This window comes from Phocoena sinus, chromosome 8 (assembly GCF_008692025.1).
Source record: "Phocoena sinus isolate mPhoSin1 chromosome 8, mPhoSin1.pri, whole genome shotgun sequence".
Lineage (NCBI taxonomy): Eukaryota > Metazoa > Chordata > Mammalia > Artiodactyla > Phocoenidae > Phocoena > Phocoena sinus.
Window position 1 is genome coordinate 58,929,609 of NC_045770.1, and position 520,952 is coordinate 59,450,560.

General features: G+C 43.0%; 5 protein-coding genes and 1 long non-coding RNA gene across 18 annotated transcripts in view; 2 read left to right on the forward strand and 4 right to left on the reverse strand.

The window, feature by feature from the left end:
- Nucleotides 1–1,988: 1,988 nt before the first annotated feature.
- On the reverse strand, nt 1,989–100,319 carry P2RY6 (pyrimidinergic receptor P2Y6). 7 transcript variants are annotated; one of them, XM_032639323.1, is made up of 4 exons: nt 63,645–64,394; nt 56,475–57,213; nt 9,573–13,335; nt 1,989–5,880 (listed from the first exon to the last, which is right to left on the reverse strand). In XM_032639323.1, the coding sequence occupies exon 4, from the start codon at nt 5,844–5,846 to the stop codon at nt 4,860–4,862; it is 987 nt and encodes a 328-aa protein (XP_032495214.1). In that variant the 5' UTR covers nt 5,847–5,880; nt 9,573–13,335; nt 56,475–57,213; nt 63,645–64,394; the 3' UTR covers nt 1,989–4,859. The 7 variants fall into 7 exon arrangements, with proteins under 7 accessions (XP_032495214.1, XP_032495216.1, XP_032495217.1 ...); XM_032639325.1 differs by lacking the exon at nt 9,573–13,335; XM_032639326.1 differs by lacking the exons at nt 9,573–13,335; nt 56,475–57,213; nt 63,645–64,394 and adding an exon at nt 100,217–100,319.
- P2RY2 (purinergic receptor P2Y2) lies at nt 65,127–100,333 on the reverse strand. 3 transcript variants are annotated; one of them, XM_032639321.1, is made up of 3 exons: nt 100,217–100,256; nt 72,092–72,193; nt 65,127–66,909 (listed from the first exon to the last, which is right to left on the reverse strand). In XM_032639321.1, the coding sequence occupies exon 3, from the start codon at nt 66,903–66,905 to the stop codon at nt 65,775–65,777; it is 1,131 nt and encodes a 376-aa protein (XP_032495212.1). In that variant the 5' UTR covers nt 66,906–66,909; nt 72,092–72,193; nt 100,217–100,256; the 3' UTR covers nt 65,127–65,774. The 3 variants fall into 3 exon arrangements, with proteins under 3 accessions (XP_032495212.1, XP_032495211.1, XP_032495213.1); XM_032639320.1 differs by lacking the exon at nt 100,217–100,256 and adding an exon at nt 82,254–82,317 and having other exon boundaries at nt 72,092–72,374; XM_032639322.1 differs by lacking the exon at nt 72,092–72,193 and having other exon boundaries at nt 100,217–100,333.
- A 37,194-nt stretch (nt 100,334–137,527) lies between these two features.
- LOC116758053 lies at nt 137,528–153,988 on the reverse strand. Its single transcript, XR_004351137.1, has 3 exons — nt 153,855–153,988; nt 140,421–140,557; nt 137,528–138,121 (listed from the first exon to the last, which is right to left on the reverse strand). It is a non-coding gene; the product is annotated as an uncharacterized LOC116758053 (long non-coding RNA).
- On the forward strand, nt 141,507–451,433 carry FCHSD2 (FCH and double SH3 domains 2). 3 transcript variants are annotated; one of them, XM_032640672.1, is made up of 20 exons: nt 141,507–141,586; nt 155,829–155,926; nt 202,108–202,153; nt 275,980–276,056; nt 288,269–288,413; nt 300,363–300,496; nt 304,413–304,467; nt 305,336–305,464; nt 372,027–372,149; nt 384,280–384,375; nt 404,403–404,519; nt 413,794–413,898; nt 424,547–424,708; nt 439,910–440,044; nt 445,348–445,431; nt 445,552–445,729; nt 446,015–446,235; nt 447,213–447,342; nt 447,485–447,567; nt 450,027–451,433. In XM_032640672.1, the coding sequence occupies exons 1-20, from the start codon at nt 141,572–141,574 to the stop codon at nt 450,108–450,110; spliced, it is 2,217 nt and encodes a 738-aa protein (XP_032496563.1). In that variant the 5' UTR covers nt 141,507–141,571; the 3' UTR covers nt 450,111–451,433. The 3 variants fall into 3 exon arrangements, with proteins under 3 accessions (XP_032496563.1, XP_032496562.1, XP_032496564.1); XM_032640671.1 differs by lacking the exon at nt 141,507–141,586 and adding an exon at nt 150,332–154,057; XM_032640673.1 differs by lacking the exons at nt 141,507–141,586; nt 155,829–155,926; nt 202,108–202,153 and adding an exon at nt 218,473–218,494.
- A 3,846-nt stretch (nt 451,434–455,279) lies between these two features.
- Nucleotides 455,280–472,800, reverse strand: ATG16L2 (autophagy related 16 like 2). 3 transcript variants are annotated; one of them, XM_032640675.1, is made up of 18 exons: nt 472,581–472,800; nt 470,590–470,689; nt 469,944–470,046; nt 466,018–466,091; nt 465,462–465,713; nt 465,276–465,341; nt 464,825–464,938; nt 463,377–463,439; nt 462,660–462,768; nt 462,171–462,276; nt 461,373–461,443; nt 461,038–461,109; nt 460,805–460,925; nt 460,374–460,479; nt 459,543–459,692; nt 459,287–459,334; nt 459,079–459,180; nt 455,280–458,732 (listed from the first exon to the last, which is right to left on the reverse strand). In XM_032640675.1, exons 1-18 carry the CDS (start codon nt 472,696–472,698, stop codon nt 458,645–458,647), a joined length of 1,863 nt encoding a protein of 620 aa, XP_032496566.1. In that variant the 5' UTR covers nt 472,699–472,800; the 3' UTR covers nt 455,280–458,644. The 3 variants fall into 3 exon arrangements, with proteins under 3 accessions (XP_032496566.1, XP_032496565.1, XP_032496567.1); XM_032640674.1 differs by having other exon boundaries at nt 465,276–465,359; XM_032640676.1 differs by lacking the exon at nt 463,377–463,439 and having other exon boundaries at nt 465,276–465,359.
- A 27,950-nt stretch (nt 472,801–500,750) lies between these two features.
- Nucleotides 500,751–520,952, forward strand: part of STARD10 (StAR related lipid transfer domain containing 10) — a 24,636-nt gene continuing 4,434 nt past the window's right edge. Inside the window, exons 1-2 of the mRNA XM_032640678.1 lie at nt 500,751–500,910; nt 501,282–501,592. Coding sequence (XP_032496569.1) covers nt 501,386–501,592 — 207 coding nt within the window. The 5' untranslated portion in view covers nt 500,751–500,910; nt 501,282–501,385. The remainder of the gene's footprint in view (nt 500,911–501,281; nt 501,593–520,952) is intronic.

Below are 520,952 nucleotides of genomic sequence, written 5' to 3' on the forward strand. Positions count from 1 at the left end.
CAAAGTCAAATAGAATTGACCCGAGATGGTCCCCTTTCCTGTATAATTAGGCCTCAAGTGCACAGAATTGGATGATTTGTAACCTTTTGTTCATGACACATTCTTACCAGTTATTTAATTGATTCCCATCAAAAAACAAAACAACTAGGGCCTTTACAATGTTCTATATCTCATTATATAGTTCTCCCACCACTCATTCTCCTGCTGCTATCCCGCCACCCACGGTTACCATCACCTCCTGTGTTCAGCATTCCCTTGCTTTCCTTTTTATATAGTTTTAGTGCATCTGTGTATTCCTTCAAAGTATATATTTTCATTCTAGTTATTTAAAACTTTATAAAAAGGGCATCTTGCTGTGTATACTTTTTTGGGATTTCTTTGTACTTAATATACTGCTAAGATTTATCCACTTTGTGTGTCGGTATAGTACATTCTGGCTGTGTGTTAACATTCCAATGTGTGAACATAGCACAGTGCATTCACCCACTCTCTCACGGACGGGCATTTGGGCGGTTCCAGCTGTTCGTGCCTGTGAACAGTGCAGCTCAGTGTTGTGCGTGACTTCACGTGCACATGCGCAGAAGTGCTGGAGCAACAGCTATGCTGTTGTTCAACGTTGGAGAGGCATTGTCAAGCTGGGGTCAAATACCTCTTCTATGTTTTTTGATGATGTGTTTCCTTTTCTGTGAAGTGCCTGTTTGTGTCTCCTGCCCATTCTTCTCTTGGGTTATAATACTCTTTTGTACTTTATGAAAATTATGCCCTAACTTTTCCACACTCCATACCTCTGGGGGCATAGGGAGGGCTGGTAGTATTCACGTTATTTTACAGGTAAGGAAACAGAGGCTCAGAGAAGTGAAGGGGGCTTGTTCAAAGTCAGAGTCAGAAACAGCCCTTCTGCACTGAGGCCCAAAGACCTCAGCTAAGAAACCTTCTCTTCCCCTCAAGCTGGGTCAAGGCTCCCCTGGTCCTCAGCCTCTGTTGGTCCCTGACCATTTCCAGGAGCTTTTTGTCTCCTTAGTGACACCTTCCTTGTCCCCTGGCCCTCTTTATGTTCTTCTGAGCTCTCCTGCCTGGTTGTAATGATCCAGATGTGTATGTGTTTATTTCGTTATTGCCATCCTCCATCAGACTCGGAGCTCACTGAGGGCAGGGACCCAATGCTCAGCATGATGCTTGGCATACAGTAGGTGCTCAATAAATGTTGTTTGCTGGATGAACTGTTTCCTTGTCTGCACCCCCAGCCCTTGGATTCTTTCTGAGGGTTGGGCTGGGTCTGAGCTGGAGGGAGGAACCAGCAGCATCCTCGCTAGGACAGATCCAGTACCCCTGGGCTTTTCCTGCTTGGCATGGAAGTCTCCTGAGACAAACCCTGGTTCCTGACTCTCTGGCTCCCCCATCTTGGCCCTGCCCCTCTGACTCCCTGTCGTCAACTTCCAGCAGCCAACACTCACGGGTTTCCTGTCTTGGAAGCTCCTTCCCTGGGCCTGGCCTCCTTTGGAATCTTCCTCTCTCTCTTCTTCCCCACCCAGCATCTCCACTTCCTCCCCTCCAGCTGCTCCTTTACTCACCTACCTCCACTGCGCCATCATGCCACCATCATTCCAAAACCCCAGGCTTTGACCCTCTACCTCTCCGGCTCCTCCTCCTTCCCAGCGCCCTGATGCTAGAGTTCCCAGGACTCTATCCAGGCCCTCTCTTACTCTCTTCCTCAGGAAGCCCATCCACTCCCTCAGCTTCAAGCCAAAAGTGGGATGAGCACTCCCCAGGCTTTGCCACTCCTCTAAGAAGCCTTCCTGGTGTCTCCAGACCCTGTTGACTCCTAGCTCCTACTTAGGTGGAGGCCTCAGCCCTCCACACCAGGCTGGACCTTGTCCCCCTTCCAGTCCATGACACTGCCTGGCCTCCACCGAGGTCCACCATCTCAGTAGGCATACTGAGTAAAGGGATTAGTTCTGGCTGTGGGTAACAAAGGCCTGAAAAACTGGTGGCTTAAAAAAGGTAGACATTTATTTCTCTCTCGTGCAAAAGTCTGGATTTAGGTGACCCCAAACTGGAATGGTCAGAAATGCAAGCTGCTTTTCATGTTCCAAGATGGTGCTCCAGCTGTGATGTCACAATGTAAGCAACAAGAAGGGAAGGGAGGCCAGACACCACCTGTCTCTTAAAGACATTCCCTCCTCCCATATTAAACTGCCTTAGGGCATTTGGCTTATATCCCATGGACCAGGAGTAATTTATCTGGCCATACCTAGCTGCAAGAGAGGCTAGGAAATGAAGTTTTCATCCTAGGAGACTCTGCCTAACTAAAAGAGAATTGACATTGTGGTTGGCACAACTTCCTAGGGGTCCCCAGTTACTAGGACTGGGTGGGGCAGGTGGGCACTTGGAAGTCAGGTGAAGAAAGGAAAGGGGAGGGAAGGGAGGGTGAAGCAGGGGAGGACCTAGTATTTGGGTTAGAGAAAGGCTGTGTGACCTTGGTAAGTCAGTTCCCACATCCTGGTCTCAGCTTCCCCATTATAAGGTATTATAAGGATTAAATGAGAAAATGAGTATACCACACGTTGCATGGTTCCCAGAATGCACAGAGCCCGGCCTATGGCCACTACTGTCCTTGTGGCTCCCCAGTGCTTCCCTGGCCGGCAGCCTTTTCCTCTCTAGCCCTGCTAACCCTTCAGCTTTATATCAGGCCACAGCCCCACCTATCCTTCCTCCGGCAGCCTCCATGCCTTTGTTTGTGCTGTTCCCTGCACCAGGGAACACGCTTACCCTTTTTTCTTCAGTGTAATTACATCTATCCTTTAAGACCCAGCTGCACCGCTCCTTCCCCCAGGAAGTCTTCCGCAACCCCTTTGGTCCCTCCTGCCCCTCACTGCACTCCACCCCCTGTCTGTGTCGTCTCTGTCCCCATGCCAGCAAGCAGACCTTCCCAGAGTAAGCCCCCCACCCCTGCCCTGCCCCTCCATCACTGAGAGTGCTCTGGGTTAAAGTGAGAAGGGAGAAGGGCGGTGGGGAAGAGGAAAAGAACAAAAGGAGGAGGAAGGGAAGGAGGAATTCAAGCCCCCCCAAATGGTGCTTGGAATCCCTCCCTGGTCCTGGCATGTAATAAATGATTTTTTCCTTCTTATAGGAACAGATGGGGCTCATGGATTATGGCTCTTATTCTCAAAAAAGTGTGCTGAATTTTTTTTTCTTAAAAGACTAGCTGCCTCCTAGCTAAAGGAGGAAGAAAAACCCTTGCAATCTCCCCTGCTTAAAGCTCCTTGTTTAGAAACCTCCTATGCCTATTCCTAGAGACAGACCCTAGAGGAACTTGTGTGAGCAAAAGGCGAAACCATTATAACAGTAACATTCATTGCATGCCTACTATGTTCCAGGCGTTGTTCTAAGTGCTTTGCACATATTAGTTAATTTAATCCTCACAACAACTTTACAAAATAGGTACCATTATTACTCCCACTTTACAGTTATGGAAGTTAAGGTATGAAGAGGTTAAATAACTTCCCCAGAGTAACACAGCTAGAAATGATAGACCCAGGATACACACCCAGGTGAACTGGCTCTGGGGTCTGAACCCTTTATGCTATTCTGCCTTGCAAGGGAAGCTGGGAATGGAATTTATCTGCGGCCCACAATTTCCACTCTTGGAAAAGTAACCGAGGGGTCACAGTTCTTGGCATCCTGCTGGGACAGTCATCTGGGACTCGCTGCCGCGCTCAGCCTGGGCTGTTAGCGGAGGCCCTCTGCCTTCTGCTCCCCCATCTCTTACTCCCCCGTGACAGGCAGCTGAAGAGCCTGGTCTCAGATGCAAGATGGGTAACACCTGGACTGCTTGGCACAGCATTGCACTATATGGGGACTAAGAACTAGTCTGTCTTCTGATGTCCCCACACATCTACCTCACTGTGACCCAAAGAATCAAACTGCCTTCTGTCCAAAGCTCTCCAGCAAGGACACTTTCAATGGATTCCCAAGATGGGCTGGGGCCTGGTTTTCCCCCTTCCTCTACCAGCTGCAAGCACACCTCAGACACTACTGTGGAGTTTAACTCCTGCAGAGCCCTCCTCTAAAGGTCCCCTTGGCTGAAGAGCCTTGGAGATTAGGCAGGGCTAAAAGAAAAATGCTGAAGAAGTTGTACAGTCCTTCCCCTCCCTGCCTTGTCCCTCTGCCCTTTCCTCTCTCCGCTCTAACCTTCTAAGGTGGAAGACTCCCTTTGCCATGGCTGGTTCTGCCAGTGCTGGGTCTGTGTGGCATACTAGCAGCCATGGGCTGGTCACATTGTTCCACAGGAGGAAAACTGAGATCTGGGAGGAGGGAATAAGGAATGGAGGAGTAGTGAGCGGGGGTGGGGCGGGAGTGTGTGGAGATGAGGACAAGGAGCAGAGAGGACCAAATGAATGAATGGAACACAGCACATCCCCCAGAGATCTCATATTCATCCCTCAAAACCCAGCTCAAATGGCCCTTCCCAGAAGCTCTCACTTACCCCTCCCATCTTCTCTTACTCCCTTTATTGGTGACTCCAAAGTATGCAGCATACTCCTCAGTTACAGTACATGTCATACTATATTTTTGTGAGCAGCTTAACTTTCTCCCCAACTCTCCATGGCTTCTTGAGACCTTCCGGAGAACCAGGCCCAGGCTTGTCTCTCTCTGTACCCACAGGGCCTGGTTCAGAAAAAGGGCTTAATAAATAGTTGCTGGTGAAGTTTTGGGGTCGGGGGGGGGTCTCACTCTATGCCCAGCTGAGCTAAGCTCTAATTCTCTGCATGGTTTGGGGCTGGTGGAGCTTTTGATGCCCCAGCCACAGTGGCAAACACAATGGTTGCCCAGACCCCACGTGTCCTGCCCCAGTGGACTCAGCGACCCTGTCGCTGCCACTTAGCTGTGAGTTTCTGTAGCAGCTCATGTGGCCGCCGGCGGAACTTCTTCTGGGTAAAGTAGAAGAGGATGGGGTCCAGCACACTGTTGGCACTGGCGAAGGGCCGTGTGCCCTTGTAGGCAGCCGCGAAGGCCTCCAGCACAGGGCAGGGGAGGCCAGGCGTAGAGCGCACCGCCAGGTAGGCTGTTTTGGTGATGTGGAAAGGCAGGAAGCTGATGGCAAAGGCAGCTGCCACCACCACAGCCATGCGGGCTGCCTTGCTACGCCGCTCCTGGGCCACAGGCCCTGCTGGGCCGTCCTGGCGGCACAGACGACGGGCCAGGCAGCAGTAGCAGGCCAGCAGGGCAACAAAGGGCAGCAGGAAGCCAATGACTGTGAGGGCCATGCCATAGGGCATGTAGTGGGTGGCCAGGGCAGGTGGGCTCAGGTCATAGCAGACCGTGCGGTTACGCTGGATGCCTGTGGCGGCAAAGAGGGCTGTGGGCAGGCACTGGGTCGTCACGGCCAGCCATACAGCCCCACACACTAGCCAGGCAGCCCGGCGGCCCCCACGCTTGTGCCAGGGGGCCAGAGGGTGGCAGATGCCTAGGTAACGCTGGAAGCTGATGCAGGTAAGAAAGAGGATGCTGCCGTGTAGGTTGGCGTAGAAGAGGAAGCGGACCAGGCGGCAGGCGAGGTCTCCGAAGGGCCAGTGGTCACCTTGGGCATAGTTGTAGATGAGCAGGGGCAGGGAGCAGGCATACAGCAGGTCCGCCAGGGCCAAATTCAGGGTGTACACGGCCGTGCGGGTCAGGGCCCGGCGGGATGTGCAAATCTGGGCAATGACGCAGGTGTTCAGTGGCAGGCCGGCTGCCAGCACCACCGAGTACACGGGCGGCAGCAGTAGCCGCTTGAAGTTCTCTTGGTAGACGCAGGTGGTGGGTGGCAAGCCCAGGGCCTGGCCTGTGTCATTGTCCCATTCCATGGCTGTTCAACTGGACTTCCTACATTCAGAGATGCTGGGGAAGCAACATACAATCTGTCAGCGGCCACACTCATTGACCACCCAGTAGGCCCCTGTCCCTCTCTGGGCCTTGATCTCCCCACGTGAACCATCTCTGATACTCACCACCCCACGGAAGCCCTCCACAGCCCTCACTTTAAGGAAACCTGGAATACGATAAAGCTCAAGCTTGGGAGAAATCCAATCCACTTTCTTGCTATAATATTCACTTCCTACCAACCTTCTTGGTGAATTTCTATTCATCCTTCAAAACCCTAGTCAAATGTCTCCTCTGTAAGTGAAGACTGACAGACTTTGGTTTGAATCCCAACTCTGCTACTTACTAGCTGTGTGAACTTGAGCGAGTGATATGATGTACCTTATCTGAGTCTCAGTTTTCCCATCTGAAAAATGGGGGATTGATGTAGCCGCCTGTCAGGATGCCATGAGGTTGGAGGCACTAAATCATGCTATGCAGGGCTTCCCTGGGCTCCCTGGAGTTTGGAGATTGTGGTCATGGTGGGCCTGCTTGTCTATCTCTTCCCCACAGACTGTGAAGCTCCTGAGGAGAAGTGCCAGGTCTGGTGCCTCTCTGTGTCTGAGAGCCCAAAATTGGGGCCTAGGGCAGGGAAGGCCCTGGTAATTAATTAATCAGCATGAGTAGAATGTCCACACTTCTGAGCTAAGGACAGTGCCCACCTCCTCAGCCTGGACTCCACCTTCCAAAGCCATGGTCATTCTTTTGGCTGCAGTCTTCCTATCTGTAGAATGGGGGAAGGAGGTGATTTAGGAGTTCCCTAAATCCTTCCACGGGACTTTTGGCTACAAAGGCGTGTCTGGCTGAGCCACTAGGGCCACAGCGCCCCCTGGTGGCAAGAGTGAAAACCACTTCCCCCGAAGGCAAATGGCTGAGGGACCAACCGACTCCACAGCTACTTTACAGAGAGGGAAATCCAGGCACAGTGAGGGGCACTGACCGCTCAATCTTAGTGAGTTAGAATCAGAGCCAGAACCAGAACCCAACTGACTAAGAGGAGGCAACTTAGTGTGACCCATGGACATGAAGTATAGAGGTTATAAATCTAGCTTCAGAGCTAGGTAGGCCAGGTTCAAATGCTGGCTCCCCTACTTCTATGCTGTTCTACAAAGGGGAGGTTGCTTGCCTTTTCTGGGCCTGTGTCCTTATCAGTAAAACTGTCATAGACCTGATATTCAGTAGGTGCTTAATAAATGCCATGCCATGCCATTGTATCCTACACCTTATCTGTCCACTCATCCCTTCAAGCTAGGTTTTGGGGGAGCCAGCAGCACAAATGCCTCAAGAGTTTCCCTGGTGGGATCAGTCTGACTTATTGATACTCACCTCCCAACTGGCATTTCCATATTTACTGGTGTCCAGAGAGAATTCACAACTTAAATCCAATGGTCCTGGAAGCCTTTGGGATAGTGAGTCAAATCACCCCCTCTCCCTATTTTACAGATGGGAAAAACTGAGGCCCAGAAAAAAACATGAAGTCCTGCAAATGCACTCAGAAGGTGACAGAGGGTTGAAGCTGAGTAATAAGGGCTCTGGTCTAGATGCCCATGTTCAAATCCCAGCTCTGCTACATGTAAGCTGTGCGGCCTTAGGCCTGTTACCGAACCCCTATGCTCGGCTTCCACACCTATAAAAGGGGATAATATAGTACCTGCCTCATAGGGTTGTTGTGAGGATCAGTGCCTAGCACAGGGTAAGGTGAGCTATTCGTTTTTTCTTTTTTTAAATTGGAGTATAGTTGATTTACAATGTTGTGTTAGTTTCAGGGGTACAGCAAAGCGAATCAGTTGTACATATACATATATCCACTCTTTTTTTAGATTCTATTCCCATATAGGCCATTACAGAGTATTGAGTAGAGTTCCCTGTGCTATACAGTAGGTTCTTATTAGTTATCTATTTTACATGTAGTAGTGTGTATATGTCAATCCCAATCTCCCAATTTATTCCTCCCGCACCCCTTACCCCCTGGTACAAGGTGAGCTATTCTTAATGTGAATATACCTGCTAAATAAAGTTATGAGATTTTTAAAAGTTAATTAGAGCAAAACATAACTCCTCAAACTAATTTCTCCCAACTTAAGATTTGATTTTGATGAAAATAGTTTACCCAGATTCGGGGCAACTGCAAAATGATGATGTTTGGATTCTCTAGTCTGTAAACCACATGCTACAACACCTTTAATTATCAAAGATTCTTCCCGGGGCTACAGTCCATGTGCTAGGAGTGCTGGGCACCCAGCTAAGCAGTTAAGCATGAGGTAGAGGCCAGAGGAGGAGGCACAGCAGTCCTCCCATTGTCACCAAGAAGCCAAGATTAGTATAGGCAAGAGGAAGTTCATTCATCTCTTCATTTGTTTGTTCCAGCCATTCTTTCATTCATGCATTCATTCTTTGTTTTCACACGCCAAACATTTAATGGGTACTCACTACTTGCTCATTGCATGTGGCATAGTGTACAGATGTAGATGTAGATAGATACATATACAGATATATGCATACACATACACATATTCATATACATATACATATGCTAGTCTGAGGGGGGAGACCAGTGTGAGCCACGGGATGGAAGAAACTTTTCAGAGGAGGATGAAAGACGGAGCAAGTCCCTGGTGGTTGAGGAAGATTTCCATGGATGGAGAGGGGTGTGAGGCCCCCGGGGGGGGGCCCAGGTGAGGAGGAAGAGGGCGCAGGCAGGGCCTGAGAGGAGAGCAGCGTGCTAGGACAGAAGGTTATGGTGAGGATGGAGAGCAGGTGGAAGGAACTGTGCTGCGCCCCGCCTCTTTGGGGAGGTCTGTCGCCCTTGGACACCACCCCGAGAGAGAGCCCTCTGCCTCAGGCGACTGCAGTATCCAGGTGTTTTCTGCCTCGCACTCCCTGGCGAGAGTGGCCCTCTGGGAAGGAGGCAGGGGCTGCTCTAGGGGATCCAGGCAAGCCTTCAGGTCTGCTCCAGGAAAGGTCACACTGGCTTCCTGATCCACTCGCCTTCTGAGGACCTAGGAGTGGTGAGCTGTTCTCCCACTTCCCGGCAAGAGCTGCTCCCAGGGAGGGCTCGTGTCATCCCTGCCTCTGGGCAGCAGCTGACACTCCTTCGAGTTCTCACACCTGTCACTCACTCTTGGGCCCTGTGCCCTGGACCAGCTCAGACCCCAGCCTCTTCCTGGGCTCCAGCTGCTCTGCCTGCGGTGGAGGGCTTTCTAGCAGGTGGCTCTGACTACATCCTTCCCTGTATCCCTCTGCCCTTTGAAGAAAAGCTCAAACTCTTGTCCTGACAGTGAAGCTCCCTGCCGAGCCCTCCAGCCTCATCTGAAGTACCCCAGATGAGGTACTTCACTCTGCCCCTTCCTCGCTTGCCACACTGTTCTCAAGACACACGGCCATTCATGGCCAGAGATCCAGACTTCCTCTCGGGTTTCCCCATTTTTGCTGTTCCCGTCACACAAAATGCCATTTAACCCATCTCTGTTTGTCAAAACCCTAAGTGTCCATCAAGCTCCAGATCTAATCTTACTTCTGTCTTTTCTGATCCCCCAGTTGGGTGGAGTCCCTTTCTCTCTGCCCACCTCCCAAATCTGCGGACCTCCTTTAGGTCAGCGCTGGACCCAGCCTGCCTGCCCCCCTCCCCCACCCACCCTGGCCCACGGCCCCCGAGATGTGCCAACACTTACATGCAGCCTCCTGTCCCTGAAGCGCCTTGGCGGCCCCAAGTGTTTTAGGTCAAGGGGAGACCAGACATGCCCTGAGCCCAGGCTGTAACACCTCTGACAGGGCAGCTTCCTCTATTTCCTGGCAGGGCTGTCTCCGATTGAAATAGCCCCTGCGGGGGCCTCCCCCCGCCGCATCACCCTCAACACCAAAGCCTAGCGGAAACTGAATCTAAGGAGCGAGGAGGCAGAGAAAAGATCTCCTTCCTGGAAACATCCCCACCCCAGCAGATGAAAGCGGGTGATGAAGAGGCAGACAGAGGTGGGGGAGGACCAGAGGCTGCTCCTCTAAGGCCAGCCCCACAGACCCAGCAGCTTCCTTTCTCCTCAGCCCTCTCTCAGTCTATCCATCTATCAGATGGGTAGTTTGGTGATTAAAGAACTGTTGGTCTCTCTTTAGCTATAATACCCAGAGCCGTTTTCCTAGTCACTCCTCCATCCATCCCTCCTTTCTTCATCCACTCAGTAGCTCATTCACCGACCCATCCATTCTTCTCTGTGGCAATCCACTTATGCACTCACTTACTCAGCCACCTTCTCCCTCTCTCCTTCTCTCTCTCCTTTTTTCCACAAGCGTGACCTTCCCACATTTCCCCACTTAGCAGTCACTGTTTCCTTGGACACCGCAGGCCCAGAGCTCCCTGGGAGTGAGGGGCGTGGGTTGTGGGGATAGAGGTGATGCCTGAGAACTCATCTGGGTGCATTCTCCCTGCCTGTGCCAAGTCCTTCCCAGGCCCCTCCGCACCACAGCACCAGGACTCGGAGCTGTTAGGACAACCAGAGGAGGAGATGTGGCTCCTTGCTGTCCCAAGGGGGGCAGCTCCAGTGGTGGAGATAGTACTCAGGGGCTGACCTGGAGGAGGTGGGCTTTCATTTGGAGTAGCTGAGGCAAATAGGGACAGAATGGTACAGGAAAAGATCACTGCCCAGGGAGTTTGAGGCCCAGGTTCTTGTTCTACCTTGGTACCTACTCACTTTGTGACTCTGGACAAGCCCCTCCCCCTCTCTGACCCCCCTCAGTACAATGTGGTCATACTGGCCACCAGTATGTTGTGAGGGTGACCTGCCAAAGGGAGGGAGGACTCTTTTTACCTTGTAAGGTATAAGCACCGATCTCATCCCCAAACCCATTTTACAGGCAAGGGGATTGAGGAACCGAGGTGGGGCCAAAAGTTTGGAACAAACTGAGAAAATTCAGGTTTGAACTGCTGGTAAGCGCTTGGTCAGTTGTGCATGGATTGATCACCTACTGCTTATTCAAGTCTGTGCTAGGAGGTCGCTTGTGCCTGCTGAGAGTGTGGACCTCCTGGTCTGATTTGCGCTGTGCTAGGGCTCAGGAGGGCAAGGAGGCCTGGCCTTCATCCCAGCAGCCAGTTCTCTGCTGGGTTCCCAGGACAACCTCCTGTGGCCACCCCCACCGGGGTGTCTGTCCCAAGAATGGGAGCAGGTCCGAGGACTTGCTGAAGAGGTCAGCCCCAGCATAGGGCTTGGGTCTCAGTTCCTGCCATCTGGATGGGGCCCTGAAGGGAGAGCTCAGGTCTTAGGGGTCAGGGGTACACCTGGAAGGGCTCCTGGAGAAGGCATGTCTGCTGCTGGGCTTTAAAGGGCTGGGGTGACTTGGACACATAAAAAGAATGAGGAGGGCATCCCAGGCAGGAGGCACAGAGGTAGGGAATGAGTCTACCCTGTGTGAGAAATGAAGAATAAATATTGCAGCCAGAGCATGGGATGAGTTGTGCGAAGAGGGGACAAGATGGGAAGCCTGACGGGGGTGGCCTGTCATAAAACCTCAAGCAGAGCCCAGGTGCCACTGCTTTGCTCCCAAGCCTGCCAGGGCTCCCAGCCCAGCCTCAGCCTTCCCCACCAGGCTTTCCAGCCCTCGGACCTATCACATGCTGTTTCCTCTGCCTGGGATGCTCTCACTCACCTTCTCTAAATAATCTCACTTATCCTTCCTTGTAGTTTTCTAATCTGTAAAATGAGAGTGATCATCGGTACCCTACCACATAGGCTGTTGTAAGAATTAACTGAAACGATGTATGTGAGCGGCCCTGGTACACAATAAATACTCAATAAATGGTTTTTTGGTTTTTGGTTTTTGGTTTTTGCCGCACCGCGCGGCTTGCGGGATCAGGGATTGAACCTGGGCCCTTAGGCAGTGAAAGTGCAGTGTCTTAACCACTAGACAACCAGGGAATTCCCAGACATTTGTTAACTGAATGAATCAATTCCAGGCCCAGCTTTGGGCTCCCTCAGTCCACCCCAGCCTCCACTGATTTCTGAGTCCTCAGCACCAGGTGTCATTCACTTAAGTACCTTCCCTGTGCCCGATGTTTTATCTGCAGTTCTGGGCTGGTAGTGGGTGAGATTATTCTCTCCATTTTATCGAGGAAGGAAGGCTAGTGAGTTTCCCAAGGTGTGCAAGACTGGTGGCATTTCAACAAGGTCCTCCTCACTCTACAGCCACCTTCCCCATTGTTGCCCCAAAGTCCATGCTTAGATGGTCAAGCCAGAGAATTCCCCGGGGAGTATCTTCCCTGCACTCAGGGCCTTTGGCCATGAGATGGCGCCAGGAGATTGCCCAGGATGGCCAGCCTCGCGCCTTCAGACAGCAGCCCTAAGATGAGGGCTGGGGGCAGGTCTCCAGACCGCAGGGTCCTCCCCTCTGTGGCTGGCACTGAGCAACCTCAGGGACGGGTTTCCAACCTCAGTTCCTCCTGACCCACTCCCCAGCCTTTCTCCCATTTATGCCTGGATAAGCTCAAGCCTTGTTCTCAGATCCCTCACCTGGGCTCTCGGGAGCCACTGGGGACATTGGCAGGGCGTAGGGCCAGTGCTGAGCCCTATCTGGCTGAGGGAGAGGCCTGGGGAGTGTCTCCCTGACACCAAGCTTTCACCTTCCATCTCCACTCCAGGCACACCTTCAGCGGAAACACTGAAATCCCTCACCCCACAGAGAGGACAACCTCTGCCATTTCCTTTTTTCAATTCAGGCAACAGTGCATAGGGTTGGTTTCTGCCTATAGCAGAAGCAATTAAGTTTAGACATAAGGAAGAACTGATAGGGGTTGAAGCTCCTTGGGCTGCTTGGATCCTGTGGTCTCAGGATACCCCTTTAGATGACTTGGCAGCCTCACTCCATCCCAAATCCCGCCCCAAGGCCCTCTTATCTGGAAGGGATGAAGAGGCCTGACTACCAGAGGCAGCAGCTGGAAGTCTGAGCCATCGCCTGCCAGCTGGCCAGGAACCAGCTCAGACCAGGCTGGACATGGGAAGAGACCTCCTAACCTTGGCCTGACTGCCTTCTGGGTAACAAGACCTGGAAACCCCCTTGTCTGCCCCTTGCTTCTAAGCTTAGCAGCAAGGGCACAGGATGACAGAGATCAAGACCAGGCTTCCTTCCTCTGAGGAGTCAGACAGGCTGGGATGCATCACCAACTTGCTGTGTGACCCAGGGTGAGCCACCTACCCTCTCTGTGCCTGAGGTGCCACCAGATAAACGGCTAGATTCCTGAGACCAGTGCCTCCCAGGCACCCAGGGAACAGGGTGCCCCAGGGAGGCACCCAGGGAACTCCTGGAGGAGTTTTGGTCTCACCTGTGGTGTCAGGCTGGCCACTAAAGCAGGCAACCTTGGCAGTAGGAGGGCACAGGGAGACTTGATTTCTCTTTTCTTTTTCCACTTCCCCTTCTTGCCTCCTGCTCAACAGGAAGGAGTTCAAGCTGGAACTGAAACAGTCATTTTGAGTACAAGGAAGGGGAAGCTGCAGGCTTGGGGAATTTGGGGGTTGAGGCTGCAGAGCCTCCAGCCTCCAAGCCTACACACCATCACTCCCTTTTTTTAAAAACTTTTTGGCCGTGCTGCATGGCATATGGGATCTTAGTTCCCCAACCTGACCAGGGGTCGAACCTGCCAGTTTTTCTCTGGCCTCCACAGGTTGAGCAAAGAGGAAACTTGCATCTCCTGCGGCTCTACTATGCACAGGCCCCAGTTGCCCATCCGTGAGCTCATGTAATCCCCATCACAATCTGGACAGATGTTTTTATTGTGCAAAAATACTTCATATGGGGACTTCCCTGGTGGCGCAGTGGTTAAGCATCCACCTGCCAATACAGGGGACACGGGTTCGAGCCCTGGTCCGGGAAGATCCCACATGCCGCGGGGCAACTAAGCCCGTGCACCACAACAACTGAGCCTGCGTCCTAGAGCCCACGAGCCACAACTACTAAGTCCACATGCCACAACTACTGAAGCCCGCATGCCTAGAGCCCATGCTCTGCAACAAGAGAAGCAACCACAATGAGAAGCCTATGCACCGCAATGAAGAGCAGCCCCCACTTGCTGCAACTAGAGAAAGCCCGCGCACAGTGACAAAGACCCAGTGCAGCCAAAAATAAAAACAAAAAATAAATAAATTTATTAAAAAAATATACTTCACATGTCATATCTCATTTACTCTTCACAGTTACAATTCCCACTTTGCAGATGAGGAAGCTGAGGCCTGGCAAAGTTAGCAAGAGGTTCTCTCTTAGGCATGTGTATAAGGAGGTCTGAGATCACAGTGACCTGGTGGGCACAGGGCTGAGAAGTCACAGGTCAGCCTCGGGGTGAGGAGCTGTGGGACAGAGCACAGGGTCCCAGAGAACAGCTGTGACAGGGCAGCCCCTGTCAGCAGGAGAGTCCATAATGGCCAGCTTTCCAAGTCCATGCCCATGGGGCTGTAGCAGCTCCCACCCAGGGTCCTGGGAGATCCCAGGATCTTTCAATAAACCCCCTTCCCTGGAGCTAGTGTGAGAGGGTTCCTTGCCTGGACCCTCAGGCTGTCCCATTTTTTAAGTCTCCCCATGGAGGTGTGCCATTTGGATCCCCCTTCAAGAAAGACCCTGCTGTTTAGCTGCAAGGAGTACAGTTGGCTGACAGCCTCCATTGGTGCCTTCAAAACCCGCCCATCCTCCCAGATAAACAGGCTCCAGTCCGCTGGGGAAGAGATGGCCTGGGTCCAGTTGTCTGTCCTGTCCTGCAGGCCATCATTGTTCCTCTGTCATTTCTCCCACCCAATTCCCAGACCCCCTTCATGATGATGGCCTCCCTTCCTTCCTCTCCTGGAGTCTTTTTTTTTTTTTTTTTTTTTAACTTTTTGGCCATGCTACATGGCATATGGGATCTTAGTTTCCCGACCTGACCAGGGGTCGAAACTTCTCCCCCTGCAGTGGAAGCACGGAGTCTTAACCACCTGACCGCCAGGGAAGTTCCTCTCCTGGAGTCTTGAGGATCTGGGAGAGGTAGGCCTGTGGTGACCTAGGTCTGCCAATGAGACAAGAGTGGGCTCCTCAGGCCCTGTAACTAGCTCAGGGGTGGATGGGCAACCTTCACTGGGCACCTCAAATTCTGGAGCTTTTGTTGGAACACTGGGAAGGAGACAGGTTTCCCACTGAGTTTGCAAAGCTGGTAGGATGTAAGTCTGGAGCTGCTGCAGCCAGGCTAACTGTCCTACGAACTGAAGATACTACCACCAGGGAGGAGACTGTCCAAAATAAAGCCAAGAGATGGCAGAGTTGAGAGGTGGGAACACGCAGGTTCCTGAGAACACCATTGAGCACCTGCTTCCGGCTGTACCTGAAGCTTTACCTTTCACTGGACTTTTTGAAGGTATGAGCTAACAAATTCCCTTTTGCCTCAATCTGTTTGGCCTAGGATTGTCACTTGAAATCAGGAGTCCTGCCTATAGTCCTGTGCCCCCATTCCTCCCCTTTCCTCTTTCAACAGCCCATCTTTACAGCTTTGGCCTCAGAACCCTAATATCCATGCAGTGGAGGCTGGAACTGGCAATGAACCTGGAGGTCACCAGCAGGGGGCAGGTAGGGACTGAGGGACTGTCAGGTCAAGCCTGGCTTCCATGGGGCAGCCAGAGAAGCTCCCCAATTCACTTTCCATGGGGAGAGCCCCTCTTCCATCAGCTTCCAGGGTAACCACTGTGTCATCCCAGTAGCTCCTGAGAAGGAAACTAGAAAGCTAGAAATCCAGGGTCTAGTCCTAGATCCATCACCCACTTGCTGTGTGATCCTGGGGCAGTCATTTCACCTCCACAAGCCTCATTTTTCTGAACAACTTCACTGCTACAGTTTCTTGGCTACCCAGCAAGTGCCATCCACTGAGTTAAATGCTTTTGCAGCAGGATCTCTTTCACTCCTAGCCCTGTGTGGTGGCCCGTTTATCCCCATTTTACAGACAAGGAAATGGGCTTCGAGAAGGCTGGTGTCTTGCCCAAGGTGACACAGTGAGTCAGTGGTGAGCCAGGACTAAGACACGGCTCTGAATAATGATAAAGTTCATGCTCAGGAAGAGAGATGACATTTCCCTACAGAAAAATTGAGGCCAGAGAGATCAGGAGCTTCCCCAAAGTATACAGTAAATCCACCATGCCACCCTGTGTCTTGGGAACACAGTGTCCTGAGACAGGACAAAGGAATGGGGACTGGGCATCAGGGCAGAAAAGAACAGCCCAAGGGGCAATGTCAGCCAGACTCCCTCCCTTCTCTTTGTCAGGAATTTGGGACAAAGTCTGCTTTCCCTTTGTGGTCCCAGAGACCAGCACAGGCTCCAGCTCCCAAGAGACACTGGGAAATGTTGAATGAGTGGACCCCGTCTGTAAAGATAAGCCTCAGGGCTCTGTCCTTGGTGCTGCCTGGCAAAATAAAATAAAATAAAGCAAATCAAATTTTTGGCTTGGCTGATGACACAGAATACGTGTCAGGGGGAATGAAGGTCATGGCTACAGGAATAGCACCTCTGAGACTTTTTGTGTCCCCCAGCCCCTGACCCCCAGGAAGGGCAGGCCACCAACACTGCCTGAGTGTTTACTGTGGATCATGGTCCTACCCATTTCACAGACAGACACTGAAGCCCCAAAGGTAGGCAACCATGTCCACAGCTCTCACAGGCAAGGTTTAGGTGCAGAGAAAATCTCAGAAGACCCCTCACTGCCCACAGAAGGCAGCCCTCTGCCTTCACCCTGCTCTGACCATCTCTGGTAGCTGAGCCCACCTGGCAGACACAAGAGACTCAACTGGACCCCAGAGCCCCGGGTCAATGACAAGGCTCTGAGATCTGGATCCTCGGGCCAGAGAGGCCTTAAGAGCATCTGACCCAGAGCTCTCCACAACCCCTCAGAGAAGGGAGGCTCCCTGAAGCCTCTTCGATACGCTTGTCTGGCCCCTGCTCACATATTTCCCATGACAGGGAGCTCACCCCTTCTCTCCCAGGCCACTGAATTCCACCTTGAGAAAGCTCAGTGAGACATATGCTTTGCCATACCAAGCCCTGAGAGCTGCCCCATCACTGCTTCTGTTCTGTAGTCCAACCTGCCTCTGGGGCCCCAGAACTTGGCTGCCCTCAACCCCCTAGGACATCCTGCAGAGACTGTCCCATTCATCAGCTGGTCTTCATTCCCATGAGCATGTCCAGTCATGTCCAGGCCCAGGGAACCTAGTAGCGGAGCCCAGAAACCAGGCATGAGGCCAGGAGGCCATAACCATTTCCAAACCTGAGGACAAAGCCCTTTTCCTCCGTCCTGTCTCATTCCCTGCCTGGGGGCTGTGAGGGGGGCATGGCCTCTTCCCTCACCTTCAGATGTCAGCCATGTGGCACTGGGGCCCCCATGTGTGGCCAACCCAGTGTGGGAGGAGCAGCACTTTGTGGGCATCTGAGAGGTGACCTGGGGGGAATAGATCAAAGTCAGGACAGCTGCCAGGCTCAGGGTGTCATGTGGAGGGGTCAGCGGGTGGCACAGGGGGTCCTGCCACAGAGCACGTTTTTGTGTGTGGAGTGTGTATGAAAAACACAGGACAGACCTCATCCCCTTCAGGTGTTCACTCAAACAACATCTTCAGGGTGAGGCCCTCCCCCTCCACTCTAGTGAAAATTGCAACCTCCCAGTAGCACACACACGCCTCCGCCTCTGCTGTATTTTTCTCCTTAGCATGTATCATCTTTTTCTTTTCTTTCTTTCTTTTTTTTTTTTTGAGACAACAATGGTTTATTGGACAGGGAAGCGTGTACCATATTTAAATGTATTATTTTATTTGTTTGCTTATTGTCTGCCTCCTCCCACCAGACCATAAACTCCACCAGGGCAGGGGTTTTCATGTTTTCTTCACTACTGCAACCCCAATGCCTAGGATGGTGCCTGACACATAGTAGGTACTCTATAAAGTATTTGTTGGATGGATGGATGGATGGATGGATGGATGGATGGATGGATGGATAGATGGATAGATGGATGGATGGATAGATGAATTTCTAGGGGTAGCTCGAGAACAGAGAAGATATAGGGACAGAAATCTGACTGGGGGCATAGGAGACTTGGCTCAAGGCTGTGTTTTATCACAAGCTGCAGTTGGTACTTGCAACATGTGCTTATTGGAGATTAGGGGCCGACAGAGACCTGTGGGGCTGCCTCTAACTGGCTGTGTGTGTGAGATTCAGGCTGTGAGCAGTCCCATCTGAGAAGGGTGAATAGGACATGGCCTGGTGGGCCTGGACTGCCTGCCTCTCCCTCCTGCCCTGTCCAAGGTCTCCATCTCCCCAAACCCCTACACTGGCCCTGCTTTCCCCCAAGAGCCTCCAGCCTCCAAGCCTGCACACCATCACTCCCTTTGCGCCAGGGCCTCTGATTTGGAGGCCTCCAGCACCCTGGGCCAGCATCTTCTTGGCCCTTCTCCCTTCCTTTGCCAGCCTGGACCTCTACCCCAGGACCCCAGACTCCTGAGAACACAGCTCATCCATTTGTATCCCTCATTCCTGGTACCAGCAGCCTGCTCAGCCCTGCACTACAGAGCTGAGTGTGGATGGAGGAATGTGACTCTCAGCCCAGGGCCCTGAGGCCCCACAAACTGGTTGCCACCCCACTTGGCTGGGCTCCCAAACTTTCACCTGTCCCAGAGCGGCCTCTCTCCCTTCTCGTCCAAGACTTTGCCCTATCTTTCTTGCCAGGCCTACCCTCAATCCCAAGAGCCCTCAACTCATACTTTAGAGCAAAGGAAGGCCTTTCCGAGGGGCCCCCCTTCAACTTCCTGGCCATCTAAATGAATCCAAGCCTGCTTCCCTCTCTCCTCATTCCTCCTATGCCTTGGGCCACCTCCTCCTGTGTGGATGCCCACCCCCTGCCAGCTCCACCCCTCAGCCCACAACACTTTCCATCCTCACCTCTCACCTTAGCAGCACCTCTTCCTTGACCCTGTGCCTCTCCAGCTGTGTCTTCTTCCTCCCTTCACAATCAAGCTTCTGAAAGAGTCCTTGCTGCTCTGCCTCTACTTCCTCCCTCCCTGCCCCCATTTCTCACACCCCTACCCGAGGGCAGGGTAGAGCAGGGAGTCTTTGGGCCCAGCTCAGGAGAGAGCGTTGGGCACCCTGTCCTTCTAGGTGAGGCTGGGAGCCTGTGACTGTCTGAGCTCCATCATAAGCAAATCTCAATCTCAGAAGTGACCTTGATGCAATAGACTTTTGGAAAAAAACAAGCCACTTCTGTTTGACATCGCCCCTGCTGAGGCTGGTGCAGGACTGGGGGAGGGGAGCCACCTCTGTGGCTTCCAGAAAAAGGCCTGGACTCTGCTGAGAATTTGGGGTGGAGCTCGGGATAGGCATGGCACCTCCAGAACATCTGTTTAGGTGGGAACTGGATGATTCTGGAGGGGGTAGGTGAGAGGACTGATACCTCTGCATAGCTCATGATATTGGTTTGAGAAAACATCAATTGTCTGTATCACAGAATAGGATGGGCTGTCGATCATGGGGCAGGTGTGGGTGGGAGGCACAAAGCTCGCCCAACTATCCCCCAGCATCACTCCTGATCATACAAAATACGAGGATCCACTCCCGAATGGGTCTCTCCTCAGAGCTCCCTGGAAAACCCAGAATTCTTCAAGCCCATTAATTCTAATTCTCCAAGTCAGTCCCATACACTCTCTGCAACCTACCCCTACCCCTGGGTGGGGTCCAGGTCAGTGAGAGCCAAATGTCCATTCCTGGCATCCGCACCCCTCTGCCACCCATCACTGCTCCCTCTGCAGATCTTGGTACTTGGCAGACCTGGTTTCCACCCCGGCTCTGCAGCTTATAAACAGTGACTCTAGCTCTCTGAGCTTTAGTGTCCTTAATTATAAAATAGAGATAACCATACCCATCTCACAGTACTGTTGGGGCTCAAATGCAGGAATGATCTAGAACGCCCAGCCCAGACTCTGGTGCAAGCAGGTATTCACTCAGTGGGGCTTTTATTATCACTCATAATTTTATCATAGACCAGCTTAGAAATGGCCTCACTTTCCATCTTTGCTTATTTACCCACTCACTCACTCACTTATTCACTCATTCATTCATTTCCCATGCATTTGCAGGGAGCCTTAAAATGTGCAGGGACTTCACTGGGCTTTGGACCTTGTCCTTGAAAAGCCTCAGCTGGTGGGAAAGACAGATGAGGGGGTCTCTGGGAAGACAAAGGAGGCCCCTATTCTTGCCTGGGTTATCAAGGAAGGCTCCCTGGAGGAAGTGATTCTTTGATGGACTGTGGACGAAGAAGCGGAGGGTGCTGTTCCCCACAGAGAGACCTGCTAGAGATATGAGGGCACGGGTATCTGCAAGTGTTCGTGTTTGCAGGAGGTGAGGCAGAGAGGTCAACAGAGCTAGGTCCCAACAGGCCTCACTCAAATGCCAGGCTACAAATTTGGCCTCTGCATGGTGGGCGTCAGCCAAGGAGCCCTCGATGGTTTGTAAAGCAGGGCAGAGGGGTGAGCAGAGTTGAGATTTAGGAGGTTCCTTGTGCTGCTGGATGGAGGATGGATTGGATGTGGTTAGAGTTCAGGTCAGAGACAGTAGCCTGAAGTGGCTGGGACAGGGAGGCTGCAGGGCCAGCTGGTGGTAGGGCCAAATCAGGGGCCTCGAATGCCTGGCTCACAGCAGCCTCTCACCCCTCCTCTGCACACCCCTCCACCAGCCTTGACAGCCATCATGCTAGAAAGACAGATTGGAGGGGTCAGGTTCTCAGAACACAGATGAAAATCCAAGGCCCAGAGCAGCTGAAAGCCTGGTCTACAGCCTTGTAGAGTCTACAGGGGTCTTCTACCCCTGAACCTGTTCCCAAGCCTGCTGCATTAGTCTGACCCTCCTCTCCAGGGGAAGCAAGGGTGTGGCTTTGGTAGATGGAGACTCAGAGGAGTCTGGAAGGATGACTTGTTCCAACTGCCTGGGCTGCGTAGGCCCTCCCATCTCAGACTGGGGAGGGGGGCCTTAGAGCTTCTCGAGTTCTCTCCTCTCCTCCTTCACACCCATTTAGCAGCTGAGGAAACTGAGGCCCGGAGAAGAGAGGCATCCGGCTCCCGAGATAAACACAGCTTTCTGGGTCTTGGGATGGATGTCAGGTGTGGGAGACAGAATCCTTGGGTCCTAGCCTCAGCCCTGCTGCTGCGCAACTGGATTCATGATTCCTAAGGACTCAGCTGGTGAGGGTGGAAAGCCTGCGGCACCAGCATCTGGCCCTGGGCCTGCCCTTGTGCCCAGCACCGTTCCCAAGGCGCTTCTCTTCCATTCCAGCCGCTGGAAGGCATGGCTGAGGAGGACAAAACAGGGAGGAACCATCTGTTCCCAGGAACTGAGGGTCTGGGCTGGTCCCTCCTTTGCCAGAGGAGCCCAGGCCCCACCCCGCCTGAGGGGACAAATGATCCCATCAGCACAGCTCAGCCGAGCTGTGCCTCTGCCCCACAAGCTGTCCCAGGGTGGGCTTGGTAAGGATGCCCAGCTCTGGTCCCTGGCGCTTGCAGACTTGACCAAGCCCCCTCAGCGTCTGGCCTTGCACTTGACCTGGACCCTACCCAGGGGAGGGGATGGACTGTGGGGAGGGTATGGGATGGCACGACAGAGACGGGGTTACTAACTGGTTAAAATGGTCAGTGCTCATCGCATTTCCCCGATGGGAAACCTAAGGCCCCACTTCAAATTAATTACCAAGCCCTGTTTGCTCTCCATCTTTACACCTGTCAGACTGTCCCCTCCTCTCATCCTGTGGTCCCTGCCTCAACCCAGTCAGCAGCCACTTCATGCTCTGTGTCTTCTATGCAGGCAATGCATCCCCTTTCTGCAGTTAGAGAGGTCCTTGCTCAGCAAAAATCTAACTTCTTCACTCCCCTGCCTAAGCATTTTATGGCTTAGGGCAAGCCGGGGCCCTGATGACCCCTCTGTTCTCAGCACTAAGGCCTGCCCCTCACACACAACCCACTAGGCCCTGAGCTACTTTCACTTCCTGAGACCAGCTGTGCTCTCCTTTGCAGCCCAGTCAGTGCTGTTTTTGCCCCTGGATTGCCCTCTCCCCACACTGCAGCTGGCAGGCTCCTGCTGGGAACTCAATGGCACAGGAGACCCAGGTCCTGCCCTCAGGAGCTCAGCCTAGACAAGGGACATGTATCTGAAGACCCACAATCTGAGGCAGACATCCTGCTCCAGAGCCCTGTGGGAGCCTAGACAGGGAGCGATGGTTCTGCAGGCAGGAAAGGCTCGGTAGAGGAGGTAGCAATGAAATGGCCAAGTGTGCACAGAGGCAAAGGTCATTTCAGGCAGAGAAAACAGCAAAGGCAGAGGCTGGATGAGGCACACTGAAGGATGGTGAACACAGCTGGAGCAGCCAGTATACCAGCAAATGTGGTCAGAAAAGAGGCTCAAACTTATAATAATAATGATACAAGCACTGAACCCTTACTGGGTGCCAGATATACAATACTCCATTTAATCCTCATAATGACCCTGTGAGATTAGACTGGTATTATCTTCATTTTATACCTCAAGTGGGGAATCCAAGGCACAGAGAGGTTAGCTGACTTGCCTGGGGTAGCACAGGTAGAAGGAATGGCTACTGGGCTATGAACCCAGGCAGTGTGGCTACAGAGTCTATATTCTTAGCTCCTACAGTAAGGGCTGGGGTAGGGAGGTTCTCAGGTGGCAGGGAAATCCAGCCCCTCCATTGCTCTGCTCAACCTGCCTGGGACCCAGCTTGTTTAGGCTCACCTGCTCACTAATCACAGGGTCCCATAAACATTGCCTCCTCCAGGAAGTCTTCAGGAACCAACTAAAAGGATTCTCTCTACTTCCAGTAGCCCCCATGGGAAATCTGAGATGAGGCATGTCCTTTCAAACACAGCCTCCCAACCCCAGCTGTCTATCAGATTCCTAGACCCCTTCTGGGGAGGAGTTTGCCTGTCAAGCATCTCTGCCTATAGGGAGCCCTGTCCTCCATTCCATGGTAATCTTGTTCATTCAAGGTGGACACCTGAGCCAGAGCTGATCAATCAGAGCATCCATCCAGACCCCTTACCAATGACTGGTTCGGGGGAACCAATTAGAGTCTACCCCAGGATTTTGGTGGAACCAGCATGAAAGTTTCTCTCCCAGGATTATTAGCCATGAGGGCCATGGAAGCCTGGTGCTTCTGGAAAGAACTTGGATGAGAATGTAGGAAGCCAGTAGAAAATCAGGAGAAATGATACAAAAAGAGAGACTGCTGATGGCATCACTGTAATTGCTGAATCTAACCATGTCTGATCTAGGTCTACTTTTGAATTTTCCTTTACATTCACTAACACCGTTCTTGCCCAAATTAGTTGCATTTGTTGTGTGCAATCAAAACAGACCTGACCAATATGACACCAAAAGCACAGGCAACAAAAGAAAAAATAAATTGGATTCCATCAAAACTAAAAACTTTTGAGTATCAAAGGACACCATCAACAGAGTAAAAAGGCAACCCACAGAACGGGAGAAAAATATTTGTAAATCACACATCTGATATGGGATTAATATCCAGAATATATAAAGAACTCTTACAACTCAACAACAACAAAGAAACCAATTCAAAAATTGGCAAAAGACTTGAATAGACACTCTCCAAAGAATATATCCAAATGGCTAATAGGCACAGGAAAAGATGCTCAACATCACTAATCGGTAGGGAAATGCAAACCAAAACTATCATGAGATACCACCTCACACTCATCGGGATGGCTATTATAAGAAAAAACATTAAATAACAAGTGTTGGTAAGGATGTGGAGATATTGGAACCCTTGCGCGTTGCTGCTGGGAATGTAAAATGGTGCAGTTGCTGTGAAAAACAGTATGGCAGTTCCTTACAAACAAAACAAACATAGAAATACTAAAAGATCCAGCAGCTTCACTTCTAGGTGAAAAGAATTGAAAGCAGAGACTCACACAGATATTTATATAAATGCCAATGTTCCTAACAGCATTATTTACAATAGCTTAAAGGTAGAAACAACCTAAGTGTCCATGGATGGAAGAATGGATAAACAAATGGTGGTATATATATACAATGGAATATTATTCAGCCTCAAAAAAGGAAGGAAATTCTGACACATGCTATAACATGGATGAACCTTGAAAACATTATGCTAAGTGAAATAAGCCAGATACAGAAGGACAAATACTGTATGATGCCACTTATATGAGGTACCTGAAATAGTCAAATTCATAGAGCCAGAAAGCAGAATAGTGGTTACCTGGGGCTGGGGAGAGAGAAATGGGGAGTTATTGTTTAATGGGTACAGCGTTTCATATGGAGGTAAAATAGTTCTGGATTTGGATAGTGGTGATGGTTATACAAAAATGTGAATGTGCTTAATGCCACTGAATTGTACATTCAAAAAAGGTTAAAATGTTTTATGTATGGCATAAGAAATATGTATTTTATCTTTGCCCCTGGTTCCTCACACAGAGCTCCTAAATCCCTTGGAATTTCCTGAGTGACAGGAGCAACTTTTGTTAACAAGTTGACTCTTGGCAGGCACCTAGAGAACAGAAAACTTCAGGATGGGGGCTGGTTGCCAGAAAGAACAAACCTTGATTAGAAGCTTAGAACTTTCATCTCCACCCTCTAACCTCCAGGGAGGGGGGAGGGACTAGACATTGCATTCAATCACCAATGGCCAATGATATAATCAATCATGCCTCCAAAATGAAGCCTCCATTAAAAAAATACCCTAAACAACAGTGTTCTGAGAGCTTCTAGGCTGGTGAACACATCAAGGTGCTGGGAGGATGACCCACCCAGAGAGGGATGGATGTTTCTCGCCTCTTACCTTGCCCTGTGCATCTCTTCCATTGGCTGCTCCTGAGTTGTATCCTTTATAATAATCTCGTTATAGTTAAAGTGCTTTCCTGGGTCCTGTGGGCCATTCTAGTGAACTATGGAACCTTAGGAGGGGGTCATGGGAGCTCTTGATTTATAGCCCATCAGAAGTACAGGAGGCCTGGGACGTGTAACTGACATCTGAATTGGGGCAGGGGGTGGGGGAGACAACTGAGCCCTTAACCTAAGGGGTCCAGGCTTACTCTCAGAGTTGGTGTCAGAATTGGTTGGTGTTACTAATACTACATATAAAATAGATAACTAATAAGGACCTACTGTATAACACAGGGAACTCTACTCAATACTCTGTAATGACCTATATGGGAAAAAAATCTAAAAAAGAGTAGATATATGTATAACTGATTCACTTTGCTGTACAGCAGAAACTAACACAACACTGTAAATCAACTATACTTCAATTAAAAAAAAAAGAATTGGTTGGTGTTAGGAGGAGAAAACTGCACACATTTGGTGTCAGAGGTGTTGTAAGTAAAAACAGTTCATTTTATGTCATATATATTTTCCCACTAAAAAATGATTAAAGGGACTTCCCTGGTGGCACAGTGGTTAAGAATCCGCCTGCCAGTGCAGGGGACGTGGGTTCGAGCCCTTGTCCTGGAAGATCCCATATGCCACGGAGCAACTAAGCCTGTGCGCCACAACTACCGAGCCTGCTCTCTATAGCCTGCAAACCACAACTACTGAGCCCACGTGCCACAACTACTGAAGCCCGCGCGCCTAGAGCCCATGCTCTGCAGCAAAGAGAAGCCCGCGCACCCCAATGAAGAGTAGCTCCAGCTCGCGGCAACTAGAGAAAGCCTGCAAGCAGCGACGAAGACCCGACACAGCCAAGAATAAATAAATAAATGAAAATAAGTAAATAAATAAATAAAATGATTAAAAGGGTAAATTTTATGTTATGTATATTGTACCACAATAAAACACAAACAAAAACAACCCTGACCATTACACCTATGTGTCGGGAGATAATTCTCCATGGGTCTCTCAGATTTTGGCAAGTCTATTAAGCAGAGACAGATAGCCTTTGCTCTAGACCATCCTTTCAACAGTGTTTGCATAGCAAACAGACTTGGAAGAGAGTGACAGTGTCTCCCTTTGGAGCACAAGGCAGTTTTGTTGGCTGTCTGGTATGACAAAAATAATGTCTTCCTTTAGGGCAAAGGTCAAGCAGGCTCACTGCCCATTATAAAGGATTTGAGTTGCCTCAGGTCTAGGTTCTTCCCTTGTAATGAAAGGCAATGCATGGGCAGGTATTATCTGGCCTTTACATTACCCTGTGGGAATTGGGGCTTGAGGAACCAGTGCTAACACTGGTATTCTCCCTGCTACTACTGATGTGAGGAACAGAGTTCTTTGTCTCTAACCAGGAGTCTTAGGTCTTCTGCCAGCCTCCATGAAACTGTACTAGGCTAATTTAGTAGCCTGTAAGTGTGGTACAATCTCATGCCCTTCACAGTTCTTTATGCTATCTGCATCAGAGTCTCGGGTAGGAGATAAAGGAAATTCGTGTTGTTGACAATTCATTATGATAGCCAACTCAGGCTTGTGGGAATCTTGCCCTAGAGCTACACCCTGGAAGAGCTGGTTTCCCTAAGGTGCTGCACTTTCCTCCTCTTGGAGGCTGCTCCTCCCTGTTCGCTCCAGCTGCCAGGAAGCACACGGTTGTTTCCCTGACCTCCTACTGTAGGACCAATGTTAGTTTCAACTTCTTTTTAACTGTATATTCCTGCTCCTGTTGTTTTTTAAATTAAGATGTAATTCAACTACCATAAAATTCACCCTTTCAAAGTGTACAGTTCAGAGGTTTTTAGTATACTTTTTTTTTTTTTTTTTTTTTCCGGTACGCGGGCCTCTCACTGTTGTGGCCTCTCCCGTTGCGGAGCACAGGCTCTGGACGCGCAGGCTCAGAGGCCATGGCTCACGGGCCCAGCCGCTCCGCGGCATGTGGGATCTTCCCTGACCGGGGCACGAACCCGTGTCCCCTGCGTCGGCAGGTGGACTCTCAACCACTGCGCCACCAGGGAAGCCTGGTTTTTAGTATACTTTTAAGATCGTGCAACATTAATCCCAACTATATAATTTCAGAACATTTTCATTACCACGAAAGAAATCCTGTACCCATTAGTAGTTACTCCTCATTCCTCTCTCCTTCCATCTTGTGGAAGTTACTTATCTACTTTCTGTATATATAGATTTGCCCATTCTGGATGTTTCACATAAATGAAATCATATAATAAGCGTGAGTTTGTTACTGGCTTATTTCACTTAGCATAATGTCTTCAAGGTTCATTCAGGTTGTAGCATGGATCAGCATTTCACTTTTGTGGCTGAATAATATCCCATTGTATGAATATACCATATTTTGTTTACCCATTTATCAACTGATGAACATTTAGGTAGTTTCCAGTTTTTGGCTATTATGAATAACATGGCTATGAACATCTGCATACAAGTTTTCCTGTGGATGTATGCTTTCAATTTTCTTGGGTACATACCTAAGAATAGAACTGCTGAGTCATGTGGTCACTCTATGTTTAACTTTCTGAGGAACTGACAAAGTTTTCCAAAGTGGCTGCACTAATTTACATTCCCACCAACAACATATGAGAGTTCCAATTTCTCCAAATCCTCACCAACACTTGTTATTGTCCGTCTTTTTCCTTACTGCCATCCTAATGGGTATAAAGTGGTATCATATTGCGATTTTGATTTACATTTCCCTAATTACTCCTTTTTTATGTTGTCATTTATATTTTACCTTTTTGGTATAGGTATTTCTGATCGGAGGCCTGACGTCTTTTGTGGAACAAGTACCCCATGGAGTAGGAGAGCCATGGGTGTCAGGGCCAGACTGTCCTGGTTTTGAATCCTCCCTCAGCTTCTATTAGCTGTATGACCTTGAGCAAGTTATGTAAAACTCTGAGTCTCAGTTTCCCCACTTACTAAATGTGGCTTACAGTATTAACCTTTCATGGTTGTTGCTGTTATTATAAAGATAAACCTGTAACAAAGCCACGGTGTGGGCCTGGCATAAAGTAGGTCCTCGGTGAATCTTAATAAGTCTGAGAGTCTGACAGGGAGGTTTCCAGCTTGGTCAGGAGACCTAGGCAGGGGACTGTTCAGATTTTCATCTATTATCTCTTTTATTGAAGCAACTTTCTACAGCAGAGGTATTTTAGGCTGCCTCAAACATCAGCCTCTCTGTATCTCTATTTCGCTTTTGTGACTTGAGAAATGAGGCTGTGCGCCATAATGTGAATGTTGGTCAGCCTGGAGGGCTCACCGTAACCCCTTACAAGTTTCCTCTCTTGCCTCAATCATCATACTAGCTGCTGCCTAAAGGAATATCTCCTCCCTCACGAAGGGCTCTCCAGGGTGAGGAGGGAAGTGAACTAAACCTTCCTAAGAACCTACAAGTAATGCGCACTACCTTATTTTATCCGCTCCATGAGCTGGCCAGGTAGGTTCTAGTACCCCATTTCACAAATGGGGAAATTGAGATTCCAAGAAGTTAAATAACTTTTCTGAAATCACACAGCCAGCAAATGCTGGCGCCTGGATTCAAACCCAGCTCTGATTTCAACATCTGATTCCTTTTCCCTGTGCCCTCCACCCCCACCCTGTCCCCCAACGGAAGGCCCTCGGGAACTTCTGAATGAATGAGTGGCTGATTCTCCTCCTCCAGGCTCGACAGAGACAATGTCATCCCTCTGAGCTGAGATCTGCCCCTCAGACGCCACAGGTAGGCTCTCTCCTGGGGCCACAGAACAACCCCCAGTCTGTTCCAGGCCACAAAAATCAGCGCTGCTCTGGGAGTCAGGATGCCGGGCTCTGCCCCCACTACTACAGACTTAACCCACTCAGGCTTCAGTACTCTGCCCATGAGTTCTCTAAGCGAAGGACTGGATCTACTCGCCTCTAGGTCCCTGGCATCCAGCAGAGGGCTGGGCACAGATGCCACTGACCCAGCCTAGGCCATCTCCACAGACCCACAGCCGCATCTCGCACAGGCCTGCCCTCGCATGGGAGCTGTTAATGACAGGGCCGGCCCTGGGGCAGGGGGAACAGGAAGACACCTCCACATGTCCAGGCCAAGGCGCTGGCCCTCACCAGATGTGCCACCAGTCAGAAAGGAACAGTCAGAGCTGGGCCAGCAAATCCCCACCCCAGACTGAAATAGAAACCCATTTCAGAGACAAATGGGGAAATGGCCCCGGGACCAGAGGGGTGGGGTGTGGGTGTCATTGGGGAGGGCCCTGCAGACACAGTTTCCTGAGAGCCTTGACGTATCTCTGCTGCAATGGGTGGGCACTGTCGCCAGGCTCTGCTAACTCACCCCTCCTCTAGGGAGGACAAGTTAGAATTCCGGGTCCCATCCTGGATAATACGCTTTAACCTCTCTGAACTTCATCTTCCTCAACTGCAAAATGGGGATAATGATAATCTTGGCTGCATCTGCTTTTATGTGAAGCACTTAACACATAGTAGGTGCTCAATAAGTGATAGCCATTGTTATTATCGCTTAACCTTCTCTTTCAGCTCAATATTGACTGAGTGATTTATTCATTTGTTTTTTCATTCATTTACACATTCAGCCAACCAGTCAGCACACCCTCGCTAGGTAGGCCGCAAGAGTTAAGGATAAAGATTTTGGAGTTAGGTAGGAGTTGAAACCCCAGCACTGCCCCTAGTTGGGCTGGGTAACGTTGGGAAAGCCATTTCCCCTCACTGAGATTTCACTTCCTTGCCTGTAACATGGGATTAATAAGAGCACCCGGAGGGTGGGGGTACTGGGATGTTGTGAGGAGCCAGTGGAACAATGATGTGAGAGTGGCTGGCACAGAGCCTTGGAGGGAAAAATGGGTGGCAGGTGGGCTGCGCAGGGGAGCCAAGCAAGCTGCCAGCCCTGCAGACTGGGCAGCCGGGCCTCCAGGGGCCGGATGAGGTGAGGGCGGGCTCAGAGCCTCCAGGGGCCGGATGAGGTGAGGGCTTCTCCCCTCCAGGGAGAAGAGTGAGGCAGGCTCAGAGACAATTGCTAGGTTTCTGGACCACAGGTTGCTCCCTTCTGATAAACTAAGGAGCAGTGAGGAAACACGGAAAAAAGACTGGAAGAAGTTTAGAGAAGAGTCCCAGCCAAACAGGGAGCTTTGGACAGCATGGAGTTACTGCCCCAGCCAGGTCAGGGAACGTGAGCGCGCACACCACGTGTACACACGCTCACAAGCTGCACATTCTCACTCATGCATACACACCCGAGGGCTTGTACACACACACACAGATGCACCATCAGAGGCACAGCACTTTATAGTTTACAAAGAGCCTTCTCTTTTATCTTCTCATTTGATACTGAGGGATGGAGAGACTGGCCCTGAATTGGTGTAGGACCCATTCTAGAGCTGGCAAGAGATGTGCATCCCTGGTATCTTCCAGAGGCCAGGGCCCATACCACGGGCTGTGCTGCTCAGTTTTTCCCTTGTGGTGGTGTCGTGGGAGTTGAATGGCAACAGAAACGCCAGAAAGTTTTAACACAGCTCCCTCAGATATACTCGTTCACCCTGCCGCACTCCCCTTTCGCAGATCGCACCAGGACTCAGGGACTCATTTTCCCTACCAGTCACATGGAGGCAAGAGCTTTCCTAAGGGCCTCCTCTGTGGACTCCTATCTGGTCCTGATCCTTCCCAGCCTCTTCCCACCACAGGCTCCTGGGGGCACAGCCTCCTCTCTGAGGGTCACTCACCAGCACAGAACACTTAACAGTTTTTCAAAACTCAGGGGGAGATCGTTGTTACCCCCACGTTACAAATTGAGGCCCAGAGAGGGAAAGTGACTCAAACCCAGGCCTGTGTGGCTCCCAGGCCCGCCTGCCCTGTTCCCCTCCTCTACCGTGGCCCAGCCTGGTCCCCAGGTCGCTGTCTCCTCTGCCCTCCGTGCTGCACAGGCTGCAGCTCTAGGTACAACCAGGCCAAGGAAGGGAGGAGGACCCCAAGTCCGCTCCCACTCTCTCTCCAGCTTGCAGTGAGCCAAAGTGGCTGCAAGCGGTCCATCTGTCAAGATCGCTGAGCTCTGAGGGGAGGTGGGGTCTTAGCACTCTCAGGGCACGGACCCAGAACACTCACCCAGGAGGGAGTGAGCGCCACGCAGCTCTGTCAAGCGCTGGGGGAGATTCTGACTCCTGGAGCAGTCCCTATTCTAACCAGTTCTGGTGCCACAAACTGTCACATGCACATCTCAGAGTCGTCCCGGGAGACAGCCAATGAGGAAACCGAGAAATCCGAGGAGGGGAAGTAACTTGCCTCAGCCCAGAGCTGGCAAGCTGGCAAGCAAGGGCTGAGACCCAAATCCAGAACATTCCAGCTCAAGTCCCTAACACCAAGGCTGACCAGCCACTTCCCAGTCACTATGCCTTCTGAGTGTGCTCACCCCCAGAATGGGTATCATCAATTCAGCCCCAAGGGCTGTTGGGAGGATTGAGTGAGGTGGCATTGAAAGACCAGGGCTTGGGCTTCCCTGGTGGTGCAGTGGTTAAGAATCCGCCTACCGATGCAGGGGACACGGGTTCAAGCCCTGGTCCGGGAAGATCCCACATGCCGCCGAGCAAATAAGCTTGTGTGCCACAACTACTGAGCCTGCGCTCTAGAGCCCTCAAGCCACAACTACTGAGCCCGTGTGCCACAACTACTGAAGCCCGCGCGCCTAGAGCCTGTGCTCCGCAACAAGAGAAGCCACTGCAACGAGAAGCCTGCGCACCACAACGAAGAGTAGCCCTTGCTCTCCGCAACTAGAAAAAGCCCGCGTGCAGCAACACAGCCAAAAAAAGTCCCAACGCAGCCAAAAAAATAAAATTAATTAAAAAAAAAAAAAGAAAGAAAGAAAGACCAGGGCTTGGCCCGGGGCCTTGGCACCCAGCGGATGACCGTTTTCTTCCTCATCTCCACCCCACCCCTCAGCCCTCTCCTGGCTTTTCTCAAGTCTGAAGAGAGTCCTGGCACTGCTCATTGCTGCTGCAGGGAATGACTAACCTGGTTTTCTCAGCAGTGCCTGGAAGGTCCATTAAAGGATGCTGAGACTCTGAGATTAATGGTTCTGTTGTCTGGCTCTTGCCCCACAGGTCCAGATGCCTTGCCTTCCGCCTGTGGACTGAGTATGGCTCCTGAGATTGAGGGTGATTTGGGGGGAAAAGTCTGAGCCCAGGCCACCATCGCCTTCCCCAGCTCCAATCCATCCTAGAGCTTGGGCTTGATGAGAAGGCAGCCAGGGTGGCTCTGCCTCTGGCCAGTGGTGGGTCTGGGCCAGCCACTCCCCATCCGTGAGATTAGCCCTCTTCCTCTTCCTCCTTTTTCTTTTTTTACAAGTACTTATTGGGCACCTACTCTGTGCAGGTAATGTTCAATGCACTTGAGAGCACAAAACTCCCTGCCCACGTAGCACCTACATTCTAGCAGGGGAGACTGGTTTATTTTAGTTCATGAGTAAATATATAGCAGGTCAGGTAGTGATAAGAACTATAGAGAAACATAAGGGAGGTTAAGGGGCAGAGATCCACAGGGCTTGGGGGCACTGTCTGGATTTTCTGGGTCCTCTTCTCACAACACCACCTCCCGCCTAGCCTGGAGGAGACCCCAGACCCTGAGCCCCAACTCTGTGCCTGGCCCTGCCTTGGTGGGTCTCAGCAGCAGGCCAGGGGCCAAGGCGAGGGCTCCCGGGGCACAAGCCGCAGCTCAGGACTACTAAGGCTGCAGCGCGGAGCATCCGGAGCCTGCCTTCCCCTCGCAGCCTGCAGAAGCTTTCCCTGGGCTCGGAGAGGGAGTGCATCCTCCAACCAACCCCGATGTTTCATTGTAGAGACAGGGTGCTGGGCCCAGAGAGGGGCAGGGACTTGCCTGGATCACAGAGCAAGGCAAAGGTATCTTGTCCCCCTCCTACCCTCTCCTCTGGCATGTCCACAATGGTGCACTAAGGGCTGAGCCTCAGCAGAGCACTGGCCTGTGAGGGACTGCCTGTGTCCTCAGCCTGCCCCATCCTCCCAGCTCTGACAGGCCAAACTCGTCTTCTCTCAGCCCCAGGAGGTTGAAGCCACTTCCCCTCAGCCCAACCTCAAGAGGTTAGAATTTTGGTCGACTGCCTCATCTTGCTCAGATGTGATTTCAGGTGGGTCCTACCCCTCTCTGGGCCTCAGTTCCCTCACCTGCCAAATGGAGGAAATGAAGGCACCTGCATCTCGGGTCTGTCAATGAAGACTGAGCACAACACTGGCAAGAGGGCAGTTTGCAGATTTTTAGGTACCACGCCAACGACAGAGGTTGTTATATGTTCCACACTCCTGTTTATCCGAAAACCAGCCTCCTCATGCTTGTGGGGCCCTGAGGTAACCCCCAGAGCAGGGCAATAAGTGAAAATTCCACAGAACCAGTTCTACAGAAAAGACAAAAACACCCCGGCTCCCAACCAGCGGGCCAGCAGCGGACAGGAAAAGCCCTTTCTCTGTCCTTGTGGTGAGAAGGTGAGCAGGGAGACACGGAAAGGGACAGGCCTGGGAGGACTGGGAAAGCTTATTCCGGGAGAAGGTGTAAGCCTGAGGTAACTGTAAGCCGCAAGTCCCAGGCTGGGAGAGGACGTACCTACATGAATGGCAGGTACATGCATGTCTACATGGCAGGGGTGGTGTCAGCTGTGAGTGGGTCTGACCTGGAAGAGGCACATGTATTCATAGCGGTGCATGTGTTTGGAATTGCACCCATGTGTATACGGTACATGTGTGTGTCCGTGTGAGTGGCCCTGGAGTGTGTACATTCACACGTGTGTTTGCCTGTGCTTGTGTCTCTGCATGTAATGCACACATGGGCCCACTCCTGGGGTGCCCACAAACCCCCAGTTTAGAGGCCTTGTTTTCCCAGGCTCAGCAATCCTTGCCACAATCCCAGGCAGGCCCAGATGCCGTGGAAGATTTGTGGGGTTCCTGGTCACAGCAGGCTCTCAATTTCCCTGGGGAACAAAAGCCGTTACACAAGAGGTGGAGGAAGGTTTAGAGGATTAACTTGGCCTGCTCAGCCCTGGATATAGGCTTCTCATAGTGGGGGAGGGGTGTGCCCAAGGCCGAAGCCCTCCTCCTGGGGTCCTCAGCTGTCTGTGGGCACTGACCCCTTCACAGCTATCCTCCTGCCCTCAGTCACTGGCAGGAACCCCTGTCCAGGTACAACAGTCAAGCACTTTACAGTTTACAAGGATTCTATCCACAGTCACGTCCTCACAGAGTAGACTGAAGCGTGGACTTCGCACAAAAGCTTTGGCATCCTCTGAGAGCAGGTCAGGAATGTGCCTGGAGGCCTCACCTTGACCAAGTGAATCAGATCCTTAAGGGTTTCAGGCGGACATTGACTTTTGAGAAGCACTGATATAGAAACTCCATACAGAGCCAGCTCCTCGCCCTCCAGGTTCTCCCAGGATGGCTAAGACCCATTCAAGTAATCTATACAGGCAAACACAGTGCTTACCACAGTGCTTATACTATCTCATTTAATCCTCATAAACCCACGCAAAGTAGGTACCATTATTATCCTCATATCACAGATGGGAAAGGGAGGCACACTGAGTGGTTAGGTAACTTGCCCAAGGTTCCTGTAGCTAGTAGTAGCAGAGCCAGGATTTGAACACTGCTTCATTCAGCTGCAATGTCTCCATGTCTGGGTGGGAGTCAGTCTGGTGGGAGAGGCAAGAAAAAAAAAGCGAAAAATCCAAGAAGCCAGTGGATGTTCTCATAAGAATCTAGGGAATAGCAGATTTTACTTATGGATTGCTTTAGAATTTCCAAGCCCATAAAAGGCTGGAAGCAGCTCAGACAAAAGCCACATATGCCACATGATCCCATTAGAGGCAGAGCAGTGAAACAGCAGCAGAAACCTAGACTAAGATGGTGATTGAGCTTCCTGGCAGCCAAAGTAAGAGGTGGGAGGTGGGGAGGCTGTGAGGATTCCAGAGCTGGGCCAGAGTCACAGGACTGGAGATAAGGGGACCACTAGAGAGATATTTGGGAGGCAGGTTCAGTGGGACTTGATAACTGAATGGTGGAAATGGGGAATAAGGAGAAATGAGGAAGAAGCCCAGGATACACCCAAACCCCTCCTTCCTGCCAGGGTGGCTGGAGGGCAGAGAGCACACAGGCAAGAACTGGGCACAGTGCCTCACACAGCAGGTGCCTGGTGAGTGTGTGCTACCGGCCCCCCGTTTTCATTCATGCCAACACCTGCTAAGACCTGGGCCACTCCCCCACTCACCCTGCCTCACATGGCCTGGGGGCTCAGGACCCTTCTGGCTCTACTCTTCCACCAATCTCTTGGGGGCTCTTGCTTACCATCCCAGCCTCCAGAGCCACTGCCCTGAAGCTACAGTTCCTTCCTTCAATCATCAGCTCGGGGGCTGGGGGGTGATCATGGGGAAATAATCAGGGAGAGTATCGTCAATCAGCAGGCCTGCTGCCCAGGGCTCAGGGCAGGGCTGGCAGTGGAAATGCTGCAGGGCAAATGGTGACACCCAAGGAGTTCCCACCGCCCAATCTCTTAAACTCTCCACCAATCCAGGTCTGTGCCAAAGGAAACTGCCCCCACCCCTCCACCCCACCCCCTAGTTCTTTAAGTTCTGAGACCAGTTTCTCAGATGTGGGCTGAGGCTGAGTGGGGAGGAGGGAAGGGGTTCATAATCATGGTGCCTTAGGCTATATTTTCACATCTTTTCATCTGATCTTTCATTTGTTCATTCCCTCCTCCCTCATTCGACTAATGTTTATAGACTTGTCCAAGGACCGGGTCTCCATGACAGTGATGATGTCCCCAGTGGTGAGAGAGAGAGGTCAGGGAGTTTTAGTCCTGTGTGCTAGATTGCCAGAGGAGGAAAGTGAGGCCTGGAAAGGGAAAGTGACTTGTCCAAAGTCACACAGCTGAAGCGGGGACTGGCCCTCAGTTCTCCAATTGCCAGCCCGTGCTGAGTTCAAACACGACCGCGCATTAATGGCGCTGTTCTTACTAACACCACAGGAATCTTTTCTACAACCTAAGGTGCTTGGAGAGTCTCTCAGACAGAATGAGGTTTGCCTTTGGGGTCTCCTCAGCCCCATTTCTTGTTCTTTCCCTTCTTCCTCTTCGTGTCCCCTCCAAGAGCCCAGTGATCCCACAATTCCTTCATCCTGTGGGGAATGATGACAACTCGGTATCTGAACCATTTCCTCTCCTGAGACGCCTTCCCCTGAACCCAGAGCTACTCCAAACACCTCCATTGCCCTGATGAGAAGGAACCTCTGGGTTCACTGTCAGCCCTCCCAGGCAGCATATGACCATGGACCAAGGACATTCCCTCAACACATAGGAGCAGCTCCAGTGCTTGTGGCTGGCTGTGGAGGGCCCTTTCCTGGGGGCTTCTCAAATAGCTGCAGAAGTGACCTCTAGTATACCTTTCCTGGTAGTTTATACACTTGAAAGGGTCAGACTGCCAGACTGGTCAGAATCCTTGAACACTTGAGCTGGAATCAGGGAATGTTATAGCTGGAGAATAGAAAGTTGGAGTTTGGATTATAGACTCTTAGAATGTTTCAGTTGAGATTACAGACTCTTAGGGCTAGGGCTGTAGAATCATAAATAATTATAGCTGGAATGATGGATCAAAGGAAATCAGGGACAGAAATGATGCCAACACTACTCCATCCCCCCGCTCCCTGACAGCTGAGAAGAGAGAACTGGCCTTGTCACCCAGCCAGTGGTGGCTGGGCCAGGCCTTCTGCTGCCCAACAGGGCTCTGTCCTCCAGATCTCCTGGAGAAGCATCCAGGGCCTCTGGGGCCGAAGCACTCCTTGCCTGGGGACAGTGGGGACAGTGGTCTGCCACTCCTCTAGCCCAAGCCTCACTGCCAGCCCATCACAGCACCCCGCCACCAAGGCGGATATATTTAGGTGTCCTCCCTGAATATGTTTCCACTGCTCTGGACACTGCCTTCTATGTCCCCTCCTTCTCCAAGGCCTCTGGGCACTTTCTCTAAACTGACCCAATGAAGTCACCAGGAACAAGGGCTCTTGCTCTGCCAATGCAAATATTTCTCCCCCAAAACGAAGCCCAGCCTGAGGGGTCTCCTGGTTCACTCTGGTCTGGAGCTCAGACCCACCTGCTCTAACTCTGATGTTGCAGCATTCCTCTAACTTCCAGGGCCTGCTTTGGCCCAAGGACCACACATCCCTAATCCTACTCTTCTTAACTTTCCTCATTCCAGGCAGAGGGCACTCCTGCCCCTGCCCCTGCCAGTCCCCAAACACACACACACACAAACACACGTGTACACACTCGAGGGCACAGGCCAGCATTTTTCTGTTCCTCCCATGTTTGTCAGGAAAGAGGCCTCCATCCAAGCTCCATGCCTGCACTGGCAGCTCTCCCTTCAGCCTCTCTCCCACGCCCCATCCCGGACCTTGCCAGAGACTCAACATCTTCCCCTTTCAGACTGTATCTTCCCAGGAGCCAGAGAGTCTCTGAGAGTTCAACAGCGATAGAGGTTGGGGACAGGAAGGGATCCTTCAGACATACTTAAGTGGGAGACTCTCAGATTCCCACCTGCCCAGCTCATGGGAAATCACTGGCTCTGTGGAAAAGGAGAGTTCTTAGAGCAGGAAGGGACCACTTATATGGCAGCTCCATCACTGTCATTATAGTTTTACAACCTGGTAAGGGTTGTTATATGCCAAGCACTTTATAGCCAGGAACTCAGTCAGTCCTCACAATAACCCTACATGGCAAATACTATTAATGTCTCCATTTTACAAAGGAAGAAACTGAGGCACAGAAGGGTTTTGCCCTAAGTCCTACATGTAGAGAGTGCCAGAGGTGGGATTTAAATCAGGCTTGGATAACATAACCACCTTGACAGTCCCAGGTGGTGGCTTGCTATAGGAACCCCCTTCACCTTGGTCCCCTGGGGTCCTGCAGCCTCTTCCGGCCCAGTCAGTGCAGAAAAGGTGAGAACCTCATTGATGGTCACAGCTCCTCCTGAGAAGACCAGCTTCCCTGCCCCTGCATTAGAAATGACAGACAGACCCCACCACAGTTCCGCCACGCAGGACACATCCCCACGCCCCTGCGACCCCTTCCTTCACACACAGTGCACATGGCCATACACAACTCCAGCTTCCCACCGCACAACTCGGCTGCACATCGCACACAGCACACACCAGACATGCTGCCACACTCCCCCAGGAGGTCTAAGTCCTGCTATCTCAGTTTGGAGGACAGGCAGCGGAGTCCTCCTACTTTACAGGTGCCGAAGGGCCCCCAGCAGGATAAACCCAGCTCATCACCAAGCCTTGAGTCAACTCACTGGATGGGAACTTACCAGAACAATATTTTTACATTAAAACAAATGCAAAAATATTACAGAGAGGAATGCAAAATCCACATGAATTCTGAAGATTAAACAATGAGACTTCAAAGAATCTTCGTGTGCGTGTGCCTGTGGGAGGGTGAGCATGGGACTAGCTGTACTTCCTCCACCCAGGTCCGTGGTGAGCTTTCACTCTCCCAAGCCCTTAGGGGCGCTGGGTGGAAAAGTCAGAACCACCCTAGGGAACACTTCATGGAAAATGTTCTGTCAAAGTAAGAGCTGCACAAATGCTTCTCGTCTTCCATTACTTGGCTTAGCACACTACACAGAGCCATGGATGTGCCACACACAGAACACACATCTCACAACAGGCACCACATGTGTGCATGCACCATCGTGTGATTGCTCCCACCACACAGTGGGCACACACCCTGGGCACACACGTGGAACCCCCGGGTTACCCTGGCACAGTCAGTCATGGCTATAGGGAGGTACCACACTTCTTGCACGCAGACAACACCACAATTCATTGGTCACACTCGACACACCTAGCACACACCACACACTAACTGCATACAACCCAGTACACACACACTGCCCACACTAATCTCTTACATACTGCCCACGACATAGCCACCACACTCCTTCCCTCACGTACACACTCACTCCCCACGGGGAACCCCACCTGGGGCCCGCAACGTGAGACTGGCGTGGGCAGAGCTGCCCTCTACCCGCTCACCCCGGCACCGCCTGCCCCTCGGTTCCCCCCCCCCCCGCCCCCACAGTCTTCATCTGGACCGCAAAGCCCCCCGGGCCGGGGACTTCATTTGCTCCGGCGCTGGCACGAGGCGAATCCGCGAACCGAAGCTCCGCACAGGCAGAAGGCAGCGGCTGCAGCTCAGACCCCAGGTGTCCCCGCTCCTCACGCCGCAAGAGCAAAGAGGTGGGGAGGTGGTGTGGCCGGGCGGCCTCCAAGCCGGAGCTGGACTCCCGCTCCCGCCCAGGCGGGACCCGGCTGGACCGACAGTCGCTGGGGAACCCGTGGGAGGTGATAGTTCTGGAAGAGGCCGCAGGTGTCAGGAACCGGTGCTCTGGACTGGGACCCAGGAGCCCTGGACTCCAGCCCAGATTCCCTCACCTCTTCTACCTTCTCTTGGCCTCAGTTTCCCCCATTGTATTGGGGCCTGGGGTGGAGTGGGGGGCTTAAGTGGTGATTCCGACTTTCCAGCTCTGACATTCTGCAATTCTGGAATGGTGGTGGGGAGGGAGGGATAAAAATAAATGCTATTTCTTGAGCACCTACTATGTGCCAGGCATCATACTAGGTGTTTTAATACATTACCTCATTTAATCCTCATAGCAATTCCGGAAGTATTATTATCCCTATTTTACAGGTGGCAAAACCCAAGCACAGAGAGATGAAGTGACTTGTCCAAGGTCACACAGCTGGTAAGCGGCAGACCTGAGGTTTGAACTCAGACAGTCTGACTCCAGAGCTCAAGTACCCCTAAAGCATGGATTGGTGGCACTTTCTATACTGTACACTGCTCCCTGATTCTCATAACAACCCCAGGATCTTGGTGTCACAAATCCATTTTACAGATTAAGAAACTGAGGTTCAGGGGGATTATTTTACCCCAGGTCACCCAGCTAGCTGGACATCCTACTAAAGATGGGGGGTGGGGGTGGGAGTGATACTGGGATGGTATAATGAGACAGTGCCTGTCACATAATTGGTGCTCATCAGTGTCAGCATTCCTCCTGTCACTCCTCTTCCTTCTCTTCTTTTATCTCCTAAGCTCTCTTATGGACAGTGGCCTCGAATTCCCTCATCTCTGAAACCTCCCCTGACCAGTAGCCCGCAGACAAGCCAGCCCCTCCTCTTGGCTACCGCTGCAGCTTTTAATGAACAGTTGCTGAGTTCCTGTTCTGTGGCAGGTTCTGTGCTAGGACTGCAGATCCAAGTCAATAGGACAGTGCAGATAGCGCTGGCCTCATGGAGTTTATAATCTGGTGGAGGCACCAGATGTTAAATAAATAGTCACATAAATTAATACAGAATTACACATTGTGGTAAGCGCTAAGAAGGAAAAGTGAAGGGTTAGAGGAGAGATTATAATGGGGGTGGGAGGGGGAAGGAATCTAGTCTAAATTGTAAGATTTGGGAGAATTCCCTGGCGGTCCAGTGGTTAGGACTCCATGCTTCTACTGCAGGGGGCACAGGTTCAATCCTCAGTCGAGGAACTAGGATCCCACATGTCGCGTGGCTCAGCCAAATAAATAAGTAAATAGTAAGATTTGGGAAGATTTCCCAGAGGAAGTGCCCTTTAAGCTGAGACCAGAGTGAGGAGTTGGCCTCAGCCAGGTGATGGTGAGGGAGAAGAGAGTCCCAGGCAGGGGAAACTTGAAGAGGGTGAGACAGGAAAGGGCTTGGCATGTTCCGGGAAATGAAGCACAGCCACAGTGGGAGGTGCCCCACGAGCCAGGAGGCATGGTGGGAGATGGGCCTGAAGGAGCGGCAGCAGCCAGCCCAGACAGCCCAAAGTCAGGACCTTGGCTTTTGTCCAAAGAGCCGTGGGAGTCACCAAAACATTTAGAGCAGCAGAGTGACATAATCAAATATCTTTTTTTAAAATTGGGGTATATGGGGCTTCCCTGGTGGCGCAGTGGTTGAGAGTCCGCCTGCCGATGCAGGGGACGCGGGTTCGTTCCCCGGTCCGGGAAGATCCCACATGCTGCGGAGCAGCTGGGCCCGTGAGCCATGGCCACTGAGCCTGCGCTTCCGGAGCCTGTGCTCCGCAACGGGAGAGGCCACAACAGTGACAGGGCCACGTACCGCAAAAAAAAAAAATTAATAAATAAAATAAAATAAAACAAAATTGGGGTATAGTTGACATATAATGTTATATCAGTTTCGGGTGTACAGCATAATGATTCGATATTTGTATATCAAATGTCATTTTAATCAATCTCTCCAGCTGCTGGATGGAGAATAAGGAATGGGTAGGAGGGGCAAGGTAGCAGCAGGTGCCCAGCTAGGAGGCTGTTCTACAGTCTGGGAAAAGATGATGGCCGCTGACCCAGGGAGGATGTGGGAGGTAGAGACCGGAGGACAGAGCCAGGGATATGTGGTGTCATGGGCTGTTGTCATACCCACTTCGCCTGACCCAAGGGGCCTTGAGGCCTTGGCTGGCTCAAGGGGAAATGGTTGCTGCCAGTCCTTTGAGGGGAGAAGGTGTTTGCCTGTGACTCAACGGATCTGGGCCCCTAGAAACCCTCACCTAGGGAAGCTCTTCTCTCCCTTCATGGTAGCTCTCCCAAATCTTCCCTCTCCGCAAGGCTACCTGACTGACCACGAAAATTCACTCACCAAATGCTCACTGGTTCTTACCTGTGCTAGGTAGACATTAGGACTGAGGCCAGGCTCAGTGGAGGGGGCTCACTTAAGTTCCTGCCCCCGACCTCTCTGCTCAGCAGCCCCCTCCCCAAGAGGTCTCCACCCCTGCCGGCCTGTGAACATGCTCCAGTGTCTTCTTAAGCCTTGGAGCGCCCCTCTCCAGGCACTGCCCCCTCTCTTCCTTTCACTGCCGGTGGTCTCAGAAAAGTTGCCTCCTCTGCAGTCCTCAGCCCATTTATCTAGTCTCTGCTCCCAGAGCATCCCCAAAATGGCTCCTCTAAGGACCCAGTGACCTCCGTGCCCCTGAAGGACTGCCCAGGAAGTCACTCGATGGATACTGTCAAGAACTCCCTGTGTGGCCTCCATAGCACCCTTCTCCGCCTGCTTCCCAGACTCCTCTCAGGGCTCTGCCCCACCCTTGTCTTCTCTGATCACTCCGCACATTCTCCCTGGGGGAGGGCAGTGGCTCTCCTTAAATTACCCCTGTGTGCTGGACACTCACAGTTCCCACCTCCAGCCCAGCCTTTCTCCTGCACCTCAGATCTATTGCTCCCTGGACTTCTCCTCTCTGATGACTGAAGTGCCCTCTTCTCCACAGTAATCTCCCTCATGCCCTCATCTTCACGACAACACCGTCAGCCCCTGTCACCTTAGCCCAACACCTGCAACACTCAGACAACCAGCCTCTCCTTTCAGCTCCCATCGCAGCTTGTATTCAACAATCATTTATTGAATTCCTACTATGTGCCAGGATTAAGGAGGCTTTCTTAAACAAAAACGTAAACAACAAAAAAGAAAACATCATAAAGGAAAAAAAGTGATAAACTCAAGTATAATAAAATTTTTAAAGTTCTATTAATCCAAAATACTAAAAGGGACTTCCCTGGTGGTCCAGTGGCTAAGACTCCATGCTCCCAATGCAGGGGGCCCAGGTTCGATCCCTGGTCAGGGAACTAGATTCCACATGCATGTTGCAACTAAGAGTTCACATGCTGCAACTGAAAGATCCCACATGCCGCAATGAAGATCCTTCACATGGCAACGAAGATCCCGCATGCTTCAACTAAGACCCTGTGCAGCCTAAATAGATATTTAAAAACAAAAAACAAAATACTAAAAAAAAAGACCACAAACTGAGAGGAGGCATTACAACATGTTAACAGACAAGGATTATTATTCAGCATATATAAATAACTCCTATATACCAATAAGAAAAAAACCAAACAACCTAATAGAAAAATGAGCAAAAAACGTGAGTAGGCATTTCACAGAAGAGAAAGCAAGCACGGCCAATACACATATGAAAATATGTTCAACCTCACAATCAATCAGGGAAATTTCAAGTAAACCCACACATTTCAAGTAAATACCATTTCACACACATCGGATTAGCAAAAATTAAAGAGTTTGATAACACCAACTTTGTTGAGGGTGTGGAGAGATGGGAACTTTTATGCACTGTGGGTGGGACTCAAAATTGAACATACCAAGTTGAAGAACAATTTGTCAGTATCTAGTAGTTGAAGATGCACGTCATCTGAAAGAGTTATTCCACCCCAACATAAATAACCCGGATAAACTTTAGCAGGTGTAGAAAGATGTACATCACAGCATTTTCTCTAAAGCAAAACATTGGGGACAATCTAAATATCCATCAATAAGAGAATGGAAAAATACATTTGCATTCAGGTGTCCCTTTCTATCTGAACGCTCACTCTCCCGATAATCGTTACAATGACTTTCAAAACTTTTTACTAGTAGAAAACCTGACTTAACAAACCTGCAGGTGCTCCCCAGCACAAGTCTGGGTGAGAGGATGTGGGGTAAGCTGTGGTGGTAACTCCTCTGTTCTCCCAATAGGATAGGCTCGCACCTCATGCTTGTGTTCCTTAAACTTATTTGGTACGTAATTGTTACCATCTCCCCCTCATTGTTAAGCAAAAATGTCTTCTAAGAAAGTGGGAAAACCTGAGCCTGAGAGGCTTAAGAAAGCCCACGCATTAGAAGAAAATGTGGAAGTAATAAAGCTCGTTGAGAGGGCTGGACGCGTGAAAGATGTAAGCTTAGCCAGGCATGCATCCTCCTCCATCACACACAGGAACTGTCCTACATGTGAGAAAACAAACAAACAAACAAAAACAGCCCATTCAGGGGACTTCCCTGGTGGCACAGTGGATAAGACTCCGAGCTCCCAATGCAGGGGGCCCGGGTTCGATCCCTAGTCAGGGAAATAGATCCCACGTGCATACCACAACTAAGGAGCCCACAAGCTGCAACTAAGACCTGGTGCAACCAAATAAATAAATATTAAAAAATATTTTTTAAAAAAGAGCTCATTCAGTGTTAGATAATGAAGCAATCAGTGTTTTAAATGCTTTAGAGCTTTATGCAATGATGGAAATATCCTATATCTGCTGTCCAATGTGATATGATAGCCTTCAGCCGTATGTGTCTACTGAGCAATTGAAATGTGTCTAGAGCAACTGAGGACCTGAAATTTTTAACTTCAAATTCATTTACGTTTAAACTTAAATAGCCTCATGTGGCTAGTAGATACCATATTGGACAACACAGCTTTATACTGTGCAGAAATCCTTGGTGATCATTAATAGTTTTAAAGAATTTCAATGATATTGGGGTGAAATTAGTGGAAGTTTTTGGATGAGCTGGCAACATATTATTATTTTTCCCAAATAAAATTCTGTAATATGAGCTTTTACTATCTACAGATTTACTATCAGGAATGGGCTATGTTAAGGGATGACTGTATAAGCATGTAATGGAATACTATACAACGGACAAAAATGAATGAACTAGAGCAGCACATGGACAAAGCTAAATCTCACAGCTATAATGGAACTGAATAAAGAAGTATATGGGAGGATACACACAGTATGATACTATGAACATAACGTTTTAAAACATGCAAAATAATACTATCCTTATGTATAAAGACATGAATGGGAATGGCCAACTGAGTAAAGGTCAGCTTTGACGGGAAGGAGGAGGTGAGATTATAGGGGACACAGTAATAGACCTTGCTTCTCCCCTGACTCCCTAGCCCCCCACATGCTTTGCAAAGACAAAGGGTGATCAGGGCCAGCACAGAGAGGAGGCACCTCCTCTCAGAAGCCTTCTCTGTCCCCCTCCCCATCAGACAGTGCCCAGGGCCTCCTCGGGGCTCCCAAGGCCCCAGTGTTGGCCTCTGATGCACCGGGTCACTCTGGCCTGATGTAGTCTCTCTCCACATCGCTCCCTCACCAGCAGAGGTGAGACACTGCTCCAGAACAGTGTCTGGAACACTGCCTACGAACACAGGCACTGTGTCTGTGGTTCACCAGCCCTGTTTTCTCCACACTTGGCACAGGGCTCTATAATAACTAAATGAAGGAATGAATACAGGTCTCTTTGGGGATTTAGAGTCATCATTATCATTCATCTCTTCTCTGACCCTCTCTATGTGCCCAAGCATGGTCAGGGCACCGGGGATACAAAGATGAATTGTCCATGGCTAGTGCCCTCAAGAAGTGTCTGGCTCGGAGAGGGGATAAGCCAGGATGTTGTGGGCAGAGGGATGCAGTGATGTGCACTGAGGCAGAGGAACCCAGAGGGGCCCCTGGCCCAGCCTGGAGACATGGGTACAGGGGAAGTCAGGGTACAAGTCCTAAGCCGGTGTTTAAGAACAACTAGGGTCATCTGGGTGAAATCAGGGGAGGGGGCAGCATGCAGAGACCTGGAAGTGAGAGAGAACGTGGCAAATTCTGGGAACCTTATGTGTCTCAGTTCAGTTGGAGAGTCCAGTGGAAGGGAGGAGTGGGACAGACAAGGCTGAAGAGGCAGGAGGGACCAGGTCTTGCAGGGCCTTGAATGTCAGGCTGGGAAGCTTAGTTTATCCTCAGGGCGATGGGAGACATGGAAGGGTACAAGCAGGGGAGGGGCATAATCAGAGTAATGTCTTAGAAAGTTTGCTCGTCCCAGCTGCTGTGCGGACAGGCAGAAGAGGAGGCAGGGGACCAGTGAGGGCCAGTCGTCCAGGCAGGTGGCCAAGCTGGTAGGGATGGAGGAGGGGTGATAAGTGAGGAACTGATTAGAAGGGGGGTTGTGGGGACTTTTTAGGAAGTAGAATCAGCAGGATTTAGGCAGATTGGATGTGAATGTGAGGGAGACAGAGGGTTATCTTGGTTTGGGTTCGCCCAGAAGCCAACACCGGGGCAAGGAATCAAGTGCAAGTAGTTAATTTCTGAGATGATCCTGAAAGCATCACTAAGGGCCTGGGGAAGTAAGACAGGGAAAGGAAGGAAGCCAATTCAGGGTGGTTGTATGTTCAGGCCATTCAAGGTGGCTGTTCTCTTGTTGCCTTTACATCCCCTGCCCGACCAGTGCCTGCTTCACCTACACCCTACTCACATAACTGACCTTCCTACCTACTTGCCCCAGGCCCCAGCTGGTAATTGTTCTTATCAAAGGGGCAGTGAGGGGTGTGCCCCTCTGTTAGTTTCCCTGGTAACTGATGAGCCAACCTGATGTCAATCCCCTTCTACCCCCTGGGAGTGAAGACCGCTGCCATGTCCTGCCCCACGATTGCTCCAGGACCTTGCTTCAGACGTGTAAGCTCCCCCATCCATTAAACCATTGATGTCTTTGTCGCTGACTCCCGGCTCTTTCTTGGGTCTTGAAGCTGGGCAAGCACAGGCCTTTGTAGGCCTGTGAGGTACAGCCCAACAGTGGTCAATGAACAGATTATCCCTGGGGGTCAATCCCATTGTGAACCTCTAGGAGGCAGCACAGAACATGCCTCAGAGATTTCCCACATGAGTGACAAGGAATCTGGAGCATTTATCTATCAACTCTAGTTGTCATTGGTTAAAAGCTGGTCCCCAAATTTTCTGGCCCTTCTGGCCAAATGTGCTCCAGACGGCCAGAGAAAGCTCCCAGGCAGAGTCCCAGGTACCGTCAGTGAGAAGGTGTCGGGGCATAGGGAATAGTGAGCACTGAGGGTCATGATCAGGGACCTGCTCCAACATCTGCTACAGGGGAAGAGGAGGCCCATTTACTCCCAATAGGCTGAGCCCTGGTTCTCCAAGGTGGGCAGAGGAGAGGAATCTGTGTTGAAGTTGGGGAATGGGGGTTGTCTTGATGGCCCTGACTTCTCCCCAGTCCTCAGCCTTCTTGCCTGGTCCATCCACTGCCCCCGGATGGTATGCAGAGCCTCATCTGATTTCCGTGGAGACTGTGCTCCAGCCCCTGGAAATGCCTACTCCGATTAGCTTTGCCAAGTGGTTTGATCATTGCACCCACGTCAAGTCAGAGAAAATTGGTGGCTCTTTAATAAAATAATATCCCATCACCAGGGGTTGACAGCAGGCTGGAGACACAGATTTGGGGAACTTACCAACTTAATGTTCGTTTTTCTAGGCCATAGGGCAGTGAGTTTGCTTAATGGAAGAGAGAAGATAGAGAAGAGGGTTTGGGCTGGAGCCATCAGTTAAAGGAGGGAAGAAGAGATGCCCAGGGACAAGACTGAAGAGAAGCAGCCAGAGCAGTAAGATGTGCAGCAGAGCAGTGTGGTGTCACTGAGGGCGAGGGAAGACAGGCTTGGGAGAAGGAAGGAGAGGGCTGCAGGCTCAGAGCTGGGCCCAGGAGCCAGGCGCCATCTACCAGGCTCCAGGAGAGGTCAAAGAGCCCTGCGTTAGAGTGTGTCTGGAAGAACACTTGCTCCTCCTCTTCCTCTCCCTCCCCCTCCCCCCTCTCCCAGCCTCTGCCTGTGGCCTCGGAAGCCTTAGCAGCTGGCAGACGTCCAGTGAGACCCAGAGTTGACGAGCTACGTCTCACATTTCCAAAGACTTTTGAGACATCCCTTGCTCCTGTCAGCCCCCAGCCTTGATGTACCTGCAGCCTCCTCTCCAGACCAGTGCTTTTCTTTTAGCCCCAACCGTGGTCCCAAGACCCCCCCAACCCCTTTCCTGAGGTCCAGGAGCCCCATGCCGCACCTGTTTGCTCTGTCAGTCCAGCATCCATGGGCAGCTTATGTCCTGAAAAGGGCCACCACTTCCGGAAATTCCCCCTTTCACATTCCTACCACATTCCAGCTGCCCAACCAAGTATTAACCCACAAATTCATAACCCAAGAATTTTAGCCCTGGCAGCTGCTCCTCAGGGCTTTGAATTCCTCCCCTGCCTCCATGTACATTGATGGGAGATGGGGGTGAGTCATTGCCCCTTTCCAGGTCTTAGTTTCCTCAGCTACAAAATCGGGTCGACAATCCTTGCTCTGCCTCCTCCCATGGCTGGCTCTGAGGGTTCACACTTTGTAAATTCTGCTAGTTGTACGTGCTGTTCCCCCTCTTGGAATGCTGTTCCTTTCCTTTCTTCTTTGTGAGTCCTGATCACCCTTCCAAGCTCTACTAATAAAACATGCTACCATTTTTTTCATGTGTGCTATGAGCCAGCATTGTGCTAAGGGCTTTACATATGTTATCATGCTTCATTTGTACATGGAGTCTGAATAGATACTCTGATTATTCCCATTTTACAGATGAGGAAACAGGCTCAGAGAAACTATATGACTTGCTTTAGGTTACGCAGCTAGGAAATGTTGGTCAGAACTAGAACTCAGGACTTCTGAGGTAAGACTGAGGCCTTTCTCATTTCAGTCTGGCTCCTTCCTATCATGCCCACAAGATCTGCCCCTGATTCAGAAGTTAGCTTGTATTAAAAGGAACACAGTGCATGTAGTAAAGAGGCGATAGTCCACAGAGTTCTGCTGGAGCCTCATTGGCCTCTGCAACACTGCCTGCTGCAGGGGGTTGGAGAGGGTAACAAAATCAATACGAGGAGCAAGAAGCCAAATTACATGAGAGTTGAACCCTGAGATCGGGGGGAAATCTTTCACTGAGTACCAACAGATCCCTGTCTCTTTTTTTTATTTATTTATTTTTATTTTATTTTATTTTATTTTTGCGGTAAGCGGGCCTCTCACTGTTGTGGCCTCTCCCATTGCGGAGCACAGGCTCCGGACACGTAGGCTCAGCGGCCATGGCTCACGGGCCCAGCCGCTCCACGGCATGTGGGATCTTCCCGGACCGGGGCACGAACCCGTGTCCCCTGCATCGGCAGGCGGACTCTCAACCACTGCACCACAAGGGAAGCCCCCCCTGTCCCTTTTAAATCAGACTAGTTGAATCTGAGGTACAGTCAGACATTCTTGTTTTGTTAAATAGTTTAAACCTCATAATGAAGAAAGAATTGATGTTTTCATTCATTTCAGCTCTTTAAAAATCAACAAATCAATATCCAAAGATTGGAAATGACCTAAATGTTATTCATAGGGAACTGGTTAAATAAATTATGGCTGTGAACAGAACAAGTAAGCTTTTTGTGTATTGGTGTGAAAAGACTTTCAGGAAATCTGCAGAAGAAAGCTAGAAATATGTGTACAAGTATGTAGCCTTTTGTGTATAGAGAAAGAAAAAAGAGCACACGGCTTTTAGGGCTTGTATATGCATACAGTTATCTGGAAAGATGAAGAAACCATGAATGGTGGTTGTTTAATAGAGTTAATGAGAGAGAGACTCTTCACTGTTTACCTTTCAATATTTGTTTTGTTTGAACTGAGTGAATGCATTCTTTAGTTGAAAATTAAATAAAGAAACATATCACTTTCTTAAATCAAGGTGTCACATTTAATAAAGTTGCTGCAGGGACTTCCCTGGTGGCGCAGTGGTTAAGAATCTTCCTGCCAATTCAGGGGACACAGGTTCGATCCGTGGTCCGGGAGGATCCCACATGCTGCGGAGCAACTAAGCCGGTGCGCCACAACTACCGAGCCTGCCCTCTAGAGCCCGAGACACAACTACTGATCCCACGCACTGCAATGAAGCCCATGCGTTCTAGGGCCCGTGCTCCACAACAAGAGAAGCCACTGCAATGAGAAGTCCATGCACTGCAACGGAGACCCAATGCAGCCAAAAAATAAATAAATAAATTTTAGAAAAAGAAAAAAATTAAAAACAAGACAAACAAACCCACAAAGGAGTGTGCTAAGAAAGCATTCTTGAAAAAAAAAGTTGCTGCAAATGAAGGGGTTTGACAGAAAGATAGATCAATGGAACAGGATAGAAAGCCCAGAGATAAACCCACGCACATATGGTCACCTTATCTTTGATAAAGGAGGCAGGAATGTACAGTGGAGAAAGGACAGCCTCTTCAATAAGTGGTGCTGGGAAAACTGGACAGGTACATGTAAAAGTATGAGATTAGATCACTCCCTAACACCATACACAAAAATAAGCTCAAAATGGATTAAAGACCTAAATGTAAGGCCACAAACTATCAAACTCTTAGAGGAAAACATAGGCAGGACACTCTATGACATAAATCACAGCAAGATCCTTTCTGACCCACCTCCCAGAGAAATGCAAATAAAAACAAAAATAAACAAATGGGACCTAATGAAACTTCAAAGCTTTTGAACAGCAAAGGAAACCATAAACAAGAGCAAAAGACAACCCTCAGAATGGGAGAAAATATTTTCAAATGAAGCAACTGACTAAGGATTAATCTCCAAAATTTATAAGCAGCTCATGCAGCTTAATAACAATAAAACAAACAACCCAATCCAAAAATGGGCAGAAGACCTAAATAGACATTTCTCCAAAGAAGATATACAGACTGCCAACAAACACATGAAAGGATGCTCAACATCACTAATCATTAGAGAAATGCAAATCAAAACTACAATGAGATATCATCTCACACCAGTCAGAATGGCCATCATCAAAAAATCTAGAAACAATAAATGCTGGAGAGGGTGTGGAGAAAAGGGAACCCTCTTGCACTGTTGGTGGGAATGTAAATTGATACAGCCACTGTGGAGAACAGTATGGAGGTTCCTTAAAAAACTACAAATAGAACTACCATATGACCCAGCAATCCCACTACTGGGCATATACCCTGAGAAAACCATACTTCAAAAAGAGTCATGTACCAAAATTTTCATTGCAGCTCTATTTACAATAGCCCAGAGATGGAAACAATCTAAGCGTCCATCATCGAATGAATGGATAAAGAAGATGTGGCACATATATACAATGGAATATTACTCAGCCATAAAAAGAAACGAAATTGAGCTATTTGTAACGAGGTGGATAGACCTAGAGTCTGTCATACAGAGTGAAGTAAGTCAGAAAGAGAGAGACAAATACCGTATGCTAACACATATATATGGAATTCAAGAAAATAAAAATGTCATGAAGAACCTAGGGGTAAGACAGGAATAAAGACACAGACCTACTAAAGAATGGACTTGAAGATATGGGGAGGGGGAAGGGTAAGCTGTGACAAAGTGAGAGAGTGGCATGGACATATATACACTACCAAATGTAAAATAGATAGCTAGTGGGAAGCAGCCGCACAGCACAGGGAGATCAGCTCGGTGCTTTGTGATCGCCTGGAGGGGTGGGATAGGGAGGGTGGGAGGGAGGGAGACCAGACGCAAGAGGGAAGAGATATGCGAACATATGTATATATATAACTGATTTCTTTTGTTGTAAAGCAGAAACTAACACACCATTGTAAAGCAATTATACTCCAATAAAGATGTTAAAAAAAAATGAAGGGGTTTGATAGTGTCTCATTATTGAGAAAAATTTTAAAAACAAAATTTTATATAGGGATTTACCATTTTTCTAAGTAGTTTTGCATAAATTAACATATTAATCTTCTTAAGCCTTACTTAGAACAGATGACTACTCTCATTTCTTAGAGGAGGAAACTGAGGCTCAGAGAAGGCAATGGTCTTGTCCAATGTCACCCAATCTGTAAGGAAAGGAACTGGAACTGGAGCCCCGGGGCCTGATAACAGGAACCACAGAAAATGCAGAACAAAGCCACACCTTTGCTTCTCAGAGTGCTGGTGACTCATAAAAAGGGGGATAAAATAATTCTGTCCTCTTGAGTGGTTTGAAGATTAACTGAGGTAATGTATGTAAAACTCTTAGCACTGTGCCTACCACAGAGCAAATAATCAAAAACTTTCTTTAACTGTTGCTTTATTTAAATTTTATTTAAATAACAGAAGAGGATGTTCCAATTCAGTTGGCATTTCTTGAAATGCCATGAAATGTTCATGAAATATGAACACCCCATATTTCAGCCATACAAACTAAGAAGGGGAGAAGCATCAGAGAACTGAAGGAAGTCTAGGAAGTGATATTTGCCCTAACGATGCTTATGGTCTTATGGGTGAGACAAAGTTTAACTAGACTCACATACCTTTTCTGTAGTTATTATTGTCAGTGTTCAGGTAATTTTTTCCATACTAAGCCTCATTGTAAAATTAAAAAGGAATTGTCCAATTTTATATGCAGTGTTTTTAAATGACAAATGACAGAATTTGCTGGGAGAACTAAATGTTTTTTTCAGAATATTTTATTCTATTTTGGATACTATTGTGCACAACGTTTATCCTCCACCATAACTGAGGTCCTGGGTACATATCTAGTCCCCTAATCATCCTGCATTAGTGAGGGTTTTGGCATTAATGGCGCCAAAATGGCGGTGTTGTCGTGTGTTCTCTGCTTTATCTAATGTTTATCGTATTGACGTACACGATGCTCACCTTGGCTTCTGGCAATTCCCAGATTAGAAAAATACTAACAGAGTAATGCTGTACTTATTGAAAACTGTCATATAAAAAAACAACGGAATTGTTCTTTCCAGTTAATTTTTTTCCCCAAAGTTTGAGAATAAGGGGATTAATTTGCATCTCAGAGGAGAAAGCCCTTATTTCCTGGAGAGAGAAGTGTGAGGAGGGCCGCAAATGTCCTTACTCACCAGAGAGCCTGGTTCGTGTGGAAACACTTCCATCTGCCACCACTTGAAGATGTGACTGGCAGAAGCTCTTAGATGTTGCCACTCTCAGAAATGGACAAGAAAGGCCAGAAGAACAAAAGGTAGGATAACAAGAGGGCAAGATCAGGAGGGTTTGTGTCCACCTTGAGCTGCTTATGCAGGTTGGCAGGGAGGCATTTCATTGGAATCCTGCTGCCTCTTTCAGTAACCGAACTGACAAGAAAGAGAACCCTTCCAAAGGATTTGGCACTTCTGGGTTTAGGGAAGCAATCCACAGTGTTCAACTTTTCTCCAGGTGGCTTATGGACTGATGGTGTATGTCCAGGATTTAGAAAAGAGCAGGAGACAAAGGGTTCCAAGCAGTAATGTCTAGTGTATAAACAACTACACTTGGTCAAACCTGTATACAAGATGTGCAGGAGAGGAGAAAGCAAAGCACAAGCCAAGATTACCTATGAGGGAAGTGATGAAAAGCGTGTCTTAGAAGAAATATCGAACAATCCTCCATCTATAGAATGGACATAGGGACAACATCCCTCTGTGAAAAAACACCAATAAAATAAAAACCTGGATCTCCTTACGTGATCACTGCTTTTCCTGGATTTTAACCAGCATTCTTCTTGTTCCTCAGGCTTTAAATAGGGAGTTCAGCATGGACCCCCCCACTGGAATAGAAAACTCACCAGTTTGCTGACCCTGGTTCATAGACCCTGGAGAATGTCTGATAGAGGAATACTACTAGCCAAAGAAAAGAGAAATGGCATTGATGTGAGAGAGGCAGGTGCCACATGGTTTTGATTTGCCTTGAGCAAACTGGATGAAAATGAAAAGAAATGAAGACTAGGTACTGTGATAGCAATGCCCACTTCAATGAAAACCACCACCTCACTGACATAGGTGCTGGTACAAGGTGTTTAGAGGACGAGGAATCTGTCATATAGATAATGGTTGATGACATTGACATTGCAGAAGGTTGGCCTAAGCTTCTGTCCTGTGTGGGCAGTGGCTCCAGCAAATCCCATCTCATACATGCACACACACACACACACACACACACACACACACACACACACACACACACATGCTTGCACAAACCCAAACCTCAACACCGAACACATCTGATGAGATGTGGTGCTTTATACAATCATGGATTATAAATAGCTACAAAGCAGTCACAGGCCATTAATGTCAACACATAGTATTTAGGAGATGATAATGAAGAGAAAGAAAGTCAGCTGAGTCACGCACCCAACACAGGAGATGATGTTCTTTGATACAAAAGTCAACATCAACAGCAACAGAAATCCATGTAGCATTTGCTGAAGAGGAAACATAGCATTCGGGTGTAAAGGTAAGAACTCAGGCCAATTAGAGTGATTAGGGCCAGGTTCCCCACCATGGTGACAACTTGTTAACCCAGAAATGGTGAGTTCAGGCCCTAAGAAGTAGTTTCCGCCAGGCATTCCCATATGGGGAGACATGTGCAAAGAAAATTCACCTCCCTTTCAAACTATAAAAGATGGGATGATTCTCATGAGTACCATACACACTAAGTGGTCTGCTAGGGCTGCTGTAACAGAGTACCACAGAATGGGTGGCTTAAACAACAGAAATTAATTTTCTTACCGTTCGGGAGGCTAGAAGTCCAAGATCCAGGTGACAGCAGGACTGGTTCCTTCTGAGGGCCTCTCCCCTTGGCTTGTAGATGGCCATCTTCTCCCTGTGTCTTCATACCACCTTCCCTCTGTTGTGTCTGTATCCAAATAGCCTCTTCTTGTAAGGACACCAGTCCTACTAGACTAGGGCCCACCCCAGTGACCTCATTTTAACTTAATTGCCTCTTTAAAGATCCTTTCTCCAAAAAGGTTACATTCTGAGGTACTGGGTGTTAGGACTTCAGCATCTTTTGGGGGAGGGATTCAGCATAGAAGAGTGGAGAAAAGCAAAATATAGTCCAGTCTCTTCTCTGTTTTTGATTTCCTCCCCGTTTCCCTTCGAGACAAATGGCTTCTGATCATTTGGGGATTTGGGACTTACACCTTTGTAGCAGTGAGTAGAGATGGGACCCTGGCTTCTACTTCCATTCCTATATTTACTCCTCTGCCATTTTTTCCCCGTATTTTGTTTTGTTTTGTTGTTGGTTGGCTGGTTTTTGTTGTTGTTGTTGTGGCAGGTATCCTGCTGGCTCTTCCTTCAAAATACATCTGGCATCCGTCCGTTTCTCACCACCTCCACTGCCTCCACCTGGTCCTAATCTTCATGATCTCTCGCCTGGATTTCTTCATTGTCTCCTTCCTGCTCTGGCTGCTCCCATCCTCAGCCCACTGTGGTTTATTCACCACACTGAAGCCAGATTCAGCCTTCTAAAACGTAAGGCACACTGTATCTCTGCAATGGCTTTCCACCTCACTCACTGTCCTACAAGATTCCACCAACCTCTGGCCTCCACTTCAATTCTTCCGTCTTCACCCCAGGCACCAGCCTCCTTCCTCTGGCAGCCAGACCTTTGTACTTACTGTTCCCTCCGGCTGGAAGGCTCTCCTTCAAGTCTGTTCGAACGCCCCCTTTTTAGCCTCTTCTGAGGCTTCACCTGACCACCCTACTTAAAAATCAGGGTTTCCGGGCTTCCCGGGTGGCGCAGTGGTTGAGAGTCTGCCTGCCGATGCAGGAGACACGGATTCGTGCTCCGGTCTGTGGAGGATCGGCTGGGCCCGTGAGCCATGGCTGCTGCGCCTGCGCATCCGGAGCCTGTGCTCCGCAGCGGGAAAGGCCACGGCAGTGAGAGGCCCGTGTACCACAAAAAAAAAAAATAAATAAATAAATAAATAAAAAAATCACATCCTCCTTCTCCTCCTAATCCCTCTTCCCTCTCTGCTGTTTTCCCCACAGCACTTGTCACCTCCTAACACAGCACGTAATTTACACTTTATGATACCTGTTCCTTTTTGTCTCTCTCACCCTACTAGGCTATAAGCTCCAGGGAAGGATCTTTCTTTTTCATTTACTGATGATTTCCAAATACCTACAACAATGCCTACAACATAGTAGGCTCTTGGTAAATATCTGTTGAATAAATAACGAATGAATCAATAATAATAAGGTTCCTGCCTCAAAGAGCCCTTGTGAAACTTACACGAAATAATTAATTTGACTTGCTTTGCAAAGGAAAGGAATTATATAATGAGTACCCACTGGTACTAGATGTTCTGCAAAACAGTTACATGGTTTATCTCATTTATTCCCCACTATGAATCTCATTCATTCATTCAGTGAGTAACTGTTGTGCACCTACTATGCACTAGGCACCGTTCTAGGCACTGGGGTAAAGCAGTGACAAAACTAGACAAAACCCCCTGTCCTCTGAGAGCTTTCAAGAAGAGACAGACAATACAAATAAAACACAAGGGACTTCCCTGGTGGCGCAGTGGTTAAGAGTCCGCCTGCCAATGCAGGGGACACGGGTTCGATCCCTGGTCTGGGAAGATCCCACATGCCATGGAGCAACTAAGCCCGTGTGCCACAACTACTGAGCCTGCGCTCTAGAGCCTGCGTGCCACAACTACTGAAGCCTGCGCGCCTGGAGCCCGTGCTCCGCATATAAGAGAAGCCACCGCAATGAGAAGCCCGCACACCACAACGAAGAGTAGCCCCCGCTCACTGCAACTAGAGAAAGCCTGCGCGCAGCAACGAAGACCCAATGCAGCCAAAAATATAAATAAATAAATAAACAAACAAACAAGCAAATAGAATGTAAAGTGTATGTGATTATCCCTCTTTTTTATGACGAGGAAACTGAGGTGCCCAAGGTCATCTGATTAATGAGTGGCAGAGTCAAGATTCAAATGTAAGTCTTCAAGGTTTATATGCTCTGTGCCTCGTGGATGAAGGCACCCGGGTTTAGGTGGAGTGAAAGCTTGTGGACAAGGTGTGTGGGTCTGGGGTGAGGATGCGGGGTGGGGTCTGGAGGGCTGGCTGAGACTCCCCCCCTTAATTTTTGCTTCCCACTCTATCCCAAGGGCCTCCCCTTCCTCATGATTGAGAGTCAGATGCATTTTACTTACTGCCATGCTGGTGGGATCCAAATCACAGGCATCTCATGGGTGGTGGGTAAACTCTTCTTCCCAGATGGTGTCACAGGGGACGCTGGGAGGAGCAGCTGAGCTCAGTCACATCTCCCAGGGGATGGAGTCCTGTTGTAGAGGCTGCCATTCGAGGAGGCAAGGACTTCTGGGGGCATACAGAGGGCAGGGCTTTTGGTAGGGGTGGAGGCCCTGGAGTGGGGCAGGGTAGCCCTGGAGGGGGGCAAGGTAGGGAGCTGGGGGTGCCAACCTGGAGAAGAGCCAACTCGGGGTCATGGTGACACCTTCCCGTGGCTGCCCTGGGCTGAGGGCAGGTGTGCCGTGTGCCCCTAAGGCCAAGCTGGGGAGACAGAGCTCCTGTGAGGAGGGCTCTCCCACAGGGACAGGGGTTGCCTAGGAGGGAGTGATCTCTCCATCTCTGGATGTGAGGGGAAGATGCAAATGATGACAGGGTGTTAGGGAGGTACAGAGAGGACCCTTGTTGGCGGGATAAGCCCTTTCAGAGACCCCAGCTTCAGAGAAGGGAGAAGATTCTGACTTCCCTTCAAAAGAGCTCCCAGACCAGATGGAGAGGCTGGTCCTCAAGGCCTAGAGCCCAGCCTGCAAGTCCTTTGGGAGGGCCTCTCTAGCCCCACTCCCCAGCACTCAGCTGTGTCCTCAGACCCAGGGTTTGGGTGTCTTCCTGGCAGCCAGTGAAGGTGGGGGACACCATCTGGGGCCTCTGGAAGGTAAGCAGGAGGTTAAAGGAATACCCATGGCCAGAGGACATCATAGGGCTGTCCTTGGGGACCACTCCTGGCAGAACAAATGAGTGTCAAGTCAGTGCCTTTGAAACCCCAAGCTGGGACACTGGGCCTCAGAGGGGCAGCGCCCTGAGGGTGGAGCAGCTGTATCTGCCCCTCAGTCTTGCCCTCACAAAACCAGCAGTCCGACACATGCTCCTCTGAGGGAATAAAATACCCCACAGTGCTGGTGCAGAGTGGATGGATCAGCTAGGGGCTCTAGGGCGCTAGACGGGGAGTCCTTGCAAGCCCACAGGGGCAGGTTGGCTGGAATGGAGATCTGAAACGTCACCTGCTCTCACCCAGGAAGAGGCAGCAACCTCTTGTCAATGCTGATCAGCCCCCACCATCAGGAACACACCTGTAGCCAACAAGGTCGGGCTTACCACTTGCTGCAGCAAAGACTTCCCATCAGGGGATTCCCTGGGGTGTCTCCAAAGGGAGGAGTTAAGGAAGGGGTGCTTATAGGGTTGTGGGGCTGGAGTGAGTCAAAGGATGGTCTCTGGCAGAGATTGGTCAGGATTTGCAAAGCAGGAAGTTGCTGGAAGAGTCAGAGATCTTATGTTGAGAACACAGGAGCCCTCGTGGAGAATTACTATTAAATCAGTTTGCCTGTGGTTTTCTCTTGGAACATGTGGGTCTAAATACATGGGTGTTTTCAAGTGTGAGCTTAGTCTGAGGTGGATATCACAGCTTGGTCAGGCACTGTTAACTGTTTTGTAAATCAGGTATGTTTTGCAAATTGTGTTCCCAGTTTCAATTCTCAGTCCTACCCCTATCTCACACTCTCCAACAACCTGGCTGCCAGCAGGATCATTTTCTTCTCATCACTCCACGGGAGAAAGTCTGGACCCCAGCCCCCATTCCTGCCTCTGCCGCCAGCTCTGGGCAGCAGGGGGCAGCAGGGCAGCATCCATGAACCCAGGACCCACAGTAGACTAAGCACAGCCTGGCAAGGGAGTTGAGCCAGCACTCAGATTGAAGGGATATGTCTGAAGCTCTGAACTGCCCCTTTTGATTTCCTTCGTTCCCAGGAATTCTGGGGACAGGGGACAAAAGGGTGAGGGAAATGGGAAGTAAGGAGGGAGGGAAACTGAAGGAAAGGGAGGAAGAATGGCGAGGGAGAGAAGGAAAGGGGGTCTACAGAGCTGGCAGCTGGATCCCCTCCCCACTCCCATCTCTTCCTGTCATCCCCAACCCTGTCTACTTCCATCTCCTGGTTTTAGTCTGACTCCATGGCAGCCCCTCCTGGTCCCTCTCTTTCTCCCACAGGCTAGGCACCCACCTGTGGCCCTTCTGTCTCCAGGTATCTATGTGGTACCTGCCGGGACAGCCCCTACCCCTCAGATTTCTCCCTCACACACAGATGTGACCACTGTGTGTGACATAAACACAGACATAAACACACACACACACACACACACACACACACACACACACACACACACACACTACCACAGGCTGGGTGACAACTTTTAATTTCCTCCCCCACATTTTTCAATTGCTTTGGTCACAAAGGCTGGTCTGACAGTTTAATCCCACAGTGAGGTAGGACTTTTCATGTGGCTGCTGATTTGGAATTTGGCTCCAGGACATAAATCTGAGGACACAGAGGGGTAAAATACCCACCTACTAAAGTAACCTGAAAACAATTGGGGTTAGATACCTTCTCTGAGTTTATTACCCAGCTCTCTACCACCCTTCACTCTTTTTTAACAATTATTATTTATTTAGGTGCACCAGGTCTGAGTTGTGGGAGGTGGGCTCCTTAGTTGCAGCACACTGTCTCCTTAGTTGTGGCAGGTGGGCTCCTTAGTTGCAGCATGCATGTGGGATCTAGTTCCCTGACCAGGGATCGAACCTGGGCCCCCTGCATTGGGAGCACAGAGTCTTAGCCACTGTGCCACCGGGGAAGTCCCCCACCCATCACTCTTGACTCTACAAGCAGAACACCTGACATCTCTGCAGCTGTGAGTTCACAACCTAGTGGGAGGGGGAAGGGGGCCGGACAAGGGCTTTCCCACTCCCAAGCCAGGTGAGGGATGCTCTAGGAAAATCACTCAGGGAGACTGGAGTATATCAGTTAAAGAGTTTCAGCAGGAAAGATGGGTCACACTCAAATTGGTGACTTTGGGATTGTTTAATGAAGAGACTCTTACAAAAGTGTGGTCTGGTGTTTGGGGGATTCCATGCAGAGGGGCACTGATGTCAGGTTGTCAGGATCAGAGAAGCAAGGACAGCAAGAGGGGGCTGTGGCAGTTCTGGGGATGCCACAGACTGGTCCCTTTCCTCCTCACCTTGCCCCACATCCAGAGGAGAGTGGCACGCAAAGGAGAGGGAGCAGGGTCCTCCCAGCACAGGGGAAGAGGAGGAGGGAGCAGTAAATTAAGTAGACGATTGGAATTTTAAACTGGACTGAACTTCAGTTGTTATCCAAAAGTGACTCAAAGTTTTGGAGTTTACCAAATATGCAGTTATGGATGGAAAAGGGAAATTAGACATATCAAGCAGAGAGAGTCAATGGGAGAAAAATAAAACAGTTGCATATTTGTGCCTTACTGCATGCTCACTGTTCAGTAAACTGGAAAAGGAGGTACTATCTGTTCCATTTTACAGATGAAGAAACTGAGTTTGCAATCACAGGGCTAGTGGTGGCTAAACTGGGCCAGAACCCTGATCTTCCTGCCTCAGCTTCCCTGTGTCCCCAGACCTCCTCCTTTCCCTGAAGCTGCTACTTGGTAACTCTGAGTTCAGCACACACTAAAGTCACAGTTGGTACAAACAGAACTGAATCGGGAGCTCCAAGGTCAGAACCCAAGGTACACCCCCTCTCACCCACATCACTCAGGCTTCTCCCCAGGATGTCCACCCCAGGCCTTCCAAGATGAGCTGTCACTCCCAGGAGGTACAGACCAGTGCTGATGGAGGAAATGGAAGAAGCCAGAGAGCCCTGGCCTCGCATTTATTCTCTATGCTGACCGCTGCATGACCTTGGGTGAGGCACAGCCCTCTCTGGTCTCCAGTCTCTCAATGCAGCCAAATAATCCCTGGGGTCCCTGCCAAGAGGGAAAACTGATTCCAATTGGTCAGGTCTCCCAGGGGGCTCACATGCTGTTTCACAGTGGCTTTTAGGAGTAACAGGCCCAGGAAGTGATGTCAAGTTTGGGAGGTGAGGAGTAGGGCAGGGAGGCCCAGAGGGTAGAAGCAGGGGAGATACTTTGGGGCAGGCGGATGCCTGCTGGACAATGGTTTCAGGGCAGCCATTGTGCTGGGAGTGGAAAATCCTTTTCTGACTTCATCTCCAAGGGCTGAAAATAGTCTCAGGTGAGCCCCTGGGGGCTGGCTCGGTCTGGCCCATTGTTCCTGGCTGGGACAGGGCTGAGACTGGACACCTGGCTGAGCTGGAGCCAAGAGAGAGGCGAGCCCTACTGAAGAGGCTGGAGTGGCCGGGCAGAGCCAGGGCCCGCTGCATATGGGGAAATTGGAAACTGAGGTCCAGAAAGAAAAAAGTATTCACCATGTCACTTGGTGCATCAGGACAGAGGAGGATGAGTTTGGTTTCTGGAGCTCATTTCCCCCACCCTTCATCCCACACCTCAAGCACATACCCCTGGGGAAGGTAAATGCATCCTTCAACCTGCAGCCCAGTGACTCCTGGCCAAGTTCCAGCCTCCACCCCACAGGAGGCAGAAGCATCAGACATTCAACTGGCTCCACTCCAAGGCAATGTGTGGTGCCAGTGGAGTCACTTCACCTTTCTGGTCACTTGATACTGGAGGAGACCCACTGCCCCACTCTAGTCCTCAGAACTGAGGGCTCATGGGGTCTTGGGAGTGCCTGGGGGAGTAGCTGTTAGTTGTGTCTTTGATGAAAAATCTGGGTGGCTGCTGCCCTAAGGTAGGGAGAACTGGAATGTGGGAAGCAAGGTCTTCAGGTTCTACAGACTGACACAGAGAGGGCAAGCAGTTGGCCTCAGGTCACACAGCAAAAACTGCCCATCCATTGCCTGCTCTGGCCCAGCTCCAGGCCAGTCCTCCAGCCCTGGGTCTCTGACTCTTGGATAAACCAAGGAGAGGCTGCAGCACCCTGTGGTGGGCACCACCAGTCAGGGAGAAATGGCTAAGCCTGCTGCCATGGGTGGGTGGGAGCCCTCAAGCCCATAGAGGCGGGCTCTGGAAGATCAGAGGCATCCTCGTCTTCCTCCTCCTGCCATCACTTCTCCTTACTGCCCTTCCACAGCCCATCGCCTGGACAAGGTTCTGTAAACACACACAAGCTCATGAGCCTGAGAGCCACCCAGTGCCAAGCAGGGCAGCGGGTGGTCCCACACCTCACCCCAGGATGGACCTGCTCTTTCCTCCCACACCCTGGGGAAGCCTCACCCACAGGGGACACTCTATTGCTCACTGGCCGGACACACCGTCCTTTCCTTCAACTCACTTATCCCAATGTGGTTACTTATTAAGTTATGTCAACTCCCTGAGGGCAGGGTCCAGCTGGCTCGCCTCTGTATCCACTTGGCACAGTGCCTGGTGTGTAAACGCTTATCATGTGCCAGGTCTTGTTCTAAGTGCTTCATGTGTATTCATTCAGGTAAGCCTCCCAATGCCCTATGTGGGAGGTAGTATCTCCTTCTAGAAATGAGAAAATGGAGGTGCTGCAAGATTGATTTGCCCAAGGTGCCACAGCTGGAAGAAGTGGAGACAACCCTCAAACGCAGGTGGTCTGGGCAGAGAACTGGTGCTCTTAACTCCATCCTCACTAGACTGCCTCTCTCATCTTGAATCACACAAAGGGTCGCTTACAAACTCTCCTGCCCCGCAGGGGTTGCAAGTGGCATGCAATACTGGAAAGGGAACTAATCTGGGCATCAGATGGACCTGAACTCAATCTTGACTCACCCGTTTACTGCCTGTATAACCTGGAGCAAGTCCTCACCTCTCAGAGCCTGTCCTCTCATCTGCTAAATGGGGGTAATAATGTCTATTTCACACGGTGGTGGTAAAGAATAAATAATAATGGATGTGACAGGGCGCTGCCTGGTGCCTGGGACATGGGTCAGTACCTTAGCTCCCTTCCTCAGGGGCCTGGTTCTAAACAGATCAGCCCAAATCTGCCTTGACAAGGGTGGTGGCAGAGGGGTAGCTTTGGTGGCCTGACCTGGACCAAGATAGGAGTAACTGTGTCTGGAGGGCATGTTGGCCAGGGCCTTTCCTAGCCTTTGGAGGGTAAGAGTGTCCCTCCTGGGACAAATGCCACCCGGGGCAGAGACCCCTATGTGCCAGGGCCCCTGCCCCCGTTGCACAGAGCTCACTGAGAAGAGCTGCTGTAGGCCAGTCAGCAGGAATTTACTCCTCCCAGCTGCTCTCCCTGCCCCGCTCTGCCCCAGGTCCCTGGCCTCAGCTCCCCAGCTCCATCAGAGGTGGGAAGAGCTGGGGTGGTGGGGGTGACGGCAGGATTCCCACAAAGGCACTGAGCTACACTAAATGGAGCAGAGCTGCCGGGGCAGCCCGAGCCCCTGGCGCACGACCAGGCGCCACGCTGACCTGCTGAGTGACCTTGGACAAGGCCCTGCCCCTCTCTGGCCTTGAGTCTGCAGCTGGGCTGGATAATCCCTGGAGTCCCTGTCAGGGGCGGTGACCTTTCACAGCGTCCTTCAGGAGTCAACAGCCCCAGGAAGTGATGTCAGGGCGAGGAGGTGGGGAAAGGGCAGCAAGGCCCAGAGAGTAAGAGGAGATATTTTGAGAGCAGGCAGGTCCCTCCACGTCACTGCTGGACAATGGTCTGTGGCTGGGAGTGGAAAATCCTGTTCTTACTTGGGCTGAAAATAGTATATGGCAACAGAGTAAAGAACCTCACCCACCAGGCGGGGGGCCTGGGCACCGAGAACAAGGCCAGATGTCCACACCAAAGAGCCAGACGGTTTGACTAGGGTCCGCAGGAGGGGCCCTGGGCCAGTCCCTGGTTCCCTTAGGGTCTTCATTCCCCACCCCCACCAGTGCCTGCCACAGGATTAGATGGTGAGTCAGGCCCTCCTGTCCCCTAGCTCCTGTGTCCTTAGAAATCTGTAGGCAGTTAGTTTAAGGAAGGCGTCCTGGCCCTAGGCCATAGTGTGGTCTCTATGTGCTGTGGGGCTCTCAGTTCTTGGGGTCTCCAGGACAGCTGCTGGAGGGGTAACTGGGCAAGACATGAAAGGAATGGGGACTATAGGGGAACTTGGGCCTGTGGTGGACACAGCCCCATCCCCAACCACAGATAGACACTCGAGAGCCCCCAAAGTCACAACGTGTAACTCCCTGCCTCTGAGTCTGAGCAGGGCTGAGGGGCTCAGAGCTCAGCATTAACACTCCTGGCCAGTAGAGTATCTCACCTGGGTAGAGGCACCTTATCAACTGGGATTGGGTTCAGCCTGAGCAGCAGCTGGTAAGAAAGAGATAGGCTCAGGCCTGCAAGAAATGTTCAAGGACAGACTGTAAGAGATCATCACAAAAATGCTCATGAGGACCCGGGCTACATTAACAGGAGTATAGAACCTAGAATGTGGGAGGTGAGCATTTCACACTACTTTGGGCAAGTCACCCACATTGCACAGTGCAGAGGAATCATTTGGGTCATGGCTTACGACAGGTCCCTGTCACATGGGGGAGCCCATGTGAGCAACCTCTGGGGGGTGCCGTTTTGAAGAGGCAGAGTGGGAAGGGTGGAGAAGTCATAGGAGGTAGGTGTAGGTGGGGTGGGGAAAGAAGGACCTCTCAGGCAGAGTGGGCCCATCGGGCAAGGGCTCTCCCACAGGGAGAGGGAGAGAGAGAGAGTCCTTATCCTTGAGGTTCAAAGTGAGGTCTGTCAGTTTTGCCCTATTCCTGCCCAAAGGCTAGGGCTGGGCCCTGTCCAGATGAACTCCACACATCTCCAGAGTGGTCCTGGCTAGACCCAGAACCTGTCCCAGGTGACACTCATCTCCCCCACACTAAGCTCTGACCCAGCCTGAGCACCAACCATTATGCCAGGTAGCTGGATTTTCCCAAGAGGCAGAGGACTGGACAGGAAGAGTGAATCTCTCCCACGCTTATCCCCAGTGCAAAAGAAACCTCATGGTTAGGGCAAGGAGGGAGCCCTGACTTGGCCTCCTTGTGACCCGCCCACCCTCCCCATTCCTGCCTTGAACCTGGGTACCAACTGCCCAGCCAGCTTCCAGTTCCTGCAGGCCCTGCTCTCCTGCCCCCATGTCTTTGCCTAGAATGCACCTGCACCTGGATGTTCTTCTCTGATGAAGTGCTTTTCTCAGAAGTCCACCCACTCCAGGAAGCCTTCCCTGATGCCCTGGTCCACTGCTCCAACCACTCAGCATTATCCAGTGGTGTGCTAGAGAAACTTGTACCTGCTCTCAAGAGCCCTCTGTTAATTTTTCAGGAATTTTGCAAGGAGGCTGATATCACACTGGTAGTCTGAAACTGGCTGTGGCAGGAGTATTTGTACCACAGAAACTGGCAATGCTGCAAATAAGGGGTTCCCCTCACCCCCGCACGCCCCGCCGAGAGTCAGCTAAATGGTTGAACTTTCACCAGCGCATGACTGGTCATCGCCATTAAATCCTAAACTGGGGGATCCTGAGGACTGGGACCCCACCTGACTCCCCTCTGCACCCAGCAAAACCAGGCATAAAAGCCAGTTAACTTTAAAGTGGAGGATGACCTGGGGTCTGGAGAGTACAGTTATATTCCTCATATGAGACCACCACTGAGGCAGCTACTGGGGAGGCAGAAGAGAACAGGTTGGAGAAAGGACCCTAGTGTGGACGGTGAGAGCTCCCCAGGCTGTATCCCCAACCTCCAACTACACAACGGGGTCCGGCTCAGCAGGTAACAACACCTTTAGTACAAGTCCCAGCCTCAAACTGGCTCCCAGCCTCCAGATGGGTTTATGACATCAGTTCCCAGACATTCATCCCTTGGGCTGGGCGTCCTCCTCAGAGCCGAGCCCACAGTGGCACTCAGACCACTCCGACTCATCGTGGGAACCTCTGGCTCAGCCCTGACTCCTTACCAGCGTCCTCTGGTCAACCTGAGACCCTGTCCCTCCCAGGTAGCTCAGGCACAGGCTTGGCTGTGTGACCTTGGTTAAGTCACTTTCCTCTCTGGGCCTGTTTCTCCACTTGACTTGATTAGTCTGGAGCCCCAGCCTAGGTACCTTGGCAGGCACAGCCAAGTACTTATGTGGGATTCAGGCCAGGGGCAGCGCTGGCCCCAAACCCTTGCCTTTCTCAAAACCTTACTCCCCAAATCTCACATACAAATGGTGACTCAGGATGTGGGGACTGCTGAGCTCTCTGGACCACAGAGAACAAACTGCGCCCCTGTCAAATGACAGAGCACTGGGGTCATGGCCCCCTTGACCATCTGGCCTGATTCACTGATGGTCCATATCTGGGGAGACTGCCCCATTTGGACAAGTCTACAGTCCCACCCGACACAAACTGGCACAGGCCCAAGGGGTTCAGGTCCTACAGCCGGATGTCCTTAGTGTTTTCACTACCAGGCAGTGTGGACTCTATCTGTCTAGAGTTCTCACTGCTGGCCGAGTCTTCTGTCCTCTTAGTGTCAGTTCTGTTGAACCTATGCAGGCCCAGCCTGCGGCGAAGCTGGGTGGTAGGGGTGGGGTCTGTGGGTGGCTTGGCATCCCGAGCAAAGCGCACGAGCCTCTGCCCAGCCAGGAAGTAGAGCACAGGGTCAAGGCAACTGTTGGCGCTGGCCAGCGGCCGGGTGATCTTGTAAGCCATGTTGATGGCGTTGAGGGTGTGGCAGCTGAGGTCCAGTGAGCGGAAGGAGTAGTAGAGGGTGCGGGTGACGTGGAAAGGCAGGAAGCAGAGGGCGAAGACAGCTAGCACCACGGCAATGGTGCGCACCGACTTGCGCTTGGCCCGCGGCAGGCCTCCCGTGGTCCCGTGGGTTGGCTTTAGCAGCCGCCGAGCCATGAGCACATAACAGACCAGGATGATGGCGAAGGGCACCGCGAAGAGCAGGCTCAGCGTGATGGAGCTGTAGGCCACGAAGTGGCTGAAGAGCTCGGGTGCCGAGGTGTCGTGGCAGGTAATGCGGCCACCACGTGCACTGGTGGTGACGAAGTAAAGCACGGGTGCCTGGCAGGCCAGCACCAGCACCCACACAGCGACGGCCACCCTGCGGGCGTAGCGGGCCCGGCCCCAGCGTAGCGAGCGCAGTGGACGCAGGACACCCAGGCATCGGTGCACGCTGATGCACGTGAGGAAGAGGATGCTGCAGTAAAGGTTGGTGTAGAAGAGGAAGCGCACCAGCTTGCAGAGCACTGTGCTGAAGGGCCAGTGGTCACCGCGGGCGTAGTAATAGACCAGCAGGGGCAGGGAGGCCGCGTACAGCGCGTCCGACATGGCCAAGTGGAACATGTATGTGGTGGAGGCGTTCCAGGTCTTGAGGCGGCACAGGAAGATGTAGAGAGCCACGGCGTTCAGACACAGCCCGAGCACGCACACCACGCCGTAGGACACAGGCAGTAGCACGTACTTGAAGTTCTCATTGAAGCGGCACTTGTAGCCCAGCTCATCCCCATCCCAGGTGCCATTGATGGTGCCATTCCAGAGGCCCAGGCCTGTGGCCATCGCCCTGAAGGGAAGGGGGTGGTGGGGAGAACGGCCATCAGGACCCAGCAGAGAAGCCTGACACCCCCACCTGACCAGGGTCATGAGGGACCCCAAGTGCCCACAGACCCCGTCGGTTAAGATCTGCCCAACTACGTTCAAGGCTTTTTTTTTTTTTTTTTTGCGGTACGCGGGCCTCTCACTGTTGTGGCCCCTCCCACTGCGGAGCACAGGCTCCGGACGCGCAGGCCCAGCGGCCATGGCTCACGGGCCCAGCCGCTCCGCGGCATGTGGGACCCTCCCAGACCGGGGCACGAACCCGCATCCCCTGCATCGGCAGGCGGACTCTCAACCACTGCGCCACCAGGGAAGCCCCTCGTTCAAGGCTTTTATTGCGTCTGATCTGCCTCTCTCCCTGGACCCAGGGGGCCCAGAACCTTGGAACCCTGGAACCTTAAGGATGCATGAGATCCATGACTGTCAGGATCATATAATTCTAACACTTTGGAACAGGGAGAGGCAAAATACCCCCTGAGGGCCAAATCCAGCCTACCAGTCTGTTTTTGTAAATAAAGCTTTATTGGAACACAGCCATGCCCATCTGTTTACATAGAGTTGAATAGTTGTGACAAAGACCATATGTTCCTCAAAGCCTAAAATACTTACCAGCTTGCCTTAAAAAAAAAAAAATTCAGTGACCCTGTTTGAGAACCTCAGGAACACAGAGTTCTAGATCTAGGATTCTGAGCTCTAGAATCTGAGGATCTGGTGGTCCCAAAGGGGTACGATCTGAGATTCACGGAAAGGGGCCTTTGAGGCTGACTGGGCCCACCTCACACCCAGTGCCCACTGCCTGTCTGTGGCCAGTGGGCAGCCCACACCTTCCTGGTGGCATTAGGAAGTTCTTTCCTTTGGCTCAGCTTTCTTCTCTCTGAGGAGGCTCTGGCCCTGTGCCTGGTATTTTGGTATTTGAGGGAGTATTTACAAGGGTCTCCCTCTTCAGTCATTCATTCACCTCTCAGCAAATATTTTTAGGCACTCCTATTCTGGTACTTTCTGCATCTGTAAACAGAAGTCCTGCTCCCCGGCTTATGAGGCTACCAGATGGGGCTGTGACCTTCCTGAAGATTCCAGGGAAGTCTCAGGTGTAGGTGGTAGTGGGGGCCTCGGGGGACTTCTGCTGGGGGGCAAATTCAGCTTCCTCCAGGCTCGCCCAGCTTCTCTTCATGCATCATCACTACCTTGACCTTCTCCTACCTTGTCCCCAGTGAGCATATCTGATGCCTGACCACCCAGACAGTGAGCACCTGGAGATCAGGATGCCACCTTCCTCCTCTCCCCACTCCTCCAACGTGACCAAGAGCTCTGTCTCAGACTATCTCAGTCTGGAAGGCAAAGGTGTGCCCAAAGGTCTCAGAAGGTAGGCTGGAAATCATAACGGGAGTCCCAGAGGGGTAGGTTTGGGACAAACACAAAGAATCACTTTCTAATAGTGTGAAGGGGCAGGGGGAGCTGACATTATTCAAGCCCCACTACTACTATGTGTACTTTATTCACGTGACTTCATTCTATCCTTACAACACGGTTCTGGGAGCCAGGTTATCGTGCCCAGGTTTCCGATAAAGAGGCTGAGACACAGATTATTCAAGTAACTTGGCCCAGGTCACAGGCTGGGAATAGGCTGCAATTCCTATCTGGGTCCATCTCACAATGGAAGGGGCTGTAGGAGGAGGTAGTGAACTCTCTGCTAAGGGGGTGTGCAAGTATCTCTCTAGCAGAGTCTGCAAAAGGACTTGTGCCCTATGTGTGGGTGTGTCTGGGATGACAGAGAGGACAGATGTCGTGTGTGTCCTCCCCACCCTGAGAATCTGGGGCTGTAAAATCCCTTTCATTTTGAAACCTGGGGTCCTGAGAGGCTGGGGCTCAGAGATTCTGCAGGGCCGGTGACATCCACTCCCTTAGACACTGAGCTTCTTGCCCAGCCTGGTCTCCCAGAAGCAGCCTGAGGCCCATGAAGTTAAGATTAGGGGGGGCTGAAGGACACACTGCTCCCTCAGCTTCCTTCTTTCCCCATAACCCTCCCCTTCCCCCATCTTCCCTGTCTCATATTGTCAGCAAAGATGCTACCAGGAGGCAGGGAGCCTGCACTTGTGACCTCCCTCCCACGGACACAGGTTCCTCCCCAAGGAGCCGGGGCAGATCCAGGGTGAGGAGGTAGGTATGGGGTTGGGGTGGGGGGCGCTGGCAGGGCCAAACTGCTGGGACCCCTCTGGCCTGGGACCAGGACTCAGGACCCAGCATTAAAGCACTTCCTGCATCCCATTCCACTCCTTGCAGCCCAGTGTCACCTCCACCCTTGCTGCTGGAGCCACTGCATCAGCCTCCCTGTCTCCAGCCTCAGTCTCCCCAGTCCAGAGGGGTCTCTGGAAAAGACAAAGTCATTCTCCTGCTTGAAACCTCCTGTGGCTCCTGTCTGCTCTCAGGAGAAAACCCAGCTCTTCGGTCTGGTACCAGAGGTTTTCATAATCCAGCCTCAGTCACCAGCCGCATCCCCTGTGACCTGCAGTTTCCTGAAGGCACCCAATGCTTTTCGCCTCCCAGCTTCATGTTGCTCCTTCAACCTGGGATCCATTCACACCTGTCGCCTCCACCTGTTGAAATTACAACTCTATCCATCAGCGCAGCAAACTCCGGTGATTAAGAAGAACCCGGCCTCTGGACACAGACTGCCTTTGTTCCCTCATCTGTAAAATGAGGTGATTAACAGAACCTATATCACAGGGCTGCTGTGAGGATTAGGTAATTCGTGTAAAACGTTTGGAGCCATGCCTGGCACACAGCAGGTACACTGTGTGTTACAAGCTTCGAGGCTCAGCTCACCTGCGGCTTTTTCCTGAAATCTTTGGGGAGCTCTCTCAGGCCAGGGGTGGAAGAGAGAGATAGAAGGTCCTGGAGGCTGTGAAGCAGGTGAGTGTGGTGGACCAGGGGAATGACTCCAAGGCCCAAGCTGGGGTCAGGCCTGGGGACCTCGTGAGGGAAGAGGTCTGAGAGCTGTTTGAGAGGGTGGCTGGAGAGACTGGCCCAGAGGGAGTTTGCATGGAGGAGGGGCCAGGATGCCTCAGGCTCAGGGGTCGGGAGAAGGGGGAACTCAGTGTCAGGCATGGTAAGTGTGAGATGCCACATCATGGACTGTGGGGAAGGGCGAAGGCTGGGACCAGCAGGTCTGGTGCACTGGGAGATGAGCAGGAGTTGCTGGCTCACAGGAGCTGTAGGAGGAGCCTGGAAGCCCGGGTGTGAGACTAAGAATTTGTGGTGGAGTCATTCCCCCTGGGGACACCGGCTTCGGGTGTGCAGCTCTGCCACAGAGCCCCAGAGGACATCAGGTATTTCCTGCTCTCCTGAGGTTCAGACCTCTCATGGGCTGAATCCCCTGGCCTGGTAGAACTGTGGTTCTCAAACTTCCCCCATAAGGTGCTCTGCCCTGCTGGAGACAGGGAGGGTGGCCCCTCTGTACTCCCTGCTCAGGGAGCATCCCCCCAGCCCCACCTCCCCACTGCTGCTCCGCTCCTGCCCAGGTGCTGAGGCCTGCTGGGTCTCTCCTCAGAGTCGGGGTCAGGGCCCTCATCTTCCCTTCATGGTCAACATCTCATTGCTCTACACAGTTTCTTGCTAATTACTCATGATGGAATCTCTGACACTGATGAGAGGGGCAGAAACTTCCCTAAGTCTCTCATGAACCAAGGGAGCTGCCCTTTCCACCTGTTTTAAGACATCCTGACCTCCACCCTCACAGGCCAGCTGGGGACTCTATCATTGTGGCCCCTGTCCAGACTGACCCTGCCTGTCCTCTCCCTCCACAGGCTGGCCCACCAACCTGTGAGAACATCTTTCCTGCCCCACCCCCTCTGACCAGCCCCTGCTTATGGAGACAGCCAAGTGCCCAGCCCTCTCCATCAACCCTCTCCACTGCCTCTCCTGACCCCTGGTGCCCTTAGGGCCTCACTCCCAGCTCCCCAGGACCAGCTCCCTCCTACCTTTGTCCAACACCACTCACCAGCCCCTCTGTGTCCAGTTCTGGCTGGCCCTGCGCTCAAGAGCTCCTAGTGTGGAGGGAGATGTGAGCCATGTAAGTGCCTGCCAGGCTTTCCTGCCTTTGTGTATTGCTGTTCTTTCTGTCCAGAAAGCCTTTCCAGACCCACACACACTGCACTCTATCCTGCCCATCCCTCAAGGCTCTTCTCAAATGTCACCTCATCTCTGAAGCTCTCCCCCTCCATCACTAATCCCCCAGGGCATTCCTCACACCCTGCTGGGAATTTGTCCTTCCACTCTCTACCCCAACACATTCCAGGTGCTCCTGGAGGGCTGGGTCCATCTGATGCCTTTCTCTGGTCCTATCATCCAGCAAGAGGCCTGATCCAAAGCAGGTATGACATGAATGAGAGAATGAATGAATGAGTGAGTGAATGAATGAATGAAGCAAGCACAAGAGCTATGGGAGGCCAGAGGAGGCTAAGCTTTATGATGGCGGCTCCCCTTTCCCTTATTCCTCTGAGGACCTTTCACAGGACAATGACATTGAAGGATTTCTCAGCAGCTGATCCTAGGCGGCCAGGGGTCACAACAGCCCTCCAGGGGCCCAGCTCACCTGAGGCATGCTCCTGCCCTAGGCAGGCTCCTGGACTGTCTCTCTTTCAAGAGCCCTGCTCTACTCCGGACACATCAGAGAAATGCCAGAGGGAGGGACACCGGACCCAGGCATTCTGGAGATGGGTCAGCTCTCTGATTCACATTCCTTTACCTCACCCATCTCTGGCTCAGGTCATGGGTCAGTCTGATCAGGAGCTCCTGATCCTAGATCACCACCCCCCTTCACTTTGTAGGAGTCAAGTCTGGGCAGAGCAACTTCCCTGCAGCATCCTCATTTCATCCCTCACCTCATTCCTTGGCAGATGCCGCCATAGAGGTTAAGCTGTTTGTTCAAGGTCACACTGCCAGGAATTGGAAAGATTGGGTTTGATACCCAGGGCTGTCTGGCTCTGAAGCCTGAATTCCTCACAGCCTGGGGACGAGGGAGCAGGGCACAGATCCCCTTGATTTACCCCCAGTTCAGTGTATACACAGGCACAAGTGCACCGGCCCCAGCCTCCCAGCCTCCCAGCCTCCCAGCCTCCCAGCCAGTAGACCCTGCCCTTGCACACCCATACCTGACCAGCCCCTGCTCTCGCTGTCAGGATGCTCAGTGCAGGCTCAGGTTCCTCACTCATGAATGCACCCGCCTGGACCCCTGGACCGAGCTGCAGGGAACTCTGTGGGAAACAGGAAAAACAGGTCCCCTGGCCTGGGGCCTCGCCCAGCTTCCAGCATTTCTCAGGGCAGGCAGTGCCTGGGCTCCTGAGACAGGGAGGTGGAGACAGCTTGGGCTCTGGGTCACAGGAAGTCAGCCAGGCCGAGCCTTCCCCGGGCTGCCTCTTCTGCTCCAGTCTTGGTCTGAAAGAGGCAAAGAGGTGAGCTGGTGTGCTTGTCCCGGTAGGCAGGAGTGTCCTCTGCACACCCTCAACCCCTAGCCGTCCACCCTTAGCTCACATGTTCTAGGGACGGTTGTTCCCAGCCTTCAGGCCCAGGTCCCCTTTCACAGGAGGGTGGCTCTGCCAGGCAGGGTCTCCCCCATACCCTGCAGAGTTGAGCTGAGCCTCCAGTGTCCCCTCCCTTGGTCCTGGTCTGGAAACAGTCAATACCCTCCTTGTCCAGTGTACACTCGACAGTACTCTGGCCAATCTAGTTTAGCTCAAGCTGGGTCTCTATCTGGAATACCCTTCCTCCCTCATCCCACCTCTAACCATTCCTCCACAGATGTTGTAAACACACAAGGACACACACAGGCATGGATACACCTAGATACACAGATACACAGAGATATACATAGTCATACTCAGATGTATACACAGTATATACACACACACTCTCTCCCAGAGTCCTAAAACAGTCAGGGCCTGGAACAGCCTTTAGAAATCACCTCTGCCAACCTCCCATTTGACAGAGGAGGAAACTAAGGCCCAAGGCCTCACAATAAGCCAGGGACAGAGCCAAGAGCAGAACCCAGGTCTGGATTCTGGCCCTAGTTTTATGTCTTGCCTGGAGCCCCTCCCACAGAGCAGGCACAGTGCTTCAGTGAGGGGATGGTGACCTGGTGGAGGAACGCCTCTGTGTGGTCAGGTCCCAGCAGAACCTCAGACCCATCTCGGAGAAGAACATCCCCTTCCTTTTTCTCCCAGTTTCATTTCCCTGCAATGGGGGAGTGGGGTCTGAGACAGCTGAGCCAGGTCCCCAAGCTGGAAGTACAATGCAAGCATGGGGGAAAGTGGGGAGAGGAGATGGGTGGCTTCAGGAATAGGGCAGGGGGAGGGGGCACTGGAAAGGCCCTGGACCACCGTTTTTCCAGTGCACCTTGCCCCAGGAGTCTCAGGCTGACATTGGCCAGCGGGCTGGTAGCTGTTTGCCAGTCTGTTCTGGAGTCTAGTGACAAGGTGAAAGAAAGAGCTTCACCTTTTCACCCACTCCACCAGGGTCACACCCAGTCGTCTCCTCCTAGGGGGATATCTTCACTCAAAAGACTAAGGTAGAACAACGCACATTCTCAAAGCCACTCTCCCATTTCTGAGAAGGGTCTCTACCATCCATCCTTCTAGGCTTCAAAGCTCCAGTATACCCTTGACAACCTCTCTCTTTCCCACCCATGTGAAACCATCACTCACCAAGCCCTGTCAGTTCGACCAACGCAGTGGCTTAGACGTGCCACTCTTCCCGACCCCGTGGTTTTGAGCCTGCATTTCTCCTCCAGACCATTGCACCAGTCTACTTACTCCCTGCCTCCACTCCTGCCCCTCCTGTCCATCTTTCATACTGCAGTTATGGGTCTTCCTAAACCACACATCTGACCACATACTATGGAGCTCAAAATCCTTCCATGGCTCCCCATTGCCCTCAGGTTGACATCTAAGTTCCTGAGCCTGGCACTCAAAGCCCTGCTGATCTGGTGCCTGCCGTCCTCCACACCACTCTCCCTCTCCGCCTCCACCCTCATCTTTCTGTCTCCAACACAGCAAAAGCAGTCCCATGGTCATATCTTTGCTTAGGGATACTCTCCCTTATCTTCTAACAGCTATGTCATAACAAGAGTTGAATGCTTTCTCTGTGCCAAGTTCCATGTTAGATGGCTCCATCAACCTCTTCTCGTTTAGTCCTGAGAATTTCAGAGAGGTTGAATGACCTCTCCAGGGTCACAGAGCTAGCAAATGGCGGAGCAGCCCCCGTCTGTCTGACTTTAGGAGCTATGCCCCTGACTGTAAGCAGATAAGGTAGGGGTTCCCCAGAGAAAGAAAACCAGGCATGGCTTTCTTGGCATAAGAGAAGCCATATTAGGCCTAGGATTTAAGCCTGGCCAAAAATGCTTGCCCTTGAACAGGTCTCAGTAATTAATGATCTTAAGGGCAAGAGAAGTAGCAATAGCAAATACAATAAATCAGTTGTAAAGATTCCCAGCTCTGTTTCAATGGTAAAGATTAGCCTGGAGCACTTTCTTGAGCAGTTCTGCAAAATTGAACCCCCCCTTGAGGGCTCAACCACCAGATCAACTGGAACCTAAGGAATGATGATGATGACCTTTTCTGACTTGAGTCCTCAGTCAACTAAAGCTTAGACCCTGTCAACCTTTGCCCCAATTATATGCTGAGTTCTCTGCTCATATCCCTTGCAAGTGAATATTCATGTACCCTTAGCTTAAAACTCCCCCAATTTTGCTGTTCGGTGAGACACTGCTTTGGGAAAGGTCCCCGGTGTTCTCCTTACTTGCTGCAAGTAGTAAGTACTTCCCTCTCCCGCTCTTTGGCTGGGTTATGCCTTTTGGCTTGATGCCCATGAAGAGGCGAACCCAGTTTTGGGGTAACTACCTCATACCCTCCAAAGCCCGGATCCTCTCTTCCAGGAAGCTCCCTGACCAGCCCTCTTTGAGCCCCACAGTTTTGCCTGATTAATTCTCCACCGGAGGGAACGTCTTACTGGCAGGGCCCAAGATCTACTCTTCCTGGTAGTTCCCCATTGTGAAGCAGCCATGATGGTTACTGTACCCATCTTACAGTTAAAAAAAAAAACCCATCAAGGCCAGAAAGGGTAGCCCAAGATCTCACCCAAGGTCACCAATAAGCCAAAGGCAGAGCCAAGCCTAGCATGCAGACGGACTACCCTCTCCCTTAACCTGGCTCTGCCTCTATCCCACACTGGGTCTTTCTCCCTGTCGTCCCAGGCTAGTGACCCCAAAGCCAGGAGGAGTGACTGGGGCAGTTCCCAGGCTGGTTGCAGAATTTCCAAGGTGGTTGGACAACATTCCAGCTTCTCCACTAGGGTGGCTCTGGAATGTACTGCCTGCTCCATACCCACCTGGCTGGCCCTGTCCAGTTTGACAGGGGAAAGTGACCCATCACCATTCTGGAAACTCCTGCTGCCTGCCTCTGCTGGGGGTGGAGTGCTGTGAAGGGAAAACAGAGGCTCTGGATCCAGAACACCACTGAGGGGCAGGGGAGGGCACTGGGCAGGTGAGAGATCCCAGTTCTGCCATTCCCAGCTATAGGATCTGGACAAGCCTCAGCTCCACAACTTAACTCTCAATTTCCTTGCAATCTAAGAACAGTACCTGCCTCGTAAGTTTGTCGAGATAACTAAAGGAGATGATTTAGACTCATTTTGTGAAATAATTAAAAGAGATATGATTTTAGCACGTGAAGAAGACAGGGAGGATGGGAGTATCCCAGGAAGATAAGAGGGGCAGGAAACCCACAGGTATTATGGGCAGAGAAGCAAGGTCACAGCCAGACTGACCACAGATCAAGGTTCCCACATTGAAGACTATCCTCAGAAGGGAGGGCAGCTGAGGGAGCCCCAGCAGGACTTACACCCCACCATACCCTATCACCCACTCACCCTTTACAGGGGCTGCCATACCTACACCTGTCCCTGTGCGGGGCACTTAGGGACTCTGAGGTGGGTCAGACCCTTCCGTGATCTTGAGGAGCTCACTGTCAAGGCTGAGGGTGGAGGGAAGAGGACAGGGGAAGAACCAGAAATAGTCAGCGACAACTTAAGGTGATGAGAGCTGAAGGAACCAAGAGGGACGTTAATGGGAATGGGGGGCGGGCAATGATCAGGGAAGGCTTCCTGGAGGAGAGGACACCTGCCTTTGGAAGATGGGTAGGAGTCAAGAGGGTGGAGAGAGAAGAGGAGCAGAGTGAGCGAAAACTGGGGCAATATGTTTGGGAAACTGTCAGTCATCCCTGTGGCTTGAGGGGAGTAGAGAGGGCAAGGCTGGGTTGGAGGATAGGAAGAATCTTGGAAGTCATCCTCTGCCCCCTCCCAAGTGTCCTCCATGGGGCTGAAGGCCAATAGGTCCCCAGCCTTGTCTGGTGTGCTTTCTGCACCACAAACACTGGGGCTTGTCTGGGGAAAGAGCTGAGGGCTAACCTCAGATGTTATCAGCAGGTGCTGTTGTAGTGTGAAGCCTCCGCAGCCTCCGCTGGAGGCCCTGGGTCTCTGTAGCCCCTTCTGGAATCTCTCTCCCCCTCGGGAGCCCTCAGGATCCTGACCGTAGGAGCCACCCATTGGGGTTGAGCTCAGAGCATCTGAGTGTGTGGGTCTCAGGTCAGCTAGGCTGGTCCTCCCACCTTACAGATCAGGAAACTGAGACTCCTGAAGAGCAAGGGCCTTATCAAGGTCTGGTCTTCTAATTTTCAGTGTGGGGTCGAGCACCCCCAAACCCACTCCAGGGCAGGACTCCAAGCCATCTGATCCACCTCTGACACAGCAGAGCCCCGCACAGTTGCTAAACTGAACAAGTTCAGAACCACAATGCCCTGGACTCCACCCCAACCCGTCACACTCAAACGTCTCCAGCCATACTCAAGAGGCAAGAACCCTGGGTTCAGGCTCCAACTTGGAACCATCCATGCTGTGCAATCTTGGTCAAGTCAGTTCCACTCTCTGAGCCTCAGGTTCTTCACTGGTCAGACAGGGAGAATCACTGCTACATAAGACAGCTCATGAGGAATGAGTAAGACAAGGGGGCAGGTGGGTGCTCCGTGGGGCTAGCAGATCATGCGCTGCCCTGATGTGGAGGCTGCATCTGCCCATCTTGGCAAAGAGACCCCGAACACTTCTCAGCAGGGGGTCTTACCAGGTGACCTAGCAGAGGAGGAGGGGTCATGGTCAGAGGAGTCAGGGAAGCCTCCTAGAAGGGGCCGTGATCAGGTCTGTGGAGAAGCAGGAAGGGTCCAGTTTCGGAGGAAAGAGGCAGAATGGAGACCCCAAGGTAGAAAAAGGGACAGAAGTGTTGGCCAGGATATACGTGAGCCTGTGATTCTGACTGCCTCACTCAGAGTGCTTCCAGGATTTGGAGTTCATTGGTTCTTACAGTCCAGTTCCAGGAGTCTCTGGTTCCAGGAGTGAATGCTAGATGTTTCTTCACTTCTGTTATTCATTGCTTCTGACAGCTTTGGTTTTGAGATTTTCAGAACCACGGGAGTCTAGACTCTCAGAGTAACACAATCATAAATCGCTTTCCCAGGAGTCACAGTGTCTCAACAAACACTTGCTAATACCCCCATATGCCCAACCTCGGAAAGACCCTGCAAACCCAGACTCAGATCAGACTCTGTCAGGCCCTTGAGGAGCTCCAGTCCGGATTGGGAGGAAGACACAGACATGGACCAAGTCCGCTTGAGTGATTAAGCCATGACTAAGGGAAGCCCTGGGGATATGGAATCCAGAGTAACCTCTAACTGGCGTGGGGAGGTAGTCAGGGAGAGCTTCCCTGAGGAGGGGCCGTTTGAGCTGGGACTTGAAGGATGATATGGAGTTTGTCAGGTAGACAAAAAGGTAGGAGATCACTGAAGGCAGAGGGAGGAGCACGTGCAAAGACGCCGTGGTGTGACAGCGTGTCCTGTCGGGGGAAGACTGGGGGGTCATGTGAAGTTGGAGTGGAGGGTTAGGTGGCACAGAATGTGGGAGGGCCTGAGGTCTCACACGGAAAGTCTTGAAGGCTGGGCTGAGGCCTCAATCCTGAGGAAAATGAGGAGCCCTGGCAGGGCTTAAGCAGGGAAGGACATGGTAGGAGGTGATCTTTGCAAAGATGGTGCCACATGGAAGTTGGATAGGAAAGGGGGTTCAGAAAGGAGGGATCGGGGGCTTCCCTGGTGGCGCAGTGGTTGAGAGTCCGCCTGCCGATGCAGGGGACACAGGTTCATGCCCCGGTCCGGGAAGATCCCACATGCCACGGAGCGGCTGTGCCCGTGAGCCATGGCCGCTGAGCCTGCGCGTCTGGAGCCTGTGCTCCGCAACGGGAGAGGCCACAATACACATAATGGTCCGGTGAGGGGAGCCGATCCCTTGGCCTTGGATTTCCTTGTGAGATGGAAAGCATCCTTGCCGGCCCACAGCCCAGCCACAGCAAGACTCCTCCCACAAGCTGAGGCTGGGGAGATAGGGCGCTCACCAGGAAGCTGTAGCAACACCAGGATCCTCCCCAAGGCAGGGGGAGAGGAGAGGAGAGGGCCCCAGGAAGTCTGAGGGAGGCCCTCCTCCCATGCTCCAGTGCCCAGGCAGTGTCATTGTCACTGTGATGACAGGGCACCAGGGTGGAGCACCAAGGAGGAAGCAGCTGCCCAGAAGGGCCTAGGTTGCCCACCTTCCCAGCAGGGACTCCAGCTACTCACTGGACCAGACACAACTCAGTCCTTGGAGATGGCATGACAGAGGAGTAGAGGAACCCCTCTGCTCAAGAACCAACTGTATCTCTCCATGGAGCAAGATCTTTCTCTTCTATTATACACCTACTTTCACCTGGTCATTCATTTCCCAAACACTCACTGGCACCTTCTCTGTATCCAGCTTGTGCTGGGTGATGTGGACAGAGAGAGACAGTGGGCCCGGCCTGACCTAGTCCTGCAACTGACCTCTAGGATGAGTACAGAGGTCAGGGAAGGCCCCCATAGCCAGTCTCCCAATGGCTGGGAGAGGCCAGACCTGAGGACACAAAGGCAGGCCTAAGAGGAAGGTGTGGGTCAAAAGGTACACCAGACAGACCCACAGAAGGAAGCTGGGGAGAGGAAAGATTTCACCGGGGTAACTGCACCCCCTCTCACCCAGATCAGCAAGGCTTCTCCAGCCCTGTGGACAGCCTGAGCAGATACTATCTTACCAGCAGCTGGGTAATCAGGCCACAAGCAAGAACTGAAGACGTGTTTTCAGGATGGAATTCAAACTTCCCTCAGCCTGAAAACTAGAGGACCTGGCCTCACCCAGATGGGGCTTCTGTCTTGAATGCGGAGGGATAAGCTAGGTAGGGCAGGTAGGCGGGAATCCCAGCTTTCACCAGCTTTGTGACTTTGGTCAAGGTGCTCTCTGAGCCTTTATTTCCTTATCTGCAAAATGCGAGTAATAATTCCTCCCTTACAGGGCTGGTGGAAGATAAAATGAAGTACACTTATAAAATGTTACTAGTAAGCTGTCTCTGCAGAGAGGGCAGGGAGAGGAAGGCTGTCAATAGTTAAAATTCCAATAACCAGCACGATCCCTCACTATTGCATTTGTGTTCTTGTATCGTCTTCAAAATGCATTTAGGTCTGTAAGTATCACGCGCCTCCCCTGTGCATTGCATTTTACAGCTTACAAGGCCCTTTCCTAGACATTGTCTTAAGAATCCTCATAGCAACCTGCATCCGAAGACACTAGGACCATCATGCCCAATTTACAGATGGCAAAACTGACACCGACAGGGGCACAGTGGCTCCTCACAACCAGGAAAGAAGCCAAATCAAAGCCTTCACGGGGTCACCTATGAGGACTTGGTGATGTTCTCACACTCTTTTAGCTGGTCCCTGGAGGATCCAGAAACCTCAAAGCTCTGTGCACCCTGGGCAGGAGGAGGACAAAAAAGGAGGGGCCATAGTCTCACTTTGCAGTCCAAGCTTGGCAAGCATTTGTGAGCGTCACCCACCGTGACACTCCAACCCCTCCAACCATACCCCAGGACAGCCCAAGGTAAGACGAAGTGGAAAGTGATAAGCCTTTCATGCCAGCTGTCCCCTCCCCCCAGCCCCACATACTCTCAATTCAAGACTTCACTGGTCCTGGCCTCCTTTTAGAGGCTGGCAGGGCAAGAACTGTCCCAAGGTCACCCAGCGTGTTGGGGGCAAAGCTGGGATGAGATCAATTTCAAGTCTCCTGGCTCCTACTAGGGGAGGGAGAGTCCTAACTCTCCCCAAATTCCTCAGCAAGAGCATCTGAGGACTCAGAGAAGTGTTTGGCCAAGGGGACAAGGGCTCCAACTTTAAATAATGCCTGGATGGTTCTGGTGTCAATCTCACAAATGCCCTAAGCTTCACGTACTCAACACTACTCAATCCATTCTCCACGCCGCAACCAGAGAGATCTTTCTGAAATGCTGTTCTGACCATGCCCTGCTCACAAAACTTCCAAGGCTCCCTATTGCCTTCTGGATGAAATCCACGTTTTCAGCTTGTGCACCCTGAGTCCTGTAGTGCCCCAGGACACACTGTTCTGACAACCTGTGCGCCCATTCTGGTGACCTGATTCGGGTTTCCCCTTCTTTGTAATGACGTGGAGCTCCACTGTAGACGGGCTTTCACTGGGGAAGCTGGGGACAGAGGGCAGGGGTTAGGGGCTGCTGCTGCTCTCCCAGTTTAGTTCAGCACTGTGCAGGGTCCTGGCAACACACAAATGAGTGAGACCCAGTTCCTGCCCTCCAGGGGTCCCCAGACCTTGGGAGAGGGAAGGAGGAGACAGACAGAGACCGTAACAGTCCAAGGTGGGACCAGGACTGCAAGAGCCCAGAAGAGGCTCCAACCCAGCTGGGGCAATCAAGGAAGGCTTCCCAGAGGAGGGGGCATCTGAACTGGCCTCCAAGGCTGGGTAGTTCTCCAACTGAAGAAGATGAGAGTAGGAGGGCAGTTCAGGCAGTGAGTATAGAATATGCAATGGTCCAGAAGCAAGAAACTGACTACTGTGCACAGCGGATTACATGCATTTACTAGAGGGTGAAGAGTCAGGCAGGAGAGGTGGCTGGAGAAGGTGGCAAGGACCAGTTCTCAGGGGCCTTGAGTCCCAGGCTAAGGGGCTCAGGCTTAGTCCAGTGGAAGTCCTGTGAAAGTTTAGCCCAAGGAGGAGAATGATTGGGATTTGGGTTTCAGGAAGTTCCCTCCAGGAACTGATCCCCCCACCCCCAAGCATTGAGCCTGCCCAGGAGGATATTTGTGTTGAACATGACCCACACACCAGCTCTTCAACTGTCCTCATGTTCCACATCATTATTACTCCCCCTTTACAGACGAGGCCACTGAGGCTCAGAGAAGGGACATGCCTTGCCCACGGTCACAGTGTACAAGGCACGATGGACTATAGCTCTCTGGGTCTCCAGAGAGCTTTTAGGGGCCTCTGTTTGCTCAAAGACTCTCTTTCCCAGCCGCTCCCACCAATAGATAGCTGAGACTTTATCTGGGCCCCACCCTGACCCTCAAAAGCTCCCCATTATTCCAGCCTAGATCCCAAACAAAGTGGGCACTTCAGGCTGTGGGCCCAGGGAAGCTGGGGATGCATGATGAAAGGAACAGCTGCCATCAGTCCCACAGACTCCAAACTGGCAGTTCTGGTTCACAGCAGGGCCTGGCCCTTGGGTCTGGCTCCCGGCGACCCCAAGCCTGACACCTGCAGCCCTAGTTGGGGTGGGGAGAGAGGGAACTGTCTTTCTCCAGACTGACCCTTCGTACCGCAGCCTGCCAGATTAAAACTGCCCTGACAGAGGGTTAACTGTCCTTCTAGGCCTCTGCTCTGGCCCCCCCAAGTCTTGCCGAAGCCCAGGCGAGGTGGCCCCCCAGAGCGCCCCTGGAGGGAGGGGGCTCAGCGGGCTTCCAAGGCTGGCCTGTCTCTGGCTCTGGTCCCACGCTGCCGGGGCGCCCACACCAGAGAACAAACACAAACAAGTTCCACAGGTTCAGCAACTCGACCCCGCAGGGGCGCACTCACTCACCCAGTGACAAAGACTTTCCCAAATACGCGGACGCACATTCACCCGGGTATCCGTGCGGGTATCCGTCCACATTCCCCAAGATCGAAGCTCCAGTGGAGACCCAGCTCTACCACGGACCTGCCGGAGCGCTCACACCGGCCGGGAACCGCGCCTCCTCGGCCAGCCCCGCGCGCTCCGCTCTGCCTGCCCGGTGCCGGCTGAGCCGCCACCGGCCGCGTATCCGGGCCTGCCCGCCGCCGTCTCCTCGTCTCCGGGCCCTGCAGGCGGCTCGCCCTCACCTCGCAGGGCGCTCTTCAGCCCGCAGTGCCCCGGCCGCGACTCCCGGTTGCCAGCGCCAGCGTTCAGTCGCCGCGGCGGGGACCCACGTGCCTGAGAGCCCCGCCCGCCCCGCCCGGCTTCCTACCCTGCTGGGTCAGGCCGGGGGCGGGACGGACTCTGGACAGACCCAGGCACAGCCATCACCACCTCCCGTCCCGACAGACACTCAGCCAACCACTTGGGGACGCTGCCGGGCGATAGGGCCGCGGGGTCAGGGCGTCCGCTTCGGGTGCTGCCCGGGGAGGGGCTGGCGGCGACTGTCCTACCGCCTGGGGACCGAGGCTCCCTGGGCTTCCTCATACGGGATGGTGAGTGGTCTTCAGAGACGCTAAAGTTTTGCAAAGTTTGGTATCCTTGTGGCCCCTGTCACTGCCCACCGCGAGACCTTCCCCGAACCTGTGTCCATTCTTCCCAGGCACCTTGCTCAGAGCACTCGCCTCCTATTTCCAGGAGGAAATCCGGGCATTCAGGGTTCTGACTCTCCAGCTCTGGAGAGGAGGGTGGGGGGAGCCTCCCCTGTGCTCTCTGTGCTTAATCTCAGCCAAGAAGAGTCGCTAGAAATTTCCTGAACACTCGGCTTTTTTTGGTCCATCATCTTCAGCTGCTTCCCTTGAGTTGCCTTCTCAGACAACTCCAGACACAGACGTCACTCGCTTCTCTACCCTCAACCCCACTCCCATGGCTCCTGTGGCCAGGGACCCTATGTCTGTCCCTCTCCTGGACTGTGAGCTCCAGGAGAGCAGGGACCAGGTCTGTCTGCCTTCTTCTCACTGGTCCCAGAGGTCCCAGGAGTTGTTCAATACTTGTTGGATGTTTGAATGGATGAATGAATGAATGTCCCTCTCTCTCTCATTCTGGTCTAGGTGTCAGGAGTGCATATTCTGGCTCAGCTTCAGCACTGACTCTGGGAGACCTTGACCCAGTTCCAGCCCCTTTCAGGGCCTCCTTTTCTGTGAATTAGAGGCAATTACACTCACCCTCCCAACAACCAGTGACCTTCCATGTATGGCTTTAGACATTCAGTGTCTGGACCAGTGCACAGGAGGTCTGTTTCTGTGGCCAAGGAGCTTGCCCAGCGCCCTGGGACCTTGAGTCCTACTGGGCTCCACATCAGCTGACTGGGGCCTGGCTGCAGCCTTGCCAGGAGCGGGAGCAGGGTGGACACACAGTCCTGTGTGGCTCAGCCGCCTCGGCAGTGCCCCAGGGACCTTCACCCGGGAGACACAAAGGCCTCTTGTCCAGCCTCCTCCACCTATTGTCCAAGCTGGTCCATGCAGCTTCTAGGGGACTAGGAATCTCTGTGGCCCCTACTTATGGAGTCCGGGCCTTGGGGTCTCAGTGTGGGGAAGGCCCCCTGGACACTGGAGGCCTCAGCCAGCCCCCTTCTTGCCCCTCCCATCAGCCCTCTACTGTAACTGCTATTTAGGTCCAGAGAAAAAATTCCTTTGTTACCATTATGCGGAGCCAGGGCTCCGCCGCAGCCTCCAGTCGACTGGAAGGTGGGCAGCCCAGGTTCTGCTCCTGCTCTGGTCAAGTCCCGTACTTTACAGCAGAAGAAACTGCATCCCTGAGAAACACAGGGTCTGAGCTACCACAACAGGTGACTTAGGCCTGAGGCACAGAGGCAAGGGATTTGCCCTTGAACACCACAGCCTTGAGTCCCATCTTGCCTCACCTCCTTTGATGCTTCTCTGAGCCTCAGTTTCCTCTTCTGCAAAATGGCAATAATGATCCCTTTTTCAGTGGCCCGTCTGGTGTCCTTTTTACAGGGTTTTGCCCATCATCCCCAGTGACCTTGGTTCAAAGGGTTAGGATTCCCTTCTAATAAGGGGCTGGAAGTCTAGGTCTCCTGACATCTTTCCCTGACACTCATTACTGGGCTTTGGAGATCATCCAGTCCAGCAGGCTCCAAATCCCCCAGCTGAGTCTCCTCTACTTAGGGCAGCCTGAGGAGCCCCCATCCCACTTCAACCTGAGCTCCTTTGCTTTTATCTTTGTATTTACTTACATTTTCTTGTAAGAGTTTGATGAACCATGATCCGGCTGGGAACTGAGGCCCAGCGAGTCCCATAGCAAGCCCCACACAAGGCTCTGTTACAGCTGGGTGGAAGAGCATGCAACCAAGCCAAGTCGCCGCGGCGGGGACCAAGGCGGGCTAGTGGCGAAGGCCCAGACACGTAATGGTCCCCACGAGGAGGGGGGACCACGAGAGGAAGCGGGGAGCAGGGCTCCATTAGCAGCAGCGGGTCAGGATGGGGAGGGCAAGCCCAGGAGTGCTTCTCGCCAGGCATTAGGAGGCTTCCTGCCTCTCCAACCCTGAGGAGGCATTTGGCTCTCTCAAGACTTCTCGTCTTCCCTCTCTGACTGCTCTCATCTCCCCTGAGAAAACCCACTCTGAGAATTTGTGCTGGGGGTGGAGCCCCGGCCCCGGCTCAGGTCTTGTCGCTCAGCTGGGACGTGACACCTCCAAGCCCTCCTTCACAGGTGCCATCACCCCCTTTATCCATTGCCTGCCTTATACCCTCTGGTGGCCACCACCACCCTCAAGATAAATCCTGGCTCTGCAGGCTACCACACCAGGCCTTTCCTCCCCCCCACCTCCCCTCCTGCCTCTGCTCCAGTCAGACTGCAGTGCTGAGCCCTCACTCGCCTCCTGCCTGGCACTTGCAGCTCCCCCTGCCTGTGCCCCTTGATGCTTCTCCACCCTTGGCCCTTTCTCCTAACTCCCCACCATGGCTCCTCTAAGTCCCAGCCCAGGTGCCCCATCAGGTACCTCCCTCTGTCACATCACTTACCACAGTCTTATCACTGTCGATATCTATCTCCTCCTCTAATGGGGATCTGCTTGAGGGTAGGGCTAGGGTCCCTCCTGTTCACAGTTAAATGTCCAGCACACAGCACTGTCTTTGTCACCCGGGCAACCTCAATGAATATTTATTGTATGAGTAAATGAGTAAGAACTCTACTGATCACCTTCTTTGTGCTTGTCATTGTCTCTTTTTTTATATAAATTTATTTATTTTCGGCTGTGTTGGGTCTTTGCTGCTGTGCGCGGGCTTTCTCTAGTTGTGACGAGTGGGGGTTACTCCCCGTCGCGGTGCGTGGGCTTCTCATTGCAGTGGCTTCTCTTGTTGCAGAGCATGGGCTCTAGGTGCGCGGCCTTCAGTAGTTGTGAGTCGCGGGCTCTAGGGCGCAGGCTCAGTAGTTGTGGCCCACGGGCTTAGTTGCTCCGTGGCATGTGGGATCTTCCCGGACCAGGGATCGGACCCAAGTCCCCCTGCATTGGCAGGCGGATTCTCAACCACTGCGCCACCAGGGAAGCCCTAGTCATTGTCTTAAAGTATCTAATTTAATCTTCACCAGAACCCTAAGAGGTAGGTGTTATCTTTATCATTTTACATATAGGGAAACTGAAGTGCAGAAAGCGGAAGTGAATGTCCAAATCACACAGTGAGTCTGCGGTAGGTCTCCTGGCCCTGAAACTGCAGTGGGCTGGGAAGGAAGGCCCTGCTGAGTTCCCGGAGTGATGACTGAGCCATGGCACTGGGACCCACGCTGCAGCTCTGGTTACACAGGGCTGGGCTGGCTCCAGCAGCCTTGTCTTGCTAGCTCTCTGGACTGCTGCATCGGCCTGGACCATCCCTGCCTCCCTCACCGACCGGGAACTGTGCTCCTCAGATTTCCAGGGCAGGGGCCAGGCCTCTGATGTCAAATGCGGCCTGGAAGCTCTGGCTCTTGGCATGCCAAGATGCTGGCACCCGGGGGAGGCAGCCCCAGAGGGAGGAAGCCTGGTCTAGGCCTAGGCAAGCCTCTGTTCTACCTTTCTACTAGCAGGACCAGCTACATAATTTGAGGGACCCAGGGCAAAATGAAAATGCAGGCCCCTTATTCAAAAATTAGTATGAATCTCAAGATGGGATAGTAGAGCACTAAATCAAGTACAGGGACCTTCAAAGCATGGGTCAACGCCTGTGAAGCCAGTCCTATCCTCAGAACTTGGTTTCTTCATCTGTCAAATGATGGCCACCTGGCCAGGCAGTGATAAGGATGAGGTGGGAGATGTAATCAGGAGTTTCAGTGAACAGCGTGAGGTTGGGTAGGGGTCCGTGTGGCCATCATTTGTTGTTTACCTCCCAGCACTAACTAGCAGACCAATTCTTGTCAGGAGTTTGATTCCTCACACAGCTCCTTTTCATGAACTAAAAACTAAGGCTCAGGCAAAATGGCTTGGTCAGGGTCACACAGAGACTCAGTGGGGGAAGCCAAGATCAGAGCCATGGCCAGTCTCTCTGCAAAATTGGTGCTTTTTGTAACACAGGCAGAGAGAGAAGGGCAAGAGGGAGGGGGTTGCTGCTCAGGACAAAGAAGGCCACTGTGCAGACAGAAAGACCTGACCACAGAGGCCCCTGCAGGGGCTGGGCCAGATGGGTGGATAGAAAAGCCCCTTGGTGACTGGGGGAGGTGCCAGGAGCTGCCTCCCAGCCTCTCCCTGGTCGTGATGGGGGTGGGGAGGTGGCACGCAGAAGCTGGGAAATGGGTCAAGGAGGAGAAACAGACTCAGGGCCAGGCCCCTTATCCCAACCCCAGGCCCAGGCCACCAGAGCCAGAGCTCCCCACTCTGCCTCTCCCCAGCTTCTCCTGCGCAGCCTGCCAGCTGAAGGGATCCCCCCCCGCACACCACCCACCACCTTGCTTTCCCCCACCTCAGTGAGAGTGGGGCTCGTCAGGGAGCTGACCATCTGACAGCTCCAACCTCACAATCCTGCTCAGAAACTTCTGGCTACTCTCCATCCCCCACAGCGGGAGGAAGCATAAGCACCTCAGTGTGTCATTCAAGGTCCTTCATGACCTGCCCCGTTGACCTTTCCACACCCCCCCGTCCCCACTCCCTATCAGCCTCCACAACCTAGTCACATGAGGCATCCCAGTTTTCCAAATCACTCAGTCCATTCACACACAACCCTGCGTTTGCTCATGCTTTTCCTTCCTCCTGGAGAGATCTTTCCCCCTGCTCATTGCTGACTGGAATCCTTTCTCCTTCACTAACCAGTTCAAGGCCCCCTCTACCAGACAGCTTTCCTCTACCCCCACGGTTGGATGTAACCTCCGCTCTGCCCCCAATGTTAGATTCACCCATTCTTTTGCAGAGCTTACCCCAGTCTGGCTTGAGCTGTAGTTTGGATCCAGAAAGCCTGCCTGGAGGAGGGGGCATTTGAGCTGGGCCTTAAAGGGTAGGTGGACTTGACTGGTGGATGACAGTGGTAAGCAACCAACAAGAACTCACAGAACCAGCTCTCTCTCAAACATTTTATTTAAATCAATCTATTTGGTTCAGATAGCAAGGGGTCCATAGTTCAGAATGGCAGGAGGTGAGTGTGGGGGGCCGGGTCAAGGGATAGATAAACTGCAAGGGCCAAGTCATGACAGGTTTTATATGACATACCATGGACATTTTTCTGTTTGCTTGTTTAAAACACACCTGAATTTATTTCTCAGCTCTATGGTTTACTAAGTAATTCTGCTTTTATCTTTATTATTTTCTTCCCTTTAATTACCTTGGGGTAGCTTTTCTGTTCTTTTTCTACAATCTTATTAAAGTGAATGCCTATTTTGTTTCTTGGCATTTTTTTAAATAACATAAGTATTTAAAGCTATGTTTTCCCTCTGAATTTAGCTTTGGCTGCACATTGTACGTTTTGATATGTAAAGTTTTCTTTATCATTATTTTATAAATAGTTGGTCATTGAATTTTTAATTTCTCTTTGACCCAGTAAAAGTCTTTTTAGGGGAATATTTAAGCTTAGGAGTTGTTTGTTTTGTTTAAAAGGAATATTGTGTTATGAATTTCTAGTTTTATTTCAGGTGTATAGGGGGACGTTGGTTTGAAGTCTGTAGTTTATGTATATTTTATTTTTTAGAATTTACTTTTTATGTGTTTTATGGAATTTTTAAAAGGAGATGTGTGTTCACTTTTTATAGGATCCATCTTTTGATATTTTATTAGTTTAGTTGAACCATACACATACACACACATACATTTTAAAACAATGTATATCCATATTTATTTTTTAGCCTATGTAACCTATCAGACTGATAATGATGTATCTCTTAATACTTTTTTATTTACATTAACTTCTCCTTCTATTTGTACTTCATCTATTTTGATGCTCTATGATTCAATATATAAAAGCCTTCCTCATTATGGATTTTTTTTTTTTTTTTTTGGCTGCGGGCAGGCTTTCTTCAGTTGCAGTGAAGGGGGGCTACTCTTTGTTACGGTGCACGGGCTTCTCATCGCAGTGGCTTCTCTTGCTGTGGAGCACGGGCTCTAGGCTCGGGCTTCAGTAGTTGCAGCACGCAGGCTCAGTACTTGTGACATGCAGGCCCTAGAGGACACAGGCTTCAGTAGTTGTGGGGCATAGGCTCAGTAGTTGTGGCACAAGGGCTTAGTTGCTCCACGGCATGTGAGATCTTCCCGGACCAGGGATCGAACCTGTGTCCCCTGCATTTGCAGGTGGATTCTCAACCACTGCACCACCAGGGAAGTCCATGGATTGTATTTTTTAAATGAATAAAAGTATCCCCCTTTTAGCCCATTTAATGCTTTTAGTCACAATTTTTATTATTTCTTATATCACTCTTACCATCCCCTACTTTGCACTTACCTAACATAGCTTTATTTGTGGTTTTTAATGTAAATTTTCTTTGTCTTTTAACTTTTTTACTTAAAATTTTGAATGAATAATGTATCTATGTTTCAACAATTAAAAATACAAGAAAAAAAGATATACAGAGAAAAGCCTCCCTCCATTCTCCATTATTCATCTACCCACTTCCCACTTCTCCCTTCACCCATAAGCTGGAAAGTGGTTTCATTATTTTCTTGTGTATCCTTGAGTTTCTCTGTGCAAATACAAATATTTCTACTTATTTTCCTTTTTTTTAAAACGCAATCCATTTTATTTTTTTAATTTTTGTGTTTTTGCGGTACACGGGCCTCTCACTGTTGTGGCCTCTCCCGTTGCGGAGCACAGGCTCTGGACTTGCAGGCTCAGCGGCCATGGCTCACAGGCCCAGCCGCTCCGCGGCATGTGGGATCTTCCCAGACCAGGGCACGAACCCATGTCCCCTGCATCGGCAGGTGGACTCTCAACCACTGCGCCACCAGGGAAGCCCTAATTTATTTTTATTTATTTATTTTTGGCTGCATTGGGTCTTCGTTGCTGTGTGCGGGCTCCCTCTAGTTATGGTGAGCGGGGGTTGCTCAGCAGTTGTGGTGCAGGGGCTTAGCTGCTCCGCAGCATGTGGGATCCTCCTGGACCAGGACTCGAACCCATATCCCCCGCATTGGCAGGTAGACCCTCAACCTCTGCACCACCAGGGAAGTCCCTATTTTCCTTTATTTATTTATTTATTTTTTTATTTTCCTTTTTTTAAAACACAAACATAACATACACAATACACAGAATCTTGCATTTTATCACGCAATTGTACCTCGGGGATTTTTCTTAATCTTCCTTCTTCAACTTGCACATTGCAAGTTTCCTCATTCTTTCTAGGGGCTGCAGAGTATCCCATTGTATCGAGGTTCCAGAATGTATTTAACCAATTCTGTGTTGGTAGACATTTGGATTGTTTCCAATTTTTGCTAGTACAAACAATGTTGCATTGAATAGCTGTGTGTGCATACTTTTTGTCCATGTAGGAAAATTTCACAGAAATATTATTACTAAATCAAAAGTATTGTGCATTTGTAAATTTGATAACTACTGCTGAATTGCATGTCATTGGGTTGTACCAATTTACCCTCCCATCAGCACTGTGAGAGAACTTATTTCTCCATAGCTTCACCAACATCGTGATAGCAAACTTTAGCAATTTTGCCAATCTGATAGGTGAAAAATCTTGTCTCGGTGTATTTGGATTTGCATTTCTCTTATTTTGAGCACATCTTTTCATAACAAAAGAGGCATTTAAGATCTATGTGCATTTCTTTTTCTATTATATCCTTTAACCATTTTTCTATTAGGTTGTTGGGCTTATTGATTCCTATTAGCTTTTTATATTTTAGGAAGATTATCTATCCCTCTGTTATCTGAATTAAAAATGGTTCTTCCCAACTTATCATTTGTCTTTTGAATTTACTTAGGTTTTTCTTTTTTAATTGTAGAAGTTTTTATTTTTCTGCTGTTGAATTGATCAATCTTTTCTCTTATGGTTTCTCAATTTTGAACCATAATTAGAAAATCCTTTCCTACTCTAAGATCTTTTCCCCATGTTTTCTTTTAATACTCATATCCCATTTTTTACATATATATCTTTACTACACTTGGACATTATGTGTATTTGAAGTATTTCTTATAAGCAGAATATAGTCTAGTTGAATTTTATTTTTAAACATGAGGCTGAGAATCTTTGCCTAGCATAGCATAATTTATTTATATCTATTTCATAACTGACGTAGTCTCATTTTACTTCTTTATTTTCGTGTTTCCTTATTGCTTTGTTTTTTTCTTCTCTGCTATACATTCTAGGTTTTTCTTGTTTTTATCTTCTATAATGGTTTAGAAAGTAGAGCTCCAGTTTGTAATTCTATAAGCCTTCAGATTGTCAAGCACATATATTTAAACTCATATGTACCCAGTTACTAAAGTCAATAAAATGTGTCACTTATTGATTATGTGCTAGACACGGTGCTGGCTGCTTTCCCTGAGTCTCTACTGCTGTCTGCATTTTACAGACAAGGAAACAAAGCTCAGAGTGCCTAAGTAGCCTTCCCAATTTTCGATGATCTCCTCTGGATGATACGAAATTTAGTAGGCTTCAGGCCATCAGGGCCACCCCTGGAGCTGGAATGGAAGAAATCTCACTTAAACAACATGGCTGAAAATTAAGGAGGAGTGAATTCTTCGAAGTCAAATCCCCAAAGGATTCAAAAATCCCCACAGTGGATTTCACAAGGGCCTCACAACCCTGTGATATCAAACTGTTGGATTCCTGCCAGTCTAATAGGTGAAAAATCACGTTTCCTGTAGTTTGGGTTTGCATTTCTCTTATGAGGGAAACAAGCATCCTTTCATGTTTTCAAGCCATTTGCATTTCCATTTCTATAAACTGCTTGTTCACATCCTTTGCCCACTTGGGAAGCATCCAGCAAATAACCACTGTATCAAAGCTTCCTGGGGTATGTGTTTGTTTTGAGAATACCAAGCAGATGACTTTTAGAGGTTTATTCTGTTTCTCATAGAAAATCATTTCAGGCATAATAAACTCTTCATCTGAATTTTCAGAACAGTTTTCTTCCTCCTGTGTGTAGGATCTTTTCACAGGTCCCGTGTCGATTGTTTTTGTTCACTCTTGCTCCACCAGGCAGAGAAAAAGCCAGGCCATGCACCGCCTCCTGCTCCTCTCACCTTTACGTTGCATTGCTTAATAATGGTAGAAGTCTCAATCCCACCGTGAAACAGATGTTGTAGACACAAAAAAAGAGAAGCTGATGGGGTTTATTAGGGAATTATCACCAACATCATCAATAATAGCTGGAACTTAAATATCACTATCTATCTATATTTATATCTATATCTAGTGTATATTATGTGTAGTATATAGCATATATAGTATAATATATAGTATAGTATATACAGGTACATTTATTTATATATATGTATGTGTATACATATATATATACTAAATACACACACTAAATTTACACACATGCACGTAAATTTAGTTCTCACAACAATGCTCCAAATTGGTATTATTACTATCCCCATTTTACAGGTGACAAAGGTGAGGCACAGAGAGGTTAGGTTACTTGCCCAAGCTCACACAGTTAATAACTGATGGAGCCAGGACTCTACCATGACTTTCTGGCGCTGGAATCCATGCCCTCAACAACCCTGATGGTTGGGGTATGGCCAAAAGTCCATTTAGTCATTGCTGTCCCTGGGTCCCTGAGAGAAGAGTAAGCAGTGGGAATTAGTCTGTTTTATTTACTTTGGAACCATTGGTTCTTCATTCATTAATTCATTTAATCCTATGATTCATTCATTCAACAAATATGTATTGAGTGCCTATTACGTGCCAAGGCATGTGCTAGGTGCCAGAGGCATCAAGATAAATTTTAGACACGGTTCTTGTCCTTAAGGAGCTTGCAGTAAAGGAGAAGGGAGGCACGTGGTCAGTTAATGACACAGTATGACACATGCTATTCTGTTTCAGAGGGAGGAGCAAGTGGTGTGTCATCCAAGAATGTGTTTCTCAATCTGTCCCTGTCTACCATCTAGTTAGTGCAATTTCTCCCTCACACTTTGCCTTGTGATCCTCTCTTATCTTTAGTTTATATAGTATCATGGCAAGTTTTTGTATTATTGCTTATCTTCCTGATCATTTCACAGGGAAAATGATAGTGGAATGATCAGTCATGTCTACCCTAATTTTTTTTCATCCAAGAAACGTGGCCTTGTTCCTGAGAGTGATGGGGAGCCAGGAAGGGCTCTGAGTAGGACAGACGGGCACTTTAGAATGAGGTCTCTGGATGTAGTGTGGAAAATAAATTGGATGGGGGAGGTGAGGCAGGCAGTGCAATGAGAAGGCTGCTCAATAGTTCAGGTGGAGGATGAGATCTGAGCAAATGCTGTGGCTGGGGGAAGGGAGAAGGGTATGGATCCAAGGAATATTAAGGGAATGGAATTCAAGGGATTTAATAATGTTTAATGAGCATCTACTAAGCACTGGCACTGTGCCAGTGCCAGGAATACAGCAGAAAACAAGATAGACACAGTCCCTGCTTTCATTCAGTCTAGAAGGAAAAGATAGACAATTGGAGCTTTTACAATAAAAGATAATAAATGATGTGACAGGACACTACAGAATAACAGAAGGGGAGACGTGGAGGGTGTGAAGGAGGAGTCCAGACTGATGCCTGGATTTCTGCCTTGGCTGTAGAAGTAGATGGTGGTATCATTATCTGAGCCAGGGAACTCAGGAGGGCAGAACCCCATGGATGTCTCTTGGAGTCCCCCAAGCCCAAGACACGCAGGAGAAGGGGAGGTGGTGAGCAAATGACCATTGAATGAATAAATAAATGGATGAGGGTTTGTAGATACTCCCCAGCCCCCAGCCTGACCCTGAAGGAGGAAGATGGGGAGTGGTCCAGAAAGAAACTTGAAGTTTCAGGAAGCCCAGCGGTTACTCAATACCTGCAAACTAACCTCTTTTCAGTTACCCAACGGGCCACACGCGGCAGCTGTCACTTTCTCCTGATGTCCAGCAACCAGAGCTGGGCTGCCATGACTCAATATATTTGGGGCCTGGGCAGCAGGCAGACTCAGCATAGCCCTTGGTTATTCAGAGGCCATCAGCCTGGGCCCCACAGAGTGTTGGAGGAACTGAGGGAGGAGAGAACCAGCCTTGCAAAGTCCCTGGGTACATGTCCCCAGAGTTAGGGACCCTTCCTCTGGCTCCCGCATCCCCCGTGTGCCCTCTGTCTCGGCATCGAGACCCCATCTCTGGGTCTATCTGCCTCCATTCAAGGGCAGGGACTGGGTGATCACTCTTTGTATCCCCAGCACCCAGCCCAAACAACCATTTCTCCCCAGCACATGATAGAAAATGTTTCTTGAGTTAGTTCATAGTGCTATGCCTTCACCCCCAGGGGTTAGTCTCCTCGACCCTCAGGAGAAGTCCCGCTAGCAGCCACACAAACACCAGTCCCATTCTTGGTATGTGGCAAGGATGCCCATGGTGGGACTTCCTGATGGTGCCATGGTTAAGACTCTGCACTCCCAATGCAGGGGGCCTGGGTGCAATCCCTGGTCAGGGAACTAGATCTCACATGCATGTCGCAACTAAGAGTTCACATGCCACAACTAAGGAGCCCAAGGGCTGCAACTAAGGTGCCTGCCTGCCACAACTAAGACGCAGCGCAACCAAATAAATAAGTAAATAAAAAATAAACCAGAATATATTTTAAAATTCATTTCAAAAGAAAAGGATGCCTATGGTTATGTCCCTGAGTGGGCAGGCTGAGGCTCTGAAAGCATCTGAGCAGGTAGGAAAAGGCACCAACCCACTGCCCCCCTCCGAGCCTGTCAATATCTGAGAGTCTTAGAATTGTAGAATCTTAGAATCTGAAGGACAGAAAGGCCCTCTGTGGTCATGACCTCCAATTGCCCTTTTGTGAAATTCCAACTGTCCTGTCCAGGCCCTGATCACAGTGCCCTTGGCAACAGGAACTCACCGCAGCCTGGGATCTGGGACCTGCCTTATGTGATTTCCCTGAGGGTCTCCTTTCTATCTTCAAGCCCACACAAACCCCAGCTGCCCCCAGGGACCAGAACGGGCCACCAGAGCCAGGGCTGGGGATGGGAGTGGGGTCCCTGCAACTGTTACCTCCAGCTCTCTGCCGTCCCCAAGAGATGAGGAAGTAAGCAGGAGATCCTTTCTCCAAGGCCACAGTTAAAGTGTCATCACATGCAATAACCAAACGATCAACGGGGCTGCATCAAGGTCAAGTAGGACAAGAGACAGGCCACTTTACCAAGCAGAAAGCTGAAGTGTTGTAGACAATTTTAAGGTTGTGTGCAATAGTGGTTAAAAGCGTGTCTGTTACGTATGAGCTGTATGACCTGGTGCTTAATCTTTCTGGCCTTAGTTTTCTTGTAGGTAAAATGGGACACTGACCCGGTGGGCTTGCTGTGTGGATTAAATGAATGTACACAAAGGGTCAGCCCAGTATAGCACTAAGGAGGCACTCAGTGAATCCGGGCTCTCACATGGAGATGTCTGGAGAGCACGTGAGCCGAACACAGCCCCTGGCTCCTCAGGACTCAGAGTCCGTCCAGGCTGATGGCCAACTGCAGTGCCATTGGGAAGAGGGAGGCCTGCTACATCCTGGCAATTGCCCAGTGCTGTTGGCTGTGCCCGTCTTGTGGTCTCCCCACCCCTTGGGTCTTTTCTACCTGAAAGTGGGCTAGGGCTCTCCTTCCAACTCTTGAGTCACTTATTTGTGTGGCTCTTCAAGCAAAATGTCATGTGATTACTGAAGTTTCCCAAGTGCCTGCTGGGAACAGAGCCCTGTGCGGGAGGTCCAGGGGACAAGAAGAACCACTGAGAGTGGGTCCAGGGCGGTGGGGAGTGCCACACAGCCAGCCCCGGGCAAGGCAGGAAGTGGCCAGGCGAAAACTGCAGGCAGCTTCCATGGAACCCCACAGCTATCCCAGTTAAATTCATTCTCAAGTACGTATTAGACAAAGTTTTTTTTTAATGACTATAGAAATAATGTCTCTTCATTAAAAAACATCTGAAAAATACAGAAAAATATAAAACAAAATAAAAGGTCTAACAGTCCTAATCCACACAGATAACTGATGTTAAGATTTTGGTGTGTTTTGTATCAGAGTTTTCTGTGCATTGTAACCTAGTCATAATGCACATATAATTGTATCCTCTGCTTTTTTTCACTCACCATCATGGCACAAACAAACATTTTCCTGGGATTTTACAACCTAGTCATTTTATTTTATATTTTATTTTGGGCCGCGCTACATGGCTTGTGGGATCTTAGCTCCCCAACCAGGGACTGAACCCGCGCCCTCAGCAGTGAGAGTGCAGAGTCCTAAACACGGGACTGCCAGGGAATTCCCTATAACCTAGCCAGTAAAATTCTACCCTGTTGATTTCAGCTCATCATTCTTACAAAAATCCTTAACTTGTGTTGAGATTTAGCCGCCTCTTCCCAGGATAGAATGGTGCTGGGTGTCAGCCTGGAGGAGAAGGGAGAAAGAGGAGGAGAGGAAGGGGAGTGGAGGTGAAGAGACAAAACCAACCCCACTGGAGGTTCATTCTCTTTTCCCCTCTCTCCCCGTCAGGCTAAATCTGTTTCTCAGTATTGAAAAACCCAAGGGAGTCATCTGACCCCCAGAGTTACCTGGGCATACCTGATATTCTTCTGAATCTTTCCCCTGCTCATTCCATACACCCTTCCTTAAAAGGAAGGGAGCTCACTCCCTGGTGGGTCAAAAGCCTTCTTTCCTGGGCACCAGTCCTGCAGGCCCTGGACAACAAAGACCCTGCTCCAGCCTCCCTGCCTACACTTGGATCCTGTGCCCACTTGTCACGTGACCTGGTTTCCAGGCCTCTGTAGTCTGGTCACCTTCTCCTGACCCACAGCATACCCAACATGTCAGAGAGGCCTGAGAGCTCAGGTGGGTCTGGCTGAGTGTGCAGCAGAGCAGGGCAGTCACCTCTCTCCTGAATGCTATGTCTCTGTTAATGCCGCCTTCATTTGCTTGTTTGGTAGCTGTTGCCTTGGCTCACATAGAGTTGTGCTCAGCTCAAACTCTGAGCTCGTTTCTGCATTATTGTTGGTAAACCAGTTCACCCACATCCTGTGCTTGGACAATCATTTGAAGAAATCTACTGCAAGACTTGATTCTTTGCTCTCTTTATGTATTTGAATTGTGATTCAACTCTTTCTCTCGGCTTCTTGTAGGAGAATTTGATACATGTGTGCTGTCTTTATCCAACCTATTGATAAGATGATAACTTGACAGGCCCAGGACAGAAATCCCCTTCCCACAGGCCCTAGTCCATAACCAGAGCTGCTACATAAGTTTGACCAGCTTCCTAAAAACCTGTGAAGATATATCACCTTCTTTAGAAATCTAATCATGCAGAGGTATACACAAAAGAATTGAAAACAGGTACTAAAACAGATATTTATACATGAATGTTCATAACAGCACTATTCACAATAGCCAAAAGGTGGAAACAACCCAAATGTCCAGGAATGGATGAACAAAATGTGGTCTATTCATACGATGGAATATTACTCAGCCATAAAAGGAATGAAGTTCTGACACATTCTACAGTGCAGATGAACCTTGAAAACATTATTCCACGTGAAAGAAGCCAAACACAAAAGGTCACATATTATGATTGCATTTATATGAAATATCCAGAATAGGTGTGGGGGCTGAGGAGAGAGGGAAATGAGGAGTGACTGCTTAACGGCTATGGGGTTTTCTTTTGGGGTGATGAAAACATTTGGAACTAGATAGAGGGGGTGGTTGTACAACACTGTGAATGTATAAATGGCACTGAATTGTGCAGTTTAAAACGGTTAATTTTATGTTAAGTGAATTTCACCTCAACTTAAAAAATGCAACTGCAAAAAAAAAAAAAAAAAAGCAACTGCAGGGCTTCCCTGGTGGCACAGTGGTTGAGAATCTGCCTGCTAATGCAGGGGACACGGGTTCAAGCCCTGGTCCGGGAAGATCCCACATGCCGCACAGCAGCTAGGCCCATGAGCCACAACTACTGAGCCTGTGCGTCTGGAGCCTGTGCTCCGCAACAAGAGAGGCCGCGATGGTCAGAGGCCCGCTCACCACGATGAAGAGTGGCCTCCATTTGCCACAACTAGAGAAAGCCCTCGCACAGAAACGAAGATCCAACACAGCAAAAATAAATAAATTAATTAATAAACTCCTACCCCCAACATCTTCTTTAAAAATAAAAAATGCAACAGCAAAACGAAAACAAATGCATCTGCAAAAGAAAAAAATCCAATGCATTCATCAGACAGCCTTGTGCCAAGTACCGGCGACACTGAGATGAAGGAGACCAGCTCCCTGTTTTGGCCTGGTAGAGCCCAAAGCCTTTGACACTAACAGGGCGCTACCCTCTGAGATTCACCATCCTTTTTGTGGGTTCCCTCATTGGTTACTATTAACACCACCATGCAGACTTCCAGGGGTGCTGCCCCTCCCATCTTAGTGACTGGGCTGTTACAACACAGAATGCATCCTCTTAGTAACTTTGCAGTGGAGAAACCTGACAGACATAACCTTGGCCATGTGATCAAGGTTAACAGCCACAGTAATGAGTCATGTTGATCGAATGTACCCTTGATCTGACGTGATGAGAATAGCACTTTAGCTGTGAGGTCTTACTCCTAAGGACTCTTAACTTTAGTCTAATCACGAGAAAAACATCAGGAAAACCCAAATTGAGAGACAGTCTACAAAATACCTGACCAATACACCTCAAAACTGTCAAGGTCATCAAAAACAAGTAAAGTCTAAGCAACTGTCCAGACCAGAAAGAGGGTAGGGAGGCATTATAACTAAATGTGAGGAAGTATCCTGAGATGGAAAAAGGACATTAGGTAAAAGTTAAGGAAATACAAATAAAGTATGGACTCTAGTTAGCTGACAATAATGTACCAATACTGGTTCGTTAGTTGTGACAAATACAAGATGTTACAATAGAGGAAACTGGGTGGGGGAGTATATGAGAATCCTCTGAACAATCTTTGCAACTTTTCTGTAAATATAAAACTATTCTTGGGACTTCCCTGGTGGTCCAGTGGTTAAGACTCCGCACTTCCACTGCAGAGGGCACAGGTTCGATCCCTGATCAGAGAACTAAGATCCTGCATGCTGTGCAGCATGGCAAAAAAACAAAAACAAACAAACAAAAAAGCTATTCTTTTTAAAACTTTATTTATTTTAAAAGATTATCTTAAAAATGTATCCTTCTAGGGGCTTCCCTGGTGGCGCAGTGGTTGAGAGTCCGCCTGCCGATGCAGGGGACGCGGGTTCGTGCCCCTGTCCGGGAAGATCCCACATGCCGCGGAGCGGCTGGGCCCGTGGGCCTTGGCCACTGAGGCTGCGCGTCCGGAGCCTGTGCTCCACAACGGGAGAGGCCACAACAGTGAGAGGCCTGCGTACCGCAAAAAAAAAAAAAAACAAAAAAAAACAAAAACGTATCCTTCTAAAATCCTTACAAGGGCTATAACAAGGCTGTTCAGATAGAGGTGACAATGGAGAAATGAACAGAGTGGAGTGTGACCTGCTAAACAGTTTGGTGTAACAGGTGTCATTTGTTCTCAGGTGCTAAGTGACCCCAGGGAGAAAAATAAGGGCTTGCCCTGACTGCGACCCTACTTTCCAAGTTCCTCAGCAGCCTCTTCCTGACTTGGGAACCCCCTTGTAGACACCAATACCTTTAAAAATCCAGACTAAGAGTCAGGGTTTCTCTTCCATAGCCAAGGACCCCATAGCAGTTCTGCTTTCCAGACCCTGGACCACACATCTTCCCCAGAGGACTTACACGGGGAAGAAATTTAGGTGAGATGCCTCATTGCCTTTTCACAGGTGTAGTTTCGAGGCCTGATGGTTATGTTCTAAATCAAAAGTAGAATGATATTTTAATCCTACATAATATCCATAGGTGCTCCCACCCATTAATCAGGGATTATTTCCTTCTCTACTAAGCAAATATTCCTCCATTTGGTACGTGATATCATGGATGCCTTTGAACGAGGCCTTTCTCAAATACAAATGCAGGGCAGGGCACTGTAGAAGTTAAGAGGAATGGTTTAGAATAAACAACCCTAGATTCAAACCCTGATTCCATCACTTTTTAATTTACTTAAACCCTATGACCCTGTTTCCCCCACTGTAAAATAAGGATGATAATAATAATGTCTATTTTATAGGATTGTTGGAGGAAGAGATAATTCATGCAATGTGTTTAGCACAGAACCTGATATAAGGTCTCAGGTTCCTGTCAAGTTTCTTGGATGGAGCTGATGAGAAATCCACAGGCTCCAGGGAAGTGGCACCTGCCACCAAGGCCACCAGTCCCTGAGTGAAACAGAAGCCAGAATAGAGAGAGAGGACTGGCTGGATCCTGGAACCAATAGGAGGAAAGGAAGGGGTAGCAAAGGATCTATCCACAGCCAAACTTGACTCTGAGGGTTGCTGGTGAGGAGACTGGCACAGAGTGGCTCTCAAGGTCTCAGGCATGTCTGCATCCAACAGTATGTTATATTCTCCGAGGCAATCATAAGATGAATCATCGTGAAAACTGCCCCACACCCGCTCCTGTGAGGACTTGCCCTGCACCGGGTACATACCTGGAGAGGCCAGCGAAGTCCAGGAGGTCCAAGACGTGGGTTTTGATGTGCCCTGAGCTCCTGGAGCCCTCTAGTTGAAGGACCGTGAGGAGGCTTGTGTGGTACACCCAGGGGCAGCCAGGGTGGCAGAACAGTCGGAAGCCTCTGGGCGTTTCAGCCCCAATTGCACCCTGGTGCCCAGCACTGTACCTGGCACACAGTAGGTGCTTACTGAGCACACAGATGAGAGAATGAAAGGTACCTGTCCTCAAGTCCTTCACAGTCTAGCAGAGGAGACATGGCATACTGCAGACCCATGAAGCATCTTGCCCAGAAGTAAGCCTGGATTGTGGCCGTTGAATACCTTGAGGGAGCGAAGCACTTGCAGGGTGATGCGTGGTAGGATGGTGTGAGCCTGGGCCACGGAGGAGGAAGGCTGTGTCTGCACAAGGGGACCAGCTACCCCAAGAGTGCTGAAGAGCGCATGACTCAGGGTAGGGCAGGGCTGTGGGCTGGAGGAAGGGTGGAGTGCCCTGGGAAAGTGCCAGTGAACCCCAGGAGGAGCCAGCCTCATCTCTGCCTTCCTGATTCCTTCCCTCCTTTATTGTTTCTGTGCAAAGGCTGCTGCAGAGTTCAGAAACAAGCAACAGCTTTGCTGGCATCTGCAGCATGAGTAGCAAAGATCAGAATGGGATAAAGCTGGAGTGAGTTTCTCAGGGCCGAAAATAGGCAACATCTCAGAGATTACTTTAAAAATAAGGGCGGGGACTTCCCTGATGGTCCAGTGGGTAAGACTCCACGCTCCCTAATGCAGGGGGCCCAGGTTTGATCCCTCGGTCGGGCAACTACATCCCGCATGCCCTAACAAAGATCCCACATGTCCCAACAAAGATCCCGCATACCGCAACTAAAACCCGGTGCAGCCAAAATAAATAAATTTTTAAAATAATTATAAAAATAAAGATAAGGGCGGCTCAGGCTGACAAAAGCTTGAGCCTCAACATTGGATAAAGCTGGGTTAAAATCCTCATTTAGTCTAAACTCCTAGCACCTGAATTCCCTGCTTCTTTAATCTGGGTATTGGAAATGGTGTCGGTAGGGGCCTGGCTCTTTGAGTTGGGGCTCAGTGCCTGGTAGGTGGACATCGCCTGTCACTGTTACTGCACTGCCCCAGACCATGGCTGTGAGCAGCCTGGGCAAGCAGATGCTGAAAGCAGCAGGGGCCTCCATGTAGGGCAGAAAGCCACTCGCCTTACCTGATGTTGCTGAGTGACTGTTTTCATCTACAAAAATTGCCCCAGCAACACCTGATGCCCTGAGTATGACTGGTCCTCCCAGCCAGCCGGGAGCAGCCGTACCCTCCCTCAGCTCTCTATCATTTCATCTTCCGTTCTGGGTTCTCAGCCCAGTTCTAGAGAGCATGAGAGAAGAGAAAAACCCAGCCCCTGCCCTCTGGAAACGTAGGATCTTGCAGGACAGGTCACCCTCCAAGCAATGGCACGTCATGACGCTAAGCCGCCACAGGGCCACAGCACTGGAGCTCTTGGCTCTCAGCCTCCTCTGCACTGATCCTCTACGCCATCCACACCCCTCCTCCCTTAGTTCATTGCACACACCTGGCCTTCACCTGCCCTCTTCCCTCCGTCTGGAAGGCCCTTCTTCCAGCTCCAGTGGGGAAGGTCTCCTGGGAGGCCCTTCCTCCACTGTTCGCCCCCAGCGCTTTCATTTTTTCCACTGATTGAAGCCTGCTCTGTAGTAGGGCCCGAATAAAACAGAACAGGTAGGGCCCCACTGGCACAAAGCCTCTAGTCACGTGGACCAGTCAGTCCTGTGAAAGCACGATCATCCTCCTGTTTTGTGATCGTTTGTGTGCCTGTCTCCCCACGAGCCTGTGAGCTCCAGGGAGGCAGGGGCTGTGTCTGTCCTGATCACTGTTGCGTGTCCAGCACCTGCTACATAGAGGGCACTTGGCTGACTGAATGGCTCTGTGACAGTGAGTCTGACAGCACACTGGGAGCTCAGAGGAAGCGGTCCTGATGCTAAAGAACAGCTGAGGGAGCTTCCTGCAGTGGGTAGAGTTTGTATAGGAGGGAAAGGGGCAGGAAGAGAGCAAGGGTGTGGAGGTAGGTATGAGTCTGGGCTGTGCTGGAGATGGTGGGGAGACCTGCCTGCCTTATTGGGAGGAGGGGTCGTGACGTCAGCTGGATACGGGGCAGGAGGAGTTCAGGGGCTGCCTCTTGGGACCTCTCTGCCTCTCTACACAGCTCTTGGTTTCCCCCAACTCCTGGTTCTCCCTCCCTCATCCCCCTACCTTCTAACAAGGCATCAAGAAGTCCATGGATAAGGGACTCAGAGAGCAGCAAAGTAGGTGACCAGAACTCTGGTCATCTGAGCATCTGGGGCCTTCCTCTGTTGAAGTCCCGGCTCTAGTCACCTTTCCCACCTGGAGTTGCCAGGTAAAATACAAGACACCCAGTTAAATTCAGACAAACAATGAGTAATTATTTAGCATAAATAACACTGGGGACATGCTTATACTAAAAAGTTATTCATTGCTGACCTGAAATTCAAATTTTTATTTGCTAAACCTGGCAACCCTTTCCCCACCCCACTCACCCCTGTCTTGGGCTTCCGGGAAGCCATCAGAGAGATCCTGGGCCTCCTGCAATATACTCAACAAAGGCAGAATTTAGATGGAAGAGATACTGAAGGTTATTTAGTCTCATCCCTTGCCCCATGGACTGGGAGACTGAGGCCCAGAGGGGACAGGCACTGGCAAGTCCTTGGGCCCCTCCCAACTCCCTGGCTGTAACTTGGGCCTCCTGGAGAGCAGAAGGACCCTTGAGGGTAGGGGTTTAGGAAAGGCCAGGGCCCTCCTGGGTAAGGCAGGGCAGGGAGCCTCCAGGTTAACCTACCCCCAGGCAGTTTCCTGGATCCTGACACCCCAGGTGAGTCACCACCTGCCAGACTACATCTAGAGCAGTTCCAAGGCCCTGCTGGGCTTGCTGCACGAGGAGCTGGGCGGCGGGGTGTGTGGGGGGGAAGGGATAGGGGGGCTGGGTGGGAGGGGGTTCTCTTGGGCGGGAGCAAGTGGGTGGGGCTGGACTTCACGGGAGAGGCCTGGCTAGCCCCCTCAGGCACTTCAGAGATGACTCAGTTTCACTCCCAATGAAGAAAATGGGTGGGGGGGCAGGGAAGCGTGGTAGAGGCAGGAACTCGATCAAAATCATCCAGGCGGGCTTCCCTGGTGGCGCAGTGGTTGAGAGTCCGCCTGCCGATGCAGGGGACACGGGTTCGTGCCCCGGTCTGGGAAGATCCCACATGCCACGGAGCGGCTGGGCCCGTGAGCCATGGCCGCTGAGCCTGCGCGTCCACAACGGGAGAGGCCACAACAGTGAGAGGCCCGCGTACCGTGCAAAAAAAAAAAAATCACCCAGGCAAGTCAGACCCACAGGTCAGGGTTTTTCTATCAAATTGTTATTCCATGCTCCCTGCTGAACCTGCTCACTCCCCTCCCTGCTCTGTGTTTCTTCATCTCACTTTTCCCTCCTTGATATTATATTATGTGTTAGTTTGTTTATTATCAGTCTCCAGTTAAAACATAAATCCTGTTCACTCTCTGGAGATCCCAGAACCGTGCCCGGCACTGAGTAGGTGCTGAATAAGCCTTTGTTGAAGGAAAGCGTCGCTATTACATCGCACCTTGTGTGGAGCACTTGGCATGATGCTGCAGTCCCCCCAGCCCCAGGCGTGCCACACAGCCTCTGCCAGAAGCGCAGCTCTGTACGGGTCTGTGAGCCCCCTGGCCTGGGTCAGTGGCTCCCTCCTCCACTTGCAGCCCAGCCTGGGTCCGGAGAAGGAGAAAGTAACAGCACAGGGCTGGGATGGCTTAGGGGTTGGGCTCTCACCTGTCTGTCCTAGCGTACCCTGTGAACCAGACACCACCCGGACATGGCTGGGGGGCTCAATCCCAGAGTTACACTGAGCTGACCTTCCCAGCCAGTGTGGCCCAGGGGATGGCACTGAGCCAAGAGCTGATGACGCGTCTGCCTTGCCACATTACCTAGCCTCTCCCCTCCCCTTACTAGTCCTCTTTCTCCTTCTTTGTACAATGGCAGCTTTGGGCTGACTGATCGCTAAGGCCCACCAGCTCTGCCTGTCTTTGGTTTCTTCTTATTCCCTGTCCACCCCAGACCTCTGCACCAGCCACTCTAAGCCACTTGGTAGAGGTACCCAGTTCCAGCTAACAGCTATGTTCTCACGGCAGGTTTGCACAACAGACTTCCCTTTTTTATCTTATGCGGTACGTGGGCCTCTCAGTGTTGTGGCCTCTCCCGCTGCGGAGCACAGGCTCCGGACACGCAGGCTCAGCGGCCATGGCTCACGGGCCCCGCCGCTCCGCAGAATGTGGGATCTTCCCGGACCGGGGCACAAACCCGTGTCCCCTGCATCGGCAGGTGGACTCTCAACCACTGTGCCACCAGGGAAGCCCCAGACTTCCCTTTTAACGTATGGATAAATAGTAACCTCTCAGTAAAACCTTGGAGTCCTCTCACGGCAGTAATTGTGCACGTACTGATGGGAAGGAACTTGCCACAGTAACGTGCTCTGTTCCCCTCTCTTTGATTATCACTTTGACATCTGTCGCAAACATACCTTCTGTTCCTCTAATAATATCTATGGGTCTGTTTTGCTGTCAGCAGCAAAGCTTCCCTGAGTAATCTCAAAACTGAAGAGACAATACCTTGGTGTCACGTTCTCCTCAAGGTTTATTTTGTAGGCAACTTTGCCAACAACAACCTCTGTTTATGCATTATACCCTGGGGGTGTCCACTGCTCCAGCCACTACCCTAAGGGTGTCCCTTATCTTTAGGTCCAAGACCCTCCCCTCTATCCTGGTCAGGCCCTTTGCTGACCCTATTCTCTGTCCTTCCCTGGGGCTCAAATCCAGGCCTTATCTGTCTTAGAGACCATGGATGGTTGGGGTCTCAGGGACTGTCTTAAGAGCACTTGGAACACTTCAATGTCAACCAGAGAATGTTACTCAGAGAGGTCTGTCCAGACTTGTCTGGCCCCAGCCCTCTGGCCAGTCTAGACATCTCCACCTCTAGTCAAACGATCTCCCTGGTATGTCCAAAGGTGAGCTTTGCATCTCTCCCCAAACCTGCTGCTATCTCAACCTCAGCGAGAGCACCTCCAGCCAGCTGGTCACCTGTGCCAGGAACTTGAGAATCATGGAGCCTCCTCTCCCTCCCTCCCTGCTCTCCTCCAATCACTCAGTCCTGGCCATCCCTCAGTGATATCCTGGGGATTGTCCACTTCTCACCTTCAGTAGCCTCACCTATGTTCTTATTTCATCTTCTCTCATCTGAACCTTGAGCAGTGGACTCCTTCAGTCTCTGCCCTCAATCCGTGCTCCATGCAGCAGCAGGGAGGAAGCCTACTGGCAGCACATCCACCCTCATCATTCTCCTGCTCAAAACCTTTCCATGACTCCCCATTGCCCTCAGGATAAAATTAGCTCCTTGTCCTGATATTTGAGGCTCTTCATGATCCGGACCCTGCCAGCCTCACCAGCTCACCTCACACTGCTGTTCCACAGACTGCTGAGCATTCTCCTCCTCCCAGCCTTGGTTCAAGGTGATCCCTCCACCTGGAATGCTCCCTCCTTCCTAATCCTTAGATGCCTTCACCTTCAATCATCTCTCCAGATGATCTCCCCAAGCCGTGGGAATCAACTGGTTATCCAGGGAGGATGGATAAACAAGGCTTTTCTCAGGGCACATGTGTATGTTTAGCATCAGTTAACGTTTATCTGTTTATTCATGTATATATAGGCTTGTTTCAAAAAGGATTTGAGGGCTTCCCTGGTGGCACAGTGGTTGAGAGTCCGCCTGCCGATGCAGGGGACACGGGTTCGTGCCCTGGTCCGGGAGGATCCCACGTGCCGTGGAGCGGCTGGGCCCGTGAGCCATGGCTGCTGAGCCTACGCGTCCGGAGCCTGTGCTCCGCAGCGGAAGAGGCCGCAACAGTGAGAGGCCCGCGTACTGCAGAAAAAAAAAAAAAAAAAAAACGGGATGTGAGGTGGACCCTTACACATTTACTGAGTTGTAGCCAACCGCCGCAAAGCTCCATGTGCGCATGTGCATCCACACTCCCTCGGGCAGACATGAGACCCAGGAACCGCAAGGGCCAGGGCACAGGGCTCCAAGGTGAGGGAAGTCGGGGGAGTTGGGAAAGAGGAAGGAGGGTGGCTAGAGAGGTGGGGGGACTTGGAAGGAGGGAACAGTGAAAAGGGCATGACAGGAGGTGGGAACAGAGGGAACAGAAGGAGCAAAGGCTGCAGGTGGGGGGAGGGAGGAGAACCGCAGCTTCCTTCTCTGACCCTTGCTTGCATTTCCTTTCCCTTTTGCCCATGTTGGCTTCAAGATCTCTTCCCCTTTCCTCTTGCAACATTGTCCAGTGGGGGACAGGGTGGCGATGGAGGTAGTGGGGGCTGAAACTGCGGGAGCCACTCAGGCTTCAGATTCTCCTCAGGAAGGAGCCCTGGTCCCCAGCCAATGAGCAGCCCTGTGGTCACAGCACACTCCGGAGTTCCCAGCACGCTTTCCATCCTCCGTTCATCTCCCAACCAGCCTGTGACTATGTATCACTGTATCCATTTCATCAGAGAGGAAACCAAAGACCTGAATGTTGGTGACAGAGTGAGGACTCCATTCCTCTGTCCTCAGAGGATCAAATCCTTCTTCTGTCAACTATTCCAGGTGCCATCTGCTCCTGAATCCTCTGGGCACAGCACAGGGAGCTCAAGAAGTAGGTTGGGGGCTTCCCTGGTGGCCCAGTCATTAAGAATCCGCCTGCCAATGCAGGCAACACGGGTTCGAGCCCTGGTCTGGGAAGATCCCCCATGCCACGGAGCAACTAAGCCCGTGTGCCACAGCTACTGAGCCTGCGCTCTAGAGCCTGTGAGCCACAGCTACTGAGCCCGCGTGCCTAGAGCCTGTGCTCGGCAACAAGAGAAGCCACCACAATGAGAAGCCTGTGCACCGCAATGAAGAGTAGCCTCCGTTCGTCGCAACTCGAGAAAGCCCGCGCACGGCAACGAAGACCCAATGCAGCCATAAATAAATAAATAAAAATTAAAAAAAAAAAAGAAGTAGGTTGGCATCGGGGAGGGTCCCTGAGAAGGGTCTCCCCTCACTGCACCCTCCAGGCCAGGGGGCACCAATACCTGGGCTTAACCTTCATGGGTTACTTTAGTCACTGGGCCCCTCTGCATTTCTACCTAGCCCTGGTGCACAGGGCATAGAACCTGGCCAGGCACCAGGAAGCCCAGGCTCCAGCCCCAATGCTGCCATCACTAGCTATGTGGCTCTGGCCAAGACCTCAGCTCCTCTGCCCTTTGTCTTCTGCAGGCAAGTTGCTGAGCTAAAGGGTCTTCAAGGTCCTGAGCTCTCTGAGCTCCCTGACTCAGATTTCCCTGGATTTGGTTTCTCTGTCTGCAGAGTGTGTGCCAGGCTGAGAGCAGGACCAGTTCCCACCCCATCCCGCGGGTCATCCCTGAGGGGGCGCTCCAGGCAATGGGGATGGTGGCCAGGGGGTACAGATTCTAGTTTCATCTGTTGCAACCAAAGCTGGGGCTGGCCTGGCCCACTCCCCAACCGTCCCCAACTGACCCCAACACTGAGCGTCTGGTAATTGACCCAGGTTGAGCTGAGGCAGCTGTCAAGGCAGCCCTAAAATTAGCCCCAACAGGGATAGGGAGAGAGCCCTGGCCCGGGCTTCTGGCTCCAACAGCCCCAAGGGACTGAGCCCACACTTCACTGAAGGCGGGAGAGGTCAGCCAGAGTTCTGGCAGTGTCCCTACCATGATGTTGGGTGGGGAGAGTCACAAATGAGTATGGACACATTTCAGGAGAGGGGATGAAGGGTGGGCACCCTCTGCCAGTTGCTTGAGCCCTGATGGAGTTCCCATTCCCCAGCCCATCAGGACCCTGGGAGGGTCCAGGGAAGGACCTTGCTATTTATATTCTTCCAGAGCAAGGTTGAGGCAGCCAGCCTCTCTTCCCAAGGCTGAGTTGGACAGCCTCACACCTTAGCATCAATTCCCAAGCACAGAGGAGCCAGGAGGTATGTCAGCCTGCTGTGAGAGTAGGTTGGAGATACCAGGGACAGGCCCAAAGCCAGCCCCTCCCACTTAGGAATAGCAGCTCCGCCCACTTCCTTCCTCTCTGCCTTGTGCTCTGAGGATCTTGTTAAAATGCAGATTTTAATTCAGAAGGTCTAGGGTGGCATGTGAGATTCTTCAGGATTCTAACAAAGTCCGGGGGTTGGTCTGCAGACTACTTTGATCACAGATCTTAGTTCCCAGCCAGCCTGGGTGGACCCCAAGGCCAGGCTCCTTGTCTTCTGTTTCATAGGCATTCTCCAACCAACCCCAGTAGAGCATGTGGGCACACGATATAGTAGGTGGCTGACTGTTTAATTGTGGGGTCCTGTGTGGGTGTGTAGACGTTCATGGCAATCCTTGTGCCCCTGTGCATCCAGCTTGTGACTTGTTACATGTATAGAGAGTGTTCAAAAATGCAAGCAATAAAACAAAAAAACAATAAAAACAAAAGTTGCTAACATTAAAAAAAAAATAGCCAAGGGACTTCCCTGGCAGTCCAACAGTTAAGACGTGGTGCTTCCACTGCAGGGGGCACGGGTTCGATCCCTGGTTGGGGAACGAAGATCCCACATGCCGCATGGTGTGGCCAAAACATTAAAATTAAAAAATTGAAAAATAGCCAACTTCTATTGAGCACTATGCCCAGGCCAGGTACTAACAAGTTTACATACAATGTCTTATTTAAGTCTCATAACAACTCTGATGAGATGAGAAAATTGAGGCTCACAGAGGTTAGGTGACTTGCTCAAGGTCACACGACTGTTAAGTAGCAGTCAGGGTTGCTGTCAGGGCTGGGCTACACATGTGCACCAGTGTCGACCGGGGCACCCACCTTGGTGCCTGTGAGCTGGGGGGCATGTGTTCAGTTGGGTGGACATGGGCGAGTGCAGGAGCAAAGCCGCACCAAGGATGAGTAGGGGAGGTAGGAGTCAGTGCATAACGATCAGAGCATGTGCAGAAGGCAGGTGGGGAGGAGGAAGGAGACACAGGCATGAGTCAGACCAGCCTGGGCTTGATCCCTCCCCCTGCCAAGCCGAGTTTCCACTTTCTCCTCTGTGAAATGAATGTATAAGAGTTGCCTCACAGGCTGCTGCTGTGAGAAAGGAATGTGATAACATGCACAAAGCGGCTCACCCGGGGCCAGCCTGACACACAGTAGGTGCTCAGGATGTGTGAGTTGGCCTTTCCTTCCCCCATCCCCCCATGACTGAACTGCTTGGCAATCTGGGGAGTGCATTCTCGCCTGGCTGGTTGCCGCCAGTTCATTGGATTAAAAGGAGGCATCCTGGGAAGGGCCAAGGACAAGCAGGGACAAGGCCAATAGGGTGGTGTTGGGGTCACAGCTGAGAGAGCCCCCCAGAGAGAGACAGACATCCAGGCAGAGCTTAGAGCCTGGCCCACTACCTCTTGCACCGGCTGAGACAGGAGAGCTGCAAGGCTGGAGACCACCTCCTCCCACAACTCAGGAGAAGCCCTCTCAGGAAAGTAAACACCCAGTATCTTGACTCAGCCCTCAGCTATGCCAGGCACATCAGTCCTCATGGTACAGACCTTGGCCCCCAGTGGGGGCCAAGTCTCCTCTTGGCTGGGCCGGGCCGGATGTCTATTAGGTCAGGCTGTTGTAAGTCCCTGATGACTCATTTTCTCTTCCTCCACCCACACCCTAACCTTGCTCCCAGAGCTGTGGTGTCCCTGATACTGCCCACACCTGGATAGCTCCCAGCATGGGCAGTTGTGAGGCATCAGTAGGCAGACCCCTTACCCACCGACCATGCATTGCCAGCAAGTTTGCTCCCTGAGTCACTCCAAGAGTAATAAGCTGCCTCCTGTAGGCCTCTGCCAAGAATGGGAAGTCGCCTGGGGGGGGGGGGGGGGGGCGGGGCATTAGTCTCTCCTGGGACTCAGGTGAATGGAGAAGGGGAATGGAGTCTAGGACACACTGCTGATGAGAGATGCCTGAAGCCCATCAGGGAGACTGAAACAGCACTGGTGAGTCCAGATGGCTCACAGCATTCACCTCCTAAATTTCCCACGTGAGGATCCTAAGGCCAAGAGAGGGCCATCACCAGGCCAGGGTCGCCAGGAAAAGGTGCGCAGAGCCCACCCCACCCACTTTGCTGATGGGAGAGCGCGGGGATGAGGCTGCGAAAGACACTGGCTTTGGCGCCCCCGTGTGGCAGAAGAGAAGAAAGACAGGGCTGGGCTGAGATTTGGGAAACAGGTTCCCTGGGTGGAGGGACCCCACTGTGTGGGGAGTACCCTTCCTGGATACAGGGCGAAGACTTTCTCCAGTTACACAGCCCCTGCCCCAGCTGGTCACTTCAATCCAATATCTACCTCCCCCACCAGACTGGGAGCCCCCCAGGAGCAGGGTGGGGTCTGATCCATCACATCCCTCGGATATGCTGGGAGGGCATTGTGAAGCTTTGAGGAAGTGGTTTGAACTCAATTGAATTCAGTATACATGGAAGGAAACAGGGTGGAATGTGGACAAAGATTTATGCACAAGAATGTTCACCAAATCCACGTCTGTAAAAGCAAAAATTGTGTTGATTATTGTTGAAGTGGGTGATGGGTACAGGGGTCCATTATACTATTCAATTCATTTTAGTGTGTGTTTGAAATGTTTTGAAACAAAGGAATTAATACAAAACATAAAATTCTAACAATAGAAATCTAAATAAATTATGATGCAGCTGTGTAAAGGAATAGTGTCTAGAGGCCTTAAAAATGCTGCCATGGAGTTCTTTTGTTTTTAATTATAATAACTTTATTCATCTATAATTCACATAACATACAATTTACCCACTTAAAGTGTACAGTGCAATGGTTTTTATAATATTCACAACGTTTTGCGGCCATCATCGTAATCAATTTCAGAGCATTTTCGTCACCCCCACCAAAACCCCAAACCGTTAGCAGTCGCTTTTCATATGCTCCCAAACCTCCCCCTCCCCTCAACCCAGCCCACAAATTTCCTTCCTCTCTCTGCAGATTTGCCTATTCTGGACATTTAATGAAAATGGGATCACATAATATGTGGTCCTCTGTGTTTGACTTTTTTTTACATAGCGTAATGTTTTTAAGGTTTGTCCATGTTGTAGCATGCATTGGTACTTCATTCTTTTTGTGGATACACCCCATTTTATTTATCCGTTCATTAGCTGATGGACATTTAAGTTGTTTCCACTTTGGGCTATTATGAATAATGCTGCTAATAACATTCATGTACAAGGTTTTGTGTGGATATATGTTTTCATTTCTCCTGAATATATACCTAGGAGTGAAACTGCTGTATCATATATTAACTCTATGTTTAATTATCTGAGGAACTGTCAGACTATTTTCCAAAGGGACTGCATCATTTTACATTCCCACCAGCATTGTATGAGTGTTCAAATCTCTCCACATCCTTGCCCCATGTGTTATTATCTGTCCTTCTAATATTCTAGCCATTCTAGTGGGTGTGGCCCATGTAATTTTTAATGACATGGAAAATGTCCTTGGTGTAATGTTAGATTTTTTAAAAGTAGACTTTAGAACTGTTATACAGTGTGATCTCAACTCTATATAATATAAATTTCTACAGAAATCAGACTAAAAGATAATCTACCAAAATGTTAATTTAGTTATCTGCGGACAATTTTGTGTGATTTTTATTCTTTCCTAAATTTTTGACAATTTGAACATGCTTTCATAGGGGAAAAAAAGCCAATATTATAAAAGAAGTTTAAAAAATCAGTAAATATTAGAAAGAGATAATGCAAATAAATTAAAATAAAATATCAAAAATGTATCGAATGAAACTGATTAAGCGTCAGTATGCAGGACCTTGGGCACTTGGAGATGGGGTCTGAGTGGGGATGGAAGAGGCAGAAGAGTCAGGCCACAGATTTTAGGGTATAGGGGTGTCCAGAAAAGGAACATTACTTTCAGTAGGAATCAGGGAAAGCTTCATGGAGGAGGCAGCCTGCAGCTATATGGCCTCTGAAGCAAGAGGCAGATTTAGACTCATGGAGATAAAGTAGGGGGATAGATTACAGATCCCAGATATCAGACATAGGCCTGACCGCTGCATGCACAGACTGCTGGGGTTGCAGAACAAGGACTCCAGTGTCTCTATAGGAGAGACGGTGACCTGAGCAAATCTGGCTCTGCCTAATTCGGGGTGACTGACCTTGCCCAGTATGCTGAGGATGAGTTTCCTACTCTCTGAAATGGCCATGATAACCTTCCTTGAGAGTTGTCATGAGCACTGAATGAGATAGGAGTGTGAAGCAGTCTCCGGCACAGGCCTGACCCACAGCAAGTGAGTGATTTACTGCAAGGAAATAGGGAGATGCAAGGTTGACTCTAAGGATGGGATGATATAGGGGGAAGTCTGAGGCGAGGGACACTTAACTGGACCTTGAAGGATGGAGGATTGGTTGAGGAGGGGGCTGACATTCCAGGCAAAAGCAGCTGGGATCCTGAGTCCCCAGCAAGAGGCAAAGGGTTAAAGGACAGGCCAACTGTGGGTGGGATACTGGAGGGAGGAGCACCTAGCTTTCTGACAGTAGAGAATTTACCACAATAAAGCTACAAATACTCCCCCGGGAGGGTTGCCAAGAAGTCAGCTTATCTACTTTTACCAGCCAGTCCAGAGATGCTCAAGGTCACACAGGGAGATTGGGGTCTCCCAGGTGAGGGCTCTTCTGTAGGAAGTGGCCCCAGGACTGTGGACTGCAGTGGGAATCAGGGGTTTGCTCCTGAGCCCTGTGTGTCCTCCCCACCCACCTCTCAGACAAGTGGCCCCCCTGGGATTATGGATGGAATTGGAATAAAGAGAGGAGGCAGTTTCATTTTCTTCTTCTTTTTTTTTTTTTTTTTGCGATACGCGGACCTCTCACTGCTGTGGCCTCTCCTGTTGTGGAGCACAGGCTCCGGACGCGCAGGCTCAGTGGCCATGGCTCACGGGCCCAGCCACTCCACGGCATGTGGGATCTTCCCGGACCAGGGCACGAACCCGTGTACCCGGCATCAGCAGGCGTACTCTCAACCACTGCGCCACCAGGGAAGCCCTCATTTTCTTCTTTATTCCTGTTTTGTTTCGGGTTTTTTTGCCCTCCACACCGGGCTAGTGCTGCCTTTGTCCCTGTAATAAATGACATAAGTGGCTGTTGCCGCCTTTTTTTTTTTTTTAATTAATTAATTTATTTATTTATTTATTTTGGCTGTGCTGGGTCTTAGTACGGCGCACAGGATCTTCATTGCGGTGTGCGGACTCTTAGTTGTGGCATGCAGGCAGGATCTAGTTCCCTGACCAGGGATTGAACCCGGTCCACCTGCATTGGGAGCACAGAGTCTTACCTGCTGGACCCCCAGAGAAGTCCCTGGTGCTGCTTTTTAAAGAATATTTCCAGAACAGCTTGCTCAGACTTTGTAAAAAGCCAATGTTACAAGATTTTGCAACTTATTGTCAAATGTTTCTGGGGGTGAAACCATATCCAGGGAGATAAAGCAAACATGGCAAAATGTTAACAATGAATGCACTGTAGATGCAGGGTATGTGGGTGGACATGGTACTACTCTTTAAACTTTTCCATAGATTAGAAAAGAATTGTTTTAAGTTTTGGGGAAAAAATGCAACATATAAAACCATACATAAAATGTGAACCAAAAATTAGAAGGAAGGAACACCAAAGAAACAGAATCTTTCTGACCTTGAGTTAAGCAAAGCGTTCATAGAAACAATACCAGAAACATGACCTGTAAATGAAAAATATTGATAAATTGTGCTTCATCAAAATGAAGAATTTCTGCTCTTTGAAAGACACAGTTAGGAGAATGAAAAGACAAGCCACTGTTCGGCAGAAGCTATTGCAAGTCACTCTCCATAAAAGGAGTTGTATCCAGAACAACTATAAAAGACAAAAACAAACAAACAAAAAACTGAAACAAATATAAAGAACTCTGAAAACTCAGTAATAAGAAAACAAACCACCCAATAAAAAATGGTCAAAAGATATGAACAGTTACTTCACCAGGAAGGTGTATGGATGGCAAATAAGCACATGGAAAGATGCTCAAAAGGCAAAAATTAGTAGAAGTACAGAGAGGAATAGGAGAATCTGCTATCATAGTTGGCGACTTCAGCACCCCTATTAGAAATGGGTCTAGCAGACTTCCCTGGTGGTCCAGTGGTTAAGAATCCGCCTTCCAATGCAGAGGACACAGGTTTGATCCCTGGTCGGGGAACTAAGATCCCACATGTTGCTGGGCAACTAAGCCTGCATGCCACAACTAGAGAAGCCCGTGAACCACAACAAAGAGCCAGTGCAGCCAAAAAAGATGGATCTAGCAGGCATAAAATCAGTAAAGACATAGCTGAACTTAACAGCACCATCAATCAACTGTGTATAATTGATATCTATATACTACTTCATCCAACAACAGCAGAATATACATTATTTTCAAGCTCACATAGAACATGCAGCAAGATAGACCACATTGTGGGTCATAAAACACCTAACCAAATTTAAAAGAATAGAAATCATACAACTTCTGCTCTCAGACCAAAACAAAAATAAATTAGACATCAGTAACAGAAAGATAATTGGAAAATCCCCAGATACGTGGAGATTAAATAAGGCACTTCCAAATAACACGTGGGTCAAAGGAGAAATCTCAAGAGAAATTTTTTAAATATTTTGAACTAAATAAAAATTAGGAACTTCCCTGCCTGCTGGCGCAGTGGTTAAGAATCCACCTGCCAATGTGGGGGACACGGGTTCGAGTCCTAGTCAAGGAAGATCCCACATGCCGCAGAGCAACTAAACCTGTGCACCACAACTACTGAGCCTGCGCTCTAGAGCCTGTGAGCCATAACTACTGAGCCCATGTGCCACAACTACTGAAGCCCATGCACCTAGAGCCCATGCTCCACAAGAGAAGCCACCACAATGAGAAGCCCCCACACCACAACGAAGAGTAGCTCCTGCTTGCTGCAACTAGAGAAAGCCTGCGTGCAGCAATGAAGACCCAGTGCAACCAAAAATAAATAAATAAATGTATTAAAACAGAAAAAATTAAAATACAACATCAAAATTTGTGGAATGCAGTGAAAGAATTGCTTAGAGGGAAATTTATAACATTGAATGCATATAATAGAAAAGAAGAAAGATCTGAAATCAATAATCTGTTTCACTTTAGGAAACTAGAATAAGAAGAGCAAATTAAATCCAAAGGAAGAAGAATAAAAGAAATAGTAAGATTTAGAGATGAAATTGAAAACAGAAAATCAACAGTGAAAAATCAAGGAAACCAAAGCTGGTTCTTTGAAAAGACTGATAAAATTGATATACCTCTAGCCAGGCTAACTGATTAAAAAAAAGAGAGGATATAAATTACTGATATCAGAAATGAAAGGGGGGACATCACTACAAATCCTATGGACACTAAAAGAATAATAAATGAATATCATGAGGAACTATGCCCACAAATTTGATAACCTAGATGAAATGGACCAATTCCTTGAAAGTCACAGTCTGCAAAACTCATACAAGAAGAAATAGACAATCTGAATAGGCCTATATCTAGTAAAGAAATTGAATCAATAATTAATAACCTTTCAAAACAGAAAGCACCAGGCCCAGATGGGTTCACTTGTGAATTCTACCAAATATTTAAGGAGAAATTATACCAATTCTCTATAATGTCTTTCAGAGGCTAGAAGCAGAGGGAATACTTCCTATCTCATTCTATGAGGCCAGCATTACCCTAATACCAAATCCAGACAAAGACATTACAAGAAAAGAAAACTACAGACCAATATCTTTCAATAACATAGATGCAAGATGCTCAAACGCGTTATTAGTCATTAGGGAAATGCAAATTAAAACCACGAGATGCCGCTACACACCTATTAGAATGGCTAAAATTAAAAAGACTGACCATATCAACTGCTGATGAGGATATGGAGCAACTAGAACTCTCATACACTGTTGGTGGGAATGTAATATGGTACAACCAGTTTGGGAAAAAGTTTAGTAATTTCTTAAAAATTTTAACATAAGCCTCCTATATAACCCAGCCATTCCATTTCTAGGTATTTACTCAAGAGAAATGAAACCATATGTCAAAACCAAGTCCTGTACCCAAATAATCAAAGCATCTTTATTTGTAATAGCCCCAAACTAGAAACAACCCAAATGTTCATCAATGAATAAGTAGATAAACTAATTGTGGTACATACATACAATGGAATCCTACTCAGCAATAAAAAGGAATGAGCTGATGGACACCATCTGGAATGGTGGTATGAGGATCCCTGCAGACCCTCCCCCCAGTGGAACAACCGTAACTGTGAAAAATTACATATATATATATATATATATATATATATGTATATACACCATTCTCTGGAAATTGCCCTAACAGCACACAGCAAAGGACAGAATGTTTACTCAAGAAAATCTATTAAATCTTGGTAAAGACAGTAAGAGTCTGGAGCATCTGAGCCATGACCATTTCTCTGCCCCCACCAGCTAGCTCAGTGTGATGGAAACCCCACTGTAGACAGATGAAGCTAAGAACATAGGGCTCCTTCTTCTCCAGCTTTCAGTTGAGGGCTATGGTATCTTCCTAGGAGGAGCAGGCTGCCAGCATTTCTCATTGTCTCAGCTCTCTGTTGCTGGGACAATTGGTGCCACAAGAAAAAGGATTCAGTCAGTTGCTTCCTTCACACCATATACAAAAATTAATTTAAAATGGATCAAATACAGAAACTTAAGAGCTAAAAGCATAAAACGCTTAGAAGAAAACATAAGAGTAAATATTCAGAACCTTGGGTTTGGCAGTGGAATCTTAGATATGACAACAAAAACACAATCGACAAAAGAAAAAAAATACTTTACAAATTGAACTCTGTCAAAATTAAAAATACTTTTGCTTCAAAGGATACCATCAAGAAAGTGAAAAGAAAAAAAAAAAAAAGAAAGTGAAAAGACAATCCACAGAATGGCGAGAAATATTTGTAAATCATGTATCAGATAAAGGACTTGAATCTAGACTATATAAAACTATTACAATTTAATAGTAAAAAAACAAATAACTCAATTTTAAAATGGGCAAAGATCTAACTAGGCATTTTTCCAAATAAGATGGACAATTAAACAAATAGAAAAATAGACCATAAACACAAGAAAAGATTCTTGACATCATTAGTGATCAAGGAAATGCAAATCAAAACCACAATGGGGGGCTTCCCTGGTGGCGCAGTGGTTGAGAGTCCGCCTGCCGATGCAGGGGACACGGGTTCATGCCCCGGTCCGGGAAGATCCCACATGCCGCGGAGTGGCTGGGCCCATGAGCCATGGCCGCTGAGCCTGCGCGTCCGGAGCCTGTGCTCTGCAACGGGAGAGGCCACAGCAGTGAGAGGCACACGTACAGCAAAAAAAAAAAAAAACCCACAATGGGATATCACATCATACCCACAAGGATGGCCATAATTTAAAAAAACATAGAATAACAAAAGTTGGTGAGGATGTGTAGAAATCAGAATCCTCATAGATTGCTGGTTGGAATGTGAAATGGTGCAATTACTATGTAAAAAAGCTTAGCAGAGCTAAGGCTGGGGGTGGGCAGCCTGGAGGGCCAGGATCTGAAGCCCTCTAGCTTCCCCTTCTAGAAGGGATGTGCCCAGAGGGATGGGCAATGGGGAAAAACCTCTTTTTCTGGCATCAACTCATGCCAGCAAGGTACTAATGAGTGACTTCATATGCATTTTTTTATTTAATCCTCACCACATCGCCATGAAATAAGCACTATGATTATGCCCATTTTACAGTTGAGGAACCCGAGGCCAGAGTTCAGCAACTGCTTGGAGATTCTTCTCCCGATCCAAGGATTGTGCCCGGGCTCCCTGGAGGCCAGAGAAGTCACAGGATTGTATCCCCTAGGATCAGCCTGTGAGAAGCTTGAACTAGCCCCTGGCCTTGGGGAAGAGGGGAGGCTCCAGGAATCAGGGCCTTTGATGCTGGGCAACCTGAACCAGAGGATAGGGTTGCAGTTCAAGGTAGGGACTGTGTACCTGCCAGCATCAGGGGTCAAAGCAGGAGGTGATCATGGGGGGCAGGGAATTGCGGGGAAGCTCTGATGACTACAGGTACCAAGGGCTGTGACCTTTCTGACCTCATATCCTGACACTTCCTCTTCCCCCTCAGTCCTGTCACCCTCAAGCTTACACACATAAACTCTTTCCTCTGTGCCTTTGCACAGGCTGTTCCCTGAGCCCAGAATGCCCTTTGTTCACAAGGCAAATTACTATCATTCTCTAAGCCCCAGCTCCAAGTGTCTAGCCCTGGGCTCCTACCTCTTTCTCATCCTTCTCTGTGAGATCATAATTGACTCCTTGAGAAGGTCCCCAGGACCTGGCCCAGAGGAGAGTCAGTGGGAGTTGGGATGACAGTAATTCCTCTTCTCCAGCCCTGGACTTTCTGCTGTTGCAGCCCCTTATCCCCAGTGGCGGCTCTCAGCAGGCCTCCTCCTCCCATGGCTGGGACCAGAATTCCTTCAGCACCTACCACAGAGCAGCACAGAGGTCCTTCAGTGAGTGAAGGCTGGAGGTGGCATCCCCAGTTGGACTCAGGTCCCACCGATTGGGCCCCAGGTGGCGCTGTCAGCCCAGGCAAGAGCTGAGAACCCTCAAGCCCAGGAGCCTCTGGCCCTGGGTGCAACCTGGCACACGGAGATGGTGCAGGGTTGTCAAACCCTCAAATTCCAGAGCTGCTTCTCCTCATCCTATCCAGTGCATCCATATCTGATTTAAAAGCTCAGGATGGGGCTTCCCTGGTGGCGCAGTGGTTGAGGGTCCGCCTGCCGATGCAGGGGACACGGGTTCGTGCCCCGGTTTGGGAAGATCTCACATGCCGTGGAGTGGCTGGGCCTGTGAGCCATGGCCGCTGAGCCTGCACGTCCGGAGCCTGTGCTCCGCAACGGGAGAGGCCACAACAGTGAGAGGCCCACGTACTGCAAAAAAAAAAAAAAGCTCAGGATGTCAGGCCTAGATTGACAGCGGTGATCCTTCTAGCACCCAGATACAGAGGAACATCAGTCTTTGCAAGGCCACACAGCTGAATCAAGAATGCCCAGATCTCCTGAGAGGTCTAGGGTAGGCAAGCAGCTGCCTAGGTACAGTCATTTCACCCAGACTCTACCACAATCAACTATATGATGGGACAGCCCCTTCCCCTCTCTGAGTCCAAGTCCTACTGCCTCCTGTGGGCCAATGAGAGCTAAAAAAATGGCCAGAATGCTGGGTTCTGGTCCTGGAGTGCTGACTGGCTGGTGCCCAACCCCTGAGCCTCAGGGACACTGGCTGTGAAATGCGGGCTGCACCCAAGAGCTCTGAGCTGCTGGAGTCCAGGATCCCACTGGGTGAGAGAAGCCTGGGTGTGGGGCCAGTGCCTTGGCCAAGGACAGACGGCTCCAGGAGCTGTCAGACGGGAAGCATTTTCCACGAACCGGAAGGGCTGGCAGAGCCCAGGGCCAGGCTGAGCAACCACAATGGACCCTTGTGTGGAGGTTTAGCTTGGACCCACCTGTATGCCTGGCCCCTGGGCTGGGGTGAGCCCTGCTTTCTGATCTGCAGCTAGACCCAGCTCCCAGACAACTCATCCTAGGCCTAGAGACTGGGATCCCAGTCCAGCTCCAGAGTGATGCCCACAGGATTGTTGCCTGTGCCTGAATTTCTGCCATCAGCCTTCCTGGAATCTGCTTGCCTAAATGACCTCACACAAAATGAGAAAGCCCATCTCCCCAACCAGATGGGAGCCCCAAGAGGGCAGGGGCAAGTCTTCTTCTCCTCAAGCCAACTAAGGGAGCTCAGGACAGACTGTTGGGCCAGCCTGCTTCAGGTCTGACAAAGATTGCTGGCTAGGGATCCCATCTGGGAGACCTTGGCTCTAGTCCTGACCGAGCATTTCCTCCTCTGCCAGCGAGAGGGAAGGAGGGGTGGTAATACTCATTTGAGGGGACCCAAATGCTGGTGGGGAGGACCTTCAATGCATCTGGCTCCCCGTCTGCCTCAGGAAGGACTCCACCTATACTGGACAGTCTCCACTCATTCCCTCCTGCAGGCTCCCAATCACACTTGCCCCTGGAGCCCTGCCTGAGGCTCTGAGCTGCTTCCGAGGCAGCCCTCAGGAAGCCCTTCTGGACGCTCAGGTGGGCTGCACACAGCCTCCCCTTCTCTGGGCTCCCATGGTCTTATATCCATCACTACTTGGAGCACAGGATCCTGCCCACCTAATGCTCATGGTCATCTCAGCAGCTGCTGCTGGGACCCCTGCCATGACCAGGTTCCCCAGGGGACACTTCACATCAGCCATCTTTGTGAGGTCCAGTAAACTGTCCTAAGCATGAAAAGAGATGATGCAAGAGAAGAGGCTGTACATAAACTGTATATACCACCATGAGTTGCTAATATTTACAAGATGGAAAATTTAAAAAGACCTAGTACCTGGATCAAATTTATCAAGGCTTGAGGTCTGAGATGAGAGGAACACAGTGGAACGTGAGTAGCACAAAGGTGGATTTGATGTCTGGCTGCATTAGCAGAGGCATAAAGCCTAGAACGTGGGAGGTGACCAACCAGCTCTTCTATGTAGCCTTGTGCCCATTTCTCAGGAAAGGCTTCGGCACTGATGCCCCTGCCCAGGTAGTTTTACACCCAGAGCAGAGAAGATGCAGACTCATTGTCCTCCCAGTCTAATAGGGCCATTCGGGGCCGTAGGGCACTGATGTTGGGCCCCAAAGAAGATCTGGGGTGGTCCTGGGAGGCTGGTCTCAGCTCAGAATGAGAAAGGCAGCCCCACAGCAGAAGGAGCTGCTTCTAGAGATAGGCAGTGAGGGTGTGAGACCGGGCTTGGATGAGCCCATATGGGAAGTCTGTGGAGAGGATTCCTCTCTTGGTGGGGTGGACTGAAAACTTAAGTGGCCCCTCCGTAGTAGGGCTTTGAGAGAGTCTAAGTTCCTGAATCACTCTAAGAATCTGAGTTTCTAAGGTCAGTGGTTCCTTGGCCTAAAGCCACTTGGTAGTGAATATCTCAGCAACACAAGAAACCATGCCATCACCTCTGTTTGTTTTGCAGGGTGTGGATCAATATACCTATAAAAAAACACATAAAACAAAAACCTGTCAGCAGGAGGCAAGTTCCTGCTGTCCCAAGGTCATTTCTGTTGATTTTGTCACTGATACAACCGGGCAGCTGGGAGCCGGGGCAGTGCCTGCAGTTGGCCCCTGGCTTTCCCCCTCCCGCTACTTCCTTGTATTGTCAGCCCTGGGTATCAAACACAACCTAGCCTGGGTAAGGTCAAGAGCACAGGCTTTGGAAGTAAACAAACCTGGGCTTGAGTTTCTGCACTACCATCTACCAGCTGTGTGGCCTTAGGCAAGTAGCTTTGCCTCTCTGAACCTCTGTTCTGTGATTTGTTAAACATGGTCAAGAATGTCTGCTTCCAAGGTTGTGGGGATTAGAAAGAATATGTGCTAAGGACCTGGTACATAACAAATGCTCAGCAAATGTGGGCTCCTTTCTCTTTACCCTTTCTTCTCCTTGGGAGACATTGGTGCAGTGAGAGACCCTGGACTGGGGGTTAGGACATTCCGGGTCTGGTGAGTGGGTTTTGTTGTTCACTGGCTGCCTGACCTCAGACAAGTCCCTGGCCCTCTCTGACACTGGTTCATTACCTGAGGAATAAGGCAGGGGCACCAGACCATCTCTCTAGGGGCCCTTCTTTTTCCCCAGACCCAGAGAGAGCACTGACTTTCCTGAGCATGGATGGGAAATGCTCTGGCTGGGAGGCAGGACTCTGGTTTGAGGCTGGACCCTGCCCTGACATACCAGGTAATCTAGGACATGCCCTTTTCTCCTCTGAACCTTCCTTGTAGTGTAGGTCTTCCCTGTAGTGTAATGGATTGGATGCCATGGGCTCTGTAGCCCCTTTGGCTCTGTTGACCCCCTGCCGTGGGTCAGGCAGGTCCCCTGTCCATGGGCACTGCCACCCGCCTCCCCACCTATAGCAAAAATCTCAAGTCCCACATTCTCCATGGCAGAATCCACCCTGTATCCAACCTCATGGTCTTTCCTTCTACATCTCCTCTAAGACCCTGAGAGCTACTGGGACTCCTGTCCCACTGCTTCCTTCTCAGTGTTCAGTGTCCCATGAGCCACCGGGCCTCTCTGGGCCCTTCTTCCCTGAAATCATGAGATTTCCTCCAATAGGGAATCCTCTTGATGCCTTCCTACTCATCTCACAAGAATAGAAGGAATGCTTGCTTGCAGAAAAGCCCCCAAGTAATGATGGCTGCACTTTGGAGCACGCAAGCACACCGCTTGAATTCCCACCATCACAGAGGCATCCCTTTTCCTGCAGCTCTGCAGAAACGCATGTTTCAGGTTGGGCTATAGGTCCAGAAGACTTTACACTTTGCACCTCCTTGGAGAAGTAGGCAGGGCACTTGAGAGAGCCCTGCACTTTGGCTTCACGAGCCCTAGCACGTGAGGTGAGAGGCAGTGACTATGTTGGTCTCGTTCCAGACAGCTGGCAAATGGCAAGTTCACAGCCTCACAACCAATGGCTCTAGAGGGCGTCTGGAACAGTGAGAGGCCATCACTGTGCTGGGAGCCAAGCTCCTGCTCAGCATCACCACGGGGCTGTGCCCAGATTCTGCCCCCCTGCAGGAAGACAGCTGCCCAGGTGCGGAGGCCTGGTTCACCCTGCATCTGATTTCCTCCTGGAGAGGCAGCCAGAGGTAGAACTTGGGGTTCTCCTTCCCACTGAGCCTGCTGGCCGTGTTGGCTACTGCTACCAGGTTGGTGAGGTCTGGCCAGGAATTACACACACACCTGCCCCCACACCCCGAGGCTGGGGGCCTCCTCTGGGCATCCACAGTCCTGAGCCCTGTTTCTCATGGACTAGCTGACCACATTGTGCATGGCAGTCAGCATACTCCCCAGCTCAAGTGCACTGGGGAAAGGGGATTGAGTCATTTTGATCCCCATGGCCCATGTTAGGGCTTGGCAAAAAATAGATACTAAATCATTTCTCCCATCTATGCCCTGTTTTGAGTCCTACCAGCACTGACCCATAAAGGTCCTAGCAGGGACCTCCTTCTAAGAGAAACAAAGAGGCTTTGGAGTGGGCAGTCCTTAGCTACAAATGATGGAAAGCCAACATTAGCCTCAGGGCAGATCCTGAAGGGGAAGTAGGGACTGTGGAGTGGGATATAAAGAGCACTATGGGGTCCCAACAGTCTCTCTGCTTTGGTCTCAACCCACTCTCTGCTTGCGTCCTGGGCTCCAGCCCACCCAGACACACTGCCTGTGAACTGCCAGATTTCTAGGTGTACCATCTCAGTGCCAGGCCTCTCACTATTTCCTCCTCTTGAACGCTTTCTTCACCCCCTTTTCTCTGGAACCCCTCCTGGCTCCAAAGTCTACTGAGTGTGGGACACAGAGGTGACCTGTCCTCTCCATGTTCTCCCAGTTTTTTCTGCTTATCAGCTCACCTGCTCCCAGAGCTATTAGTGCTCTTTGTCTTATCCGTCTCAGGAGGCTGCTCTGAGAGAAAGCAAATACCAGCCTCTGCAGCCTCAGCTTCCCCATCTGTGAAATGGGGACAGCAATCCCTACCATTCCAGGTTGATATGAGAGTTAAATGAAATTAGTCAGGTCAGAACCCAGCACGGAGTCATTGCACTTGTCCACACACGTGGCAGGAGGTAAGGCATAGCCAACCTGCACCAAAGATGCAGGGGCCTCTGGGCTGGGGTTCTCAGCCCTGTGGAAAAGCTCCACTAAGCAACTGAACACCTCACCTCACCTCCCAGGCACAGGGAGGAGTGGCCCAGGGATGTGGGAGGCCAAGGAGAGAGGGCAGGCACATTATAACATCTCCAGGTACGGGCGGAATGAAGACTGCTAACCTCCTCTGGGCACAACTTGTGTGCCCAGCCCTCTGCCAAGTGCAACATGGGCTCCATCTGATCCACCCATGCCTGGCTTACGGGATCCTAGAGGACTCAGGGCACCACTTGGCTCTTTCCACTGTCCCCACACTGTACCAGTGATGTCATGATACCTAGAGGCAGACTAGTGTTTACTTATAATCATAAATGTAGTACTCCTCCACATAGTGAAAGTGAATTTACACCATGAGGAACTAACTCTTTTAAAAATAAACTTTATTTTGGAATAATTTTAGATTTATATAAAAGTTGCAGAGATAATACAGAGAGGTCCCATATACCCCTTACCCAGTTTCTCCCATTAACATCTTACATTCCTATGGGACAGACACAACTAAGAAAATGACATTGGTAGTAACTATAAACTACACTCCAGACTTTAATAGGATCTCACCATTTTTTCCAGCAATGTCCTCTTTTGTTCCAGGATCCAATCCAGGGTACCACATTGCATTTAGTCATCATGTCCCCTACTCCAGTCTACAGCAGGAGAGACTGACTTTTTAACTGATGATTTCACATGGGAAACAGAGGAGAGGACTTTTTCGTGGCTTCCTTCACTTTCACTTTCACAAGTTCACTTCAGAAAATCCCCGTTAGAGGTGATTTTTCTCACCGGAGCAGCCCACTCTTGTTCTCCCTTCACCATGATGCCTCTCCCAGACTTTAGGCCGCTGGATGCCCCAAGGAGCTCCCGCCCATCTCATGTCTCCCCTTCCCTCCTTTTTCTTACTGCAGGGATATTTAATTCTGCCCTGCCACTCCAACCCACCATTTTAACACCATCTTTAAGCATGTCAATGACTATTATTCTGGGAATTATAAAACACCTGGAATTTTAGTTTTAGTTCCACTCTCTTCCTGGGGCAAAAAAGTTATGCTCTCAGAGGAGTGAATGTGGAAAATACCCAACACAAAATTCCCCCAAATTCATCCTCCCTTCCTTCTTTCTTGCAGTTACCACATCCCTTTTGGGAACCCTGTGGTCCCAGGGAAGCCATCTCCAGGGGTGGAAATGTGACCTAAGACTTCCTTGGTGGCGCAGTGGTTGGGAGTCCGCCTGCCAACGCAGGGGACACTGGTTTGAGCCCTGGTCTGGGAAGATCCCACATGCTGCGGAGCAACTAAGCCCGTGAGCCACAACTATCGAGCCTGAGCTCTAGAGCCCGTGAGCCAAACTACAGAGCCCGCGTGCCACAACTACTGAAGCCCACATGCCTAGAGCCCGTGCTCCACAACAAGAGAAGCCACTGCAATGAGAAGCCCGCGCACCACAACAAAGAGTAGCCCTCACTCACCGCAACTAGAGAAAGCCTGCGCACAGCAACGAAGACCCAACACAGCCAAAAATAAATAAATAAATTTATAAAAAGAAATGTGACCTAAGCTTGACCAATCAGCACCTTCCATCTCTTGGCCACAGTGATTGGTTCAAGAGAGGCTTGTCGCCCAAGGTGGTCCAGTCAGAGTGAAGCTCAGGACTTTTGCAGGTGCTCTGGTTCACGTGTGCTTTGTTTTGCTCAGGGGGGTGGAAGGCATCCCAATGGAGATTGGAGGCCTGTGGCCATTTTTTTACCGCAACTGGTTGTTGAGGAGTTTCATTCAATCTGTTGAGGTAGACACATAAGCAATTATGGGTCTTTTTTTCTTCCTAATTACTCCCTTTACTCTTTCTTCTTCTTCCTTTTTTCTTTTTTTAACATCATGGGTAGACTTTTATAACTTTCTGGTCTCATTTATTTATTTAAACTTAGACCAGCCCAGTTTAAAACTTCAATCTCCTATCCAATTCATAGTGATTCTTCTACACCACCCAGGCTAGAATTGTGACTAGAGGGGCTTGGCATGGGAATGAACCATGATATGCCAATGACACACTCTGCTCTTTTCTGGTCACTAGCTCCTGGGGTTGGGGAGGAAGCTTGATGAGATCTCCTGCCAGCCCAAATTCACTCTGCAGTGGAGAGGGGTTCCTGGTCTTTCTCTGGTTCTGAGTGCCCTTGGTGGCCTCTGTGATATGGTGGTCTCCACAGAGGGGATATGTGTGGTTTCTTGGGTGCTGTTCAGCTCTACATTGGCCCCCTCATTGCCAAGGACTCCCACAGATAGGGGCCACCTGGCCTTCCTTTGTCCCTACCATTGGTCTGTCCCCAGTCCCTCTCCCAGATCAGGAGTCCTACTGCTTGGCCTAGTGGCTGCTGGTTGGCCCTCTGGTTCCTGCACCACCTCTAACCCTCACGCTCTTTCACATGGAGCCATGGGAAGTATAAGGAACTGGGAGGGGTGGCCCTATTTTCCTCCCAGGCCCGCCACATCCTGGTCCTGACAAGCTTGCTGACACAGGCCCTTCCATGAGCTTCTTATCTTCAGAACTCTCTAAGCCACTATCTGTGTTCACAAACAACCCCAGTCTCATGGTAACATGGCCCAGGCACTCCCTGCCCACAGCCCAACTTTCTCACTACACTTTATTCCAGCAGCAGTGCCAGGATGAGCCTGTAGGGTTCTAGCTCAGCGAGTATCCAGGGGGAGAAGCCCCTCTCCCCCTCTGCAGGCACCCCAGTCTCTTCAAGGGAGCCTCTTGGATGCCTCCATTCTCCCTCTTCTGCCCCCCATACACACACGCTTAGCTTTGATGGGGAAGAGAAATTCTGGAGATTTGGATCCACTGTTGGTTGAAATGTGCAAGCATTAGTATGAAAAGGGGCCTGGAGAGACAGTGGGATTTCAGCCTGGATCTTCTCTCTCACTTCAGAGAAGAGCCCTGTGCCCACATCTTTGACCCCCCTCCCAACTCCCCAGCACTAGGTAAGCCCCTGCCGGCCTCAGCTCCAAGCCCCCCATCTCCTGTAAAAGGAAAAGAATGGTGCATTTACTGAGCTTCCTCAGAGGTACATCTACCACAAGATGGCTTTCCTGGTCACAGTGAAAATAAGTGCTGAAGTGTTTCAAGTTCATGAGTCCTTGGCATTCATTAGTTTGCCCCTCAATCTGATTAGCAAGTGCAGGGACCAGCTGGATGCCCCCAAGTGCCAATCCTCCTGGGTACCCCCAAGTGCCAATCCTCCTGGGTACCAGACTCTCCTCAGTGCAAGAGAGGATGCCCAGGGCTTTAGCCTGAGCTTCAGACTGGCTCTGCAGAACTTTCTATTGGTTGCTAGCCTTCTGCCTGCATCAGCCCATGTCTCCTGCCAGGAATGCAGACTCAGGAGGCTGGGTATATCTGCATCCCTTCTGCCTCCCCAGTTGGTACTGGCTCCTCCAGCCAGAACTCTGCTGTTCATTCTTATTCTCTGAGGACTGCCCAATTCACCTCTCCCTCTTCTTCTTCCCACTTAGTTAACAGGGAGAATTTCAGGGACAGCATCATTCACGGTCCCAACAAGACACAGATGGCCCACTCAGTGGAAAATGGAAGGAGGTTTATTTATAAAGGGCCTATTTACAAAGTGTAGGGGAACTTCAATTGCAATATCCTGGAACTAGTAACAGCAGAATGGCCTGAATGGCCAAGGCGGGTGGGAAGCAGTTACTGGAACCTGGAATGAGAAAGACTCATGTGGAGTCAGCCTCTTCGAGAGGAGCAGTGACCTTTAGTTGAGGGACAGAGCCAACCCAAGGCACTGCCACTAAAAGGGAGCCGAGGGAATAAATACCCTGACCTCACTCTCCTCCCTTCCTGGGATCTCCATTGGCCTAGTCCAGCCTGAAGCCAGAAACACAGGACTCCTGTTAATTGAGTCCCCACAGATCAGCCTCCTGGGGCAGAGAGCAGAGTGGAGAAGGCTAGAGGATGGAAAATATCCAGCATAGGGAATCCAGTGTCTGGGGAGTTTCTGCCTTTTTCTGTAAGGCTTCCCTATCACTTGTACCCATGATTATCTGTTCTAGCAGGGCCAGATTCTCCAAGCTGTGGTCAAGCACACCTTGTCCTATAGCTCATGGCTCACAGCACAAGTTTTCAGTCTTAACACATGTGGGGAGCACTTGTCTCTTTCCTGTTGTCTTTAAGACATATGAATCCTGGCACCTCCCCTTGGCACTGCATATCCCTTTAAGTGGCACTGGTCAGTCTTGCACAGAGATGGAGGCATTGATTTGCAGCTTTGAATCCATGTTTGGTCCCTACTGCCTGAGCCTAAAACCTCTTAATTTTTGCCAATTCTCTCCCTCTTTCCACCACCATCCTGTAACGTTTCGTTGGGAAGCTCTAACCACAACTCAGCATCCTCCTCTCTTTTCCCTGGGACTGCACTCCCTGCAAATGTCTCTCCTTTCTGGTAGCACGTAACCTTGACCAGAGGTTTCAGTGCTTGTCTGGTAGCCAGCTCTATAGCAGCAGCTCCAGCTCCAGGAAATCCTGTCTCTGAACCTCAGGCTAAAAGGGGAGGGAGTGGGGGCCCAAATCAGCCAAGGGTATCTGCCCCAGTCCACCTCGCCCCTTCCTGGAGATACTCTGGTTTCTTAACAAGTCATGTGTCCTTCAAGGTTGGATTAAACATCAGTTTCCAGCCTGGGGTCACACAAGGATGTTTGGTGGGGAGGGGTGTTGACATCAGTCTGTTGAGCTCGTTTTGTAGGGTGCATGTCTCCATTTTTCACTGACTGTTATTTTCCTATTCCCATTGCTGGTATCAGCACCTTGATTTCCTCTGGGAGATTTTCCTGCCTGTGCACTCAGTTCAAGGAGTTCCTGTGTGGCTCACCCCATTCTCCTAGCTCCAGGGTTGGGGAAGTACCCCAGCCAGTCCCATAGGACTCAACCCTGGTACTTTCCTCAGAACTATTAGGAAATTAAGCTCTTTCCCATAGGGCTGATGATGTCCTGACGGTACTTTTGAGGGCCATCTTGCCACCACATGGGGGACATAAACTGAGAGAGAAGCCAAAACAAAAGAAGGCAGAGTGGTGAGATGGAGACAAATTCCTGGTGACTTGACTTGTATGCCTGGATCTAGCCATTCCTGAAGCTAGACCTACTCCTGGCTTTCACATTTATGTGAGCCAATAATTCCACCCTCCCCTTTTATATTTTTACATTTTGTTTATTTGATTAATACATTAGAGATGAACTTCCATAATTTGCAACCCGAAGGATCGTGATTAATATACCTCTGGAAAAATCCATTCTTTTTTTTATTGGAGTATAGTTAATTTACAATGTTGTGTTATTTTCAAGTATGCAAAGTGATTCAGTTATACATATATATATTCTTTTTCAGATTATTTTCCATTACAGATTATTACAAGATATTGGATATAATTCCCTGGGCTATACAGTAGGTCTTTGTTGTTTACCTTTTTTATATATAGTAGTGTGTGTATGTTAATCCCAAACTCCTAATTTATCTCCCCCTGCCCCTGCTATCCCCTTTGGTAATCATAAGTTTGTTTTCTATGCCTGTGAGTCTATTTCTGCTTTGTAAATCAGTTTGTTTGTATCATTTTTTTAAGATTCCATATATAAGTGATATCACATGGTATTTGTCTTTCTCTGTCAGACTTACTTCACTTAGTATGATAATCTCTAGGTCCATTCATGTTGCTGCAAATGACATTATTTCATTCTTTTTATGGCTGAGTAATGTTCCATTACATATATATACCACATCTTCTTTATCCATTCATCTGCTGATGGACATTTAGGTTGCTTCCCTGTCTTTATTTTAAATAGTGTTGCTATGAACATTGGAGTGCATGTATCTTTTTGAATTAGAGTTTTCTCTGGGTATATGCCCAGGAGTGGGATTGCAGGATCATATGGTAGCTCTGTTTTTAGTTTTTTAAGGAACCTGCATACTGTTCTCCATAGTGGTTGCACCGATTCACCTTCCCACCAACAGTGTAGGAGGGCTCCTTTATCTCCACACCCTCTTGAAAAATCCATTCGTGATCAGGCCAGAACGCTGATCTCACAGCCATAACTTCCTTCTGGTGCTGAGGTAATATTCCAGGGTTATCTCTACTTGGGCTGAATCAGCCTGTATTGGCACTTTTGCAGCAATGGGGAGGGAGGAGCATGTTGGCTTTTAATTTTTATATTGGTAAGAACATTCAACATGAGATTTACCCTCTTAACAAAATTTTAAGTCCACAGTAGAGTAATATTAACTATAGGTACAGTGTTGTATGTTTGGCTCTTTGTTTAGGGTAATGATTAAAACCCAGATTCAGCTGAGAATTTAAATTCCCATCAAAAGCCCTGGGCTGGGACTTCCCTGGTAGCGCAGTGGTTGAGAATCTACCTGCTAATGCAGGGGACACGGGTCCAATCCCTGGTCTGGGAAGATCCCACATGCTGTGAAGCAACAAAGCCCATGTACCACAACTACTGAGCCCGTGAGCCACAACTACCGAAGCCCACGTGCCACAACTACTGAAGCCCACGTGCCTAGAGCCTGTACTCCACAACAAGAGAAGCCACCACAATGAGAAGCCCGCGCTCCACAGTGAAGAGTAGCCCCCACTCGCTGCAACTAGAGAAAGCCGGCACGCAGCAACGAAGACCCCATGCAGCCAAAAAAAAAAAAAAAAAGCCCCAGGCAGGGTCTCAAATGTGGTGTCAGCCCTCCTACCACAGCCTCCTTTCACGCCCCTCACCAAGAAGCAAGACTCAGAACTCCTCTCAATTACCCCAAAGTAAATCTTCACCACAAGGCCTTAGTGAGAAATGGACGTCATATTGAAGATTTCTATTTAGAGATGGAGTAGGGTTTACATCAAACGGGCTTCTCTCCCGTCAAGCGATCCTAAGCCTCTCTCTTCTCCAGCGTCTCCCCTACCCCCACCTTTCTTGCCTCTCTTTTTTGCAGCACAGTTAGCTCTGGGCTACTCTTCCTTACCCATGATGTAAGGCTGTGATCTAGTGTAGGAAAGGCCATCACCCTGACCAAGACTTTGTTCTCAGCAAACCAGAAACCCTCGAGCTACCTGGGTATAGCTTCCTGAGAAGGCATGGGGGGGAAGAGAAATTTTAAAATTTCTGAAACACATATATATTTTTCCCTGCCATGGGTTTTAATTCTTTAGAATCAAATATATACCCCACTACTAAATCATCTTCTACTGAAGATCAAGTTCTGCAAGTTACCTGGAGTCTTTTTCAGAAATTATTTTTCTGCTTAAATTGGTCAGTTTGTTTCTGTTACTTGTTCCCACAAGCTGACTGATATAGTGGATCCCCTCTTTCCCTCAGTCTCTGCTTCCTCCCAGCCTATACTGACTCAAGCCCTTCTCTCTGTCTTCCTGCCTCATCTCCTGCTTCTAATGGCTTAGCTCCTTCCTCAGAATGAAGAGGAAGAATGGCTGGCCCACCTAACTCCTGTTGCCCCCACTTGGGATGAGCATTGGGCCAGACCATCTCTGCGGTCTCCAGCAAGTCTATAAACTAGCTGCCCTTGGGATGCTCAGCTGTAGCTAAGGAAGGTGGGTGGGAGGTATACGGAACAGGAGGAGGGGAGACCCCTTCACAAAATGGCAGGCATGACAAACACTCTGGGGCTTGGTCTGTTCAGAACTGGAGGTGACTGTCTCCTTACCTCAGAACTGGTCACATCACACCTGGAAAGAAGCCTCTGAATCCAATCCCCAGATCAGGAGAAAGCCCTGGACTGAGTGAGGCCTGCCTGACCAGAAGAGAGAGACTGGAGCAAGGAGGGAACATCACCCACAAGGACCAGGTGAGGGAAGTAGGGAGCCCAGAGGACATCATCTCCATCTATACCTACTGACAGGCTCTCTTAGCACGGGAGCTGAATTGTTCTAGGTGGCCTGGAAGGCAGCACCGAAGAAGATATGAATATTGCAAGGGGCTGAGAAATATTTTCCTACAGCCAGAGCTGTCCCACAACAGTCCAGGCAGCCTATGAAGACAGTGAGCTCTCCATTGCTAGAGGAACTCAATAAAGCCTGGGTGACTATCTGGCAAGGTTACAATGGAGAGGATTCCTAGAAGATTAAATTGGCTGAACTAGATGCTCTTTGAAGTCTCTTCCAGCCCTGAGCTTTGATATTTGGAATACTGACTTGGAATGAATAAAGACCGAAATGACTACTTAGTACTTTGCTGAATGCAGGCTGATTTGTCAAAGAAAGTGTCTGCTGAATGCATGTTGATTTGTCAAAGAAAGTGAATGAATGAAATTAACTGGTTGCTCCAATAAATACAGGATGCTTGAATAAAGACTGGTTCATTCATTGATTAGCTGAATGAAGATTGATTGCTTCATTGCAAGCATGAATTAGCAAATGTAGGGCATAGATGAGCAGGCTGGTTAAATGAAGGTTTGATGGCTGATAGGATTCAGTTCCTTGGTTCCTGCTCTATTCTCTTATCACGACCTATATCCTGCTTGTCTTTCTTTTCCTTCCTCGTATAGTCCTAAGGAAATGTTTTCATTTGTGTGCTGGGTGTGGAAAACATTGCAGGCTAAAGATTCCTTATGCATAATCAGGATTTCATTGTAGGCAAATTTGGTTGCCCAGGCACGTGCCTGTGGTGACTGGTCTAACCTGCTTCAGGACTGATGGGAGATCTGAAATTAGTATCTTGACCAGGGGAACTGAAGGTCACAGCTGGGGCTGGGCCTCATCTGGGCTCACTCATGTGTAGGCAGAAAATGCTATGTTCTCTGTGGGTTAGCAGAGGGTGCCTATTTGGTAAGAAAATATCTTCCCAGACATTTTTTCAAGGTGCCTAAAATTCCACCAACAGAATCATACCTTCTTTGCACAACAGAGCTGAAAGACTGTTGAGGCAGTACCTTCCAACAACTTGTTCAGATTTTTGCATTTTGGAATAAGTAAGATCCCTGGTAAAATGTGAATGGAATCAGGGAAGGAATGTATGTGAAGCTCTAGTGGCTAGATTAACCAACTAGTGCCATCAATTCCTTAGGTCAACTTGGTCTGTCACCTGAACTCAGTGTCCCCAGTGAGGTTCAGAGAGATCTGGGCACAGGCTGGTTAAGTTTGATAGAGGGAATGAACAGGAGATAACCTGAACACTTGAGTACTGTCCTGGGCTGTAGACCAGGAAGACAGTCCAAAGCCCTAGAGTTGAGCCTGGACACCAGTGCAAGGCCCCTTTCCCACACCATTGAGTTCCCCTTGGGGACCCAGGGGTCCTTCCCCACTGACCAGTGGAGCTTACTGGGGATGGCTATCTTGGGAGAGAGTTGAATAATTTTGAACCTCACAGGGGAAGGGTCTGGGCCTTCTTCCACCAGCACCCTGGAAGCTCCTTTTTTTCCCTGCAAATGTATTGCCTTCCTCCCCAGCTCTGCATCCCACAGGATCTTGAGCGAGGCAGCCTTTGTCGGGCCACAAAGTATTTTGTTTTGTTCTGCCAGGGCCTATTTACATCTGATAACCTCAAGTGACTGCCAAAACAGAGAGCCTCCTCCAAGGTGACTGGCTAAGTCCTCCCCCAAGGACAAAGAACGAAAAGCTTCCTGCTGCTGTTACACTTGGCCTCCTCCACTTAGTACTCTAGAAGGGAGGTGGCCACGAGTCAGGGACATTTTGAAACTGTGGAACCCACATTGGGACTTGAACCCACGGTCTTTTAACTGAGATCACACACCTGGTCTCAGGACTTAATGAAGCTCAGGTTCTTGATGTCTCATCATAGAAAGAATTCAGTGAGAGACAAAGTGATAGGTGAGAAGTGGATTTCTTTAGAGAGAAACACACTCCACAGACAGAGAGTGGGCCATCTCAGAAGGTGAGAGCAGCCCCAGGGTATGGGGTTGTCAGTTTTTATAGGGGTGGGTAATTGCATAGGCTAATGAGTGGGAGGGGTATTCCAGCTATTTGGGGGAGGGGTGGGGATTTCCAGGAATTGGGCCACTGCCCACTTTTTGATCTTTATGGTCAGCCTTGGAACTGTCATGGCGCCTGTGGGTGTGTCATTTAGCTTGCTGATGTGTTACAGTGAGAGTGTCCTGAGGCTCAAGGTCTAGTGGAAGTTGACTCGTTCGCCATCTTGGACCTATTTGGTTCTAACCAGTTTCTGTCGTGTCCTCAGGCTATGTCATTCTTTTAAAGGTTGTGCCCTGTCCCCTTCCCTCCTGTTTCAATTTTACACTGTGCCATCAAGTTCCTCAGAAAGACTTCAGGGACCTCTGGGTGGGGCAGGACAGGGAAGGGGAGACCCAAAGAAAGTAAACTCACACATGAGCCCCCGACCCCAGCACCTCTCCAGCCCTCCTTGTCTCCAGCCACTGCCAGCCACTGCCAGCTCCTCACCCAGACTTCATGGAGCCTTTGGGTAACTTCCACAGCTTAAATATGTTAAAAACAAAACAACAACAACAACAACACAGTCCAACCGCAGTGAGATACCGCTTCACACTCATTAGAATGGCTGATGTTATAAAATAACAAAAAGGAAAATAACAAGTGTCTCTAGCCTGTGTCCTCAGGAGAAACTGGAACCCTTGTGCATTCCTGGTGGGAATGTAAAATGGTGCAGCCACTGTGAAAAATGGCTTGGTGGTTCCTCAAAAAGTTAAACATGGAATTACCAGAGGATCCAGCAGTTTCACTTCTAGGTATATACCTCAAAGAATTGAAGGCAGAGATTCAAACAGATAATTGTACACCCATGTTCAGAGTGGCATTATTCACCACATCTGATAGGTGGAAAAAACCCAAAAGTCCATCAACAGATGAATGAATAAACAAAATGTGGGATATCTGTATAATGGAATATTATTCAGCCTTAAAAAAGAATGAAGTTCTGACACATGCTGCAACATGGATGAAATCTGAAAACACTGTGCTAAGTGAAATAAGCCAGACAAAAAGGGGCAAATGTTGGATGATTCCATATACATGAGGTACCTAGAATAGGCAAATTCATAGAGACAGAATGTAGAATTAGAGGGTACCGGGGCTGGGGGGAGGGAGGATGGGGAATTATTGTTTGATGGGTACAGAGTTTCTGTTTGGGATGATGGAAAAGTTCTGGAAATAGCGGTGATGGTTACACAACATTGTGAATGTACTTTATGCCATCTGAAAATGGTTAAAAATGGTAAATTTTATGTTGTATATATTTTACTACAAAACAAAACCTATCCAGGCCATACTTCTTTGCCTAGAGCCAAAATTTCATAGCTCCATCTTGGCTCAAAGGCTCTTCCTGCCCAAAGGTGCAGTTTCCGAAGGGGCCCGCAAACTGTGCCCTCAGTTCCATCAGCTATGCTTGAGCAAAGATATTCTTTCTTACTCCATGGCTGTGAGATTAGACGGGATGAGGGATATTGGAACACCCAGTTAGCACACTGTACACAGGAGCAATTTCTTCTGCTTCATCCTGCCTACATACTGTCCTGAGTGGAGGGGCCCTTAGGGTTTAGAGTCCATTTCTTCATTGTACATGTAGGGAAACTTCATAATACAGATGAGGCCCAGAGAGGAGGCATGACCTGCCCAAAGCCACACACTCTTCCTGACTCACTGCCCAGTATCCTCTCCTGGGCTGGGGTGCTGAGAACAGATCACCTTGGGGCTGGCAGTGTTTCTCTGAGAGGTGATGATCTGTGACTTCTAGGCTCTGAAGCCTCTTCAGCTGGGCCAGTGAGGGGACCAAGTCACTAGGATGAAAACTAGGATGGTCCCACACCCAGGTGGAGAAGCAGCCACTTCCATCTAGGTGTGGTAGGGATGCCCCACCTACCCCCAAGCATTTCCCTACCCCTACTCCCTCCCTCCTCCTGCCTTCTCCTCCCAACTCACAGTGTCCCTAATTACTTCACTAGCATGTGTCCTCAAGAGACCCCTTCAGACACAGCGTGACAGGCAGGACAAATTGATGGGTCAGGCAGTAGGGTGCCCAGATGAGTTTATCTAGTCAGCAAAGTGTCAGGTGCAGGCAAAGCCTGCCCGAGGTGCTGGGGAACATTGATTTGTTGGGTAGGCATGTCTGGGGCCCAAGGTCGGGGGTCTAGAGGACAGACATTTCTTCCTACTCCAGCTGTTCTTCCAGGCCTACCTAAAATTCCCTGATCTCATTTTCCGAGCAAAGTGAGAAAGGTTTAATGGAAACCCATTCCCAGCCCCAGAGGGCAAACAGCAAGGTCCTGACCTTGTGTGGGGTGGGGGAATCTAGGAGGGCTTTCTTGCATAGGGGATCCCTAATTTGAAATCCGGGCAATCTATGGGAGTTGGGCAGGCCCAAGGAGTAGGAGTTAGAGGGAGGTGGTCTAGTCGTAAGGGGGTAGCTCTGACACTGTCTGGGGGCCCCTGTGTCCTGGTCCCAGTGTGAGCTGGGATGGGGGGAGGGTATAGGAGAGGATGGCTCTAGGTCCCTGGAGGGAGGGAGGGATGGAGGAGGGGGGTGGGAGATGGCCTGCCCAGGAACCTTAGAGGGGGACCTTACACAGGTGAGGGCAAGGTATCCTGATCTTGCAGGAGCCCAGGATGTGGAATCCCACCACCCTGGGAGGAGCCTGCAGACTTTCCAGGGTGGGTCTTAGCAGACAGCCTGGCTGGTTGTAAGAGCTCTCTTTGGCCTGGTGGCTTTCTTCCTGATAACCTCCAACCCCCCTCAGGATGTCTCCTTTATCTCTACCTGACACGCCACCCTACCTGCTCCCGCCCCCACCCCCCCTGCCGCAACCCCAGGCTCTGCTTCTCTGCCGTGGTTTCCACCTACCAGCCTGGTGCAGCACTGACCTCAGAGATGGGGTTGGAATGGTGTGTGTGGGGTAGGGGGTTGGGGATGGGTGGGGATAAGAGTGTAGTTCATCATAATTTGGAATCCCGTCATGTGAGCCAGAAGGGACCATGGGGATTGTCTAACCCAAACTATTTTACAAACGAAGAAACCTAGACCCAGACCTAGACTTGGGTAGGGAGTTGTCCAAGGCTATTCAGTGAGCTAGGAACAGAGACAAAATTAGAACCCAGGTCTTCTGATCCCAACTGAGGGCCTTCTTGCTCTGCCTAGAATCCTGCAGGAAGGAAATAAGCATTTCAGCTAGAGCAGTGGGTCTCAAATTTATGTCAGCTTGAGACACTGCACTGAAGTTCAATGTGGTCACTTTAGGGGTTCTTTGGGATCAGTTTGCTGATAAACCCAGACATGGGCACTGACACCTGTTTTATAAGATGTTCTGCATTCCAGCCAAGCCAGAATATTCTCCTGTCAATTTGTTTAGATTATTATTAAAGTGAAGGTACAACATTTTGAAATTCAGGTAGAGATTTTGCAGACTCTCATGACTAAGGCTAGAAACCTGGTTTGAGAAATGGGCTGGAAGGACAGAAAATCCTGGGGAGGTGAGCAGATAGGACTACACTGCAGAGTCCATTATGATGGGGAACAGGGAGGGGCTGGACTCCTGCCCCCTGCCCGCCCCATGCTCCAGCCTCGCAGCCCTCTCACTGTGACAGGCAGGCCTGGGAGCGTCCTTCCCACGGTTTTGATCACATGGGAATCTTCAGGTTCCAGACAGAAGTCAAAGTCCTTCCTTGATGAGGCCTTGATGAGGGATCCTGGACTGGACATGCCCCATTATGATGGGGCACAGGGAGGGGCTGGACTCCTGCCCTCTGCCCACCCCATGCCCCAGCCCCCCAGCCCTCTCACTGTGACAGGCAGGCCTGGGAGCGTCCTTCCCATGGTTTTAATCACATGGGGAATCTTCAGGTTCCAGACAGAAGTCAAAGTCCTTCCTTGATGAGGCCTTGATGAGAGATCCTGGACTGGACATACCCTTTTCTGGGCTTTGGTCTTCATCTGAAATACAATGAAGTGGAGAGATTGGTGGGGATAGGGTAGGGGGAAGGGGGCAGGAGCATCTGTTTGTTAGAGCTGCCACTGCAAACTGGGCAGTTTTTCTGGTAGTTGAGATAGGTGGGAAGCTATCTCAACTACCCTTTACTCCAATGCTGAGACATCATCTTTCAGAAATAATGCAAGAGGAAAAGGCATGGCTCTAGAAAGGACTGATAATCGCCCTTTAGTTATAATCTGGAGTTTGTCCCTTGGCGGGCAGTTTACATTTTTGTCCACAGATAATCATTTGGTCCTGTGGCAGCCCTGGGAAACCAGCAGACCGCCCCCACCCCTCCCCGAGCTCCCCCAAAGTGATCTCAGTGTGTTATTGCTGTCTGTGTTCCCATCACCTCCAGCCTCCCGCTCCACCCCAATGGAGCTGAGCCGCTCCAGAGTTGCCTCCTTTCTGTTCTATATCCCTAGGGCCCAGCAGCTCACCTGGACCAGAGAAAGCACCCAAAGAGCTAGCTGAAGGAATCAATTGAGACCAAGTAAGTGTTCCACATACATTCTCCCCCTAAGGACCTGCAACAGCTCTGTACCTGGCTACCCAGAAGGAGGCAGATCAATGACAAGTCAGGGGACCCAGAGCTTGAGCACAATAGGCCTGAGCCCGGGTCTCTGGGAAAACGGATGGCCAGCTGACCTTGGTGACGTAAGAGCCAGGACTGGGGCCACATCTTTTGGTTCACCCTCTGCTGGCCTCCCAGCTTCTTCGGCTCAGGAACGCCCAGGATTCCGGGCATGTCTGCCTGTAGCCTTCTAAAAATATCCCGGCTGCCCAGTGCCTCCCAGATGTCTGAGCACTGACTCTATGATTTCCCTGCTGGTAATGGGTCAGCCCTGACATGAGCAACCGGTCTGGCTCAAGCCACTTCCTGTGCCTCCCACCACACAGCCTACCGGAAGCTTGGCACAGCCCCACTTCCCAACCCTTGAAAGGCAAGGAGGGGTAGAGGCCTGACTGAGAGACCTCAGAGATTGTTGACTCCAGTGCCTTCTGGGAACAGACCAGAGAACCAAGGTCCAAGGACTTGCCCTGGGCTCTTGGGACATTAAGGTCCTCCCCAACCCACTCCCCAGCACTCTGTTCATGCCTGCTGCTGCCCCACTTCCCACATGCTACCTGGAGTCCAGGTCTGTAAGCTGGATCTGACTTCCCCACTCCAGCTGTAAACTCCTGAAAGCAGTGATGGGGAAGATCCCTGTGATGCCCATGGTGCCCGGAAGAGTGTCCAATCTGCAGTGCATGTCAGTAAATGTAGATTGGATTAAACGATGTAGTGGCAGCCAGGGCTGTGCACAGAGCCCTGGGCCAGGGACTAGGGCCTCTGGGTTCTAATCCAGGGTCAGCCTCTGTGATACCATATGTCCTCATTAATTGCTCTGGATGAGCCTCAGATGAACGGAGTCTGGATGAGATAGTGTCCAAGGACTAAGCCAGCTCTGCTGTCCCAAAGCCATGAACTGATGACCTGTTGGGTATTCCTGTCCTTCCCTTTGCTCCACTGTGTATGGGGAGATGGCATATCCGGCTGGTTCCACCCAGCTCCAGGCTCTCAGTTCCTACTCCCCCCTGTGTACCTCTGAACATCCCGCCTCTGGTCCGACCCCCGCAGACCGAGCTCTTCCAGTGGTGCCACCCTCTGACTCTGCAACTGGGGGCCCAGGAGTGAATACACCTGCCCCACCCCTCACTTACTAACCGTGTGATCTTAGGTAAGGCATTGACCTTTTCTGGGCCTGAGTTTTATCACTTGTACAATAGGGATAAGAAGACCCACCTTAGAGGAGTGTTAGGAGAGTCAAAGGAGATTCCACATCTCAGATTTGAGGGCATACATCTCCTGCAGAATGTCTCCCCTGACCTCCCAGAATGGCTCAGGTGCCTTTGCTGGCTCTCCAGTTCTGCCTTCCCTCCCTCACACCACGTCCATGCTGTGTGGCTCTCCATGCATCCATCCCCCACCAGGCTGGTGGCTCCTCAAGGCCATAAGTCCCCAGGGCCCAATACAGAGTCTTCACAGATGAAGGCCATGGGAAGTTTTTTGGCCAACAAAGTGAGTGAATAAAGCCTGGGGGAAACACAAAGTGTTGTGTAGAAGTCTGGGAGTCTGACTTAGGAGGGGTCTGCTTGAGAGTGGGCACTAGTGGTATGAATACAGAAAGCTGCTTGGAGCCCTTCCCTCATATCTCTGATTGGTGAATTCATCTGTGACGATCCCTGAGAAGCATCTTCTTCCCTGAGAAAGCTGTTCACCTGGGCACATGATGCACTGCACTGCAGGATTCTTTACAGGTCTGTCTCTCCCCTCACGATGTGGTGAGTTCCTTGAAGTTAAGACTCTGTTGGATCTCATATACCAAGCACTGTATCTGGTGTGAGTCCAAAAAGGGCTGTGGAGAGAAAAAATGTAGATGAAGACAATGATTTCTGAATGTGACATGGGGTTGAATTGCCTCATCTTTAATGCCCCTCCCAGCCTTGGGGAGGATGTTAAGTTACCAAGCTGTTGTCTTCCTTCTGGAGTCACATGTGGGTTAAGTGTAAGCTGGTGAAGATTGATAAAGAGCTGTGACTTTCCTCTGCTAAGGGAAGGCTGCAGAAACCAGACTCTAGACATAAAAGGCCCCTGGATATCCCAAAGATGTTTCTCAAGCCCTTGATCTGAGTCTATTTGCTCGTATTTTACACATTAATTTTACACCCTTGGCGATCTGGTTGTCAACAGTTTAAAGGTTAATTGGCAGCCATGGTGGGGTGAGGTTGCTGTTACAGGCAGGTGTCAGGCAGGCTGGCACTCACCAAGGCAGCAGAGAGAAGCGGCAGGGAGATAGAAAAACAAAACAATATTACACAGGCAAAAGCACTTAAGAGCAACACAGGTTGGGACCATTTAGTTAAGGTCAGGCCTCCCTAAAATAAATGCCCCTTGGTACATCACTGCTTCTGTTCTGGGAAAATCCCTTTTTGGACCTCAGTCTCCCCCACCTGTAAAATGAACAGGTTTCATGAAGGGCTCTGTGTGTTTATGATCCTGCAGGAGTTCCCTCATGTGAAGCCTTTCACTTCACAACTATACAGGTCAAATGAGGTCAAGACTCCAGTCTCCAGGGGTTTTGGGTAATCAGGTTTTCCTGCCACAAATCTCCAAGGGTGGAGACTGTCCTTAGCGGGAGTCCACCACCAAAGCTGTCTGGGCTGAACTCCCAAGAAGAAATGACACTCCCCAGGTACTGGCACAGAGCCTGTGGCCCATCGTCAGCTTGCTGCCTACGGAAGGGGTGAAAAGGAAGCCTGGCTCTGAGTGAAACGGAAGTGCCTAAGGTCTGACAGTTGCTCTCAGCATTCTGCAGCCAGGAGGGAAGTAAAACTGTCCGGGCATCTGGCAGCTTCCATCCTGAAAGCCCATGGGACAGCAACAGGTGAGGCCTGGTGTAGGCATGCTCTCTGGTCCAGAGCCCTGGCCCATGCCGGCTAGCGGGGAGGTGGGAGGGGGAGGTCCCTGGAGAACAGAGAGATATTCACAGCCTAGTAGGAGATAGTTACAAAATCATGGGTTAATCGTGATTATCAATGTACATATGGGTGCTGAAAAACTGTCAACAGACCTAATCCAGCCTGAGGCTCAGGGAGAGCTCCAGAGCAGGTTAAATAACCTGCCCAAGGTCATATAGCTAAAAAGCTGTCCAGCTGGGCCAGAGATTTGAAAGGAAGGGGAGTTCAGAAAAAGGCATAACTAAATAGTAGTCTAGTCAGCTTGTGCTTAGTGCTGTCATCAAGATCTGAACAAGGCTATGGAGACCCAGAGATAAGGATTATTTCTGACCTGGGGGAAGAAGGAAGGTTTTCTAGAAACAGGGGTTTTGAGCTGGGGTTTGAAGGATGAATATGAGCTTATCAGGCAGAGAAGAGGAGGAAAGGCTGAAGGCAAAGGGAAGTGCATATATATGTTGTGTTTGGAACAAAGACACCTAAAATGGTGAGGTTGAGAGATGAGGTCAGGTGGTCCAGCAGGAGTCATGTGGTGAAGGGCCTAGAAGGTCATGTTAAGAAGCCTGGGCTTCATTTGGAGGGCAGGGGGAGCCATAGAAGCGTCTTGAGCAGAGGAGTGCATGGTCAAAGTAGCATGTTAGAAGGCTTGCTCTAGCTGCTTAGGAGGGCAGACGGTAGGAGAGAGCCAGGTTGGGGGAGAGGCAGGAATGTTGGCAGGGAGGCAGCGACAGAGGATTGAGGGTAACTAGGTCAGTGTCAGGCCCAACCCCTGATGAGGAATTGAAACTTTTTAGGAGCCTATAGAGGTGTGGAGGAAATGAGAATTGAAACCTGGGCCCTGCTATGGCTGCGGTCTGGGCAGGTGCAGTTAGCAAGGGAAGTGAAAGAGTTGGGGTGACTGGCCGTCCAATCCTGAGGGAGGTGAGAGTGCTTGGGAGGGAATGTAGGAGGCCTGTCCTCAGGTGCGAACCTTGTTCCAGGCTAGGGCAGCGTTAGGCACCATGTCCAGGGAGGCCGAGGGGCACCTGCCACTGACCACTGTGTGGCCCACCAAGTCCCTGCCCCTCAGGGATCTCAGTTCCTTCTGCCAAGCCTTTGCTCAAGTCTCTCTTGAGATAAGCTTTTCCTCCCTCTCCTGCCTGCCTTTCCAGCAACCTGTGATTCCGGATGAGGCCCTGCCAAGCCCTCCAGGGAGCCTTCTCTGAGCAGAGCAGTTTCCTGACTTCCCACCCTGCCTGAGTGGTGGCATGGCCATGCTCTGCCTTGAGGCATGTCTTGTTCTATGGTCTTGGTCCACCGTTCTAGTTACTGTTGCCTTGCTGCAGGTGCCCCTGTCCCATCTGACCCTTCCCACAAGAGTACATTTAGGACTGATGGTCAGAATCAGACCCTGGGGCCCTCAAGCCACATTGCACATGTCTGCCCTAGAGCAGGTGAATGGGAGGGCTGTTCCTGGGTCAGGCTGGTTGGGTCTTTGTTCTGGTGAAAGTCTTGGCCTGACTGAGCCAAGTAGGCAGATCTAGGTGGAGGGCCCCGTATTTTTTTTGGTAGTCTATTTCATTTTTTTTAAACCGAAGTATAGCTGATGTACAATATTATATGTTACAGGTATACAATATAGTGATTCCCAACTTTTAAAGGTTATACTCCATTTATAGTTATTATAAAATATTGGCTACATTCCATCCTTGTAGCTTATTTTATACATAACAGTTTGTATCTCTTACTCCTTATCCTTATATAGCTCCTCCCCATGCCCTCTCCCCACTGGTAACCACTAGTTTGTTCTCTACGTATGTGAGTCCGTTCCTTTTTTGTTATTTTTACCAGTTTGTTATACTTTTTAGATTCCACGTATAAGTGATATCATACAGTATTTGTCTTTCTCTGTACGACTTATTTCACTTAGCATAATACTGGAGGGTCCTGTATTAGTCAGGAGGCCAGCAGGAAGCAATTCACCTGTAACGGTTCAAACAAAGAGACTTAATGAAGGGACTGCTGTACTGAGGTGTGGGCAGGTTAAGGGAACAAATAAAAGATGGTGAGGCACCCACCCAGAGACTAGGGCTGAAAGGAGGGGTGGGAATCACATCACCAGAGCCCGATGAGAGGCAGGGCTGCCTGGCAGAAATGGGATCAAGGAGGGAGTGGGGAAGGAGCAGAGGGAGAAATAGCCCAACCACTCTCTCCTGTCATCCTCCAGTCTCCTGTCGTTTCTCATTGTCCAAACCCAAATGGAAGCCAGTTGGCAAGGGGGTCTTGTGATGCAGTCCACAGGGATCAACCTCCTGCAGGGCTGAGGGTCTGGGTTGAGGTGCAAATAGAGAATAACAATCCCCAGATATGCCTGAAAAATTGTCACCCAGATAGAATATCTGGAAGAGAGATATTCATTGGCCTTGACCCATTCATTTCTCTGTGATCAGTGCTGGGTTGGAGGTTTTTCTTACTGCCCCAGAGAGAAAAGACCAAACTTCACCTTTACATTCATATTGCTACCATCTAGAAAGCACTGTCTGGTGACCTAGAGAATGACAGAGCCACAGGGGTCTCAAGGGTAACCATCCCAGCCTACACAGTGCCTGAGACTCAGAGAAAGTGAGAGCTGTGCCTGGGGTCACAGGGCCAATGTGAGAAAAGCAGTATCCAGATTATGTAGTTAAGACCACATAGCTAGAAAGCAGCAGAGCCAAAATTCAAACTGGTTAGTCTGACTCAGAGCTTGACCCAGGCTCTTAACAGAGACCCCAAGCTGAGTGCCCAATATACAGGGAGGAAAGGCACTGGAGTTAATGTTACCCAGCCCAAGGTGCCTTGTCCTTCAGACCCACCCAGCCTCTCTTTGTGGTCCATGCACTCATAAGCCTCCTCCTGGGAGGAACAGCAGTGAAGTCACTAGCCCAGTGCAACGTGTGAGAACAGAGGGCTCAACATAAACAGACAATAGGCCTGAGTAGGCCCTCAGGCACACCCTCCCTTAGGGTGCTGTACTGGGCCTTCTCTTCTGTTACCTGGCTGCCCATACTTAATGTTCCACTTCTGGTAAACCTCGCGGTCTTCAGGCCTTCAAATCCATCCATCTAGGATGCCTTGTCCTAGGTGCTGGGGATACAGTGGCAAATAAGATCTTCTCCCAGAGATCTATGGGAATGGGGAGCACTGATAGGAAGGGTGAGACAGGCAATACACATGCCTATTATAGAGTGTGTCAAGCACCATAAAGGGGTATCAATTTTCAAAATTTGAAGCAAACATCAAAGTGGGACGCCCACGAAAGGCCACAGTTCACCTTCGCAGGCTCATTTCCCAGAATTCACTATTCAAGCTCTTCCTAAACATGGCTCAGGCCCATCCAGCCTGCAGTTTTTGCTCTCTCTCACTGTTCCTTTCCTGGGAGTGTCCACCTCCCATGCTTCAAGGCCCACTTCCGGTGCAGCCTTCCAGTTTCCCTCTTTTAGACAGAGGCAGCTTCTGCACCTGGAACTACCCTAGCACTTTGATTCTGTGCTTTGGAACTTCTTACTCAGGCTCAAACAATAGTGAAGCAATTCTAGATCTTTTTTCTCCATCTATAGCTCCTGGTTTTTTGGGGTTTTTTTTTTTTTTAGCATCTTTATTGGAGTATAATTGCTTTACAATGGTGTGTTAGTTTCTGCTTTATAACAAAGTGAATCCGTTATACATATACATATGTTCCCATATCTCTTCCCTCTTGCGTCACCCTCCCTCCCACCCTCCCTATCCCACCCCTCTAGGTGGTCACAATATAGCTCCTGTTTTTTTAAAAAAATTATTTATTTATTTTTTGGCTGCACAGGCTTTCTCTAGTTGCAGTGAGCGGGGGCTACTCTTCATTGCAGTGCGCGGGCTTCTCATTGCGGTGGCTTCTCTTTGTGGCAGAGAATGGGCTCTAGGCTCGCGGGCTTCAGTAGTTGTGGCACGTGGGCTCAGTAGGTGTGGCTCGCCAGCTCCAGAGTGCAGGCTCAGTACTTGTGGTGCATGGGCTTAGTTGCTGTGCGGCACGTGGGATCTTCCTGGACCAGGGCTTGAACCCGTGTCCCCTGCATTGGCAGGTGGATTCTTAACCACTGCACCACTAGGGAACTCCTATAGCTCCTGTTAATTCAATTTTTCATTCTCCCCTCCTTGAATACTACAGGTGCAGCAACCATTTGCTCAATGAAAGTTTGGCAGCCCAGTTCTCAAGAGGAGGGACTGGGTGAGTCCAGAAACTATGACAGAGTGGTTAACCATTTGGACACTGGAGTTCCAATCCTGTTTCTAATTGTGTGATCATGGGGAAGTTACTTAACTTCTCTGAGCCTCAGTTTCCCCATCCTGAAAGTCAGGATAATTGGTGTTGTGAGAATCAATGCGTTAACATAGTCAAAGCCCTCAGAGCTGTGCCTGGTACTCCATAAGCATGTAAGAAATGTTAGCTATTATTATTACAGCTGTCATTAGGAGCCAGGGGTGTGAGCTTGTAAACGACTCCTCACACCTAAGCAAAGCTTGTGCAGATACACACAGTGACTCAGCACACAGCCACATTTGGAGATCAGACTGAGTGGGTAACTGCAACCCCATTTTAGAGATGAGCAGAGGCTCAGAGAAGGTAGGGGCATTCATTCATTTGACAAATATTTATGGGAAATTTCCACATGTCGGGCACTGCTTCTCTTCCCACATGAAGATTACTGAATCCTCAGAGGAGGGGATGAAGGTACTGTGTTTTAAACAGGTACCCCTAGGTGATTCTCAGCTCAGGCAAGTCTCGGAAAATGCTTGGATTCTAGGATACTAGGACAAGCATCTTGCCACATTCCAAATTTGGAACTGAATTTTATAGGAAATACCATTTTCTGGTGGCAGATTTGCATATCAGATAACAGCACAGACCCTGGAGCCTGATTAATTGGGTACAAATCTTAGTTTGCTTTACCCTTAGCAAGCGTAGGGTAAAATGGGGCTAATGATATTACCTACTCCAAAGTTGTTGTGAGAATTAAATTAATTATTTATGTGAAGCGTTGAGACATAGTAGCTATTATAAAGTATAAGCTATTATTATTACTGTACCCAGTGTAGACAAGCATCAGAGAGAAGGCGGGGGTGGTGGATTTAATGCTTCTTACCCCAGGATTAGCTCTGCATACAGTGTTGGCAGTGTCTGTCTCTTCAAGGAGACTCACCTCCTGCTCCCTTCCGCTGGAAGAGCTTTCCTGAGCCAGGGAATTTCCTCCCATAGCAGCTGATAGCAGCTCCCAGCATTCTGATGCCACGTGCTCTGCCTGCAGCAGCACGGCAAGAATTAGATCCCATGTTGGGGCCAAGGCTAGACTGTGAAGACAGGTGGGTTTAGGGGTTGGATGTGTCCATTTAGGAGGGCTGAAAACCAGAGGGGGAAGTACAGGTCCTGGGGAAGCTTCTCTCCTTACACTGGGTCAACTTCTGTTGAGAGTGGTGCTGAGCTCGCCCAGGCCACAGGATGTGGTATGTGGATGGATGTGTTGCAGACAGGGGAAGGGTGGGTGCCCAGGGAGCAGGCAGAATGCCAGGGCATCTGCCAGTCCTCCAGGACACTCATTTTGGCCTACTGCCCTCCAGCAGGGAGCAGGCAAGCATGTTTTGTTTTGGCATTAACTGGGCAGGCTGTGGGAAAATAAGCAACAGGCTTTCTAAGCTGAGCAGGGCCTGCTCCCTCCACAGGTCAGCGCACAGTGGTTACAGAGCTGCCACCTTCCCATCCTGCTGTCCCTCCCAGACAACTCCAACTCCCTCCCCTGGTCTCTGCCTGACCCCCATCCCCCAGCTTAGCCTGGAGGGTCTTCTCCATGGAAGAGGCTCACAGATGGGTAGCATCCCATGCCTTCCAGGCTGGGAAGCCCCAGTGCTACAGATGAGGAAATGAAGGCTGAGGGAGGGCAGGGACTTCCCGGGTCCTCACGGTGAGTCAGGATAAAACCAGGACTGTAGCTGAGCTTAACCTCCTCCCACGGGAATTCCTCTTTTTGTGTTTTATTATTATTTTTTTAATTTGCAAACAAAACCAGAACAAAATGAAGGGAAGCTGAAGGAAAACACATGTATGCACAGAGGAAACTCACATTTGTAGGCAGTATGATTGCAGGCATTTTATATAAACATTCCCATTTAATTCCCATCACAGCCCTGCAAAGAATCATTATTTCCCTTTTATGGACAAGGGAACTTGGTTTAAAAGAGGTTTCAGGACTTGGTCAAGAACCCAAAGCTTGGCAGGGAGGAGGTGGACATCTAACCCAGGTGTGCCTGGCCCCAAATCCCTGTGATGTTACCCCTGCACCCAAACCTGACTGTTTTCCCCATTGGTCCTAGCTTCACAGAACTGTAATCGCACTGCAGCTCCCAGTGGGAAGCCCCGGTCAGCATCCCACGTGGCAGTCATTCAGCCTTCCTTAATGTATCCCAGGATGAGTAGTCACTTGCTTACATAGCTCCCCAGCCTTTTGCAGATCATGTACCTGTTATTTCATTTAAACTGCACCCACCCCCCAGGAGGAACACAGGCCAGAATTTGCAATGTGCCAAAGGTCACACGGCAAGTGCCTGGCAAAGATAGCACTAGAACCGTGGTTTCCTGCCCCCTGATGTCAAAATCATGTGACTCTTAGCTCCTACCGTAGCCCTGGAACTGTCCCCTGACCCCCCCATCCAAGCTGTAACACTCCCTGACAGGGGCACCAGCTGACCACGTAATTCCCTGCCCCAGTGCCTGCCTCTCGGGAACTCACCTCTGGCCTTAGATCCCTGCTACCCGACTCTCCTGGGCTGCCTTGCATGACTTGGACTCACTGTTATACCTTTGGTCCATGTGTTGAGATTGGGAGTTGCTGGAGTACAGGGCCTGGGTCTCACCCTAAAGACCTGCTTACAACTGAGCCCAGAATGAGGGGCTTGTTGACGCTGGATGGAATCCAAGGTCTAGTTCTGCCACAAAGTGGCTTTGTGGCCTAGGGAGAGCCTCTGCCCTCTTCTTGTGGCCACAGATCTTGAAGCCTCACTCCAGTGGGCTGTGATTCTCTGTCTGCAGAGCTGACCAGTGGAGGAGACAGGCACATTCCTACAACAGGCTGACCAGAGGCCTGTGTTGAGAGATCACCTCAGGCAGAAGCAAAGGCCAGTATGTGTGTGGGGGACGGAGGTGGAGGGTGAAAGATGACTAGGGTAGAAAGGAAGTGAATGGGGGTGGGGTTCACAGGCTGCATGGTCTGCAGCATCATCCCCAGGTCGGGGTGGTGGGGCTCAGGCAGGGGACAGCTGGCATCTGGATGGGCTGACAGGTATTCCTGAGCAGCCCATGACAATGTGAGTGGGAGATAATGACAGAGCACGAAAGGGAGTAGAGGGGGCTTTGAATCCCAGCTGCAGGAAGGGTAAGGGGTGCCTTGGTGCAGAATGGGCAGATGGGATGGTGGCCATCTTCTCTGGAGAAAGCCTTGGATGGAGTGCCAACCTGTTGCGGGTGTCCATTCTGGACCAGGGTAGGGTGGGGTGCTGTTCACATTCTAGCCACGCTCAAGTGCTGCTGCATATTTTGCCTCCCTGAGGTTTCTCCCAGGAGCCCTGTGGAATTTTGGAATAGCTCGTCTTCCAGTGCCCACTCTTACATCTGCTCCAGGCCAACTTTCAGTCCTGGCTCTGACTTAAACTTAGAATCACATTACTTCCAGGAGACTTCATAGCAGCATGCAGGCTGGAGGGAGAGCATAGCTTCAGAGCCAGAGGTAGCCAGGGGCCAGGCCTGGCTCTCCTGGCCCAGCTGTGTGACCTTGGGTAGGTCATTTCACTTCTGGGCCTCAGTTTGTGAAATCTGTGAAATGGATCATATGTATCATTAGGGGTTGTTGTGAGGGTGTAGAAACAGTGTAAATAACACGCCTATTTCAACGCTTGAAACGTGGAAGAGGCGAAATAAATGGTAGCTGTTATCAATTCCTTCCCAGGGTGAGAATCCCATCTGTGGCCTCCTTGATGGAAGGGAGCCAGCACCTGCCTGCACAGACCCAGGGATGGGGGAGCTCACCCCCTCCAGGGGCAGCTCTGCCTGGAAAACCTCCTTCCTTAGATGCAGCTGAGACCTGTTTCTGTTTGGTCTCTGGGGCCACAGTGCATGCTGCTCTGTGGTCACAGGAAAGCTTTGTGGCATTTCCCCCAAAGAATCTCAAGAGATCTTACTGGTAACACAGTGCTTGCCTGCATTGAAGGAGCAAGGCTCTGGAAGTCCCCAGCCTGGTTCAAAGGGTACATTTTCGTCAGGCTTACATGTCACAGAAATCTCCTTCCCCATCCCTGTGGAGTTTGGAACATACAGATTGTATCCTCCTGAGTCTCCTTTTTTCCTGGGTGAACTCTCCCAATTCCTTTGAACATTCCTCATAGAGGCGAACAGGAGAACTAGGTTCTGGTCCCAAATCCATCACTTCGGGGCAAGTCACTTATTTTCACTCTCTCGTAGGATTACAGTGAAGATTAGCTTGGAAAAGTAATATAAAAGTTTGGGGTTTGGAAAAGGCACTTGGTAAATATTAGACACATTTTAAAAGAAACCACATTTAAAACAAATTTATTTATTTATTTGGTTGCACTGCACTGGGTCACCTTCCTTTTTTTTTTTTTTTTTTTTTGTCTGCATCGGGTCTCAGCTGTGGCACGTGGGATCTTTGTTGAGGCATGCGAAGATCTGTCCTTGGAGTGTGGGCTCTTCGTTGTGGCATGCGGGCTTCTCTCTAGCTGCAGTGTGCGGGTTTTCTTTCTCTAGTTGTGGCGCATGGGCTCTATCATTTGCGGCATGCGGGCTCTCGTTGAGGCACTCGAGCTCAGTAGTTGTGGCGCACGGGCTTGGTTGCCCTGTGGCAATGTGGGATCTCAGTTCCCTGACCAGGGATCGAACCCACGTCCCCTGCATTGGATGGTGGATTCTTTACCACTGGACCACCAGGTAAGTCCTGGCACTGGGTCTTAGTTGCGGCTCCAGGGCTCCTTATTTGCGGCATGTGGGCTTCTCAGTTGTGGCATGCAAACTCTTAGTTGTGGCATGCATGTGGGATTTAGTTCCCTACCAGGGATCAAACCTAGGCCTCCTGAATTGGGAGCATGGAGTCTTATCCACTGCCAGGGAAGTCCCAGAAACCACATTTTTTGAGAAAGCAGTTAACAGGTAAGCCCATTTGGTGTTGCCCATTAGCTTTCTTTTTTTAATACATTTTATTTAATTTATTTATTATTTTTGGCTGCATTGGGTCTTCGTTGCTGCGCGCGGGCTTTCTCTAGTTGCGGTGAGCGGGGGCTACTCTTCGTTGTGGTGTGTGGGCTTCTCATTGCGGTGGCTTATCTTGTTGTGGAGCACAGGCTCTAGGCATGTGGGCTTCAGTAGTTGTGGCTCGCAGGCTCTAGAGCGCAGGCTCAGTAGTTGTGGCACATGGGCTTAGGTGCTCTGCAGCATGTGGGATCTTCCTGGACCAGTGATCGAACCCATGTTCCCTGCATTGGCAGGCGGATTCTTAACCACTGCGCCAGCAGGGAAGTCCCGTCCATTAGCTTTTTATAACACCTGCATAATCATTCCAGAAAGTCAATGCCATTCCTGGTTTCAGAATAATGGCAAATCAGGTGGAGGGTACCCTCCTAAATCCATAAAATAAAGCCCCAGGGTTTGACTTCAGCTGTGAAGAGCCTACTAAGTTCCAGGCTCATTCACTTACCTTACTCTGCAGTTGGGGACCAAGGCCCAGAGAAGGCCCAGCAGACCAGTGACAGAGGCTGGATCCCAAGTCTCCCAACATCCAGCACCTTTATACTCCCAGTGCTCACTTCCAGTAAAGGGAGGTGAAGGGAGGATAATTTCTGGGCCAGACTAGCTGCACCCAGGACTAGGATTCAGCAAATCTTTGTTAAGCACCTTTTGTGTGCAGGACACATCTGGGCAAGCACTGTTACCCCTTCCTGCCACTAGCCCGGTGTCATTCATGGAATGGTTAGTCTGGAACTCAGCTATGGTGAAGGCCCAGGCTGATTCTTTCTTGCTCATCCTTGTGTCTCCAGTGTCTGGCCCAAGTCTTGGCACAAAGCAGGACCTTAGCAAATATTTTTTGAATAAAGGATGAATCAGAAAGCATTTATTGAGCACTATGTGCCAGGCCACATGGTAGGAGAAATTCTATTTAATACAAGACTGTATTAGAGGCTGGTATTAGATCCCATTTTTACAAGTGAGGTAATAAAGGTTGAAAGAGATGAACTGACTAGGTCAACACTTCACAGTGAATTGGTGGTGGAACTGAGACTGGAGCCCAGCCTGGCTACCTCCAGCTGGCAGCCCCACATCTATCAGGGAGCTGGGCCTCCAGCACCTGCTCCCTTGCCTCAGGCCTTCCCTGATAGTAATTGGGGACTCTGATAAAGGGTGCACTTTTGAATGGCTTCAAGGAAACCAGGAATAGCAAGCCTGGTCTCCTAATTCCTATACAGATTAATCTGACTCAAGCATAGCTCTGATTCTACCACCTTCCTATACAAGAATCTAGGCTAACAATGTAAACAACCTAGGTTGTTCCATCTTCCCAATTTCTGGCCAAGTGGCATTGGGCAACTTATTTGGGTCTCTCCAAGCTACACTCACCTTCCTCTTTTGCCTGACCATACTTCTGAGAATAGGTGTTTGAGACCCCAACTTCTGATAAAACTTGGTTGATCTAATTTACCCTTCACACAGCTCACACAGCCCTATGGCTCTGGAAGAGGTATTTTCATTCTAAGGACCTCAAGGGAGGCTGATATCCCTACCCCAAGATGGTCTGGATAGAGGAGGAAGTTGGGGTGGGGAGAGCCGCCCAGAACATCCTCACAGGGAGATGAGGAAGCCTGAGCTCACCCAGCCAGCCAAGGGCAGGCAGAGTGAACTGGCACCAAGAGGTCCTGACTCCCATTCAAGAGCTTTCCTCTATTGCCCCTGCTGCTCCTTTATTTTTCCTCATGATTGTCATCGGCACCTGTTTCTCTATAACCCAGAGAACACTTAGTTACCCAGAGATTCTAGTCCTGCTGTGTAACCTTCATAAGGTCTCCACTCCTCTGCCTCCCATTTGTGAAATGGGGATCCTGGCCTTAACAACCTCATGGTCCTCTAGCACGCAGTCCACACTCTTTGACTTGGACGCCCTGTAGCAGGGAACCGATTTTTTCTTTGCAGGGCAACTAGACGCCCTCCCTCAAGCCAGGCACCCTCGGCCGCCGCGAAAGGACTAGTCAACGCTCGCTCCTTGGTGACTAGATCGGCCAGGTTCATCCGCCCGAGGGGAGAGGGGTGTTGGAGGACAGAGAAGCAAAAAACGGGACTCTCCTACTGTCCCCCCATTATCACACACACACACACACACACACACACAACACACACACACACACACACACACACACTCTCCCGCAGGAGCGCCTTATGCGCGTGCGTCGGCGCAAAGCCCTCTCCCGCCCACGTGCGCGCCCCCAACCGGGGGCGCGCGCCGCGGCTGGCGGGAAAGCGCGCGGGAAGCCCCCAGCTGGCTCCCACTGTGGGGGAGGGACAACAGGAGGAGTTTGGAACGTGCCATTCTCGGAGAGAACGGGGGGATTTTCGTGCTGCGGTAGCATTTTTACCCCTTTCATTCGCCGACCGATCCGTTAGCTCCCCCCGTCCCCCGCCGCGATACGGAGCTCCACGCCACGGCCACACTCCTTCCCTGCAGCCAGGCCCGGCCCCTCGAACCCAGCTCTAGCCTAAGCTATTCCTTCCGCCGCCGGAGCGGGGCGCTGCGCCACGCGCTGGGGCCGGAAATTCCCGCGGCCTGAGTAGAGGAACCCAAGCGGAGAGTGCGGCGCCGCCTTCCACCTCCCCCGGCCGGGTGGGGGTGTTGGGCCCAGCGAGGGCCAGGCTGCCTGAGTGGGGGCGGGGGGGGCCGCGTCTGAGGAGCCGCGGAATCGGCGGCGGGTGGATAGCCGCGGCGGGCAGGGAACCGGACGACGGGGGTGCTCCTCAAGAGCCGCTCGGCGAGCTGCGAGAGCCTGCGCCCCCGCACCCGGGCCCCCGCCCCCTCGCGGTCTCCGCCTCCTTGCCTCACACACCCCCAGGGCCGCCGGAGCCCAGGCCTTCTCGGCGCTTCTCCTCCTTCTCTTCACACTCACCCTCGGACCCGGTTGTCCTGCTATCCGCCGGCCTTGCTCCCTCCGGGGCGAGTCCTCGTTCTCAGGCTCTCCTTAAACACACAAGCACACCCCGCTCGCTGGGCGGCCTTCTCCTCTTGGCCCTCCTCCTTCCCTCCTCACTTACGCCGCCGTCGGAGGAAGATTGATGTCCCTTCAGCATCATGCAGCCGCCGCCGAGGAAGGTGAGAATGCAGCTGGGGGTCTTTGAGGTTTTGGGGTATGCGTACAAGGAACGCGGCTGGGGCGACCACTGCGCCCCCTCCCCCTTTGCGCAAGGGGCCGTGACCGCCGTCGTCTCGGGCTTGTCACTGAGTTGCCGCCGGCTCCTGGCGGGGGGCGGGCGTGTTTGGTGCCTTCGCGTCGGAGGGGCGGCCAGGGCTCGTCCCCTCCACCGCTCGGTAGACCCCCCCATCCCCAGACATTTCACAAGAGTTTCGGGTGTGCGTGTGTGTATGTGTATGTGTGTGTGAGAGAGAGCGAGCGCGCATGGCAGTGCTGCTCTCTGCAAAGTGCTTTCTCGGGGCTGCACCGAGGGGAGGCGGGGGAGCCCCTGCAGCTTGCAGAGCCTTTTGCTTGTGTGATTGTTTAGTCTGCACCAGGTTTGAGCCCTCCGCCCGCTTGTCGCCACCCTCCCCCATTGGCAAATTTACAGGGAATTTGTTTCCAGCCTAGCCTTAATGTTTGGCTCGCTTTTCCCACGGGGCGACCGAAGAGAAGTCGCAATAGTCACCCCCACCCCAAGGGAAAACAAGAAATTAAGCATTGAGTGGTCCTGTCTTTCTCTTCCCCATTCCTGCCCCGCCCCTCCGACTAGGGGGCGAGGAAGGTGGTGGTTCTGTCCCCAGGAGAGAGAGAACCGGGCCGTGCTTGGCGTGTGAGCCGTGATCTAGGCTTCGGGTGGGAGTGACGGAGTGACGGGTGCTCCGGGCTTGTCAGCAGCTTCCCCGCTTCGCCTTTCCAGAACTGTTTCAATGGCCCCCTCCCAGTTTTCCCAGGGACTGAGGCTGTGTCCTTGTCTTTTCAATCCTGCAGATGGTTACTGAGTGTCTCCTCTGGGTGGAGGGGGCTGTTCTATCCTCCCCTTGTGGGCAAACATTTGCTGAATGCCTAACTCATTCGTGTCTGCTCCCTCTTTTTTCTCTTTCTTAACCCGGGTTCTCCGGTTAAGTGAGTCTTTTTCTTTCACACACGTACACTTACCCCTCCAGTGGCCCTGCTTCGGCCATGGGGGTTCCAGGCCCACTGTAACCTGGATCCCGGCCTGGCGGGCGAGGCACTGGCCGGTTTACATATACTGTTCTAGCTGTTTGAAGTGGAGACGCCACGGGGACCGGCTTGCTGTGGTGGCTTAAAAGCACTGCATATGCTGGAAGGTCATTTTTGCTTTCTCCTTTGTGAGAAAGAGATTGTGATTTGATGTGCTGTCCAGCAAGTCGAGGGCATCATCCTGAGAGTGTGCTTCTCGTAGCCATTATGGAATAATTTAAGTAGTTGATTCATGCATATAATTTTATGATTGTGTAAGTTTCGGTCATGAGATATCTAGGCATTCTTATGCCCACTTCTCCCATCTACACTCTGCTCACCTCTCCTGATGTTTTAATGTCTTTGTATCCTTTTTGGAAGAAATAGAAGACAGACTCTTTTAAAGACCTGGATATGTATTGAGCTTGTACATGAAATGAAATGACTGGCAGTTTATTTTGCACCTCTTTAATCTGTAATTTTTATACTCGTGTACTTTCATTTAGCCTCTGCTTCAGGTTGTTTTAGCTAGTTTTTTCATTAATTATATGCAGTAAACAAAATTATGTGGCTAATAATGGGTTTATGCTCCTCAGGGGAAAGGCAAGTAAGAGTTATATATTCTGACAAGTATTTCGTATTTTCCTTAAGTAATTTTTTTATTGTTAAAGTTGCAGTAAGGCCTCATAAATATATGGTATATTTTAGGTGAAAGTTACACAAGAACTGAAAAACATTCAAGTTGAGCAGATGACAAAACTTCAAGCCAAACATCAAGCAGAATGTGATTTGCTTGAAGATATGAGGTAAGGTTATAGTAAATAGTTTGAGAACTTCTGTATCTCTATTTCAAATAACCTTTGCATTACCAAGCCCCAGGAACTGATGATGGAATTTCCTTTTGGATTTCCTGCTTTAAGGTTGTTAGAGCTTTGACTCAGCTAGAAATTTTAACTGGAATTAACACAATACAAACTTTTTTCCTTTAGTGGAGAAACCTATAACCTACACATACTATTATGAAAAAACAAGGTTCTTACAAATTTATCAGTCAGATTATAATCACTGAAATAGAAATTCTTATTTATTTAATTTAGCATTTTTCTGCTAAATTTCTTTCTACATTTATTGACCTTAACGATTTCACGTGGAATTTTAAACTGACACATGGTTAATGGTTAATATCTGGGGGTGAGCCAGTCAATCTCAGATGATTATTAGAACATGGTAAATATAACTTTGTCTTTGAACATTAAATTTAGTGGGAAATGTGTTTATCATATTTTATCATTAAAGTTACTTGTATCCCTATTCAAGATAACTTTGAATTAAAAAGATAAGACATCTTGCCAGCCTTGTGAAAGTCAATGTTTTTCTTTATAGAAGTAATCATGACTCATTTTATTGAAAGAAACACCACTGTTTTAACAATCCTATAATACAAACTGACATTTCAACAAACATTTTTGTAAAGGAAAATGATTTGCATGTTGAAACAGAGTCGCTGCAATTATTTCCCTTTATTAATACATTTATTAAATTGGAATTGGGTCTGTAAGCCTCATCAGTTACTTATTTTTTCCTGTGGTGCACAACCTCATGTTGGTTTCATGAAAAATATTAACTATATGTTATTATAATAAAACTATATGTGTTTGGATAGCTGAATTGTTCGTAGCCCAAAGATTTTTACTTAGAGTTCCTTTTTCCCCCCCATATTTAATTTAGATACTAAATTAATATTTACGTATCTTTTCAGGGTTTCTAAGGCATATTAATTTAGACTCATCCAAACTTGGATATACCAAGATCATTGTTTTCTGACTGAAAACTACTCTATTTTTTTTAACTTTTAATTTTATATTGGCGTATAGGTGATTAACAATGTTGTGTTAGTTTTGGGTGAAAACTACTCTATTTTAATTCTGCATTTGTTTCTTTGTTTTTCTCGTGGACACAGGGAAATTTTTAGACTTAAATAATTCCTGTGCAAGACACCTGAAACTTTTCATATGGTTACGAATTAAGCTTTTAATATTTATTAAGTGAACGAAGGTATTTTATATTTTAGTAGTTTAGGAAGGCAAAATTCGTTTGTAAGTAAAGATCCTCTGTGGGGTATGGATAGACAGTAGTCATTAAGTCCTTTTGATTATATTCAAAAGACCTCTTGTTTGCATATTCTCTATTTCCCCTGTTGCTTGTACCTTGACTTATGGTCAGCTATGTGGACACGTCACTGCTAAGTTGATGTAGATTGCTGCTCCTGTTGCTACTGTTTAGTTGTTTGTATTATTTCTGACTTCACATTTCACTAGCGTTGTTGCGGTAATATCCTAATTATTACTGTAGTGTTCTCATATCTTCCACCTCCCAATCTCTCCTTTTAAATCTGTTTTCCACGTTGTTACCAGTTAACTTTCTAATAATTGTTTATTTATTTATTTTCTTTTTTTAAAAAATTAATTAATTATTATTATTTTTGGCTGCGTTGGGTCTTCGTTGCTGTGCATGGGCTTTCTTTAGTTGTGGCGAGCAGGGGCTACTCTTTGCAGTGCCCGGGCTTCTCATTGTGGTGGCTTCTCTTGTTGTGGAGCATGGGCTCTAGGCTCGTGGGCTTCAGTAGTTGTGGCATGTGGGCTCTGTAGTTGTGGCTCACGGGCTCTAGAGCGCAGGCTCAGTAGTTGTGGTGCACGGGCTTAGTTGCTCTGTGGCATGTAGGATCTTCCTGGACCAGAGCTTAAACGTGTCCCCTGCACTGGCAGGCAGATTCTTTTTTTTTTTTTTTAACATCTTTATTAGAGTATAATTGCTTTACAATGGTGTGCCAGTTTCTGCTTTATAACAAAGTGAATCAGTTGTACATGTACATATGTCCCCATATCGCTTCCCTCTTGTATCTCTCTCCCTCCCACCTGGCAGGCAGATTCTTAACCACTGCACGACCAGGGAAGTCCCTCTAATAACCGTTTATTACGTATCAGGTTCTCTGTGGTCTTCAGGATAAAGACCAAACACTTTGTCATAGCATATGTGGCCCTTTGCAACCTAGGTACAAGCTACAAGCTTCATTTCCTGGCTTAATTATTACCATTTCATGCCCATGCATATCCTTTCTCCTTATTCCCCCTGCCCTGGCCACTTAAGACTTCTGGTTATCTAATTGTATTCTCGACATTCATGCTTTTGTGCCCTCCTAATTTTCATCTGGCAAATTCTGGTTACCACTAAGTTTGCAAGTTTGATCTTCTCTGTGATCTCAAAGAATTTTGATTTTGTACATGCTTCTGGCTTCCCCCCTCATGTGAATTCCTTGAAGTCAGAGGCTAAGTCTTATTCATTTTTGTATATTTGTACCCTTTGTAAACAGCTGACAGAATTGTTAAATGAATGTAACTGGTTATATTTACATGCAGCTTATTTGTGTTTAAGTGAGATATTTTATAAGCTCTGTTTGTAGGGGGCTGTAGTGGTGTCTGTTGAGCTTGTGTTTTATTTATTTATTTATTTATTTTGGCTGCCCTGGGTGTTAGTTGCGACACGCAGGATCTTCGTTGCAGTATGTGGGCTTCTTAGTTGCGGCATGCATGTGGGATCCAGTTCCCCAACCAGGGACTGAACCCGGGCCCCCCGCACTGGGAGCACGGAGTCTTACCCACTGGACCACCAGGGAAGTCCCGAGCTTGTGTTTTAATTTGATTCATGTAGGCACTTTAAAATGTACTGTGGCTATTTGATGTAGAGTATATCTGTATTTATATATAATATGTAAATACAGAGACTGTTGGTGCTCCAAGGATTCATGGATTCTTTATTATTTTAAAGGAGTCAGTGTGTTTTTCTTTGTATTAAATAAATGGGATGAATCCCTTTATTCCTGTATAGTTGTGAGCAGAATACTGTATTACCTCCTAAAACATGAGTTTAGGTTTCTGATTTGCTCCCCCCCCAATGGTAATACTGAATTGGAAATTGAAAATTTTTACTCTCAATATTCATAACTTTAATTCCTTGAGGAGGAAGTGGTCTGGCTTTGTTGATTTGTCTTAGCAAGTGGAATGACCTTTTAAAAAAATTCATTAGAAATCTCTGAACTTGGATTTTTATATGTATTATGTTGTAAAGCATCTTGCCTGCTTTTCCTTTTTTGAGGCTCTCACCACCTTCCTTCCCAAAATCCCACAAATAGCTCTCCTTCTCACTGATGCACCCCCCACCAGTGTTATGCTCAATTTAAATTAGTATGAATTCACCCCTCAAAGTGCAAATACCTTTAATTCTTGACATAAAGAAGTAAGTAAGCAGAGAGAAATTTTTTGACTTTAAAAAAAGTTAAAAAAAAAAAAAAAGACCACAACACATTAAGCTGTAAATAGGAAAATTTTATTCTGGGTTATGGCTAGTTCCCACTCCCCTCCCCCCTTCTCATCTTCTGGAATTTTGAAAGGAGATCATTTATGATATAGTATTTTTCCTTTGCTCTCTTCCCTTTCTTCAGTTCATTTGAGTTCCAGGGGTGCATGTAGAAGCTGGTTTGTTGGAGTAAAGTATGAGAAGGAAAGATAACTTATTTGTTGTTAATCAGGGACATTCCATGCTTTGGGGAGATTTTTATACTGAAGTGTTTCCTGTTGACTTTTGCTATCAGCAGTAGACTAGCATACTTTACTTTCTTTTTCGTTTATTATTTTTTATTCTCTCTTTGCTTTCTAGGGCCACTTATAAATAAGTTTCTAAATACTAGAGCCTATGTGTTGTGTATTAATATAATGTATTTCTTGTTTATTCTTATGATGTGCTAACTAGAGTCAGTAAAGAAAGTTCTTTGCAGGGATGCAGAATATAAATAATTACTTTCTTAGCAGACATTTTTAGGTCATTATATAATATTGAAAAATCATAGAATTTTAGAGTCAGGTGGATACTGTGATGTTTGCTGATTTTATAGATGAAAATGGAAACCGAGACAGTTGATAGGAAGTGAATCATATTGAGGTGGACTCTTCAGTTATTTCTCCTAATTTCTAGGCTAGTGTACTTTCCCCTATATCTGTATTTCCCAAGCTTCTAACCAAGGAACTCATCATGGCTCCCATTTTTGGAAACATTTTGCATATCAAAAAGTACGTTTTTGTTTTATTTTTCACTTTTCATATACTGAGCTGTCAGTCAGCTTTGAGTCAGTATTTTAAAACTAGTAACATGAGTCCAGCCAAAAGCAAAGATACTTAAACTTTACCTCAGAGCAGGTTGAGGGTATGTGTGGTTTCTCACAGATGTTCTGAAAAATTTAACCTGGCTCAAGAAGCATTTGTCCTTTCTTTGCAGACATCTGGAGGTCTAGTGACCTCAAGTGAGGAATTGCTATACTATATGTTGCCTTCTCTAAACTATACTATATGTTGCCTCTCTAGGTTCATGGGAGTCACTGGGGATTGGATTCTGAAGTCTGTTGATGGAAGCTCTGAGACTTTTTTTCATTGTCTCGGAGACCTTTATGTCTAAAAGGGAAACTTAGAGGTAATGTGGTCTAGAGGGTTTTTTTAAAAACAGGTTTATTGAGATCTAATTCACTTGCCATCCAATTAACCCATTTAAAGTTTTTTTGTATATTCATAGGGTTTTACAACCATCACGATACTTTAACTTTAGAACATTTTTGTCCCTCCTACAGGAAACTACCTATTAACAGTCACTTCCCATCACCTTATCCAGCCTTAAGCAATTATTACTTTCGCTCTCTGTAGAAGCAGAATCTATATAAATGGAATCATACAATATGTGGTCTTTGGTGACTGGCTTTTACTTAGCATAATGTTTTCAACTTTCATCCATGTTATAGCATCAATACTTCATTCCTTTTTTATTGCAGAATAATATTCCACTGTATGGATATACCACATTTTATTAATCTGTTCCTCAGTTGATGGACTTTTTTGCTATTATGAATAATGTTCCTTTGAGCAAATTTTTCTGTGGACTTACGTTTTCATTTATCTTAGGTATATACCTAGTAGTGGAATTGTTGGGTCATATGGTAACGATATGTTTGACTTTCTGAGGAACTTTTCAAACTGTTTTCCAAAGTGGCTGTACCATTTTATATTCCCACTAGCTATAATGTATGAAGGTTCCAGTTTCTAAACATTTTTACCAGTGTTTGTTATTGTCTGTCTTTTGATTATAGCCATTCTAGTAGGTGTGGAGTGGTATCATATTGTGGCTTTGATTTGCATTTCCCTAATAGCTTATGAAGTTGAGCATTTTTTTGTGTGCTTAATGGCTATTTGCGTATCTTCTTTGGAGAAATGTCTATTCAAATCCTTTGCCCATTTTTTAATTGGGTTATTTGTCTTTTTCTTATTGAGTTGTAAAAGTTCTTTAAATATTTATCTTATCAGCTATATGATTTGCAAATATATGCAGTATTTGCAATATTTTTCCCACTCTGTGGAAGAATCATCTGAGGTAATTCTTATGTGCCCTAAATTTTGAGAACCAATGAAGGGGTGAAACGAATAAGGACTTTGAAGATAGACCAGAGATTGAAACTCAGCTCTGTCACTAATGCTGGATAATCTAGGACAAGTTACTAAGGTTCTCTGAGCCTCATATTTCATGTATGTAAAACAGGGTTAATGCTTACCTTTTTGCTTTTCTGTAAAAGTTAAATGAGATAGGTGAAATGCCAAGCATGGTAGATATTCACCATTGGTACCTATAGGATGTTGGCTTATACAAGGTAACAAAATAAGTTATTGTGTTTTATTAATTCTAAGAAGCACTTTTTTTTTACATTCTTATATTTCTGAAATCCAGTTACATCTTACAGTTGCTTTTGGTTGTGTTGTGTTTGTCCTTGTCTCTTTGTGCACAGAACTTGCAGAGAGTAGTTAGCAGCAGGCTTGGAAGAAAATCCCAGAGATAATGGTTTGAGTACAAATGTTGGATCACCCAGGCTTTTGTAAAATAAATAAATTTATTTATTTATTTATTATTTTTGGCTGCATTGGGTCTTCATTGCTGCACACAGCTTTCTCTAGTTGCGGCGAGTGGGGCTACTCTTCGTTGCGGTGCACGGGCTTCTCATTGCAGTGGCTTCTCTTATTGCAGAGCTCGGGCTCTAGGCACGAGGGCTTCAGTAGTTGTGGCATGTGGGCTCAGTAGTTGTGGCTCGTGGGCCCTAGAACGCATGCTCAGTAGCTGTGGCACAAGGTTTAGTTGTTCTGCGGCATGTGGGATCTTCCTGGACCAGGGCTTGGACCTGTGTCCCCTGCATTGGCAGGTGGATTCTTAACCACTGTGCCACCAGGGAAGCCCCCCACCCAGGCTTTTGATGGCACAGAGGATGATACTGTGTGGAAAAACAGTAATGACTGATTCAAAAGTGATTCAGAAGAGTTTGAGCCTGAGTGTGACCAATTTATGCACCAATTTATTCATTTACCTTTTAAAAATTGTGCACAAGAGTAATATATGCTAAAAATCTAATTAATGGGGACTTCCCTGATGGTCCAGTGGCTCCATGCTCCCAATGCCACTGTGGGGGGCCCGGGTTTGATCCCTGGTCAGGGAACTAGATCCCACATGCCACAGCTAAAGTTCTCGCACACTACAACTAAAAGATCCAGCATGTCGCAACGAAGACCCGGCGCAGCCAAATAAATAAATATTTTTAAAAAACCTAACAAAGTTTAAAAGAGCTCTTTTAATAAGTATAAATAAAAATTGTATCAATAAGTGATAGGGTATTGTATCAATTTAAATGGCAGCATTTTTTCTTAGTGGAACATAATGTGACTTGCAATCAGTGGAGTTTTAGATATGATGAAAATTGGAAGTAGCAGGTCAGGTGCTGTACCCTGGTCTTTTTCATTCATTCAGCAATCATTGTTTCTCAATCCAGTATTCTTTCAAATTAGAACTTGATGTAAATCATGAGAGGGAGAATTTTTTAAACAGAGTCATATGGAATTAAACTAAGGAGTAATAATGAAAGTTACCCACCACTTGGGTTAAGAACAGAAGTATTGAAGAATTTTTATGCGCCCTTTTCCTTGATTTGGTCTTTTTAGCCACACCCAAGTATATACGTATGAGAGGTGGTGAAGGTGATCTGAGTGGTAGGGTAGCTGATCACAGGTACTGGAATGAGTACCAGCTTAGAGATATACAACCTGGGTACGAATCCTAGTTGTTAATCTTTATTAATTATGTGAATTTGGCCACAAGTAACCACAAGTTACTTAAACTTTAGTGAGCCTCATATTTCTTATCTGTAAAATAATGATAATTATAATACCTTATGGGGCTATTTTGATAATTAAAGTAATGCACATAAAAGCTTTCTTGCATAGTATGTGGAACATAGTAGGTGCTCAACAGATGCATGTGGACTGTAATTTTGTTAAGTAATTGAGAATATCTGTTCAGAAATTATGGTCTTTGACTTACTTATCCTGTAAAGAGTTAACCTGTGAGTTAAAAAATGTAATGAACCTCGAAGATAAACTGTTCAAGTAATACCAAAGAATTTTCTTCACTAAGTTCAGCAGCCTTAGGTACCTTCCATCTTTCTGTGTGTTGATAATGATTCTCCTTATGATTGCTGGATGGCATACACAGTTCCAAGCATGCTATTCTCGTACAACATGAGGTGGAAAAAGAGAAAGGAAGTGCAGTTTCTCCTCATGCAAAATTTCCCTCTTTACCTTCCCTCCTTTCCTTCTACTAGGGAAGACAGTTTCTACCAGAAATTATCCCAGAAGACTTTCCCTTGTATCTCATTGGCTGAGTTTGCTTCATATGCCCCTGCAGCCTAGCTGCAAAGGAGGCTGGGAATGTGATTACCTTCTTGGAGAGGTGGTCTTTGCCAGTAAGAAATAGGTATTGGTTGCAGTAATATGGCTTTTCCACATTACTGTTTGCCCTGTTTGCCACAGGGACCCATTTCTAATTTACTCCTAGTGTTTCCCATAAAAGTGTAAAAAGTGTGTTGACTTTAGATTATGAAAGATATAGCTAGAATTTCACTTGTCCCAAGCAGATTGGGAATAAGAGACTCCTTAGGAACCATTTGTATCCCCTCCTTTCAACTGCTTTTAAGTTCAGTGTCTTAGGTTGGGAGTAGGTTTTTGTATTTACCGTAGGTAATGGGCCAGTAGGCCAATAGCCTCTTAGGATTCTCCTGTTAAGAATACTTAAGAGTGTTTAAATATCTTGCCACTTCTGGTTTTCTGATAATTTGGGGAAATCGTGGTCTAAGGGCCCTCCAGGTAGTTTCATTTTTGCTGAACTCCTTTTACTTCTCAGGTGAAAGTGTTAATAAGTAGTAAAGCGGCTAAACTGAAAGCAGGGAAGGACAAATAAGAGCTAGAATTACTCCTAGAAATTGAGGATTGGCAATTCCGTCATGAAAGTGTAGAGAATGAAGCCTTTTACCTGAGGAGGCCTGTGGTGATAAGTTGATGATTTTCTTTGTAAATTCTTCGAATGTTCATTTGAATCCCACAGATGCTGTCTGTTTTGTTGGTGTCAATCTTCAGGAATGATCTGATGCATAAGCAGGAGTTAGTAAGTCTGGTTTGTGCTGTTGGCTCTTCAGTGACTAATTTGGGAACTAGGCACAGAAACGCAACCCTGTAGTTTGTTCCATTGCTGCAGATTTCCTGTCATGTGTTGGTCAGGACTAACTTAATAGAATCTTAGCTGATATTTTTATTTCATTTTATTGTTTCCTCACAGTATTCCTTGGTCATGCTTTAACATTCCATTTGATCTCCTTTTTTGCATTCATGTATGAGTGTCTTGTCATCCAGATGTTTTCTGTTTTGTGAACTTTGAAATAATCCCAATTCAAAAAGAAAATGTTATTTCTGGTGTTATGTAAAGTGTTACCATGTCTGTGGTCCCACAGGAAACAACTGGGAATGTATATCCCTTGATTATATTTTAGTGTTATTTGTTTTCCCCCCATTGGTGGCTGGAGAAGGGGGCGAGAGGCAGACTTTTTATTGTATACCCTTTTTGGTAAGTTTTGAATTTGGAACTATGTGAATATTATCTACTCCTAAAACTAAAATTAAATGATTCATTATTGGTGAATATTTTATTGCTTGTCTGTTAAAGATAACATACTATAAGAATTTATATTAGTTGATGCTAAAATGTCATTTTTGGCTTTTAGTTAGTTTTTAGTGAAGTTATTTTCATCATTAATAGACTTTACAGTTTATTTCTAATATATACCAAGTATTAAGAATACTTGATTCACAAACTTCATAAAATGATTGGTCTCAAGCTGGTTGTTGTTCAGAGTTGGGGAAACAGGCTCTGTGTATTACTATGTTCTTTTCTTTGTGTGTTGTGGAATTGTTTTGTCTCCAAACAAGCAAACATATTGGGTGGTTAGATTGATGTACAGCTCAAATTTTATTTTAGTTAACTTTATTCAAAGGTTTTATATCAAAGTCATCATTTAACATATTGTTTCTATGGTAAAATGTATTTTGCATTATTAGCCAACTTTCTCCATGGGAAATTCTTTCATCTGTTTCACTCTAGAGGTATTTTATATACTAGTTTTCTCAGCTATATTGACCTAAATGAATATTTTTGGTATTCCATTTGCTTCCCTTGCATTTTTAGCTATATCTTTGTATTTTTCAAGTGATGTTTTAGGTGTTACACCATGCATCTTTAATCACTCATTGTATACCTTGAGTTAATATTATACCATGCCACGTAAGACACTTACAACAGTCCAGTTCTAATTACTCCATCCCAGACTTTGTGCTGCATACTTTATAAACCTCATAGTACAATGTTAGTTTTGCTTTAAACACAGTTATCTTTTAAACAGATTAAGAGAAGGAAAAAACTTTTATATTTACCAGTTTTGACTCTCTTCCCTTCTTGAGACTAATACATAGGTTTGAGTTTCCATCTGGTATCATTTCCGTTTCGGTTGAAGAACTTCCTTCAGCATTCCTAGTGCAATTCTGCTGGTGGCAGTTCTCTTAGCTTTCACTTATCTGAAAGTGTCTTTATTTCACCCTCATTTTTGGAAGATAATTTTTGCTGGATATAGAATTCTGGATTGACAATTGGTCACTCCATTTTCCTCTGGCTTCATTGTTTCTGATGAGAAGTTAGTTATTATTTATATACTTGTCTTGTCCTCTTGTATCTAATGTGCTCCTCCCCCCGCTTTCTGATAGCTTTTTTCCTCCTTTTTATTGTTTTTCTGCAGTTTGAATGTGATGTGACTAATCTAATTACCTTTGTAATTATTTTTCTTGGGGGTTCATTTAACTTTTTGGATCCATGGGTGATGTTTTTCAACAAACCTGGGAAATTTGGGGCTATTATTTCTTCAACTATATTTTTCTGCCCCACTCTCTCTTCTTTCCTTTTTGGACTCTAGTTATACGTGTGTTAAACTGTTTGATAATAATCTGTGTTCTTCAGATTGGATAATTTTTTTAAAATTAATTAATTTATGGCTGCATTGGGTCTGTTGCTGTGCACGAGCTTTTCTCTAGTTGCGGCGAGCGGGGGCTACTCTTTGTTGTGGTGCTTTCCACCCTGATTATGAGTCACGTTTCCTGCTTATTTGCATATCTAATCATTTTTGATTATTTGGACATTGTGGATGACACAGTATAGGAAGTTTCGATTGCGTCATCTTTCTTTAATGAGTATTGAGTTTTGGGGTTCCACTGAAAGCCTGTGTGTCCAAGGTGTGCAGCACTATCTCCACTCTGGCTGAATTGGAATTCCAGTGTGTCCCAGCAGTGTGCAGTTTCTGGTATCTGTTCGGCTCTCAGGCCTGCAGTAGTGACTCTCCTAGGCCTCATGGAGTCTCACCCTGGCTTATGTGTGGCCTAATACTCAGGCAAGGATGCTCAGGGAACCCCCATGCAGATTGCTGGGGCCACCCCTTCTCATTGTTGTCTCCTCTCTAATACCCTGTCCTACAAATTCTAGCTTCTTCAGTAGCCCAGAACTGTGATCTCTGCATCTCAATTCAGTGAGACCATCATGCTTGGCTTAGGGTCCACTTCCCTGTGATGGAGTTGGGAAAGTGTCTCGGGCAGAAAGCTGGAGCAGATGTGGTACACACTTCCTTTGCTGCCAGTTTCATACCTAAAAATAGTAGAGTCATATATTTTGTCTAGGTCTATAGATGTTACTTGAGGAGGGCTAGTCTAGTACCAGTTACTTCATCATGGCTAGAAATGGAAGTCTACTTCTCAGATGTATTGGAAGAAGATATTTAACTGATTATGAATTTATATATATTTAATATCTACCTAATCTAAATTAATCCTTTGCTTTTGGGTATATGAATTTGGATATTACGTATAAAAATGTATGTATTCTGTAGCACAAAAATTTTTTAACAGCTTTATTAAGATATAATTTTTATAAAAAGGACATGCTATGTAAAAAAAAAGATATAATTGATATATTATGTAATGCACTTATATAAACTGTATAATTCATTGGCTTTTGGTATATTCACAGAGTTGTGCATCTATTACCACAGTCAATTTTAGAACATTTTCATTACGCTAAGAAGAACCCTGCACCCCTTAGCCATTACCCTTCCCTTTTCCCCCCATTTGCCCAGCCCTAGGCAGTCACTAATCTACTTTCTGAAGGTTTATTTGTTCTGGACATTTCATATAAATGGAATCATACAATATGTGGTCTGTTGAGACTGTCTTCTTTCACTTGGCATAAGGTTTTCAAGGTTCATCAGCATTTTAGCATCTATCAGTACTTTATTCCTTTTTATTGTTTGGATATACACTTTTTTTTTTTTTTGCTTTTTACTGTAACATTTTTTTTTTTTTTTTTTTTTTTTTTTTGCGGTACGCGGGCCTCTCACTGTTGTGGCCTCTCCCATTGCGGGGCACAGACTCCGGACGCGCAGGCTCAACAGCCATGGCTCACGGGCCCAGCCGCTCCGCGGCATGTGGGATCCTCCCGGACCGGGGCACGAACCCGTGTCCCCTGCATCGGCAGGCAGACTCTCAACCACTGCGCCACCAGGGAAGCCCTACTGTAACATTTTAAAATTGAGATATAATTGACATATAACATTCTTTTCAATTTAGGTGTACAACATAAAAATTTGATATATGCATATATTGCAAATGATCGCAGTAAGTCTAGTTAACATCTATCACCACACATAGTTACAAATTTTTTCTTGTGATGAGAACTTTTAAGAACTTTTACTCTCTTAGCAACTATCAAATATACAATACAGTCTTGCTAACTATAGTCACCATGCTGTACATTATATTCCCAGGACTGACTTATCTTATAACTGGAAGTATGTACCTTTTGACCCCCTTTACCCATTTCACCCACTCTCTGCCTCTGGCAACCACCAATCTGTTCACTGTATCTTTGAGTTCAATTTTTTTTTTTTTCTTAAAGATTCTACATGTGAGTAAGATCTTGTCTTTGTCTGAATTATTTCACTAAGCAAAATGTCCTCAAGGTCCATCCATATTGTCACAAATGGCAGGATTTCCCTCTTTTTTTATGGCTGAATAATTTTCCTTTGTGTGTATTTTTGTGTATACATGTGTATATATCGATATACATATCACATTTTCTTTATCTGTTCATCCATCCATGGTCACTTAAATTGTTTCCATGTTTTGGCTATTGTAAACAATGCTGAGATGAACAAAAGGATGCATATATCTCTTCAAGAGAGTGATTTTATTCCTTTTAGATACATACCTAGAAGTGGAATTGCTGGATTATGTGGTAATTCTATCTTTAATTATTTGAGGAAACTTCATACTGTTTTCCATAGTGGGTGTACCAGTTTGCATTCCCACCAACAGTGTACAAGGGTCCCCTTTTGTCCACACTCTCACCAAACACTTGTAATTTTTTTCCTTTTTGATAATAGGTATTCTAACAGGTGTGAAGTGGTATCTCATTGTGGTTTTGATTTACATTTCCCTGATGATTGGTGATGTTGAGGACCTTTCACTTATCTGGCCGTCTGTATGTCTTCTTTGGAAAATGTCTATTCAGATTCTCTACCCAGTTTTTGTTTTTTCTTAATGTTTATTTATTTATTTGGTTGTGCCAGGTCTTAGTTGTGGCTCACGGGCTCCTTAGTTGTGTCAAGCAGGCTCCTTAGTTGCGGCCCGAGGGCTCCTTAGTTGTGCATGCAGACTCTTAGTTGCGGCACACGTGTGGGATCTAGTTCCCTGACCAGGGATCGAACCCGGACCTCCTGCATTGGGAGCTCGGAGTCTTATCCACTGCGCCACCAGGGAAGTCCCTCTGCCCATTTTTTAATTGAATTGTTTTTCTCTATTGAATTGTATGAGACCTTTATATATTTTGGATAATAGTCCCTTATCAGATATGATTTGCAAATATTTTCTATCATTCTGTAGGTTGCCTTTTCATTTTGTTGATGACTTCCTTTACTGTGCAGAAGGTTGATGTAGTCTCACTTGTTTATTTTTGCTTTTTTTGCCTTTGCTTGTGCCATCTATAATGTAAAATATTAAAGATGATAGAAGGAGGGTGCCATTCTCTGGTCATTCCTTGAGTCAGGCTTTACTCATTATTATCATTAATAATAATAATAATCTAATTCAAGGAATGACCAGAGGGTGTCACTCAAGAATGACAGTTCTTGGGCTTCCCTGGTGGCGCAGCGGTTGAGAGTTCACCTGCTGATGCAGGGGACACGGGTTCGTGCCCCGGTCCGGGAAGATCCCACATGCCGCGGAGCGACTGGGCCCGTGAGCCATGGCTGCTGAGCCTGCACGTCCGGAGCCTGTGCTCCGCAACGGTAGAGGCCACAACAGTGAGAGGCCCGCATACCGGAAAAAAAAAAAAAAGAATGACAGTTCTCATGTTTTCCTAACATATGTATCTGGATCTGTTGGCTTTTTAGCTATATTTTTTTTTTTTTTATTTTTTTTTTATTTTTATTTTTCTGCAGTACACGGGCCTCTCACTGTTGCGGCCTCTCCCGCTGCGGAGCACAGGCTCCGGACGCACAGGCCCAGCGGCCATGGCTCACGGGCCCAGCCGCTCCGCGGCACGTGGGATCCTCCCGGACCGGGGCACGAACCCGTGTCCCCTGCATCGGCAGGCAGACTCCCAACCACCGCGCCACCAGGGAAGCCCTTTTTAGCTATATTTCTTTGCATTATTATTTTTTGTGGCTGCCCTGGTGATTACAGTATACATCCTTAATTATTTACTGTCTATGTGCAGTTAATATTTTACCACTTCAGATAATTGTAGAAGTGTTATATCCATCTAGGTCCATATCTACCCTTCTTTCCTTTATGCTAAAGTGATTATTTGTAATATATCTACACACATTATAAACCCCACAAGACAATGTCACAATTTTTGCTTTAAACTGATACATGGTTTGTAAGTAAATTAAGAGGGAAAAGGCAAAAGTTCTAGAAGTCTTTTGTATTTACCTGGATATTTACCATTTTCAGTGCTTTCCATTCTTTTCTGGGGATTTGAGTTTCTATCTTGAATCATTTCCTTTCATCCTGGAGAACTTCCTTTAGCATATCTTTTTTTTTTTTCTCCTTATAATTTTTTCAGCTTTACTGAGATATAATTGACATGTAACATTGTGTAAGTTTAAGGTGTAGATGTGTTGATTTGATACACATGTATTGTGAAATGATCACCACAGTAGCTTACTTAATGCCTCCATCACCTCACATAATTACCATTTCTTTTTTGTGGTGAGAACATTTAAGATCTACTCTCTTCGAAACTTTCAAGTATCCAATGCAGTACTGTTAACTGTAATCACCAGGCTGTACATTAGGAGCCCAGAACTTTTCCTATAATGAAAGTTTGTATACTTTGACGAACATCTCTCCATTCCCCCACCCCCCAGCCCCTGGCAACTACCATTCTACACTCTGTTTCTGTGCGTTTGGCTTTTTTAGATTCCACATATAAGTGAGATCATATACAGTATTTGTCTTTCTCTGTCTGACTTATTTCACTTAGCATAATGCTCTCAACGTCCGTCCGTGTTCTTGCAAATGGCAGGATTTCCTTCTTCCTCATGGCTCAATAATATTCCATTGTATATGTGTCATTCACATATATACATATGTATATATAATTCATATGTCATTCGTGTGTATGTGTGTGTGTGTGTATATATATATATATATATATATATATATATATATACACACACGGTGATTCTTTATCCATTAATTTGTTGACAGACACTTAGGTTGTTTCCATATCTTGGCTATTGTCAGTAATTCTGCAGTGAACATGAAGTTGCAGATATCTCTTCGAGATAGTGATTTTGTTTGCTTCAGATATATATCCAGAAGTAGAATTGCTGGATCATTTGGTAGTTCTACTTTTAATTTTTTGAGGAACCTCCACACTGTTTTCCACAGTAACTATACAAATTTACATTCCCACCAACAGTCCACAAGGGTTCCCTTTTCTCCACATCCTTACCAACACTTGTTATCTCTTGTCTTTTTGGTGACAGCCATTCTAACAAGTGTGATGTGGTATCTCATTGTGGTTTTGATTTGAATTTCCATTTAGTGTATCTTGAAGTTCAGGTCTGCTGATGACAGTTTTGTTTTATGTGAAAATTTCATTATTTAGTCTTCGTTTTGAGGGTATAATTGCTGGGTAATGATTTCTGGCTTGACAATTTTCTTTTTTTTAATCTAAGTGTAGTTGGTTTTTACAATGTTGTGTTAGTTTCTGGTGTACAGCAAAGTGATTCAGTTATATATATGTACACACACACATGTGTGTGTGTGTGTATTCTTTTCAGATTATTTTCCATTACATGTTATTACAGGATATTGAATATAGTTCCCTGTGCTATACAATAGGACCTTATTGTTTATCTATTTTATATGTAGTAGTGTGTATCTGTTACACTCCTATTTTATCCCTCCCACTGCCCTCCCTTCCCCTTTGGTAACTCTGTTTTCTATGTCTGTGAGTCTGTTTCTGTTTTGTAAATAAGTTCATTCATATCATTTTTTAGAATCTACATATAAGTGATATCATATGATATTTGTCTTTCTCTGTCTGACTTCACTTAGTATGATAATCTCTAGGTCCATCCATGTTGCTGCAAATGACATTATTTCATACTTTTTAATGGCTGAGTAATATTCCATTGTATTTATATACCTCATCTTCTTCATCCATTCATCTGCTGATGGACATTTAGGTTGTTTTCATGACTTGGCTATTGTAGATAGTGCTGCTGTGAACACTGAGGTGCATGTACCTTTTCGAATTTCGAAGAGTGTTCTCTGTATATATGCCCAGGAGTGGGATTGCTGGATCATATGGTAGCTTTATTTTTGGTTTTTTTTGGAACCTCCATATAGTTTTCCATAGTGGCTGCACCAATTTACATTCCCACCAATAGAGTAGGAGGGTTCCCTTTTCTCCACACCTTCTCCAGCATTTATTATTTGTAGACTTTTTGGTGATGGCCATTCTGACCAGTGTGAGGTGATACCTTGTAGTTTTGATTTGCATTTCTCTAATAATTAGTGTTGTTGAGCATCTTTCCATGTGCCTGTTGGCCATCTGTATGTCTTCTTTGGAGAAATGTCTATTCAGCTCTTCTGCCCATTTTTTGATTGGGTTGTTTGTTTTTTTGATGTTGAGCTGTTTGTATATTTTGGAAATTAAGCCCTTGTCGGTCACATCATTTGCAAATATTTTCTCCCATTCTATAGGTGGTCTTTTTATTTTGTTTTTGGTTTCCTTTGCTGTGAGAAGCTTATAAATTTGTTTAGGCCCCACTTTTTTGGTTTTTTTTTAATATAATTCTGAATATACTCTATTTTTTAAATAAATGTATTTATTTATTTTTATTTTTGGCTGTGTTGCATCTTCGTTGTGGTGTGCAGGCTTCTCATTGCAGTGGCTTCTCTTGCTGTGGACTATAGGCTCTAGGCACGTGGGCTTCAGTAGTTGTGGCACGCAGGCTCAGTAGTTGTGGCTCGTGGGCTCTAGAATGCAGGCTCAGTAGTTGTGGCATACGGGTTTAGTTGCTCCGTGGCATGTGGGATCTTCCCAGACCAGGGCTCAAACCTGTGTCCCCTGCATTGGCAGGCGGATTCTTGACCACTGTGCCACCAGGGAAGTCCCCACTTGTTTATTTTTGCTTTTATTTCTGGGATATACCACGTTTCATTTATCCATTTATCAGTTGATGGACATTTGGGTTGTTTCACTTTGGGCTATTATGAATAATGCTTCTGTGAACATTCACGTACACATTTTTTTCCATGTACGTGTGTTTTCCTTTCTTTTGGGTGTATGCCTACATGTGGAATTGCTGGGGAATGTCTTAGCTCTATCTTTATTTTTGTTTGTTTACTATTTATTTACTGATTTGGCCACACAGCATGCGGGATCTTAGTTCCCTAACCAGGGATTGAACCTGTGCCCCCTGCAGTGGAAGCGTGGAGTCTTAACCACTGGACTGCCAGGGAAGTCCCTCTTTACTCTGTCTTTAAATGTTTAAGGAACTGCCAGACTGTTTACCAAAGGGACTGCACCATTTTATGTTCCCACAAGCAATGTATTGTTCTGATTTCTCCATATTCTTGCCAACACTTGTTGTTGAACATTAATTATATCTCAGAGCCTCCCAGTACCTATGCATTCTGTCATCATCACCATCATCATCCCCGTTTTGTAGATGAGGAGACCGAGGCTCAGATTGGTTAAGTGACTTGCCCAAGATCAGAGTACTAAGCAATTAAACATCTGGTTTGAACATAGGTGTATGCCTGACTTTAAAGTTTAAGTTCTTTGTCCATTGAAAACTATTGGTATATGATATATATATATCATTTGAAATCAAGGGAAATTTCATCGTATTTCCAAGCAGTGAGAGCACCTATGTAGATAGATATTTTCTCAGCCTTTATTAGCTTTTGGTAGGGATCCATTGAATATAGGAACATCTTTTCCCTGGTTTTGATAGCTGTACTGAGTTTTCTTGAAAGTAGAAGACAGATGTCTTTCAGGATTATTTTAAATAACTGGGGCACAGCATTTTCAGTGCCCAGCGTGTCTAGATATTTGGGAGGGAGTGTCTTGTTTCAAGAGTTACTACTTAGAATAGATACCAAAGAAGAGGTGTAAGATTCAGTGCCTTGCAGATCTTTCAGTCTGGCTAATTAGTACAGGATGGAAGAAGATCCACTGCCTGGAGTTTCATGTTTTTTCAGTTGCAGGATTGTTGAAGGACTGTGTGAAAACTGGACTTTTAGAGATCTTTTGGCTCTTCCAATAATTATATCTGGGGTTTAGGTTGTATTTTGAGATGTTTCCATAGTCAAAAATGCCTTATCTATTTTGTTTTTTTTTTTGGTTGTTGTTATAAGTTAAGACCAGGAAGTTTTGTGGTCTCGGGGCAAAGGATACCATTTCTGAATAGAACTAAAGTCTTGCTATGCAGCAAGGTTTTTTCTGGCCACCTAATTATGTTTATTTTTAACCTTTTGGCAATGTACCTAAAATAAAATATATTCCACAAATAGCTTAGAATCAGCTCATACTGGGTGGTAGAAATGTATATAATCTCATGATACTTTATATTAGTAAACTCACTTTAATAAAAAAAAATATTCTTTACATGTTTGAAACTAATAGGTTGCAAAAGTTATTGAAATGCTTTTTATGTAGGAAATAGGTGCCTATTAGCTAATTATGTTGTTTCATTTTGTATAGCTATGTGCATGAGGACAAATATTTTTCTGAGGAGAAAAGAATAATCATAAATTTACTTACAGGAAAATAATTAGATTTTCAAAGTTTCATTAGTTTATAATAAATACGGAAGAATAATAGTAGCAAATTGTAAAACTTAAAAATTTTTAAATGACTTTGACAGTGGCCTATTTTGTTAATATAGCATCTTTTGACATTGATTTAGGTCTAGTCTTGATATATTAGTACACATGTATTAAAATTAAGTCTTCATACCTCCTATATGTTATACATCAGTATCGTTTTAAGGAAGGAGAAAGCAAGGAAAAAGATCTCAGAGATTAATTTTATGTAACTGGCAGGCAGAAAACTGAAAGATTTATGATGTACTGTCTTTTAAATGTACAGTGTAATTCAAGTATGAGGAATAAAATGTATCTTGCACTCATGATGTTTAAAGACAATGTAGTAAAAAATTATGTTAGCTTTTATTTGCATCCTATAGAAATAGCAAAAGTTTTCATTTGATTAAAATGTTTGATATTCGTTCCTTGCCATGATCTCAAAAGAATGTGTGTTCCATTTTAATAAAAGATTATCTGACTAATGAATGTCTCCCACTCTTCTGGCAAAGAAAGCTTGGCATCTTAAATTGAGTCTTAAGCATGATATATCATAGATGAAAACATTTAGAGTCATGGTATTCAAAGGTGAACTTGATTATGGATCTCCCAACAAAATGATTCTGGCAACTTTGTTAATATTGATAAATCCTAATGGAAGGTTATTTTTTTTTACTTAAAAATGCAGCTTTAGGTGGGTTTTTTTTTTTAGCTTTTTAAAAAAAAGTTTATATTTATTTTTGGCTGCTTTGGGTCTTTGTTGCTGTGCGCAGGCTTTCTCTAGTTGCGGCGAGCAGGGGCTACTCTTCGTTGAGGTGTGTGGCCTTCTCATTGCGGCGGCTTCTCTTGTTGCGGAGCATGGGCTCTAGGCACGTGGGCTTCATTAGTTGCGTTGCGTGGACTCAGTAGTCGCGATGCATGGGCTCAGTAGTTGTGGCGCACGGACTTATTTGCTCCGCGACATGTGGGATCTTCCTGGACCAGAGATCGAACCTGTGTCCCCTGCATTGGCAGGCGGATTCTTTTTTTTTTTTTTTTTTTGTGGTACGCGGTCCTCTCACTGCTGTGGCCTCTCCCGCCGCGGAGCACAGGCTCTGGACCTGCAGGCTCAGCGGCCATGGCCCACGGGCCCAGCCACTCCGTGGCATGTGGAATCCTCCCGGACCGGGACACGAACCTGTGTCCCCCGCATCGGCAGGTGGGCTCTCAACCACTGCGCTGCCAGGGAAGTCCCTAGGTGGGATTTTTTAACCCTTTCTTTCCCAGGTCTTTTGTGTGTGTGTGCCGTGAGAGCAACACTTTTGAAAAATGAGAGGACATAGTAATCTTCTATCATCATGCAGTTTTTACTGAATTGACCTAATACTGCTTAAAGGATGTTATGATAAAATGCATTAGAAGGTTTCTTGTGACTGTCTTCGTCTTAGGGCCTATCCGTGACAAACTTGGACTTCAGTTTCTTTGTGATAAAATTATCTGTTTTCAGGTAACTCATTTTGACAGCATTATTTCTCTTTATTTATAGTACATCAAGAGCTGAAAGGCAAAGAAGTTTAAAGATGCCCAATTAAAATAAGACAGTTGGGGCTTCCCTGGTGGCGCAGTGGTTGAGAGTCCGCCTGCCGATGCAGGGGACATGGGTTTGTGCCCCAGTTTGGGAGGATCCCACATGCTGCGGAGCGGCTGGGCCCGTGAGCCATGGCTGCTGAGCCTGCGCGTCTGGAGCCTGTGCTCCGCAACGGGAGAGCCCACAACAGTGAGAGGCCTGCGTACCGCAAAAAAATAAAATAAAATAAGTCAGTTGGTCAACACATGTAACTAGAGAAAAAGCAGCTGTATTTTAGACTGCGTTTAATCAGTCTGAGAGGTGGTGCTCCCCAACTCCTGTGGTGTTGGGAAGTAGGAGGAGGAAAGATAGTTATGTGATGAGGAAGATCATAGAGTTTTTCCAAATTTCTGAATGTTTCCTTCACAATGTGATGATATTGCCTTTGAAATATTTTGAATTCCCAGAATTAAACACAGCTTATTCAAATGTAGGTGATAACGCATTGTATAAGGAAGAATCCCCTTTGGACTTTGCAACATTACAGATGCTTGGCCCTACTCTTAAGATTCAGAGTTGGTTGATTTGGGGGAGCGATCTGGGCATGTATATTTTTAAAAGCATTGCAGATACTCACATTTGAAAGTAAAAATGAGAACTGGTGTTCTGGGAGTTATCACAGTTGTTTAATATGCATTTCAGATCTTCTTCCTGACCTTAGGCATTCTAGGAAATGTTGCCTTGGCTAAGAGATACTACAGGAGAGGTGGATTTCTAAGATGTATAAAATGATCAATTGGTTAATCAGCCTGAGTAGAATAACTGAGTAGATTATTTGTAGGTTGAAAATGTCAGCAAGGGACTTCCCTTGGGAAGGTCCAGTGGTTAAGACTCCCTGCCTCCACTGCAGGGGGCGCGGTTTCGATCCCTGGTTGGGGAACTAAGATCCTGCGTGTGGTGCAGTGCAGCCAAAAAAAAAAGAAAATGTCAGCAAAATAATGGGTAACTTTGCACGTTTATTTTATTTTTAACACAGTCTTGTTGGATGAGTAAGAAGGTGGTGGTCTGGCTTGTTATTAAGTGTTTTTCTCCCTTCTTTTATTTGTATGTGACTTTTAAGACTACATCTATATATAAAAATGATTTTATTATTATTATTATTTTTGTTTTTGGTGGAACAAGGAAGGATGAATAGTTTTATAATTATAATTCTCTGATTCTCCAAGTGTGTTTCCTAGACTAGTAGTATCAGTACCAACTTGGAACTTGTTAGAAGTGCAGTTTCTCTGGCTTTATCCCTGTTGACTGAAAAAAAATGCACAGCATGAGATTTATGAGTTAAGTTTTATTTTGGGCAAAATTAGGATTGTAGTCCGGGAGATAGCCTCTCAGATAGCTCTGAGGAACTGCTCTGAAGAGGTAAGTGGAGAGGTATGTGATTTTGGTGAAGGAAGATATGTGTGTGCAATCAAGCACACATTTTGGCAGAAGGTTACTGCTAGTCACAAGAAGGTTGCTGCTAGTCACAAGAGGCAGATGTCTCTGTTAATGATTTTAGTACTTTTCTAGATAGGAGAAGATGCAAGAAATTGGGCTCATAAAATCTCCTGAAATTATCTAACTATTTTTTTCCAGTTTTTCCCAGAGAACAGAGTGCCTCATTCTTTATCTCCACCCTGAACTCCTTTCAGGGTGTGTGAAGGTCAGCAACTGAAGTGACTAGTGACCTAATCCTTGTAGAGGGAGAAGGCAAGTGATAATTTTTAGTTGGCGTCCCAAACCTACTGAATCAGAAACTCTGGGAGTGGGACCCAGCAAGCCCTTTTAGGTGATTCTTATGAATGTTAAAGTTTGAGGACCACTGTTACAAATTATAACTGTTGTTTACAGTGGTGTTTTATTATTTACCTATCTAGTACTTAACTAATTCATTGTTAGAACTTCCAAAATTTTATTTTAGATAATGCTCCAGTATTTTTGTATACATACCTAAGGATGTAGACATTTTTTGGCCCTTAAAAATTACTAATATTTTGTTAAGACTTTAAGCTTTACAGGTTGCTTTTCTGTTTTTAAAATGCTTAAAAGTTTATTTCATTTAAATCTCAGCTACTCAAGAGGTAGGTATTATAATTCACTTCATATAGGTAAGAGAACCTAAGCCCAGAGAGATTCACTAATTTGTCCAAGATCACAATTTTTAATTTTTAAATATTTTGTTAAAGTTATATATTTAGAATGCTTTAATCTCGGAAGCCTTTTCTGTACCCCTCTACTCGTTACTTTTTAGGTGTCCTTCCTCTGTACAAAGTTGAAATAATGGACTGTCTAGCTAAGTGGGACATAACAGAATAGTACTTGAAATATGAGGTGAGGGAGAAAATTACATTTACCAGAACTCCTTTCTGGGATAAATATGAGAGAAATAAGCAGAATTGGATAATCTTTTTATTTGTTTGTGTTTGTGTGTGTGTGTGTGAGTGAGTGAGAGAGAGAGAGAGAGAGAGAGAGAGATTCCAAGGGATATGTACTTAATTGCCTTTTAAAAAGATTGAGTAAAATTAAGTCTAGGAATAAGTTTCACTTAGTAGGATATGCAAGTTTGGCGCCAGAGTTAAGTTGCTGGCATAGGGAAGAGGGCTGAGCTCTGTAACTAATGGCCCTTATTCACTGCCCTTCTTTTCAGCAGCATTCTGCCTCTTTTCTAAACAGACATTCAAAAACAACAACAAAATTGACTTGAGGAGGTGCCAGATTAGCTTGCTTGGGGAGCTTGTGCTTTTTACTCTGCCTTTGTGCTCCCATAACCTCCTATGCTTGTCACCGTTAGAGCACTCATCACATTGTATGTTAATCTTCTGTATTTTGATTTTTTGTTTTTTGGGTTTTTTGGTACGTTTTCCCCTCCAGTCTGTGAGCTTTTTGAGAGCAAGACTGTATCTTTTATCATTGTATATATTACAGCCTGGTATATAGATGCTGAAGAAATATTTCTTACTCAATGAGACATTGTTGGCCAAACAATATTTAATAAATTTTAAAATGTAATTTTTAAACTTGTTGTTAAACTCAAGTTTTATTTTCCTTTGTTTACATAAAGACCTCGTATGCACTATAGTACCTAATTTTCAGTGTTGCATGGTGGTTGATGTCCTTATTCACATCCTTGTATATTTATGTAACTATCTTTTTAGAATAAATTTGTAGAAGTAGAATTGATGGGTCAAACATTATCTACTGTTTAAACGATTGTTTATACTTGTTGCCATATTACCTACCCCTACCCCCTACCCCCCACCCCCACTGTCTGTATAGATTTACTTATTTCCAGACGTGGGAACAGCATATATTATCATTATTCTAATGTTCTAATATTGGTCATTCAAATAGGCAGAATAGTCTTATTTTTTTTTTTTTTTTTGTGGTACGCTGGCCTCTCACTGTTGTGGCCTCTCCCGTTGCGGAGCACAGGCTCCGGACGTGCAGGCTCAGCGGTCATGGCTCACGGGCCCAGCCGCTCCGCGGCATGTGGGATCTTCCCGGACCGGGGCACGAACCCGTGTCCCCTGCATTGGCAGGCAGACTCTCAACCACTGCGCCACCAGGGAAGCCCGGTCTTATTGTTTGAATCTGGATTTCTTTGGTTGTTAGCAAGGTCAGGTTTTTTCCTTCATATTGGACTATTTCACATTACTTCACATTTTTTTGCTAATCATCTGTCCTGTCTTCCTCCATTTGGGCTGCTATAACAAAACTTCACAGATTGGGTAGATATAAACAGCAAAAATTTATTGCTTACAAAAAAACACAAATTATTGCTTACAGTCCCGCTTGCTGGGAAGTTCAAGATCAAGACACCAGCATGGTCGCGTTCTCCTGTGAGGGCCCTTTTCCTGGTTTATAGCTGGCATCTTCTTGCTGTGTCCTCACAAGGCTGAGGGGCTAAGGATCTCTTTGGTGCCTCTTTTATATGGGCAGTAATTCCATTCGTGAGAACTCCACCCTCATACTTAAGTTCCTCCCTAAGGCCCACTGACTAATACCATTACATTGGATATTAAGATTCCAACATAGGAATTTAGGGAGGATATAAATATGCACACTGTACCATGTCCTTAGCCTAATTTTCTGTTTGAATATTAGGAGTTTTATAGGAGTTTTAAGTATTTTAGGCTGTTTGCTTTGTTTATTGCAAATACTTTCCCCCAGTTTGTTGTTTCTTTTTTAACTTTGACTTTTTTAAATTTAAAAATCAAAAGTCTAGGTTGGTACATACTCATGGGGCACATGTGAAAAACCTAATGATACCAAAATTGAATATAAAAATATTCTAGAAAGTACTTAAGAAAATGATATTCCATTATTAGATAAAGTAGAATTGAAGTCTAATCATTAATAGGAATAAAGATACTTAAAGATAAATGGAACAATCCACCTGGAAGAACTAATAAGCATGAAGATTTATTCACTTAATAACATAAGAAAGCACAAATTATAAAATTCTAAGGAGAAATTGACAAATCTGTAGTCATAATGGGAGATTTTTAACATCAAGCAAATTTTATAAGGTATGTAGAATATTTAAATTCCATAATTAATAAGCTTAGTTACATACATGTAGATTCTACCTAATATGGAGAATATATTCTTTTCAAACAGAAAAATTGATTACATAATTATTAGTTCATAAGGGAAGTATCAACAAATTCCATGAAAATTAAAACATACATTTTTTTCTTATTTTTTAAAATAATTTAATGCTGTGTTTCCTTTATTTATTTATTTGGCTGCACTGGGTCTTTGTTGCAGCACGCAGGACCTTTTTTTTCAGTTGCGGCTCGCGGGATCTTTGTTGTGCCATGTGGGATCTTTTTAGTTGCGGCATGCAGGACCTTTAGTTGCAGCATGTGGGCTCTTAGTTGTGCTGTGGGATCTAGTTCCCTGACTAGGGATCGAACCTGGGGCCCCTGCATTGGGAGTGTGGAGTCTTAACCACTGGACCACCAGGGAAGTCCCAGTATAATTTTATAGATATAAAATTTGAGGCTTAAAGAGGTAAAGATACTTATCAAAAGCCAGGGTTAGAAAAACTCAGGTCTTCTGACTTCTAACTTGTTCGCCTTCTGCTTCCCTAGTGTATCTTTCTTTTGGAGGTCTTCTGCTGGGAAAGCGAGGTCAAAGAATAAAGAGTCTGGTATATTGTGGGGGCAAATGGTGCTGTCTTATGTGGAGGGTATACTGTAGACTGTGGAAGGGAAGGTGATGAAGTAGGGAGAGAATGCAAAATTGATTATTATTCTGTTTCATTGTCCTTGTTCTCTTTATCTTTGGCTTCATTTCTATCACCAAACTTTACAACATATTATTTATTGTGAAAAAAAAAGTCTTAGATAAAAGTGGTTCTAGGTTCTCTTCCCAGTTTTTCCCCCTACCTAACCAGAGCTACATATTAATTGCTCTGATCTGTATTTTCCTCATTTATGGAATGGAAATAACCTTTTCTTCTTACTTCACAGGGTTGTTGTGAAGGGCCGATGGGATAAGATGGAAAAGGACTTTGAAAAACTTGAAGTGCTTTACTAACAGGGGGGATTATTGTTTGCACACAAGAGTCTCTGTGGCTCAGTCCATTGCTAGGCTGCTTCTAAATTAATATATTCTATTCAAATGCAATGAAACTGTGTTGTATAATTTGGTATTTCACCATTTAGTGTTCTAGCTCTCTTGCTTTATGTTAGTAAGTTTGAACTGTCTTTTCTGATTAGCAGAGGAGAATTAGGAGGTAATACCTTGAGTGTTATTTAATTGTACCAGGTGTAAAGAATACCAGGTGGCAGGCCAAGTGAGCTGGACTGGAATTATACTGTTAGCTACTAGCGCTCATATTATAGCTTGCATTTGAGTTCTCTGCGCAGTGGGGAAGTGTGATTGTCTAGTCCTTGGGAGCTGTTTAAAGGTTTTAATAACAGAAAACATTTCTTTGCATTTTTGTCTTAACAGTAGTATTTACTAGGACCTTAGGCACCTTGTTCCAGGTATTACAAAAGTAAAGGGTATAGGAATGCTTTTCAAAAATTTAAAGACTTACGAACCTTTGGAGGAGGGTTTACTTGATTCTCGGGATTCTTAGAGGAATAGTATGTCAGATAAATGTGGCTTATTATAATTAGATTTTATGACTATCTAAAATAAATTTACATACATTTAAAATGACATGAAGAATGATGATGTTAACAAGCCCCTTCTCCTTTTTTGGGCATTTCTTAACTTTTTTCTTGAAAAGCATATTTTTTTTCATTTGACAGTAATCTATATTTTATGTTCAGATTTTATATAGGTTCATTTCAATTTAATTGAGCATCTGTGTTCCAGGCATCAAACTTAATGCTTGGGGATGTATAGATGTGTAAGAGACATAAATGTAGGTATTTTCAATGTAACGTAGTTAGCAGTAAGAGAGATATTTGGTTTGGGAGTGTGTAAGACAGATACTTGGTCCAGCGTAGAGTTTCAGGCAATGATCTCTGAAGAGATGGTACTTAACCTAAGTCTAATCAAATCTTATAAAAGTGGAAGCAGGTTAAGTTTTCAGCAGTGATAAAAATTTTTTTGTCAATCTTTTGCAGATTCTGAAGTAGTGGTACTTAAAAGGATGGTAGTTGTTATTTATCATTTTTATTTTTTTCTCAATTTTATTGAGGTATAATTTACATAGAGTAAAACTCATCCATTTAAAAGTGTATGTCATTTGAAACATTTTAGTTTGTATGTAGTTGAGTTATCAAGGCCACTGCTTAAGATATAGAACGTCTCTACCATCCTGAAATGTTTCTTTGTACCCTTCGATGCCCCAGCCTTAGAGGGCTACTGATCTACTTTCTGTCATTATAGTTATCTTTCTTAGAATTTCATATAAATGGAATCATACAGTGGGTATTTTGTATTTGACATCTTTTATTTAGTGTAATTTGTTTTTTAGTGCGGTGTTTTTGAGATTCAAGGATTTTTTCAGTGTTCCATTTCCACACACATCTTCATGGACACTATTTTGATTCATTAAGCTGTATGTCTATCCTTAAGCCACTACCCCACTGTTTTGATAAGTATAGCTTTTTAGTAAGTCTTGAAATCAGGTAGTGTAAGTCTTCCAATCTTGTTCTTCTTTTTCAGAGTTGTTTTAGCTATTTTAGATTTAAAATTTTTCAGTATAAGTTTTTATCATTAACTTGTCAGTTTCTTCAAAAAGCCTGTTAGGATTTTAATTGGGATTGCATTGAATCTATAGTACAGTTTGGGGAGAATTGTCATTTTAATAATATTGAGTCTTCCAATCTATTATTATTTAATTTATTTAATTTCTTTTTGGGGTGTTTTGTAGTTTTCACTATACAGGTATTCCATATCTTTTGTTACATTTATTCCTAAATATATATATATATTTGATTTGTGTGTAAGTGGAACATTGAAAAATTCATTTTCTAGTTGTTTATTGCTGATATGGAAGGGAAATTAATACTGAGTATCAGCTTATATCCTGTGACCTTGCTAAATTTATTTACTATTTTAGTAGCTTTTTTGTAGATTCCTTACTATTTTCCTGTACCTGATCATGACATCTGAAAATAAAAATAGTTTTCCTTTCCAGTTTTTTTTTTTTTTTTTTTTTTTTTTTTTTTTTGCGGTACGCGGGCCTCTCACTGTTGCGGCCTTTCCCGTTGCGGAGCACAGGCTCCGGAAGCGCAGGCTCAGCGGCCATGGCTCACGGGCCCAGCTGCTCCGCGGCATGTGGGATCTTTCTGGACCGGGGCACGAACCCGTGTCCCCTGCATCAGCAGGCGGACTCTCAACCACTGCGCCACCAGGGAAGCCCCCTTTCCAGTTTTTATGCCTCAGTGCTTTTTCTTGCCCTTTTGTACTCTCTAGGACTTCCAATACAATAGTGAATGGAAGTGGTAAGAGTGGATATCCTTGCTTTCTGTCTCCTTGCTTTCTTCCTAATCTTAGGGAAAAAACATTGAGCCTTTCATTGTTGCATATGTTTTAGCTGTAGATTTTCCATAGATGCCCTTAAACCAGGCCTATGGAATTTTTTATTCCTCGCTTCTTGAGGATTTTATTTAAGCCATGGTATTGGATTTTGTTTGTTTGGTTTTTTTCCAGCCATATTGAGATACGATTGACATATAACATTGTGTAAGTTTTGTTATACAACAGTGATGATTTGATACATGTATGTATTGCAAAATGATTACCACGATAAGGTGAGTTTAAGACATCCATTGCATCACATAATGACTTTTTGTGTGTGTGTGTTGAGAACATTTAAGGTCTACTTTCTTAGCAACTTTCAGTATACAATACAGTATTGTTAATATTAATCACCATGCTGTACATTAGATCTCCACAACTTATAACTTATTTGTACTCTTTGACCAACATCTCCCTATTTTCCCCAGCCCCTGGCAACCTCTATTCTACTCTCTGTTTCTGTGATTTCAGCTTTTTGGGATTCCACATATAAATGAGATGACATAGTATTTGTCTTCTCAGATTTATTTCACTTAGCACAATGTCTTCAAGGTCTATACATGTTGTTAAAAATGGCAAGATTTCCTTCTTTTTTTATGGATGAGTTTATATATCTGTATACCTATCCAAATCCCTATCTATCTATCTATCTCTCACATTTTCTTTATTCTTTCATCTGTTAATGAATACTTAGGTTGCTTCCATGTTTTGGCTGTTGTGAATAATGCTATGGTGAACGAATATGGGCCTACAGATATCTCTTTGAGATAGTGATTTCTTTTCCTTCAGATATATATTCAGAAGTGGGATCATATGAATCATACAGTAGTGTTGAGTTTTTTGAAAAACCTCTGTACTGTATTCCATAATGGCCATACCAGTTTACATTCCCACCGGCAGTGCACAGGGGTTCCCTTTTCTCCACACTGGCCAACACTTATTTCTTTTCTTTTTGGTAATAACCATTTTAACAGGCATGAAGTAATATCTCATTGTGGTTTTGATTTGCATTTCCTTGATGATTGGTGATGTGAGCACCTTTTATTGTATCTGTTGGACATTTGTGTGTTTTCTTTGGAAAACTTTCCTTTCAGGTCTTTGACCCATTTTTAATTGCATTATTATTATTTTTTGCTGTTGTATAATTTTCTTATATATTTTGAATATTAATGCCTTATCAAAATATGGTTCGCAAACATTTTCTCCCAATTCATAGCGTTTTCATTTTGTTGATTGTTTCTTCTGCTGTGTAGAAGCTTTTTAGTTTTGATGTATTCCCACTTGTTTTTTGCTTTTTGCGTTTGTTGCTTGTGCTTCTGTCTCATATCCAAAAAATTGTTGCCAAGACCAGTGTCAAAGAGCTTTTGCCCTGTGTTTTCTTATAGGAGTTTTATGATTTCAGGTCTTACCTTTAAGTTTTTCATCCATTTCAAGTTAAGTTTTGTGAGTGATGTAAGATAGGAGTCTGATTTCACTCTTTTGACATTCCTTTTTTTATATTCTTTTCCATGATGCTTTATCACAGGATATTGAATATAGTTCCCTGTGCTTTACATTAGGACCTTGTTGTTTATCCATCCTATATATAATAGTTTACATCTGCTAATCCCAAACTCCCAGTCCTTCCCTCCCCCACCCCCCTCCCTCTTGGCAACCACAAGTCTGTTCTCTATGTCTGTGAGTCTGTTTCTGTTTTTTTTGTTGTTTGTTTTTAATATTTATTTATTTGGCTGCGCTGGGTCTTAGTTGCAGCACACGGGATCTTTGTTGCCGCATGTGGGATCTTTAGTTGCAGCATGCGTGATCTTTCAGTTGTGGCATGTGAGCTCTTAGTTGTGGCATGCGGGATCTAGTTCCCTGACCAGGAATCGAACACGGGCCCCCTGCATTGGGAACATGGAGCCTCAACCACTGGACCACCAGGGAAGTCCCTCTGTTTTGTAGATAGGTTCATTTGTGCCACATTTTAGATTCCACATATAAGTGATATCATATGGTATTTGTCTTTCTGTTTCTAACTTACTTCACTTAGTATGATAATCTTTAGTTGCATCCATGTTGCTGCAAACAGCATTATTTCATTCTTTTTTATGGCTGAGTAGTATTCCATTGTATATGTGTACCACATCTTCTTTATCCATTCGTCTGTTGATGGACATTTAGGTTGTTCCCATCCAATTTTATTCTCTTGTATGTGGATATTCAGTTTTTCCAGCACCATTTATTGAAGAGACTATCCTTTCCTCACTGTGTATTCTTGTCTCCCTTGTCAAATATTAGTTGACTGATTATGTATGGGTTTATTTCTCGGCTCTCTGTTCTGTTCCATTGGTTTATATGTCTTTTTTAATGCCAGTACCATCCTGTTTTGATTACTGTGGCTTTGTAATATAGTTTGAAATCAGGACATGTGATACTTCTGAGTTTTGTTCTTTGTCAGAATTGCTTTGGCTATTCAGGGTCTTTTGAGTTTCCATACGAATTTTGGGGTTGTTTTTTCTATTTCTGTGAAAAATGCCATTGGAATTTTGATTTGCATTGAATTTATAGGCTTTGTGTAGTATGGGCATTTTAACAATAATTCCTCCCATCCATGAACATGAGCTTTCTTTCCATTTATTTGTATCTTCAGTTTCTTGCATGAATATCTTAAGTTTTCAGTGTTCATCTTTCACCTCCTTGGTTAAGTTCATAATGTTGAATTTTGTCAAATATTTTTTCTGCATCTATGGGAATGATCATCTGGCTTTTCTTCTTTATTCTGTGGTGAGTTACATTGATTAATTTTTCAGTGTTGAACCATGCTCAGATAAACCCCATTTGGTCATTATGTATTATCCTTTTTATATAATGCTGGATTTGATTTGCTAATATTTGTTAAGGGCTTTCACATCTATGTTTGTAGTGATATTGGCTGTAGGATTTTTTTGCTGCTGGTTGTTGTTGGTTTTTGGTGATGTCTTTTCAAGTTTTGGTGTAGTGGTGATATTGGTCTCATAAAATGAGTTGGTAAGTGTTCCTTTTTTTCTCTGCTTTCTGGAAGAGTTTATGTATGGTGGTATTCTTTCTTTCTTGAACGTTTGCTAGAATTAACCAGTGAAGCCATCTGGGCCTGGAGTTTTGTTTTTGTTTTTTGAGAGATGAGTCTTTAATTACAAATTCCACTTTTTTTTTTTTTTTTGCAGTACGTGGGCCTCTCACTGTTGTGGCCTCTCTCGTTGCGTAGCACAGGCTCCGGGCGCACAGGCTCAGTGGTCATGGCTCACGGGCCCAGCTGCTCCGCAGCATGTGGGATCTTCCCTGACTGGGGCACGAACCCATGTCCCCTGCATCGGCAGGCGGACTCTCAACCACTATGCCACCAGGGAAGACCTACAAATTCCACTTTTTAAATTGTTGTAGGGCTTCTCATACTTTCTATTTGTCTCCTTCAAAGAATTTGTCCATTTCATCTAGCTTGCCAAATTTTTGGAGCATGTCTGTGGGTTCTTTGCACTTCCTGTGCATTTCCTATGGCTGACCTTGTACTTCTTGGATCCATATAGTCATTTTTTTTTCTGGCTGCATACTGCTTCTGTAGCTCCTAGGAATTCTGGGGTTCACCTCTTGCATCTATTTTTAAGACCCATTGACACACCAGGTGACCCTATTCTATGATACCTGACAATTTATATGCTGACATTCACTCTCACTTTTAGGCCCACATATATTCACAGAAAACATCAATAATTTTTTTAAAATTAAAATTGAAGTAAAATTAACATAAAGTTTACCATTTTAACCATTTTAAAATATATAATTCAGTGGCTTCCAGTATATTCACAGTGCTATATAACCATCACCACTATCTAATTCTAAACCACTTTTATCACCCCCAAAAGCAACTAATTAAGCTGTCATTCACCATGTTACCCCTCCCCTAAGTCCCTGACAATGACTAATCTGCTTTCTATTTCTACTGATTTTCCTACTCTGGACATTTCATATAAGTGGAATCATACTGTATGAGGCTGTAAAGGTTAATTTTATATGTTGGCTGGGCTGTGGTGCCCAGATTTGTGTCAAACATTATTCTGAATGTTTCTCTGAGGGTGTTTTTGTATGAGGTTAGCATTTAAATCAGTAGATTTTAAGTAAAGCAGATTGCTCACCATAATATGGGTGGGCCTCATCTAGTCAGTTGAAGACCTGACTAGAACAAAAGACTGGTCTCCTGAGTAAGAGGGAATTCTGCAGGAGATGGCATTTGGACTTGAACTGCATTATCATCTTTTTCCTAGGTCTCCAGTCTGGTGCCCTTCAACTTAAATTACAGCATCAGCTTTTCTCTAGGTCTTCACCCTATTATCCCACCCTGCAAAATTTAGACTTAACATCTCTATAATTCCATGAGCAAATTCCTTAAAATAAATGTATTTTTATACATCTACACATGGTACTGGTTCTGTTTCTCTGGAGAACCATACTAACACAGTGGCCTTTTGTGACTGACTACTTTCACTTAGCATAGTGTTTTTGAGGTTCATCCGTGTTGTAATATATGTCAGTATTTATTACTTTTTATGGATGAATAGTATTTTATTTCATGGCTATACCATATTTTGTTTATCCATTGATCTCTTGATGGACATTTGGGTCATTTCCACTTTTCGGCTGTTATGAATAATGCTGCCATGAACTTTTGTCTACAAATTTTTGTTTTAACATCTATTTTCAGTTTTTTGAGTGTATACTGAGGAGTGGAATTATTGCAGTATATAGTAATTTTATGTTTAGTTTTTTGAGGAAGTACCGAGCACAACAGGTGTACTATTTTACATTCTTACCAGTGGTGTATAGGGGTTCTTGTTTCTCCACATCCTGGTCAATATTTGCTCTTTTCCATTTTGTTTTTGTTTGTTTATGTTATAGTCATCCTAATGGGCGTGAAGTGATATCTCATTGTGGTTTTGATTTGCATTTCCCTAACAACTAATGTTGTTGGACATCTTGTCATATGGTTATTTGCTAGTTGTATATCTTCTTTGGACAAATGTCTGTTTAATACTTTTGCCCATTTTTAGATTGGACTGCTTGTCTCTTTGTTGTAGATTTGTAAGAGTTCTTGATATATTCTGGTTATTATACCCTTATTAGATATATGATTTGCAAATATTATTCCATTCTGTTGTCTTTTCATATTCTTTATAAGTTCCTTTGATGCACAAACATTTTTAATTTTGATGAAGTTCATTTTACATATTTATTCTTTTGTTGATTGTGTTTTTGGTGTTCCATTTAATAATCTGTTGCCAAATTCAAGGTAAAGAAGATATATTCCTATGCTTTCTTTTAAGAGTTTTGTAGTTTTAGCTATTACATTTAAGTCTTTGATCCATTTTAAGTTTTATGTTTGGAATGAGATAGGGGTCCAACTTCTTTCTCTTGTGTGTGCAGATCCAGTTGTCCTGGCACCATTTGTTTTTTTTTGCGGTACACGGGCCTCTCACTGTTGCGGCCTCTCCCGTTGCGGGGCACAGGCTCCGGACGTGCAGGCCCAGTGGCCATGGCTCACGGGCCCAGCCACTCTGCAGCATGCGGGATCCTCCCGGACCGGGGCACGAACCTGCATCCCCTGCATCGGCAGGCGGACTCTCAACCACTGGGCCACCAGGGAAGCCCTCCTGGCACCATTTGTTGAAGAGACTATTCCACCTCTAATGGTCTTGGCATCCTTGTTGATAATCAGTTGGCTGTAGATTTTTGAGTTGGTGTCTGGACTATCAATTCCATTGAAAAATACTGTAAACCAACAGACATATACAGAACATTCCACCCAACAAAGCAGAATATACATTTTTCTCAAGTGCACATATCTCAAGGGTAGACCATAAGTTGGGGAATAAACAACTATCAATACATTAGAAAATACCAAAATCATGCAAAATATCTTTTCTGATCACAATGGAATGACGCTATAGAAATCAACAGAAGGAAAACTGAAAAATTTGCAAATATGTGGAAGCTAAACACTGTAATCTTGAACAATGAGTGGGTTAAAAGAAATCACTAGGAAAATTAGAAAATACTTTGAGAGGGATGAAAACAAAAACACAACATAACAAAACTTAAGATATGCAGTGAAAGTGCTTGGAAATTATAGCTCTAAACAACTTACATTAAAAATAAAGAAAGATCTCATATTAACCTAACTTTACACCTAAGGAACTAGAAAAAGAGCAAGCCGAAACCAAAGCTAGCAGAAGGAAGAAAATAATAAAGATTATATTAGAGATAGACAAAACAGAGAATAGCACGACAATAGCATCAAGGAAACCAAAGTGGGTTCTTTGAAAAGATCAACACATTGACAAACCTTTAGCTAGTGTAAGAAAAAGAGAAGATGACAATAAATAAAATCAGAAGTGAAAGTGGGGACGTTACATCCTGTTCTACTGAAATAAAAAGGATTATAGGAGAGTACTGTGAGCAGTTGTACACCAACAAATTGGATAACCTAGACGAAATGGATAAATTCCCAGAAGCACACAAATTACTAAAACGGAATCAAAAAGAAATAGAAATGCTCAACAGACTTTTGACAAGTAAAGAGATTGAATTAGTAATCAAAAAATCTTCCAACAAAGACAAGTCTAGGACTAAAATTCACAGTTGAATTTTACCTTATGGTTAAAGAAGAACTAACATCAATACTTTTCAGAATCTTCAAAAAAATAGAAAATGAGGGAACACTGCTAACTCATTCTATGATGTCCTTATTACCTTGATAACCAAAGTCAAAGATACCACAAGAAGCTACAGATCAGTATCCCTTATGAACATTGATACAGAAATCCTCAACAAAATACTAGTACACTGAATCCAACAACACATTAAAAGGATTATACACTATGACAAAGTGAAATTCATTCCAGGAATGAAAAAGTTCAATATAAGAAAATCAAGGAATGAAATATACCATATTAATAGAATGAAGGGGGGGAAAAAAAACCATTAATAGCAGGAAGGGGACAAAATTCAATACCCTTTCATGATAAAAACACTCAAACTAGGAATTGAAGGAAACTTCTTTAATAATCCTGTTTTTTAAAATATTTCCTTATTTAGTTGGTTGCTCTGGGTCTTAGTTGTGGCAGGTGAGCTCCTTAGTTGTAGGATGTGAACTCTTAGTTGCAGCATGCCTGTGGGATCTAGTTCCCTGACCAGCAATCAAACCCGGGCCCCCTGCCTGTGGGGCTTGGAGTCTTAACCACTGCTCCACCAGGGAAGTCCCTTGAAGGAAACTTCCTTAACATGATAAAGGACACATATGAAAAGCCTACAAGTTAACATTGTACTCAGTGGTGAAAGACTAAAAGCTTTCCCCCAAAAGGAACAAGGCAGGATGCCCACTTCACCACTGCTATTTTCTTGTGACTTTGACATTCTATAATTCTATCTGGAAGTGGTATTTGCTTCATTAGGGTTTTTGTTTGTTTGTTTTTTGTTTTTAAGTTTTAAAAATTCATCTGCTCCATGGCAGCATTTTTCTCATGAGGGTCCTTCAGCTACTCTGTTTTTCCTGTGCTGTTTTTTCTTTTTAAAATTTTGTATTTGCATAGATCTATTCTTGCTCCTTTTGGGGTTATTTTTGAATGAAGAGGGTTTTTCCTGTACAACTTTTTAGGATACCAGAAGTAGGTATCTTAGGGTAGCTATAGTCTTCAAATTTACAGTAATTTTCTCTATGACCAGGGTTGAGTTGTATGAATTTATTTTCTTTCTCCTCAGCCAGAGAAGATGGCTGCTGCAGGGCTGTTCATAGTGCAGGCTGTCTCACTATTTTTTTTTTTTTGCCATACCAAGCAGCCTAATTTCTGCCAGCGTAGATTGTTTGTGTGATTTCTAATTTAGTACTTTCTCCTCTGTTTCTTCAAACTGAGCAGCAAACAAAGGTCCCTCTACCAGCACATGTCCCCTGTTTTTTTTTTTTTTTTTTTTTTGCGGTATGCGGGCCTCTCACTGTTGTGGCCTCTCCAGTTGCGGAGCACAGGCTCCAGATGCACAGGCTCAGCGGCCATGGCTCATGGGTCCAGCCGCTCCGCGGCATGTGGGATCTTCCCAGACCGGGGCATGAACCCGCATCCCCTGCATCGGCAGGCGGACTCTCAACCACTGCGCCACCAGGGAAGCCCTGTCCCCTGTTTTTGTTGTTGTGAATGTGGTTTAAATTTTATACCTCAGAAAGCTGCAGTTGAAGAAATGTACTCCCCCCACCACTTTGAGTTTTGGAACCTCATGCCTTATATCTACCCTCCTCCAATTTAATTGTCTCTCCTTAGGCCTCTCTTCCACTTACATTTCTTATGTTTACTAGTTTTATTGGAGATCATTTATGTTTTTTATTCTGTTTGTTGCTTTTGGGTAATTTCTGAGAGAAGGGAGATTCTGACTTTGCTCTGTTATCTAATACCAGAAGTACTTAAAATGTAATTTTTTGTTAGTGCTTTACATATTCAGTTAGTCAAAATATTTTAACTGGATTAAATTTCATAATTATAAACTGTAGATGTGATATTTTCACCTAGCTAACAAATACTTTTCTAGTATTTACTATGTGCCAAGGCTGTTCTAAGTGCTTTATCAATATGTACTCATAATTCTATGAGGTAGATTTTTTTTTATTCTTATTTAATTGATCGGAAACTGAAGCATGGTAAGGAAAATTAACTTGCCCAAGGTTACCTAATGAATAAGAAATAAGAATGAACACTTTCTACCTTTCATTCTATGCCTGTAGCATTTGTGGGTCTTGGCATCATTTGATTATACCTTATGCTAGTGAATCCCTTGAGCAGAGTCCATGCCTCATTCATTTTTATATTCCCAGTGCATATTTAGTAGAATACCTGAAATTCAGAAGATACTCAATGAATGTTGTTGGTGAATTAATATTTTTTATTAGGAGCCAAGTAATCTTCTCTCTGTCAGACTTATATAGCTTCAGTTGTTTGTTCTACTTGCTTTGTTTAAAAATTTTTATTTTTTGGTATTCTCATGTCATCATTTTAATGCTATTGCCATATTTGTGTTAATAACACCTCTAAAAACAGCTATTGTATTCCAGGGCAAAATTATAAAGGTTTCCTTATGAAAGAGTTGTCAGTGTCCTGATAATATAAGTACTAGTACCCTTACCCCAGTTTGCTATCTGTGCTAACAGATTATTTTTTATATTCTGGTATTAGTTATTTTTAAACAGTGTCATTTGTAAAATAAGAGGTCAGCGAACTCAGAGTAGTAAAAATGTGGTGGTCATCTTGTAGTTCATTTGTTTTAATTGCTGAGTTTTATTCCACTGTAAGAATATGTCACTGTTTGTTGATCTGTTATCCCACTGGCGGGGGCACTGGGACCGTTTCCTGTTTTGGGCTATTTATGAATAAAAGTGCTATGAATATTCTTGTCAAGTGTTTTTGTGGAGATTTGTTATCATTTCTCTTGGTAAATGCCTAGTATTAGAATTTATGTCAAGATAGATGTATGTTTAGTTACATAAGAAATACCAGATTTTTTCCCCAAGTGGTTGTACCATTTTACATTCCCATGGACTACATGTTAGAGTTTCATTGCTCTGTACCCTCACTGATATTTATAATTATCAGTATTTTTAATTTTAGCCATTCTGGTGGGCGTGTTTATTTTTAATATTCATCATTATGGGTTTGATATCCCATCTCCACTACCACCATTAATAATTCGAATGTTCTTTGGTGTTCTGCTTATCCTGGTGATGAATTACAGAGTTAGGGAGTTCCCAAGACAACTCTCACTCCAGATACCAACTGCAAGTTTGGAGGCCTCCAAGACCACTCTCACTTCTGTCATGACTTGCAAGATTGTGGTCCCCAAGACTAACCTTGGATTTGATAATTTGCTAGAAGAACTCACTGAAAGTTTACTTAAAATTATGGTTTATTATAGTGAAAGGATATATTTTAAAATTAGCCAAGGGAAGAGGTGTATTTGGTCAGTTAGATAGATTGACTGCCCATGTGGCTGACCTTGGTCTCCAGCTCCTTCAGAAGTTCAGCTGATAGCACACGCGCCCCAGGCCCCCCCCCCCCCCCCCCCCCCCCGGCCCCCCCCCCAATAAATCACATTGTTGTTAGCATTTTCTATCTGGCATGGCCTAAGGGTCCCAGGTAAACAAAAACACTCTTATCAGGCATGACATTCCAAAGGTTTAGAGATTACCTCCCAAAGCCAAGGGCAAAGTCCAGACCTCTCTTTGGGCAAGGCTAAACCTTTATTACACACCTTTATACCTTCCTTGGTTGTTTTTTATTTTTCTTTCATTAATTTTCTAAATATTTTTGTGACTTTTTAATGAAAATTTCTAACATACAACAAGGTTGAAAGAATTTTACAGTAAACACCCATCACTCAAACCTAAATTCTACTGTTAATATTGTACTGTGCAGTATACTCGCTTTGTCACTTATCTACGTATTTACCCATCCTCTATCCATCAACAATCCACCTTATTTTTAAAATTTATTTCAAAGTAATTGTACACATTACCAGACTTTTCCCTAAATAATTCAGCATGCAGATCATTAGAGTTCAGTATTTCTTATAGTTTCTTATTTTGAGGTAAAATTTATATACAATGAAATATAAATCTTAGGCATACAATTGCCAAGTTTTGACAAATACATACACTCAAGTAACCCAGCCTCTATCAAAATTTAATTTTGTATTTTTCTTTTCTTTATTTATTTTTTATTTTTATTTTTGGCTGCGTTGGGTCTTTTTTGCTGTACGTGGGCTTTCTCTGGTTGCAGTGAGCGGGGGCTACTCTTTGTTTCGGTGCACGGGCTTCTCACTGCGGTGGCTTCTGTTGTTGCAGAGCACAGGCTCTAGGCACGCAGGCTTCAGTAGTTGTGGCGCGTGGTCTTAGTTGCTCCGCGGCATGTGGGATCTTCCCGGGCCAGGGCTCGAACCCATGTCCCCTTCATTGGCAGGCAGATTCGTAACTACTGCACCACCAGGGAAGCCCCCCCCGCTTTTTAAAAAAATATTTATATATTTATTTGGCTGCACCGGGTCTTAGTTGCAGCAGGTGGGCTCTTTTAGCTGTGGCAAGTGGGCTCTTAGTCGAGGCATGCGGGATCTAGTTCCTGACCAGGGATCGAACCCGGGCCCCATGCACTGGGAGCGTGGAGTCTTACCCACCGGACCACCAGGGAAGTCCCCTTCCTTGGTTTTTAAAGCTCACAAAATGTTTGTGTTAACTGATACAATCTGTGACCAAAGTCAAGAAACTTAATTGGTTCGTATGGGATATAGACTGTGTTCTTGGTTCCGCCTATCCCAGGAGCTAACCTAAGTCTAAAACCTGATTATAGAGTTTCTGTCTGTTCTTTCATTCATTAAGCAAACGTTTATTGAACTACTACCGTTTTCAGGCACTGTGCTACACATGTAAATACAAAGCACACTCATTGCTCCCAGGGAACTCCATAGTCAATTAACAGACAGTTACAGTACTTGAAGCACGTGCTGTGTTATAAGATGCTGGAGGATCACAGAGAGGGTGTCTAAATCACAAGTGGAATTCAGGAAGATTTCTCAGGAGAGGTCATGTTTAAGCTAAGTTTTGAAGGATATGAGATTTAGTTCAAGTAATAGGGGAAAGGAATTCCAAGCAGAAAGGACCACGTTTGCTGGAGTGTGAAAGCAGGAGCCTAGGTCCTTTTACTATACTTATCTGTAGCCTAGGATGTGAATGGAGGAGTTTATAGACATGAAGCCACACTAGCAGTCAAGTCTGGATAGTAAGTAACCTCATCTGTCATGTTAAAGGAATTTAGATTTTTTTCTAGGAGTGATGAAGAGCCATTTCAGAAATGTTAGCAGGAAAGTGGCTTGATCAGATTTATTTTACGAAAATTATTTAGAGCATTAGATTTTTATTAAAGAATTGTTGCATGGATTTATTCTTATTCCTTTCTATATCATATGGAATTTATATGAGTTGATTGAAAATTAGTGCTTTTTTATCTTTAATTTTTTTCTAATTATAGAAATATTAAATAATTAGTAGAAGAAAAACATAAAATAGAAAATAAAGAATCTCATGTCCGCTTATTTTAACAATAAAAATTTGGATATATTCTTTGAGTGGCCCCCCCGATACATATTTTCCAGGTATACAGAATTTATACAGATACCTGTATTATATAGAGGTATATATTAATATTTTTAAGACAAAATGAGATCTTGCTTTACATATTCTTCTGAAGCTTTTAAAAAATATTGGGTAATATATTGTAGCTTTCTTCACAGTACTTATAATTATCCCATTTATTATTAAATATTTCTTTGTATAATGATTTATTTACTATCTGTTAGTCCTATTTGATGTCTGTCTTATTCAGTGCTATATCATCAGTACCTATACAGGTACTTTGTTCCTTTTTTATGGTCTTTTCCACAATAGCCAGTCAGTTAATGTTTATTGCATGAGTTAATTGAGGCTATCTTTCTATACCAGCACATACAGAATTACCACATTCTTTTTAGTGGCCATATAGGATTCTTCTGAATGTAATAGAATATATTTTGAAAGGTTAGTTTGTTCCATTTAACTATTAAATTTTTAAAAATACACAGTGGGAATGTAAAATGGCACAGCTGTTATAAAAAATAGTTTGATGGTTCTTCGAAAAGTTAAGCATAGAATTATCATATGACCCAGCATTTCTACTCTTAAGTATATATTCAAAAGAACTTAAAACTTAGTTCTACATAGAAATTCATAAACGAATGTTCACAGCAGCATTATTCATACTATTGAAGATGTAGAAACAACTCAAATGTCCATTGGTGGATGAATGGATGAATTGTAGTATATCCATGCAATGAAGTATTATTCAGCCATAAAAAGGAGCAAAGTATTGATACATTCTACAACTTGGATGGATCTTGAAAACATGCTAAGCGAAAGAAGGCAGACACAAAAGATTACATATTACATGATTCCTTTTATATGAAATATCCAGAATAGACAAGTCTATGGAGAGAGAAAATTGGCTTAGTTGTTGCCAAGGGTAAGGGGATTGGGAATGGAGAATGATTACTTACTTAATGGGTATGAAGTATTCTTCTGGAGTGATTAAAAAGTTTTGAAAGTAGGGAGAGGTGGTGATTGTACACACTGTAAATGCACTAAATGCTGTTGAATTGTATACTTTAAAATGCTTAATTTTATGTCATATAAATTTTACCTCAGTGAAAAATATATACATGTACACATGGTATAGATTCAAACAATACAAACAAGAAATCAGTAAAAGATCTTTCTTTTACCACTATGACCAATTCCTTTCTTCATAAGGAACCATTGTTAGACCAGTTCCATGTTAAATATTTTAGGGAATTCTATCACAGTGATTCCTAAGGGGACCACAGTAGCATTTTTGAATGGTACAGTTTTATATCTGATGGACTGTGGTAACTGAGAAGTATCATAATGATCATAACAGCATATACATATAAACATTTTTATATGAAAAGATAGTAATATACTATATATATTATTCTGTAACTTTTTTGTTTACTAACCATTGCATCTTCCTATAAAGTTGCAATTTACTAAATAATCCATCTTTTCCCCTTTGAATCAAAATGCCATCTTTTTTAGTTACTAAATTTTTATTTATTATATTGATATTTGGTATTTGGGTATATTTGGGTGTATTTCTGACTTATGTTTCATTATCTCTGTTTGCTCATTTCATTACCGAGCTGTTTTAATTACTGTTGCTTTTAAACTTAATTTTTACTATCTGGTGAGAGTAGGTGATAATTTTTAACATTATTCTTTCTCAGAATATTTATAACAATTCTTTTTTAAAAATATTTTTATTTATCTTTGGCTGCGTTGGGTCTTTGTTGCTGTGCACAGGCTTTCCCTGGTTGCGGCGCGTGGGGGCCACTCCTCACTGCGGTGCACGGGCCTTTCATTTTGGTGGCCTCTCTTGTTGCAGAGCATGGGCTCTAGGCGCGCGGGATTCAGTAGTTGTAGCACACGAGTGCAGTAGTTGTGGCTCGCGGGCTCTAGAGTGTAGGCTCAGCAGTTGTGGCGCACGGGCTCAGTTGCTCCGTGGCACGTGGGATCTTCCCGGACCAGGCTCGAACCTGTGTTCGCTGCATTGGCAGGCAGATCCTTAACGACTGTGCCACCAGAGAAGCCCCTATAACAATTCTTAAGTGTTCATTTTTCCATTTGAACTTTATAATCAACTTACCTACATAAAAGAAAAATTCTCCTGGAATAATGGCAAACTTATCTCTCAGCTCCTCAAACCTTGGCAACTGATAATCTACTTTCTGTCTTTATGGACTTGCCTATTCTGAACATCTTGTATAAATGGAGTCATATAATATGTGGGATTTTATGTCTGGCTTCTTTCACTTAGCCTGATATTTTCAAGTTTCATCCATATTGTAGCATATATCAGTACTTTGTTCCTTTTTATGGTTGAGTGATATACCATCATATGAATGTAGCAACATCTTGCTTATCCTTTCATCAGTTGATGGACATTTGGGTTGTTGTCACTTTTTGGCTATGATGAATAATGCTGCTATGAATATTCATTTATAGGTTTTTGTGTAGACGTATGTTCTAAGTTTTCATGGGTATATACCCAGGAATATAATTGCTGGGTCTTATGGTAACTCTACGTTAAACCTTTTGAGGATCTCTCAGACTATTTTCTGAAGCAGCTGTACTGTGTTACATTCCCAAAAGCACTCTACGAGAGTTCTCATTTCTCTTCATCCTGCCAGCACTTGTTTTTGTCCATCTGTTTAATTATAGCATTCATTAATATTTTAAAAGAGAAACTGATGTTGAATTTTAACAAATGCCTTTATATCTTATATGAAGGTTACTTTTTTGCTCTGTTCTCTTGCTGTGGTTTATAATAAATAGATTTCCTAATATTGATGATGTAAATTTTGAGCAGTTGTGATCTTGTATTTGTTTTATTTAGAAGAAGAAATTACTTAGTAGACATGTAATTGTTTAACAACAACTAAAAATTGCACTGACAATTTTAAAATTAGTTGATATGCATGTTCAGAGTAAAAGAGTTTAGTTCCCCTTTTCTTGCAGACTTCACTTGAACATTCTTATTTCAAGATGAGATACATCTAAGGTTAAAAGAGTTCTAAATAAATAGCTGAAATATTTCCTTTCATCTTTTGTAAAATATTAAAAATACCACCTCCTTCAAAATACAGGTAAGTTTTCAGATTTTTAATGATTAAAGTTTAAGTGAGTTCATTTTAATTAGTCTTGTTTGCCTGGGGAGATATATTTAGTAACACAAGTCATAATAATTTCTCAGTCCAATTTTAGTAAAACAACATGGGTGTAAAAAAGGTTTGTGCATATGTTTATAAGTGCATTTATTTACTTAAAATAAGGACTTTATTTTTTCAAACATAATGTAAATTCTTACTAAAACATCAGAAAATATAGAAAGCAAAATCAAAAGAAGAAAGTGAAAGCCAGTAATCCCACTGTCCAGAGAAAACTTACATTACTATTATATATATATATGCAGACACACATAATTTACATATATATACACATACACCAAATATATATATAATAGAGTATACAAATGCATGTATACAGTGTGCTTTACATATATGCATATATAATATATAGTTTATATGTTTTCTCTTAAGGAGAGTAGACGAATTGTATTTTAAAGGACTGTGTTAAACACTTTATAATGCACCAAACCCCATAAGAAAAAGGGTCTTGCTCAACTCTTTTTTTGTTTGTTTTTTAAATTGTGGTAAAATACATATAAGATTTACTATCTTAATCTTTTTAAGTGTACAATTTAGTGCTATTAAGTACATTCATTTTGTTTTGCTGCCACCACCATCCATCTTCAGAACTCTTTGCATCTTGCAAAACTGAAACTCTCTACCTATTAAATAATAACTCCTCTGATCCCCTCCTCCCACTGCCTGGCAACCACCATTCTCCTTTATGTCTATATGATTTTGACTGCTCCAAGTACCTTATATAAATGGAATCATACAGTATTTGTCCTCTTGTGGCCGACTTACTTCACTCAGCGTAATGTCCTCAAAGTTTATTCATGTTGAAGCATATGTCAGAAATTCCTTCCTTTTTAAAGCTAAATAATAGTTATCCATCCCAAACAAATGTAGTGAAATTTTAAATACTTTAATTTCTTACAGAAGAAGTGAATAGTCATGTTGGTAAATTTAAATAATTATTAAAATGGGGAGTTTTGGTTTATTGCCTTTTTTTCTATTCCAGCTCTTTCTTTATATTTTTTACTTTTTACTGTGATATCTCTGCCTTAATGAAGTGCTTTTAAGAGCAGAGATACCTGACACCTCACAGAAAAGTCTTTAAACTCAGACTACTCAAAGTAAATTGTTAATGTTATCATATTTCATTGACTCTACCTTGCCTGTGGTTTGTAAGGTACACTGTTATTTCATGTACTGTTAAGATAGAAGAAAATACTGCCAATCATTATTTGTTTGTTTATTTATTTATTTTTAAAGGAACATTTATTTATTTATTTTTTGGCTGCATTGGGTCTCTGTTGCTGTGTGTGGGCTTTCCCTAGTTGTGGCGATTGGGGGCTACTCTTCATTGCGGTGCGTGGGCTTCTCATTGCGGTGGCTTCTCTTGTGGCGGAGCATGGGCTCTAAGTGCGTGGGCTTCAGTAGTTGTGGCACGTGTGCTCAGTAGTTGTCTGCCAGTCATTTAAAAGATGAATACCAATATCATAAATGTTAAAATGTGAAAAGTATTTACTGTAGAATCTGTGAAGTATAATCATATGTGTGGAAATGGTGCTCTTATTATGCCATAACATGTGGTAGCCTTGTACTTTGTTCTGTGACTCCTGTAAAAGAATGGAATGAAGGAAATGATTTGACTATTTCATGTTGAGAAGCTGATCAAATTTTGATTTTCACCTTGTTTTCTATAGTCCCTCTATGTTTATTATTTATATTCAGGAAACATTTTTACTACCTACTATGCACTAGCCATTGTGATAACAGTAGCTAACACACACACGTGCGCACACACACACACACACATTTGTCTTTTACTCTGTGCTGGTCACTATTTTGAGCACTTTATATATTGTCATTAACTAAATTTTACACTATCCCTATGAGGTAGATACTATTTCTATATCCATTTTACCAAGAAGGAAACTGAGGCACAGAGAAGTCAAGTGACTTGACCAAGGTCATACAGCTAGTAAGTGGTGGAGCTAGGATTTGAATGTGGATTGTCTTAACTCCAGGGTCTGTGGTGTCAGCAGTATTCTTAGGCACATAAGGTGAATGACATATTGTGCCTTCCCTCAACACAGCTTACCAAGCAGTATGTGAGGGTGTATTGATAACTTTACATAAAATTATTGTTATATGTTTGGTAACGAATTTTTATTTGTGTTTTTAGGACATTCAGTCAGAAGAAGGCTGCTATTGAAAGAGAGTATGCACAGGTAAGCTTGGAAGTGGAGGTCCCCACCCTAGAATACCTCTTCTTTGGCTTAAGGGCAGATATGGTTGTTGGAGAGAAGTGTTGGCATCCCTGTATCCTCCTTTTCTTATTTTTGGTTCTCTCACTTTGATCCTCCTTTTACTCCATTTGAATCCTCAAATGAAGAGCTAATTTGCTTCTTACTACAAAGAATGTTGTGAACATTCTGGGAGAAGATAATAGTCACAATACTTGTAAAGTATTTACAAGTATAACTAATAGTGAATACATTTTACAAGTATATATATTCATTCTCCCTTATATATCCCATACTCTGCAGTTTTATGAAAGGTTAATTATTTTTGTTCAATCAGGTATTTATTTCTCATTAGGTCCCTGTTGATAGAGAATGGCGTGCTTTCAGTGGATGATACGGTGCTATTTATAGGGAAATTTAAGCATTTATTTTATTTTTTAAAAATTTATTCATTCATTCAATCATTCATTCTGTACCGGGTCTTAGTTACGGCATGTGGGATCTTTGTTGCGGCATGCAGGCTCTTAGTTGCAGCATGCGGACTTCTTAGTTGTGACATGCGCACTTCTTAGTTGCAGCATGTGGACTCTTAGTTGTGGTATGCGGACTTCTTGGTTGCAGCATGCAGACTTCTTAGTTATGGCATGTGACCTCTCTGTTGTGGCAGGCATGAGGGACCTAGTTCTCCGACCAGGGATCGAACCTGGGCCCCCTGCATTGGGACCGTGGGGTCTTACCCACTGGACCACTGGGGAAGTCCCATAAGCACTTATTTTAATCAGAATCTTATTTGCTCTCAGATAGCTAAATGTGCCAAGGAAAAATTATGTTGATATATCATTTTGTGAGTATGTAAGAATTAATAACTACCCATTCTTATACAAAAACAGTTTAACATAATTTGGAAATTTTGGCCCTTGTATGCAATTACTTTCCATGTGGAGTAGAATTATAAAATTGATCCCCCCCCCCAAAAAAAATCATAAAAGTAGTATTTGTTACAAAATTTTAAAATACAGGAGAGCACTAGAAGGAAAAATTAACACCCAGGAAATGCTGTACATGATAACCCCTGTTATCAGCGTAATTTGTGTTGTTGCTGCTGCTATTGTTATTATCAATATAAAAAATAAAATTGGGGAATGATTTTATTTGTACTTTGTTTGTTTGATTTTAGTTTTATTCTGGTTTCTTTGTAGTTTACCAGGTAGCTGTCTGCCTTTATTTTATTTTATAGTCTTAGAAAAGGAATTATCTATTTTTGAAAACTTAGATACACTCAGTAATTCATTAATTCAGCTGTTAGTTATTGAGTGCTTATTATATATCAGGTGCTTTACATAATGAATATCATTAGTTCTAACTTTAGTGCTGGACCTTTATTCTTTGCATATATAATAGATACTAGTATTGATAGCTAATATTGATTTAATCCCTACATTGTACTAGGCACTTTGCTGATAATTTTACATATATTATCTGGTTTAATTCTCTGAATAAACCTTTAAAATAGGGAGTTACTATGCTGTTCACAGGTATGTTTTCATATAGTCCCTTTATAGATACGCTTCCATTGGGATCAGAGTATATGATCTGCTTTTAAAATTTAATACAGGGGGGCTTCCCTGGTGGCGCAGTGGTTGAGAGTCTGCCTGCCGATGCAGGGGACACGGGTTCGTGCCCCAGTCCAGGAAGATCCCACGTGCCGCGGAGCGGCTGGACCCGTGAGCCATGGCCGCTGAGCCTGCGCGTCCAGAGCCTGTGCTCTGCAATGGGAGAGGCCACAACAGTGAGAGGCCCGCGTACCGAAAAAAAAAAAAAAAAAAAAATTAATATAGGGAATTCCCTGGTGGTCCAGTGGTTAGGACTGTGCTTTCGCTGCTGAGGGCCCGGGTTCGATCCCTGGTCAGGAAACTAAGATCCCAAAAGCTGCATGGCCAAAAAAAAAAAAAAAAAAATTTTTTTTTAATACAAAGTGAAAATTTTTTCATGATACATTCTTCTGTAACATATTGTAAAGTTTTAATAATCAAATAAATAGGACTGGTTCATAATTAAAAATATAAAAAAATACATTAAATTTTATGAAAAGTAGCAGTCCTCTGATGTAATGCCAGTCTTTTTCCTCAGAGAAAAGATTAAAAATGGATCCTGTTTTGGTTCTTTGGGTGATCTTTTCCATATCTTTAAATAATGTGCATAATTGATTCTTGATTTATCAACTCTAGACATTATTGCTTGATTACTACTTAATTAAATGAGAAATTAGCTTCTTAAGCCATTCCTTTCCAGCCTACTCTTTCCAATATAATTTGTCACTATTTTAGTGCCTTTGCTACTTTTCTTTTTTTTTTTAAGGGAACTTTATTTTTCTTCTTTATTTCTTCCTTCCTTCCTTCCTTCCTTGGCTGCGTGGGGTCTTCCTTGCTGCGTGGGCCTTCATTAGTTGCGGTGAGTGGGGGCTACTCTTCCTTGCAGTGTGCAGGCTTCTCATTGTGGTGGCTTCTCTTGTTGCGGAGCATGGGCTCTAGGCGCACGGGCTTCAGTAGTTGTGGCACGAGGGCTTCGGTAGTTGTGGCTTTGGGGCTGTAGAGCGCAGGTTCAGTAGTTGTGGCACAGAGGCTTAGTTGCTCCGTGGCAGGTGGGATCTTCCTGGACCAGGGCTTGAACCCCTGTCCTCTGCATTGGCAGACGGATTCTTAACCACTGCGCTACCAGGGAAGCCCAGCTACTTTTCTAACTCTAAATGATCTACTTAGCCTTCTATCTCTTCTGCTAAACACACACACACATATGTTACATGTATAGATATATGTATTTATGTGTATATACATATACACACGATGCAGTTGAATTATATTTTACAAAGCAGTCAGATTTACTCTTGAAAAATTTCTTTAAATGTCTGTCAGGTAAATTATATCTGGTTATGTTTATATAATTCTATATAATAATGTATGCAAACTGTATAAAGTAGCTAATAGTAGATATTTCAAAATTTCATATTCATAAAGTAGAATATTTCTTTGTCTCTGCTTTGGACAGTTGAGTACATTTATGGAGAGCCAGTTTGCTGACTCTTCTTGTTATTTGTCATATTTGCCTTTTAGATGATATTTTTCAGTGTTTTCCCAGTTAATTTTTCAATTTATTTCTTTTTAATTTATTTACTTTATTTATTTATTATTTTTGGCTGTGTTGGGTCTTTGTTGCTGCGTGCGGGCTTTCTCTAGTTGCGGCAAACGGGGGCTGCTCTTTGTTGCAGTGCGTGGGCTTCTCATTGCAGTGGCTTCTCTTGTTGCAGAGCATGAGCTCTAGGCACGCGGGGTTCAGTAGTTGTGGCTTGTGGGCTTCAGTAGTTGTGGCTCATGGGCTCTAGAGCGCAAGCTTCGTAGTTGTGGTGCATGGGCTTAGTTGTGGTGCATGGGCTTAGTTGCTCTGCGGCATGTGGGATCTTCCCGGACCAGGGATCAAACCTGTGTTCCCTGCATTGGCAGGCGGATTCTTAACCACTGTGCCACCAGGGAAGCCCCTGAATAACTTTTAGATTCAGAGCCATTAATTTCCTTGTTTTTCCACACTGTATTACCTCTCTACCACTTAGTGCATTAGAAAGCAGCATTTCTTGACAGAGTCTCCCAGTATTTCCTCCAGGAATTTTTCCTCTTTGCTGATACCACTCTCTAAGTTTTCATGCAGAAAAGTTTCTTGATCTTAGATGGTGTCAATGGAAGGTTTTCTGACAATGATAAGATAGTACTTAAATGTTTGTTGTTGGAAATGTGTAGGAGTTCATTGTTTCCTCAAGCCACCAAATTCTGTTGTATCCTGATAGCAGTTAAGGGATGTTCTCAATAGTTAGATGCATCCTGATTTCAGAGATCTTAAAATGTTTTAAAAAATGTATTTTGTCAATAGAATTGATGAGATATGTTCTTTTTCCCCCCAGGCTGTGTAGAGATTTCATTGTTTGAAAAAAAGTTGAAACTTGCAGGGGGGCATTAAAGAAAGGATATTCCTAATGCCCTTTTTCTTTCGTAGACTGAGGAATGTGTTGCAAAGTAAAATATTCATAATATTACATATATAGATATAGGTATAAATATAATGTAATATATCCATATTGAGCTTTTTTTTTGGTATGGGAAAAGATATCTAATTGCCGTTTTTTTATTTATTGCCGTAGCCACTAACTACATATTTTTCAATTTATGGACAAGAAGTGGGATACTAATTCAAGGAAAGGCGTTTTCAGTCTGAAATACAACAAATTAATGATGATAGGAAGATTACTTGACTTCTCTGACCTTTTTTTCCCTTCATTTTTGAACGGAGAATGATAACCATTCTTTCTTCCCTTCTTCTCAGCTAGTTCTGGAGACCAGATGCACTGGTCTCCAGAAATGAAGACTTCCCAGTCTATGTTTACACGTATAAGAAATATGAAAATAGTTCCCAATCTATGTTTACACATATAAGATGGTCCTTTGTGTTCTTATTGTGATAGTTTTCCTTTTTTTTTGCAAATTGTTGTAACCTAGCTTTGCTAGATAATAGATTTCCATATTAGAAAGGGAGTGATGAATTAATTATGGAGACCTTTGCATATAATATTAGATAATCCATGTCCCATTTTTCTGGGAAAGGGTATAAGGTAAGGTAGTTGGAGGATCTTCTTCCCTTTGGAAAAGCACTGTAAAAACTCTGCCCATACGAGAACGTTTACTGTTTCATTAGGGTAACTACTTAACCTTTTTCTTATGCCAGGTTTTTTTTTAGCTGTCTTTGTTTTTTTGTTTTTGGCTGCGTTGGGTCTTCACTCCTGTGTGCAGGCTTTCTCTAGTTGTGGTGAGCGGGGGATACTCTTCATTGTGGTGCACGGTCTTCTCACTGCGGTGGCTTCTCTTGTGGCGGAGCACAGGCTCTAGACGAGTGGGCTTCAGTAGCTGCGGCACACGGGCTCAGTAGTTGTGGCTTGCGAGCTCTAGAGCTCAGGCTTAGTAGTTGTGGCGCATGGGCTTAGTTGCTCCGTGACATGTGGGATCTTCCCAGATCAGGGCTCGAACCCATGTCCCCTGCATTGGCAGGCAGATTCTTAACCACTGCGCCACCAGGGAAGCCCAAGCTGTCTTTAAAAGTCTTTATAAAAGCTTACAACCACAGCTCAGATTTTGTGCTAGAAATTCATGCAATAGGATCAACTTTATGGAAATTTTCTTTATAACCCAAGTTATCTAGAATGTATCTATAATAAGAATCAATAACAATTATTATCTTAAGCCATAGAGGTTTACAAAGTGAAATTTCCATATGTTAGCCAGCTTTAGATTTTGTAATTTTTACTGAATTGAATTGAAATATGAAGAGAAATTTTGACCTAATGACATTTCCTCTAACTTTTTATTTGAAAAAAACTTCAAATCTGTGGAAAAGTTGACAGAATAATATACTGAAGAATGGTCAATTTCCTCTATATTAACCAATTATTAACATTTTGCCCCATTTACATTATGTAGCTACACTTTTTTTCTAAGCTGGACAGTTTGAAAGTAATTTATAGCTATCATGAGACTTTTCATCCACTTACTTTACTTTGCATCTTCTGAGAACAAGATCATTTTCCAAAATAACTAATGTCATTATCATATCCAAGATAATGAATAATAATTCTATAATGTCATTTAATATGTAGTTTGTATTCACATTTCCTCATTTATTCCCAAAATGTCTTTTATAGCTGTTTTTCCAAGATCCAGTTAAGGTTTACACATTACGTTTGGTGTCTCTTGATTTTATTTAGAATTTTTCTTTCACCTTTTTTGTTTTTCATGACATTGACTTTTTGAAAAATCTGGTCATTTTACTTTTTTAAAAAAATTACATTATTATTGACTGTAGTCCCCAACTGTACATTTCATGCCCATGACTCATTTATTTTGTAACTGGACGTTTGCACCGTTTAATTTCTCTCACCTATTTTACTCATCTGGTCATTTGTCTTGTAGGAAGTTTTTTCGAATTGTCCAGGTATTTTCTTCATGATTAGATCTAGGTTAAATTTTTAGCAAAAATACTACATAGGTGATGTTGGATCTAATAAGATTTTATGGTTTGTTTTGGCGAGTCTGATAGATTAGGACATATCACCGATATTGCCGTTTTCAAGCCTGATTGAATCTTTAGCAGTGATAGTAGATTTTTATCATTTATCAGTTTTCAAAATTATCTCTCGAGCCATTTCTGTTTTATTGGTTTTTTGCTATATCACATTTTGCTGGTGCTCTAAAAAAAATGAAGATTTGTTACATTAAAAGTATTTGGTGAGGCATAATTAAAGAAAAATTAAACATTTGAGAATTTGGTTTAATTTTAACTTATAAGTTAACTTTATCTGTTAACTTATTTTAACTTATTTTAGTTTAAGTTATTAAAGTTTTTAAAATGTCAGAGCCTGTATATTCTTAACTTACAATTATACATATTTAAAAATCAACTGAAAATCAGAACATTTGTCATTATTGTGGGAATTTCTTTCAGAGAGTCTGCTAGTTGTTAACTTGAAAGTATGTGAAACATTTATGTTACCAACTGTGTAATGGATAATGTTTGATAATGACACTAGTATAAGCTTCCTTTTTGGGACCTTCCATAGTTTTGGCTATTATTTGTTGTTGGTACATCATCTAAATAGTCAAAACTATTTAAATAGCTTTAAAAGAAATGGAATCACAATTTATGTGAACAGCTGCTTTGAATTTTTAATTTCCTCTATCAATTTTACCAATTTTAAAAGTCTTTAAAAATATAGTAGTTGTGTTTTGGTTTCTTTTTGGTATCTAATATTAATATTTAATATTCTTTTAAGTATTTTAATATTTTGGTTTGTCTCTGTCAGGAGCTTAATCGTGTGAATATTGATGTTTCCTTAGTTAGACCATAAGATGAATGGAATCTATACTCTAGCAGGACTTACTCCACTTAATTTTTTTATAAAAGTATCATTTTAAAATTAGTTTATTTTAAGATATACCACATTTCATGTATTGAGAAAATATTTTGAGCACTCTTCTAGGTACTGTGGATATAGCACTGTCCAAAAAAGAAGAAAAAAAAGTTCTAGCACTTACAGGACTTATATTCTATGGTTGTATATTGTCTTCCAATTAAATATATTAAATTCTTTCTTGTCAGGCAATTCCCTGGTGGTTCAGTGGTTAGGACTCTGCACTTTCACTGCCAGGTGCCTGGGTTCGATTCCTGGTTGGGGAACTAAAAATCCCATAAGACACACAGCACAGCCAAAAACTTAATAAAATTAAAGAATAAAAAAAATTTAAAAAGAAGTTAAAAATTCTTTCTCTTCAAAGCCACTGATGTGGCATTATAGTCAACTGAAAAGAATGACCTTTATAGAATTATTACTTGTGGTATATGTTGTCATCCTCTACACAAAGAATTGATGGGCCAAAAAGGTTGAGTATTATTTGTGAGATTTAGAGATCATACAGATGAGCTATCCCAATAAAAAAATATCATAAAGGAAAAGAATTTAAGTGGGATTGATCAGATGACAGCAACTTGAAAAATAGTACCTCAAGTACATGCACACTAAACTTGTAATACATTTTTAGGGAGATGTTAGAAGAAAGAAAGAAAATAATACTATGTATACCTATTTACACTTGAAGGGATTTGAGCCCTGAACTCTTTCAAGTTTCTTGGTACTTTCAGTTTCCTACAAGAGTATTAATGTTTTATGTATTAATGTTTATTAATGGTTTGTGAAATTCCAAAAATAATAGATAATAGATGTATTATTCAAAAATAATAGATGTATTGCATATCTATTTATACAAACAGAGCAAGTGAATCTCTGAAAACACAGAAGCCATATGAGTCACTAACAACATTAAGTATTGGTGTAAAATTTAGTCTGGCTTTTGACTGTAGTTAGCTAACCACTGAGGTATTGGTAAAATCATTTGCAGTACTCAAAGTGAAATTGCTAAAGGCAAGTTCTGTGTATTAATATACTTACTGTAGTCTTTGGCAGAATGCTGCTAGTGAAGGAAGGATACAAAAGGTTACTGTGGCTAGAGAGAAAGAGCAGGAAAAGATTGTGGACTTTAAGGGTGGCTCCTTGTCTGAGGACAAACACAGAGCAAACACAGGCACCCTGTCAAAAAGCCTGTGGTTATCACCACAGTCCCACCTCAAGTGCAACTTTTTGCTATTTTTATTCTTTTAAGAAATAAATTTATGAAGAGTTGGGAGTACTACCCAAGAAGTTAGTGTTGTGTATATGTGGCAGGGTTCTTTTTTGGTAAATTTCATCAGCATAAAAGTTTAAAATGTAACATATTTTAGCTGTGTACACCTAGCTTTCTGGACATTGCTATTAAAGAAGCATTGGTAAAATTATTTGAAATGGTGGACTGTATACTTGGAGTTTTCTATTTTGCCAGTCTTGTCCTGTAAAACAATAAGGATAACTATCTTGAGAGAAAGTTGAGGGTTGTTTTCTGTGTTCATGTTGATACTTATGTTTTTAAATTATTTTATTTTATTTTTGAGCTCCTTAGCTTGCAACAATGGTTAGAAATAAATTTTGGGAGAAAAGCAGTCTGATTTTTTTCTTCAAAATACTTGATATACATAGTTTGATTTTTAAAGTTTTAAAAACTGTTGAAAGAAGCACTGGTGGATGTGAGTAAATGTTAGTATTCTTGGGCATGTAGATTTGCTAGTTTTGTCTTCTTTTTTGAAACTTTGTTATATTTAGTTTTATTATCTTGCTTGTTATTTGGCTCTGCTGCCATATATTATTGGGGAATTAATATGCAAAATATACTTTTTAAAATTTATTTTTTATTTTTTTGTTGAAGTACAGTTGATTTACAATATTGTATTAGTTTCAGGTATACATACAACATAGTGATTCAGTGTTTTGCACATTATATTCCATTATAGGTTATTACAAGATATTAGGTATAATTCCCTGTGCTGTACAGTAAATCATTGTTGCTTCTCTATTTTATGTAGTTTGTATCTGTTAATTTCATACCCCTAATTTGTTCCTCCTTCCTTTCCTCTTCCCTTTGGTAACCACAAGTTTGTTTTCTATATCTGTGAGTCTTTCTGTTTGGCATATACATCTATTTGTATTATTTTTTAGATTTTACATATAATTGATATCATATAGTATTTGTCTTTCTCTGTCTGACATTTCACTAAGCATTATATTCTCTAGTTATGTCCACATTGCTGCAAATGGCAGTATTTCATTCTTTTTTGTGGCTGAGTTAATATTCCACTGTGTGTGTGTGTGTGTGTGTGTGTATCTCACATCTTCTTAACCCACTTGTCTGTTGATGGGCACTTGGGTTGCTTCCATGTCATCATGGCTGTTGTAAATAGTGCTGCTATGAACATTGGGATGCATGTATCTTTTAGAATCAGTGTTTTCCTTTTTTCCTGATACAGACCCAAGAGTGGAATTGTTGGATCATGTGGTAGTTCTATTTTTAGTTCTTTAAGGAACCTCCATACTGTTTTCCAGAGTGGCTGCACCAATTTACATTCCCACCAACAGTGTAAAAGGGCTCTTTTCTCCACGTCTCTCCAACATTTGTTATTTGTAGACTTTTAATGATAGCCATTCTAACAGGTGTGAGGTGATACCTCATTGTGTTTTTGATTTACATTTCTCTAATAGTTAGCAATGTTGAGCATTTTTTCATGTGTCTGTTAGCTATTTGTATGTCTGCTTAGGAAAAATGTCTATTCAAGTCTTCTGCTCATTTTTTGATTAGGTTGTTTTTTTGATATTGAGTTATGTGAGCTTTTTTTTTTTTTTTTTTTTGCCGTTCGCGGGGCTCTCACTGTTGTGGCCTCTCCCGTTGCGGAGCACAGGCTCTGGATGCGCAGGCTCAGCGGCCATGGCTCACGGGCCCAGCTGCTCCGCGGCATGTGGGATCTTCCCAGACCGGGGCACGAACCCGTGTCCCCTGCATCGGCAGGCGGACTCTCAACCACTGCGCCACCAGGGAAGCCCTGTGAGCTGTTTTTATATTTTGGATATTAACCACTCATCAGTTGCATCATTTGGAGATATTTTTTCCCATTCAGTAGGTTGTCTTTTTGTTTTGTCTGTGGTTTCCTTTGCTGTGCAGAAGCTATTATGTTTAATTAGGTCCTATTTGTTTTTGCTTTTATTTGTTTTGTCAGGCATTATTTCTTCAAATATTCTCTCTGCCCTTTTCTCTCTTCTCCTTCTGGGATTCCCACAATGCATAATTAGTCTGCTTGATAGTATCACACACTTTCCTTAGGCTCTGTTTGCTTTTCTTCAGTCCTTTTTTCTTTCTCGTCCTCATACTTGACAGTTTTCATTGTCCTGTCTTCAAGTTCACTGATTCTTCTGTCTGCCCAAATTTGCCATTGAATTCCTTCAGTGAAATTTTCATTTCAGTTATTGCACTTTACAGCTATAAAAATTGTTTGGTTTCTTTTTTAGATTTTTCCATTTCTTTATTGATATTTCCATTTTGTTCACATATTGTTTTCTTGACTTCCTCCACATCTTCCTATAGTTCTTTGAGCATCTTTAAAGTCTTTGTCTAGTTTGTCTGCCATAAGTTCTTTCTCAGGGACAGTGTCAGTTGATTTATTTTTTTCCTCTGAATGAGCCATACTTTCTTGTGTCTTTGTATGCCTGTGATCTTTTTTGTTGTTGTTGTTGAACGCTAGATATTTGAATCTAATAACGTGGTAACTCTGGAAATCAGATTCTCCCCTTTCCGAAGGGTTTGGTGTTTTTTGTTGTTTTTGCTTTTTGATTGTTATAGTTTGTCTCTGTGCCAAGTATCAGCCTGAGGTATAAACTTAAGTCATTCTCAGGTTTTTTCTGAGCCTTTCTCTGTACATGCATGGACACTTTCTAATTTTCCCTTTATATGTAGTAGTTTTTGAATTTTCTAGTCTTTAATGTCTGGCTCCTTAAAGGGAAAAAGTGAAAAATGACAGGAGGGAAAAGGGTGCTAGTCCCTTAAATTCCCTCAAAATCACTTCATCTGGAGGTGGAGGTGCTTTCAGCAGTGGGGGAAGGGGTAGGTTACTTAAACAAGAATGGCTGCCTGCCTCTTTGTCTGCATCTCTGTGATCAGAAGCAGCAATCAGCAGTCAGAACAGAGATCACTGATATTTAGAGTACAGTGTCTTTTTTGCCCATCCTGGTTCTTGGAAGTTATGTGCAAGGTGTTTCAGGAACACGTAACACAAGCTGAGCTGCCTGCCATGTGCCAGGAGTAAAGGATGGATAGCTGCTACTGTGTGAAGAATTGAAATTGACTGGAAAAAACCCTGCAATTTACCGTAGCATCCACATCTTCCCCTGGAAGTTGCTAACCTTCAAGGTCTTCAGAGTTCCAAAATAGTTACAGCAGATAGATTCTACCAGAGCAGTTGTTGTGTAGGTAGGGAGACTGATTCCTGGTGCTTCCTACTCCATCATTTTTCCAGAATCCTCCTCCCATTGTCTTCTTTTTAACCTAGAGTCTAATGTGCTTCTGACTTCAACCCTGATCATAGCTTCGCTTTCTGGTCCAGGGAGATGATTACCTCATTTTGATGCCCATCTTTGTCTTATTGGTTTTCTCCTTTAATTTCTCATTTATGTATATTTTGAGTAGGGTGGGCAAACATTGCATCAGAGCATGAATTTATTGTATGATCTTCACTTAAAGTCTTTCTTTCTTTTAAATAAATTTATTTTATTTATTTACTTTTGGCTGCATTGGGTCTTCGTTGCTGGGCGTGGGCTTTCCTAGTTGCGGAGAGCAGGGGCTACTCTTCATTGCAGTGTGCGGGCTTCTCATTGCGGTTACTTCTCTTGCTGTGGTGCTAGCATGGGCTCTAGGCACGTGGGCTTCAGTAGTTGTGACACATGGGCTCAGTAGATGTGGCTCGTGGGCTCTAGAGCACAGGCTCAGTAGTTGTGGCGCACAAACTTAGTTGCTCCGTGGCATGTGGGATCTTCCCTGACTAGGGCTTGAACTCGTGTCCCTTGCATTGGCAGGCGGATTCTTAACCACTGTGACACGAGGGAAGCCCTAAAGTCTTTCTTAGATAGTATTTATGGCTCCCTTTGGCTCTGGCATTGTATGGTATATTGTTGCCCATTTCTCCTGGAAAACTTTCTGACTGGAATGTATTCCCTCATTGCCTTTGAGTAGGAGCACAGGAAAAACAAAACAGTGCTATCCTGGGTACTTTTCCACACCCTTGGTATTAGAAAGATCAGGATGTCTCAAAATAAATCATGAGTTCTTGGGATTTTATGTTTGAATTTACTAGTGACCGAGAATAGTAAGAAATGTGCACAAATTAAGACATGAATAGTGCCTCAACTTCCTGAACCGCTAGATTTGGTATAATTAGATTTTTGGTTAAAAGTCTCCCATGTACATGTATTATTTTCCTTGAGGTTTAACTTTAACTAGTGATTACATTTGCATTCATTTAGTGAATTTATCAAAAAATTATTAACTCCTTTTTCAGTAATACAGACACAGAGGTTAGAGCTAGGCTTTGAATGGTGTTATATCATATTTGATCAGGGTGTATTCCACCTAGTTTTTTAAAAAAACCTTTTAGTAAGGATAGTGGGTATACCAGGACAATATACAATTTGCTTTGCTTGTTAAAATAGGAGTACTTTTTAAGCTTTTTTTCTTTCTTTCTTTTTGGCTGTGTTGGGTCTTTGTTGCTGCGTTTTATTTATTTATTTTTGGCTTCATTGGGTCTTTGTTGCTGCATGTGGGCTTTCTCTAGTTGTGGCCAGTGGGGGCTGCTCTTCGTTGTGGTGCAGGCTTCTCATTGCAGTGGCTTCTCTTGTTGTGGAACAGGGCTCTAGGCACCTGGGCTCAGTAGTTGTGGCGCACGGGCTTAGTTGCTCCACGGTGTATGGGATCTTCCCGGACCAGGGCTCGAACCTGTGTCCCCTGCATTGGCAGGCAGATTCCCAACCACTGTGACACCAGGGAAGTCCCAGGAATATTTTTTGATGCTATCATAAATGAGACTGTTTTCTTGATTTCCTCTTTGTATAGAGTATTGTTATAAAGAAGCACAACTGTTTTTTGTATGTTGATTTTTATATTCTGCAACTTTACTGAATTCATTTATTCTGATGTTTTTTTTTAATAGAGTCTTTAGGGTTTTCTGCATTTGAAATTATGTATTTGTAAACAGAGATAATTTTACTTTTTCCTTTCTGATTAGGATGCCTTTTATTTATTCTTGTCTGATTGCTCTTGCTAGTACTTTCAGCACTATGTTGAATAGAAATGGCAAGAGTGGACACCTCATGTATTGTAAGTTGTGTATATAACCTTTTATCATGTTTTGTACTAGTAGTCTTAAAGTCAAGAATCTAGTCAGTTTGATTTTTAAGTGATTGATGGGCAGATTGTGATGACATCCAGTTATACCAGTGTTACATTGAGATGTTACATCTGAGATTGTCCATTTTAAACTGAATATTGGTATATGTAGTATACTATGTAATGCCTGATTTTTAGAGCCCTTTATGCAGTAATAACCTCAGGTCTTAATGCCAAGTTGCTATGGCATAAGCCTGACTGGTTTTATGACATTAGAAAAAAATGTTGCAAAACTTTTAAAGAATGCAGAATTGGCAGTCCTGGTGGCTCAGTGCCTCATGCCCCTCTTAGCTCACTGAAAGGCTGAGGGATTCTCATTCCTGGTATAGCTGTGGGGGTGCAGTACATTATTTGGGAAGCTCTGATTTAAAGCTAGTAGAGAGACATGGAATGGATCCTCCTTCAGAGCCTCCAAAAAGGAGCCAAGCCTGCTGACACTTTCATTTCAGACTTCTAGTCACCAGAACTGTGGAAGAATACGTTTCTCTTGTTTTAAACTACCTAGTTTGTGGTACTTTGGTACAGCAGCCCTGGGAAATGGATACAGTAACCAACTATAATTTTCCTATTCAAATATTAATTTGAGCTTCTTCATGTAGCTATACATGTAGCTTCATGTATAAATATGATTGAAAAGAGGACCTTCTCCCTCCTAAGTTATGATAACCATAGTTTTTGGAGTACTAAGTATATGTTAGACATAATTATTTTATTTAAATTCTTATAATAAACACTGTAAGATACTGGCTATTATACCTACTTTTAAAATAAAGACACCGAGGCTCAGAAAGGGCACCCCTCACACAGTCTGAATGTTGGTGTCTGACCAAAAGCCTGTGTTTTCTTTCCTGTCTCACTGTTTCTGTATGTACTTACAGAGGTCAGTTTCCATTGGTGTTTATAGATTTTCTTGGGTAACTCACAATTAACTTTTTTATAATCTAGACAAATAAAAAATGATGGTCTCTTAAATGTACCAACCTTTTCCAAAAGTTCTGAGTTCTGTATAATTTTAGTATTTGTTTGAATTTCTTATTTTCAGCCAGGGGCCAGAGTATAGAACCAATTTATTTCATTCTATTATATCATTCTGTTCCTTTGGGATCATTGAATGGCTAAAACCAGTAGGTACCAAAAATTTCTCATGGGAGGTTCAGGAGCCTTAGAGTTATGTGTAGAGAATCAGAATGATTAGATATCCATTCTTGTTTATTAATAGCTTTAAATAGATCATTCAGAACAAATAGTTAGTAGTCGATTTTTATTTAAGAGAACCCCCCAAATGTAGGGACTGCCAGTAAAGACTAATATAATTGAAAGGGTATCATCTATCCCATTTATGATGACTGGTCATAGAGAAAATCAACCCTATTATCTGTCTTCAGTGGAAGGAGATGACATAGTCCTGAACATGATGGTTTTGTGCTCATGTTTGATTACAGATAATTTTGGGGGAGAGGTTGTGACATTGCCGAGTAAATATTGAAACACTGCAGGGATCAAATGCATACTTGTGCAGCTTCTCCATTCAATCCCTTTTCTAAACAGTATTTATTAATAGTGTAGTTCGACTAACACTGAGGACCTACCATGTGGCAGGTGCTGTTAGGTGGTGAGGATATCATTAATAAAATTAGAATATTTCCTTTTCAGATACAAGTTTTTTATATTGGTAATGGAAAGTAACATTTTAATTGAGCTGGGGGAAGATAAAATAAAAACTATTTGTGGGCTTCTCTGGTGGTACAGTGGTTAAGAATCCACCTGCCAGTGCAGGGGACAGGGGTTCAGGCCCTGGTCCAGGAAGATCCCACATGCCGCGGAGCACCTAAGCCCCTGCACCACAACTACTGAGCCTGCGCTCTAGAGCCCCTGAGCCACAACTACTGAAGCTAGCGTGCTTAGAGCCTGGGCTCCATAACAAGAGAAGCCACTGCAATGAGAAGCCCGTGCAGCGCAACAAAGAGTAGTCCCGACTTGCCGCAACTAGAGAAAGCCTGCGCACAGCAATGAAGATCCAACGCAGCCAAAAATAATAAATAAATTAAAAAAAAAACTATTTGCAAATATGTTATAAAAGTGGAATTTTAAAAAATGGTATATATAGGTAGATAATTTACTTGATATTATACATAGTTTAAGCTTTAGAACTAAAATGGAGGGGGAATGCCTTCTAGGATATTATAAAACCTGAAAAAAGAGAAGCAGTCTCTGCAAAATGAAATATTTTTATTCATTTGTAGTTATTAATAGGAATAATATAGCACTGGTTACTTTTTTTAACATCTTTATTGGAGTATAATTGCTTTACAATGGTGTGTTAGTTTCTGCTGTATAACAAAGTGAATCAGCTGTACGTATACATATATCCCCAAATTCCCTCCCTCTGGCATCTTCCTCCCACCTTCCCTATCCCACCCCTCTAGGTGGTCACAAATCATCAAGCTGATCTCCCTGTGCTATGCGGCTACTTCCCACTAGCTATCTATTTTACATTTGGTAGTGTATATATGTCTCTGCCACTCTGTCGCTTCGTCCCAGCTTACCCTTCCCCCTCCCAGTGTCCTCCAGTCCATTCTCTACATCTGTGTCTTTATTCCTGACCTGCCCCTATGTTCTTCAGAGCACTGGTTACTTTGTGATGGAATTTAATTGCTGTGTTGTTACATTCCTCTTAAAAGTAAAAAGGACATGGTTGCTGTCTTTGAGTAAGTCTTAGTCTAATGGAGAAATAGACCCATAAACAAATGAAACTAGCTCACCTCGTTTTGCGAAGGAGAATCATTGTTCATCGTCAAATAAATGCATATCTAATGCTCCTCAGTAGAGCACTGCTTCATAGTATTGCCCACGTGAGAGAAGCTTCAGCACTTTAAATCATCAGGTGAGTTCAAATTTGGGATTCATATCTGAAATCACTTTTTATCTTTCATTTCAATGTGCATGTTATGTTATTTACAATCAACAATTACATAGGTCTGTTGTTTGTTGTATCTTAGCATCAGTTGTTCTGTAGTAGGACTGCCTGTCTCTTTGATGCACTCTATACAACCTGCAGAGTGACTTTTGAATATGCAGTATAGCCTATGTTTTTATTATAAATTTATTTATTCATTTATTTATTTTTGGCTGTGTTGGGTCTTCGTTTCTGTGCGAGGGCTTTCTCTAGTTGTGGCAAGCGGGGGCCACTCTTCATCGCGGTGCGCGGGCCTCTCACTGTCGCGGCCTCTCTTGCTGCGGAGCACAGACTCCAGACGCGCAGAGCTCAGTATTTGTAGCTCACGGGCCCAGCTGCTCCGTGGCACGTGGGATCTTCCCAGACCAGGGCTTGAACCCGTGTCCCCTGCATTGGCAGGCAGACTCTCAACCACTGCGCCACCAGGGAAGCCCTAGCCTATGTTTTAAATCAGCTGGTCCCAAAGAATTTACAAATTGGGTGAAACGCCATCCAAGCTTTTAATGTGATGTATGGGAAAAAATATGAACAGAAATTTAATTTTATAAACTGCCATTACTCTAGCATAAATAGTTGCTCTTTCTGATTTTCTAAGTTGGTTTGCTTTATGGATTTTCTGAGAAAGCAGGAGGTAATCTAATGCTTTTACTTTAAAAGAGGGAACCGTAACACTGTCTAGGAAGCATTCCATGATAGCACTCATACCTCATTTCCCCACCTATAGAGTCCTTAAATACAGGATTATATTTCCCTTGTGATTTATTTCTAGCACTTAGTACAATATCTGGCACATTATACGTGCTTAAATAACATGATGCATGAAGAATGCTTTTTTCATGTGTGCTGTGTTAGAAATTACAATTCAGAGTGAGAATCAATAAAATGTTATTCTTAAGCTGAGAAAGTGATATTAGTAGAGGGAAATAGAAGCATGTCTTTTGACTAATAATTGAGAGCTACAGGTGGCTCATGTGGTACAAATTACTGCTTTATCTTCTCAGAAATTAATCATTTAATGAAGTTTACATTTAAATAGTTTGCAAAAACTTTATTTCTCATAGTGGGATTAAACTTTTACATCCATTTAATGACACTTGCCTTTGACTTTTAGAGTATTATATGTATATAATTTAGCAGAGTTATATATATATATATAATTTAGCAGTATTATATGTGTATAATTTAGCAGAATTATAGTCTTAGTCTTCATGCATTAATAAATGTAAACTAAACATTGATTCAAGGAGTATTCATTTTTATTGAACTGCTGTTAATGTTATTAACTGTTATTTTAATGAACAGTTATTCAAATAATTGTTTTAGTGACTTAAACATTAGAACTTGGTGAATTTTTGCATATGAGCAAGTGGTTTCTTAAATCAGTTTTTCAGGGTAGCTGCAAAGATAAGTAAAACTTGATTCGTATCCTCAAAGGATTTATAATCATGTAGGATAAAACAGATATGTAAATGAGTATAGTATAAGGCAAAATCAGGTGGTTTCCAAATCACAGTTGTATTCAGCAAGATTGTAAGCAGAAACAATGCATACTAGTAGTGAATGATGAGAGAAGACTGTGGATAAAGCATTCACTGTCAATTACTGTTGGAATAAGGTACTCCAGTTCTTAAAGTGAGGTTCCCGTTGTCCTGTTTGGCTCAGTTCTTAAGAACTAGGGCCTATTTTCAGTGTTTTTAGATTTTGTGAATTAGAAATCTTGACTATTTGCTAAAGATGGGTCTCTGGAGGATAAGAATTTTCTAAATGAAGAGTATAGCCTGATGGTTAAGAGTATGGTTTGAATTCCACCTCTGTCACTTATTAGCTGTATAACCTTGAGCAGTTTATTTAACCCTCAGTGCTTCAGTTTACTGATCTATAAAATAGTATGATGATGATGATAATAATAATACCATGTAGGGTGGTCATTTGTCTTTATTTCTTATTAGAGTATGCTTTCTCAGGGATAGACACTTCATAGCAAAATAAATGGCTGGAGAGTCAGATAAACAAGACACTGTCCATGTGCGTGCGTGCTCACGCATAGACTAAGACTCCAGTTGTAGTGCAGTGAGATTAGAACTATACTGAAAATAAGAGCAGGGAAACTGAGCGTTTTAGAGTAGGTTTTTAATCTGGAATTTTTAATCTATTGTGGGCTTCATTCAGGGAGAGAGCAACCGTTTCTTTCCTTTTTTTTTTTTTTTTTTTTTTTAGACATTGACTTTTACGTTTGGAACAGTTCTGGAATTCTGAGGATTCTAAAAGCCTGGATGTTAGTTACCTAAGTACCTTCTCTGATTTTTAAAATATTTTCTCTGACTCCTTAAAAATGATCAGTGCAAAATTAATGAGACCCCCCCTTTCTTCTATTTAATTTTCCATTATTCTCTGTGTGCTGTTAACTAATTCTCTATTTCTGTGGTTTCAATTCAAATCATTTATTTTTATTATTTTTTTTGTGGTATGCGGGCCTCTCACTGTTGTGGCCTCTCCCGTTGTGGAGCACAGGCTCCGGACGCGCAGGCTCAGCGGCCATGGCTCACAGGCCCAGCCACTCTGCGGCATGTGGGATCTTCCCTGACTGGGGCACGAACCCGTGTCCCCTGCATTGGCAGGCGGACTCTCAACCACTGCGCCACCAGGGAAGCCCAATTCAAATCATTTAATCTGTACTTGTGAATAAAATTGGGCTCATTCCAAATCTTTCTTTGTAGCCAAGTATATTGTAGTCACTAAATTTTTCATCTAATATACTGAAAGGGTGTTAAAATGTTAATATGCTTTATATTGTTCCCTTTTATTATTAATACATCTAAACATACAGCAAAGTTGAAAGAGTATAACAGTTAATACCCATATACCCACCACCTACATTCTACCATTAACATTTAGTATACTTGCTTTATCACATATCCATCCATATTTTGATCATTGTATCATTCAGTATTCAATTTTATTTTTGGTGTGTTTCAAAGTAAATTGCAGACATCAGGACACTTCCCTCTAAATACCTCAAGTGTGCTTCGTTTTTGAAAGATCTATTTTTTTCCCTTTTTTGTTTTGTTCAGAGTTGATGTTTTAATACTTTTTATTTTCTATTTATATGCTTTATTTTAATTTTGGACTGAACTCACTGCAGTTAATTCTGTTACTAGAACTTCTCATTATTAATGCTCAAAACTAGATTTGCTTTTTTTTGGGTTTGGATTTTTTGTAGTCATGTAATTCAATTTTCTTAAATATTTTTGGCTTACATAATTATAGCATTTTTACCCTATAGTTTCCAATACTTTAGGATATGATTGCTGATACAAGTTTTGAAGATAAGTTCTCCATACCATTAGACATTAAAAGTATTTCTTGTTTTTAAACTATGTAGAAGATCTCAACTAGCTTATGAACTGTTTTTAGTCAAGAATTGTATATCATCTTTCCTTATGGCTTGTAACTTCTTGAAAGGAAGAACTCAAATATTCGTTGATATATTGACTCTATGATATCAATGCTCAAGATATTCTGGGCACTGTTATTCTAAAGTTGAAAGTTTAAAAACAAATCCTAACATATTTTTCAGCAACTTTCAAGAATTATATTCATTATATATGTGGTGTATATTATAATGGAATTCAAAAAATCATAATAGGAAATTATTCAAGAGCTATGTAATAGTGAGGCATTGTTCTCAGAATAACAGGATATCCTTCTATTTTATAGACTTTGCATTTCCAGCCTATAGAAGAAAATAATGACCTACTCTGGGCATAACTTTTTACAAAAATAATTTTATTATTTTAAAATAATTGAACCTTGGACATTGAATTGGATAACTATTATAGATTAACTTGTTATTTTAGAATTGGATTCCAAGTAACAAATAAAATCCAAAGCACATCAAACTAAAATGATCTTTTCTACTATTTTCGTTGTTGCTTCTTGAAATCTATATAGGATACCATTTTTTGAAAATGTTCAAAGTGCAATTAGATAAAAATTATAACAGAAGAAGGTCATTTTTCCCTCTGATCCACACACAGATGCACTCCTGTAGTTGGAACTCTTGTTTGTCTGGCTTGAAGATTCTTTTGGGTCTTCCAGATTTAGTGCTTATTCTTCTATCTGGATCAGATAAATCAAAATCAGACATGCAAATTAGAGTTTTAGGATACCCAGAGACAGACACCATGTAGAGGGGTTTTACATGCCCTTCATTCTCTGTCAGAGGTGATGCCTAAGTAGTATCTAAACTTAATTCTTCTGGCCCTGTGTCTGCAGGTAGGAATGTTTAATTATCTTAATGGTCCTGAGCTCCAGTAATGTCTTTGCTTATTGGATGATTGGGGCAGAAAAACAGAGAAGCCTTCTCAAAATTATGTTCAGCCATCTAGAGCAAGGGTTGGCAAACGTTTTTTTTCTTTCTTCAAAGGACCAGAGAGTAAATATTTTAGACTTTGAGGGCCATATGCTCTCTGCCACAACTGTCCAATTTTGCTGTTGTAGAGTGAGAGTAGCTGTAGATGGTTGGTAAACAAATACATGTGATTGTGTTCCAAGGTTTATTTAGAAAAACAGATAGCAGGTTGTAATTTGCCAGCCTGTGCGATATTGCTGTGCTTCTTGAACTACCTGTTGTGAGGATTTTTTTTTTCTTTAATAATTTGTGCATGGGGGAGGGGGAAGGGTAAGCTGTGACAAAGTGAGAGAGAGGCATGGACATACATACACTACCAAACGTAAGGTAGATAGCTAGTGGGAAGCAGCCGCATAGCACAGGGAGATCAGCTGGGTGCTTTGTGATCGCCTGGAGGGGTGGGATAGGGAGGGTGGGAGGGAGGGAGATGCAAGAGGGAAGAGATATGGGAACATATATAACTGATTTATTTTGTTGTAAAGCAGAAACTAACACACCATTGTAAAGCAATTATACTCCAATAAAGATGTTAAAAAAAATAAAAAAATAATTTGTGCATGGACACTTTTATAAAGTACAATAAAAGTAAATTACTAGGAAAACAAAATTTATTTTTTAATGATAATTTATTCATTTTAATAGTCCTTTTTTAAAAAAATCTTTTGGCCACACCACATGGCATGAAGGATATTAGTTCCCCGAACAGGAGCTGCACCTGTGCCCCCTGCATGGGCAGCACAGAGTCTTAACCACTGGACCACCAGGGAAGTCCCTGGAAAATGAAATTTAAAAAGACAAAATATAAGCCTAAAATTTTAGATTAAACAGATAATTACATTTCAATAAGTATAATTAAAACAGTTGTATGTAAGGAAAAAGAAAAGAATTAGAAATATTATAAATGTTGTTACTGGAAAGTATCTTCTAGCCTATTAATATTGAGTTGCTATAAGCAGTCATAATTTTTTTGTCATTCTACAGTTCTAACAAAACAAAAAGTTGAGTGGAATTGCAACCCATTTATTAAATGTCTATATACACTCTAACAAACATTGTATATATCAATAAAATTTTTAATATGTCAAATAAATTTGCTTCTTGCTGTTACTTTATCTAATCTAGGTTGGATTGACAACAGTGCTATTCACAAGAGATAATGTATATCTAAACTATTCCTATGTTTTATTTTAACAACATTCAGTGTAGAGAAACCAGACTCACAGAGGTGTGTTGATGAGAATGGGAGAAGAGATTTAAAAGAAATTTCAACTAACTCAGGATATTCATTTCTAACTTTTTTTCTAAGATGAAGCAAATGGTTTTTTATTTACAGAATACATTTTTCATTAGTAGTCAGTTCCAACAATTTGTCCTGTAGAGTTATAATTAAATTTAAATTCTCTCTCAATTAAAGAAATGGATTCTGGAGTCATAAATGTCCTGTATATGGATCTTCTTTTGATGGGAAAAGAAGATTGAAAATGTTTCATCAAATTTGTAAGGTATGTTCAAACTTTAAATGACACAATAGACCAAATAGACTTAATTGATATTTATAGGACATACTACCCGAAAGTGGCAGAATACACTTTCTTCTCAAGTGCTCATGGAACAGTCTCCAGGATAGATTACATCTTGGGTCACAAATCAAGCTTTGGTAAATTTAAGAAAATTGAAATCGTAGCAAACATCTTTTCCGACCACAGCGCTATGAGATTAGAAATAAATTACAGGAAAAAAACTGTAAAAGAAATACAAACACATGGAGGCTAAACAATACTCTACTAAATAACCAAGGGATCCCTAAAGAAATTAAAGAGGAAATCAGAAAATACCTAGAAACAAATGACCATGAAAACACGATAGACCAAAACCTATGGGACGCAGCAAAAGCAGTTCTAAGAGGGAAGTTTATAGCAATACAATCCTACCTCAAGAAACAAGAAACATCTAAAATAAACAACCTAACCTTACACCTAAAGCAACTAGAGAAAGAAGAACAAACAAAACCAAAGTTAGTAGAAGGAAAGAAATCATAAAGATCAGAGCAGAAATAAATGAAATAGAAATGAAGAAAACAGTAGCAAAAATCAGTAAAACTAAAAGCTGATTCTTTGAGAAAATAAACAAAATTGATAAAGCTTTAGCTAGACTCATCAAGAAAAAAAGGGAGAGGACTCAAATCAGTAAAATTAGAAATGGAAAAGGAGAAATTACAGCTGACACCATAGAAACACAAAGTATCACAAAGGATCATAAGAGAGTACTACAAGCAACTATATGCTAATAAAATGGACAACCTGGATGAAATGGACAAATTCTTAGAAAAGTACAGCCTTCCAAAACTGAACCAAGAAGAAATAGAAAATATGAAACTGTGGTTAAAACTCTTCCAACAAACAAAACTCCAGGACCAGATGGCTTTACAGGTGAATTCTATCAAACATTTAGAGAAGAGCTAACACCCATCCTTCTCAAACTCTTCCAAAAAATTGCAGAGGATGGAACACTCCCAAACTCATTCCACGCGAGGCTACCATCACCCTGATACCCAAACCAGACAAAGATATCACAAAAAAAGAAAACTACAGGCCAACATCACTGATGAACATAGACGCAAAAATCCTCAACAAAATACCAGCAAACAGAATGCAACAACACATTAAAAGGATCATATACCATCATATACCATGATCTCAGCAATGCAAAGATTCTTCTATATATGCAAATCAATCAATGTGATGCACTGTATTAACAAATTGAAGGATAAAAACCATATGATCACCTCAATAGATGCAGAAAAAGTTTTCAGTAAAATTCAACACCCATTTATGATAAAAACTCTCCAGAAAGTGGGCACAGAGGGAATCTACCTCAAATAATAAAGGCCATATATGACAAAACCACAGCAAACATTATTCCCAGTAGTGAAAAATTGAAAGCATTTCCTCTAAGATCAGGAACAAGACAAGGGTGTCCACTCTCACCACTATTATTCAATATAGTTTTGGAAGTCCTAGCCATGGCAATCAGAGAAGAAAAAGAAATAAAAGGAATACAAACTGGAAAAGAAGAAAAACTGTCACTGTTTTCAGATGACATGATACTATACATAGAAAATCCTAAAGATACCACCAGAAAACTACTGGAGCTAATCAATGAATTTGGTAAAGTTGCAGAATACAAAATTAATTCACAGAAATCTCTTGCATTCCTATACACTAACAGCAAAAGGGCAGAAAGAAATTAAGGAAACAATTGCATTTACCATTGCAACAAAAAGAATAAAATACCTAGGAATAAACCTACCTAAGAAGGCAAAAGACCTGTACTCAGAAAACATACAAAACACTGATGAAAGAAATCAAACATGACAGAAACAAATGGAGAGATATACCATGTTCTTGGATTGGAAGAATCAATATTGTAAAAATGACTATACTGCCCAAAGCAATCTACAGATTCAGTGCAATTCAATGCAATCCCTATCAAGTTACCAATGGCATTTTTCACAGAACTAGAACAAAAAATTTTACAATTTGTATGGAAACACAAAAGACGCCAAATAGCCAAAGCAATCTTGAGAAAGAAAAATGGAGCTGGAGGAATGAGGCTCCCTGTACTGTACTTTGTAGTATAAAAAGTTACAGTAATTAAGACAATATGGTACTGGCACAAAAACAGAAATATAGATCGATGGAACAGGATAGAAAGCCCAGAGATAAACCCATGCACCTATGGTCACCTAATCTATGACAAAGCAGGCAAGAATATACAATGGAGAAAAGACAGCCTTTTCAATAGGTGGTGCTGGGAAAACTAGACAGTTACATATAAAAGAATGAAATTAGAACAGTCCCTAACACCATACACAAAAATAAACTCAAATGGATTAAAGGCTTAACTGTAAGACCAGACACTATAAAACTCTTAGAGGAAAACATAGCCCAAACACTCTTTGACATAAATCACAGCAACATCCTTTTTGACCCACCTCCTAGAGTAATGAAAAAACAAAAATAAACAAATGGGACCTAATGAAACTTAAAAGCTTTTTCACAGCAAAGGAAATCATAAACAAGACAAAAAGACAACCCTCAGAATGAGAGAAAATATTTGCAAATGAAGTAACTGACAAAGGATTAATCTCCAAAATATACAAGCAGCTCATACAACTCAGTATCAGAAAAAGACAACCCAATCAAGAAATGGGCAGAAGACCTAAACAAACATTTCTCCAAAGAAGACATACAGATGGGCAGCACACACATGAATAGATACTCACCATTACTAATTATTAGAGACATGCAAATCAAAACTACAATGAGGTATAGACCTCACACTGGTCAGAATGACCATCATCAAAAAATCTGCAAACAACAAATGCTGGAGAGGGTGTGGAGAAAAGGGAACCCTCCTGCACTGTTGGTGGGAATGTAAATTGATATAGCCACTGTAGAAAACAGTATGGAGGTTCCTTAAAAAACTAAAAACAGGGCTTCCCTGGTGGTGCAGTGGTTGAGAGTCCGCCTGCCAATGCATAGGACATGGGTTCGTGCCCCAGTCCGGGAGGATCCTGCATGCCGTGGAGCAGCTGGGCCCGTGAGCCATGGCCGCTGAGCCTGCGTGTCCGGAGCCTGTGCTCTGCAACAGGAGAGGCCACAACAGTGAGAGGCCCGCGTACCGCAAAACAAAACAAAACAAAACTAAACTAAAAACAAGTACCATATGACCTAACAATCTCACTACTGGTAATATGCCCAGAGAAAACCATAATTCAAAAATACACATGCACCCCAATGTTTATAGCAGCACTATGTGCAGTAGCCAGGACATGGAAGCAACCTAAATGTCCATCAACAGAGGAATGGATAAAGAAGATGTTGTACTATGTACAATGGAGTATTACTCAGCCATAAAAAGGAATGAAACTGAGTCATTTGTAGAGATGTGGATGGACCTAGAGAGTGTCATACAGAGTGAAGTCAGAGAAAAGCAAATATCGTATAATAATGGATATATGTGGAACCTAGAAAAATGATATAGATGATCTTATTTGCAAAGCAGAAATAGAGACATAGACGTAGAGAACAAATGTATGGATACCAAGGGGGGAAGGGGTGGGGAGGGAGGAATTGGGAGACAGGGATTGACACATATACTTTATTGATATTTTGTATAAAATAGACAACTGGTGGGAACATACTGTATAGCACAGGGAACTCTACCTAATGCACTGTGGTAACCTAAATGAGAGGGAAGGCCAAAAGGGAGGGGATATCTGTATGTCTATGGCTGATTCATTTTGTCGTGTAGTGGAGGCTAACACAACATTGTAAAGCAACCATACTCGAATAAAAATTAATTAAAACAAAAAAGCAAACAGAGAAAAAACTGAGCAGGACCTTGCGGGGCCTTCCCAGGTACAAAAAATGAAACAAAACAAAACAAATTTGTAAGGTGTGTAGAGATAATCTTTCAACAAATGTACAATATCTGATGAATGATAATTAATGAAATTATTACTTCAATGAAAATTATTATATTATGGAACATGTCATAAGTATTTCATTCAGTCTACTAACTTCCTTGTTTGCTTTGATCTTATTGGCCATTGAGAAACATTTGTATGTCTTCCTTACATGAAGTATGAAGATCATTAAAAATAACAAATATATAAGACAGATAAGTCTGGCTGTCTAATTCACACCTTTAAAATATTGGGACCAAACATTTTTTATCTTATAGAAACACTAAGAATTCATTTAATTTTTCATTTTTGACAGAACATTTCCCCTTGATACCATGGAACCTGTAGTATATGATCAGTTTCCATATTATCACTCAGTGAGGATACTCTCTACTATGTAGCATTAACCTTTAAGTAATCCACAATTATAGTACATCAGTAAGCATATTGTGTAGACAGGTGACTTTTATTTAAAATCATGGCAAGAATTTCTCAATGAAGGAAGCAGTGCATTGACTTACACTCTGGAGTAAACTCCTTAATCTGGCAAACTCCTTAATCCTTTAACTGTCCAGAATATTCCTGTCATGACAGTTGCGCCATCAGAAAATACTGTTACACAAAATTTAAACTCCAAATCACATTTGTTGAATATATAATCTTTCATAAGTTTATGCAGTTCGAAGTTATTTATGTTTGGCAATTAAGCTGAAAAAAAATTCTTCCTTCATAACACCATCCTACTCAAATGTAATTGCCATGTTATCTTTGCATTTATAAAGGGTAAATAAAAACACATTGCTAGGTTTGTGTGTTCTATGAATTATTTTCCTTATCATTAGCCAGTTCCTGAATGCATTGAACTATGGTATCACTAGAAATTGATTCTTGCAGTGGGGGTGGTAGCGGTGGGATGAACTGGGAGATTGGTATTGACATATATACACTAATATGTATAAAATAGATAACTAATAAGAACCTGCTGTATAAAAAATAAATAAAATTAATTAAAAAAAATTTAAAAAAGATTATTGCAGACTCACTGAATATTTCCAAGCACACATATTTGATGGAGTTTTTCCTTAATGTCAACATATATGGTTTTTTTTTTGGTTTTAGTATCCTGAGGAACTACTGTGTAAGAACCCTAGAAAACACTAATGTTATATGTGAAAGAAGAAATGTGCTTCTCTTGGCTTTGTAATTCAGTACTCTTTATTTTCAAATTAATTTTTTTTGTGTTGAACTGTATTTCTTTATATTTTCTATATAAATGTTTTATTGTTTCATAGCCAGTCCATCTCTGCAAATAACACATTGTGGTTTTACCACTTCACTGTAAATTATACTTATAAGTAAAATTAGTATGAACTCTTTGGTCTTCCTTGTTTTGAAATCACTTCCATTGTTATTTGATTTACTATTTGTGTCTCATTCAGAGGTGTATCTTTCCTCACCAAAGAAGGCCGGTTAAGCTTTTTGCTGTTTGTAAAACAGAAGTAAAAATATTTATTTTCTTAAGTAATAATATTATAAATTACAGGATTGATTAAAAATTTAAATGATTATAAAATGACAAGTTACATAAATAAATGATTTTATTTTCTCAGATTGTTTTCTCTTGCATTATAGTTGACAAACACCAATGTCAGATTGCTGTAAAAGTCTCTAAATGCGTACATTTAATTTCTGTACTTTTCTTATTGTGGACCAGTAACAAACAGTTGGAGGACCTTTGTTCTGATTTAAGGATTACTGGAGGGTCACTGGGAGATGTTCTGAGTTTTTTTTACTATTTTTCCTAGAGTAGAAATTCTGGGCCTTTGGTGAAACCCAATTATAACTTTGTTTTGCTTTGTTTGAAATACAATGGGGAGAATATCTTCCCATATCTTTGTATGGAGATGTAATACCCAACAAATATAAAGTCAATTTGAAGTAACTTTAAGCAGGCAGTTTGCAGATGTTCCTTTTATCTCCCTGTGTAGACATGGAAAAGCTTGTTTAAGGATAATGGTTATAATTAATGCTGTCTTATTTTTTCACCTGATACTGAAAAATCATTATGGTAGTGCCTGGGTTCCTATGTCCATTTCACGATTACACCAATGTCCTTTCATAATAGGGACCTGTTTAAGAGCCTTATATGTTTAGCAGCTATCTCTCAAATATATTTTAACGAGGGTGACCCATTTCATATATGTTTATAGCAATCTTCTGTATATGATTTATAAATGTACACATACCTGTGTATCTGATATACCTATATCTTATATTTATCTAGACTGATAGATGTCCTTTTTTCCTCACCTACTTCTATATATCATTGAATTGTTTTAATGACTTTTTTTTTTGTGGTACGCGGGCCTCTCACTGTTGTGGCCTCTCCCGTTGCGGAGCACAGGCTCCGGACACGCAGGCTCAGCGGCCATGGCTCACAGGCCCAGCCGCTCCGCGGCACGTGGGATCTTCCTGGACCGGGGCACAAACCCGCGTCCCCAGCATTGGCAGGCGGACTCTCAACCACTGCGCCACCAGGGAAGCCCTGTTTTAATGACTTTTTAATGGAGCCTTGGAGCCGGAAGTGATGTAAGGTTCGTATGTTCCAATTCTCTTTACATTCATTCTCTCTTTTTAATATAGAGAAGGGGTTGGCAAACTACAACCATTTGGCTTGACACCTGTTTTTATAAGTAAAGCTTTATTGGACCATAGTCATGCTCATTTGTTACTGTTATCTCTGGCTTCTTTCTTGCTGCACTGGCAGAGTTGTCACAGGGATCATATGGCCTGCAAAGCCAAAAATATTTACCCTCTATGCACTTTACAGAAAAAATTTGCCAAACACTGATACAGAGGTCTTGCAACTTCTTTCTGAATTCAGTGATAGTAATTTTATTGTCGTTCAAGGCATTCATCTTCTAGTTAGAAAGTTCCTATTTATACTGAGCAAAAATCTTCTTTTCTTTGTAATCTTTGGGTACACGACAGTCTTTTAGGAATTTGAAGACAACTTTTATGCTTGCTCTTACCTCTTTCTGCAGGTCTATACACCATTCCTAGTCTTCCCAGTCCTAAAATTCTGTAGTTTATTTAGTTCACACTTGAATGACCTATGTGCCTCAGTTTTAAACCTTTTACCAATGTTGTTTCCTGTCATTATTCCTCAGACATTGATACTCGGATCAGAACCCTAATAATCCTATGGATATGATTGGCTCAGAGTAGAGCAGACTGTTTAAGTTTTACTATGCATTTCTTATGTACTGGTCACTCAGTGATGTTATTTCTGTTAATATAGACTAAGATGCATTATCCTTTTAGATAGCAATGTTACGTTAGTGGCTTGTATTGAGCTTAAATTCAAAACCACGAAGTCTTTTACGTATTTTACCATTAAATCAGATCTTCTCCATTCTATTCTGAACCCACAGCAGAACTTTTACCTCTGTGAGGGTCCATTTTATTGAGCTAGCCCACTGTGCCAGTTATATTGAGAAGTTTTTGCATCTTGAGTCTGTCATTCTTATATTTACTGTTTCTCTTAGCTGTCATGTAAGAATATGATAGTAGTGAGTTGCTTGATCATCACCTTGCTATATTTGCATGTTCATTATTGAAATGAACATGTGAAATTTTTATGGGAGTTTCTCTTAGAATTGATGGTAATTTGAATCATTTCTCAGCAAATAATCCTTTCCCACCCTTTTCCTTGGGGTGAAATAGTCATCTCTGACTCACTGACTTTGGACTTGGTCATATGACTTACTTGAGCCAATAGAATGGAGATGGAAGTGACAGCAGACAATTTCTGAAGTGAGGCTTTAAGAGCCCTGGCAAGTTTCTTATAGTTCTCTTGTACTTCTGCTATTTCCTACAAGAAAAACATGCCCCAGCTAATTACTGCCCCTTCAGATTGGGTCCCAGAATGAAAGATAAGTGAAGGAGAACTGAACTCAATTCACAAACCTGAAGCGGAGATGCTCCAACCAAACTCGAATTCATGAATAAGAAATTAGCATTTAATGTGGTAAGCCCTTGGCATTTTTGGAGTTTTGTTATACAACATTAATTCAGCAATAGCTGACCCATACATGGCTAAACAAGTCGTTCTGTTTGTAGGGAGTCATCTCTGAAATGCCTATTACCTGTAAATAACAAAGTGATTCAATACTAGACCATCTACAGCGTGAAGTAAGTCAGAAAGAGAAAAACAAATATCGTATGTTAATGCATATATGTGGAATCTAGAAAAATGATACAGATGAACCAGTTTGCAGGGCAGAAATAGAGACACAGATGTAAAGAACAAACGTATGGACACCAAGGGGGGAAAGTGGGGTGGTGGTGGGATGAATTGGGAGATTGGATTGACATATATACACTAACATGTATAAAATAGATAACTAAGAACCTGCTGTATAAAAAATAAATAAATAAAATTAAATTTAAAAAAATACTAGGCCATCAAGAACCCTGGGTAAAAGGAGATCAGAGGTAAAATTTGGGTCTACGTGTGCTGAGATGCATGTCCATGGCATGAGGTAAGAGATCCTCTGAGGAAAGGAACTACAGTTACTAAACAGGAGACACAGATATATGCTGCTGCTCTCTAGCTGTGCCTCAAATGCTTTGGGTCAATTCTTTACTTCTTTGCAGTTTGAATTGCTACCGTTGTTAGGTTTTTCTACTTCTTTCTATTCCGTTTTCCTGTACCTCCTCATCTTCTGTGATTTTTTTTCACTTTTGGAAATAGCACATATTTTCACAGTTTATATGTAGTATGTAAAGAAATAACAGAATAAGACCACTGGAGTTCTAATTCTGGCTCTGCAATTTAACACAATCACTCCAAATAAGTTATTTAAACAATTTTGTCCTCTAAATAGGGGGGTTAATAAATAACTCACAGTTGCTGCTAAGCTGAAATGAGATGACAAAGTCGTTGGCTCAACGTCATTTGTATATACAGTCATTTAGCAAATACTTACTGAGTGAATTCTGAGGGATACAGTGCTTTGCACATTATTAAAAAGTCAGTGTGGGACTTCCTAGCGGTCCAGTGGTTAAGATTCCACACTTACACTGCAGGGCGCACAGGTTCAATCCCTGGTCCGGGAACTCAGATCGTTCATGCTGTGTGGAGCAACCAAAAAAAAAAAAAGTCTGTGCATTTTATGGCATTTTGATAATCATAGTCTTACAAAGTACTTGTTGGTATCACATTGATGTCAAGTGAAAAGAAAAGAGAATTCTGTTTCTATTTGTGGAACAAAAGAACATAAGTATTTGCCACTAGAAACCATGGAACAGTTTTATGGATGTGTTTATGTTACATCATGGCTTAATGCTTTATTTCAGGACTTTTTACGTTACCCTTGGCAGTGAATAGGTACTGTCAGTAACTGGTAATTTTTGTTCTATCCGAAGATATGAATCCAAGGCAGAGTATAAGAAGATTGCTTATGCTCTGTTTGCTCTTCTAGTTACATTTATTCAGAATATAAATTCAAGTAGATATCATGCCACTTGGTATTATGAATGATCATATTCTTTTTGTATAACCTTGGATAAGGTACAATAAAAACAATGAAGCTAACAACTTTTCTCTCCTATTATTTGAGCTCATATCAGACATTTTGACTGTTTCATAGAAATTTTTGTTTTAATTTAAAAATTAATCGTGGTTTCAACAATTCAAATAGTACAGAGGTATATACAGTAAAATCAATTGTCTTCTTTTGTTTCTTTTCAAATCTTTTCCTCTTATGTGTGCTCAGTTAATATGTAGGGTTTTTTTTAATCCTTTATAAAAAGTAGGATCATACTTAAGTTTATTCTATACCTTGTCTTTCATATTTAATAGTATTGTTATCATTGATATTTTCCTCAAGTGAATACTTAAAGATGGCAGTTTTGGGCCTCCCTGGTGGCGCAGTGGTTAAGAATCCACCTGCCAATGCAGGGACACAGGTTTGAGCCCTGATCTGGGAAGATCCCACATGCTGCGGAGCAACTAAGCCCATGCACCACAACTACTGAGCCTGTGCTCTAGACCCCATGCTCTGCAACAAGAGAAGCCACTGCAATGAGAAGCCCGCGCACCACAATGAAGAGTAGCCTCTGCTCTCTGCAACTAGAGAAAGCCTGCATGTGGCAACGGAGACCCAACGCAACCAAAAATAATAAATAAAATAACTTCTTAAAAAAATTTATAAAAAAAAATCTCAGTTTTATTGGCAGCATCATAGTTCACATTATGGCTGTAGATTATTTAACATCCACATTGATCCGCATCTGATTAATGTAAGCTGTTGAAAAACAATACTGTAATGAACATCCTTTTTTATCTCGTTATACTTGTGCTTTTATTTTAATAATTTTGAAAATGGCGTTCCTGTAATAAAGCATATCTGCATTAAAATTTTATTTATTTATTTTAAAAAATATGTATTTATTTATTTTTGGCTGCATTGGGTCTTTGTTGCTGCACGCGGGCTTTCTCTAGTTGAGGCGAGCAGGGGCTACTCTTCCATGTGGTGCACGGGCTTCCTGTTGCAGTGGCTTCTCTTGTTGCGCAGCATGGGCCCTAGGTGCACACAGGCTTCAGTAGTTGTGACACGTGAGCCCAGTAGTTGTGGCTCGCGGGCTTTAGAGTGCAGGCTCAGTAGTTGTGGTGCACGGGCTTAGTTGCTCCGCGGCATGTGGGATCTTCCCGGACCAGGGCTTGAACCCGTGTCCCCTGCATTGGCAGGCGGATTCTTAACCACTGTGCCACCAGGGAAGCCCCTAAATTTTTAACTAAATATTAATAGGTAAAACAATTTTTTTTCTAATAGGTAAAAATTTTTTAAATGCTATAGCAATTTATGTTTCTACTAACGGTTTGTAGGAGGATTTGGTGCGTCTCACGCTTACCAGGAGTGGATATTGCCAGTCATTAATTTGTTTTTGCCAAGCTGGATCAAAAATAGTATCTAACTTTAAGTTTTATTTCTCTGAATACTGGTGTTTATGCACATTCCCATGTTTGTAGCTATTTGCAGTGCCTTTGGCTATTCACGTAGTTTTTTATTGCTTGTTTTTCCTTTTAAAATTATTTCATAGGGGCTTTTCAAAACTTATTGCAGGCATTCAGGCAAGAGGTCTTTTTTACTTTCCATCTTTCATTTTAGAGTTTTTTATATAACATACTAGAAAAATAATGAATTATTTTTGTATATAATATGTGCATTGTTTTATATACATTAGTTACACACCATTTGCCTAATTTTAATGTATATCTCAAACACATTTGTGCTTTAGTCTCTAAAAGACAGAGTTTGAATTCTTTTATTATAGGTTGGTAGAATTTTGGAAATAAGATTTGGAAGTGACTTTTCTAAGTCTATTGAAAGTCTTTCTAAGTCTTTTCTGCATCTATTGAAATATTTTTTGTGAAGTTCATTTCTAAAAAAAATTTTTTTAGTTAATTAATTCAACAGTATTAATAGAGTCAATAGTCCTAGAATTCTGTGGTTGAGCTTTAGAGTAAAATGATATTTATTCAGCATCTGCTGTGTCCTAGTTACTGTGCTAGGCATTTCATAGGATCATTTTAATTCTCACAACAATTGTATCCCTTTGGTTGAATCTCCAGGGATCGGACTTGAGGAAATTTGTAACAGGGGTGCACATTGGAAATATCCATTGTTAACCCTTTTACTTTTCAGATGAGCAACCTGAGGTCCTAAAAAGTTACTGATTTTCTTGAGCAAGTAGTGCTATGGCTCAAACATCTTGGCCAGGCTGGGATTTCTTCTACCATCCTCCGCAGTAGTTACCCTGGGCTTAATTTTACTAAATGTCAGGAAAACTGGAACTTGGGGTAATTTAAAATTAATAACAGTGAAAAGTATGTCTGTGCTGTACTTGCAATGAATTTTACTTAATAGGGTGAGAAAGTTAATATTTACTTTTAATTTTTTAAAAAAGCAATCTGAGCTTGTTTTTGAACTTTATTGGAATGAAAGAATGATTCACTGCCTAAATTTTAATGAGTTTTATTTTAAATCTTTTAAGAATTATTTTTATGGTTGTCTACCTAAAAAATGACCTTACATATATGCAGAAAAATTAATATGTGCCCGTTTTACTGAATTATGGTTGATATATAAAATGTCATGGAAACTTAAGGAGCATCGTAGTCCTATTGTAGGAAGAAGAATGGTAGAGAAGTATGTCCAGGGCCTTCTAGAACTCTTGTACAGTTTGTGCCCTTGCTAAGCTAGGGTTCCAACGGAAACGGAAAACCAGTCTTGGCTTTCCTCGTCACGCTGAATGCCTTGGCATAGTCCCTTGAGGAAAGGCCCCCTTTCCTTCACACAGAGATAATGGTTGCCTTGCCAATCTGTTTCCTGTGCAGTTGTGTCCTCCCAGAGAGGGCACCTTTAACTAATTCATCTACTAGAATGGTCCCTTTGAATCATACAGAGGTGATATATAGGATAGTGGCAGGTTCTGAATGTATCAGTAATCACAAACTTGGAAACAGTTACAGACTCTCACTGGTAATTGTTTTGTGTTCATCAGGATAGGCTATTGGTTTAACCAACAACCCCCAAATCTCTGAGGCTTAACAAGAAGAAACCGATTGTCACTTACATAACACTTTATTGAAGGAGTTTGGTGAATGGCCTTCATGTGATCCAGGCTTCATTAATGTTGAGGCTCTAAGATTTTTTTTTTTTGTGGTACGCGGGCCTCTCACTGTTGTGGCCTCTCCTGTTGCGGAGCACAGGCTCCGGACGCGCAGGCTCAGCGGCCATGGCTCACGGGCCCAGCCGCTCTGCAGCATGTGGGATCTTCCCGGACCGGGGCACGAACCCATGTTCCCTGCATCGGCAGGCGGACTCTCAACCACTGCGCCACCAGGGAAGCCCTCTAAGATTCTTTTTGATTGATTGATTGATTGCCGCTTTGGGTCTTCCTTACTGTGCGGGGGCTTTCTCTCGTTGCGGTGAGTGGGGGCTACTCTTTGCGGTGCTCAGACTTCTCATGGTGGCTTTTCTGGTGGAGCATGGGCTGTAGGCTCACGGGCTTCAGTAGTTGTGGCTTGTGGGCTCCAGAGCACAGGCTTCAGTAGTTGTGGCACACAGGCTCAGTAGTTGTGGCTCACAGGGTCTAGAGCACAGGCTCAGTAGTTGTGGCTCACAGGGTCTAGAGCACAGGCTCAGTAGTTGTGGCACATGGGCTTAGTTACTCCACGGCATGTGGGATCTTCCTGGATCAAGGCTCAAACCCGTGTCCCCTGCATTGGCAGGCAGATTCTTAACCACTGCGCCACCAGGGAAGTCCAAGGCTCTAAGATTCTTAGGGCCTCAAGTCCTCTGCTGGATACTCTGCATCTAGCTAGCAGGAGAAGGAGGGAAACATTGTACAAGGGAGGTCTTGATGGGCCAGACCTGAATGTAGCATGCATTATTTCTTCTTACATCCTGTTTGCCAAAACTTAGTCAAACGGTCACATGTAATTTAAGAGGAGACTGTATGCCTTGAAGGAGGGGAGAACGAAAGTAAAGCTAGCAATCTCTGACTTGTTTGATTTTAAAATATAGAATTAGTGTTTTTTTAATCTGAAAATATTATTTTATCTATCTATACTGTGTACTGTTGAGTCTGTTTTAAGAGAACAATAAAAGTTGTATGTAATTTAACTGATTAATTCCTTTAATTACATAAATGGTCAGTGGATCTGGTAACCAAGATAGGAAGGAACAATTAAAGAAATAGAAATTTTAAATGATATATTACTTGGCAGGTTGCCCAGAAAAGTAGATGGAGCGATAAATACTTGCTTATGAAAACTAATAATATTTACATTCACTACTTAATAGAGGCTTTTAATGATTTAATCTATGATGCAAAGAGTTTTGTACTGTAGCTAATAGAGATCTTGTTGTATATGTTTCGTTAGATTTATATCTAAGAATTTCATTTTTTAAATGATAATGTAAATGGTATTGTGATTCTAAGTTCCACTTTCATTGCTGGTTTGTAGGAAAGCAGAGTACTTTTGTATATTAACTTTGTATCCTGGGATTTCGCTGGTGGTGCAGAGGTTAAGAATCCGCCTGCCAATGCAGGGGACATAGGTTTGAGCCCTGGTCCGGGAATATCCCACATGCCACAGAGCAGCTAAGCCCATGTGCCACAACTACTGAGCCTGCGCTCTAGAGCCTGCAACCCACAACTACTGAAGCTCGTGTTCCCTAGAACCTGCACGCTGCAACTACTGAGCCCACATGCTGCAACTACTGAAGCCTGCATGCCTAGAGCCCGTGCTCTGCAACAAGAGAAGCCACCGCATTGAGAAGCCCGTGCACTGCAATGAAGAGTAGCCCCCACTCACCACAACTAGAGAAAGCCCGCATGCAGCAATGAAGACCCAACGCAGCCAAAAAAAAAAAAAACTTGGTATCCTGCAACCTCACTACAATCACTTGTTAGTTCCAGAGGTTTTTTCTGTTGATTCTTTAGGATTTTCTATATAGACGATCGTGTCATCTACAAACAAAAGACAGTTTTATTTCTTCCTTCCCAATCTATATACCTTTTATTGCCTTGTCTTATTACATTAGCTAGAACTGCCAGTATGATGTCAAAAAGGAGTAGTGAGAGGGGACATCCTTGCCTTGTTACTGATCTTAGCAGGAAAGCTTCAAGTTACTCACCATTAGGTATGATATTAGCTGTAGGGATTTTGTAGATAGTCTTTATCAAGTTGAGGGAGTTCCTCCCTATCCATAGTTTACTGAGTTTTATCATAAATGGGTGTTTGGTTTTGTCAGATGCTTTTTCTGCATCTATTGATATGATCATGTGACTTTTTTCTTTTTGGCCTGTTGATGTGATGGATTACATTAATTGATTTTCAAATGTTGAATCAGCCTTGCATACCTGGGATAAATCCCATTTGGTCATGGTGTATTTTATACATCATTGGGTTCAATTTGCTAAGATTTTGTTGAGGATTTTTGCATCTATGCTCATGAGAGATATTGATCTGTAGCTTTCTTGTAATGTCTTTGTCTAATTTTGGTATTAAGATAATGCTGGTCTCATAGAATAAGTTAGGAAGTATTCATTCTGCTTCTCTCCTCTGAAAGAGATTGTGGAGAATTGGCATAATTTCTTCCTTAAGTGTTTGGTGGAATTCACCGGTGAACGCATCTGGACCTGGTGCTTTCTGTTTTGGAAGGTTATTAATTATTGATTCAGTATCTTTAATCAGTTGAACATTAATGACTTAAATTATGAATTAAAAGAGATGTCAGATTAGATCAATAAATAAGATCCAACAATATGCAATTGACAACAAACATATTATAGACATATCTATATCCAGGTATAGGCCTCTTCAGATTGTCTCTTTCTTCTTGTTTGAGTTTTTGGGCACATTGTGTCTTTCAAGGAATTAGTCCATTTCTTCTAGGTTATCAAATTTATGGGCATAGTTATTCATGGTATTCCTTTATTATCTTTTTTATGTCCATAGGATCTGTAGTGCTATTCTCCTCTTTCATATCCTATATTAGTAATTTGTATCTTCTCTGTTTCTTCTTAGCCTGGCTAGAGGCTCATCAATTTATTGATATTTTCGAAGAACCAGCTTTTAGTTTTATTGATATTCTCTGTTGATTTCCTGTTTTCGATTTCATTGATTTCTTTTTTTCTTTTTGGCTGCTCCATGCGGCCTGTGGGATATTTGTTCCCTGACCAGGGATTGAACCCATGCCCCCTACACTGGAAGCACGGAGTCTTAGCCACTGGACCACCAGGGGAAGTCCCTCAGTTTCTTGATTTCTTTTCTAAGTCTTAGTATTTCTTTCTTCTACTTCCTTTAGATTTAATTTGCTTTTTTCTTTTTTCTTGTTTCCTAAGGTGAAACTTAGATTATTGATTTTAGATATTTTTAAAATTTTTATAATTTATTTTGTTGAAGTAAAATAGTTGATTTACAATGTTTGTGTTATTTTCTGCTGTACAGCAAAGTGATTCAGTTATACATAAATATATATACATTGTTTTTCATATTTTTTTCCATTATGGTTAATCACAGGATATTGAATATAGTTCCCTGTGCTATACGCAGGACCTTGTTGTTTGTCCCATTCTGTATATAATAGTTTGCATCTGCTAATCCCAAACTCCCAGTTCATCCCTCCATACCCCCTCTCCCCCTTGGCAACCACAAGTCTGTTTCTCTGTGTCTGTGAGTCTGCTTCTGTTTTGTAGATAAGTTCATTTTTGTCATATTTTAGATTCCACATATAAGTGATATCATATGGTATTTTTCTTTTCCTGACTTACCTCACATAGTATGATATTCTGTAGGTCCATCCTAAAATACATGGAAATTAAATAACACACTTCTAAATAACACATGGGTCAGGACTTCCCTGGTGGTCCAGTGGTGAAGAATCCACCTTCCAATGCAGGGGACACAGGTTCGATCCCTGGTCAGTGAACAGGATGCCACAGGGCACTAAGCCCATGCACCACAACTACTGAGCTTGCATGCCTCGATGGGAGAACCTGTGTGCCATGAACTACAGAGTCCATGCACTCTGGAGCCCACTTGCCACAACTGCAGACCCACGCGCCACAACTAGAGAGGGAAGGCCTACGCTCCACAACTAGAGAGAAGCCCACATACAACAATGAAGAGCTCATGCCACAGTAAAAGATCCCACATGCCTCAACGAAGACCCTGAATGCTGCAACTAAGACCCGACGCAGCCAAAAAATAAATTTTTTAAAATTAAAAATAATAAATAAATACACATGGGTCATAAAAGAACCTCAAGAGAACTCTCAAGAGAAATTTTAAAATAGTTAAACTAAATGAAAATGAAAACTCCTTATCAAAATTTGTGGGATGCAGTGATAACAGTGCTTAAAGGGGAATTTACAATATTAAATGCATATTTTCATTGTGGTCTGAGAGCAGACATTGTATAATTTCTGTTCTTTTAAATATCTTAAGCTATGTTTTATGGTCCACAATGTGGTCTATGTTGGTGAATGTTCCATATGAACATGAGAAGAATGTGTATTCTGTTCTTGTAGGAAGTAGTCTATAGATGTCAGTTATCCAGTTGACAGTGTATTGAGTTCCGCTATGTCCTTACTGATATTCTGCCTGCTGGATCTGCCTATTTCTGGTAGAGGGGTGTTGGAGTCTCCAAGTATGATAGTGGATGCATCTGTTTCTCCTTGCAGTTCTATTAGTTTTGTCTCATGTAGTTTTGATGTTGTTAGCCATATACATATTAAGACTTGTTATGTCTTCATGAAGAACTGACCCTCGTATTATTCAGTGCCCTTATTTATCCTGATAACTTCCCTTGCTTTTAAGTTTGCTCTGTCTGAAATTAATGTAGCTACTCCTGCTTTCTTTGATTAGTGTTAGCATGGTGTATTTTCTCCATCCATTTACTGTTTTTTTTCTGAATTTTATTTATTTATTTTATACAGCAGGTTCTTATTAGGCATGCATTTTATACACATCATGTATACATGTCAATCCCAATCTCCCAATTAATCACACCGCCAACCACACCCCCACTGCTTTCCCATTTGGTGTCCATACGTTTGTTCTCTACATCTGTGTCTCTATTTCTACCCTGCAAACCGGTTCATCTGTACCATTTTTCTAGGTTCCACATACATGCATTAATACACGATATTTGTTTTTCTCTCTCTGACTGACTTCTCTCTGTATGACAGTCTCAAGGTCCATCCACGTCTCTACAAATGACCCAATTTCATTCTTTTTTATGGTTGAGTAATATTCCATTGTATACATGTACCACTTCTTTTTTGTTTGTTTTGTTATTCCATATTTTTATTGTTGAGTTCTAATTTAGCTACCCTGTAGTCAAAGAAGCTGTTGTGTTTGAATATCAACTCTTTTTTTTTGTTTTGTTTTTTGGTTTTGTTTTTTTTAACATCTTTATTGGAGTATAATTGCTTTACAATGGTGTGTTAGTTTCTGCTTTATAACAAAGTTAATCAGTTATACATATGCTCCCATATCTCTTCCCTCTTACGTCTCCCTCCCACCCTCCCTATCCCACCCCTCTAGGTGGTCACAAACCACCTAGCTGATCTCCCTGTGCTATGCGGCTGCTTCCACTAGCTATCTGTTTTATGTTTGGTAGTGTATATATGTCCATGCCGCTCTCTCACTTTGTCACAGCTTACCCTTTCCCCTCCCATATCCTCAAGTCCATGCTCTAGTGGGGTCTGTGTCTTTATTCCCGTCTTACCCCTAGGTACTTCATGACCTTTTTTTTTTTTATCTTAGATTCCATATATATGTGTTAGTATACAGTATTTGTTTTTCTCTTTCTGACTTACTTCACTCTGTATGACAGACTCTAGGTCCATCCACCCCACTACAAATAACTCAATTTCGTTTCTTTTATGGCTGAGTAATATTCCATTGTATATATGTGCCACATCTTCTTTATCCATTCATCTTTTGATGGACACTTAGGATGATTCCATGTCCTGGCTATTGTAAATAGAGCTGCAATGAACATTTTGGTACATGACTGTTTTTGAATTATGGTTTTCTCAGGGTATATGCCCAGTAATGGGATTGCTGGGTCATATGGTAGTTCTCTTTTAGTTTTTAAGGAACCTCCATACTGTTCTCCACAGTGGCTATATCAATTTACATTCCCACCCACAGTGCAAGAGGGTTCCCTTTTCTCCACACCCTCTCCAGCATTTGTTGTTTGTAGATTTTCTGATGATGCCCATTCTAACTGGTATGAGGTGATACCTCATTGTAGTTTTGATTTGCATTTCTCTAATAATTAGTGATGTTGAGAAGCTTTTCATGTGCTTCTTGGCCATCTGTATGTCCTCTTTGGAGAAGTGTCTCTTTAGGTCTTCTGCCCATTTTTTGATTGGGTGTTGTTTGTTTTTTAATATTGAGCTGCATGAGCTTGTTTATGTATTATGGAGATTAATCCTTTGTCCATTGATTAGTTGCAAATATTTTTTCTCATTCTGAGGGTTGTCTTTTCGTCTTGTTTGTAGTTTGCTTTGCAAAAGCTTTGAAGTTTCATTAGGTCCCATTTGTTTATTTTTGTTTTTATTTCCATTACTCTAGGAGGTGGATCAAAAAAGATCTTGCTTAAAAAAAAAAAAGATCTTGCTGTGATTTTTGTCAAAGAGTGTTTGGGCTATGTTTTCCTCTAAGACTTTTATACTGTCCGGTCTTACATTTAGGTCTCTAATCCATTTTGAGTTTATCTTTGTGTATGGTGTTAGGGAGTGTTCTAATTTCATTGTTTTACATGTAGCTGTCCAGTTTTCCCAGCACCACTTGTTGAAGAGACTGTCTTTTCTCCATTGTATATCCTCTCCTTCTTTGTCATAGATTAGGTGACCATAGGCACGTGGGTTTATCTATGGGCTTTCTATCCTGTTCCATTGATCTGTATTTCTGTTTTTGTGTCAGTACCATATTGTCTTGATTACTGTAGCTTTGTAGTATAATCTGAAGTCATGGAGTCTGATTCCTCCAACTCCATTTTTTCCCTCAAGACTGCTTTGGCTTTTCAGGGTCTTTTGTGTCTCCATACAAATTTTAACATTTTTTGTTCTGGTTCTGTAAAAAATGACATTGTAATTCGATAGGGATTGCATTGAATCTGTAGATTGCATGGGTAGTATAGTCATTTTCACAATATTGATTTCTTCCAATCCAAGAACATGGAATATCTCTCCATCTGTTGGTATCATCTTTAATTTCTTTCAACAGTGTCTTATAGTATTCTGCATACAGATCTTTTGTCTCCCTAGGTAGGTTTATTCCTAGGTATTTTATTCTTTTTGTTGCAATGATGTATGGGAGTGTTTCCTTAATTTCTCTTTCAGATTTTTCATCATTAGTGTATAGGAATGCAAGAGATTTCTGTGCATTAATTTTGTATCCTGCAACTTTACCAAATGCATTGATTAGCTCTAGTAGTTTTCTGGTAGCATCTTTAGGATTCTCTATGTATGGTATCATGTCATCTGCAAACAGTGACAGTTTTACTTCTTCTTTTCCAATTTGTATTCCATTTATTTCTTTTTCTTCTCTGATTGCCATGGCTAAGACTTCCAAAACTATGTTGAATAATAGTGGCAAGAGTGGACATCCTTGTCCTTTTCCTGATCTTAGAGGAAATGGTTTCAGTTTTTCACCATTGAGAACGATGTTTGCTGTAGGTTTGTCTTATATGGCCTTTATTATGCTGAGGTAGGTTCCCTCTAGGCCCACTTTCTGGAGAGTTTTTATCATAAATGGGTGTTGAATTTTGTCAAAAGCTTTTTCTGCATCTATTGAGATGATCATATGGTTTTCTCCTTCAATTTGTAAGTATGGTGTATCACATTGATTGATTTACGTATATTAAAGAATCCTTGCATCCCTGGGATAAATCCCACTTGATCATGGTGTATGATCCTTTTAATGTGTTGTTGGATTCTGTTTGCTAGTATTTTGTTGAGGATTTTTGCATCTATATTCATCAGTGATACTGGTCTGTAATTTTCTTTTTTTGTAGTATCTTTGGTTTTGTTATCAGGGTGATGGTGGCCTCATAGAATGAGTTTGGGAGGGTTCCTTCCCCTGCAATTTTTTGGAAGAGTTTGAGAAGGATGGGTGTTAGCTCTTCTCTAAATGTTTGATAGAATTCACCTGTGAAGCCATCTGGTCCTGGACTTCTGTTTGTTGGAAGATTTTTTTTTTTTTTGTGGTACGCGGGCCTCTCACAGTTGTGGTCTCTCCCGCTGCAGAGCACAGGCTCCGGACGCGCAGGCTCAGTGGCCATGGCTCACGGGCCCAGCCCACTCTGCGGCATGTGGATCTTCCCGGACTGGGGCACGAACCCGTGTCCCCTGCATCGGCAGGCGGACTCTCAACCACTGCGCCACCAGGGAAGCCCTGTTGGAAGATTTTTAATCATAGTTTCAATTTCATTACTTGTGAGTGGTCTGTTCATATTTTCTATTTCTTCCTGGTTCAGTCTTGGAAGGTTATACCTTTCTAAGAATTTGTCCATTTCATCCAGGTTGTCCATTTTATTAGCATATAGTTGTTTGTAGTAATCTCTTATAATCCTTTGTATTTCTGCAGTGTCAGTTGTGATTTCTCCTTTTTCACTTCTAATGTTATTTATTTGAGTCTTCTCCCTTTTTTTATTGATGAGTCTGGCTAATGGTTTATCAATTTTGTTTATCTTCTCAAAGAACCAGCTTTTAGTTTTATTGATCTTTGCTCTTGTTTTCTTTGTTTCTATTCCATTTATTTCTGCTCTGATCTTTATGATTTCATTCCTTCTGCTAACTTTGGGTTTTGTTTGTTCTTTCTCTGATTCCTTTAGATGTAACGTTAGATTGCTTATTTGAGATTTTTCTTGTTTCTTGAGGTAGGCTTGTATAGCTATAAAACTTCCCTTTTAGAAACTACTTTGACCACATCCAGTAGGTTTTGGATTGTCGTCTTTTCATTGTCATTTGTCTCTAGGTATTTTTTGATTTCGTCTTTGATTTCTTCCGTGATCTCTTGGTTATTTAGTAGCGTATTGTTTAGCCTCCATGTGTTTGTGCTTTTTACATTTTTTTCCCTGTAATTTCTAATCTCATAGCATTGTGGTCAGAAAAGATGATTGATATGATTTTAATTTTCTTATATTTACTGAGGCTTGATTTGTGACCCAAGGTGTGATCTATCCTGGAGAATGTTCTGTGCGCACTTGAGAACAAAGTGTAATCTGCTGTTTTTGGATGGAATGTCCTATAAATATCAATTAAATCTGTCTGGTCTGTTGTGTCATTTAAAGCTTGTGTTTCCTTATTAATTTTCTGTTTGGATGATCTGTCCATTGGTGTAAGTGAGGTGTTAAAGTCCCCCACTATTATTGTGTTACTGTCGATTTCCTCTTTTATAGCTGTTAGCAGTTGCCTTATGTATTGAGGTGCTCCTATGTTGGGTGCATATATATTTATAATTGTTATATCTCCTTCTTGGATTGATCCCTTGATCATTATTAAGTGTCCTTCCTTGTCTCTTGTAACATTCTTTATTTTAAAGTCTATTTTATCTGATGTGAGTATTGCTACTCCAGCTTTCTTTTGATTTCCATTTGCATGGAATATGTCTCCATCCCCTCGCTTTCAGTCTGAATGTTTCCCTAGGTGTGAAATGGGTCTCTTGTAGAGAGCATATTGATGGGTCTTGTTTTTGTATCCATTCAGCAAGCCTGTGTCTTTTGGTTGGAGCATTTAATCCATTCACGTTTAAGGTAATTAGTTTGTTCCTATGACCAGTTTCTTAATTGTTTTGCATTTGTTTTTGTGGGTCCTTTTCTTCTCTTGTGTTTCCCATTTAGAGAAGTTCCTTTAGCATTTTCTATAGAGCTGGTTTGGTGGTGCTGAATTGTCTTAGCTTTTGATAAAGCTTTTGATTTCTCCATGGAATCTGAATGAGATCCTTGCCGGGTAGATTAATCTTGGTTGTACGTTCTTCCCTTTCATCACCTTAAGTATATCATGCCACTCCCTTCTGGCTTGTAGATATTCTGCTGAGAAATCAGCTGTTAACCTTATGGGAGTTCCCTTGTATGTTAAGTGTTGTTTTTCCCTAGCTGCTTTCAGTAATTTTGCCTTGTCTTTAATTTTGCCAATTTGATTACTATGTGTCTCGGCATATTTCTCCTTGGGTTTATCCTGTATGGTACTCTCTGCACTTCCTGGACTTGGGTGGCTCTTTCCTTTCCCATGTTTGGGAAGTTTTCAACTATAATCTCTTCAGATATTTTCTCAGGTCCTTTCTCTCTCTCTTCTTCTTTTGGAACCCCTATGATGCGAATGTTGTTGCGTTTAATGTTGTCCCAGTGGTCTCTTAGGCTGTCTTCATTTGTTTTCATTCTTTTTTCTTTATTCTGTTCCACAGCAGTGAATTCCACCATTCTGTCTTCCAGGTCACTTATCTGTTTTTCTGCCTCAATTATTCTGCTATTGATTCCTTCTAGTGTAGTTTTCATTTCAGTTATTGTATTGTTCATCTCTGTTTGTTTGTTCTTTAATTCTTCTAGGTCTTTGTTAAACATTTCTTGCATCTTCTCGATCTTTGCCTCCATTCTTTTTCTGAGGGCCTGGATCATCTTCACTATCATTATTCTGAATTTTTTTTCTGGAAGGTTTTCTAACTCCACTTCATTTAGTTGTTTTTCTGGGGTTTTATCTTGTTCCTTCATCTGGTACATAGCCCTCTGCCTTTTCATCTTGTCTGTCTTTCTGTGAATATGGTTTTTGTTCCACAGGCTGCAGGATTGTAGTTCTTCTTGCTTCTGCTGTCTACCCTCTTCTTGCTTCTGCTGTCTTAGATAGATGAGGCTATCTAAGAGGCTTGTGCAAGTTTCCTGATGGGAGGGACTGGTGGTGGGTAGAGCTGGCTGATGCTTTGGTGGGCAGAGCTCAGTTAAACTTTAATCCACTTGTCTATTGATGGGTGGGGCTGGATTCCCTCCCTATTGGTTGTTTGGCCTGAGGCGACCCAACACTGATGCCTACCCAGGCTCTTTGGTGGGGCTAATGGCAGACTCTGGGAGGGCTCATGCCAAGGAGTACTTCCCACAACTTCTGCTGCCAGTGTCCTTGTCCTCACGGTGACACACAGCCACCCCCTGCCTCTGCAGGAGACCCTCCAACACTAGCAGGTAGGTCTGGTTCAGTCTCCTGTGGGGTCACTGCTCCTTCTCCTGGGTCCCGATGAGCACACTATTTTGTGTGTGCCCTCCAAGAGTGGAGTCTCTGTTTCCCCCAGTTCTTTCAAAGTCCTGCAATCAAATCCCGCTAGCCTTCAAAGTCTGATTCTCTAAGAATTCCTCCTCCCGTTGCCAGACCTCTAGATTGGGAAGCCTGACGACGTGGGCCTCAGAACCTTCACTCCAGTGGGTCGACTTCTGTGGTATAAGTGTTCTCCAGTTTGTGAGTCACCCACCCAGCAGTTATGGGATTTGATTTTATTGTGATTGCACCCCTCCTAGCATCTCATTGTGGCTTCTCGTTTGTCTTTGGATGTGGTGTATCTTTTTTGGTGAGTTCCAGTGTCTTCCTGTCAATGATTGTTCAGCAGTTCGTTGTGATTCTGGTGTTCTTCCATCCATTTACTTTTAACCTGTAAGTGTCTTTATATCTCAAGTGGGTTTCTTGTACACAACATATTGTTGGATCTTATTTATTGATCTACTTTGACAGTCTCTGTCTTTTATTTGATGCATTTAAACCATTAATGTTCAAGTTGAATATTGATATTGATATGGTCAAATTTGTGTCTACCATATTGGTTATTCTTTTCTATTTGTTGCCCTCGTTCTTTCTTCCCTTTTTAGTCTTCCACTTTTTTCTGCCTTTTGTGGTTTTGATTGACCCTTTTATATTATTCTATTTTCTCTCCTTTCTTAGCATATTAGTTATATTCCTCTTTTTAAAGTTTTTTAGTGTTTGCCCTAGAGTTTTCAGTATACATTTATAACCAAATCTAAGTCTGCTTCCAAAAACCATTATACCACTTAATGGGTGAGTACCTTATAATAACAAAATAATCCTAATTCCTCCCCGCCATTGCCTTCATTCACTTCACTTATATAAAAGCATACTTAACATATATACATATATATAAGATATATACATAAGTATGCATAATAGAATACATGGTTGCTGTTATTATTTTGAACAAACTGTTATATGTTAGGTCAATTAAGAATAAGAAAAATAAAAGATTTTATTTTACCATTATTTATTCCTGCTTTGATGGTTTCCTTTCTTTATGTAGATATGAGTTTTTGACCTATATCATTTTCCTTCTCTCTAAAGAACTTCTTTTAACATTTCTAGTAAGGCAGGTCTACTGGCAACAAATTCCCTTCACTTTTGTTTGTCAGAGAAAGTCTTTATTTCTCCTTCACTTTTGAAGGATAATGTTGCAGATTATAGAATTCTAGGTTGGCGTGTTTTTTTTCTCTCAACACTTTAAATACTTCAGTCTTCTTGCTTGTGTGATTTCTGAGGAGAAATTGGTTTGATTCTTACCTTTGTCCCTCTGTAGGTTAAGTATTTCTTTCCTTTGACTTTCAGGATTTTTTTCTTTATCTTTGATTTCCTGTAGCTTGAAAATGATATGACTAGGTATAGTTTTTCTGTTATTTATCCTGCTTGCTGTTCTCTGGGCTTCCTGGATCTGTGGTTTGATTCTAACATTGATTTGGGGAAATTCTCAGTCATTATTGTTTCAAATATTTCTTCTGTTTCTTTCTCTCTTTCTTTTCCTTCTGTCATTTCCATTATGCATATGTTACATCTTTTGTAGTTATCCCACAGTCCTTGTATGTTCTGTTCTGTTTTTTCTGTCTTTGTTTTCTTTGCTTTTCAGTTTTCCCCCTTTCGTCTGATATATCCTCAAGCTCAGAGATTCTTTACTCAGCCATGTGTGGTCTACAAGTAAGCTGATCAAAGCATTCTTCATTTCTCTTACAGTATTTTTTGATCTCTGCCATTTTTGTTTATTTGTTTCTTAAGATTTCCATCTTTCTACTTATGATACCCACTTGTTTTTGCCTGCTATCTACTTTATCCATTAGAGCCCATGACATATTAATCATAGTTGTTTTAAATAGTTTGTTGTTGTTGTTTTAACTTCTCAGTTTGACCCTCCTATACTGTTGGTGGGAATGTAAATTGGTACAGCCACTATGGAGAACAGTATGGAGGTTACTTAAAAAACTAAAAGTAAAAAAAAACCAAAAACTAAAAGTAGAGCTACCATATGAACCAGCAAGCCCACTCCTGGACATATACCCGGAGAAAACTATAATTCGAAAAGATACATGCACCCCAATGTTCATTGCAACACTATTTACAATAGCCAGGACATGGAAGCAGCCTAAAGGTCCATCGACAGAGGAATGGCTAAAGAAGATGTGGTACATATATACAATGGATTATTACTCAGCCGTAAAAAAGAACGAAGTAATGCCATTTGCAGCAACATGGATGGACCTAGAGATTGTCATACTGAGTGAAGTAAGTCAGACAGAGAAGGACAAATATTGTATGATATCACTTACAAGTAGAATCTAAAAAAATGGTACAAATGAACTTATTTACAAAACAGAAAGAGTTACAGATGTAGAAAACAATCTTACAGTTACCAGGGGGGAAAAGGGGGAGGAATAAATGGGAGATGGGATCGACACATACACAATACTGTATATAAAATAGATGACTAATAAGGACCCACTGTGTAGCACAGGGAACTCTACTTAATACTCTGTAATGACCTACATGGGAAAAGAATCTAAAGAGCTGTTGACTTTTCAGTCTCTTTAGCTTTTTACTTGATGTTAGGACAGAGTGGGTAACTTACAAACTTCTTGCATGTAGAACCAGAAACTGGGAGCTCCACCCAAGGATCAGTGATTGCCTTTTTTCTTGTCATATGCCTTGGTGAGTTGTTATGCTCTTTTCTGTATTTGAATTAGCTTCCAGCATTTGGCCTTTGAAGCTTCAGTGTCATGAAGTCTCTCTGAGAGTTCCTGTAATGTGAAATTTTTTTGTCGGCAGCATTCCTCTGGGATAACTCTATTCTTTTCTTCACACTCGCTTTCTTCATTTTATATCAGTATGTTCCCCTTCTTCCTCTGACTGCATATCTAGAATCTCCTTTAAAATGGCATCAGTATCAACATTCCCACAGTCAGCCATTTCTTCTGTAACTCATTAACATCTGGTTAGAATTTCACTTCCAGCATTAACACTTTTTATTTCTTTGCTGCACTTTCATCTTTGTTAGCTAATTCCTTCTTTTGATTATACATTTTTATAAAGTGTCATGTGGCTTTATCACTGTAAGACAAAGAGGCAACATATTTACATCTTTACTGTCTGTGTGTGAACTGGATAACAGATGCACAGTGATCAATCACTGACATACTTTCAAAGAAGTCACTGATCTTGATATGCATCTGTTATTTGCAGTGATCTGTGGTCCGAAGAGCTAGCAGCGAAGCCTGTACTTTATATAGTTACTCACGTTTAATGTACCATGGTAACTAAAATTCAAACTGTGTTGTTGGGGGAGTGGTAATCTAAACTGCAGTAACTGAAATTTATGTGTGTTGGAACCATGCAGAATGAGGACTGCCTGTAATTTTGATTTCTTTTTCTAGCTTTATCTTACTGTCATTGACCCCCAGTGTTGAAGGAGGGTGGGAATTGCAGCCTCCTTGTCTCGGTCCTGGTCTCAAAAGAAGACCTTTTAATCTTTCATCATTAAGTATAATGCTTGCTGTAGACTTTTTATATGCCAGTTGAAAGTCTTTTCTGACTTCCATTATGATTTTTCCTTGGATCAGTTGGTTATTTAGAAGTGTGTTTATTTTTTAAACATTATTTTTTATTGAAATCTATATACATATATATTTGCACAATCATGAGTGTGAAGCTGATGTACCTTAGTCAGCCACTACCCAAATGAAGAACTAGAACATTTTAGCCCTCCAGAAGCCTCCTTTTGCTCATTCCTATCACTAACCCCTCCCAAAAGGTAATTACTAACTTGATTTTAACAGCTAGGTTTGTTTTGCTTGTTTGTGAACTTATTTAAGTGGAATCATACAGTAAGTACTCTTTGGTTTGGCTTCTTTACGTCAACACTATATTTGTAAGATTCTTATGTATTGTGTACTACAAGTAAGTTTCATTTATTCTCACTGATGAGAAGTATTCCATTATATAAATTACCACAATTCATTTATCTTTTCTGTTGATAGATCCTTGGTTTGTTTCCAGTTTATGGCAAAATAAAAATTTGTATACATTTTTGTTGGGTATATACCTAAGAGAGGAATTACTGGGTCATAGGGTATGCACCTCTTTACCGTTAGTAGATATGGCCAGTTTTTCAGGTTGTTATACAATTTGCACTCCCACCAGCAGCATATGGGTGTTCCAGTTGTTCCATATCTTTGCCAACTCTTGATATTTTGGGTCTTTTTAATTTTAACCATTCTGGTTATTAATTAATCTTTGTGCAAATTATGGAGGGAACCTGTACTAATTGTTTTCTTCTGTGTAGACATCTCCCTGGCCTAGTTGCTGCTTAGCCTCTTGGTTTATTTAATGCTACTCATAACTAGCCTATTAGTTTGAATTTTATGTTCCTGACCTGATCCTAATGTATTGTTTTTGACACTGGGAAGGATATTTTTTCAGTTGAGGCATATTTATTAAGCCCCTACTGTACCCTTTGGTGCCACTGTCAGAAACAGAACGACACTGGGCAATTTATGCCAGGAGTCTGCGAGAATAATAGATTAGGTATAGGTCCTCAGCAGTCAAGGGAAATGGTTTCTGAACTTTTAAAATGTCTACCCTGTACTAATACATTATGCATATTGTAAGCATGCACAAAATTGAAAATAAAAAGATAAGGTAAAATAAATAATTTTTAAAATATCTTATTATTATGGTTTCATATTACCATAATACATAAAAGTTATAATATACACTTTAGGCAAGACTCTGTGGTGGCAAACCAACCTAAAATCTCAGTGGCTTATAATAACAAAGGTTTATATTTTGCTTACTTTATAAATCTGTTGCAGGTTGGCTATAACTCACTCCCACATTGTCACATCTTCATTCTGGGATTCAGTCTGATGAGATAGCCTCTATCTGGAATATTTGTAAATGGAAAAGAGGGTATGGCAAACCATGTCCTAATTCTTAAAGCTTCAGCTTGGAGGAAGTGTAATGCATCATTTCTACTCACATTTCATCAGCCAAGGCAGTCACATGGCCAAGCCTGATGTCATTGGGATGAGAAAGTGTAATACTTTCTTAGAGACGGGGAAAACCATCCCACTGTATATATTTGTTTAATAACAGCCTTACTGAGATATAATTCACATACTATACAATTCACCCTTTTAAAGTGTACAGTTCAGTGGTGTTTGGTATATTCAGAGTTGTGCAACTATCACCACAAGCAATTTTAGAACATTTTTATCACCCCAAAAAGGAGCCCTGTACTCATTAGTAGTCAGTCACTCCCTGTTTCCCCATCAGTTTCTCCAGCCCTTGGCAACCACCAGTTTACTTTCTATCTTTATGGATTTTCCTATTCCAGACATTTTATATAAATAGAATTGTATAATATGTGGTATTTTGTAACAGGCTTCTTTTGCCTAACATACTGTTTTCATGGTTCATTCATGTGGTACATGTATCAGTACTTTATTCCTTTTTATTGATAAGTAATAACCCATTGAATGGATATAGCTATGGATATATCACATTTTATTTATCCATTCATCTGTTGAGGACATTTGGATTGTTTTCATTTTGGGGCTGTTATGAAAACGACTGCTGTGAACATTCATGTACAAGTTTTTAAGTGAAATATGTTTTCAGTTCTCTTGAGTATGCAGTTAGGAATGGAATTGATGGGCCATTTGGTAACTCTGTGTTTAACATTTTTAGGAACTGCCAAATTGTCTTCCAAAGTGGCTGCACCATTTTACATTTTACTAGTAATGTATGAGGGTTCCAATTTCTCCACATTCTCACTAACACTTGGTATTAACTATTTGTTTGTTTGTTTGTTTGTTTTTAACTTTGGCCATCCTAGTAGAGTGGTAGGGAATATTTTTGAATAGTAAATAGAGTCTGCCATACTTAACTTGGGTGTCTACTCTATACATCAGAATGTATTGAAAACATTTTTAAAGAATCAGATATTTCCCTCACTAGAGTGTCAGTTCCTTGAAAGTAGAAACTGTGACTTATCTGTTTAAATTTAGGGTCAAGGAATGAATGGATGAATAAATTAAAGTAAGGATATGATAAGTGCTATAAGAGACATAAGTAAAATACTTTGTGAAGGTTTACTAGAAGAAAACTTGATCATTTCGAAGCTGGAGCTAAATCATTTTTAAAAGAGTTTTGAATGTTAACTTGTTTCATGGACAGAGTTTAATGTATTTTTTAAAAATTTATTTATTTTACTTATTTATTTGGGGCTGTGTTGGGTCTTCGTTGCTGCACGCGGGCTTTCTCTAGTTGCAGTGAGCGGGGGCTACTCTTCGTTGCAGTGCACGGGCTTCTCATTGAGGTGGCTTCTCTTGCTGCAGAGCATGGGCTCTAGGCGCACGGGCTTCAGTAGTTGTGGCTCACGGGCTCTAGAGCGCAGGCTCAGTAGTTGTGGCGCATGGGCTTAGTTGCTCCGCGGCATGTGGGATCTTCCCAGATCAGGGCTCGAACCTGTGTCCCCTGCATTGGCAGGCGGATTCTTAACCACTGCACCACCAGGGAAGCCTGACGGTAGAGTTTATATTAACTAAATCTTATATTAGTAACACTACTGAGGTTAAAGAAGTTATCTACTTATGGTTGGTTTAATCTTAACAGTACATGTGTTTTCTTTTTATTGAAGTATAGTTGATTGTCAATATTGTGTTAGTTTCAGATGTACAGCATAGTGATTCAGTATTTTTGCATAGTATATTCCATTATAGGTTATTACAAGGTAATGGGTATAATTCTCTGTGCTGTGCAGTATATCCTTGTTGTTTATCTATTTTACTTATCTATCTATTTATTTATTATTGAAGTATAGTTGGTTTACAATGTTGTGTTAGTTTCTGGTGTATAGCAGAGTGACTCAGTTATATATGTATATTCTTTTTCATATTTTTTTTTGTTATGGTTTATCACAGGATATTGAATAGAGTTCCCTGTGCTATACAATAGGACATTACAGTTTATTTTATATACAATAGTTTGTACCTGTTAATCACATACCCTTAATTTGTCCCTACCCCCATATTCTTAATTAAACATTAAAAATTTTGTAATGTCTTATTTTAAAATAATATATTTGACACCTATGAAGAATATCATAATCTGTTTCCAAGCATTTGAGAAAAATCCTCCCTTAAATGAATTTAGGGCAGAAGGACTTGGTCACATTTTCTAGTATAACATGAGTTCTAGAAACTGTTGAGTTCCATGTAGATAAAGTAGGACCATCTTATGCCTTTTACTGAATAAAACAGGTAATGTCCCTTTGTCTTACGCAGGAGGGAATTGAGGAATGAGTAGGGCAAGAGGGGTTAAAAAAAAATACTGTTTTTGAATCCTGTAGAATAAAAAATTCAACAGCAGTAATATTTGAAATAACATTAATTCTAGAGATAATTGTAAGATCAGGTGTCAGAGCAGGCAATTTTAAAACACTCATTTAGAAACTAAGGAATCTGATGACTTTATTTAAAATAAAAAACACCCCCCCCCCCAAATTTTGATAACATAGTGTTAGGTAATAAATGCTAAGGAACAGTGTTGCCTTGTCAGTGTTGTATTTAAGATCTGATGGTTTTCTGTCTTCAGCCTGTTTCATTATGCCCCTGGGTGAAAAAGAAAAATAAGTAGGTGGAGTAAGAATAGTTCTTATTCAGCTTTGCCAGACAGTATTTATCTCATACCTATAAGATGCAGTGGTCAAAAGTTAATACATTTCTGTATATATCTTACTGATAAGGGAAGGTGTAACCAACAGAGGAGATTTGGTATTAATAAGAAGGCAGAGCTGTTCAGCAAGGAGAGGTTGGAGAAGAAGATGGAATAAGCTGTGTATGCCATCTGAGAAATGGACATCAAACACAAACAGACATATACAACCCTCCCAATTGTGCCCCCTGCCCCATACATACAGTATGTAGCCTTTTCAGATTGGCTTCTTTCCCTTAGTGATATGCACTTAAGGCTCTTCCATGTCTTTTCATGACGTGTGTTTGTGTGTGTGTTTTTATATCTCATGCATATTGTGGTGGTACCCTTAGTGAAAGCACTCTGCCTCCAGCAAAAAAAAAAACCTGCTTGTTTTTCCACATGACTGCGGAACAATTATAGCTTCTACTAGGAGCCCTTCTCCTGTTCCTGGGAAAATAGCTGGGTTGGCTGGCATTTGCATAATCGTCTTTAGGGCTATTGTGGGCGGGTTTGGGCTGCTGACACAGAGCTGCAGTCTGGCCACCTGTCCAGAACAAATGAACTCGGCCTTTGTGTAACGTGATTATCTATTTCTTCATAGTGTTATTTCTGGGTAATGAATAATTTGATTAAAATATTATGAAACGTTTAGGAAATGTTTGTGTTGAACTTAAATCTTCCATTTGGGGGAGAGAGAGAAATTCCCTGCCTCTTCCACTGGCACAACTATATATTTCCATGCCACCTCTGGCATAGTTTTGTAACTGCTTTGTGAAATTATCATCATGAATATTAATTAGGGATGCGGGAATTTTAAAAGATACTTCAAAATGATTTGTATTCATTCTTCTATAAATTATAAATTAAGTGTTGTCTAATGTTTTCTAGGAATAATTAATTAAACATTTAAAGTTAGCAAAAGAAGAAGAAATATCTAAGGTCTTGAAATGCTAACCAGTCCTACTTCCTTCATTTTCCTTGATAATGAACCCCATAACTCATTTAGGAAGCTTCTGTCCTAATAATGCACACATTGCTATGTTGACTAATTTTATTAATCATCTATATTCAGCCTGTGATGGGAAATTTTTGTTTTTCTTTTTTTTAAACTTATATTTGACATAGTGTTGATATTTCTTGTACATAATGACCAACTGAATTAAATTTTCATGTTAGAATTAACTTGTAACTGATTGACCCTATAATCATAATATATAAGAAAAGTCTCAATATCAGAGAAGTGATCAGTGAATTAGTAAGCAATTTTTAAAAATTACTTGCCAGAGTTATTTGAGGACAAAATTTATGTGGTTGTGACAACCGTCACTTCTCTTAGTTCTCATTAAATATTTATTGAATGAATGAAAGATTGAATACTGCTAAGAGACATTATTGAGTACCTGTAGTATACATATCAGGTACTTTTTATGTGCTATTTCATTTGATTATTGCAACAATCTATTTTTTGAGGTAGGTGGTATGCTTAATTTTTTAATAGACTTTAATTTTTAGCAGTTTTAGGTTCACAGTAATTTTGAGCAGTTAAGTTCAGAGTTCCCGTATACCCTCTGCTCCTACACATGCACAGCCTCCCCCTACTATCAACATCCCACACAAGAGTGGTACATTTGTTACAGCCAATGAACCTCCATTGACACATCATCATCACCCAAAGTCCATAGTTTACATTCTTCATGCTACACAGTCTATGGATTTTGACAAATGTATAGTGATGTGCATCCAGCATCATACTATCACACAGAATAGTTTCAGTGCCCTAAAAATCATCTGTGCTCCACCTGTTTTCCCTTCCTTCCCTCCTAACCCCTGGAAACCACTGATCTTTTTACTGTCTCCATAGTTTTCCTTCTTCCAGAATGTCATATAGTTGGAATCACACAGTATGTAGCCTTTCAGATTGGCTTCTTTCCCATGGTGATATCTGTTTTTAAGGTTCCTCCATGTCTTTTCTTGACTTGATAGCTCATTTCTTTTTAGTGCTCAATAATATTCCGTTGTCTGGATGTGCTACAATTTGTTTAGCCATTCACCTACTGAAGTATGTATTCACCTACCTAATTTTACAGATGATGAGACTGAAGCTGAGATCAAGTAATTTGCCGGAGTTCACATGTGTAATACATGTCAAATCTGAGACCAAAGCCCATGATCTAAATCAGTGATCTCTAGAATAGGTTGTTCACACTATTGGGGGTGTACAAGATGGTTATATACACATTAAGGGGTTCTTTAAAAACTCTCACTGTTTGCTTTTGTATGTTGCACTGTACAGCAGTTTTCATCTAAGTGGATTTACTGATGATATTCTCTAAATTAAACTATCTCACAAACTGTACAAATAGCTTTAAAATATCACTGAGAATAATATGAAAATTCATTGAAGATAATTCTAATAATGCAAGAACAAGCAAACACCAAGAAAAGAGCAGAGATAACACTTCTTTTAAAAACACTTCATCAGCTTAAGGATAATGTAAAAATGATGATAGCTCAAACAACCTGAAAAAAGCAAGCCAAAAATAACTCGTGATTACCTGGAAGACCATTTAATAATGGATTTATAACCACGTTTATAATGAGGAGCTTTAAACTTGTAACTGTCTTGAGATAGTAGTTATTGGTATATAACATATGAGACTATCAAATTGGAAAATTAATTATTGAATATTTATCTCATGCCTTTAAAGTTGTGTTTTTGTTATGGTTTTTTTTTTACATCTTTATTGGAGTATAATTGCTTTACAATGGTGTGTTAGTTTCTGCTTTATAACAAAGTGAATCAGTTATACATATACATATGTTCCCATATCTCTTCCCTCTTACGTCTCCCTCCCTCCCACCCTCCCTATCCCACCCCTCCAGGCAGTCACAAAGCACCAAGCTGATTTCCCTGTGCTATGCCGCTGCTTCCCACTAGCTATCTACCTTACGTTTGGTAGTGTATATATGTCCATGCCTCTCTCTCACTTTGTCACAGCTTACCCTTCCCCCTCCCCATATCCTCAAGTCCATTCTCTAGTAGGTCTGTGTCTTTATTCCTGTCTTACCACTAGGTTCTTCATGACATTTTTCTTTAAAATTCCATATATATGTGTTAGCATACAGTATTTGTCTTTCTCTTTCTGACTTACTTCACTCTGTATGACAGACTATGTCTATCCACCTCATTACAAATAGCTCAATTTCGTTTCTTTTTATGGATGAGTAATATTCCATTGTATATATGTGCCACATCTTCTTTATCCATTCATCCGATGATGGACACTTAGGTTGTTTCCATCTCTGGGCTATTCTAAATAGAGCTGCAATGAACATTTTGGTACATGACTCTTTGAATTATGGTTTTCTCAGGGTATATGCCCAGTAGTGGGATTGCTGGGTCATATGGTAGTTATATTTGTAGTTTTTAAAGGAACCTCCATACTGTTCTCCACAGTGGCTGTATCAATTTACATTCCCACCAACAGTGCAAGAGGGTTCCCTTTTCTCCACACCCTCTCCAGCATTTATTGTTTCTAGATTTTTTGATGATGGCCATTCTGACTAGTGTGAGATGATATCTCATTGTAGTTTTGATTTGCATTTCTCTAATGATTAATGAAGTTGAGCATTCTTTCATGTGTTTGTTGGCACTCTGTATATCTTCTTTGGAGAAATGTTTATTTAGGTCTTCTGCCCATTTTTGGATTGGGTTGTTTGTTTTTCTGTTATTGAGCTGCATGAGCTGCTTATAAATTTTGGAGATTAACCTTTGTCAGTTGCTTCATTTGCAAATATTTTCTCCCATTCTGAGGGTTGTCTTTTGCTCTTGTTTATGGTTTCCTTTGCTGTGCAAAAGCTTTGAAGTTTCATTAGGTCCCATTTGTTTATTTTTGTTTTTATTTGCATTTCTCTGGGAGGTGGGTCAGAAAGGATCTTGCTGTGATTTATGTCATAGAGTGTCCTGCCTATGTTTTCCTCTAAGAGTTTGATAGTTTGTGGCCTTACGTTTAGGTCTTTAATCCATTTTGAGCTTATTTTTGTGTATGGTGTTAGGGAGTGATCTAATCTCATACTTTTACATGTACCTGTCCAGTTTTCCCAGCACCACTTATTGAAGAGGCTGTCCTTTCTCCACTGTACATTCCTGCCTCCTTTATCAAAGATAAGGTGACCATATGTGCAGTGGGTTTATCTCTGGGCTTTCTATCCTGTTCCATTGATCTATCTTTCTGTTTTTGCACCAGTACCATACTTGTTATGTTTTATAATCGATATAATACGTAAATACAAAGCATTGGGGTATTATTTAAAACTAAATATACGTATACTTTTTTTTTTTTTTTTTTTTTTTACTGATACATTGGTGCAGTCAAAAAAGTTTTGGGATCCCTACTCTAAACTGTACTAGTTCATTTTGAAAGGTCTCATGCTAATTAAAAAAGTAAATTATCTTAATTTTGTTACCTTCCTCTCCTTTTAAGTTTTATCTGGATACTTGTTATCCTCCCTTCCTTGTTTGAAAGAGGGTTCATTTTTCTAATCAACCTTTCATCTTGACCCTAACCCTTTCCAGCTATGTTAACCTTATTTTTATAACTGTTAGCCGTTTTCTCCTGGTTTTCAATCCCTCTTTTTAACACTGGCTTCTTCTCTCAGCCTGTTTTTCTTCCATTTTTAAATTAACAAACAGAACTTCCCTTTAACATACCTCTTATCAAACTTCTGCCTTCCGTTTATATATTTGTGGGGGGGGAGGGAGAGAGAGAGAGAGAGAGAGAGAGAGAAATGTGTTGCTATCCTTGATTGGAGGAGGCAACTATGTTGGAAGAGACTTTAGTACCTGCCATACATGAAATTGTATGAAAGACTGAACTCGTGCTTTATGGAAAGAAAAGCTCAGACTCTCTCCTTAGTTTGTGTGTGATGTTTTTCTATTAAAAAAATTTTTTTACAGTTATTTTCCACTGTGTTAAAATACACATAAAATTTGTCATCTTAACCATTTTTAAATATACAGTTCAGTAGTGTTAAGTGTACATTGTTGTACAGTCTCCAGAATTTTTTCATCTTGTAAAACTAAAGCTCTATATCCATTAAACAAGTGTCCATTCCCTCCTGCCAACAGCTCCTGAAAACCACCATTTTATTTTCTGTCTGTGTGAATCTACTTCATTTAAGTGGAATCATACAGTATTTGTATCATACCTAATGGGTAGAGTAGCTTTTAGATTTTTAAATTTATGATCAGTATTAAGAAATTCTTAATGGTAATCAATCTTGATTTCAATTTCTTCCCCCTTCAACATGTGGTTAGTTCCCAGGCCGTAGTTTTGCTTTGGAGCATCTCTTGTTCTTTTCTCTTTCCACTGCTTAGGGCATACTATAACTTCCTAATTGGGTCACCCTGCTTTCTCTTTCGCTTTATAAGGAATCTTCCATATCAGCACCATGATCATCATTCTAAAATAAAGATCTGATTATTGTTCTCTCCTTTAAATTTCATTGGGTAACTTAACACTTACTGAATGCTTATTAAAATAGCTTTACTTAAACTTTACATGCTCTGTAAGTCATGAATTTACCTCCACTTTACAAATAAGGAAATTAACTGTTAGAGAGATGTGACTTATTTAGCATTGTACTACTAGAGAGTAATGAAACCAGGATTTAAACTCAGTATTATCTGACTCCCCAATTCCTTCCGATTTTTATACTTGACACATTTTTTTAATGCATATCTTTTCCCCTCTCCTTGGTCACTGGGAAGTCCTTTATACTTCCTCCTTCAAGGCCCAGCTCAGACATGACTTTTTCTGTGAAACTTTTCCCTGGCTCTGCTTGTCTTCTCTCTCAAATCTGTCCAGTGGTTTTTGCTCTCTGTTACTTCATAGCACTTTGTACATAACTGTAATAAACCCTTTGCTTGTTAAAGGATCATTTAAAAAACAGAAGATAACATGTTACTTTGTAACAAAGATTTATTAATTGAATTTGTGAAAATTATTCTTTACTGGTATTGTTAGAAGCATTAGGGATGAAAAATTATTTTTGTAGAAATGATATACCATTATAGATTATCCATATTTTTTGTTTGTTTGTTTGCGGTACGCGGGCCTCTCACCGCTGTGGCCTCTCCCACTGCGGAGCACAGCCTCCGGACACGCAGGCCCAGCGGCCATGGCTCACGGACCCAGCTGCTCCGCGGCACGCGGGATCCTCCCAGACCAGGGCACGAACCCACGTCCCCCGCATCGGCAGGCAGACTCTCAACCACTGCGCCACCAGGGAAGCCCGATTATCCATATTTTAAGAGAGCATGATGGTGACTGAAACTTTCAAAACAGCTAAATTATGAAACAACGATTTACCTAAAACTTTCTCATTTTATGAAGAGTTCAATTCAGGGTTCTATGTTTATTATTCCAAGTTAGATTATGTATAATTCTTCACAATCAGTTACACTGCTTTAGGGTGAAATACCACCTGTGTGTATTTTCATACTTAATCCATTGTCAGAACTAACATTGGAGCCTTAGTTTTTTCCTTTTTCACTAATCTGATTCCTAAAGACTAAAGATTCCTTAACCTTAGTTAATGAAAACTCAGTGTTAAAGATATAGATGTTAAATTAAAAACATCTTCTCTGAGAAAGACGCAGTTAAGAGAATGAAAAGACAGACTGAAAGAAAGTATCTGCAAAACATGTATATGATAAAGAACTTGAGTCCAAATTATACAAATACATCTTAAAACTCAACAATAAATAAATAAATGACCCAATTAAAAAGGTCAGGGACTTCACTGGTGGCACAGTGGTTAAGAATCCGCCTGCCAGTGCACGGGACACAGGTTTGAGCCCTGGTCCGGGAAGATCCCACATGCTGTGGAGCAGCTAAGCCCGTGAGCCACAACTACTGAGCTTGTGCTCTAGAGCCTGAAAGCCACAACTGTTGAACCCACGTGCCACAACTACTGAAGTCTGCATGCCTAGAGCCCGTGCTCCACATCAAGAAAAGCCACTGCAATGAGAAGCCTGTGCACCGCAATGAAGAGTAGCCCCTGCTCGCCACAACTAGAGAAAACCCGCACACAGCAACGAAGACTCAACACAGCCAAAAGTAAATTAAAAAAAAAAAAAAAAAAGTAGGTCAAAGACCTGAACAGACACTTCAACAGAAAAGATATACAGATGGCAAATAAGCATATGAAAGATGTTCAACATCATATGTCATTAGGGAATTGTCAGTGAGATACCACTACACACCTGTTTGGCTAAAATCCAAAATAATGACAACACCAAATGCTGTCTAGGATGTGGAGCAATGGATTCCCATTGCTAGTGGGAATGGAAAATGGTATAGCCACTTTTGGAAGCTAAGCACAGTCTTATCACATAATCAAGTAGCACATCTTGATATTTGCCCAAATGTGTTCATAACTTAAGTTCACACGAAAACCTGTACATCAATGTCTGTAGCAGCTTTGTTCATAATTGCCAAAACTTGGTAGCAAATAAGATGTCCTTTAATAGGTGAATGTATAAACAACTTGTGGTATATCTAAACAATGGAATAAAAGTCAGTGATAAAAGGAACTGAGCTATCAAGCCACCAAAAGACATAGCAGACACTTAAATGCATCTTGTAAACTGGAAGAAGCTGATCTGAAAAGGCTACAATGCTATATGATTCCAAATATATGACATTCTGGAAAAGACAAAACTGTAGAGATGGTAAAAAGACTGGTGTTTGCCAGAGGTTGGGAGGGAGGAGGATGAAGGGAAGATGAATAGGTGGCACACAGGGTAGTTTTAAAGCAGTGAAATTATTATTATGATAATGCAATTGTGGATACATAACATTGTGCATCTGTCAAAACTCATAGAACTGTACAACACAAACGGTGAGTCCTAATGTAAACTGTGGCCTTCGGTTAATAATGTGTCAATGTGTTGTTTCATCAGTTGTAACACATGTATTACACTAATGCAAGATGTTAATATTAGGACAGTCTTATGGAGCAGGGGAGTATATGGGAACTCTACTTTTTGCTCAGGTTTTCTGTAAACCTAAAATTGCTCTTAAAAAAAACTCTATTAATTTAAAAATGTATGTGTTTATTTGTTCACCAAAATGGTTAATGATTCGGTTCAGCATTTATTTACTGAGCAAAGACTGAACTGTGCTAGATTTTTATAGCCCTGTCCTTTAAAGAACTTACAGACATCCCTTAGCCAAAATATATAGTGGTTTGAGATAGTCTGTGGTTATATCAGAGTGAGTTGAGTGCTCAGAAAGTGTTTTAAACTTTGAAAGAAGACCTGGTTTTGAACCCAGGCTTAACTAGCTACGTGATCTTATACAAATTACTTAGGCTTTTAAAACTTCCGTTGCATCTACTGCATAAGGTGGTGGCTTTAAATGTTAGTTGAGTGCAAATAGTAAGTACTCAAATATTAACTCTAATGACTAGTTATGTTTTCCATTTAACAAGAGAAATGAGGAAAAATGGCTCTCATTTGCCTTGAATGTTCAGTCACATTTTGTCTGTTTCTTCTGGAATGCCCCCTTCTATTTTAAGATAAATAAGGGTCCAGCTCATGAAATTATTTGCTTGCTGATTTGCTACATTCCAGTTTCTGCTTGAAAGAGGAACTGCTTTTACAGCTGTCTTTGAGATCAAGTGGACAGTTCAATCATGCTGACTAATATAACACTTATTGTTTAAAACAACAGCAACTAGTTTTTTTTCCCCTCAATAAAACCGTTCAGTTAGAAGCTTACAAATAGATATCAGCTAATCCAAGCCTTGAAATCTAACTTTAATTTTAAAAATGGAGTAAGAACACAATTTTAATGATGTCTAGTGACTCTTTAATATTCTAAATAAGCCAAAATTTAGTATATTTTGCTCTAAAAATCTGTGTCATCATTTGTTTTCCAGTTGATAATGTTTTAAATATTATAAAATAAATCCCCCAAATTTGTTTTTTGACAACAAATAATATTAATCTTTATTGGAAGATGACTGTAACACACAGTAAAAACTACTGTTTTTCTTACTAAAAGCTTCCAGCAATGTGAAAAGAAAAATTCTCAAAATGTGGGGGAAAGAAAAAACATTCAAAAAAGTATAACCATCATTTTGTGGTTAAACAATCTACTGAAAAATGGAAAATGAAGTAAAAACTATTGAAATAGGAGAGGTAAGCCTTTTAGTCAGTAGGGTTTTCTCTTGATTAAAGCTTGCATATAAATTGCTTTGGAAATAAATGGAAGAACTCTGTAGGCATAAACAAGACTATCTGGAGCGGGGGGAAATGGTTGAAGTGAACTTGAAAATTATTAAATAACTGGCATTTAACATCAGGTAGATTTGGCCTTTTGCCTCCTAAAAGGAAGATACATTTTACTAAACAAACTTCCAAGTTATACAGTCCTATTGGCAACAGCATTATATAAACTGGACATTTAACATGTTCTCTCTGTTTAAGTCCAACACGATTTTTGCACATACTTTCTCATTAAACTGTTGTAATAGCAGCATTCAGTGGAGAACTAAGAATATTTCAGGCAGATAACTTCCATACGTCTTTTGTATATTAAGGGAAACACTGTGAGTTTTGTGTAAGCACAGTAAATTAACTTATTCCAGTTATTATTAGGACCATAACTCTCCAAGGAAACATCTTTTTAAATGTGTTTTTATGATGCTTTTTTTTTTTTTTTTTTTTTGCGGTACGCAGGCCTCTCACTGTTGTGGCCTCTCCTGTTGCGGAGCACAGGCTCCGGACGCACAGGCTCAGCGGCCGTGGCTCACGGACCTAGCCGCTCCGCGGCATGTGGGATCTTCCCAGACCGGGGCACGAACCCGTCCGTGTCCAGTGCATCGGCAGGCGGACTCTCAACCACTGTGCCACCAGGGAAGCCCTGTGATTCTATTTTAAGCTGGATGGTAGTAACGGTGGTGCTTTTACTCTGAATTGAGTAAACGAAAGATATTGGAGGGTCTTTCTTAAAGAACGAGAATAACTTCATGGAAAACTTCTTTGAGAGTAGTTAACCCCTGAGCACTAAAGAAGAATTCACTATATAAGTGTAAGTGTAAGCTTCAAGGAACAAGTTGGATGCTTAGAAGTAAAAAATTTACCCCACCAACCCTTCTCCCACATTTTCCCTACTATTTTTTCATCACGAATTTTTTTCACCTAAGTTATGCCAAACCCTGGAACTCCCTCTTCCTTTCTCAGTTGCTCAAATTCCTATTTGCTCTTTCAGATCCAGTTCCAATGTACTTAAGTTTATATAGGTTTTCCTGACATCTCTCACTTTAGGAGAGAGAGTGCCTTCTCCTCTTATACTTCTGCTAAACCTAGTATCATTTGTATTATAATCCAACAACCCTTTCTGCAATTAAATAGCCTACCAGTGTATTCATCCCTGGGGGACATACCATCATCTGTCCATTTGTATAAAGCCAAAATCCAAAGGGTCATCTTTGTTGTCTTCTTCCTTCTTATCTCTTCCATAGCTAGACCATTACCAATCATGTCACTTTTTCCCTGCCAGATACCTTTATAAATCAGTTTGGTTCTCTCTATCCCCAGTGTCTCCACCGCAGTTCAAACCCTCATCATCTCTGCCAGAATACTGCTGCAATAGTCTTCTTTGGATCTAAAGAGTCTCTTGTAGACAGCATATAGTTGGATCATGATTTTTAATCTATTCTGCCAATCTCTCTGCCTTTCGATTGGAGACTTTAATCTATTTGCATTTAAAGTAAGAATGTACTGCTTTGTTATGTTGCATCATTGTCGCTTTTGTGTTGAGTTTTCGTAGTGGAATGTTTTAATTTTCTTCTTCCTTTTGCGTATATTCTTTGTGGTTATATTTAACATTCTAAAGTTGTAAGACTCTAATTTGAATTTACACCAGCTTAACTTCAGAAGCATTACAAAAACTCTGCTCCTTTACAGCTTCATCCCTAACCTTTTCATTTATTGATAGGACAGAATTATGTTTTTTTATATTATGTATCCAAAGACATAAACTAAAATTTTTTATGCATTAGTTTCATATTATATAAAAAACAGTATGCGGAGTTACAAAACAAAGTTACAATAACACTAGCTTTTGGACTAACAATTTTTTAAAGAAATGTATAGTCTCTTAAACCAAGTAGAAAACAGAAAGTGGGGTTACAAACCACTGTTACGATAATACTAGCTTTTATAGTTGCCCATATATTTACCATTAGTGAGATCTTTATTTCTTCATACTGCTTCAAGTTACTGTCTAGTGTCCTTTCATTTCACCTTCAAGATTCCCTTGAGCATTTCTTACAGGGCAGGTCTAGTAGTCAGGAACTCCCTCAGCTTTTGTTTATCTGAACATATTTTAATATCTCCCTCACTTTTGAAGGACAGTTTTGCTGCATATAGGATTTTCAATTGACAGGTTTTTTTCTTTTAGCACTTTGAATATATGGACCCACTGTTTTCTGCCCTCCTAAATTTCTGTTGAAAACTCTGCTGATGATCTTATTGAAGATACCTTGTATGTGGCTATTTGCTTTTCTCTTGCTGCTTTCAGGATTCTCTTTTTGTCTTTAGGTTTTGACAGATTGATTATAATGTGTCTCAGTGTGGGTCTCTGAGTTCATCCTACTTAGAATTTGTTGTGCTTCTTGGCTGTTTATATTCTTGTTTTTTGTCAGATTGGGGAAGTTTTCGACCATTATTTGTATAATCTCACTGTCCCTTTCTCTATTCTCCTTCTAGGACTCCCACAGTGCATATATTGGTCCACTTGTTGGTGGCCCAAAGGTTCCTTAGCCTTTGTTCACTTTTCTTCATTGGCGAATAAGGGTTCAGCAATGGCCATCTACCTGTGTCTGCACCTTTGTGTCTCCACATCCTTGATCAGAAGCAGCAATCAGTGATCAGAGCACAGATCCCTGATATTTGGAGGACGGGCCCTTATTGCCCACGGTGTCTCCTGCAAGCTGCATGCAGGCTGCTACAGGAACAAGTTCATGGCTGCTTGCCACTGGACGGGGAGGTGGGGGGTAACTGCTGCTGAGCTAAGTAGAGAAATTGGTTGAAATTAACTTTGTTTAACATCCAAGCCTTTCTCTGGAAGTTACAGCCTTTAAAAAGACTTCAGAGTTCCAAAATAGTTATGTGAGACAGATTCTGTCATTGAATCTGTTGTCTGTGTTGGGAAACAGAATCCTGGTGCTTGCTACTTTGCCATCTTCCCAGAATCCTCTCCTGCAATAGTCTTCTAAGTGGGAATATAACTCAGAAACAGCCAGATGGAAGAGATGCATAGGACAAGTATGTAGGAAGGGGTGTAGGGCTTCCATGCCTTCTCTGGGTGTGCCACTTTCCTACCACCTCTATGTATTCACCAGCCTGGAAGCTCTGTACCCCGTACTTCTGGGGTTTTTATGGAGGCTTCATCATGTGGGTGTGATCAGTTATTAACTCCATGTCTAGCCCCTTTCTCCTCTCTGGAGATTAAGAAACAGGGCTAGAAATTCCAAGAATATGGCTTGGTATTTCTGGTGACCAGCCCTTATCCAGGAGCCCACCAAAAGAGTCACCTCATTAGAACAAAAGACACTGCTATCACCCAGGAAAATAATTGGGACTTAGGAACTCTGTCATGAACTGGGGTCAAAGACTAAATGCTAGAACAAAATTCTCCTAGCACTGCTATTTACAAAAGTTTTATGAGCTCTGTGCTAGGAACAGAGACCAACACATAAATATTTTCTTTTATTTCACAAGGTACATAACTCTTGGATTTGGCTCTTTTCCACTTGGCAAAATGAAGTTAAGATTTATCCAGGACTTCCCTGGTGGTTCAGTGGTTAAGACTCTGCACTTCCACTGCAGGGGGTGTGGGTTCAATCCCTGGTTGGGGAACTAAGATCCTGCCTGCCGTGTGGCACGGCCAAAAAAAAAAAAGTTGTGTAAATTAATAGCTTTTATTACTGAATAGTACTCTATTCTAATGATGTACCATATTTTGTTTAACTGTTCACCTATTGAGGGACACCTTGGCTGCTTCCACTTTCATGAATAAAGCCGCTAGAAACATTTGTGTGCAGGGTTTTGTGGACATCAGTTGGCTAAATACTTAGGAGTGCTATTGCTGAGTCATATGGGAAGTCTGTGTTAATTTTATAAGAAATTTCCAAATTGTTTTACAGAATGGTTGTACCATTTTACATTTCCACCAGCACAGGCGTGTCCTGTGGCTCTGCATTCTCACTAACATTTGATAGTGTAGTATTTTTTTGGAATAGCTCAAGGAGCTATTCTAATAGGTATGTAGTGGTATCTCATTGTTGTTTTAATCTGCATTTCCATAATGACAAGTGATGTTCAGCATTTTTCATATGCTTATTTGCCATCCTTACATCTTCTTGATGAAGTGTGTGTTCAGATCTTTTGCTCATTTTAAAAATTGGGTTGGTTTTCTCTTTACTGTTGAGTTTTAAGAGCTCTGTATATATTCTGGATACAATTCCTTTATCAGTTATGTGATATGTGTGTATTTTTCCTAGTCTGCATCTTGTTTTTTTTTTTTCCTTCATTCTCTTAACAGTGTCTTTCCTAAAGGAAAGAATTTAATTCTAATAAAGTTCAAATTATCATTTTTTCCTTCATGTATCTTGCTTTTGGTGTTGTATGCAGAAACTCTTTGTCAGAGGTCAAAGAGATTTTCCTTTGTGTTCTCCTGCATGTTTTGTACTTATGTACTTTACATTTAGGTCTATGAACTGTTTTGGGTTAATTTTTGTGTAAGTTATGAGATAAGTGTTAATGTTCATTTTTTGGCATATGGTTATCCAATTGTTCCTGCACCATTTATCGATACAGACTATCCTTTCTCCATCTAATTGCCTTTGTACTTTGTGAAAAATCAATTTACTATATTTGCATAGATCTATTTTGGGGCTCTCTTCTGTTCCATTGAGCTATGTGTCCATTCTTTTGCCAGTACTACACTGTAACATTATAGTATAGTAATTAGCCTTGAACTTGTAATGTGAGTTCTCTGACTTTGTTCTTGTTTTTCAGAATTATTTTGGCTATTTTAGTACCTTTACCTTTCCATATGCATTTTAAAATCAGTCTTTTGATATCTACAAAAAAACTTTCTGGAATTTTGATTTGAATTTCTTAACAATGTGAACTCTTCTAATCCATTAACATGAGGTTTTCTTGGATTTTTTTCATCAGTGTTTTGGAGTTTTCCACATACAGTTCTTACACATATTAATATTTTGTTAGATTTATACCTGAGTATTTCTTTTTCCCCCCAGTGCTATTCCCCCCTAATTTTTTTTTAAAGTTTCAAATTCCAATTGTTCATTGCAGGTGCATAGGAGAACAATTGAGTTTTATATGTTGACCTTGTATCTTGCAACCTTGCTAAACTTATTAGTTCCAGGAGGGTTTTTTGGTTTTGTTTTGGGTTTTTTTTGTAGATTCTTTGGGGTTTTCTACATAGACAATCATGTCATCTGTGAATGGAAGTAGTTTTATTTCTTCCTCTCCAATTTGTATACCTTTTACTTCTTTTTCTTGCCTTTTTGTACTAAGTGGGACTACAAATACAGTGTTGTAAAGGACTGGTGAGAGAGGGCATCCTTGCCTTATTCCCAGTCTTAGGGGGAAAGCATTCACTTTCCATTAGAAGTATGTTAACTCTAGACTTTTTTTTTTTAATGTAATCATTTGTTATTTTTTAATTAATTAATTTATTTATTTGCCTGCATCAGGTCTTAGTTGCAGCACACGGGATCTTTTGTTGTGGCGCGTGGGCTCTTTGTTGCGGCTTGCGGGCTTCTCCTTAGTAGCAGGCAGGCTCCAGAGCACACGGGCTCAGTGGTTGTGGCACATGGGGTCTCTAGTTGTGGCACATCAGCTCCAGAGCACGTGGGAGTTGCCAGCTCCAGTTGCCCTGCAGTGTGTGGGATCTTAGTTCTCCCTCCAGGGATTGAACCTGCATCCCCTGCACTGGAAGGCAGATACTTAACCACTGGACCACCAGGGAAGTCCCAATAACTGTAGGCTTTTTGTATATACCCTTTATTAGCTTAAGGAAGTTTGCTTCTGCTACTAGTTTCTTCAGAATTTTTATCATGGGTGAGTGTTAAATTTCATCTCTTTTTTATTCTGTTTGGTCCTCAAATCAAATAGGTCATTTAATATGTCATTAGAACTTGTTTTTTCTTACATAGCTAAATTTAAACAAAATTAATCTTTATTTTTGATAAAAGGAAAAATCTAAAAATATCTAAATACATATTTAATATGTAACATGAGATTAATACCTCATTTTATCATGAAATGAATAGAAAAGTAAGTAAAGACAATTTATTATGTAATTTAAAATAATATATTGATTTTTTTTACCTTAACTTCAATTATGTGCTGTACAAGACAATGGAAAATACTTCAAAACTTTGCTTAAGGGGGGATGTGAAGTTCTCTATTACTATTAATTTTAGAATAGTTAAGACATTGTATAATTTATAATCATTGTATAATTTACATCAGTTTGAGAAGTATCCAACTTATGCAGTGGACTTTAATTTTTAAAAGTCATTTACATAATGTTGGGAATTTCATGACAAAAAGGTATAGTATATTACGTAACATGGCTTCCTATAATTTTGAAGTGCCATCTGATGTCATATCCTTATAAAATTTAAATATTAGTTTCTCTGTATGTTAGCAGTAAAAAATGGATACAGAATAACCTGTGTGAGATCCATGGGGCACACTTCTGCTCAGCTTTCTGTGGTAAATGGGCAAAAGGTTAAGCCATCAGTCCATTTCCCACTGATGGTTAAGCCATCATTTCCATTTCTATTGAACAGTGTCTGTCTTTGTGTTGCTTCACTTGTTAGAGCAATATAGCAAGTGTTATTGAGAGGTGAAACAAGGCAAGTCTTACATCAAACACTGATGGCTTTTTCAAAAGTTGGAATGGGATATTATTGGATGTTGCAAAGAGTATATTGATAGTACATTTTTATAGAAACCACTGCTCCAGAGTAAACTGTATTGGAAATCAAATCAACATTATGTATTAGTGATACCTATGTAAATATAAATATTATATCTAATGCATCAGTTTTAAAGAGTAATGTAATGTAAAGTAATGTTGTGGGCCAGGGAAGTGATTCCAAAAAAAAAAAAAACCATTAAAAAAAAATTAGCCATGGATTTATCTTCCTTAGCCATTTACTTGTGGTAGATTTTACTTTCTATACAAGTAAACCTTTTATTCATAAGATGTAGCTTTAAGCATAATGTAAAAGGTAAACCAATTAAGTATAGAATGCTTTCAGAAGCATGAAGTGTTATTTAGGACCTTTCTTATAAGGGCCATGGAGTATTTCTTGAGCATCCATGCAGATTAGATCTTGAACAGCTGCATGGAGCACACAGAAGCCATGATTCCTGTCTCTCTGAACTAACTTGAATAAAGTCTTTCATCTAAAGATCTCACTGTTTGTCTATTTCATGAATCCCTCATCTCATCTCTGAAGCACTCCATTCAATTTAGTACAGTTCAACATTGTGGTTTAGAGCTCTAGAAATTGCTCTTGTAACTTATAATGCACAAAAATAACAAGTTGAAGTAATTTCAAAAATTTTTAAAGAATTATATAAAATCTACAGTCATTTTGTGGGCAGATTTAGAATGATAACTAGGGATTCTAATTCAAACTTAACTAGATTCTAATTCAAACTTAACTGTGACTTTAAGTAAATTTTGTATGTTCTAAGCGTCCAATTTCTCTGTAGTTATAACAGGGACTAACAGAATTAAGAGAAATAAGTGTGTTGAGATGCTCGTTAGTAAGTTCACTTGTTTTATATAAATTTACAGTGCTGTCATTCTGCCCTCTTAGTCCTTCTCATAATCTGAGGCTCCTATCATATCCCATGCTCTATAAAAATTGTTCTGCAACCACTTTAGCAGTTATTAAACTGAAAAAGTCACTATCATATTATTGAGATGTAAATTTGTTAAGAACATATCAGATGATCCTTTCCTCCTCTGGGTACTTGTATCACATATTACCACTTATTTGGCAACCCATCCATTGCCTCCCATTTTATGCTGTATGCTTCCTATTCCTGTCTACATATTATGAGTTCTTTGAATTCAGGGATCTTAACTTACTTGAATCTTCATAAAAATTAATATGTACTGCCTTCTAAATATGGAATAAACTTTTTTCATTGCTTCAGAGTATCTTACACATATATTCCCTTTCAGTAATGGAGATGGTCAAATTTGACTATAATTTTACTAAGGAACTTATTTATTTATTGTATAAAAACCATCTGGTCATAATCTTAGAAATCTGATACTTTTTTTTTATTTGAGTATATGAAAATTAGGGAACCAGAGAAATTTTGATCTAAACATTTCTAACTCAGAATGGCAAAAACACAAAAGGAGTTTGAGTATTATACGTTAGAAATGGAATAATGTAGGTGGCATTTATTCGTGCAATCAGGGAACATTGTTGGTATCAGCTAAATACTAGGCTCTTTGCTATAGCCTGGAGACATAGTGATTAAAAAGAAAAAAGAAAGAAAGAAAAAGACAAGATCTGTACCTGATGGAGCTTATAGTCAGCAAATAGGCAAAGCATATTTAAACCAGACAGTAACAATGTATAAGGATTATGAATACAGTAGGCTGATGAGAGAGAGAGCAACTGACTGAAGCGTGAGCTACTTTGTATACAGTGATTAGGAAAGCCCTCTTAGAGAAAGATACAAAGTAAGACCAAAAGGATAAGGAAGTACCTAGATTGTGGTCTCTAAATATGGTTTCTCTCTGAAAGCAATCAGAATTCCTTGGAAAACTAGCTTACTGCAGATCTGGAATAGGGACTGTAAAAGAAAACAAAGAAATTATTAAAGTCTATTGGGGTCATGATATGGGAGCCAACTTGGAGGAGCTCCCACTGACCACAGATGTAGCATTTGGAGCATCAAGAGAATTGTGACTGCAGTAGATTGAAACACATCCATTATTCAAAATATGTGAGTTCATAATGTTACTTTAAAAATTCATTGTTCACTTTTGGACCAAAACTGGACAGTCAAGTATTTATCTTGCCTTTCCTCTGAGAACTGTACCTCAGCATACCCAAACAGTCCAGGAGGGATAGTTCTTTAAAAAAGAATTCAAGCTAATAAATGCAGAAATAATGATAAACTATTCTCTTTTTTTTTTGCGGTACACAGGCCTCCCACTGCTGCAGCCTCTCCCGCTGCGGAGCACAGGCTCCGGACGCGCAGGCTCAGCGGCCATGGCCCACGGGCCCAGCCGCTCCGCGGCATGTGGGATCCTCCCGGACTGGGGCACGAACCCGCATCCCCTGCATCGGCAGGCGGACTCCCAACCACTGCGCCACCAGGGAAGCCCTAAACTATCCTCTTTTAATGAAATGAAACCAAACACTTAGGCATTTAAACTTTCCACATTTTTCTTTATATACTTTTGAATATTTTGTGTTCGGAAATTTAAAAATCAGTTTAAAGGAGGGGCAGCAAGAACTCCGCTGGTAGGAATGGGAGTGGTGGGAAGAGATTTCATACAAATAAAGAACGGTGTGAACAAGATACAGAAGTGAAAAAAAAATTCTGTACGTATTCAGGGAAGACTAAGTAATTGTATTCCCCAAAGTGCAAGGTATGTAAGTGGAAGTATTGTGGATATGCAGTTATATGTGAGTTTTCAGAATACATAGGACCTGAAAATAGTGAAACCAAACTATTGCCAAATTCAGAAGGAACTCGAGATTCAAAGGAGCTTCTCTGTAGTTCCTGCTACCCTTTGGGCTCATTGAAATAATGGTAAACAGAAACATTCAACAATGGATTTAATTAAGCCAAATTGATTTGGCAGCAGACCTTAGTAGAAAGGTACCATGTATAGAATGCACCACTGATTTTACTTAAGCAGCTTCTGCTTAAAGTAGGCAGTCAGTTAATGTGATTGTTCTTCATCTCAGCATTTTATTTGTTCTTTTTAAAGTTGCATATATAGAATATCCCAAAGTTAATGATTTCTGATCCATTACATTGGACCCTGTTACAGTGTTAGGGAACCGCATATGTTTCCTTCTAAAAGTAGTATGCTCTATATTCAGAGTGAGTAGTTTAACCTTGCCAATAAAATCCTGTACCTATTATGGATACTCTGTTTTGTCCAGGTTCATGTTTGTATGGATAACAATAAGTGAGTATTTCTTTGTGAAACTAATTTTTTCATTTTAAGTGATTTGTGCCATGGTATTATTTAAAAAGAAAAACACTCTTAAAGTCTGTCTTGAAAATTACTAGTATGGAATAGCAACAAGGTTTGTCCATTAATTTTACAAGCCAGTGTTTATCTGTCTGCTCCAAATTGAATGTGTTGTAGTCTTTCCTGGTATATGAGTTTGACTGCTGGGATTCAGAAATGCAGTATATGCCGCAGCAGAGGAGTGATGGAAAATTGAGATGTCAAGCTGAGTAATCAGAGCTCTGTGGAGGTGGACAGCTGTGTTCCCTGTGATATACCGGGGTAGTTCGTTTTTATGGCTGGTCACATAGTTTGGTGACGTGGAAAGCATTTCAATTAAGTTTCAATTTTCTCATCTTTATACTCACCTTTTTCCTAAAAATGAGGACAAGAGAAGACTTTGAAAATAATGAAGCAAGTTATGGTGTTCTACCATTTATCATTGGTTCTTTACTTCTGAATTAAATTTATATATGGAAAGATGGGATTTGCTAAGTAATGTATTTTAAGGAAAAGAGCTTCCTTTATAGCACAATACTTATTTTATAATTTATATTATATTTTATTATATTAAATATGTATTTTTTAACAGGGTATCCAGAAGTTGGCTAGTCAATATCTGAAGAGAGATTGGCCTGGAATAAAAGCTGATGATCGGAATGATTACAGGTAACTTAATACGTAGCTCTTGCCCATTTTCTTTAAAACTGATTTCACACAGAGCCATGTCACATATATACAACATAGACTCCAGTTTTTTTAAAAATTGCTTCTTTCCTCTGCTGTGTTTTTAGATATAATATCAAAATTATCAGACAGTGTTAATGTTCTACAACATATATATTGTATATGAAATAGATCATTTTCATATGTCTTAAGCCAAGATTCCATTTTGTTTAACTGATACCCACATAAGGAATTTAAAGCAGATAGATGACAATGGAACACAAATTGTTTCCTCAGTGGCCTATAAATGAAACACATTATCACAACAATAATGAAACAAGATTGTAATTTCTATCATGATTATTGATTCTTTTCTTCTGAAACAAATCCTACATTTGGAAAGATAGGATTCTGTGAGCCTAGGGGAAAAGAGTTTCTAAATTATATATATTTTATATATATGTATATATACATAGTATACAGACACACCCACAAGGTATCTAGAAATTGATTAGTCAATATCCCACATACAAATTTTAAAGAAGGTAGACAACAATGGAATATAAATTGTGTCTTCATGCAGATGTCTTTAAAATATTTATAATTTTGTTTAGAATTTGGTGTCTTTTTTGCAGTTAATTTGGAAGTATTTATTAGCTTTTGTGCTCAAGACTGTCCTTAGTGTTGAGGGAACCAGAAGTCAAAGACAGGATTTCAGAGCTTGCAGTCTGGTTGAAGTTAAGACTAATTATTACTCATGAAACAATAGCAGAGAATTCAGGGTAATTAAGAACTCAGTATTAAAAAAAAATAAAAAATTAAAAAAAAAAAGAACTCAGTATTGAAGTGTGTGGTTTGGAATCTGAATATGAAATCAAGTTGCTGGATCATCAGGTAATCTCTTAATGGAGATGGAAAACTGCAGGATACACAAGAAACCTTAATAGTTCTTCACAGTTGCAAGACTGATAACTTGGAAGGTGGCATGATAGCTATAAATAATACATCTGTAGTTGCAATATGGAATAATAAAGCAAAACAGGAAATAAATATAGGAATTTTCTTGTGGACTTTTCAGTATCTACAAAGTTCAGCTAAGGGGGGAAAAGAGAGGAGATGAAACCCTAGGCGAAAGAGACAAGCAGAGCGCAAAGCCTTGAGGTGAAAGTGAGAATGATATGTTCAGTATTGCTGGCATGAGGAAAGCCTGACCAAGGAAGAGACTGGTTGCTAGAGAGTAAAGAAGGACTGCAACTTACAGATAGGTTCTATTCCAAGTTTGTTTGAAATTCAGGATGCAGGTTACCAAAGAAATAAGGATAAGGTTCTGCTCCCAGGCTAGCTTATGCAACCTAATTTTTAAAAGTATGTTAAGCCAACTTTTACTAAATATTTACTGTATACCAGATACTATGGTAGGAACTTTATCTCCCATGATATCAAAACGTGATAATCAAACCTGTGAGGTACATATGATTATCCCCTTTTTATATATGAGGAAACTAAGTCTTGGGTTGTATGCTTTACTCAAGACACAGCTATGTAAACACTCAGTCATTTATTCATTCTTTCTTTTTTCATTCTTTTTTTATTAATTAATTAATTTATTTTTGGCTGCATTGGGTCTTTGTTGCTGCACACAGGCTTTCTCTAATTGCGGTGAGTGGGGGCTACTCTTCGTTGTGGTGTGTGGTCTTCTCACTGCAGTGGCTTCCCTTGTTGTGGAGCATGGGCTCTAGGCGCATGGGCTTCAGTAGTTGTGGCATGCGGGCTCAGTAGTTGTGGCTCGTGGTCTCTAGAGCGCAGGCTCAGTAGTTGTGGCACACAGGCTTAGTTGCTCCGCAGCATGTGGGATCTTCCCAGGGTCGAACCCCTGTCCCCTGCATTGGCAGGTGGATTCTTAACTACTGCACCATTAGGGGAGTCCCTCATTCATTCTTTATTTATGAGATAGATGTGAAATATCTACTTACATGCTAGTTGTTAAAGTAGACTTCAGGATTAAAGAGAGTAGAAGGTATGGAGCCTGTTGTTAAGGAGCTTAAAGGAGATAGCCACTATAAACAGTTGCGATATTGGGTAGTAGTAGAGGTGCATTGGGACTGTAGAGGAAAACCTAGGCTTCTAGAGCTGAGTCTTAAAGGATGTGCAGGAGTTTGTCAGCACTGGGCAGAAGGAATTCTAAGCAGAAGTAACACCTTAAATGCAGGGAGACATGAGAAAATATGAATGTTAGGTAGCAATGAAGTGTGTATGGGTTGGAGGGTAAGAGGAGTGGTGGACCTGGAGGATACCTAGATAGGCATCATGAAGGACTTTGCGTATCACAGAGTTTCTTTTTTATTCAGAAGATAACAGAACCATCAAAGAATTTCCATAAGAGGAGTGACAAGTTCAACATACTTTAGTAACTGTATGAAGGTGGACTAAAGGGGTATGAAGGTGGACTAAAGGGATATGAGGAAGAATTCAGAAAGAATAGAATTGCAGGAATTTAATCCCTCATCATTTCTTATTTGAACCATGAAAATTATAGTAGAAATTAGGCTGTGGGGCAGATTTCAGAGATATTTAGAAAACTGAAGCTAGAGGACTTGCTATTGATTTGGCAGTTTTGTTTTTGTGTTTGTCAAATTTGTTCTGAGACAGACTACAAACAGTTTTCTGTAACTGTCAAACTATAAAGTAGTTTTCTCAGTATCTAAAATAGTTCTTGGAACATAGAAAGCATTTGATAAATATTTACTAACTGAAGGAGGAAATAGAGGGAGGGAGAGGAAGGGTTGTAGAATGACTCGCAGGTTTTTTAACTTAGGCAGCTGAGAGGATGGTGGTGCCATAGTGAAAAAAGACAGTAGATCAGGATTGAGGGTGAGAATGGCAGTTGCCATTTTTTGTTTGTTTGTGTGTTTATTAGGAGTTTATTTCAGCTCCAGTCAATTAAAATTTCCCTTTAACTTTTTTGTGTTTATATTTGTATTGTTAATTTAAAAATTCTTACCCAAATAATGCATGCTTGTTGAATGTGTAACAGAGTATAAAGTGTACCTCATCCTCTTTGCCAAGCACCTTCCATTCACATTTCTACTAGAGTAATTGCTGTTAGAAGTATGTGGTCTTTTCTTCCATATTTTTCCTGTGCAGTGCATACATGAACATAAACAGTTGTGCTGCTTTTAACAGAACTAGAATTATATACATATGCTTTTGTAATTCCCTCCACACATACACCTTCCATACACACACCTAAGGAGTCTATTTTACTTTATTTTTTATTTATTTATTTTTATTTAAATATGGTTGATTTACAGTGTTATGTTAGTTTCAGGTGTACAGCAAAGTGATTCTTCAGTTACACATACATATATTTTTTTCTGATTCTTTTCCATTATAGGTTATTACTAGATATTGAATGTAGTTCCCTGTGCTATACAGTAAATCCTTATTGTTTATCTATTTTATATATAGTGGTATGTATCTGTTAATCCCCTACTCTTAATTTGTCCCTCCCCCTCCTCTTTCCCTTTCGGTAACCAGAAGTCTGTTTTCTCTGTCTGTGAGTCTGTTTCTGTTTTGTAAATAAGTTCATTTGTATTATTTTTTGGATTCCACATATAAGTGATATCATGTAGTATTTGTCTTTCTCTGTCTGGCCTACTTCACTCTGTATGATAATCCCTAGGTCCATCCATGTTGCTGCAAATGGCAATATTTCATCCTTTTTAATGGTTGAGTAACATTCCATTCATTGTGTGTGTGTGTGTGTGTGTGTGTGTGTGTGTGTGTGTATCAATCACATCTTCTTTATCCACTTATCCGTTAATAGACACTTAGGTTGCTTCCATGTCTTGGCTATTATAAATAGTACCACTGCAAACATTGGAGTGCATGTATCTTTTTGAATTAGAGTTTTCATCTTTTCCGGATATATGCCCAGGAGTGGGATTGCTGGATCATATAGTAACTCTATTTTTAGTTTTTTAAGGAACCTCCATACTCTTTTCCATAGTGACTGCCCAGTTTACATTCCCACCAACAGTGTATGAGGGTTCCCTTTTCTAAGGAGTCTATTTTAGATGTCCCTTCAAGTTGGTTTGTTCAGGTTCCCTCTTCTTTTTAATGGCTATGTTAGTGCCATAGTGTGGGTAAATTATAGTTTGTTATCCATTTCTCTGTTGGTAGTTAATTACTATTGCAAATAATGCTGCAGTGGATAACTCACGTATGCACATAGTTATATCTTTGTGCATTGTGAAAGTATATCTATAGGGTTAATTCTTAGAGGGGAACATGCTGGGTCAAAGGGTTTATACATTTAAAATGTGAAACTATAAATTAACCTTCATAAACTCTGTCTTAGTATATTTTGCATGTCTTCAAATTTGATTTGAAACTACCCATTTCTTTTTATTTTTTACCAACAGGGCACATGGTCAATCTTTGAAAATTTTTGCCAGTCTGACGATACATGCACCATTTAATGCCATAAAACCCACCCCCGTTTGCCTGGAAACTAGACTTCTGTAATAATACTTTCTCTAAGACCTTTTTTTTTAATCTTTGAGGACAGGTTTTTCAGTCCTGTCTTAGTCTGTTCAGGCTGCTATAACAAAATACCACAGACTGGGTGGCTTATAAGTAAGAGAAATTTATTTCTCACAGTTCTTGAGACTGAAGTCCAAGACAAAGATGCCGGCATGGTTAGGTTCTGGTGAAGTCCCTCTTCTGAGTTGCAGACTTTTCAACTTTTAGCTGTGCCCTTACTTGGTAGAAGGGGTTTGGGAGCTCTGTGAGGTCTCTTTTATAACGGCACTATTCTGCCTTCACCTCTGCAAAGCCTCACCTCCTAATACCATCATCACCTTTGGGGATTAGGATTTCCACATATGAATTTCAGGGGACCACAAGCATTCAGACCATAGCAAGTCCTTTCTATGTAAATATTTCTTGGAGTTCCCTCAGCTCTCTTGTGACTGTTTTAAGTAATCTTATCTATATTTCTATCTTTAAATATTGCCTATAAACTAGTAATGATCTGTGTTTTTATTAACTCTTCAGCTTGGGAACCAACAAGTCAGCTGCCTCCAACTGTGACTTCTTTTCAGACCTCATCTTCTGTTAGGAATGTTAAGTAGCTGCTTCTCTGTCTGTGATCTCTCCCCTTCACAATTTCATTGCCACAGTACCACCAACCTGTACGTCTGTATGTCTTTGTAAAGTAGGCCTACTCTCACCCCCTACTTGAAAATCTTCTATTGTTTCTCCTTGCTAATAGTATGAAATTAAAGAAATTTTTTTTTATGATATCAAAAGCCAGGAAGAATCCTGACCCCAAATTACCTTTCTTTGCTCCTTTCTGGCCATTTCTCCTTTTTTCATGCTTGTTCCCCAACCCTTGGGCACCTTAAGCTGCAGTTGTACTGCAGTTCTTATCACACCTCAACTGGACTGAGTATCAGTCATTCTCCCTGCCTTTACTTCTGTTACCTAGACTGAGGATAATCTCCCTTCCTACTACCAAAAACAGCAATACATGAACACTTATTTATTAAACACCATACTTTCTCCTGTTATCAGTCACTATGTAACTTAATCTTAGATTATGAATTTAACTTGTCACATTTTCTAGAGTCCTCTTGATGTGTGGTGCTGTATTCCAGGCCAAGGGTAGATCTGTGATTTTTGTTAAACTTTTGTTTTTACTTAAAAAAAAATTATAGATTCATGTGCAGTTTTAAGAAATAATACAAAGAGTGTTCTTATACTCTTCACCCAGTTCCCCCAGTAGTAATAACTTGCATAACTATAATACAACATCACAACCAGGAAATTGATATTGATACGATCCACCAATCTAATTTAGAATTCACCAGTTTTACATGTACTTATTTGTGTGTATGTAAGTGTATGCATATTAAGTTCTGTGGTGTTTTATCACATATGTAGATTCGTGTGACCACCACTACAGTCAAAATAAATTTGTTGGTTTATTTCTTTTAATTTTTTTCTATTTCTTTTTTTAAATTTATTTATTTTTATTAAATTTATTTATTTTTGGCTGCGATGGGTCTTCATTGCTGCGTGTGGGCTTTCTCTAGTTGCGGCGAGCAGGGGCCACTCTTCGCTGTGGTGTGCAGGCCTCTCATTGCCTGCAAACCACAGGCTCTAGGCTCCTCTTGTTGCGGAGCACAGGCTCCAGGCGCACGAGCCTCAGCAGCTGTGGCACGTGGGCTCAGTAGTTGTGGCTCATGGGCTCCAGAGCACAGGCTCAGTAGTTTGGTACACGGGCCCAGTTGCTCCGTGGCATGTGGGATCCTCCCCGACCAGGGCTCGAACCCATGCCCCTTGCCTTGGCAGGCGGATTTTCAACCACTGCGCCACCAGGGAAGTCCCTGGTTTATTTCTTAATAAAAATTTTCCCTGATAAGGTTTTCTCTGTTTTCCAGTGTAATAGTCATATGAGAAATAGTTCACAGCGAGATTTTAGGTGATATATGGATCAATATTTTTGAATTTTACTAATTAAAACTTAATTATTATGGCAAGTTTTATTTTTCAATTAGAGTGGAATATGAAGTAGTAAGATACATATATTTTAGTTTAAAAGGTGAGTCATTTTAACAAAAAATAATAATGGTACAGGAGATATGAGGCACAAATTGTGTAAGACATACACAAAGAACTTAGTGTACACCTTTTTTAAAGTGAAGAGACTCTTTTTAAAAATTCTTTAATAGTAATGCTGGACCTAGAACAATCTTATGTCAGCAGAAGAGCAGAGGTTTGGGAGCCAGACAGATCTGGGTTTGAATCTAATCTCCATCATTCCCTCCTCTCCTTCCTCCTATAAATATATATTGAATGAGTGCCTGCTGTGCCAGACCCTGTTCTAGGTGCTGAGGATACAAGAGTGAATAAAACAAAGCTTCTGCTGCATGGAGTCTTCATTCTGGTGAAAGAAGACAAGACAATAAGCATATGAGTAATTAAACATTGTCACTTGGTGACAAGGACAGTAAGCATAGTTAAAAGAAAACAGAGTACCAAGAAGTGGTTGGCACTGCAGTGGATATACTGTGTAGAGCCTAGACTTTAGGGAGACAAGAGCAAAATCAGAGAGAGGTCATTTAGGCTATTATAGTAATCCAGGCACGAGATAATGGTGGCTGAAACCAGGGTAGTAGCAGTGGAAGAGATAGACAGTAATCAGATTCCATTATATTTTTAAAGTCTAGTGAACAGTATTTCTTGGTGAATCAGATGTGGAATATGAGGAAAAAAAGGAGGAATCAATGATGATTCTAGGGGTTTGGGCTTGAACAACTAGAGGTTTGAATAGCTGTCAATGAGATGGAATAGATTAACAGAACAGATTTTAGGGAAATCAAGAATTTGTTTTTGGACATGTTAGTTTTAAGATACCTACTAAATATCCAAGTTGGATATGTTAAATAGGCAACTGAGGGGTTAGGGAAGATGTCTGAATTAAAAATTCAGGAATAGTCAGCATAGTGACAGTATTTAAAGCCTTGAGACTGCATGAGCTTATCTAAGGAGTGTAAAGAGAAGAAGCTGACTGTGGGGACACTCTAGCATTTACAGGGCAATGAGATGAAGAGGAACTAGCAAAGGAGCCTAAATTGTGGCTAGTGAGATAAGGCTAGACCAAGAGAGAGAGCTATCCTAGAAGCCAAGTAAAGATAACATTTCAAGAAGGATAAACTAGGTCAGTACTGCTGATAGACTGAATAATAGGCCCAAAGCTTGAATTGACTATTGGGATTAGCCACAGGGAGATCTTTGATGACCTTGACAAGTAATTTCAGAATGGTGGATGCTAAAACCTTATTTGAATTGAATCAAGAGTGACCAGGAGGAGAAATGGAAACAGTAATTTCAGACATTTCTTTTGAGGAGTTTTGCTGTTAAAGGGAGCAGACATTGGGGTGGTAGCTGGAGAGAAATGGAGGGTTGATGGAGGGCTTTTTTTTTTTTTTAAGATGCAAGACATTATATGAGTATGATCCAGTAGAGAGGGAAAAGTTGATATTGTAGGAGAAAGCACAATTACTGGATTGCTGTTGAGTTAGAGGTTATATATACAGATGTGAAGGGTTGGCCTTCAGAGCACAGGTAATTCATTGGAGTAAAAAGAGGGATGACACAGTGTATAGGTGCAAAAGCAGGGAGATAGGTAGATGTGGAGGGAGCATGTGGACATTATCTTCATACTTCATTATCAGCTGAAAGTGTGGTCATATTAGAGGTTTGAGATGAGAGGAAAAGGTGGGAAATAATTATCTAGAAGAGTGAGCAAATAAGTGGATTAGGGGAATATAGTAGGATCGCTGGGGGGCGCTAAGGGATTATTTGACGTCAGTTGAAAGTGAGACTAGGCAGCATGATTATTGTTTACTCCAGCAACGTTCTATTGCACAGACATTGGTATGGTGTAAAGAGAATTTTGGATTTAACCAAGTTTGGAATTTGTAGATTATAATGACCGAAAGAGGACTTCCCTGGTGGCGCGGTGGATGGGAATCTGCCTGTGAAGTCAGGGGACACAGGTTTGATTCCTGGTCCGGGAAGATCCCACATGCCATGGAACAACTAAGACTGTGTGCCACAACTACTGAGCCTGTGCTCTAGAGCCCACGTGCCACAACTACTGAGCCCATGTGCCGCAACTGCTGAAGCCCGCGTGCCACAACTACTGAAGCCCGCGTGCCTAGAGTCTGAGCTCCACAACAAGAGAAGCCACCGCAAGGGGAAGCCTGCGTGCCGCAACCAAGAGTAGCCTCCACTTGCCACAACTAGAGAAAGCTCGTGCTCAGCTAGGGTGTACATTAGAGGGTGATCATAATGGTGGACCCTGAAATCTAGGCTGGGTAAGGAGCTGTAAAGGGAGATTATGAGAGGGAGTGAAAGACAGTGGAAAGGAGGTAGGATGAAATGGATTGTGGGCTCTGATAGGGTTGAATAATTGTTGAAGTGAGAATCCTAAAGGGAGTGAGTGGAAACAAGAGGTGTTGGTCAGAGATTAGATGATTAAATTGGTATTAGAGCAGAGGGGTAGTTATTGTTAATGGCAAAGTTTAGGTTATGACCATGAGAGTACTATTTCCTGGTGAATAGCTGTAGAAAAATTTCACAACCTCTCCAAGCCTTACTTTTTCTCCTCTGCAAAATGAGGATAATGCCTACTTTACAAAGTTGTCATGAGGATTAAATGATATGACAGATGTAAAATACATGACATAGTGCCTAGCATGAGATAGGTTCTTAAAAGAATTTTCTTCTTTTCTTATATAATTTTGAGCCTCATTTCCTGACCTGAGCAGAATAACAAAATACCATAAATGCTTGATACATTTCCTTATGTTTCAAAATTATATATATGAAGCCTAGTGAAATAAAATTTTTAGAAAATCACTCTATAACCCATTATTATTTTTTCACAATTGGAATGAAAAACACCACTGCCATTGGAACTACCACTATTGTGTTAACAATAAGTACTTCTATTTCTTCTACAATTCTGTGACTATTACTATTTATTCATTTAAAAGAATCTGTGTGGCAAGAATTTTCACATCATTTTCATTTAATTGTTAAAATATCCCTGTGAGGTGCATGGTGCTGGTATTTTTGTTATTTTTCCATTTGCCAGTTGAGGAAATGAAAGTATAGTGAGATGTGCTACATACGATTATATTGGTTAAACTGGAACTTGAACCCAGGTCTTCTGACTGACTGGTAACCGAATTTCGTGAGTTTCATGGTATGTCATTGTTGTGAATATGTTTGCCTGCTATTTATTTGTCTGCTAGTCTCTAAAGATCTCTTTTTAAACTCTGTAATGAAAGGATTTTTCTTTTTGTTGTACAGTCCTCATAATTTATACATTCATCCATTCATTCATTTTTTTTCATTCAGCACATACTGATTATAACCTTTCTAATGGTTAGGCCATGTGCTAGGCCCTAGAAATAGCAATACAATTGTGAGAAAGACATGTACCCTTTATGAAACTTTTACTATAGTGAGAGGGACAAACATTAACAATTAACATAAAAATATTTATAATTGAAGGAATAGTGCTAGAACCATGTGAACAAATAACAGGGAGGGACTTGATTGAGTCTGTGCATTGGCTTGGTGGTGATCCTGAGACTTCCCTGAGGAAGTTACGATTAAGTTGAGGTTTGAAGGACGAGCAACAGTCAACTAGATAAAGAGGTAAAAGGAAAAGGGTGCTACCTAAGGGACGAGCATAGTTTCCTCCTTATTCCCCTCCTCTGTCCTTCCTTCTTTCCTTTATTCCTTCCTTCGGATTACAATTCATAATTGTCCTTGCTCATTTTCATTATGATTTAAAAATGTGTATTAAGTATAAATTAATAATTGCAAAACATAGTACTGAATTTTTCTCTCGGTGCATTCTCTGAGAAAATCAATTATCTGGACTGCTTAGGAGGTTCTGTGGTGAGTTTACATTCTAGATTCCATTGGTAGTCATGCAGTAAGGTCATGGAGGACATTAATATTGCTGGGTTTTTATTCCAGTTTTATTGAAAAATGATTGACATATATCACTGTATAAGTTTGAGGTGTACAACATGACGGTTTGATTTACATATATTGATAAAATGATTACCACAATAGGTTTAGTTAACATTTATTACTTGTATTCATTTTGCTCTTCTTAAGCCCATCATTGCTTTTATGCTGACAGTTTTTGGTGGCACAACACACTGACTCTTTTTTCCAAAGGGAAAGTAATATACCTCTGCTTAAATAAGTGAATATTTCCATCGAAACTGATGTATTTGGTGTATTACAAACTACTAATCCATTACACAAACTATTCCCTTGGTTGAGAAGTGCAGTTTCAAGTTTTTTTTAGTTCCAAGTAGGATGGAGACCCAGGCAAATTTTCTTTTTCTTGTTTTCACACTGTCATCCATTGACCCACAGCTAGCATTATATGTAACACACGGTCCCATACATTGCTATAGTAGGAAATTCACGTGACACAAGAAGGGAAATCTTAGGAGATGGATATTATAATCTATCAGTGCAAGTATCTCTTTTTAACAAGGTACCATTCATTGTTATGGTAAGTTATAAAATATGTTTATAACTAGTTTAGGAGCATATTGGGACTGACTAAGGCATTTAGCAAAGCAGAAGAGAAGGTTTGAAAAGGAAGTTGGCTACAGAAAGCAAAGGATGAATAATTCTTTGACTTTACCAAAAGATTTCTGAGAGCACATTTATCAAGTAAAGGTGATGGGACTTGCTTGGAATGACTCCAGGCTGCAATGTGATGCTGGCGAAGCATTATTACAACAGAGAAACAGATGTAGAGCAATGATACCATAGACTTCTTTTCTCTAACAAATAGACTTCTCAAGAACATAAGCAGTTGTTCATGATTTTTTTTCCAGCACATCAGTTTATGTAAGAGAGCAATATAATATAGTTGAAAGAAAATGTACTTTAGAGGTATTCGTCTGTATCTCAGTATTGCCACACTCTATTGTGATCTAGAGTGATCCTCTAAATCAGCGGTCCCCCCACCATCACCGGGCCACACAGCAGGAGGTGAGCGGCGGGCAGGCGAGCTAGCAGAGCTTCATCTGCTGCTCCCTGTCGATCACATTACCACCTGAACCATTGCTCGCATTACCATCTAAACCATATTCCCCCCTCTCGCCCCCCGTCTGTGGAAAAATTGTCTTCCATAAAACCAGTCCCTGGTGCCAAAAAGGTTGGGGACTGCTGCTCTAAATCTATCTGAGCCTCAGTTACCTCATCTGTAAAATCAGGAAAATAGCATAATGAAATAATGAAATTTGATATTCATAATGATATTCCTGAAACAGTGAAAGGCCTGGAAAGTCTGAAGTATTCACTAATTTTTATAGTGTTAGCTTTGTCTAGAATTGTAATCCTTGTATCACTTTACTCCAGTATCAAGAATAGCTAGTGAATCAAAATAGCCCATTGTCAAGCTATAGAGGAATAGAGTGTATTCCAAGTTTCTACTTGTTATATATGCTAAAAATACTACTACCTATGAACCAATATAAATACACTTTAAACTATAAAGGAAACATTTATTTTGTCAGTGCTAGCCAGTGAGCAAAAGGTTAGACAACTTATTCTTCCTTTCCTCTGCCTAATACTTTTCTGTCCCTCTTTGAATTTAGGAGCATGTATCCTGTTTGGAAATCTTTTCTCGAGGGAACAATGCAGGTAGCCCAGTCTCGGATCAATATATGTGAAAACTATAAAAACTTCATTTCTGAGCCTGCAAGGACAGTGAAAAGCCTAAAAGAACAGCAACTAAAAAGGGTATCGTTTCTATTTGTTCTTTTCTTGTATGCATTTTAATATCTCACTGCTACATTTATAATCTGCAAGATTATGTTAAATTGCATTGTACACTTCGAGTTTTTCTATATGGTCCAAATGTTTCTGATTTTAACATGGATTTTCTGATTTCAACATGTTTCTTCTAACTACTGTATTTTATTAACTGACAAAGGTGAGTGTAATTTGAATCTGTGGACATTCTGAAAGCTCAGTAAACACTTCTTACAAATATTTTTCAGCTTAACTCAAGTAAATAGATTTACTTAGTTTGGTGTATATTAAAATAGTTACAGTGTTGTTAATCCCACTAAGTCTTAAGAAAATTGGTCTTAGTTTCAACTTGACCCATTTTGCATAATAATTTAAAGGAAGTTGACACATTGTTACTGAGTCTAAGCTCGCTATGCTGGCTACACACAGTACAGGCCAGTAAGGAATGGCGACTTTATTCGGAAAGCTGGCAGACTGAGAAGATGGCAGACTAATGTCTCAAAATAACCATCTTATCAGGGTCTGGATACCACTTTCTTTTATAGAACAGAAAGCGGGAAGAGGTGAGGAAGTAAAGTGAAAAGGTTTTGCCTGGCTTGGCCAGCATTGGGGAGGGGATGGGTTAATTTCTTCTTTTCTGAAGCCACTCACAGGTGGGCCGGGTCAGATAGTCTCCTTGTGAGCTGAACAAAGGCACTTTAGTTTAACTTTCTGGCAGAGGGTCAGGGTTCCCCGAGGCAGGCCATTATGTATGATTATAATAACAAAAGCAACGAAAAGCAAAGGTTAAAGTCAAAGAAACAGATCCAACATGGAGTCAAAATTGGCTCTTCCCTGTTACCATATCTTGACCATATATAGCAAACTTATTACCAAAAATGGTTTACTCTAAAGTTTAGCTATATAGGTTACATAAAAGTTTTTAAATAGATCTGTTTCTTTGTACAGAATTTTAAAATTCATAGAAAAAATCGTTATTAAATGTGATTTTTATGAAAAGCTTGCTATTGAAAGTAGGTGATTGAATTGTGTCCTTTTAGGAAAGGACACAGTTTTACAAAATTAGAGATTATCATGATGCCTAATAAGCAATTAAATTTTTCTTATAGAAGTATTAATACTTTAGAAAATATTAAAGTGATTATTTAAGGAAATAACATTTCACAAGCCATCCATTGTTTTGATTCTAATTGTCCTTTGGATTATCACTACTTTTTTACAAACAAAAACAACAAAAACCTAATCTTCCTTGTTTGCCAAAGATTATTTTAGTAGCATGAAATCAATATGTTAAATGTATCTCTTTCAAGCACTCACGTAGTATCAGTGGGTTTTAACATATTTGTTTAAGAATGCCTCAGTTTTATCTTTGCTCAAAATTATCTCTTTCAAAACAAACATAGCGAATAAACTACTGACCAAACATTGCTTTCTAATGGAAGAAAAAGCATTGTGTGTGTGTGTGTGTGTGTGTGTGTGTGTGTGTGTGTGTGTGTGTCCATGTCCATCAGTGCCTGCAGAGAGGGTGGGAGACAGGTAGAGAGTTGATACTACTTCCTAACTGGGAGGAAATAGGATGTTTCAAATAGCCAATGCATTCACCAAATGTAATTGAATTATTGGAAGTTCTACATTTCTCAGTATAGAAAATTTTTTTTTTTTTTGGTTGCACCATGTGGCATGTGGGATTTCAGTTCCCCAACTGGGGATCAAACCCACACCCCCTACATTGGAAGGGCGGAGTCTTAACCACTGGACCACGAGGGAAGTCCCAATATCAGAATATTTTGAAAGAGTTAAAACCATTTGTGCTCTTCTCTGACCTGAATTTAACTAACATTCCTGGGCAAAGAATGTTAAGAATGTTTGGTGAGCTTTGACAAGTCCTTATATCTGTGAATTAACTTATATTATAGCTGATAATAATGGTATTTGTTTAAGCAGTTGTTAAACACTAAGTACATATTGAGCATACCTGTCAGGACTCTGAAATTACAAATGACAGAAACTTACTTCAAACTGGCTTAAGCCAAGAAGAGAATGTATAACTAAACATTTTAGCATGGATGGAATCCAGGCAGGGGTGGATCCAGGTCCTCAAATGATGACATTAGAATTCAGTCTTTCTTCCCATCCATTAGCTCTGCTTTCCCCAGTGGCTTCATTCTTTAGCACCTCTCTCTATGTGGTGGCCCCCAAAGTGCTAGATTTACAAATATCAAAGCTAGCAATCCTACATTTTCCACTTTCCCCAAAGTACTAACAAAACTACCAGAATTAAGGCTCATCAACTTATCTTGGGTTACAGAGGTTATAGTCTTCATGCAAACTACATGGACTAAAAATGGGAAAAGATGATTTGCCAAAGGAAAATTGATATAGGTTCCCAATGGAGCAAGAAAAGCAACACATAGCCACAACTATTGGCTTCTCCAGTTGTACTTCCCAAACTTTACAACAGATTGACTCCACATAGGATCAGAAATCATCTATTTTTCTTCCTGTACTTCTCCAACCCTTCCTCCCCATGCTTTTTTTTTTTTTTTTTTTGCCTATATTTGGATAATCTTATATTTTATTTTCTTCTTTTTTATTTTAGTGTGATAAGAACACTTAACGTGAGATCTACCCTCTTAACAGATTTTTAAAGTGTACAATACAGTATTTTTGTACAGATGATCTCTAGAACTTGCTCATTTTGTATAACTGAAATTTTGTACCTGTTGGTTAACAGCTCCCTCCTTCCTTTTTTTCCAATCCCTGACAACTACAATTCTATTCTTTGTGTCCATGAGTTTGATTATTTTAGATATTTCATGTAAGTGGGATCATGCAATATTTGTCCTTTTGTGACTGACTTATTTCATTTAGCATAATGTCCTCCAGGTTCATCGATGTTGTTGCATGCATAGGATTTCCTTCTTTTTTAAGGCTGAATAATAGTCCATTGTATATATATACCACATTTTTTAATACATTCATGCATTGATGCACATTTTGGTTGTTTCCATATTTTGACTTTTGTGAATAGTGCTGCAGTGAACATGGGAATGCTAATATCTCTTTGAGATCCTAATTTTACTTCTTTTGGATAAATACCTAGAAGTAGGATTGCTGGATCATATGGTAGTTCTTTTTTAATTTTTTGAGGAACAGCCATACTGTTTTCCATAACAGCTGCACCATTTTGCATTCCCACCAACAGTGCACAACAGTTCCAGTTTCACTACAACCTTGTCAGTGTTTGTTGTCATTTGTTTTTTTGGTAATAACCATTCTAACAGGTGTGAGGTAATATCTCATTGTGGTTTTGATTTGCAATTTCCCTGGTGATTAGTAACATTGAGTAATGTTACACTTTTTGTTATCAATTTTCCTCTATTAGCTTTTTAATTTTATAATCTTGTTATTCTTTTAGTAATTAACTTAGAGATTCCAGTATGCCTTTCTGACTTACTATAATTTATCATGAATTGGCACTTTTACTGCTATCCACACTTTACTCTAAATTAACTTATTAAAGCCTAATGTGAATTAGTATTTTAGCACCTCCTGAACAATATAAAAATGTTTTAATAGTATAATTCCATTTACCTCCCCGTTATGACTTTTGTGCTGTTAGGCCTTTTGAGTCTGTCCATGTCTTTTGTACTTTTTCCACGTTTTCTGTATTAATACCCTTTTTTCTCTCTGCACTTCAGTCTGAATGTTTTCCACTGATATCTTGCAGCTAATTAGCACTCTGTTCTATTTCTTTTTTTTCTTTTAATTTGTTTTGATTGATTGATTGAAGTAGAGTTGATTTACAATGTTTTGTTAGTTTCAGGTATACAGCAAAGTGACTCAGTTTTATTTTTTCTTCAGATTATTTTCCATTATGAGTTTTTACAAGATATTGAATATAGTTCCCTATGCTATCCAGTAAATCCTTGTTACTTAACCATTTTATATATAGTAGTTTGTATCTGTTAATCCCATACTCCTAATTTATCCCTTCTCCCCTCCCTTTTCTCTTTGGTAACCATAAGTTTGCTTTCTATATCTGTGAGTCTGTTTCTTTTTGTATATAGATTCATTTGTATTATTTTTTGGATTCCACGTATAAGTGATAATCATACAATATTTGTCTTTCTCTGGCTTACTTCACTTAGGATGGTATTCTCTAGGTCCATCCATGTTGCTGCAAATGGCAATATTTCATTATTTTTTATGGCTAAATTATATTTCACCGTGTGTGTGTGTATACCACCTCTTTTTTTAAAAAAAATTTTAATTGGAATATAATTGATTTACAATATTGTCTTAGTTTCTGCTGTACAGCAAAGTGAGTCAGTTATACATACATGTATAACCACTCTTTTTTAGATTCTATTCCCATATAGGTCATTACAGAGTATTGAATAAAGTTCCCTGTACATGCCACATCTTCTTAACCCAATTGTCTGTTGATGGGCACTTGGGTTGTTTTTGTGTCTTGCCTATTGTATATAGTTCTACTATGCTGTTCTGCTATTTTTAATTTGCTTTTAAAACTTATCTTTTGGAATCTCAGTATATTTTTTCAGTTCTGAAATTTTTATTTGATTTAAAAAAAATGGAGTCCATGTTTCTGGTGCAATTCTCCATGTTTTTTCTTTATCATCTTAAATGTCTCACTCCTAATCTCTGTTTCATAATTCCACTATCTGAATCACTATAGGTCTCTTTTTATCATTTACTGTTTCTTTGTTTGTTTTTGGTTATTTGGGTCTACTGGTTTAGTAGGCCTCACAGTCCTACTGTGGATAAAAATTATAGAGGCTCTGGAAGATGTTTTCTATTTCCAAAGAGAGTTAAGTTTTCTAGCAGGCAGATAGAATGCTATCAGATCACCTTGATTGTGTTAGGGTCTGGTTTTAGGCTTTTTAGTCTGGTGTATTTCACTTATGTCCTTATTCCTGGGGTCTTACCTGAAAGTTTGGAGTGCTTACCAAAGCATTTCTACTTTGATGAGACTTGAACTCCAACCTTTGTCTTCTCAACATCATGTAGCTTCTCTGATCCCTCTGTTCACTGCTCAGCTCATTAGTCTTTCAGCTACTGTTCTTTCCTGAATTTGTTAGAATTTGACTACACACATGCCATTTAGAAATCAACTGATGACTCAGGGAAAGTGCATGCAGATTTTTGGATTTGCTTCTCTGTAGTACCCTTCTTTCCAGGTCTAGCCTCTCAAGTTCCTGCTCTTTGGGCATCCACAAACTCCAACCTCTGTTTCCATAGTCTAGTAAAAAACCACTTTGTGTTTATATCTTACATCTCTGTGCCATGATTCAACAATTGCCCTAAGAAGAAAAGTCAAGGTAAATGCAGAGCTTACCTAGCTGTGCTCTGTTCTTCCAGATATCACAGTCCCTTCAGTCCAGCTTGTATTGCTGTTGTTTAATGCTGGCTATTTCTAAAAATCTCTTTTGTCTGACTTTTACAGTTTCTAGGCTATAGGAAGATAGTCAAAAACAACTTGTTCTGTCATGATCACAACCAATTTTGACTTAAAATTCTCCCTCAGTAACATTTTCTAATTGAGGTATAATATTTATAATATAAAATTTTATAATATATATAAAATTTATAATAAGTTTGAGGTGTACAACATAATGATTCAAAATTTTTCTAGATTATATTTCATTTATAGCTATTATAAAGTACTGGCTATATTCCCTACACTGTACAATATATCCTTATAGCTTATTTATTTTATACATTGTTGTTTGTACCTCTTAATTCCATACCCCCTCTCTTGCCCCTGCTCCCTTCTCTCTCCCCACTGGTAACCAGTAGTTTGTTCTTTATATCTGTGAGTCTGTTTCTTTTTTGTTGTATTCACTAGTTTGTTTTATTTTTTAGATTGTACATATAAATGTTAACATACAGTTTTTGTCTTTCTCTGTCTGACATTTCACTAAGTGTAATACCCTCTAAGTCCATCCATGTTGTTGCAAATGGCAAATTTTCATTCTTTTTAATGGCTGAGTAGTATTCCATTGTGTGTGTGTGGCATGTGTATGTGTACATATATATATATGTACATACATATATATGTGTGTGTGTGTGTGTATATATATATATATATATATATATATATATATATATACCACATCTTCTTTACCCATTCATCTGTTGATGGACACTTAGGTTACTTCCATATCTTGGCTATTGTAGATAATGCTACTGTGAACATTGAGGTGCGTGTATCTTTTTGAATTAGTGTTTTCATTTTCTTTGGACATATACCCAAGAGTGGAATTGCTGGGTCATGTGGTAGTTGTACTTTTAGTTTTTTGAGGAACCTTTATACTGTTTGCCACAGTGGCTGCACCAGTTTACATTCCCAACAGCAGAGTACAGGGTTCCCTTTTCTCCACATCCTTGCCAACATTTGTTATTTGTGGTATTTTTGATGATAGTTGTTCTAACAGGTGTGAAGTCATATCACATTGTGGTTTTGATTTGCATTTTTCTGATGACTAGTGATCTTGAATATCTTTTCATGTGCCTGTTGGCCATCTGTATATCTTCTTTGGAAAGTTGTCTATTCACATCTTCTGCCCATTTTTGTAATCGGGTTGTTTGTTTTTTTGATATTGAGTTGTATGAATTGTTTATATATTTGAATTTTAACCCCTCTGTAAATTTTTTTTGAAGTCTTTGTTGAATTTGTTACAATAGTGCTTCTGTTTTATGTTTTGGTTTTTTGGCCGTGAGGCATGTGGGATCTTAGCTCCCCATCCAGGGATCGAACCCACACCCCCTGCATTGGAAGGTGAAGTCTTAACCACTGGACCACCAAGGAAGTCCCCCCTCTGTAACATTTTAATGGTCATTTTTTTTTAATTTTTCTCTACTTCATCAGTTTTCTTTTATAATATTGGGGATAATTTCAGATACAACTATAAAGCGTCTGAACATTGTGAAGATTATAATGAGAATTATATCATGGCTTTTTCTAAATCACTTTCCATATGCTGACATTTGCTTATAAATCAAAACAAGAGCCACAATAATCTATGGCTTTTTAAAATTTAATCTATTCTCTTTTTTTAAATTGAGTTAAAATTGACATATTTCAGGTGTACAATGTAGTCATTTGATATTTGTGTATATTGCAAAATGATCACCTCAATAAGTCTAGTTAACATTTGTCATTCTTATATTAAACTAGCTATGCTTTTATCCATATCTTTCTCATTTATACTAGAGTTTACCTTCCTTGAAATAATTGGGACTCACATTTGTATGATACTTTAGATTGTAAACAGCTACCATATCCATTATAGTCTCATTTGATTCTCATGACAACCTGTTAGATTTGTAAATATTATTATTTTTCAAATGATGAAACTGAGGCTAAGAATGTTAGAGAGACTTAGGTAGCAAATTATTGAGCAAGAACTTGAATATTCTACTTCCTAATTCCAAATTGTATTCAATCCTTTAAAAATACTTGGAGTTTAATGTTTAAATAGGCTTACAGAAAAATATATACAACTTCTTTACCTCAGTAGACTATTTATAGATGTTCCCTACTCCTTTAACTAATTAGTTTTTACAGTAGTTGTAATTAATACATGGATAATTTGTTTTAGGATATCCTGTTTTCTACATCCTCTATTTCCTAATTAATTGTCAACGTTTCTATACAAGCTTTATGTTTATTATTTTTTACTTCTGAATAAATTTTTCATTTACTGTGCTTTATTTAGTCATTCTTCTGTTTTATTACCACTAAGGTAATAAAAGTTAACTTTTTTAAAAGTTATTTTCTTTTCTTTTTTTTTTTTTTCTTTTTCTTTCTTTTTGGGTGCACAGTGTGGCATTTGGGATCTTAGTTCCCTGACCAGGGATTGAACCTGCACCCCCTGCAGCTGAAGCACGGAATCTTAACCACTGGATCACCGGGGAAGTCCCAAAAGTTTTTTTCTTAGGATGAATTTCCAGGACAGGACTGCTGGGTCAGAGGATGTACTAGTTTGTAGGCCTTCAATGTATTGGTCCAAGTTACTTTTATTTTTATTCGTGCCTTCAAGTTATTAGCAAGTCTGTCTATCCTAGTATCTGTCATACTCAGGAATCATACTTTTAATTTCTTTACTAGGATCCTGAATTTTAATATCCAAGTTTGTCATTCTGTATGATCCCTTAGCCCTAATGTACACTTACACATCCATTTCTCTGTCTGCTCAGTGCTGATAACTCTTGGGAAAGAGCTGGGCATATATCACATCAAGGCTTTTCTTAACGTAGTTATTATTAAGCTTGTTTTTAAGTATATGACTTAATCCACCTCAGAAAATTGGATTTCTACAGAAGAAACTTATTTTAAAAGTTGGAAAGGAAGTCCTGTTCCTTTGCAAATTAAGTTTGATGACTTTTATTTAATAAATATGTTTGATATTTTGTTATGTGCAGGCATTTTCCTTTGAAGAAGAACCCAGCTTACTCTCACTTGAAACAGTTCACCTGGGTGATGGAAACATTTGGTTGTCGTTTTAATGAATACTAGGGAAGAAAGGATCACAAGAGATCTCTTCAGTGTGCACACAGGCTATCTCTAATACTCTTTGATAAACAGTATCTTAGAAACTTATGTAAAGGGAAAAAGCAAGTAGGAATAGAATCAACCAGAGTTTTCTGATGAGATTTTTGAGAAATCCTTTTTAAGATATGAACTGTCACAAAATTCATCTGATATTGTGGCACATATAGAAAGTAATTTAATTTAATAACCTTTTATAAATGAAAATGAATTAAGTAATCTCTATAAGATGTTTGGTTACCCGAGACTAAGGATAAATGTCCTTTAAAGGGTAGGGATATAAGGAGTGAGTGACTGTGTGTTTATGTTTCTGTCTGTGTGTGTGTGCACACGCAGGTGTGCATGCATATGTGCTCATGTCCAGGTACCCATGGTGTTCACTTTGTGGGAATATACTGAGATCTTATCCACATGGTTTGCAGTCCTCAGGAAAACCTTTGACCTACTGTGTTTCGTTTCCTCTCAAAATATTCAAATTAGCAGACCCTTTCTTAATATTGCTTAATATCACCCTGGGACTCTTGGGCTTCCCTTCATTGATTAGTTTTCTGAGGCCAAGTTTCATTGTTTTGGATGAACATTTTGAATGCAGATACCTTACACCTGACTCCTGTTTTAAATAATCCATCCCATTTGCCCATTAAACACAGTTGTGTTTTTTCAGACCATGCCCCAGTTCCTAGTTATTAATATCTAATTGTAGCCATGGAGCATTCTTTCAGCTCTTCACACATGCAAACATGGCATTATTGGGATGTTTAGCACTTCTCTATGGGAGTGTCAGGTTGTCACGGTATTATTTAGTAAACAAGAGATTTGTTTATGATAAGGACTATTAAAAATTACAGATTTGTTGCAAGATAAAAGCTTACTATTTTAGTATGTCTATATAATGAAACATTATTCAGCCATAAAAAGGCATGAAGAATTAGTACATGATACAACATAGATGAACCCTGAAAACATTATGCAAAGTGATAAAAGATGTATAAGGCTATGTATTATATGATTCCATTTAAACAGAATGTCTGAAATAGGAAATTTATGAAGGCAAAAGTAGATTAGTGGTTGCCAGGGACTGGGGGTAGGTGGAAATGGGAGTGACTGCTAATGGGTATGGGGTTTCTTTTTAGGGTGATGAAAATGTTCTGGAATGAGACAGAGGTAATGGTTGTACAACCTCGTGAATATCCTAAAAACCACCGGGGTTTGTGAGTTATATGTCAGTTCTTTTAAAGCTTACTATTTTAAGATAAAGTAACTGTGTGTGAAACCTTAAAAACATGGTTATCACAAAACTAGGGTACATACTATAGTGGATTACATGGTAAATTCACTGTATGACTTTGGGTAAGTTGTTTAACCTCTTTAAGTCTGTTTCTTCATCTTAAAATTGGACTAATATGAATACTTTTATCACAGAGTTGTTTTGAGGACTAAATGTGATGTAATACCTATAAAGTGCTGGACATAGTGTATTGTGCTTGTGCAGTGCACATAGGGAGTCTTCTTAAATGTAACTGAACATTCAGACTCATGAGTATCGTAGGCCACACCTGGCATGAGGTTCACTTAGAAGGACATTAGGACAGGGAACACAGTTAAGCAGCAGGGCAGCATCCTGCATTGGTAGAATTAGTTCTCCCACCAGTATGCTTCAGTCTACATAGCTAATCAGAGTTATTCTGTTTGGTCCCCAGGCGACAGGCCTGGGACAAGGAAATGAGACTCACATGTGCAGGGGTAGCCGCAGACTCTAAAGGAGAGGAAAACCTTTTATTACAGCTCTATAGACAGAGCTTCCAAGGTCCCTGCAAGGGACATGTCCAGATACAGGAATCACCATACTCACAGAAGCCCAAAGCCAAGAGTTCTCCATCAAATATTTGTAGTTCATTTGTAGTTTCTCCCAAGTTGATGCAATTTACTCATCAGGTAAATTCATATTTATACGTAGTGTTGCTGAATAACCCAGTTGACGTTGTGTCTTAGTCAGGTTTCTGTTGAAACACAGACCTTGGAAGTTAAGGGTCCAGTTTTCATGCAGCGGGGAAAGAGGTGTTTTTTTGTTTTGTCTTGTTTTACCCTTTATTCACAGCCTGACACTTATTAAGTGCTCAGTAAATGTACCCATAGGGAACCTTCCAGATCTCTCACTTCCTGTAAAGTAGTGAAACTCTAGCCTATATGTCACATTTCTAAGTTTATTTGTGCTTTATCCTTGCTTTTCTGATGTCCTTGTTCTATTCCACACTGCTCACCGTGGCAAAATAGTCCCTTACTTACCAATGTCTCTTCCTGCTTTGCTGTGTTTTTTCAGTCTGCACCATGCACTGACGATGCTATTCCAGGCTCAGAAGTTTTTCAATGGGGGCTGCCCTGAACTGGCCTCAGACTGGTGAAACTTCTCAGTGGTTTGTTTCAAACTGGGGAAAATAATTCCCCCTTTGGATATCCAGAAGGGTCCCAAAGCAGTGTTACTTTGGCCCCATTGTGTTATGAGAGTTTTTTGTTAAGTATTTCTTTGAGTTATTATGTCTGTCTCTTCTTCTAGAATCTGTATGTGTATCCAAAGAGTTGAGTTGGGGATAGTTTTGAGTAATAATTGTTATGTGGTACCCAGGTTTCTTGCTTCTCTCCTTCATCTTGGGCTTATCCTGTCAGACTTCTCAGATTTCTTATTTATTTATATTTTTGGCTGTATTGGGTCTTCGTTTCTGCGCTCGGGCTTTCTTTAGTTGTGTGGAGTGGGGGCTACTCTTTGTTGCAGTGCGCTGGCTTCTCACTGGGGTCGTTTCACTTGTTGCGGACCACAGGCTCTAGGCACATGGGCTTCAGTAGTTCTGGCTCGCGGGCTGTAGAGCGCAGGCTCAGTAGCTGTGGCGCATGGGCTTAGTTGCTCTGTGGCCAGACTTCTCAGATCTCAATCCTGCTTTCCCAGAAGTGAATCCTTCAGTACCCTTTGTACCATCAGTTCCCCAAACATATAGAGAAATTTTATTAACATTATGAAGATTACAGAATTGCTTTAATCTTTTGCCTTTATTGCTATGCTCCAACACTAAGAGCATTTTCACTGTTGCTCTTCTTATACCTTAGCTTAATGTCAGTTATCAGCAGCACTCAGAGGTTATTTCTCAAAGCAGAGTTGTTAAGCAAACTGTGTCACTATTCGATACATTACTTGAGATGGGAGTACCAGCTGTTCACTGTATTTCAGTTTGCAATTTGAAGGGTACTAAAAGTGCTGATTCTTCTCCTGGGTTTCCATCCTGAGGGCATAGTGCAGAGTTCTTAGGACAAACTCATTTTCTGTAAGCCTGAAGACTAAAATCATAATAATTGCACTTTGTATTTTACAGTGTGTGGACCAGTTGACAAAGATCCAAACTGAATTGCAAGAGACAGTGAAAGATTTAGCTAAAGGCAAAAAGAAGTACTTTGAGACTGAACAGATGGCTCATGCAGTACGAGAGAAAGCTGACATCGAGGCAAAGTATGTGTTTTAGCATTTCTGAAAAAGTGATTATACAAATAAATGTTATTTTTGCCAGTACTTTGTTTTCTGTTAATACAGGGCATAGAGTCATTCTTAGGTTATATTGGTTTCATTGGACCTCTAAATGTTACATACTTGAGATCAAATTTTCTTTTATATTAGTTGATTTTTATTTAAATTAATGTAAGCAAAATGGGAATATTTGATCAGTCAGTTTTCACATTAAATTGAATTTTGAAAAGGAAAGAAGACAGATGATCATGGTATTGGAAGCTTAGCAGAAGTCTGGTTAAAGTTGCTATGGTGTCTAGATATCAGGGTTTTAGAGCCTCAGTTTTCTCATGCCAGAGTAAATCAGTTGTAGTCGAAAATCCTTGATCCTCAGTATGCCTTTGAAGGACTATGGACGCATCAAGTAAGACCACTGACCTCAGTATAGAAACCTTGCCCCAGAATTTGTCTTATATGAAGTTCTAACGTATATAATTTTTAATGTATGCTTTAGGAACTGTGTGTGAATTTTACTTTCAATATATGTAAATTAAAAGTCCTTTATTTTGAGAATAATCAGGAAAAGAAGAAACTGGCAGTTTATAACAAAGAAATGCAAAGCTAGCAGTAGAGATTTTTGCAATGACAACTTGAGGAAAGATGAAAATTTTTTAAGGAAAAATAAACCTGTGTTATAGAATGGGATTCTGAAGCTGTCTCTGAGGAAAGGTGAGACTCCCATTCGGTGAGCTCACTGATGGAAAATGTAGGAGTTTGAACACCTAGTCATGAAATCAGAAAGGCTATGAACACTTGTACAGACTAGGAAGGAGTCAGGGTTGTCTTTCTAATATACTTTTTTATCTGCAGGAAATTAAGCAATCTCATAGGCATCTTGTGAAAATTTAGGGGCTCCTGGAAAGTTTATTTTGTCCCAAGGGATGGTAAATGAATACTCACAAAGTGTTTAATGTTACTGGAAAACATATTTAATATTTCCCTAACTTAGTTTATCTTTATTATTTTATTTTTATAAGCATACAAATATTTCCTGTACTTTCATAGAGTCAGTGAACCCATCTTCCCAGTTAGACCTGAAGTTTTTAGATTAGGTGCTTTCTGTTAGGAATATCCTTTCATGGTGGTTCTTAAGAACTTGTTTTTTAAAATGCTCAGGGATTCTAGAACAGAGAATTGACAGATTTGTAGAGCATATATAAATACCTACTTTAGCCAAGGTCCACAGGGTGAAAATGAGGACAATTGTGGGGCTGTTCCTGAGAAGTGTGGATTTGACAGGGTCTAATTCACAGGTGCTGATAACAAGAAACTGCCTTCAAATATAGCCCAGATTCAAAGGGGATACAGCAAATTAGACATTTAATTCAATGTGTAACTTTTCTGGAAAATTAATTCTGCAACAGAGAGAGAAATGCCTCTTTATCTTAATTCACTCACTAAGTGTTTATTGAATCACTACTCTATATCGGGTACTATGGATACAGAGATGAGGTAGATAAGTTTTGTCCTCAAGAAGTTTAAAGCCTAGAATTAAAAACAAACGTGTTTTAAAGTAGATTTATGATTTGTTTATTCACGGTAAACTTAAAGAAGTTACGTACCTAAAGTCACTCACCTAGTAATTAATTTATTTTAGTAGTTGTGTGAAAACACTTTTATGTAAGCATAGGAAATAGATTAATTTTGCCTAATGAAAAAGGAAACCTTTATAGAAAAAAGTGATGTTTGGACACAGTTCTGAAGAATGGTTTTTCTAAGTAGAGATGAGGGCTTCCCTGGTGGCGCAGTGGTTGAGAGTCTGCCTGCCGATGCAGGGGACACGGGTTCGTGCCCTGGTCTGTAAGATGTTACGGAAAAACCCAACCGAACATTTTGGCCAACCCAGTAGTTTTTTTGTGTGGTACGCGGGCCTCTCACTGTTGTGGCCTCTCCGGTTGCGGAGCACAGGCTCCGGACGTGCAGGCCCAGCGGCCATGGCTCACGGGCCCAGCTGCTCCGCGGCACGTGGGATCCTCCTGGACGGGGGCACGAACCCGTGTCCCCTGCATCGGCAGGTGGACTCTCAACCACTGCGCCACCAACGAAGCCCTAACCCAATAGTTTTGATAGATGATTTGACAGATAGAGATGTGTACATTAGGAGAGAGCATAGAAGGAAGGATACAGTTTGAAGGGATGGCTGAGTTCCACTTTGAATATGCATGTTCTGATAAATATGTGGGACCGTGGGGTGAATATATTTGGTAGAGGGTTATATATCTGACTCTCAGATGAGAAGTTGGGCCTGAAGATCTTGCTTTGGGGGTCAGTTGCATATCAGATGATAGTTAAAGAGATGAAAAAAATCATATATAAAATGAGATGAGAAGTTGAGTTTGGAAACCTAAGGAACATTAACATATGGAAGGTAGGTGAGGAAGAGGAGTATGTAGTATGGTTCATTGTATATATTTTATTTGCTCTAGATAATAATCTTTGAGGACAGGAACTGTATTATTTTACCTATTACTAGTACCTTCTTTATTACCACAAAAGGATTGTATGAGGATTAGAAAATGAAGCAGAAGCCAGAGATTTGAATCCTTATATTGGAAAATCCAGATGCAACTCAAGACTATTTAGATAATGGCTACAAAAAAAGTCGAAATGAGTATACCCCAAACACAGTCTTTCTTAACCCTGAACAGGCACTCTCAAATTTTAAAGTCTGTGGCCTTTGCTTTTCTAGATCAAAATGAATAGGAATCTGATTAATAAAAACAAAGAAAACCCCCATCAAATATGAATATGGCAAGGTAGAAAAATGACAGGAGTCTCTTAGACCCAGCTTTTTTTTAGTAGTGGAGTAGTTGGAATGCATGTTTGTATGTACGTCCTTGAATGTTTCTCTCTTGCTAGAAAGTTGAGAGGCAGCTTTTTCTGTCCTCACATTTGCTCTGCAGAGACTGGCTTGCTCTGTCTTCCAATACCAAACGGTCTGCAACTTTATTTCATATTATGGCATAGCTTCCAGCACATTCATTGACTTTTCCCATGGCAATCACCATGACACTGCAGTCAAGACAAACATTGCAGCTTCAGAAATTACTGGTTGTGGGGAATGTTGGTTGTTCCTTAGCATTTTTCTCCTTATGGTTCTCTCTAGTTGTTTGCATAAAGCCAAGATATTTTAATTACTGATTGTTAGATTATGGTTCCCCTCCTGAGCTGAGAGGGATTGAGGGAAATAAGGACACCAGAAAAGAGAAGCTTAAATAGAACAAAATCATATTAGGGCAGAAAGTCCAAGGGCTTTATCTCTATGTTCTGAATACTATAGATATGTTAAGAGTGGAGGGAGCACATAGGCAGGCACCCAAACAAGAAGCACTTTTAATGGGAGATGTGATGGAATTAAGGTCTTTGTAGAGCCTGGTCAGTATCATACAGTAGATTGCATTCCTGGCATTGGCACATTCATGGCACATTCCTGGCACATGGCCCTGAAAGCCTGATAATCTTTGTCTCCATAGGTTGGTTATCCATGGGCTTCTTTAAGCTTCCTTGCGGAAACTAAAGTATGTGCAATTGTATGATACTGGGAATAATCTATAGTTTGTTGACTCTTGTTTATTAGGAGATACCAACATATGGGATTCGTCAAATTGTATTTTTGTCATTCAGGATATTTTTATTTTATTAATCCCACTATTTTCTGTGTCACCATAATATTAAATTCTTCCTGTAGTAAAATAAAAGAAAATAATCATTGCTTTTGGTTTTCCATTTATTTAGTTCTCTTTTAGAATAGTGTCACGGGGAAAGGCCACTTTTTAAAAAATTTAGTAATTATAATACTTAATCGTTTTATTATGATGTAATTTGATAATTTTATTAACATACTTTTCTATTTTTATTATAGATCTAAACTTAGTCTTTTTCAATCAAGAATCAGTTTACAGAAGGCAAGTGTAAAGGTGAGTTTTTGAAAACTGTATTTCACAATTGAGAAACCTTAGCTTAAAAAAAAAAAGAATTGGGCCTTTTGAGGGTGCAGTTCAATTATTTCCATCTGATTTCCATTTAGAGAAGCATTTTAAAGTCATTAGGGAAGAACTTTTTTTCCCAGTGCATGAGGGTTTTTCAACTAAGTGTCAGCACTTTGGATACTCCCTGCTTCTCAAGATTGCTTTAGAGATAAGTTTCTATACCTAACCTGCTTAGGTAGCCTTTTGTCTTCAACACTTAGTCCAAGAGACTTTAACAAGTCCATGGGCTTTAGAAAGCTCAATAAAATCCATTTCACTCAGATTTATACCTCTGAGCAGATATTTTGGGCCAGATGCAAGTGAATTTTTCCTGTGGGATCCTCAAGCTGTAGAACACCTGATAAATAAGCTTAGTGATCTACATTTGTCTGCCTGGCTCCCAACTAGCATGCATTTCTTTTGGCACATTAGGGGGTGTTGATTTTTTTTCAAACTGTTTTTTAACTCCAGCAGATTACCCAAGTCTTTGAAGATAAGGGACTTACTTAATTTGAGAACCTTTATCTTCCCATCATAATAAAATGAGCAAAACATTATGAAGTTCTCTCAAAAGCTTTGGAAATTCTTAAAGTGTAAATAACAAATATTTGAAAGCACTCTTACTGTGTCAAACAGTTCTAGTCACTGTTTATTTAATTCTTCAATAGTGTTGAAGAATTTTTATATGCATATAAATGTTTCTCTACATGGTCATCTTTACTCTTGTTGGGGAGACAACTAAGAGTGGTATCCTCATATGTTTTTCAGTACAGTATCAGTTTGCACTGACTTTTTCTTCTCTCTTACTATGTTTTAGTTAAAAGCCCGGCGATCTGAGTGTAATTCCAAAGCTACCCATGCAAGGAATGATTATCTTCTTACATTAGCGGCAGCAAATGCACACCAGGATCGCTACTATCAAACAGATTTAGTTAACATTATGAAGGTAATACAGCCTTAATATCTGTGGTAATATTGTATCATTAAAGACAAAACAACTCATGAGTTGACTGTTGGGTGTATGGGATTGAGTCTATACAATAGCAGCCAGGCTACCTCGCATTTTGTTGGAATATACTTGGTATTGTTTAGGTGACCTCTGTTTCATGTAATCTGAATTAATTTTAGTATAAGAAAATGTTTAAAGCCAAATATAGTAAAAGATTGTATTATTCCCTAGCAGCAGCAGATATTTACTGTATAGTGGTTATTAATATATGATTATTAAAAAACAAAACAAAACAAAAAAAATATATGATTATTTTTTAAAAGCTTAGCTTTTTAAATTTTTATCATTTTATGCTTAATTGATAAGTAAACTTGTGCATTAATATTTTATGAGGTGCCTGTGGGTAAAACAAGAGAAAATGTAACTCGTAGTTATATGAAAATGTCTCTGCCCTGAAATGTAGGGTTACAGTTTCTTGTATGACAAAATTCGATCTTGGTCTTTCTCTGTTTATACACCTATATGTATCTTTAACTTTAACTCAAGTAAAGGACAAAGGGTGGAGGAGCAGAAAACTTTTTTAACATGCTGCCAGGTTTGCCCTCACTGCTGATAGACAAGCTCTGCTTTGAATTGTATCTCATTCTCTGCTGTTGTCTCAAGGACCCAAACTTTTGATTATTCTATCTTTATTTTCAACCCATCCCTCTCAAATGTATTGTTCTTAATGACTGTCCAACCACATTGCTTTCATTGAATTGCTTGCTTTACAAATCAGAGGTGTTGAGAATGGGGTGCAGCAGGAATGGGCGCTCTCTTTTTTCTGCAGTGCCTCTGGAAAAGAGATAAACTCTGTCCAGAAACTACGAGTTCTTTCCTTGAAAGTAGAGACAGGACATTTACTGGAAACTTTAAGGAAAAACGGAGGGATGGAGAGAGTAAAACTGAACTAAAAAGTATCCTATTGCAAAATTTTTTATTTCCTTTTTGTTTATTGTCTGAAATCCCCTTTCCTGGCTTCTATCCTGTTCTGACTTCTGCTGGTTAGGATACAGGTGGTAAGAGAGACAAGGGATTGTTTTGACATCCCAGATGAGAACTCTGCATACATTTTCCCGTAAAATGTTGGACCTAAAGTTTTAGACATTTTAGTATCTTATTAGGTGTTACACAGTGCTTCAGACTTACAAGGACCAACTGGAGACTTGGCCTCCCAGTATAACCTGGTTTCTCTAGGGAAATATATATACTCAGTTTCAAACAACTCCTTTATTAAAAAAGATTTTTAATACAGCTCACATTTAAGTTTGTAATTCCCCATATACCATCTGCTATTACAACAAAGCTGTTAACTATATACTTTCCCCTTTGCATATTTTTAAATGAACACTGTATTAGTTTAAGCATCAGCAAAAATAAAATCTTTATTTTTTATTTTTTTATTTTTTCGGTACACGGGCCTCTCACTGTTGTGGCCTCTCCCGCTGCGGAGCACAGGCTCAGCAGCCATGGCTCACGGGCCCGGCTGCTCCGCGGCATGTGGGATCCTCCCAGACCGGGGCACAAACCCGTGTCCCCTGCATCGGCAGGCGGACTCTCAACCACTGCACCACCAGGGAAGCCCCATCTTTATTTTTTTTAAATTGAATCCACAGCCAAAAAAGATCTCTTTCCTAAAACCCTATGGTCTTTTATAAACCAGGAAAGGTACAGAATTATGTGGGGAATCTACCCCTGCCAGAATCAAAGAGGAGGTTAATGGGCCTAGCCAGCAATCAGATTATGTATCTTTGAACTTACTTTGAAGCCCTTATGCACCTAGGCATTTGATCATCATTGGGTAGGTTATGCTTCAGATTACTCGTTTCATGAAACATTAGAGGGTACTGAAATGATTAAAAAAAGAAATAGAGGCAGGAGTCCCTCCTATCCCTTAAAAATAGGAAAATATAGTCTCAATTTTCATATTGTATGTGTTCATTCATTTTCTTCCGCATTCTTATTCATAGTCTGCAGTATTGGAAAACTCCCATTAATGCTGTTAGCTACTTAGTAAGTTCCTATCATTGAAATGATAGTGGCCCTTTAGTAGCTGTCTTGGTAAGGTCTATTTTCTGGATTTTTGTTAAAGTTATAATGCCTTAAGTAGAATCTTTTTAAAAAATATTTATATGAATAGCTTGGAAACAGGAGATTTGAGTCATTGATTTCATCATACACATTTAATAGTTACTTAGAGTGTAGTAGCTATGCTAGGCTTTGGGAAGAAGCAAAAATGAACAAGACACTCTTCTTATCCTCAAAGAGCTCAGTCTAGTCAAAGAGAGAGATACATAGAAATGATTACAAATTAGAATAATGAAATCACTTACTGCCAGAGGACCATGGTTAGTAGTAAGAGCAGCTATCTTTTTTTTTTTTTTTTTTGATTGCTTGGTATTATCCTGATCACTTTGGGCATATTATCCTATCTCATTTTCTTCTTTATCCTGGTTAGAGTATATGGTTCATTATTTAAATAACACACTAGCCTATAAATGAAATGAAATGAGATCCCAGCTCTGGATGAACCACTCTCTCTATATCTGCATCTAAGTAGCCAAGCACTGTTGAAGAAAACTTTTCAACAGAACAGATTCATGATTATAAATTAATGTAGAACCAGTATCAAATGGACCCTCAGCACTGCTCAGATATCCTACTGTATTTCACTGGTTGACTTTCTCTACTATTTTCAACAATTTTTTCACCTTTTTCCCTTCTCCTCAAATCTGACTTACCCCTTTTCTTTCACACTTAGCAAGTGGTCTTTCTTCCTAATTTACAGAGAAAATAGAAACCATTAAAAGGGAACTCCATTATTGTCCCATTACAGGCTTCATCTGTGTTCAAGACTCTTCCAAAGTGTCTCAATAACTATCTAAAGATGACTGTTTCACTTCAGCTTTGGATCATATCTCATTCCCTCCTGCCTTCTCAGGGATTTATTAAACAATTGATTATTTTTTTCCTTATATTTCTTGGACGTTCTATTCTTACATTAACAGTTGATAGGATCTTAGTGATGACAGCCCTCAGTATGTCTTGTGTTACTCCTCTAATCTGGATTAATTGCCCTCTGTGTCCCGTGTAATGCAGTTATTCTGGGACCTTCCTTTGTCTCTCTCCTATGTTGGATCTCCAGCTGTCTGTATCACATCTTTTTTCTTGGTTTACTTTGTTCTTTGGTGGAATATCCTCCAGTACTTTCTTGAGAGACTGGGCATGGGAGGTAAGTTTTTTGAGATACTGTGTTATAAAGATGTCATTTTTCTGTGCTCATACTTGGGTATAGAATTAAAGGTTAAAAAACCATTTTTATTCAAATGTTGAAGACAATTCTTCGTGTTTTCTTGTTTCCTGTGTTGGTACTGAGAACTCCAAACCATCTGATTCTTCATTCTTCATATCTGATCTAGTGTTTTTTCTTTTTAAAAGCTTATGAAATATTATCAATATGTCCTTTGATTCTTAAATTAATTCTTTCCTTTTTTCTCTTTCTAGAATTCTAATTATTAAGATGTTGGACTTAATTATTCTGGAATTCTAATTATTAAGGACTCCTGGCCTAGTCCTTCAAATTTCCTTTTTCTGTTATTGTTCTTTGTCATTATGCTCTACTGTCTGTGAGACCTCTTCAGCTTTATAGTTCAACTCTTTTATTAAGTTTTTAATTTTTTAAACATGGTTTTAATATCCTTTTGTTCCCTGAATGTTCTTTTTTTATAACAGATTTTTGTGCTTTATCTTCTCTTTTTAATTCTGGTGGTCTCAATAACAGAATTTATTTTAAAGTTTTGTTTTCCGTGCATAGTCTCTCTTTTAGCCTGTGGGTAGGACTTGTCAACTTTGAGCTTCACTGTAGGGTGTTCTCGTGGACCATTTGTAGGGGAAATTGTAATGTCAGTATCCTTGTATCTCTCCTCTTGAGTTGGTCAAAACTCCTTCTTTGCTCCCTTCATCATTTCTTCAGATCTCTTTTCTTGTGTTGTTTGCTGAGGAAGACTTCCATTATCTCCTTAACCCAGTTACACTCCCACCCAGTATGATGGTCTCATAAAATGGTTTATCTCATCTTTGAAGTACTTAACATGGTTGTAGTTTTACCTGTATCTGTGTGATTATGTGATAAATGCCTTATCTCCCACTTAACTATACATTCCATGAAGGCAACGATTGTGTCTGTATCACTTGAGACTCCATCCTTGCTACCTAGTACAGTGTTTGATTCCTAATATGTGCTAAATGTTTGTAAATTAATACATATTGAAGAATGAATGAATGAATGAGTGAATGAAGAATCAATCTCATTTTAATCCTTACAGGATGAATCATTCCCATTTTACATATGAGGAAACTATGACAAAGCCTGTATTCAACTCTGGCAGGTCTCTCTGCCTTCAGAGCTGGTGCCATTAGCTCTTTAAATAATACCAGCTTATTGGACTTATTTCCTTTTTCCTTGTTAAATGTGGGATAATCCTGCACTATCTTATCTCCTTTGGCTTCTGTGAGGAGCAAATGAGATAATGAAGCGTGTTTTTGTTAATTTTGAAACTTGTTTATACACGTTATATATTGTCCTATTAAGTAACAGAAATTCTATTATTCTGTTTTAAATAAATCTTGTTTTCGGGAGGGGGAGAGCATAGAAGAGACCTCAAATGCTTGGGAGTGAGAGTGGAACAACTGTTTGGGTGTCTAACATTGTTGGGTTCTCTGTCTAGGTACCCAGAATACATTATTTCATTTAGTTTTCATAACATCTTTCAAGGTAAATATCATTATCCCTGTTTTACAGGTCGGATAGCGGAGGCTCAGTGAGGTTCAGTTAATGTATATAATAGCCAGGACTTAAATCAAGGTCTCTGTAACTTCATACCCTGTATTCTTTCCTAGATTTCATGCTGTGTTCTTTTCTACATACCATTCCAATCTTCTTGTTGGTAAAATTTAGTATAATAAGTGGTACCATACTATAAATATCATAAATTCTGAGAGAACTGTAGAAAAAAATTAACAATTGAAAATGGCAGATTGTCCCCTGTTCTAATTATTCTAAAGAGTAAGATCATGTCAGTTTCTAAATAAAGTATTTAGATAGGTTCTCCAAGGAATATTTTGTATTCCTTATGCCAGTACTGATTAGCGTGGATACTAAATATATTACTCTGTGTCTGTATATTATCAGGCAAGTTTTTTTCAAACTCGAAACTAAAACAACAATGACAAAAAACAAAAAACTATTGCTAAGCCATGGAAACCAGATAACTGATTTCATCAAATCTATAGAAAGCAGTTCAGCTGACTGTTGGGAGGTAAGGTAGTTTGTTCCTCAAATGTTCCTTTTTTGTAGTGTATTCTTGTGCAATATATAAACTGATATTTTTACTTTTAGAAGCTTGTGGAATATTTTCTTAGTGGTTTGGATGAGGAAGGATGAAGTATAATGCATCATACTAGAAAAGGGAACAAATGTCAATCTAATGAAAGACTTTTTGAAAAGCTTAACATTAGGACCCTATCTCTAGACAAATGTTTAGTGGAAGCTAAACATATCTGGACTACTTGATAATTGGGCAAAGTAATAAAAGGTGAACATCTTTATATGTGACAAATATAGAAAATATGATAATATGGCATATCTTTTACAGACATTTGTCTTGGTTAAATGAAGAGAAAGTCATTATTGGTATCCAAGTCTTTTATTTTTAAGGCTTTTCTGGCTAAAGCACTAATTATTCCGAAAGTCTTCTTCATTCTCTTGTAGCATTTTTAACTCTCATCTTCTTGATTTTAAGTCATAACTCTTCTGGTTTCCCTGCCATCTCTCTAGCTGTTGTGCTTCTGATCCACCTAGTAATGTTTGTTAACTTAACAAATTAACATGGAAGTCCCCAAATCTCAAGATTGGCTCTCTGCTTCTCTTACTTTACATACTCTTTCTTTCAGAGAGTAATTATTTGGCTCTATTTTTATTAATATTGTATGATTCTCAGATCTGTATGTAACCTTGCCCTTATAATTATCCATATGTTTGCCTTTCCTTCAGTGGCTGAAACTTTCTAAACTAGAGGCAACTCTATTTCCCATTGTTCCCTTGAATAAGTACCCCCTTCTAGGTTTCAGGTGACAACTGCTGACAGCAGCTGCACTGTCAAATACAATAGTCCTTAGGTACATGTGACTATTTAAAATAATTAAGTATAAGTAAAATTTTTAATTCTGTTCTTCAGTCACAATAGCCACATTTCAAGTGCTCAAAAGTGACGTAGGTAGTGGCTACCATATTGAACAGTGCAGATATAGAATATTACTATCATCACAGAAAGTTCTGTTGGACAGCAGTGGACTAAAGCTTATTTAGTTTTTGCTTGTTTTCCTCCCTTCCTCCTTTATCTGGCTATCAATAACACTGATGATCGTTTTCCCCAATAACCATAACCATGATTGTATTCGTATTATTTCAGAATTAATTGCTTCTTCATTTGCACTGTATACCTTGAAATCAAACAGAGGTTGGCAAGCGTTTTCTGTAAAGGGCCTAATAGTAAATATTTTAGGCTTCTCTGTCACAGCCACTCAACTCTGATGTTGTAGGATAGTCATTGACAACATGTAAACAAATAAATGGCTGTGTTCCAATAAAACTTTATTTATAAAAATAAGCATCAGGCTGGATTTGGCCCACAGGCCTTAGTTGCAGACCCTTGGTATAGAACTTTAAAAACTATATATGAAAATTTCTAAATATATAAATACATTCAAAGAAAAATTAAATGAATACCCATTAACTCACCACTCAGCTTCAGAAATGAAACTCTGCTAATAAAATGGAAGCCTCCTGTATGACTACTCCCAAAACATCCCTCTCATCCACCACGTTGTAACCACCACTCTGACAATATATTGTATTGTCTTAGATGGTATTGTACCCTGTAATATTCTGCAACTTGCTATTTTCCCACTGAACATTATATTTGTTGAAATTCATCAATATGGATTTTTAACCTTATTAATTACCATTTTGCTATTTAGTATTTCATTGTCTATGTATCATAAATTACTTATCCATTTTCTTAGCTGAAAGTTAGTTGTTTTGGTTTTATTCTTATAAACAGTGCTGCTATCAACATTCTTGTATGTGTCTCGTGGTGTATTTATTCAAGAATTTCTTAAGGAAATATCCATAGGAGTGGTGTGTGTTAGCAGCTTTACCAAAGAGGGCCAGATTGTGTTACAGCACTTTTTATTATACCTTTTAATACTGTTAGTGTGTTATGTTAAACTCAGCAAATACTTGAGTGTATATTTGGTGATACGCATGGTGATACAGAGATAAATTGGACATGAGCCATATGAGCAGTGAGCCAGAAAGAAGAAGGTTATAATTCTCTAGAGCAGCCCCTAAAGGGTATATGGAATATGAGGTGATACATCCTTTCCCCTGCTATATTGTTTATATTATGGTTGGCTCCCTGTGACACAAAATATTAGGATACTTCTTGGCCATTTTTACCAAACTTCTAAAGCAGTGATTTTAAAATATTTTTAGCAGTTGAACAACTGCTACAGACTCCTACATGGAATCCATATACATAAAGCAGATAAAAGGGAAGCTGTTTGGTTAAAGCCTATGAGCCTCTTTCTGCTTTGTGTGGGTCCCATTACCCATACTTGCATATGTCATCCTCTACTTCTTTCCCTTAGTTCCTGAGGCATTATGCTGAATACTAGGGTTCCTTGAAATATAATTTGGAAACAACTGTTCTAAGACAGGGTTCCTTTAATAGAATTCTTAGCTTTACCTAGCTAATCTTCATGCTAGATTCCTTCAAAGTAATAATGTGCTGCCCAAATCCTCCAGTGGACAAGACCAACAGGAAATTGAGTATTCTGACTTGAGAGCTTAATTGGATGTCTTAGGCTAGAGAGTCATCAATAATTGAGGGACAAAAGCAATCTTGAGAAAACAGAACAAAGCTGGAGGTATCATGCTTCCTCACTTCAGACTATTCTACAAAGCTATAGTAATCAAAACAGTATGATCCTGGTACAAAAACAGACACATAGATCAGTGGAACAGAACACAGAGCCCAAAAGTAAACCCACACACTTACAGTCAGTTAATCTACAACAAAGGAGGTAAGAATATACAACAGAGAAAAGATAATTTCTTCAATAAGTGGTGTTGGGAAAACTAGGCAGCTACATGTAAAAGAATGAAATTAGAACATTTTCTTACACCATATACAAAAATAGACTCAAAATGGATTAAAAACCTAAGTGTAAGACCTGAAACTATAAAACTCCTAGAAGAGAACATGGGCAGAACACTTTTTAACATAAATCTTAATGATATTTTTTTGGGATCTGTCTCCTAAGGTAAAAGAAACAAAAGCAAAAATAAACAAATAGGATCTAATTAAACTTAAAAGCTTTGCCCAGCAAAGGAAACCATGGACAAAACAAAAAGACAACCTACTAAATGGGAGAAAATATTTGCAAATGATAAGACCAATAGGGTAAATATCCAAAATATATAAACAGCTCATACAACTTAATGTTAAAAAAAAATCTGATTAAAAGATGGGCAGAAAATCTGAATAGACATTTTTCCAAAGAAGATATACAGATGGCCAACAGGCACATGAGAAAATGACCAAGTTGCTGATTATCAGAGAAATGCAAATCAAATCCACAATGAGATATCACCTCACACCTGTCAAAATGGCTATCATCAGAAAGTCTGCAAATAACAAGGAAGTGGAGAAAAGCGTTCTCTAATACACTGTTAGTGGGAATGTAAATTGGTGTAGTCACTATGGAAAACAGTATGGAGCTTTCTCAACAAACTAAAAACAGAACTACCATATGATCCAGCAATTCCACTGCTGAGTATATATCTGAAGAAAAGAAAAACACTAATTTGAAAAGCTGCATGCACCCCAATGTTCATAGCAGCATTATTTACAATATCCAAGATATGGAATCAACCTAAGTGTTCATCAACAGACAAAAGGATAAAGAAGATGTATGTAAACAATGGAATATTATTCAGCCATAGAAAAGAATGAAATTCTGCCATTTTTAGCACGGATAGACCTAGAGGGTATTGTGTTTAGTGAAATAAATCAGAGAAAGACAAATACTGTATGTTATCACTTATATGTGGAATCTAAAAAAAAATAAACAGATGAATGTATAAAACACAGGTAATCAAAACAGTGTGGTATTGGCACAAAAACAGATATATGGATCAATGGAATAGAATAGAGAGCCCAGAAATCCACACACCTATGGTCAATTAATCTTCTACAAAGGAGGCAAGAATATGCAATGGAGAAAGGTAGTCTCTTCGGCAAGTTGTGTTGGGAAAGCTGCACAGCTGCATGTAAATCAGTGAAGTTAGAACCTCCCTCACACCATGCACAAAAATAAACTCAAGATGCCTGAAAGACTTAAATATAAGACAGGACACCATAAAACTCCTAGAAGAGAGCTTAGGCAAAACATTCTCTGACATAAATCGTAGCAATGTTTTTTTAGGTCAGTCTCCCAACGCAATAGAAATAAAAGCAAAAATAAGCAAATGGGATCTAATCAAACTTACAAGCTTTTGCACAGCAAAAGAAACCATAAACAAAACGAAAAGACAGCCTATCGACTGGGAGAAAATATTTGCAGATGACACGACTGACAAAGGCTTAATCACCAAAATGTACAAACAACTCATACAACTCAATAACAAAAAAACAAACAACCCAATCAAAAAATGGGCAAAAGACCTAAACAGACATTTTTCCAAAGAAGACATACAGATGGCCAGTGGGCACATGAAAAGGTGCTCAACATCGCTAATTATTAGAGAAATGCAAATCAAGTACAATGAGGTATCATCTCACACCAGTCAAAATGGCCATCATTAAAAAGTCCACAAACAATAAATGCTAGAGTGGGTGTGGAGAAAAGGGAACCCTCCTATACTGTTAGTGGAAGTATAAGTTGGTGCAGCCACTATGGAAACCAGTTTGGAGGTTCCTTAAAAAATTGAAAATAGAGCTACCATATGATCCAGCAATCCCACTTCTGGGCATATGTCTGGAGAAAACTCTAATTTGAAAAGATACATGCACCCCAGTGTTCATTGCAGCACTGTTTACAATAGCCAAGACATGGAAGCAACCTACATGTCCACCAACAGATGAATGGATAAAGAAGATGTGGTACATATATACAACTCACCCATAACAAGGAATGAAATAATACCATTTGTAGCAAAATGGATGGACCTAGAAATTATCATACTAAGTGAAGTAAGTCAGACAGAGAAAAACGTATAATGTGATATCACATATATGTGGAATCTAAAAAATGATACAAATGAACATACTTAAAAACAGAAACAGACTCACAGACATGGAAAACAAATTTATGGTTACCAGAGGGGAAATAGGGGTGGGAGGGATAAATTAGGAGTTTGGGATTAGCAGATACAAACTACTATATATAAAATAGATAAACAACATGGTCCTACTGTGTAGCACAGGGAACCAAATTATATTTATATATTTATATATATGATATATATCTGAATCACTTTGCTATACACCAGAAACTAACACAGCCTTGTAAATCAATTATCTTCAGTTAAAAAAACAAACCAGAAACAGACTCCAGATATAGAGACCAAACTAGTGGTTACCAATGGGGAGAGGGAAGAGGAAAGAGACAAGATAGGGTTATGGGATTAAGAGATACAAACTACTATGTATAAAATAAATAAGCAACAAGGATATATTGTACAGCACTGGGTAATATAGCCATTATTTTTTAGTATCTTTAAATGGAGTATAATCTATAAAAATATTAAATCACTGTGTTCTACACCTGAAATGAATATAATATTGTAAATCAACTATACTTCAATTAAAAATTTTTTTAAAACAATAAATGAGTATTGAAGCAGAGAGTATATAAAACTACTTACAGGATAATGTATAGGGTGATAAGACGTATAAGGAGAATACTTAAACCAACTATTTTTAAGTCAACCTTATTAAGGTATAATTAACACACAATAAAATGCATCTATTTTAAGTATACAGTTGGTTGAGGTTTTTAAAAATATTTATTTATTTATGGCTGCGTCGGGTCTTAGCTGCGGTACGTGGGATCTTTGTTGCGGCATGGGGGATCCTGTGCTGTGGCATACGGGCTCCTTGTTGCGGCGCTTGAGCTTCTCTCTAGTTGTGGCACGCAGGCTCTCTAGTTGTGGCACACATACTCAGTAGTTGTGTCGCATGGGCTTAGTTGCCCCATGGCATGTGGGACCTTAGTTCCCCAACCAGTGATTGAACCAGCATCTCCTTAAAAGGTGGATTCTTAACCACTGGACCACCAGGGAAGTCCCCAGTTGGTTGAGTTTTGACAAGTATACATACCCATGTAATCATTTTCATAATCACAATCAATATTTAGAATATTTCTACCCCCCAAAACTTCTCTCTTGCTCCTTTGCAGTTTGTATCACTATATAACAGATTGACACAGACTTAGAGACTTTAAACTAACCCCATTTATTATCTCACAGTTCTGTAGGTCAAAAGTCCAGGTGGGCTCAGCTGGGTTCTCTGCTTAGGATCTCACAAGACCAAAATTCAAGGTGTCACCTGCTCTGGGTTCTCATCTGGAGCCTCTTGAGGAGAATCCAATTTGAGGATCATTCAGGTTGTTGGCACAGTCCTGTTCCTTGTGGTTATAGGACTTAAGTCCTTTTTTTGCCTCCTGGCTGTAGGCTGAGGGTCACTTCTCAGCTCTTAGAAGTTATGGTCAGGTCCTTTGCACGTGACTCCCTTCATGTCCAAACTAGCACAGAATCCTTTTCAGTTTTTTTCAATCTCTGCTTTCTCTTTTGCTACTAACTAGAGAAAATTCTCTGCTTCTAAAGGGCTCTTGTGAATAGATTAAGTTCACCAGATAATCTCCCTTTTACTATGTAACATAACATAATTGTAGGAATGATGTCTCATAGTCATGTGTTCTGTCCACACTAAGATTTTATAAGGGCAAAAGACATTGGAATCATCCTATAATTCTGCCTAACTCAGCAGTCTTGCATATATTTTGTTAAATGTATTCCTAAATATGTCAGTGTTACTATAATTTATGTTTTAATTTCATCTTTCAATTCTTTTTATTAATATTTAGAAATACAGTTGATTTTTACATATTGACCTGTCCAGTTGCTGTGTTACTCTGCATAACAGATTACTGTAAAGCTTAGTGTCTTAAAATAGCATCAGCATTTTTTCTGCTCTTGAATCTATACTTTGGGTAGGGCTCAGAGGGGTTAATTTGTCTCTATACCATTCCATAGCAGCTAGAGCAGCTCAAAGGCTAGGGGCTGAATTCTTCTGAGAGCTTACTTTCTCATATGTTTGGTGATTGATGCTCCCTATTGGCTGGGACCTTGCTGAGGCTATTGGCTGGAGCTGCTGCACTCGGCTTCTCTGTGTTGCCTGGGCTTTCTCACAGTGTTGTGTTTGGGTTCCAGAGACAAATATATGAGTGAGGCAGGGAGGCTGACCAGACACAGGTAATATTGCCTTTTATGAAATTGTCTCAGAGGACATAGAGTCTTCTGCATTCCATTCATTGAAAAAGTTACAAAGTTCTATCCAGTGTCAAGAGGGATTGATGGGGTAGATTCTACTTCTTAATGGGGGAGGAAAGGGGGGGAGGAGGCAAAGTTATGGAAGAACATATGGCACCAGAAATATTGCTGTGGCTTTTTTTTTTTCTTGCAAATGCAGTCTGCCATATGACATTGTATCCTACAGTTCCTAATTTCACTTATTAGTTCTAGTAGCTTTTTTGTGGATTCTTTACGGATTTCAGTGATCATGATCATGTCAAATCAAATATAGTTTACTTCTGTCTTTCTAATCCACAAGTCTTTTTATTTCTTGCCTTATAGCATTGGCTAGGATTCTTAGTATAGTGTTGAATAGAAGTGGTAAGAATGGACATGCTTGCCTTGTTCTGAGATCTTTTGGGGAAAGGAAAGTGAGAAAACTGACTTTCTAATTATTCTGGTAAAGTATACATAACATAAAATTTACTATTTTGACCACTTTTATATGTATAGTTTGGTGATGTTAAGTACATGCACAATGTTATGCAACCATGACCACTATCCACCTCCAGAACTTTTCAATCTTCTCAAACTGAAACTCCGTTCCTATTAAACAATGACTCCCCATTCTCTTCTGTAGCCCCCTGGAAACCACAATTCTACTTTCTGTCTCTACAAATTTGACTACTGTAGGTACCTCATATAAGCGGAATCATACAATGTTTGTCCTTTTGTGTTTGCTTTATTTCACTTACCATAATGTCTTTAGGTTCACCCATGTTATAGTACATGTCAGAATTTCATTCATTTTTAAGGCTGGACTTTTATTTTCTTTATTCTATATAGCATACAATTGTAAGTGCCTCTTTACCAAAGAAGTGAGATGAGTGCATTGTGAATCCTTGCTGCTGGGGATCTTAAAATTAGAAGTAGAACTAAGACCTCCACAAAAGTAACTACAATCTAAGAGCATGTAAAAGTAATAGCCATTATTTATTAAGCTTTTATTCTATACAGGCTTTACATTCATATTATCTCATTTAATCCTCAAGGCAACCCTATATGTGCATGAATACCTTCCTTCCAATTATGTGGTTCTATGAATGCAAATGGTTCAAATAGGTATAGGCCATCAGATCTCACTGGAATATAAGATTCCTGAGAGCAGGTTCTTTGTTTTGTTCCCTGTTTTATACCTAGCACCCCAAATTGGTGTTAAATGTATAAGGAGGGAGCAGTTGCAGTGGTCTTTCTTTGTGGAGGACCTTTCTTCATAGAAGAATTAGCATCTTAGGCCTTATGGGGAGTAGGATGTATGGTGGCAGAGAATGTGATTTCACAGGAATGGACTCAAATGAGCAGGGGAGTGAAAGTGATACACAGCAGAAATCACTGGTTCCATTGCTCTTGGGGAGAGGCATGAGAATACTTGGTAAGAATGCTAGCAATAGAGGTTTTTTTTGTGGTTGTTGTTTTATTTTTTATACAGCAGGTTCTTATTAGTTATCTATTTTACACATATTAGTGTATACATGTCAATCCCAATCTCCCAATTCATCCCACCACCACCACCATACCCATCACTTTCCCCCCTTGGTGTCTACCTGTTTGTTCTCTACATCTGTGTCTCTGTTACTGCCTTTCAAACCAGTTCATCTTTACCATTTTTCTAGATTCCACATATATAAGTTAATATACGATATTTGTTTATCTCTTTCTGACTTATTTCACTCTATATGACAGACTCTAGGTCCATCCACCTCAGTACAAATAACTCAATTTCATTTCTTTTTATGGCTGAGTAATATTCCATTGTATATATATGCCACATCTTCTTTATCCATTCATCTGTTGATGGACACTTGGGGTGCTTCCGTGTCCTGGCTATTGTAAATAATGCTGCAATGAACATTGTTGTACATGTCTCTTTTTGAATTATGGTTTTCTCAGGGTATATGTCCAGTAGTGGGATTGCTGGGTCATGTGGTAGTTCTATTTTTAGTTTTTTAAGGAACCTCCATACTGTTCTCCACAGTGGCTGTATCAATTTACATTCCCACCAACAGTGCTAGAGGGTTCCTTTTTCTCCACACCCTCTCCAGCACTTATTGTTTGTAGATTTTCTGATGATGCCCATTCTAACCAGTGCGAGGTGATACCTCATTGTAGTTTTGATTTTCATTTCTTTAATAATTAGTGATGTTGAGCAGCTTTTCATTTGCCTCTTGGCCATCTGTATGTCTTCTTTGAGAGATGTCTATCTAGGTCTTCTGTCCATTTTTTGATTGGGTTGTTTGTTGTTTTAATATTGAGCTGCATGAGCTGTTCATATATTTTGGAGATTAATCCTTTGTCTGTTGATTTGTTTGCAAATATTTTCTCCTATTCTGAGGGTTGTCTTTTTGTCTTGTTTATAGTTTCCTTTGCTGTGCAAAAGCTTTTAAGTTTCATTAGGGCCCATTTGTTTATTTTTGTTTTTATTTCCATTACTCTAGGAGGTGGGTCAAAAGAAATCTTGCTGTGATTTCTGTCAAAGAGTGTTCTTCCTGTGTTTTCCTCTAAGCGTTTTACAGTGTCTGGTCTTACATTTGGGTCTTTAATCCATTTTGAGTTTATTTTTGTGTATGGTGTTAGGGAGTGTTCTAATTTCATTGTTTTACATGTAGCTGTCCAGTTTTCCCAGCACCACTTATTGAAGAGACTATCTTTTCTCTATTGTTATATCATTGCCTCCTTTGTCATAGATTAATTGACCATAGGTGCGTGAGTTTATCTCTGGGCTTTCTATCCTGTTCCATTGATCTATATTTCTGTTTTTGTGCCAGTACCATATTGTCTTGATTACTGTAGCTTTGTAGTATAGTGTGAAGTCAGTGAGTCTGATTACTCCAGCTCCGTTTTTTTCCCTCAACATTGCTTTGGCTGCAATAGAGTTTTTTTAATGAAGCTGAAAAACTTTGACCTTGGGAAAAAATTCTAAAATGACTTTAAAGTAGCTCTTTTTAAAAATTTTAACCAAACAGATTAGAATGTGAATATTTGACTATTTATTATCTTAGCTTTTTATGCAGTTTTCTATGAAGTATTATATTTTTCCATTAAATTTGATTTTTTTTTTTTTTTTAGTGTAAGGCCACTTTCATATGTTAGAAATGTTGAATTATTTTTGCTGACTGGAAATGTAGACTTCGGTTTTGATTGGTCTTCCTAGATTCTGTAACATATTTACTGTTGGTTAAAAACTTGAGGTAGTGGACATTGATGGTATTAGCTTTGGGGCTAAGAAAAGAAGTGATATGTGAACAGACAAAATCTTCAACATTCTTAGCCATTTATAGCTTTAGAAAGTTTTCTTTTTTGGTCAGTCATTTATCAAGACCTTTCCCTATTGTCTTTCCTTTTCAAGCTATTTTGAAAAGGCACGTAGTATTCATTTTTCTGATATTCTGGTGGCTTTTGATTCTGATTCTCATGCTGATGTAATTATGTCACAGAATATAATAGAGATTATATTCTGTCCCTGAGGTACTTAGTCACAGTTTAAACACCTGCCCACAGACAGGTGTTTTTCTGAACGTAGTGCCCTATTCCTGTGTTTGAGGGTCAGGCCTCACTTGTGTGCACTTGGTGATGTTTTACCTAGTGTAGCCAATGTGTAGGTTTTAAGTTTCATTCAGGAAAGCATTTAAACTTAAACGTTGTATTTCTTTATCACAAATAACATGCATAGAGTTTGCTGAACTCCATTTTCAGACATGACTTTATAATATCTGCCTTAAATGCATGTCAGGTCATTTTAATAGTTTTCTTATTAAATCAGTCAATTGACACATACCTTGTTTTCTTGATTCTAAGGTTCAGGTTTTTAAAGAATCTTTTAATGTTTTCAAATCAGTGATACTTCTTATATTCTGTGGTTTCTTAAAGAAAAAGGAAGATAATTCTTCCTGAATTTCCAATTCGTACAAGGCACAGAGGAAGAAGTTAAAAAAAAAGTGAATAAACACTCTACCCTCAAAAAATTAAGACAAAAAGACTGGTCTTTGTCTCTTTCTTTCTGTCTCTCTTTGTGTTTCTCTCAGACACACTTTTGAAAGTTAACTGACCATACAAGGTGGTAAAACCTAGATGCCAGTCACCTTTTGTGCATAATCCATTAATCTGCTTTTTATTCGCAAGATAAACATTGCAAAGCCAAATGAAATGAAATGATTATGATGTGATCCAAGGAGTAATTCCGTAGATGAAGGTGTAATAAGCACTGGGATGCAGTTTATTCTCTCATAACATTTTGAACGGAATAAGTAGACTATTACTGTTGTATTTAATGTTCTGCACCAGAAAGTTCAAGTATTAACTTTAACAAGTGAGAATGAGGCTAAGTGGTATTCCAGGTGTGCTATTTGATATTGATCTTAAAAGCTGATAATAGGTAGCATATATATATTAATATATACACATATACATACATACACACACACGTGTGTAATAAAAATCATGTTTTTCATGTAAGATGAATCCTTGGACGAAACCTTAAAGTCATTATCCATCGATTTTATTTATTTATTTATTTATTTATTTATTTATTTATTTATTTATTTATTTATTTTATTTCGGTTGCACCAGGTCTTTGTTGCAGCTCACCAGCTCCTTAGTTGTGGTACACAGGCTCCTTAGTTGCAGCATGTGAACTGTTAGTTGCAGCGTGCTTGTGGGACCTAGTTCCCTGACCAGGGATCGAACCTGAGCCCCCTGCATTGGAAGCGTGGAGTTTTATCCACTGTGCCACCAGGGAAGTCCCACCCATCAATTTTTTTTTTTTTTTTTTTTTTTTTTTTGTGGTACGTGGGCCTCTCACTGTTGTGGCCTCTCCCGTTGCGGAGCACAGGCTCCGGACGCGCAGGCTCAGCGGCCATGGCTCACGGGCCCAGCTGCTCCACGGCATGTGGAATCTTCCCGGACCGGGGCATGAACCCATGTCCCCTGCATTGGCAGGCGGACTCTCACCAACTGCGCCACCAGGGAAGCCCCCACCCATCAATTTTTGAAGGGAAAACTAGCTGGTCTTGGTCTTTGCTTTTGTAGCAACATCTTTTAACATTACTATTATAAAACCATTAAAGCGCCAAGGAGAAGTAGTGGTCAGAGGATGAATCTCAGGTACATAGAAGCACAGCTGGATCCCTGGAGTGAAGGTGACTGGTCAGAAGCATTTTGACTTCTCCAAGCAGGCCTTATGTTCATGGAGTAGTTCATGGCCTTCAATACTGTCAGGAGCAGTAGAAAGTTTCAGGACTTTCTGGAATGCCATCGCAGCACTATTATTTAAGAAATCAGAATAAAGCCTCATTCAGGAAATGAAAATTTATCCTCTATCAGTATAGTTGGAGATAAATATTATTTGGCAAGAAGGGCTCCCATTCAGGAGGGAGCCCACTGAGAGACCTGTGCCACAGTTATTCTAATCCTACCTGTTGCGTTATGAGCCCTGATTGATCCTCATGTATTATCTTTCAGTGACAGACACATCAAGACATAACTACAAATAAGATAGCACATCTGAGAAGGTGACCCTCTGGAGAGGAATAACTCTTTCAGAACAAAAGCTTCAGGTCCACCTGAAGGTGTTTTCTAGGAAGCAGAATTATAAATAACAGTTTAAATCAAAAGACAGAGAGATTTCTCAGTGTTGCAAAGAGTATTGGGTTATATATCATGAAGTCTTTTTGTTTGTTCAAAAAGTAATTTTGGAACAACTACCCCATACCCTACCTAGAACCTTCAGTGGCTTCTTATTCCTCCAAAGGGAATGGGAGGAAAGTCAAGATAATTTAAAAGGCACTATGTGCTCTTTTCTTTTGCCAACTGTATTTTTTGAAATTCAGGTATAATTTGCATACCATAAAATTTACCATTCTAAAGTGTACAATTCAGTGGGTTTTACAACTACCACCCCACTATCTAAGTCTAGAACATTTTCATCACCCCAAGAAGAAACCCTGTACCCCATTAACAGTCACTCCCTGTTTTCCCTACCCACCAGCTTCTAGCAACCACTGATCTGCTTTCTGTCTCTGTGTTTGCTTTGTTCTGGATGTTTCATAGAAATAGAATCATGCAGTATGTGGCCATTTGTGTCTGGCTTCTTTCACTTAGTATAATGTTTTCAGGGTTCTTGCATGTTGTACCATGTATCAACATTTCATTCTTTCTATGCTGAATAATACTCCATTGCATGGCTATACCTTATCTCGTTTATCTTTTCATCAGTTGATGGACATTTGGGTTATTTCACTTTTTGACTCTTTGTCTATCTCTTTATCCTCATTTCATATTTCTGCCTTCTTCACTCTCTGCACTTCAGTAAGTGACTCTCTTTCTGTTCCTCAGTAGTAACAGGCTCTCTCCTATGTCAAGGTATTTGCACATGTTCTTCTCTCAGCCTAAAACTATCCTTCTCCTCACTCTCCCATTCACTTTCTTAACTCTTAATCATGTTTCACATCCCAGTTCAAATCTGTTTCTTTAGGGAAGCCTTCTCCAAACTATATCAGATTCCTCATTATATGTTCTCATAGCAGCAGATTTCTTTCCTTCCTAATATTCCTCCTAATTTGTAATTATATACTTGATTATGTTGTCCTTTTGCTTTCCTCTCCTACCCCTAGTATACTGTAAACCTCATGAAAGCAAAGTTGTGTCTGTTCTCTACTCATAATTGTATCCCTGGGGCCTAGCACACTACCTAGCATATGTGTGTGTGTGTGTGTGTGTGTGTGTGTGTGTGTGTATTTGTTGAATGTATTAATGCATGAATCTATTTCCAACTATTAAGGACATAAAAATGAGAAACGATCTGCCCATGTGGCGCTTACAGTGCAGAGTTAAGCAGGCAAGTAAATAATTATTTTGCAGTAAGAAATGCTATAATGGCACTGTGTACAAATATAATGAGACCAGAGGAAATAGGAGGAAAGTCAGGAAAGGTTTCATAGAGGTGTTTTTGGTTTTTTTCAAGTATTTATTTATTTGGCTACGCCAGGTCTTAGTTGTGGCATGTGGGATCTTTAGTTTGTGGCACGCGGGATCTTTTTTTTTTATTTGCGGCATGCGAGTTCTTAGTTGCAGCATGTGGGATCTAGTTCCCTGGCCAGGGATTGAACCCAGGCTCCCTGCATTGGGGGCATGGAGTCTTACCCACTGGACCACCAGGGAAGTCCCACACAGAGGTGTTTTTGAGTGAAACTTACTCTGTCTCATTTGGTAGAATGTAAGGCCTTGAAAGAAGGAAGTGTGTATTGTTTACTGTTGTGTTTTAGTCCATAGAAGAGTACTTAGTAAATATTTATACAGTTGAATCAAATTCAGTTTTCCTGGCAAACAGGCAAATTGAGAACATTCCAGATATAGAGACAAAAATAATTCCGGACTACAGAGATAAGTAGTTCAGCATCTGTACAGTATAGTGTATAGTGAGAGTGTAGGAAGAGATGGGGATGGGCTGTAGGAATAGCATGTGACTGGATTTATATGCCCTACTGAGAAGATTCTGTAGACCAGGGGTTCCCAACCCCCGGACCACAGACCAGTACCAGTCTGAACCGGGCCGCACAGCAGGAGGTGGGCGGCAGGCAAGCCAGCAAGTGAAGCTTCCTCTGTATTTACAGCCACTCCCCATCCGTCGCATCACCTGAGCTCCGCTTCCTGTCAGATCAGTGGAGGAGTTAGATTCTCATAGGAGCGTGAACCCTACTGTGAACTGAGCATTCACGGGATCTACATTGCTCATTCCTTATGAGAATCTAATGCCTGATGATCTGAGGTGGAGCTGAGGCAGTGATGCTAGCACTGGGGAGCGGCTGCAAATATAGATCATCATTAGCAGAGAGTTTGACTGCACAGAGACCATAATAAATCAATTGCTTACAGACTCATATCAAAACCCTATCAGTGAGTGGCAAGTGAAAACAAGCTCAGGGCTCCCACTGATTCTGCATTATGGTGAGTTGTATAATTATTTCATTATATATTACAATGTAATAATAATAGAAATAAAGTACACAATAAATGTAATGTGCTTGAATCATCCCGAAACCATCACCCCCACTCCCGTCCATGGAAAAATTGTTTTCCATGAAAATGGTCCCTGGTGCCAAAAAAAAAGTTGGGGACCACTGCTGTAGACAGTGGGGAGCTATTGAAGACTTTTGAAGCAAGAAGCAAAATGATCAAATTTACATGTTAGGAAGATGACAGCGTGTAAAAGATGGATACTAAAAGCAGGAATACAAATCAGGCCATTACTACATGACCTGGAGCCATGAGTTAAAAAGGATAAGAGGATAGATTCAGAAGTTACAAGGAGGATTCTGCTGCTGATGATGATAAAAGTTAACATTTATAGAGTGCTTACTATATGTCAGGAACTGTGCTAGACTCCAGATGAAAAGATAATGAATGACACAGCACTTGTCCTTGAGGAATGAGGACATATGTGTACCTTTAGAACATATACACAATGTGATAGAGCACGGAGCGGAAAGAATGACCAACCCAGTCTCAGGGAGTAAGGAAAACTTCTCAGAGATGGCAACATTTGTTTTGGGCCTTGAAGGATATATGGTGGGATTTTCCTCTTCAAAGAAGTATAATGGCATCTTAAACAGAGAGAAGAACCAGTGCAAAGGCAAGAAGAGTGCCTTCTCATCGGTGTGGTTGGAACATAAGATTAGAACCATCAACTAGTCATCCTTTATTCTGCACATATTCCACTGATATTTTGCATTTGTTCCTTTAAAATTAATCCTCTTGATTTCTGTTCCATCATTGGAGTCTTTGGAGATATAAGTATTTGAATCTTGATTCTGTCATTCATGATATTGACCATACTCTCCGTCTTTGTAGCATCCATAAACTTGATAAGCTTTCCTTCTATTTATTCCCCCAGAATTAGATAAAATCATTGAAATGGATAGAACCCTGTGGTTACTTGGTTAGTAAAGATCTACTTCCAAGTTTATCCCTGTCTCTTAATAAGCCACTGTTAATTCAACAACTGTGAAACCTGTTAGCTACACAGTTTTTTTCATCTAAGTTTTTTCAATCTTATTCACAATTAAGTATAATGTAACAATTAAAGGAGAGAAGTTTTGGAGCAAAGCAAATCTGATTTGACTCTTGACTTTATCACTTCATAGTTTTGTGACCTTGAGCAAATTATTTCCCTTTTATAAGTCTCAGTTAACTCATCTGTAAAGTGAGGTTGTTAAGTGTTCCATATTGCTTTTGGGAATATTATGTGAGGTAAATGTTTATTAAGTACTTGCTGCTTTGCCCAGAATATAGCAAGCACACAATACAGTGGAAAAGTAGAAGTCAGCTGTATCACTATTAATAAAGATAATTTTTTGTTTATTAATTTAAAAAATTATATTGTGTGTCTACTGTGTGCATAGTACTGTTCTGGATATTGGAGGTACATCTGTGAAAAAGACAAAATAATACTTAAAAGCACTTAATATATGCTCAACATTGATCTAAATTATTTACTCTCATTTACCTACCAACTCTCTATGGTAGGTACTCTCACTCTCCCTGTTTGTAGAAAACGTATGTAAGGCACAAAGAGGTTAAGTAACTTGCCCTGGTCACACAGGTAGGCAATAGTGACAGAGCTGGAATTTGAACCCAGACCAGCCTGGCTCCAGTGTGCTTTCTCTTAACCACCATGTAATACTGCCTCTCATCTGGAGTCACTTCCCCGATGCCTACTGAAATCAGGATATTCCATTTTTATGGCAGTTCTACAATCTAGCAGCTCTAATTATTATTAAATAAATTAATTAAATAAGAGGGTTTGTTATGATCTCATGTTGGTATGATTTTTGTTTTAACCTGTGCTGGTTCCTAGTGATTACCTTTGTCTTTTCAAATTATAGAGCTATTTATTTAATAGTCTTTTCCCAGAATTTGATAGGAAGTCACATTAAGCTTACTCCTCTCTAAATTTTTTAATATAATTAAAGCACATTTTTACCGGAAAAAAATTGCAAAGAGAAAAACTCAAAGTTTATGTCCTTAGTTGACAGTTGTTGAAGAAAAACATCTCAAAATATGAGTTTCTTTTATTTTTCCTGTTTTTTTTTTTTTTTACATTGACTATCAATAGCTAATACCAGTGGTTCTCAAACTTTTTGGTCTCAGAACCCCTTTCCACACTTAAAAATTAGTGAGGAACCAAAAAGCTTTTGTTTATATGAGTTTTACCTATTGATAGCTACTGTACTAGAAATTTTAAAACAGAAATTTTTAAGACACAAGAATAGACAAGTACAAATTTCATTAGCTGTTAGAGCAATTGCATCATCACATTACCTACTCTGGAAGACTTTATCATATATTTGTGAGAGAATGGTGAAAAAGGCAAATAATATTTTAGTATTTTTATGAAAATAATTTTGACCTCACACACCCCTAAAAGGGTCTCAGAGAATCCCCTCAGTGGTCCCTTGATTTCACCCTCAGAATTTATGCCTTATATTGATACTAAATAACATTTTTACTGCTTTTAGTGAGAAGAAACTCTAAGACTAAAATTGAAGGTCTGTAACAGTATTTCAATGGAATCCTTACGTTTCAATAATATTACTTGTTAAGGACTATCTGTGATTTAGATACTTTCAAGGATGCAGAGTTGAAACAGATACAGCTTCTTTCCTCAAAGAGCTTAGTCTCCTGAGGGAGAAACAGTATTTACAGGTCAAGTTGAAATACAGATTAGAAAGTGATAAGTGACATGCTGTGTATCTCAGAAAGTGAGCTCAGTATTGCAATTTATAAGTTAAGTTGCATAATTCCATAAAATAATGTTTGGCTCCTTATGATTCTCTTGACATAAGTGATTAAGTATAAACAAGAATTATAGCAAATTCAGAGATCTTTGTTTTGCATTTTGCTTAGATGGTACATTTAATAACTTACTCTGAAAGATTTGGGTATATAGAGAGCATGGAATATTGCTGTCATCAAGTCATTTAAGATTCAGTCTCAAAATTGTTCATTTCTGAACTACACATACTTTAAAAAAAAAAGTGCTTTAAAAAGCAACACTAAATACAGAGGAATACAATTCAAAATGACTTGCAAACACCTGGATTTGATATACTTGTAGAGCAGCTAACAATTAGGGCAGGCAGAGAACACATTTTTAACTGAACATTAAAAAAGAAAAGCAGGGCCAAAAGTTGCAATATTGAAGTTGGAAAGCATTCAATGTGATAAGTGCTAAGGCAGCCTCACATGTATTGTACAATACCTGCCCATCCCTAGGTCACCATAGGTTACCCCACTTTGCAACCAACCAATAGTATTTCAGATCAAAAGCATGGTGAATAAGAAGTGTGCCTCTCTCCCCAAGCACAATTTACTCTGTGTACCTTCAGCCCTAAATTTCTGGCTCAGCTTTCTTACATCTGGGAATTCTTTTTATTACAGCCTTTCTTTACTTGCATCCTTTAAACCATAAGATTCTTTATTATTCTCTCTCCCTATCTTATACCTTCCCCCCACATCCACCCCTAACATTATCCAAGCAGAGGCAACTTTTTGGTGGCTTACAGAAGGGATGCTATTTTACTAGAAATCTTTGTAACTGTAAAAGAAATAGGGATGGCAAATAGGTTTCAGTTAATTGCCAATTGTAATAAATTAGTAGTGGCTGCTTGGAATGCTGTGCCAAGAAGTTATCTGAGACTGCTAGGCTCAAGTGCCATGATCCATTAGCAGTTTCTGTTGTGGGCATGAGAGGAGCAAATGCCAGCACATTGGCCTCATATTTGATGTCCCCAACCTAGTAAATCTCTGCTTTGGACCCATTTAAATCTATAGGAACAGCAAATTAAAACATACATATTCCATATTAATATGTATTTGAACTATGTAGTTTTTATCCTCTATGTCTGTCCTGTTTAAAATATCTTCCTCAAAGTCAGACTGAGGTCAGTGCATTAAATATCTGATGTAGCTTGATGACAGCAAAGCAAAAAACAAAAAAACACCCCCAGAAACAGAATCAGAGGAACTCAAATTGTAGTTCTGCCTCTACCAATCAGCGTATGACTTATCTAACCTGTCTGGATCTCAGCTGAACCAGTTTCTGACATACAATATTAAATGCTTTTATTGCTCCCTTCGAAAAACACAGGAAGCTATTGGGAGCAGATGCTGTGAAATGGCTATCTTTGAAGTTTATTGAAATCAGGCTTACCCTGTGTGGAGACTTGTCATTTAGCGTGACACTTGACTAAATATAGGAGCAGATCTTAAATTGATAGTCTAGATTGTTAATCTCAGAACGGACCAAGCCTCTGTGTTGAACAAAGACTGTAGAATATATGAAGTAGAAGAGAAAGATGACCGTTAAACCAGGATTAAAATTTCTGAAATGGGTAAAGAGTATTGATAGAACCTTAGAAACATCTAGGCTTGCAATCCCTTTGGCTAGTGCCCCACCCACTCACCCTCCAGATTCTAGTATTTAGAGAGACGCATGGCATACATGCACACACGAAGTATTACTTGTGAGTGTGTGTCATATTCTTTAGGTGTGTCAAAGGAGGAAAGTAATTGAGAGACTGATCTAGTCCAGTGCTCGTATTTCCGTAGATGGAAACAGGTCAGGTATTTTGATAGACTAGAATATTCTATTCTGAAACAAGATTTTGGATTTTTGTTTTGTTTTGTTTTCAGCTTAAAAAATCTGCTTCTTAGGAATATTTGGTTAAAATAGATGATTTTTTTTTCTTAAATCTGATCAGTTTTAAGTGAGTATAGGTAAAAGTTAGGGAGGAGATGAGACCTTTCTCTGAATGTGGGTTTTTAATAAAAGGAGAATGTAGAATTGATGAACTTGGAACAGAAACTGATCAATGTGGGAATATATTGATATATAAAGAATACCCAGTTATTAGATTTTGTCCCACAGTGTTTATTTACATGAAGTCCAACAACTGTTTTAGAACTTTTCATTCTGCTTTTGTATTCTGCTCCTTAGCTCCAAAGGTTCGCCTATGACAGCTTAAAGCAAGCCATTTTCCCCCTTTGTAAAATAGTACTAAAGTGTGCAGGTGAAATAACGCCAAAATCTTTAAGATTACAGCAGAGTACTTTAAAGTAGTTAAATGGTAAAAATATGGTAAGGTGTGTGTGTGTATATACATATATATATATAGATTTTACATATATATATACATTTATCACTCAGTTTTTAAAAGGTTAATTTTTATGTTGTTATTTTAAATAATTTATATTTGTATCATTCCAAACTTATAGAAAAATCGCAAGTACAGTAAAAACTAAGGAATCCCTTTTACTTGGATTCCTCCATTGATGTTTTCATAATTTTCTCCCTCTCCTTTAACATGTGTATGTATGTACGTATATGTTTGTGTGTGTATCCATTGTCATTATTCTTTTTCTGATCCATTTGAGAGCAAATTGCAGACATAATGCCCTGTCACTTCTAAATGCTCCAGAATTTTTTTACCCCAAATAAAGCTACTCTCCTACCTAACTATCCAAACCTACAACCATCCATATCAGGAAATCATCATTAATACAGCACTACCATCCAATTCACAGACATAACACAAATTTTACCAATGTTCCAACAATATCTTTTTTTGATTTCTGATATGAGATTCAATCCAGGACCATTTGTTCCATTTAGTTATCATGTCTCTTTAGTCTCCTTCATTCTGGAAGAGTTCCTCCATTTATTCCTGTATTTCATGACTGACAGTTTAAAGAGAATAGACCTTTGATTCTGTAGGTTGTCCCTCAAGCTGGGCTTGTCCCGTATTGCTACATGTCCAATCTCAGGTCATGCATTCTTGACAAAAATACCTCAGAAATGATGCTGTGCTCTTCTTAGTATGTCATATCAAGAGGCCCGTGATATCAACCTGTCCTACCACTGATCATGTTAATCTTAGTCACTTAGTCGATTTGTTGTCTGCTAGGTTTTCTGCATTATAAAGTCATCATTCTTTCCTATGCAGTGGTAAATATTTTGGGAGGAAACTATGCCAACATCCTATTCCTCATCAAACCCCTATCCACCAGTCTTAGCACACGTTGAATCAACCTTCCTGAATCAACCACTTTTATGATGGTTGCCAAATATTGAAATATCTTCATCATTTCTTCTACATTTGTTAGTTGTCACTCTACCATACGGAAGAAGTTTCTGTTCTTATTTATTTGTTTGTTTATATCATAGTGATGGATTTCTATTTTATTCAATGGATTGAAATTTGTTGCTCTTATTATTTATTATCACGCTCAAATTGCTCCATACTTGACCAATAGGAGTCTCTTCAAGCTGGCTCCTGCCCTTCACACATGTCCCTATCATTCTCTGAGCATTTCTGGTGAAAGATGCTCCAGGCTTGTCATTTGCTTTCCTTGCCCCAATTCTGAAATCAACTGTTTCCTCAAGAACTCCTATTTTATTTTAGTGGAAGGTAATATTTAGAAACTAAATTCTGGGTAATTGGTATGCTCATTGCTTCTGGGTATTATTGCTTCTTGTCCCTCTCAGTGAACAGAGCTAGGAAGTATAGACAGATACACATACATACAGCTACACCTATTTCTATATCTATCCGTGTGTGTGTGTGTGTGTGTGTGTGTGTGTGTAAACATAAACTCACATTGAGATGTCCAATTCCAATCCAATACCTCAGGATTCTTTCTAACCTTCCCCTTATCTATATTTGTATGCAAATGCCTTCTTTGACAGAAATTTGGCTCCCATTATCCTCAATATATTTACTTAAGCCCAGTCTCTTTGTATAATATTCATCTCCTGACCACTCTGGTCACCTGTTCAGCTTTGATTCCCGCCCCCCCCCAAACTTGCCACTCTTGAATTTTCCCAATCTCAGTAATGGTAACTGTGTCCTTGCAGTTGCTCAGGCCAGAGTCATCCTTGTTGCCCCTCTCCAAATCTCACAGCTATCCCATCAGTAAATTCCTTCAGCTCTACCTATAAATAGAACCATTTTCCCCCCATCCCCGTTGCTATTACTCTGAACCGTCACCGTTATTATCTCTTGTATGTACTTTAGCAAATCTATCTGACTCTGCTTCTACCCCACCCTTCAGTGTCTGTTCTCCACACAACAGCCAAAGCGATCCTTTTAAAACCTAAGTCAGGACTTCCCTGGTGGTCCAGTGGTTAAGACTCTGTGCTTCCGGACTTCCCTGGTGGCTCAGTGGTTAAGAATCCGCCTGCCAAGCAGGGGACACAGGTTCGAGCCCTGGTCCAGGAAGATCCCACATGCCACGGAGCATCTAAGCCCGTGCTTTACAACCAGTGAGCCTGCACTCCAGAGCCCACAAGCCACAACTGCTGAGCCCATATGCCACAGCTACTGAAGCCCACACGCCTAGAGCCCATGCTCCACAACAAAAGAAGCCACTGCAATGAGAAGCCCGCACAGTGCAACGAAGAGTAGCCCCCGCTCACCACTAGAGAAAGCCAGCAGGCAGCAACGAAGACCCAACGCAGCCAAAAATAAATAAATAAAGACTGTGCTTCCAGTGCAGGGGGCATGGGTTCAATCCCTGGTCAGGGAAGATCCTGCATGCTGCACAGTGCTGCCAAAAAAAACCCTAAGTCAGATGTCATTCCTTTGCTTAAATCCTTCTGGTAGCTTCTCTTCTCACTCATTTTAAAAGTCAAAATTCTTATCAAGGTCCTATGTCTTCTACCACTTTTCCCTCATTGTAATTCAGCCATATTGGCCTCCTCACTGTTCCACAACAATCATCCTCTCACCTCAGGACCTTTGCCCTTACTATTTCCTCAGCAAGGTATACTTCCTCAGCAAGTATACCCCCAGATATCCACATAACTTACTACTTCTTCACTTCAGGGCTTTGTTCAAATGTGACTTTACCAGTGAGGCTTTCCCTAATTACCCAAAATAAGATAGCATCCTTTTCTTCACTCTCTAATCCTTTACTTTGTTTTTGTTTATTGTATTTACTATAACCAGGCATAATGTTTAAGAGCAGGGATTTGGTCTGGTTTTTCTTTCCACATAATATCCCTACCACCTAGAATAATGTATGACAAATAATAGACTCTTGATAAATATTTGTTGCATGACTTCTTGTGTATTCATGTTTGATGAATTCTTGTGGGTAAAAATGGTTTGGGTGGCATATTAGTGATGTCTCTTTTATATAGTTGTAAATTAGATAGATGTTTTACTTGCTTTACGAGGAGAATTAGTGTCAAATAAGCTAAGAAGCATCAAATAACCTGGCCTTTAGAGAGACAGTTAACTTTCAAACTGTAAATCATTCAGAAAACAGAATTAGAGATTAGGGATATTTTGAAAAAGAACCTGTTAATGGAATTGGTAAGAGGTATGCTCACCACCAGTTACAAGTTTCTAAGATCTGGAGTTTACCTTGCTCCCGTAATTTCTGATGCTTGGCAAACCATCTCCAGACCATTTCTCAAAGAATGTCCTTCTTCCTCAAGTTTAATCTTTCTGATCCAAGACTGTTAGGCATCTCATTTTTTCCGGCATATTTTACTTTTCTTAATATTTAATACCATATTTATTTTATCTTCTGTTGGAGTACAGTAACTTCATTAGTTCCTTTTATTCTTTCCACTTCCAGTAATAAAATTTTTGAAATGTGAAGTATTTAGAGCCAGTAGAGGAATAGCTATTTTTTGCTTCACAGCAGCTTGAGGTTCTGGAGAGAGTGAACTGTTTCTTTCACTTGGCGGGGGGTAGGTTATTAAAGTATAGTTGCTATACAGTATTGAGAGCAAACTATTGACATTAAGAAGAAACAGATAATTGTATCATGAAAGCCTTCCTCCAGGAGTAAGCTTTCATTGCTTTATATCTCTTAACCTGTGCAATCCTGTTTCTTCATCTGTGAGAATAGGACTAATAGTATCCTTTTCATGAGTTGTAAATACGTGTAAGTGGCTGGCACATAGTAGGTGTTTTTTTATATATATATATAAATATATTTATTTTATTTTTGGCTGCGTTGGGTCTTTGTTGCTGTGTGTGGGCTTTCTCTCGTTGCGGTGAGCGGGGGCAACTCTTTGTTGCGGTGCACGGGCTTCTCATTGTGGTGGCTTCTCTTGTTGCGGAGCATGGGCTCTAGGTGCACGGGCTTCAGTAGTTGTGCCTCATGGGGTCTAGAGTGCAGGCTCAGTAGTTGTGGCACACGGGCTTAGTTGCTCTGTGGCTTGTGGGATCTTCCCAGACCAGGGCTCGAACCCATGTCCCCTGCACTGGCAGGCGGATTCTTAACCACTGCCCCACCAGGGAAGCCCCGTAGGTGTTCTTTTAAGTATTCAATTTCTCTTTCCACCTTCTGTGATCTTCTACTAATCAACATAACAATGTTTTAGCTATATTAATAAACACTTATGTATATAACCAAGTTTTCTTACCAAAATAGCTAACGTTGGTGAACAGAAATAAACAGAAAAATGTTCGGAATTGTTTTTGCTCTGAAAATACTGAAGGCTAGTATTAGATTAGTGTTTTCCCTTTCAAATCTTATATATCTTTGTGGCATTAAAATAGAGAAGAGAGAGTTACTTCACCTGAGCGACCAAGCAAACCAATATAAATGAAAGTATGTAGGGAGTTTCCAAGCATTAAACTCATTGGTGCTCTTCCTCCTTAACTTTATCTTCATTTGGTAAAACATGTGCAGACATACCATAAAGATGTAGGGGTTTTTTTTTGGTTCTTACCAAAAATAAAATGCTCTAAAGTGTGACTGTTGAGAGTGCCAACAGCGTGTGGATTCAGAAAGTTATCTTTTAAGTGAAAGAAAGAAAGAATGTGTTTTTATAGGATTCTTGTCGATTAGAATTTTCCCTAAGCTTTACAGGGTAAGAACTTTATCTCCTTTACTCAAGTCTAGCCTCATTTCCTCAGCAAGCATGATTGATCTCAGTTAGATATTAAGAACTTATAAACAAACTCTGAAATGGCAGATTTCAAATCAGTGGGAAAATTAACCAGATTATAAAGGTAATGATGATGAGGCTCTCTAGAAAAAGAAAAATTCTGATCCCCATATCATACCAAACCAAATTTTAGATTTGTTAAAGATAAACGCAACAGAGAAAAACATGGGTGAAGATTTATCTGATCTTAGTGTGAAGAGGAGATTATTAAGTATTCTAGCAAAGGTAGACACTGTATGGGAATGTGGTGATAGATTTGACAATCTTAAAATTTTAAAATGTGTAACACAACAACGATAACAACGATAGCTAACATTTATTGAGCTAAGTGCGAAGCCTTGTAGTAAGTGCTTTATATCTAAATCAAAGTGCCAAGATTGAGAAACTGTGTCCTAGAACTAGACGATCTATAACCCTGGTCTACTGTCCGTGTTATCACAGGCAGCAGTATCACCTGATGTTTTGCCATGGTGTGACAAGTATTACCAGCTTCCCAATCTGCAGCATCTGTTTCCTCACTGCTTGCTACTCTGCCACTTAGCAAATGCCACCTATATTAGTTTTGTTGTTGTTGTTACAGGAACGTACCACTACAAGATACTAATTCTGTATTAATTAGGATACAGGCTAACCAACTGAAATAGAAAGACCCAAAATGTAATGGCTCAAACAAGATAGATGTTAATTATTTCTCATCCAATAGTTCAGGGTAGATAAGCAGGTTCTACCCCATGAAATTATTCAAGTACCCAGGTAGCAAGATGACTCTAGCACTTTCTCAAATCACCCATTTGGCCAAACCTGGGTCATGACTTATATGCTTCCTAGCCAAAGGGTAGAGGAAAGAGAACCATTCTCTTAAGAGCGAAGATATACTAGATCTTAAGATCTAGTCCTGAAAGCGGTATATATTACTTCTGTTCACATTGTGTTGGCTCACATGGCCATACCTAACAGCAGGGGAAGCTGGGAAGTACAATACCACCATGTGCCCAGGAAGAAAGGGAGAACAGATTTTGGTGGACAACAAATGGTTTCCACCACAGCCACTATCTGTGCTGTTTTTAAATATCTGATAAGGTAGATGACAATGTAGGAGTTAAAAAGCTCTTATAAATCAATAAGAAAAGTTAAAATATCGTAAAGGAAATAAGGATAAGTTACAAATTCAGTTTAAAAAAAGGGAAATACACTCTCAAGTTAAACTAATATTTGACAAGGGAGCCAAACATACTCAATGGGCAAAGAAAGGATAGTCGCTTCAATAAATGGTTTTGGGAAAACTGGATAACTATATGCAGAAGAAACTGGACCCCTACCTTATACCATTCACAAAAATTAACTCAAGATGGATTAGAGACATAAACATAAGACATGATATCATAAAACTCCTAGAAAACACAGGGGAAAAGCTATTTCATATTGGTCTTGGCAGTGATTTTTTAGATATGTCACCAAAAGCACAAGCAACAGAAACAAAGACAAGTAGGACTACATCAAACTAAAAAGCTTCTGCACAGCAAAAGAAACTATCAATAAAATGAGAAGGCAACCTATGGAATGGGAGAAAATATTTACAAATCATAGATAAGAGGTTAACATCCACAATATGTAAAGAAATCATGCAATTCAATAGCAAAAAACAAAAACAAAACCCCCAAAAACCTCAGTTAAAAAATGAGCAGAGGGGACTTCCCTGGTGGTGCAGTGGTTAAGAATCCACCTACCAATGCAGGGGACACGGGTTCGAGCCCTGGTCCGGGAAGATCCCACATGCAGCGGAGCAACTAAGCCCATGCGCCACAACTACTGAGCCTGTGCTCTAGAGCCCACGAGCCACAACTACTGAGCCCATGTGGCACAACTACTGAAGCCCGTGCGCCTAGAGCCCATGCTCTGCAACAAGAGAAGCCACCGCAATGAGAAGACCGCGCACCGCAACAAAGAGCAGCCCCCGCTCGCCGCAACTAGAGAAAGCCCGTGCCCAACAACAAAGACTCAACATAGCCAAAATTAATTAATTAATTAATTAAATAATAAAAGTTTTTAAAAAATGAGCAGAGGAACCAAACAGACATCTTTCCAGAGAAGACATAAAAATGGCCAACAAGTACATGAAAATGTGCTCAACATCCCTAATCATAAGGGAAATGCAAATCAAATCAAAACCACACTGAGATATCATCCCATACCCATTAGGATGGCTGTCATCAAAAAGACAAGAGGGCTTCCCTGGTGGCACAGTGGTTGAGAGTCTGCCTGCCGATGCAGGGGACACGGGTTCGTGGCCTGGTCCGGGAAGATCCCACATGCCGCAGAGCTGCTGGGCCCGTGAGCCATGGCCTCTGAGCCTGCGCGTCCAGAGCCTGTGCTCCGCAACGGGAGAGGCCACAACAGTGAGAGGCCCGCGTGCCACAAAAAAAAAAAAAAAAAAAGACGAGAAAACAAGTGATGGTGAGGATGTCAAGAAAATGGAGCACTTGTGAACTATTGGTGGGAATGTAAATTAGTATAGCCACTATGGATAAGTGAGGAAGTTTCTCAGAAAATTAAAACTAGGGACTTCCCTAGCGGTCCAGTGGTTACAACTCCACTTCCAATGCAGAGGGTGTGGGTTTGATCCCTGGTTGGGGAACTAGGATCTCACATATGGTGCAGTACGGCCAAAAAAAGTTTTTAAAAATTTAAACTAGAAATATCATAAGATTCAGCAATCCCACTTCTAGGTATATATCCAAAGAAAACAGGGTCTCAAAGGGATATCTGTACACCCGTGTTTACTCTAGCATTATTCACAATGGCTAAGATATGGAAACCACCTAAGTATCTACTGATGGATGAAGGGATAAAGTGTGACATATGTATACAGTGGAATATTACTCAGCCATGAGAATCGAGGAAATCCTACCATTTATGACAACTTGGATGAAGCTTGAGGGCATTACTCTAAGTAAAATCAGAGAGAGAAGGACATACTGTATGATATTGCTTATATGTGGAACCTAAAAAAGCCAAACTCATAGAAATAGAATAGAATGGTAGTTACCATGACCTGGGAGGTGGGGGAAATGGGGAGATATTGGTCAAAGAGCATAAACTTCCAGTTATAAGATGAATAAGTTCTGGTGATCTAAGGTACAAATGGTGATTATAGCTATTAATATTGTATACTAGAAAGTTGCTGAGAGAGTAGATCTTAAATGTTCTCACCACAAAAAAGAAATGGTAATTATGTAACAGGATGAAAGTGTTAGCTAATGCTCTCTGGTGGTGATCATTTTGTAATATGTATGCATCAAATCAACACATGGTACATCTTAAACTTAACACAATGTCATATGTTAATTAGATCTCAGTATAGCTGGAGAAAAAAGGAATAAAAGAATAGTGACAGTACATCTATAGCCATTTGAGTTTTGACAAGGGTGTCAGGACTGTTCAGTGGGGCTTCCCTGGTGGCGCAGTGGTTGAGAATCCGCCTGCCGATGCAGGGGATACGGGTTCATGCCCCGGTCCGGGATGATCCCACATGCCGCGGAGCAGCTGGGCTCGTGAACCATGGCCGCTGAGCCTGCGTGTCCGGAGCCTATGCTCCACAACGGGAGATGCCACAACAGTGAGGGGCCCGCATACGGCAAAAAAAAAAAAAAAGACTGTTCAGTGAAGGAAAGAGTAGTCTTTCAGCAAATGGTGCTGGGACAATTGAATAGCCACATGCAAAGGAAAGAAGTTGGACCTCTACCTCACATCATGTATAAAATTTAATTCAAAGTAAATCAAAGACCTAAATGTATGAGCTAAAGCTATAAAACTTTAAGAAGAAAAAAAAATATTTTTCTTTCTTTGCCTCAGCAGTTATATCCTAGAAATGTATTCTGAGTGTATAAATAAATAACCATGAGAATATTTGTCTGCATACATGAGATTACGAGATGAAAAATTAAAAGCACTAAAATGTTTAAAAATAAAACATTCAGTATTTGAAGCAATATAAATATACTTTAAAATATAATATATTTAATAACAAACAGTATGTTTATGTTATATAATATTAATATGTATGTGGTATAAATTAAATATGTAACAAAATATAAATAATAACTGATATATCTAAATGATGTGATATGCTATAATTAATTTAAAATTTTTTTTTAATTTTGTTTTTTTATACAGCAGGTCCTTATTAGTCATCAGTTTTATACACATCAGTGTATACATGTCAATCTCAATCGCCCAATTCATCACACCCCCACCCCCACCACCCCGCCACTTTCCCCCCTTGGTGTCCATACGTTTCTTCTCTACATCTGTGTCTCAATTTCTGCCCTGCAAACTGGTTCATCTGTACCATTTTTCTAGGTTCCACATATATGCGTTAATATACGATATTTGTTTTTCTCTTTCTGACTTACTTCACTCTGTATGACAATCTCTAGATCCATCCACATCTCTACAAATGACCTAATTTCATTCCTTTTTATGGCTGAGTAATATTCCACTGTATATATGTACCACAGCTTCTTTATCCATTTGTCTGTTGATGGGCATTTCTGTTGCTTCCATGACCTGGCTATTGTAAATACTGCTGCAATGAACACTGGGGTGCATGTGTCTTTTTGAATTATGCTTTTCTCTGGGTATATGCCCAGTAGTGGGATTGCTGGATCATATGGTAATTCAATTTTTCATTTTTTAAGGAACCTCCATACTGTTCTCCATAGTGGCTCTATCAATTTACATTCCCACCAACAGTGCAAGAGGGTTCTCTTTTCTCCACACCCTCTCCAGCATTTACTGTTTGTAGATTTTCTGATGATGCCCATTCTAACTGCTCTGAGGTGATACCTCATGGTACTTTTGATTTGCATTTCTCTAATAATTAGTGATGTTGAGCAGCTTTTCATGTGCTTCCTGGCCATCTGTATGTCTTTGGAGAAATGTCTGTTTAGGTCTTCTGCCCATTTTTTGATTGGGTTGTTTGTTTTTTTAATATTGAGCTGCATGAGCTGTTTATATATTTTGGAGATTAATCCTTTGTCCATTGTTTCATTTGCAAAAGATTTCTCCCATTCTGAGGGTTGTCTTTTCGTCTTGTTTATGGTTTCCTTTGCGTTGCAAAAGCTTTGAAGTTTCATTAGGTCCCATATGTTTATTTTTGTTTTTATTTCCATTACTCTAGGAGGTGGATCAAAAAAGATCTTGCTGTGATTTCTGTCAAAGAGTGTTCTTCCTGTGTTTTCCTCTAAGAGTTTTATAGTGTCCGGTCTTATATTTAGGTCTCTAATCCATGTTAAGTTTACTTTTGTGTATGGTGTTAGGGAGTATTCTAATTTCATTGTTTTACATGTACCTGTCCAGTTTTCCCAGCACCACTTATTGAAGAGACTGTCTTTTCTCCATTGTATATCCTTGCCTTCTTTGTCATAGATTAGTTGACCATAGGTGTGTGGGTTTATCTCTGGGCTTTCTGTCTTGTTCCATTGATCTATATTTCTGTTTTTGTGCCAGTACCATATTGTCTTGATTACTGTATCTTTGTAATATACTCTCACATCAGGAAGTCTGATTCCTCCAGCTCTGCTTTTTTCCCTCAAGACCGCTTTGGCTATCCGGGGTCTTTTGTGTCTCCATATAAATGTTAAGATTTCTTGTTCAGTTCCGTAAAAAATGCCATTGGTAATTTGATAGGGATTGCATTGAATCTGTAGATTGCTTTGGGTAGTATAGTCATTATCACAATGTTGATTCTTCCAATCCAAGAACATGGTATATCTCTCCATCTGTTGGTATCATCTTTAATTTCTTTCATCAGTGTCTTATAGTTTTCTGCATACAGGTCTTTTGTCTCCCTAGGTAGGTTTATTCCGAGATATTTTATTCTTTTTGTTGCAGTGGTAAATGGGAGTGTTTCCTTAATTTCTCTCTCAGATTTTTCATCATTAGTGTATAGGAATGCAAGAGATTTCTGTGCATTAATTTTGTATCCTGCAACTTTACCAAATTCATTGATTAGCTCTAGTAGTTTTCTGGTGGCATCTTTAGGATTCTCTATATATAGGATCATGTCATCTGCAAGCAGTGACAGTTTTACTTCTTTTTTTCCAATTTGTATTCCATTTATTTCTTTTTCTTCTCTGATTGCCGTGGCTAGGACTTCCAAAACTATGTTGAATAATAGTGGCAAGAGTGGACATCCTTGTCTTGTTCCTGATCTTAGAGAAAATGCTTTCAGTTTTTCACCATTGAGAGTGATGTTTGCTGTGGGTTTGTCATATATGGCCTTTATTATGTTGAGATAGATTCCTACTATGCCCATTTTCTGGAGAGTTTTTTTTATCATAAATGGGTGTTGAATTTTGTCAAAAGCTTTTTCTGCATCTATTGAGATGATCTTGTGGTTTTTCTTCTTCAATTTGTTTATATGGTTTATCACATTGATTGATTTACATATATTGAAGAATCCTTGTATCTCTGGGATAAATCCCACTTGATCATGGTGTATGATCCTTTTAATGTGTTGTTGGATTCTGTTTGCTAGTATTATGTTGAGGATTTTTGCATCTATATTCATCAGTGATATTGGTCTGTACTTTTTTTTTTGTAGTATCTTTGTCTGGTTTTGGTATCAGGGTGATGGTGGCCTCATAGAATGAGTTTGGGAGTGTTCCTTCCCCTGCAGTTTTTTGGAAGAGTTTGAGAAGGATGGGTGTTAGCTCTTCTCTAAATGTTTGATAGAATTCACCTGTGAAGCCATCTGGTCCTAGACTTTTGTTTGTTGGAAGATTTTTTTTTTTTTTTTGCTGTACGCAGGCCTCTCACTGCTGCGGTCTCTCCCGCCACGGAGCACAGGCTCCGGACGCGCCAGCTCAGCAGCCATGGCCTACAGGCCCAGCCGCTCCACAGCACGTGGAATCCTTCCAGACCGGGCCACAAATCCGTGTCCCCTGCATCGGCAGGCAGACCTCCAACCACTGCACCACCAGGGAAGCCCTGTTAGAATATTTTTAATCACGGTTTCAATTTCATTACTTGTGATTGGTCTGTTCATATTTTCTGTTTCTTCCGGGTTCAGTTTTGGAAGGTTATACCTTTCTAAGAATTTGTCCATTTCTTCCAGGTTGTCCATTTTATTGGCATAGAGTTGCTTGTAGTAGTCTCTTAGGATGCTTTGTATTTCTGTGGTGTCTGTTGTAACTTCTCCTTTTTCATTTCTAATTTTATTTATTTGAGTTCTCTCCCTCTTTTTGTTGACGAGTCTGGCTAATGGTTTATCAATTTTGTTTATCTTCTCAAAGTACCAGCTTTTAGTTTTATTGACCTTTGCTGTTGTTTTCTTTGTTTCTATTTCATTTATTTCGGCTCTGATCTTTATGATTTCTTTCCTTTTGCTGACTTTGAGTTTTGTTTGTTCTTCTTTCTCTAGTTCCTTTAGGTGTAAGGTTAGATTGTTTATTTGAGATTTTTCTTGTTTCTTGAGGTAGGCTTGTATAGCTATAAACTTCCCTTTTAGAACTGCTTTGGCCGCATCCAGTAGGTTTTGGATTGTCGTCTTTTCATTGTCATTTGTCTCTAGGTATTTTTTGCTTTCCTCTTTGATTTCTTCCGTGATCTCTTGGTTATTTAGTAGCGTATTGTTTAGCCTCCATGTGTTTGTGCTTTTTATGTTTTTTTCCCTGTAATTGATTTCTAATCTCATAGCGTTGTGGTCAGAAAAGATGCTTGATATGATTTTAATTTTCTTATATTTACTGAGGCTTGATTTGTGACCCAAGGTGTGATCTATCCTGGAGAATGTTCTGTGCGCACTTGAGAACAAAGTGTAATCTGCTGTTTTTGGATGGAGTGTCCTATAAATATCAATTAAATCTATCTGGTCTGTTGTGTCATTTAAAGCTTGTGTTTCCTTATTAATTTTCTGTTTGGATGATCTGTCCATTGGTGTAAGTGAGGTGTTAAAGTCCCCCACTATTATTGTGTTACTGTCGATTTCCTCTTTTACAGCTCTTAGCAGTTGCCTTATGTATTGAGGTACTCCTATGTTGGGTGCATATATATTTATAATTGTTATATCTCCTTCTTGGATTGATCCGTTGATCATTATGTAGTGTCCTTCCTTGTCTCTTGTAACATTCTTTTTTTTAAAATCTATTTTATCTGCTATGAGTATTGCTATTCCAGCTTTCTTTTGATTTCCATTTACATGGAATATCTTTTTCCATCCCCTCACTTTCAGTCTGTATGTGTCCCTAGGTCTGAAGTGGTCTCTTGTAGAGAGCATATTGATGGGTCTTGTTTTTGTATCCATTCAGCAAGCCTGTGTCTTTTGGTTGAAGCATTTAATCCATTCACATTTAAGGTAATTATCGATATGTATGTTCCTGTGACCATTTTCTTAATTGTTTTGGGTTTGTTTTTGTAGGTCCTTTTCTTCTCTTGTGTTTCCCACTTCGAGAAGTTCTTTTAGCATTTGTTGTAGAGCTGGTTTTGTGGTGCTGAATTCTCTTAGCTTTTGCTTGTCTGTGAAGCTTTTGACTTCTCCATCGAATCTGAATGAGATCCTTGCTGGGTAGAGTAATCTTGGTTGTAGGTTCTTCCCTTTCATCACTTTAAGTATATCATGCCACTCCCTTCTGGCTTGTAGAGTTTCTGCTGAGAAATCAGCTGTTAACCTTATGGGAGTTCCCTTGTATGTTATTTCTCATTTTTCCCTTGCTGCTTTCAATAATTTTTCATTGTCTTTAATTTTTGCCACTTTGATTACTATGTTTCTCGGTGTGTTTCCCCTTGGGTTTATCCTGTATGAGACTCTCTGCACTTCCTGGACTTGGGTGGCTATTTCCTTTTCCATGGTAGGGAAGTTTTTGACTATAATCTCTTCAAATATTTTCTCGGGTCCTTTCTCTCTCTCTTCTCCTTCTGGGACCCCTATAATGCGAATGTTGTTGGGTTTAATGTTGTCTCAGAGGTCTCTTATGCTGTCTTCACTTCTTTTCATTCTTTTTTGTTCATTCTGTTCTGCAGCAGTGAATTCCACCATTCTGTCTTCCACGTTACTTATCCCTTCTTCTGCCTCAGTTATTCTGCTATTGATTTCTTCTAGTATAGTTTTCATTTCAATTATTGTATTGTTCATCTCTGTTTGTTCTTTAATTCTTCTAGGTTTCTTCTAAACATTTCTTGCATCTTCTTGATCTTTGCCTCCATTTTTTTCCAGAGGTCCTGGATCATCTTCACTATCATTATTCTCAATTCTTTTTCTGGAAGGTTGCCTGTCTCCAGTTCATTTATTTCTTTTTCTGGGGTTTTATCTTGTTCCTTCATCTGGTACATAGCCCTCTGCCTTTTCGTCTTGTCTGTCTTTCTGTGAATGTGGTTTTTCTTCCAAAGGCTGCAGGATTGTTGTTCTTTGTGCTTTTTCTGCTATCTGCCCTATGGTGGATGAGGCTATCTAAGAGACTTGTGCAAGTTTCCTGATGGGGGGGACTGGTGGTGGGTAGAGCTGGCTGATGCTTTGGTGGGCAGAGCTCAGTAAAACTTTAATCTGCTAGACTGCTGATGGGTGGGGCTGGGTTCCCTCCCTATTGGTTGTTTGGCCTGAGGCAACCCAACACTGGAGCCTACCTGTGCTCTTTGGTGGAGCTAATGGCGGACTCTAGGAGGGCTCTCCTCAAGGAGTACTTCCCAGAACTTCTGCTGCCAGTGTCCTTGTCCCTACAGTGAGCTACAGCCACCACCCGCCTCTGCAGGAAACCCTCCAAGGCTAGCAGGTAGTTCTGGTTCAGTCTCCCTGGGGTCACTGCTTCTTCCCTGGGGTCCCGATGCACACACTACTTAGTGTGTTCCCTCCAAGATTGGAGTCTCTGTTTCTCCGAGTCCTGTCAAAGTCTTGCAGTCAAATCCCACTAGCCTTCAAAGTCTCATTCTCTAGGAATTCCTCCTCCACTTGCCAGACCCCCAGGTTGGGAACCTGACATGGGGCTCAGAACCTCACTCCACTGGGTGGACTTCTGTGGTATAATGTTCTGCAGTCTGTGAGTCACCCACCCAGCAGTTATGGGATTTGATTTTACTGTGATTGTGCCCCTCCTACCGTCTCATTGTGGCTTCTCCTTTGTCTTTGGATGTGGGGTATCTTTTTTGGTGAGTTCCAGTGTCTTCCTGTCGATGACTATCTAGCAGCTATTTGTGATTCTGGTATTCTCACAAGAGGGAGTGAGAGCACATCCTTCTATCCACCATCTTGGTTCCTAATCTGGGAAGTTACATGTATAATTTATTTTTAAATTATGTTGTAGAAGATTATTTAATGATATGGAAAATAACACTACTAACTGTTAAAATGGATCATAAATAATATATAAGATATAGTCTTAAATTTATTTTTAAAGTCTATTGTATAACTATATGTTCAGATAGAAAGAAAGGATAGGATAGTCATCAAAATATTTAGAAGTGATTATTTCTGGATAGTGAGATTACCTATGATTTTTGTACAAATATGATTTCCCTATATTCCTCCAACCCCATACAATTCTGTTCCCTCTTTTCCAGCTGCTCTTTATACATAGTGTACAGTTTTCAAATTCCATGTTAGTTTCTGGCGCTCTCTCTTGAATAGCCTGGCATTTGTGTTTTATATGACCAATCTACCACGCAGGAGTGACTAAGCTATAATGTTTCCCTTAGAAGCATATTTTAGACTACACTATAGTTACTTCTGCCCATTTGGTTTGAACTTAAGTATGTGTATTACTTATATATATCTTTATTTTACTTGTATTATTTTTATATTATATATTTTAATATAATTTATATTTTTAAGCCATAAAATGCTAAGCAATAAGTGAAATATTATTCTGCAGCAGTTTACCTATTTTCCATTGATGTACACAATAAAGTATCCCCAGATTTTATACGTAAGAGTATAATTGGTGTCTATGTTAAGTGGTGGGAGTAAAGCTGACCAGAAGATAGCTGCCCAGAGTTATAAATCAAAATCAATTATTAGTGTAAATGAAAAGGAGAATTAATTAATATATTTCTGTGGTTCATCTATAAACCTCATCAGTAATTCTCTTCAATTTCCTCCCCTTTCATTATGACTATTAATAACTAACAAAGGTGTGTGAATTTCACCTCTACTGCCTTCCCATAATCAAAGGTAGAAACCTTAATGAGTAGTGAAATTAGGGAAAACAAAGAAACAGAAGAGATTTTTTTTTAAAGCCCCTAAATTAGCCATAGAGTAGATATATTTTCTACAGAATTATAGGTCCCCACCCAAGACTTGAGCTTTCCTGAACATCTGTGCTCTCCCATACCATTATATATTGATACCCTGCCAGTCTGTGCTGCCTTTGCCCTGATTCAATCTCTCACTAATGCTTTCCTTCTCAAACCTTTCTATCAGGCATCTTGGACTTGTGTTCAATAGTAAACAAATCCCTTATTTCTTCAACATTAAAAAATTATAAAATATTTCCAACATATAGAAAAATACAAAAAATAATATAAATGTTCATGTGTCCATTACTAAAGTTAACAAATAGTAACATTTTATTAGATTCAGAAAAATTTTTTAAGGAAATCACATACAGAGATAGTTTAAACTCCTAATAATTCTCCTCTCTTCCATTCCTTCTTTTCTTATTCCCTTCCACCTGAGGGACAGCCACTATTCTGAGGGCACCATCTTTTCTTTCTAACCATGTTTTCAATACTTTTTAAAAATTCAGGTAATATATATTCATAAACAATTTACAATATTCTTGTGTGTTTTTAAAGAAATTACATACAATGGCATTGTCTTGTGCTTGTTCTGCAAGTTAATTTTTTTTTTTTTTTGGGCTGAATTGGGTCTTCACTGCTGTGCATGGGCTTCCTCTAGTTGTGGCGAGCGGGGGCTACTCTTCATTGCAGTGTACGGGCCTCTCATTGCAGTGTCCTCTTTTTGCAGAGCGCAGGCTCTAGGCACGCAGGCTTCAGTAGTTCTGGCACCCGGGCTCAGTAATTGTGGCTTGTGGACTCTAGAGCACAGGCTCAGTAGTTGTGGCACACTGGCTTAGTTGCTCCGTGGCATGTGGGATCTTCCCAGGCCAGGGATCAAGCCCATGTCCACTGCATTGGCAGGCGGATTCTTAACCACTGGGCCACCAGGGAAGTCCAACTTAATATTTTTATTTAACATATTATGGTTTTGAAATTTATCCACATATATATAACTCTGATTCATTCATTTGAACTTCTGTATTAAATGCCATTTTATAAACTGCATTTGATTTATGTATTATGCTATTGAAAGATATTTGAGTGATTTCTAGTATTTTACTATTAAAACAATGCTCCTGTATTTTTGTACATATTTTCGTATACACATAAGTCTGCACCTGGAATTGAAATTACTGAGTCATAGAGTATATACATAGTCTAGTACTGCCAAAAGGATTGTACCACTGTATGCTCTCTCCAGCAGTATATAGGTGTACCCATTTTCCTCGGTGCATAATAGTACAAACATTTTGGTTTTTGCCAATTGATGGGTTATAAATGGTATTTTCTATTTGCATTTCCCTAAACACTAGTAAAGTTGAGCATTTTTCATCATTCCTATTTTTTTCTGCTATGAATTGCTTACTCATATCCTTCATCATTTTTCTATTGTTATGTTTTTCTTATTGATTTGTAGGAATTCTTTTTTTATTCTGGATACTAATTGTTTGTTATATTTTAAAAGCACCAAAGTTCAGGAAATTCCCTGGCAGTCCAGTGGTTACAACACTGGGCTTCCACTGCACAGGGCGCAGGTTCGATCCCTGGTTGGGGAACTAATATCCCGTATGCCGTGTGGTATGGTCAAAAAACCAAAAAAAAGTAACAAAGTCTGATGCTTTTTAATTTATATTTATGAACAGAAGATTTGAATGTTTATGTAATCAAAAATTATCATTCTTTTCTATTATTATTGGTAGTTTTTGTGCCCCTACCTAGAAATCATATGGTTAGTAATCTATATTTTCTTCTAAATGTTCTAAAATTTTGTTTTTGAGAGTTAGTCTTTAATCCTTTTGCAATTTACTTGTATGTATGGTTTAAGGTGGGGATTCTATTTTTCCTCTTTCTAGATAACCGCTTGTCCCAATACTGTCTGATTTCAATAGCGGACTGACCACTATTACAAATCAGTTCCCTTATACATGCAGATTTATTTCTTGGTTTTGTATTCTGTTTCATTGGTCTTTTTGTCTGTTCCTGCCCAGTATCACACTATCTGTTCTTCAAAATTGCAGTGGTCTGTAATGGTCCTTCTCTGTTATCTTTAGAATCAGCTTGTTGTCCTATGTGTATTTTAATCAGGAGTACATTGCGTTTATAGATTACTTGGTTGATATATTTTAATCTTGAGTCTTCTCATCTCAGTACAGGTTTCCACTGTCATCCAAAAGTAGAGTGTTCCTATGAAACCTTTTGTAAGCCACAGTTGTATAAAGCAAAGGAGCAATTACCTTAGGACACATCTTGCTAACAAATGCACAGAATAAATAAAGATAAAGTGCAGCTGCTAACAGACACAATTCAAAGCTTTGGTGGCTTGGTGCTGAGATGCTGAGTGTAGTTTGTGGGGAAGGAGCCTTGGCAGTGCCTCTCTCACAGCTTGAGGTGTGCACTGCCTGTATAACAGCTCACTGCAAAACAAATGCTGAATGCTTTTTTTTTTAGTAAAAGTGAAAATCCTCTTTGGATTTCTTTCAGTTAGCAAAAAACATATACTAATGTAAGTCTTCCGTAAAAGTGAAGTGGCATCAAGCGAACTTTCAACAAGTAGTGGATACCTGTATTTTTAGGTTGTTTTTTTTTAATATCATTCAGTTAATGTTTATAATTTTCTTCCTAATGATGTGGAACATTTTTTTTTCTATTTTATAGTTTTTGCTCTTTTGGATTTGTTTTTTTTTTTTTACGTTCCTTACTTATTTGTTCATAATGCATATGAATGTTACTGTTCATTATATTAATATATTGACAGTTTTAAAAAACAGCTTTATTAAGATAATTTTTGTGTCATAAAGTTTACCCATTATAGGGCTTCCCTGGTGGCGCAGTGGTTAAGAATCCACCTGCCAATGCAGGGGACACAGGTTCAAGCCCTGTTCTGGGAAGATCCCACATGCCACAGAGCAACTAAGGCCGTGCTCCACAACTACTGAGCCTGTGCTCTAGAGCCTATGAGCCACAACTACTGAAGCCCGCGTGCCTAGAGCCTGTACTCCACAACAAGAGAAGCCACCACAATGAGAAGCCCGCGTACCGCAACGAAGAGTAGCCCCCACTTGCTGCAACTAAAGAAAGCCCACGCAGCAATGAAGACCCAACGCAGCCAAAAATAAATATAAATAAATAAATTTATATTTTAAAAAAGTTTACCCATTATAAATACACAATTCACTCATATTCAGAAAATTTATAAAGTTTACAATTTCATTTTAGAAAATTTCTATCACCCCTAAATGTTCCTTCATACCTTTTTGCAGCTAATGCCAGCTCCCACTCTCAGCCCCAGGCAACCACCGGTCTGTTTTCTATGTCTATAGATTGCTTTTTCTGGCCATTTTATATAAATGAAGTCATACAATTTGTGGCTTTTTGTGTCTGGCTTCTTTCACTTAGCATGATATGTTTTGAGATTCATCAACATTGTACCATGTATCAGTAGTTCATTTTTTTTATTTTTGAATAACACTCCATTATATGGAAATATCACATTTTTGTTTATCAATTCACCAGTTGATAGACATTTGGATTTTTTTCTGGGTTTTGGCTATTTTTAGTAATTTTGCTATGAATATTCATGTACAAGTCTTTGTGTCATCAAATGCTTTTGTTTCTCCTGCATATGTAGACTTAAAAAAATGCACAATGTGAGAGTTGCAAGTTAAGTGTTTTTGGGGGCAAAATGAGGACTGCATCCCAGGAGACAGCATTTCAGATAGCTCTGAGAAACTGCTCCAAGGAGGTGAGAGGGGAGCTAGGATATATAGGAGTTTTGCAACAAAGGGCAGGTGGTCGGGAGCATAAAAAGATTACTGGTTTTTTTTTTTTAATGTATTTATTTTATTTTTGGCTGCGTTGGGTCTTCGTTGCTGCGCTCAGGCTTTCTCTAGATGCGTCGAGCGGGGACTACTCTTCATTGCAGTGCGCAGGCTTCTCATTGCGGTGGCTTCTCTTGTTGCGGAGCTTGGGCTCTAGGCACACAGGCTTCAGTAGTTGTGGCTTGCAGGCTCAGTAGTTGTGGCACATGGGTTTAGTTGCTCCGGGCATGTGGGATCTTCCCGGACCAGGGCTCAAACCCATGTCCCCTGCATTGGCAGGCGGATTCGTAACCACTGCACCACCATGGAAACTGATTACTGTTAATTAAAGTAACCAGATCATCAAGTTAAGGAATTTAACACCTTTCTGTGTATAGGAAGATGCAAGAGTCTGGGTCCACTGAAATCATTCCTTTGATATGCACTTTAGCTATCTGGGGCCAGTAACCTGTATTTTCATACCCTGAGTTTCCTCAGGGCTCACTGTAGGGAGTGGCTGCAGTCTGATGGCTGCTAGATGGCAGGTGTCCTTTCCTTCCTGAGTTCCCTCAGGGCTTACGTTGGAGGGCTAATTGCTGATGGCTGTGACATCCTTTGTTTACTGATATGGTAGGAAATATTCCATTTCTCACATAGATATCTAGCTATGGAGATTCCTTACTTGTTGAGTGGTTGTTATATTTCCTTTAAATTCTTTGAACAAAATTTCCTTTGAACATTTTTATAAAACTTTCTTTAAGGTCTGCATCTACTAAATCAAATATCTTGGTCTACTGAGGCAATATTTATTGCCTCCCTTTTTCTCTGAGTGTGGGTAATGTTTCTTTGCATGTCTCATAATTTTTTGTTGAAAGTTGGACATTTGAGATTATAATTGTGGAAGATTTGGATTCTTCATATTTTCCCCTTCTGAAGATTGTTTTTATTCTTGTTTTTGTTCAGTTGGGTGGTTGGCTGTGTCATTGATTGCCCAGACTAATTCCGCAGAATCTGTCTATTCTGCAATATGGTGCTACTGACATTTCTGCTCAGTTTCTCTTTTTATTCTTTTCTTTTCTTTTTTTTTTTTTTTTTCCCTGTATGGGGGCCTGTCACTGTTGTGGCCTCTCCCGTTGCAGAGCATAGGCTCCGGACGCGCAGGCTCAGCGGCCATGGCTCACGGGCCCAGCCGCGAGCAGCATGTGGGATCTTCCCAGACCAGGGCATGAACCCGTGTCCCCTGCGTCGGCAGGCGGACTCTCAACCACTGCACCACCAGGGAAGCCCCTTCTTTTCTTTTTTAAGAAATACTTATTTATTTATTTAAGGCTGCGTCGAGTCTTAGTTGTAGCACATGGGATCTTCGTTGCAGTGCACAGGCTTCTGTCTAGTTGTGGCATGTGAGCTTCTCTCTAGTTGTGGCACTCAGGCTCTAGAGCTTGTGGGCTCTGTAGTTGTCGCGCACAGGCTTAGTTGCCCCGCGGCTTGTGGTATCTTAGTTCCCTGACCAGGGATCAAACCTGTGTCCCCTTCATTGGAAGGCACACACTTAACCACTGGACCACCAGAGAAGTCCCTTTTTATTCTTTTTTTTTTTTTTAATTTTTATTTATTTATTTATTTTTATTTTTGGCTGTGTTGGTGGGTCTTCGTTTCTGTGCGTGGGCTTTCTCTAGTTGCGGCGAGCGGGGGCCACTCTTCATCGCGGTGCGCGGGCCTCTCACTGTTGTGGCCTCTCTTGTTGCGGAGCACAAGCTTCAGACGCGCAGGCTCAGTAGTTGTGGCTCACGGGCCTAGTTGCTCTGCGGCATGTGGGATCTTCCCAGACCAGCGATCGAACCCGTGTCCCCTGCGTTGGCAGGCAGATTCTCAACCACTGCGTCACCAGGGAAGCCCTATTCTTATTTTTAAGCTTAGATTTCTATGGTTCATCCCTGTGTCTGCATAGCTTGGAAGTCAGTCTGTGATTGGTCAGAAATTGTGCTCAAACACTTCAAAGCAGTAAGGCTTTCACCCTTTGGATGGATCTGTTTGTTAGCTGGGGAGTACATTCAAAGTTCAGGCATTCTTACCTTGATTTTTTTTCTCCTGTGCCCTTTAAGGTCTCATCTGCATGTGCAAATAGCCCTCCTATCACCTAGGGATACATGGAGAGTTTATGGCTCTTTCATTTCTATGATCTTTACGTTAAATTTCTGGGTAATCTGCTGGTCAGATGCTCACCCCCACTGGGACCACAATCTCAGTCTAGCAGAGCTGTTAGTTTTCCTGATGCGCTTCCCACCAAGATCACTGCTTCCATTAATAATACCCCTCGACATGAGTTTTTTTAAATCTCTGCTCCAAATCAAGTTAGTCTCTCTGGCAATGAACCTGCTGGTTTTCACTGCTGGTTTTCAAAATAGTTCTACCTTACTCTGGTAGAACTATTACCTAACTGAACTGAACAGAGATGGGAACAGCCCCAGGCAAGAATGCCACAATTGCCACTATTCTTACCCAAAGGTCAGCAGTTTTTCAATTTATTGTTTGCTTTTGGTTGATTTCCAGAGCCTGTAATAGTTGTAAACACATACATTAAAAAAGAAGAGAGATCTCAAATCACTAACCTTCACTTCCATCTTAGGAACTAGAAAAATGAGAGGAAACTAAACGCAAAGCAAGAGGAAGGAAGGAAATAATAAACATTAGAGCAGGGACTTCCCTGGTGGTGCAGTGGTTAAGTCCCTGTGCTCCCAATGCAGGGGGCCTGGGTTCGATCCCTGGTTAGGGAACTAGGTCCCACATGCATGCCGCAAATAAGAGTTTGCATGCCACAACTAAGGAGCCCACAAGCTGCAACCAAGGAGCCCGTGAGATGCAACTAAGGAGCCTGCGAGCCACAACTAAGGAGCCCGCGAGCTGCAACTAAGACCCAGCACAACCAAATAAGTAAATATATTTTTAAAAATAAATAAAATAAACATTAGAGCAGAGATAAATGAAATAGGAAATAGAAAAACAATAGAATCAGCAAAAAACAGAAGTTGGTTCTTTGAAAAGATCAACAAAATTGACAGGCCTTTAAGTAGACTGACCATATTTGTTTCCTTGTACTGCCATAACAAATTACCACAGGTATGGTGGCTTAAAACCACAAAAATTTATTCTCTCACAACTCTGGAAGCCAGAAGTCTAAAATCAAGGTGTCAACAGGGTTAGTTCCTTCTGGAGGTTCTGAGGGAGAATCCATTTCATACCTCTTCAAGTTTCTGGCTGCTGGAAATCCTTAGCAGTCCCTTGGCTTATAGACTGGCCTCACTCCACCTCTGTCTTCACCTCAGTTTTTCTTGTGTCTCTTTCTCTGCTTTCTCTTATAAAAGAACAGATGAGGGACTTCCCTGGTGGCGCAGTGGTTAAGAATCCGCCTGCCAATGCAGGGGACACGGGTTTGATCCCTGGTCTGGGAAGATCCCACATGCCGCAGAGCAACTAAGCCCGTGCACCACAACTACTGAGCCTGCGCTCTAGAGCCCATGAGCCACAAGTACTGAAGCCCGCATGCCTAGAGCCCATGCTCCACAACAAGAGAAGCCACAACAACGAGAAGCCCGCGCATCGCAACGAAGAGTAGCCCCCACTCTCTGCAACTAGAGAAATCCTGCGCGTAGCAACGAAGACCCAACGCAACCAAAAAATAATTAATTAATTAATTAACAAAAAAAAAAAGAAAAAGAACAGATGAGAGTCTTAATTATATGTGCAAAACTCCTTTTTCCAAATAAGGTCACTTTCGTAGGTTTGAGGGATTAAGACATGGATATATATTTTTTTTTTTTTTTTTTTTTTTTTTGAGAAACTTTTTTTTTCTTTTGGCCTCACGTGGCTTGCGAGTTCTTAGTTCCCGACCAGGGATTGAACCTGCGCCCTTGGCAGTGAAAGCACAGAGTCCTAACCACTGAACGACCAGGGAATTCCCAAGACATGGATATATCTTTTATGGGCCACCATTCAATCCACTACCCTGCCCCCCCCAAAAAAAAGATTTAAATTACTAAAATCAGGAATGAAAGTGTGATATTACTACCAGTCTTACAGAAATCAGGATTATAAGAGAATATTATAAGCAGTATACCAGCAAATAACCTAGATAAAATGGACAAATTCCTAAAAACACAAACTCAAAACTGACTGAAGGAGAAATAGAAAAATCTAAATAATTTTATAATAAATACAGTGACTGAATCATAGTCAAAAAATTTCTATAGAAAAGTGCAGTACCAGATGGCTTCATAGATGAATTCTCCCACATATTTGAAGAATTAACACCAGTCTTTCTCAAATTCTTCCAAAAAATAGAGGGAACACTTCCTAACTCATTCTATGAGGGAAGCATTATTCTGATACCTTCTAATTTTTTCTATGCATATATTGTATATACATGCTTCAAAATCAGTATCATTTTGTTTTCACAAGTACCTTTTTCACATGAAACACATTTTGAAATATTCCTGCCTTTAAATATGACTTGAAAATGTGATTTTAATGACCACATAGTATTTGATTATATCAATATGCCATAGATTTTCATATCTGCTTTTGTCTGTTTTTATAAATCTGTAGTGAAGATTCTTTTATACTAACCTTTGTATACCTCTTTGATAACTTCCTTGAGACAGCTTTTTAAAAATGTATTCCCGGGCTTCCCTGGTGGCGCAGTGGTTGAGAGTCCGCCTGCCGATGCAGGGGACACGGGTTCGTGCCCCGGTCTGGGAGGATCCCACATGCCGCGGAGCGGCTGGGCCCGTGAGCCATGGCCGCTGAGCCTGCGCGTCCGGAGCCTGTCCTCCGCAACGGGAGAGGCCACAACAGTGAGAGGCCCGCGTAACGCATAAAAAAAAAAAAAAATGTATTCCCTGGTCAAAAACAAAGATTTGTTAATACTTTCCATAAGACTCATTACCTTCCAGAAAGATTATATCAATTTATACTCTGAAAAGCAGTGTACAAAAATACCTATTTCCTGACACCATTATCAAAGCTGTGTTTTAAAATTAAATAGATACACTTATGAGAGCAACAGTTTGGATGAGTGTAGTACTCTTTTTTTTTTTTTCGCGGTACGCGGGCCTCTCCCTGTTGTGGCCTCTCCCGTTGCGGAGCACAGGCTCCAGACACGCAGGCTCAGTGGCCATGGCTCACAGGCCCAGCCGCTCCACAGCATGTGGGATCTTCCTGGACCGGGGCACGAACCCGTGTCCCCTGCATCGGCAGGCGGACTCTCAACCACTGCGCCACCAGGGAAGCCCGTAATACTCTTAATTTAATATTATTTTAGGTTTTTGCTTACTGATAAGTTGAACATTTTCATTTTGTGCTATTTCAACAACTCTTCAGAACCGTTAGAATTTGAAGAAAAGGATGGATCATTAAAAGGATAAGAGAGTTAATGCTAAAGATAGTGATGATATATTAATAGAGTTAGAGCCCATATTTCTTACCAAGTGAACTGAAATCTAACATATTTTTATTAAGTACTTACATCCTCTTACATACTGTTTTAGACATGGAAGATAAAGTACTGTTAGCACACATTTTCATTGCAGGCCATTCATTCATTCATAATTTAACAGATATTTGCTGGGTGCCTTCTATGTGCCTTTTATTGGAGATACAATATTTAACAAGATCCAGATGGCCTCTGGCCCCTTAAAGGAGAACAAAAATATACAAATAGTCTTGTCCATTGACTATTTATTACTTTCCACACATTAAACTAACCTCATTACATATATTATTTTCTTTAATATTAAAATGATATTTGGAAACTGCATTTTGGAGACATGCATGTGTCTGCTCAAACCTGTTCACATCAACTAAAATACTAACATCCGTTATAAAAGACCTTTCAGTATTGAAAGTGTGGTGCATTTGTGATAAGCAGAGAATGAGCACACACCCCCACAAATACACACAGTCTCATTCCATTTAAATATTGTTTTAAGACTTTCAGTCTTTAGAATCTTGGTAATGATGAGTTTGAAAGGCTAAGAATGATGACAAAGCTGATTCCCACTTAGGGCTAAAATTTATTTGTCCTGCTTCTATGAAATTAGAGCTAAGAATAATCATAAATGCCATTTTAGTTTGGCTTTGTTTGCACCTTTTACACAAAGGCTATAGCACTGTTGCATAAAACACTAGGGGCTCTTGCCAGAGGAGACTGAATAAGCAGTCCACAGATGTTGTTAAAGAAGCTCCCTGGAACTTTACTTCTTGATTACAGAAAGATTCACTCACCATCTTCATAGATTTCCTATAAACCAGGTAGTTTTCGGTAAGAGATCAAAATCTAACAGAAACTGGAATGTTTTTACCAAACAGGCAACATTTAAAATCAGAATAAACCACCGTTAACTCTTTAAAGCTCTTATAATTGTAGGTACCATTAAACTTTGGAATAAGAACCTAGAAACTTAATTTTTGTCTTATAATTTTAAATCCATTATTTAGAAAGGTATTTAAGGAGCAATCTATTACACCTACTGTTTAGTAACTGGGTGCAAAAATGTTTATAGTTGTTACTTTTTTAGAAGTGGAATTATTGTTTTTACTGCTGAGAAATTGATTTTGTCTTTCTTGACTTCCTTCTTAAATGTCCTGAGCTAATGCTTTTTCTGTGATTCAAATACTGCTGAGCACAGCAGAGGTTGTTGCTGGAATTGACTTCAGTATGGACATGTGAGTGTTTTTAATAAGAAAAGCCAAATTCTTTTTTCATGGACTCTATACTTGAAAGCTTTGATATACTGAATAACTATATGCCCCCCAAAGTACAGTTGACTACTGTATTAAATTATGAAAACATACTGCTTTACATGTTTAGCTCAGAGCCCACTTCTGTTAAATGTAAAGACCAAAATGTTTATAGCTCTTATCCTTACTTTCTAAAATGTATTTTTTAGAAAACATTCATAATCTTAAATCAGCTTTAGGGTGCAACTTAAAGACCATTTTAAAACCTTCTGAATTGATTTATTGGGAAAAAAATAATCAAAATGATGTTAGTCTTAGGTGAGCTTTGATAAATACTGATTTCAGTAGTTAAGTACTGAACCATTCTCTTAATAAAAAATGTGACTAATGTAATTCTTAAGACTTTCACACGCACTCCGGCATCATTTCCTCCAGAAAATCTTCCTTAAACCTCCACGTTTGTTCAGGTGCTTCTCTACTAGAACCCTGTATAATTAAAATCATACTATTACATGCTTGTCTCCAATACTTGGCCAAATTCTTCATAGTTATATACTCAAATACACACATACAAACACAGATTCAACTCTTAACATCATTCTTGGCATAGTTTAGGGTCTCAAGAAATATTTTATTGAATTGAACTGTTGAATAATTATTTTTTTAACTTTTTTTATATAGGAGTATAGTTGATTAGCAATGTTGTGTAGTTTCAGGTGTACAGCAAAGTGATTCAGTTATACATGTATCTATTTTTCAAATTCTTTTCCCATTTAGGTTGTTACATGATATTGAGCAGAGCTCCCTGTGCTATGCAGTAGGTCCTTGTGTCATAGTACAAATTACATAGAAAACTCAGGTGCAAAGAAATTTAGCTATCACATGTTAATATACCATATGTCTAAGATTGTTCCTATCACAGGCTGTCTTTGAGCTATAAAAGATCAGACCCCGTTCAGTATAACCACCAGTTGTAGTTCAGAAACCTTTGAAGGGCATTAGACTATTCCCTTTCTGTTAATCGTTCCATATATCCAAGAAATGTGTATTAACTCTTCCCTAAAATTTCAATGTAAGGAACTTTCAGACTACCTATATCTGGGATAATGCTTCCTGAATTAAAACTAAGGCTTTATATTCTTATGCTAAATATTTTCTGGCATTTCAATACTTTAGTCTCAAAAGTGCACTCAGAAGATATTTAAATAATACAACCAAAAGATGAATATGGCGAAATTCTAGATCTAAATTAGAATGCCAAAAATTCTTCTATTTTCAGCAATCCTATTTACTAACTGATATGTATGTTTTTCTGGTTTACATACCTAACGATCTGAACTTCAGTCATAGTTTCTCCCAGAAGCCTTTCTGTTTTCCTCCTTAAGGCCTTTTGTCCCTACAGATCTTCTTTTTTTTTTTTTTTAATTTTTGGCTGTGTTGGGTCTTCATTGTTGTGCATGGGCTTTCTCTAGTTGCGGCGAGTGGGGGCTACTCTTCGTTGCACTGCGCAGGCTTCTCATTGTGGTGGCTTCTCTTGTTGCAGAGCATGGGCTCTAGGCACATGGGCTTCAGTAGTTGTGGCATGTGGGCTCAGTAGTTGTGGCTTGCAGGCTCTAGAGCGCAGGCTCAGTAGTTGTGGCGCACAGGCTTAGTTAGTTACTCCACAGCACATGGGATCTTCCTGGACCAGGGATCGAACCCGTGTCCCCTGCATTGGCAGGCGGATTCTTAATCACTGCATCACCAGGGAAGTCCCTTCAGATCTTCTTGCTTCCAGCTGTGTGACTGTGCCCATATCATCACTACCTGTTGGTCATCAGGACCACAGCTGAGGAAGAGCCCTTCTTTACTGCAGGGGTGGTATAGTTGGTGAACAAAAATCTGCTATTTAAGCAGGAGGCACGCTCTTCTAAACAGTCCTGTGGTGGAGTAAAAACTGGAACAGTGATGAAACTTTTTACCTTTGAATAATCTAGGACCCTCTTTTTCATGGGCAAAAATTCCTGTAGGCTCTTAGATTATTTTGATTACAGTGTTATTTAAATATGTATAAATAAGCCCAGGTTAAAAATATATGCTTATAGCTTTTATACAAGTATGAAAACAAAACAGAGTTATCATTTAATTACAAACGAATGTATAAAATCAGTAAAATTCAAATTGACAAAATGAATTAAATATAATAGCTGATAATGATCAGTTGACCCTAAATTGCTACTTGAAATGTAAGTTATGGTATTCTCTTCAGATTCTTTGGATTTCTCAGTGCCTATACTACCATACGCCTATAATGACTCTTTTCTCTCACCACTCTTTTCGCTTTGTTAGTATAGCACCCACTGATGTCATTTGATCTCCTCTGTGTTTCAACTATGTCATTTACATTTTAAGTTTAAAGTCATTTTAAGTTCAAGACCTATTCTCATTAACCTAAGACCACTGGAGTAAAACTACTTGGCCCATTGATTGTGAACACAAGCATTGGCACAGAAATCACACGGCAGTACTCCAGTAAAAGGTGATCATCTGTATAATCCTGGGTTAAATTATATCTTTTTAAATGATTTATTAAAATAAAAACAAAATGTAAATTCCCACAAATAATTTATGGACTGCAAAAATTATGTGATTATATCCTCAGCTTCCACTATAAGGAAAGCTACTCTAATTATTTTTGCCTGTAAGTATATATGTGAGGAACAAAATAGATTTGAGATTGAGATGGGGGCAAAAGGGATTTCCTAAAGCAGTATACTCAGACCAGTATAGTCTTGGCTTGACTCTCTTAAAGTATGCTGCTTTAAGTTTGCCTGCCCAATTCACTCACCTTTATCACATGATTTTACTTGATTGCTAATTCTGGAGTGTTTGTTGGAAATGAAGATTGTTTAGCAGGAGGGTGAGATGGAAAATAATGAATGGCTGAGGGACTAAAATTCATGTATATTTAAAAGATAGTCAAAGTGATATATATTAATATTAAAGCTTTTAAATCAAGTATTTTTGGAGTCTGTGAAGCTTCTTGCAAAGTTCTGGGATTCCCTGGAGCACAGAGATAAAACATGGTCAGTAAATAAGCAAACAGCAGGAGTAACAAGATATCCTGGGAAGAGAGGGGAATCTGATTTCCAGAATTGCCACATTATATTTTAAATGTCCCATTCTTAACCAAAAACTGGACATACAAAGAATCAAGGAAGTATAACCCATACACAAGGAATAAAAGGAGTCAGTAGAAACTGACCCCAAGGAAGCCCATATGTTGAACTTACTAAAGAAAGATTCTAAATCACCTGTTTTTAATATGATCAAAGAGCTAGATGAAACCATGTCCAAAGAACTAAAGGAAAGTATGAGAACAATGTTTCACCAAAGAGAGAATATGGACAAAGAGATAGAAACTATAAAAAGGAACCAAATAGAAATTCTGGAATTGAAAAGTACAGTAACTGAGATTAAAATACACTGGAAAGGGCTTCCCTGGTGGCACAGTGGTTGAGAGTCTGCCTGCTGATGCAGGGGACACGGGTTCGTGCCCTGGCCTGGGAAGGTCCCACATGCCGCGGAGCGGCTGGGCCCGTGAGCCATGGCTGCTGAGCCTGTGCGTCCAGAGCCTGTGCTCCACAACGGGACAGGCCACAACAGTGAGAGGCCCGCGTACCGCCAAAAAAATAAAAATAAATTAAATTAAATAATAAAATAAAATGCACTGGAAGGATTTGGCAACAAAGCTGAACTGGCAAAAGAAGGAATCCATGAACTTAAAGATCAGACAACTGAGATTATCCAGTTTGAGAAAGGAGTAGATAATTTAAGGCTGATTTAAAATACAATGCATAAAAAAAATACAATGCATAAAAAAAAATACAATGCATAAAGCAATAGGGACTTCCCTGGCGGTGCAGTGGTTAAGACTATGTTTCCAGTGCCTCCACTGCACAGGACATGGGTTTGATCCTTGGAGAACTAAGATCCCACATGCCGCATAGCCAAAAGATTAAAAATAAATAAATAAAATACTTCTCCCTTTAAAATAAAAGATAATGCATAAAGCAATAATTATAAAACATTGATGGGCTTATAATGTATAAAGATACAGCTCTATGACAAGAAGAGGGAAAGAATAGAGGTATGTAGGAGCATAGTTTTTTGTTTGTTTTTAAAAAATATATTTATTTATTTATTTGGTTGCGCTGAGTCTTAATTGCGGAAGGTGGGCTCCTGAGTTGTAGCTCAAAGGCTCCTTAGTTGCACCTTCCTGGCTCCTTAGTTGCGGCATGCATGTGGGATCTAGTTCCCTGACTAGGGATCAAACCCCGGGCTCCCTGCATTGGGAGCGCAGAGCCTTAATCAATGCGCCACCAGGGGAGTCTCTGTAGGAGCATAGTTTTTGTATTCTGTTGAATTAAGTTTGCATTAATCCAAACATGTTTGCTTTAAATTAAGATGTTAATTGTAATCCTCAGGTGACCACTATGAAAAGAACTCAAAAAGAGCTAGTAAAAGAAACAAGGGAATTAAAACGGTACACTGTTTTACAGACCTCACAAAAAGATACTATTATTATCTCTTTCTAGATGAGGAAACTGAGGCTTAAAGAGGGTATACAGCTTAAGTACACAGCAGAATCAAGACTCAAAACCAGGTCTGTCACCAAAACCCTTTAATATAGGTCCTATAAGGGAAATAGGTGAAATTCTTGGGTAGAACATAGGAATATTTAGGGCTTATTATTTTAATAACCATCTTTGGTAAGTACCATACTCTCTAGACTCTATCAGATCAGGAATTTAATGCTCAAGAAGGTTCAGTGTTTCCCCAAAGTGACATTTCTAGTAAGTGGTTGAACTGGGATTTGAATGCAGGTGTACGTGGTTCAAAGCTTTCTATTGAACCATGCTGCTTTGGGGTTGCAACCTAAATTTTGAGATGGTTTTAGCACACACAACTAGATAATGCATGCTAGTAAGTAACTCAAGAGGACGACACAGACTTTTTTTTTTTAATAAATTAACTTATTTATTTTTGACTGCATTGGGTCTTTGTTGCTGCGCGCGGGCTTTTCTCTAGTTGCGGTGAGCACGGGCCACTCTTTGTTGCAGGGCGTGGGCTTCTCACGGCAGTGGCTTCTCTTGCTGCACAGCACAGGCTCTAGGCACGCGGGCTTCAGTACTTGTGGCTCACAGGCTCCAGAGTGCAGACTCAGCAGCCATGGTGCATGGGCCTAGCTGCTCCACGACATGTGGGATCTTCCCGGACCAGGGCCCGAACCCGTGTCCCTTGCATTGGCAGGTGGGCTGTCAATCACTGCGCCACCAGGGAAGCCTGACAACACAGACTTTGTAGAAAAGCAGTATTAAATTTTCCTTTCCTGGCTTTGTAATTCACAGACAGAAAGTTTCTTACTTGTTTCCTCTTCCATAGAACTGAAGTAATTTAGTGCTTTTAAATAAAATAACCAAGTATAAAATTAGGTGATGTGTTTCTAATTTTACTTTATATCAGTTGACAAATTAAACCATCTATTAAGATATTTACAGTGATGCAAATACAGCCCAGTACTTGCTTTGATCTCTTTAAATTTGTAAAAATCTACTTTTTCTTTGCATCCTGCCTAAGTACACCTTGGAGTCCTTTCAGAAAGAAAAACAAATGTAGGCAGGCAATTATTGTTTTCTTCCATCAGCAAAGGAGGACTATAGAATTTCATGATTTAATTTTAAGACAGCTTATATTTATCATCATCTTGATATTTATATCCTTGACTTTTACCAAAGACTCTTGTAGAATACCCATTGCTGTCAGAAAAAGAAGGGTTTGCTTTTTCTAGGCTGCATTAAGGAAACTCAAGAGATTTCAGCATAACTCTATGACTACAGAATCTCTGCCCTTCCTGGATCTAAATAAGGAACCCACTGTTTAAAGTTCTTACTTTAGGGAAAGTTGCATCAGATGCTTAGAAAAATGACAACTTTTCTTTCTCCTAACTCCTAGTTCATCATAATGTTCCTCTTCAAATAAGTTCCAGGAATTTATACTTTCCTGTAAAGTAAATGTTTAGTAGGACACCCTAGAATTCTAAGCTTCTGAATTTGTCTTTAGGATATCCCAATTTTTCTTTACTATTTTGAGTATTCACTACTATGAGTTGAGTTCCAAACTCAGCTGATTTTAGAGATCAAGTTGATCAAATGAGTAAAGAGGGCAGAAGTAATATATAAGAGAATATATGGTCTACAGGTAACTGAAAAGAACATGGATGCTTAAAGGCATTCAAATTCTGATTTTTCAAAAACAGTGCTAGATTATTAAAACATATTGCTAATGAAAGTCCCCGTGGTTTCTCAGTTTAGGTATTACAGACTTCTTCCCCTAGCAATTTGTACCAAATAATCAAGAACAAAGTTTGGCTGTGTTTAAAATGTACACTTGGATGAGTTACCTCCCAAATTTTTGCATAATGGAAACCACCAAGAAGCTCATACTGCCAGATAAACTCATATTTGTGTAAACCTTGAAAGAATGCTTCTCCTGCCATTTCTGAGCATATATGTGAATTCTAATGTCATAGATTGTGAAATTTATGGCTCTGCACACATATCTATATAGGAACTGAAATTTGTGCAAATCTGCTCATTTGAAATTGAACATACAACTATACTTAGAAAACATTCTTGTGTCTTGCTCATATAAATGCTAGACAGGGCTCAGATGCATCTTCACCATGCATGTCCTTGTCAAACTATTATAGTCGTGACACTTTTATCATTTACTATAAGCCTTAAAAAGTTTTTACCTTACTTTAAATTTATAAGAAATACATGGGGCTTCCCTGGTGGCGAGTGGTTGACGGTCCGCCTGCCGATGCAGGGGACATGGGTTCGTGCCCCGATCTGGGAAGATCCCACATGCCGCGGAGTGGCTAGGCCCGTGAGCCATGGCCGCTGAGCCTGCGCGTCCGGAGCCTGTGCTCCGCAACGGGAGAGGCCACAACAGTGAGAGGCCCACATACCACAAAAGAAAAAAAGAAATACATGAAGCTTTTGGATTGTATTTGTGATTCAGCTTTGAAATAAAAATTGCCTACTTCAAACTTTTAGATCTGTTTAACTGAACAGAACCAGGAATAGTAAGGCAAGCTATTGAATTGTTATTACTTGCAGTTAGTGATATTTATGAATCAAGATTTTTTCTTATAATGCAACCAAGAGAAATAATTTAGATATTAGGGCTGATATAGGCTACAAGTATCATCCATAATGCTTTAGTAAGGAGTCTCTTAACTGCAAATAACAATGACTCAACTCAAAGTAGCTGGAGCAAAATAGGAATTTGTTGGTTCAGGTAAACAAATCACAAGTACAAGGTGATGCTTGCTCAGGAACTACCCAATCCAAGGATAGTCTCTTGCCCTCTCCTCTGCCCCCCATTCCCAGCTTTACCCTGCCAAGTTTCTCATCACTGCTTTTCCTTGTGAGTTGGTTTAAGTGTCCTGGGGGGAAGAACAACCATTTGGTGGGAAGAATAGGCCATTTTGAACCCATCTTTCAGCTTCCATCCCAGGTATGACCTACTTTAGGTCAAGTGCCAAGCTCTGCCCAGTAAGTTTGAGCAAAGGGCAGGGGTGTGCTGTTCTGTCTTGCATACCAGCTTGGCCTGCAAGTTTACCCCAGTGGTCAAGAGAGTAGGTCTGAGGGAGAGAGAAGGTATGCAACGTCATATATGTTTTATGTCTGGGATTCCACATAAAAAGATGCCACTACTAAAAAGGTTTGAAAACTACTGCATTAGACAGAGTTTTGTGAAATTAGTTTCTTCTCTAGCTTATACAAAATTTTACCAGTGTTACATAACATCACTAGGCTTACTTTTCCATCATGGGACTCAAGTGTGGGCTCATTCTTTTTTTTTTTAACATGTGAATTCTGATTGGTGTATTATTTGTTGAACAGATGTATATTGAATACTACCAGTACATCAAACCCTGCACTCAGTACAGAAGACACAGTGGTAAACAGCCAGACAAGATCCCTCCCTTCGTGGAACTTAACAAACCAAAAGCAAAGACAGACAAATAGGCATTACCAATGCCTATTTTATGCTAAAATTTTACACTATGATTAGGAGTTATAAAGCAAAAAGACTTAATCATTCTGGATGTCCAGAATAGCTAATGATTAAGTGAAGATCTTGATAAGTAAGAGTTAGCCAAACCAAGGAGGAGAGGGTAGAGAGAAGTCAAGAAAGAAGAGCCTTTGTGAAAACCCAGAGATAAAAGAGGAATATTGGAGGAATCAAAAGATGTACATTGTAGGGATAATAGGGAAGGAAATGGGGAGCAATAAGTAAAGAAGCGAAGAGGTAAGCCATGTCCAGATCATGCAGTCACAAAGTCATGAAGGTTTTTGTTTTGTTTTGTTTGTTCTTTAGTTTAAATGTAATGAGTAGTCAGTGAACATTGTTGAGCAGTCAAGTAAAATATGCAGCTTGGAAACATCCGCCTAGCCTCAATGTAGAAATAGGTTGGCAAGATGCAGGGCAACAGGAGATTGCTGCAGTAATCCAGATGAAACAGGATGTCTGGAGGGTAGTAGCTGTGAAGGTTAGGAGGAGGGGTTGGATTTGATTAATATTTAAGAAATTGAATCAACAAGATTTAGTAATTAACTAGATGTTGAGAGAAAGGCAGAGGGGAAAGTAAACCTTTACTTCCAAGTGTCCGACCTAGGCAGGTGAGTGGATAGTGGCATTACATACTAAGTTAGGAACACAAGAAGAAGAGCAGTTGGAGAAGAGAATGGTTTAGTCTGAGAGGCAGTTGGATATATAGGTGTGAAAGTCAGAGAAGGGAAATAGCGTCTGGTCAAAATTTAAGTCAGTCTGAATAATTACATGATATATTTTCATCGGAGTAAAGCTGACCCAATTAAGGTAAAGTAAATGCTTGATTCTCTCTAATTTACTCTCAAAATATTTCTTCAGTGCCTTCCCTCTCATATAATTGGGGCCTGCTTTTGTACCTTCCACCCGTCTCAGTTCAGTTCATTTCAGTAAACATTTTTTGCAGGCTTTCTCTGCTAAGATTAAAGTAGGGATATAGGCAGAAACAAGTGTTGCTGCCCTCAAGGAATTAATGGTGTAGTGGGGAAATCAGATACATATAGAAATGTTTTCATTATGCAATTTAGAATTGCATATTGGTGGGAGGGACAACTGTATGCAGAGCAATAGGAGATTGCAGCAATAATCCACATGAGACAGTTACTAAGTACTATGGTAGACAACGGTAAGTACTCTGTGTGATAAGTACTGTGATGGAAGCATTTGTAAAAAGCATTTTCAAGCTCTTTCCTTTGGTTCCCAATATTTAATTCTGTTTCAGGGAGCTACTTCTTTTTAATTATTGGCTTTTTATCAAAGTCCATATATGCACTCTACCTTCTAATCACAAACCAGGTTGAGACAGTGTTAGCCAGAATTCCTTTGAACTTCATCTCTCGGCATCATCACTGGTTCAAACAATTGCAGTTAACTTGAGGCAGGGGGCTGGAGCCAATCATAGGGTAATCATCCACTTCCTGTGTTTTGAATTCCAGCCATTTCTTAATTTTTGTACCTCCTGCATTAACTTTATGAACACTAGCAATAATACACCTAGGCCAGAAGACCTCCAGCTCTCTTATTCTTATGAACCAGAAAAATTGGTACATGGGCAGGTTAATGAACACTGCAACCCTATAAAGGTAATAATTAAAATCTTGGGTATTCTGGGTGTGAATATGATGATATGATGAAAGAAATATTTTAAGATTAATCTCTGTGTGCTATAAGAGGCTCCCAGTCACTTGGCCCACCTCCCACCTAATGTAAATTCATTAAGCCTCATTTGGGTCCCTGAAGCCAAGAAAAGCCTTTACTGTATTTGGTACATGATGACTCATGGTACATTTTTCTCTTAACTGGAATATGGTGGGAATAGCTTGCCTGTGAGCTAATTCAGTGCATTTTTGTTGCTGTATTGAACTCTAGAGTAAAACGTTCATTTATTCTACAAATATTTTTGAGAATCTGCTATTTGCCAGGCACTGTGCCTGAATAAGACTTAATCCATGACTTGCAATAATACCCATGCAACATACAAAAGATTGTGGAAGCACTAAGGAGGAACTGGTTGAGTCAGCTTTGTAAAGCATTTGGAACATAGTGAGCCATTAGTAAATATTAGTTGCCTGTGTTAGCCATCATTATTACTATTTGAGTGTGTAATAAGAAGGGAAGGACATTCCAGGCCAAGAGAATAACTTAATTGGAAACGTTTAGTAAATGTCATTTTCCAGAATGACTTGGTGTGGTTAGGATGTGAGTACAGTGCAGACAACAGTGGTAAGAGGCGGTGCTAACAAGAGGTAGTTTGGGACTAGATTACAAAGGCCTTTAGATACCAGCTGAAGAATTTTGACTTTTCAAAATATACAGTGGGAGCTTAAAAAAAATTTTTTTGTAGCATCATTTTTTCTTTCTAATATGATATCCAGATTTTCTTTTTACATTTTTTATGGAAAATTTCCCATATACAACAAAGTAAAAATAGTAGTATAATGACCCCCATGTATTCATTACCCAGCTTTAATAATTATCAATATGTGGCCAATCCATTAAAGATTTTTAAGCAAGGCAAAAAAGGAGACTAACATTGGGCCACTTCCATTATGTTAGTTGATCTTCATAGTGTCCCGTGGAGTATGTGGTATTCCCACTTTCCCTAATTATAGAAGAGAAAACCATCAAAATGATGAAGTAAAAGTTCTGAGATTCTAACCCATATCCAACTTATTTCAGAACTCAAATTCTCTCCCATGCTGCCTTTATAATTCTGAATAGAGCATGATTCTCAATTGAAAACAGATGCTGATCTGTCTATTTCACATATTGGTGCTCTTGACCCTATTCAGGATGGTGGACTTCTCTGCCTCCAGCCACTGTTCTTCTACAGGGTCACCAGGCTCTAAGTCTACATAAATATTCAATCTAATCAGCTAAAATGACTGTTTAGTCCAGTGGTTGTCAAAGTATGGTCCCCAGACCAGCAGCAAGTTGTTAGAAAATACAGATTCTCAGGCCCCACCCCCAACCTACTCAATTAGAAACTCGGCTGGAGCTCATGATGCCTATATTGCTGTTTGCTATGTTTAAATAAAATGTTCCAAGGTTTCCTGCAAGCACAAGGTCATATGACCATCTACCAAGAGCATTCTAAGGCAAAACCTCATATCAGAAGTAGCTATATGTTCATTTTTTAACAAGTTAATGAAAAGCATGTCCTAAGGTAGGAATTGTTATTCAGACTTAACACCAGCAGTCTCTCTGGGGATGTTGCATACCTCATGGAAAGGAATCTAAAGGAATTTGCACTGCCTATATTTACAGTGCTTGATGGTGCCATCTAGTGGTTTAAGCGCTATAGAACGTGCAGATTTATTAATGCTTTGGGGACAGAATTTGTATATTTTTTAAAAGTTAATTTTATAGTGAATGTTTAATGAAAGTAGGATATATAATTTCCTTACTATAAAACCTCCATTGAGGATTCTTAGATATGACACCAAAACACAAACAACAAAAGAAAAAAATAGCTAAATTAGACCTCAACAAAATTAAAACTTTTGTGCATGAAAGGACACTATTGAGGGACTTCCCTGGTGGTCCAGTGGCTAAGACTCTGCGCTCCCAATGCAGGGGGCCTGGGATTGATCCCTGGTCAGGGAACTAGATCTCACATACCACAACTAAAGATCCCGCATGCTGCAACTAAAGATACCACATGCTGCAGTGAAGAGCCCGTGTGCCGCAGCTAAGACCCGGAGCAGCCAAATAAATAAATAAGTAAATTTTTTTTTTTAAAAAGGACACTATTAATAAAGTGAAAATGTAGCCCACAAAATGGGAGACTATATTTGAAAATCATATATCTTATAAGATATATGTATCCAAATATATAAATAGTATTCAAATATATAAAGAACTCTTACAACTCAACAACAAAAAGAAAAACAACCCAATTTACAAATGAGTGTAGGACTTGAGTAGACATCTCTTCAAAGAAAATATACAAATGGCCAATAAGCACATGAAAAATCCCTCAACATCATTAGTCATTAGAGAAATGCAAATCAAAACCGCAATGAGATACCACTAGGACAGCTTGAATAATTAAAAAAAGAAAAACGGAAAATAAGTATTGATGAGGTTGTGGAGAAATTGGAACCTTTATATATTGTTGGTGGAGATGTAAAATGGTGCAGCCACTGTGGAAGACAGATTGTTAGTTCCTCAAATAGTTAGACACAGAATTACCAGAGGACCCAACAGTTCCACTACTAGGTATATACCCAAGAGAACTGGAAAATCCATAATAGCCGAAAAGTGGAAACAATCCAAATGTCCACCAACTAATGAATGAATAAACAAAATGTGGCATATCCATACAATGCAGTATTGTTTAGCCATAAAATGTACTAATACATTGATGAACCTTGAAAACATGCTAAATGACAGAGGCAGGCACAAAAGACCACATATCATATGGTTCCATTTATATGAAATGTCCAGAATAAGCAAATTCATAGAATTAGAAAGTAGAGGGGCTTCCCTGGTGGCACAGAGGTTAAGAATCCTCCTGCCAATGCAGGGGACACGGGTTTAAGCCCTGGTCTGGGAAGATCCCACATGCCGCAGAGCAACTAAGTCCGTGCACCACAACTCCTGAGCCTGTGCTCTAGAGCCCGTGAGCCACAACTACTGAAGCCCACGTGCCTAGAGCCCGTGCTCCGCAACAAGAGAAGCCACCTCAATGAGAAGCCAATGCACCACAATGAAGAGTAGCCCCCACTTGCCGCAACTAGAGAAAACCTGCGCACAGCAATGAAGACCCAACGCAGCCCCAAAAATTAATTAATTAATTTTAAAAAAAGAAAGTGGTTTAGTGGTTGCCAGAGGCGGGGAGAAAGGTCGGAATGGGTGCAGCCACTTAATGGGTATGGGATTTCTTTTGGAGGTGATGCAAATGCCCTGGAATTAGATAGTAGTGATGGTTGCACAACATTGTGAGTGTACTAAAAGCCACTGAATTGTACACTTGGAAATAGTTAAAATGGTTACTTTTATGGTATGTGAATTTTACCTCAATTTTTAAGAAGATCTTTGTTAATTTGTAAAACTGCAGAACCTTTATTACTATTACTATTGATATATTTTCCTATAGCTGTTGCTAGTATGTATGTATGTATTCTATTCTACTTTGTTAGCCTAAAATTATTCAATATATTCTTTTCCATCTACACAGTTTCCACAGTTTTTATTTTGGTGGCTATGCATATTTTAGTCTGTGTATATCATAACTTAATGTATCTCAAATGTTTAGTGGTTTTCTCTTCCTTTTTTTCAATTTCAAAGAGTTCTGCTCTAAATGCTTAAATAAGTAAGAATGTTTAAAACTCTTTGTAGACTTTGCATTGGTGTTTCTTCCCTAAAACAGGATTTCTGAGTCTTTTTTTTATTTTTACTATTTCTATTGTGTTTTTTCTCTGACTGCTCTATAGTAAGAATATATTAATTTAGAATCTTACCAATAATGGGTGAGGAAAAATGGAGATTAATGTTTATTGAATGTCTGTTCTGTTCCAGGCACTGTGTCTGGATCCTTTACATCCATTATTTCATTTAACTCCCACACCTACTCTTATAAAGTGACTACAGAAGTTGACACAATTAATAAGCAGATGAACAAATATCAGAAATGAAGCATTTTGTCTCCCGAGTGTTACCCTGTCCCCACAACTTTAACAATATTGGGGTTTACCTTTTTTAGTTCCTATTTATTAGAGAAATTCATGTTTTCCCAAGTGATTGTTTAAGGTTTATATTTATTCTTACATAACGACCTATATCTTTTATTAATTTTTTATTAATAGATTTTAAACTGAACTTACCTTTTAAACAATAGGCATTGTGTGTCAAAGCTTTATCATAATTTTTTTGCTTTTGTTTACTCCTCTTTTACAGGCTCTTGATGGAAATGTATATGACCACCTCAAGGATTATTTAATAGCCTTCAGCCGGACGGAGCTAGAGACATGCCAAGCTGTGCAGAACACATTCCAGTTTTTATTAGAAACCTCCAGCAAGGCGAGTTACCTTTAGTGCAATATGTGATGTTATCCATTTTAGAATCTAAAATGTTTTTTGCATACAAACAAAATGAAGATACCAATGACATTAGAAGAATGCTTTAAAGGACAAATTTCCTGGAAACGCTATTTCTTCTAACAAAATTGGAGCGTGTATTGTTCTCCTTGATGAAGGTCAAAAAAGTCTATTGCCATGTATGTTGCTCTTGAGAAGAATGGTTTAAAGAGCTTTTATCTTTCACTCAAATGAATTTTGAATACACTCAGTTCGTAAAACAACAAGGTCATGTGTCAGTGCAAAGAATAATAAAGGGGCACAAAAAGGAAAATTAGCATTTTATAATTGATAAAGAAATTAATGTTATAATATCTTGTTTTTAAAAATTAACCTTAAAAAAAAAAAAAAAAATTAACCTTGCCTTCTATGTGCTGTCATTCTTTGATAGTAATCTTTTCATTCAAAAGTGTTGACATCCATCAACTTTGCTGGCCTGTCACACTGTTTACATAGAAAATAAATGAAATCGTTTTTCTTTAGGATCTGACAGATTAAAATTTTTTGCAGTAGAGAAACTGCCCTTTGGAAGATAAATTGTTCCTGCGATTAATAAATCTTATTTTCTTTCTGATAAATTAAGTGCATAGTAAATGTTTCCTGACTGAATGAATACATTTATTAAAATATATTCATTTTATAACTGCTATTTTAAAAGATCCAGTTCAATTCTCCTTTTTGGCAGGAGGAGCAGGAACTAGCTAATACCTTAGAAGTTGTTTGGAAAGGAATCTGGGTCTCCATCTCACAAGACAGTGTCCAAAGACAGGAAAGAAAAGGGACACAGACTTTTCTTCCTGAACTCCTCCATGTATATTTATTCTTATTTTCAGTGTACCATAGCTCCAATTCTATTTTTAGAAAAACATTTAAAATGTTAAGTTGATATGGGAATACAAATATCACTAGTCTGGTGCTTTGAAATCCTGTCATATTTTTGTATTCTTATATTTTCACCCCCCAGGATTCAATAAAAGATATAAAAGGATGGATGTAGAGAAAGGATAAATGGATGAATAGATGGATAGTTAAGTGAAAGAAAATGTAGAAAAATAATAATTGAAGAATCTAGGTAGTGGGTATATAGGTGTTTCTGTACAATTCTTTTATTTTAACATGTGTACATTTGACATCTTATTATTATTACTATTGATATATTTTGTTGTTGCAGGGAAAAGTCTATAAAAGTCTATAAAAACATCTTGGTTTTGTTCCTTTTATGGAGAGGTTGATTTTTGACTAGTAATCAGATTGTTTATATTTATTGGTCCATTCAGATTTTCTGTTTCTTTTTAGTACATTTTGGTAACTTACACTTTCCTAGATGAATTGTCCATTTCATTTATCAAATTTGATGTCATAAATTTGCATATAAAGTTGTTTGTCTCTGTAGTTGTCTCCCTTTTCATTTCTAATATTGTTTGTGCTTTCTCTCTTACTTTGATCAGACTTACCAGTCTATTTTATTAATGTTTTCCAAGAGCCAGCTCTTGTTCTACTTCTCAATGTTATTGTTTCCTATCTCCTTAATTTCTGCCTTTATATTCATTATTTCTTTCTACTTTATTACAGTTTATATTTTTATTCTTTTTCAGGCTTTTTTTCTATTAGGTTCTATATTTTCAGTCTTTCTTGTTTCCAAGTAAATCCACTTGAACCTAAAAAATTTCTCTTTCTGCTTTAATTGCAGTCTATGATATGTTTGTAGGGCTTTTTAATTGTTTCTGTATTCCACCCCCCCCACCCCCGCCCCTGTCATTAATCCATGAATTATTTAAAAGTGAGTTTTTCCAGTTTCCATTCAATGGGGGGAGTATGTAATAGGGTGGCATTTTTCATTTCTAATTTTATCAGAGAGACTGTCCCCAGACAGAATTCCTTGAAATCTTTTTCCAAGAATAAGTTAAGTTTGAATACACTACCTTTAGTTTATAAAACAGGTTAACATATAGTCTTTAAAATGTGCTAATATTTTATACAGCAGTTAACAATTTTCTAGGAGTTTTTAGCACATCCTCTGAGGTTGGTATTATCATGCTCATTTCATAGAGAGGAAAACAGACCCAGGAAATTTATGTGGCTCGCCTGAGGTCACACACTCACACATAGTGTTTTCCATGCTCTACTACTATCTATGTTATCTCTTTAGCTTATATTATTTTCATAGAAAGTGAATTAAAAATGAATCAACTGATTTGGACACATAAAGAGATAAGCTTTTATTTTCCACTACATTCACTCATATGAGTATCTTACTCCCAGGGATGAGGAATAAATGAGATGCTCTTCTGTTTAGATTGAAAGTGGTAGTAATAAAAATTTTGTAAGAATGATGTAACTAGGAGTTGTGCCCTTTTGTTCCTAGTACCAGAAGAGCTCATACCTATAAGTTTTATGCCACGTGTTTTTCTATTACAAAGAGCTTGTTATGTTGCTCTTGTTATACTGCTAAAAGCAACCTAGTGATCTAATAACCCAAAAAGAAGTTTGAAACTCTTTTGGTTTTTATTCTACACCATTACTAGCTTGTCATTTTTTTTCGCGGGGTGTGGGGGGCGGAATTCATTTTTTTCCACATATCTAAATTGTAACTGTACATGTTCTCAAAGATATTTTGGAGGTAATCCATAGTGACACATTGTAAATTTTGCAATGCCCTCTATATCTTTTATCCCCTAAAGGGAAACAGCTGGCCCTAGGAACTTTTGTTTAATTTTAATTATTTATGAAGCTTGCTTTTCTTCTTAATATTTTATGAAATGCTTTCTACATGTAACTGAAGCAGATGTTGTCAGAGATATTTTCTCTGGCATAGTTAATTCTAAAAGTAGTTCTACTGGCCTTACAGTTTGTTTATGTGTGCTTGCTTTCTGTCTGCATAAGGGAATTCCTACCAATTAATAATGTAGATCTTTTAACAATTCAAAAATAACAATGTTATTCTATATTTCTTTGGAAATTAAATTGTCTAGTATTGTCATTCTTAATACCTTGAAGACTTACCAAAAAAGTAAACTTAATAATATGAAGGGGAAAAATCACATGATCATCTCAAAGGACATAGGAAGAGCATTTGACAGAATTCAACACTCTTTTATTATAAAAATGCTCAGCAGATTAAGAATAGAAGGGAACTTCCTGAACATGGTAAAGGGCATTTTTTAAAAACCTACATCACATATCACACTCAATGGTGAAAGACTGAAAGCTTTCCCCACCTAAGATCAGGAACAAGACAAGGATGCCCACTTTTCACCACTAATATTCACCATTGTACTGGAAGTCCTGGTCAGAGCAATTAGGCAAGAAATAGAAATAGGAGGCACCAAATCAGAAAGAAAGAAGTAAAATTATCTATATTTGCACATGACATGATTATAGAAAATCCTATAGATTCCACAAAAGTCCTAGAGCTAGTAAATGAATTCAGCAGAAGTTGCAAATACAAAATCAAAACACAAAAATCTGTTGTGTTTCCATAATACTCCATCAATGAATGAACTGAAAGAAAATTAAGAAAATAATTCTAACTACAATACCATTTGAAGAATAACTACTTAGAAGTAAATTTATCCAAAACGTGGAAAACTTGTACATTGAAAACTACAAAACATTGCTGAAATTAAAGAAGACCTAAATAAATGGAAATAATAAATGTTTATGGATTGGAAGATTTCATATCACTAATATTTCAGTATTCCCCAGGGACTTCCCTGGTGGTCCAATGGGTTATATTCCATGCTCCCAATGCAGGGGGCCCGGGTTCCATCCTTGAATGGGGAGCTGGATCCCTCATGCATGCTGCAACGAAGATGCTGCGTGCCGCAACTAAGACCTGTGTCAGCCTAAAAAAATAAATAAATATTTTAAAATATATATATTTCAATATTCCCCAAAGCAGTCTAATCAAGATAGTATGGTAGTAGTATAAGGATAGACATGTAGACCAGTAAGAATTGAGAGTCCAGAAATAAACTCAAACATCTGTGGCTAATTGATTTCGACAAGGTTGTCAAGGCCATTTGATAGAGAAGGAATAGTCTCTCCAATAAGAGGTGCTAAAACAACATGATAACCACATGCAAAAGAATAAAGTTAAACCCCTTCCTCACTCCATATATAAAAATTAACTCAAAATGGGTCAACATCCTAAAACTATAAAATTATAGAAGAGAACAGAGGTAAATCTTTATTGGTTTTGCCAGTGTATTCTTAGATTTAACATGAAAGCTCAAGCAATAAAAGAAAAGATAGATAACTAAACTTCATCAAATTAAAAGTTTTTGTGCATCAAAGAACATTATCAAGAATGTGAAAAAGACAGTCCATAGAATGGGAGAAAATATTTATAAATCATGTGTCTGATAGGAATTTAATAATCAGAATATATAAATAACTTTTACAACTCAACACATAAAAGACAAATGACCCAATTTAAAAATGGACAAAGGACTTGAATAGACATTTTTCCAATGAAAATGTACACATGAAAAGATCCTCAGCACTGTTAGTCATTAGAGAAATGCAAATCAAAACCACAATGAAATACCACTTCCCACCTGGTAGGATAACTTTAGTATTTAAAAACAAACACACACACACAATAGCAAGTGTTGGCAAGGATGTGGAGAAATTAGAACCCTCGTACAAGCGTTTGTAGGAATGTAAAATGGTGCAGCCACTGTGGAAGACAGTTCGGTAGTTCCTCAAAAAGTAAGACACATGCAGGGGACACGGGTTTGTGCCCCGGTCCGGGAGGATCCCACACGCCACGGAGCGGCTAGGCCCGTGGGCCATGGCTGCTGAGCCTGCACGTCCGGAGTCTGTGCTCCGCAACAGGAGAGGCCACAACAGTGAGAGGCCCGCGTACCACAAAAAAATAATAAGACACAGAGTTACCATATGACTCGGCACTTCCACTTTAAGAGAATTGAAAAAAAATGTTTAGGGCTTCCCTGGTGGCGCAGTGGTTAAGAATCTGCCTGCCAATGCAAGGGACATGGGTTCAAGCCCTGGCCTGGGAAGATCCCACATGCCATGGAGCAACTAAGCCCGTGTGCTACAACTACTGAGCCTGAGCTCTAGAGCCTGTAGGCCACAACTGCTGAGCCCACGTGCCACAACTACTGAAGCCTGCGCGCCTAGAGCCCGTGCTCCACAATGAGAAGCTATGACAATGAGAAGCCCGCACACTGCAATGAAGAGTAGCCCCCACTCACCACAACTAAAGAAAGCTTGTACACAGCAACAAAGACCCAACACAGCCACAAATAAATAAATAAATAAATAAAAGATGTTTTTATGGCCTAGGTTGTGTCCCCCTAAAATTCATATGTTGAAGTCCTAACCTCCGGTTCCTCAGACTGTGACTGTTTTTGGATATAGGGCCTTTAAAGAGGTTATTAAGGTAAAATGAGGTCATATGGACAAGCTCTAATCTAGCATGACTGGTGTCCTTATAAGAGGAGGTTAGAACACAAACAGGCACAGAGGGAAGACCATATGAAGACACCAGGGAAAGATGACCATCTACAAGCCAAGGAAAGAGGCCCTCAGAAGAAACCAACCCTGCCAACACCTTGATCTTGGACTTCTAGCCTCCAGAACTGTGAGGCAACAACTTTATGTTGTTTAAGCCACCTCATCTGTGATACTTTGTTATGGCAGCCCTAGGAAACTAATACAGATGCTTATACTCACTATTAATCAAAGAAATGGAAATTCAAATCACCGTGAGATTCTATTCTATACTTATGAGATTGACAAAAACAGACAGGAATGACTATTGGTGAGAATATGGATTAACAGAAACTCTTACACTGCCCCGAAGGGTACAGATTGATACATCCAATATAAAAACATTTGACATTATCTAGTCAATTTAAAGATGCACTTAGCTTATGACCCAGCAGTTCTACTGCTCGGAATATAACCTAGAGAACCTCTGGCACATGGGTACCAGGAGACTTTTGAAAGAATGTTCATAGCAACTTCCTTTATAAGACTAGAAAAAGCTAGAAATAACCCAGTTGTCCACTGACAGTAAGATGAATAATGGAATACAAGATAGCAATAAAAATGGAAGTTCTGGGGCTTCTCTGGTGGCGCAGTGGTTGAGAGTCTGCCTGCCGATGCAGGGGACACGGGTTCGTGCCCTGGTCCGGGAAGATCCCACATGCCACGGAGCGGCTGGGCCAGTGAGCCATGGCCGCTGAGCCTGCATGTCCGGAGCCTGTGCTCCGCAACGGGAGAGGCCACAACAGTGAGAGGCCCACGTACCGAAAAAAAAAAAAGGAAGCTCTGTAGGCACATGCATTAATATGGATGAGATTCACAAATGTAATATTGAGCAAAAAGCAAATTGCACAACAAGGACCTACAGTATAGCACAGGGAACTGTACTCAGTATTTGTAGTAACCTATAATGGAAAAGAATCTGAAAAAGAATATGTGTGTTTGTGCATGTGTGTGTATGGCTAAATCACTTTGCTTTACACTTGAAATTAACACAACATTGTAAATTAGCTGTACTTCAATTTAAAAAAAAAGCAACTTGCAAAAGAATACACACACTAAGATGCCATTTATGCAGTGTTTGAAAATATCCAAGAAAACAGTATCATTTTGAGATACATCATATGTAGTAACACTATTAAAAGGAAAAAAGAAAAGAGGAGCTTGGTAAAATTCAGTAGAGTGGTTACATCTAGAGCAGCATGCATTTGCAGAGGGGCAGATATTCCCCAAGGGAGTAAAAATTGCTTCTGGATTTTGAGGGGTGATTTGCAAAAAAATCTTAGATATTACAGCATTCCATAATACATAAACATGTATACAGTATATTTGTAGTATTAAAATTTAATCAAAGAGGGAGATTAGGGAAAAAATGTCTTGAAAGTGTCCCTGGATTGGGGAGTGGGAGTGATAACACTTAAAAAACATTTTAAAAAAAACAAAACAGGTTGAGGAACATTCCTTTCGAAGGAACGTGGGAATGCAATAAGGAGAGGTTATATAGATTTTGACAGTAATAGTAATGTTTTATTTAATCTCAGTGATGGATACAGAGGTGTTCTTTAACAACTGTTTATTGAATGCTACTTTAGACAGAGTTACTGTGCTAGTTGCTGAAGGATACATCAGTAATGAGATTTAAGGCCTGACCTCAGTTGTCACAAGGAATGACAGAGGGGAGCAGGAAGGGACTGGAGGGAAAGATTACAAAGGGGATAAGGAAACTTTTGCGGGTGAGGGATAAGTTCATTATCTTGATTGTGGTGATATCTTTACAGGTGTATAGGTAAGTTAAGACTTATCAAAGTATACACTTTAAATATGTACAGTTTATTGTATGTCACTTATACTTCAGTAACAGCTTTACAGAGAGAGAGATTGGGCATATATCCCAGAGAAAATGAAAATTTATTTTCACACAGAAACTTGGACACAAATGCTTTATTCATAATAGCCAAAAACTGGAAACTGCTTAAATGACCTTCAGTGAGTGAGGGATCAGACACATGGTGGTACTTCCATACTATGGAATACTACTCAGCAATAAAAAGGAGTGAACTGTTGATAACATGCAACAAATTGGATGAACTTATAGGAAATTATGCTGAGTGAAAATGGAAATCTCAAAAAGATATATGGTGGGACTTCCCTGGTGTTCCAGTGGTTAAGACTCGGTGCTTCCACTGCAGGGGGCATGGGTTCAATCCCTGGTCAGGGAACTAAGATCCCTCATGCCGTGCCACATGGCCAAAAAAGAAAAGATATATGGCGCATGATTCCATTATGTAACATTTGTGAAATAACATTTATAGAAATAGAGAACAGATTAGCAATTGCCAGGAATTAGGGATGAGGAAAGTAGAGGGAGCTATTATGGAGTAGCACAAGGGAGTCATGTGGTGATGGTTCAGTTAAGTATCTTGATTGTGATAGTGGTTACATGAAGTTATACATATGATAAAATTGTATAGACCTCTACACATACACCACCCCAAAATGAGTGCATATATAACTGGTGAAATCTAAATAAGCTTTATGCTTTGTACCAGTGTCGATTTCCTGGTTTATATATTTATGCAAGACACCGACATTGGGAGGTGCACAGGATCTCTTTGCAACTTCCTTTCAAAATGAATTGTTCGAGACAGAAGACCAGTAACTAACCCAGTACCTCTAGTGTACAGATCTTGTTTTCTATGTACTTTCTCCTACTCACTTAAAAAAAATAATAATAAAAGTAAATAAATAAAAACAGTGCTTCTTGGGAAAATAGCACTGATTCTAGATCTGGGACATGAAATATTTAAGGTATTACTGTTAAATAATTTGTCATAATGGAAAGCAAGGAAACTGTCAAAACTATCAAAAACTACTAGTCCCATCTCAAAGGGACTCAGGATGTGATCTTGCTAGCCAAAGATGGGATAATTTTAGCATCAATAATGATAATAACAACAGTAGATTAAAACACATTAAATATTTTAAAATCCATGACTTCATAATAATAATTTATTAAAGCTATAATTGGTCATTCTTTGGAGGTTGCTAGGGAAACAGCTCAATTTGAAAACTAGATAATAAAGGGAAGAGGAAATGTTTATCCTGCCTTATACAAAATGTACCTCAAGGTAACTAAATAATTGACTTGGAAAGTTTTTCTTATGGAAGTATTCCAGCTAATAAATGAAAAAGGAATGATAGAATTCCTTGAAAAAGTGATAGAAAAAATAGAAAAATCTCTAGTTTTTGTAACCCCTAATATGTTTAGGCATTTATCATCATAGGTCTGTTCTATTAGTTTCCTAGGCTGCTGTATGGCGTAAAATGATCGAAATTTATTCCCTCTGAGTTCTGGAGGCCAAAAGTCAGAAATGAAAGTGTCAGCCAAGGCTGCACTCCCTCCAAAGGCTTCAGAGGATAATCAGTTTCTTACCTCTTCCAGCTTCTCATAGCTTGAGACATTTTTTGGTTTGTGGTCACATTACTCCAATCTCTGCCTCTGGTCTCATTGGCTCCTCTTCTGTCTGTGTTTTCTTCTGTTTGCCTTTTATAATGACATCACTTATCATTAGATTAAGGGCCCAACCACAGAATCCAGAATGACTTCCTAATCTCAAAACCCTTAACAATTACATCTGCAAAGGGCCTTTTTCCAAATGAGGTAACATTCACAAGTTCCAGGGATTAGGACGTGGACATCTCTTTTGGGGGGCCACCATTCATTCAGCCCACTACAACTATTAATATCAAAAAGAGATGAGTCAGAGGCAAGCCTCTTCGTAGAAGTAAACACCACCTTGTCAAAAAATAAAAATAAAACAAAAACCTAAACGCAAAGAAGCATCAACTTACAGGACACACAAGAAACAGAATACTGCGAGGATGGAGTCAACAAAACTCAGACTGTGGGAAACTCTACAAAACAAAAACTCAGTTTCTTCAACAAACAAATTGCAGGGGGGTGGGGGTAAGGGAGATGGAGGAAGAAACCTATATATGAAAACAAAACTAAGCAACATCATCCATTTGCACTGTGGGAACCTTACTGTGATCCCAATTTGTAAAACTTTTTAAAATATGGAACAGAAATTTGAACATTTACTGGTTGTTTTATAATATATTTTGTAAATTTTAATATGGATATATTTTTTAAAGTCTTTGTCTTGGGGACTTCCCTGGTGGCGCAGTGGTTGGGCATCCGCCTGCCAGTGCAGGGGACGCGGGTTCGATCCCTGGTCCGGGAGGATCCCACATGCCGCAGAGCAGCTAGGCCTGTGCGCCACTACTACTGAGCCTGTGCTCTAAAGCCCGCGTGCCACAACTACTGAAGCCCGTGCACCTAGAGCCCATGTGCCTAGAGCCCGTGCTCCGCAACAAAGAGAGGCCACCGCAATGAGAAGCCTGCGCACCGCAACGAAGAGTAGTCCCCGCTCACCGAAACTAGAGAAAAGCCCGCACACAGCAACGAAGACACAATGCAGCCAAAAATAAAAAATAAATAAATTAAAGTCTTTGTCTTTTAGACATTACACTGAAATATTTATAGATGAAATGATATGTCTAGGATGTACTTCAATATAATTGGGGTGGGGGAGGAGCAGGTAGGTTTATAGATGAAACAAGAACTTGTGTTTTTGGAAGTTGGGTGGTAGGTACATGGGGATACATTATTCTGTTCTCTCTACTTTGAAATGTTCCATAACAAAAAATTAAAAATTTAAAAAGGTTGATACTTCCCCCTTGAAAGAAAGAAAAAGAGGAAAGAAAGAAAGAAAAGGAAGTTTGGTTTGTGGTGCTTGAGAGGATAGGTTTAGCAACTAGAAGGATGATCCTCTTAGCTTTTTTCTGCATGGTGACTAGTGAGGCTGTGTCTCAGGGCTGTGTCAAGAGCTTTCACAGGGGACTTCCCTGGTGGCGCAGTCCTGTGTTCGATCCCTGGTCCTGGAAGATCCCACATGCTGCGGAGCAACTAAGCTACAACTACTGAAGCCCACGCACCCTAGAGCCCGCGTGCTGCAACTACTGAAGCCTGAGGGCCTAGAGCCCATGCTCCGCAGCAAGAGAAACTACCTCAGTGAGAAGCCCACACACCGCAACGAAGAGTAGACTCCACTCTCCACAACTAGAGAAAGTCCGCGCGCAGCAACAAAGAACCAACACAACCAACCAACCAACTAACCAACCAATAAATAAATAATTTTAAAAAGAGCTTTCACAGCTACTCTAGCTTAAAACTGGAATCCAGGAAAAGAAAAAAACACATTTCCCTTTGAGAATATGCTTATTCAGCCAGCCTTTCATGACCATATTTTTTCAACCACTCCTTCCTCCATCCCACCCCTTCAGTCTGGATTAAATAGCACCATCTTTTGTGCTCTCCTAGTACCTTCTACATACTTTGATAGGGTATTTTAATTGTGTAATCTGTTTAGTTCTCCCAGTTTCTAGATTATAAATTCCTTGAAGATATTAACTTTGTGTATTCATATTTATTCCTCTGTGTATTCCCCCTCTCTGCTGCCTTTAACATTAGGCCTGGTAAGGTCTCTCAGTAAATGGTTGTTGAATGGGGGTGGGGGGTGCAGAGGAGCAATAGAGAATTGGGTTGTGCTGGTAAATAAAATGCAGAATATACCTCCTACTTTCTCCATCTCCTGAATGAATTCTTTTCCCAGGACTACTAAAGTATAGCCACAGAGCTGCTTTAAACTTTTCTTTCTTCTGCCCGTCCTCTGGCAGAGGTGCTAATGAGCTGTAATATACTACAAATGAAAGAAGAGTTAAGGGTAAGCAGTGTAGCAAAATAGAAAATGGGTTTCTGCACAATCACATGTTGCTGATTTCCACTCTTTCCCAGAGTATATAATACAATGAATTCTTTTTAGATGACTGTCTTTCTGTGCTATTTGTTTTGTTACTTTATGTGTATTAGAATTCCCCTTCTCTATAAATTACTTTCTAGTCTGTCTTCTTGGTATGCTTTAAGATGGTAATTAGAATACAGCCTCTTTAAAAAGGTGGCAAGAAGTACTGGAAAAATACTATTTTGTGTTATGTATAAGGTTATTTGGCAGTTTCCTAGTAGATGGCAATCTCCATAAAGCAAACTTAAGAGGCCTACAAAACTTTAGAACTGGGAGAGACCTGACAAACTAATGTGCTTCCCTATTTGCACCCCCCACCCCCAACACACCCCCACCCCCCCACACCCACACCCCACACCCCCACACCCCCACCCCATGTTCAAAAGAATAACATTTTGTGTAATAGCCATCTTTTTGTAGTCTTAAAGTAGTGCACATTGTCTAGTCCCCAAATCTGGGCTAGTTTCTAAACTAGTACTTTCCATACTTAGATTCTTGAGAAAATGGGACACAAGGATAACAACTATTATCTAAAATGAAAAAAAAAATTTTTAATTATAATTTCTTTTTGACCACGTAGTACTGGATGATTGCTCATTTTTGGAAAACAGCAGAATAAAGCTTAAACTTTAAAACACAATTATTGAACATTTTAACCTTATTAAAGACTTAAAGATATTTTATTTTCTCTTTAGGTGGTACGAGACTATAATCTTCAGCTGTTTTTACAAGAGAATGCTGTATTTCACAAACCCCAGCCCTTCCAGTTCCAGCCTTGTGACAGTGATACTGTAAGGGAATTCCAGATTTTCATTTCATTTGTCTTTAAGCTATGTTTGTCCTTAAATAATTTCTATCCTTGGAATAGACAGACAAAAACTGAGTGTATCTCAATATTATAACAAAACTGTGAGGATGCAGAGAAACTGTGACATTTCTTCTTTCTAAAATGTGACTAACACGCCCAGTATCTTTATGCTAACAACTTTCTGCTTAATAGGGTTAAATCATAAAACAAGTTACTGGAAATCTGAAAACTGAACTGAGGGAAAAAGAAAAAAATACTCAATAAATTTTTTTCAGTTCAAATGTAAATTACATACTTTCTATTCATGAAATTCTTCACATGCATACCCTTCCAAAGAAACCAGTGGTTAAGTTTTAACCAGAATAGAATTAATAAATAGAATAATGAATATATGCATACAAATATTTTTACTGGTTTTATTAAAAATTATAGACCCTTTATCATTCCTTTCACATTTCTTAGAATGTTAAAGTATTAACACAAATGCCAAATTGGCAGTGTTTAAAAAACAATCATTAATCATACATTTTTATCCTTGAGTTTAATCTATGAAAAATGATAGCCATTTTTTAATTAAAGAAAAAGAACCAGAATACTAATTTAATGACATTTTTTAAAAGGTATTTAACTTCTACAAGTTGAGAAAGCACATGTTGGCATATCTAGCACATTCTCTCAATGCAGGCAAACCAAGAGGGAAGTCAAGTTGTATTGGTAAAGTCTGTTGGTAAACCTAGAATCAAAACCAGTGGAGTTTATGATATCAGAGTTTAGTGGTATCAGTTTAATAGAAACCTTTGCTGGAGATATCTTCATTACTTTTCCTACTAAATTTTAAGTAGCCCTGTTAGTGGCTATATAAAGAAATGTAGGAAATCAGCATTTCCCTCTAGATTTATTAACCCTTGCCCTTTATAGTAGCGCCTTTTTCTATCGACCAGCTTTTGCTGAATGACTCGGAGACATTGTCCTGAGGATACAGGGTATGGACAAGTTTGCCAAGCTTGACTTAAAATTGCAACTAATTTGAGATTATTTTATCTTTGCCCATTTTCCTCAGGAAAATCAGAATAATAGTGACTCTCATCTCACTCATCCAAAGCCCAATGACAACCTGAAATCCTTCATTGTTTCTGAACACTGTGCTAAATGTTCTTAGCTGTGTGTCCCTGTTTGCCTTAAAATTCTAACTCTATGCTGTTTTCTGTCCTTGTGCAATCTGTACTGGGCAGAGTTTAAAAGCTGCCCAGCTGGTGGATATTGAGCTCTCCCCTGTCAGTGCTCTGAGAATGACCATAGCTGAGGTATATGGGAGTGTGGGTCAAGGGTGGGAGGGATGGGGTGTGTGGGTTTGCATGCTGATGAAGGGTGGGACCCGGTATTGGAATGAAAGTTATAAATATATGTGTAAGGGGCTACTGAATGCATAAGCTGGGGCTTTCCGTTTTTCCCTTATAAATTAGGGATTTCTTTTCCTCTTTATAGTGAAAAGATTGAGCTTTTCATTTGTCATCTTGTCTGAAGCACCTTAGTTTTCCTTAGCAGGAGTGCTGGAAAGAACCTTAGAGCTAACTTGCCTTTGTTAAAGAGGAAACTGCAGCCTAGAAAGGAAGAGAGACTTGTCCAGAGTCATACAGTGAATTAATGACACATTAATGTCTTGATTGCAGTTTAATGTTCGTTCCACATGCTACTCTGTTTTCTAAGAAGAAATGTTCAGCACTTGGGGAGCAGTTAATTTTTTCATAATGGAAAAAGATAAATGCTCACACATTTGTAAAAATCATCCCAGATTGTCAACCACTGAAAAAGTCTTTAGAATAATCATTTTGAAAATGTTTTTACCTGTAAAATTTGCTGTATGTACTTTTTGTTTTGTTGTAGATTAAGTATTCTTACTGCTCACAAAGAGTAGAATCCCAAATAATTGTTTTTACTCAGTATGGACTAGTACTGTTCTTTCATATGAGAATGGAACCATTGTTTACTTGCTTTTCTGGTTTCCTCTTGGAAAAGCCTGTCACGGAGAGTGCCAGTCAGTGCCGCATTAACTTACTCCTGCCGGGGAAATGCAGGGCATGTAGGAAGCACTAATTGCCACTATCTTCTGTCGTATTTCTGAAATTGCTATTGTTACTATCCTATTTTGGAGCCTATTTTAATTCAACAGATACTGAGTCCCTACTGCATCTGAGTGCCAGTTGTTCAGATAGAGGCTGAGGATAGCTATTACATGTTAAGAGCCTGGACTAGATGAGCTCACTGACATGTACACAAATAAGTACAATATAATGAGGCAAGTGCTGTATATGTTAGAGTGCTCCTGCTGTCCATTGATGGATACAGTTAATGCATCCTGATGTAGTATACTTTTTTTTTTGCGGTACGCAGGCCTCTCACTGTGGTGGCCTCTCCCGTTGCGGAGCACAGGCTCCGGACGCGCACGCTCAGCGGCCATGGCTCACAGGCCCAGCCGCTCTGCGGCATGTGGGATCTTCCCGGACCAGGGCACGAACCTGTGTCCCCTGCATCGGCAGGCGGACTCTCAACCACTGCGCCACCAGGGAAGCCCTGATGTAGTATAATCTTTTTACAAATTTTTTGAGGCATATTTACATATCATATAATTCACCCATTTCAAGTATATTATTCACTGATATTTAGTAAATTGACCAAATTGTACAACCATCATCACAAGTAAGTTTTAAAACATTTTCTTGACCCCAGTAAGATCCCTCACGTCCGTTTACTGTTAATCCCTATTCCCATCCCCTGCCCAGGCAACCTCTAGTCTATTTTCTTTCTCTATAGGTTTCCGTTTTCTAGAAATTTCATGTAAATTGAATCATACAATATGTGGTCTCTTATGTCTTGCTTCTTTCACCTAGCATGTTTTTGAGGTTCATCTATGTCTTAGAATGTATCAGTAGTTTGTACCTTTTTAATTACTGAATAGTGTTATGAATATACCACATTTTGTTTATCTGTTCATCAGTGATAGACATTTAGGTTGTTACCCACTTTTGGCTATTATCAATAATGCCGATATTAACATTTGTGTACAAGTCTTTGTATGAATATGTTTTCAATATTCTTGAGTTGCTGAGTCTTACGGTAAATTTGTTTCACTTTTTAAGAAATTGACAAACTATTACAAAGTGGCTACCATTTTGTGTTTCCACTACCATTGTATATGGGTTCTTGTTTCTCCACATCTTCACTTCCATTTGTTATTGTCTCTCTATCTCTTTGCTTATAGCCATCCTAGAGGATGTGAAATAGTATCTCATTGTGGTTTTGATTTGCATTAACCTAATGACTGATGATGTTGAGTATCTTCTAATGAGCTTATTAGTGATTCATATATTTACTTTGGTAAAATGTCTATTCATATCTTTTGTCTTTTTTTATCAGATTGTTTGTCTTCTTAGTATGGATTAGATCTTGAAGATGAATTGAAATTTACTTTGCAGTGATTGAAAAACAACATGCCAGGAAGTGAAAATAACAATTGAAAATAATAGGTGAAATTCACTGAAGATTTGTTTCATGCTAGATATTTTTCTAATTGCATTGCGTGTATTAACTCATTTAGTCCTCTCAACAATCCTATATTTTAGGTTCTCTTTTTAATCCTCATTTTATAGTCGAGGAAACTATAGTTAAGAAATTTGCTCAAGATCACTCAGCTAATAAGTGTTGGAGCCAGAAAAGCTTGAAAGTGCATCACCTGTTGAAATAGCAAGGAGGTTTGGTATGGTGAAGGTGTTGAACAACACCATAAATGTAGGTTGCAACCAGATTTTGTGTATGAGTTTTACATATGGTAGTATATGGAGAACTATGGAATGTTTTCAAGTAGGACAGTGATATGATAATTGCAGATGGATTCCCCCTGCGGGACAGTAGTGTTCCTTAATTTTATTTTGGATTTTATAATTTATATTAGGAACTTTGAACTCCTTATGGATTTAACACATTCATTTTTCACTCAATAGATATTTATTGTGTATAATTTGTATATACCCTTGCCTTATGTAGAGATGAGTAGTCAATAAATATTTGATCTAGATTTAGGTAAGATGCATTCAGGAAAGCCATAGGACTTTTAAAGTCACCACCATGATTAAATTTAACTTAATTTTCTTCTGAAGGTTTTCATATATTATCTTAACTTTTTTTAAAAAAACTTTTTAATATAACCCATTTCAAATTCCAGTATTTTCCCTACAAAAGTCAAAAATGTCCAGTTGAAAACATACAGTCACAGTATTACCACTGGAATTTAATTAAGGGTTGAAATTATTGCACTTCTTCCTTTTGTGGCTTATCTTTTTTTATCTGCTGGTAAATCAAAATTCCTTTTCATTTTATTTTAATATATGATTATTTTGAGTCATGTTTTAGAATGATATACCAAAAGGAACTGGCCAAAATGATTTTATAAGGTCACAATTATCTATTCTGTGCAGCCATAGAATTAAATTAGGAATCTTAGTTTAACCATAAGATGGTTACAAGTGACAGTGATCAGTGGCAAGTTTCATCTGATGTAGTAATTTAGTAGCTGGCTTATGGTTAATACTGAAATATTTCCATGTCTGTATTTCCATATAGAGTTACCGATTTCTAAAGTATCCTTTCTTTATTCTTCTTTATATCTTCTGGTATCAGATGATACCAGAAAGTCAAAAATCTTTCTAGAAATAGTAAAGTTCACCTTTCTTCACTGAACTGAAAGTTTTTAATACAAGATTGTTCTGAGAAGGATATGGAATGTAGCCTAAAATTTTTTTTAATAATTTTTAATATTTTATTATTATTATTTTTTGGCTGCTTTGGGTCTTTGTTGCCACATGTGGGATCTTTGTTGTGGCATGTGGGATCTTTTTTAGTTGTGGCATGAGGGCTCTTAGTTGCTGCATGCGGGATCTAGTTCCCTGACCAGGGATGGAACCCAGGCCCCCTGCATTGGGAGCGTAGGGTCTTAACCACTGGACCACCAGGGAAGTCTCAATGAGAGAATTTACATTTATCAGGCTCTCTATGTTGAAGAGTCATTCAGCTGTCACATGGGTCATACTTGTATTAGAGATTCATACAGGTGTTGTACAATGAGAAATCATGGGCTGTGCTGTGTGCTAGCTGTGTTTATTTATTTATTTACATCTTTATTGGAGTATAATTGCTTAACAATGGTGTGTTAGTTTCTGCTTTATAACAAAGTGAATCAGCTATACATATGTGTATATCCCCATATCTCTCCCCTCTTGCATCTCCCTCCCTCCCACCCTCCCTATCCCACCCCTCTAGGTGGTCACAAAGCACCTAGCTGATCTCCCTGTGCTACGCGGCTGCTTCCCACTAGCTGTCTGTTTTACATTTGGTAGTATATATAAGTCCATGCCACTCTCTCACTTCATCCCAGCTGACCCTTCCCCCTCCCGGAGTCCTCAAGTCCATTCTCTAGTAGGTCTGCGTCTTTATTCCCGTCCTGCCCCTAGGTTCTTCATAAACACATGAAAGAATGCTCAACATCATTAATCATTAGAGAAATGCAAATCAAAACTACAGTGAGGTATCACCTCACACCAGATAGAATGGCCATCATCAAAAAATCTACAAACAATAAATGCTGGAGCGGGTGTGGAGAAGAGGGAACCCTCTTGCACAGTTGGTGGGAATGTGAATTGATATAGCCTCTATGGAGAACAGTATGGAGGTTCCTTAAAAAACTAAAAATAGAACTACCATATGACCCAGCAATCCCACTACTGGGCATACACCCTGAGAAAACCATAATTCAAACAGAGAAATGTACCACAATGTTCATTGCAGCACTATTTACAATAGCCAGGACATGGAAGCAACCTAAGTGTCCATCGACAGATGAATGGATAAAGAAGATGTGGTACATATGTACAATGGAATATTACTCAGCCATAAAAGGAAACGAAATTGAGTTATTTATAGTGAGGTGGATGGACCTAGAGTCTGTCACACAGAGTGAAGTAAGTCAGAAAGAGAAAAACAAATAACATATGCTAACACATATATATGGAATAAAAAAAAAGTTATGTTTTTATTTACATATTTATATATATTTAACCTCTCTGATTCAGCTTCCTTGTATGAAATGACTCTATTGAGTTTGAAAATTAAACTTGACTCAGTGCCTTGCACATAGTAGATAGAAAATAAATGTTGACAGCCTTTTTTTTTTTCTATCCACAAGACAGGCATATTTCATTTTTTTAGGTTGTGCCACTAATTACTATAAGAAATGCTAAAATATCAAATATAGAAGACATTACCAAGATTATAAAATATTGCAGTCATGGCCCCCAGTTCTCAACTCCCTTACTGAGTCTATCACTTAAGTCCCTTGGGATTTCTGCTCTCCTGTTTTATTCTACAAGGCATAACTCATCAACCTCTCAGCAGTTTTTAAGGCTAAAAGGCAATCTGTGTGGAATAAAGAGTAGCCAATAGCTAACGATTAGTGTCCATTCTTATTCTTCTTATAAGAACATGACTTGCCTTGCTCAGCATCTCTCTGCCCTGTATACATCTCAATGTGTCTCCCTTCCATTACCAGAACTAGTGATGTGTACCCTTAGGGAGCATTTCCTCACATCCTGTGAAAAAGGACAAGGTCAACCTGGGATGGGAAATAATACGAGAAACATGCACGTCCACAAAACTTAGATAAGTATGACCTATACAAGCAGGAAAAACTTAAGGAAACGTTTCCCTCAAACTTCCTGGTGGGGATGAGAAGACCCTTTCCTCTTTACCTTCTCTGAACTGCAAATAATAAGAACTTCACATATAATGATAAAAGAAAAGAGCTGACATTAAATTTCCAACATATGATCTTTTCCTGTTATTTGAACTGCTAGTTCTGATATTTAATTCTGCCTTCTATAGATTAACAGTTATATTAAGGCGACCACTTGCACATTAACGTTTCACTTACGTGGGGCATTTTATGCATCTATTTAAAAATAAGTATTTAGCAAAAATGCCCTTGTCTATAAAAGACTATATGGAGTCAATATATCATGCAGAGAATTTACCTGAAAATTCTCATTGTTACAAGTGGCTCTTTCTGTTGATGGGAATCTTATATTGCATATAGCATTGGCTCATCATCATGAAAGCACTGTGATAGAGAATTTATGAAAAATCCTCCTTATGGGTAAATAGGTACCATCATCTTGTACATATACTGGCAACAGTATCCAAAAATGAAAACCCTGATTATAGACGTGTCACTTTCTAGAATCAGCAGTACCTACAGTCAGGTGTTCCAAGGGGTCTGTCCTAAGTTCTAGAGCCTTTCAAAAAGGACTTACTTTTCACAGAAAACTTACCATCTATATAATAGATCTTTCTCCCAGTCTGGTGCCTTTTCTAGCCATTGAGAGGAATCCAGAGCTTTCCATAGATGCCTTGGTAACGTACTGACATGCAAGGAGCCTGGAAGTTCAGTTTTTTTTTTTTAATATACCTTGTGATTTTAGCTCTTAAAGCAAAGTCTCTGTTAGAGCTACCAAACTAAAGGTATACTCCTCCTGAGGTTGTTCCATCCAGTCATGCCTCTACATACGTCTAGAGAGTACCAGACACAAGGTTTTTTTTGTAGTCTTTTGTTTTCATGTCAGGGACATATTCTCCTTTCAGATTTACCTTTGGTATTCTAAGCCAAGACAAGAGAAGAGTATTCCTTTTTCAGATTTCTCATTAGTTCCTCAGCCCAGCCTTACTGTAATTGTATATCCTCTTCCTCAGTTGTCCAAGGTTTTCCAGAAATGTTCAAAAGCTCAAGCAGCATTAATTGTCTTCTAGTTTACTCCCCTGAGAGACAAGGCACACTCAACCCAGTTATCTGGATGAGTTGCCACTTCTCTTCTAAGTGAAAGTGCTGCTATTCAAGCATAGTTAAATCAGAATAAGTTAAATTATGTCTCATGAGGAACACTGCTACACTTCTCTCCACAAAATATGTGACTTAAAGATCCACAGTCTCGGACTTCCCTGGTGGTCCAGTGGTAGAGACTCTGCACTTTCACTGCAAGGGGCACAGGGTTCGATCCCTGGTTGGGAAAGTTCCACATACTGTGCAGTGTGGCAAAAAAAATAAAAATAAAAGATCCACAATCTCCTATCAAAAGCTTTCAGTCAGTGTGTCTCAAAATTTGGAATCTTTCAGGTTTTAGAAAGGTAATCCATCTGTCATACTGTGTAACACCCTGAGCAGGGTGTATGGAAGTACTCAGTGATCAAACACAGCATCTTTGCAATAAAACATTTGAATATTCACATCAAATGAAATAAATAAAAACTATAAATAACCTCTCTTTAGTTCAATTCAAATTTTAGCTCCAAACTTACCAAAAAGAAAAGGAAAAAAAACTTAATGATTTTCAGAGCGTTTTGGATTTCAAAATTACAGGACTGTGAACTTGTATAAACATGACTGCTAAGAATATAATAGCCTACGAAGATCCAGATGCTTTTTACTTGAAGAGGTCCTTCTGAGAACAAATAGTAATTAACTTTCTTAAAATAATTAACAGTGTAGTATTAAATTTCATAAAGAATAAGTTGGATCAAATATTTAACACAATACATCTCTTATCTACCAGTCAACAAGTAGTGCAGATCCCTTGAATGAGGGTTAATAAGATTGTTCCTGGCGTACGATATTAGCATGACAACCCTAACATTATCTTTCTTGAAAATGGATCGGAATGCTAGTATTTTACTCTGTTAGTGGTTTTCATTCATCATACATGACCATCTCTTTTCCTCTCTTTCAAATGGTTATATTTTGGTTACAGACTTGAAAAATAATGACTATGTTTCTTGTGTGAAAATCAGCTTTTCTATCCCTACTCACTTTGTCCTTCTGCGTGCAGGCTCAGATATATGTCTGAACCTTCTATACCCTTATGCTAACCTTAAAATGAACTGAAATCATATCTTTCTCTAAGGACAAAACAGTTAAGATGACTTAAAGACTAATATATCAAGAATATGTTGGAATGAGCGGGAATTCCCTGATGGTCCAGTGGTTAGGACTCCTCACTTCCACTGCCAAGGGCCTGGGTTCAGTCCCTGGTCAAGGAATTAAGATCTCGCAAGCTGCACAGCCAAAAAAAAATAAAAACACTCTGTAGTGTAGTTCTTTAAAGTTATTTAATAACTGTAAATTTTGAAGACTGTATTTTAATATTACTTTCTAAAAAGATTTGTAATTTTTAAAAACAACATTGCTAGGCTCTGAAAGCCTTCCTAAACTCTTGAAAGAGTTTGGCTTTTGTTTTTCTAAAAACAAAATTAAATCAAAAGATGTCTCTTGGGGCTTCCCTGGTGGCGCAGTGGTTGAGAGTCCGCCTGCCGATGCAGGGGACACGGGTTCGTGCCCCGGTCCGGGAGGATCCCACATGCCGCGGAGCGGCTGGGCCCGTGGGCCATGGCCGCTGAGCCTGCGCGTCCGGAGCCTGTGCTCCGCAACGGGAGAGGCCGCAACAGTGAGAGGCCCGCGTATCGAAAAAAAAAAAAAAAAAAAAAAAGTAGAGGCTCCAGAATAAGACAAAAGAAAAATCCTGTCATTGGGCCTGACAAGAAGTCCTGAGGGAAGGTGACAGGACATAGAAAAAAAAAAAAAAAGATGTCTCTTCTTTTCTTTTGTTTTTGGCTGCATCATACGGCATTCGGCATCTTAGCTCTCTGCCCGCCTGACTAGGGGTGGAACACATGCCCCCTGCAGTGGAAGTGTGGAGTCCTAACCACTGGACCACCAGGGAAGTCCCTAAATCAAAAGATGTCTTAACATTTAAGTAAAAGCCTAGACAAAATTTCATTGAAAAGAAATTTGTATTTTAGCAATGTCTTTTTTTTTTTCATTTTAACATCTTTATTGGAGTATAATTGCTTTACAATGGTATGTTAGTTTCAGCTTCACAACAAAATGAATCAGTTGTATATATACATATGTTCCCATATCTCTTCCCTCTTGCATCTCCCTCCCTCCCACCCTCCCTATCCCACCCCTCCAGGCAGTCACAAAGCACCGAGCTGATCTCCCTGTGCTATGCGGCTGCTTTCCACTAGCTATCTACCTTACGTTTGGTAGTGTATATATGTCCATGCCTCTCTCTCGCTTTGTCACAGCTCACCCTTCCCCCTCCCCATATCCTCAAGTCCATTCTCTAGTAGGTCTGTGTCTTTAATTCCTGTTTCACCCCTAGGTTTTTCATGACTTTTTTTTCCTTAAATTCCATATATATGTGTTAGCATACGGTATTTGTCTCTCTCTTTCTGACTTACTTCACTCTGTATGACAGACTCTATGTCTATCCACCTCATTACAAATAGCTCAATTTCGTTTCTTTTTATGGCTGAGTAATATTCCATTGTATATATGTGCCACATCTTCTTTATCCATTCATCCGATGATGGACATTTAGGTTGTTTCCATCTCTGGGCTATTGTAAATAGAGCTGCAGTGAACATTGTGGTACATGACTCTTTTTGAATTATGGTTTTCTCAGGGTATATGCCCAGTAGTGGGATTGCTGGGTCATGATAGTTCTATTTTTAGTTTTATAAGGAACCTCCATACTGTTCTCCACAGTGGCTGTATCAATTTACATTCCCACCAACAGTGTAAGACGGTTCCCTTTTCTCCACACCCTCTCCAGCATTTATAGTTTCTAGATTTTTTGATGATGGCCATTCTGACTGGTGTGAGATGATATCTCATTGTAGTTTTGATTTGCATTTCTCTAATGCTTAATGATGTTAAGCATTCTTTCATGTGTTTGTTGGCAATCTGTATATCTTCTTTGAAGAGATGTGTATTTAGGTCTTCTGCCCATTTTTGGATTGGGTTTTTTTTTTTTTTGATATTGAGCTGCATGAGCTGCTTGTAAATTTTGGAGATTAATCCTTTGTCAATTGCTTCATTTGCAAATATTTTCTCCCATTCTGAGGGTTGTCTTTTCATATTGTTTATGGTTTACTTTGCTCTGCAAAAGCTTTGAAGTTTCATTAGGTCCCATTTGTTTATTTTTGTGTTTTATTTCCATTTCTCTAGGAGGTGGGTCAAAAAGTATCTTGCTGTGATTTCTGTCATAGAGTGTTCTGCCTGTGTTTTCCTCTAAGAGTTTGATAGTGTCTGGCCTTAAATTTAGGTCTTTAATCCATTTTGAGTTTATTTTTGTGTATGGTGTTAGGGAGTGTTCTAATTTCATTCTTTTACATGTAGCTGTCCAGTTTTCCCAGCACCACTTATTGAAGAGGCTGTCTCTTCTCCACTGTATATTCTTGCCACCTTTATCAAAGATAAGGTGACCATATGTGTGTGGGTTTATCTCTGGGCTTTCTATCCTGTTCCATTGATGTATATTTCTGTTTTTGTGCCAGTACCATACTGTCTTGATTACTATAGCTTTGTAGTATAGTCCAAAGTCTGGGAGCCTGATTCCTCCATCTCCATTTTTCTTTCTCAAGATTGCTTTGGCTATTCGGGGTCTTTTGTGTTTCCATATGAATTGTGGAATTTTTTGTTCTAGTTCTGTGAAAAATGCCAGTGGTAGTTTGATAGGGATTGCATTGAATCTGTACATTGCTTTGGGTAATATAGTCATTTTCACAATGTTGATTCTTCCAATCCAGGAACATGGTATATCTCTCCATCTATTTGTATCATCTTTAATTTCTTTCATCAGTGTGTTATAAGTTTCTGCATACAGGTCTTTTGTCCCCTTAAGTAGGTGTATTCCTAGATATTTTATTCTTTTTGTTGCAGTGGTAAATGGGAGTGTTTTCTTAATTTCACTTTCAGATTTTTCATCATTAGTGTATAGGAATGCCAGAGATTTCTGTGCATTAATTTTGTATCCTGCTACTTTACCAAATTCATTGATTAGCTCTAGTAGTTTTCTGGTAGCATCTTTAGGATTGTCTATGTATAGTATCATGTCATCTGCAAACAGTGACAGCTTTACTTCTTCTTTTCTGATTTGTATTCCTTTTATTTCTTTTTCTTCTGTGATTGCTGTGGCTAAAACTTTCAAAACTATGTTGAATAATAGTGGTGAGAGTGGCAACCTTGTCTTCTTCCTGATCTTAGAGGAGATGGTTTCAGTTTTTCACCATTGAGGACAATGTTGGCTGTGGGTTTGTCATATATGGCCTTTATTGTGTTGAGGAAAGTTCCCTCTATGCCTAGTTTCTGGAGGGTTTTTATCATAAATGGGTGTTGAATTTTGTCAGAAGCTTTCTCTGCATCTTTTGAGATGATCATATGGTTTTTCTCCTTCAATTTGTTAATATGGTGTATCACATTGATTTGCATATATTGAAGAATCCTTGCATTCCTGGGATAAACTCCACTTGATCATAGTGTATGATCCTTTTAATGTGCTGTTGGATTCTGTTTGCTAGTAGTTTGATGAGGATTTTTGCATCTATGTTCATCAGTGATATTGGCCTGTAGTTTTCTTTCTTTGTGACATCTTTGTCTGGTTTTGGTATTAGGGTGATGATGGCCTCATAGAATGAGTTTGGGAGTGTTCCTCCCTCTGCTGTATTTTGGAAGAGTTTGAGAAGGGTAGCTGTTAGCTCTTCTGTAAATGTTTGATAGAATTCGCCTGTGAAGCTATCTGGCCCTGGACTTTTTGTTTGTTAGAAGTTTTTTTTGTTTTGTTTTGTTTTGTTTTGCGGTACATGAGCCTCTCACTGCTGTGGCCTCTCCCGTTGCTGAGCACAGGCTCTGGACGCGCAGGCTCAGCAGCCATGGCTCACAGGCCCAGCCGCTCCGCAGCATGTGGGATCTTCCCGGACCAGGGCATGAACCTGTGTCCCCTGCATCAGCAGGCGGACTCTCAACCACTGCGCCACCAGGGAAGCCCTGTTTGTTGGAAGATTTTTAATCACAGTTTCAATTTCAGTGCTTGTGATTGGTCTGCTCATATTTTCTATTTCTTCCCAGTTCAGTCTTGGAAGGTTGTGCATTTCTAAGAATTTGTTCATTTCTTCCAGGTTGTCCATTTTATTGGCATATAGTTGCTTGTAGTAATCTCTCATGATCCTTTGTATTTCTGCAGTGTCAGTTGGTACTTCTCGTTTTTCATTTCTAATTGTATTGATTTCAGTCTTCTCCCTTTATTTCTTGATAACTGTGGCTAATGGTTTATCAATTTTGTTTATCTTCTCAAAGAACCAGCTTTTAGTTTTATTGATCTTTGCTATCGTTTCCTTCATTTATTTTTCATTTATTTCTGATCTGATCTTTATGATTTCTTTCCTTCTGCTAACCTTGAGGTTTTTTTGTTCTTGTTTCTCTAATTGTTTTAGGTGTAAGGTGAGGTTGTTTATTTGAGATGTTTCTTGTTTCTTAAGGTAGGATTGTATTGCTATAAACTTCCCTCTTAGAACTGCTTTGCTGCATCCCATAGGTTTTGGGTTGTCGTGTTTTCATTGTCATTTGTTTCTAGGTATTTTTTGATTTCCTCTTTGATTTCTTCAGTGATCTCTTGGTTATTAAGTAGTGTATTGTTTAGCCTCCACGTGTTTGTATTTTTTACAGACTTTTTTCCTATAATTGTTATCTAGTCTCATAGCGTTGCAGTCAGAAAAGATACTTGATACGATTTCAGTTTTCTTAAATTTACCAAGACTTGATTTGTGACCCAAGATATGATCTATCCTGGAGAATGTTCCATGAGCACTTGAGAAGGATGGATATTGTGTTGTTTTTGGATGGAATGTCCTATAAATATCAATTAAGTCCATCTTGTTTAATGTATCATTTAAAGCTTGTGTTTCGTTATTTATTTTAATTTTGGATGATCTGTCCATTGGTGAAAGTGGGGTGTTAAAGTCCCCTACTATGATTGTGTTACTGTCAATTTCCCCTTTTATGGCTGTTAGTATTTGCCTTATGTATTGAGGTGCTCCTATGTTGGGTGCATAAATATTTACAATTGTTATATCTTCTTCTTGGATTGATCCCTTGATCATTATGTAATGTCCTTGTCTCTTGTAATAGTCTTTGTTTTAAAGTGTATTTTGTCTGATATGAGAATTGCTACTCCAGCTTTCTTTTGATTTCCATTTGCATGGAATATATTTTTCCATCTTCTCACTTTCAGTGTGTATGTGTCCCTAGGTCTGAAGTGGGACTCTTGTAGACAGCATATATACAGGTCTTGTTTTTGTATCCATTCAGCCAGTCTGTTTCTTTTGGTTGGAGCATTTAATCCATTTACATTTAAGGTAGTTATCGATATGTATGTTCCTATTACCATTTTCTTAATTGTTTTGTGTTTGTTATTGTAGGTCTTTTCCTTCTTTTGTGTTTCCTGCCTAGAGAGGTTCCTTTAGCATTTGTTGTAAAGCTGGTTTGGTGGTGCTGAATTCTCTTGCTTTTGCTTGTCTGTAAAGGTTTTAATTTTTCTGTCAAATCTGAATGAGATCCTTGCTGGGTAGAGTAATCTTGATTGTAGGTTTTTCTCCTTCATCACTTTCAATATGTCCTGCCAGTCCCTTCTGGCTTGCAGAGTTTCTGCTGAAAGATCAACTGTTAACCTTATGGGGATTCCCTTGTGTGTTATTTGTTGTTTTTCCCTTGCTGCTTTTAATATTTTTTCTTTTTATGTAATTTTTGATAGTGTGATTAATATGTGTCTTGGCGTGTTTCTCCTTGGATTTATCCTGTATGGGACTCTCTGTGCTTCCTGGACTTGATTAACTACTTCCTTTCCCATATTAGGGAAGTTTTCAACTATAATCTCTTCAAATATTTTCTCAGTCCCTTTCTTTTTCTCTTCTTCTTCTGGGATGCCTATAATTCAAATGTTGGTGGTTTAATGTTGTCCCAGAGGTTTCTGAGACTGTCCTCAATTCTTTTCATTCTTTTTTCTTTATTCTGCTCTGCAGTAGTTATTTCCACTATTTTATCTTTCAGGTCACTTATCCGTTCTTCTGCCTCAGTTATTCTGCTATTGATCCCTTCTAGAGAATTTTAATTTCATTTATTGTGTTGTTCATCACTGTTTGTTTGCTCTTTAGTTCTTCTAGGTCCTTGTTAAATGTTTCTTGTATATTTTCTATTCTATTTCCAAGATTTTGGATCCTCTTTACTATCATTATTCTGAATTCTTTTTCAGGTAGACCGCCTATTCCCTCTTCATTGTTTGGTCGGGTGGGTGTTTACCTTGCTCCTTCATCTGCTGTGTGTTTCTCTGTCTTCTCATTTTGCTTATCTTACTGTTTCTGGGGTCTCCTTTTCGCAGGATGCAAGTTCGTAGTTTCCGTTGTTTTTGGTGTCTGTCCCCAGTGGCTAAGGTTGGTTCAGTGGGTTGTGTAGGCTTCCTGGTGGAGGGGACTAGTGCCTGTGTTCTGGTGGATGAGGCTGGATCTTGTCTTTCTGGTGGGCAGGTCCACATCTGGTGGTGTGTTTTGGGGTGTCTGTGGCCTTATTATTTTAGGTAGCCTCCCTGATGGGGCTGTGTTCCTGTCTTGCTAGTTGTTTGACGTAGGGTGTCCAGCACTGTAGCTTGCTGGTCATTGAGTGGAGCTGGGCCTTGGCGTTGAGACGGAGATCTCTGGGAGATTTTCGCCGTTTGATATTACGTGGAGCTGGGAGGTCTCTTGTGGACCAGTGTCCTGAACTTGGCTCTCCCACCTCAGAGGCAGAGCCCTGACGCCTGGCTGGAGCACCAAGAGCCTTTCATCCACACGGCTATACGAGGAGCAGCTCCTTGATGAGATGCAAAAACCACAGGCCAGCTGTGAACTCAGGAGTCTGCTTCCCAGTTCACCTGGTGGAAGCTGTGGGCTTTCCCTCCACAGAGTGCGCAGGCCCAGTGACTCCCAAATGGCTGCTTTTTTTTTTTTTTTAATTTATTTATGGCTGTGTTGAGTCTTCATTTCTGTGCGTGGGCTTTCTCTAGTTGTGGCAAGCGGGGGCCACTCTTCATCACGGTGCGCAGGCCTCTCACTATTGCAGCCTCTGTTGTGGAGCACAGGCTCAGGAATTGTGGCTCATGGGCCCAGTTGCTCCTCAGCATGTGGGATCTTCCCAGACCAGGGCTCGAACCCATGTCCCCTGCATTGGCAGGAAGATTCTGAATCACTGCGCCACCAGGGAAGCCCTAATGGCTGCTTTTTAAAGAACAAATAAATTTCCTAAAATAAAATGTATAAAAATTCCTTAATTGGGAGATTCAAAAAAAATTCCTTCTTTAGTCATCCATTTTGAGTGGATTTTGTAGTGAGAATTTAAACATGAAGAAAGAGACCTTTTTATTTTACAAGTGGGAGAGGGATCTCAATCCTCAAGTGAGCTTTGAGAACCTGTATTAAAATGCATGGTACTCAATAAATTAGTCCCCTTTCTCCTGTGTTCATTCTGTTCTTCCCTACATAAAATACTTTCCTTCATCCATTAGAAGCTGATTCTAATTCAGTATGTTTATTCTCTTGTCCCTCTGAAGGCACCATTCTAATAATCTGGTGGCCTGCCCCTCACTTTAGGTTATATGTTTACCAGCCTTTACTGAGGGCATTCTGTGTACTATTAGGCATGGTGCTAGATGCCAGGAAATGTATCCTTTCGAGGCCTCAGATTGCCTAAAGACAAATAGGAAACATACATGCAGCAGTCACAGTATAATTTGATGTTGGCCTGACAGTAGCCACTCAGTAGATGTCTAACAAATTAATAAATTAATATAATGGAGATATGTCTAAAGTGAAGGAGCCACTGAGTCTATCTGGGAAAGTCAGGGAAGATTTCACAGAGAACAAGGACTTGAACTGAGATTTGACGAATAACTAGGAATTTGTCTGTGGACAAAAAAATATAGGGGAGTTATTCCAACCAGAGGTAACAGTACCCAAAAGCATAGGCCTGTGTTTTGGACTGACATTTATTTTCCAGGAAAAGACCTATCTGCTTCTGAAATTTTTTATTAAAGTTTGTATGATTTTTGAAATGTGATGTTTCCAAATTTTCAAGAATCACATTTAGTTGACCTAACTTATCAAATAACCTAAACTGACAGACTAATAAAAAACTACCTAATCTACATTTAAAAGTCGATAGGAAATTCCTTTTATAGCATTTCTCTTCAGTTTGTAATTTATTTGAATTATTTTTGTTCTACTATTACTCTGAGAATTGTTATGTTATAATATATGCCTCTTTTAAAATAATCAAATTAAATAAGTGCACTTTTCCAGAGCTAGGCTACAGTGCTGTTTGATATTTAATTGTAAAAGTCTCATGTTCTGCTTCAGGAAAATAACAATGTTCTTTAAATTATTGTGCTTAATAGCCTATATGTTACTATTCCTTTATGTATTTTAACTATACTTTTAAGAGGTAAAGGAAAAGTGTTAAAAGTATGAACCAATGATTAAATTAGCCAGCATTTTAAAAAGAAGTAGTCACTAGCATTCCTTTGCTGGAATCAACCACTACTGATACCACCATTTTAAAAGGTAATGATCTTTACTAGATTCAGATTTATATTCATCTTTGATCTCCGGAGTGGCATTAGAACATTTCTCTATGTATTGTTTAGTACCCTGGGCTGTGTTTGCCTTGTATGGAATTCTCATTTGTCTAGAACTGTATTATAGGTAGCCATGTTTTTCCATGGCTTGATTTCAGAATTCATGAAAAAGATCAGTTTACTTGAATTTTAGTTATGTGTTATTATTCCCTGCCCAGAGGGTCCCAAAGTCACATCTCCCAATCAGTGGTAATTGTGATCTGTTCTGATCATTGGGCACTCCTGAGTAATAGTAAACCCATAGGGAATGAGAAAAAAGCCCTATCTTTTTTTCTCCAGCTTTTAAGTACAGATAATACTCAGTAAAAAGGTACAGATTTGTATGGGCATGTTGACCATGCAGCCAACACACATTTTTAGACCCATTTACCAGTTCCTAAAATGTACCTCAGTAATAAAAATTAAATATCTCTATCAGTTGCCTCCTTTCTCTGTGCTCTATAAGTTCATTCTCTTTGAGATCCTTTCATTATATCTTCCGTCTTGTTTTTGCTTCATTATTTGGGCTATCAAGAACCTGGGAATTATTTGGACTTTTTTATTAACAGTAATGACAAAATTTTTTGTTTCAAGTAATTTTCTGTTGGGTCTTTAGCATTAGCAGTTACCATCTATTGGATGCTTATGTATATACCATAAGAGAATGTTTAAAATATGACCTCATTTTGCCCTAAATAACCCCTATGAGATAGGTGGCATTTTCACCAATTTTTGGCTGTAACTAAGACACAGATTAACTAACAGCCCATGATCATGAAGCTAATAAATGGCATAGAGAGGATTAAAACTGTGTTTATCTGGCTTAAAAACCTGTACCTGGGCTCTTCAGAGTATACCTTTCTACCATACATCCTATAGATTACATTTGCGTCTTCATCCAGGGTTTAACTTTTTAAACCCTGGCTTCTGAGGACAGATAATGTAAATGCCTAGATCCTTTTTCAAAATAAATATAATAGAGAGCTGGTTCCCTAATAGCCCAAAGAATGAATTGGTATAAAATGTAAATGTAAAGTTGGTTAGATTTGAATATGTTTCAATTCATTCATCATTATATAATCTAGCTTTAGCTGAAATGTCTGCATAGAGTAAAAGTTTTTCAACCTTGCCTACAGTCCCCCCAACAAAAATATTAAATTTTTAATCCAGTTTATCAAATTCTGCTTACCAATTTTGAGCTATATGTGACCTTGCAAAAGTCAGTTTGGGGTTTTTTTCTTTCTTTTTTAATATTTATTTACTTTTGGCTGCGTTGCGCATGCAGGGCATGCGGGATCTTTCCTTGCAGCGCACAGGCTTAGTTGCTCTGCAGCATGTGGGATCCTAGTTCCCCGACCAGGGATTGAACCCGCATCCCCTGCATTGGAAGATGGATTCTTAACCACTGGACCACCAGGGAAGTCCCACAAAAGTCAGTTTTTAAAGATCTTTCCACTCTAAAATTTTGCTTTTTGTATTAAAATCATCTTTGGATAATTCATATTTTAAAAAATTATTTTCTTTCCTAGTTATTTTACTAAAGATTTTTTTCATGGGTTCTTAAGAGTTTAGAGAAAGTTAAAATAGTTTAGTGGTTAAGAGCTCTAATTCTGGAATCGCAAGTTGTAACAATTGAATATCTGGCGCACACTGGAAATTTTATTTAACATCTCTGAGCCTTGATTTCCTTTTCTATAAAATGGCTGTGTGACCCATCTCATAAGATTGTTATAAAAGTTATGTGAAGCACTTTCCACAGTACCTTGCATAATAGTGGTTAACTATTACTCTTGTTTAGTTAGATTTTTCAGTTTGTTCTTTGTGAAATATGGTTATAGCATTTTAGGGCAAGAAGAAACCCTTAGTAATCATTTGATGTAGCACTCCTATCTCTGAGATGACACTAAAGCCCAGAAGAACGACAAAAGCTAGCTTGAGGTTTGGTGGTAAGTATAACTAAATTAAACCCAATATTTTTGAGGATGGATAGGTTGTGTCGCTGTTATTGTATTGTTTTATTTTTCTCTTTTCACTTCTATGCAATGATTCTTTAATCCCATTGAAACTGTTGAGTTGTTTCCATTTTGTCTGTGCAAGTGTTTTAGTGTCATAGTAGGTTGGCATAAATACTTTTTCTTCTTTGCTTAGCTTAGCTAGCTTGCTTTATACCCAAAATGGATCATGCTACAGTTAGAGATGAAGCTTTAATGTTCAGCAGTGTAAGACAAAAATCTGTGATCATTTACGGTTTTCATACCGTCCTCTTTGTCTCCTGCTAATCTTCTGTGACATGAGACATTGCTTCCCACAGTAGTAGAGCATGCCTCCTGTTTTGAGTGCTGGTAAAGTGAAGGCCCTCTGGTCTACCTACAAAATGGTAGTGATTTCAATAAGGATAACAATACTTTTCTCTCTGTTTTCTCTTGTGTTGTAGAGTCGACAGTTAGAATCAGAAACTGGGACCACAGAGGAGCACAGTTTAAACAAAGAGGCTCGGAAATGGGCCACACGTGTGGCACGGGAGCACAAAAATATTGTTCACCAACAACGGGTAAGTGTGATAGAGAATCTTAGGTTACGTCTAGCATTAAGCCAAATGTCAAACCAGTTTAAGGAGTTGAATTTTATTGATGTGGAAAATACCTGATAGATGTTTTTTCTATAATTTCTCAGCACTCAGAAGTATATTCTCAGCTATCTTCTAAACTTGAAAATTCCTTAAGCCCTCTAGCAGCAACACAGTAATTTATCTGTTTGCCATAGAATTGCTTAAGGAAGACTAGTGATTGTGTATTATAATCTTTTGGGCAGTGAAAGAGATGTGCATATGTTGAATTAGGCTTTTCATCTCCAAGACAGACTTTCTGAAGATGCCGTTGTAGATTCCATGAAAATGTATCTTCAAGACTACACTTTAGGGACTTCCCTGGTGGTCCAGTGGTAAGGAATCCTCCTTAACAATGCAGGGGACACGGGTTCAATCTCTGGTCATGGAACTAAGATCCCACATTCCACCGGGCAGCTAAGTCCATGCACCACAACTACCGAGCTTGCATGCCTCAACTAGAAAGCCTGCATGCCACAAGGTACAGAGCCCATGTGCTCTGTTACCTGCACGTCACAACTACAGAGCCCTTGAGCCCTTGTGCCCTGGAGCCTGTGCACCACAACTAGAGAAGAGAAAACCCACACGCCACAACTAGAGAGAAGCCTGCATGCCACAATGAAAGATCCTGCATGCCTCAACGAAGATCCCACGTGCCACAACTAAGACCCAACGCAGCCAAAAGTAAATAAAATAAATAACTAAATAATAAATACATCTTTAAAAAAGAAGAAACTTTAAGTACAAAGAAATTATTTTAGATATAGTAAATTTTTTTCTATTTCCCATTTATTTATAACTTTATTTTTCTTTTTCTTTACCTTCATATCCAGCTTCTTAAGAGAATTATATGTGTTTAGTATCTGTATTTCCTAACCTCCTGCTTATTTTTTAGCTCATTACATTTGAGCTTTCCCTTCTTCCCCTTTCCCTGCACCAATTCATAGAGACTGGACATGCCAAAATTACTAATGATGTCTGTTACTAAATCCAAAATGGCCACTTTAATTTATCTTACTCAACCCGTTGGCAGTTGTATCACAATTGACAGTTCCCTTTGTCTTGAAATATTCTCTTCTGTAGTCATCCATGACTTAAACACTGTCATGGTTTTCCTTTTCCTCTCTAACATTCCTAGATTCTTTTAAAGGTTCTTCTTTCTTCATCTTACATTTACATTTTAAATTCCTTACGCTTACATACTAGGCTATCTTCTTTTCTTATTCTTTATTCTCATTATAGGCAATCTTTACTACTGCCTACCAACAAATAATAAATTACCATCTCCAACAATGGGCCTTTCTTCTGTGTATACATATATCCTCTAGCCTGCTTTGACATCTTCTTTTCACTGTCACATCTTTTCTCAGGCATCTCGAATTCAGTGTTCCACTTATCTAATGCTGCATAACAAGCCACCTCAAATTTAATGCCACAAAAAGAGAATCTTTTAAATTGTTTCTTACTACTCTGGGGATTGGATGGGCTCAGCTTGGCAGTTCTCATTTAGGAGGTGGGGGTGGGGGTCTGTCATGTAATTACAATCAGATAGTGGCTGGTGCTAGAGTTATCTCACAGGCTTCCCCACTGAAATATCTGGTGTTTGGACCAGGAAGACTTGAATAGCTGGGAACTGGAATAATTAGAGCACCTCGTGCATCTCTGTCTCTTTGTGGTCTCTCCATACAGCTTCTCCAACATAGTGGCTTCAGATTAGCTGTACTTCTTACATGGTAGCTGGTAGCACAGGGCTGCAAAGGTGTGAGCCCCAAGAGTGAGCCAAGTAGGAGCTATACCATCTTTTCTGATCTAGCCTCAGAAGTAACAAGATTTTAATTTGTGTCATGTTTTTATTAATTGAGGCAGTCACAAAGCCCTGTCCAGATTGAAGAAGAGAGGTCATAAAATATCAGTATTTCTTGGTGGGGAAATTGCAAGGTTCTAGAAGAACATGTGGAATGGGAAATATTGTAGTAGCTATTTTTTTGAAAAACACAATCTGCCACAGCCTAACTTCTGGCCATAACAGTTCACATGCCTCTTGCATGCAAAATATAACTCTCCTCTTCACCCAAAATACCCCAAAGCTCAGCATCAGACTCCAGCTTGAAATCTAGAATCTTGTCATCTAAATCAGATTCAAGGACAGATAAGGCTTTTGGGTACAGTTCCTCTAATACAGTTTATCTCAATCAAAAAATTTGTGAACTAGAAAGACAAGTTATCTGTCTACCACACATCTAATAAACAGTGATGAGATTAATTACTGCAGCTTTATACTTCAAAATATGAAGCACACAGAGAGATTTTTTCCATTAGAATGTCTGACTCTATTTGAAAGTAAATGTTCAGATGTTAAAAATAAATGTGTTTCCCCTCTCTGTTATCGAGGCATGTTGAGTCTTTCTTCTAGGAGGTAGAGACAGACAGATTTCAATGACTTTTCTAGTTCTTTATAGTGTGATCTCTGATGGGCTTTAATCTAGTAAGGTATAGTTTAAGCAATAAAATGAAAGTGAAAAATATTTGAAAAAAATTGTAGCTGAAAATTGTCCAAACTTAATAAAAACTGTAAACCCACAAATCCAAGGAGTTCAACAAACCCGAGGTAGGTAAAACACAAAGAAGCGTATATTCAGTTTGTTAAAAAACAGTAATACTCAATGGTGAGAGACTGAAAGCTTTTCCTCTAAGATCAGGAATAAGATAAGGATGCCCCCTTTCACTACTTCTATTCAGTATGGCACTAGAAGTTATAGCCACAGCAATTAGGCAAGAAAAAGAAACAAAAGACATCCAAATTGGAAAGGAAGAAGTAAAATTATCTCTGTTCACCAATGACAGGATCATTTATTTATTTATTTAGGCTGCTCTGGGTCTTCACTGCAGCATGCACTCTTCTCTAGTTGTGGCGCATGGGGTTTTCTAGTTGCGGCATGTGGGCTTAGTTGCAGTATGTGGGATCTTAGTTCCCCAACCAGAGATCGAACCTGGGCCCCCTGCATTGGGAGTATGGAGTCTTAACCACTGGACCACCAGGGAAGTCATAACATGATCTTATATGTAGAAAATCCTAAAGATTTCACACACATACACACAGTCACACACACACACACACACACACACACCTGTTAGAACTAATAAACTCAGCAAAGTTGCAGGAAACAAAATTAACTCACAGAAGTCAGTTGCATTTCTACACCATATAATATATATTATACAATGAATAATTAGAAAAGGAGATTAACACAACATTGTAAATCAACTATATTTCAGTAAGATAAATTTAAAAACAAAAACATAAAAAAGAAAGAAAAGGAAATTAAGAAAACAGTTGAATTTACACTTCCATCAAAAAGAATAAAATACTTAGGAATAAACTTAACCAAAGAGGCAAAATACTTCTACACTAAAAAGTATAAAACACTGATGAAAGGAATTTAAAAAGACATAAATAAGTGGAAAGACATCCTCCTTTCACAGAATGGAAGATAGTGTTAAGATGACATACCACCCCAAATGATCTACAGATTCAATGCAATCCCTATGAAAATCTCAACAGTATTTATTGCAGAAATAGGAAAACCTACCATAAAATTCATATGGAATCTCAAGGGACTCCAAGTACCCAAAACAGTCTTGAAAAAATAACAAAGTTGGAGGACTCATACTTTCAAACTTCAAAACTTATTACAAAGCTGCAGTATTCAAGACATTGTAGTACTAGCGTAAGAACATACAGACCAATGGAATAGAAGTCTCAATATTTTTAAAATACCATTTATCTCCAAGTTAGTCCATATATAGAATGAAATCCAAGTCAAACACCCAGCAGGGTTTTTTTGTAGAAATTGACAAAATGCTTCTAAAACATACATGGAAATGCAAATGATCTGGTATAGCCAAAGAAATTTTGAAAAATAGGGATAGAGTTAGAGGGCTTACTCTACTTGATTTCAAGACACAAAACTGCAGTAATCAAGATGTTACTGTATTGGTGTAAGAATAGACTTATAGATAAATGGAACAAAGTGAAGAGTCTAGAAATAGGCACACACATATATGGTCAACTGGTTTTTAACAAAAATGTAACAAACTTGTAAAAATGCTAAATAAAATTTAATAAAAATAAATCCAACTGTGTTTTAAGCACATGACTAGGGTACAAGGACGATTCAACATTAGAAAATATATCAGTATAATAAAATGTGTTTACAGAATAAAGATGAAAAATTATATAATTATTGTCATAGTTGCCAATAAAGCACATAATAAAATGCTGTATGCCTTAGTGATTAAAAAGTAAAATGAAATTCCCAACCAGCTGGATTAAGACTTTTTCACTCTGACAGGGATAGCTTCCTGAAACTTAGAGCAAACATTATACCTGATGGTTGTATTAGTTTTCTATAGCTGCCATAACAAATTACCACAAACTTAGTGGCTTAAAACAATAGAAGTTTATTGTCTTACACTTCTATACATTAGAAGTCTGGGTGGGCTTGGCTGGTTTTTCTGCTCTAGCTCTAACAAGACCAAAATCAAGGTGTCCACTGGGCTGGCGTCTGGGGGAGAATCCACTTCCAAGCTCATTGTTCAAGCTGTTGTCAGAATCTAGTTCCTTATAACTGTAGGGCTGATAACAGTTCTTTAAACTGTAACAGCTAGGGGCTACTCTTAGCTCCTAGAGGGCACTCTCTCTGGTCCTTGCACATGGGCTCCTACATCAGAGTCAGCAGCAGTGCATTGCATCCTTCTCATGCTTGGAATCTCTCTGACTTCTCTTTTGGCCTGTCTCTCATCTCACTCCAGCCAGAGAAAGTTCTCTGCCTGTGAGGAGTCATGTGATGAGACTGGACTCGCTCAGATAATCCAGATGTTAATCTGTGTTAAGGTCTATAACTCTAATATATCAGTAAATTATGTCTTACTTATACACATTGCCAGGGATTAGAGTGTGGACATCTTTGGAGACCATTCTACCTACCACAATGATAAAATAAGAAAACAGTACCTGTGATCACCACTTAATCAATGCTCTTAATGAAAGAAAGATAAGGTGTTTAAATATTTGGAAGAGGTACATCTGTCATTACTTATAGATGAGGTGATTGTGTACCCCCCCAAATATAAGAGACCCAGCTGTCAAACTATCAGACGTAGTTAAGAGTTCAGTAAAGTCAATAGAAACAAGACTACATACAAAAATCATTAGTTTTCACATTAGCTAGAAATAATAATCAATTGCAAAATGCCGTTGGAAAAAAATTATTCACCACAGCAATAAAATACTGATAAATCAACCAGTGTCATGGTTGTAAGAAGAAAGACTTTTTTTTTTATCAAAGAAGACATGGGTAATTGGAGAGATTCAAATATTGTAGATTTTTTTTTTACTTTTAAATTCTTTTTTTATTGATGTATAGTTGATTTATAATATTATGTGTTTCAGATGTACAACATAGTGATTCACAATTTTTAAAGATTATACTCCATTTGTTATAAAATATTGGATGTATTCCCTGTGCTGTACAATACATCCCTGTAGCTTTTTGACTTTATGCATGTCTGTACCTCTTAATCCCGTACCCCTGTTTTGCCCCTGCCCCTTCTCTCTCCCCACTGGTAACCACTAGTTTGTTCTTTATATCTGTGAGTCTGTTTCTTTTTTGTTATTTTCATTAGTTTGTTTTATATTTTAGATTCCACATATAAGTGATAACATACAGTATTTGTCTTTCTCTGACTTTTTTTATGTGGTTTTTAAATTAAATTTATTTGTAATTTCAGTGAAATCCCAATGAAACTTAAAAAATATTTTTAGAGAAACTTCACAGTCTGATCCTAAAATGTATCTGAATTTTTCTTCATGTACAAGAATAGCCAGTAACAACAATAATGAGACATTTGTGCCTTAACACATACTGAAAGATGCAGTAATGATTATAGTAATTAAAACTGTAGTATCATACAAGAGTTAACAAATATATCAAAAAAAAAGATCTGTGTATGTATGGACCTTTAGCTATTGATTCAAACAAACCACCCTAAAAAGTCAGTTTCGGGCAGACAGGGAATTTTAATGGTGAACAGCATATTTTTTACATATATATATTTATTTATTTATGGCTGTATTGGGTGTTCATTGCTGCCTGTGGGCTTTATCTAGTTGCGGCGAGCAGGGGCTACTCTTCTTAGTGGTATGCGGGCTTCTCATTGCGGTGGCTTCTCTTGTTGTGGAGCACGGGCTTCACTAGTTGCGGCACGTAGGTTCAGTAGTTTTGGCTCATGGGCTGTAGAACCCAGGCTCAGTAGTTGTGGCGCATGGGCTTAGTTGCTCCTTGGCATGTGGGATCTTCCTGGACCAGGGCTTGAACCTGTGTCCCCTGCATTGGCAGGCGGGTTCTTAACCACTGCACCACCAGGGAAGCCCTGAACAGCATATTAAGGCTACCAAGGAATTATTGTAAGTTTTGATAACAGTATTGTGGTTGTACTTTTTTTAAGTTCATGTTTTTAGAGACTTTCACTAAAACATATAGGAATGAAATGACAGGATGTCTGGAATTAGCTTTAAAATGCTTTAGCACAAGAAAAATAAAGGATAGTAGGTAAAGCAAATGTGGAAAAGTCTCATTAACTGTTGAATCTTAGTGATCAATATATAGGAGTTCATCATACTAGTCTCTTTACTTTTGAGTATATTTGAAATATTTCATAATAAAAAGCATGTTGGACTTCCCTGGTGGTGCAGTGGTTAAGAATCCGCCTGCCAGTGCAGAGAACACGGGTTTGAGCCCTGGTCCAGGAATATCCCACATGCCGTGGAGCAACTAAGCCCATTCTCCACAACTACTGAGCCTGTGCTCTAGAGCCTGCAAGCCACAACTACTGAGCCCATGTGCTGAAACTACTGAAGCCCGTGCACCACAAGGAAGAGTAGCCCCCGCTTGCCACAACTAGAGGAAGCCTGCGTGCAGCAGCGAAGACCCAATGCAGCAAAAAATAAATATTAAATTACTTTAAAAAAAAACTTATAAAAAAATAAGTAAATCAAAAACATGTTAATGGTATTTCAAATCTTTGGGGAGAGAATTTATTCAGTAAATCGCATTAAAGCAATTGTGTATTGGGGAAAAAATATGCGGTTAGATTTCTCCCTTCTGCCATATACAAGGTAAATTTCAAAAGAATTAAAGAGCTAAATGCTAGACACAAGACTACTAAAAACTAAAAAACATATAGAATATTTTTGGCATATTACCAGTGGCTTCTTAAGTAAGACACAAAACCCAGAACCCATAAAGTAAGATGCTTGATAAATATGACTACATAAAAAATTTCTGTAAAACAAAAGAACTTTTAAAAGTTAAGAGAAAGGGGGCTTCCCTGGTGGCGCAGTGGTTGGGAGTCCGCCTGCCGGTGCAGGGGACGCAGGTTCGTGCCCCGGTCCGGGAAGATCCCACATGCCGCAGAGCGGCTGGGTCCGTGGGCCATGGCCGCTGGGCCTGCGCATCCGGAGCCTGTGCTCTGCAGTGGGAGAGGCCACAACGGTGAGAGGCCCGCGTACTGCAAAAAAAAAAAAAAAAAAAAGTTAAGAGAAAGGGAATAGAATGGGAGGAAATATTTGTGACATAAATAACAGAAAAACAACTAATATCTGGAAGGAAATAATATTTAAGTTAAGAAAAAGACAAAAGAGTAGAAAAATGGTTAGAGGATATGAACTGCCTATTTATAAAAGTAGAAATAGAGATGACCAGCAACATATGAAATGATATTCTATTACAGAGAAATGAAAATTGAAACAATAAGATAGTTTTTATAAAATTTCAAAGATTGACAATATCCAGTGTTGGTGAAATGTAGAGAAACGTGCTCTTACACACTACTAGAAGAGTAGGTACAGCCTTTTGTGAGCAATTTGGCAATGTCTATAAAAATGTACAGTTTCCACTTCTGTGTTTTTACCTTAGATAAATATTCCTGTATGTGTTCAAAGAATCATTGACTAGGTTGTTTGTACAGTACTGTTTATAGTATTGAGAAATTTGAAAACTCAGATAGCAATAAAGTAAGAGTAAACAAAATATGGTATGGTTGAACTATGGAATCTGTGGATTAATTAGAGAATGAAGTCAATCAGTTTGTACAAACACAAAAAGGTTTCTTAGACACATTGAAGGGAAGGTAGATCTCATTTTATTATTTTTCAAACAAAACTGTACAAAGCATGTAAGGAAATACATAAGAGATGACTTGATAAAATACAAATAAATTGATGGGACAGTCTTTATCTTGGGGTGGGGAGCACATGGTGGGATATGAAGATACAACAGACTTTTTACCATTTTGTATTAGTTGTTATTTAGAAACAATGCTTTATATTCATGTAATTTTTTAAAAATTAAAGGTATACATATCAAAACATGCAATTCAAATGAGGTTTATAGATAGTGCCAGTGTCAATTTTCTGGGTTTTATATTGTACTATAGTTAGATAAGTTGTTACCCTTGGGGGAAGCTGGGTGAAGGGACTCTACTACTTTTGCAACTTCCTGTAAGTCTATAATTATTTCAGAAGTTTTTTGTTTAACATCTGTATTGGAGTGTAATTGCTTTACAATGGTGTGTTAGTTTCTGCTGTATAACAAAATGAATCAGCTATACATATACATATATCCCCATATCTCCTCCCTGTTGCGTCTCTGTCCCACCCCTCTAGGTGGTCACAAAGCACCGAGCTGATTTCCCTGTGCTATGCAGCTGCTTCCCACTAGCTATCTATTTTATATTTGGTAGTGTATATATGTCCATGCCACTCTCTCACTTCGTCCCAGCTTACCCTTCCCCCTCCCCGTGTCCTCAAGTCCATTCTCTACGGCTGCGTCTTTATTCCTGTCCTGCCCCTAGGTTCTTCAGACCTTTTTTTTTTTTTTTTTAGATTCCATATATATGTGTTAGCGTATGGTATTAGTTTTTCCTTTCTGACTTAACTTCACTCTGTATGACAGTCTCTAGGTCCATCCACCTCACTACAAATAACTCAGTTTTCAGAGGTTTTTAAATTATCAAATAAATAAATGAAAACAAAGGTTAAAAAGGGAATCATGGTCACTTGTCATTAAAGTCTTTAAAATTATCTAGCTACTCTAATCACTTTAAGAAAAAAAAAGAGAAAAATAGAAAGCAATCATCATTTTCCTATTTTCTTTAATAGGTTCTAGATGATCTGGAATGTCATGGAGTTGCAGTTTCAGAACAAGGCCGAACAGAGTTGGAACAGAAAATAGATGAAGCTAGAGAAAATATTCGTAAAGCAGAGGTGAGGTGGCAGCTAATTGTGGCATTTTGCCCAGCTCCAGCAATGTCACAGCCGTGATGTGGACCTTTAGAATTCAGTTTCTATACACTGATTAATTTGAAGATTGATTCACCATCTGTGTCCAAGTATTCTTTGTGAGTGCCTGTTTCATACAAGGTAGTACACATAACAAAAAGACACTGAACCCATTATGAAGAGTTTACAATCATGAAACATCAAATAACGAAAGAATTAAGTTACAATAAAGATATTAATTTTAAAGTTTTCACAAGTTACATAATAAATCAGCCAGCATAGTATAGAAATTGATACATATAAGTTCAGTGCCTAGAAAAGTCTCCCCCCGTATGAAAGGTTCACTGGATCCAGCGGCATAAGCTGACTTTTTAAGAATAGAGAAGAGTTGGTTAAGCAGACAAGGCAAGAGTTACAGCAGTGGATTTTAATCTTTTGTGGAGTCATGGGACCCTTTGAGGATCATATGAGAGTGTGAAACCCTCTCTACCACAAAAAAATGTACGTTTTATTTATAGTATTCAGAAGTTCCTGTACCCTAGGCTAATATTCTGTGACCTAGAGGGGGAGAAGTTGAGATGGAAAGAAAAGTTATTTGCAAAGGAGGAAGATATAAGATGTAGTTTGGCAGTTGGATTTGATTAGCATGGAGGATTTTTGTAAAGAAATGTGGTAGAAAGTAAGGAAAGTCATTATGGTTAAGAGCAGTTCATGAAGGACCTGTGCACGCTTGTATTTAGTTATCTATCCAGTGCAACATAGTGAAGGGACGTGGAAGTAGACATTAAAAATAACACTGCGGGGCTTCCCTGGTGGCGCAGTGGTTGAGAGTCCGCCTGCCGATGCAGGGGACACGAGTTCGTGCCCGGTCCGGGAAGATCCCACATGCCTCGGAGCGGCTGGGCCTGTGAGCCATGGCTGCTGAGTCTGCGCTTCCAGAGCCTGTGCTCCACAACGGGCGAGGCCACAACAGTGGCCTTTTTTGCATACCGCAAAAAAAAAACCACAAAAAAAACACTGTGACTGTCCAGCCTCCAACGAGAATATGTTCTTGTTAGGAAGGCTTAAAGAATGCCCAAGATAACTAAGACTGTAAAGCATAAGTGCCAAGGAGTGGTCCACACGAGTAAACTTAACCCTTAAGGAGCCCAAAGGACACAGAGGTCACTGTGGGAGTTGTTAGGACAGGTAACACAAAGAGGTAGGACTTAAGATGGATATTGACAGATGAAAAAGGGATAGCACAGACTTATGCCATGCAACCTCAAGAGGCAGAACTTGAACTGAAAGAGGGTAGGAAGGAGGCAGATTTGAGCTTGCTACTGGGAAATACTTTCTAACAGATCTGCCCAATGGCAAAATAAGCTGCCCTAAGATACAGTGCAGCACTATAAGTGTATAAGAAGACTCTATACAAGAAATTCTTGTATTGGGTTGAGCATTAATCTAAGCTAGTGATTTTCAAATACGCTCTCAGATCTCTAGAGGTTTTGAGGCAGTATTTCAGTGATGGGGGCGGGGCAAGGAGTGGGGGTTGGTAGTAAGTGGAGAGGCAGCATCAGCAAAGACAGGGAATATGAGCATGTTTCTGGCACAGCCCCATGGAAGTGATCTGAACCAGAAGAGGCTTGCTATCTTGCTATCTGCCTGGTCTAGAGAAGCCCCAGTAACCCCAGCTCGCCTTCATTCCTGGCACATGATCCACAGCCTCCATAGTGAAGAGAGCAGAGTGAACAATAACTAGCCATTTTCCTCAATGAACTCAGGGTCATGGCTAAACCGCTGCCCTAGGGTTCTGGCCAAGCACGTTGGCAGGCTCTTGCCTAGTTTGAGAAACGTTGGCTTGTGTAGAAGAACTTTTCTTGTTCGTTTCTCCAGACTCTGCGTGAAGCCAGTTTCAGAGCCTTGACAGAACAGGACAAGTCTCAGAAGTTTTCTGAAGGGTGTGTTCTCTCTTGTATTTTCCATTTCCAGACTTCATCCATGGTGTCACTGTCTGGTACGCTACCTCCACCATGCCCTTCAGTAGTAGCAGTAGTCTGCATTTAGGCTGAATGACTTGTTATTTCCATGAATGTGCTAAAATGCCTTCTGTTTGTTAGCTTAAAGCTAAAAATATGAAGTGAGAGTCCTACAACAGAATGTCTCATCTCTCCTAATACTAGTATTTAAGTCTCCAGTCTCAAAGGTAATTTTCTTACCAAAAATATGCAATATGCTAAAAACCGTGATGCCAGATCAATTATCTCAGTTTTGAATATCTGTGAAATAGTTTATCCTGCTGCTATCTTAAAGCAATCTCTTACTTGATTTCCACTTATCAGTTACAAAAAATAACCCGGCTAAAATTAGATGGAAAATATGAGTGTAGTATTAGAGTATTATTTACAAGATTGTCATAGTGAAATTTTTGCATAGACTAGACCACAAGAGCCTTCAGAGGAATTGACAGTAATGGTTTCAATAGATTCTCTTTTTCTTTTTTCTGCCTGTGTATCATTTGTATTGGATTTTCTCTTTCCATTCAATAGTTATTATAAATACTTCCACAAAAGAGAGTAAACTAGTTAAAATTCCATTATGTCCTTTATGTTTCGTTTTTAACTCCTGCAACATGAATGCTACCCTCCCTTGTTGATTAATCTGCTTTATCCAGTATTTTCTATAATGTGTTTCCATTCAGTGTTGCTAATTAGAATAGAAACCTTTGTGGCACTCAGTAATAGATTAAAGAAATTTTTCCAGTCCTAAGAAATTGAAAATGTAAATGGCCTGTGCTTTTCCAAAGAATAGGAATAGTATACTGTTTCCAAAGAATAGTATAATAGAGGTTATACAGTGATTAATTAATTATTGGCTGGTTAATTTGGGGACAGACTCACTAATTCATTAGGTTAACAAACACTTAATGAGTATCTGCTGCGTGCCAGATACTGATGAATATACTAGATATACATTGATGAACAACCTATTGTTATATTGTTATGATCTCTACGACTATCACAAGAATATTTGTACTAGCTGTGCTACTCTTTGCAGCCCCTGACTAATTTAAGAATTGGATTGAGGCAATAACTGCTTAAATTAAACTTTAATAACAATTTTCTTAACCTGGTATTTAGGTATTTGAATTTTTTGAAATGCCTTTTGTCATACGAATACACATACATTCTTGATCTGACATATCATACCTATTTTTAAGGTAGCTTGCCAAGAAACCAAGAGTTTTAAATGCCCTTTTTGGAAGCTGTACATGACTTATGTTTCAGGATACAATTATTTTTTTGTGTGTTTAAATTGTACCTTTATCTGGGTTGAGGGCAGTTTTTTCTCTTTTTCAACAATGAAATGTTTAACACAAAGAGGAGGAAGTTAATGTAAGAAGTCAAAGATACCCAGAAATTTTTAATGATATTTTATACATGTTAGGTATTAAGGTCTGCGGGAGGAACTATAAACTATATGACTCTTTCTCCAAGATATTAAGTAAATTTTATGATCTGAATTGAATGTTCATTTGAAAGCCAAAATACATGGTATCAAATGAATTAACAAAACCAAAAATAAAATCACTTCTTGTCTATATAAACCCATTTTAATAGATACCATTTTTTAAAATTATCATCTCATAAGTTTCTCTTGTACACGAGGAATTCAAAATTACAATGTCACTGTTGTACTCAATGACTCAAAAATGGTAAGACCCTTGCCATAATGCTATAAGAGAAGTCGAAAAACCTCAGCTGCATAAAATGTGAGGCCTCATTACTACAAGGTTAATGAAATGCTAAGGGTGACCCTGCTATAAAAACAAAATTTCCAATCATATTATATGCAAATTTATATTACCTCCAGACTTGTTATTGTGGGGTTTCACTGTACTCTTATAATGTAGTATGTTAGTAGACCTCTTAACTAACCACTTTCTTCAATTTTTATTGTGAAAATTTTCAAACATACAAAACAGATGAAGAATAAATATATATTTTCCAATATGCTAAATTCAACTATTAATATTTTGCAATATTAAATTTATGTGTTTATTTCTATACTATAAAATGGAAGTTAAGTTTAAAGGTCTGACTATAGTCTATATTTTAGGCAAGAATACTTTATAAATGATGCTGTGTTTTTCATCACAGTATGCTTTTATCAAGTTTTCTCATTACTGATGCTAAGAATAGTCACTTTCAATTCAGGTGGCACTACCAAATCTTTCTACTGTTAAAGTTCTTTTTTCTTTTTCCATTGCAATTAACAAGTACTAGTCACCTCCAGGGACAGCAAATGAGTATTTTTCTCCCTTTCTTAAGTATTATTACTATGTCATGGAATTTTAAAAATCAACTTTATTAAGGCATAGTATACATAAAATAAAATGTAGCCATTTCAAGTAAACACTTTAATGTGCTTTGATAAATGCGCACCCCTAAGTATCCACTGCCACAATCAAGATATAAAATATTTCTGTCACCCCAAAAGGTTCTTTTGTGGCCAGGCAACAGCTGATCTGCTTTCTGTCGTATAGGTTAGTTCAACTCCAACAACATGAATAATAGATCACTTCATATTGTCCTATACATCGCATATAAAGATGACCCCACACACTTTTATCCAGCCTTATTTTTTTTTTTTTTTTTTTTTTTTTTTTTGGTACGCGGGCCTCTCACTGCTGTGGCCTCTCCCGTTGCGGAGCACAGGCTCCGGACGCGCAGGCTCAGCGGCCATGGCGCACGGACCCAGCCGCTCCGCGGCATGTGGGATCTTCCCTGACTGGGGCACGAACCCGTGTCCCCTGCATTGGCAGGCGGACTCTCAACCACTGCGCCACCAGGGAAGCCCCCAGCCTTATTTTTTATCATAATCTCAGTTTGATGAGTTATTATGTATTCAAGTTCACTAATCTTTTCTTCTGTAGTGTATAACCTGCTATTAAGGCTATCCTGTGAATTGTGATTTCAGATATTACATTTTTAGCTCTATGAATTATATTTGGTTCTTTATATCTTCCAGTTCACTCCCATTTATCTTCATGTTGTCCTTTAAATCCTTAAGTATGTTTATGATAATGACTTTAAAGTCCTCATCTACTCATTCCGTCATATCTGTGATTTCTGGCTCTCTTTCTATTGACTGATGTTTCCTTTGGTTATGGCTCATATTTTTCTGCTATTCAAATACTTAGTACTAATTTTTACTGAATACTAGGAATTGTGACTGTTTGGCTGTTGAGTTTCTGGATTCTCTTTTCTTATTTTAAAGCCTGTTGAGTTTCGTTTGGGCAGCCAGCTCAGTTTGATCTGTTCAAGGCCTGTTTTTAAGCTTTGGGTTGGTTTAGAGTAGCCTTTCCAGTAGGGCTAATTTAGCCTTATTACTGATGAATTTCCTTTCTGCAGTTTCTTCTTTTGCCATGAGTATCCAACAAGGTCTCTGGTCTCTCATCTCTGGCTGGATGGAACTGCAACATCTTTCAGCCCTATACAATCTCTGGGAGTTTTTCAGTTCACAGCTCCACGGTAGATGTTCTTTCCCCAGTACTTATTCTTTACAAAGTCTCCTCATGGAGTCCCACCTTATGTATTTCGATTTATTATAGATTTTTATTCATTTAATCTATTTTCAGTATTCAGTTGTCCTTCTTTAAGCCCAATATTGTCTAAATTTGGCCATTGAGAGTCCATTTAAGCTGACTTCTGTGTCCTTTTGACATTACTCCCGCTAGTCTTTGAACATTTTTTGCTTTCTAGCACAACAAGCTATCTTAGGCTCACCTTGTATTTTCCCTGCCCAGACTTAGAATTAGCCTTTTCTCCAAGAAGCTCTGCTTTCTTTTAATATAGAATAGTATTTAGACACCAAAATCTAGGCTGTGAAGGTGCTTATTGTTATGGGTGTCATTTATTTCTTGGCCCTTCCTTTGTTGTTGGAGCTAGGAATTTTTTTTAAATCATGAGTTCATATTGTTATTTTCAATTCAAATTTAAAATTGGAAAGATTTTATTAAACTTCTTTATTTTATATTTATATCCTTTTATCTTATATTGAAATTTTAAGTTCCTAATAATATTATACGATATTTTATTTGCCTTATCCTACATCTATATTAAACAGTTTCAAAATTACAATGCAAATATTATTAATAGTAAATTGCTGAGTGAAATTTAAGATTTCTTTGAATGTAGAATATATCTCTACAAGGGTTTCTGCTTCTGATAATAAGGGGCTAGCTTATATCCTCTTTTAGATAACAATTATTAATAAGGGTAAAAATATTTAAAATACCTATTTGATAGAACTGGAAAATGACCCAAAGCATATAAAATCTAGAGGGGAAAAGACTCTTCAGAGAATGGGACTATACGTGGTGACATTTACATTTTACAGCTCTTTGTGAGGGGCTGTACAACTAAAATTCAAGCAGAGAAGGGCTTCCCTGGTGGCACAGTGGTTAAGAATCTGCCTGCCAATGCAGGGGACATGGGTTCGAGCCCTGTCCCAGGAAGATCCCACATGCTGCGGAGCAACTAAGCCCATGTGCCACAACTACTGAGGCTGTGCTGTAGCGCCTGTGAGCTACAACTCCTGAACCCCATGCACCTAGAGCCCCTGCTCCACAAGAAGAGAAGCCACTGCAGTGAGAAGCCCGTGCACCACAACAAAGAATAGCCCCCACGCCCAGCACCAAATACCCGACGCAGCCAAAAATAAATAAATAAATTTACTTATTTATTTTAAAAAATTCAAGCAGAGAGCCTAAGTCTTACTGGCTTGAGCTTCAATGTCAGGGAGTTCTCAAATTTGCATATAAATAACCATCCAAATCCTTGGCTAAACCTAAATAGACATGTGCAGCAGAAACTCCAAGGAACTTGGCAAGAAACAACAGCTAGGGCTTCCCTGGTGGCGCAGTGGTTGAGAGTCCGCCTGCCGATGCAGGGGACACGGGTTCGTGCCCCGGTCCGGGAATATCCCACATGCCGCGGAACAGCTAGGCCCGTGAGCCATGGCCGCTGAGCCTGCGCGTCCGGAGCCTGTGCTCCTCAATGGGAGAGGTCACAACAGTGAGAGGCCCATGTACTGCAAAAAAAAAAAAAATCTAAGTTTGCAAATACCATGTTCCTCAATTGTTTGGTAAAGTGCTGATAAGAATAAATCTTATGAAAACTATATTACTTGGATTTGAGAAAACAGAATATACTTCTCTCTCTCTGTCTCTCTCTGTTTTCTTTGCTTCAGCAATTAAATGATTTACATTTATAATTTCCAAGAAGAGGTTTGTTGGTTCACTTATTTTTCAAAAACATTTCATTGCTTATATTAGTTTAAAATGCATACTAGAATGGTGCTGAGACAACTGGATATCCACATGCAGAAGAATGAAGTTGGACCCCTACTTCACACCATATAAAAAAATAAACTCAACTCAAAATGATCAAACACCCAAATATAACAGCTAAAGCTATAAAACTATTTTAAGAAACATAGGGATAAATCTTTGTGACCTTGGATTAATTTCTTAGATAAGACACCAAAAGCCCAAGCAATAAAAGAAAAAAATAGGTAAATTGGACTTAATCAAAATTTTAAAACTTTTATGCTTCACAAGATACTATCAAGAAGTGAAAGACCCACATAATGGGAAAAAAAATATTTGCAGATCATGTATCTGATAAGGGACTTTGATCTAGAATACATCAAAAACTTACAATAAAAAGACAAAGGCAAAATAAAAGCAGTAAAAAGACAGCCCAATTTAAACATGGACAAAGGTTCTGAGTAGACATTTCTCCAAAGAAGATATATAATGATCAGTAAGCACGTGAAAAGATGACATCGTTAGTCATCAAGGAAATACAAATCAAAACCACAGTGAGATACCACTTCACACCCACTAGGATGGCTAGAATCAAAAAGGGCAGACATTAACAAGGTTTGCCAGGATGTAAAGAAATGGTAACCCTCACCCTGCTGGTGTGATTGTTAAATGAGGTTGCTGCTTTGAAACAAACAATCTGACATTTCCCCAAATGGTTAAACATACCATTACTTTATGACTAAGCAATTCCAGTCCTAGGTATATAGCCACGTGAAATGAAAACATATGTCCACACTAGAACTTGTATAATAATGTTTGTAGCAACATTATTCATATTAGCTGAAAAGTTGAAACAACCCATCACCTGACAAATGGATAAACAAAATGTGTTCTACCCACAGTATCCATAAAAAGCAATGAAATACTGATACATGTTACAGCATGGATGAACTTCAACAACATTATGCTAAGTAAAAGAAGCCAGGGCTTCCCTGGTGGCGCAGTGGTCGAGAATCTGGCTGCCAGTGCAGGGGACACGGGTTTGAGCCCTGGTCTGGGAAGATCCCACATGCCATGGAGCAACTGGGCCCGTGAGCCACAACTACTGAGTCTGTGTGTCTGGAGCCTGTGCTCCGCAACGAGAGAGGCTACGACAGGGAGAGGCCCGTGCACGGCGATGAGTGGCTCCCGCTTGCCGCAACTAGAGAAAGCCCTCGCACAGAAACGAAGACCCAACACAGCCAAAAATATAAATAAATAATTAATTTAAAAAAAAAAAAAAAAAGAAGCCAGACACAAAACACCATATATTGTGTGGTTCTATTTATATTAAATGTTCAGAATAGACAAATCTATAGAGAGAGAGGGTAGATTAGTGGTCCCATAGGCTACAGGGAATAAGTGATAAGGGAGCAATAACTAAAGGATACGGGGTTTTTTTTGGAGATGATTAAAATATTCTAAAATTGTACTACTATATTTAAAATGGATAACCAACAAGGACCTACCGTATAGCACAGGGAATTCTGCTCAATATTATGTAACAACCTAAATGGAAAAGAATTTGAAAAAGAATAGATACATGTATATGAATAACTGGATCACTTTGCTGTACACCTGAAACTATCACAAACATTGTTAATCAACTATACTCCAATAGAAAATAAAAAGTTTAAAAAATATATAAAATTGTGATAATTGCACATATCTGTGAATATACTGTAAGCCAATTGTATTATACACTTTAAATGGATGAATTGTATGATATGCGCACTTCATCTCAGTAAAGTTGTTACCAAAAAAATTATTAGAAGAATAAGATTTTTACAAGACCGTTTACCAAATAGTGTGCCTGTAAGCCAAAAACTTTATATAAAGGTCTATATGATATCCAAAACCATTGAATTGTGTACTTGAAAATGACTTAGATGGTGAATTTTATGTAATATGAATTTGTCTCTTTTTGTGTGTGTGTGGCCACACCATGCCGCATGTGGGATCTTAGTTCCCCAACCAGGAATCAAACCCGTGCCCCCTGCAGTGGAAGGGCAGAATCTTAACCACTGGACCACCAGGGAAGTCCCTTTATCTCATTTTAAAATCTTAGGAATACAATATAAATTCAGCAATGAGAGCTCAGTGAAACAAGTCAGATGTCAGATCCTTTTTGATACCAACTCCCTCAGCAGAGAATCCAGAGAGTGATCAAAATCGCATATCAGTGAGCATACTTGTTTGTCCAAGATGTCCACAGAAGGCCATCAAGTGAAGGTTCTCAAAATTATCTCAGTGGAGCCTTCAAATGTTGAAGGAAGAGACAACCACTCTAGTATGAGGAAGAATGAAGCTGAGTTTACTACTTGCTAAAACACAAGAGAATGATACTTACAAAATACAATCTTTCTGACAAAGTAGAACCAATGCAAAGGGTTTTGAGAAGTGTGGATTTCAGGGATTGGCAGATTTTCAAAACTGGGCATGTGTTACAGACTAGTTTTTAACTGGTGTGTAGGGATTGCTGGACTGTTGGAAGCAGGAGTGGAAGCTTAACTGCTGATGATTACTGGAGTGAGGCTGTGGTTGATTGGCTGCCTTGCAGAAGCTTGGGGCTGTCACAGATTGGCTGACTCAGAGGCGTGGCTATTGGAGTAAAGCAGTTACTGTTTGATTGGGACGGGTTTAAACTAATTCTATGATTACTTGCTTATGGCTTGGAACAAGAGCCAAAGAACAGACAGTGTTTCCTTTTCTTGAATTTGGAGCACAGGAACTTTTTATTCTCAATATCTTCTGTTTCTGACAGCTGCATCATAATTTAATATAAAATCTGTACTCAGTAGGCAGTCAGGAATTGTGGAAGTTTTTAAGCAGGGAAGTGACTGATGAGATCATTCGTAGACTTGTAAAAGATGGATTATAGAGAAGAGAAAGTCCAGGAAATGGGTTAGAAGGCTGTTGAAAATGCTAAATTTTGGGATGTTCCGAGGCATAGCCTTATTAAAAGGAAAGGAAAGCAGACTTTATGGTGCGTTAACATCTTCCTTTTGATAAGTTATATTTGATGTAACTTGTCAAAATGCAAGTGAGCGTTTTGCCATTGTCAGCAAGCTCTGATTCCTGTTCTTGTGTTCCCTTCCCTCTTCCCTTCTTCCCCTGTTCCTCTCTCCCTCTTGCCAAGTGAAAAATTAACATCTATGCCAAGGAAGAATTGCTAATGAACATCAAGATTGTTCTAATTAATAAATCAGGAGTAACTTAAAAACAATCAATTTGAGGAAAAAATACTCTGATTTCTGACCATTTTCTTGGTTTTCTTAGATAATTAAGTTGAAAGCTGAAGCCCGGCTGGACCTACTAAAGCAGATTGGTGTTTCCGTGGACACATGGCTAAAGAGTGCAATGAACCAAGTGATGGAAGAACTGGAAAATGAGCGATGGGCCCGCCTTCCTGCAGTGACCAATAATGGAACGTTACACTCGGTACGGTTTCTCTTCTTGGATACGATGGGCTGACTTCACTGGAGTATGCTATTCTTTGACTATGTAGCCAAACTTGATAATAGCCAAAATTTTAAAGAAAAAATAATGGTTTTGCTAATGGTTTGGGGTTTTTTCCTTTAGTCTGTCACTAATTGAGTTAAATTTAGTGCAGGAAAGTGAGAAGAAAAACATAGTGCTTTTCTTAAAATGTGCAGTGAAAAGTATATTATCACTAGTTGCTTTATCATTATCCCACTCATGAAGTAGATATGTTTCTTGTCTGGAGGTAGCAGGATAAAAATTTTAGTCTGATGTTTCCAGAGTTTTCAGAGGTCTTCCCAGAGTAATGAAAATAAACATCCAGGGAGTTGTAAACAATTGTAAAGAAGGGAAAGGAACACAGTCTGTGGCTTAGTGTGTTTAGTTCACAAGGGCTATCACACTCTGCTCACAGCATCTTTCATCAGGGAGACAGTGCTGCAGGTATAGTTTTACAAACAAAGCCAGAACTCAAGCTTAAGTTTTCTTCCTCCAAATCCAGGGCTTTTTCCACTCTGATGTCATCCAGTTCAGCCTTAGTTTTTCATCCTGGAGATCTGAGTATCAGAAAAGTTCAGTGATTTGCCGGATACTACATAGGTAGATATATAATGCCTCACTGGTCAAACTAAAGTATTTTCTGCTGCTTTCTCCCTACCCATTATTCTCTCTCATCCAGTTTATTTCCATATGGCATTTATTACAATCTGTACTTGTGTTCTTCTTTTCTTTTGTTTATTGTCTGTCTTCTCTCGAATGTAATTTCCATGCCTACCTGGTTCACTGCTCTGCACAGCAAAGTGCCTGGCACATAGTAGGTACTCAATAAATGTCTGTTGAAGGACAGAGAATGAATTGATAGATAGATGGAATGTAGCAAACTAAAAGCTAAAACTCTAATCTCCCGAATTTCCACTGTAGCCATAGTGCCTCTTCATTGTTTGTGCCTTTCAGATAAAAGGAATCCTTGCTAGAGAAATTGGCCAAAGTTTAAGAACATTCCTGGAAGTTTTATCAGTTTTTTCACATAGCATTCTGATTTTCTAATGAGAATACACTTGCATATTTAAAAAGGATTGTGTGTGGGTGTGCATATGAAGGAAAAACAATCTATTGAAGGTTTATTTTTATTTCACTATTAATGGTAATCTAACTGGGGGTAATAAGCACATATCACCCACATAACTTTGCGGTTAGAAGAACTTGCCCTGTTTCTAGTACAGCAGAGTTGCTCTGTCTCATGGAATGTCTCTTACTGTTGCATCTTTTAAAAGTCACAATTTCCATCTAATTCAGGTTATTCTATTGAACAGAACTTATGACGATGGCAAATTCCAGGCACATTCGTGCTTTTGGCTTCTTCAGCAGTACTGTTGGCAACCAATCAAACACATGATTTTCCTCAGACTAGCACCTTTTCTAACTAAATCAACCGGGTAGGCACTTATCACTTATGTGCCTACTTCCTGGGCAAATTGGAGATGACTTGGTCTTTCTCCTCAAAGAGCTTACAAGCTGGTAGAGCAGACAGATTTTTATGGATCTTAACAATACATAGCAGTGTATGACTGAGCTATTGTGTAGCAAACTCGAATTGCTAACCCCTAACTCATCAACACACCTTGGAAAAAGTCTCTGGGTTTCAGAGATTCTAAGATCCCTTCCAGCTCCAAAATCTCATGATTTTGTGAAATGCTATCAGAAAAGCTTAATATACCTCATTTTATTGCACTTCACAAATAATTGCATTTTTTAATGAAGTGAAGGTTTCCTTTTTCATTATTATTATATTTGTTATGGTGATCTGTGATCAGTGATCTGTGATGTTACTACTGTAGTGTTTTGGGGCACCATGAATCTTACCCATTGGGATACTTAATTGATAAATGTTGTGTGTGGTCTGACTGCTCCCCCAACCAGCCATTCCTCTGTCTCTCTCCCTCTTCTCTGGCCTCCCTATACCCTGAGATGCAACAATATTGAAATTAGGCCACTTAATAACCTACAAAGTGTTCAAGTGAAAGGGAGAGTTGCACATCTCTCAATTTAAATCAAAAGCTAGAAATGATTAAGCTTAGTGAGGAAGGCATGTTGAAAACCAAGACAGGCCAAAAGCTAGGCCTCTTGAGCCACAGTTAGCCATGTTGTGAATGCAAAGGAAAAGTTCTTGAGGGAAATTAAAAGTGCTACTCCAGTGAATACATGAATGATAAGAAAGCAAAAAAGCCTTATTGCTGGTAAAGAAGAAGTTTTAGAGGTCTGGACAGATGATCAAACCAGCCACAACATCCCCTTAAGCCAAAGCCTTAATCCAGAGCAAGGCCCTAACTCTGTTCAATTCTATGGAGGCTGAAAGAGGTGAGGAAGCTGCAGAATAAAAGTTGGAAGCGAGCAGAGGTTGGTTCATGAGGTTTAAAGAGAGAAACAGTCCCATAATATAAAAGTGCAAGGTGAAGCAGCAAGTGCTGTTGTGGAAGCTACAACAAGTTATCCAGATCTAGCTAAGACCATTAATGAAGGTGGCTGCACTAACAATAGATTTTCGGTGTAGACACAATAGCCTTATTGTGGGAAAAGATGCCATCTAGGACTTTCATAGTTAGAGAGAAGTCAATTCCTGGCTTCAGAACTTCAAAGGACAGGCTGACTCTCTCGTTAGGGGCTAATGAAGCTGATGATTTTAAGTTGAAGCCAGTGCTCATTTACCATTCTGAAAATCCTAGGGCCCTTAAGAGTTACGCTGAATCTACTCTGCTTATTCTCTGTAAATGTAACAATAAAGCCTGGATGACAGTGTATCTGTTTACAACATGGTTTTCTGAATATTTTAAGCCCACTGTTAAGATCTGCTACTCAGAAAAAAAAGATTGCTTTCAAAATATTACTGCTCATTGACAATGCACCTGGTCACCCAAGAGCTCTGATGGAGATGTACAGTGAGACCTACGTTGTTTTCATGCCTGCTAACACAATATCCCATGCCTGCTAACACAATATCCCTTCTGTAGCCCATGGATCAAGGAGTAATTTTGATGTTCAAGTCTTATGATTTAAGATATACATTTCATAAGTCTATAGTTGCCATAGATAGTGATTCCTTTGATGGATCTAGGCAAAGTAAACTGAAAACCTTTTGGAAAGGATTCACCGTTCTAGATGCTATTTAGAACATTCATGATTCATGGGAAGAGGTCAAAATTTCAGTATGAACAGGACTTTGGAAGAGGATGATTCCAACCCTCATGGATGACTTTGAGGGATTCAGGAATTCAGTGGAGGAAGTAACTGCAGATGTGGTGGAAATAGCAAGAGAACTAAAATTTAGAAGTGGAGCCTGAAGATGTGACTGAATTGCTGCAATCTCATGATAAAACTTCAATGGATAAAGAGTTGCTTCTTACAGATGAGCAAAAAAAGTGGTTTCTTGGGACTTCCCTGGTGGCACAGTGGTTAAGAATCCACCTGCCAGTGCAGGGGACACAGGTTTCAACCCTGGTCCAGGAAGGTCCCACATACCGTGGAGCATATAAGCCTGTGAGCCACAACTACTGAGCCCGTGCACCCTAGAGCCCACATGCCACAACCACTGAGCCTGCGTGCTGCAGCTACTGGAGCCCGTGTGTCTAGAGCCCCTGCTCCGCAACAAGAGAAGCCACTGCAACGAGAAGCCCACACACCGCAACGAAGAGTAGCCCCTGCTCGCCACAACTAGAGAAAGCCCATGCACAGCAATGAAGACCCAACGCAGCAAAAAAAATAAAATTAATTAAATTAAATTTTTTTTAAAAAGTGGTTTCTTGAGATGGAATCTATTCCTGGTGAAGATGTTGTAGATTGTTGATGTGACACCAAAAGATTTAGACTATTGCATGAACTTAGTTGATAAATCAGGGTTTGAGAGGTTTGCCTCCAGTTTTGAAAGAAGTTCTACTGTGGGTGAAATGCTACGAAATAGCACTGCATGCTACAGAGAAATCATTCATGAGAGGAAGAGTCAATGAATGCAGCAAACTTCAGTGCTGTCTTATTTTAAGAAACTGCCACGGCCACCCCAGCGCTCAGCAACCACCACCCTGATCGGTCAGCATCCATCAACATCGAGGCAAGACCCTCCACCAGCAAAAAGATTACGACTCGCTGAAGACTCAGATGATGGTTAGCATTTTTTGGCAATAAAGTATTTCTTAAGGTATGTAAATTTTTTTAGACATAATGGTATTGCATGCTTAATAACTACAGTATAGTGTAAACATAACTTTTATGTGCACTGGGAAACCAAAAAATTAGTTTGACTCACTTTATTGTGATAATCTCTTTACTGCGGTGGTCTGGAACCAAACCCATAATACTCCAAGGTTTGCCTATACCAGCTAGAAAAAGAGGAGAGAAGTTTGCCTCATGAAGGAAATGTCATTAAAGATAGTCCTTGAAGAATTTTAACAGGAGATAAAGAAAAGCTTCTGAGTATGAAGGAAGGAAACGAAGATGTCCCTAGTATAGTGTCTGGCAGTGAGTAGTACAGTCTGGTTGTAAGTGTTGAATAAATTGGGTATTTTTGACAACTTTCCCAAAACAGCAGCTCATCTAGAGACATGTCATCCTCTGTGAAAGGAGCATTTTGCAATCCCATTCCACTCTTTCTTTCCTCTAGTCACTCTTACGGAGCCTGTGTCTTCCCACTTTCGGCTGAGGGATATAACAATATAAATAAAGGAAAAGTGTAGGCATAAAATAGTTTAATGAAATCCCAATATTTATTTAACCTGATTTTAAATGACAGCCCTGAAATAATTTAGAGGGATTTGTATCTCTTCATACTGACAGCTGGCTGGCGAGGGGCAGGGAGCATAAATACACATTCTGAGGGCCAAATTATTTCTTCCATTATAGATGCCAACAAAAGCATTAGTCATCAGGTTTAGAATTCCCTTCCATCTGGAAAACATGGTTAATAGTACTGTTAGACATTACTAGTGTAAAGTACCCTATAGAAGATAAGTGTTTTTAAAATACAGAGTCTGTTTACCTTATAGAATAAGGATAGAACTATATTTACTCAAGTATTAACTCTTTGCCTTCTGTATTATGCTGTGGTACAGAATATAGGATTGGAAAGGAAAAAAACACAGAATATAGCAATTTTTTTTAAACGGAGAGCATCCTACTGATATAATTATTCAGTTGATGGTTAACCGGAGTCTACATACAGCTTCCTATGATTGGATTGCTGCTAGTGACCCAGTCACCCTTCTGTCACTCATCCCTCCTTTCTCTTATTTTCTTTTTTTTTTTTGCCAGTCTTAGAATTGTATTTTGGGGGGGCACAGGGTGAGGAACTTGAGAGAATCAACCCTTGCATTTAGAGCACCAGGACTTGAAAAGCCAAGTGCAGTTTTGTAAGTCAGTATTTTTTTTTTTTTTTTTTTTGCTGTACGCGGGCCTCTCACTGTTGTGGCCTTTCCCGTTGCGGAGCGCAGGCTCAGCAGCCATGGCTCACCGGCCCAGCTGCTCCGCGGCATGTGGGATCTTCCCGGACCGGGGCACGAACCCGTGTCCCCTGCATCGGCAGGCGGACTCTCAACCACTGCGCCACCAGGGAAGCCTAAGTCAGTATTTTAAATAATGCAACCTCTACCAGAATTTCTTGTTTTTTCTTCATCTCCATATTCTCGGAATAGGAATACTGATAGGCCTGTTTTAATTGTACAGCAAATGCGGGTGCAGTGCAAGTTCAAAACAAGTTTGGGAGCTGGTTTACGTGAACCTGAGTTAGTTGCTTTGCGATCAACACGGTTTTTCATTCAACAGAATCTCGTGGGGCTTCTGGCTGAAGAACTTGCCCTCGTTCCTTCACCTCCGGCCGTTCCTATCCGTCTTCTAACGTTTTTTGGTTGTTTTTTTTTTTTAAGTCTTGGTTTTGAAATCATTTCTTCTTGCCAGGCCTCTAACTGGTTCTGTCAGTGGAGGACCCCTTCTTTCTCCCACTGACGAAAACAGGCCCTGCACTGACCCTGAACCTGAGATTTGGGGGTGACCCTTCATGCTGTGCAACTCTGACCTGCCCCTACTGAGATTTGGGGTGTGGGGGTGACCCCTCCACTGCATAACTGACGTTGCCCCCACACCCAGGTTGGTCTCTGGGCCTTTCCTTCTCTTATTTTCTTGCCTTCTCTTATTCAAAAACCCATACCCAGTTTACAACCTAATTCTGAAATTATGTTAATTGTAGAGTAGAAAGAGTTATATAACTAGATAATAAAAAATTAGGAAGTACGGTAGAGAAAAAATGACAAAAGCTCCATCCTTATAACACCACTGTTAGCAACTTGATTGAATTCCTTCCTCTTTCTACTATTCCTTTATGAACATATTTATCATAATAAAGTTAATTTTGTATATTTTTATTTAACATTCCATATTGATGGTTGATCTTCATAATCATCCTTTTCATGTCTATAGTATTCCATCAGGAATGTGTTCACTTAACTGTTCTCTTTAGGTTTAATATTTAGATTGCGTCCGCATATTCTAAATAATACTCTTTAAAACATTTGTATGGGGGCTTCCCTGGTGGCGCAGTGGTTGAGAGTCTGCCTGCCGATACTGCGGACACGGGTCCATGCCCCGGTCTGGGAAGATCCCACATGCCGCAGAGCGGCTAGGCCCGTGAGCCATGGCCACTGAGCCTGCGCGTCTGGAGCCTGTGCTCCGCAACGGGAGAGGCCACAACAGTCAGAGGCCCACGTACCGCAAAAAAAAACCCCAAAAAAACACATTTGTATGCATTTTTTTTCATGTTGGGGATTTTTTCTGTAAGATATGTTCTTAGAAGTAGAACTACTGAGTCAGAGATTTTTAGTTTGAGGTTGGTTTATTTTTGTTCTTTCTGCTCTTTTTTTCCTCCTTAGATTCTCAAACTATAGCTGACAGTGTTTACATAACTTCCTTGTCTTCAGCCACTTCCCCTAACTACCATGCCAAGGCATCCGGACAATTACTCTGTTGTATAGCCTCCCTAAGTATATGAGCATTTTGCAGAGTTGCATAGAAGTAAATTCTAGGGGACTTCCTTGGTGGTCCAGTGGCTAAGGCTCTGTGCTCCCAGTTCAGGGGGCCCAGGTTTGATCCCTGGTCAGGGAACTAGATCCCACATGCATGCCACAAATAAGAGTTCACAGACCGCGACTAAGAGTTTGCATGCCGCAACTAAAGAACCTGCATGCCGCAACAAAGGTCGAAGATCCCGTGTGCCGCAACTAAGACCCAGCGCAGCCAAATAATTAAATAAATAAATATTTTTTAAAAAATCATTTTAAAAAAAATAAAAGAAAGAAGTTCTAACTCTACTCATTATAAAGACCATGTTGAATATGTGTTTGAAAGACAAGAATAAAGATTTTAAACCTTTAGGGTGCTAGTTTGGTTCCCATCTGCCTCAATAATGCTTTATAGTCCTTGCATCCAACAGGCTTTGATTTTGTAATACAAAAATCTGTTTGTTGGCTTGAGCTAAATCCCAAAGAAAGAAGCAATGGATTTTTGTAATGAAATAAATGTAAACTGTAGAAAATAATGGAACACACCTGCAACAATCTTCAATTGCTTTTATATTTACTGTATTTCCAAATGGGCAGTTGTCTTTTTATTGGACTAAACTCCATATTCAAAATGTCCACACTTTTAATGAAACTAACATTTCAAATTCCCAGTAAAATCAGTTTAATTCAATTCAGTAAGCATGTATTGAGCCTGCACTGCTCATGAGACCCTTTGCTAGGTGCTGGGAATTACCTATAATGTCTGTTGAATTGGTGTCCACAGATTGAGGGAACAACTCTCACTTACTGACAGCCAAGACCAAAGTAGGACATTGAAAAAATGTAGAGCATTTCACTTCTAAGAGAAGTGTCTCTGACTGTGTTATGTTCTTTGACTTTCTCCATAGCCATAATAACAAGTAAAGTACCTGACACAGATCCTTACATATATTACATGTTCAAAAATATTAATCTGAACCTCAAGATAAGTTGTCTACTCCAGTTCTACCAACTAGGCTTAAAATACTACCAAAAGGAGGGAATTCACATTGGTAAAGCATCTATTCTGTACCAGGTTCCATGTCAGGCACATTCATACATTATTTCAGTTAATGATCACAACCATCCTGAATGTATTTATAGATGAGAAGATAGATTTAGAAGAATTAACTGTCTCACCCAACAGTATACAGCTAGTAAGTGGAGAGAGCTGGGATTAGAACCCAGATATGCCTGCCTCTAAAGCACTGCTCTTTACTATACTTTCTTACTCTGTGGGTGACCCTTTATTCCTCTAACCTTTATCATGATTCATTTCAATTGCTGTGCATTTTTTTCTTTTAAGCATCTGGTGAATCACTGACTGACCTATTTTTATATAATTAATGGTCTTATAGCATCTTCAAATACTGTGTGGCCAGTTGTCATTAAAATTCCCAAGCTTTACTGATATTTTTAACAGTTTCACTGAGGTATAATTGACATACAATAGATTACACATATTTAAAAGTGTACAATTTGTTTTGTCTGACTTCTTTCACACAGCATGATTATTTTGAGTATCATCCATGTTGTTGCATGTATCAATAGTTCATTTCTTTTAATTGCTGGGTAGTATTCTATTGTATGAATATACCACAATTTGTTTATCCATTCACCCTGATGATGGGCATTTGAGTTGTCTGGGGCTATTACAAATAAAACTGCGATGAATGTATGTTTGGTTGGGTCATACAGAGGCTATATGTTTAACATTTTAAGAACTGTCAGGCTGTTTTCCAAACTGGTTGTACCATTTTACATTCCCTTCAATAGAGTACTAGTGTTCCAATTGTTCCACTACCTTGCCAATACTTAGTATGGTCAATCTATTTAATTTTAGATATTCTAATAGGTGTGCAGTAGTGTATCATTGTAATTTTAATTTGCATTTCACTGATAATGTTGAGCATCTTCTTTTATGCTTATTTACCATCTGTATATCTTCTTCAGTGAAGTGTCTGTTCAGATCTTTCAACCATATTTTATTAGGTTGTTTGTTTTCTTTTTATTGCATTTTGAGAGTTCCTTTTATACAAATCCTTTATCAGATAGATGATTTACATAATTTTCTCCCAGTCTGTGGCTTGTCTTCTCATTTTCTTAGCAATGCCTTTCAAAGAGCAAAAAACTTTTTTTTTTTTTTTGCGGTACGCAGGCCTCTCACTGTTGTGGCCTCTCCCATTGCGGAGCACAGGCTCCGGATGCGCAGGCTCAGCGGCCATGGCTCACGGGCCCAGCTGCTCCGCGGCATGTGGGATCCTCCCGGACCGGGGCACGAACCCGTGTCCCCTGAATCGGCAGGCGGTCTCTCGACCACTGCGCCAGCAGGGAAGCCCCCTGTGGGAGTTTTTTAAACAACAAATTCAATTTCTTTAATAGAGATAGGGTTATTCAACTTATTCTTCTTGAATGGACTTTGATCATAGGTATCTTTCAAAGAATTTGTCAATCCCATTTAAGCTGCCAAATTTATTGGCATAAAGTTGCTCATAATATTTTTTATTATTCTTTGATTGTCTGGAGAATCTGTAGTGACATCACTTCTCTTATTCCTGATATTGTTTATTTGTGTCTCCTCTTTTTTTTCCCTGATCATCCTACTAGAGGTTTATCAATTTGATGTATCTTCACAAAAAGAAAAACAGCTTTTGATTTCATTGACATTTTTACCTGTTGTTTTTCCATTTTTTATTTTATTGATTTCTGCTCTGGTTTTTATTATTTCCTTTCTTCTGATTAATTTGGATTTAATCTGCTCTTTCCTAATTTTTTAAGGTGGAAGCTAAGGTCACTGATGTGAGACTTTACTTCTTTTCCAATATAGGCATTTGGTACAAACATTTCCCTCTACATGTTGCTTAAGCGCCACCACACAAATTCAGATACACTGTGTTATTTTCATTCAGTTTTAAATATTTTCTAATTGGACTTTTAATTTCTTCTTTGTTTCATGGGTTGCTTAGAAGTATTATTGAATTTCCAAATATTTGGGAATTTTACAGATACCTTTCTATTAATGACATAATTTATTTCCATTGTGGTCAGATAACATACTTGAATCATGTTAAATTTATTGAGACTTGTTTTGCAGCCCATTATATGGTATATCTTGGTAAATGTTCCATGTGTACTTGAAAAGAATATATAATCTGCTGGTGTTAGCTGTTATGTTCTATAAATGTCAATTAAGTCAAGTGGGTTTATAGTGTTGTTCAAGTCTTCTGTATCCTTACTGATATTCTCAGTTCCCTACATGATGCCCTGTGCCTTATGAGGTTTTCTGCTCTGTTAAGAGGGAATAGGAAATATTCCCAGACCTATGTGAATGCTGAGGATTGTTCCCTCTAATCCTTTGGGTGGTTCTGTTGCTGGCTTCAGGTAGTTCTTGACATATATGTGCTGATCAGTACTTAGCTGAAGACTTGAGGGAGACCTCTGCAGATTTCCAGAGTTCTCTCTATGCATTTCTTCATTACTCTACCCAGCAAACTCTAGCCACTTTGACCTTCCTGAATTCCCAGTTCCATATCCTCAATTCAGGGAGACCACCATCCTTTTCTTGGGTTCCCTCCTGCTATATCTCAGCTTGGAAACTTTTTTCATACAGTAAGTTGGGGAAATTGTTTCCCATCCACCAAGGATCACTAACTTTCATCACATGATGTCCAGTGTCTTGAAAACTGTTCTTTCATATATTTTGAACAGTTTTTTAGTTGTTTCTGGAAGGAGTTTAAATCTGGTCCCTAATATTATTCCATCTTGCCTGGAAACAGAAATCCATTTTGCTGATATTTTCAACATCATTTTTTATAATATACTTGTGTTGTGTCTGGAATGATGTTCACTGTGCTGACTTTTCTGTCTAGATGGAATTCAGAGGCTCTGCTGGCCAGTTATAGGGAGCTGCCTTCCTCTGTGCTGGATGTCACCAGATTTTTTTAATCTATATTCTCCTTTTCTCATAAAAACAATAATGATGTATTAAGTACCTCCTATGTACCAAGCATATGTTAAGGGTTTAAGTATTGCCTCACTTAATCCTTATTATAACCTTGTTAAGAAGTAATTGTCTTCATTATAGAGATGAGGTCATTGAAGTTGAGAAGTCAAATAATTTGCCCAAGGTCATATAGCAAGTAAGTGGCATAGTCAGCATTCAAACCCAAGTCTGTCAGATCCAGGGACCATAAAGCTGATGAAGCCCTTCAGAGATAATTTTGCTGAATACAGGAGGTCAGCTACTAAAACCAACTTGGAAAAGTTCTTTTCTGCCCTTGCAATAAGAGTAAGCATTTTATAACATCTAAGAAAGGAAAAATATTAATACAGCTAGAAAGAATAGTTTTGATTAAAATTCTGTCAGATGACAGGAAGGAAAAGGGATGTGAGCAGTTGTTAAGAAACAGGAAGAATGTGATTTTAGAAATGCTGGGTCAAGAAGGCATTGCAACAGCTAAGTTACAGAGGGTGGAAGAGGAAAAAGGAAGAAATTGTCCTGAGATGACATACTTTGGAAAGCTGCTAGAGCAATGCAAAAGCATGTGGCAGTGACCCCTATTGCTGTCACTGCAACCTTTCAGTCCCTTCCGTGAGAATCAAAAAATGAACTCAAAATGAAGGAGAAAGAAAGGAACGTTTAGTATCAAACAACGTTGCCAAAATGAAATGTATTGGATTGATTCCCAGTGCCAAAGCACAGTACATACTAACGTTCCTTATGCTATATTTTTGGAAACATGTTCTACCCACATTGGCTTGAATTTTAGTTTTTATAGATGTATGAGTATTTTGTTTTGTTTTTTGTAATGTCTATAACCTTTACTAGAATATAAAGGCAATGTCTTCCAAGTATATATAAATATGTTTAAGTTAGTTTTACGGCAGTTTCCTGCATGTGAACCTCATCTTTTATATGACATCATATTGGAAAATAATAGAATCATAAGCCTGAGATAATTTGAAAGGTCAAGATTTGAGTCTATTTTGTCATTGATCTGACTGACCATACATGAATATTTGTAAGATAAGGCATGTGAGGCACTCAGCTGTGGAGAATTTTCAGTAATAGTTATAAATGAGACTACTACAGGGGCTTTGAAATGGAGGCAATAAATGTGACAAGAAATATGTACTATTTATTCTTCAGGAACCCTCTCCTTCACCCAGTTCTTTAGAATTTTATTAGGTAAATAGCAGGTGAAGAGAGTCTTTTAAAATGTCAGTGATAATTACACAAGAGAAATCACATTAACTCAATGAAGAGTAGAACTTGACATTATAGGCAACTTATACTTTTTGACTCATTGAATCTCAGGAAATCTCTGACCTTCTTCTCAGTTCACCCTTTCCATATTCACAGGGCCCTCTGTGCACTTAGCATTTGGTTGTGCTCATTTCCCACTCTAGGTTGTGAACTCCTGCAATGCAGACAGCATCCTTCATTTCATATCTAAGAGCCTAGTTTAGTGTTCAGCATATAGTAGGTATTTGGTATTCTAATTAATTGTTCTACTGTAAGGCCCAGTTCTGACTCTCCATTCCTTATATCCTTAATGTGTAAGCATTAGTGCCTTTGCATGTTTAAACATAGGGAAAAGTAGCCAAATAAGTGTTTATATGTAGCTAGAAGCCAAGAAACCTTTGAGCCTATTCTGTTTCTTCTTTATTGGATTTTTAATCTAAAAAGTAAAACAGGGGCTTCCCTGGTGGCACAGTGGTTAAGAATCCCCCTGCCAGTGCAGGGGACACAGGTTCGACCCCTGGTCCAGGAAGATTCCACATGCCTCAGAGCAACTAAGCCCGTGCGCCACAAATACTGAGCCTGTGCTCTAGAGCCCGTGAGCCACAACTACTGAGCCCATGTGCTACAACTACTGAAGCCCACGCACCTAGAGCCCATGCTCTGCCACAAGAGAAGCCACCTTAATGAGAGGCCTGCGCACCGCAATGAAGAGTAGCCCCCGCTCGCTTCAACTAAAAGAAAGCCAGCACACAGCATTGAAGACCCAACACAGTCAAAAATAAATAAATAAATAAATTTATTTTAAAAAAATAAAAAGTAAAACATGCCTATTCTAATAGTTTATAGTTCAGAGGTATATAAAAAAACAAGCCAATCTCCTCTGTTCTCCAGTCTTTATTCTTCTTACTTTGCCCACCTCTGTTAGATATTTATGCTCATATAAATATTATTTGTATTTTAATATAATGGACAATACTCAAATACATTTTTTACACTCAATTCGATTTTAATTAATATATGCCTTTTAGCTATGATGGGTAATATACATTGAAACTGGGTTAAATTATTTTCCTGTGCTACATTTCAAAAGGAACTGTGCCCTTTTCTGTGGCAAAATATACATAACATAAACTTTACCATTTAAACCATTTTTAAATATAAAGTTCAGTGACATTAAGTACATTCACATTTTTGTGCAACCATAACTATCATCCATCTCCAGAACTCTTTTCATCTTGCAAAAGTGAAGCTCTATACCAATTAAACAATAACTCCCCTGGGGCTTCCCTGGTGGCACAGTGGTTGAGAATCCGCCTGCCAATGCAGGGGTCATGGGTTCAAGCCCTGGTCCAGGAAGATCCCACATACCGCGGAGCAACTAAGCCTGTGCACCACAACCACTGAGCCTGCGCTCTTAAAGCCCATGAGCCACAACTACTGAGCCCATGTGCCACAACTACTGAAGCCCGTGCACCTAGATCCCGTGCTCCACAACAAGAGAAGCCACAGCACTGAGAAGCCCACACACCGCAAAGAAGAGTAGCCCCCATTCGCCGCAACTAGAGAAAGCCCGTGTGTGCAACAAAGACCCAACACAGCCATAAATAAATATAAATAAAAAATTTAAAAATAACTCCCCTGTCCCCCAACCCCTAAATCCATGACAACCAACATTCTACTTTCTGTCTCTATAAATTTGACTACTTCAGGTATTTCATATAAGTAGAGTCATACAGTATTTATCTTTTTTGTGACTGGCTTATTTCACTTAATATTAATGTCCTTGGGTTCATCTGTTGTAGCATGTGTCAGAATGTCCTTCCTTATTAAGGCTGAATAATATTCTGTTGTCATATACCACATTTTGTTCATCCCCTCATCTCAGTGGATGCTTGGGTTGCTTCTACCTTTTGGCTATTCTGAATAATGCTGCTATGAAGATTGGTAATCAAATATCTGTTCATGTTCCTGCTTTCAGACTCTTTGGGGAGGAAGGATTGAAAGAATAGAATAGAAATTAAAATTGAAAAGAATTGAAAGAATAGAAGTGAAATTGCTGGATTATATGGTAATTCTGTGTTAAACTTTTTGAGAAACCATCATACCATTTTCCAAAGCAGCTACACATTTTACGTTCCTACCAGCCATGCACGAGTGTTCCAGTTTCTCCACATCCTTACCAACACTTAATTCCTCGTTTTTTTATAATAGCCATCCTAATGGGTGTGAAGTGGTATCTCATTGTGGTTTTGATTTGCATTTCCCTAATGATTAGTGATGTTGAGCATCTTTTCATATGCTTGTTGGCCACTTGTATATCTTCTTTGAAGAAATGTCTTTTCAAGTCATTTGTCCATTTTTGTTTATTTATTTTTTGGCTGTGTTGGGTCTTCGTTTCTGTGCGAGGGCTTTCTCTAGTTGCAGCAAGCGGGGGCCACTCTTCATAGCAGTGCGTGGGCCTCTCACTATCGCAGCCTCTCGTTGCGGATCACAGGCTCCAGACGCGCAGGCTCAGCGGCCATGGCTCACGGGCCTAGCCGCTCCGCGGCATGTGGGATCTTCCCTGTCCGGGGCATGAACCCGTGTCCCCTGCCTTAGTAGGCGGACTCTCAACCACTGCGCCACCAGGGAAGCCCGACTCTTGGTTTTAAAAATAAAAAAAAAAATACTCTGTCCTTTCATAACATGAAAAATGCAAGTGAGAACAGAACAGATACTTTTCTTTGTGCAGTTGAATAAGTAAATTAACATTTTGAAACAATCAGGTTTTAAGTGTTTTTCCTGCTTTCATCCATTTTCTTGAAGTAAGCAAGCTAGCCAATGGCTTCTGATTTTTCCTAGCTTAATGCAGATACCGAAAGAGAAGAAGGAGAAGAGTTTGAAGACAACATGGATGTTTTTGATGACAGCAGTTCCAGCCCTTCTGGCACCTTAAGAAATTATCCACTCACCTGCAAAGTTGTTTATTCCTATAAGGTTTGTATTTCTCTAACATACTTCTCATATTAAATTGTGACAACTCTGAAGATACAAGTAACTGTATCTACCCAGCCTCTTATACTGTACTTATCATAAAATTGGTGTTCAGTTCATGTTAGAGGCAACATAATGGGAAAGAGTCCAGGCTCTGACGTCAGACTGCCTCGGTTAAAATCCTGTCTCTGACATTTACGATCTACATAACTACGCTAGTCCCTTGGTCTCTGTGAGCCTCGGTTTTCTTATCTATATTATGGGGATAATATTATAGGGCTAGTTTGAAGACTAAATGAGATGCCACTTTTATAGCAAAGCATTTAGCAAAGTGCCTGACATCTAGTAAATTTTCTGTAAATAGAACTCTTACCCTTATCAATTGCCTGACACAAGACCCTCCGTTACGATAGTTCTCAAAATTGATATTAAAATAAAATTGCTTGACAGAGCAGTTTTGTTAAACTTTACCTTTCCTAACCTTAATATAACCACCTCTTGTTTCCAGGTTAAGCAAGGGTCTGGATAAATAGATTCCTGAACTTCCAAACCTGATTTGGTATAATAGTTCTTAATCTCTCTCACCCCTTCCCTGCTTTCCCATTAGCTTTTTACTCAAAGTAAATTGAGTTTCAGTTCCCCGGTTCCTCTCTTTTCCTTACTCCCTTCATCAATCACTAGCCAGTTCTGTTGAGTCCACCTCCAAAACATATCCTGAATCCATTCACATTTCGCATCTTGGTCTAGGCCATTGCTTTGATTACTGTAAAAGAAAAAAACCCTAATAATTGGTATCCCTTCTTCATACTTGTCTACCAACATACTTGTCTACCACTTTCCACTCTGCAGCCAGAATTATCTTTAATACATATAGGAGGTTATTTTATTCCCCTGCCTAAAACCCTTTATAAGCTTTCCATCACACAAAGAAAAATAAACTCTTCACAGGGCCTATAATGTCCAGATTGATCTGGCCCCTGCAAATCTCCTTAGCTTCATGTCAGACCAACCCACCCAGCCCATGCACTACATGTTAGCAACTCTGGCTGCCTTTCAGTCTTCAAAAGCACTACGCACCTCTCTGACTTGACAGCTTTGCCCTTGCTGCTCCCCTACCTGGAACTGTCTTTTCCCAAATCTTGGTTGGCTGCCCACTGCTCTTCATATAGGCTCAGCTCAAATACTGCCTCCTCAGGTTTCCCCTGACCACCTAAATGCATAGCCAACTCCCCAGTCACAACTCTATCCCATTGCCCTTTTGTCCTCATTTATTTACTATATAGCACCTATCACCAACCAAACTGAATCTTGTTTGTTTTCATACTTCTTTATCTGACTCTCCACTAAAGGTCCATGAAGGCAGAAACCTTGTCTATGTCTGTGTACCTTGTTTATGTGTCTTCAGCACCTAGGACAGTGCCTGGCACATAGTGGGTCCTCAGGAAATAATTGTGGAATGAATAAATGAATGATGTAAGGAAGGCATGAACAAATGAATCCCTTTCATTTTAATGAATGGCACTAATTTTAATGAATTCCTTTCATGTTAATGCCATGCTTAAGGGACAACAGCAGAGGAAGGGTCTGAGGAGAATCTAAATCATACATGGGACAGTCTCACTCCTACCACCACCATCCCTGGAGAGCCAAAAGCTGATATTATTTACTCCTCAATATCAGTGATTACCAGACTTTTTTTCATTTAACATCCTTTTATTATATATTTAAGTTAACAATACTTCCTCTTTTCTAAAAGGGTTGGGATTTTTTTTTTCCCAATGTAAACTGTCTTGATAACCTTTTGAAAATTTGAAGTCATCTTCCGAGATACTTGTAAGGTGTTTTAAAATATTATAAAACTTGGTTGGGATTGTTTCCCTATCTTCCGTCTCAGTATTATATTTACTTTGAAGTTCCAGAATTAAAATTTAAGGTCCTTAAACAGAGAGGGTCCTGGGTATCTGAGTGATTATTACATCTGAGGAATTTTACAGATGAGGTAGCATTTCAGTGGGGTCATGAATAAGATCTTTCTAGTTACAGTGATAAGGTAGGGAAGGGAAAGAGCCTTATAAGCAAACAGCAGATACAGAGACACAGTTTGATGAGATAATAGGGTGTTCAGGAAATGTTAAACTCAGTGTTGTGTGAGCATCAAGTGTGGGAAATAGAGCAGCTGGAAGTAAAGATGTCAGATAGACCTGTAGATCAGACTGAGTTTGGCTTTTATCCTGGCTGAAGGAAGCCATTGGGTGTCCTAAAATCAGACTAGGCTTTTAAATAAGGTAACCCTGGTCATGGTATAGATATTCCAGAGAGGGTAGATTAGAGTGGAGTTAGTCTCTATAAGCCTAGTTGTGATTCCTATGGTCCAGACCAGCAAAGAAGGCCTAAGTTAATCTGGTGAGAACAAAGAAAAGCTAAATTTAAGGAGTAGTTTCAAAAGCCTTAAAAATGCTCATAACTTTGACCCTACTACTTACTATATATCCTAAGAAAGTGACCCACAATATAGAAAAACATTCTGGATACAAAATGCTCTTTCATCATAGTACTACTTTATAATAGCAAAGTTGGCAGTCCAATAAGGAAATAGTTAAGTAAATTAACCATTCATATAATGTAACCATAACAAAATTTTATGAAGATAATTGAAAATTATATTAGAGTTTTTTATGTAAGAAGAAATATGTCCAAAAAGTAAGATACCAAATTGTATTACGTTAAGGTCTTAATTATACATATTTCTAGCTTTTCTACAGTGAACATGTATAACTTTTGTAATCAGGAAAAATCATTGTTTTAAAAGAAAACAGGAAATTTAGAGAGATGGTGGTGGGAATGGAGGGCATGGCTGCTTCTGGGGTCCTGGCTGCCACTGCATATTAGGACTTCATGAGGTAGTGTGAGACCACGTGTTTATTTAATAACTATTTACTGACTACTTGCTGTCTTTAGTTGGGATAAGTGAGAAGAATTACATTCCCTGCCTTAAGTAAGTCATTCTAATAGGAAGCGCACAAGTGCAAACAACTAACTTGAGTGCCACAGTAGTCAGTGTTAGAGGGATGCTCAAAGCCTTCTAAGAATAAAAGGAGGAAAAAGCAGCCAGCTCATTGTGGGTGGTCTTGGAAAACATATAAGCTTGGCATCAAATCATGAGTAATAATAATAGCTACCATTTATGAAGTCCTGTGTGCCCCGTATTGTACATATATATATATATATTTTTCTAATCTCTTCAATAACCCTATAAGGAAGATATTATCAACCAACCCATTAATTCAACAAATATCAGTACGTGAGCACCTTCCATGTACCATGCTGTGCTCTTTTCTAGGCTTGGGGATATAGCATTGATGAACACAGATAAAAATCTCTGCCCTCGTGGAGCTTACATTGTAATAGGAATAAAAAAGAAAACTGAGGCTCTAAAAGGTCTTATGGTCACTTGCCTGTAGAAACAGACTGAAGCTGGACTTGAACTCACAGTAATCTAAATCTAGTCACCAGATGGGAAAGAGGGAGCAGGGCCTGCTGGAAAGAAGGAACAGCCTGATAAAAGCATAGAGGCAATAAAGAACGTGGTATGTTCAGAGAATAGGGAATAGTTTGCTGGGGCCAAAGCATCAAGAGACCACAGGGTTTTGAGTGTCATGCAAAGGACCTGACCTTGTCAAGTGGAAGAATTGGTCACTGCTTGGGTATGGTATGATCAAGCTAGTGTCTGCTTATATAACAATGTTGGACAACTTGCGTGGACCTTCATGACTTTTTTTTTACAAGGGCAGCATTGTATTTAAAGGTGTTCTTAACCCTCCTGCTTTGCTATCACACACACTGAAATCTGGTTGTGTTGGATAACTTTTTAAGTTTTGCCACAGAATTTGTTATGTAGGTGCCTTTTGCTGGTATATTCAAGGCATAGTGTGGTTTCAGATTAGTGAAAAAATTCCATTGGAGGGGGTTGGTGGTGGTGGTGGGATGAATTGGGAGATTGGGATTGACAGATATACACTAATATGTATAAAATAGATAACTAATAAGAACCTGCTGTATAAAAATTAATTAAATTAAATTTTTAAAAGATTCTATTGGAAAAGCTATCAAAATTCAGTGAGCTTTTTTTTCCCTCATATTTTAAGATCAGAGGTAATCTACTTAAAATTCTGTCCTGGAGTATTTCTGTGATTGGTCAGCCATTTTCAATACCATTTTTCTGTCTCAAGTAGCTATTATAGCAATGTCCAGAATCTGGGTTTGATGAAATGTACATGAAATAGGAAATGAGTCTTTGGAAATGAGCCTTGCCTTACTTTTGCTTGTGTAATTTGGAGATATTTTACACTTTGAGACTGTGATATCTGAAAAACTATATGGTCTAAAGCAGTAGTTTTAACTAATCTTGGGACTTGGGGAAAGCTTTTAAGGCTGTTCACTAAGAGCCAGAAGATGTCCACAGACCCCTCCTGTTACATGTGACAGGCAAGTCTCTTTATGAAACAAAGTCACAAAGTCTCTCTCTACAACCCCCCTGCAGAGTCCCTGAGAGCTTGCTCTCAGATTCTACTGCCTCAGGGGTAGTATTTAGGTGTCTGGTGCTAGTGGACTCCTGCTGTTAGGGATTTAAAAAAAAAACAACACCACAGCAACTTCTGCAGAAGCACACAAGTGGATCAGCCTAGTTTCTACAGTTAAGTTGGAGCATCAGTCATTTCTCTCCTACAATTTTCTTCTCTTGGCCACTGTTTTACGGTGATTCCAGACAAATTCCAGGCACTGGTCAAGCTATCAGTCAATCCATGTACATAGCTCTTTGCATTTTCACAGCCTGCACCTCCATGGTAGCCCTCTGGTATAGTTCTAATTCATGGCTTTCTCCTTTGCTTGTGCTTCCCAAATCATCATGGTTCTGTGCTTATTCATCCCATACTAACTCCCCCATCTTCCCGAGAATGGCAGGATTGTCATTTTGAAGAAATGGAGGCATCAAGAAGTTGAGTAACTTACCAATAGATACATAAGCTGGAGCTAGAACCCAGGTCCTCTACTTCCAGCGGAGTGCTGTGTTCACTGAACCTGATTGCCTCTTGAGGATTCCGTTTCTCCAGTTTTTGTTGTGGCTTTATTTTGTTTAGTTTTTTAAAGTAAAACTTCACCTCATTATGATAGTTTTACAACACTCAAATTTTTATGTTCAATACGTTTTTCAAAATCATTTTGATCCCCAGTTTTTGTTATGATCAGTTCACATCTGCTCTTTATCTAACCTTTTTAATTTTGTCCATGACCATCCTACATTGCAGGCTTCTCAACCAGATGAGTTGACCATTGAGGAACATGAGGTGTTAGAAGTGATTGAAGATGGAGATATGGAAGACTGGGTAAAGGTATATTCCTTTGCTCATATCGCCCCTTCTTGTGACATTTTCAGGAGTTTGTTTTGGTTCTTGTTGTACCCTGTCCAAATTGTGTGTGCAAACCTGTTTTGTCACATGTCTTTTACTCAGGCTCGAAATAAAGTCGGCCAAGTGGGTTATGTACCAGAAAAGTACCTACAGTTTCCCACCTCGAACAGTCTGCTGAGCATGCTGCAGTCCTTGGCTGCTTTGGACAGTCGGTCACACACATCCAGCAATTCCACGGAGGCCGAACTCGTTTCAGGCAGCCTCAACGGAGATGCCAGTGGTAAAGACTGAAACAAGGCACTCTTTATTTGGTCACATTTGGCCTAAACTGTATTACCCTGGAGTCAGCCTTCAGTAGGTTAAAAAGCACAACTTTATTCCTTTTCTGTAATATGTTTATTTGGTCACGTTTATCCTGTACAGTAGAACCCTAAAGTTGATCTTCAGTGAGTACAGAATTATAGCTGTACGATGGCCTTTTAGTTGTCACTTGTGCATGGGGTGGCTGCAAAAGTAACCTGGTTGTCGGTGTTCTTACTGCATTTTTCTCTCTCTTGCTACCTAGTCTGTTTTGTGAAAGCACTTTATGACTACGAGGGCCAGACAGATGATGAATTATCTTTTCCTGAGGGAGCAATCATCCGAATCTTGAACAAAGAAAACCAGGATGATGATGGCTTCTGGGAAGGGGAATTCAATGGGCGGATTGGAGTTTTCCCGTCAGTGCTAGTGGAAGAACTTTCAGCCTCAGAAAATGGTGACACTCCATGGATGCGAGAGATTCAGGTGCACAACAGGGGGAGAAAGCTGGATTAAAAGATGTTTAAAGAAAATGACTCCCAAGGAGTCTGTTGACCCACGCAAAAGTGGGCTGTGGTCTTGGCCTCACCCTCACCACTCCAATCCTTGGTTGCTGGGTTTCTGCAAAACTGAATTTGGGAAGCAGAGACTTGTCAGTCAGGCTCTTGTGCAATGGCTGTATGACAGCTCACTTCTCCCACATTCTGTTCTCTGAATTGGGGAACGAAAATACTAAATTGTGTGTGACATACAAAAGAATGGTTTGGTAGAGAGAGAGAGAAACCAGAGAGGGAATGTATTGTCTCTGTGGTTAGTTTATGCAGTAAAAATATTAGCTTGCTCTTTTTCTCCCTCACACTGTCAGAGCCTCCCTGCCCAGCCCAGGTCCTACTAGTCCTTTTCAGAGAACTGATGAGCCTGCCAGAGCTCCATAGGCTTAGCTCAATCATAGCAAACCTTGTCTTTATGGGAAACTTCTAATTCGGATCAGTCACAGCAGGCCTGGCAGGTCCAGGACCATAAGGAACATGTCTGTCCATCTTACTTGTGTGGTATTGTGACCACTTAGCGTGACATTTACAGAACCTGGGGGAGTCAGAAACTCAGCCAATTATTTTATCTTCACTGAAAAATACAACTTGTCCCTTTTTTTGTTCTTCACTGAACTAATTTGGTATGTTTTCAATAGAACTCTCGAGAATGGTTTGACTTGGTAACTGTTTAAGATAAACTAAAATCAGTAGTATAATGAGATCTGTGGAAGGAAAAAGTTAAATGCAACACAAAACTGGGGGTTGGGGTGGTTATTCTAGGCTCATTTGCTTCTAATGAGGCTGACCAAGAAAGTTAATAATCATAACTTAGCTCCAAAGAAAAGTAATTTGCCAGGAGTAGTCAGAGAAGCCTGCTGGTCTCTCCTTCCTCAAGTGAGCACTTCCTAACCTCTCTTCCCTTTGCTGCAGATCTCTCCCTCCCCCAAGCTGCCCGGCTCCCTGCCTCCACTGCCACTGTATGACCAGCCTCCTAGTAGCCCTTACCCCAGCCCAGATAAGAGGAGCTCCCAGTACTTCCCCCGCTCTCCTTCAGCAAATGGTAAGGGTTCTCCTGGGCATGGGTCTACATACACTTTCATTCAGAAATCCATACGTTCACCTGAAGAGCAAACAGATCTGCATTAGCATTTTTATTGCTCAACAACACAAATAAATTGAGCTTCTTTGATTCCCTCCCTTAGAAAACAGCTTCCATGCCGAATCGCCAGGATTCTCACAGGCATCCAGACATACTTCTGAGACCTCATATGGGAAACTACGACCTGTAAGTCTCTTATCTGGCAGGGTTATAGAATGCGTAGTTTCTCCAAATTGAAAGTTAGAAATTAATGTATCTCCATGACCCCTGTGTTGTTACTAATTCCCTCCATGCCAGGGTAAGATGGAGTTGGGAAGTTAAAAGGAGCTCTGGAAAAGGAAGGCTATAAAAATGAACACATCTTGGAAGGTCTAGCTTACACTGGTGCTTTCCTCACTGAGCCATGGAGAGATTGCAAGGTGACAGCTATGAAAGTGTATTTAAATTATAACAAGCTCTGAGAGCATTAAAGTGGTCTAATTGTGAAACAGAAGCATTTTTTTTTCCAGCAGGCATTTTATGATAACCTATTTTCCAGGCCTCTAATTGCCTCTTTGACGGACACTGAAATGAAATAAGATACATGCATTTTGAGGTTTGAGAGCTTCTATTCTCGAAGGAATCTGTTCTTACAAATAATCACCTCTACTCGCCCCTCACTGACTCCACCCCACCACCTCACTGTGAAACAGCTCTTCCAAGGTCGTAACTTTCGCAGGCTAATCTAGTGCATATTTGCAATTTTATTTTCCTAGACCCCCTTATCAGCATTTGACACAGTTCTCTGAACCACTCACTACCTTTGGCTTTGTTCATTCAGCAGATATTGAGTGCCTTGTTAAGGACTTGGTTCTTGATCCTAAAAGTTTAGGAAGCTATTGTAAGATTGTAAGCAGGACAGTGATATGACCAGTTGTGCATTTTTAAAACACCATTATGGCAGCTAAGTGGAGGATGAATGGAAGGTGATAGAATGGACACAGGGAGCCGTTAGGAGGCTGGAGCAGTGGTCCAAGCAAGAGGGGACAGTAGTGTGGACTAGCGGGTAAGAGCGTGAATGGAGAGAAGTGGACCTGTTTGTTCTACCACACTTTCCTGGTCTGCTTTCTACTTCCTGGCCCTTCCTTTTTGTTACTGAGTCCAAGCTCACTCTTCTCGCCGCAGGACAGGCCAATAAATCGGGAGACGAGGTATTGAGGCGAAGAATAGCGACTTTACTTGGAAAGCCGGCAGACTAGGGTCCCCAAAAAACCATCTTGGATGCCTGTTTCTTTTATAGAACAGAGGTGGGGGAGGAGGTGAGGAAGTAAAGTTAAAAGGCCATTAGTTTTGCCTGCTTGGCCAGCATGGGGAGGGGATGTGTTAATTTCTTCTTTTCTGCAGCCATTCACAGGTGGGCAGGGTCAGATTGTCTCCCTGTGAGCTGAACAAAGGCACTTTAGTTTAACATTCAGGCAGAGGGGCAGGGTTCCCTGAGGCAGGCCACTATGTATGATTATAATAACAAAAGCAACAAAAAGCAAAGGTTAAAGTCAAAGAAACAGATCCAACACAGAGTCAGAATTGGCTCTTCCCTGTTATATTTTCATTGACCTTTGCGGGCTTCTCTGCCTCTATCCATCTCTGTTGATGCTTCTCAGGGTTCTTTCCACGGGCTGCTTCTCTTAAAGTCATTAGAGTCACTCTCTGAGTAATCTCATCTACTCCCAAGGCTTTGATAACCATTTATTTACTGACAACTCCCAGATTTATAACTGCCAATCCAGTCTCTTCCCTGAGCTTCAGACTTGTGGAAATCTCAGTGTGTATGTACCAAAACCCCCAAAACTCAGCAAAACACGAGTTAATTATCTTCCCACCCAGACATACTCCTTCTCCCATATTTCCTGTCCTGGTGAGTGGTACCCCCATCCTGCCAGTGCTCTGCCATCACTCGTGACACCTCCCTGACCCTGCCTTCCACAGAGTCATCGCAAGTCCTGCCAGGTTTACCTTGGAGACAGCTGTCAAGTTTTTCCACCCTCTGCTGCCCCACTGCCCGTACCCTAGTGCAGGCCAACATCAGCTTTCTTTCAGACCACCACATGAGTCTCCAAAACTGTCATCTGTATTCTCGCCCACCACCACTGTTTTCTTCAAACTTTTACCTGAGTCATCTTTTCACACATCTGATACTGCTGTTTAAAATCCACCAAAGATTCCTCTTTGCCTACAGAATAAAGCTCCGATTTTTAAATATGGATTAATGAGGCCCTTCATGACTTACCCCCAGCCTACCTCTCTAGTCTTCTCTCTTGCAACTCTCCTTCCAAGACATGTTGAAAGGTTTTCAGTTCTCCAAGCATTGCTCTCACTTTCAACTCTAGGCCTTTGCTTTGGACGAGGCTTTTAGGGCTACACTCTTGTGCCCATGAGGACTTCAGCCTAGGCAAGAACCTGAATCATGAGTTTCACATTTCATCCAGAACAATAGGTCCTTCTCAGTGTAAGAAGTTGTGAAAATTAAGTTGAAAGCACATGCTTAGAGCATTTCTGAGAGCCCTGGGGTGCCCATGTCCTTGGATAAATGACTAGTTGGGGTTTGGATGCTTCAGGCACTGAATCGGGAAGCTGACTGACAATCCATGTGATGGTTTCCTGCTCAGGTCCGGGCAGCTCCCCCTCCACCTACGCAGAACCACCGAAGGCCAGCAGAGAAGATCGAGGATGTGGAAATCACACTGGTGTGATGATGGCTTTGCCTGTCCGTTACTGCTACAATCAAGGCCAGGCTTAGAGTTTGGCCAGTCTTGTTTTTTAGGCACCTTTGCATGATGATGACTCGAACAGAGCAAAAACAAGGAGGATTATATGTGACTGGGTGGCCTGGTAGACTCCTCCCATGTTTTGAATATTTTGTGCCTTTTTTTGTTGTCATTTTCTATGTCATCTCTCCTACCACAGCACAAATCCTAGAGGGCCCTAGAAACACAGAGGGGGACAGCCCTCTTGCCTAACAGTGGCCCATTTTTGTATGAGACTCAAGACCAGGCCTCGATCAGGGCACAGTCACAGAGATACTGATCATGTGCACTCGTACAGTATATTACTGTGGCCACAAGGATGTGGCAGAGATTCTCATCTTTCTTCAAGTGGCTTCTGCTCATCTGATTGAGTTTAATCAGATCACATTGGCTACATAAGGAAGCAGGAGGAGGGATTTCAGGAGAGGCTGGCTCCTCCCCGCAGTTAGTCCCCAAATTGAGAAACTGAAACCGTATTGGAACAAAATGGACTGCCCTGAGTTTAGTACCAATTGCATTAATGCACATCTCTTCCACAACTAACAGATTTAAAACAATAACAGTGTCCTTTGTATTAATATTTATGCCATTCATTTAGTATTAGTGGAGCTAACATGGAGGGGCTGAACTAGTAGCCGAATCTCATCCCATCACATAGACTAATAGAAAGGAGGCTGTGGCAAAAGCAGAAATGGAGCTCCCAGATCTGAAATGAGCCAATTTAATGTTCTTTTTATATTTGGGTATTTTTCATTTTAATTTTTGCAGCGTATACTATTCTGACCAGTATCCTTAGAATCTGAATGTCTAGATAAGCTGGGGACACATACTTGCCTTGTCGAGCTTCTCTACTGGGGAGGCCTCTAGCATTATTTTATTCCCAAGCCAGTCCACTGGCCCAGGCAGCCACCCACCACATAAAATGCAGCTTCCCAGGTCCAACTGACCTGACATTTCCTTGGGAGGAAGAACCTGTGGCTCATGGAAACCAGCTTCCTGTGAAGGACTAAAGGATTCCACAGGTGCAAATTGACAGGTTCTCCACGTCACAGGGAGAGCCAAGAGTAGCCTTCTCTGCAGGCTAACAAACCCATAGCCGCAGGCGTCCCAGAGTAGGCCTCCAGCGGCCCTCCACCTCCTATGGAAGATAGGGAGTGCATTGCTTAGGGACTAAGGGATGTTTGCCAGTTGCTTTTTTTTTTTTTTTTTAATCAAATTTGTAGAATTTAATTCGAAAGTTGTCTTATGCTTTGAAAATGCCATCCCTCCTAAGAATCTAAAAACGTGAAATGCTCGCCAAATGTCCCCATGGGATTTTTGACCAAAAGTAAGGTCAGAGCTGAAGAAATTTTCAGTTAGTCATTTGATCACTTCAGTGACAGTACCCATTGATGAATCTTCTCCGTGATTTGAGGATTTTTTTGTTTTTTGCTTCTTAACCTGTTGATCTATTTGAGGTCTTTTTGTGTTTATCAAACTTATTCTTAAGTTTAAAAAAATTTTAAAGGGTGGGTTTTTTTTTTAAGATTTTAAAGTTTGTTGACAAGTTTAAAATCTTCAAAGCACTTTAGAAATCTTCAAAGTGCTGAAATCAGGCAATTCTTGCCACCCAGTCTTGTATTCTCTCTTTAGCTAGCAAAATTGTCCTTGAATCTGGGTTTTCCACATTCTCAGAGGGTTATTTGAAATCTTTTGTTATATTTTAAAATATTTTTTGGAAGAGCTGCTAATTTTATTTTAAAAATACAAAGTTGTAAAAATATGCCTCCTTTTTAAAAAGAACCCCTCCCTCCAGGACATGTAATCCAGTGTCACAGTGCACACGGCTGGGCTCAGAGGAAGCGCCTCTGTGCAGATGTGCTTTCTTTACAGTGGCTGTAAAAACTTTGTATTTATTATGTATAAAATGTTGAATAATAAAAAAATGGAATTAAGTTTTCTAAGTTTTACTTATAAAGAGATTTGGGTAAGCAGGCTTTTCCAAATACCCAGTGCTTCTTATAAAGACACTTCTAGGCCCTCCTTTAAACCCTACAACAGATACAAAGAGGGGGAAGTAAATTAATCCATCCATGGGACAAACAGTCCTGCATGCCACCCACCTGCCATGTGTAATACCCTGCATGCTAGAGATAGAAATAAATAAGTTGTGGTCTTGGCTCTCAAGGTTCTTTCCCAGTGGAGAAAAAAGGTATACACATGAGGACAGTACTGTGTGAGGTGCTGGAAGGGCGAGGCAGGGAGTGTGCTGAGGGAGCTGAGGAGGGAGCTCTGATTCTGCAGCTGGAAGGGCGAGAGGAGGGCCACTGAGTCCCCTCAGAGGATGTGACTGCTGGCTTCTAGGAAGTGGGCACTCTGGACTACTCTGTCCTTTCCTAAACCTCCACCCTGAGTAATGCGTCAAGGGAAGGAGATTTTACTGGTCTCAGGGGTGGCTAGAGGATTCCAGGTGAAAAGGTGAGTCCCTCTGGCTGCCTGCCGGCCCAGTGAGGATGAGAGGTCAGCCTGTTTGGGGAGGGGCCCCACAGCCCTCCTCTTCCAGAGCTGCGCATGTGTGATATGTATTCTTCCAGACGTTTTCTGTGCATAGAACTCATATGCACACACTGCCTTTTTATATGTGAGATTATATAATACATTTAGGTTTACCTCATTCTTTTTGAAGGCTGCATTATATTCCACTGTTCGGATATATCATAATTTAAACATTCCTGCAGTGATGGATGATGAGGTTGTATCCATCCATTTGCTACTCGAAAGTTGAAATGAACACCTTTGTGCATAATTCTTTAAAAATTTGTTCCAGTGAAAATATTGGGTAAATTCCTAAATACGTAACTTGAGAGTCAAAAAGATATGTGTGTATTTAATTTTGTTAGACGTTGCCAAATTGGCCTCCAAAATGACCGTATCCATTGACACTCCCACCAACGGCGTAGAAGACAACATGGACTTTGGAGTTGGAAGGTCTGAGTTAAATCCTGCCTCCCACTTGACAGCTGTGGAACCCAGCTTCAGTGTCCCCATCGGAAACATGAGAATAATGCTGTGGGTCCAAGGACATGTAAAGTGTGCAGCACAGGGTGGTCCCCACAAGCATCCCTCTCCATCACTTCGCCCACCTTCAGCGGCCTCCCCTACAGAACTGCTCCTTGCTATCCTTCCAGCCTCCTAGTAACACAGGGCTGTCATGAGGCCCAATGGAAAGAGTGGGTGTGAAAATGCTTCACCATAAATATGGTGAGGACTATCAGTGCACATTTAATATCTCTTCCATCTCTTGCCTTCCCCTGCTAATGAAAGCTGCTCGCATTCAAGACTACTGTTGGCCCCAGAGGCCTGGTCTGTGACCAGCGGACGGAATTAAGCTAATCATCCCACCCCTGTATCATAGCTACATTGGGGCCTCCTTCATCACAGGAACTAAAGGTAAGGCAGCTGAACCAGGTTCGCAGCACATCACCTAGATCCCTTTCCTCTGACCCACCACCCCAACCCACATCCACAGGCAGACAGAAGCAACTGGGAGGATATCCTCTGGCCGCAGCCCTGCCCAGATGGACGCCCTTTCCACTGGGCTGCCACAACCCTGACTTTAAAAGAAGTAGAATGAGATGATTTCCAAGGGCTTATCCAACTCTTATGTTCTAGATAAGTTCAGTTTCTAGATGCAGAGTGAGAACATCACACAAAAAGGTCACAATATTTGAGAACAGACTTTACGAGCACAGAGACTTCTCAGGATGGCCAAAAGTTGAAAATTCAAGCCACTGAACTCTCCACTGGGACAGAGCAAACTGTCCTCTGGGTTGTGCTCACACCCGGGCTGCACTATTCACTCACTGCCCAACGAGCCCAGCCAAAGCTTTCGGTTGTGAAGCCCGTTATTTCCTAACCCTCTGAGGGGCCTTGTAACAAAATCTGGCTGAGTCTTTGCATTTAATGCTCGTTATGAAGCTGTTTTTCATGACTAAAATACGTTACAGAAATTTTAGTTTAGAAGGGAGAGAACTGTCCTGAAATCCTACAACTTAACCAGTACAGAAATTTTAGTTTAGAAGGGAGAGAATTGTCCTGAAATCCTACAACTTAACCAATATAAGTTTCCTCCTAGATGTTCCCTGTGTTTGCTGTTACTGCTTGATCTGCCAAGAACCCCGTGAATGCCAAAGAGCATTTTGTTTCTGGACCATTTTCCCCTGGTCCCACTGGCCAAAAAAACAAATGCAGCATTTCTGCTGTGTCTGTGTCAGAGAGCCCTGGTCTGGGAATATTTTCCTGGAATGTTATCCTGAAACAGCAGAAATGAACACACCTCTTAGGGTTCACACCTCTTCCACACTGTGTGCTCAACACCTAAGCATGTGTTTTGTCACTCACTTGCTCCTACGAGGGGCAGGGGAAGAGCCTGGTTAAGAGGCCTGTATTCAAGTCCCTGGGCTGCCTCGATTACCTGTGCCCTTAAGGTCATCCCTTCACCCCTCTGGGCTTTCCTTTTCTTGTCTCTAAAGTGGGAATGAGAAGACAATACAAACTTCATAAGACCCAGGGGGATCAAATAAGATAATGTACAGATAAGCTGAAAATATTTTTGACTAGTGGATGAGAATCTGTAAGAAAAAAACTACCTGTACCAGACACGTCACGTCGCATCTCACAGATGGGTCCACACCTAGTGCCACCAGGATTCCTCCAGAGAACGATGGGCCAGGACCACCTCTATTTGTTCAGTCAGCAAACTTACTGCCCCAGGCCACGTTCTGGGCATTGAGACATAAGTGACTCAGTTCCCATCCCCGTCACCAACGGGCTCACATCTGGTGGGGGTGACGTGGGAACAGCAGTTTCAAGCCAAAGTGCCTGTCCCAGGACAGGGAGATGACCAAGGGGCAGTAGGACCCCAGAGCAAGAGCCTCTGTCATTTCTCCCTCTCAAGCTTCAGGCAGGGAGAGGAGGTGGTACCCATGCCTGTACCACAGCCCCAGGGAAGAGCCCGGATCACCAATGGTGAGGTGCAGAGCCATAGAGCAGGGAGAGTCTCACGGACGTGGAAACTCTTCCCACTGTGATTCGCCCAACTTCTCTCAGGAAGGTAACTGGGAGTAGAACCTAGAACCTGGCCTCCAGAAGACCAGGCCAGCAGCTCTCTGCAGAGCCTAAGTCCAGTTTTTAGAAAAGAAGGAATCGGGGGCCTGGATTCTTATCCCTGCTCTGATGTGTGACCCTGGTCCCTCTCTGGCCCTCAGTCCATATGCACAGCAAGGGTGACACTTTTGACATTAGGGAACAAACTCAGGCAGGCAGCCCCTGCGTACTGAACACCTGAGTAGCAACTATGGAAAACCTGGAGAGAACTGGAAGCTCAGAGCGTTTTTTTTTTTAATAGATCTTTGTTGGAATATAATTGCTCCACAAAACCGTGTTAGTTTCTGTTGCACAACAAAGCGAATCAACCATATGCACACACATGTCCCCATATCAGAGTGGTTTTAAGCACAGGGTTCTATCCCTGCCCCCTCTGCTGCCCGGGACTGCAAAGACTAGAAGTGCAGCCTTCCCAGCTGGCACCCCTCTGAGCTCTTCCCCTGCTTGGCCTTTGCCAACCCTTTTCCCCACACTTGCCTCATTCCCTGGAATGCCCAGCCTGTCTCTGGCCTTCCAGACTTGCTCTTCCAGGAAGCATTCCCTCCAGGTGAGTTAAGGTGTGCATGTGCTCCCTGAAGTGAGGCAGGCATGTGCTAGCAGATCTGCCCCATGAAGAAAGGAAGGCTTAAGGGGAGTAAAGGGGTCACTGTCCCAGGAGTTGAGTCATATAACTTCCTGAGCTCCTTTTCTGCATTCTCTAAGCAGTCTGAATTCACTGCAGTCCTGTGAGGTACTTGCCCCAGATGATGTAGCTGGTTTAACAGCCTCCCAGGATTCAAGTTCACCTCCCTCCTGCGGCCCTGCCTGTCCCTCATTTCAAAGGACACTAACCACCCCCCCCAGGCTCAGGCCTAGGCACCCAGGGCCAGAATGGAAAAAGAGAAGCAGGGAGGGATTTAGTTTAGACAGAAAGCTAGAATCATCTACCCGATGGAAGCAGTGGGCAGGCACACTGCTGGAGCACGGCGGGTAATGCCCTGCAGCTCTGCCTAATTGGGAGCCCAGATTCGCTGACATTTTGTTTAAAAAAAAAAAAAAAAAAAGTATGACAAGAGTCACAATCCTGCTGTGCCAACTGTGATGATCTCGTGTCACTTACCCTCTCTGAGCCTCCATTTTCTCATCTGTGAGACACCTACATCACAAGGTGGTTGGGAGGAACAAGATACTGGATAGAAAGCACAGGGCACAGGGCCTGATGCAGCTCAGTAACGGTGGCTACTGGAAGCTTTGGTCTTTCTGGCCGTGAATCCCAGGAGGCGGGAGAATGGCCTTGGCAGACCTAGGCAGCTGGTGACACCTGGTGGCCGCTGGGAGCCAGGGCATGAGGGCCAGACCTTCAGCAGCCTTAGATTCAAAAGATCCTGGACTCCTAGAGTCTTTGACTGTTAGACTTGCTGAGTCCTCAAATAAGAGAATTCAGTCACTTATGAACATTCCCTGAGGCTTTCTCTGGCTCTGAGGCCTGATCCCAGGGAATACTTTGCTCCTATCCTGGCCTCTGCCAAGAGCTTCCTGACTGAGATGGAGGGAAGCAGACACAAACGTGGGGGGGGGGGGGCGGGCGGGCACAGAGAGATGGAGGAGGCTCCTAGCCAGCCTGGCAGGTGAGGAGAGGCTCTCAGTGAGGGGATCCTGAAGGACAAATTTGAATTAGGAGTTGGGAGGGAAGAACATTCTGGGCAGAGAGAAAATCACACGCAAGACACATTCAGAGTAGCAACAAAGTGAAGATGCAGCTGAGGCCAGCAGGGCCACATCCTGAGGGTAAGGAGTTTCTCTGCCGGCAGTGCAGAACTTCAAAGGGTTGGACGTATGACCACAACACCTTAGAAAGTCACTCTGGCTGTGGCAAGGAGGGAACTAGGTGGAGACAGCAGGTCGAGGACAAGGTGGCCTACAGTGGCAGCAGGAATGGAAACGAGAGTTAGACGCAACAGCCCCATGCCTTGGTGCCCAAGAAGAAGTGGGGTGTGAGGGGAAGAGACGCTTATGACAGGGATAGATAATGCCTAGGAGGCAGCTGGGTGTGTCACCCAGAGCTCAGGGGACAGCTGGGCCGAGGGCAGTGAGTGAGCTGGGATCAGCAGAGTGTAGATTTGGGTATTTAGCCAACACTTAAACAGCCTTTGTCATATGCCAGGAACTTTACAAATACTAATGCATCGAGTCCTTACAACAGTCTTCGAGGTAGATACTACTATTTTCCCATTTTACACAGGAGTAAACTATGGCACAAAGACATTAAGTAACTTGCTCAAAATCATTCTGCTACTAAATAGTAGAGCAGAGATTCAAACCCAGACAGTCTAGCTGCAGAGTCCTGGCTTTTAGCGCTCTCCTGCCCATCCTGGAAATAGTCTGCAAAACGATGGGACTCAGGAGAGACACCGTAAGGTAATAAAGGAGGCTGAGAGTTCTAGAGTAAAGCCTTGAATCTCAACTGAGCGGACCCCCAGAGGTCAGCCCCTATCACTCAGGGACAGAAGTCCCCTTCAACACCTGGTGACTGGCAATGGCCGTCCCACTGACCCTCCTCCATGCCCCAGGTTGCGGAAGGAAATGGGAGTGCCCAGGTTCCACCCTGTTGGGTCTGCCATGTACTCCAGATGCTTGTTGTGTGGCTTAAATCTGATGCTGATGTAATAAGCGAGGCCCAGGCCCAGCCCACGGATGTCCTCCCCGCCACACAAGGGGTCTGCCTCTGGGGCAAGAATGCGGCCCCAGTCTCAAGGCAGGCCTGTTGTACCGAGTACTTGACATCACTCTGGTTTTTCAGGATTCTTTCCACAGGGCCCCTCTCGGCTGTCTCCCCTGCTCCCTCCTCAGAATTCACACGGCCCCTCCTCAGCCTCGGTCTACCCTGGGTGCCTGAAACAGAAGGGCCCAAGGACCAGGACCAGCTTAGACCGAGGATGAAATTTCCACTGCTCCAAAAGCCACTGTCCTTTGCTGCCTCTGGGCCTTTCTTCATGCTGTCAGCACAGAAGGCGGGCCAGCTGGGAGGAAAGGGAGCCCAGCCTGGGTCTCCTTGAGTCTCCACCCAAAGGCTTCCCTGTTCCCTGAATGCTGCAAAGAGGCAAGCAGATGCCAGTTTAAATGTAATTTTTTTCCACTTTTGCCAGAGATAAAAAACAAAACAATACAGTAATCCCCCCCAACCCACACTTTGCTTTTAAACAAACAGGCCAGGTCCTGCCAGGCCCTCTTACCCACTAAATGCCACCCCCATCCCTGCACCCCTACTGGCCCTGGAGCCTCTGGGGCAGTGGGAAGCTGTCCTCCAGCTTCAGGCTTTGGACTAGAGCTCCAGCTCAGGCAGGGGAGTTGTGGCACTAATGCCAGAGCACAACCTTCCTGGCTTGGTCCACGCTCACCACGTGGCTCCCAGAGTAGCACCAGGCCACGGCATTGACGGCGGCGCTGAGGAGAGGGAGAGGCAGGCTTCAGGGGGCGTCCACTGCTGGGCTCTGCCCCTCATTACTGAACCTGGGCATTTTGAAGCCCTCTCTGAGCCCATCTCCTCACCTGTAAAATGGGCTCAGAGGGCTGTGGTGAGAGCAGACCCAAGTGCACATGGGAAGACACCTTGTGAACTATGAAGGGCTCAGGTGGGGGGGCAGGGAATGGAAGGTACGGGACAAGGGCTGGGGGTTCCAGGATGCCCAGCACGTCAGGACCTGGAATCAGCTTAGCAGGACTGGGGCAGGGTGGGGGGTGGGGTACTGGGGCTGGGGTGGGCAGGTGGGTGGGCGGTGGCCGTGCTCACCAATGGGGTCCCCGAAGGCTACTCTCCAGTTTCCCAGTGTCTACATCCCAGATGTAAAGAGCTCCATCCCAGGAACCTGCCAGTGCGTAGCTTCTGTCTGGGCTGCAGGGGCCACAGCACAGCAAGAGAGAGGAGATTAGAGGTAAGGACACAGACACAGACAGATGGGACACACTCAGGCATGGGTGCTGTGCTCTCATGGACACACCTGAACACAGCTTTGGTCCAGTCAGAACCGCACCTGAAGCCATCAGCCCTGAGAACAGACAGGGTCGGGTCAGAATGGAGGTGGCTCAGCCAGGAACTTACGGAGCTTCCTCTCTCCGGCAAGGGCTTAGCCACCCCACCAGGCCCTGATCCAGAGGGGCCTCCAGGGAGGGCCCCCCGCTGACGGGCCTTTTACAGGGGACAAGGCCCAGCTGCCACAGCCAAAGCCACAGGATCAGTGGGCACAAAGCAGGTACCTGAACACCTGGCGGACATTGCTGACACGCAGGTCGATGACCTTGAGCGTGTCATCTCGGGAACAGCTGAGCAGATGCAGCTGGTCGTGGCTGAGGCTCAGGGAGGTGACCCGGCCCTGCACAGGGATGACCTGGGTGCAGCGGGGTCCCCTGAGGAGCAGGGACAAAGGCGAGGATGAGCAGCAGCCACCCTGACAAGGCTGCTCCTGACAGACTAACCAAGTCCAGAGGCGCCCCTGTTCTCAGGCCACTAAGGCCAAGGCTGACAACTAACCTCCCCCTGCAGCCGGCCCCTTCCATCAGGAACTTACTAAACCCTTGGGTCACTAAAATAAGTGCTGGGGGCGGGGGCGGGGAAGCAATGAAAGTCTGTCTTTAAATATGTGAAAGAGAGTGCAAAGGGTTTCAAAAGGCAATCTCTGCAGATGAGTAAGAAGAAGCCTGAGGCAGGCCTGGCACTGGCTCTGGCACTGGTTCCAGCACTGGCTTTTATAAACCATTCAAGCCTAATGCTGGGCTCTTAGGCTCAGAAAACAATATAACTTTTGTTCCTTTTGACTAAAAAGTGGTGATTATATGGGAAAAAAGAGATTCTCCATTTTGGTTGGCAAGACCCAGGCAGGGTTCCTTGGTTGGACCGAGGGCCAATAAGAAGGAGGCACAGGTCTCCAAGGGCAGCTGAGCCTTCAAGGGGCCAAGCCCAGCACCTCTGTGCGAGGCCACCAGAGCCTCGCTTCCCCAAGGTACCCTCAGCAGCTCCATGGCTAGAAAAAGGAAGAGAATACAGGAGCCCTGCCCCCACCTCCACCACCCACAGCCTGCGCCTATCACCTGCTGTCCCAGAACCGGATCTTCTGGTCATTGTGACCACTAATGATGACATGGTCCCCACACACCACATCGTTACAGTAGGAAAGGACATTGATGGTCCTGGAACCTAGGGACCAAGGAGTAGAGCCCCAGCCTCAGAGAAGGGTTATCAGGAGCCAACCCACTGGATGTATGGAGAAGCTGAGGCCCAGAAGCCCCAGAGGTAAGGTGTCCTCCCAAAACTAGAACCCAGGTCCCCTGTTTCCCAGCCCAAAGCCTGAGGTCACCTAGAAACCAGGGAAAGCATCATCGATGGGGGGATAGAAGAGGGGCCTTGGGAGGTTTCATCCCAAATGCCTGTAAATCTTGAAGCCACTCCCAGAGAGCAGGCTGAGGTCCCCCATAGCCTGGCAGGGTCCTGGCCGTTGGGAAAGGGGAGGGTTGGGCCTCACAGTAGGCTCGGCCTAGGTCCCACTCCTTCACTGTCCGGTCCCGGCTCCCGGTCACCGCCTGATGCATCGTTAGCTTGAATTTGGCAGCCGTCACCTTGTCTGTGTGTCCAGATAGTGTCTCCTGCCACCATCCCAGATATGCATCAAAGGTATGGCCAAGACTCCATAACAAACCCCTCCAGGCCCAAGGCATGACCCCTGACCCCCAGGCTGCCTCCCCAGTCAGGCCTCACCTTGGACTGTGCCTCCCCAACCTTCCAAAGCTGGGCGGCCTTATTGTAAGTAGCTGCCAGTACCTGGGAGCCCTGGGGAGATAGGAGGGGAAAGGATAGGTCCTGAACCTGGGCCTGGCCAGAGGCAACTGCAGGCCAGAGAGCTAGGGTCAGGGCTGCCTCAGAGCTTCCCCCAGCCCAGGTCACCCAGGTAGGCAGGGGAGAATCGAGGCCCAGGGAGGAGGATTGTGTAGGAGCTCTAGGATACCCGTGATGTTCCCTCAGGCCCCAAAGCCCCCACCTGCCCAGTGTGGAAACTGGGGGAGGGACATCCTATGCCCCCCAGGTCCTCTCACCGAGGGGTCAAAGTCCACACTGGTGATGCTGCCGCCAGCTCCTTCAAGGGTCTGGTTGGCCTCCAGGCGCCCTGGGGGGACCAGGAGAAGGGACAAGAAGTGAAGTCACTAATCTCATGAAACAGAGGAGCCTGGACTGTGAGTGGAAAGATGAATCTCTCCTAAATTAGAGGACAGAAGTGCTGGGCCTGTTCTTGGGGGAGCGGCCAGGGTTGGGGAGTGGGGGTGGGGGTCTAGCTGGAGGCTGCACCTTCCTGAACTGCCAGCAGAGGGCCCCGGGGGGCTGCAGGTCATCTCACGGATGTCTGGAAAAGACCAGAGAGAAGGGACTGTCCCTAGGTCACATGGCAAACCAGAGCCAGGCCAGCTGGAGACTCACCTCCTCCAGGAAGCCTCTGGGAGCCAGCTCTCACTCCCCAGTACACCCCCCGCTACAGAACACAGAGTAGATAGCTAACATCTGCCTCATGACTGAGTCCTGAGGGCTCAGTGGCACTAGGAGAGGAGGTGGCCTGCTGGGGGGGCCCAAGGGACCTGCTCCTCAAGGGCCTGTCCCTGTAGAACCTCGTGACATGGTGCCTCCACCACCCCAACAGGGACCATCTGAGCTCAGCCCTCCCCACCCCGCAGGCCTCGACTTCAGGAAGTGGGAGGCTCTGCCCTTCTTAGGAGCAGTGAGCCCAGAACTCTTGCCACTGCCCACAAGAATGTCCCAGGTGAGGAAACGCAAAGACTCAAGACCCTTCCCACCAAGGAGCAAGCTGAAGATGAGGCTGGCCTGTGGGCAGGGACCCTCACCTCCCACGATATTCCAGAGGAGGATGAGGCGGTCAGCCCCTCCAGTGGCCAGGAGGCTGCTACTGGGGCCAAAACGAACAGCATTGACCTCAGAGAGGTGGGCATCCTGTGGGGAAAAGGGGAGGTCGGTGCCCCTGGTCCTCGCCACACACACCTCTTTGCTCACACTCACAGCTCTCTGTCACGCATCAGGTCTCTGTTCGAACACTGAGTTTCAAACTCAGCCCCACCAGGGCTCATCACCTCTGACTGGACCCCTGCAGCAGCCTCCCGCCATGTTCCCAATACTCCACTACCTGGCCTCCTGGTCTCCCGGCCTCCTGTCTCTCCCTCATTATAAAATGCCAAAGGGCTCCCACCACAAGCTGTGGGAGGAAAACTCCTGCTCCCAGTGAGGGGCCCATTCTTGCTTCCCCAGCCTCCTTGGACCACTCCTGGGACCTGCACTCCCATATTGTACCCCATGCAGTTGGCCCAGCTCCTCCTTACCAGCACATCCTGAGCTCGGGTAGGAAGTCGGGCGGCCACGCACACAGGGATGCTCTGGTATCGCTGCTCAGGGGCTCCCCCAACTGAGTGGCCTCTCCTCTTCTTGAAACTGCAGGAGGAGGTCAGGAGGGCATTCAGCAAGGCCTTCTGACACGGGAGCCTCGAGCTCTCCTGAAGCAGCAACAACAGGAAGCAGACACGGAAGGCAGCAGAACATGGCCAGGAGGTGCAGCAGGCACGGTCCCCACCAGCCTCTGACCCAGGGGTCAATGTGGAGACAGTAGGGGCACCAAGACAGGCACAGAGGCAGGGCAGGGTTGTTGGTGGATGCAGAGAAACCTCGGAGCAGGGTCTCAGTCCTGGCCTGGCCACTGCTTGGCACTGTGACCCTGAACGAATCCCTGACATTTCTGAACCTCCATTTCCCAAATGAGTAGTAGCTCCTTTCTGGCCTCAGGCTGGAGCTTTTGGTCCCCTGTGACGACCCAGGATGAGGGCCAGAGCCTGGAAGATAGCCAGGCAGGGGCTGGGAATGAGGCCATGCACCCAGCTCCTGCCTCTGGGACTCAACAGAGACTCACACACAGAGTGCTGGGCAACGTACGGAAGGACACACTGAGACACATACACAGCCCAAGCCTGGGCTCCAGGAGCCTGACACATGCATCCAAGGGGCCCAGCACCTTCACACACATGTCGGTGCACACACACACTTACTCCAGAAGCCCCTTCACCACATCCACACAGCGGGACAACGTCAGGGAGGTGGCGGAGGCAGACCTGGGGCAGAATCGAGAGAGATGTGCTAAGGGACTGGCCGGTGGCTGTGCAGACAGCAGTCATTCATCCCTACACTCTTGAGCCTGGACAAGAACTTTGCTCCTCCAAGGCCAGGAGAGCACGATGACCCAGAAGAGTCCCAGGAAGATGGAGGAAGGGAAGTATTTGGAATGAAGTCTCCCAGTTTCACCATGATGGTTAAGACCTGCCTCACCACCCAAGTGCCCCCCAACAAAATTTCATGGGAGGCTGAGCTGGGGCCTATGGAAGGGGGTGAAGGTACCCCCACGCTGAGAAAGCACAAGGCTGGGAGCAGGGGGCTGGGAAACCTAGATCCCAAAAATACCCAGGAGATCATGTGTCCTGAGATGACCTGGCCCGCCAGGGCTAAGGCTTTGGGGACTGCATCTCATGCCCCTCCCCAGGGTTCCTTCACTACCCTGAGGCCTGGACAACAGCGACCTGCAAGAGAGGGCTGCAGGGGCTTCCCTGGTGGTGCAGTGGTTAAGAATCCGCCTGCCAATGCAGGCGACACGGGTTCAAGCCCTGGTCTGGGAAGATCCCACATGCCGCGGAGCAACTAAGCCCGTGCGCCACAACTACCGAGCCTGCGCTCTAGAGCTCGTGAGCCACAACTACTGAGCCTGCGTGCCACAACTACTGAAGCCCGCGCGCCTGGAGCCCATGCTCCGCAACAAGAGAAGCCACCGCAATGAGAAGCCCAAGCACCGCAACGAAGAGTAGCCCCCACTCGCCGCAACTAGAGAAAACCCGCGTGCAGCAACGAAGACCCAATGCAGCCCAAACTAAATATTTTAAAATTTTTTAAAAATTAAAAAAAATGAAAGGACTGGAGGAGAGCTTACAGGCTGGGGAATGCGGGGAGGGCAGTCTCAATGCCAGGAAAATCAAGACAGATGGGGCAGACTGGGGGTGAGGGGCATCCAAGGACTGAAGCCTCAATCAGGTCCCACCCATATGAGCTCCCATCTACACATGCTTCACAGGCATTCAGGTACGCTTACCTAAGCTTATACACACATATGCTCTGATGTCCCTGTGTGTATGCACACACATGCCTGTGACAGCTGAACCCTGGACCTTGCCAACAGGTTCCCTCCTGGTCACACCCTTTCACCAGCCTGACATCCCACCCCCAGAGCTCTGGTCCTGGGAAGGAGAAAAAGGGGGTGAGGACAGAGGTTGGGGTCCCGGAGGTGGCACTGACCCTAAGTGGCTCCAGGCACTGGAGGTCAGATCTGTCCTGGGGTCCAACCTGTACCCCAGTCTCTTCTCAAGCCCCCTCTCAACCCAAGAGCTGGCCCAAGGTCCTAGAGGAAGACTCTGGGATGGGACCCAGCTCAGAGCTGTGGGACAGTGCTCACCTGAAGGGCCTCTTCCATTTCTCACCAGCCTCACTCTCCAGGAACGCTGGCTCAGCTGCCAGAGCCAGAGTGTCTGCTTCCTCTCTGATCCCATCGCCTAATGTGTCTGGGCTCCTGGGGGAGAGAATTAAGCTCAGAATGGCTAAGGGACCAGGCCAGCCCCTCCGCGCCACGGTGAGGATGTGCAGACCCAGAGATGAGGGTGTCCCTGTGGACGCACGTGTGGCGGGCGCAGGTGCTGGCTCCTACGACCACACGTGTCTGCACGTGTCCTGGGCTCGTTCTGCCTGGGGGCCTCGGCACCGCGGCTGTGCACACTTGCAGTAAGGTGCACCGGCGGCCGCAGGCAGGTGGGGGCGGGATAGAACTGTAGCGGCCCCGGGGCAGGGCACTGCAGAGGCCGCGGGGCAGAGCCTCGGCAGGCAGGTCTCAGGCGCATCCTCATTCTTACTCGCTTATGCTCACTGTCCGCTTGGCTGCCTTCTTCAGCTCCTGGGACACCCGCGCCTGCTTGGCCCTGGGATAGAAAAACTTCCTGAGAGTCGGGTCGCTCCCGTGCCCGGAAGGCGGGGCCGGCCCCGCCCCGACAGGCCACGCCACCGCTCACGTCCCCGAAGGGCGGGCCCAGCGCTCTCACCTCTCGCGGCGCTCGTTGCGCAGGTTGCGCTCGGCTGCGGCGCGCGCCTTGCGCCGCACCAGCCGATCCAGCAGGTCGCGTGCCTCCTCCTCGAGCCTGCGCAGAGCCGCCTCCTGGTGCCCGACGTGCACGCGCAGCGCCTCATAGGCCGCCCGCTGTGCCGCGTTCAGCGCGCGCCGCGCATCCACCTGTCCCTCCTGCTTCTCCCGCGCCTCCTGCAGCTGCGCCACGCGGGCCTCCAGAGCTGCCAGCCTGGAGAACGCGGAGAACCTCCATCACCGCCCTGGGGAACCAGTCTTGGAGCTGGGACAAACTTGCCCCTGGCCACGCGGCCAGCCGGCCGGCTAAGCCACGTCTCCGACCAAGCCTTCGCAGTCCTGCAGTTCCTGGCCTCTGCGACCAGCCACAGGCCTGGGGGCGTTTGAGGACGTGGGGAAAGCTGTCGGGCCCTTCCGGAGACCCGCGGGGTGACCCTGTCCCCTCCCCCTGGCAGTGATGGCCCCAAGCCTCCCCAAGGTGGGCAGGGGTGACCCCTCTCGCACCGCCCGCGCCTCACCTGCTTTGCCGCTCCTCCAGCTGTGACTCCAGGGTGCCCAGGGCTGCGCTCTTCTCCACCACCTGGTAGGCCATCTGCAGCGGCGGAGGGGCCGGACAGGTAGGCATGGGTGCCTCTGGGCAGGGCCTCCAGCCCCTCTCTGGCCGAGAGGCTAGTAGGACGGGGTCGGCCTCTCCTCTCACCTGCCCCCTAGCTCAAGAGAAAGCTGAGGCGCAGACAGGCGTTGCACCAAGCACAGGAATGCACTGCTGTTTCAGGGATCAACGGAAGGGCCTTAGGCTCTTTAGCCTAACACCCGAGTGTCAATTCTGGCAGTGCCACTTATATTCTCTGTGACCCGGGGTAGTCATTTAACTGCTCTAAACCAGCTCTGTTTCTTCACCTGTCCAGTGGGAATGGTTGTGCTTACCTCATTGGGTAACACGGAATTACTGTAAGGAACAGTATCTCAAATAATGATGATTGGTTCTATAGCACTTAAGTGTGCTAGGTCTTATTCCGAGCACTCTACAGTATTAACTCTTTTAATCCGGTAGGAACTGCCATTCTCCCCCATTTTACACATGAGGACATTGACACAGAGAGGTTCAGTGTCTTGCCCAAAGTCACACAGCAGAACTGAGATCTGAACCCAGGCCACCTAACATGCTCCAAGTAAAGCGCTGGGGTATAGGAAGGGTTCAAGGGATGTGTGTTCTTTTCCCCACCTCTCCAAGCCCTGGCCTACCCAAGCGTAGATCCCAGAGAGCAAGAAGGAGCTCTGAGCAGAGGCACACAGGCTAACAGGAATGGACTGTGGGAGCGCCAGGCCCAGACTGAATACCAGAGCTGCCCCCATCCCCAGAGTGGGGGTGAGCGTCATCTCATCTGTCCCCTGCCCCACTGAACAGTCCTTCATCCGAGAGCCAAGAGCTGGGGAAACCACAGAACTGAGGGGTCAGTGGGAGAGACAGATGCTAAGCAAAGCAGTTCCCACCACTGTGGCAAGAGGAATATGAAATAACCAAGGCTGGGGGCTCTTGCTGCTGACCTGTCCCTGTGTTCTTTCTCACATGGGCCTGGCGAGAGATGGGCTGAGGAGCAAGGTTGGTGTCCACCTGCACTGACTCCTGGTGTGAGTGGGCCGGGGTTGGCCCAGTTTATAACATTTATAATTCCTTCCACCATTAAACAATCTGATCATCACTTCCACTTCCTCACCTGTCATATACTTTCACTGATGTTTTGGCATTCAGTATTTTTTTGATGCTTTTCAAAATCCAAATAATAGAGATGGAAAACAGATTAGTGGTTAGGAGTTAAGGATGATTGGAGGAGAGGGGCGAGTTGTGACTACAACAGGGTAGCAAGAGGGAGATCTTTGTGGTGATGAAATAGTGCTGTATCCTGATGGGCATGCAAATCTACACAGGTGACAAAATGACAAAGAACTATATACACTTCATACCAATATCAATTTCCTGGTTGTGTGTACTATAGTTACATAAGATATAACCAATGGGGGATATTGGGTAAAGGGTGCACAGGACCTCTCTGTACTGTCTTTGCAACCTCCTGTGGATCTATAATTATTTAAATAAAAAGTTAAAACAACAATAATACATGCTTGTTGTGATATGTGAAACAGTACTAAGAATTAAAGAAAAAGCCCCTCCCCATCCCTTGGCATATCCAATGGGAACTGAGTGGTTTGTGTCTAAGGACATGATGAGGAGGGAATGCTGAGGGCGAGGGGTGCGTGGAAGTATCCCAAACAAAGGGAACCATGAGCTCAGGGACAAGAGAGTGGCAGGAAATGCAACACTGAGGCCGGAGGACTCAACTTGGGAGCCAGGCTAAGGAGCTTTGGAAAATATGTACCAAACTGATCATGGGGAGAGGTGGTGAAAGGGGCTTCCACTTTTTTACTGTATGGGCTTCTGTTCTCTTGAAATGTTCACAACAAGCATGTATTTGTATATTACTTGTCTTTCTTTTAATGGAGATCATTTTTATTTAATTTATTTATTTATTTATTTATTGCGGTATGCAGGCCTCTCACTGTTGTGGCCTCTCCCATTGCGGAGCACAGGCTCTGGACGCGCAGGCTCAGCGGCCATGGCTCACGGGCCCAGCCGCTCCGTGGCATGTGGGATCTTCCCGGACCGGGGCATGAACCCATATCCCCTGCATCGGCAGGCGGACTCTCAACCACTGCGCCACCAGGGAAGCCCTGGAGATCATTTTTATTATTAAAATATATCACTCTGGGCTTCTGGGCTTCCCTGGTGGCGCAGTGGATGCAGGGGATATGGGTTCGTGCCCCGGTCCGGGAAGATCCCACATGCCACGGAGCGGCTGGGCCCGTGAGCCATGGCCGCTGAGCCTGCGCGTCCAGAGCCTGTGCTCCGCAACGGGAGAGGCCACAACAGTGAGAGGCCCGCGTACAGCAAAAAAAAAAAAATCACTCTTGAGTACAGAGTGGAGAATGGATGGGAGTGCCAAAAGAGGAGTGGTCCAGCGAGGAATGAGAGTAACTTGGACCAGGCAGACGGGGCACAAAAAATGGAAGTTGATGGATTTGGAGGCAGGATCCATGAGCTGGTGACTAGCTCAAGATGGAGGGCTGCTAGGGGTTAGAGGTGTCCCTGGGTTTCCAGCCTGGTGACTACCAGTGAAGGGGGGGATGATCTATCTCATTTATCACCTAGTCTACAAATATTCATTAGCATGGACTGTGGAGACAGGCCCCAGGGATACAATGGAGGCAAACCAAAGGCATCCCAGTTCTCGGGGTTCTCACAGCCCAGAAGGGGGCTCAGATTTTGAGAATCACCTCTCAAATGTAAAGTTGCAACTACAACAGACGCTCTGAGGGAGAGGCTACCACTAGGTTCATAGCCCCAAATAACACATTAGTTGAGCAAGGGACTTGGCATGCGGTAACTAGGTAGGTGCTTACTGGCCCCTCAGCCTCCTCCAGTGGACTGGACGCTCCATGGGGCCAGGTCCTGTTTACTGCTGCATTGCCTATGCCTTGGATATAATGACTGTCAATAAATATTTGTTGAAAAAATGAATGGAGATCACAGAAAGGGGATTTGTGCGGGAGAGAGTTCAAATCCTGGCTCCAGCTCTCTAAGCTTTCGTTTCCTCTGAAATATAAAGTTGTGGAGGATTAGCTGAAGTAACGCTTAGCCCAGCGTTCTCAACGTGGTGTTGGCCATATAATCACAGGGGCGATGGTTAGTCTGATTTTAGGCGTGAAGTCCAAAAAGCAGCTGAGCAAGAGTCTGGAGCTCATAAGAGAAGGCTGAGCTAGAGATGGGTCTGGGAGTTAGCAAACAGAAAGTCCTTGGGAGTCAGTTAACCCACCCAAGCTCCAAAGAACACCCACATCTGAAGGGAGGGGGTTAGAAAGGAGGGAAAGTAGCCAGAGAAGGAAGTTCAGAAGCAACAGCTACATAAGTGAGAGGAAAACCAGGAGAGTGTGGTGAACCAGAAGCCAAGAGACACCATGGGGCAGGGGCGGGGGGAAGCAGTGGCAGGTGGAGCTAGCACACCCTGCCATGGAGATGGACCACCTTACTTTTGGTCTGCAAATGTGTATTGAGTGTCAGCTGGTACTGGGCCCTGAGGTTTGCAGGGCAAGTGGTGAGCAGAGCAGGCTGGACCATCCAGAAGGGGGAACAGAGGCTGCCTGTTTCCTGCACCCCTCACACACCCCTCCCTGAGCTCTCACTGCACTTCCTCCAGCTGCTGTTGGAGCCCACTTCATCCTGGGCTGCCAGGGCCAAGCTAGAGAGCACTCTGACCCCTGTCTGGCCTCAAGGCACTGGACTTTGGAATCTCCCTCACTTGCTGGCTCCCTTGGATGACATGTCCCAGCCCCAGAGTCCTGGATCCTGGGCCCACCCCATTCTCTCTCAGCCCTCTGCCCAGCCTACCTCTCCACACACCAGCCGGAGCCCCTCCTCTTCCTCTTGCCACTTCACCCTCAGAGCTGCTGGTGATGGGACTCCGTCTGAGTCAGGCCCTGACTCCTCCTCCCTGTCAACCAATCAGAGAGCGGTGTTCATTGTCCCTCCATTCAGCCAGAGGATACACACGAACAGTCTGAAACCAGAGCCGTGAACTTTCTCCTGAGGAAGGTAGGAGCCAGAAAGTCAGTAGAGGAAAGAGCAAGTCTCCAGAAACTAGAGCTGCCCGGGAACCTCTGCTCTTGGATTCCCCCAGGCCTGGAGTTCCCAGGCCAGGACCCCCCTCAGGAAGCACCTCCCAACTCTGAGCCCCAGCCCATTTCTGGTTCTCATCTTCGCTCCCTCTTTGGAATAGGTGGCATTGTGCCCTTTCTGTAGGCATCAGGTGGCAAACAGAAAAAGACAGAGGTGTGTGGGCGTGGGAGGACAAATGCAGAGAGACGGACATTCTGAGCAGCTGGCCCCGGGGGAAGGCTGGAGAGCCTGCCTCCCCCTCCCCTGGGCAGCAGCCAAGGGCCACTGAGGTGCCTGGGAGAGAATGAACCCCGCATAGCCAGTGGGGGCAGGGCCCAGGAACAGGAAGCCCATTGTGACCACAAATACAAACACTCACCAGCCGCCCTGGTGGAGAGCCCGAGTGACATCGGTGGGCTCTGGCTGCAGCTTCTCTGAGAACTGGGCCAGCAGCTCCGCTTTCTCTAGGAGACGGTTATCTGTGGGTGCAAAAAAGGTGAGCCTGGAGCACAGACAGACTCTTTCCAGGAGACTCTAGGCATACAAGTTACCTCTCTGGCTGGGAGGGCTGCAGGAGCCGAGGGATGCAGAATGGGGAGCTACTGGCAGGCTGGGCTCTGCCCTTGCCTGAGGGGTGTCTGTGCAGCTCCATCAGGACCTCCAGCCCTTGCCCACCCTCTAAGAGCATAGCCCCCAGGCCCTCCCAGGAGAAGACTTGCTCTCCCAGGGACACAGAAGGACGACCACTGCAGGGGAAGGAGATGGCTGGGTACTGCCTGCTGAGGTTCTCAAGGAAAGGAAGGGGCCAGGGGTTGATACCCAGGGCGGGGCCTGTCCCCAGAGAGCAATGAAACAGACTGAGCTCCACTAGCCTGTGGTCTTTGGCAAGATACTTCCCTTCCAGGGGCTCTTTCTGGGCTAAAAAACAACCCTGACTTCCCTAGGGTTGGTGTAAGCCTCCCCCAAGGCCAGAACAGAAAGTCCTTGAGTTTGGTAGTTTCTGCTACAGATCCTGGAATACAGCCTCTCCACCCCCACCCATGGTCACTTCCTCTTTTCTCACCAGGCCCAGGTAGGGTAGAGATGGTAAGCCCAGGCCTAACTCCTCAGCTCCTTTCCCTATTCCTGTCCGCTACCAGTCACCTAGGTCACCTAGGTCGGTCACCTAGGTTGCTGGCCTTGTTCTCACACAAAACCCCACCCCAACCCTCAGAGAATTGCTCTGCCCCACCCTCGCCCCCAGCAAATCTAAAGAAGATGCCATTTTGTCCAGTTTATGAGTGAGAAATAGGAGGCTTAGGGGTATGACCTGCCCAAGACCACAGAGAAGACTGGACTTCCAGTGTCTCTGAGTTCAGCCCTCCAGGATCACTCCAGTCCCACAGATTTGCAGCTCCCTGGGGATGGGGTTGACTCCCTCAAATTGGACTGTTCCATTGCCCATCAGAGCAGTGGAGAAGTGAGGCTGCCTAGAGGCAGGGGGCTGGCCTCATATACCTGAACGGAGAGGACCTGCAGCCCAGAAGTCTGCAAAGAAATCTCCCAGGACAAGAGCAACAAATTCAGTTGTGGGGCTGGGGGGAGATGGCTAAGCAGCAGCCAAGATTAGGACCAGTGATGGAGCTGGAGGGACTGTGATCAGACTTTTAACCCCCAAACATACAATCTCAGATGACCAGAGGTGCTCCACACAGGGGCACACCTGTTCATCCTGGCTTGAACGGCCATACCCCTTCCTGACCAGCTCCGCAGAAACACTATGAGAATCTGACTTCCCCAGGCTCAGCCACCTCCCTCCGCAGCCTGAATCCCCCTGCTTCTCCCTCAGGCTGGGGTTGGTTGGGCACAGAGATGCTCCAAAAACCTGAGCCAGGATCACCTATCAGTGGCAGAGCCTCAGACTCTGAACTGCCTCCCTAGAGATTCAGAGTTTAAAAGTAGCTGCTCTGGACAGCCCCGAGATCTTTCACTGTGCTTATGGGGACCAAATGGACTGACCAGGCTCTACCCCGGGGACGGCCCAAGAAGGGTAAGTCTAAAAGACCCTAAAAATCCAACATTCGCTTATGAAGCCGTGCACAGGAAGCCCAGCCGGTGGAAGGCAGAGCCAGGCCCAGAGGGGCGAGCAATAGCAGGGGCACTAGGAGGGAGCTCCGTCCCTGAGGGGGCTCTGAGCAGAGCCTGGACGGGAAAGGGCAGGAACGCTGGCTAGTCGGAGATAGCGCGTAAGAGACAGCGAGTCCTGCAAGCCCCAGGCTTCGGAGGCGAAAAGGCGTCGGGGCACTTGGGTCACAGACGGAGGGGCCAGACAAATGCTTCCCCGCGCCGGAGCCCTATCCCCTCGACGGCCCCGGGATGCACTGCACTCACAGGCCGGCACCAGCTCCAGGAAGAGGGCCTTTTGCGTTCGGTCTCGCTGTCGAAGCTGCCGCACGATGTGGCGTTTCCAGCGGGCGGCTGGGACGCCAGGGTCGCTGGGCCCCGCCATGGCCGCCCTCTCCCGCCTGCACCGCGCGCTCCCCACGCCCAAGGAGGCGCGGCCGGGCAGGGGCGGGGCTCCAAGGGGACTCCGTGACGTCAGGGGGCGGGCAGCGGCGGGGAAATCCCCGGATTGTACTAAGAGTGGTCTTGGGGGGGAGAACGGAACGAAAATGTGGGGGGGAACCGCCCCAGGCTCTAGACCACCCGGATCCCACAAAAACTCTCACATGAGTGGGGTCTCCTATCGCTGTCGGGGCAGAGAGCGAGGAGCGAGGTCGGAGCCTCCGGGGCGGCTTCCCCCTCGCCTGTTGGCGCGCTCCGCAGGCGGGGCCTCCGGAGCCTGTGTTCCTTAACCCCACCGCGCCCCGACTGAAGTCAACAGTAAGAGACACTCTGGACCAGGCGGCCCTCTAAACCAGGCACCTGGAGACACCCCCCCCCTCACACCCGGACCCTGCCCTCGAGGCCCTCAAGATCCGTGAGGGGAGGCGACACAGACACAAGGCAGACAATGTATGACAGCGAGATAAGAAAGCACGGAAGAGGAAGGGACTGAAAGGAGGAGGCCCTGCTTTGCGGAGGTGATGGCACTGAGTTGGGTCGTAAGGGAGGCAATAGGCATTGGCCAGGAGGAGAGAGAAACGGATTCCAGGCAGCTGGAAGAACCAATGCAGAGGTTCGAGGGCATAAAAACTTCCAGCAGATTCGAGCCTGGAAGGACGGGAGGCAGAACTGCCCTTGTGGGGAGCAAGGTTTTAGGGTCCAGTTCGTCGCAGAAAATTTAGGACCTTGAGGGTGAAGGAGTGCAGCTGATTTCATCCAGCAAACCCCTGGCCTAGAGGGGAGAAAAGGCTTGCCTGAGATTGCACAGGAGTGGATGGCTGAGCTGGCCTGCAACCCAGTATCAGCAACCCTGACTCAGGGCTCAACCGATCACTCTATTTGGGTGGCCTCTGGAAGAGCAGCAGCATCTCTTACAGGTACACTTGACAGTGAATCGTGGGTTTGCAGGGAACTGTGACAAAACTGCCTCCAGCAAGACCCCTGTGTAGAGCTCTGCAGACAGGATGGTGTGAAGAATGAAAGGAGAGATTCGCTGGAGCCATACAAGCCATGGAGGTGACAGGTTTGTTGAAATGCAGATGGGGATGGGTCACAGGTCTTGGAAAGCTGTAAATGCCAGTGACACCGCAGGAGAGTGTACCCTGCTCTCCTTTGGAACCACAATGAGTTGAGCTCAGTACCCCCTGTGCCGCTGTCTTTGACTCTCATATCCTTTGCACGTGCTATGTCTGCTGTTTGGAACATCTTTCCCTCTAGTGGGCCTGGCTCCTACTCATAGGTCACCTCCTCCAGAAAAGCTTTGTTGCACCTGCACTGAGTTAAGCCTTCTCTGACCTCAGCCCCAGCCCAAGCCTAGCCTGTCTATTGAAGGTGTGGGTGGTGGGTGTTAACATTAACTAGAAGGTGTGCCCAGGAGAAGGGCATGGTACCCACTGGAGGCTCAGGGCCAGTTGACGACAGTGATAAATTCCCTTTAGGACTGACTGACTTGCAGGTGCCTGGGGACACTATCATAGGAGCTTAGGTTGTGCACATTGAAGGGTATATTATTGCTGTGAGGCACAGAGACGTTATTTCTCTCAGTTGGAGAGTCATATTGGGGTGAGGGTTTCCTAACCCTTTTCTGACTCACAAAACACTCCTAGGAAATTTAAAATAATTTTGTCATTTTTTGATAGTATATGATAAAGAAGTATTTGATTTTGGCTAAAAATATTTATTTCTTATCTTTAGAATATGAAAAGTTGGGACTTCCCTGGTAGCGCAGTGGTTAGGAATCCGCCTGCCAATGCAGGGGACACAGGTTCGAGCCCTGGTCCGGGAAGATCCCATGTGCCGTGGAGCAACTAAGCCCGTGCGCCACGGAGCAACTAAGCCCATGTGCCATGGAGCAACTAAGCCCATGCGCCACAGCTACTGAGCCTGCGCTCTGGAGCCCGCGAGCCACAACTACTGAGCCCATGCACCACAACTACTGAAACCGACGCGCCTAGAGCCTGTGCTCCGCAACAAGAGAAGCCGCCACAATGAGAAGCCCCCGCAGCCCAACGAAGAGTAGCCCCCGCTCGCCGCAACTAGAGAAAGCCCACGTGCAGCAATGAAGACCCAATGCAGCCAAATAAATAAATAAATTTATAAAAGAAAAAATATGAAAAGTTGTATTATAAAATTCGCTTTTTAAAATTTTAGGTAATATAATATATGAAGGCAAATTTCTTTTTTTTTAATTTATTTTTAAATTTTTGGCTGCCTTGGGTCTTCATTGCTGCACGCAGGCTTTCTCTAGTTGCGGCGAGCATTGCGGTGCACAGGCTTCTCATTGCGGTGGCTTCTGTTGTTGCAGAGCACAGGCTCCAGGATCGTGGGCTTCAGTAGTTGCAGCACATAGGCTCAGTAGTTGTGGCTTGCGGGCTCCAGAGCACAGGCTCAGTTGCTTCACGGCATGTGGGATTTTCCCAGACTAGTGCTCGAACCCGTGTCCCCTGCACTGGCAGGCGGATTCTTAACCACTGCGCCACGAGGGAAACCCTAAAGACCTACTGTTTTTTAGAATGTAGTTTGAAACTTGCACCTGGGTTAGGCATCTCCCAGCAGGCAAAGTGATTATTTAAAAGCCTAAATCAGTTCTTGTTACTCTACTTAAAACCCTTCTAAGGCTTTTCAGCATATTCAAAGCAAATCCCTAAACCTTTTCTGTGGCCTTCAAGGCCCTGCTTGGACTGGCTCCTGCTCATATGTCTGACCTTACCTCTTTCTACTCTTTGATAAAATCTTATTCACAGCACTGAAATCACTGCCAAGCTCAGTCCTACTGTGGAACCTTTGCCCTGGCTATTTCCTATTCCTGGTGCTCTTCCTCCTGAACTTTTAGAGACTGACTCCTGCCCACAAGTCAGATTTCAGACGGCCTTCGCTGTTCACCCAATCTGAAATAGCTCCCATCCCAATTAATGTCTACAAATCATCCAGTTGTTCCTTTCGGAGCACTTATCACTCTCAGAAAGGATCATGTTTCTGTGTTTGTTTTGTTGTGTATGGCCTATCTCTCCGATCAGGCTGGAAGCTTCAGCAGAGCCAGGACCAAGTCAGCCTTGATCCCAGCTCTGTCTTCAAACACCTAGAATAGGGCCTGGCATCAACTGACTAGGTGATCAGTAAATATTTACTGCTGTTGCTGTTATCAAAAATATACAAAAACAGGGACTTCCCTGGTGACACAGTGGTTAAGAATCCACGTGCCAATGCAGGGGACACGGGTTTGAGCCCTGGTCTGGGAAGATCCCACATGCCGCGGAGCAGCTAAGCCCATGCGCCACGACAACTGAGCCTGCGCTCTAGAGCCCACGAGCCACAACTACTGAAGCCCGCGTGCCTAGAGCCCATGCTCTGCAGCAAGAGAAGCCACCTCAATGAGAAGCCCGCACACTGCAACAAAGACCCAATGCAACCAAAAATAAAATAAAATAAAAAAATATATATATATACACACACACACACACACACACACAAACAGCTCTCATGACTCAGTACTTAGAAGTTTTGAATTCAAAATTGTAACCATTTTTAACTGAAAAATAAATCACATGCCTGTAGCCAAAAATTCAAATAGTCTAAGAGTGAGCCTCTTCACTTCACACCTTCATATTGGTTAGCATAGGACAGACTATTCAGTGGTCTTTTGGTTATCTATTACTAAATACAACTATTTCTTAATAGCTCTCATGATTCTGAGTGTTGCCTGAGCTCAGATGATTCTTGCTTTGAGTCTCTTACATGGTTGTAGTCACAACCAGGACTGGAATCATATGAAGACTCAGCCGGGTTGGTCGTTAATAATGGCTCACTTATTTAGCCAGCAGGAGATGCTGGCTCTTGGCTGGAAGGTGGATTCGAGATGAAAACCTGAAAACGAAAGCCCTACATGTGGCCCCACCACATAGCTTAGGTTTCTCAGAGCCCGGTGGCTAGATTCTGAGAGGATGCATCCCAAAACAAGCATTCCAACAGACAGCAAGAAAGCTACTGGTCTCTTAAGCCTTGACCCCAGAAGCTAACACAGCATCACTTTCTCTGCATTCTACTGGCCGAAGCAGTCCCAGTCCAGGCCAGATTCAAGGACAGAGACCCCAGCTTTCAGTGAAAGGAGTGTCAAAGAATTTCTGGCCATCTTTAATCCACTATATGTGGTACCAAATAAACCTTCAAATCTCAGTGGCTTAAAACACAAAAATGTATGTCTCCCTCACATTCCAGTGTGGGGTAGACCATGTGGTGTACTATTCTCCTTCAACAGTGACTCAGATCCAAGCTGCTTCCTCCCAGCATCTCCATCATCTCAGAGTTCTTTGATCCCAACTGTTCGGATGGGAGAGAGGTTAGGGGTGGGGGTGGCAGGGGGAACATTCACACTGATACTTAATTGCCTTGGACCTGAAGTGACACATTCTTCTGCCCACCACCTCGTTGGTGAGATCACATCTACTAGGAAGGCTGGAAAATGTACTCTCCCCTGTTCCCTGGAAGAGAAAAATGGGTGTGAACACATCATTATTGCTGATACACACCAATGTCCCAGTCTCCTTCTCTAGAAGTATCACCATGAACAATTTAGTGTGTATCCTTTCCGAAATATTTATATATATATGAGACTATAAACACACATGTAGCATTTACACGCTGTTCCACATTTGCTTCTTTATGTAGCTATATTTTCAATGTCTTGCAGAACTTTCCATATCAGACTACATAGATCTACATCATTTCTTTTTTTTTTTTTTTTTTAGTTTCACATCATCTTTATTATTGCTTAAAAAAAATTAAACAATGACTATCAAGATCTTTTTTTACTTTCAGGAAATTTGAGGGGTTTTTTTGAATTTTAGAATTTTATTTTTTTATACAGCAGGTTCTTATTAGTTATCTGTTTTATACATATTAGTGTATATATGTCAATCCCAATCTCCCAATTCATCACACCACCACCACCCCGCCACTGTTCCCCCTTGGTGTCCATACATTTGTTCTCTACATCTGTGCCTCTGTTTCTGCCCTGCAAACCAGTTCATCTGTACCATTTTTCTAGGTTCCACATATATGCGTTAATATACAATATTTGTTTTTCTCTTTCTGACTTACTTCACTCTGTATGACAGTCTCTAGATCCAACCACGTCTCTACAAATGACCCAATTTCATTCCTTTTTATGGCTGAGTAATATTCCATTGTATATGTGTACCACATCTTCTTTATCCATTCGTCTGTAGATGGGCATTTAGGTTGCTTCCATGACCTGGCTATGTAAATAGTACTGCAGTGAACATTGGGGTGCATGTGTCTTTTTGAATTATGCTTTTCTCTGGGTATATGCCCAGTAGTAGAATTGCTAGGTCATATGGTAATTCTAGTTTTAGTTTTTTGTTTGTTTTGTTTTGTTTTGTTTTTGCGATACGCGGGCCTCTCACTGTTGTGGCCTCTCTCATTGCAGAGCACAGGCTCCAGACGCACAGGCTCAGCGGCCATGGCTCATGGGCATAGCCGCTCCATGGCACGTGGGATCTTCCCAGACTGGGGCACGAACCCGTGTCCCCTGCATCGGCAGGCGGACTCTCAACCACTGCGCCACCAGGGAAGCCCTATTTTTAGTTTTTTAAGGAACCTCCATACTGTTCTCCACAGTGGCTGTATCAATTTACATTCCCACCAACACTGCAAGAGGGTTCCCTTTTCTCCACACCCTCTCCAGCATTTACTGTTTGTAGATTTTCTGATGATGCCCATTCTAACTGGTGTGAGGTGATACCTCATTGTACTTTTGATTTGCATTTCTCTAATAATTAGCGATGTTGAGCAGCTTTTCATGTGCTTCCTGGCCATCTGTATGTCTTCTTTGGAGAAATGTCTATTTAGGTCTTCTGCCCATTTTTGGATTGGGTTGTTTGTTTTTTTAATATTGAGCTGCATGAGCTGTTTATATATTTTGGAGATTAATCCTTTGTCCGTTGATTTGTTTGCAAATATTTTCTCCCATTCTGAGGTTGTCTTTTTCTCTTGTTTGTAGTTTCCTTTGCATTGCAAAAGCTTTTAAGTTTCATTAGGGCCCATTTGTTTGTTTTTGTTTTTATTTCCATTACTCTAGGAGGTGGATCAAAAAAGATCTTGCTGTGATTTATGTCAAAGAGTGTTCTTCCTATGTTTTCCTCTAAGCGTTTTATAGTGTCCGGTCTTACATTTAAGTCTCTAATCCATTTTGAGCTTATTTTTGTGTATGGTGTTAGGGAGTGTTCTAATTTCATTCTTTTACATGTAGCTGTCCAGTTTTCCCAGCACCACTTATTGAAGAGACTGTCTTTTCTCCATTGTGTATCCTCACCTCCTTTGTCATAGATTAGTTGACCATAAGTATGTGGGTTTATCTCTGGGCTTTCTATCCTGTTCCACTGATCTATATCTCTGTTTTTGTGCCAGTACCATATTGTCTTGATTACTGTAGCTTTGTAGTATAGTCTGAAGTCAGGGAGTCTGATTCCTCCAGCTCCGTTTTTTTCCCTTAAGACTGCATTGGATATTCGGGGTCTTTTGTGTCTCCATGCACATTTTAAGATTTTTTGTTCCAGTTCTGTAAAAAATGCCATTGGTAATTTGATAGGGATTGCATTGAATCTGTACATTGCTTTGGGTAGTATAGTCATTTCCACAATATTTATTCTTCCAATCCAGGAACATGGTATATCTCTCCATCTCTTTGTATCATCTTTAATTTCTTTCATCAGTGTCTTATAAGTTTCTGCATACAGGTCTTTTGTCTCCTTAAGTAGGTTTATTCCTAGATATTTTATTCTTTTTGTTGCAGTAGTAAATGGGAGTGTTTTCTTAATTTCACTTTCAGATTTTTCATTAGTGTATAGGAATGCAAGAGATTTCTGTGCATTAATTTTGTATCCTGCAACTTTACCAAATTCATTGATTAGCTCTAGTAGTTTTCTGGTAGTGTCTTTAGGATTCTCTATGTACAGTATCATGTCATCTGAAAAGAGTGACAGTTTTATTTCTTCTTTTCCAATTTGTATTCCTTTTATTTCTTTTTCTTCTCTGATTACCATGGCTAGGACTTCCAAAACTATGTTGAATAATAGTGGCGAGAGTGGACATCCTTGTCTTGTTCCTGATCTTAGAGAAAATGCTTTCAGTTTTTCACCATTGAGAATGATGTTTGCTGTGGGTTTGTCATATATGGCCTTTATTATGTTGAGATAGATTCCCTCTATGCCCATTTTCTGGAGAGTTTTTTTTATCATAAATGGGTGTTGAATTTTGTCAAAAGCTTTTTCTGCATCTGTTGAGATGATCATATGGTTTTTCTTCTTCAATTTGTTAATATGGTGTATCACATTGATTGATTTGCATATATTGAAGAATCCTTGCATCCCTGGGATAAATCCCACTTGATCATGGTGTATGATCCTTTTAATGTGTTGTTGGATTCTGTTTGCTAGTATTTTGTTGAGGATTTTTCCGTCTGTATTCATCAGTGATATTGGTCTGTGATTTTCTTTTTTTGCAGTATCTTTTTGTCTGGTTTTGGTATCAGTGTGGTGGTGGCCTCATAGAATGAGTTTGTGAGTGTTCCTTCCTCTGCAATTTTTTAGAAGAGTTTGAGAAGGATGGGAGTTAGCTCTTCTCCAAATGTTTGATAGAATTCACCTGTGAAGCCATCTGGTTCTGGACTTTTGTTTGTTGGAAGATTTTTAATCACAGTTACAATTTCAGTGCTTGTGATTGGTCTGTTCATATTTTCTGTTTCTTCCTGGTTCAGTTTTGGAAGGTTATACCATTCTAAGAATTTGTCCATTTCTTCCAGGTTGTCCATTTCATTGGCATAGAATTGCTGTAGTAGTCTCTTAGGATGCTTTGTATTTCTGCGGTGTCTGTTGTAACTTCTCCTTTTTCATTTCTAATTTTATTGATCTGAGTCCTCTCCCTCCTTTTCTTGATGAGTTTGACTAATGGTTTATCAATTTTGTTTATCTTCTCAAAGAACTAGCTTTTAGCTTTATTGATCTTTGCTATTGTTTTCTTTGTTTCTATTTAATTTATTTCTGCTCTGATCATAATGATTTCTTTCCTTCTACTAACTTTGGGGTTTCTTTGTTCTTCTTTCTCTAGTTCCTTTAGGTGTAAGGTTAGATTGTTTATCTGAGAATTTTCTTGTTTCTTGAGGTAGACTTGTATTGCTATAAACTTCACTCTTAGAAATGCTTTTGCTGCTTCCATAGGTTTTGGACCGTCGTGTTTTCATTGTCATTTGTCTCTGGGTATTTTTTGATTTCCTCTTTCATTTCTTCAGTGATCTCTTGATTATATAGTAATGTACTGTTTAGCCTCCATGTGTTTGTGTTTTTTACATATTTTCCCCCTGTAATTGATTTCTAATCTCATAGCATTGTGGTCAGAAAAGATGCTTGATATGATTTCAATTCTCGTAAATTTACTGAGGCTTGATTTGTGACCCAAGATGTAATCTATCCTGGAGAATGTTCCATGTACACTTGAGAAGAAAGTATATCTGCTGTTTTCGGATGGAATGTCCTATAAATATCAATTAAATCTGTCTGGTCTGTTGTGTCATTTAAAGCTTGTGTTTCCTTATTAATTTTCTGTTTGGATGATCTGTCCATTGGTGTAAGTGAGGTGTTAAAGTCCCCCACTATTATTGTGTTATTGTCAATTTCCTCTTTTATTGCTGTTAGCAGTTGCTTTATGTATTGAGGTGCTCCTATGTTGGGTGCATATATATTTATAATTGTTATATCTTCTTCTTGGATTGATCCCTTGATTATTATGTAGTGTCCTTCCTTGTGTCTTGTAACATTCTTTATTTTAAAGTCTATTTTATCTGATATGAGTATTGCTACTCCACCTTTCTTTTGGTTTCCATTTGCATGGAATATCTTTTTCCATCCCCTCACTTTCAGTCTGTTTGTGTCCCTAGGTCTGAAGTGGGTGTCTTTTAGATAGCATATATATGGGTCTTGTTTTTGTATCCATTCAGCAAGCCTGTGTGTTTTGGTTGGAACATTTAATCCATTCACGTTTAAGGTAATTATCGATATATATGGTCCTATGACCATTTTCTTAATTGTTATGGGTTTGTTTTTGTAGGTCCTTTTCTTCTCTTGTGTTTCCCATTTAGAGAAGTTCCTTTAGCATTTGTTGTAGAGCTGGTATGGTGGTGCTGAATTCTCTTAGCTTTTGCTTCTCTGTAAAGCTTTTGATTTCTCCATCAAATCTGAGTGAGATCCTTGCCAGGTAGAGTAATCTTGGTTGTAGGTTCTTCCCTTTCATCACTTTAAATATATCGTGCCACTCCCTTCTGGCTTGTAGAGTTTCTACTGAGAAATCAGCTGTTAACCTTATGGGAGTTCCCTTGTATGTTATTTGTCATTTTTCCCTTGCTGCTTTCAATAATATTTCTTTGTCCTTAATTTTTGTCAGTTTGATTACTATGTGTCTCGGCGTGTTTCTCCTTGGGTTTATCCTGCCAGGGCCTCTCTGTGCTTCCTGGACTTGGGTGCCCTTTTCCTTTCCCATGTTAGGAAAGTTTTTGACTATAATCGCTTCAAATATTTTATTGGGTTCTTTCTCTCTCTCTTCTCCTTCGGGGACCCCTATAATGTGAATGTTGATGCATTTAATGTTGTCCCAGAGGTTTCTTAGGCTGTCTTCAATTCTTTTCATTCTTTTTTCTTTATTCTGTTCTGTGGCAGTGAATTCCACCATTCTGTCTTCCAGGTCACTTATCCGTTCTTCTGCCTCAGTTATTCTGCTATTGATTCCTTCTAGTGTATTTTTCTTTTCAGTTATTGTATTGTTCATCTCTGTTTGTTTGTTCTTTAATTCTTCTAGGTCTTTGTTAAACATTTCTTGCATCTTCTCGATCTTTGCCTCCATTCTTTTTCTGAAGTCCTTGATCATCTTCACTATCGTTATTCTGAATTCTTTTTCTGGAAGGTTTCCTATATCCACTTAATTTAGTTGTTTTTCTGGGGTTTTATCTTGTTCCTTCATGTGGTACATAGCCCTCTGCCTTTTCATCTTGTCTAACTTTCTGTGAATGTGGTTTTTGTTCCACAGGCTGCAGGCTTGTAGTTCTTCTTGCTTCTGCCGTCTGCCCTCTGGTGGATGAGGCTCTCTAAGAGGCTTTGAGGATTATTTTTTTTAACTGATGATATTTTGTATTGCACAAATTGAATTGAGGTAATTCAATTACCTCAGCTGTTGCATGTGCTGTGCTTAGAAAATGCTTCTCTGATTCAGTGTTTTATTCATTCAACAATATTTTCTTAGGTATCCACTCCATTTAAGGTACTTTAATGCAATTTGGGTCTCTTGGGGCACAACCCACTGGATCATAGAACATGAGACAGCAGGACCCTGGTGCCACTGCTGCTAGTGTTGGAGGGTCCCCTGCAGAGGCGGTGGGTGGCTGTGGCTCACCGTGAGGACACGGACACTGGCAGCAGAAGTTCTGGGAAGTACGCCTTGGCGTGAGCCCTCCCAGGGTCCGCCATTAGCCTCACCAAAGAGCCCTACTTCATTCTTTTTAAAGCTGCAAAGTAGGGAATTCCCTGATGGTCCAGTGGTTAGGACTCTGTGCTTTCACTGCCAAGGGCCTGGGTTCAATCCCTGGTCGGGGAACTAGATCCTACAAGCTGCACAGCACAGCCCAAAAATAAATAGAAGAAATTAAAAAAAATAAAGCTGCAAAGTATTTCATTGTATGGATGTACTATATATATAAATCAGTCCTATAATGATCAATATTTAGACTATTTCCAATTATTTGCTCTTACTATGCTACTCTGTATAGCCTTGTATATAGATCTCTGCTTAACTATGTTAGTAAACCCGTAAGAAGGTTTCTAGAAGTTATTATATATCCCAGTAATATCCAATTAGAAAATGTAAAAATGAAGTCATTCATGACAGCAACAAAAACTAATAGACTTAGGAGTATAACAAGAAAAAATTTACTAGCTGAAAATGAATGACATAAATTAATTTGATTGTATCACTTATATAGTATATTTAATGTATCTTAATGTGATCAATTAAATGAACTGAAGAACATAAAAGAATATCTGAATGAAAGAAAATGTATAAAATGTTTGGGGTTGGGAAGACTAAAAATAAAAATATAATTTACACAAATTATGAGTTCAATATATTCCCACTGAAATTCCAATAGGATATCATTTTTATGGAATTTGACAAGTTGTTTCTAAAACTCATCTCAAAAAGAATACCCCCCAAAAAAATTTTTTTAAGATTGAGCAAAGAGGACCTGCTGTATAGAACGGGGAACCCTACTCGGTGCTCTGTGGTGACCTAAATGGGAAGGAAATCCAAAAAGGAGGGGATATGTGTATACCTATGGCTGGTTCACTTCACTGTGCAGCAGGAGCTATCACAACGTTGTAAAGCAACTATACCCGAATAAAAAAATAAATGACAAAAAAAAAAAGAATGAGGAAGGACTATTATAATGAAAACTGCATGCTGTTGGTTCAAAAATAGGCAAGATTTGGATTTTCCCTGGTGGCACAGTGGTTAAGAATCCACCTGCCAATGCAGGGGACATGGGTTCGAGCCCTGGTCCAGGAAGATCCCACATGCTGTGAAACAGCTAAGCCCATGCACCACAACTACTGAGCCTGCGCACTACAGCTCGTGTACTACAATTATGGAAGCCCGTGTGCCTAGAGCTCCAGCTCTACAACAAGAGAAGCCACCGCAATGAGAAGCCCGCGCACTGCAACAGAGTAGCCCTGCTCGCCGCATCTAGAGAAAGCCCAGGCACAGCAACAAAGACCCAGCGCAGCCAAAAATAAATAAATAAATAAATTTATTAAAAAAAAAAAAAAAAAACTTTAGAAAAAATAGGGAAGATTAGTAACTGAACAGAGAACAGAAATAGATCCTCCCATGTAGGAATTTAATATAAGATGAAGGTGGCATTTCAAATAAGTGGAAAAAAGGAATCTCTTCAATAATTTATGTAAGGACAATTAGTTATCCAGTTAGAGAAAAAATTTAGTTAAAATTTTTTCTTCACACTATATGCAAAAGTAAATTCCAGATGGATTATATTACATTATAACTTATAATCATAAAATGATAAAGATATCAGAAACAAGTAGGATAGTTTATTGATAACCTTGGGATACAGAAGACCTTCCTAAACAACATTCACAGCACAAAAATCATTAGTGAAAAGACAGATAATTTAACCACATCAAAATGTAAAATTTCTGGATAATAAAAGACACTATGCCCTATAAAATTCCAAGAGCCTTTCTTGCAGAAATGGAAATGCCAGTCCTCAAATTCACATGGAATTGCAAGGGGCCCTGAATAGCCAAAACAATCTTGAAAAAGGACAAAGTTGGAGGACTTCACACTTCAAGATATACTAGAAATCTACAATAGTAAAAACAGAGTGGTACTGGCATAAAGATAGACACATAGACCATTACATTAGAATAGAAGTGAGATCCAGAAATAAAGCCATACATCTATGGCCATTTGTTTTTTGACAAGGATGCCAAGTCAGTTCAATTGAGAAATAATTGTTTCTTCAACAAATGGCACTGGAGCAACTGGATTTCTATATGCAAAAGAATAAAGTGAGACCCTTACCTCACATCATATACAAAAAACTAACTCAAAATGGATCTGAGACCTAAACTTACGAGCTGAAATTATTTAAAAAATCTTTGAAGAAGCATTGGGGAAAATCTTCAATGACTATTATTTCATGAGTATGATACCAAAAGCACAGGCAACAAAGGAAAAAAAGAGCTTTTGTGCATAAAAGGAGATGATCAAGAAAGTAAGAAGACAACCTACAGAATAGGAGAAAATATTTGCAGATATATATCTGATAAGGGTCTAGTGTCCAGAATATATAAAGAACTCCTAAAACTCAACAACAAAAATAACCCAATTCAACAAATAAGCAAAGGATTTGAATAGACATTTCTCCAAAGAAGATATACAAAAGGGCAATAAACACATGAAAAGGTGCTCAGTGTTATTACTCATTAGGGAAATGCAAATCAAAACCACAAGATACTACCATATGCCTACTAGAATGGCTATAATTTAAAAAAAATTGTTTTAATAGAAAATAATACGCATTGGCAAGGATGTTAAGAAATTGGATGAATTGGGAGATATGGATGGACATATATACACTATTGATACTATGTATAAAACAGATAACTAATGAGAACCTACTGTATAGCACAGGAAACTCTACTCAGTGCTCTGTGGTGACCTAAATGAGAAGGAAATCCAAAAAAGGGGATATATGTATACGTATAGCTGATTCACTTTGCTGTACAGAACTAACACAACATTGTAAAGCAACTGTACCCCATAAAATTAATTTTAAAAAAAAAGAAAGAAAGAAATTGGAACAACCTTTGGGCATTGCTAGTGGGAATGTAAAATGGTACAGCTGCTGTGGAAAAGTTTGATGGTTTCTCAAAAGGTTAAACATGTAAACTACTGTATGACCCAGCAATTCCACTGCTAGATTTACTGAAGGCAAGGACTCAAAGAGATAGTTGTATACCCATTTCATAGTAACATTATTCATAATAGACAAAAGGTGGAGACAATTGGTGTCCATCAACAGATGAATGGATAAACAAAATGTGGTTTATACCTACAATGGAATGTTATTCAGCCATAAAAAGGAATGAAGTTCTGATACACGCTACAACTTGTAAGAACCTTGAAAACTTATACTACGTGAAATAAGTCAGATACCAAAGGACAAATATTTTATGATTCCACTTATATAAAATATATAGAATACTCAAATTCATGGAGACAATGTAGATTAGAGGTTACTGGGGCTGTGTAGAGGAAATAGGTAGTTATTACGTAATGTTCACAAAATTTGTTTGAGATGATGAAACAGTTTTGGAAATAGTGGTGATGGCTGTACAACATTGTGAATGTAATTAATGCCACTGAATTACTGTACACTTAAAAATGGTTAAAGTGGTAATTTTTATGTTATATACACAAAGTAAAAAGAGAAAACAGATAGAATAGTATACACAAAGTGAAAGGACACTATATACAAAGTAAAAAGACACTATACACAAAGTAAAAAGAGAGGCAGATAGAGAGATGGATGAGGAGAAAATACTTGCAACATGTATAACAAATTAGTAAAATCCAGAAGATATAAAGAACTTCCACAAGTCAACTAAAGAACAGAAAACCCAATATAAAAATGGGCAATGACTTTTATCAGAAGAAGAAAAACAAATGGTCCACAAAAAATAAAACTATGCAAAACTAGTGAAATGTAAGTTAAAGTATGACTGAGAGGTCAAGTTTCACTCATCAGATTGGTAAAAATTAAGAAATATATTAATATTTAGAGGTGAGGGGAAATGGAACCATCATTCCTGCTGGTGGGAACGTAAACAGGGCTAACCTCTTGGGAAGGCACTTTGGTTATACTACACACACACACATTCAAACACACCCTTGGCCCCAGCAGTTGCACTCCAGTATATGACAGGATGAATGGTTACATATATGGTATATCCACAAGGTGGAATTCAATGCAATCCAAAGAAGAAGCTGGATCTGTGTGTCCTAACATTGGAAATATATGTCTGAAATACTTCATAATACTTTTTAGACTTCCCTGGAGGTCCAATGGTTAGGACTCTGCGCTTCCACCACAGGCGGCCTGGGTTTGATCCCTGGTCAGGGAGCTAAGATCCTGCAAGTCTCGAGGCTCGCCCAAAAATAAAGTAACAGTAGTCATAATACTTTTAAAAATTCAACAGGTTTATTTTTTGTTTCTAATGTTTATGTTTTGTTTCTAAATGATGAGATTAAATGTTCAGACTGCTGTTTGCAAGCAGTTTTCACAAATGATACCGGGGAGAGTGGGCTGGCTTTATTCTCGGAACATGAAAAGCCAAATGAAGTATGATCATCACGTCCACTTTTTTTTTCTTTTTTCTAGCTGTAGCTTTGCAGTCTTAGTGACATCTGGATGTGCCGTGTATACATTTTGATTGGATAAATGCAAGAATCTGGCAACAATCATCTTTAGACAAATTCATAGGTTTATTTTTATGCTTCTCTTTAAATAGTTGTTTATATCTATAACCAATGGACCACCAAAGATTATAAATTAAATAATATAGAACTAAAAATTAAACAGTCTAAAAGCATGAAATGGTCAAAATGCTTGGGGTTTGAGGGAAGTGAGTTCATCTGTAGCTAAAGGGGGTCCTGGGACCCCCAACCTTCCCTACACACCACGTGCACGCACTGTTGACTATTGCATTAAAGTGAAAACAGTGTTTGGAATGGGATGAACTGAAACTACACCCACCAAGGAGAGAAACTTGTGACTTGGGCATCATTCAATATGGGCGAATGTGAACAATGCTTTGAAATGGGCAGGAAAGATGACCTCTTCTCATTTTCCAAAAAGGCAGGTCAAAGTTATATGAATAAGAGGAATAGAAAATTCTTTGGTAGATGAGATGTGGCAGAGGTGGGGTGGAATAAAGCGGCAAGAGGGTTCTTCACAAGGAACTTAAATCCTCAAGATGTTGAAGTATATTTGGTCTTAGGCGTGTTCAAGAGAAAACCAAGCACAGCCCAAGAGGAAGCTTCTTCCCACAGTACTCACCCTCCCTCTGGGCAGCAGGCAGGCCACAGCTCGACCCTATGCAAAGCCACCAGGCTCAGCAAAAATAGGAGGCTATGAAATTCCCGAGGCACTAGCAGGGACTAGGGACTGGATGAGCTGGTGACACAACTGGAAGAGCTTCTAGGGAGGAGACCATGAGAGATGAGGGGGAGACAGGTGGGATCGCCTCTGCAGCCTCCTTTGTGAGGCCCCAGCCATTATCGAGGGCTTGGGGGCGGTGGGGGGGAAAGGGGCAGAGTAATTGAGACCCGCTTTTCACTTACAGCCCATCATTCCTTCCAACTTTCTAAAGTTTTAGGCTGCTGACCTATGTGAAAAGCAGCTGATCCAGTGTGATGCCGTTTGAGGACAGTGAGTGAAGAGGTACCTGACCCAGGTGAGGAGTGTCCCCACCATCTCATGGTCAGAGGTGGTCAGTGCCTAGTTCTTACTTGGAACACAGCAGTGAAGAGTGGTTGCCAAAAGGAAAAAAAAAAAAGATTCAGTGTTAAATACACTGAGTTTGGGCTTCCCTGGTGGCGCAGTGGTTAAGAATCCACCTGCCAATTCAGGAAACACGGGTTCGAGCCCTGGTCCGGGAAGATCCCACATGCCGCGGAGCAACTAAGCCCGTGCGCTACAACTACTGAGCCTACACTCTGGAGCCCGCGAGCCACAGCTACCGAAGCCCGTGCGCCTAGAGCCTGTGCTCCGCAACAAGAGAAGCCACCGCAATGAGAAGCCCGCGCACCACAACGAAGAGCCAACGCAGCCAAAAATAAATACATAAATGAATTTCAAAAAATAAATAAATACGCTGAGTTTAAGGAACCAGAAGCAGACATCCCAGAGGCCAGAGAAAGGCCTAAACCATAAATTGGGGAATCAGCTTATGGATGGAAGTGAATGAGGTCATCCAAAGAGAGTATGCAGAGTGAAGAGAGGGCCTGTGATAGAACCTGAATGACACCAGTATTTCAGCGTGTCCTAACCCAATCAAAGATCACCAGGGACAGATCCATAGTCCAATGAAGTCAGGTTTATTGACCCATTGCTAGGAGGAAGACAACACACCAGAGGAAAAATGAGATGTCCTACCAAACACAAAGGAATAGAGAGAGTTCTTATAGGATTTGAGAGAGAGGTGGAATTAGGTGAAATTTAAATGAGGCAATATTTTGATGGCTCAAAGCAAAGCAGAACTGCATCTGGACTGCTCAGTGGACTCAAGGTCCTGTTTCCTTGGAAACAATAAAGTTAAGGCAGATGTGGAATATATGTTTAGAAATCCCTTATCTGAGTCTCTGCACCTGGATTGTAAATCCTGTCCTTTTAGTGATTTAACTCCTCCAGACAAGAGTTTCATTCCTACTTATATAATTTCAAACAGCAAAATTTCTGACAGTCTATGATTTTAGAAAACAAAGTTGCTTGGTAATAAAGAAGTAGTCACTCAAAGGAGGGGGTTGTTATGACATTTTATAGTTGCAGTATATCCTTGGGGAAAATATTGTTTCTTATTAATTTTGCAGCTGGCTTTATCTGTGCCCGTTATTCCAGCCTGATGAACATCACAGCAGATTTTTACAGTCTGAACTAATTTTTAGGTTTTCAAGGGACACACAATGGAGGTGGAATCTGCAAAGCCTAAGTGTAGTGAGTAGGCAGTGTGGACAAAAAAATGTTGCCTGACAAGTCAGTAAACAAAGAATGCTTCCTGCCATCCAGCCATCAGGCACTGCAGGCACCCCTGAACGGTGCACCCTGAGGGGAATTCTGGATGGAGAAAAACAGGATACTAGCCCTAGATAGTTAAGATGCATACCAAAGGAATAATTTCAGTGAACCCAGACTCTTGCAACTTCCCATGCACAGGCACTAAAACAATTAACTGGAGATGTCTGGTTTCTTGTGTGTGATTAGCAGTAATCTTTGGATGTTCACTACATGTTTTTTTCAGGAAAAACTCCTTGCTCCTCCCTTACGTCTTTGGAACAGTCCTTCAGAGCTATCTGAGAGGCTGCCATCCCTGGCTATAGTCCTCAGTAAGGCTGCGAATAACAAAGTTCTCAACTTTTAGGTGGTGTACTTATTTTTAGTCAACAGTAGGAAGAAAACTAAATTGTTAGGTCTCACAAAACGGGAAGGTGATTGTTGGTATTGAACACTAAGAGGTCTAGTCTAGTATAGTGTGCCGCTGTCAAATATGGTAGCCATTAGCCATAGGTGGCTATTTAAATGTAATTAAAAGTAATTAATTGAATTTAAAAAATAAACTCAGTAAAAGTTTTTCTTCCTCCATGGCACTTAGCCTCATGTCAAATGTCCAGTAGCCACAGATTAGACGCTACCCTACTGGACGATGCAGCTATAGAATATTTCCATTATTATAAACAGTTCTTTTGAACAGCAGTAAGAGAACTCAGAGTCCCAGGCGACGGTGACGCCTGGGAGTGCAGTCTCCTAAGAGTGATGGGGGTGGAAGCCCTGTGGGAGGTGCAGACACGTAGTGTGTAGTATTCTTTCTAAAACTCAGTCCAACAGCGCTACTCTCTCCCTATGACAGCTATCGTGTAACTCGTGCGTAACTCGAACCCACAGCCCAGGCTCAGAGAGCGAGGCTCCACCACTTCATCGCGTTTCCCTGCCTGCACAAACTCACTACCGTCCGCACACTCCATCTCCCCACATGCCCCAGGCCCTGTTCCCGCGACTCTGGCTCTTGGACTTCTGGGAAATGTAGTTTTAAGAGCGTTCCAACTCGGAAAAGTTCTAGCAGCGAATTGAGGCTCCCAAGAGGCAGTGAACGGGCCGCCATATCTGCCGTGAGGGGCGCCAAAGTCGGCACCCCTACTAAAGTACAGCGGTAACTGAGATGCTGGAGTCCTGGGAGACCGCGCTGTGCCACTCCCTGCCATTCCTTAGGTCTCCGCCGCTCCGGAGTTGTAGAAACGCCTCCACCCAAGAAGAGCAGACAGGGCCCCAGGGAACCATAGTAACTGGGCGGCCACAACCACTAGGGGACTTGAAGGCAGCGTCCGACGGCGAACAGCCAGAAGGCCATTGGGCGGCCCCTTACGCGGAGCGCACGCGCAAATGCTGGGCCTCAAGCCTTCCGTAAACACCAAAGAGCGCCTGCGCAAGCGGAGCGCCTCGGGATGGACACGAGGGGGCGCCTTAGCAAAGGTAAGAGTAATAAATAGTAACGTAACCGTCCCGTTGTTTTTCTGTTGTCCTTTTTCTTCTGGTTTGCAAAGCACAGCCCCCTTCATTGCCTCTCTTAATTTGATCCTTAGAGCAGTCATTTTACCAGTGGGGCAACGGGTCAGAGAAAGTCATACAGCCAGAGTCCTATCATCTTAAGAGTGTTGAAGACCACAGATGGTTCAGGATTCAAGGACTCTAGCCCAGGCTCTATCTCTGAGTTGCTGTGTGACCTTGATAGTTCTGTTCCCCTGAGGACCTAAGCTTTCTCATTTGTAAATGGAAATAGGTTATTGGAAGGATTGAATAAGATCCAGAAGTGAAACTAAGTTGCCAAGCAATGTTTAAAGGCAAAAGATTATTATAATTGGGTGATTGCAGATTGAGGAGCTATTTCCTCATTATACAAATTGCAAAACTGAGGGCCCCAAGAGGGGCAGGAGCTTGCCCCAGGTCTCAGCAGTCTGTGAGCAGGGGCTAACGCGCAGGCTTCCTGCGTTTGGGCTTGGAGCCCTTCCCTGCACCCCAAGGATTAGTGTCTTTGTTGGATACAGGCTTAGAGAGACGGAGTCTGGAGGAGTCCCTATTCCTCATCCTGCTCCTACCCAACCTGGGCCTAGTGGAGAAAGGCCCTGTTCTGTTGAGATGACTACCAAAGGCCAGAAACTAAGGAGGAACTGGAGAATCCTGAAGACAGAGGACAGTGTTGCTGAGCTGTACAGACCCTGCTTCTCAGGAGAGTGGCCCAGGTAAACGAACGAACTCAAGTGTGACAGATGAAGGGGTAATATGAAGGGGACAGACCCTGAATGGAAAAGAGTGGGCTCTGTTTCTGAGCCTGGGAGGAATTGGGTGCTCAGGTGATTCCAGTTGGGGCCAGTGACAGCTGGAGGTGGTGCCTGGGCTGGCTTGGATGCTAAGGAGATGAAGTGATGCTGGTTGAGCTGAGAAGCTGTAGGAGCCACACCTCCAACCAGGTGGAGCAGTCAGGTGGCACCATAGGCACACCTTACCACCCCCCAAGATCAGGCAGCTGCCTGCCAGGGAAATGAACTTTTCTCTGTCCTTTGGAGCTGGGCTGTACCCAGTTGTTTGTCTCTGGAGTGCTCTTAGAGGTTCTGGACATAGGTATAGGAGGGGCTAGGAGACCCTAAGGTCTGGTTGCAGATGGGGCCTCCTCAGGCAAGTCATGAAAGGCAGGTGTTTGTAGAAATAGAAATTCAAGATCCTCCCCACCTCCAAGTATCTAATTCTCTGGGCCTTCACTTATCATCTGTTTTCAGCAGGGGAAACAGAGGCTAAAGGAAGAAAGAACTTTTCTTCAGGACACACAAGGAGCTGGCGTAAAATTGGACTAGGACAGGGATCTTTCCATTACATGGCAGTGATCAAACATCTTCATCAAACATTTATTGAGTGTCTAATGTATACGCTGAGAAGAGCTACCTTAGGGTACAAACAGAAGCCAGGAGTGCAGTCAGACCTGGCTTTTAACTAGCCCTCCCAGTGACAATGCTGGGATCCTGGACGAGTCACTACCCCACTCTGAGCCTCACTGTCTGTAGAGTGGCGTGGTAAGACTTATTCAAGGGCTGTCTTGAGGTATAACTATGAAATGAGTTAAGAACTGTTACATGTATAGAACATCACCAGGCACGTGGTACATGCTCAGTAAACATTAACCACTCTTTGTTACTCAGGAACACAGGTGGAGGCCAGCTGCAGATAGGGTTCTCCCAGAGCCCAGCAGGGGCAGAGATGTCACAGCCCCAGATCTGTCCATCTCCCAGATACCTCCACTCTGTGCCCAGGGAGCCTGCATTTCTGGAAGTCGAAGGGGGCACTCACATCCCCATTTCCCCCTCTGGCACTGGGAACCTGGCAGGGAGCATTCACACCTCTACATGCACGTGATTCACTTCCCCACAACCTGGGTCCAGAGTAAAGGTGATTCTTGCCCAAAGGTCACAGCCCTGGACAGTGAGACCAGAACCACAACCCTTTCTCCCGGCAGGACAGAAGTCCCAAAAGGCTGACAGCAGGGCCTTGACTTGTGTGTCCCTTGAACAGAGCAGGAGCCACGGGCAGAGAGGAGCCTGGGTGGGAGACAGGGCCCAACGTCAGATAACCCTACCGCCAGCCCTCCCTGTTTGAAGATGGCAGTCTGGCTCAGTGGTAAATTCAGCTCTGGTCCAGGCCTCCCTAGTGGAGGTCTGGTTCAAACCCCTTATTCACAGAGGAAGAAAGAGAAGCCCGGAGAGGCCAGGAACTCACCAGGAGCCCCACAGTAAGGTGGGAGTGAGCCTGAGCCAGAACTCAGGTGTCCTGATGTTAGGCCAGGGCTCTGCCTGGCAGCTGGTTTGGAGGGGGCAGGGCTTGGCTCCATCTCCTTCCCCACAGCCACCACAGTCCTGCTTGGAGCCAGCCACCCAGGAGGTGGGTGCATGGATAGGTAAAGGGAGTGGGGGAGCACAGGACCTGGTCAGAGAGAAGCCCAGAGCCGAGCTGGGGCAGGTGGACTGGGGAGCTCTCCTTGGTGTGTGTGGCTGCTGTAGGATTCTAGGGCCTTGTTAATCTGTCTGAGGCAGCAGAAGATAAAACTACCACGGGAGCACACTCCTGGAGGAGGGGAGCAAAGCAGATTCAGGAATGAGTCACAGAGCCCAAGCCCTAAATTTAGAAGGTGCTGAAGGAGGCAGCCGCCCCCGGGAGAGCACTGTGGAGATGCCTGCTAACGCGGGGCACCAGGGCCTCAGGGAAGGGGGTAGAGGTTGGCAGGAGTCCCCTGCACAGCAGTGCCCCATGGAAGCTGGGTCTGTTCTAGGCCTGTTCCAGGTGTGAATTTTGGCCCCAGAATGAACCCCGACTCAAGGCAGAGCCTTCAGCCCCACTCACTGACAGAGCTCCTAGCAAGCCTTCCCCACACCAGCCCTTCACAGGGTCCTAGGAACCAGCCCCTGGAGTGTGGACGTCTCAGTACTGTCCTGCCCGCTGGCTGGGCATAGCCAGGCTCCCTGGGTCCTGCTGCTGTCCTAGCATCCAGTTGTCAGACACTGGGGAAGGGGCTGTGTGGATGCAAGGAGCTCATGCCATTGAGCGAAGGCCTTCCAAAGGGAACCCATCCAGGCCTTTGTAGCTGTTTGGAATTGGGGTGAGGGAGGGGGACAAGATGTCATAGCACTCACTTCTGCTTTATTCTCAGCCCTCCAGGCTCCAAGTGAACGCAGACTGTTTCTTTTCTTCCATGTCAGAAGAGGGAGGCACTGCCTCCAGGTCAAGGAGCAGAGGCTTAGGAAAGAGGCCGTGCCTTGGGGACAGCTGGCAGACGGGGGTTAAGGAGCCTCAGGAGACAAGAACTGATAGCAGCTGTGGCGTTTATTGAGTGCCCATTGCTTGCTGGGCACCGTGCTGAGCTCTCCACATGCGTGAACTCACTTCGTCCCCGAGGCAATGGTGTAAGTCCTACTAGCCTACTCATTCTAGAAATGGGAGTACTGAGACACAGAGAGGTTAAGTAACTTGTTCTAGATCACACAGTAAGAGGTTTTAACCCAGACAGCCTGGCTCCATAGCCCAGGCTCTTAACCATTGTGGTAGACCGTTGAGCAGGGTATTCCACCCTGTCTATTCCTCCTCCTCTTCTGTCCTTCCCTCCCCATTCTCCAGTCCCTGTACCCTAGAGTCCTGGGAGCTTCTCTCTGGGCCTTGCGGGGTCTTGCTGCCCAGGGTGCTCCCAGGCTTGGGGGAAAGAGACTAACACAGCTCCACTGCAACCCCCCCACCATGCAGGACTTCACAATTTACAGAGCCCATCCACCTGCCCCAGGCTGGTGGAGAGGCATCTTGAGCACCACCCCTTCGACAGGAAGACAGACCAGAGAGGTGCAGGGCCTTACCCAAGGTCGGCAGGGCCCAGGGTGGAATCATGGAGACTCCTCTTCGGGAGGGCCCAGGCCCAGATGGCCAGCACCCCCTCTGCAGGCTGGGTCCTTCTGCTGATGATGTCTTTGGGGCACTGCCACCTGCAGCAGCTCAGTTCGATTGCTGGGTTGATGCAGCCTTCCACAAGCCCTCAAGTTTCCAGTCAGAGGCTCCTGATCCATCTGCCTGACCCCAGGCCCTCCCCTCGGCTATGTGCTCAGGCTGGGTGGCAGTGGGGGTGGAGGTGTCTTTGTGTGTCTCTGGGGAGGATGAGGTTTTCTGGCCCTTTTACCAGGGCAAGAACTCCAGCCTTGGGACGACAGCCTCTTTTCTGGAAGCCCGCACAACTTCCTTCTTTCCGTTTCTTCGTATTTTTTAATCTCAAAGCTGGGCCCTCAGTGCCCTGCCAGGACAGTTTCCACCTCCTGGGACTAGAGGGGCCTCTGGGGAGCACTTAGGATCACCCGTTGGATGGGGGAAGGGGCAGAGGGTCCACCCCCCCAAACCCCTAGGCTATTGTTCCTACCTGGGAGAGGCTCATCTAAGAGGCCTGCTTGAGGAGCTCAGACCTGCCCAGGGACACAGCCCAGCCCAGGTATAACATGACTTCCCTTGCACCCCTTCTGCCCCTGCCAGGGGACCACACGTGGGGATACCAAGGATAGGTTCTGTTTCTTGCTGGGCCTTATTTTTCTCATTTGTCAAATGAGGCTAAGAGTCCCTGTATGACCTTCCACCTAAGGTTATTGTGAAGGTTAGACAAAATGAGTGTGGCAGACTCTTACTCTGGCCCAGGGCCTCTTCACAGAGAGGATGTGCAAGGCCGTTCGTTTGTGTGTGCACGTGTGTGCACGTGTGTGCAACAGCTGTGACCCGGGTGCTGACTGTACCTTCCCAGGGCAGGTGAGGGACTGGTGTAGCTCTCTGAGGCTTTGTGATGTGGGTGTGGCACAGGGCCTCAGGTATAAGGTTGCCAGATTTAGCAAATATTTGCTACATGCTCATACTAAAAATGATCTTCCTTATCTGAAAATCAAATTTCACGAGGTGTTCTGTGTTTTATCTGGCAACTCTACTTGGGTGACCTGGTGCACCCAAGCCAGTGTACCCATGTTGGGCTCCCACGCATGAGACTGAGGTTGTATGTGGCTGTGTGGGTCTGTGACAGGACATCAGTGTGATGGCACATGGCTGTGACAGTGTCACCAGGAGGAGAGGGGATGTGGGTAACTGTGATTGTGTGCCTCTCTGTGACTCCCTCAGGCTCTAGCAGCTCCCTCAGGGCAGTGCTTGGGCTCTTTGCTCAGGGAGGCCCAGCAGGGGTAGGAGACCCACCCTGGGCAAACACTTAGATCCAGGTCCAGTTGGGACTGGGGTGCCGAGCCTATTGCCACCTGCATCAAACTGTAAAGGACATGTCTGTCTCAAGGCCAAGCCAGCCCTGGGGCCTCAGGGTGCTCTGCCCTGGGCCCTTCCAGAGGGGCCTCAGGAATTACCTCTCTACTCTGCTCCTTCCTGGTGACATCACACAGGTCATTGCCCAGTCTTCTAGAATGGTGCCCCCAGGATACTGCCTCGTTATCCTAGGCAACCTGGGAATTTTCTCCGACTAAACTGGCAGGGCCAGTTACCCCTGAGGAGAGGGAGTTGGGGGAGAAGGCGTCAGGGGGGCCTTCTCATCTCCCAGGGGGAGATCCAGGCAGCCATCCGTCTGACTAGATGATGAGTTGGAGGGAGCACCCCAGAGCAAGTCAAGACCTGGTAGCCCCTCATTGTCCAGGACACTGGACAGGGTGGGGCCCTTGGGCAGAGGATGAATCCTGAAGCAGAGAGAGGGTGGTGACTACCCCAAGGTCACCCCTGGAGTAGTGAAAGTAGTGGTGTATAATGGGGAACAGGGACAGAGCCTTGGGTTAGGAGCTGGGAGACCTAGGATCTTACCTCTGCTTTGTCCCTGCTGGTGGGGCCTTTGTTTCTCCATCTGTACAGTTGGGGACTGTGGCCATATGATATCAGTCTGAGGGTCTTTAGTCCTGATGGGGACTCAGCGAGGGAAGTTGAGGGGAATGTGAGGGACCAGGTCATGGATGGCTCCAGGCAGGTCCCCTGACCCTATTGCAACAGCTGTCAGGGGGCAGTGAGCAAGGACTGGTGTGGATATCTCCAAACGACCGCCAACCCCCATTCCAAGTGTCCTGTGGTACTGGAGGTCCCTAGATGGGTTCTGTCTTACTTTGATTCAGGGGCGTCCCCATGCCTCCCACACCTCAGCTGCTCTCTCTGTGAGGGGCATGTATAAGACCAGCACTTGCTCAGCACCCTGGGTAATGATTCCTCACATTCTCATGATCCCTCTCAGTTTGCTAAGCACCTTCTCTTTCTCTTACACGCTCCCGCCTTCCACTCCCACTCTGACTCCTGCTTGGTGTTGTCCCATTCTGGGGCTGGGGCCCAGAGAGGCACCTCACCCAATCCACTTTCCGTCAAGGGGCCCTGTGGCTGGTGCAGGGGCTGCAGCGGGCAGAGCAGGGTCATGCTTTGCCAAGCTTTCCCACTGTTTACTTTTTCCTGAGACTCTTAACAACCATCCTATCAAGATGTTACCTTAACACTTTTTTGTTGGAAATATGCCATTTTTGTACAGTGCATTTATTCCTCCCTACCCTTCTCCCTCCAGTTATATTTTTAGTTACTTGGGGGTGAAACTGATACATATACAACTCTTTTCCTTGCAATAATTCTCAGAAAGTAGGTATTATTATTCTAGATGAAGAAACTGAGGCTCAGAGAGGACATGTCACCTGCTCTTGGTCACACATTTAGGAAATGGTATAGACAGGATTTGAACCCAGTTCCACAGGCCCTTTGCACTTCCAGGCTGTGGGAAGCAGGGATGGCCAAGTCCTAGGACTCCTCTCCAGACTCCTTCCCCAGGTCACCCATCCCAGCCCTCCTAGCCTTCTCTCTGCTGCTCAGGGGTGTTTGAGACAGGATATGAATCTGCTTTGATCCAGGCATGTTTGGGAGGCTGTCATGAACCCTTGAGCCAGAGATACCTAAATTCCTGGGGTTTGGGGGGGGGCCTGCAAGGACAAATTAATGATGAATAGGATGAGGAGTGATGCCCCAGCTAGCCTGGCCTAAACTTCTAGGCAGGGTTGAGCCCAGGGCATAGCCATCTGAGCCCAGAGGTACCAGGTCACCCACTTTTACTGCCCCAAGACCCAAAAGATTCATTCTTGGTTAATCTATATTTGGATTTGAGTGTTGGTTTGATTTCTGCCATGTGTACCTCCCTGAGTTTGTGTGTCTCAGGCTGGCAGTGCTCTGGAGGGTGGAGAAGTCCTGTCTGTCCTCACTGCTATCTCCTGCTGTCACCCCAGCCTTATCTCTTCTACCCTAGACTGGGTGATAGGCATGAGAGGGGTACTGCCCTGGTGCCTGCTGTCAGCTGAGATGTGTGTCATTGGGGCCCTAAGAAGGCAGGAGCCGCCAGGCCAGTGCTCCTCTCTCTTTTCCTCGTGGCAGATCCCAGAGGCTACAGTTCACAAAGCAGGCTCTGTGTACCCCTCTTTGAATCTCCCATTAGCCTGGGTATGAGGCTGTCAGATAAAACCACTGAAGCCAGGGGAGGGGCAGTGAACTGCCTAGGGTTGGGGTGGAGGCAGAAAACATGCATAACAGAGAGCCAGAGCGCTGGCCTCCTGAACCCAGATCCAGCCCCCCTGCCACCCATTTCTACACACTTAAAGAATGTGGGTTAGAAGGGGTGAGGGTGATTATCTGACTATGTCCCTCACACTGGAGATCTAAGGTCATCACACAAGCCTCATGGGGACCTGCAACTCATTTTACAAGTTGGGCTCCCTGCTCACCCCCTTCACTTTTAAAATTGGGCCTGATTCACACATATCTCAGAGCCCTAAGCACTTCAGGAAGAAACACCTCTATTTGTGAACCCACCGTGACAACTCCTTATCTTTCTCGAGCACCTTTAAGAAAAGCTGTTCCATCCCAGAGCTCTAGGATGGTGAGGCTAGGAGGTTATACATTCTGATGCTCACATTCTACAGATGGGAAACTAAGGCTCAGAAAGATGATGGGGACAGCCAGAGCAGAGAAAGGAACCCCTGGGGTGGGAGGAGGCTGAGATCTGGGTTCTGGGAAGGATGGCCATGTACTCTCCGTGTGGCAGTGGGCAAGTGATGGGCACTTGTGCCCTATTAGCTGCCCATCCAGGGGAGCTCACCACGGGCCCTAGCTCTCCCTAGCCCTCTGCAGTCAAGGGCAAGTCACTAGGGTCAGTGAATGCTAGCCTTGGGCCCATTGCCACACTCATACTGGCCTCACCTCAGAGAAATTGAACTATTGGCCTCAGTTCACACGGGGCAGCTGGAGGCAGAGCTAGCACTAGGACCCAGGGGGGCAGGTAGCAGCCTCCCTGGCTGAAAGGGGTGGCTGGAGTACTGGTGGACCTACCTACCCTGTGGCTGTGGAGCTCTGGACAGCTCCGCCTGGGGAGGGACAGGGTAGCCCCAGAGCTCTGGGGCCAGATGCTCTTGAGAGCCTAGTAATCCATGCGAGGTGTGTGAATACATGCATGGGTGCTCAGGAGGGGTGGTGGTGGACAAGGGCCAGAGTCGGGCTGGAGGAGAGCCTGGTTGAAGCTCCCAGCCGGGAGTGAGATGGGAGTGGCTAGTGGTTGTTGGGGGATGCAAGCTATGGGCTCTTGATTGTGGTAGGGGGAGTGTGCCCATCTTTGGGTCTCTGGGTGGTTCCTTGTGTCTAAGTAGGTTGTTGCAGAGGTGTGTACCTGTGAGTATGGGAGGGTGTTGAAGAGAAGGGGTTCGCAGGTAACTTCCAGAATCCCTCTTCGAGCACCTCCTCGCCCTTCTTCTCAGAGCCCACTCTATCTGGGCCCCTCCCCGACCCCTGCCTAAGGACTGGTAGGGCCAGGTCCCCTTCGGAGGCGGGTGGGGCGGGCGCTAGGACCCGGCGGGGCGGGGCGGGGCTCCGAGACCCATCTGCTGTACCTCCGCAGCCAGGAAAATACCGAGCGCCGGCGAGCGGAGCCCCCGGAGCCCCCAGCCTAGCCCGGGGAGAGGGAGGGAGGGAGCGGGGGCGCGCGGGGCGGGGGGGGGCGCGTGGGGCGGGGCCGGCGGCGGGACCCACTGCTCCTCCCCCCAGAGCCCCCGCGCGGCCCCGGTCGCCCGGGCAGCGCGGCGGCGGCGGCGGCGGCGGCAGAGGCGCTCGCACCTCCGGCCCCGGCGGGCCGCGGCGGAGCAGCTGGCACAGGTGAGCGGGCCGGCCCCGCAAGCACCCCACCGCGCCCCCACCACGGGCCCCGCGCCGGCGCCGCTGCCGAGTTAGTTGAGCCAGTCCGGCCAGCGCTGCGCGGACCCCGCCGGGCCGTCCGTCACCTCGGGTCGCGGCCTCCCCCGGGTCCCGACGGGCCCCCCCCCCCCGCACCCGATACGCAGCCCCCACTCCGGCCCCCAAACCGGAGGTCTGGGTCGCGCCTAGCGAAGGGGTCGGGGGGCGTACTGCTCTGTACCGGCGGTGCGCGCTGGCCAGCCCCTGCCTGTCTCTCTCTACCCGCCAGGACCCCGGACAGCCGCACCCGCGCCCCCAGCGCTCTGACTCTGGCTCCCAAACCGGTCTTTCAGGTCCCTGGAAGGTGGCGTCAGCATCTGCAGCCGCGTCGACGTTGTTGGAGCTTCCGCGGAGGACCCAGGAGAGCCGGACTAGGACCAGGGCCCTGGGCCTCCCCATGGAGAAGTCAGCTGCCTCAACTGAGCCCCAGGGGCCTCGGCCAGTCCTGGGTCGCGACAGCGTCCAGGTGCCCGACGACCAAGACTTCCGCAGCTTCCGGTCAGAGTGTGAGGCCGAGGCGGGCTGGAACTTGACCTACAGCAAGGCCGGCGTGTCTGTGTGGGTGCAGGCTGTGGAGATGGATCGTACCCTGCACAAGATCAAGGTAGGGTTGCCCTGCAGCAGGTGTAGTCTGCACTGCACCCTTACTTCCTCTGACCAGGGAGTCTCCTGGTCCTCCCGCAGGGTTACAGACACCCGGTTGCACACCTCAGACTCTCCTGTGAGAAACCAGGAGGAGGCACAGTTTGCTGGGCAAGCCCCCATCTCACAGGTGGGCCAACTGAGGCCTGGAGAGGGGGTGTGACTCCCTCTGGCTCACTCAGCCAGAACCCAGGCTTCTGCACACCCCTGCCTGATCCAGGGAGGTGGGCTGCTGTCAGGCCTACCTAGGAGAATGGTCTCCCTCAGGGAGCCCTCTGCCCGTGGAAGCCTTCACCACGTCCTGACTTGAGTCATCTGAGGAGGGAGACTGAGCCCTTCTCTCCTGAATCCTTGGTTCTTTCAGCCTGAGCTGGGTCTCTTTCCCCACTCTCTGCACCCTTGGGTGCCAGGGACCTGATTCCTTCCTGTCTGATGCTCTGCTCTTTCCCCTTCCCTCCTGGCTGTTCCCTGAGTTTCTCCTGCAGGGACTCAGGATCCTGGCCGGCAGATCCTGAAAGCAGGACTTAAATGTCTCTGCCTTACACAGGGCCAGACTGGGGGTGGGCTGGGGGAGGAGAGGACCAGCAGATGCAAGGAAGATGTAGGCACATTCAGCCTCCTTCACAGCCATCAACCCCATTCCTCACAACCCCCTGATTTTCTTCTCTTTGCTTAGATAGGGCCGGCTTGGGGTTTGGGACCCCGTGAGCCCACCTACCCTGGGGAACTAGATGGGGAATAGGCTGGTGAAGGCTCTGATTAGAGGCCTCGGTAGCTTCCTCCAACATATCACATCTGGCATTGCTGTGAGTGCCACTTTTCAAGGGGGCAGGTCTCGCTTCAGTGGGGTGCTGGCAGTAAACTGTACCCTTCCCTTTCTCTTGCCTCACCCTTCCTGCTGTCCTTCTCGAACATGTGGAGGAGTGTATTCCTGTGGTGGAGGGGGGCAGAGGTGGAAGCAGGACACTGAACTCAGAGGGCACTCCTGCCCTTCCCCTACTTCAGCCCCTCTTGCCTGGGACCTGCTCTTGGATTTGGATTTAGCTCTGGCATCAGGGCCTCATACCAGGGCCAGAGATGTCTGACCTTCCCACTCTGACCCTGTGCCTTTCTGCCTCACTTTGTCTTAGTCATTTAGACCTTTGTCCACCTGTCCCCGTGTGGTCTTCTGGCTCACCCATTCTGTCTTCCCTTCTTCCTTCTATAATTCTCTGTCTGCACCCTGGCTATCTGACTGTCTCTTTCTCTCTGGGTTTCCATGTGTGTCTCCCCTCCTGGGACTCTCTACCCAGGCCTGAGGACCCTGGGCTGGGGCCTTCCCGGGGGCCTGAGCTGTGTCTGAGCCTGAGGAGCAGGGAAGGGAAGGGCAGCTAGTATGTTCCCGCTTAGTGCTCTCTGAAGACAGGGACAGGTCCTATCCTTCTTTGCGTCCTCAACCTCCAACACAAACAGAGCAGGGGTGTTGGTTGAATGAAGGAAGGAAGGAACAAAGAAACAAACTGAATAAAAGGTGAGCAAAGTTGTGAGAACAAGGTTGTTTTCCTGACTGTGACCTAGGAAAGGCTCAAAGGCTGGGCTGTGCAGTGGGGTGGGGAAGTGTAATTTCCCCACCGAGCTGGCTCTCCAGAGGGAAGAGAAGGGGAAAGTCTGAACTGAGACCAGTACTCCCACCCTCTGTGTCAACAGGGCGGAGCTGCCTCCTCCAACTGGCTTGGTTAATGAATAAACCCAGCCTAGTCCAGGACTGGAGTTGGCAGTTCTGGGGACCAGAGTGCCACAATGGACCCCTTGTGGCCAGATCAGATTTGTCAGGTGTTCTTCCTTGGGAGTGGAGGAGACTTGGAAAAACAGGGGTATTGTGGGCTTGTGGTCAGGGCATACACCTGACCTTCCTTCCCTCTCAGACTCAGCAGAGGTTGGAGGTGCCTTTACAACCCCAGTTTCATACTCACTCCTCACTGGGGTGCAAGTATGGACACCGAGGTCCAGAGAGGAACAGGGGCCAGCCCAGACTCACACAGCCAAGTCCCAGCAGAGCCAGACTTGGCACCCAGACCTTTAGCCTCCCTGCCTAGTTCTCTCTGCTGTGCTTCCCACAGTGGAGGGGGGACTAGGGCCAGGAGGTGAGCAGAGCTGGGGCCTAAGGAGGAGGCTGGGGCCTTGGTTACGGGCATCCCGAGATCTCTGATCCCCTCAGCACAGCCAGATGGAGCTGTGGGGGACAGGCAGAGGTCTCTGAGCTCCCCATCCCCAAGATTCCAGGAATCCATTTCTGGTAAGAGCCTCTGCTCTGAGCCAAGCGTTTCTCTCCATGGTCTGATTTACCCTCCGGCCAGTCCTGGGCAGTAGTAGGCTTGTCTCCATGCTACAAACAAAGAAACTGAGGCTGAGAGAGGTGATGTCACTTGCCTAAGGTCATATCAGCTGAGGCAGGAGTGGAACCCAGGCCAGCCTGGCTCCAGAACCCCTGCCTCTCTCAGCTTGGGCTCACATCTTTGTCAACATTCTGGCATTTGACCCCATCAATAACTCTTTGAAGGACGTGGTGTTCTCATCATCCCATTCCTGTTTGATAAATGAGAAAGCTGAGGCCCAGAAAGGGGAGTGGCTTGTCAAGGTCACACAGCAGGTCTGAAGCCAGAGTCCCCTGGGTCGCTCCGGGAGGCTGCGACTCAACCACAGGTATTTGTTGAGCTCCCCCCTCCCCACAGCCTGTTCTGGGCCTGCCCTCTGAGCTGGAAAAGCCAGCTGCCTCCTGTACATGCCCTGTGTGCGTGATCCCAGGTTGGGGGAGCGGGTCCACCTATCTGCCTACCTGATTGATTTCCTCCACCTCACTCCCTTTCCCCCAGGCTTATCTTCTCCCTGCCCCTGCGTCCAGAGGTTTCTGGAAGACACTGTGGCTCTGGCCCAGCATTTGGAGCCAGGACAAAGGGACAGGGCTGCTGGAGGCCACCTCTTCCCTTTCCCTCCCTCCTGGCCTCCAGCCTGGTCTGGTCCCAAGCCTGCACTGTTCTCCGGGCACTGGAGAGGAGGCAGATACCACCTCCTGAGAGGTCAGACTTCGTCCCAAAGGCAGACGCTGAACATGGATCCTGGGTCCAAGGCAGAGGGAAGCTTGGAACCTGAATACAGGTCTCTCGATGCCCAGGCCAGGCTTCCCCACAGCTCCTGTAGCAGTAGAGAAAAGGGAAACCGGGGGGGTCTGTCATTTATTCAAGCAGGGCCAGCTGGGGAAGAGGCTGAGGTCTAGTCCTGGCTATGGTATTCTTTTGCTGTGTTTGTGACTATGGGCACATCCCTGCCCTCTCTGGGTTATGTCTCCATCTGTGCCATGGGGCTCTCCTGGCTCCAAGGGCCTCTAAACTCAACGCCTGGGCTGGGGCCCATGGAGAGGGATGAGGCACAGGGGACAGAAAGCAGGAGATGACACGGCCTGCCCAGCCCTGCCCTGGATGCGCATGTGCTCGGGCTCTCTGCTGCTGCTGTGTACCTAGCCACCTGAGAGGCAGAGGAGACCTGGCCCCTGTCCTCAGAGGTGTCCAGACCTTGGTGGAGAGAAGACTGACAATTCCAGGTGACCCCCTGCCCACTGCATGAGGCAGGTGTCCATAGGCAGACCACAGAGGCAGGAGTGGGCCCAGTGGGTAGGGGCCTTGAGGGGCTTGATGGTTGAAGCAGGGGTGCAAGGTCTCCTGGGGGAGTGCAGCTGAGCACCTGAGGTTCCTCTTGCCACAAGAAGCTGGGTGGTGGGGACCTATCTCCTCTGACTTCCTGTCCTACGACTCCTCCTCTTCCCTTTTGGAGAAAGCTTCAGTGACCCCTCCTTGACCTGTGTCACTGGCCACCTGCTTCCACATCACAGGCCCCCTGGGTTCCAAGCTCTTAAGCCAGTGCTCTGGCCTGTCCCATCTCAGCACCTCATTCTCTCCCCCTGTAAAATTTGGGATCGTCTCAGGGATCTCCAAGGACCCTTCTCACTCTTAACGGTCCATGGGACTCAAAAGGGTCATGGGGAAGGTAGGGACAGCCGCAGGGCCAGGTGTTTTCTTCATGTTGTCCCACTGAGTCTTCACAACTGTCCTGTGGTAGTTGTGAGTCTTATGAACTCCATTGAACAGATGTGAAAGCTGAGGTTTAGGGCAAGAATTCACTTGTGCAAACAGCTAGAAGGTAGCCGAGGCAGGATCAGAGCCCAGGTCCTTGAGACTCCAAGGCCGAGATCTCTTCACTCCCTTGGGCCTGCTTATTAGCACCATTGGGCCCTTCCGTCTCCTGGACCCTGTGGCTCAGAACCTACCCCTGTCTTCTGCCTTCGATCTCCCTGTACTGTGCCATTGTGGGAGGGCACCCTGGAGTGGTCCCAGCTGAGCAAGAGCCCAGTCCTTACTGTGTGACCTTGGGGGGTCACTTCACCTTTACGAGTCAGTCTTCTTATCTGTGGTGGCAGAGGCAGGAGTTAATTGAGTTTTAGGGGTTTGGATTCAGTGAGTTCAGGTTCAGGCTGGGCCTCTGCCACATCTGGGGCTGAGTTTCCCTCCTCTGCAGGAAGAACTTCCTTCTCTACAGGAAGTTGCTGGGCAGGTGGTTTGTAGAGGCTGTCCTGGCCTTAGGCCATGGTAAAGGCTTCTGCACTGCTGGACACAGAGTAAGGATGGAGAGCTAAGGCCATAACAGTCTGTGCCATCTGAGAGGTCCCTAGATGGGGCTCCTGAATCCACGCTGAGGCCCTGAGACCCCTATCTGGATGGCTCTAGCTCTGACTTGGTGTGAGGGCAGCTGGAGGAAGTAGTCCAGAGCTGTCCTCAGGGGACAGACAGGCCCCCAGAGAGCATGACCCCAGCGAGTCAGGGTCTGGACCTTCAGGTGCAGGAAATCAGAGAGAGGAAAGGTCAGAGGTGGCTGGAGGCTTCAGGGAAGTCTTTGTGGAGATGCCTGGGTTGGTCTGAGGCCATAGGGGAAGAGCACAGGGTCCAGAGTCCTGGCCATGTGGCCTTGGGCAGATTGTTGCCCCTGCCTAGGCTTTAGCTTCCTCATCTGTCACATGTGAATAGTAGTGCTGCCCTGCCTGTCTTTGGGCACTTCATTCAAGTTGAGGACAAAGAAGGAAATCAAACAAACCCTGCCCTCAAGGAACTCCCAGTTGGATGCTGGGACAGACACTTATCACAGGAGCTGCAGAGATCCAGAGCAGGCCTCTGAACCAGCCTTGGGGGCCAGAGAAAGCTTCACAGAGGAGGAATTCTCAGGTGATCTGTTTGGAATTGGGTAGAGAATGAGGAGTACAAGTTTGACAGCACTGGGAGCATTTCATACAGAGGAACAGCTGTGTAAAGACCCAGAGGCAGGAAACAGGACAGTGCGTTAGGAGAGCTGCAGGTGGTTCATTGTGGGGCTTGGAACTCAGGGGGCAGGAGGTGATTAGACAGCTAGACCAGGGCTCTAGGATTTGGGTCCTGGAGGTTCTAGGGTACCAAGGAGGGTTTTAGACAAGGTGGGTGGTAGGAGGAAGATGCTGCTGTATTTGTCTGGACAGACATGCCAAGGCCTGCACTAAAGCAGGGACTGTGGGGAATGCACCAAGGGATTGCATCCAGAAAGATTTAGGAGGGATAAAGGAATGGGACATGGTGGTTACAGCATAACTCTTGTGCAGGCTGGGATATAAGATAGTATGGACGTGCAGCCCCCTGGGGGCAAGGGACTGGTGGGGTGGGTGCCTTCAGTCAGTGTCCATCCACGCTGGGGCTAGAAGAGCCCTCAGCCCCCAGGCTGGCTCTGTTCCTCCATGACCAGGTCCCCAGGCTCTGGCTTTTAAACTTTAACGAGCCCCAGCTCAGTTTCCAGCCGAGAGTCTTTAAAGTTTCAAGAGATGAGAGAAAGGAGGCAGTCCTGGAGACAGATGGGTTTTCTTTCTTCCCCTGTGTCTCCATGCCTGGCTGGGCCACCTGGAGCCAGGGCTGTGGGTGCCATGACCCCGGAGACCTGGTGCTCTTTAGGGTTCTGGGACCTGAGCTGGGCCGCTCCAGTCTGTTCATGAGGGGCCAGCAGCCACCGAGATAGATGGGAATTAAAACTCTATTCCCACCCTGCCCCCTTACCTTTACCCCTGATCTGGGCAGGTGAGCATCCACCCTCCCCCCCGCAGCAACAGGTGAGAGGAAAGGTACTCAGACCATGCATTGGGCTCTAGGTGTCTCTGTCCCTCCCTGTGCCTCACTTCAGGCACGCTTGGTCAGGCCTTGATGCTCTGGGACCCCTGGAGCTGTAGCAACACAGGGAGTGGAAGAAAGTGTCAGGCCCAGAACTTAGTGATGGGTCCCACACCAAATACAGACTCCTCTCACCTGTCATTAAAGAGAGGCTGGGCAGGTGGCACTGGGCAGCTGGAGCTGTTCTCTGGGGTTTTAGCATAATAATTGCCTCCCTGCCTCTCAGCCTGGCTCCCTGAAGGCAGCTACTTGCTACCTCTGACCTCTCTGTAGAATTCTTATGTCTTGGGGCAGTTGAACAATGCCTGCAAGTTTACCTCCCTCCCCTTCCCCTCCGCCACCAATGGGAGGTACAGCTAAATACTGCCTTTGGTCTCCTCTGCATTGCCTGGGCCATTTAATCTCATCCTTTGAGTTCCCTGTCACAACCTGCATCTAACCTTGGTTTCCTGAGAAATCCCGCTACCACCTCCTTGATGCCTCTTCCCTGTTTTTGGACCCTTCTGGATTGCCTGGGACCTTGTACTAGACCAGGGAAGTGATGAGTCTTAAGGCAGAGGCCTGACAGCCAGAGGGGATGGAGTTCCCTTGTGTGTCTCCAACATTCATTCATTCAACACATATTTGTTGTTCACATACTGTATACCAAGTATATCCAGGAATTTAGTGGCAAACCAGACACATCAGACCCTGTTGTCATGAGTTTACATCCTGAGGGGGAGACAAGCAAAATAGAAGCAAATAACTAAATAAGATACCAGATGGTTGTTGTGTGTTATGAGGGCAGGATGATGTGATGGGAGTTGTCTGGCCTTCTATATTTGGGCCTTCTGTGTGTGGAGCTGGATTGTATGTGCCTGTGTGTGTGATCTGGTCCTTAGTTGGGTAGATTGTGAGCCCCTCAGGGGCAGGGCACCTGACAAAGGTCATTAAATCTATATTGAATGCGTTTGTGTGTGTGTGTGTGTGTGTGTGTGTGTGTGTGTGTGTGTATACACGTGCCTAAGGTTGGGTGTATGTGCCTCTGAATGTGAGACTCTGTGTGTGTTTCTGTGTCTGGCATTACTTTGTGTGTGTGAGTCACACCCCCTCACTGCAGCAGAGTTGTCTCTGATCCAATTATGTCTCCTCAGCTGTCTCCCAGTGGCTTCCGCCCCCCAGCTCAGCTCTGGCTCTGCCTCGGTTTTCCCCTCCCTGCTTCCCTGCAGCCTCCTGTCTTTGCCTTTGGGCATGTCTCTGGGTCTCAGAGTCTCCCCTTGGGGTGTGTTTTCTATCCCTGTCTCTAATGGTTACTGCCTCTGCCTTTATGTCTCTACTTGTTCTGTTTCCTCCTTTTTGTTAATCTGTCCTGGTTATTTATTCATTCAACAAACCTCTTCTCGTGTCTCCCACCCACTCTGCCAGCCACTGTGCTGGTGCTAGGGACCTGGAGATGGACCAGACCTGGGCCCTGCTCTTAAGGCCTAGTGGGGAGACTGATGGAGATGGTGACAGCCCTTCGTGAGGACTCAGGTCGAGGGAGACGTGGCTGACAACATGGTGGGGGGCAGTGGCCTCTGGGTGGGACCTGTGGGGCCCATCAGGAGTCAGGTGGCAGGCTGAGAAGGTCTTGGTGGGTGCGGACTAAGGGTGAGGAAGGAGAGGAGGCAGAGCCAGAGTGGGGAGGACGTTTTGGTTAGGATTTGATCTTGAAGGCAGAGAGAGGCAGCAGAGGCTTTCAAGCTGGGCAGTACCATCATCACTGGGTTTTATTTTTTAATTTTTTTATTGTATTTTATTTGTGGGATCTTATTTCCTTGACCAGGGATCGAACCCGGGCCGGCAGGAGTGAAAGCTCAGAGTCCTAACCACTGGACCGCCAGGGAATTCCCAGCACTGGGTTTTAGAAAGCTCCCTGGCCCCAGGTGGCAGGTCAGCCTGGGAGCCAGGAGACCAGTGAGGAGGCTGTGGCTGCACTGGTCCAAGCAAGGATGGTGAGGCCTGCCTGGGTCTGGTGAAGAGGAGCTGTTGGGAAGGTCATGGCCAAGCAGAATCCCAGGTTCCAGGCACAGGCGGGGAGCAGAGGGGAGTGGGCATTGGGGTTGGATAATCCAACAGAAGTGGATATGGTGAGGGTGAGCCTATGGGCTGTCCAGGGGGTGACGCCCAGGAGGCTGTTGAAAATGCAGTCTGGAGCGTGCTAGAGAGCTTTGGGGGTATGGGGCCACTGGCAGCGCCTGAAGTCCTGGGAAGTGTTTATACAATTTGTGTTTGTCTGCTTGTCTGTGTGTCAGCCCTGGCCCCTGTCTTGTCTCATTGATCTCTCTGACCCCCTTTCTTTTCTTGCAGGCCCACCCACTCTCTGCTCTTTCTCAGGTCTCCCTCCTCTGTCTGGCTCCCCCACCTCCGCCAGGGCTGGAGCAGAGTGGTGGGAGCTCCAGACCAGGAGGTCAGCTTCCAAGAGATCAGAGCAGGATGTTCCTCAGCGGCAGAGGCCTGGGGGTGGGGAGGTGGGGGTGGGGGTGGGGGTCCAGGGAGGCTGCTGGAGACTAGGTAGGGGAGGGGAAGGGGATGGAGGCACAGTAGGGATGAGTCACTCAGCCCTGCGTGGAGAGCAGCAGAGGGGCCTAGCTTGGTCTGCCCGCACAGACTCTGGGAGCTGTGTCTAGGGGAGACATGGCAGTACCTCCACCTACCACCGGTCTCAGGAGGGCCGCACTTTAGGAGAGAAGATGGGTTGAGGTTATCTGTTGCCAGATCCCCTTCCCTTCAGAAGAGGTTGTCTAGTCATTTTACAGGTGAGAGCTCTGAGGCTGAAGGTCGGGGAAGGAGAGCCTGTGACGGGCCCACACCAAACCTGCTCTCTGTGTCCTTCCAGCTCCCCTTACTCCAGGCAGAGCTGCCCCAGCAGCCCCAGCCCCTAGCGTGGACCCTCCAGGGATAGTCCTCATCTGGCCAAATGCTGGCGCACCTGGGATTCCAGAGCAGAGCCTGGTTCTTAGGGAACAGCTTCAGGGGTGGACTTTGGGTCGACACTGGGTTCCAGGATGGTTCTTCACTTCACTTTTCTCAGCCACCATTTACAAAAGGGCATAATCTTCCCTCCTCATGGGTAGTTGAGAGGATGGAATTAGGAGAATTTGCAAGGCCCTAGTGCAGAGCCTGTCACAGAGCTGGCACGCTCTTAACGTTTGCTGAATGGATGAATGAATGAACAGTCTGAGGTACCCAAGGGACAGCTCCATTTCTTCCCGCGTCCATCCTTGTTCACTTGGGTTACCTTGTGGAACTGCATGGAATCCAGCCGGTCCAGGCCATTTCCAGTCCCCTCCAGCACCTCTGCCAGGAGCCTCTTTCCCCTCCTTACATCTGGGTGCCATCTGTTATTCTATTCATCCTGTAGGACTCTGCTTAGGTGTGCCCGTCCCTGTACCTGCATCCCCCTGCTTCCTTCTGTCCCTGCCATGAGCCCCCAGGATTTTCATGCCTGTGTCCCAGCTGAGGGTGGAAGGACCCTGAGTCCCCTCTGGCTTTACTCTCGGCATGGCTACACCACACAGAGCATTTCCAGGCAATTCAGCATCAGCCTGGGCAGCCTCAGGCCCATCTCAGCAGAGTCCAGCCTCCCAGGTCCAGGGAACGAGGACCTCAGGATTCTGGACAACACACTTAACCTAGAAAAAAAAAAGTATGGTTTCTTCATCTTATATAAACTCTATTGTACCAACAGTAACGAGAACCCAAAAATGATAAATTAATCCCCCAGTGCCTCAATTCCTGAGTAAAACGTCTCCCTGGTTCCTTCCAGCTCTCATTCAAGGGTGTAGGTAATTTATGTACAGTTGAGACCATGGCACAGATGCAAGTTTGTGTCCTCTTTTGTTCATTTAACATTGCATCTGTGGAAATTTGTCATATTGCTATAGAATCATTAATTCAGGAACATTTCTGGCAACTGCTCCCTGCCAGACCTCTTCTGGGTTCTGAGGGGCCCCTGCTCCTGCCCTGAGGGAGACCACAGTCCTCAGTAGCTGGGCAGTGATCTTCAAGATGATGTATCATTCCTTTTTTTTTTTTTTTTTTTGCGGTACGCGGGCCTCTCACTGTTGTGGCCTCTCCGGTTGTGGAGCACAGGCTCCGGATGCGCAGGCCCAGCGGCCATGGCTCACGGGCCCAGCTGCTCCGCGGCATGCAGGATCTTCCCAGACCGGGGCACGAACCCGTGTCCCCTGCATCGGCAGGCGGACTCAACCACTGCGCCACCAGGGAAGCCCAGTGCAACCAGTTTTTGCTGTCACTAACTGGGTAACAGTTTTACCATATGTTCACAAGCAGTGGTTATTTTATATACTTTTGCTATTTACTAAATGTAAACTGATACTTCAGTACAGATTGAATTTACTTTTCTTTATCAGAATTATTAAAGATCTTACAGAAAGTCCCAGAATCTCCCTTCACCTGTCTCTGCCCCTGCCCCTTACACTCCATTTTATGAGGATGATGGCAGAAGTAGTAATCAGCCTCGAGTGCCACAAAGAGTTTTACAAGCGTCCAGGGGGTTTTCACAACGACCCTTCCTTCTGACCTCCACAAAGCAGTGAGGGCCACCAGGCACGGCCCCAGCACTCTAAAAGTCAGAGAAGCTCACGCGGGCATGGCCTCTTTGCTGGCTCACCTGTCCCTCCTTCCATTCAGGCAGCATTTCTTTACTAGACCATGCCAGGCACTGGGGGTGCCAAGACGAGCAATGGGCCAGGATGAATCGATGCATCGCAGTGTGTGCTGATGAAGGGAGGCAGTGGGGTGGAGGAGGAGGCCCCAGGCCAACCTGCATGAGTTAGGGACATGGTAGGTGGCCTGGGCAGGACACAGCCAGGCTGAAGTTTGAGGGCAATATAGCAAAGAACCAGCAAGGGGAGGTCGTGGGAAAGCAGGACTTATTAGATCTCTCTCCTCCTACACACCCCCACCTCTGCTTCCCCTGATGCCCTGTGTCAGTGCCCTTGAGCTGCTCTTGAGATTTGGTGGGGACATGGGGGGAAGTTCTTAGGGGTCTCCATTCTGGGGGCCCCAGAAACCCAGAGGCAAGGGCAGGTGCTCTAGCAGCTTGGCTCGATGATGGCTGTGTGGGGCCTTTGGGAGGGGCAGTAGAGGGCCCTGAAGCCAGCAAGCAGGTGGTGCGCAGCCCTGGGAGGAGGACTTGGAGCAGACAGGGCAGAGGGGCCGCTGGAGCTGAGCCTCTCATGTGCCGTGTGCCCTGGGTCAGTGTCTGTATCTCTCAACACCTGGACTGACATGGTGAGGGCAGTGCCTGGTTGTGGGTTGTGAGGGTGGAGCCTGTGGACTTGTGCAGGGCCCTGGTATAAGAGGGCCACGCACTCCCTCCCTGTGCATCCACCCTGTGGCAGGATCTGGGGCACTTTTGTTGTTTTCACCTTTGTTCCTTGCCCCTTTGTATCCTGCCCTTTGGTGTCAGCAGGAAAGTGCTCCCCTCAGCAGGGCCTGAGAAGTCAGGGAAAATTGCTGGGGCCTAGGGCTGGAGAAGGGCAGCTGCTGCTGGGGGCTTTATGTACAAGTCTCATTTAATCCTCACAGCTCTGCTCTGAGGGGAGGATTATCCGTTTCACAGATGAAGATATTGGGATTCAGAACTGAAGTACTTTGCCCAAGCCAAGGCCACACAGGCAGGAAGCAGCAGGACAGAGGCCTATCTGACCAGACAGCCTGGAATTGCTGCGAGTGTGAGCTTGTGGGGCAACGCGATGGCCCAAGTCTTCTCAGAGGAGACTTCCAGGTACAGAGCTCCAGTGCTGAGCTTTGGAAAAGCACAGCCTTGCCTTTAAGCCCAGGGAGGGCTGAGGATAGAGTCGGGAATTTTGTTCAGAGGAAGAATCTCAGAGCTTCGCCTGCCTGGTCAGCAAGCCTTTCTGAATCCAGTGAGCTCTGTGTAATAACCGTCAATTAGGGCTTCCCTGGTGGCGCAGTGGTTAAGAATTTGCCTGCCAATGCAGGGGACGCGGGTTCAAGCCCTCGTTCAGGAAGATCCCACATGCCGCGGAGCAACTAAGCCCGTGTGCCACAACTACTGAGCCTGCGCTCTAGAGCCTGTGAGCCACAACTACTGAGCCCACGTGCCACAACTGCTGAAGCCTGTGCGCCTAGAGCCCGTGCTCTGCCATGAGAGAGGCCACTGCAATGAGAATGCTGTGCACCACAACAAAGAGTAGCCCCCTCTCGCCACAACTAGAGAAAGCCCGTGCACAGCAACGAAGACCCAACGCAGCCAAAAAAAAATTTATTTTTTTAATTTAAAAATAAATTAAATAAATTAAAAAATAGTAGGGCTTCTCTGGTGGCTCAGTGGTTGAGAATCCGCCTGCCGATGCAGGGGACGCGGGTTCGTGCCCCGGTCCGGGAAGATCCCACATGCCGCGGAGCAGCTGGGCCTGCGCGTCCGGAGCCTGTGCTCCGCAACGGGAGAGGCCACAACAGTGAGAGGCCCGTGTACCGCAAAAAAAAGGAAAAATATATATATAATAATAATAACCATCAATTAACTAAGGCAGTCTCCAGTTGCCAGCATGTTTGTTTTAGCTGGGCCAGTCCTGCCCCTTGATGAAGGGAGCAGAAATTCCTGACACTTTGGGGTCAGGCACACCCAGGCTCTGGTTCGCTCCACCACTGTTAGCTTTGTGGCCTTGGTTAATCATTTTACCTCTCTGGGCCTCACTTTCTGCATCTGTAAAATGGGGGTGATGATATCCATCAGGGTGTTGGGAGGGTAAGAGACAATATCTGCACAGGGTGCAGCTTGACGCCCTTGATGGCAGAGGTGGTTTGACCTAAATTTCAGCCCCTGTGGGGTCCGTGGTCCAGGTGCTGCTGTCTCTTTTGTGGGATGATGAGTTAGTGATTTGGAGCACATGGTAATGGTTACTGAGGTGGTAGCTGTTGTTTGGGGCTATGATTGATTTAACAGCTATTGCTCCACCCGGGTCAGGAGTACTTTCTCTGTTTTAAATAGTTCTTTTGGGAAAGGGTGATTTGCTTAATAGTTATTCCTTTAACAAAACTGCTAAAATGCAATGTGGTGAGAAGTCAGTACAGCCTGAGGCACGTTTCAGAGACCAGATGGACCCCTTACCCTTCTCTGGGCCTCAGTTTTCCCAGTGGTGACCTGAAGCGTAGTGGTGGAAAAGATCATCTCCTGGGTCCCTAGGACTTTGGGATAATCCATGTGCCCCATATATCCCACGGGCAAGGATATTGGAGACCTGCTGTGTGAGGTCTTGGCATTTGGGCCAGACTTGGATCCATCTGTCCGTGTCTCAGTTTGCTTGTTACTGCCCTGGCCATTGGCCCTCAAAGCCACACCACAGCCCCATGGACATGACCTGACTTCATTTCCTCTGTCTCAGGTCAGCCATCTCCCTGGGTCCTGGGAGATACTTCAGCCCCTTCCCCCACCACTTCCCTCTTCTTGTGGAGATTCCTCTTTCTCTAATGCTGAGCACTGGGAAGGCATCTCCCAAAGAAGCACGGGGCAAAGGGTGGGAGAGAGGAGGGTAGAGTGAGACACTGCTAGGGCACTGGACCCTGCTCTTTTCTTATTTATTTAAGCCTCCAGGCTTTTGCACCCACCAGTCTCTCTGCCTGAAATGCCCTCTCTCCCCTTTCAGCAATTCAATTTCTTTTAGGTTCAGTTGCCCTCTGATCCCACAGTTCCCATGCCCACCCCCTCAACCCAGCTCATTCTCTACTGGGATTTTATGTCCCCATCTCTCCCACTGCCCACTTGATGGGCCCTCTTTAGGGCAGGGCCCAAGTCTGGTTCACTTCCCAGTTCCCTGCTGCCCAGTTGCAGCCCTTGCACACAGCTGACTCCGGGCAGTAGTGAATGGATGGATGGAAGGGCAGGGCCAGGTGAGGCAAGAGAGGCGCCTGGGGCCCAGAATGTAAAGAGGCACATGCAGACACGGCCTGGTCCTGGCCCTGTGGAAGGGTGTGTGGCTGCTCGTGGAAGCCTGCTTAAGTAATAACAGCTACTGTTTTGGGGGTATCTATGTGCCAGGCATATTGCATACATTATCTCATTTAATTTAATCACAACATACCCATGAGATAGGTACTTTTTTTAAATTTTAATTTATTTATTTAATTTATTTTTGGCTGCATTGGGTCTTCTTTGCTGCACGCAGGCTTTCTCTAGTTGTGGTGAGTGGGGGCTACTCTTTGTTGTGGTACGTGGGCTTCTTACTGCGGTGGCTTCTCTTGTTGTGGAGCACAGGCTCTAGGTGCGTGGGCTTCAGTAGTTGTAGCACACGGGCTTAGTAGTTGTGGTGCATGGGTTTAGTTGCTCCGCGGCATGTGGGATCTTCCTGGACTTAGGGCTTGAACCCATGTCGCCTGAATTGGCAGGTGGATTCTTCCTTGTTTTTCTTTTTTTTTTTTTTTTTTGCGGTATGCGGGCCTCTCACTGTTGTGGCCTCTCCCATGGCGGAGCACAGGCTCCGGACACGCAGGCTCAGCGGCCATGGCCCATGGGACCAGCCGCTCCGCGGCATGTGGGATCTTCCCAGACCGGGACACGAACCCGTGTCCCCTGCATCGGCAGGCGGACTCTCAACCACTGTGCCACCAGGGAAGCCCTGGCAGGTGGATTCTTAACCACTGCGCCACCAGGGAAGCCCCGAGATAGGTACTTTTATTATCCCCATTTTTCACATGAGGAAACAAAGACTCAGGTGAGTTAAATCTTGTGCCTAAGGGGAGGAACTGGAATTGGAACCTGGGATTGCCAGACTCAAAGCCTGCAGGAGTCACCCCTGATGGCCTTCCTTGCTTGTCCATTCCCTTCCGACCATGGCTCTATGGGGTTCTGGGCAATCCCAGTTCTCTACCTCATGGGGTTTGGAGAGAGTGGAGTGTAGGGGGTACACAGTCTAATTTCTCTAGTGTCACCTGCTCCCTCTGGGCCTCAGTTTTCTCAGCTGTAAAATGGCTGCACGTGGGACTTCCTGCTGTAAACCAGGCCTTAAGGGCTTTGCAGCCAAGCATGGCTTGCTCCTTGGCTGAGCAACCCCGGCACTGCCTCCCGTTCAGTTCTGGTTTCCAGGAGGAGCTCGCAAGCGTCCAGCCAAAGTAAGTGACTTGTGCAGGGCCCGATGGATTCTGGTCCCAGCCCCGCCCACCAGGTGCTCTCCAGTGACTCACCTCTACCCCTACTTGTCCCTCCAGAAGCCTCTTAGAATTACCTTGCCCATGTGGTGGCTGCAGCTGCACACAGGAACAATGCTGGATGTAATTTACCCGTCTTGGCTCATGCACGCAGCCTTCTGGGGGCTGTGGAAAGAGCCGGGCCCAAAGCCAGACTGGCCACCTGGACCGCCTTGGTTTCCTCACCTGCAGCGCTGCCTCCACAGCCTGAGTTCTCCCCTTCCCAGCAGGCCCCACAGCTGACCTTCCTCCCTAGGAGCCTGCCGTGAGCTTGGGAACCCTTTGAAGTTTCCTTCTTTATCTTAAAATGTCACGCAGAGTTTATGCTCAACTCAGTGCCTGGTCTGTCTCATGGCTCTGCGTGCTCCTCCCACTGCTTGCTGTCTCAGAGGGAGGCCCCTGGTCCTGAAGCCACAGAAGTCCAGAGGGAGAAGAGGCAGTCTGGGCAGTGTAGGCCTTTCTCAGAGTGCACCCAGCCGTGGGTGCAGCTTGCCCTGGGGGCACCAAGGCTGGCCTGAGGGAAGAGGAATCCCCAGGCTGGAGTCTAACCTACAAAGCATAACTCTTTTGTCACTACTCCTTCATATACAGTCACTGTCTGGAACAACACGTTTGAGGACTTGCAAAGCCAAGCCAGCTTCCATACTTGGATTTAGAGAAGTTGTGGTTTCCTCAGAAGCCACACTTGAGTGCTCCTTCATGGTTAAGAGTATCGGAAGATCCGGTTTTGAAGTTCTGCTGCTTTCTTGCCATATGATTTGGACAGGTTGCTTCCTCTCCTGAGCCTCAGCTTTCTATTCTGCAGCACAGCTCACCGGAGGGTGAAGAGTGAGTGTGTGTGTTGAATGTCAGGTGCAACACCCAGACCTCAGTGTGGCTGCACAGTGGAAGTTTGTCTGTATGCTCCTGACCGTGCCAGCTCCGGCCTCTGCCGTCTTCTCCATCCCATCCTTCTCATCACTTCGTTCGATCACTCATTTATTCATTCACTCATGTTTCATTAGTCTGTCTCAGTCTGATATAGCTCCTGAGTCTTTCCTTGACTTTCATGACCCTGACACTTACAGGCCAGACATTTTGTAAAAGTCCCTCATTTGGGGTTTGTCTGATATTCCTTATGATTATATTTAGATCATGCATCTTTGGCAGAAATATCACATAAGTGGTACCTGTATTTTTTTTATTGCATCCTATCAGGAAACATTCAGTTGTAACTTGTCCTATCACTAATGATGTTCACTTTGATCACTTGATTAAGGTGGTGTCTGCCAGGCAATGTGAAATTACTGATTTGATGGGAAGGAACTTTGAAACTATATAAATACCCTATTCCTCATTAAACATTAAATTTATTTATTCATACCTGTATATACTTTGCTTTCCTATTTTATTCAGTGGAATATAATCTGTTACTATCATTATTTATTTTAATACACGAGTTGGCCCAGCTTTAGCCCATGGTAGGGGACCAGCTGTCCTGTTTGCCTGGGACTGAGGGATTTCCCGGGATACGTATGGACTTCCAGTGCTAAACTGGCAAACCCTGATGAGTTGGTCATGGAACCAGCGGGAGCCCTTCACGCTGGCTCCTGTGTCTGCTGGGCAAGGTCCCTATCACTCTGTCAGTACATTGTCCTTACTTTCTGGCACAGTGAGATGTTCCGGGTACATCTTATACTTACTCCGACGTAGCCCTGGAATTATGCATTTCTCCAAGAAGACCTGGAGGCAGGACCTTTGAGTATTAGGCTGCAGCACACCACGGGCACTGGAGCAGATGGAAGTCATTCAGCTTCCCTACAGGCCACACTGTTCTCTCTGCCAGGGCCACTTGCTAGATGCCTACCTTCCATGCTGAGCTTCTCCATGAAGACTGATTCCCCACATGCCTCACCCCACACAGCTGACCACCTCCTCTGTGCCCCACTGGGCAGTTTGGGTACCTCCCCGTTTCCAAGTTGGTCTCCTTTCTCAACTGGAAGCCTCTGAAGGACAGGCCTCAGATTCATCTCTGACTCTTCTATGCTCTGCACAGAGCTGAAGCTGGTTAAATGACTGGATCTAGTCATACCACCTGGTGGAGCAGAAAAGCAAACAGAGGATGACACACAATGAGTCTTTGCAGGCTGGAGCTGTCCTTGAACTTTGGTTTTCTTAACTAAAATGGGGCTTATCCCTCAGAGTGCTGCTGTAGGAATAAAATGTGGTAAAATGTGTAGAAAGCCCTTAGCATAGTGCTTGTGGTGAGCGCACCTCTCAGTATCTCTGGGAAACATTTTTATTTAATTTTTTTTCATTATTGCAGAAGCAGTACTATATATATTAGAAAATTAGAAATACAGACAGCAAAAAGAAAATAAAGCTATTATATGCTCATCATTTATAGATTGCCACTCTTAACACCTTAGCGATTGTGCTTCCCAGGCCTTTTCTGTGCATATATTTTTCCCCCAAAATGAGATTATATCATGCACTCCATTTTGTAACTTGCTTTTCTTCAGGCAGCAACCTCCACCATTTTGTTTCAGTAAATTTTCAGCACATCTAATTAATACTCAGATCATATTCATATTTCTCCTGTTGTCCCAAATATGTCCTTATAGCTGTTGCCTCCAAGCCAGTATGTAATCCAGGACCACACTTTCTATCTGGTTATTTGTCCTATAAGTCTTAGTCTAGCCCAGTTCCTTCCTTATGACATTGACCTGTAGAAGAGACTGGACTAGTAGCCCTGCAGAATGTCTCACCATCTGGCTTTGTCTTGTATTCTTATGGTGACACTTAACTTGTTCCTCTGTCCATTGTATTTTCTGTTAAGTGAAGCATATCCAGGGCTTGATGAGTTCACTGGTGCCTAGAATACCCAATGGGTAGTGTCCTTCCTGTGTCCTCTCATCACCATTAGTGGTGCCAAGGCCTAACCCAAGATTAGGGGGAAGGTGATGTGACCCCTCCCTCATATGGTTGCATGTATTTACTTTTTAGTAGAAAGTAATGTGTGGTTCCCTTGGCACCGTCTGAACACCCAGTTCTGGGAAACCTTTTTAAACTACACAATAGAACTTGTCAATTTGCTGAGGGGAACATGATCCTGGGGTTTGGGCTTTCGGGTGAAAAAAAATCACAGAACAAGGATATGGACTGAGTTTCATCTTGCTGAGTGTAAATCTAGTAAAACCTGGTTCTGTTTTTATTTGCTTTCCAGACACGTGATCTAGGTTAAATCCCAGCTTTGCTACTTACCAGCTGGGTGACCGTGGGCAAGTTCCTTAACCTCTCTGAGCCTTAAGTTCCTCTTTGGATATCTTATCTGGTAGAGTTATTGTGGGGGTTAAATAAAAAAAAAAAGTGTCCTCGGCTCTTTTCTCCCCTAGATGGAAAGCTCTTTGAGAACAAGGCTAATAAATAGTAAGAAATCCAAAGATGTTTGTTGGGGGAATTCCCTGTGGTCCAGTGGTTAGGACTCCTGTGCTTCCACTGAAGGGGGCATGGGTTAGATCCCTGATCGGTGAACTAAGATCCCACATGCTGCACTGGCGTGGCCAAAAACAAAACAAAACAAAACCCAAAACAAAACAAAACCAAATAAAAAACAAAGGTGTTTGTTGGATGGCGGAAAAAAGAGAAAAAGGAGGGCAAATGGTGATAAGTACCAGGTGATAAGTACCATGGAGGAAAGACATCATCCATTTAGGCATTTGTTTGTTCATTCATGCTTTCATTTCATTTAACATGTACTTGTACCAGGCTCTGTACTGAATCGACTGAACCTCTGCCCATGAAGTTCAGGGACCTGGAGGGCACAGATAAGGAGATTCAGTGTATGGCAGTCCAGAAAGTGGGCTGGGTAATTCAGGAAGACTTCCTAGAGGAGGAGACTGGGATGAATGGGGAGGTTTGGTGGCGGCTGAGATG

Coding starts and splice junctions, on each gene's coding strand:
- P2RY6 (XM_032639326.1), bottom strand. CDS start 5,846: ATGGAATGGGACAATGACACAGGCCAGGCCCTGGGCTTGCCACCCACC.
- P2RY2 (XM_032639322.1), bottom strand. CDS start 66,905: ATGGCCACAGGCCTGGGCCTCTGGAATGGCACCATCAATGGCACCTGG.
- FCHSD2 (XM_032640671.1), top strand. CDS start 154,037: ATGCAGCCGCCGCCGAGGAAG. Junction 154,058..155,828: donor TGCAGCCGCCGCCGAGGAAG/GTGAGAATGCAG, acceptor GGTATATTTTAG/GTGAAAGTTACACAAGAACT. Junction 384,376..404,402: donor AGCCTTGTGACAGTGATACT/GTAAGGGAATTC, acceptor CTTGTGTTGTAG/AGTCGACAGTTAGAATCAGA.
- ATG16L2 (XM_032640674.1), bottom strand. CDS start 472,698: ATGGCGGGGCCCAGCGACCCTGGCGTCCCAGCCGCCCGCTGGAAACGC. Junction 470,690..472,580: donor CCTGGAGCTGGTGCCGGCCT/GTGAGTGCAGTG, acceptor TTGCACCCACAG/ATAACCGTCTCCTAGAGAAA. Junction 466,092..469,943: donor TCCGGCTGGTGTGTGGAGAG/GTAGGCTGGGCA, acceptor CCGCCGCTGCAG/ATGGCCTACCAGGTGGTGGA.